At 41.2% G+C, this 470,469-nt stretch overlaps 4 protein-coding genes, 1 non-coding gene and 2 pseudogenes across 17 annotated transcripts; 4 read left to right on the top strand and 3 right to left on the bottom strand.

Moving 5' to 3' along the window:
- Window positions 1-2,181: 2,181 nt before the first annotated feature.
- HERC2 (HECT and RLD domain containing E3 ubiquitin protein ligase 2) lies at window positions 2,182-240,745 on the bottom strand. Of its 6 annotated transcripts, none has more exons than XM_055571826.1 (94): window positions 240,614-240,745; window positions 240,321-240,367; window positions 239,406-239,508; window positions 227,572-227,686; window positions 205,845-205,982; window positions 198,875-199,094; window positions 196,224-196,324; window positions 195,302-195,458; window positions 193,702-193,812; window positions 192,990-193,161; window positions 191,223-191,396; window positions 189,434-189,622; window positions 188,732-188,883; window positions 186,612-186,769; window positions 186,408-186,521; window positions 184,573-184,824; window positions 179,899-180,092; window positions 171,425-171,625; window positions 168,196-168,424; window positions 167,966-168,090; window positions 155,662-155,840; window positions 151,467-151,651; window positions 149,819-149,974; window positions 148,936-149,121; window positions 142,418-142,573; window positions 141,956-142,059; window positions 140,938-141,088; window positions 137,604-137,818; window positions 137,229-137,361; window positions 137,004-137,131; window positions 136,717-136,912; window positions 134,035-134,168; window positions 133,311-133,484; window positions 133,096-133,232; window positions 132,831-132,982; window positions 131,984-132,175; window positions 123,017-123,204; window positions 121,731-121,923; window positions 120,289-120,471; window positions 118,132-118,313; window positions 117,254-117,401; window positions 116,976-117,172; window positions 116,508-116,738; window positions 115,503-115,641; window positions 113,508-113,651; window positions 110,894-111,036; window positions 107,546-107,813; window positions 107,263-107,399; window positions 106,703-106,801; window positions 104,425-104,593; window positions 104,199-104,324; window positions 102,621-102,729; window positions 102,365-102,504; window positions 95,441-95,631; window positions 93,724-93,829; window positions 93,537-93,628; window positions 84,056-84,231; window positions 77,320-77,431; window positions 75,582-75,663; window positions 75,332-75,475; window positions 73,829-73,919; window positions 73,359-73,536; window positions 73,090-73,171; window positions 72,840-73,011; window positions 71,963-72,107; window positions 70,797-71,022; window positions 60,935-61,106; window positions 59,314-59,503; window positions 58,614-58,754; window positions 52,376-52,567; window positions 49,556-49,709; window positions 43,380-43,487; window positions 41,816-41,947; window positions 41,261-41,419; window positions 41,059-41,177; window positions 40,336-40,461; window positions 39,731-39,886; window positions 39,230-39,345; window positions 38,931-39,129; window positions 29,150-29,364; window positions 24,553-24,730; window positions 23,879-24,040; window positions 21,815-21,906; window positions 21,472-21,611; window positions 16,812-16,999; window positions 15,968-16,165; window positions 13,308-13,391; window positions 7,104-7,245; window positions 6,788-6,982; window positions 6,031-6,143; window positions 5,234-5,424; window positions 4,269-4,374; window positions 3,790-4,002; window positions 2,182-3,118 (listed from the first exon to the last, which is right to left on the bottom strand). In XM_055571826.1, exons 3-94 carry the CDS (start codon window positions 239,475-239,477, stop codon window positions 2,846-2,848), a joined length of 14,499 nt encoding a protein of 4,832 aa, XP_055427801.1. In that variant the 5' UTR covers window positions 239,478-239,508; window positions 240,321-240,367; window positions 240,614-240,745; the 3' UTR covers window positions 2,182-2,845. The 6 variants fall into 6 exon arrangements, with proteins under 6 accessions (XP_055427801.1, XP_055427799.1, XP_055427797.1 ...); XM_055571824.1 differs by having other exon boundaries at window positions 120,289-120,468; window positions 142,418-142,588; XM_055571822.1 differs by having other exon boundaries at window positions 142,418-142,588.
- LOC129646108 (NADH dehydrogenase [ubiquinone] 1 alpha subcomplex subunit 5-like) lies at window positions 59,393-64,698 on the top strand (annotated as a pseudogene).
- Window positions 185,871-185,943, top strand: TRNAE-CUC (transfer RNA glutamic acid (anticodon CUC)). Its single transcript has one exon. It is a non-coding gene; the product is annotated as a tRNA-Glu (tRNA).
- A 37,413-nt stretch (window positions 240,746-278,158) lies between the features above and the next one.
- Window positions 278,159-328,224, top strand: NIPA1 (NIPA magnesium transporter 1). The gene is made up of 5 exons (XM_055571829.1): window positions 278,159-278,333; window positions 300,024-300,071; window positions 300,996-301,086; window positions 320,103-320,263; window positions 322,412-328,224. The coding sequence occupies exons 1-5, from the start codon at window positions 278,171-278,173 to the stop codon at window positions 322,921-322,923; spliced, it is 975 nt and encodes a 324-aa protein (XP_055427804.1). The 5' UTR covers window positions 278,159-278,170; the 3' UTR covers window positions 322,924-328,224.
- Window positions 328,225-333,009: 4,785 nt separating this feature from the next.
- NIPA2 (NIPA magnesium transporter 2) lies at window positions 333,010-354,856 on the top strand. Of its 8 annotated transcripts, XM_055571832.1 has the most exons (9): window positions 333,011-333,308; window positions 334,076-334,209; window positions 335,929-336,047; window positions 337,367-337,484; window positions 341,994-342,224; window positions 343,996-344,052; window positions 349,761-349,851; window positions 351,004-351,164; window positions 352,784-354,856. In XM_055571832.1, exons 5-9 carry the CDS (start codon window positions 342,086-342,088, stop codon window positions 353,416-353,418), a joined length of 1,083 nt encoding a protein of 360 aa, XP_055427807.1. In that variant the 5' UTR covers window positions 333,011-333,308; window positions 334,076-334,209; window positions 335,929-336,047; window positions 337,367-337,484; window positions 341,994-342,085; the 3' UTR covers window positions 353,419-354,856. The 8 variants fall into 8 exon arrangements, with proteins under 8 accessions (XP_055427812.1, XP_055427813.1, XP_055427807.1 ...); XM_055571835.1 differs by lacking the exon at window positions 334,076-334,209; XM_055571831.1 differs by lacking the exons at window positions 334,076-334,209; window positions 335,929-336,047.
- LOC129646112 (DNA-directed RNA polymerases I, II, and III subunit RPABC4-like) lies at window positions 337,246-337,419 on the bottom strand (annotated as a pseudogene).
- A 470-nt stretch (window positions 354,857-355,326) lies between the features above and the next one.
- CYFIP1 (cytoplasmic FMR1 interacting protein 1) lies at window positions 355,327-463,126 on the bottom strand. The gene is given in 32 exon segments (XM_055571830.1): window positions 355,327-356,125; window positions 359,452-359,599; window positions 360,028-360,266; window positions 360,991-361,085; window positions 361,622-361,694; window positions 366,204-366,334; window positions 368,861-368,951; window positions 369,210-369,353; window positions 374,875-374,962; window positions 383,901-384,100; window positions 387,227-387,346; window positions 388,774-388,882; window positions 388,992-389,068; window positions 393,123-393,219; window positions 394,597-394,753; window positions 395,682-396,004; window positions 396,006-396,205; window positions 396,923-397,070; window positions 398,355-398,521; window positions 404,478-404,603; window positions 405,468-405,590; window positions 410,770-410,887; window positions 416,742-416,833; window positions 418,687-418,791; window positions 425,488-425,616; window positions 425,702-425,798; window positions 429,454-429,635; window positions 430,477-430,578; window positions 430,766-430,843; window positions 431,413-431,502; window positions 431,578-431,700; window positions 462,926-463,126. Coding segments are annotated over 31 exon segments (4,131 nt in total). The 5' UTR covers window positions 431,695-431,700; window positions 462,926-463,126; the 3' UTR covers window positions 355,327-355,960.
- Between the last annotated feature and the right edge of the window lie 7,343 nt (window positions 463,127-470,469).

Consider the following 470,469-nt stretch of genomic DNA (forward strand, 5'->3'; position numbering starts at 1 on the left):
TTTTATTTTCATTACTTTAGGAGGTGGGTCAAAAAAGATCTTTCTGTGATCAATAAATCTGGTTAAGTTACAGGATACAAAACTAACGCAGAGAAATATCTTGTACTCCTATACACTTAACAGTGAAAGAGCAGAAAGAGAAATTAACAATCCCATTTACCATTGCAACAAAAAGAATAAAATATCTAGGAATAAATCTACCTAAGGGACAAAAGACCTGTACTCAGAAAACTATGAAGTACTGATGAAGGATAACAGAGGACACAAGCAGATAGAAAACTATACCATGTTCTTAGACTGGAAGAATCAATATAATGAAAATTAATATACTACCCAAAGCAATCGACAGATTCGATGCAACCCCTGTGAAATTACCTTCAAAGAACTAGAACAAAGAATTTTACAATTTGTAGGGAAATACAAAAGACTCTGAATAGCCAAAGTAATCTTGAGAAAGAAAAATGGAGCTGAAGGAATCAGGGCTCCCTGACTTCAGACTATACTACAAAACTATGGTCATCAAAACAGTATGGCACAGGCACAAAAACAGAAATACAGGTCAACTGAACAGGAGAGAGGGCCCCAAAATAAACCCATGCACCTATGGTCACCTCATCTATGACAAAGGAGGCAACAATATATATTGGAGAAAAGACAGCCTCTTCTACTAAGTGGTGCTAGGAAATCTGGACAGCTACATGGAAAAAAATGAAATTAGAACATTCCCTAATACCATGTTGTTTAGTGGGTGTTTAGTCACTAAATCATGTCCAGCTCTCTTGCAACCCCATGGACTGTAGCCAGCCAGGCTCCTCTGTCCGTGGGATTTCTCAGGCAAGAATACTAGAGTGAGTTGCCATTTCCTTCTCCAGGGGATCTTCTCAACCCTGGGATTGAACCCATGTCTCCTGCAACCCCTAACACTATACATAAAAATAAAACGGATTTTATAGTTTTGAGTTTTACACTATAAAACTCTTGGAGGAAAACAAGAAAAGCACCCATATGTTTTGATTGAAGGATATGAAGAAAATTTGGCCTCATGCAGATATGTAGTTGGAAGAGAGGACTTTCTGGACACCTTGACAAAGACTCAGGCCTGAGTGCAGGCTATACCTGTTCTTACTTGCTCTCCTACCCTGAGTCATCAGAAGGGCATGTGAAGCAGAGCCCTACCAATCCACAGTCCAGAACCATGCAGCCAAAACTAGCCCACCCAGATGCAGAGAGAGAGAAAAAGTATTAAAAAAAAAAAACACCTTTATTTTTGGCTGCACTGGGTTTTGTTGCTGCTCCAGCTTTTCTCTAGTTGTGGTGAGTGACAGCTACGTTCTGGTTATGGTGCACGGGCTTATTTTGGTGGCGTCTCTTTTGTAGAGCACAGGGTCTAGGGCACGTGAGCTTCAGTAGTAGTGGCGTACAGGCTTAGCTGCCCCCCAGCATGTGGAACCCTCCTAGACTAGTGATCGAACCCATGTCCCCTGTACCAGCAGGCAGATTCTTAACCGCAGGACCAGTAGGGAAGTTCAATAAATACTTACTGTGTCCACTGACTGACACACAACAAAAAGAGTGGTGATTAAAAAACGAATCTCACAGCTTATGGAAACTTTAATACAAGCTGAAAAATGTTATAACGATCTTGGTCAAGAATAATTGCCCAGAAGAAAATTTCTCTTTGGATCTTTTAATGTAACACATTGGATCCCTGAGCAGTCTCCCAACATAAAACACTTACCTCTGGCCTCCATCTGGTACCGTTTACCCTAAGTTCCACTGCATCAGGCCTGTTGACCAATCTTCCTACTGTAATCTCAGTCTTTCTCTCTGCAGAGCATACTAGACACATGATCCCGAAACAAGCAGCTCAAATCCTACCCCATGGCCGACTGGGCCAGAAACACTCCCTCGCCCCCAGGCCTACGGGAGCCACGGTTGCCCAGGTGGACAGCATGGAGGGCAGGAGAGGCTTCTGACCCCAGCCACTCCCCTAAACCTCTCCCAGCTCCTGATGTCACTCCCCCGGTCACTGTAATGAGTTTGGTTCTGTAACCAAAAAAGTCTAATTAGACTGGAATCATTTGATTGGAATCATAGTGCTGCATCAAACACTAATCTATACTTTGGTGGTAGTATATCCACCAGTGCTAGTTTTAACCATATAGAAAGATCAGCTTACAATTTTGTGACAAATGTTTTATTTACAGAGAATTAAAATTTAGGCATAAGCATGACACAAACACTATATATAGCGCTGTCCATGACAGAGGTGACGACACTGCTCACGGAGGGCCTGGCTCCAGCCGCACACCGCAAATGCTGGCGTGAGCGCCTGGGGGCGCGGGGGGCCGGCGGCCTTCTTGTTTGGTTTGGTTTAAATAACTTCTGGATGCGTTCAAGTAATACTGATCATTTAATGTTCAAAAAACTTTTAATAACAAATTTCGAGTAAAATTAATTGAAATATTTATAATAGGATTTCATTGTTACACAGTATTTCCAATGTACAATCAAGGCAATGCACAACATTTAAAAGGAAGGGGAAAATATCTATTGCACCCACAAGGGAAAAGGCTTTTTATTCATTTTCGGGGATGCTGCAATTCAATATTCATGTTAAAACCTTTACGCACTTTAGTAAACACGTCCTACATGTAATGCAGCATTGTGGGTTAGAAGACCCTTTTAACAGTTTCCAAGTGCAAGCTAACTCTCCAATCGATATCCCACACACTAGGGCACTAGCCCATCTCCTGGCACATATCACGCCCTGAACTCTAAACTGTAGCACTCTGCCGTGTCAGTCAGTCTCGTGGGGTCTTGTGGTGGATGGCATTTACCCAGCTCAGTGTCCTGTTAGATAATCCTGGGTAGAATCTGAGGCAAATGAGTCCACATCCTCGTTCTCCGAGTCGTCACTGCTGTCATCTGCAGCCGGCTCCCCTGTGAGGGCTATGCGAGCGTAATCATCTGTGTCTATCGACTTGCAAAAGTGGATGGCGTATTTCAGTTTCTCCTCCAGCACCTGCTTACAGGAATACCTGGGCAACTTCAACAAGAAGAAGCACGTGTAGGATTCAGGAAGGAAATGGTCAGGTGGGTTGTATTTATCCAATACCTGTTAATGAAAAATGTTAAATAATCAGAGACCATGTACAGGACAGGTAAAACTGCAATCTGTTTTATTATGTTCATTAGAGTTGACTCTCATTCACATACAGCATGATGTTTTTGGCTAAGAATAACAAAATATCAGAAAAAATATCATCTAGTCAATTTCAGAAATAAAAAGGAACAACTCATTAATTCTTAGGACTTCCAGTAAAAAACAGCAATTGGTTGCTGTGATTTCACCCCCAGGGGCTGGCAGGTAAACAGAGCCTGATTCTGACCAGTCAGAACTCAAGGCAGAACTCTTATCCTCAATCGAATGGGCACTCTGATTTTTCTCAGTAAGCAGCATTATTTATTGATTTGCCTAATTCAACCAGAGACTCAAACAAATGCTTTTTTACATGATGTATGTGCTCAGAATCTAGAATATGCTGACTTAATAGCAGCATATTCTGGGGGTGGCCAGATACATTTTTTAGAAGTAGGTAGTGGTACCCAACACCTGTAGTCATAAAATTCTGAGCTCTCATATCAGAGAAGTTAAGTGTTTTTCATTTTGTTTCCAGAGGGTAGGAGAACCATGTAACAGGAAAGAACTGTTTTCTCATCTGTGGCAGAGCTCTGTGTGAGGGGCATGACTCTCAGTTGATCCCAAAGGACATGCAGGAGCCACACCTGGATGACGAAGTCTCTGCCCCGAAAGTCGGCGATGGTCCTGGGCAGCCTTGTGCGGCCCCACACGAAGCGAAGGAAGAGGCTCCGCTCAGTGTTGGAGAAGGACTCCATCACCTCCCAGAACCACTGGATCAGGGGCGCAGAGGGCTCCACCCCCTTGTACGTTGCCACAGACTTTAAAAGATGCAGAGGGATGTCTGGGCTGCCACACACCTGTGGAGGGACACACTTCACATCAGCATACCACAGCTTTCTACCAGGGCTGGGGTGGGGAGGGTCAGGTGAGAGCAGCTGGAGGGGAGGGGTGGGAGGCAGCGAATACTCGCTTCCTGAGTGCGTCTTACTTCACTCAAAAGGCATGAGCACATCTCAGACCTCCAAGAGCGAGATTTAACTGAGAGGTTTAACTGGTGGTGCTGATTCAGTGGATTACCACAAGAAGGGCGCTGCAGGGAAGCACAGCGAAGGGGTGGGCATACCATCGTCTCCAATTCATATCCGGTGAACAGAGAGAGAAGAGGGACAGGCACGACTCGGGCCATCCCCTCACGAACGGCAGCTACCTGCTCATCAAATTCATGGAGTCTGAAAGAAAACATCCACTTTGCTTTTCATGCAGATCATGAGCTACTCGTGCCAAGTCTCATTATGCGGACGGGCAAGGTGTGCGCTTTGCAGACACAGAGTCGCAAAGCTTCTCACAGACTGAGAAGTGAGACTGGCCCACAGAATTCTACCTCAAAAATGAGCCACAGCTATACCCATTACAAGACACAATTCTCCATCTTTCCCTCCTTCCCAGGAAGGAGCCAGAATTAGACATGCAGAGTCAGAGTCAGGTCCCACAATAGCCAAGCTAAGAACTTTCTGAAAGTCAATGCTGTATCCAAGGTCCTCGTGACTGGCGAGTTAGGGCATGACACAGAAATGAACACAGGTGGAGGACACAGGATACCTGCAAGGACTGCCCTCAGCCAGAGTCCAGCAAGCAAAGCCCACGTGATACACTGGGCCTCATCCCAACACCCAGTTGGATGATTCTGGAGGACAAGGCTTCCAAAGACCACACTGAGGGGACAGTGGGCAGAGGTCATGGATGGTGCCGCCGGTCCGCAATGCAGCAAACACAACTGAGCTGTAGTGCGAGGGCCCCGTGAGGGGTGGAGACCGTCCGAACACAGCCCGGCCCCGGGACCTCTGCTGGTAGAGCCCAACAGGGCACTTCTCACCCCGGTGTTCTAGCCAGAGCCAGGAATCTCAGGTGAGAACAGTAAGTACTCTGACCCTGACCACAAAGGAAGCTCTGATGATTGCAGGCAGCAATTGCTGGAGCCAACTCCATTAAATTTTACTTATGGAAAAAAAGCTGCCACCCAAGCAAACCATCTTCTGCTATTTTTGCTATTTATTGAGTTGAAACTCTGAAAGGCAGACAGTCACACACCTGTAGTTTATTGCGAGCCGGACATACTCTGCACGGTTGTCCAGAGTGATGTGTGTGTACTTGGAGCTCAGCTGGATGTCCTGGCCGCTGGCACTAGGCACTGTGAAGGGCAGGCTCATGGCCTCAAACTCCTCTGAGGTGGCTTCGTTATCACGGATGTACATGAGTCCAGGGATAAAATCTTTGTCGACCTTTCAAGGGAAGAAGGGAGTTCATCTACTGAGCTTGTTCCTCTGCCCCAGGCCCCTGTTCACATCCCATACATGGTCATGCCGGGTCTCGATCTGCCTGGAGCCTGTGGCAAGGCTCCAAGTGCGCTGCATGTGCCAGGAAATGAAGCAGCAGCAGCAGGGAAATGTTTTCACCCATGGAGCTGAAGAAAGAGTTTGCAACAAGGAAGTCCTTAAAATCACTTGCTGAGTGACTGTGTTGGTCAGAGGTGAGTCCCACCTGCACTGAGGGAACCACACCCTGGAGAGGTCCCCGGAGCCTAAACTGCCCCCCAGCTGCCTGCCCACGCGCTCAGCTGTGCCACAGGAAAGACAGCAAGCTTTCTCATCTGACGAGACTGTACAAGTGGCAAAGCCAACAAAGCAGGTATCAAGTTCTAGAAACAGGTTGGCCTGTGTCCACACCGCCACTCTGCTACCAGATGGCCAGCAGACTGATCATCATGAGTCTGTTGGGACCTCAGGGCAGGCTGTGCCTTTTAACCAGACCGCAGGCGACCCCCACCATGCTTTGCACTGGACACACAGTGAGTCCCATTTCTCTGTCCTCTCCCTCCTGGAGGTTACCTCGCTGAGGTCTGCAATGGTGAGGCTCATCCCAGCCAGCTGCTTCCAGACAGGCTCAGCAAGGTTCAGACTCAGGGGACTTCCAGTCCGAATGGCAATACCCAGTAACACACCTGCTCATTCAAAGCACAGAAGACAGGATATACTTGGTGCTGATGACAAAGTGCCCCGTCCACTCAAGCACACAGAGGAGATGAGCTCGGCACCGGGGCCTCAGTGCCCTCCAAACCAATGCTGCCCCGATTCACAGAGACTTAGGTTTGTCCTTGCAGCCTTATACCGTACACTAAAATGCATTACTTGCTTCTGTTCCTATGGACTGAGTCTATAACTCTTCTGCTCTTTCCACCAACAGTTGTAGCCACAGTGGCTAATCCTTGTTTCTTATATGGCAAAGCAGACGGCTGGAGCTTCTCAAGGAAGTTGGAGGCAGTGCCATGAGTGATGGAAGCTGACCCTCACCAGGAGGGAGGGCCTGGCCAAATGTAAAGACTCTCTAAGATGTGATCCCAAGTTTCGGATATGTTTAAGATGCAGAAACACAGTATCTCAGATCCTCTGAGCGAGAAAGGCACCGTCTGGTCCTTAGCACACAGCTGCTAATGGTCCAGCTCTGCGTGTCCCTGCAGCTACACACTGAGGAAGCCAAGGGAGGTATTTACAACAGCCACCACCAGTCCCGAGACAGCAGCCACCACACTAAGCAGAGCACATGGAGCTGCACGCCTGCAGCACTGCATCCACACGAGAGGCCTACCCAAGAACCGGAACATGTTGGTGTGCACAGGCGCCCTGGCAGCTGGGCTGAACAGGTAGCAGTCCCGGTTGGCCCCCGACTCGTCCCTCCCATTGGGTGTTACGATCAGAAGCGGGGTGAGTCCATTCTGCAGCTCCTCACAGATCTCAGCTATGGACTCACTGTAGCCACCGCCACAGTCATCCACAGATTCACCTAGGGAAAAGCAGGGCCAGCAGCTCACAGCCACTGACTCCATCAGAGCCCCCTGGGGAGCACCCGGGGTCTCCCGGTTCTCCTCTCACACCAACACCCCTCCACACATGCGAGCTCTCACCCACAAACTTGACCTTCCAGACGCGGTGTGGGAGGAGGAGGCTGTCGGGACTGAACGAGGTCATCTTAGCACACATCTGCCCAAAGACAGACTTGGTCCCATCAGGGCCTGCGAGGCCCCCTTTACTTCTTGAACGCTTGACCTAGAGACAGAAAGAAGGAAAATACATAACAAAGTCCACAGCAGAAAGCACATGGGTGCCATCTTCACAAGCTGACCAGCCCTGGAACCCCTGCATCCAAAGCAGTGCTCTGCAGCTGATCATCCCTCCTGCTACCCTCGCCTGCCCTGTCCTGGTCACAGTGGGGGTGACGGTGAGGTCCCTCTACAGACAACAAACACCACTCAGATCCCTGGTGTCACCCCTACAACCTCAGGCCACTGTGAGCACCCAGCAAACTCAAGTACAACCACCTGAGCGTGCCTGTGCAAACATGAAGGGCAGCTGGACCTCCCAAGAGTAACTCCTGTCCTCGTCTCCTCACCCACACCTGCTGAGGACCCCAAGGACCGGCTTTGAGCTCCTCTCTCTCCCGCCCTTTGACACAGGCTGCCTGCTAGACAGCTGTGTCAGCCAGGCCAGGGCCCGCTCACCAGCACACACAGCACATCAGGACGGGTGGCGACTATCAAGAGAACACAGACCACAGGGAAAGCTGTAAGCAGCTCAAGTAGGCAGTAACTGCAACCTGGTTTATCCTCACGCTGTATTTAGCCTTACCCATCGTCTCCATGCAGAGAAGGCAGTGGCACCCAACTCCAGTACTCTTGCCTGGAAAATCCCATGGATGGAGGAGCCTGGTGGGCTGAAGTCCGTGGGGTCGCTAAGAGCTGGACACGACTGAGCAACTTCACTTTCACTTTTCACTTTCATGCATTGGAGGAGGAAATAGCAACCTACTCCAGTGTTCTCGCCTGGAGAATCTCAGGGATGGGGGAGCCTGGTGGGCTGCCGTCTATGGGGTCGCACAGAGTCGGACACAACTGAAGCGACTTAGCAGCAGCAACAGCAGCATCGTCTCCATGACAAAGAGACAGGATACCTGAAAGCAGCCTCTAAGCAGACCATCAGCCCTGGGAGGGTCACATCAAGTGGCTCTGAGACCAGACCTGGATGCACCAGCTTGGCCAGAACAGAACCTTCCTTCTGTCCTTTCCTCACCTGCACAGATTCTACTCAACCCTTGGGGTCACTTTGTCTCCAAGTATGAGCACTTATCCCACCTGTGTTTCTCATCATAAGCTATCCAGATTGATGTAAAAGTAGCTGTGGTTTTGCACTGTTGAAATTTGCCATTTGACACTGGAATACATTCTTAAATAAATGTGGTTATGTTATACTTCATTTTAATGTGCATTTCTTGCTTTATGTTTTTCGCTAATGACTTATTACTTGCTGCTTATTTTATATTTATTTTAAACAAGAGTACGTTATCACTTCCCTGGTGGCTTAGATGGTAAAGCGTCTGCCTGCAATGTGGGAGACCCAGGTTTGATCCCTGGGTTGCGAAGATCTCCTGGAAAAGGAAATGGCAACCCACTCCAGTATTCTTGCCTGGAGAATCCCCACGGATGGAGGAGCATGGTAGGCTACAGTCCATGGGGTCACAAAGAATCGGACACGACTGACTGAGAGTACATCATGAGAAACGCTGGGCTGGAGGAAGCACAAGCTGGAATCAAGATTGCCAGGAGATATGCAGATGACACCACCCTTATGGCAGAAAGTGAAAAAGAACTAAAGAGCCTCTTGATGAAAGTGAAAGAGAGTGAAAAGTTGGCTTAAAGCTCAACATTCGGAAAACTAAGATCATGGCATCCGGTCCCATCGTTTCATGGCAGATAGACGGGTAAACAATGGAAACAGTGGCTGACTTTATTTTTTTGGGCTCCAAAATCACTGCAGATGGTGATTGCAGCCATGAAATTAAAAGACGCTTACTCCTGGAAGGAAAGTTATGACCAACCTAGACAGCACATTAAAAAGCAGAGACATTACTTTGCCAACAAAGGTCTCTGGTTTTTCCTGTGATCCTGTATGGATGTAAGAGTTGGACTCTAAAGAAAGCTGAGTGCCAAAGAATTGATGCTTTTGAACTGTGGTGTTGGAGAAGACTCTTGAGAGTCCCTTGGACTGCAAGGAGATCCAACCAGTCCATCCTAAAGGAGATCAGTCCTGGGTGTTCATTTGAAGGACTGATGTGGAAGCTGAAACTCCAATACTTTGGCCACCTGATGCGAAGAGCTGACTCAATGGAAAAGACCCTGATGCTGGGAAAGATTGAGGGCAGGAGGAGAAGGGGATGACAGAGGATGAGAAGGCTGGATGGCATCATTGACTCGATGGACACGGGTTTGAGTGAACTCCGGGACTTGGTGACGGACAGGGAGGCCTGGCGTGCTGCATGCGGTTCATGGGGTCACAAAGAGTCGATACAACTGAGCGACTGAACTGAACTGATGGAAATGATGTTAGACCAAAAGCAAATTCAAGTGATTGTCTTATTCAAGTTCAAAATGGGTTGTAAAGCAGCAGAAACAACGCACAACATCAACAATGCATTTGGCCCAGGAACTGCTAACGAATGTACATTGCAGTGGTTGTTCAAAAAGTTATGCAAAGGAGACGAGCCTTGAAGATGAGGAGCATAGGGGCTGGCCATTGGAAGTTGACAATGACCAACTGAGAGCAATCATCAAAGCTGATCCTCTCATAACTACACAAAAAGTTGCCCAAGAACTCAGTATCAACCATTCTACAGTCATTTGGCATTTGAAGCAAATTGGAAAGGTGAAAATACTCAGTAAGTGGGTGCCTCATGAGCTGACTGAAAATCAAAAAAATGGTCATTCTGAAGTGTCATCTTCTCTTACTCTATGCACCAACAAACTATTTCTCGACTGGATTGTGATGTGAGATGAAAAGTGGATTACATGACAACCAGTGATGACCAGTTCAGCGGTTGGACCGAGAAGCAGCTCCAAAGCACTTCCCAAAGCCAAACCTGCACCAAAAAACAGGGTAATGGTCACTGGTGGTCTGCTGTTGGTCTGATCCACTACCACTTTCTGATTCCTGGAAAAATCCTTACATCTGAGAACTATGCTCAGCAAATCGATGAGATGCACTGAAAACTGCAACGCCTACAGCCAGCATTGGTCAACTGAATGGGCCCAATTCTCCGTGACAACGCGCAACCGTATGTTGCACAACCAATGCTTCAAAAGTTGAACAAATTGGGCTATGAAGTTCTGCCTCACTGCCATATTCACCTGACCTCTCGCCAACTGATACCACTTCTTCAAGCATCTCAACAACTTTGAGGGAAGGGAAAACACTTCCACAACCAGCAGAAGGCAGAAAATGCTTCCCAAAAGTCTGTCAAATCCTGAGGAATGGATTTTTATGCTACAGGAATAAACAAACTTATTTCTCATTGGCAAAAATGTGCTGATAGTAATGGTTTCTATTCTGATTAATAAAGATGTGTTTGAGTCTAGTTATACTGATTTAAAATTCAGGATCTGAAACTGCAATTATTTTTGCACCAACCTAATAAGATGCCTCAACAGATCAGAACAATGGCCTCAAGCCCTTACTCAGCTACTCAGTGGACTAAGTAACCCTGCAGCCTGCATCTCAGGCTGTGCTTCAGAATCACCCAGAAAGCTCAGTCTGAAGTGATGGCAAAATGAGAAGTTAAGGAAAAATGATTCTGAAAATGTACTTTTACACTGACTCCTCTGGCTAAACTCTCATCATCCTTAACTTCTTTGTGAGTTCTCAGCTGAGTTTAACAGCTAATTTTCCTTATTGCAGAAATTATCAATCTTAAGACTAAAAGAACAATGACAATAATAATAACAAGAGTTTCCTGTGGAGTGAGTTTTCCTACACGCCACACGTTCAGCTGCACGTTCTCGTATGTCATTTCATTTAGCCTCAGCAGCTCTCTAAGGCACACAATACCTGGGGGGGAAGTGAGCTACAGAAAGGAAGAGGATGCGTTCCTCTGTGAGGGTAAGTAAAACACAGACTTGCTTCCCACTTGAAAGATCACATCACCTCCATTTACAGTGCCAGTTAACACAGCCTGATGCTCTCAGCCGCTACGAAGGAGCATGGCTCTATGAATACAGCCAGGACACTGCAAGGACAGGGTTGTGTACCTGCTATCTCTGAACAGCAGGAATATAGGTAGTTTTAATTGTCTTTAAATTTTCTAAATTTTTGGAAATGTGCTCATTATCTATAATAAAAATTTTTAATATACACTGATTTTTAGACCCTGTTACAAAACTAAATCAAATTCAAACAGAAATACCCTCCAAGAACACAGCCTACTTTTAGTGTCTCTAGGGCACTTTCAACATAAAGTAAGAAAATCTCTCCCCAGGGATCCCCACAAAAGTTGCAGCCCTGGGAGAGTACAGGGAAGAGGCCACCTACACCACCTTTCTGGGTGACTACTGGTGTTTGCGTTCAACTTGGACTCACAGACTGTCCCCTCCACCGCTCTGCTCTATTTTATCTCCATCTTTGTGGAAGTTCTTCCTAATTTTAAGAGTGGGTATGAAACCCTGAATTGAGGAGAATCTGGCTCTGGCGCCTGAGGGGCTCTGTAGCTGGAGTGGCTGCTCCGACATGAACGAGCACTGTACACTGCACCGAAGGGCGTTTATATGTCTTTTAAAAAATGTGCAATAAAGTCTGTTTGCCCTCTTATCTATTCTTATCTAGTCACATCTGTTCAGACATGCACCCAAAAGACTCATAACTCAAGGCACTAGGGATATAAAGACGAGAAAGAAAGAGGTATCAAGCACACAATGACTGAAAAATGTGCCTAGTGCAGACTCCAGGTTATCCAGGTTCCCAGCAACCAGAGCCCCTGGGCCTGGACACCCACATTGGGCCACTGGCCCCAGCATGGTGCCCGCGCATGGCCGAGGCAAGCCTGAGACCCAAGAACACCCAACTGTCTAAATTAGACGATCTGCAGCCATCAGCCTTCTGCACTTATGAACTGAAGTATTTAAAACCTAATAATGTAGAGAAAACCAAAATGATTCTCCAAGGGGGGAAATAAAAGCTTTCTCATTAATCTAATTAAATAGCCCATTTGTTTGTGGAATGGGCTGACTGACCTCCAGCTTCACATTAAACATTATGACGTCAGTGAATTAATCACTTCCATCAGCATGGTCACATGTGTTCTCCAGCAAAGGACAAGAGTTGTTGTCTTAATTAAAAATGCCCCCCAAGAACAACTCAGGAAGAATTTCTAGTCATATAACCAACATCAGGGTAAAAATCATGTGCTAACAAGGAAGTTCAGGAACAAAGCACTTGTTCTTCATGGCTCGCTTTTGCTCCAGAGGTGGGACCAATTTCATCTGCATGGTAAATGTCAAGCACACACAATGTCATCGTTAGTGCCTTTTGTTTTAATTCTTTTAATGTGAAGCTTATATACATTCGGCCTCAGTATAAGTCCAGAGATAGTCTCCTTTTCATTTCTTTGATTACTACTGTGATGCAAAGTCTTAGCATTAGTGATTCTGGCCTATTAAACTGGCAAAGTAAGCCATCAGAATTGGAGAGGGTGTGAGGCTGGTGTGAATACGAAACCTGCTCTGCATCTCAGAACCTAACCCAAGTGGGTGACTGAAGACACACACGTAGCTAGAGCCACACCAGCTGGCCCTGCTGTATCCCAGAGAAGCAGGCCCAACTTTCCAGCCCACAGCAGAGAAATCAGCATGTGCTGCTGGTTAGCAGAAACAATCGCACAGCCCCACGGCACAGGACAGAGATCTGGGTGCTTACAATGCATTAAGGGGAACACAGAGCAAGTTACCACAGTCTAGTTCAGGTTATAACATACCCCACAAACATCAGCAGCAGTTGTCAACATGTGGTGGAAATATGGGTCATTTTTACTTTTCCCTTTTTGCTTATCTGGATTTGTGCTCCCAGGTTATCTGAAATAAGCTTTCCTTCTTCGTGTTATAAAGAAAACCATTTACATGGCCACCTGGCAGTCTCAGCACCACAAGCCATCCCACACACATGGCACCTTGCTCTCAAACCAAGGGCACAAGAGGAGTCTTGCTGTGAGCACTTGCCCCAGGCTGCAGGGATACAACTCACAACCACAAAATCATCGCATCTGTGAACAGAGAACATCTCCATTTTGTTACCTGGATGCGGTTCAACTCCACCACAGGGCCGTGCTGGCGATCTCGCACCATAGTGGCTTGTACTACTTTTCGGAAGGCCGCTTCCTAAAACACACCACAACAGAATTTAGAATGTTATACGTTAAGTATTACCCATAGATATTCCACGTCATAAAACTCCCTTTTTCAGGTCTGAGGTGGCCCAGGGGATTAGCCTGGCATCAATACACAAGTCCCTGCAGAGGCTCAGGCAGCCAGCAGGGCCAGTGCTTGGCACTGCTCCCTGCCTGCCATCTGGGGGCAGGAGGCACCCAACATGCCCTGGACACAGAGGGGAGAGGGCCAGAACCTGAGGAGCAGCTGCTCTAACTCAGGTCTCAGGCCAGGCTCAGGGCTAAGGAGAAAACTGCAAGTCCAGTACTGGCAGGACTGAGGCACCAACTGCACCTCAGCACTGCTGTCCTGACAGAGACACCAGACACAAGGCAGCGGCAGCCACGGAGCCTAGGGGAGTGGGCCAGGGCCGGGGCAGGGATGGGGACACGCTGGCACCCTGCACTGAAAGAAACCTGGAAAAACCCAGGGTGAAGACGACAAGGAAGGGGAGCGGGTGCCAACTCCACCCGGGGAAGCATGCCCGTGTGGACCCCAGCACATGGGGAGACTGTGCGGTGCTGTGCGCGTGCCTGAGGACGGGACCAGACCTCAGAGGCCCTCAAAGGAAACAGAGTCACTGGCAGACACGGGTCCCCACAAGTGGACCCCATGTTCTTTTCTGGAGAAAGGGTGGCTAAGAGAGACGTAGAGGGCAGGGCACACTGCTCTTAAGTCAAAGCCCCAGAACTCCCACCTGTGGAGGAGGCGAGGGCAGAGGTGCTCCCATCTGCACAGAGGGGGCCACAGACACACACCCCACACCACACAGGAGACTGCAGAGTAGGTCCCTCCCCACACAATCCTGCACACCAACCAGCTACCTTTGCCCTCACCCTTCCTGACCTCTGCTCTCCCCCTGCTCTGGGCAAGCGTTCCCTTCCCCACAGAGCAGCCCCCCTAGTCCCACCCTCCTGAGATGCGCTCTCTTCTGGGCTCTGCTGACTCCACAGTCACCAACAAAAACTACTCGCCAAAACTCCCAGCAGAAGCAGTCCTTTCTAACTAGGACCAAACAGGCTGATCCTCTGTTGCTGAAGGAACCTTTCAGCCTCCCTGAGGCCCCCACCCCCCCACTCAGTTGCAGGAGACTCGCACACTGTGTGAGATGCTGCCTCTCTGCTCTCCCCACAAGGAGAGGCTTTCTCCCTTTTATTGAGCATTATCACCTCCACTCTGAAGGACTAAAGTAATGATGAAAGGAATCAATTTGCCATTTTTATTACTTAAAAAGGGTTCAAGTAAAGATTCAAATTTGATTTTACCTGTCCACAATTTTTTCCTGCTCCCCATTATTAGAGAAATTTTTCCATTACCACAATCCCCATCATTGCCTACATGTCTCTGCTGCTGCTGCTAAGTCACATCAGTCATGTCTGACTCTGTGCGACCCCATAGATGGCAGCCCACCAGGCTACCCCATCCCCAGGATTCTCCAGGCAAGAACACTGGAGTGGGTTGCCATTTTCTTCTCCAATGCATGAAAGTGAAAAGTGAAAGTGAAGTCGCTCAGTCACATCGGACTCTTCAAGATTCCATGGACTGCAGCCTACCAGGTTCCTCCGTCCATGGGATTTTTCAGACAGGAGTACTGGAGTGGGGTGCCATCACCTTCTCCGACGTGTCTCTAAGCCACACATAAAAATAAAATGTGTGCACCAGTCTTTTGTGGCTAGGAATTTTAGGAAATAAAGCTAATCCTGAAAAATAATCTGTTTGGACAGTACTCCAAAACATCTAAATTTTATTATCATTAAAAACAGGCCATGACCTTGGATTAAAAACCCTATATGTCACAGAATCAGAACCCTCAGGGCAAGGACTCCTTAACCTAACCTCTATACTTTTTTCCCTGTATAAACACCCCCCAGCATACAGCAACTGAGCCTCTTCTAAGCCATCCTGCCAAGATGCTTCCCAGAAACTTGATGACTTCAGATATCTCAATTCTAGACAGCTCAAATTATTACAAATGTCAGCGGGTCAAAATCTGTCTGACACCTTTCAGAAGCCCTCATTCCTGATTCTTTCCAGAGTCTGATAAATTACCTTCAACCAGGAATTTCTACATATCCTAGTATAATACTTTTATCTAAGCAATCTATAACTTCTGGGTCCTCTGCTAGACATACCTGGAGAAGAAATTATCTCATTTTTTTTTTCCTTCCTGCTGCCAGTAGGAATTTGCCATAAAGCTTCAAGTCCAGGATAGCAGAGAGCACTGTAAGAATGGAAGCTTAGTTTTGCCAACCCCCTCCTGAGGGGTGGGGTAGTGGGAAAGAGATTACCAGGGGAGATCACAGCACCTAGCCATTTTAATATAAGCTCTAAGAAGAAGGGATTTGTGTCTGTCTGTCACCAATGCACTCTAAGAACCCAGGACAGAGCCTGGTATATAGTAGGTGCTCTGTGAACATTTGCTAAATGAGCTGTTTTCAGTATATTTCTGGTTTAGAAATTTTTGTTGGATTAAAACTTACTAAGGATAACAACATCACCTACAGTAAAAATTGTTACCAGAGCAGTACCTTTCCCTGGGATATCAGAATTCCTCGCAGAGTGTCAAACCCCACAGATGGCCCAAGTCCAGTTTCATCGAGAGAGCCCTCAAGGTCAAACATGGGGATGCAGGGGCAAAAGAGCTCTGAGATGTGATGCAGGAGCAGCAGCCGGTTCCTCAGTGCTATGATAGGGATTTCCTGTAAATGATTGTACTCCATGGGAACCTGAAACATGCAAACTTGTTATGTCAATTTACATGTCAAATGCACAGTTAAGCCACAGTATAGCAGATGGGTTGAAAATACTGTTCTTGAAAACAAAGAAGCACTATGACTTCTGAGTTTGGTTTGAAAAATCTTGCCATTTTAAAAATAATATTCTGGCCATTTTGCCTGAGCCAAGAAATGTTAACCAAGGAGAATGCTAAAAAAAAAAATTAGCTTATAGAAATATATTTACTACAGAAAACATACAATCTGTACTACCAGAATAGTTTATAAAATTTTTAATAAAGGTGATACACTGATATACACAGAATGTTGACAAGTGTGAATAATTAAGGTTCTTATATGTGTGAGTGCTCAGTTGTGTATGACTCTTTGCGACCGCAGGGACTGTGCCCGCCAGGCTCCTCTGTTCATGGAGTGTTCCAGGCAAGAATACTGGAGTGGGTAGCCATTTCCTACTCCAGGGGATTTTCCTGACCCAGGGATTGAACCTGGTAATTAAGGTTCTTAAAATACTGTTTTTATCATTATGAATCAGGGGAAAGGGAGTGTGTGCATGCTTGTACACCCATAACTTAGTACATAGAGCATAACTTTGTCACAACATGCATGCCTGCTAGCCCACTTGGCTCAACCAACTGACCTGTACAGGGAGCTTCCCAGCGCTGGCAGGCTTGCTGGTTGACCAGGCGAGAGTGTGTGCTGAGCCACAGGCCACACGGTTGACCTTCTTACCCTGAAGAGCAGCTACCAGCCGAGGCCTCTGGATGGCATTTGTTGTTCCGTCTCCCAGCTGTCCCTCATCATTGTCACCCCACGTATAAACTTCACCTAAAGCAGCAGATTGAGAACAAGGACTTGCAGACAAGAACCAATAAATGCACAACCACCACATCTTCCCACGTATACAGTCCTCACTACCCTCCAACGGACTGTTGGCGGTCATCTGTGCAAATGTTACACTTATGGTGACCTAGATGTCTTGAATCACAATACTTAAAAGGCAGCAGGAGTCCCAGGATTCTTGACAGCCTCTGCTGGCTAAAACTCCTTTTCCAAGTGTGTCTGTTCACCAGACTAAGCATGTACCTGGAAGCAGCTCTTAATCCGAACAAGTAACATCAAAACAGATGGTAAAAACAATCCAAATTGATTTTGTATGTTAAAGGAAGAGAAAGTCAGTTTTTAACTAAACAAAATCCACGTCTTAAAGGAACATGTGCTCTTCTAATGGTTATTCCTATCCTAAACTCAAGATTCAAACACTGATGAGAATCACGCTTTTCAGCACACCATGCTAGACTCCAATCACAAAACACCACTGTATGGTTACGATGGTGATTAGAACAGAAGTGAATTTAGTTCTGTAGAGATGTCACAAGCCTTGCCAGATTCACAAAGACTCCTCAGGATGCCATGCAGCCATAAGCACCACTCTACAAGGCCTGCACAATGAAGGGCAGGGTGCTTGTGTCCTTCCCCTTCCTGTTCTGGATAGCTCAGTCCGAAAGCCACTGGGTAGGTGTCATAGTGCAAACAAGAGGAAGAGAGCCTCTCTGCAGAGGCACAGCTGGGTGAAAAGACTCAGAATGCACAGGGGCAAGGGCTTCCACAAAGAGGGTAAGCCCAGTAGGAGAGGAAGGCCAAAGCAGGGAGCTGTATACCCATGAGAGGGCACAATCCTGATTGCTGGGGCAGTCACAACCGAGTGAGGTAGGATCCACACGGGGGAGAAGTCAAAGGCAATGATGGGACAGCAGCCACTAGAGGAAGAGTAAGTTGCTACATTAGAGGACCAGGTTTCTTACAAAAGAGAAAGGAGTTACAAGGATGGGGAGAGAGAAAACTAGAATGAATCGGTGGTTTAGAACTAGATGGTATGGGGAGGGAGGAGGGAGGAGGGTTCAGGATGGGGAACACGTGTATACCTGTGGCAGATTCATTTTGATATATGGCGAAACCAATACAATATTGTAAAGTTAAATAAAATTAAAAAAAAAAAAAAGAACTAGAGCTTGGGGTACTTGTGTGAACAAGTTGTGTTCACTGTACATATATACATACAGAAACAAACACAGATGTAATTTTGTATATTATTTACACATATATTCCCTAGCTCTGTCCTCTAAGAAGGTCTGACAGCAGTGATAGCACTTTAGTAATGAGTGCCTGTAGACCAGATCTTGTCTTTTAAATGCCATTTTCTCCAAAGGTACCAAGACTCCTTGGGGAAACATCAAATTCTAGGTCTGAGACATAAAGACTGAGGATAAGGACAGAATGTCTTATTGTGCCAGAAAGCAAAGAAGTACTCAAGGAATAACGTGGGGATATTCCAGGAGATGAAATAGGGCATGATTTAAGTATCAAGGTAAGTAATAGCAACAGCTTATATTTTTGTTGTTGTTCAGTCACTAAGTTGTGTCCAACTGTTTGTATCCCCATTGAGTGCAGCATGCCAGGCTCCTCTGTCCTCCACTATTTCCTGGAGTTGCTCAAACTCATGTGTCCATTGAGTCGGTGATGTTATCTAACCCTCTCTTCCTCTGCCACACCCTTTTCCTTTTGCAGCATCAGTCTTTTTCAATGAGTTAGCTCTTCACATCAGGTGACCAAAGTATTGGAGCTTCAACTTTATCATCAGTACTTCAAATGAATATTCATAGGGTTGATTTCCTTTAGGATTGACTGGTGTGATCTCCTTGAAGTCCAAAGGACTCTCACGAGTATTCTCCAGCACCATAGTCTGAAAGGATCAATTCTTCGGTGCTCAGCTTTCTTTATGGTCCAACTCTCACATCCATACATGACTGCTAGAAACCATAGCTTTGAGTGTCCAGACCTTTGTTGGCAAAGTGATGGCTCTGCTGCTTATATACACTGTCTAGGTTTATCATAGCTTCCTTCCAAGGGGCAAGCGCCTTTTAATTTCATGGCTGAAGTCATCATCCACAGTGACTGTGGAGCCCAAAAAAATAAAGTCTGACACTGTTTCCACTGTTTCCCCATCTATTTGCGATGAAGTGATGGGACCAGATGCCATGATCTTCTTTTTTTGAATGTCGAGTTTTAAGCCAGCTTTTTCACTCTCCTCTTTCACTTTCATTAAGAGGCTCTTTAGTTCCTCTTCACTTTCTGCCATTAGAGTGGTATTATATGCAAATCTGAGGTGGTTGATATTTCTCCCAGTAATCTTGACTCCAGCTTGTGATTTATCCAGGCTGGCATTTTGCATAATGTACTCTGCATAGAAGTTAACCAGCAACGTGACAATATAGTCTTGTCATACTCCTTTCCCAATTTGGAACCAGTCAGTTGTTCCATGTCTGGTCCTAACTGCTGCTTCCTGACCCACATACAAGTTACTCAGGAGGCAGATGAGGTGTGGTACTCCCATCTCTTTAAGAATTTTCCACAATTTGTTGTGATCCACACAGTCAAAGGCTTTAGCATAGTCAATGAAGCAGAAATAGATGTTTTTCTGGAATTCCCTTGCTTTCTCTATGATCCAACGGATGTCGGCAGTTTGATATCTGATTCCCCTGCCTTTTCTAAACCCAGCTTGTATATTTGGAAGTTCTTAGTTCACATACTGCTAAAGCCTAGCTTGTAGGGTCTGAGCATAACTCTGCTAGCATGTGAAATGAGCGCCACAGATGGTAGTCTGAACAATTTTTGGCATTGCCTTTCTTTGCAACTGGAATGAAAACTGACCTTTTCTAGTCCTGTGGTCACTGCTGAGTTTTCTAGATGCGCTGACATATTGAGTGCATCACTTTAACAGCATCATCCTTTAGGATTTGAAATAGCTCAGCTGGAATTCCATCGCCTCCACTAGCTTTGTTTGTAGTAATGCTTCCTAAGGCCCACTTGACGTCACACTCCAGGATGTCTGCTCTAGGTGAGTGGCCACAAACAATCGTGGTTATCTGGGTCATTTAAGACCTTTCCTGTATAGTTTTTCTGTGTATTCTTAATCTTCTTAATCTCTTCTGCTTCTGTTAAGTCCTTACCCTGTCTGTCCTTTATTGTGCCCATCCTTGCATGAAACAAGCTTACATATATATAACTCATTAAATAAATTAGGAAACCATGAGTCCAACAAGATGAAAACAAAAACATTTTAAATATCTGATGAGAATAAGTAAATAAAATGTTCAAGAACTCAGCATATCTTACTCAGAGCCACAGTTCATTACAGTGACACAAAGCAAAATCAGCAAACGGCACATGGATGAAGTGCAGAGAAAACCAGGAGTGAGCTCCCAACAGTCCCCCTGCAGGGCTGTCACACGGACATATTTAGTTCCCTGAGTAACAAGCTGTGGCCACGTGTGATGTGCTGTCCACCAGGGAAGCTCATTAGAAACTCAGTGCCCAGGACTTTGACTGGGGCAGATCATGCAGGCACCTCTGTTCAGCATGTACCCAAGTTCCAGATTCCCCCCCAGAAGGAAACAGGATTCAGCAGAGACCACACTCTTGTCAAACATTCTAACAAGGCCTCTTTCAATTAGGGGTAGTGGGTTAGCTTGAAATCCAGGTTCCCAGAAGCCAGCTGAAGGCCAACCTCACAAGCAGGCCTTTCTAAAAATAGCCATCAAAGTGTGGGGCAAGTGTGGGCATATACTACTATGTGTAAACAGATAGCTAGTGGGAAACGGCCGCATGGCACAGGAAGCTTAGCTCGGTGCTTTGTGATGACCAGATGAATAGGATGGGGGTTGGGAGGGAAGGAGGCTCAAGAGGGAGGGGATATTTAGCCACCTGATGCCAAAGAACTGACTAATTTGAAAAGACCCTGATGCTGGGAAAGATTGAAGGTGGGAAAAGAAGGGGACAACAGAGGATGAGATGGTTGGATGGCATCACAGACTCAACGGACATGAGTCTGAGTAAACTCCAGGAGTTGGTGATGGACAGAGAGGCCTGGCGTGCTGCAGTCCATGGGGTCGCAAAGAGTCAGAACGACTGAGCAACTGAACTGACCTGATACACACATACATATATATATAGCTGATTTACTTCATCATATAGCAGAAACTAATACACTGTAAAGCAATTATACTGCAATTAAGAAAAAATAAATAAAAACAGCCATATCAGCCCTGCTCTGCTAACTCTTTTCTGCCATGAAACACAATATATTCACAGGTATTAACACCAGGGGCCAACACCACAGATGTCTTTTCAGAATACAGTAATGAATCCCTCCATACCCACCCCCACCACCTTACAGCTGTGTATTCATCCCTGACCTCTCAGATCACACACCTCCAAGTTACAAAATCGCTTCCACCTACCGTCCTCAGAGCAGCACACACAGTGCAGGGAGCCAGTGGCAATGGCAATGACTTTCTTCCCCTGCAGCCCTTGGACTTGCCGAGGTCTTCTAACATGGTCATCAGATCCATGACCCAGCCTATGATAATCACCTTTGCCCCTGCACACAAGAACATGGAACTTATTGAGTACAATGCAATCTCGTTCACCATGCTGCCCCACCCTTCTGCAAACACCTACAGGAAGACAGAAATTGCAGCCTGCCACAAAAGTTACATTTCAGTCTACAGAAAGACAGTTAATATAACTTCAAATTAACAATCATTGGTTTTGGTGGAATTAAATAAACAGAATCTTGCATACCAAGTGTAAACAGCACCAGATTTGGTAAGGGCGACAGAAAACTGGGATCCACATTCCACTTTAACCACTCCAAGGCCTGTAAGAGAGTCAATCTAGAAGGGAAACGGTTCAATTAGACTGATTGAATCAAGGATTTTGCTGATGGCAGAACCCATATACTGAACTAAATCTAATAAAGAACTCTGAAAACCCTTACTTCTATGCCAAATATTTATTACAATTTAAAATCCTGCTCCATGTAACCAAGTATTCTCAAAAGGCTCTGAGGGTACAGAGGCCACAGGCAGCCAGAGGCCCATGAGACCTGCCGCGTAAATGAACACACTGCTTGTCCCCAGAATTCTCTCTCCCGACTCAGTTTCTCTTTATGGCAGCCCCACTCTCTAGCAAGCCCTGCACTTCACATCTGCCCTCCAGCCTTCCGAGACGTAGAAGCCCACAGGGGAGGAGGAGCAGGTAACAGGGAGGAGTAGCCAAGACAAACAGGGTTCTGTTACCAGCAATCCATCTGCCCAGGTTATTCCAATTAAATATAATGGTGATCACACCAGTATTAGAATCCACTCCCAGCCCTGCCTGCTCAAGGGTCCAGAACCTTCATAGCCAGCACCCAGACGTCTTGTTGGGATTCATTTACTTAGCTATCATCTTTCTTCACCTATCAAACTATGCTCCTTATTACTTGTGACTGATCCCAGACTCAAGTTCTCATACTTAATTATAAATTTAAATTAGTAATAACTTAATTCTTTTAGGTTTTTCTTCACCCTACCCCCATCACAATGATATCAGTTAATATCCTCCAGCGCCCCCTGTCCCCAAGTACTTGACATTTCAATCCTGGTTAAGTCTTAAGCTTTCTCAGCATAAAAAAGTCAACAATTTTTTCATAAATGTGGAAACCATAAGCAACCTGTCACGTGGTTAAAATTCCATATAACTATACGGGAAAAGAGAAAGTGGTGATTAGGACAAGGAGGCAGCCTTGAGTCCCAGATTTTCCAGCAGCACCTGCCAAGGAGGCCCTGAGCACCCACAGCCTCACGGCACAGAGGTGCAGATGCCGTCTCCTTCATCATGCCCTGCCTCTAGCCAGCACCTGCCAACGCCACACCACACGATAATGAAGCCTGTGGTGTCCACGCTGCCCAGCATGGAAGCACATCAGCTCCTGAAATGTGGATACTGTTAAGCAAGGAAGTCAACTGTAACTTTACTTACTAGCTCTGATTTAAGCTAACATTTTCATGTATGGCCAGTGGCTACTGTACTGAGCAGCACAGCTCTGAGAAGAACAGCTTGGCAGTCCCAGCTCAGGTTCATATTCTGACTGGCCTTGAATGGCTTCCCACCCCCTCCCAGGCTGCCCATGCACCATGCTGGCCTCTATTCCACACGGGTAGTCTCAGTACACCAGCAAGAGAGGATGCCAAGCAGAGACAGCTTCTAGCTTTCTTTCACAGCACCTACACTCCCAAGTCCACAGCAAATCACAGCTGCAGGCTGTTAGGCTGTCAGCAAGTGACCCAAGCACGCCAATGACCAAAAACCTCTGCCAACTACATATTCACAAAAGCAAAATACAGTTGTGACCACAAATGTTAATAAACTACCCAGAGCCACTCAGCTCAAGTGAAGCCTCTTCTCTTGGCTTCTCACAAGATGTCCATCTAACAGCTTCTGACTAAGCCAGATGCAGCCTTTCAGCAAGTACTAGTACACTGCACAGCTACAGACCTCAGTAACCTGAACAGTGTGAATGAGTTGGTGGTTTTTCCTCAAATAGGGCTACATACTAATTAAAACCACAGACTATGTGATTCCTCACTTTCCAAGAGAGCACAAAACAGCGCTTATATCTTTATACCTCTGGGTCTTTCACTCACTTTTCACCCAATAACCCATTATATTTTCTCCAAAGAAGTTAAAGATGAAGTTAATGTGGTATAGGACAGGACATGAGCCCAGTAGGGCCCTGGGCTCGTGCACGTGGATGGTGCCATGAGCAACCTGAGCTCCAGAGACCTCACACCCGAGGGCCCCAGGAACGTCAAGAGAAAATACCTTCATGGGCACCTTGCAGCCATCACTGCCTCCTCTGCCCAGCTTGCCGTAGTCCCCATCCCCCCAGGACCAGACAGTGTCGTCATCCGTGAGGCAGAGGGTCTGGGCGTCTCCACTGCCACAAGCAACGTCGACCACACGGTGGCCCTGCAACGCCTCCACCTGCAGAGAAAAGGGACTTAGGGGTTATCTGACCCCAACAGGAAGGAGAATCTCCCTGAGAAAGGCTGAGGATTTTTTTTTTTGTTTTGGGGATGCCTGTTTTGATTCTTCCCCCAAAACAGGTAATCTTAATAATCCTATAAGACAAGATAGAAGATACCCCTCACATATTCAAACTACAGGCATCTCAGCTATAAGAGGCAGGTCTCAGTGTCCAATGCTCAGTTCTGCCACCCTATGGCCTCACCCAAAAAAACTGGGCCTTCTAGGAGACAAAAGTCTCTAGGTAGATGCCAAAGCAATATTTACTAGTGTAGATAAAATTTCAACACTATCCTGTTTAAATGACCTATGGAAAATATACCAAGATGGTTTTTATTCCCACCAAAAATAAAACTGTTAACTCTGAAACTAAAATGAATCTGCAACAGGAAATACTTTTTATTTTTAAAAAAGGATAATGACAACGGCAAGCTGTCCCTCCAGACCTCCCAAGCAAAGCTTCTCCTCACCAGCTTCGGCTTTAACTGGTCCTCACTGTCACTGTGCCCCAGACGGCCATAGCGGCCTTTGCCCCAGGTGTAGAGGTCCCCAGCTGCAGTGACACAAGCGCTGTGGGCTCCACCGGCAGCAACATCAACCACCTCAGTTCCTCTCAGAGACTCAATGACACGAGGACGGTCACACGGACTGCAAAAAACATCACCAAATATAGCAGAAAGAGTTTAATTCCTGAATATTTTTAAATTATTTAATATTAGGCTTCTGGTTTGCTGTTCACTTATTCAATGCACACCTCTCAATCTACATCAAGTCAATCATTAAAAAAAAAAAAAAAAATCATTCTGGAGGAATCCTTCAGGCCTGAACTCTAAATTACATAATACCCTACCTACCTTCTTTTATACAAACTGCCAAATGCCAGAGAAGAGATGTACAGTCTAAATCAAGGGGTAGCACTTACAGGTTGACTAAGTCTTGACTATAACCTGTTTTTGAAAGGCCAGTGAACTGAGAATGGGTTTTACATTTTTTTAAGGGCTGTAAAACAAACAAACAAAACAATAAAGAAGCATAGACAACAAAGATGGTATGTGACTGACAAAATATTTATTAGTATCTAGCCTTTTAGAGAAACAGGTTATCCACCCTTGCTATAAATCAACTTTTTATTTACAGACTCAAATAGTCTACAACATGACCAAGCACTTTCTTTTTCTTGAGTTTTGAAAGCTCTTTTTAATGATTTCAGATACAAGACCTTAGTCAAAATATATGATGGCAAATGTTTTCCCAGTCTGTAGCATGTCCATCTTAACACTGTCTTTATAAAAATTGTGAATTTCTTCAAAGAGAAGTTCACAATTTTTAAGAAGTCCAATTTATCCTATTTTTCTTTATTGAATTGTGCTTTTGGAGTTCTAGCTAAAAAATCTTTGTCTGACTTAAGGTCACAAAAGTTTTCCCCATGTTTTCTTCTAGAAGTTTTTAATTTTAGGTATATGAGTTAATCTTGGATATGATGCAAGATAATTCAGGTTCAAAGATCAAGGTATTCCCTTAGGCAAGGCTGAAGATTTCAGGCTATGGTATGTGGAATTTAGGCTATAGTCCTTTTTTCTGGACGGATTACTGGACATGTTGCACAGTCCATGCTTTAAACCAGATCTGAACAGAAGAACAGCTAGTTGGCCTAGGTAGAAAGTGAAGGATTTGGTTTAACTTTGTATATTAATGGTACAAGATAAGAATTTAAGTTCACTGTTTACCATATGGTTATTGAATTGTTCACAACCATTCACTGAAAAGACTATCTTTTCTCCAAAAACTTGTCTTTGAACATCTGTAAATTATTTAATGCAAACTGTGATGGACAAATCAAATTTCATTCTTCCATACTTATTGTGTCAGTATCTGCAAGTGCATTTTTGGACTGCCCATCCTGTTCTGCTCCACTGACATATTTCTCTCTTTACAGTACCTCACAGTCTTGATTACTGTATCTTTATAATGAGGCCTGAAGTAAGGTGGTATCAGCTCTCCAACTTTGCTCATTTTTAAAGTTTGTTTTTACTATTATAAGTACTTTGCATTTCCACATGAATTTTATAATCAGCTTGTCAATTTCTACACAAATTTTGAATGGGAAGGGGTTGAGTCGATAGGTTAATTTGGGAAAAACAACAAATTAACAATATTGAGTCTTCCAATCCATGAACACAGTATACTCCTCCATAATTTTAGGTCTTTTACAATTTCTCAGTAACATTTTTATAGATTTTTTTTTGTTGTCTTGTAAGTTATCTTATCTTTGGGTCAAATTTATTCCTTACTATTTCAATTTTAGGGGAAGGGTGCCATAAGTAGTATTTTAAAATTTCAATTTCTGATTGCATATGTAATATGTATAAAGACACACAATTGACTTTTTTTGATACAGGAATGTTTCCTTTGTCTACAACTGACTTTTATTTACTGATCTTCTATCCTGCAACTTTGCTAATCTCACCTCTTAATTCCAATAGCTTTTCTGTAGATACCATCAGATTTTCTACATAAATAATTATATTATGTGTAAATGGACAGTTTTAATTCTGAATATTTACTGGAAGGACTGATGCTGAAGCTGAATCTCCAATACTTTGGCCACCTGATGAAAACAGCTGACTCATTAGAAAAGACCCTGATGCTGAGAAAGATGGAAAGCAGGAGGAAAAGGAGATGACAGAGGACAAGATGGTTGGACGGCATGACCAACTCAATGGACATGAGTTCAAGCAAGCTCCAGGAGATAGTGAAGGACAGGGGAGTCAGGTGTGCTGCAGTCCATGGGGTCACAAGGAGTTGGACTGAGCGACGGAACAACAACAAATTCTCTTTCCAATTTGAATGCCTTTATCTCTCTGCATTGTTGTATTGCACTTGCTAAACCTGCTAAACAATGCTGAATACAACTGTGGACATCAGGGGACGTCCCTGTCTTGTTCCTGGAGACAGGAAAAGTGCTAGGTCTGCCACTATCAGGCACTATGTTAGTCCTAGGTTTAACAGAGATGTCCTGTATCAAGTTTAGGAAGTTTTCTTTCCTTCCTATATTGCTGAAAGTTTTTTTTATCAGAAACAAAGGTTAATCTGCCAAATGCTTTTCTGCCTTTCATCCATTGAGATAATCAAAATAATTTTTCTTTTTTATACTGATCAATTTTTTAATGTTAAAACAATTATTCAATTTCTGGCATAAACCTCACTTGGCCATACTACTTTATCCTTTTACATACTGCTAAGACTCAATTTTCTAAACTATTAAGAATTTTTACATCTATGTCAATGAAGGATATTGGTCTGTATTTTCCTAATAATATCTGAGTCTGATTTTGATATAAGAATATAACTGTCCCCACAAAATACTAAATTGGGGCAAATTCCCTTCTTCACTATTCTCAAATAGTTTGTGCAGAACTTGTATTATCTGTTACTTACATGTGTGGTAGAAATCACTAGTCATCTATATGGTCTTGAAGACTTATTTGTGGAAAATTTAATTTTTTAAATAGACACAGGGCTATTCAAGTCATCCTTCCTGAGTGAGCATTAAAGAATACGTGTCCTTTGAGGAACATGTCCATTTCATCTCAATAGTTAAATCCGTTTGCATAAAGTTATTCAACATACTTCATCTTTCAGTAACTACACATCTTCAGTGATGAAAACTCCCTCATTCCTGATATTCCTACACAGTCGTGTGTGTGTGTGTGTGTGTGTGTGTGTGTGTGTAGAGATAGATCAGTTTAAATGGAGGTTTTCATTGATTACACTTTCTCAAAGAACTGATTTATGTTTTCTTTCATTTTCTTCCATTTTTCTGTTTTCTATTTCTTGGATTCTTGCTCTGATCTTTCTTTCTTATTTCCTTCCTTCTGCTCACTTTATCTTTCTTATTCTAGTTTCTTAAAGTAGAAGCTGAGGTCATTGTTAGGGACCATTTTTCTTTTATAAAAAGGCATTTTATGCTGTAAGTTTCCTTCTAAGTACTGCTTTTTCTGGATCCTACATATTTTTACATGCTGTTTTCACTTTCACTCAGTTCAAAATTGTTTCTAATTTAGCTCTGATTCTTTCTTTGACCCATCAGTTATTTTAACATGTTTTACTTACTTTCCAAATAAATGGAGGATTATACGTTATTGATTTATTCAATTTCTAATCAATTCCATTGTGGTCAGAGAAAATCTTTTATATAACTTGAATCTTTTTGACTTGAGATTAGTTTTCTGGCCCAAATTATGATCTATATTAGCAGCTGTTCCATGTGTACTTAAAAAGAATGTCTTGTTAAGTAAGTAGTATTCTATTGTAATCAAGTTGGTCGATAAACTTGTTCAAGTCTCCTGACAGATTTCTATCCACCAACTCTAGCAGTTATTGAGTTGTTGTTCAGTTGCTAAGTCATGGCCAACTCTTTGCAACCCCGTGGACTGTAGCACTCCAGGCTTTCTTGCCTCTCAGTCTCCCCACAAGTGAGTGTCAGTGCTCACCTCTGGAGATCACTGAACACACTTTATCTCCTGTTACTCAATGCCTTGAGGGCTGCTGTTTCATGTGTCTTGCCTGGTGCTTTAGTTATTTCAGATGCAAAGGTCCTGTGACTCCAATGTGGCCTTTAGTTCCCATTACTTTTTAAAAGTTACTGAGTGTGGTTGTTTTGTGTAAAAAACTGTGTCATCTGTGTGTTCCTTTCCCCTCACTGCCATTTGCTCTGTATTTATAGGTATTTATAGGTTTAGCATCTGCATGTTCACAAAATGCCAGCTATTTGTGGAGAACTAGAACCAAGGTAAGCAGCCTCAGGGGAAAGAACAAGATGAAGCTCACCATACTTGGTAATCAGAAATCAAAATTCAGATTTGATGTCCCCCAACAGAGAGGTCATGTAGACGAGCCTAAATAATGTTACATGAATTATTTCTGCTAAATAAGTCACCAGGTTTGAGTAGATTATTGCAGATGTTGTCCTTAAAAACAAACTGCCAATATACTATACAAGCATTAGCACAAACAAAATCAAGAAAAGGAAAACATAACACTGAAAATGATGTTTTCACAAAATACCTTCTGTTGCCATGCCCCAACTTCCCATCTTCTGCTTCACCCCAAGAGTAAACTTCTCCTTCTGAAGAGAGGGCAAGACAGTGTTTTCCTCCTGAGTTCACAGCTACTTTCTTAATGAACACATGCTGAATGGATTCAAGTAATGTGGGGGTGGACACCGATTCTGTCCCTCCAACTCCTAGTCTGCCGCCCGCACCATACCCAGTGGCATATAGCTACAAGATAAAATAATACAGGCATCATATTTTTATCTAAGGATCCTATATTTCAATAATCAATAAATCAAATCAATGCCCTAGGTATTTTTACCACAGAAAAATGAAATTTAAAATTAAGACTTTATTTTTGCTTTATCAGAACTCTAAAAATTACAATTAATAGAAACCCCAAATTCAGAAAATGTATTTTGAAAATACGTCTTTTCCCTGGAAGTACTTCTATTTTTGTCTAGAATAGCAATTACAATTAATACCAAGAAAAGCAAAAAAAATTTAATTATCCACTATATTCAACCCCGGAGAAGGAAATGGCAACCCACTCCAGAATTCTTGCCTGGAGAATCCCATGGACAGAGGAGCCTGGCAGGCCACGGTCCATAGGGCTGCAGAGAGTCGGACACAACTGAAGCGACTAAGCACACATGCACACACTACATGCAAATGCCAAATAACACCTACACAAATATCCATAGGAAAAGTATACATATATCAATATTTCAGCAAAGCAATATATAAATCATATAGTAGAATATACTATTTTTTCATTCATTCTAGGTGGGTAATTCATTTAGGATATAAAATATCTTTATCATAAAAAAAAAAAGTCAAGACTGCCATTTCCAAATACATGTCAAACACCCCTCCTGTAACAATTTAAAGGCTGCTTCACATTGTTTCAACTGGCCTGCTGCACTGACACAACAGGAAGGAAACTTGAAGGCCCAAAACAAGAAGAAAAACCAAGAATTCAGACCGATAAAGGAGCCCAAAGTCAGTTTCCCCTGGGAATGTTTTGAGGATCTCAAGTGCACAGGGTGTGGGGGGTTAGGAGTCAAGCCCAAAGGGAAACTTTGCAAAAAGAAGAGGCTGAGAAGGGCTTCCTCTCACTCAGAATGAATGAGAACTAAGAAGAAAACAAAGAAAGTTGTCTTTCTCAACCTTAGGATTGAATGAAAGGGTGGAAAAAATCTCTCCTGAGAATTCATAACCACAAAACCTAGTCACTGAGTTGGTTTTCAGTCTGAATTAATGCTACCTATGGTCTAAATTCTGTAGGTAGAGAATTAATTTACAATGGCTTAGACCTGGAGTACCCTAAATTCTCTTTTGATTAGTGACTTTAGACCAGACCTCTAACACCACAAACTTCTTAACCAGCAGAGGCAGGAGAGAACACTACATGAAAAAGCAAACAAATGTGCTGGCTTCTCTTTTTCTCTTCATTTAGATACTGCCTGATCCCTCAGGCTCTGCCTGGAAACTTTCATGGGGCTATTTCCAGGCAGTTTTCTATGCTTCAAAAAGCTGTCCCATCCTTTCAGAGTCCTACTTCTTGCAGATATTTAACTAAGATGTTAATAGATTCTAATAGTTTTGGATATCATTTTTTAAAATGTGTCCATTAATTGCGTAACAAATCTAAATAAAAACAACAACAACAACAACAACAAAAACTAGGCCTCATCTCAAAGAATTTCTACATAAAATTTTCCAAGGAAAATAGTCAGGTCATAGTTTTAAAAATTCCCATTATCTAAGAGTGAAAAGAAACAAAGTCCAATATTATGTTTAAAGAAATAAAAGCTTGAAAGTATCCCCAAGGAATGAGAGACTGAGATAACACAAAGCAGAACCTCCAGAAATTAAAAAAATAGACTTTAAATTAAAAGCCCTGATGCATAAAAGAGTTATAAGCAGGTGAAGAAATATTAGAAAACTAGTATATGGCTCTGAGGAAATTATCCAGCATATGGCAAAGAAACACGGAAAGAGGAGGAAACAGAAAAGAAGAGAGAACTGGGAATAGACCTCTTCATTGAACATCAATTAGAACTCAGAGTTTTAAATACAGATCATAGAGAAAATATGGCTGAGAGGCAATATTTGAAAAAATAATGTCTGAGAATTTATCAGAATGTTAAAAGACCAGTTCCCTAGAACCAGAAAGCCCATCCCTCATCCCTCACCACCTGGTAAAAAAAAAACAATAAAAAAGGACAGGAAAAATAAAAAGAAATTGATATCTAAATATATCACAGTGAAAGTATAAGTCACTAAAGAAAGATTTTAGAAGCAGATGTTATACAAAGAAAGGATTTATACAAAGAAAGGATTTAACTTTCATTTGGGTAAAAATTAATCTGACTGCTGACATCCTAGGTCATGATCAAAGAGAGCCAAAAACCAGAAGAACAAAACTTTTAATAGACTGACTAAAAATAATGGTCAACTTAAAATTTTATACTCTGGGACATGGCTTGGATTACTACCCACAGGCCAAATCAGTCCCACCACCTGTTTTTTATTAAAAAAAGAAAAGTTTTATTAGAGCACAGGCACACTCACTCATTTTCATATTCACCACAAGCTGCTTTCATAATTGTAACAGAGATCAGACTGTATGATTCCCATAGCCAAAAAACACTATGGCAACCTTCACAGAAAAAGTTTGCAACACTGACCTAGAAAAAGGACAAAATTAAGATATTAAAAAAAAAAAAAATCCAATCAGGAGATTAACCAACAACAGACCCTCACTAAAAGAAACTGAAAATACATGTTTAAAGTATCAGTAGAAGGACTGACCACCTGCCCTGCCTCTTGAGAAATCTGTATGCAGGTCAAGAGGCAACAGTGAGAACTGGACATGGAACAACAGACTGGTTCCAAATAGGAAAAGGCTGTATATTGTCACCCATTTAACTTATATGCAGAGTGCATCATGAGAAACGCTAGGCTGGAATAAAGATTGCCGGGAGAAATATCAATAACCTCAGATATACAGATGACACCACCCTTATTATACAGTGAAGAAGATACGCAGATGACACCACCCTTATTATAAAGCAAAGAAGAACTAAAGAGCCTCTTGAAAGTGAAAGAGGAGAGTGGAAAAGTTGGCTTAAAGCTCAACATTCAGAAAACTAAGATCATGGCATCTGGTCCCATCACTTCATGGCAAACAGATGGGTAAACAGTGGAAACGGTGACAGACTTTATTTTGGGGGGCTCCAAAATCACTGTAGATGGTGATGCAGCCATGAAATTAAAAGATGCTTGCTCCTTGGAAGAAAAGTTATGACCAACCTAGACAGCATATTAAAAAGCAGAGACACTATTTTGTCAGCAAAGGTCTGTCTAGTCAAAGCTATGGTTTTTCCAGTAGTCATATGGATGTGAGAGTTGGACTATAAAGAAAGCTGAGCACCAAAGAATTGATGCTTTTTCACTGTGGTATTGGAGAAGACTCTTGAGAGTCCCTTGGACTGTAAGGAGATCCAACCAGTCCATCCTAAAGGAAGTCAGTCCTGAATATTCATTGGAAGGACGGACGCTGAAGCTGAAGCTGCAATCCTTTGGCCACCTGATGTGAAGAACTGTCTCATTTGAAAAGACCCTGATACTGGGAAAGATTGAAGGCAGGAGGAGAAGGGGATGACCGAGGATGAGATGGTTGGATGGCATCACTGACTCAATGGACATGAATTTGAATAAACACCGGGAGTTGGTGATGGACAGGGAGGCCTGGCGTGCTGCAGTCCATGGGGTCACTGAGCGATTGAACTGAACTGAGAAGGAAAATTATCCCAGATAATCCAGGACATAAGAAATAACTGGTGAGAAAAGATGTGTATAACATTTGGGTAAATCCAGAAAACTATATGGTCTATATAAAAAAACAATAATAATAATGTTTATCATTAGGGACACAGGTTAGGGCTAAAACGCAGAATAAAAAAGGATCAGCCTTTCTTATTTGGGAGGAGTACAGAAATACTGACTAACTTTAGATTTTAAATATGTCAAAACAACCAGAAAACTCCAGGAAACAGAAAAAGAGAGCTACTTCAACCCTTGATACTTCTGGGTAGCATGACCTTGATACTTCTGGCGGGTAGCCTCTGATTTGCTTCCCAGAGTCCCTGCTTGAAGGATTCCCACCCCTATGTAATCCCTCCTTAGATGTGGGCTGAGCCCAGTGACACTCTCCTAATGGATAGAATACAGCAACAGCGATGACATGTCACTTCTGCATTAGCTTGCACAAGACTGTGACTTCTGTCTAGCTCGCAGGCTCTCCTGCTTTGACAAAGCCAGCTGACATGTTGTAAGATGGCAAAGAGCTGAAGGCAACCTCAGCCAATAGGTCATGGCAAGCTGAATCTTCCTCAGGCCAGTCCTGCAGCAACTGCAGCCTGATGAGAGAGTCTAGGTTAGAGAACCAACCTAAGCCACCCAGACAGACTGTGACACTATAAATTTGTATTGTTTTATGTAAACTGTTGTAAGTTAAATAGATAATACAGTATCATAACCTGACGTGCAATGGGCAAGACAAATAAATATATTATGATGATCACACTCATGACCCTGGGTGTCCCTAAAATTCCAAACACAAACCAATATGTGTGTGTGTGTGTGTGTGTGTGTGTGTGTATACACAGATGTGTGTGTGTATATATATATAAATATTTATAAATATATAAATAAAACAGAACCTAACCAAGTAAGGTTTCTTCAATGAATGCAAGACTGTTTGATACAGGAAAAGCAGTCAATCTAATTCACTATATTAATCTTTGGCCCCCTGATACAAAGAGCTGACTCACTGGAAAAGACCCTGAGGGCAGGAGAAGGGGGTGACAGAGGATGAGACGGCTGGACAGCATCACTGACTCAGTGGACATGACTGAGTTTTGAAGAAACTCCAGGAAATAGTGAAGGACAGGAATGCTGCAGTCCATACAGTTGCAAAGAGTTGGCCATGACTTAGCGACTAAACAACAACATGAGGAGAAAAACATCTGTATGTTAGTGTTTTAAATGTAGAAAGATGTTTGACAAAAGTCAATATCCATTCATAACTAGAAAAAGATGCAAACTTCCTTAATTTGATAAAGGGCATCTGTCAGGAAGCATTTAACAGGAGGCTTCCTGTGTGCTGTTTTGGATCTGTCATGAATCCTCTGTCCCTTATTAATTCCTGAATATTCAGGAATTAAGTGGAGTAGCAAACTACTCCCAGGGGCTTAGGAATGCATGCATTTCCTTTGTTAGTTTTTCCATACAGTGATAAGTAACTATTTACGACCTTCTTCCTTTTTATGAACCATACAGTAAAAGTGATTATTTACAACCCTCTCTCTTTCATATGGATGACCTCATGTTTCCTTGATAACTTGTAAGTTTTGATTTTATCTCTGCTGGAAATAGCTACCTTGTAAGAGAGTATAAATACCCACACAATGTTGAATAAAACACCTTTGCTCCATCAGAGCTTTGGGCCCCGTGTCTTCTTTCTCTCTCTCTCTCCCTCTCTTTCTCTCTCTCTCTTTCAGGCTAATTCTCTGGAGTACAGAGGCCCTCTGGGTTCACTTTCCTGCCTGGGCTTTTAAGATCCTCTCCAGAAGGTGCTCTGCCCCTTCACCCCTTCGAGAGGGCGCCTGAGGCCTTTGTGAACAGAGCAAGCCCCATGTCAGGGACTTCACTGGTTTTCTGCGTAAACCAAGGAATATCAGCCTCTTTCTCTCTCCTTTACTTTCTTATCGCCGACTCCAGACCACCAGGTTCCAGTCCATTTAAGGACTTCAACAGGCATCTATCAAAACCTCACAGTGTGTGAAGGATCCCATCACAGTGTTTCTTTTGCAGCCTAAATTAAGACAAAAAGAAGGTCCATTACCACCACCCCTGTTCAGTATTATACTGCAATTCGACCCAGCCCAATTAGCTCCATTTCTCTGTAAAAGACAGGTGAACTGAAAAGGAATGAACAAAATTTATCTCAGAACATGAATTTACAAAGATGATACAAAACAGTTTGAGATACTAAGAAAGAAGAATATAATAAAGTCACTAGACATATGGGCTACCCTTTGGATGAGGGCTTCCCTTGTGGCTCATTTGGTAAAGAATCCATCTGCAATGCAGGAGACCTGGGTTTGATTCCTGGGTTGGGAAGCTGTTCCAGAGGAGGGAACAGCTACTCACTCCAGTATTCTGGCCACGGAGAATGCCATGGACTGTATGGGATTGCAAAGAGTTGGACATGACTGAGCGACTTTCACTTTCACTAGACATACAGTCAATATATATATATCAACTATTTCCACGTTATCAGTAGAAATTTTTTAAAAGACAGCATTATGGGAAAACTTCCAAGACGGTGATAGAATAAGATGGGAAAGTCACCTTCCTCTCCACAAATATATCAAAAATACATCTACATATGGAACAACTCCTAAAGAACACCTTCTGAATGCTGGCAGAAGACCCAGACTTTCAAACAGGCAAGCCAATCTCCTTAGAATGAGGTAGGTCAAAAGATAAAGGTTAAAAAAAAAGAGACAAAGGATTTCAGGATAGGGACCTGAGCTCTGGGGAGACAGCTGTAAAGGAGGAAAAGTTTCCACACACTCGGAAACCCCTCATGGAAGGCGGGGCAGGGGGAAGCTTCAGAACCTCAGAAGGGAACACAATGGCGGGGGCTCGGAAGGCAAAATGGAGAGAACTCACCACAGAGATAGCTGCCAAACATTACTTCCCAGGTGAGAAGCTGCTCACGCTGCTGGCCTAGAACAAATCGGGGCTGAGTGTTGAGGCTCAAGCTTTGAATCTCAGGGAGAGGTCCTGATTTGGCTAACTGTGAGAATACTCTGAGGATGTTAGTAGGACACAGCTGAGGGAGTCCAGGGAAAAAACTGAGCATCCCAGAGAGACAAAATATCGTTGCCACTGGAACACTCCTCCAACTCCTACTCCATGCATTTGCAGACAGCTGTGTGTGCCCAGGTGGTGGCTGCCAAAACCAGCAAAACTGGAAGGAGAGCCAGAGGCAGAATGTGACATGACTGCAGTTTACATAAACATAAGTGACTAGACGCTGCCAAAACCAGGGTAAGGGCCTGAGGCAGCAGACAAAAAGCCGTCACTGCAGTCCTGACCCCAGAGGCGGCAGCTGCCAACGGCTGTGAGCAGGCACAGGTTACTGCCCAACCCACACTGGGAGTCTAAGCAGCTTGGTTCTTCCAAGGGACCCACGAATTGAGGTATATTCCTCTGGGAGAGCACATGACCCGCCTCAGACTATGACAACGTCTGGCAAGTCTAACGCCACAGGCACTACTTAGTACATCCTAATTGTGGCTGCCACATTCCACCCTCTCCACAGCCCAAGGGAACAAGTGGGCCCTAATAAGCCTTAGCCTTCTCCACCTCTTGCCTGGCTAAGGAACAAACACTGGACGATAGCCTATAAGCAGAGCTAATCGATCAAAATCACTAGAGTTGATCAACGAATATAACAGTCATAGGATATATTAATAAAATTAATATACAGAAATACCTTGCATTCCTATACACTAACAGTGAAAAATCAGAAAGAGACATTAAGGAAACAATCCCATTCACCACTGCAACAAAAAGAACAAAACTCCTAGGAATAAACCAACTTAAAAAGACAAAAGACTTGTATGCAGAGAACTATAAGACACTGATGAAAGAAATCAAAGACGACACAGAAAGATGGAGAGCTATTCCATGTTCTTGGAAGAATCAACATCATGAAACTGACTATACTACTCAAAGCAGATTCAATGCAATCCCTATCAAACTACCAATGGTATCTGTCACAGAACTGGAACACAGAATTTCACAATTTGTATGTAAACACAAAAGACCCCAAATAGACAAAGCAACCTTGAGAAAGAAAAAAAAGCTATAAGAATCAACATTCCTGACTTCCGACTATACTACAAAGCTACAGTCATCAAGATAGTATGGTTGGCACAAAAAACAAAAATATAGACCAATGGAATAAGATAGAAAGCACAGAGACAACCCATGCATCTATGGGCATCTATCTTTGACAAATGACACAAGAACATACAATGGAGAAAAGACAGCCTCTTCAATAAGTGGTGCTGGGAAAACTGGACAGCTACACGTGAAAGAACAAAACTAGAACACCTCCTAAGACATACACAAAAATAAACTCAAAATGGATTAAAGATCAGAAACTATAAAGCTCCTAGAGGAAAACATAGGCAGCACACTCCTTGACATAAATCACAGTTAAGATCCTCTATGACCCACCTCCTAGAAAAATGGAAATTAAAACAAAATAAACAAGTAGGACCAATTAAACTTGTAAGTTTTTGTACATCAAAGGAAACTATAAACAAGGATAAAATAATTGCAATTATTTTCTCCGAACTCTCAGAATGGAAGAAAACAGCTGCAATCCAAAATATACAAGTAGCTCATGCAGCTCAATATCAGAAAAACAAACAACCCAATCAAAAAATGGGTGAAATATCTAAACAGACACTTCTCCAAAGACATACAGATGGCCAACAAACACATGAAAAGATGCTCAACATTGTTCATTATTAGAGAAATGCAAATCAAAACTACAATGAGTTATCACCTCATACCAGTCAGAATGGCGATCAGCAAAACATTTACAAACAACAAATGCTGGAGAGGGTGTGGAGAAAAGGGAACCCTCTTGCACTGTTGGTGGGAATGTAAATTGATACAGCCACTATGGAAGACAGTATGGAGATTCCTTAAAAAGCTAGTCTTATTCCAACTACCAGATAAGCCAGCAATCCCACTACTAGACATATATCCTAAGAAAACCATAATTGAAGAAGACACATGTGTTCACTGCAGTACTATTTACAGTAGCTAGGACATGGAACCAACCTAGATGTCCACTGACAGGTGACTGGATAAAGAAGCTGTGGTACATATATATAATGGATTATTACTCAGCTACAAAAAAAGAACGTATTTGAGTCAGTTTTAATGAAGGGGATGAACCTAGAGCCTATTATACAGAGAGAAGTAAGTCAGAGAAAAACAAATATTGTATATTAACACATATATATGAAATCTTTTATAGACGGTACTGATGAACCTATCTGCAGGGGAGCAATGGAGCGGCAAACATAGAGATAAGACATGTGGGCACAGTGGGGGAAGGAGAGGGAGGGATGAACTGAAACAGTAACACTGAAGCATATACAGCACCATATGTAAAACAGATGGCCAGTGCAAATGTATGACGCAGGGAGCTCAAACCCAGTGCGCTGTGACGATCTAGAGCAGTGGGATGCGGTGGGAGGTGGGAGGGAGGTCCAAGAAGGAGGGGACATGTGTATACCTATAGATGATCATGTTGATGGACAGCAGAAACTAACACAATAATATAAAGCAATTACCATCCAATTAAAAAATTTTTAAAAGACAGCATTATGATAGCAGACAAAAAAGTAATACATACATCATATGAACTGATATGCAAATAACTATAATACACTTTGGTATGTATGCTGCATTTCAAAGTAAAAAATTCTAAAAATCATAGAATACATTAAAGATTATACAGAAATACTATAGAATTTATGGCATACTGCTTTCAGTATACCATGAATACTATTAATCGAGATAATATTTTAGTACACAATCCTTATACACACTATGAACTAAACTGCTCTCTAGCCACAGCTGTCTCGCAGTTTTGATGTCAGTGTGACACAGAAAATACACCTTCTTACCTTCCCATCAGCTGTCACTGCAAAGAGCGTCTGCTCTCCTCCAATTAGTTGCACAGGTCTGAGGGCTGCAAGGGCTTCACACGGCGTAGGGACTTTAACTTTTGCACCTTCAATGCCCCCAAGCTGACCCCTATGATTATGACCCCATCCATAAATTGTTCCACTGCCACCAGCAGAAAGAGTCCAGTCATCTGGTCGCCTGTAACAAACATTAAAAAACAATTGACATGGGAAAGAACTCCATGTTAAGCACCATTTTCCCACAGACAATATTAATTCTTGTTTTGGCTACAGTCAACCTGTTCATCCACTGCACAAGCTGTTCATCTTGCTCTCTTCTAAAAATGCTGTGACTCTCATGGAGAACATCCATGTTTTCGCCATCTGCCATTAGTTCACGAATTTTCTTAGCCACCTGGACAATATTATTATGAGATTATAAATCAAGCACTCATCTCTCAGGAATAAAATAAATAATACTAAGGCAAGAAGACAGGAGAGGAGGTCTTCCCAACCAAGAAAATGAGGGAATGCCAACACTGTGATTTTAGGGTTAATAATCAAAACCAAGATTATATTACATTGAAGATATTTTAAAATGTCTAGGCAGTATCATTATATCTTTACTAAAAACAAACTTTAACTGAAATTCAGTGTTATTCATTTTCAACTATGCGCTTCTTTTTTTATGATATTCCTTGCCAAGACAGATGTTACTATCTTGTAACACTGGCATCTTTTTACACTATAAAAGAAGACACTGTGCATCCCCAAAGAGGTTCCAAAATAAGGTACAATACCTCATCGAGAAACAGACGGGGCAGCGACGTTCTCTTGTCCAGGGCCACAGCAACACGGGAGGCCATGCAGTACCTCCGGAACCAAGCCCACTTGTGTGTTTCAGCACAGCACGGGAGCGTGTCTAATTCCAGGTCACAAGCAAGAGCTACTAGCACCTGCAGCCAGCAAAAATTAACAACACAGGGACACTCAGACACAGCGAACATTCTACTTCACCAGCACTGCATGCCAAAGACAGCCCCCATGCAGGCTCTCTGTGGGTCTTCCTTCACAATTCCTCACTCCAGATAACTGCCACATGCCCAGCAAGGGGCGTGGCATCACCAATGATGTGGATTATTCCTACCCAGTTCCTAGTGATGCACCTGACAACAGGAACCCAGATCAGACCACGGCTACAATACTTGCCACCTAAGTAAAAGCATCTAAAAGCGCACTGTTATTAAAGCACAAGAGCTTAGACCACACAGTCTTGAAACTGTTTCACATTCACCATCAGTACCTATACCTGTTCTCAGGGATGCCTGATATTTGATGTACTGTACTTGAGAGCTGTCAAGCTCTCTGTGGTTCTCTCACCACCTCAAAACAAGCCAAGAATTACCTTAAAGAATGGGCTGTGCAGTAGCTGCTTGCCACCTCTCACAATAGGATCTTCATATTCAAACTGCCTTTGCAAAGCTTCTGGAAGGCCTTTCACCAAAGCAGCAAGAGCACTGCCTGAAAAACTCTTTTAAGAAAACAACAAAATTATAGCCCATACTAGGAAACCAAATTCAGAAGAGTTGAGTTGATGTTTTGTTTCTATGAGTCAAATGTTTAATTATACTGATACTATTCTCCCCTAAAACAAGTGATTGATATTTATAAATGGGAAAAAAATCTAAAAAGACATAATGAATACTGAAATTAAAAAGAAGAGCATGAAAATTCACTTCAGAATATTTGGTCTTAATTTCAGTATAACAAAAACAGTTCTCCCAGGGAACCAGAAAGGAATTTCTGCTTCACAAACCTCCATCTCCAACATGGTTAAGATAAGCATTCTTTTAACAATAACTACTTCATCCAGCAAAACAAAGGGGATGTGGTGAGTTAGACTCATAAAGCTATTCTCATAGCCATCTATATGGGGCTGTTTCTATAATCAAAGTCCAGCCTGCACTCAGTATAATAGCAACATAAAGGAGTCTGAATGCAAGAAAGGCTATCTTAGTCCTATGTGAAATTTCCCAACTCTTCTGTGATTAAGAAGTTAAAATAATTAAAGCAACATTTTAGTCCCAAAGGGTCACACACCTAGAAACTATAATGTAATGTTTCATACCAGAGCTCTTGTTTCCCCATCATTATCTCCAAGTAGCCTGTTTATGTTAATTGATTGTCCAAATTCAGTTGTAAGAAGCTTCCTCAGTCTCTGAAGGGCCCACATTCTGTGACTGGCAGCTGAAATGAGAAGACAGAAAAGTCAGAGGATGACCATTCTTCTCAAGAAGTAAGACAGACCTGACAACAGAGGTGCCACTTACCCAAGGCACTCAGCTGTGCACAAGCTGCCAGGGATGCTGCAAGGCGGGGGATGATGCTTCTGTTTGAGGCAAGGTTGAGCCGGAAGTCCAACAAACAAGTTACCAAGTCCATGGACGGGCACGAGAGGACACAGCGATCAGAAAGTAGGTCTTTAGGGCCTGAAGAAAGGTAATTATAAATGTCCCCTTGTTGGGCAGGGCAACAGCTACCCCACAAGGAGATTCACCCAAAGTTGAGTGCGTCATCCACATGGATGCCATGGCTAGAGGGCTGCACCACTGTCGTGTCACATGACTACGCTCCGCGCACTGACATTTCACCTGAGATCTCACATGGCTGAAGAACCACAACCAGCAACAGCTGGAAGACTTTGGGTGAAAACAGAGAGCCACACCCCAACAGCCAGAAAGTGACGCGGCTCATGCAGTTCTGAGCCTTGATGTGGTGGGGCCTTGGGCAGTGCTGGGTCCCAACACAACAGAAGGTAGACTACAAGCACCAAGTGAAAATATGTGTGTATTTCCCTTGCTTGGATCACCAACCCCCCTCCTCACCTGCAGCTGGCATGATGGGGTAGACTGTGAAGCGCCAGCCCCACCCATTCACAGACCCATCACTGATGAACTTCCACTTCAACTCATCCCCTGGGATGCGCAGTTCGCTGGACCAGTCAGACCATTCCCGGCCTGGGGGACAAAAGCACACTGGTGGCGGGTTTACCCATCATCAGATCAACATCAACTTCCTTAGATACAAAGTCACTCACACCCCGTCTGAACGACAGCTGGCTCCTCCAGCCCACTGCCCAGGTGCGTCCACACCAAGGCCTTCAGCTCACACTGCAGCGAGCAACTGCGAAGCAGAGGACAGGTAGGCAGTGCCCCAACAGAAGACACTCAAACACAACCACAATGCTATGTGAGAGGCCCACAGAGCCAGTTCGTGCTCACACCAGGGTCAGGGCCTACAGAAGTTTCTTTGAGAGGGTCTGATGTAATGGTTATTACCCAGGCAGCCAAAGAGAAAGCCTCCGTCTTCCTCAAAGGGGAAGCAAGTGTTCAGAGACACAGGGCCCCCAATGAAGCACAGGGGCGGTTCAGCACACATGAGCCACTCTCCAGAGAGAGGAGAGTAGCCTGCCAGAGCTTGGGGTGCCCTGGAGAGGAGCTGGGCAGACAAGCTTACGGTGTGCCACCCCAAATGAGCTTCCACTTAGAGGAGCCATCAGGCAGCAGTGTGGGAGTAACCTGGAAGGGATCCTGTTGGAAGCAGAGAAACTGGAAACATGTCAGAACACTACTGCATACTACAGTGACATCTGTCAAAAAAAAAAAAAAAAAATCCGTGCTCATCTGTGATACCCCTTCATCCAAAGTAACCTCTTGTGAGTAAAATTCCACTGGCACACAGCCAGGCCCATCATTTATATTTGGTCTGTGACTGCCTTTGCTACAAAGGCAAAGGGGAGTAATTATGTTAGGAAACGTTCATTGACCCTGGCTCCAGATGAAGAATAAAGATACCTGAAGAGATCTGCACACACAGACACACATACACCTGCACTGATGATTCTAAAAAACACAGTGAAGGGCATTTATCAAGCCCCTAGACAGAGTGATTCACTCTTGCTCAATCTCAGGGAGCACATCAGAGCAGGGAGAGGCCCAAAGGAGACCCCTCCCATCTACTCCAGTACTGTCCACCACGCGCACACAACACTTACTCAGAGGGGAGCCTAACTCCTCACAGCAATCAATTAAAAAATAAAACCTTTAAGAAGCCTTGTAGTATGTCAACCTTTACCGTGCATGAGTCTGACAATCCCAAACACCTTACAGCACCATCTCCACTGTCTAGGTGAGGCTGGGCCCTCCCGACAACCAGTGCCCCCAACAAGGACCGGCAGTCGTACTGGACACCAGTAGTCCCACCCATCGGTGGGGAGGTACATGCATCACTTGAATAAATCATCTTACTGAAAGCACAGGGGGCAAATAGATAAAACCTACTGTATTTTGCAGTTAGGTCACTTATTGTTCTCTCGTGAAGTCGCACGTGAGAATGAAGCAGTAATGTGCTAATGGTTTCTACAAAAGCAAGCTCAACTCCTCTTCCTACCTGACCGCACGGAGACAATCCTGTTGACACCATCCATAACTGTGAGAGGGTCATGGCGCCTTTCGGTGGAGCACTGCCGGTCAAACTCCACCCTGAGTCCCTCTGCACCTGGAAGACAAGTAGGCACAAAAACAAGGTAACACTCCCAGTCAACATACCACAGACAGGGCCAAAGCCATACCACACAGAAGCAGTGAGTCTAAAATGATGTGCAACAGCCAACGAAAAGCAGAAAGGAAGAACTAACCTCAAAAAATAAGGACTCCTCTCACTCCAACTCTGCCTCCCACAAAATAATTCACCCATGATGAAACAACAGAAGACACTCTCTCTTGGCCAACTAGTTTTGTGGTCTCACTTCTGGAAAGATTTTCATGCTATAGCCCTAACCAGATGACCAAGCTTTATTATCCTGCTCCCCCACATTTTAAAAGCCATATAAAATCATGTCCACCAAGAATTTAGCATTAGATCTCGAGTCTTCTCTGGAACAAATTAGCTTAGAAAAGAATCAGTGAAGGCTATGACCTGGGTTACGGTGGAGGGAAAAGGTTGGCAAAACAACTATAAAATCACTCAAAATAGTAAGAAACAATGATTCCAGGGCTCTTCAAATCAATTCAAGGCGAACAACAAGCTGAGAAGAGTTCATTCACGGAAAAACTGCGCAACTCAGGTAGGGACAGTGAGAGCCTATGTGTTCTCGCCTAGGACTGCCCTGTGCGGCTGCAGCTTAACTTTACCAGGATGGGACTCTGTCTCCAGTGACCTCATGCTAACTGGTGCAAAGCAGGCACAGTGCCTGGGCAGAGATCCTAAAAGTCAGAGAGTGGGGAGGGTAACTGAGGACATACAAAAAAGCTTGCATCTTTGCTGGCTTGAGAATGTGGTGTGGCTGGGCGGGTGCCAGACATGAGAACTAGCCAGAAATCTAACAAGAAGATTCTGGAAGTCAGAGAACAGAGAAGGACTCAATGAGGACGTCATGGAGGCCTGGGTGACTCGAGGCACATGTCCTCAAGAAAACGGAGAGTTGGGTGTGCGTGTGCATGTGCACGTGTGTGTGCACTCGCGCACACACACACAGGAAAACTGCCAAAACACTGACTTCCACGCCCTCCCTTGCTTCCACCCACAGAGATCCATCCACAGATGGGGAAATGAGCAGGCTAAATCAAGCAGATATGGAACAAAGCCTAAAAGTCAGGCTAGAAAACAAAAATCAAAATTATAAAGTAAGCTAGGATATCAGTGAATATGTGATGCAGGGAAGAGATTTTAGAGAGTAATTCCAGGCATCTTACAAAATTAATACACAAAACCACCATAGAAACCCAGCAACAATTACAAATCTTTTTTAAAAACTCAGAAACCAAATGTCACAACAGAATCTAAAATGTCTACGTTTTCAACAAAATATAATGAGATATGCAAAAACACTGAAAAATGTGAGTCATACGCGGGAAGAAAATCAGACAACAGAAGCTGACCCTAATGGGCCAGATGCTGAACTGAGTAGGCAATGAGTTCAAAACTATAATAAATATGTTCAAAGAATTCACAAAAACAGTGAAAACATGATAACAAAGGAAAATAAAATAACAATGACTCTGGGTCCTTAGACCTTTTTGTATAGTTCTGTGTATTCTTGCTGTCTCCTGTTAACCTCGTCTGCTTCTTTTAGGTCTGTACAAAGCCCCAAAACACATGACAAAAAAACATATATAAATGAAAAAAGTAAGCAAATCCACGATTACAACTGGGGATTTCAAACTTTAGCCTTCAACACCTGACAGGACAAATAGAGAGAAAAATCTGTAAAGATACAGAAGATTTCAACAAGACTACCTACCATCTTGAACTCTTATGTACCTCTTTATCTGGCTGTTCATCTGTATTCTTTGTCATGTCCTTTATAATAAACTCCATGGAGTGGCAAAGAGTCGGACATGACTGAGCGACTGAACTGAACTGAACTTACAATAAACTAATAAACATAAGTAAATGCTTCTGTGAGTTCTGTGAGCTGCTATAGCAAATCAACTGACCTTCACTTCTGACTGGCATTTGAAGTGGGTGCCATCTTGGTGGGACCTAAGCCATTAACCTAGTGTCAGGACTGAGTTAAACTGCAGGACACCAGCTGATTTTGCACAGCTGCATGATGCGTGGAAACCCTCACATGTCTGATGCCAGAAGCAGAGTGCTGCAGCAGTGAGAATAGAGGAGGTACAAGTGAGGGAGTTTTCATTTTTACTTTTGCTATATTTTATACAGAAAACATATTCTGTAAATATGTTTTCATGTTTATGGAAGAATACCTACCCTACAAAAACTCTTTCAGAGAGTAGAGAAGGGAACATGCTGCAATTCAATCTGTAAAGCCAGTATTACTCTAATATCAAAATGAGATCAAGATACTACAAGAAAGGAAAGCTACATAAATAAATTTTGAAGTTTTTAATAAAAAAATAAAAAGAAAGGAAAGCCACAAACTGACACTATTCATGAAAATAGGTTAAAAAATCCTTAACAAAATATTAGCAAGCCAAATCCAGCAACATATACTATAGATTATACATTGTGGACAATTATGATTTGTCTAGAAATGCAATACAAGTTTAATATCCAGAAACTGATTCACATAACATGCCATACTAATAAAGGATTAATATAGAAAACAGTATGTCAATACACAGAAAAATCATTTGACAAAATCCAACACTCTCTCATGATAAAATTTCCCCCACAAACTAGGAAGAGAAAGTTTCCTCAACCTGATAAAGGCATGTATGAAAAACCTATTGTTAACATACCTAATGCTAAGAGAATGATATGTATTCACTCTACCGGAACAAGGTAAGGATTTCCACTCTCATCCCTTGTATATAACATTAACTCCAGCTAGTCCCTATTCCAGCATAAGACAGAAACAGATGATGTCTGTTAAATGTCATGAAGTATAACTGATTTGAAGAAGGACGTCTACGAAACAAAATTTGGAAAAGGCTGTTATAGTGTAGCAAGGAAAGGATTCCCTCCACAAGGGAGATATGATCAGAAACCCGTAACTAACTGCCTATGAGAATACTACTTCAGGCAGATGGCAAGTACAAAGTGAGACAAATGGCCTCTATCCCTGGAACATATTTAAGGGCCACCATAAAAGATGATGTGGCGGGGCCAGGAGAGACAGGTGAAGAGGAAGGGAATGTTGTTGGAGAGGCAAACAAGGTTCATGGGAAGCTGCACAGGCCATCATCAAGGATCTGAGTCTTATTTTAAGGTTACAGGGGTGCACTGGCAGATTTTAAGCAGAGCACCAGTATATTCTGACTCACTTTAAAAGAATCTCTCTGGTTGTCATGTAAGGAGCTGATTCTGGGAGACACAGAAGGTGAGAAGTAGAAGCAGAACATTTGTATTATACTAGTATATGAGTTAGTATAATAAACCAGGTGAAACTAGATGGTTAGGCCCAGAATGATTCAGAATGGTGATAAATGGCTGAATCTGAAATATATTTTTAAAGTAGAAATGTTAGGACTTGCAGGCAGACTGGATATCAAGTAAGAGAAACAGAAACAGGAAGAGGTACACTAGACTTTGTCTTAGGTAACTGCTGAGTGGAATTACCTTTTGTTTAATTTCTACTATGAGACAGTAAGAGTTCAAAGTTAAAGAAGCTTTTATAAATCCCATCTCATTCTAAAAGTTTAAGAAAACTAATTTCACATAAAAATGATCAGGATAAAATTATCAAGGTCAAATACAATATAAAGTTATTGTTACAAAACAGAGAAAAAGAATAGAATAACATTCTCCTATAGACAATGAAGGCAAGCCAGAAAGATGTGCCCACAAAACACATGAAAAATGTAATCTATTATTTCAAACCAAACTAAAAGAAATTAGGAAAATGATACATGATATGAAATAAAAATATAAATAAGAATTAGGAGAAAACACTAAATGATAAAGTTTAGTAAAGAAATTTTTTTAATTCAGAAATGAAAATTAAATTAGAACATAGGAGCAAATAAACACAACAGATATGCTTTGAGACAAACAGGAGGAAAGGAAGCAGCCAATATTGACTCTAAAAGGCATCCAACACAAGATAACAATCCCATATCCATGAAAAAGAAAATTGAAACAAGGTTGCAAACAAATACCACAAACTGTAATGCAAAAAAAAAACTGTCCTGAAAGATAAGACTCAAAACTATTCAACATTTTAAAGGGGCACAAACCCTTATCTGAGAATGTCACTTATAACACTTTCAACAACAAACATTTACAGGAGGAAAATATGCTATTCAATAAAACTAACTTTCCAATGTGGGCAACCAACTTTTAGAACAAGTTGACTCATGTCGGGACTGTCATCCTCTGAGGCTTGCTGAGGAACTGACAAGAGAGTGAGCTTCAGACAATCATAGTAAGGAAGGAGACAACTAGAACTAAATGAAGATTAACAGGAAGAAAGCAGACTATGCAATAGCCGTTATGCTCTGGGATTTATAGTATGACCAATCTAATCAAATTGCAACAATGAAGAGAGCAAGAAACCAGGAAAAACTTTTGTTAACTATTTTCAGTAACCATATACATATCTGGTAGTGTTAGACTAGTACCCTGAGTCTTTTGTGCCTGTGATGTGGGATAAAGCAAATACGTAATTATGAGATATTCTAATTCTGTCATTCCTCTGTCTTAGAACCAGGATTTGGGGGGAGAAAAGAAACACAGACAGAACAGAAGAGGTTAAGTATAAACAGAAACGTGTAGTTCTGAATTTGGATCTATCATATCATTATGAACTCAAAAGAAAGTCAGTCAGTCAGTCAGTCAGTTTGACTGTCCATTCATTTACCCTGTCTCTATCTGCTGAAAAAGTCTAGAAACAATAACAGCCCAGTGATCTAAAATGCCATCTCCACTAAAAGACACCAGGGTAGACTCCAGGTGGAGAGGAGAAACTACATGACAAGCCTGAAGCATCTTATCAGACTACAAGGAAGTTACCACTGGACCATAAGAAGCACTGCCGAGGGCCAAACGCAACAAGGAGCTCAACGTCTGGAGATGCGATAATCTGAGCTTCACAATAGTCATAATGGATTAAAGCCCATCATACATGTTTAAATCCATGGGTTCATGATATAAAAGAAAAAATAGGTAATTTTCTGACTATCTAGTGTTAAGGACTTGGTGCTTTCCCCATCTGTCAGTCTGGGTTCAGTCTCTGGTCAGGAAACTAAGATCCCACAAGCTATGAGGCACAGCCAAAAAAAAAAAAAAACCCCAAAATAACTGGTCACCTTCAAAGAATGATGTGTTCATTCTCATGAAAATGTAAAAAGAAGAAAAGAATCAAGGTTTTATCCTGCCTTTCTCATACAAACAGTACTCCTGGGTAACCAACCAAAGGGTCAGGGGAAATGTCCCTATATAAAGTAATCTAACTAATAAATAAGAAATGAAATAATTAGAATAGCACCATTTTGCAACCACCAATGGACTTAATGGCCCCAGGTAATGAGCATCAGCAGCCGCTGCCATCACAAAAGGAAAGACAAACAGACACTAGATGCTTCCAGATGCAGGATCGCAAACACTAATGGTCCTGCCAGGGGGCCTGGCTGAACAAAGCAGGCCGATGAATCAGGGGTAATCTGTAGAAAGACAGGACGGAGGAACAGGTGAAAGTGCAGCAGGGATGAATTATTGAAAAAAAAAGGAAGAAACTACAGGTTAAAAGATACTTAAAAGATGGAAACTGTTTAATTAAGAGAGTTAAGATGAGAATGCACACTTGGGTTATAGAAACTGTCCAGAAATACAAGCCAGGACAGTGTCACATTAGAGGGGGCGACACATGGAGGGCTTCTGGGCACAGGCACAAGACTGCTTCTAGATCTGAGTTTTGGCAACTAAGGTATCCACCTAATAAGCATTAAGCTAAACATCTACTCTGCATAGTTTCCTGTATCATGTTTTGGGTAAGTGAGGTTTCTAGAAAAGGTGGGGAAAGTGACTCTAAAGCAATTCTGTCCCTTTTTTTTTCTGTAAAACAAGGACGGCTGCTTCGACTGCTGCAAAGGCAGAAATGAAGCTGTTCTACAGGCAGCTTTTCTATGACCCGTGTCCTCCCTGGGGCCAGCCCTCAGTACCTGGTATCTTCACTGTGCCGCTGGATGAGGTGTCGTCAGTGTAGGGATGGCTACTCTCCACCACCACAGGCTGAGAGGACAGGCGGCCACTCTGTGAGTCTGTAGCCACATCCTCCAACTCGGTGACACAGAGCTCCAACAACATATCTGCCACCTGTCGGGGGAAGCAGGGGACAAAGCAGGAAGACATCAGGATGCCTGCCCGGTTCAGTTCTTTCCATAGGGACGGGGGCACGGAGAGCTTGGGAGTTTGAGAAATCTAGTGTAAATCAGGGCTCGGTTTCCTCACCGATAAAATCATGATAGCAGAGCTCACAGGGGTGCTGTGAAGCTTGGAAAGATCTATGTACAAGTAATAAGGAAGCACCTACACACAAAACACCCAATACATGCCAACTGATGAAACGAAATGCCCGTGATCTCAACACTTTCTCTTCATGTCAAGACAAGGTTACGTCCTAGCGAGGAAAATCTGCCCAGAAACAAAACTTTCAAGCAACGAGCAGAAGGTGATAAAAATGACCAAGATCCTAGAAGGCATGGGGGTCAAGCAAGAAGGGCAGGAATGGAGAGGAACGACCCAGCTGTCCAAGCTGAACGGTGGGAGACAGCACCGGAAATGAAACAACTGGGGGTGTCTCCTGACCCAAGACATTTAGGGTCAGCCCCCATACCATACAGCCCAACAATCCATAATGTTCAGATTTCATTTCAAAATTTTAGTGACTCACACCATTTAAATGGTCAATACTGGTGATTATATTTTGATTACTATTTTAAAAACAAACAATACATTGTTACAGTAATTAACTTCCAAAGTTTTTAAACTTAGAAAAACTTAATGAGACCATTCTCTATTCTTTCAGAAATGATTATTTTAATCTATTTTTCCTTGTATTTAGATAATAAAGGTTATCTTAGTAAGAAGTTTCATTAATGACAAACTATAATCATTGCCATAATTTAGGTTTTATAATTATGAATACAAAAGTTTCTCTTGTTTAAAGAGTCTCAAATACTAGATCAGGATGGGGCATAAGAGTAGCATCCTGCCACTGGCCAGGAAAGTTGGAAGAAAATCCTCATCTCTGTTTCTGTCTCCCCTTGAATTTGAGATGTCGATGTCATCTAACTCCTAACGCACAGCCTAGCAGGGGTCTTCTGGGCTTTAACACCTTCTTCTGCAAAGACAGCCAGTACCCCAGGAGAGCGAAATAAACTCTGAGAAGAGGGTTACCGAGGGGTCATAGATGTGGTTCTACCCTCAAGAGTTTACAATCATTTCTCCCATCCACCAGACACCTGAGTGTCTTTGAGGGAGTAACGATCACTGAGAGCTTCAGTTTTCTTATCTGTAAACAAAGGGAAAGCCTGTGCTCTATACTAAGAGAATGTACCAAGAACGGGGCCTAGAAGATATGCTTACAACAAATTCTAGGTATTATTACTTTAAATCCACGTTCTCATTCCATCCTTTCCTCTCACAAATGCAATACACTTGTAAAAACATTAATATTTTCCTTACGGAAATTCACCTTGATTTAATCTCTCAGAATTATGCCAAGTAACTTGCCTCAAAAAACTACAAAGTAGGAAACCTATAACCTTTCAGTTCTTCCTGAATATGATTAAGAAACAACAATCCCCTAAAGTATCTACCAAATCATTTACTAGGATTTAAGAACGCTCACCCATTCCTAAGTACACTATGGTTTTGGTGGTGTATGGAAATCAAACCCAGGTGACACAACTGCACAGGGCACATGGCATCACTCCTGACACAGCCGCTCTGAAGAGGCGGAGAGGGGCTGCTGGTAAGCAACAGGTGTCCCCAAGGACGCCCAAGGGCTTCAGAACTGAGGAGTTCTACTTCTAAGCTACACTGATATGATACTGCCTTGATACCCTACAGTAGCCACATGCGGCTGTTTGAACTTAAAGTGAAATACAATGAAAACGTCAGGGCCTCAGGTACACTGGCTACATTTCAAGAGCTCAAGAGCCATACGTGGCCAGGAGTTACCACAATGGATGGCTCAGGTACCGATCATCATCATGGCAGAAAATACTACAGAACCCATGCTACCAAATAGTAAAATCTACTTTAAATAGTTAATAGTTAAAATACTCTGATATTAAAGCATAAAAACTAGCATAATGGAACCCAAAAAAGTCTATAAAGGACCCAAATAAGTACAGTTTACAGTACAATAAGAGTGGTCTTCAAGTCACTGGGAAGAAGATGGATTTAGTCAATCAATTGTGTTGCTGCAACATGTTTGCCGTCTAGGAAAAAGTAAAGCTGAATCCCTACTTTATCCCCTATATCAAGATAAATTCCAGATGGTTCAAAAAGGTAAATATAATAACAAATGAAGCTCAGCTTGGTGCTCTGTGGTGACCTAGAAAGGTGGGATGAGGTGGTGGGAGGGAAGCTCAAGAGGGAGAGGACATATCCCTGATTCATTATGTTTGTATAACAAAAATACAACATTGTAAAGCAATTATATTCCAATAAAAAAAATTACAAATGAAAACAAAAATGATTAAAAGAAACCTGAGAGGATTTCTTAAACAATGTCATGCTCGTACCGTTATTTACAGCATAATACAAAATCCAGAAGCCATAAATGAAAATATTTGGCAGATATGATTTTGCAAAAACTAGAAATTTCTAAATTCTAAAATATTAAAACAATGTTAAAAGGCAAACTGAGGAGCAACTCAGCACAGATGGCAGAGAAGGGACTCATTTTCACTAGAATTCCTTCCAGCACAAGACAGCCGCGGCGCCTCCAGCCCACGCCCCCTGCAGCTCACCTGTGGGTAGGCAGTGCCCATGCCAGACAGCACAGCTGAAAGCACGTCCCGGCCCTTGTCCCCCGCCCGGCCACACACAGACAGCTTGAGCAGGTCCACCAAGACACGCGTGTCGTCCACAACCAACAAACTAGTGAATTCATCCAAGGACTGAAGTTCTGGGCCTGACGCTTTATTCTGGCTTTCAACATCCTAAAAAAGTTAAACGATTAAAATGAGGAATCATATATTAAGAGACATTAAGAGACAAACAGTCAAGAACTCAAAGGATACACAATTACCAATGACGGACGAATAAGGAACCTTCTGAGGTATTTACGACCATGAAGTACTAGAATAAGAAATAATAAGCCCCTAAATCTACACCACCTTCTACTATGCTTTCAAAATCAATCAACTATTTTACAAATTACCAACAGCAGCTGTCAAAAGGAATGCCTAAACTATAAAGAAATGACAATATATACTGTGACCAACTTCATATCTGAGGTGTGTTTCAAGGGGAGACTTCAAATGAAATCTCACCATGTAAAATCTACCACCACAGGGTATGTTTGGGAGTCTTCCATCAACTGCATTTGTACACTATACTTTTACATCTTTTGCCTAGATCTTCTTCATAATTCTTTCTCAGAATATTACGTAACAGACTTTTTGACATATAAACATTGCTCATAATCTCTTGTTCCTTAGGTACTGTTAAGAAAAGTCTTCTCAGTACCCCCCTTTTACTTCTCCTTCACAGTATGTCAGTTAAAACAAACCACACCTTTCCACATTAGCAGAAAAAGGAACTGCTTGTTTGCCTGTGACAGCATCACTGACCCGTCAATCCCACGTCATGAGGGTTTCCTGCCCAGGACAATCACCCCACAGCCTGCTGCCACCACAGAGGAGCCTCCTGAAGGTTGGCAGTGGGGTCTGGCATACAGAAAGTAACAGGGAGATCCAACAGCTTCTGAGCTTAGAGGGAGTGGGTATTAGAGACCTGAGCCCTTCCTGTTTCCTGGGCAGAGGCCAGCTCTCCAGGGAAAGAACAAGATGCCACAAGTGTCTCTTCCCTTCTCTCTTGCTTTCTGGATCTCAGCGAAATCACTGTCAGTGGTTTTCAGAAACAGAAATAAGCCAGGGAAAGCACAAGCTCCACTTAGGAATCTTCAAGGGAATGTGATCCGAACAATGTGCAGATTCCATCAATGCTCAAGTTGGCCCTGGAAACCATAGCTCTGAGGCAGGAGCATGGTTTCTCCCTTAAAAGAAACAGACCCTGCTCCCACCTTCAAGTGAAGACACAGGGAATCAGCAAGTGAAGTGCATCCGAAACGAAGACACTCCAGAATCTCATTCACTGAAGGCCAGCAAAAACATTCAGTGGAATATATTAATCATATATAACATCTTTGGTCTTATTTGAAACAATACCAAACGTTTTTTTGGTGGGGTTGTTTAAAAAAAAAAAATAGAGAACAAATCCAAAGGAATTGCTGAAAAATAAAATCACTAGCTACATAACCTTGCTGTTGTTTAGTCACTAAGTCATGTCTGACTCTTTTGCGATCCCATGGACTGTATAGCCTGACAGGCTCCTCTGTCCATGGTATTTCCCAGGCAAGAATAATGGAGTGGGTTGTCATGTCGTCTACCAGGGAATCTTCCCAACCCAGGGATGAAATACCCATCTCTTGTGTCTTCTGCATTAGCAGGCGGATTCTGTGCCCAAAACTAACATGAAAATTACTTTCCTGTTGTTAATGAATCAAACAAAATTGAAATGATAGTAATTTCAGGCTATAATCTGGATAATGCCTATGCCTTATAAATAAATTGGTAAGAAAGAAATTATACCATCTTTCTTCTACCTAAAAGAAAAAATATTGAATAATTCAGATTAATTTATGCATTAAAACCTCACCTTAGGAGATTGCCAAATATCACAAGTTGAGTCCAGACATGTAATTTACAAATATCAATTTTCTTATTACTACAGGTTATGAATATTTTCCATAGCATTTATTTTTGACACTAGTGACAGCATAATAAATCAAGAGTTCCAAATGTAATTGAAAATAATATGCTTGTTCACAAGGTGAATATGCTGGCAAGGGAGATCATGTGAGCAGGATGAGATAGCCTGGGATGAGGAGCACCTGAGTAGGCTTGGGAGGTCGTCCACAAGGTGGGTGGGGTGGGGGAGGCTGCAATGTGACAGAGCCAAGCCAAGTGGAAAGTGTTCCTGCTTTGGGCCAGCTGGCACTGGGGACAGGAGTGGGTCAAGCAGGATGAGAGGTCATCCCTGCACAGGCAGACTGGTTTTGAGTGCCAGAAGCTATGTAGGGGAAGGGGGATATCCATATGCATGAGGAGAGACAGCCGAATGAGAAGGCAGCTACCTGAGGGGAAGTTATTAAACTGTCAATAGCAGGAGCCAGATTCCTCACTTTCAGAGAATAGCATGATCAATACAGAAAAGGATGAAACTAGAATGAACCCTATGCAGTTATTAGTACTGACTGTACTGCTGTGAACCAGTGGTTTTCAATATATGTAGGTATATACCAAAATAAATATTAAATGCATAACTTATTGAAAGCATATACACACACATATTTTCTAGCTCTGCCCAGTAAGAAAGGAGATGAACTGCACTTCCCGCCATACAAAACCAAAGATATTTCAGATCTTGGCTTTGAAATATCATTCTCCAAGAAAAAGAACCATGATTTTTTGGAGAAATAGGATTTCTGTGGTGCAGCATAAAACATCTTGATGAACCTAGAATTCTGTGTTGTGCAGGAAACAACAAAATAAAAGAATAACGAGAGTATGTTTGAAGAGAGAAAATTGTACACCAATCTTTCACAAACTCTCCCAACAAACAGAAGAGGAACATTGCCTAACTCATCTAGGAGGCCAGTATTATGCTTTAATGCAAATCAGGAGAAGATATAGGTACAAAAATCCTTAACAAAATATCAAAGCAATCCAACAGGCAAGTTAGGCCCTGGAATACAAAAAAGGGTAACAGAGTTCTGCCAAGAGAATGTACTGGTCATAGCAAACAACCTCTTCCAACAACACCAGAGCTGACTCTACACATGGACATCACCCAGATAATCAATACCAAAATCAGACGGACATCACCATTTGGCTACATTCCTTGCAGCCAAAGACAGAGAAGCTCTATACAGGCAGGAAAAACAAGACAGGGAGCTGACTGTGGCTCAGATCATGAACTCCTTATTGCAAAATTCAGACTTAAACTGAAGAAAGTAGAGAAAACCACTAGACCATTCAGGTAAGAAACAAATCAAATCCCTTATGATTAAACAGTGGAAGTGAGAAATAGATTCAAGGGATTAGGTCTGACAGACAGACTGCCTGATGAACTATGGAAGGAGGTTTATAACACTGTACAGGAAGCCATGATCAAAACCATCCCCAAGAAAAAGAAATGTAAAAAGGCAAAACAGTGTCTGAGGAAGCTTTACCAATAGCTGATAAAAGAAGAGAAGTGAAAGGCAAAGGAGGAAAAAAAAAAGATATACCCATCTGAATGTAGAGTTCCAAAGAATAGCAAAGAGAGATAAGAAAGCCTTCCTCAGTGATCAGTGCAAAGAAATGGAAGAAAACAATAGAATGGGAAGGACTAGAGATCTCTTCAAGAAAATCAGAGATACCAAGGGAACATTTCAGGCAAAGATGGGCTCAATAAAGAAAAGTAACAGTATGGATCTGACAGAAGCTATTAAGATGAGGTGGCAAGAATACACAGAAGAACTATACAAAAAGATCTTAATGACCCAGATAACCACGATGGTGTGATCACTCACCTAAAGCCAGACATCCTGGAGTGAGAACCCAAGTGGGCCTTAGGAAACATCATTACAAACAAAGCTAGTGGAGGTGATGGACTTCCAGTTGAGCTAGTTAAAATCCTAAAAGATGGTGCTGTTAAAATGCTGCACTCAATATGCCAACAAATTTGGAAAACTCAGTAGTGGCCAAGGCTAGAAAAAGGTCAGTTTTCATGCCAATCCCAAAGAAAGGCAATGACAAATAATGTTCAAACTACTACACAACTGCACTCATCTCACATGCTAGCAAAGTAATGCACAATATTCTCTAAGCTAGGCTTCAACAGTACATGAACTGAGAACTTCAAGATGTACAGGCTGGACTTAGAAAAGGCAGAGGAAGCAGAGATCAAATTGCCACATCCACTAGATCTTAGAACTGAAGAAAATCATCTACTTCTGCTTCACTGACTATGCTAAAACCTTTGATGTGTGGATCACAAGAAACTGGAAAATTCTTAAGGAGATGGGAATACCAGACCACCTTACCTGCCTCCTGAGAAATCTGTATGCAGGTCATGAAGCAAAAGTTTGAACCAAACATGGAACAACGGACTGGTTCCAAATTGGGAAGGGAGTATGTCAAGGCTGTATATTGTCACCCTGCTTATTTAACTTACATGCAGAGTACATGATGCAAAATGTTGGACTGGATGAAGCACAAGCTGGAATCAAGATTGCCAGAAGAAATATCAAAAACCTCAAATATGCAGATGACACCACCTTTATGGCAGAAAGCAAAGAGGAACTAAGAGCCTCTTGATGAAAGTGAAAGAGGAGAGTGAAAAGGCTGACTTAAAATTCAACATTCAAAAAATGAAGATCATGGCATAGGTCCCATCACTTCATGGCAAATAGATGGGAAACAATGGAAACTGTGAGAGACTTTGGGGGAGGGGGGGGGGCTCCAAATCACCACAGATAGTGAATGCAATCATGAAATTAAAAGACGCTTGCTCCTTGGAAAAAAGTTATGACCAACCTAGATAGCATATTAAAAAACAGAGACGTTATTTTGCCGACAAAGGTCCATCTAGTCAAAGCTATGGTTTTTCCATTAGTCATGTACGGATGTGAGAGTTGCACCATAAAGAAAGCTGAGCCCTGAAGAACTGATGCTTTTGAACTGTGGTGTTGGAGAAGACTCTCTGAGAGTCCTTTGGACTGCAAAGAGATTCAATCCTAAAAGAAACCAGTCCTGAATATTCATTGGAAGGACTGATAGTGAAGCTGAAGCTCCAATTCTCTGACCACCTGATGTGAAGAACTGACTCACTGGAAAAGATCCTGATGCTGGAAAGACTGAAGGCAGGATAAGGGGACAACAGAGGATGAGATACTTGGATGGTATCACCAACTCAATGGACATGAGTTTGAGCAAGCCCCAGGTGTTGGTGATGGCCAGGGAAGCCTGGAGTCATGCAGTTCACGGGGTTGTAAAAAGTCAGACAGGCCTGAGCGACTGAGCTAAACTGACTGCGCTATAAAGAAAAGTGCTCAAAGAAATATGGGGGCACATCAGAAAGACAAACCAGATGGAAAGGCCTACCAAAGGCCAAGTCTGGGACAATTTGGGTGTCAAATGATGATATTATTTGAGTAAAATAGAATTCCATGAATATATACCAACAGAAAGATGAGATGAAGAGGGAAAGTTCTTCCCTACTGAAGAATAGCAACAATGGTATTCCAAAGGGAATGATGAAATCTGAAAAATCACTACTTGACAATTATCACAGTAGTAATGGACCCAGATGGAATTATCAAGAGATACTAAAAACTGGCAGATGAAAACATAATGAGGGATAAGCTAGTAACATAGTCCCAAAGTAAATTATCTCCCAGGAATACCTATAAACATGCTTTTTTTAAAAATTTATTAACTTCCAATAGAGAAATCTTGTAGACAAATTTAACAAAGTAATAAGAATATAACCTGTGATGCAGCAAATCAACAATGCACACACCTCAACAGAATGCACTGAAAAGAACTCTGCATCATTCCTGTGGCATTTCTAATAAAATTTCTTATAAAAAGAGGAACTTAAGGATGGTTCCATATTGAAAACAAAAAGAGGTAACCCTCACCCCTGGGAAGGTTCTAGACCTGTAATGAGCAAAATCTGAGTCGGTCTCTGGGGCAGAAAATAGTCCCTGATCAGTGGCAATGTCCTGATAATTAGGAAGCACACTTTGAAGCTTTAAGGAAGGCTGGGATTATGCCATGCAGCTCTCCCACCAACAGTTTAGAAACACAATTGGAGAATCTAGGTAGACAGCAGAAAGGAGTATGCCATGCTCTATGTCTAGGAAATACTTCTGCAACTTGAGTGTACATTTAAGATTATTTCAAAATAAACCATTAAAGAAGAAAACCCCCTGACCTCTTTGGTTTTGGTCATGGTTTCTGCAATGATGCTGGCAGCTCCTGGGTCATCTGTTACTGGGATAAACGGCCGAGAAGAAGCTGAGCAAGCAGATGGGGTCACTGCAGAAGGGGTCACAGCATCCTCAGAAGAGATAATCTAGTTTGAAAATGAAAAAGAAAAAGGAGAAACTTGGCCACATGGCACACTTCCCTTCTAACTCTAAAAGGCCTACTTACCCCTAAGGTCATCTGGAATATGCCAGATTTTACAGAGATAACAAGACATTTATATTACCAGCTACCACCTCCCATGCAATCTGGGACAGCCCTGCAAAGTTAAGCATATTCATGTTCCCAGGAAAACCTATTAATATTCACAAGTAATCACATGAAAACAACTAAAATGAGCTCATATCTCTCCAAGCTGGGCTTTTCCCCAAAATAAATACAAAAACCTTTAGTTTTCAGAGTGTTCAAGTTTCAGAATTACAGATGAACAACTGCACATTGTACTTAGCAACTTTTTAAAAGAATATTCCCATCTACACACTATAAGACTCCTTTTAAACAGAATACTAATTCAAGCCAAAAATCACAGTAGTAGACACAAAAACATTCTGAATTAAGTTAAAGAATGACTTGTACTTTATAAGACACAAATGAGCTACCTTTCACTTCCTAATCAAACACTGCTTTACTGCTTTATCATTTTTTACCTCTCCTCTCTTTTCTTGCCATGGATTGGGACTCAATCTGTCTTCAATATCAACAGCCAGCACACACTCCTCTCCATTCATGGGACTGGCCATGGCAGATACGTCAGAAGTGGGTGCCGAGGAGGAGAAGGAAGGACACTCCACCGGGGCAACCATGCCAGCCGGCATCAGGGCCCCGACCACAGTGTCTCTGTCAGGAGAGAAAGCCAGGCCTGTGGTGAACTGCATCTACCTCTGCAGGATGGCAGAGTCAGGGGGCAGGGCAACTGTTTACTGAAGGATTCCCTCATTATTATAGGATAACTATAAAAAGAGAGTTTTAGAAAAATATTGAATGTTATTACTATGTATCTGTTGCCTAAAATATTTACTCCTGATCTTATTTACTGAACGACCATAGTGATAACAGGTGAAAAACTGCCAACATAAAAATCAGACCAGAATAAGCCTCTGGATTTCTCTGAGAAATCTTCTTGGTTGTTAAGAGTCTAAGGATAACTTGGGATTTTTTGTTGTTAGGTCACTAAGTCATATCCAACTCTTTGCAACCCCATGGCCAGCAGGCATACCAGGCTTCGCTATCTCTCACCATCTCCTGGAGTTTGCCCAAGGTCACTTCCATTTTATCAGTGATGCCATCCAACCATCTCATCCTCTGTTGCACTCATCTCCTTCTGTCTTCAAGCTTTCCCAGCATCAGAGTCTTTTCCAGTGAGTTGGAATTCACATTAGATGGCCAAAGTATTAAAGCTTCAGCATTAGTCCTTCCAGTGATTATTCAGAATGTATTTCCTTTAAGATTAACTGGTTTGATCTCCTTGCTCTCCAAGGGGTTCTCAAGTCTTCTCCAGCACCACAGTTAAAAGCATCAATTCTTCAGTGCTCTGCCTTCTTTATGGTCCAGCTGTCACATCTGTACATGACTACTGCTTTACTTTGACTATAGCCTTGACTATATGGACGTTTGTTGGCAAAGTGATGTCTTTGTTTTTTAATATACTATCTAGGTTTGCCATAGCTTTCCTGCCAAGAAGCAATCATCTTCTAACTTCATGGCTGCAGTCACCATCCACAGTGATTTTGTGTTTATTGCAAGCCAGATACCAAAGGTGCCTCACACAAGGCAGCGAAGACTAAATGTCCTCTCAACGACTAAGTTAGCCTTTAGTCTAAATTAATGTCCCTAAGTATTTATTTCTATTCATCATGTACATAACCACAATACAGTGATTGATGGGCCATTTATTTAGTCTGCATGAAAATAGCAGCAAAATGGAGGAAAAGACAACACTATCAAATCTCTGCCTTATCAAGAGTGAAGGAGATGACAACTGTCTTAAATATTACTGTATATAAGTATTAACTAATTCTTCCCCCAAAAACAGGTATAAAGCTTATTGGCCATAAAGAATAATGAAAATGTTCTTCAACTTGATTTTCTAATTCATATTTCAACCTCCATTAAAAGAAAAGCATAAAGATACCATCATTCACTATCAAAGGGTGTATGACCTAGAACTCACAGTATTTAAAAACAGTAACAAACATTCTCCATCAAAAAAGGACAAAAACCTAAAGTTTACATAATTGTGGGTTTTCAAAAGCTAGCAAACAAGCTTACCTGGCATACATGATTTGCAATGCTGTAAGTATATGAGATAAGGCCTGTTGTTTGGCCAGATTTCCATCTAATGATAGGAGAATCTTGGCAAGAGAAGGGCGATTTGGTTTAGAATTATTTGCACCATTGATTTTATTACTGGCAGGAGAAGAATCAGCATCAGAAAGCACACCTGGAAAAGTAAAATAAAACTGGCCTCAATTTTTAAGATCAGAGTTTGCTCTATTTCTATAATTTGACCTTTCCATTTCATTTCAAAGCACACTGCAATCTGCATTTTGCTATTTCACAGATTAAATATTAGTTTCACTAATAATCTCGCATAGTTTAAAAACAAACATCTATAGTGAAGGTTTGCTATAACTACAAAAAAATGTAAATGCTTTTGCAAAATGTACTTACAACAATTTACGCTATACATATATAAGCCATGAAAATGCTATGGTAACTATCTATATTTACTTATCGATGAAATGTAAAGCAAAACAAAAAATCCACAACAATGGTGAGAAGATAGTATGTTCACCATATACAGTGTTAGTAAGTTCCAGCCCACTGCCCTGAGAGTTCCCAGGCCTGGGCACAGGGAGAGAACCAGATGGAGCCCAGTGGTCTCTGTGAGAAGAGGAGGTTGAGCTCAGCACCAGGGAATCCAATGTGGGCAAAGTTCACAGGACAGGATAAGAGGGAAAAGTTGCACAGAGAGTGCCCTGGAGATATGCAGGCATTCTCACTCATCCAGATAAGAGGCCTTCATAAATGGGCATGACTCAGAGACAAAGAAAGAACTTGTATGAGAGGACTAGGAGAACACAGAGGTCCCAGCTACTGCCTGTTCCCATCAGCTAGAGGGAAGACCTCATAATTCACAAGGCACTGGGTAAAATACTCAGTGGTAGGGAATTATTAGTCCCACAGTAATATCAGCTCTGAATCCACTTAACAAATCCAAAACAAAGATCCAAAGGGATCAAACTGTTTTGAGAGTAATTTAACTGTATGTAAGCTCAAGAAGATTCATTACACGCATAAAAATCTCCAGCAACATTCACAATGTATGGCATCAAACTAAAAGTTACCATGTTGGAAGAAAGGCAGGAAAATACCACTCAACTCAGGAAGAAAAATCGATCTAAACAATCCAGAATTGACACAGATATTACCATCAGCAGACAACTTAAGTTGAAATACTTATTATATCTGTATTCCATATGTTCAAAAGAGAATCAGAGACATAAAAGATAAAAAAAGTACTCAAATCAAATTTCTAGAAAAGTAGCTATCTGATTACCTTCTTATATCTGTATTCCATATGTTCAAAAGAGAATCAGAGACATAAAAAATAAAAAAAAATACTCAAATCAAATTTCTAGAAAAGTAGCTAAGATGTCTGAGATTTAAACAGTTGGTAACATTAACAGCATATGAAAATGAAGCAAAGACGAGTGCATGTGAAGATACAGCAACAGAAACTATTCACGTGAAACAGAAAGAACAGTTTAAAAATGAACAATGTCATTTATCTGTGGAACAACTTGAGGAGTCCTAATACACAAGGAGCTAGACTTCCCAAAGGTACAGCGAAAAAAATTTTTTTGAAGAACAGTGACCGACAATTTTACAAAATGGATGAAAACTTAAAACCCAGAGATCTAAGAGGCACCATGAACCACAAGTGCTTGAATCATGAAAATAAAAACCAGAGAAATAAAAAGAAAATCCTAAAAGCAGTCTTAGATAAAAGACATGCTATGTACAGAAGAACAAAGATAAGAATGACAGCAAATTCTCAATGAAAACAATGTCAACCTAAAACTATACAGTCAGCTAAAACATGGTGCAAACATGAAGCAAAATAATGCCTAGTTTAGCCGTAAGAAGCTGAAAGGAAGAATCGCACATCTGAGCTGACAAGACATAAAAAAGGAATTCCTTCAAGCAGAAGAAAAGTGATTCCAGATGTAAAAAGGATCTCCACAAAGAAATGAAGAACACTGGAAAGAGTAACTATGTGAGTAAACATAGAGATACTCTTTTAACTCATCTAAATAGATAACCTGATGTTTAAAAAAACTAATTTAAACAACTGTACATTTACAACATACAGAGAAATGCATAACAAAAGTAGCACTGAGGCCGGGAGGGCAGAAGCAGAGATGTATCACCGCGTGAGGCACACACTGCGCATGAAACAGCGTGAGCCCACCTGCAGGTGGCGCTGGTGCAGTCGCTGAGTGGAGTCCAGCTCTTGCGACCCCACGGACTGTAGCCCGCCAGGCTCCTCTGTCCATGGAATTCTCCAGCCAAGAATACTGGAGTGGGTTACCATTTCCTTCTCCAGGGGATCTTTCCCACCCAGGAATCGAACCTGAGTCTCCTGCATTGCAGTCAATTCTTTAACAACTGAGCTACAAGGGAATCAGCTAAAGGCAGACTATGATACATTAAAGGTGCATAATTCCTAAAACAACCACTAAAATAACACAAAAAGTTAAAGCTCAAAGAAAACAAAAAAGAAAATACAACATCAAAAAGAACAATTCAAAGAAAGGCAGAAAAAGAGCAGAAAAAACCAATAAACAGCTAGGACTAATATAATACAAAACAGCAGGATACTGATTGAAAACAAATATATTCATAATCACATTAAATGTGAGTGAAGTAAACACCCCAATTAGAGAGTCCCAGAGAAAAAATTAAAAAGCAAAATCCAACTATATGTTGCCTACCAGGAAGTTTTTTTTTACTAGGTTAACAGTAAAAAGAATGGAAAAAATATATCGTAGTTTCTCTTGTACCTATATTCTTATCAGTCAAACTTTATTTCAAAGCAATAATTTCAAAGCAAAGGATGAGAGGATAATCTGTCATTAATGACGTCAGTGTCAATTACTCAAGGAGAGTAAATGACTACACTAGAAAACTGGGAAGACCCTAAGCCAAAGACCTAAGCTTCTTAGAAGAAAAGAATAAAGATTAAAGATCAGTGAAACAGAAAACAGAAAAACAATGAAGGAAAATCAAGGAAACCATTAGCTTATTCTTTGAATACACTTAATAAAACTGATAAAGCTATAGACAAACTGGAAAGAGAAGACACAATTACCAATGTAAGGAATGAGTAATAACACCACTATAGAGTCTACAAATATTAAAACAAAAATAAGCAAACACTGAGACAACTTTATGCCAGTAAGTTAAACTTCCATCGAAGACACAAACCTTACTAGAAAATAAACAGCTAGCCCTAAATCTTAAAGGAATTAAATTTATGGTTTAAAAATACTACACAGAGAGGTGAAAGTTCTTAACTAGCTTTTTTTTAATAAAGCAACTAGAACACAAAAAGGAACAAAAAGAATAATTCATATGTCAAAAATAAAGCTGAAAAACATATAAAACTGGGCTGTCATGGTGGGCTGGCCACAGAAGACCACTGCCCTTGTAGGACTGGCTTATGTTTAAGAGTCCACATAAGAAGCTAAGAATATTGTATACAAAGATTCTTGGATGTTCTTGGACGAATCCCTAAAAATACACCATACAGAAGGTATACAGTACAGATTACAAATAAGAAGCTGGGTATAGTTAAAATGGAACCAGAGGTTGTAAAATTAGAAGAGCAACTTCAGAGTGGTTAAATAGAAGAGATGATTTTTTTAGGCTGAAAATGAATTAAGTCTGCAAGAAAAATGGTGGAGTGGAAAACATGGGAGTCCTCAGTGGAAGAGCCTCCTGCCAACCAATGGAAATCGATAATATAAACATTAAGTGACTAGTGTCTTCATGGGAAACTATATAGTCAAAAATAGTTATATTAAAAATATTTTCATATGCATCTTATGATCAAGAAAACTGATACAGAACATATTTAGGACACTTGATAAAATGGATTGTAGTACCAGGGGCTTGTGAATCAATTTTTGATTTATAGAGTAGCTATTCAAATTACTGAAGAAGCTGAAGTTGAATGGTTCTATGAAGACCTACAAGACCTTTGAGAACTAACATCCAAAAAAGATGTCCTTTTCATTATAGGGAACTGGAATGCAAAGGTAGGAAGTCAAGAAACACCTGGAGTAACGGGTAAATTTGGCCTTGGAACACAGAACAAAGCAGGGCAAAGGCTAATAACAGTTTTGCCAAGAGAATGCACTGGGCATAGCAAACGTTCTCTTCTAACAACACAAGAGAAGACTCTATACATGGACATCACCAGATGGCCAACACCAAAATCAGATTGATTATATTCTTTGCAGCCAAAGATGGAGCTCTATATAGTCAGCCAAAACAAGACCGGGAGCAGACTGTGGCTCAGATCACAAATTCCTTATTGTCAAATTCAGGCTTGAACTGAAGAAAGAAGGGAAAACCACTAACCCATTCAGGTATGACATAAATCAAATCCCTTACAATTATATACTGGAAGTAAGAAATAGATGTAAGGGACTAGATCCGATAGAGTGCCTGATGAACTATGGACAGCGGTTCGTGACACTGTACAGGAGACAGGGATCAAGACCATCCCCAAGAAAAAGAAACGCAAAAAAGAAAAATGGCTATCTGAGAAGGCCTTACAAATAGCCGTGAAAAGAAGAGAAGAGAAAAGCAAAGGACAAAAGGAAAGAAATACCTATTTGAATGCAGACTTCCAAAGAATAGCAAAGAGAGAAAAGAAAGCCTTCCTCAGCGATCAATACAAAGAAATAGAGGAAAACAACAGAATGGGAAAGACTAGAGATCTCCTCAAGAAAACTAGCGATACCAAGGGAACATTTCATGCAAAGATGCGCTCGATATAGGACAGAAATAGTATGGACCTGACAGAAGCAGAAGATATTGAAAAGAGGTTGCAAGAATATACAGAAGAACTGTACAAAAAAGATCTTCAAGACCCAGATAATCACAATGATGTGATCCCTCACCTAGAGCCAGTCATTCTGGAATGTGAGGTCAAGTGGGCCTTAGGAAGCATCACTATGAACAAAGCTAGTGGAGGTGATGGAATTCCAGTGGAGCTCTTTCAAATCCTGAAAGATGATGCTGTAAAGTGCTGCACTCAATATGCCAGCAAATTTGGACAACTCAGCAGTGGCCACAGGACTGGAAAAGGGCAGTTTTCATTCCAATCCCAAAGAAAGGCAATGCCAAAGAATGCTCAAACTACCGCACAATTGCACTCATCTCACATGCTAGTAAAGTAATGCTCAAAATTCTCCAAACCAGGCTTCAGCAATACGTGAACCGTGAACTTCGAGATGTTTAAGCTGGTTTTAGAAAAGGCAGAGGAACCAGAGATCACACTGCCAACATCCGCTGGATCACTGAAAAAACAAGAGAGCTCCAGAAAAACATCTATTTCTGCTTTATTGACTATGCCAAAACTTTTGACTGTGTGGATCACAATAAACTGTGGAAAATTCTGAAAGAGATGGAATAGCAGACCACTTGACCTGCCTCTTGAGAATATGCAGGTCAGGAAGCAACAGTTAGAACTGGACATGGAACAACAGACTGACTCCAAATAGGAAAAGGAGTACATCAAGGCTGTATACTGTCACCCTGCTTATTTAACTTATATGCAGAGTACATCATGAGAAATGCTGGGCTGGATGAAGCCCAAGCTGGAATCAAGATTGCCAGGAGAAATATCAATAACCTCAGATATGGAGATGACACTACCCTTATGCCAGAAAGTGAAGAACTAAAGAGACTCTTGATGAAAGTGAAAGAGGCAAGTGAAAAAGTTGGCTTAAAGCTCAACATTCAGAACACTAAGATCATGGCATCCGGTCCCATCACTTCGTGGCAAATAGATGGGGCAACAGTAGAAACAGAGGGCTCCAAAATCACTGCACATGGTGACTGCAGCCATGAAATTAAAAGACGCTTACTCCTGGAAGGAAAGTTATGACCAACCTAGATAGCATATTAAAAAGCAGAGACATTACTTTGCCAACAAAGGTCCGTCTAGTCAAGGCTATGGTTTTTCCTGTGGTCATGTATGGATGTGAGAGTTGGACTCTAAAGAAAGCTGAGCACAGAAGAATTGGTAGTTTTGAACTGCAGTGTTGGAGAAGACTCTTGAGAGTCCCTTGGACTGCAAGGAGATCCAACCAGTCCATCCTAAGGGAGATCAGTCCTGGGTGTTCATTGGAAGGGCTGATGTTGAGACTGAAGCTCCAATACTTTGGCGATCTGATGTGAAGGGCTGACTCATTTGAAAAGACCCTGATGCTGGGGAAGATTGAGGGCAGGAGGAGAAGGGGACGACAGAGGATAAGATGGTTGGATGGCATCACTGACTCAATGGACATGGGTTTGGGTAGGCTCCGGGAGTTGGTGATGGACAGGGAGGCCTGGCGTGCTGCAGTTCATGGGGTCACAAAGTCAGACACAACTGAGCGACTGAATGGAACTGATTCAAATTATTTCAAAAATGATATATTTTTTTAAAACAGAGAGATTGTGCCAAGATTTGAAAGTTAACTGGAAAAATTCCGTAATTTTCAACATAGAGACCATATTTGAGAGGTGAAGTATTTTTAGTAGTGTATTCAACACATCATTTAATTTTTCATTGTGAAAAAAAAATAGAAAAGGTACTTATTATTTAAACAAATTTATAGGTCACTGAAGAGAAGTAGTAAGAAAAAAACCCATCAAATTAGAATTTGGTATACACTGGGAAAACTAATTTGGTATTTGAAATATTATTTATAGGAGAAGTTGGAAAAACATTTCTGTCTCAACTGAAGGAAGTTGGCTTTCTGGCCATTTGCCTTTAGTCTTCTTGATCAAACAAAGTACAGCAGGAGAGAGAGAGAGTTTCTGCAAAAGAAGAGACACTAAGAGTTCTTAAGTTTACCCAACATACAGATTGGCTTGTATTCAAAACATCTGGTGTATGGTTATAACTTCAAGCTGGAATCACTAAGTAGTTGTCACTAAATTTCAGTATGAGTGCAGCTGGGTATCAAACAGAAGATAAATTGTATTAAAAGAATGAAGCAGTTTGGCAAGTTTAAGGTTATACAAAAATAAAATTACTTATGTCCTCAATTATACATACATTTATATATAGAACTAAATGAAAAAGAAAATAAAACATATGAAATTTTGAGAGATGTAGCTAAATCAGTGCCAAGACAGAAGTTTACAGTACTAAAAGTTTACACAAGATAAGACAAACAGTCTCAAATCAATAATCTAAGCTCTCATCTCAAGAAAGTAGAAAAGAATAGAAAATAAACATAAAGCAAGCATAAAGGTGAGAACAGAAACCAATAAAACTGAAAACAGACGAGAGAAAATCAAAGAAATGAAAAGTAGCAAAATCAAGTGGGGTGTATTCAAGGTATGGAAGACTTAACTCAAAAACCTGAATGTGAAAACTAATAGCAGATTTTACTTGTAACAGCCCAAAACTGGAAGTAATCCAAATGTCCTAAAAAAATTAATGTATTTCTACACACTAATAAGGAGCAACTTGAATATTTCTAGAAAAGAACAAGGAACAAAAGAAATTTTTTAAAATACCATTTATAACAGAATGAACAATATGAAATATTTAGGGACAAATATGACAAAAGATATGCAAGACTTGTATACTGAGACTATAAAATATTGCTGAGAAATATTAAAGACATAAACAAATGGAGAGAAATAGTATACTCGTGAGTGGGAAGATTCAATACTGTGAAGCAAACCCCAAATTGATTTATAGTCAAAGTAATCAAAATCCCAAGTAGGTTATTTTATAAAAACGCACAAGCTGATTCTAAAAGTTACATGGAAATGCAAAGGGTCTAGAATACCCAAAACCTATTTGAAAAAGAACAAAGCTAAAGAATTACCAAAGCCTGAATTCAGTCTTTTATAAAGCTACAGTAATCAAGACAATGTGGTATTTGAATCAAAATACAAAAACAAATCAACAAAACACATCTGAGAATCCAGAAATAGACCCACACATACATAAACAACTTATTTTTTAACACAAGTACAAATTCTTCCAATACAGAAATGATACTGTTTTTTTTTTATTTTATTTTATTTTTAAACTTTACAAAATTGTATTAGTTATGCCAAATATCGTAATGAATCCACCACAGGTATACATGTGTTCCCCATCCTGAACCCTCCTCCCTCCTTCCTCCCCATACCATCCCTCTGGGTCATTCCAGTGCACTAGCCCCAAGCATCCAGTATCGGATACTGTGTTTTTGAACAATGCAACTGAAACAACTGGATATCCAAATACCAAAACTAAATTTCAATTCATACCTCACACCATGTATGAACTTTAACTGAAGATCAAGCATACACCTAAAACTATAGAACTTTTACAAAAAAACATGGGAAAAGAATCTTTATGATGTTGAGTTAGGTAAAGGTTATTTAAATACAACACCCAAACTATGATTCATAGAAGATAAAAATGGATAAATCAGACTTCATCAAAATTAAAATCTTTTGCTCTTCAAAATTTACCTGAGAGAATAAACAGACAAGTCACACTGTGCAAATTAAATATCTGATGAAAGACTTGTATACAGAATACATACAGACTGTTCAGAACTCAACAATAAGGAAACAAACAACCTAGGTTTACATACAGGCCAAAGATATGAATAGACACTTAAAGCCTAGTAAGACACTCAACATCATTAGTCATTAGCAAAATGTAAAGTAAAATTACAGTGATTTAGCACTACACAGAATGATCTCTGTTCGTTTCCAAGGCAAACCATTCACTATCACAGTAATCCAAGTTTATGCCCAACCAGTAACGCTGAAGAAGCTAAGGTTGAACAGTTCTATGAAGACCTCTAAGACCTTTTAGAACTAACATCCAAAAAAGATGTCCTTGTCATTATAGGGGACTAGAATGCAAAAGTAGGAAGTCAAGAAACACCTGGAGTAACAGGCAAATTTGGCCTTGGAATACGGAATGAAGCAGGGCAAAGACTAATAGAATTTGGCCAAGAAAATGCACTGGTCATAACAAACACCCTCTTCCAACAACACAAGAGAAGACTCTACACATGGACATCACCACATGGTCAACACCGAAATCAGACTGATTATATTCTTTGCAGCCAAAGATGGAGAAGCTCTATACAGTCAGCAAAAACAAGACCAGGAGCTGACTGTGGCTCAAACCATGAACTTCTTATTGCCAAATTCAGACTTAAACTGAAGAAAGTAGGGAAAACCACTAGACCATTCAGGTATGACCTAAATCAAATCCCTTATGATTATACAGTGGAAGTGAGAAATAGATTTAAGGGACCAGCTCTGGTAGATAGAGTGCCTGATGAATTATGGAATGAGGTTCATGACATTGTACAGGAGACAGGGATCAAGACCATTCCCATGGAAAAGAAATGCAAAAAAAAAAAAAAAAAAAAAAGGCTGTCTGGGGAGGCCTTACAAATAGCTGTGAAAAGAAGAGAAGTGAAAAGCAAAGGAGAAAAGGAAAGATATAAGCATCTGAATGCAGAGTTCCAAAGAATAGCAAGAAGAGACAAGAAAGCCTTCCTCAGTGATCAATACATATATGAATTCAGCTCTAAATAGAGCTGTTGAAAACACCAAATGCCTAAACTTTAAAGTCCCCCTGTCTGCACACGTGCACAGCATTGCCAGAGCTGTCCTGATCACAAGAACCAGTACTGTACTTCTAGTTTTCATTCCAGCATAAATCACAGCACAGAGCACCATGACGACTCTGGGGCTATGGTTCAGAACATAGGTAACTCGGTGCTACAAACTTTAATCTAGTAGCAGTATTAAACATTCCATCTATGACATTCTATCTATGCAGAAGGATCTCGTATAAAACACAGATCTCGGTTACCTAAATAGGAAGCACCTAAAGGGTCTCTTGCAGTCTGGAAGAGGACAGGCTCGTGAACAGAGGGTGTTGCCACATCAACGGTTGTCCACGCCACACTGTGAGAAGACCCGCAAGCTACTCGTGTGATCTTCTGGCCTTCTAAGCCTTGCACAAGTGTGGGCTTCCTATTAACTGTGGTTGTGCCATTGCCCTGTTGGCCGTGGTCATTGTCACCCCAAGCGTACACCTGTTAAGGAGATAAAAATAATTTTTCAACATTTCAGAACATTCTTTAAGTTTACTTCAAAATTCTTGGTGAGTGCTTCCTGGATAGCTCCGCTGGTAAAGAATCTGCCTACAATGCAGGAGACCCTAGTTCGATTACTGGGTCAAGAAGGGACCTGCTGGAGAAGAGATAGGCTACCCACTCCAGTATTCTTGGGCTTCCCTTGTGACTCAGCTGGTAAAGAATCTGCCTGCAATGCAGGAGACCTGGGTTCGATCGCCTGGGTTGGGAAGATCCCCTGGAGAAGGGAAAGGCTACCTGCTCCAGTATTCTGGCCTGGAGAATTCCATGGACTGTAAAGAGTCAGACATGACTGAGCAACTTTCACTTTCATTTACGTAATATCAACCCAATGAATTCATCTATATACTGTTCTTAGAAGCAGGAAGTTCTCCTCTTTAACTAAATATTGTAACATTTTTTCCTTAATTTTGAAAAGAGAAAATGATCCAAAAAATATGTTTACTTTTCAAGGAATTTTGTGCTTTACAGAATTAGGAAGTATAATTCATTTTTATTTCATTCTGATTGAAGTACAATATGCTGATTTATTGTCATACATTTCAAATTGTCATAATTTCAAATTATATTATCTCTGAGCCTGTCACAGGATAGCCTCTTATGGTGGAGGAACAAGCAACTCTTATCGAGGATAACTTTAGTTCAGAAATGAAATACATACATTTCCCTTCAGACATTACAGTGGGAAAGCTCACTACTTTATAACGTGCATTACTCAGCAGTCTTTCCTGGACGCCCTCACTCATGCTGACAGTTAGGCAAATGTACACAGGAACACAGTGGACACAGCCCACCATTCTGGTTTTCCAAGTACCAAGACTCACTTCATTTTGTCACAAGTTACACTATCAACATAAGCTCTTGTCCCGAGCTCCCTTACCTGTCCTGCATCAGTGACCGCCAAGCAGTGCAGGGCCCCGACAGCCACATGCACAATCTTCTTCCCTCTCAGCCCTTCCACCACCTGTGGTTTCCGCACATGCACATCCGAGCCATGGCCCAGTCTGAAATAGTCCCCCTTCCCCCTGCAAGGAATCAACAGTGAGCATTTTAATACATGAGTATGATCTGGCAATACCCCACAGCAAAATATTCACTGCCACAGCACTAGAGTCAGCTCAATGACAACAGACACAATGCCCAAGGTCTTAGAAATTATAAAATAGTATACCATTAATTCAAAATAATACATTAATTCTGCTAGCAAGATCCTTAATGTGTTTAATGGTATTTAAGTTACTGATGTAGATTTCATACAGAGACTGAAAACATGACATGCAACCTCAAATGGCTCTTAAAAGATCTCTGTAGTGATTCTTCCCCAAGCTGCCTCTGAGTCATGACACTAAGACCAAGGCCATCACACTGTCTGCCCATGGTCAGCTGGATATTCCACCTCTCTCTGATTTAATAATCTTTCACTGGAAACACACATGAACTTTTTCAGGGATCAAAGAAATCAGAAATCTGTTTTCCACACATGTGATCACTAGGCTCCTTGCATGGCAAAAAAAGCAGAAAAAAGCCTCTACACATACTTTATCTAAATAAGAAAGACAAGCTAGGCTAAAATTTCTCCAGTGTTCTTTTCTAAACAACCCAGTTATAATTCGATATTTCTTCTTATAATATTGTCACTAATCCCAACTCAAAATAAATAAAAGGACAAAGATGCCTGGATGAGCAAGAAAATAAGGCGTCCCCCTTCCTGCAAGCCCCTGAACAGACACACTGGTGGGTGACAGGCATTTACATACCATGTCCAAACTACACCCGACTTGGTGAGGGCCAGGGAGAACTGTGCTCCACATTCGATCTGGCACACCCCTTGTCCATTAAGTCTCTCGATGTTCTGGGGGATGTTACAGCCTTCACTTCCTCCCCGGCCCAATTTTCCAAAGTCACCATCACCCCAAGAAAATACCAAACCTAGGTTTAAAAATATAGACATCAGGCCAGCATCTCACAACATTCCTCCCCTAAAACGTGGAGTCAGACAGGACTTACCTTCATCAGTCAGAGCCAGGGTCTGTGCATCTCTACTTCCACATGCCACTTGGATTACTCTGTGACCAAGAAGGACTTTCACCTACTCAATTACAAATTTAAAAACAGAATCAAGCACAGGCACCAAGAAAGCAAGGGAAATTTTTCCCCACAAAATGAAAGCCAATACTGCACACATCTTTATGAACTGTCCTAGACTTGGAGCTTATCTTCTCTGGAAATCAGCAGATGGGGAGCTTTCTGTATGCAACAAAAATAGGTATAATCACCATTTTGGGCTTCAGTTGTGTTGTGTTATCCCCATGTCCCAAGCGGCCGTACTCTCCAAGACCCCATGTGTACAGTTCACCACTGGACGTGAGAGCTGCACTGTGTGAGCTCCCACAGGCAATATCCCGGATTCGCTTGGTTTTCAGGGCCTCTATCAGCCGTGGCTTGTCACAGTTCCTAAAGCAAGATTAAATAATATTCCCTATCATCAATCTAGCCTCTTTAAAGAAGGGGAAAAAAGGACATCTACACTGATCCACATTTAATCAAAACAGTATCTTTAGATTCACTTAACTATCAAACCTTAGAGCATATGAGGCAAATCACATTCAGAGATATTTTTTAAATGTATTTTTAAGTTTCTTTTGCATAAATAACCCATCCTATTCAATTTTTTACAAAAATTATCCAAAAGCATTCATTATTATTAACAGTTTCTTATTAGCAAAAATGAAGAAAATATTCTTACATTCTACTAAAGTGTCCAAGTTTGCCGTCATCACCCTCACCCCAGGAAAACACTTTGCCATCGACAGTTAGAGCGGTAGCGTGCCGTCCACCTGCAACATTCACATAGATAGAGGCTGCCAAAGTTGGTTTAAAAGAAGTTAACAGCATAACTACCTCTTTTGCTTGGCACACAGTATGTGTGAGTATCTGTCAAATGAGTAAATGGGATCAACATTTAAGGATGACAATTATATAAAATAAATGAACATTTCTATAAAGTTCAAGTCCTAGAAAGGATTTTACTTGCAAAGAAGCAGCAAAATATTGCTATTTTTAGCATTATTACGTTTAATGGGGTTGCTATATTAAATATATAAAAGATCAAAATTCAGATGGAAAAAGTAAAACTAAGTTCATTTGCAATTAGACAAATTAGCAAGTGTAATGGTATTCAGGCTTTTGTGAAATACATCTCAACAATGAAATTACTAAAGCAAAAGTACCATCAATTGCAATAAAGGCATTATGCTCACTCTTCCCAAAACAATCAGCTCACACTCTTTCCTCACCACGGCCCACTCTTTAACTCCATCTATCCCAGCTCAGAACTGAAGAGTGTTTCCTCTCTGTCACCAGCTCCTAGGATCCAAGACCCACTTACCAACAGAGCCCACATGATCCAAGGCAATGTGCTCAGCTAAAAACAATGTTTCCCACACTCCCTCGCCCAGAGAGGACGGTGACAAAGATGCGATCGACAAGTGAGGCTTCCAGAAAAGCTCTCTGAAGGGGCAGAGTGGGCTTGAGGAAATGCTTATGTGCTCACCTGTAGCTGCAACGGGGATGGACAGTAACCCAGTGTCCCTCACGGGTACTGTATCTGCAACACTGTCCCTCCCCTTCACCTCCAGACTTTTACAGAGGAGAATGGTAAAACACGATCTTGCTCAAGGCACTACTGTTCAGATCTTCTGTTATACAGGGTTAAATCTAACCCTATTCAGTATAAATACAAACTCAGTTTGTATCTAAGTCAGTTTCATTCCTCAGAAGCCAAGCACAGTGCTTTAAAATAATGCTCTATATGTTTCCTGAATTGAAGCAGTGCGACTTTTCAAAAAATGATCCTTTCTTATGGCTAGAATTTACAGACTCTTGAAATCTGATGAAACTCACAGGCTCTGTTCCCAAAAAATAACACATATTTAGGCACAGAACATGATTACTGCAATCGTTTATGAACCTGAGACCACAGCTCAAAATTAAAAATCCCCTCCTTTGGAGGGGTACGCCACACATGGCAGAATACCAATAACCCGTGATCTCCAAAAAGTCTTGTGCAACAAAAATAATTAAACTCTAGACCATCTAAAGTTTTACATTACCCAATTTTTACTTCTAATAATGAGTAGAACTAGACAGAATGCAAGGACACTCTAGGGGAAACTGTTTAAAGCCCCGGTTAATTACAGAGCCTGAGCAGCAGGCTTGTCTGAGCACAAGTGTCAATTCTGGCCTGTACCTGAGTGAACAGCCACCTTCTTGACCACGTAACTGCTGAGAGCTGTGATCTGTCGCGGGATGGGCACAGTCCCACTGGAGATGCCCAGCCCCAGCCGGCCATTCGTGGCTTCTCCACAGGCATATACTTTTCCTTCCACTGTCACTGTAAGAAACAGGAGTGAGGAAGAGACTCACTTTTTGTGACACAAGAACTATATACTTAGGCTTCAACATCATTTAAAACTTTTATATTATTTGAATAATCATACCTGCAAACAAACTTTTAGAACCACCAGCCACCTGTACTACATTCAAAGCAGAAAGTGTCTCAGAGAATGACGGAACTTTTATCTAAAACAAAATTTTTTAAAAAAGCAAAAGAAAAAAAAATTTTATTTACACTTTTAAAATTACAAGTAATTGTATTAAATAGTACAAAGAATTTACATGGTTACACTCTCCAAAGAATCTCTTGTCTATTACAGATGCATAAGCATTTTAAGAATGAAATGATATACTGGAATTTACTTTAAAATACGTAGGGGTGAGGCTATGTAGAAAATAAAGACAAAAATGTGACCATCCACAACTGCTAAAGCTCGTACAGTGACAAAAGGAGCAAGTCTCTATTCTGTCTACCAGGGAGGTACATCTGAACATCTCCATAATAAAAGGTGAAAAAAAAAATACACATACTATAAAGTTATAAACATTTGGTAAACTATATTTTATTTCAAGTCATGTCCTCCTCATTCTTGTTAATTCTGACTTCTTTAAGAAACTATTAATATATGCGTAAATTTTCCATTAGAGATGAATGTGATTTCATTTAAAATTACTAAAGCCCTTGTCTAAAAAGCCTTTTATGATGCCCATACGTCATGAAGTATCAAACAGGCAATGCTACCATGGAAGAAGGACGCTCTTTATCCCAACTCTGAAGCACCCATCTGCCTTTCGTGTGCAAACGCCCATGTGCACACAGGGCCCTCTAGAGAGCCCACAGTAATAAGAGAAGCACCCAGATCTCCTGGGCCCCACACATCTCCAAAGGCAGTGCAGCGGCCTCAAAAACAAAGGGAACCCAAGGCTGCTGAATTATACAGGATCATTTTCATCATACTAGAACCATGGTCTCAAAATGAATGAGTTCTAACTTTCCGTTTCAGTGTCTCAACAATGCAAATAACAGGGATCTTACAATGAGTGAGGTCTCGTGAAATACTAAGTTGTGTTTGTGCTAAGTCACTTCAGTCATGTTCAATTCTCTGTGACCTTATGGACTGAAGCTGCCAAGCTTCTCTATCTGTGGGATTCTTCAGGCAAGAATACTGGAGTGTGCTGCTATGGCTTCCTCCAGGGAATCTTCCCGACCCAGGGATTGAACCCTCATCTCTTGGGTCTCCAGCATTGGCAGGTAGGTTCCTTACCAATAGCACAACCTGAGAAACCCAAGTAATAGAGATGCTCAGTCAAAAAGAAACTGTTTTCAGACACTAAACCTTGGAGGAATCTATTCTGTGGCACCTTAGTTGAGAGCCACAGGTGAATTCAACTCGAGTTCAAATGCATACCTTGTCATTCCTACTCTTTAAAATATAATTACAGTCTACAATTTTCACCTCTACGCTTGTCAAATGTTTTCGGAACTGTATCTTCTAGTTTATAAAACAGCAACAATGCAACTATACCTAACATGCACTGTTTTCTAAGGACAGAGGCATCTTAGAATCTAAAATGATAATATCTATGAGTTCATGTCAAGAATTACTTAAGAAAAGTCCATTTTAAAAACAACATATAAAAGGTATGATGTATAGTAGAAATCAAACCAATATTGTAAAGCAATATTAAACCCTTCAATTAAAAATAAATAAATTAAACACACACACACACACACACAAAGGGGAAAATCATTATAAAAATTTTAAGAGGCCTGGCTAACTCTGGGCCTGTGTGGGCCCAAGCAGTGTGGGGTGGCGAGCGCATGGGGTGTCAGGCACACACCTTGGAACCCTTCAGACCTCCCAGCTGGTCCTTGTCATTCAGGCCCCACACAAATACTTTGGTTCTTATTGTAGCTGCTGATTCCAGACCTGCTGCCTTCTTTCTAATAAGGCTAATCAAAGTAAAAAAATAAAACAGAAACAGAGGTTAATCACATAGCAATTTTTTAAATAAAGAGGAAACAACCTAAAGCACACACTTTGCTGGTTACTACCAAACACTTAAAATTTTGCTATAACTAAACAAAATCCAAAGTATACACAAAAGTTAGTGGTACAGAGGGTCAAAATGTCTACAAACCAACATACTACCTTTCAATACTAGAATTTAACTTTAGCTATTTATCCTGGTGGAAATCTTTCTAGGAGTTGTTATTGTTGTTTAGTCGGTAAGTCCTATCTGACTCTCTGCAATCCCACAGATTGCAAAGGCTTCCCTGTCCTTTACTATCTCCCAGAGCTTACTCAAACTCATATCCATTGAGTCAGGGATGCCATCCAACCATCTCATCTTCTAGCATCCCCTTTTCATCCTACCCTCAATCTCTCCCAGCATCAGGGTCTTTTCATATGAGTCAGCTCTTCAGATCAGGTGGTCAAACTACTGCAGCTTGAGTTTCAGCATCAATCCTTCCGATGAATATTCAAGGTTGATTTCCTTTAGGATTGACTGGTTTAATCTCCAAGGGACACGCAAGAGTCTTCTCTAGCACCACAGCTGGAAAGCATCAATTCTTATGCACTCAGCCTTCATTATGGTCCAACCTGCACATCTGTACATGACTACTGGAAAAACTATAGCTTTGAATAGATGGACCTTTGTCAGCAAAGCGATGTATCTGCTTTTTAATATGCTGTCTATGTTTGTTGCTTCTATCTTTTAAATTCATGACTTCACTCACCATCAGCAGTGATTTTGGAGCCCAAGAAAATAAAATCTGTCACTGTTTCCACTTTTCCCTATCTATTTGCTATGAAGTGATGGAACTTAATGTCATGATCTTTGTTTTTTGAATGCTGAGCTTAAAGCTAGGTTTTTCACTCTCCTCTTTCACCCTCATTAAGAGGCTTTTTAGTTCCTCTTAGCTTTCTGGCATTAGAGTGGTATCCTCTGCATAGCTGAAGTTGCTAACATTTGTCCCGGTTATCTTGATTCTAACTGTGATTCATCCAGCCCAGCATTTTGCTTGATGTACTCTGTATATAAGTTAAATAAGAAGGGTGACAATATACAGCCTTGTCACACTCCTTTTCCAATTCTGAACCAGTCTGCTGTTCCCTGTCTGGTTCTACCTGCTGCTTCTTGACCTGCATAAGTGTTTCTCAGAAGACAGGTAAGGTGGTCTGATATCCCCAGCTCTTTAAGAATTTTCCAGTTTGTTGTGGATCCACACAGTCAAAGGCTTTAGCGTAGTCAATGAAACAGAAGTAAACATTTGTCTGAAATTTCCTTGCTTTCTCTATGAGCCAGTGAATGTTGGCAATTTGATCTCTGGGTCCTCTGCCTTTTCTAAACCCAGCCTGTACATCTGAAAGTTCTTGGTTCACATACTGTTGATGCTTAGCTTGAAGGATTTTGACCATTACCTTGCCAGCATGTGAAATGCAACTTTATGGCAATTAGAACATTCTTTGGTGCTGCCCTTCTTTGGGATTCAAATGAAAACTGACCTTTTCCAGTCCTGGTGCCACTTCTGAGTTCTCCAAATTTGTGGGCATATTGAGTGGGCATTTTCATAGCATCATTTTTTAGGATTTGAAATAGCTCAGCTGGAATTTCATCACTTCCACTAGTTTTGTTTATAGTGATGCTTAGGGGTCCACTTGACATCACACTCCAGGATGTTCAGCTCCAAGTAAGTAACCACACCACCAGGGTTATCTGGATCATTAAGATAGTTTTTGGATAGTTGTGCATTCTTGCCACCTCTTCTTAATCTCTCCTGCTTCTGTTAAGTCCTTACCCTTTCTGTCCTTTATCATGCCCATCCCTATATGAAATGTTCCCTTGGTTCTTCAATTTTCTTGAAGAGATTTCTAGTCTTTCCCATTCTGTTGTTTTCCTCTATTTCTTTACATGAGTACAAGAGTTAGTCACTCAGTCATGCCCGACTCTTTGCGACCCCATGGACTGCAGCCCACCAAGCTCCTCTGTCCATGAGATTTTCCAGGCAAGGATACTGGAGTGGGTTGCCATTTCCTCCTCCAGGGTATATTCCCAACCCAGGGATCGAACCCAGGTCTCCTGCACTGCAGGCAGATTCTTTACCGAGTGAGCTACAAGGGAAGCCCCTATTTCTTTACAGGGTTCACTTAAGAAGGCTTTCTTATCTCTCCTTGCTCTTCTCTGGCACTCTGCATTCAGTTGGGTATACTTCCGTTTCTTGCTTGCCTTTCACTTCTGTTCTATTCTCAGCAGTTTGTAAAACCTTGTCAGACAACCACTTTGTCTTCTAGTATATTTTTCTTTGGGATGGGTTTTGGTCACTGCCTCCTATACAATGTAACAAACCTCTGCCCATAGATCTTCAGGCACTTTTGTCTACCAGATCTAATCCCTTGAACCTATTCATCACCTCCACTGTCTAATCATAAGGGATTTGATTTAGGTCATACCTGAATGGTCTAGTGGTTTTCCCTACTTTCTTCAATTTAAGCCTCAATTTTGAAATAAGGAACTCATGATCTGAGGCACAATCAGTTCCAGTTCTTGTATCTTGCTAATGGGATATAGCTTCTCCATCTTTGGCTGTAAAGAATATAATCCATTTGATTTCAGTATCGATCACTGGGTGATGTCCATATGCAGAGTTGTCTCTTGTTATTGGAAGAGGGTGTTTGCTATGACCAGTGTGTTCTCTTGACAACACGTTAGCTTTTGCTCTGCTTCACTTTGTAGGACTTCCCCGGTGGCTCAGATGGTAAGGAATCCATCGGGGAATCAGGAGACCAAGGATCCATCCCTGGATTGGAAAGATCCCCTGGAGAAGGGAATGGCTACCCACTCCAGTATTCTTGCCTGAAGAATTTGATTGACAGAAGAGCCTGGTGAGCTAAAGTCCATGGGATTACAAAGAGTCAGACACAACTGAGTGACTCTAACACTTTCAGAACTCTCCCCTGTGTTGTTGAAGAGGACATTTGCTGTGACCAGTGTTTCTCTTGACAAAACTGTTAGCTTTTGCCGTGCTTCATTTTGTAGTCCAAGGGCAAACTTGCCCTGTTACTACAGGTATTTCTTGACTTCCTAATTTTGCATTCAAATCCTTTATAATAAAAAGAGTAAATTTTTTGGTGTTAGTTCTATAAAGTGTTGTAGGTCTTCACAGAACCAGTCAATTTTGGCATCAGTGGTTGGAGCACAGACTTGGATTACTGTGATATTGAATGGTTTTGCCTTGGAAACGAACCAAGAGCATTTTGTTGATTTGGAGATTGCACCCAAGTACTGCATTTCCAACTCTTATTTGCTATAAGGGCCACTCCATTTCTAAGGGATTCTTGCCCATATTAGTAGGTATAAGGGTTTACCTGAATTGAATTTACCCAAAGACTCTTGAGAATCCCTTGGACTGCAAGGAGATCCAACCAGTCCATTCTGAAGGAGATCAGCCCTGGGATTTCTTTGGAAGGAATGATGCTAAAGCTGAACCTCCAGTACTTTGGCCACCTCATGCGAAGAGTTGACTCATTGGAAAAGACTCTGATGCTGGGAGGGATTGGGGGCAAGAGGAGAAGGGGACGACAGAGGATGAGATGGCTGGATGGCATCACTGACTCGATGGATGTGAGTCTGAGTGAACTTTGGGAGTTGGTGATGGACAGGGAGGCCTGGCGTGCTGTGATTCATGGGGTCCCAAAGAGTCGGACACGACTGAGAGACTGATTTGATCTGATCTGATTCCCACTCATTTTATTTTACAGATTCCTAAGATGTCGATACTCACTATTGCCATCTCCTGCCCGACCACATCTAACTGACGGTGATTCATGGACCTAATATTCCAGGTTCCCATGCAATATTGTTCTTTATAACATCAGACTTTACTTTCACCACCAGACAAATCCACAAATGAAAGTCGTTTCTGCTTTGGCCCAGTCTCTTCATTCTTCCTGGAGCTATTTTCCACTCTTCCCCAGCAGGAGTGGACACGTTCTGACCTGGGGGGCTCATCTTCTGCTGTCATTATCTTTTTGCCTTTCATACTGTTCATGCAGTTCGCGAAGCAAGAATACTGGAAGGGTTTGCCATTCTCACCTCCAGTGGACCATGTTTCGTCAGAACTCTCTGATATGACCTGTTTGTCTTGAGAGGTCCTGCACGACATGGCTCTTAGCTTTACTGAGCGAGCCCCTTAGCTAGGACAAGGTTATGATCCATGAAGGGGCTTCCTATGAGACACTAGGAACTAGGAGACACTATAATTTTCTTGTACACCAAGATGACCATGACAGCTTTTACAGCAATTACCACCCATCACCTTAATATAGCTACTATAGATGTAACTGGAGAGAATGCTGGTTAAACAGCTCTAAGAATCACCACCAGGACTGGCACTGTGGCCATGTCCCTAAATCCAGACCTCTGTTTGGTCATACTTTTTCCCAAAACAAATAATAAAATGGATTCAGTCATATGACCTCCAACATGCTCTAATACAAGCACATGTCCCAAGGCAAAATGCAATTTTCTTACTTTACACCCTCTGTCCACTGTGTGGTCAGCTATGCTAGAAGTCCCAACCTCCATTCTACCAGGGGAGGCCTGCCCTAAATTCCAGGGCTCCTGAAGCACAGGCAGTTGGCTCCTGCCACCTCACTCATTCTATCTTCTGACCTGCCCTCAACAGGTTAAAAGTTTGAACAACAAAGCCCACAAATTCTTCAAAATATAATGAAAATAAAATTGAAAAAAATAATACAAAATAAGTATAATGGCAAAACCAGCAAGTGATGTCCATGAGTTAGGTGTTAACTATACTGTTAAAAAAACTTAAAAGTGGATATTGTCACTTCCAATTTGTTGTATATCATAAATCAGTTCAGTTCAGTTCAGTCGCTGTTGTGTCTGACTCTGCAACCCCATGAACCGCAGCACGCCAAGCCTCCCTGTCCATCACCAACTCCCAGAGTCCACCCAAACCCATGTCCATTGAGTCAGTGATGCCATTCAACCATCTCCTCCTCTGACATCCCCTTCTCCTCCTGCCCTCAATCTTTCCTAGCATAAGAGTCTTTTCAAATGAATCAGCTCTTTGCATCAGGTGACGAAAGTATTGGAGTTTCAGCTTCAACATCAGTCCTTCCAATGAACACCCAGGACTGATCTCCTTTAGGATGGACTGGTTGGACCTCTTTGCAGTCCAGGGGACTCTCAAGAGTCTACTTCAACACCACAGTTCAAAAGCATCAATTCTTCGGCACTCAGCTTTCTTCACAGTCCAACTCTCACATCCATACATGAACACTGGGAAAACCATTGCCTTGACTAGACGGACCTTTGTTGGCAAAGTAATGTCTCTGCTTTTGAATATGCTGTCTAGGTTGGTCATAACTTTCCTTCCAAGGAGCAAGCGTCTTTTAATTTCAAGGCTGCAAGTCACCATCTGCGGTGATTGTGGAGCCCAAAAAAATAAAGTCAGCCACAGTTTCCCCATCTATTTGCCATGAAGTGATGGGACCAGATGCCATGATCATAGTTTTCTGAATGTTGAGCTTTAAGCCAACTTTTTCACTCTCCTCTTTCACTTTCATCAAGAGGCTTTTTAGTTCTTCTTCACTTTCTGCCATAAAGGTGGTGTCATCTGCATATCTGAGGTTATTGATATTTCTCCCTGCAATCTTGATTCCAGCTTGTGCTTCTTCCAACCAGTGTTTCTCATGATATACTCTGCATATAAGTTAAATAAGCAGGGTGACAATATATACAGCCTTGACGTACTCCATTTCTTATTTGGAACCAGTCTGTTTTTCCACGTCCAGTTCTAACTGCTGCTTCCTGACCTGCATACAGGTTTCTCAAGAGGTGGGTCAGGTAGTCTGGTATTCCTATCTCTTTCAGAATTTTCCACAGTTTATTGTGATCCACACAGTCAAAGGCTTTGGCATAGTCAATAAATATAAATATAAATCATAAAGAGTCAATTAAAAAATTATACAACAGAAGACAAAGGATACATATATTCTAAAAATGGATGTCACTTCTAGCTTCCAAATAATATAAACTATTTAATGCCACTGAACAATACACTTAACAACTGGTTAAAATGGTAAGTCTTACGTATATTCTACTACAATAAAAACTTTCAATTTACATGTTAACAATAAAATACTTAACACAAAAGGCTTTAAAATATATACCACCACATACTATCTCCACAGGAAAACATAATTAGGGACAAATAAATAAGAAAACTATAAGAATATACACCAAAATATTAACAGCAATATTTCAGGCAGAAAAGTTAAACATTTTTATTTTTTCTTTTAAACAAATTTTTCTAAATACAATGTTTCCATATTAAATTTTTCCTAAAATTAAATTAAATTACAATTTTGGAAAACTTAACTAATATTTACCAAATAGTCCTATGAGCAATAATATAATACATATGGTCTATATAATACATATAGACTATATAATACAATAATCCTAATGTATTCTCACTATGAGATACACTCTAATTAAATATTAGCTTTTGAAAGTGACAGTGTGGGCATAAGCAAATAGCTCTCACCTCCCACTGTTGCCTTTTTCATCTTCTTCTTCTTCATTATCTGAAGCTAAGAAAGGAACTGCAGCCAAATCTTCCTCCTCTGCACGTATCCGTCCCAGCAGGATGAGACCATGGATTTTACAATCAATTCCTGAGCTTCTGCACTGCTTTATGGCAATTTCAATATACCTGTGATACTAGACACAAACACAGTAAGCTGCAGAGCTTTCAGAGCCAAACACTAACTAGAGAGAAGGACATATGAAAAAGGCAGTATGTGGCAAGTCACAAGCCTTCATAACACTTAAAGTATAGAGAATTTGACATCAACATGCACACACTGCTATATTTAAAATAGATAACCAAAAGGACCTACTGTATAGCACAGAGAACACTGCTCAATGTTATGTGGTAGCCTGGATAGGAGGGGAATATGAGGGAGAATGGGTACATTATATGTATGGCTAACTCACTCTGCTATGTATGAAACTATACCATTGTTAAGCAGCTACACTTCAATATAAAATAAAAATTTAACAAAAAAAATTTGACTACATACAAATTAGAAAAAACTATACAAAGAACTCATAACCCCACCAACTAGCCCAACAATTATCAATGTATGATTGATTTTGTTCATGTAGGGATTATCATAAGAAAATTCCTGACATGTTGTTTCAAAACTTCAGTAGGTATCAGCGAAATATCAGCATTTAACAAATACATCCACAGTATTCTTATGATAGCTAAAACAATAATCTTATGTCATCTAAATGCTGCTGCTGCTGCTAAGTCACCCCAGTCGTGTCCAACTCTGTGCGACCCCAATGACGGCAGCCCACCAGGCTCCCCCATCCCTGGGATTCTCCAGGCAAGAACACTGGAGTGGATTGCCATTTCCTTCTCCAATGCATGAAAGTGAAAAGTGAAAGTGAAGTCGCTCAGTCGTGTCAGACTTTTAGCGACCCCATGGACTGCAGCCTACCAGGCTCCTCTGTCTACGGGACTTTCCAGGCAAGAGTACTGGAGTAGGGTGCCATTGCCTTCTCCGCATCTAAATGCTACCAGTGATCAAATTTTCTATCTGTCTTGTAAACATCTTTCTATTCTGGACTTGTTCAAATCTAGGTCAACACTGTAACGTCTTCGCCATTCATTATTTTAAAGTTGGCCCTCTGTCCTGTGGTACGCCCACATCCCATACATGGCGTTTCTAAATGTAGTTTATCCCTCTAGACCTGTATTTCATGTGAACAAAGACTGACTGCTTCGAGGGGACCTATCAAACCTTAAGATCTATACTATCTATGATGTCACAGGAAGAACAATTTGAATAAAACAAACAACTAGAGAAATTAAAGATTCTATAGGAAAAAAAAAGATAGTTTCTTTCTTTAGCAAGGAAAAAACAAAAGGGTTAAGATTTTACTGCAGTGCAAAGGGCAGACACTGTCTGACTCACAAATCATAGAAAGCAAATGCAAAGATATTTATGGGATAACTGGGAAATTTTAAACACTGACTGGATATTGTATCATATTAAAGACAAAATTTTAGGTGTGATTTTATTGTGGTTACATTTTTAAAGTCCTTGTCAGAAATTACTAATTGAAGTACTCACTACTGAAATAATGTCATGGCTGGAACCTGCTTTAAAACACTCAAAAAAAATGGGGTGTAACACAGGAAGAGAGTTAGTAAAACACGACTGGCAAAAATGTTGATAATCATTGAAACTGGGTGGTAGGTTCATGGAGGATTCAGTATACTTTCTATTTTCAGTTATGTTAGAAAAATTCTGTTAACAAGCCATTTCTAGAGGAAAGGCAATGCTAGAGAGTTCCATAGCTTTAGGAATGATAATGCTCTACTATATAAGTTTGTTTGATGGGTGGAGACTGGGCCATGAATTTTCTGAGTATTCACAATGCTTAATATTTCTCATATATGTGGTATAAGCTATTTTGTGCTCATCAAATAATACATAATTTTTTTCAACTGAAAATTTGTTAAAGTCAATATATCTTTTATGAGTAACAATCTCAGTTTTTTATTAAATAAATTAATCCTTGGTTATTTATCTACTTAAAATACAAAGCAAAATTAAAACAAAAAATATTCAGTAGTATAATTCAGACATAAGACAAACTGCATTTTCCATTACCCAGGAATAAGTTATTACAATAAAATGCACTAAATGCATTATCTTTTCTCAAAAAAACTCAATAATATATTACATTTTCATCATTGGCCACTTTATTATTACCACCATTGATAGTAACTGTTAATTACATGGTATTCCACAAAATAGTTTAATGACATTCAAGAATGAATGGTGTTCTACAATTTTATTCATTGAAGACTGGAAGAAAATTTAAAAAAATCTTCCGGTGTACACAAAGGCCAAATAATCAACTCTTGGACCTGGGCAGGGTGGGGAGTGCTAGTATGGTCCCATAATCTCTAGACACAAGTTACCAACTTTCCACCCTTAAAAAAAATTAATCTGTGACTGGCTGTGTATCAGGTTCTTTGATAGAACATACTAGGACCCCATGAAACTTGTCTGTCCTTATGTGGGCATGTGTGTTAGTTGCTCAGTCTGTCTGACTCTGCGACACCAGGCTCCTCTGTCTATGGAATTCTCCAGGGAAGAACAATGGAGTGTGTTGCCATTCCCTTCTCCAGGAGATCTTCCTGACATAAGGACTGAACCTTGGTCTCCCACATAGCAGGGAGACTCTCTACCATGTGAGCTTCTTGGGAAGCCCTTTGTGGGAATACCAAAATGATAAAGCAAAGACTGACAAACAGCACTTAATAATTTAAAAATAAACTCACTTACGATGAATTTTAGATGAATAGAAAGTCAAATATTTGACATCTTTATCCACTATCATACCAATTAAACAAGTTCTCATTAGACAATGTATATTTAAGCAGTAAGAAAAATTGCCTTAATTTGCATTATTTTAAATATATATAATTTACTAAAATAGTGTAGATTTACTGAAAGATTTATGTGGCAGTCTCAGTAATCTATAGTATGTTCTATTTAAAAGAAACTTCACTGATTCTATCAGAATTTTTAAGAGATAAAATTAACTTGGATTCATTTTGAAAATGTCCTTATTACCAAATTAAAGGTATGAAAACAAAAAAAACAATTTCAGTGTCATATATATGGTTAAAAAGAACCACTGCTTACTAATACATATTTAATGGAAATACCATGATGCTAGATGCCCAAAGAAGCCCAAGGGGTATGGCAATGACTTCTGCCTAGAGCTTTTTACCTGCTTTTAACCAAAGACAATGAGAAAGGAATTTGTTTTGTTTTGAAACTGATCTGGTAAGCAACAAATTCAAGTTCTACACATGTCAAATTTTAAAATAAATACAATTATTTAATTAAGGGGAGACAATGGGCTCAATATTATTATAGAGATGATGAGAAAAGGAATCTCTCTTGCCATTTGCAAACCATCAAAGGAATACTAGCAGAGTGGTCAAGATGGCAGAGTAGAAGAACCCTCAGCTCATCTCTTCTCACAAGCACAACAAAATCACAACAATCTGCAAAAGAACCATCACTGAAAGACTGAAACCACCAGGAAAGATCCTCTAAAGATGGACCACAACAAGAATGGCAGAAGGTGTGAACTCCTGATATAATCAAATCCCATACCCTCCAGGGTTCAGTTCAGTTCAGTTGCTCAGTCGTGTCCGACTCTTTGCGACCCCATGAATCGCAGCACGCCAGGCCTCCCTGTCCATCACCAACTCCCGCCAAAGATGCTTTTGAACTGTGGTGTTGGAGAAGACTCTTGAAAGTCCCTCCAGGGTTGGCGACCCACAAATTGGAGAATAATTATATTCAAGAGTTTTTTTCATGTCACTCTCCCCAGCCTGGGGGTCTGGCACAGGAAAGAGAACCTTAAGAACATTTGTCCTTGAAGACCATAGGCGCCTGACTAGATGAGCTCTAGAGGGAGGACGGGTTGGGGTGGGAGGATACTTCACTCATACAGAGCACCTGCAAAACCTCATACGTGCCGGGACCAGGAGCAAAAGCAGTAATCGGATAGGTGCTGGGGCCACATCTACCTGCTGGTCTTAGAGGGTCTCCTCAAAGGGGAGGCAGGGGGTGGCTGTGGCCTCGCCTGTGGGTGTAGACAATGGTAGCAGATACACTGGGGAAATATTCAGCTGCATGAGCTATCATGGAAGATAACATTCTGACACCAAGACCTGGCTCCTAACATCAGACTCTAGACTCCAGTGCTACAAGGCCTCAGCCCAAACAACAAACAGGGTGGGGACATAGCCCTACCCATCAACTTCAATTGACTCTAGACAAGGCCCTGCCCACCAGAGGATCAAGACCCAACTTCACCTACCAGAGGACAGGCACCAGCCCCTCCCACCAGGAATCTCAACTATCTAAAAAATATCAACAACTTCAGATATGCAGATGATACCACTCTAATGGCAGAAACTGAAGAGGAATTAAAGAGCCTCTTGATGAGGGTGAAAGAGGAGAGTGGAAAACCTGGCTTAAACTCAATATTCAAAAAAAAAGAACCATGGCACCCAGTCACATCACATCATCACAAACAGATGGGGACAAAATGGAAACAGTGACAGATTTTACTTCACTGCAGACGGTGCTCCAAAATCACTGCAGATGGTGATTGCAGCCACAAAATTAAAAGACACTTGCTTCTTGGAAGAAAAGCTATGACAAACCTAGATAGCATATTAAAAAGCAGAGATATCATTTTGGTCTGTAGAGTCAAAGGTATGGTTTTTCCAGTAGTAATGTATGGATGTGAGAACTGGATCACAAAGAAGGCTGAGCATCCAAGAACTGATGCTTGCGAATTGTGGTGCCAGAGAACACTCTTTAGAGCCCCTTGGAGTACAAGGAGATCAAACCAGTCAATCCTAAAGGAAATCAACCCTGATATACACTGGAAGGACTACTGCTGAAGCTCAAATACTTTGGCCGCCTGATGTGAAGAGCCGACTCATTGGAAAAGACCTTGGTGCTGGGAAAGATTGAAGGCAGGAGGAGAAGGGGTTAACAGAGGATCAGACAAATGGTTGGATGGCATCACTGATTCAATGGACATGAGTTTGAGCAAATTCTGGGAGATACTGAAGGACAAAAAAGTCTGGTGTGCTGCAGTCCATGGGGTCACAAAGAATCGGAAACAACTTAACAAATGAACAATAACAATGCCTGCCAGAAGCAAGAAAACTATTAATCCTGCAGCCAACACATCAAGTCTGTAAATGCAGACCAGATCCTATCTTGAAACCAACAGGTCCCTGGCCCTTTCTTTGGTGATGAAAGGAAGTTCACTGCTGGATTGCATAGGACGTCTCTTATAGAGGGCCATTTCTCCAAGGCTGAGAAATAGAACCAACCTACCACGTACACAAAAATACAAGAAGCAATTTTGACAAACTCAAACAATAGAATATGCTTCAGATAAAGGAGCAGGATAAAACATCAGAAGGAAAACAAACTCATGTGGTCGATTCTCAGGCAATCTACCAGGGAAAGAGTTCAGAGTAATTATGGTAAAGATGATCAAAGAACTCAGGAGGAGCATGAATACCCAGAGAGAGAAATTAGAAGCGTTTTAAGAAAAAAATAGAAAATATACAGAGCCACACAATTAATAAATACAATAAGCGAAATGAACAATACATTAGAAGGAATGAATAGTAAACTAAATCTGACAGAAGAATGTATTCATGAGCTGGAAGACAGAATAGTGGAAATCACCAATACCAAACAGAAAAAAAGAACAAAAAGAAATAAGGGCAGTTTAAGAGATCTTTAGGGCAATATCAAGCACACAGACAGTCATATTATAAAGGTCCAAGAAAAAGAAAAAGGTGTTTGATAAAATATTTGAGGACATAATAACTGAAAACTTCCCTAACTTGAGAAAGGAAAAAGTCAGCCAAGTCCAGGAGGTGCATAGAGTCCCATAAAGGATTAACCTGCAGAGGAATATGTGCGGACATATTGTAAACTAAATGAAAAAAAAAATGAACAAAAAGAGAGAATATTAAAAGTAACAGAGGAAAAGTAAAAAATAACATACAAGGGATTTGTAATAACGCTGTTAGCGGATTTTTTTTTTGAGGAAAGAACTCTGCAGACCAGAAGAGACTGGCATAAAATACTCGAAGTGATGAAAAAGAAAAATCTACACCCAAGAATACCCAGCAAAAGCTCTCACTGAAATTTGATGGAGAAAACAAAAGCTTTACAGACAAGTAAACATTTTTTAAGAACAACTCAGGAACACCAAACAAGCTTTATGATAAACTCTAAAGGAACTTCTCTAGGTGCAAAAGAAAAGGCCACAACTAGAAACAAGCTAGAAAATCATCCAAACATAAAGCTAGTAAGGAGGTTAAAAGACAAAAGTAGTAAAAATCCCACATTAAGGGTTTAAGGGTTATACAAAATATTTAGATGTGAGGCATGAATTGAAAAACAATGACCATGAGGGGAGTAGAGTACAAATGCACAGTATCTAAAATGTTTAAAATTAAGAGATAAGCAACTTAAAACAAGCACATATATAACTAGACTGTTGTACAAAAAACTCACATTAACCAGAAAACAAAAATCTATAATAGAAATACACACAAAAAAGGAAATGAAATGCAAACTTACACTAAAGTTTGTCAAGTTACAAGAGAAGAGAACAAAGGAAAAAGGGGAAAAAAGACCTATGAAAACAAACTCAAAACAGCAAAATGGCAATATAAACATACTTATGGATAAACACACTAAATGTAAATGGACTAAATGTATCCAAAGATGCTACCAGAAAACTACCTAGAGCTTATCAATGAATTCAGTAAATTTGCAGAATACAAAATTAATACACAAAAATCTGTTGCATTTCTATACACTAACAATGAAAGAAAGAGATTAAATCAGAAAGAGAAACAATGATCGGAAAAAGAAATTAAGGAAACAATCCCCTTAATCATCACATCAAAAAGTATAAAATAACTAGACTAAACCTACCCAAGGAGGCAAAAAACCTGCATTTCAAAAGCTTTAGACACTAATGAAGGAAAAAGAAGACAATACAAACACATGGAAAGATAGACCTTGTTCTTGGATTGGAAGAACTGATATTCTGTGAACTATACTATCCCAGGCAATTTATAGATTCAATGCAATCACTATCAATGGCATTTTTCAGAGAACAAGAAGAAAAAAAAATTTTAATTTGTATGGAGACACAAAGTACCCCAAAAAGCCAAAGTACTCTTTGAGAAAGAAATACAGAGCTGGAGGAAATCAGGCTCCTGACTTCAGGCTATACTTACTACAAAGCTACAGTCATCAAAACAGTATGGAAATGGCACAAAACCAGAAATATAGATACAACAGAATGAAAGCCCAGAAATAAACACATACATCGATGGTCAATCAATCTACAACAAATGAGGCAAGATCATACAACGGAGGAAAGATGGTTTCTTCAGTAAATGGTGCTGGGAAAGCTAGACAGTTACATGAAAATTAAAGAAATTAGAACACTCCCTAATACTATACACAAAAATAAACTCAAAATGGATTAAAGGCCTAAATGGAAGACCAGATACTATAAAACTATTAAAACAAAATATAGGCAGAATACTCTTTGACGTAAGTAGCAGCAAGATCCTCTTTGACCCACCTTCCAGAGTTATGGAAATATGAACAACAATAAATAAATGGGACTTAATTAAACTTAAAGCTTTTGCACAGCAAAGGAAACTATAAACAAGATGAAACGAATGAAGAAAACAATCGCAAACAAAGCAACTGACAAAGGATTAATCTCAAAATATACAAGCAGCTCATGAACAAACAAATCAAAAAACTGGCAGAAGACCTAAATAGATACTTCTCCAAATAAGACATACAGATGGCCAACAGGCACATGAAAAGATGATCAATTATTAGACGAATGCAATTGAAAACTATGATGATGTATCACTTCATACCAGTCACAATGGACATCATCAAAAAGGCTACAAATCATAAATGCTGGAGAGGGTGTGGAGAAAAGGGATCCCTCCTGCACTGGTGGTAGGAATGTAAACTGGTGCAGTCACCAGGGAGAACAGTACCGAGGTTCCTTAGAAAATCAAAATAAAGTTGTCATATGATCCAGCAATCCCACTGCTAAGCATATATCTGAACAAAACTCTAATTCTAAAGATACATACAAGTCTTATGGACTCTGTGGGACAGGGCAAGGGTGGGATGATTTGGGAGAATGGCATTGAAACATGTATAATATTGTATGTGAAATGAATCGCCAGTCCAGGTTCGATGCATGATACATGATGCTCGGGGCTGGTGCACTGGGATGACCCAGAGGGATGGTATGGGGAGGGAGGTGGGAGAGGGGTTCAGGATGGAGAACACGTGTACACCTGTGGCAGATTCATGCTGATGTATGGCAAAACCAATACAATATTGTAATTAGCCTCCAATTAAAATAAATAAATTAAAAAAAAATAAAGATACATACACCTCAATGTTCATAGCAGCACTAGTTACAATGGCTAAAACAAGGAGGCAACCTAAATATCCATCAACAGAAAGATAAAAAAATGTGGTACCTATATACAATGAACTATTACTCTGCCATTAAAAAATAAAAAACAATGAAATAATACCATTTGCAGTACCATGGATGAACGCAGAGATTTCATATTAAGTAAGTCAGACAGGAAAAAAAAAAATCATATGAAATCATTTATCTGTGAAATCTAACAAAATGACACAAATGAACTTACTTACAAAACAGAAATATACTCAGAAAACAAATTCATGATTACAAAAGGGGACAAGGGTGGGAGACAGGGGTTAGGAGTTTGGGATTAATCTCTACATATTACTATATAGGCAGAAAGAGAAGAGGCCAAGAGAGGAAGGATGAGATGGTTGGTGGCATCACCAATTCAATGAACATGAACTTGGGAAAACTCCAAGAGATGGTGAGGGACAGGGAGGCCTGCCATGCTGCAGTCCATGGGGTCGTAAAGAGTTGAGCACAGGGAACTATATTCAAGATCTTTTAATAACCTTTAATGGAAAAGAATTTGAAAAAGAATACATACATACACACACACACATTATATATAATGTATACACACAGTATTCTTGGGGTTCCCTTGCAGCTCAGCTGGTAAAGAATCTGCCTGCAATGCGGAAGACCTGGGTTTGATTCCTGGGTTGAGACGATCTCCTGGAGAAGGGGAAGGCTACCCACTCCATTATTCTGGCCATGGAGAAGTCCATGGGATCACAAAGAGTCGAACACAACTGAGCAAATTTTCCACACACACACGTATGCATAACTGAATCACTTAGCAACTGAAAACACTGTAAATTAACTATATATCAATAAAAAATTTATATAATTATACCTTAAAAAAGAGGAACACTATCTAATCTACTCACCTCTGTGCAGTCATTCAGAAGAGATACTGTGGTGTCAGTGGGGTTGATGTTGATTGTCTTTAATTCAATTAGGTTATTTAGTGAATTTCCACCTAGGAAATAAAGGGACAGGAGCATAAAGGAATCAGACAAAGGAGTTTTCATTATATAACAGAAGATACTTTTTTGAGTAAAGTAACTCAATTACCTGACACAACAACCAGGGAAGGCATGTAGCTACTGTCAGCAGGATCTACAATCATTTTTAATCTGTGAACAAGAACATCTGGGAAAATCTCCAAACGAATCCAATGCTTTAAAAGAAAAAGAAATGACCCAATCAAAAAATGGGCCAAAGAACTAAATAGACATTTCTCCAAAGAAGACATACAGATGGCTAACAAACACATGAAAAGATGCTCAACATCACTCATTATCAGAGAAATGCAAATCAAAACCACTATGAGGTACCATTTCACACCAGTCAGAATGGCTGCGATCCAAAAGTCTACAAGTAATAAATGCTGGAGAGGGTGTGGAGAAAAGGGAACCCTCTTCCACTGTTGGTGGGAATGCAAACTAGTACAGCCACTATGGAGAACAGTGTGGCGATTCCTTAAAAAACTGGAAATAGAACTGCCTTATGATCCAGCAATCCCACTGCTGGGCATACACACTGAGGAAACCAGAAGGGAAAGAGACACGTGTACCCCAATGTTCATCGCAGCACTGTTTATAATAGCCAGGACATGGAAGCAACCTAGATGTCCATCAGCAGATGAATGGATAAGAAAGCTGTGGTACATATACACAATGGAGTATTACTCAGCCATTAAAAAGAACACATTTGAATCAGTTCTAATGAGGTGGATGAAACTGGAGCCTATTATACAGAGTGAAGTAAGCCAGAAAGAAAAACACCAATACAGTATACTAACGCATATATATGGAATTTAGAAAGATGGTAACAATAACCCTGTGTACGAGACAGCAAAAGAGACACTGACGTATAGAACAGTTTTATGGACTCTGCGGGAGAGGGAGAGGGTGGGAAGATTTGGGAGAATGACATTGAAACATGTAAAATATCATGTATGAAACGAGTTGCCAGTCCAGGTTTGATGCATGATACTGGATGCTTGGGGCTGGTGTACTGGGACGACCCAGAGGGATGGAATGGGGAGGGAGGAGGGAGGAGGGTTCAGGATGGGGAGCACATGTATACCTGTGGCAGATTCATTTTGATATTTGGCAAAACTAATACAATTATGTAAAGTTTAAAAACAAAATAAAATAAAAAAAAAAAAAAGGAAATGGCAAAAAAATAAATAAATAAATAAAAGAAAAAGAAATAAGTATTCTACTCCATTACTTGTTTATTAGAAGAAAGCCTCCCTCTATGCCCCAGAAATGATGTGTTTATAGCCTTTTGACCTAGGGTGGTCCATTAATATCCATCAATGGGTGGGTTACAGAAAACATTAGAATCAAAGTAGAGCAAAAGCACCGTTCTCCAAGTCTAACCTTCATGGCTAGATGAGGCACACCCACATATAAGTGCAATTAAAATAACATTCTAAAAAATAAACATATATTTATTAGGGTATATTAGAAAAACTTCTAACAAGAAGCAGAATCTGAACTCATACATTTTATGTGGGGGAGTAAAACAAAACAAAGCCCTATTAAACTCTCTATCAGTTAGATAAAATCTATCATTTATATTTTTTAAAATCTCTGACAATGAAAAGTAAATGGCATATTACTCTGTACTGTTAAAATAATTATGAACTAAAATATAAAATGAGTACTGACAGGTGACATCCCAGTATACCTTCATAGGATTTTCAAAGTTTGTGTTCAAGCTCTAAAACGTAACACTTCTAAACAAAAGTGTTTTTGGACATGCCCCCATGGCACACTACCTTTCCTTGTGAACCAGAGGACTGCCAGCAGGGCTCACTGCCATCAATAAGACGAGAGGCTTGGTTCACAGAGGACGACACGTTTAGACTCTTCACCATCCGTGCCCAGCTATCCAGCAGCATTCCTGGCTGACTGTTGTGACAGCGTTTCAGCTGTTTTCCAGAACGGCCACAAAATATTGCAGACTGTCCTATTTAATGATGGCCAGACAGTGTTAATGCTTGTAGAACAGAAACTTCACAACCAAGAAATAAAGAATTTTTTATTGAGGTCCTTACTTCAAGGAAAGAGTAAGTTTCCAAATTAGAAGGAGCTATTACATAATACTTAAACGGCTTCAAAAAACCTAGCCAAGGTATTTTATCCCAATTTATGAGATGAAGTTCATATAATACTATGATTTATTCCACTTGACTCCCTCAAGTAACAACAGAGTGATATATCTCCAGATAGAAGGATATATATATATAAGCGGGGTATGAAGTTCAGTAATTACTGTGCTTACAGAAGACATTTTTTTTAAAGTTTTCATAAATGCAATAAAAACAAACTTGAAAAGTTTCTACTTTCATAAATGGCAAATCTGGAAATTGATCTATCTCTTCCATTGAGGACAAGTAGAAGAGGCAGACAAAACATTTAAAGATGAATAAATCTTGCAAGTATCAGAGTAAACAAGCTGATAAAGAATTGTGGGACCAGAATTGGAGGAAGGCTAAGATGAAAAGTGTCAGAATGAGCTACTCTGTGAATCAAAAAATGCTTTTCCCCAGTGGTATTTGTCAGTTTCTAAGGGGAGCCTTAAACAGGACACACAGCACAGCCCATCACGAAAGAAGAAACACAAAGAAAAACTCACACTCTGAGCTAGGGTCTCAATGGGAAGAACCACAGAGGAAGAGAAGAGTTAACTCTACAAAGTTATCTGTCTGTTTCCAGATTGCAGTTCTGCATGAAATCATCTCCATCAACGAAACTGGGCTGAGGTGAGCCCAGATGTTAATTCTTACGCCAATTACCTAAAATTCCCAAGTGGTAAAGAACCTGCCTGCAGACGAAGGAGATATGAGAGAGAGGGGTTCAATCCCTGGGCATCAGGAAGATCCCCTGATCCCCGAGGAGGGTATGGCAACCTCCACCAGTATTCTCACCAGGAGAATCCCATGGATAGAAGACCCTGGCAGACTACATCAACAGGGTTGCAAAAAAAGTCTGACTCAACTGAAGTAACTTACAAAACACACATGCACCAATTACTGAGAAGATCAACCCTCTCTCCCTCCATCTCTGGAGAAAGGTAGCATCCTAGGCCTCAAATTGATTCAAGAAGTAACTTTTGTTACCATATGTCCAGTACATGATGGAAAATGAGGAGACAAGGGAACATGACTACAACCTATGACAAATGACAGACAATAGAGAGAGACTCACAGAGGCTCCAGATAGAATTATAAAGTACAAATTTTATAATAACTATACTTAGTATGTTTGAAAAGATAAGACACTGAATATTTCAGCAGAGAATTGAAAATTATTTTTTAAAAGATGAGAACTGCTTAATACAGCAATTAAAATAAAAAACTCAATGAATAGGTTTACCAGCAGACTAGACTCAGATGAAAAAGAGAACTAGCAAAAATTATCTATAATGAAGAACTGAAGAGCATAAGTTTAGAAAACATAAATGATGTGAAAAATTTAATAAACAGAAATAAGATCTATCTTATCAGAAAGAAGAATCCCAAAAAAGAAGGAAAAGAAAATAGGGCAGAGATTAATAATAGAAAAAATACTGGATGACGGGAAATTGTCCAAAACAAACAAAAGATATCAAAGCACAGATTTTAAAAGCCCTACTTTGAAAGCTGGAAAAATAAACCTTAAATTTTTTTACCACACACACCAAAAAACGGGTAGTTATAATGAGAAGTGATGGATGTGTTAACTACCAACCTTGCTGCAGTAATCATTTTGCAATATATGTGTACCAAAGCATTCCACTGAACACTTTATACTTATACAATGTCATATGTCAATTATAGCTCAAAAAAGCTGGACAATTAATTAATTAAAAGCATTACTAACTGCAAGAAAGATAAATACAAAGAAATATGTATATATGCATATGTAAGATTTGTGTAAGATAAAAACAAGAGTATCTCAAAAGCAGATTAAGGGGAAATATAAAGAATAAATAGCTTTAACGGAATAATAACTAAAATGATTTCAGCTGAAATGATATAAACCTAATTACAATGGAATAGTATTTTTAAAGTGCTGTGCTGCTGCTGCTGCTAAGTCGCCCCAGTCGTGTCCGACTCTGTGCGACCCCATAGACGGCAGCCCACCAGGCTCCCCCAACCCTGGGATTCTCCAGGCAAGAACACTGGAGTGGGTTGCCATTTCCTTCTCCAATGCATGAAAGTGAAAAGTGAAAGTGAAGTCACTCAGTCGTGTCCGACCCTCAGCGACCCCATGGACTGCAGCCTACCAGGCCCCTCCGTCCATGGGATTTTCCAGGCAAGAGTACTGGAGTGGGGTGCCACTGCCTTCTCCGTTAAAGTGCTATAAGTCCCAACAAAAAAAAATTTGTAAATAAAGAAGAAATAAAGACACCCAAAAACATAATTCATAATCATCAATATTGAATAAAATATTAAGGGCTATTCTTCAGGCAGGACAAAAATAATGACAGATGAAAAATGAAACATACAGAAAGGAATAGAGAAAAACTGCAGTCCATGGGGTTGCAAAGAGTTGGACACAACTTAGTGACTACACAACAACAAATATAAAGTATGTGGGAAAAAAAAAATCAATACCGACAACAAAAAATAACAATCCTATGTCTTATATTAAGATGAGTATGTGTGAAATTTTTAAACACAGTAATAAAAACATGGTAATTTAAGTCAGAATGATGGTTAATTAAGTTAAAGGGATCTCAGATCCTTGCACTGCTTAGGAGGAGGATAAAAATACTAAATAATGATTAGGTTTATAAGACAAAAAGGGTATCATAATATCTTAAGTAACTACTAATACCAAAAATGTATATAATATACAGTACTCTTATAGTACATGAATATACACTAAAAATGTTTAACTTCTAGGCCAGTGAGAGCATGTGTTGTGAAGGGTGGTGAGAGATGGGGTGGTTGGCTAAATAACGAAGAACTTAGAAGGCCAAAGGAAGATGGAATGGGAAAAAAAAGGGAACAGAAAACAGACGGAAGAGCAATAACAAAAAAGCACTGAAAAGCTGATCAATTTACAAATATATATTTCAATAACTGCCTTCAATGTAAACAAATACCTAAATGATCAAAATAAGAGACAAAGACCATCACACTGGAATTTTTTAAAAATTGCAAACTTCAAGCGATATAACTAAAATACAAGATTACAGAAAGACTGAGGGCAAAAGGCCACAAAAAGATACACTAAGCAAACACTAACTTCACCACAGAACTGCAGAAGACATTTTTTCAGACATGCATAACACATGTGTAAAATCCCATGATATGCGAAGTCCTATGATTAAACAAAGAAAGAAAGAAAGCAAGTGAAGTCCCTCAGTCATGTTCGACTCTTTGCGACCCCATGGACTGTAGCCTACCAGGCTTCTCTGTCCATGGGATTCTTCAGGCAAGAATACTGGAGTGGGTTACCATTTCCTTCTCCAGGGGATCTTCCCGATCCAGGGATCAAGCCCGGGTCTCCCGCATTGGAGGCAGATGCTATATAACCTCTGAGCCACCAGGGAAGTTCAAAAGCTTCCCCCATGTCAAAGATTAATCAGGATACACATCTGAATGCAATGCAGAAACTAGTAAAAAGATACAGGTAGGAAATGCTGACCTCTTTGAAACTTTTAAAACAATGAATACAAGAAAATAATTACAATGGAATTTTAAGGATATTTTTAAATGATGAAATATTACTACCTATCAGTATTATAAGATACAGCTTATGGTTAAACATAAATTAAAAATTGTAAGTTCAAATATCATAAAAGATAAAAGTGAGAAATTAATGAACTAAGCATTCAGAGGGAGGGGCGAAACACCCTAAACCTAAATTCTACAGGAAAAAGAAATGATAAAGATATGAGAGACATGAATTCAAAGTCAAAACTTGCTTCTGTGAAAAGCCTAGTAAAATTTATAAACCCATGGCACACTGATAAAAACACACACACACACACAAGAAAAGTTAGCCTTGAAAAGGAGATAGCTCTGCAGATACTACAGATCTCCTTCATAAAGATAAAAAGGCATTATAAATTAGGACTATAAAAGAACATTCTCAACATGATAAAAGCTATTTATGAAAAACCTTCAGCTAACATTGTACATAATACTTAAAAACTGAAAGCTCCCCCTATGATAAGTCAAAAAACAAGACAAAGATGCCCATTTTTGCCACTTCTATTCAACTTTGTACTGAAACACTTAGCTGAAGCAGTAAGGCAGGAAAAAGAAATATAAGGTATCCAAATTGGAAAGGAAGAAAAAGTAAGACTATCCCAGATCACAGACAACACATATATCTTACACACAGAAAACTAATAAAGACTCTACAAAAAAAGCCAAAACAAAACAAGCTCAGTTAGAGAAAATAAATTCTTCTAAGTTGTTAGATATAAATTCAACAAGCAAAATGTGTCGAAACTATATACTGAACATGTGTAGTGTGTGTTTCTATGCATTGGCAATAGATATTTCAAGGAGGAATTTTAAAATAATAATTTAATATAGCATGAAAAATAAACACTTAGAAATAAATTCAACCAAGAACACACAAGACTTATACACTAATCACAAAACACTGATGAAAGAAACTAAAGAAGATCTAAGCAAAGACAACTGACAATTCTGTCCAAAGTGATATACAGAGTACATGCAATTCCTATCAAAATACTATTTTTCATAGAAGTAGAATCCATCCCCAAATTCATATTGACTTCCAAGGGACACCAAATAGTTAAAACCCTTCTTGAAAAAGAAGAAGGCTGAAAGATTTACATTTCCCAATTTCAAGACTTACTACAAAAGCTACAATAATCACAGTGTCATGGTGTGGTACTGATGTAAGGATAGGCAAAAAGACCAACAGAGTAGACTAGAGAACCCAGGAAAACACTCTCACACCTATGGTCAACTGATTTTCAGAAAGGGTGCCAAGACCATTCAATAGTGAAAGGACAGTTTTCTCAACAAATAGTTTTGGAAAAACTGGATACACATACTTAAAAGGATGAAATTACATATTATACTATGTATAGAAATTAACTCCAAGTGGTTCAAACTATAAACCTCTTATAAACATAGGGACGGATTTTCACAACTTTGGATTTAGCAGTGATTTCTGAAGTGGACCCAGAAATAAGTAGGACATCAAATGGTACAGACAAACAAAAGAAACAATAAATTAAAATTCATTAAAATGTAAAACTTTTATCACAGAATCCTATCAAGAGGGTGAAAAGAAAACCAACAGAATAGGGTAGAATATTTGCAAATCACATATCTGATTTGATGCCCACAACACATAAAGAATTCCTGCAAACTGACATCAAAAGTTTTGAAACTGAGCTGACACACCCTTTTGCCAAAGATATACAAATAGCAAAAAGCACATGAAAAGAGGCTCAATGCCATTTATCACTAGGGAAACTCAAAAATCAAAATCACTTCTCACCATTAGCATGGCTTCAAAAAAGAGGAAAGAAAATAAAATGGTGAGCATATGGAAAAACCAGCATCCTCATATACTGCTGGTGAAAAAAAGTGAAAGTGAAGTCGCTCAGTCGAGTCTGACTCTTTGCGACCCCATGGACTGTAGCCTACCAGGCTCCTCAGTCCATGGAATTTTCCAGGCAAGAGTACTGGAGTGGGTTGCCATTTCCTTCTCCAGGGTATCTTCCCAAACCAGGGATCGAACCCGGGTCTCCCGCACTGCAGGCAGACGCTTTACCGTCTGAGCCACCAGGGAAGCCCACTGCTGGTAGGAACGTAAAATGTTGCAGTCACTGTGGAAAACATTTTGATGGTTCCTTAAAAAGTTAAAGAACTACAGAATGGCCCTGCAATTCTACTCCTAGTTTTGAAATAGGGACACATTTGCCTATCAGTGTTCATAGCAACATTATTCACAATAGCTGAAAGGTATAAACGACCCAAATATCCATTAATAGAGGACTGGATAAGCAAAATGTGATACATACATACAATGGACTATTAGTCATAAGATGAAATTAAATTCTGATACACGCTATGTAACATGGATGAACCCTAGAAACATAATCTAAGGTGAAATAAGTCAGATACACAAAAACACAAATTTTGTGTGGTTACACTTATAAATGAGGTACCTGTCTCTGTCTAATTCAGAGACAGAAAGTGGATAAGAGGTCGCCAGGGATTGGGGAAGGGAAGAATGGGCATTATTGCTTAATTGGTACACTCCTATATTGGAATGGTGAAAAAGTCTTAAAAATACTGACTGTTGACAGTGTGCAATATTCTCTTAATTATACACTTAGAAGTGATTAAAATGGCAAATTTTATGTTGCATATATTTTACCATAATAAAAAAATATATATATATACTAAAAGACATACAAATAAGTCTACCCAATTCTACATCCCATCCAACAAAACATTTATTAGTTTCTTGAGTCCATTTACTCTTTATAAAAATACAAGCAAACAACACTGTTATTCTAGTTCCATGGACTACTCATTACTTGGAAAAAAAAAACTGCAATTCATCAAGTGGGCAGGACCATCTTTCCTGTCTCACTGTGTACACAGTATAGTGCTCACCAATATGAACTTTAAAGAGGAAAATTAAGTATCCACAATAATTACCTCATTAATAATAGTCTGTTGAAAGAGAAGATAACCAGTCTACTATACCTGGTTCATTTATTCTGCCAAATGTATGTCTGGTGTTGTGTTTTCTGGTTTTGAAGCAAGCTTCACAAAAATCAAAGTCATCACAGTTTCTGCATTTGAATCTAGATCCATTGATGGGAAACATCTGACAGCCATCACACCTATTTTTAAAATAGCCATTGAGTTGATAAGAAAAACATGAGGTCAGCTATCAAATTTAATTCCAAAGAAAACCATTCCTCCCAAAGAAATCTAGCAATATAAAAATAAAACTCACGTAACCCCAGGGTGAACACTAGGTACCAATTCCATTTCTGATAGCAGCCCAGTCCAGTGAGACTGCTGAGGAAAGTCGACAATAACATCTTTTCCATTGGCACTGAAAGCTAGGACAGACAGAAATTGTTTGAAACATCTCTGTCACCAACAAAAACCTAAAATTAAATCTATACCTAGCTATGTGACACTGTATTATAGTTATTTTTGTTTTACAAAGAGTACTTCTCTTTTACAGAGGCATACTAAGACACTTTTGGATGAACTAACGCATGATGTCAATTGGGAATTAGCTTCAAAATAATGGAGGGAGAGGATCATGGACGAACAACTTTGGCCAGTAGTTGTCAACTGTTGATGCCAGGTGATGAGTACACAGAAGTTCTTTATACTATAGTCTCTATTTTTGTATACGTTAAAAATTTTCTACAATAAGAAGGTTCATTTAATTACACCAAGCAAAAACTCCATTCAGTATCTTAGGGAATAAAAATTACATTAATAATATATCTACTGCCCTTTGGTGAAAGCTACTCTAAATATTAACTTCTACATCAAGTTATTCTTTAAATTTATCTTTGCTTTGATTTGTGAAGCTTTGAAGAATCGCTTCAGAAAACTGTTAAACAAAACCGAAAACTGTTAAAGTAAAATATTAAATAATTGTTCTTATGTAATCTAAGAAACACTAATACCCCTGGCCCACTGGGAAAGTACCACCATTGTGGCCATTTTTAATCTAAGCTGTACAGTAAGGGGTTTTCCTACAAGAATGAAGGAAGAAAAAACAAAGAAAAATGGCACTGAGAGCAAATTTAAGATAAAATAAAACCACACAAATACTTAATCATTTCTCATGCAACTGTTAAAATGGATATGTATATCATTTAAAGGGTGCCATGTTTGATTTGAAATCTCAAGAATATCACATTAAACATAAAGTGAGGAAAATTTTGTGTTTCCAGTTGCTAACTTCTATCATTTGCACAAATCTGTTTCTTAAAATTTATTGAAAGAGAGAAAAACGCAGAGGGAGCTAGCCATTTGGCAGGATTGACAGAACTTCAAAGAACCCCAACACAAGGCCACCCTGAGACTGTAACAGACTGAGGTAAAAACAAAACCACTCTTTTAACATATCTGGTCACATTCAATCTAATCCAAACCACAAGCCCATCCTGATTAGTATAAACAACTGCTTCCTTGCCAAGCATAACCTCATCATGAGTCCATTATCTCTTCCTTCTAAACAGTATTTATTAAGATATCCATTCTTAGAATTAACCCAATTTCCTGAACCCTCCCCAAAAATACCAAATGCAAATTCCATTAGTCTTTGTTACACCACTTATGAAGACACCCCATTTCCAGGGTATGCATTCTCCCATCTGCAATGAGTTAATACACCCGACTCTGTCCAATAACAGGTGTGCTGCAGCTCTACAGAGTACTGAAAAGCAAAAGAATACTATGTATATATCATAAGGCTTGTTTTTCCTGCCCTTGAATGAAAAAAAGAGTTTATATTAGTTGATGAAAAGCTAAGCCCTTGGGAGTTTTCTTGCCTAGGTAATACTACCTTTCACAACCCCCACACTTTGATGAGTCACAGATCCCCACTTGTACTTCGGTGTTGTGACTGAGGCTTTGACACGAACTTTATCACCAATTTTGATGTGAGAAGGAGAACTTGGTGGAGGATAGCCTAGAGATTCCAATAAAAAAAATATATAATTAGCATTCATTTTGGGGAACTCTGAATCTAATTAAGAAAGTCAAAAGAACTTAATAAAGAATGCTCTCACCTATAAGTTCCACATGAATATACCTAACCCAGTAAGTGCCTCCTTTCTGCTGCCAATCACACTGCACATTGAGGTCATGTAATCCATCCCTATCCAATTTGATGACTTTGCCCACATCTCCTTCACACACCTCTTCATATGTTCGACAGCATCTAACCATCATTCCCACCTAAAATTAAGTTAAAAATACAGTCCAATGTATAGGTGAAACGATCAATTGTAAAGCAGCATTACTCTATCCTAAGAAAGAATTTCCTCTAGCACCCAGCATGCTCTCAATAATTTTACACAAAATGGCACCAGAACTCTTAAGAAAACTGCCTGGCTTGATGTTTGGGGCAGGAAATATATAAGATGAATTTGGATCAATCTGTGCCAGAAAGCAAGGGAGCTATCAAAAAGATCAATGGGTTCCCTCAAAAGAACAACCTGACCAAGAGGAAAAATGACTGAAACACATCAAATCCATAACAGCCAAGAAACTCATCATATAAGCAAATTAAAGGTTTCTTGGTCATCTTTTTATAGTATAGGATTACCAATACACAACTGAAAATTCATAATACAAGCAAACAAAAAGCAACCACCTATTCTGCCTTTCCTATACAAACTATTTTACAGTGACAAGAGTTGATAAAGCTTTTTTCAATGTACAGAACTCTAGATAATAAATTTGGAAGGAATGACAAATTTAGAAAATCACTATTATGCATAATAGATAATAACATTATTATTTAGATAATAGCATTATCTCGATAATAACATTAATCACTACTAAAGCTCCAAGATGGACAATTAATAGACTGGATGGTACAGATGACAACACTGCATGGCGGGCCATAATACAATCCAGTCTTTCCCAAGATGCAGCCGAAGTCCAATCAGCCTCCAGCCCTCATTCTGACTTTACAGGAGATGCAGAGGACAGGGAGGAAGATGTGGGACAACATAATTTTAGTCACAAATGAATGGCATGAAAAGAAAAAAAAAAAAGAGTAAAAAATGGTTCTGGGTTAAAAATACACATCACCCAAATGTGGGTGTAATCTTATTTGTATCTAAATCTTAAAAAATTATTGTAACAAGCTATTTTTGGAAAAAACTGGGAAAATCTGAGCCAGAATTAGATAATGAGATAATAGTAAGGAATTACTGTTTACTTTGTTAGGCAATGTTAAGTAACAGTACTGTCAGTATGTTAAAAATAAAATCCTTTATTTAGAGATACATGTTGTTGACTTATTTAGAGGAGAAATGAGACCATTTCCGGGATTTTCATTGAAGTATACTAATGGGTCGGGAAGATCTGCTGGAGAAGGGATAGGCTACCCTCTCCAGTACTCTTGGGCTTCCCTGGCGGCTCAGGCAATGGCACCCCACTCCAGTGCTCTTGCCTGAAAAATCCCATGGACGGAGGAGCCTGGTGGGCTGCAGTCCACGGGGTCGCAAAGAGTCAGACACGACTGAGCGGCTTTACTTTCACTTTTCACTTTCATGCATTGGACAAGGAAATGGCAACCCACTCCAGTGTTCTTGCCTGGAGAATCCCAGGGACGGGGGAGCCTGGTGGGCTGCCGTCTATGGGGTCACGCAGAGTTGGACACGACTCAAGTGACTTAGCAGCAGCAGTAATGCAGGAGACCTGGGTTCGATCCCTGGGTTGGGAAGATCTCCTGGAGAAGGGAAAGGCTACCCTCTCCAATATTCTGGCTTGGAGAATTCCATGGACTATATAATCCATGGGATCACCAGTGCAACTGAGCAACTTTCACTTTCACACTAACTAGAGAGGAGGGCATGGCAATTCACTCCAGTATTCTTGCCTGGAAAATCCCATGGACAGAGGAGCCTGGTGGGCTACAGTCCATGGGGTTGCAAAGAGTCAGACACAACTAAAGCGACTTAGCACACACACACATTCTAACTATAACAAAAGAACTAAAATATGAAAAGAAAGAATTTAAGATGGAAAAGGACTACACAAAAAGCATAGCTAAAATTTACAATTAGATGGCAAGAAGAGTAATATAAAAAAAAAAAAAAGCAAAAATAGATTATAAAAGTGTCCAGAATAGGGGTAATCAGGAAGCACAGGTGTGTGTGCCACATCATTGTGGACAAGCCACTTTATGCACATCTGCTCCTCTGCCCTCTGCTCCAGTCACAGTTCCTCCCCTGGTATGTGCTGGGCCCTCCCTCTCTGACTTTCTGAGATGCTCAAACATTTGCTGAATGAAAACCTAAGCAATCAAGGTTCTAGCCCAATACCATTACTCACCTGAATATTCTCTCTCACATACACAGCATAATCATCGTTGCTTAAGAAATCAGCTCGCTTTTTATAAGTCTGGCTCTCTGTTACAACAGCACCAGTGGACTACAAAAGATAAATACTTTTTTTTAAATGGTGAACCAGATAAACCTACTTAAAAAGAAAGTAGTAAGTGAAATCCATAATATTAAAAAAGTAATAATATTCTATGTTTTCACTATAAAATTCTTCACTTAAATAAAGACTAATAGCAACAGCACTGTAAGCAGAATAAATCTCAAAAGCTGAAAGTACAGAAAATTTCTGAGGCAATTCCAAATCAGTCCCATAAAACAACTTACTCAAATCAGAAGTAAATATGTCATGTAAATAATGATTTTTTTAAGATCTTCTCTAATAGCAGCCCAACATCAACAGATGTTAAAGCTAAAAGTAATTAAGGCACAGAAATTTCAGGCAGCACTTAGTAGCTTTGCCACATGCCCAGCAGAACCACAGACAGGCCCCATGGAGTAGTGCAGAGGAATCCAGAACTCAGAACAGATGGGCACAAGGGAAGCACAGACCATAGCATAGGCCGTGTCATCCACATCCTCCACCACCTCCTCGTCTGAACATTCCTCAGACCCTGTGTCTGCATCCGAGAGATCCGTGACCTGCACATCAGCATGGTCCAACAGCCACCCAACCAAGGCTTCCACTCCTAGGAGCAAGCACACACAGCACAACCACCATGAGGACCACAGCGATTGCGTGCCCGAGGGGCCTCTGACATTAGTATTTCAAGGGAAGCCTACGAACAGAAGGGTAGGCACATTAAGTCAAACAACCATAAGGAAAATATAGTACCTGGCAAGCCAGCAGCATTCCCAGAGGCACCAGTGAGTGACTTGAGTGCAAACTCTATGTTCCTTCTAGGAAATCCCATTTCCATGAGCTGAACTACAATAGGCAGAACAGGACCAGGAGACTGCTTGTGCTTCTTTGCTCTGACTGGGCGAATATGCTGCACAGGGACAGGGGTCGTGGCCTCACTGGAGCTGCAGTCTTCAAACACAGGGCTCAATGGGTGGGTAGACTCCACAGCCAGACACTGACACACAGCCAAGGCAGCCGCCTGGGCAAATGAAAGCAGAGTTTGTAAATCAAGGGACTAAGAAGTCTAGAGAAATGGAAAGTACAGACTACTACAACAAACTGCAGTGCAGAAATATAGAAACCTAGGCTTACATGTGTATTTTTATTTTATTTTTTTTATGTGTATTTTTAAATGAATGGATAAAACATGTTTAAAAAAAGACAACTTTCACAGTTTAATGCAGTGGAAAGATTCAATGGCCCAATAACTTCTGCTTCAGTACACACAGTCTACCTCATAAATTACCAAATTAGCAATGTCCACTAAGGAAACTTCACAGAAGCACTGAGCTATGAGTGAGCAACAAGCCAAGGTGAACAAAGGTGAGAGGTTTGATGGGGTGGGAGAAACAGACCCTCGCCCTTCCCAAAGACAAGTCAGTATTTGCCATAAAGTAATGGGGCTAGATGCCATGATCTTAGTTTAATACTGAGTTTTAAGTTTTTTCTCCTCCTTTACACTTATCAAGAGGTTCTTTAGTTCCTCTTCACTTTCCACCATTAGAGGAAACCGCCTATCTGAAGTTGTTGATGTTTCTCCCGTCTATCTTGATTCCAGCTTGTAACTCATCCAGTCTGACATTTCTCTTGGGATGTGCTCAGCATAATGGTTAAATAAACAGAGTTACAACAGACAGCCCTGTCGGACTCCTTTCTCAATCCTAAACCAATCAGTTGTTCCATACAGGGTTCTAACTGTTGCTTCTTGACCCACATACAGGTTTCTCAGGAGAGAAACAAGATGGTCTGGTATTCCCATCTTCTTAAGAGCTTTCCCAGTTTGTTATGATCCACACAGTCAAAGGTTTAGCGTAGTCAATGAAACAGAGGTGCATATTTTTCTGGAATTCCCTTGCTTTCTCTATGACCCAACGAAGTCGGGCAATTTGATCTCTGATTCCTCTGCCTTTACTAAACCCAGCTTGGATATCTGGAAGTTCTTGGTTGGCATAATGCTAAAGCCTAGTAGGCAAGACTTTAAATATGATCTTACTAGCTTGGGAGATGAGTGCAATTTTCTGATGGTTAGAACATTTTTTTGGTACTACCCTTCTTGGGAATCAGGATGAGGACTGACCTTTTCCAGTCCTGTGGCCACTGCTGGGTCTTCCAGATTTGGTAATAATTATGAATTTTGGTCAAAATATTCTTAAAAACTGTTTGAATACCCTGGAGAAAACAGGAATAGGGGCAACCTTGAGCACAAGGGAAGCCCACAGGGAAGCCACTAACAGGGGCAGTGTCACTGGGTGGCGACCTGCTCGAGCAAGGACGGGTGAGGGAGAACCACAAAACGTGCGACCTCAAATCCTGGGCTGACTGCAAAGCTGAGCATGTGTGAGACTGAGGGGCCCAGCCAGAAGAAACTGCTGGGAGACCCAGTGCTAAGAAGATGGCATGCCATCCCAGTCCAACGAAGTTTCAGCATTTTGGTCAAGACACAAAGGTTTCCACTGGAAGAGGTCCTAAATCTCACAGAATTAGAGACTAGGAGCCAGCCCTAAGGAGAAAACGATAAATCATCACCAAAAATTCTAGAACCAACCTCCTTAAGACTGAAGAAAACTACCACGTACTGAACCATCTACAAAAGAAAATAAAAGACATTTCATATAGAACAATAAAATGTCACCTGAATTTCCATCAGGATCAAGGGAGAGGGGATTCCCTGGTGGTGCAGTGGTTAAGAATCCACCTTGCAATGTGGGACACCAACTGGATCCCTGGTCCAGGAAGATCCCACATGCCATGGGGCAACTAAGTCCATAGGCCACAACTGCTGAGCCAGGGCACGAGCACCTGCAAGGCACAACTACGGAAGCCCTCACACCTACAGCCTGTGCTCCCCAACAGGAAGAGTCATCGCAATGAGAAGCCCACGAACCAAAACCAGAGAAAGCCCACGTGCAGAAATGACCCACAGCCAAATAATGAATAAATAAATCTTAAAAAAAAAAAAAGGAATCAAGGGAGACAAAACAATCGTAGCTCTCTCTCTGGTACAAAAGCTCTTCCTGATTCATATAGGACAACTCTAGGTCTACTTGTTTCTCCAAGTCTTATTTTTCCCTCAACTCTGGGCATCTCCCAACATGGCTCTGGGCTGCATCTGCTCAACACCCTTTTCACTGATTAGCTCCTCATTCCTCCGCATCCTGTTTTTATCTGACAAATGACTGGCAACATAGCCTTGCAACAACTTTAACCCAATCTCTCATCTCAGGTTTTCAGACCTAAGGAGTAGCTGTCATTCGGACTTGGTCTGAGAAAGCCTGGCACCCTCCTCCCCCTGCTGCCCCCATGCCCAGTATTTCCTGAAGAATCCCTTTACACCCAACTGGCTTCCCAACTCACTCTGGATCCTGGCTCCCCACAGGGTCTTAGTCTCTGAGGATTTCTACTAGGGTATTTTCCACCTGCCAAACTGTCTGCTCAAGATTTTACTCCTGTCTTTGATTTTTTTTTTCAGAATGTTTAATATAGTACACAGCAAGAAAGATTTTTTAAAATATCTAGTCTTCCATGTAGTGGGCCATGGAGTTTCCATCATACTCAGTCCTGATCAGGTCTCTTCTATGGGAACACGCCCACAGGCCCCCTCCCCGCAGTCCATAGCGCGTGCAGTGCAGGGCACATGCTCCAAAACAGGGCGTTGGCTGAGAGCCTGGGCATGTTCAAGAAAGGCTTTGGAGTGAGTGAAACAAATGAGCAAGCATCATACAGTGCTCCTAGGTCTAACAGCGCTCTTTCAATAATCCTGGAAAAAGATCCCTCCATGAATACTTGAGCATTAACTCATGATGAATCTAGTTAACTTTTACAAACAATTTACAGAAACTCAAAATAAGATTAAACTTTTAACTCATTCATTGTCTGACTAGTATTGCAGTGCTCTATGACAGATATGGTTAAAACCTACCTAGTCATAAGAATTATTTTGGCATATCACTTAAAATTCAAACCATATCCTTAAAAGAATACACTTCTGGCACACACACAAAATAAAGCTATTTATAGTTTAATGCAGCAGATTAAAACTACCAGGTCTACTGACTATACCTCAAGCTCTTGTTTGTCAAATATGGCCTTCACAGGAGACGGCTGGGTGGCCGAGGCCAGTAACTGCTGCAAGAGGATCATGGGGGGCTGCGGCCCTTCAGGAGACATGTCCACAAGGTCAGGGGATACAGCTGCTCCATCATCTGAATTTAAAAACAAAATATGGGTATTTTCAACCACATACACCTCTTTACTATGAAAGACAGTGCACTAATCATGTTAAACCATATATGATTTCTACCTAATCAAGCATTAGACAAGTAAAATCTTCAAGGCTTTTTCACTCCCTACTTTCTGGCCTCAGTCCTTCTTTAGTTCATCTGTCTGTGTCTTTAAAGCCAAGCAAAGCTACTTCCCAGATTACTGCCCTTAGTCCAATTCTTTGCCTTTGCCATTTTGGTGTACACTCATTTCTGCAGAAACCTCTTCTATGAAACCCCCAAGTTTGTATCTCCAGCCCTAGCTTTTGTTAACCCTTGTTCAGACTATAAACTGACACCAAACCCAAATATGACTAGGGGTTGTAAATCTTCTCAAAGTGCCAGAGAGTAAACAGTTTAGGCTTACTGACCATAGGATCTGTCACAGCTACTCAACTCTGCCACTGAAATGTAAAAGAAGCCAGAGATGACATGTAAACCAGCTGGTGCAGCTAGCAGCTATGTTACCATAAAACTTTGTAAGACAGGTGGCTGTGGTGTTTTCCTTAAAGCCCTGTTCTAGACAGCTCCATCTGGAGCCCCTGTTCTGCCCCAAGTGCAGGATGGTAATCCTGATTCAGTGCTGCCATAGTTCCTCAGGGGGATAACCACAGAGCAGTCAATCCAATTTCCTGGGCTCTGGTTTCCTGATCCTCTACGGTTGTGGATTATCTTCAAGGTCCCTAATGTCTAATACAGAATGAATCTGCACTTTCATTAGATTTACTTCATACTCAGCATGCTGTAATTAAATTCATTAAGTCGAGGAAACGTAACTCTTAAGTCAAGGAAAAACACCACAAACTCCATTGGACTTTCTAATTTTGTCAACAGCACTTCTCCCTGTCTTCCCTGTAACTTGAGCTTGAAACATTAGCCACCTTTGACTTTCCACTGATTTTCCAAAAGGTCATCATCTAAAAAGACTATAGCATCACAGTCTCTACTGGTACTTTCTTTCCATTTTTTCATGCCTTCCCTTGGAAGACACTTTATCGCTTAACACGATTTCCCCAACTCCATGATCTCCCAGTTTCAAATGTTCCTATAACTCACTAGCATATTTGTCATCCTGAATATCCTCCTTATCATGTGAAGCCCTGCCACATATTCCCAGTCAGCCTTACATTTCACCCTGGTAGCCATTGCACTCTATCACATGATTCAGCTGACCTCTCCCCAGCTTTAGCCCCATATTCATCAATAAATCCTGAGCTCCTTGCAAAGGTCAGTACCCAAATATTCACTGCTTATGCCTCTGCTCCTACTGTCTCCTCCCCCAGGATGGAAAGTCCTTACCCCTGCAGCCAGGGCTGCCACACACCTCAAAGGCTGCTTGTTCTCCCCAGCCCTCAGCTCCAGCACCCCAGGGCGCCTGTGAAACTGTGCTCACACGTCTTATAGCACACAGGCCCATACCTTGGACAGTGCCATCTACTTTCATTTTCTCTCCCCACCCTGACTCCAGACAGTAAATCATAAACAAAGACAATCTTGTTTTCCATAATATTTACCACAATGTCTTTCAATAGGAGATAATAAAAACATATTTCATAGCTTTTTTTTTTCTTATTCAAAATGAAATGAGCTCACTCGAGAAAACTGAGATAATACAGAAAACTACAAAGAAAATAGTCAGATGAAATTCTACTATCACTATTCTGGTAAGCAGATGAATGCAAATCTACAAACAGATGTATACAGCAATATCTTTTTATCATTTTGCTATTTCCATGGTATTAAACCTATATATGTATCATCATTTGTGAATGGTGCATGGTATTCCACTATATAGGTACACCACCTAATAATGGGCATTCAGGTGTCAGCACAAAAATAATATCAACAAAAAAAGCTATAATGAGCATCTGGAAACATGTGTCACGTGTTTACAGATGAGATGTAAAAAGATGTCAGCACCACGACATCTTTTCATGTGATAAATTCCCACAAGACAACTTATTAATCAGTGAATATACAAATGTATGTATTTTAAAGTCTGACATTTACTCAAATGCCTGTTAGATGGTTCTACCAACTTAAATTCCCACTAGCATAGCAAAGTGTTAGGGCGGTGCCACTCTATGCACATGTGAACCACTTTACTGCCTTATTAAAAGATACAGATCCTGATTTTTTAGCTCTGCGGTGCAGCCTGAGAGTCCACATTTCTACATGCTCCTCGTATGTGTCATCAATGCTACTGGTACTCAGACCACACCTTATATACGGAGGCAAGAGAACACTGTTTCCCTCCCTCCCCACCAAACCCCCTCAGGTTTGTCTATCACTTTTCATCAGATACTGGCCCAACTGCACATGTAGAAGCCATCTGTATCTTCCCTCTCATGTTCCTTGCCTGTTTCCTATTTCTGCCTTTCTTGCAGATCCAAAAGAGCTCCTTAAAAAGATACCTGTATGAGCAGCTGCAGCCTCCTGAACAGCTGGCTGAGACAAGATCTGCCTGAGCTGGTCCTGGTGGGAAAGCAGAGCACGGCCCGCCTTCAGAATATACAGTTTTAATTGCTGGCACCTCAGCAGATCCAAGTCTACTTGTCCTGTGGGGAAAAAAGGACTGAGCAGGAAAGGCACATGCTGCTTGGGCGTACCACCTCAGCTGCTGCTCAGCCCTGAGGAGGTCCTGCCTTGAGGGACTCAGCTGATCATGTCAAAGTCTGTCTGCAATCAAAGACTTGCCTTTCCCAGTGTTGTGGGAAAGCACGCTCTTCCTCCCCCGGGTCGTCTCCCTTTCTTGCTCCCCATGCATTACTTTGGGTAGGGGTGACGATTAGATGGCTTAACATAGTTAGAATCAAGTTAGCTATTGCTGCATGCATGCTCAGCCACTCTGTTGTGTCCAACTCTTTGCAACCCCATGGACTGTAGCCCACCAGGTTCCTTTCGCCACGGGATTATTCAAGCAAGAACATTGGAATGGGCTGCCATTTCCTTTTCCATAACTATCGCTAGTATAATCAAATATTTCCTAAACTGCTAAAATTTCAACCCCATACCTACATCACAAATAAAATACTTTCTTGTCTTGCCAAGACATCTATGAGACAATTTTGTCAGAGACTTACAACATACAGTTCTATAACTCATCAAAATCATGGCACTCTCTAGAATCTTGGGGCTTCCCTGATAGCTCTCAAATTTTATCTAATCCAACAACTGCAGTAATGTCCCTGAGTTGACTGAGGAACAGCCTAGGGAAGACACTACAAAGATATAGGCAGCCCACAAGAAGAGTGCGGAGAAGGCAATGGCACCCCAGTCCAGTACTCCTGCCTGGAAAATCCCATGGACGGAGGAGCCTGGTAGGCTGCAGTCCATGGGGTCGCTACGAGTCGGATACGACTGAGCGACTTCACTTTCACTTTTCACTTTCATGCACTGGAGAAGGAAATGGCAACCCACTCCAGTGTTCTTGCCTGGAGAATCCCAGGGACGGGGGAGCCTGGTGAGCTGCCGTCTATGGGGTCCCACAGAGTCAGACACGACTGGAGTGACTTAGCAGCAGCAGCAAGAAGAGTGAGACTACAATCATAGCTGCAGCATTCCAAAGCAAGACATGCTGGAGGTCATGGACGGCAGCTTGGAGCTGTGGGAATGTGGGTAGGAGGGCACAGGGAGAGTGAGGGGTGCCGCTAGGGCAGCAAGCACCAGTACCTGGCAGGCAGGAAACACTGGCTAAGGGACACAGTTAGTTGAATTGTGGACATGCCATGGTTTACTTGCACCTGACCCTCTAGCCAGATATGTGAACTGGAGATCCAGAGTTAAAAGTGTTCATCATCATTAATCCTACAGCAGCAATTACAGGGATGGGAGAAATGGGTGAGAAAACTCAAGAAGAGTGGCCCTAAAGAGCTAGAAATTATGGATGAAACCTCAAGGATTTCCAATGTGCAAATAATAGTCAGGGAGAAGAACTCTCAAAGAACATATGAGCAGCAATGTAAAGAAAATCAAGACAGCAGTGGAAGAGGAATATTTTAAGCATGAGTAGCCTTGGTCTAGCATGGGCGGCCAGCATCCAAATACCACGTGAAGCAGGACAAAGCACACAGGCCCTGCTGGGTATGGCTGTTACGAGGCCAGGAGCAGAGGTCCCAAAGTGTGATTAAGACAGGGGGTTAATGGGCAGTGAGAGAGAAAACAGACTCCTCTTCAAAAGGTGTGCTCAGAATATACGCTGGCCGGTGTTCTTCAGGTGCCACCCCACCCCAGCATCATTCTTTGTATCGCACACTCTCATCACCACTCCCATCATCGCTCAACCAATGGCCAATCCATCTGAATGCAAAGGCTTCAGCAATGCAAGAACTTACTCTGACAAAAGCACAAACATTGCTCAAACACTAGTTAAGACTGTAGCTGTTTCATCATGAAGCACATGTACTGACCTGCAAAACCCTGTTTAGGTGATTTCTTTATTTTGTGCTTTTCCAATTTGCTTCCAGCGAGGTTCACCAACTGAGCCCACACAGAGAGCATGGGCTCTGTGAAGGGCAGGTTAGTGACACTGAACGCCACGGCGGGGAGCTAAAGAAAGAGCATAGAAACCTTCAAAGTGTGTCCAGTGAGAAGAACAAACAAATGTTCTGAAAAGTTAGCATAATCAGGAATCTTAACTCTAAAATAACACATGTATTCAAAACTGTTTTTACATCTGAAAATAATTTTGACAGATGACCCTGAAGGTAAGATAAAGACTTACATATATAGTAAATATAACCTAAATTAATTTTTTCTTGTCAACTTTTTAACAATAATTACATGATGGTGGTAGTTATTCTCAAGTATTTTCTATACATTTCAAATTTTCTATGACATGCATATATTCCTATAATCATCAAAAACAGTATTGTATTGAAACATACAGTAAAAGTGCACTTTTTCACTTTCACTTGCACTTAGGTTACACAAAGTACATAATTCACTCACTTTCCGAATGGACCCCCAGTTCACAGATTTAAGATGACAGTACCTGCTAAATATAGTCATGTCACTCAACACAGTAATTAAGCATTTTCTACATGAAAAAAGATCATCATTTTAAAGGAATCATTTTTAGGTTTTTTGAAAGTTGAATTAGTTGATAAAAAATAAATTTCATAAATTCACATTCTAAAATAAATACAACTAATACACTTACACAAGATCTTCTAAATACACCCTTTCATGTCTTTAAAGGCTAAAATAAGACACATGAACTGCTAATCTATACAACCCTGTGAGACCTGATTAACCACAGGAATGGAATGCAAACAGAGAAAGAAAGGCAGTTTTCCTCAAGGTGGATAGCTACCTAGAAGTCAGACCCAAACCACAAGAATCAAGCTCCTTCCGGTTCTAATATAAAAGCCCTTCACCTTACTACCTAGCAACCTGAACAAAAGTTCACTTACTGGCTTCAGCTGATTCAGTGGGCAAACACGACAGGTTCGCAAGTCACAGAACTGCACAGTGATTTTGCCCTTCGGAGTGATGCGAGTCACGGTGCCTTCTCCAAAGTCATCATGCACGACCTGTCCCCCAAGTCGCAACCGGCCGTCAATGCCTCCAATGACAGCCAGGACTGCCATGAGGCTCCCCACCTCAGGGTTCTCACAGTCAGGAAAGTAGTCATCTAATAGAGCCTAGTGCAGACAGACAGCAAACTTGAGGAGAGCCCAGAGGGCTACCTATTTCTTATACATTACAATTAAGCCAAATTTACTTTTTATATTAGTTTCCTCAATAATTTTTTCCAGTAAAAAATATTTTTAAATATATCCATGAACAAAATACATAGCATTTAAAAAGACAATCTGAAAGTTAAATCAACATTCTACAGAGAAACACTACCAGATGTGCAAAGCGCGTGCAGCACCCACCCCTTCAGCTGGCTTTCCTGCACAGCTGCGAGTAACCGAGTGGAGCTGTGAGTTGATGTACTTGTTGATGAGCCCGTTCCACTGGCCCAGGGAGTGCAGGGTGCGGAGCAGCGCCACCACCTCCTCCGCCAGCGTGCTGCTGTGCGTAGCAGTCAGGGAAGCCTGCGGGCGGGCCCTCCGCCTCCTCAGAGTGGATTCTGTAGAACACACACAAAGGAAGGGCTACATGACGCCCTGCGTGCTCACCCAGGACACCAGGAAGGGGGAGAGCTGCCCACCTCTGAGGAATGGGACATCTGAAGAGCAGGTGGTGAGCAAGCTGCCCAGGAAACCAAAGAGCTTTTCCACAAGGCACTCCATGTCCCTGGCCCGCTCTGTCTTGTCCCATGACGGCAGTACTGCTTGCAGCAAATGTACAGCTAAGATCTGATAAAGGTAATTTAAAACAGCAAGTATTAAAGAAAGCCATTATCTGAAAAATTATGAGGTAAAAGATTTTAATTTTTGTTCCTGTAATGCAATTAATTGTGTGAAAATTCTAATATTATTTTACAGCCACATAATTACCTCAAAGTTGATTAATAATATGAATTATCAGGTTAAAAAAATAAGCTACATTACACATGCAGATACTCAATTAAAAAATAATTTCTTTAGTTTAATTCTTCTCAAGACAAGTATACCACAACTATGGTGAAGATGAGAGCAGCTGATCATAGAAAAGCAAGTCATCTAAGGCTTAACAACTTCATCAATTTAAAATAATCAGTATCTTTAGCCTCTTGTCTCAGGGCTTCCGAGGTGGCCCTAGTGGTAAAGAACCCGCCTGCTAATGCAGGAGGCGTAAGAGATGCAGGTTCAATCCCTGGGTCGGGAAGATCCCCCAGAGTAGGAAGTGGCAACCAGTCCAGTACTCTTGCCTGGAGAATCTCTATGGACAGAGTAGCCTGGCGGGCTACAGTTCCAAGGGTCACAAAGCATTGAAACAACTGAAGAGACTTAGTATGCACTGGTATCTAGAAAATCCACCCTGTGTTAGTTCTTTTCTGCACTCAGGAACCTAATTACAATGGCCAGCCTGATGCCAATGCTGATGGGGCTCCCAATCCCAAAACTCACAGTGAGCATGGATCAGTGTGGCAGCACAGTTAGTTACCTGCCGCTGTAGGGAGGCAGCGGTGAAAGGCGAGTGTCCCTCCACGACCTTCACGAGCAGCGAGATCCAGGGCGGGGAGCTGAGGGCCGCGCACATGTGCGGCGTGAGGGCGATGCTGCGCACAAAGCCCAGGGTGCACCAGCTCCGGTGCTGCTCCCGGCACACCAGCCTGCTGGGGGAGGCTGGCAGAGCAAGACAGACCAGCTTGGCACCCACGCTCTATAAACAAGCACTCAGAACCACCTTTACTTTCAACTTACCTAAGTCACACATTTTCAATAACAAGCTCCTTTACAAATATACTACAATGTCACTGATTCTAAGTGAGAAGAACGGGAGAATACTTGCAAGTTAGCTCAAGGAACACTTCACATTTTAAAATCTCTAAGGTACGTGGAGGTGGAGTAATTCAAACTCGTTAAGGAATTTCATCTATGTACTGTCTCTAAGCAGTAGGAAAACAATCTACAATTCAAATAGCGGTTATCTGTGGGACAGCAAATACCATAGTTTGTAAATTTCACATGTTTTAAGTATCTCCCATGAGCTTGTTTATATTTAATCTGCATCATAAATTCCCAGCCCAAGTTTTAAGAAGGCTGTATTCCTAGAAAAAGAGTAAGAGGTTTTCATGAGACAGTGACCCTGACTGCTCCTCCAGGGTCTGCACTCATGGACACCTGGGGCATCCACACCCACCTGGCTGGAAGAGACTCTGAGGTGGGGGCATGCCACGTGACCTGCTCAGACGCCAGACTAGCTCCCCTTCCCTAGCTTCCACAGTCCAGTTCCCTGCTCACCAGGGACACCGCTCTTCAGACACACGCTCATGCCACTCACTCAGTCACACTTAACAATACACGTGCACAGGCCCTGGCACCCCACCTCAGATGCCACTCTCACAGTCACTCACACAGTCAAACTCTCCACATACCCAACTACACACATGCATACTCAATCTCACTCAAACTCACACACGCATACACACACACCTGCACACACACACATACACATTTGCTCCAATCACTTCAACTTCTCCCACACTTACACATACTCATATTCACATACTCAAACACTTTGGTAGACTGAATTGTACCCTCAAAATTCATGTTCACCCAGAGTCAGATGTGGAAACAAATTCTTCACAGATATAATTAAGATAAAGACTGAGATGACATTATACTGGATTAGGGTGAACCCAAAATCAAACGAAGGTACTTATAATAAGAGGGAGAAAAGAAGAGGGGAGGCATTCAACTAAAGATGAGGCAGAAACTGGAATGATGTGACCATACACCACACTTTTGATGCCTGGAGGTACAAAAGCTAAAATTCAGGGTCTTCCCCAAGAGTGTCAGAAGGAACATGCCTTGATTTTGGACTTCTGCTATCTAGAATTCTGAGAGAGTGAAGTTCTTGTTTTAAGCCTCTGTTAAGAGTTGAATTATGTTCCGCCACAATTCACATGTTGGAGTCCTAATCCTTAGTACCTCAGAATGCGACCTTGTTTGGAAACAGATGCACTAAGTTTAGATGAAGTTAAACTAGATTAGGGTGCGTCCTTAATCCACTGTAACTGACATCCTTATAAAAAGAAATCTGGAGACAGACACATACAGGGAGAATGCCATGTGAAGATGAGGGATGCCAAAGGGAAGATGAGGGAAGCCAAGGAATGCCAAAAGATTGCCAGCAAACCATCAGATGTTACAGAGGGCCATGGAACAGATTCTGCCCTCAGATTCATAAAAAAGAACTCAATATGCTCATTCTTTGATCTTGAACTTCTAGCCTTCAGAACTGTGAAGAAGTAAATTTCTGAAATTGAGACGGCCCAGGCTGTGGTACTTTGATGTGGCAGGTTGTATCTGTGGTGCCATGTACACCCACAGAGTGTGCAACACCCAGAGTGAGCTCTACTGTAAACTACCAGCTGCGGGCACTAATGATAAATCAGTGCAGGCTCATCAACTGTGACAAACGTACCACTGTGAAGGGTGGTGCTGATAACGGAGATTGCAGCTACCATGTCTGTGGTAATTCATCACAGCAGCCTTACCACACTGACACACACACCCCCACAATCACCCACATACACACACACCCAAACTGACAGCCCAGTCCTGACTCTTTGGCCCACAACTCCCCACTGCATACATGTCTTGTCTGTTGTTCCACTCTCCACCAACATTCGCAGCAGCCCACAGAGAGTCTTTGTGGCTTCGCTCTGCATAACTTCAGCATGGACTCCAGCAGAAAGACAAAGAGTTTGCAGTAAATTAACAGTGCTGGTAAGCATCATTGCAGTGGGGTGAATATTCCTTTCAATTTGTTCAGCTTCTGAAAAAAAGAATCAAAATAAGGAACTACACTTCCAAAAAAAAAAAAAAAGGAAAATGTCTCTACATGTAACTTAAGGGATTTAATATCACATACTTCTTCTCTTACTGTAGACAGGGAAGAAGTTCTTTACATTAAAGATGGAATTCAGGATGCACTGAACACTCACCCTAATTGAAGGGAATAAGACTTTTCCATTACAGTTTAATTTTTTAAAGCAATCTCATCCTACAGCTCAGAAACACTAGAACAATTCCAAGGATTCATTCCTTAGAAAAACAACTTCAACGTCAGAAGCTGGCTGCTGCTAAGGTGGCTGTGCCCTGGACAAGTATTAGGTGGGTGCTTCCATGGAAGGGAGCCACATGCTCACATGTACGGATCACTGGATCTTTGATAAGGAATACATGTGGAACCGGACCATCTTTCTGTCACTTGGCCAGCCCTGCTCAGGCCCCAACTTCACAAGGGAAACCCCCTGGCAGAGAGGCAGGAGTAGGGACAATTGGCCTAGACACTGTCAGATCCAGCAATAACAAATCAGCATTGACTACCTAGGTGGGGCCACACAGCTTCCCGTGTGCTACTCCTAAAGTGCCCCAGACAGGCATCATCAGTTTATATCGGATATGCATGGAGTGGCCTACACACACCATGGGCACAGAACACCTAGCCCACCTTCCACACCACCCTTTCTCTAGTGAACTCAGTCTCTCGGGTTTTCTCTCATAACCATAAAAGTGATCTTGGGAGCCTGTCATGCCATGCATACAGCAGACACCTGAGCCCCAAATCAGTGCCAGCCTCCTGGACAGTCTCACCCAAGACTGGTATCCCAAGGTCTTTCAGACATGTCTGAAAAATGTCATGAAGCCCTCCTCCTACAATTCTGCCTCTTAATACATAGGGTTTAACTTTCTGAGGTCATCAAATTCTCATCTTCATTTTACCGAAGGCAGTAAAATACTGACTAACTCCACACTGTGTGACACATTCTGAGAGAAGGTGAAAGAAGGAAAAACACATGCTTCAGGGCATGGTGAGGCTATGTCCACTACACAAGGCACTGGCTCAGGGATCCCCAGAAGATCACCTGCCTCCACAACACTATCTCCAAGAGGGACAGGAACTATCCTGCCCCTGGGCCTGTTTCAACCAGACTTTCATGGAAAGCTTCACCTACAGAGTGCCACTCTCACTCCCAAAAGAAGGGACAAACAGCACATGCACACAGCTTGCCAGGGCCCCCAAACACCCACCAGAGTCATCCTCCGTGTCTGAGTCCTCTGCCGAAGGCTGTGTAGAGACTGGGAGCTCCGCCAACTTCAAGTCATACTTCCCCTCCTTCCCCATCCTGTAAGAGTTGGTGCTGCCTGTGTCCCACTGGACCCTGATCCACCCATCCTCTCCAAGTTCACCAATCACACGGCCAAGGCCAGGAGGAGGTCCATCCTGAGGAAGCCAAAACAAAGACTGGTTAAGAGAGTGCAGGCCTCTCACTGGAACACTGCCTATAAGGGTGGCTGCACAGACTTCCAAGTCAGCAGAGAGCTCCAAACCCACCTATACTCAGAGCTCACTTCATCACTGTAGTGAACACCAGGACTAATCTGCCCACACTCCTAACAAAAGAGCTAAGTGGGGAAAGAACCACCTCACTTAGCATCCTCTATAAGCCAATGCAGACACCAGACTTTCCAGCCTGGTTCTGCCACCCTGCTCACTGGCCCCCCCTTATCCCTCATGGGGCTTTACAAGGTTGGGAACCTCAAACAAGCACCAGAATCTCCTCACTCCCTTTCACTCTTCAATTGTCCCTCAAATCTTAAGACTGAAACTCTACTTCTAATTTCTACAAGTAGAAGATGTTTTCAGGATGCTGCTATTTGTCCTGGACACACTGATTTCTGAGATGATTCTCAGGAGGTACATGCGTAAGAGCGAAGCTGAGAAAACCTGGACAAGACAAGAACACTCCACATCACAGTAGGGTAAGCACTGGCCTAGCTAGTCGCTCCAGTAATGGTGTAGAGCCCAGTCCCAACATCTACTCAGGGAGACCCGACAGACACACGGGAGCAAGGTGCTGGGGGGAGAAGGGGAAAGACGGACACTGCCCAAGCAGGTGCCTGTAGCTGCTGGGTCAGGATACCTAACTGGCACCTGGCCATCAGCTCACACAGGCAGGGTCAGAGCTTTCACAACATGACTATTCAGATGCAGTTTACTCTCTCCTGCTCACCCTTACTCTTGGTCCAGGCCAAGCCTCAAGTCAAGCCTAGGCCAGGAGTGTCCCAAAACAAGCAGCTACTCCTCTAAGATGTGGTCCTGTTCAAAGGCCCTGGAGCAGGCTGCTGCCCTTCTCTACTGGTGCTGAGATTCTATCTGCCCACCCAGGAATCGGTAACTACATCGCCTGTCAACCACACCTGTCTTTTGAGTGTAGGTATTTATTCCAGTCTCCACCCACTCATCGCATGCAGGTCAGGATGCGCAGAGGGTGACTAATGTGTGGTTAATGCGTTTAACTCAAATCTCTAAGGACCTGATCACCCCATTTCCAGTCCACGCCTCTCATGACCCTGGTTCCAATCTTCATCATGGCAGCCAACTCTGGCCCTGAAACCGGCAGCTGTACCGGGGCTGTTTCCTTCCGTGTCTCTTCCAAAACTGTAGCAGAAGCTCCTCTGGCAGAAGCATTCATGTCTTCTTCAACATTATCACAACTAGGGCCTATCAGAGCATCAGAAAAAGCAGATGAACCAATAAGCAGTTAAGTATTAATAAAGATGATAATTTTAAATAATCTATAGTGTAGTTTTTACCAATACAACAAATACCATCAAAGATTTACTGATGAGAGCTAAGACATTTAAAAGGTAAGGAGATGACAAAATATATAAATGTGTATTAGAAATAATGTAGAAGATTTTAGAAACTCTCAGAAAAGATATTTACTCTATTTCCAGGAATTATGATCCACTCCAAAGAGCAAAAATGATTAGAGAGACACTCATTACTCATATTTTTATTAGAACAGGAAAACAAATGATAACCATCCAAATGTTTAACACTGTGAGAAATTAACAACCTTTAATTATGGTAATGTGAAGAAAAGAGCTGATAAGGAAGGCCTGATACTGCTGTCCCCAGAAAAGCCTGTTTACAGGGTTGGCCCTCAGCTGGCCTTCGGGAACCTGGATTTCGTGAAGGCTCCCACCAGTCCTTAACTGCCAAGAAGCCATTCCTGTGCCTACACTGCACAAACAACATGGTCTCTGCTAAAACCTGCTTCTTTCTGGGGGGTCTGAAGCTTACTCAAGTGCCAGGCAGAGATGCCTACATGACCTGCCCCAGTGAAAGCCCAGGGCACGAAGTCTCCATACTTTGCATGTAAAGACAACACTTCACATGTGTGGTCACAACTCTTTGCTAGGGGAACTAAGTGCACTCTGTGTGTCTCCCCCAGGAGAGGACTTGTGTCCGGTCTCTCACACTTTACCTCTGTGCCACGGCTGATTCTGCTTCTTACTCTTTCGCTGTAACACACTTTAGCCCTAAGTATGACTATATCTGGAGTCTTGTGAGGCCTGCGAGCAAATTATTAAAACTGGAGGTGGTCTTGGGAACCCTGACACAGGGGTGGCAGCAACAGGATTTGCTAGAACGATGCGGACTCACTCAAATACTACAAAACCATTGTCTGGTACAAGGGAAAATGAAGGAGCAGGACATGATGAAACTTTGGTCCCTGGCAGCCATGGAACCCCTCACAGTATAAAACAGAAACTGAGCTGTAACCCGTGAGGAGTAAAATTTACCAATGTATTCAAAACAGAAAATGTAACCCCAGGAACCAGCACACTGGCCTGAGGGAGGGGTATGCACACTGGTAACCCTGTGGTTTTTGTTCTCTCTCCACGACAGAAAAGGGCCCCAAACATTCCCAAAGATGGGCTTTGGTCGGGTGAAAAATTTAAAGTTTGTGTTCTGCTCTCCTCAAAGAAGGAGGGAAAAAAAATTGCTCAATTTCCAGGTCAGGAGTAAAGCTTTAAATAAACTGGAGGGAAAATAGTCTTTTTCTCAACCTGGGAGTGCCTCTGTGAGGCCCCAGAAGGGGCGGGGGTTCCATCTAGCTGGTACCTCCCGAGGCAGCTATAATGTTAACACTGTAAACGCTGAATTTGCTGCTAAGGGTTTGAATACATTTTGCGTTAAGGAAAAAAGGAGAATCTTTTTTTAAGTGATTTGTATTCTGTGGCTATTGTATGTAGATATATACAGAAAAATTAATATAAAATATTGTATGCTAATGATTTCTAATATGAAGGAGAATCACCTTGATTAGAGAAAGCAACAAAGAGAGATATGTATTCATTGGACACAACTCCTTGGCTTTTCACAGTCAGTACTGTTAACAGAGGAAGCCCCCATAATTAACAATTTGTGCTCTGACTTTTACCTATTGGAGACTCTGGAAAAAAAGGGAGACAACAGGAAAACAGAGGCAACTTTAGATGGAGATATATTTTTAAGATTTTTAAAAGCAATTTTTAGTTGCTAATGAGGTCCACAGAAATCAGATGCTGACTCAGTCTGGTGCATATTTCTGAATAGGTCCTGTGGGCACAAAGACTAGCAAAATCAAATTGCTTAGGAAAGCTTTGCTCTTTCATTTGGATTTAGAACACTGGCCTTGCAGTATCTAAACATTTCAGCAAAGAACAACATTATAAATGAATCAGATTTATTAGACATGAAGGGACATTCGATACAAAACCAGAAGAAAACATACTCTTCTCAAGTGTTCACAGGGAACACCCTCCAGGAGAGGTAGTATTTTAGGTCACAAAATGATAAACTGAAATAAACTAAAATCCTTTAAATTATATTCTCTGAACACAGTGGAATGAAACTAGAAATTATAACAAAAGCTAGGAATGTCATAAACATGTTAAAACTAAACAACACACAAGTATGTGAAAACTTAACAGGACAAAGAAAGAAAAACCATAACAAAAAGTAATACTTTGAAACAAATGAAAACAAAAACACAATATAGCAAAGCTTAAGAGATGCAGCAAGAACAGTACTAAGGAGGAAATTTAAATCTATAAATGCATACTTAAGATCTCAAAACAACTCAACAACTTAACTATACCTGGAGGAACTAGAAAAATAAGAACTAAGTAAACCTAAAAGTAGCAGAAGGGAAATAACAAACATTAGAACAGAGATAAATAGAACAATAGAATCAACAAAACCAGACTTTTTTGGGGAAATGTCAATACAACTGACAAACTTTAAGCAGATTAACCAAGAAAAATGAAGATACAAATAAATAAAACCAGAAATGAAAAGTGGGAAGATTGCCACTAACCCTACAGAAATAAAGAGAATTATGAGAGCACTACGAACTGAACACTAATAAATTATCTAACCTAGAGGAAATGGATAAATTCCTAGAAACACAGAAATTACCTGACCTGACTCGAGTAGAATATGTGAACAGACCTAAAACAAGTGAAGACACTGAATCACTAATCAAAAACTTCTCAACAGATTGAGAGGCTTCCCTGGTTGCTCAGTGGAACAGAATCCACCTGCCAATTCAGGAAACATGGGTTCAACTCCTGACCAGGAAAGATTCCACAGGCCTCAGAACAATCAAGCCTGTATGCCACAACTATTGTGCCTAGGAGCTGCAACTACTGAGCCCGCATGCCGCCACTACTAAAGGCCACGTGCCTAGGGCCTGTGCTCTGCAACAAGAGAAGCCCCACATGGCAACTGGAGAGGAGCCCTTGCCATCCACAACTAGAGAAAAGACCAAGTAGCAGTGAAGACCCAGCACAGCCAAAAGTAAATAAATAAAACCTCTCAACAACAACAAAAAAAACCAGGATCATTCAGCTTACTAAGGAGGAAATTTAAATCTATAAATGCATACTTAAGATCTCAAAACAACTAAACAACGTAACTATACCTGGAGGAACTAGAAAAATAAGAACTAAGTAAACCTAAAGGTAGCAGAAGGGAAATAACAAACATTAGAACAGAGATAAATAGAACAAGAGAATCCACAGTGAACAATATGTGATGGCTGGACGGCATCACACCCATCTCTTACATCACATACATCTCTTTTTAGACTGGTAAAGTCTACCAAACACTAAAGAAGAATCAACACCAATTCTAACTCTTTCAAAGACAGAACAAGAGGGAACTACTCGCTAACTTACTCAATGAGGCCAGCATTACCCTGATAACAACAACAAAAAAAAATCAATAAAATATTGCTCAAAGAAATGAAAGAAGACCTAAACAAATATAATCTCATATTCATGGAATAAAAGACTTAATATTGTTAAGAGGGCGGTACTCTCCAAAAGGACCTACAGATTCAATACAATCCTTGAAAATTTCAATCGCCTTTTAGCAAACATGGAAAAGTCAGACCTGGAAGTCATATGGAAATGCAAGGGACCAGAAATAACTAAAATGATCGCGAGAAAGAAAAAGTTGAAAGACATACCTGTCAATTTTAAAACTTACCACAAAGCTTTTATAACAGTGTTCAAAACAGTGTGGGATTAGCGCAATGACAGACACACAGAACAACACAAACAAAACTGAGATTCTAGAAGGAAACTTAAATAGCTACAGTCAAGATGATTTCTGACAGGGGTGCTAAGAATTTGAGAACAGTCTTTCCAAAAAATGATACTGAAACAACTGGATAACCAAAAAATGAATAAAATGAACCCTCATCTCACATCATATTAAAAAAATCATCTTAAAGTGGATCATAAAACTAAATACAAGACTTGATGAAGAAAATATAATGGGTAATCCTCATGACCTTAGATTTGGCAATGATTTCTTAGACATAATATCAAAAGCACAAGCAACAGAAGAATAATAAGAATACTAATAGATAAATTAGACATTTTATAATTTCTGTAAACCAAAGTAAAACAAAACCCAGAATGGAAAAAAAAAAAAAAAATGTCCTCCAATCATATCACTGTTAACAGTCTAGTATCCAGAAAGTCAAAGGACCTCTACAACTCAACAATACACACAACTGAATTTTTAAATGAGCAAAGGACCAGAATAGACATTATTTCCTACATATACAAATAGCCAAGAAGCATGGGTACAGAGACTAATGTCAAATTAATGTCCACTGAGTCAGTGATGCTGTCTAACCATCTCATCCTCTGCCGCCCTATCTCCTTTTGCCTTCAATCTTTCCTTGCATCAGGGTCTTTTCCAAAGAGTTGGCTGGTCTCATCAGGTGGCCAAAGTATGGGAGTTTCAGCATCAGTCCTTCAAATGAATATTCAGGGTTCATTTCCTTTAGGATTTACTGGTTTGATCTCCTTGCAGTCCAAGAGACTCTCCAGAGTCTTCTTCAGCACCACAATTTGAAAGCATCAATTCTTTGGCATTCGGCCTTCTTTATGATCCAACTCTCACATCTGTACATGATTACAGTAAGTTTGTTGGCAAAGTGACATTTCTGCTTTAAAATATGCTCTCTAGTTTTGTCATAGCTTTCCTTCCAAGGAGCAAGAGTCTTTTAATTTGATGGCTACAGTCACCATTCACAGTGATTTTTGAGCCCAATAAAATTGATCACTGCTTCTACTTTTTCCCCTTCTATTTGCCATGAAGTGATAGGACCAGATGCCATGACCTTATTTTTTTTTTAATGTTGAGTTTCAAGCCAGCTTTTTCCCTCTCCTCTTTCACCCTCATCAAGAGGCTCTTTAGTTCCTCTTCACTTCCTGCCATTAGAGCGGCATCATCTGCATATCTGAGATTATTGATATTTCTCCCAGCAATCTTTGATTCCTCTAACTCAGTATTTCACATGATGTACTCTACAAGAAAGTTAAATAAGCAGGGTGACAATATACAGCCTTGTCATACTCTTCTATCAATTTTGAACCAATCCATTGTTCCATGTCCAATTCTAACTTTTTCTACAGGTTTCTCAGGAGAAAAGTAAGGTGGTTTGGTATTCCCGTCTCTTTAAGAATTTTCCACAGCCAAAGACTTTAGCAATGAAGCAGAATTAAGATGTTTTCTGGAACTCCCTTGCTCTCACCATGATGCAACAAATGTTGGCAATCTGACCTCTGCTTCCTCTGCCTCTTGAAACCCAGCTTGTATATCTGGAAGTTCTTGGTTGAAGTCCTGGTAATGGACTTCCCTGGTGGCTCAGATAGTAAAGCGTCTGCCTACAATGCGGGAGACCCAAGTTCAATCCCTGAGTCAGGAAGATCTCCTGGAGAAGGAAATGGCAACCCACTCCAGTACTCTTGCCTGGAAAATCCCATGGACAGAGAAGTCTGGTAGGCTACACTCACTCCATGAGGTTGCAAAGAGACACACACGACTGAGCGACTTCACTTTGTTTTTCTTTCTTTCTTTCTTACCAATATGCAAAATGAGTGCAACAGTACAGTAGTTTAAATATTTGTTGGCATTGCTTCTTCTTTGGGATTGGAGTGAAAACTGACCTTTTCCAGTCCTGTGGCCATTGAGTTTTCTAAATTGGCTGACATATTGACTGCAGCACTTTGACAGCATCATCTTTTAGGAATTTAAATAGCTCAGCTGGATTTCCATCACCTCCTCTTGTTTTGTTCATAGTAATGCTTCCTAAAGCCCACTTGACTTCACACTCCAGGATGTCTTGCTCCAGGTGAGTGAAAACACCATCCTGGTCATGCCAGTCACTAATACCTTCATTGTATACCTCTGTGTATTCATGCCACCTCTTCTTTCCAATCTCCTCTTCTGCTTCTGTTAAGTGGGTGTCCTTTCTGTCCTTTACCATACCCATCCTTGTATGAAATGTTCCCTTGATATATATCTCCAACTTTCTGGAAGAGATCTGTCTTTTCCCATTTTGTTGCTTTCCTCCATTTCTTTGCACTGTTCATTTAATAAGGCGTTGCTAGTCTGTGGAACTCTGCATTCAGTTGGATATATCTTTCCCTTTCTCCCTTGCCTTTCACTTCTTTTCACAGCTATTTGTAAAGCCTCCTCAGACAACCACTTTGCCTTCTGCATTTCTTTTTCTTTGGGATGGTTTTGGTTACTGCCTCCTGTACAATGTTATGTACCTCTGTTCATAGTTCTTCAGGCACTCTGTCTACCAGATCTAATCCCTTGAATCTATTTGTCACCACCACCATACAATCATTAAGGGATTTGATTTAGGTCATAACTGAATGGTCTAGTGGTTTTCCCTACTTTCTTCAATTTAAGCCTGAATTTTGCTACACAGAGCTCATGATCTGAGCCATAGTCAGCTCCGGGTCTTGTTTTTACTGATTGTATACAGCTTCTCCATCTTTGGCTACAAAGAACATAATCAATCTGATTTCAGTACTGACCATCTGATGATGTCCATGTGTGGAGCTGTCTCTTGGGTTGTTGGGAAAAGGGTGTTTGCTATGACCAGTGTGTTCTCTTGACAAAACTCCAAGGCCATATTTGCCTGTTATTCTGAGTATATCTTCACTTCCCATTTTTGCATTCCAATCCCCTATGGACATCACTTTTTGGTGTTAGTTCAAGAATACGTCATCAGTTCAGTTCAGTCGCTCAGTCATGTCTGACTCTTTGCGACCCCATGAATCACAGGACGCCAGGCCTCCCTGTCCATCACCAACTCCAGGAGTTCACTCAAACTCATGTCCATCGAGTCAGTGATGCCATTCAGCCATCTCATCCTCTGTCGTCCCCTTCTCCTCCTGCCCCCAATCCCTTCCAGCATCAGGGTCTTTTCCAATGAGTCAACTCTTCGCATCAGGTGGCCAAAATATTGGAGTTTCAGCTTCCACATCAGTCCTTCCAAAGAACACCCAGGACTGACCTCCTTTAGGATGGACTGGTTGGATCTCCTTGCAGTCCAAGGGACTCTCAAGAGTCTTCTCCAACACCACAGGTCTTCACAAAACTGGTCAACTTCAGCTTCTTCAGCATCAGTGGTTGGGGCATAGACTTGGATTATTACTATGATGCTGAAAGGTTTGCCTTGGAAATTAATCAAGATCATTCTGTCTTTTTTAGATTGCACCCAAACACTGCATTTCAGGCTCTTTCATAGCCTTCTATGAAGGCTACTTCATTTCTTTTAAGGGATTCTTGGCCACAGTAGTAGACATAATGGTCATCTGAATTAAATTCACCCATTCCCATCCATTTTAGCTCACTGATTGCTAAGATGTCAATGTTCATTCTTGCCATCTCCTGCTTCACCACATCTGACTTACCGTGATTCAAGGACCTAACATTTCAGGTTCCTATGCAATATTGCTCTTTACAGCATCGACTTTACTTTCACCACCAGACACTCCACCCCTGAGCATTGTTTTCACTTCTCCCTAGCCGCTTCATTCTTTCTGGAGCTATTAGTAACTGCTCTCCTCTCTTCCCCAGTAGCATACTGGATACCTTCCAACCTGGGGAGCTCATCTTCTGCTGTCTTATTTTTTTGCCTTTTCATACCGTCCATGGGGTTCTCCGGGCAAGAACACTGCAGTGGTTTGCTATTCCCTCCTCCAGTGGACCACAGTCTGTCAGTACTCTTCACTGTGACATTCTGGATGGCCCTGCACAGCACGGCTCACCATTTCACTGAGTTATGCAAGACCCTTCACCACAAGGCTGAGATCCATGAAAGGACACTCAATATTAGAGAAGCATAAAACAAATCATAATGAAATATCATTTCACACTAACTTAGGTAGCCTAAATTAAAAAAAAAAAAAAAAAATCAGAAAATAACTTGCATTGGCAAGGACAAGGAGAAGCTGCAACTCTTGGCCCACTGCGGGTGAAAATGTAAAATGATATAGTGCTGTGGAATGGTCTGGCAATTTCTAAGCAAGCTGAACATAGGAATACCATATGATCCTGCAATTCTACTCCTATGTATATAACAAAGGGACTGGTAACAAGTTTGCAAATAAAAACCTGTATACAGATTTCCTAGCAATACTATTTAGCATGGCCAAAAAGTAGATATAAGCCAATATCCATCAAAGGATGAATAAAACATAGTATATTCATATAATATTTATTAGCCATAAAAAGAAATGAAATATTGTTATTAATGCATGCTAAATAAGCCAGATACAAAAGGCTGAAATTTGTTTGTATGATTTCATTTATATGAAATATCCAAACAAGCAAGTCCACAAAGATAGAAAGCAGATTTGCTACTGCCAATAATTAGGGGAGTGGAAAGTCAGGAGTCACTGGTAAATGGACATGTGTTTGCATTTCAGGTGATAAACAGTTATAGACAACAGCATTAATGCTTGCACAACACTGTGGATGTGATTACTGATGATGAATTATAAAATTACTTAGAATGGTAAATTTTATGTTATTTGTACTTATCCACCAAAAAACAAAATTTTATAGAAAGAGAGATCAAGACAAACCAATGAATTTTCACAAGTGACTTAGGGCAATGCCAACCCACCAATGAGACGAAGTGCTGTCTGTGTAAGAGCGAGCGTGCCAGAATTCAGCAGAAGGCTCAGATTGTGGGCACCGTGCTGCAGGGTGAGCATACTGAGCATTACCAGGAGAAAGCGAGCTTGTGGGGTCGTCCCCAGGCTTGGTCCTGATGGGTTCTCATTTGTAATGGTTTGCAAGGGGACAGGCTGGATACCTAAAAGGCATTGGCACTCAAATAAATTTCTTGTGCGTTGATCCAAGAACATACACAAAGCGAAAAGCATTAGCAATTTTTTTTAGTAAGTCTGTCTTTTTCATCAGATATCCAGAGTGTGGACATTGGGCAGTTCCGTATTACTCTGCAATAATCATACCACTGTCACTTCACATGTAGCTGTCTCCATCTATCTACAAAACTTGTAACTCTGCTCTTCTAAATATCCCTAGAGACTCACTCCTTTCATGTCAATTACAAGAGAGAGATTTCACTTGTCTTCCACAAAACCAATCCTCCCTCTTCTCTGTAGATGCTTAAATTGTTAAGGAAATTATGTACTAATAAAAAATACATTTTAAGGTACACTGTGTGATACACTTGAATATGTTAAAATACAAAAGCTTTGTATTAGGATAGTACAATATTATATCTTCTGTCAAATTCTGTAAGTTTAGTTTAGAATATGAGAAAGTTTAAAGCAGCTTAGATTATCATTCTAATGTACAAAGTTATGAAAGTCTTCAAAGCAAAAATTAGCATTTCAAAGTTTCCAGAATATATAATTAAGAGACAAACTAAGAAATAATGCTGATATCATTGACATCAATAGCAATTTTAATATAGCCTTTTAACCACCAGATTTTTAACTCACCAAGTTCTTTAAATTTAGCATTTGCATCTATCAAAACATTTCGAATATTCTGAACAGCCCAAGTATACAGCTTGCCAAAAGTAACTTCAAGCAGCATCCGATTAAAAGGTGGGATCAAATCAACATCCTTTAAACAGTCGGTAAGGGGTTCCCTTCAAACAAAGATGAAGAAGTTTACTCAGAATATTGCCAGACTTTTAACTTCAATAAAACAATGCTCTGTTGTCACAGCTTCCCTTAATTAAGAAAAAATATAAAATTTTACCCTATATCAATCCCTTCTGGAATAAGTCTTTGCCATCCACAGAACATAGCATACTGCACAGATGGAAGTAAGAAATTTTTGGCTGCCAGTTTTAAAATTGTATCTATCCCTTCCAGGCGAACTTCTGCTCTCTCCAACTGTGAAAAAAATCAATGCATATTGTTAAGTGTTTATGTATTATCCAAGACAGAGAAGAATGGTCTTAGCAAGTTTACCTGTTTTAGTAAGCACTTTCTCATTTTTTCCACGTCCACTGGCTCTTCTTTAAGGGCAAATTCAGCAATTGTGCTGAGAAGTGCAGACTGAGGATACAAACCCTGAACATTCTGCTTCAACCACTTGTATCTGTGAACACCTGTAACCGTACTCAACAGTGGCTGCCACTTATCCTGACAAACGAAAACCATTTTCACCATCAGTTAACCCTATTCATAGTAAGACGTGCTCTAAAACAATTACTCAAAGAAAATATAAATAAATGCCACTAGGTTTAAATTGGTAACATATTTTAACTTTAGGAACCAATGATAAAAACAACCATGTCATAAACAGTTTTACAAATCAATGTATAATCTGTATACTTATGTACTTTGGAATTGGCTAACTTGACAAAGTTAAATTATCATCCATATTAACAGTTTTTGGAGCAAAGGATACATTCAATGAATGAGTGAATAAATGAATGAATGAGTAAAATGGTGAACAAATAATGACACAGTATACAGCTAAGAGTAAAAGAAAACACTTCTCCAGCTATTGATTTGACCAGGGCACCATAAGTCAAGTGCATTTAAGCATCGCTGGGGCAGTTATTCATGCCGTTGGGAACTACCATAGTCTCTACTCATATTCAAAAACAAAGCAACAATACTTGTGGATTCCCTTCCAATGTGCTGTGCTTCTATATAGCCAGTCTTAGAATCACAAAAAATACTTCACCTTGGGTGATTTAATTGTAATGGGTCTTTTGTCCACATTTATAGGACTGTGAGGCAAAATGCAAGCTTCTTCTAAATCACTCTCTCCATTTCCAATTTTTTCTTCTTCATCAGTAGATTCTGGTTTCTTAGGAACTATGTTTAAAAACACCATTCATTACAAAAATCCTTAAACATGATTTTACAATAAGAAATGTTTAAATTTGCATGAAGGTAGAGGATATGAATATTCTTTTCAAAGAAACATGTAAATACCATTGTCAAGTGCTCAAATTACAAAAAGTAAAGACTATCATAATTATTCTCACATGACATTCAGTAATAACTCCCTGCCACTGCATGTCAGGGACAGAAAGATAGTGACAATGTTACAATGGAGAGAAGCCCTCAAGAAGGAGAAGCCCAGAGGCTGACCAACTTTTTCATAAAGGACAGAGAGTGAATAGAGTGAATATTTTAGTCTTTGCAGGCTATTCAATCTACTGCAAATACTCTACTGCTGCAGCATGAAAAGTAGCTAACTTTATTTGTGAACGCCGTTAAACTTCATACAATTTTCATGTGTCACGTTCTTCTTTGTTTTTTATAAAATAACTTAAATGGAAAACCCAGCATTAGCTCACGGGCAGTACACAGTAAATGGCAGGCTACATTTGTCAACAGATCCTAATCTGCCCACTCAGGACTAATATATTGGTTCTGTCACCGGGGTACAACTGAATCAATTAGATGTCTTTGGCTATGTTAGTCATCTTTTGTTTTTTAGCTATGTTTAGGCTTTATTTTTTTTTGGCTGTGCTAGGTCTTCACTGCAGCTCTTGGACTCTTTCTTGCCACGTGCAGGCTTCCACGAGTTGTAGTGCGTGCACTTCTTTTTGTGGAGCATGGGCCCTAGAATAGAGGGGCTCAGTTGCTGTGGCTCACAGGCTTAGCTGCCCCACAGCATGTGGAATCTCAGTTCCCTGACCAGGTATCAAACCTGCATCCCCTGAATTGGGAGGCAGATTCTTAACCTCCTGGCCACCAGTAAAGTCCCTTAAGTTAGTCTTTTAAATGAGAGAAATTTCCATTAAATTTGCAATTTAATATGTGGTGTTGCTTCTCTACTTTTGGTACTCTTCAAGGCTTTTAGTCTAATTCTTCTACTTTATAATATAATTAACAGATAACACAATAAAACACTAACATATCAAGTCTGGGTTGCTCAAACCCTGCAAATTCCCAAGAAAGGCCTGTATCATCTGCACTGGCCCTTGCCCAACTCCTATGAATTGAGCTCTGAAACCTGGACATGCTGTCACTGAGAAGAATGTGCCTCAGGCATAGGACCACCTCAACCAGAGTGAACAGAGAGTTTGTGACTTATGTCAACTGTTCTACTCTGGATGGACTCTGGGCAGCTGAGAGCAATCATGAAAGCCCCACGTGGCCATGTGACTGACAGTCAACAACAACCCTGGACACCAAGGTTCAGGCAAGCGTCCCTGACGGATAGCTTTGTCACATGTCACTGCTGAGAGAACCAAGCAGGACTCTGTGATTCACTAGAGCGAACACTGGAAGGAAGCCTGGGCCCGGTTTCCTCTGGAATTTCCTCCATGTGTCAATTTTTGCTAATCTTCCTCTGTCCTTTTTCACAGTAATAACCAAGAGTACAATAGCTCTTCTGAGTCCTATAGTACCCTACCAGTGAATCATCAAAATTAGCACAAGACCAGTAATATTAATTATTTAAAAACTGCAATGAAATATATAACCCACATCAAGACATTTTAAGAGGTTACCATGTGAGCTCAGAGTCCAGGGAGGCAACAGCCACATGGGGATGGGACTGTTCTCCTTCCAGCTGAGATGCTATCTCCTGAGTCTCCTGGCCTCCTGGGTTAAAGGGGTCTCAGAAGTGCTCTTGCCCTATTTCCTAATCCAAAGCATTTCCAGGATCCAGATAAGCTATGGTTCAAGCCCAGGAACAATCAATTCAGGATGGCTTCTAAAATAGTTTTCCATGACATTATTGTTTGTAATATTCATCAAAAACTCACTAATTAATATTGCTTAAAAGGCTGATCTGGGCATAAATCAATATAATTCGTAAGAGTATAATCAGATACCTTGGTAGGTTTGTTTGTAATCACAAATGACCAAATTATAAAGCTTTTTACGTATTTTCACTCAAACTTTGGTTAATACAAAAACTCTTTTTCCTATCCCTACACAGCTGCTTCCTGAAAATAGCAGTAACTCTTTTGGTTCCTATTATAACAATCCTCCATGCTTCAGAATATTCAATCTGTCCAAATAAAAACGTTTATTCACAAGAATGGCAAGAATAATTGCCACTGGAAAGATTAAATCCATTACCGGATTAATTAAATCTCATTACTGGGACAACTGATTTAAAAAACACTTCACCTTTCCCATCAATTTAATAAAGTTCACAGTATTTTTCAGCATCAGTTTACTAGTTACCAAATCATAACACATTCAGTCCCAAAGCTGCAACATTATCTCATGTCTTCATAAAATAAGCAGCATTTGTATACTTAATCATAAATACACATAAAAACATTAAAGCAGTTGTGAAAATGCCCATGTGGTGAGCAACAGCCAACAGCCTCACTCAAACCACAGACAGGAGGGGTACACAGGTGAAAGCATCCCCCTACACCCTTTACCTTCTTACCTCTCTTCTTCCTTCGTTCTCGAATTATCTTCTGAGCTATCCTCTTCCAACGGGGCAAAGAACTTAAGAGTTTAAATTTGGACATTATAGAGAGGTCATTACAAACTGCAGGTCTCAGTTCATTAAAGAGGAACCTCAATCGTTCAATGACTGGGGCACAGACCTCCTTGTAAGAACGGCCCTGTTCTTGATGTGTCTATAAAGTTAAATATGAAAGGACAACTTAACAACAATACCCCACCAACTGTCCACAAAGCACAGAAGAAAGAGAATCAAAATCTACTTACCTTAATGAGTGAGCATTTTGCTTGATAAACAACTCTACAAACATCCACCACTGATTTAGGCAATGTTCTATGCTTTACTTGCTCAATACCAAGTGTACCTGCATGAACTAAAGATAATGCCACGTGACCTGTGAAAGATATTTAAGATACAGTGAAGATTAGTTATGACTGTGAAATATGTCAGTTGAAAGATCTATAGTACAGATAAAATACTGAGATTCATACCTAAATCTTCATGTTTTAAGAGGCAACATAACAGTAAGCGGCCAACCTCCTCCACAGGATGCTCAGGGGGAAAGGTGATGGGTGTGGTCAAGTGGCACTGCCTACAGTATCTTTCAATCTGACACAGAAAGTCCTGCAACAGAAACAGCTGGAGGTAACTTCGGAGCCAACCTTGCAACATCGTCATAAATTCTAAGTGCTGCAACTTCTGATGCACTTGTGATCAGTGATGCTTCTAAAACTTCACTGGACACCAAAGTGAACCAGCCTCTTAACATCCCTTCAAATAAGATGCAAACAAAGTCTGTGCTAAGCTGTTCACAAGTCAAAGTCCTAAGGTAAACAGAAGGCACAGTGTAGGAAGGGCTCACTCACCTTCACATTGTGATCCTGAATGTTATTGTCAGCGATGGCTTGCAGGAATGCCTGGGCATGGTCCCCCAGGGCCTGTCTGTGGGAGCAGAGCCGGGACTTGCTGGCTGGAGTGCCCCCAGGAGAGCTACAGTGGTCCTCATCTTTCTCCTCATTGTAGCTGTAGTGGATCTGGCTAGTCTGCAGGCCACCGGAGAAGATGGATGACTGAAGCCACTCTAGAGAGTGCATATACAAAGGTTAAACAAAATCTGAGTGCACCATTCAGAAATAAACACTAGGAGAAAAAGAAAACTAAGTACTTCATTTAGGAAGTGAAATTCAGGATCACTCATATGAAAGTCTCATCTAACATATTTATATAGATTGGCTTATAATTCCTATGTCTACCTGAAAAAAGGTAACACCTTCCAGTTACTCAACACATCTTAAGTATGGAATCAGAACCCAAAATAATATTTCCAATCCAACATTTACTGGATACACGCTCAAGTATAGAGCTGTCCAGTTTCACAGATACCATGTGAAACTGAGTCTAACAGGGAAAAGAAAATGAGATACCACTTACACAAGTAATCCCCAACTTCAGTTGGGATAACTATACACTACAAAGTCTATAGTAGGAATGTGCGGAAGCAAACACCCCATTATCTGGAGGGCTCATACAGAATTTTTTTGTGATCTGGATGAAGACCAAGACACTGAGCATATAGGTAGGAGAAGAGCACATGTGAAGGGTTCCAAGGAGAAAAACATGTTCAGGGTAATACATCTCCCTAAAGCATTCATCAAAAGACTAGTTCCAAATTGGGAAAGGAGTACGTCAGGCTGTATACTGTCACCCTGCTTATTTAACTTAGATGCAGAGTACATCATGCAAAATGCTGGGCTAGATGAAGCACAAGCTGGAATCAAGATTGCCAGGAGAAATATCAATAACCTCAGATAGGCACATGACACCACCCTTACGGCAGAAACTGAAGAGGAAATAAAGAGCCTCTTGATTAAAGTGAAAGAGAAGAATGAAAAAGCTGGCTTAAAACTCAACATTCAAATAACGAAGATCATGGAATCTGGTCCCATCACTTCATGGCAAATAGATGGGGAAACAATGGAAACAGTGACAGACTATTTTTGGGGGCTCCAAAATCACTACAGATGGTGACTTGCAGCCATGAAATTATAAGACGCTTGCTCCTTGTAAGAAAAGCTATGACCAACCTAGACAGCATATTAAAAAGCAGTTTAATACGTGACAGTGATTAATTTGCTGACAAAGGTCCAACTAGTCAAAGCTACAGCTTTTCCAGTAGTCATGTGTGGATATAAGAGTTGGACCATAAACAAAGCTGAGCGTCAAAGAATTGATGCTTTTGAACTGTGGTGTTGGAGAAGACTCTTGAGAGCCCCTTAGACTGCAAGAAGATCAAACCAATCAATCCTAAAGGAAATCAGTTTTGAATATTCATTGGAAGGACAGATGTTGAAGCTGAAGCTCTAATACTCTGGCCACCGGATGCAAAGAACTGGTTCACTGGAAAAGACCATGATGCTGGGAGAGACTGAAGGCAGGAGGAGAAGGGGCAACAGAGGATGAGATGGTTGGATGGCATTACCGACTTAATGGACATGAGTTTGAGCAAGCTCTGGGAGTTGGTGATGGACAAGGAAGCCTGGCATGCTGCAGTCCATGGGGTCGCAAAGAGTCAGACACAATTGAGCGACTGAACTGAAAGCATTAATCAAATAATAATAATGAGAGACTACTGAACATATAAGACAAGAACTTAAGAGATGGATGCTTGGAAACCTGAGATCCAGTATGTTGTAAAGGAGACCTGTGTGATGCACAGGCCAAGCACCATAAAAGCAAGTCCTCTATCAGTGCCAATGGGAATACCCATATAACTGCTATGATGACTAAACTGAGATTCACCTAAAAGAATCAGCTTTTATAACTACAGATTTTTTTTCAATAACTTGTGCTATCAGAGTATTTCTCCAAAACCCAAGCAATCAAAACTGGGTTGACTCAATGTTCTTTTACTGGAAATTTAGATATTAAAGTATTCAGAGCATTCTGCCAAGTGCCACATTAATTCTTCCAAAACACAATCGTGACCATACCTTCCCTGAACCTCTCCATTTAGAACTCCCTCGTCTCTCTGCTCCAGTGGTGGCTTCTGATGTCCTAGAATGGAGAGAGCCCCACACCACAAGCCCATAGTACCTACTGCTCCCCTCTACGCTGACACCTTGCAGCTCATAGCTGATGTGGAAGAAGACAAAATCACCATCTTAGACGCTCTGAGGCAGCAAAGTGTACAGCACCTGCACCAAAGGTTTGTCCAGAAGGCAGGATGAGTAGGCACCATGGCAATCCTTGCCCACTAGCTTTCTCCCCTAACCCTCCACACGCACCAGCCCAAAGCTGATTTTCTCAATGTTGCCCTCACACACCCAGTCTGCTAGGACTCCAATTTCAAGATAGTTTCACCTCCATGAAATCTTTCCCTCCACCCACTCCTCACCTCCCAAACCACTTATAAATTACTCAATTTTATCTTCTACGACCATCCAACCTGACCTGTTTATGACGTCTAGGTACAGAAAGTAACTAAGGGCAGCTGCTGCTGCTAAGTTGCTTCAGTCATGTCTGACTCTGTGCGACCCCATAGACAGCAGCCCACCAGGCGCCTCTGTCCCCAGGATTCTCCAGGCAAGAATACTGGAGTGGGTTGCCATTTCCTTCTCCAAACTAAGGGCAGGGTGCATCTAATTCTATACCTGCTTACATCCTCAGTGCCTAACATGGTAACTTCCATGAGAAATTACTCAAGAGATGTGCATGGGACAGTCAGTGGAGAAACAGATGGAGAAATACATAAATATGTTAAGAGTCATTCAAATGTATTATATGGGATATGGAGAAAATGTAATATTCTAGGTGGTTACAAACGTTGCCATCCCAAAATACACTGGATTGGAGTCTGGTAAAAACACAATCCTCAAACAGAACACCGTCCTGAGGAACCGTCAGTCCACAACATGTAGACTTCTAGGCAGCAAGAGCTAAGCCAATCTGTCAGAGGATGTGGAAGTGAGACCACACACAGGCTCAACCTTCCTGCACACCTGTCAGCTTGCTTCCTGTGATGCCACAGATCGCACAAATGAAAGCCACTCACAGCTATTTCTATGAACTGGTTTAGTCTCACTGTCCTTATATTTCCTCATCAACAACTGTGCTCATTCTTCTTCACTATCCTTAACGGCACTTACAACTCCAGCTAAACTAACCTGCTAATCTGTTAACAGAAAACAAAATTTTTCTTACTGGCACATTCGACCTCAACTGGAGACAGTGGTGTGCTCATAGCTAAATAGGAAGCATGTAATCCAAGGAGCAGGCCCAGATTCCTTTCAGTGTCTATAAGAGGTGAAGACAGACTTCCCAAATCTGGTATGGTAACAACTTCTTGGTCAGGCTGGGAAAGATAAATTTCATTATCAGTATGAAATGAAAATAGAGTTAATTAACAACATTCAATCAAGAATTCCAACAGCTTTTATCCTTAAACAAGATATACTGCCATAATAAAGACTATGTCCTATAATAGTGAGCTCAGGCTGCCCCACAATAACAGAAGATTTTAATAACTGAGAGCAGACAGTACGCATAGGTCTACTGGTAGCAAATCCAAAGCAATGATAAATGACTTAACTAGAAAATTCCTGAGGAAGTCAAACAGAAGGTAGAACAGAAAGGGTTCAAATGAAAATAATCTTAAACACTGCTAGTCATATGACAACTTATAAACAAAATTAATTTTTCCCTTCATAAAATCCTTTAAACATTACCCTTGAGGCATAAATTTATACATTTTGTTACTTCTATATCCACATTTGGAAAGTCAATCTCAACATATAAATCCCGATGCTTATGAATATACAGAATGGCATATTTCTATTCTAAAACACTATGCTATAAAATAGCTACTCCCCAAAAATACCTATCAAGATGTTAAGTCCTTCCAAATTTCTACACAGAATTACAATAAAATTGTGAAGATAAAAAGTTAACTTTTGTGTGTGTGTGTGGTTCAGGGTTTGTATTTCTTACAAATTAACAATTTTAAAATAGTTTTTCAAGATCAGTACATCATAAATCTTAACAGGAATAAAATGCAAATTGGCTTATTTAAAAAATCTTAAAAGATCTTTGCTTTTCATTTAATGACCCCTTCCTCCAAAAGATCTAGCTATCAATACTTCAGGGTAAAAATCACTTATCAGAAAAATCCAGAGAGGGTCCCCACTGATGTCCACCTTGCTCACCACACACACAGCCTCACCTCCAGATACTGACCAACACAGAAAGCATGCATTGATTCCCGTGTGTCTTCAAACTGCAAAGCAGCTTCCAAAGCCACCACTGGGTCTTCCCCTACAAACTGAGCTGAAATAAAACAGACAAAAGTAGCATGACTTCAGTACAGTTTGCCTAGCCATTTATTATATAAACAGGAAATAGATTGTGCAGGTTAACTCCAAAGTAATATGATCTCTCACCCTCTGCCAGGGCTGTCTGGGTCAACTCAGTACCTGGAACAAGTTCCAACAAGTGTTGAAACAAAAACTGCATAATTATAAGAAATTCTTTAAATATGTCTGAATTTGCTGTGATAGAAAGTCACTGATAGACTAAAATGTATGAGACCTGGAGCAGTTACTAAACTGATCATTTTAAACCAAATGGTCTACTTAAAATGATACATTCACAACCTTTATCCATAAAGTAAAAAGCAACGCCTTACCAAGAATACTATTTCCTGTTAATGACTGCGTCTGGAAGTCCTTTATATCATACACTTTTCCATCAATCACAGTCCAGAAGCCTCCATCTTTATTGTGGTTCTCCAAATCAGCTTTGCGTATAAGTGTTACTTCCTCATTATTTCTACAGTTCTGACCTGTAAAAAATGACTCTGTGTATACAGAAACCAAAATCAATGAATCAATAGATCAATAGATAAAATGACTTGAACAAATTGTGTGAAAGAACTACAAGGTGAAATAAACAAATCCACAAACACAATAAGAAATTAACATACATCTTACTATAACTAACACCACAAACAAAAATTCAACAAGGATACAGAACGATTTAAAAACAAAAACACAACGTGATAGGATGAATAGTGAGTCTGGCCATATACCAAGCATCAAGCAAACCTCAAAAATTTCAAATAAGTCAAGTTACAGAGCATGTAAAATGACTACAATGCAGTTAAGTTAAAAACAGCTAAGGGAATTCCCTGGTAATCCAGTGGTTAAGACTCTGTGCATTCACTGTCAAGGGCCTGGGTTCAATCCCTGGTCAGGGAACTAAGAGCCTGTAAGCTGTATGGTGTGGCCATAAATAAATAAATAAAACAAGTAAAAAAAAAAATTTTAAATCCCTACATTTGAAATTATGCTGTCATTATATTTATGTCATCCAAAATTCCCAGGGAAAAAAATGACTGTGGAAATCAGAAAACTGAAACAAACAATAATGAAAATACTGCAAATCAACACTTGGGACATATAGCTAAGTATATTTTTGAAGCCACTTCTATCTTTAAATGTACATATTAGGAAAAAATAAAAGCTAAAAAGTTAATAAACATAAAATCAATAAAATTCAATGAGTTAATAATAATACTTCAAAAAAAGAGAAAACTACATTAGTCAGCTTTGGAAGCATTAGGACTCCAACTTACTATTACAAAAAGCAGTTCAGGTGGGCTGGGGGTGATGGTGAATTAAGATAGGATTGTGTCTTTCCTGTGCAAACTGTGCCTCGTGCCACCAGTTGAGGGCAGGGATGCTAGAGGACTGTAGAGCAGACACACTATCTGAACCCCCTGGCCCACGTGACAGGACTGAAGGCGGGCCACCCAGCGCCATGGGCAGAACAGAAAGCACACAGCATGACCTCAGCAACACTCCAACCCAACAAAACAGAAACCAAATCTCAGCAAACCATCGGCAGTTTATAGAAAATATCACTGACAAAAGATGTTACAACTCGAAGAAAAGAATGCAATAAACCAAGTTCAGAAAATGTGAAATTCTCCAGAACAAACAGCCTACTTCTTTAAAAAACAAACAAAAAAAATAAACAGTACAACCAAAGCAAGGGAGGAGAACCTGGAATATGCTGCTGGGTAAAAAAAAACAAGAAGCATGTATGACCTTGACTACAGAGGACCTGTCTACATCCTGACTCAACATAACCACTAATAAAAAGAGTAATGAATCTGTTCATCTTAGAACAATGAGACTGTGGTTTCATTCTCCCAAAAAAGTTTTTATTGTTAACAGGTAAAGCATGTAAAAATCTTTAAAGACAGAAATTTGTTTTAAAATAATACAATCAATCAGATAAAAAGCATAGGAAAGCTTGGGGAATGTGAGGTTGTTTTTTTGGGGTTTTTTTTTGCCACGCCATGCAGCATGTAGGATCTTAGTTTCTGACTAGGGATTGAATCTGTGTCCCCTGCAGTGGAAGCTGGGAGTCCTAACCACTGGACTGCCTGGGAAGTCCTTGGGAATGTAAATACTTGATTGTACATTCATTATATTCTTTTCTCTACTTTTATCTGTTGGAACATTTTCATAATAAACATTATAAAAATATCACTATGCTAACTAGCACAATTTCTCAAAAAGTTAGAAAAATTTCAGATTAAACCCTAAGAAAAAAATAAAAAAGTAAAGAACAGTGTAGTACCAGCACAATGACATTTAGAGCAATAGAACAGAAGAACCCAGAAATAAATCTTCACAATATATAGGCAAAAAAAAAAAATTTTTTTTTTTTTTTACAAGAACGGCAAGACCATTCAATGGGGAAAGGACAGTCTTTTCAAGAAATGGTGCTGCAAAAACTGAATATTCAAATGCAGATAAATCAAGTTGGATCTGTACCTTTCACCATACACAAAAACTGACTCAAAACAGATTAAAAACCTAAACATAAGAGCAAAAACTATAAATAAAACTCTTAGAAAAAAACAGGAGGAAAGCTTCCTAATTCTGGGTCTGTCAATCATTTTTTTAGACAAGACACCAAAAGCACAGACAACCTTCATTAAAAAAAAAAATCAAGGAACACTATCAACAGAATGAAAAGGCAACCCACAGATTAAGAAAATATTTGCAAGTCATACATATATTCTCAGAACATGTAACAAACTTCTTCAACTCAACAATGACAACAAGAAATTTGATTTAAAATTAGGAAAAATACTTGAAGAGACATTTCTCCAAAGATACGTACATGGTCAACAGGCTCATAAATAGATGCACACCACCACTAATCATTAGGGAAACCAAATCAAAACTACAATGTAATACCACTTGATCATAATAGGATGGCTACTATTTTTTAACTTTTTATTTTGTATTGGGGTATAGTCAATTAACAATGCTGATAGTTTCAGATGAACAGTGAAGGGACTCAGCCAAACATATCCACTCTCCCCAAAACTTCCCTCTCATCCAGGCTGCCAAATAACATTGAAGAGAGTTCCACATACTATACAATAGGTCCTTGTTGTTTATCCATTTTAAATATAGCAGTGTGTACATGTTCATCCCAAACTCCTTAACTATCTCATTCCCCATCCTTCCCCCTGCAATCTTAAGTTTGTTCTCTAAGACCATGAGTCTCTGTTTCATAAGTTATTTCATTTGTATCATTTCTTTTTAGATTTCACATATATGGGCTGTCATATGGTATTTCTCCTGTCTGTCTGACTTACTTCACTCAGTATGACAATCTCCAGGTAGGATGGCTATTATTTAAAAAACAAATAAGTGTTGGCCAAGTAGGTGGAAAAATCAGAACTGTTCCTTTGTGCATTGCCTGTGGGAACTTCAAATGGCATAACTACTGTGGAAAACAGAATGGCAATTCCTTAAGAAATTAAAAATGGAATTATCAAATGCACTGATGCTCAGTCACTCAGTTGTGTCCGACTCTTTGGCCCCATGGACTGCAGCCTGCCAAGCTCTTCTGTCTAAGGAACTGTCCAAGCAAGAATTCTGAACCAACTTTTGGCTATATACCCCAAAGTAGTGAAAGCAGGGACTCGGACATCTACACACCCATATTCACAGCAGCATTAATCACAACATCCAAAAGGTGGAAACAATCCAGTATCCATTAACAGATGAATGTTACATCTGTTACAGACAAAGAAGACGTGAGATATATATACACACAATATACACACACAAATATGCGATAAAATACCACTCAGTCATAAACAAGAATGAAATTTGCCATCTGCAACATGAATAGAAAAAACTGTATAATCAAGAGATGCAGAAAAAAGTATTTGAGGAAATTTAATGTCCATTCAGAAATGAAAGGAAACATCCTTAATATTTTAAGGTATCTACAAAGAAAAAACAACAAATATCATAGTTCATATGTGAACTTTGGGAAGTTTTTCCTCTGCTCCTAGGAGCAAGACAAGAGTGCCCATTATCACCATTTCTATTCCACAGTGACTAGAGGTGCCAGCAAGTATAGTACGTTGTGGCAGGAGGTCACACTCAGAAGCAGACACAGGCAGAGAGTCACTGATTTAGTCAAAGGTGGTACTCCAGAGGAGAGACCACAACAGTCCTTCCAGCGAGTGCTGGCACAACGATCCTACAGACAAAACGCCTCTGGAAAGAAATGGCGTATGCTAGGCATGGAGGTGGAACAGTCAGTACTTCCCACTTCGTTGAGATGAAGACCAGTACAATCACTGTGGAAATCTGGCATTCTGTACTAAAGCACGCCTTACAAACCACCAAGAAACAGACGAACATTTAAGCAATTAATTTGTTATGGGTCACATGCCTATCTGATAAAATGATCAACAGAAGCAGGGGAACGGCAAGCACAAAAGCCCAGAGAAACCTTTCAGTAAGACAGAGACAGTGTTTGGGAAGGTTCCGCTTAATAAATGGTTTCCCCTGTGATGAGTCCCAAAGTTGATTTTGGTAATTTTGTGTATATGTTACACTTCACAATAAAAAAATTTCTTATAATAACTATGTCTGAACTGCTGATCAAATTATAAGCTCTCAACCATATAGAGTAAACAGACAAAAATCACAAATGACCATTTAAGTTCACCAAAGTAGATGAATTGTGTTGAAAATATTAGCTATAATAAAGAAATAAAAAATAATGTTGAATATCCTAAGGCTGGTTATTTTCCTCAGGACACTTGTTACTTTTTGTGTTAAGTAATACATATAAAAATGACACTCTACAATGGTAGAAAGGCCTACCTTGCTTCAGCTTTCCTATAAAATGAAAGGTAAAGCACAATTAATTCTGTAAGTCCAGGAAGTCATAATGCTTAGACTTAGATTCAAGTGTCAAAGTTCAAAACTTTGCAAAGATAAGTTTCATTCCAATTTGGTAAGCACTAGAGACAGAAAGGATGGGAAGTGCCCAGCAGACTATGGAAATTCCATAACTCATTAACATCACATAAGGTCACTGAGTTTAAGAAAGCCTTCCCATATCAATGTCTGCCTCCAAAGCAGAATCATAACTAACCATTTCAACTATATCTTCTGGAGACAATTCCCAAGAAAGGATTTTCCAGAATGCTCTAAAATAATCCAATTCAGGATGTAACAACCATTACTAACAGAAAAACTTTTCTTAAATATAACCCAAAACTATTCTGATGTGGATTATCTTTGTTTTCCACTTACACTACTGCCGGGAGCCGGCGAGAGACATTCCACTCGTGACAAAGGTCATGAGGAAGGAGGCTCGGCATACGCAAAGGCGGGATCGAGCTTCGGGAGTGCCCCCGGATATTCTCGAGCATCTACCCCCAAAAAACCAGAGTCTGCCTACTTTATTGCTTTGTGCTCTCACCTCTGACTTTACTGGGGGCTGTCCCCCACCACCATCTCGCTTTCTCTGTCAAAGAGCTAACTTACAGCTCCAATTAATAAAGTTCCTGGGCAATTAAGAGTGTTTAAATCCAACCCCCTCAGATGGCTAACTAACTTGCCTGACAAGTTTACCGGGACACCTACAGCTATGCATTCGATTGTTTACAGTCTCCCAGCCTCGAGAGGCATGGGAAGCTTAAGATATTCAAATAGCTTAGAGCCTCTCAGAGAGTTAGAAACTGTCAGAAATAAAACTAGTAAAAGATTTCATTGATGAGCCAATGTTTGTTGCCAAGTTTCCACATCCCCTAAATTGTATCCTTGAATGTGTATTAATTAATTAGTTGGTATACAGAAAAAATAAGTAGTGGCCTTGGTGTTAGTAACTTTAGACCCTTAAGGTAATAAATTCTTTCCTTTGTTGTAAACCCATTACACATCCGCCCTATAGGAATGTAATTTTATCTTCGGAAGATGGCACCAAACCTTAAAATAATTACTCTTAGAGAAAATAAGTCTTTGTTGATAAGTCCTTGTCAAGAGTCATAAAATGTTAATAGGCCTTCTGGCCAGAAGATGATGTAAATCACCTAAACCATTTGTATACGATAAATTTGCAGGAAAGAAACCCTGGTTTTTGATAAGGATCAAAGACTGCTGACTTTGCATCCCCTATTATCCTCTATGTGTAACTTAGGGTATAAAAACCCCTGTTGAAAATAAAGCTACGGGCCTTGCTCACCAACGCTTGGTCTCCCCATGTCATTCTTCCCCTCAACCTTCAGCTGAGTATCCATCTGGAGCGTGGATATCCTCTGCGACCATTTATTTGCCTGGGCTTCTAAGACCCACTCGAGAAGGTGTCTAAGGTGGGGCACCTTCCGCTATTCGAGAGGGTGCCTGTGGCCTCCGTGGTCAGAGCTAACCTGGTGTCACGGGTTATACTGATTTTCCGCGTAAACCAAGCTACTCAGCTTCTTTTCTCCACTGAATTTTCCTACTGAGCTATCCTCATTCTATTACTCTTTATATCTTTTATAAATAAATAAATAAATAGGTCGCCTACTCTGTCTCCCCTTCGAATACCCTGGATCAGCCGGGGCTGGACCTCAGCACACTACCATCAAAGTGCTCAGTCACTTCAGTCGTGTCTGACTCTGCGGACCCATGGACCACAGCCTGCCAGGCTCCTCTGTCCAAGAGACTCTCCAGGCAAGAATACTGGAGTGGGTTGCCACCTCCTTCTCCACACTACAATCAGTGAAAATGGCAATAACTGGTGTTCCTTTGTCAAATTAGTCTTTCAAATGAAAGAGCAGACTAGGACAAAACTTTCCCCAGTGCAAGTCCTTAAGTGAAGATGCCATACCCATGATGCCAGGCCAGGCTAACTCTTCAAGGTCATCCCTCTCCTTTCCTGGTGCCAGGTGGTTGAACCGATCCAGATGTTCTAACAAGCCACCTAGTAGTGGGACAGCTCCAGCCTCCTGCATGAGACCAGCATTTTTACTGAGCAGAAGCACTATAGACACTACTAGTTCTGGAAGGAGAATACCTATATTTAAAAAGAAAAAGAAAAAAAGGTATAAGACTTAAAACAAAAGTCTTTATTTTATAAAATCACTTTACAAGCTTGGGCTATGTTTAAATCCTGATAAATCACAAGATAAGAACACTTGTCCTTCAGTATACTCTACAGGATTATTTTATCTTTCATTTTGAAAGAAACAAACATAGGTATCAAACAGAACCCTTTGAGTTATAAAAATACTTTTTGAAAACACCATTTCAACACAAAAGGAGTAGCCAGAGTTTTTTATTCAGAAAAACTAAGTGTTTTCAACTAAGTTAATCGTCAGAAAAAAAGCACTCCATCATAATAATCTACTGTCATAGAATTAACTTGAAAAAATATTAAGGTCCTTAAAGGGGCAACTAATTCTTATGTTGCTGAAATAAAATTAGACAATTACCATTTATTTCATTATTGAAGTGCTAATAACGGTGGTATGACTCTAAAGCAGCAATTCTATTTACACCAGGTTGCTTAACTCTAGAATTGCAACTAAAAAAGCAAAAGGTTAAAGACTAGGACTAGATATAGCCGTCTACAGTACTAGACATGTAGTCTACTCTATAGAACTAGATTTATGAGGTAAAGGCACGCAAGTTTATCACAAAATGATACATTTTAAATCGTATCAATCTCCAAAAATAAATACATGCCGACATTTAGGAAACAAGGTAAGTACCAGTGAAGTCCCCTTCCACAATGCAGGCCACCTCTGCAAAGTGCCGCCAGCTGGTGGAAGCAATGCTGGCTGCCACAGGCAGTATGTCTCCAATGTGTGTGCACAGAAGGGCTGTGTACTTCTTCAGCAAGGACCCGACCCCCATCAGTTCAGGACCTGGAGGGGAGATGTAGAGAATTTCATTTGCACTATCAAAATTTACCTTGTAAATAAACTTCATTGCTTCACTATTCTATCTTTATCTATTACATCTTTTATCTATAATAATTTTTTCAAACAGGAGTGGTTATTAACCCTTACTTAGTCCTTGGCTCCTTTTACAGCATGTAATTTGAAAAACAGTGAGTTTGGATATATCAATTTTTAAACACTGAACTACACAATGTTTAAAAACACTAAACCAAAGTTCTGGCTTAAGAGTTCTAAAACCTTACACGCAATATACTTGTTTTTCAAGTCCAAATCTTAAGGCCTGAAAATTACTCTCAATGAACAGTTACGCTGTTTTTGATGTCATAAAAAAATCTTCAACTTTTCCTGCTTCAACTTTTCCTGCTACATGACTCTTAATAGTCCTTGTGAGTTTATGACACCTCTTTCAGACTGAAATAGTTCACTGATTTCAACCTGAAATTTTCCATCTTCTACAGGTGCCTAACTATTTTTAGGAAGTAATCAAGTTGTGTTAGAATACACCAGCTATAAAAACACTAAAAAAAGTAGCAGACCCTTCCATCCCTGGCACAGAACTATCCCATAAAGACCCAACCACTCCTCTTGAGTTTGTGCAAAGTGCTCTACTCTACACTGTACACAGAACTGAGCTCTTTCTTACATATCATCCTAATTCTCACTGGCACCCTCAAGTCTCATCCTAAGTCTGGTACGTGAGGAATCAACAACTCCCAGGAGACTTTGTCCTATATCCAGCAGCTAATAAGCTAAAGCTGTAACTGAGATTCTCTTCCTCCAACGATGATGCATTTCTCCTACTACACTCATCTAGCTTACCAGGGTGACATACAAATATTAGGTCACAATTCTGTTCCCATATTATGTCAGTCTCTAACAGTCTGTAACTAACATGTGGAATAAGTCTAATAGACCTTCTATAAGACTGCTCCTGCTGCTAAGTCGCTTCATTCGTGTCTGACTCTGTGCGACCCCACAGACGGCAGCCCACCAGGCTCCCCCAACCCTGGGATTCTCCAGGCAAGAACACTGGAGTGGCTTGCCATTTCCTTCTCCAATGCATGAAAGTGAAAAGTGAAAGGGAAGTTGCTCAGTCGTGTCCGACTCTTAGCGACCCCATGGAATGCAGCCTACCAGGCTCCTCTGCCCATGGGATTTTCCAGGCAAGAGTACTGGAGTGGGGTGCCATTGCCTTCTCCTAACCTGAACATAAAGGATGCTATTTCTCATCTCTAAGGAATTTAAATGTTAACACAATGAAATAAAAATACTGATGAGTTTAAAACAGAAATATCTGTCCAAAAAAAAAAGGAGATGCAAAATAAAGTCCTCCAAAATTGGTACATCCAATAGTATAAAACCTACACATGTAGGCCATGCAGAATAGGTATGTCAAAAAGCCTAAATAAAAAAGTCAAAATATATACAAGACACTTTAACACTTAAAGTAACTTACTAGAAATTTCTGAAGTCTGACCAACACTTTCTCCTGGATAAAGTTTACTGATAAGTAAGCGCTGAAAACGCAGCAACAAATCCAATGAAGCAGATCTTTCACGACTATGTTGCTCAAAGTCTAGACATGATGATATCCGACGGGCAACATCTTTCAATCGGGCTACTGTCTGAGAAGCAATGTTTCTATGCAAGAGAAAGAGAATTGCAAAATTAAGCAAGTTATGTTTGTCTTTAAAGGGGGGAGGGATGTAAAAAAAAATCACAACATAAATTAAAATCAGAAATAAAGACCATACACCCACGTGACCTGTGGCTGGCTTCCTTCCCAATGTGCGTCAGGTGTATGTGCAATAAGCATACCTCATTCAAAACTAAGCAGAGGCACGCAGAAGACACTCTAAGGTAGAATGATACCCCTTGCCTTACAAATGTGCTCCTAAGGAGTTGCATGGAATAGTCCAAAATAATAGAAAACTCCTCTATAAACCTTTGGAAGGAAAAGTAACTGTTATATAATTTTTTATCCAAAGCTGCATTTCAAATACAAATGTGACACTATTCTTAAAGATAAGATCCACTCGCATTTCTGCATCTGCCTCACAAGTCTACCTTCAGATCTACTCAATTAAGCACCAGAGTGGGCCATGTGAGGGATACCCAGGGCTCAGAAAGTACAAGAAGGAAGACTAAAGTGGGTACAAATAAAAAACGTCACAGTTAAAAGGTGCTCAAAGAACACAGAAACAAGGAAAGGAGAAGAGGGTCTGATACCAACTGCAGGATCCAACCTGAGTAATGAACCATCAGTAGGTAATTGGGGAGAAAAGAGAAAGTATAATTAGAACAGTAGTAAATGTTCCATGAGCAGAATGCAAAGGAACAAGGGCACAGAGGTCAAGACAAAGAAGGGGAGTGGACACAGTGGACACTGTAGGTGACAGAGTGCCAGGCTGCTGGGAATAAATTCTGCAGTGCTCAGCCACCAAGTTTTGAAAGAAATGTGCTATCCTTTTTGTGTCCAAGAAGGTAACTCAAGTGAGTGTGAAGGCAGATTAGAAGGCACGGAGAACACCAGATCAGACCCGACCACTCAGAGACAGTCCCAGCACCAAGCGGACAAGGCCTGCCCTGCGGTCCTGAGAAGAGGAAGAGAAAGTAAGTCAGAGAAAGAGAAGTGCCAAAGCAGAGCCTGGCTGGGAACTTCGGTCAGTGTAGCCCCACCACACCAGCACTATTCCAGCCCAGAGCACCTGGCATGGTCACTGAGCAGAAAAGTCCAGAACCTCTGCACAACACCAGGCCATGGAGAAGCATTCTGCTCCACTTCTTTGATTTCTTACACAATAACCTCCAACAACCATACCTGCCCCCAGGCCTCAGTCCAGGAACTCATTCTGTCCTCACTCTACTCTACCTATAGCCGTGGAGTGAGGACAGAAGCAGAAGACACACAACATACACAGGGTTGCAAACAAAAGGCAACAGGAAACCCTGGCTTGTGTTCAGCACTCCCAGCCACACAAAATGCAAGTGGGTGCTCAGGGCTTTGTTTTCGGTTCACCTCATCTTCCTGCTCCATGACCTGATAACCTGACCTGATAACCTGCCCTGATAACCATATCACTAAAAGAAACAGTCTAGAATCTCGCTTTTATGCCATACATGATGGAGCAAAATATATTAACAGAACACAATACAAATGTTATTTCCCTAATAAAAAATTCAGAACCACAGTCAAAGTGTATAATTCTGACAGAGTTTCATTGACTTAAAAATCTTCATAGCTCTCTATTTCCAAATATAAATGGTTTTCTGTGGCTCTTTGTCAGCGTAGGAGTTACTCTGAAATCTGTTTCATGGCTTACGTTGGGCAAACTACAATTTCTCCAACCTGTTTTCCAAATAATAAAATGCATCAGATGTCTCCAAAATCTCCAAACTGTAAACCTTCAGATTATTTTTCAACAACTGCATCAGCCAAGTCAACACATGAGTCTCATTTAGTCACAAAACCTTAAGGTTGGAAATAAATGTTAATGTCTATCTCTCTAAGAGGAAAGGCAAATTATCTATGCTTATGAAAACAGCAGAGATCACAGGCATTCTGTTAGTGAGAAAGTCATTCATGCATTTTTCTTTTTCTCTTTTCGAAAAAACTTTAAGGTACTATTTACTTCCATGACTCAGTTTTTGTTTTGTGTTTTCCAAATAGGTATATCTTCATTATAAACTTGTTGTGGGGCCAACTCCTGCCTGTATGCCAAAGGAACCGAAAGTAAAGAGGAAGGGTCAGAAGACAATGTGAGAATGGTATAGAGAACATGGTGCAACAGGAAACGTCTGTCAGGGACTTACACATGTAATTTAGAATGTCTACCAGTCACACAAATAAAGGTAAAAAAAACATGTAAAATCAGTGTTAATAATGTATTTATTACCATATACTTAAAATATTATCATTTCAATGTAAAACCAATAAAAAACAGAGAGTTTTATATTAGTTCTTTTTTACATAAAGTCTTCAAAAGCCATTGTGTATTCTGTATATTTTGTACATTTGTATATTTTGTGTATTTTGTACATTTCAATTCAGATAACTAAATTTTCATTGCAAATACCTGATCTGCACTTAAGGCTCATAAAAATGAAGAGATGAAAAGGTAAATTCATAAGGCTTATTCCAAACATCTAAGTTTTCTAATAGTTGAATCAGGTCTAAGTTTTTAATTTGAATTTTAATTAATAAAAAATAAAATCTCAGTACCTTGGCTACATTGTGGACACATATCAAACGTTCATCACATCAATGTGGCAAATGACTGCCAGACTAAATAGCATAGGTGCAGGCAGGTAAGAGGGACAGGTCTCTACATACCAAGGGAAGAGACGGTCTGAACAGGCAGGAGAGCAAGAGAGCTGGCCTCTCATGAGGACGGTAACCTACCACAGGATGGAGAACAGGGAGCCCTCTGGTTGGCAGTGAGACCAGTGGGCCCAGACACAGCCTCCTCAGCAAAGGAAGGCGCAGTTAAGAACACAGAAAAGCACGTCTTGAGTTGCATGCTTTTGCTTTAAAACTTCTGCATAGCAATGACCATTTTCTCACTTGATCCTTAACTAACTCTGCAATGTAAACACTACTGTTATTACTCCCACAGTTACCACACCGGGCAGAGTTTCAGCTGCCAACTTTACACAAGCAGTCACAACTGAAATTTTCCAGGAAAAATTCTCAAGCTCTTTTCATTACCACCAACTACACTGAGTTAATTCACTTTATTTCATATTGTGATTCTGAAGATTAGAATGTACAAACATTGATTTTTAAAAAACCATCATCAGATTATTTTTTAAAATAAGAAAAAGCTTTTTAATTAGCATTTACTAAAATCTATAAAAGGAATTAGCTATAAAACATCCTCTTTTAAAAGCCACAGTGTGCCTAGTAAACTCTGGTGTTTCCTCATGTGGAGGGCAGGCCAAGCCACACAAGCACACCCACCACTGCTCTGGATCTAGGGCTCACTTTCCTTTCTATATAAAAAATAAACCAGGAGCCAGGTTTACCCAGAGTGGAGTTGTGTTACATAAAGGAGAAGAATTTTTCACTGTCTAACAAATGCCTTTCAGAAACCACCCTGCTCTTTCACTTTTTTTGAAGGGCACAGTGACACAGGCTGACATTTTTCAGCAAACAGTGAGTAACTACTTCAGCCCTTATCTATGTTAGTCTCTGTTCATATTCTGATTCTCACTGAATCTTACCTCCTTCTGATTAAGTCCTTCAAATATAATGCTCACTATTATTTTACTTAGTTCAGCTTTTAAAAGTTGTCTTAGAAATAAATATATTAAATCTATGATAGACAGAATGGCCAATGACACAACCAACTATAAAAAAAAATCTTACCATGATGATTTTCATTTGTATCTACCTACTTACTAATAAAGATAAGAATCTCACCCTACACTTATCACACACTCCAATTTTCTCTTGTGTGAAAACCTTTGGAATCTCTACTTCATACACCTCTCATTTCACCTATATTTAAGAGTCTGCTCTAAAGTCTCTTCTCCGAGGTACTTTTTGGAGTATTTCCTCAACAACTGAAGACATTTTTGAGTCCCCAGCACTCAATCTATCTTATTATGAAAATCAATAATTCTATTAAAATACATCTAATACTATTTACCTAAGAAGCTGTTGAATAAGCTGAACCAGAGGCAAGCACTGTTTTCCAGAAGATTCATAGATTCCCGTATTAATAAGATCTTTATCCAACGGAGTCCTACTTCTATGAAATGTCGAGGCATTTGCTTCCTGTTCATCAATTTCTTTTTCCTTCTGTGCTTCTTTTTTGGCTTCAATATCCTGTAATTCATGAAGTACAAACTGGTTACCAGTAATCTTAGAGGCAGGCATGGAGGCACCGTGGGCTGAGCCTGGACCCCACAGCCTAGCTGAGTGCTGACCCACGCACCCGGGGACACTGGCTCACAGCCAACCACTGAAAATCACACTGCTCAGCTGCTCTGTCGGAGACGGCAGTGGCACCCCAGTCCAGTACTCGTGCCTGGAAAACCCCATGGATGGAGGAGCTTGGTAAGCTGCAGTCCATGGGATCGCCAAGAGTTGGACACGACCGAGCTACTTCACTTTCACTTTTCACATTCATGCATCGGAGAAGGCAATGGCACCCCACTCCAGTGTTCTTGCCTGGAGAATTCCAGGGACGGGGGAGCCTGGTGGGCTGCCGTCTATGGGGTCGCACAGAGTCGGACACGACTGAAGCGACTTAACAGCAGCAGCAGCAGCAGCTGCTCTGTTTGTAAACAGACAATTTGTCCTACAAACCCAACGTCCAGGCTGCCAGTGCAAATGCTCTCCAGCGTCTGTGAAGCTCTTAGAATCTTTATTCCTGCTACTGGCCCTCACAACACCCAATGTGATCACCTAGGCAGAATCTATCTGCTTTGTAAACATGAAGCAATAAACCACTGAATGAGAGGATATATCCACAAGTTCTGTATCTGACATGGGACCTAAAAAATAGAGAAAGAATTCTTACAACTCAAAAATTAAAAGATAAATTACCCAGTTGTAAAGTAAGCAAAAAATGAATGGAAATATCTTCAAAGAAGATATATAAATAGCTAATGAGCACATGAAAAGATATTCTACATCATTAGTCATCAGGGAATTTCACATCTGTCAGGACAGTAGAACAAAAAAGATGAATAGTATTAACAGCAAGCACTAGCAAGGATATGGAGAAACTGGAACTGACATACAATGTTACTGGGCATGTAAAATGGTACCGTCACTTAAGAAAACACTCTGGCTATACCTCGAAACATTACACACAGAGTTACCATAAAACTCAGCAACTCTACTCCAAGGCATATGCCCATAAGGAATAAACACATATGTCCACAAAAAAACCTACACACAAATATTCATAACAGCATTATTCATAATAACTTAAGAGAGGGAACAATCTAAATGTCCATCAGCTGATAAACAGGTAAACAAAATGTGCTATATCCATACAAGAGAATACTGTCTAGCAATTTAAAAAAATTAAGTACAATATGAAGGTCACAACCTCACTGAACTCTGACAACACTGTTAACTGGAAAGAGCCAAATACAAAAAGCCACACACTGTGCAAATTCACTTATATGAAGTGTCCAAAACAGAGAAATCTTTACAAACATAAAGTGGATTAGTGGTAGTCAGTGGCTGCAAGGAGTGGGGAATGGGCAGAAATGATTAAGGAGCACAAACTTTCTTTCTGGAGTGAGATAAGTCAGGAAATTAGACATTAGTGACAATGGCTGAAAAATTCTTCAAATATACAAAAAAAAAAATCACTTTAAAAAACTGAATTTTATACTAGGTGAAGTAGAACTCAATAAGTTATTATTTTAAACAAGCTCTGAAGGAGGTATCTTTTGTCAGTCAAATGCAACCAATGTTCCTGAGGATGTACTATATACCAAGCATTCCTCTAGCAGTCAAATTTACTGCAAAAAAAGCATACAACTTCTTTCCTTGTGGTCTTTATTTTCTAACAGTGAACACCAGAATAAGTCTAAACACAACAGTCCACTCCATCCTGAGAAGTGGCTGGACTAGAACTGTGCCACCCACAATTAAGGTAAGAAGGCGACATGGGCTGGAAAGCTTAAAACTGTGTGTGCTTTTGACCAAATTTTATTACTAAAACTTTTTCCTAATCAGTTCAGTTCAGTTGCTCAGTGATGACCAACTCTTTGCGACACCATGGACTGCAGCACACCAGGCCTGCCCGTGTATCACCAACTCCGGAGCTTGTTCAAAATAGTATCCATTGAGTCCGTGATGTCATCCAACCATCTCATCCTCTATCAGCCCATTCTCCTCCTGCCTTCAAACTTTCTAAGTATCAGGGTCTTTTCTAATGATTCAGTTCTTTGCATCAAGTGGCCAAATTGTTGGGAGCTTCGGCTTCAGCGTCAGTACTTCCAATGAATATTCAGGACTGATTTCCTTTAGGATTGACTGGTTTGATCTCCTTGCAGTGCAAGGGACTCTCAAAGAGTTATCTGCAACACCACAGTTAAAAAGCATCAATTCATCGGCACTCAGCCTTCATTATGGTCCAAATCTCACATCCATACGTGACTACTGGAAAAACCATAGCTTTGACTAGACAGACCTTTGTCAGCAAAGGGCTGTCTCTGCTTTTTAATATGCTGTCTAGGTTTGTCATAGCTTTTCTTCCAAAGAGAAAGTGTCTTTCAATTTCAAGGCTGCAGTCACCATTTGCAGTGATTTTGGAGTCCAAGAAAGTAAAGGCTGTCACTGTTTCCATTGTTTCCCATCTATTTGCCATAAACTGATGGGACTGGATGCCATGATCTTGAATTTCTGAATGTTGAGTTTTAAGCCAGCTTTTCCACTCTCCTCTTTCACTTTCATCAAGAGGCTCTTTAGTTCCTCTTCGCTTTCTTCCATAAGGGTGATGTCATCTGCATCTTTGAGGTTATTGATATTTCTCCCAGCAATCTTGATTTCAGCTTGTGCTTCATCCAGCCCAGCATTTTGCATGATGTACTCTGCATATAAGTTAAATAAGCAAGGTAACAATATGCAGCCTTGACGTACTCCTTTCCCAACTTGGAACCAGTCTATTGTTCCATGTCAGATCTCACTGTTGCTTCTTTTCTTTTTATTTTTTAATTGAAGGATAATTGCTTTAGAGAATTTTGCTGTTTTCTGTTAACCGTTGCTTCTTGACCTGCATACAGATTCCTCAGGATGCAGGTAAGGTGGTCTGATATTCCCATCTCTTTAAGAATTTTCCACAGTTTGTTGTGATGCACATAGACAAAGACTTGAGGCAGTGAATGAAGCACAAGTAGATGTTTTTCTGGAACGTCTTGCTTTTTCTATGATCCAACGAATGTTGGCAACTTCCTCTCTGGTTCCTCTGCCTTTTCTAAATCCAGATTGAACATCTGAAAGTTCTCGGTTCATGTACTGTTGAAGACTACCTTGGAGAATTTTGAGCATTACTTTACTAGCATGTGAGATGAGTGCAATTGTGTGGGAGTCTGAACATTCTTTAGCATTGCCTTTCTTTGGGAATGAAATGAAAAGTGACCTTTTCCAGTCCTGTGGCCACTGCCGAGTTTTCCAAATTTGCTGGCATATTGAGTGCAATACTTCAACAGATCATCATTTAGGATTTGAAATAGCTCAGCTGGAATTCCATCACCTCCACTAGCTTTGTCCTAGTGATGCTTCCTAAGGCCCACTTCACTTCACATTCCAGGATGTATGGCTCTAGGTGAGTGAACACACCATCATGATTATCTGGGTCATTAAGATCTTTTTTGGATAGTTTGTCTATGTATTCTTGCCACCTCTTCTTAATGTCTTCTGCTTCTGTTAGGTCCATACCGTTTCTGTCCTTTATTGTGCCCATCTTTGCATGAACTGTTCCCTTGGTATCTCTAATTTTCTTGAAGAGATATCTAGTCTTTCCCATTCTATTGCTTTCTTCTATTTTTTTGCACTGATCACTTAGGCTTTCTTATCTCTCCTTGCTATTCTTTGGAACTCTGCATTCAGATAGGTATATCTTTCCTTTTCTCCTTTGCCTTTTGCTTCTCTTCTTTTCTCAGCTATTTGTAAGGCCTCCACAGACAACCACTTTGCCTTTTTTCATTTCTTTTTCTTGGAGATGGCTTTGTTCACCACCTCCTGTACAATGTTATAAACGTCCGTCCATAGTTCTTCAAGGACTCTATCAGAACTAATCCTTTGAGTCTATTTGTCACTTCCCCTGTTTAATTGTAAGGGATTTGATTTAGGTCATATCTGAATGGTATAGTGGTTTTCCCTACTTTTTCCAATCTAAGTCTGAATTTTGCAATAAGGAGTTCATGATCTGAGCCACTCAGCTCCCAGTTTTGTTGTTGCTGACTGCATAGAGCTTCTCCATCTTCGGCTGCAAAGAATAGAATCAATCTGATTTCGGTGTTGACCATCTGGTGATGTCCATTTGTAGAGTCATCAGTTGTGCTGTTGGAAGAGGGAGTTTGCTATGACCCCTATGTTCTCCTGGCAAAACTCTGTTAGCCGTTGCCCTGCTTCATTCTGTACTCCGAGGCCAAACATACCTGTTACTCCAGGTATCTCTTGAGGTTCTACCTTTGCATTCCAATCCTCTATGATGAAAAGGACATCTTTTTTTGGTGTTAGTTCTAGAAGGTCTGTTGTTTTCCTCTATTTCTTTGCATTGATTGCTGAGGAAGGCTTTCTTATCTCTTCTTGCTATTCTTTGGAACTACTCATTCAGATGCTTATATCTTTCCTTTTCTCCTTTGCTTCTCACTTCTCTTCTTTTCACAGCTATTTTTAAGGCCTCCCCAGACAGCCATTTTGCTTTTTTGCATTTCTTTTCCATGGAGATGGTCTTGATCCCTGTTTCCTGTACAATGTCACGAACCTCTGTCCACAGTTCATCAGGCACTCTATCAGATCTAGTCCCTTAAATCTATTTCTCACTTCCACTGTATAATCATAAGGGATTTGATTTAGGTCATACCTGAATGGTCTAGTGGTTTTCCCTACTTTCTTCAATTTAAGTCTGAATTTGGCAATAAGGAGTTCATGATCTGAGCCACAGTCAGCTCCCAGTCTTCTTTTTGCTGACTGTATAGAGCTTCTCCATCTTTGGCTGCAAAGAATATAATCAAATCTGATTTCAGTGTTGACCATCTGGTGATGTCCATGTGTAGAGTCTTCTCTTGTGTTGTTGGAACAGGGTGTTTGCTATGACCAGTGCGTTCTCTTGGCAAAATTCTATTAGTCTTAAACCTGCTTCATTCCATATTCCAAGGCCAAATTTGCCTGTTACTCCAGGTGTTTCTTGACTTCCTACTTTTGCATTCCAGTCCCCTATAATGAAAAGGGCATCTTTTTGGGGTGTTAGTTCTAAAAGGTCTTGTAGATCTTCATAGAACCGTTCAACTTCAGCTTCTTCAGCGTTACTGGTTGGGGCATAGACTTGGACTACTGTGATATTGAATGGTTTGCCTTGGAAACAAACAGAGATCATTCTGTACTCCTTGGAAGAAAAGTTATGACCAACCTAGATAGCATATTGAAAAGCAGAGACATTACTTTGCCAACAAAGGTCCATCTAGTCAAGGCTATGGTTTTTCCAGTGGTCATGTATGGATGTGAGAGTTGGACTGTGAAAAAAGCTGAGAGCCGAAAAATTGATGCTTTTGAACTGTGGTGTTGGAGAAGACTCTTGAGAGTCCCTTGGACTGCAAAGAGATCCAACCAGTCCATTCTGAAGGAGATCAGCCCTGGGTGTTCTTTGCAAGGACTGATGCTAAAGCTGAAACTCCAGTACTTTGGCCACCTCATGCGAAGAGTTGATTCATTGGAAAAGACTCTGATGCTGGGAGGGATTGGGGGCAGGAGGAGAAGGGGATGACAGAGGATGAGATGGCTGGATGGTATCATGGACTCAATGGACTTGAGTCTGAGTGAACTCCGGGAGATGGTGATGGACAGCGAGGCCTGGCGTGCTGCGATTCATGTGGTCGCAAAGTGTCAGACAGGACTGAGCAACTGAACTGAACTGAACTAGAAGGTCTTGTAGGTCATCATAGAATCGTTCAACTTCATCTTCTTCAGCATTACTAGTCAGCTCATAGGCTTGGATTACTGTGATGTTGAATGGTTTGCCTTGGAAATGAACAGAGATCAGTCCGTCGTTTTCAAGACTGCACCCAAGTACTGCATTTTGGACTCTTGTTGACTACAAGGGCTACTCCATTTCTTCTAAGAGATTCTTGCCCACAAGAGTAAATATAATGGTCATCTGAGTTAAATTCACCCATGCCAGTCCATTTTACTTCGCTGATTCCTAAAATGTCAATGTTCACTCTTGCCATCTCCTGTTTGACCTCTTTCAGTCTAACTTGATTCGTGGACCTAACATTCCAGGTTCCTATGCAATATTGTTCTTTACAGCATCGAACTTTACTTCCATCACCAGTCACAGCCACCCCTGGGCGTTGTCTTCTCTTTGGCTCCATCTCTTCATTCTTTGTGGAGTTATTTCTCTACTCTTCTCCAGTAGCAGACTGAACACGTACTGACCTGGGAAGTTCATCTTTCACTGTCATATTTTGTTACCTTTTCATACTGTTCATGGGTTCTCAAGGCAAGAATACTGAAGTAGTTTCCTATTCCCTTCTCCAGTGGACCATGGTTTGTGGACCCATCCAGTGGACCCAATCCATCTTGGGTGGCCCTAGACAGCATGGCTCGGCATGGCTCTTAGTTTCATTAGGTTAGACAAGTTTGTGACCCATGTGATCAGTTTGGTTGAAAGTTAAAGTGAAGTCGCTCAATCGTGTCCAACTCTTTGCAACCCCGTGGACTGCAGCCTACCACGCTTCTCCATCCATGGGATTTTCCAGGCAAGAGTACTGGAGTGGGGTGCCATTGCCTTCTCCAGAGGATCTTCCTGACCCAGGGACTGAACCCAGGTCTCTGGCATTGTAGGCAGATGCTCTACTGTCTAAGCCACCAGAGATCAGTTTGGTTAGATTTCTGCAATTGTGGTTTTCATTCTGTCTGCCCTCTGATGGATAAGGATAAGAGGCTTTTGGAAGCTTCCTGATGGGAGGGGCTGGCTGTCTGATGGGTGGGGCCATGCTCAGTAAATCTTTAATCCATTTTTCTGTTGATGGGTGGGGCTGTCTTCCTTCCCTGTAGTTTGGTCTGAGGCCAAAATATGGTATGGGTAATGGCAGCCTTCTTCAAAAGATATTATGTTAGTATGCTGCAGCGCCCAGGACTGTCACATTCAGTGTGCCTTACCCCATGCCAGGACTGTTACAGGCAAAGTCTGGCTCAGTCTCTGGTGGGGGCACTGCTTCTTTCTCCTGGGTCCTGGTGCACAAGGTTTTGCTTGTGCCCTCTCCAAGAGCCTGTTTCCCCAGTCCTATGAAGTTCTGTAATCAAATCCCCTGGCCTCCAAAGTCAAATTCCTTCGGGTTCTCAGTCCCTTTGCCGGAATCCCAGGTTGGGAAATCTGTTGTGGGCCCTTGAACTTTTGTAACAGTGCAAGAACGTCTTTGGTGTAATTGTTCTCCAGTTTGTGGGTCGACTGCTCGGTGGCTCTATGGTGAGGCTAATGGTGACCTCCTCAAGAGGACTTATGCTACACACCGTGCCTCCTAGGTCTGCTGCAGCCAGAGCCCCTGTCCCCACGGCAGGCTACTGTTGACCCATGCCTCCACAGGAGACACTCCAACAATCAAAGGCAGGTCTGGCTGTCTCTGTGGGGTCCCTGGGTCCTGGTGTGCACAAAGTTTTGTTTGAGCCCTCTGAGTATGTCTGGCCGGTATGGGGTTTGATTCTAAACGCAACTCTGCCTTTCCTACCGTCTTATTGGGCCTTCTCCTTTGCTGTTGGATGTGGGGTATCTTTTTTTGGTGGGATCCAACAGTCTCCTGTTAATGTTTGTTCAGCAGTGAGTTGCAACTTTGGAGTTCTTGCAGAAGATGAACACACATCCTTCTACTCTGCCATCTTTACCATCTTTTTCCTAATTATCATTCTTAAAGCCAATAACTTATAATCTTTAAGAATATAATTAAAAATTACTTATAGTAATGTTGTTGTTCAGTTGCTAAGTCATGTCCGACTCTTTCCAACCCATGGACTGCAGCATACCAGGCTTCTTTGTCCATCACTATTTCCCAGAGTTTGTTCAAGTTCATGTCCGTTGAGTTGGTGATGCCATCAACCATCTATTCCTCTGCCGCTCCCTTCTCCTTTTGCCTTCAATCTTTTCCAGCAAGGGAATGTTTTCCAATGAGTTGCCTCTTCACATCTGGTGGCCGAATTACTGGAGCTTCAATTTCAGCATCAGGGCTTCCAATTAATATTTCAAGGTTGATTTACTTTAGGACTGACTAGCTTAATCTCCCTGCAGTCCAAGGGACTCTCCAGATTCTTCTCCAACACCACAATTCAAAAGCATCACTTTGGTGTGAAGCCTTCTTTATGATACAACTCTCATATCTGTACATAACTACCAGAAAAAAACATAGCTTTGACTAGACAAACCTTTGCCAGCAAAGGGATGTTTCTGCTTTTTAATATGCCATCTAGGTTTGTCACAGCTTTCCTTCCAAAGAGCAAGTATCTTTTCTTTCATGGTTGTAGTCATTGTTTGCAGTGACTTTGGAATCCAAGAAAAAAGCAGTCTGTCACTGCTTCCACTCCTTCCCCATCTATTTGCCATGATGTGATGGGACTGGCTTCTTTTTTTGAAAGCTGAGTTTCAAGCCAGCTTTTTCACTCTGATCTTTTACCCTCATCAAGAGGCTCTTTAGTTCCTCTTCACTTTCTGCCATTAAAGTGGTATTATCTGCATATCTGAAGTTGTTGATATTTCTCCTGGCAATCTTGATTCCAGCTTGCACTTCATCCAGCCCGGCATTTCGCATGACGTACTCTGCATATAGGTTAAATAAGCAGGGTGACAATATACAGCCTTGATGTTACTCCTTTCCGAATTTGGAACCAGTCCGTTGTTCCTAACTGTTGCTTCTTGATAAAGGTTCTTGATAACCTTCTGCATAAAGGTTTCTGAGGAGACAGGTAAGGTGGTCCGGTATTCCCATCTCTAAGAATTTTCCAGTTTGTTGTGATCCATACAAAGGCTTTCTCATAGTCAATGAAACAGAAGCAGATTTGGGGTGGGGGGGACTTCCTTGCTTTTTCTGTGATCCGATCAACGTTAGCAATTTGCTGTCTGCTTCCTCTGCCTTTTCTAAACCCAGCTAGTACATCTGGAAGTTCTCAGTTCACATACTGTTGAAGCCTCACTTGAAGAATTTTGAGCATAACTGTACTAACATGTGAAATGAGCACAACCATACGGTAGTCTGAACATTCTTTGGCACTACCCTTCTTTGGAAGTAGAATTAATATTTATAGTAGTAAAAATATCTAAAACCTAAATGGTCAACAATAAGAAACTGTTTTTAAAAAAAGAAACGTTAGTCCTTTTCCTTACGACAGACTTCCCCAAAGCCAACAGAACAAATGGACATAGCAGAAGGGTGTTCAATATAGATGACATGGCAACCTGATGAGTGAAAAAGATACTAGCCACTAAGACCAATTCTAATATTATAATTACTACTGTTAGTAAATATTTGCATTTTTGAAAGCCTGGACGACTACACACAAAAAAAATTAACAATGATTAATCCCACATGATGAGGTTTTTAATTTATGCCTTTCTGTAGCTTCAAAGTATTTTTGTCTTAAAACAAATGGCCTTTTGGCTATTTTTTTATGAACCTTAATTATTATCTAGGGATCAGCAGCTGTATACTCTATAGCCTCTCTTTCCCTTCCAAGGTTCCACTCTCCAGCAGGAAGCACAAAATAAACATATGCTTACTAAATTAACGGGCTCTGAAAACACTGCTTGAGTCTAGTCCACATATCACAGCTCCCATCAGGTGAGCTGTTACACTGAGCCACAGGAGACTCAGCAAGAGAAGGAAGCAGCCTAGAATCAACAAACTGCCACTCACTAGTCATGACACCTTAGCACCACTATTAACTTCTGTAATACTTCTGTGTCCATGCCTTTAAGATGAAATTTTAAGACAACTTTTTCCACTAGTGAAAAAAAATCACATTTTCTGGTAATACAAGAAAAATTTAAACAGAAAAATTTTCTCTGTCCTATGGCCTTTCTCTCCTCGCTGTGCATGTTGTATTCACATTAGTAAAAGTGAAGTCACTCAGCCGTGTGCAAATCTTTGCAACCCCATGGACTGTAGCTTTCCAGACTACTATGTCCATGGGATTTTCCAGGTAAGTGTACTGGAGTGGGTTGCCATTTTCTTCTCCAGGGGATTTTCCCAGCCCAGGGATCGAACCTGGGTCTCCCGCATTGCAGGCAGACACTTTACTGTCTGAGCCACCAGGGAAGCCCCTGTGTATTTACATTATGCATGAACTAAACCTCCTCATCAGCAGATATACCTGCTCAACCAAAGAGAAACATTCTACCAGGATCAACACGTAATAGCTTAAAAGAAAACCCTCATTCTTGATTTTCTAAGAGGCCATGAGGAGGCTTAGATCTGGACTGTGTAAACTGTCAATAATAACATCATTTAATGTACAGCCCTCTACCTCAAAAAACTTATATAACTGTGCCTTGACTTGTAATGGGCGCAATAGTTCTCAGAAATTTCTGAGATGCTGTTCCTGGGGTATAATCCTATATTTGGCCTGAATAAAATTTTCTATCCCTTTTTTAGATCCACTGATTTTTTTTTTTGTCGACATCAACATGGCTGACAAAGTTAAAAGAGAAAATGAAAGTAAAGTACACAGCACAGCATCTGAGGGAGAAAAGGCACACAGTGCATCATACTTGCTACTAACATCATTACATGTTGACTGCTTCTAATTTTTTTCAATTTAAGCAAAGTAGGTATATTTTCAAAACACTTTTAATACACTCACATCATCTGATTTTATCAGTGTAAGTTTTTAAATTGAAAACTATTATGACAAGAGCAACAAAAGTAGCTATGAATGACAAATATGCACATGCAAATACAAATTAACACCCCACCCTACTGTTTGACTGCTTCTAATTTTTTTCAATTTAAGCAAAGTAGGTATATTTTCAAAACAGTTTTAATACACTCACATCATCCGATTTTATCAGTGTAAGTTTTTAAATTGAAAACTATTATGACAACAAGAGCAACAAAAGTAGCTATGAATGACAAGTATGCACATGCAAATACAAATTAACACCCCACCCTACTCCCAGAATAGCTACAGTCTTTAAAAAAAGACTGACATGCCTCATGTTAATGAGGTCAAGAGAGGGCTAGAACTCGCATACTGGCTGTTTAAATGTGCAATAAATGGCACAATCACGTTGGGAAATTGCATACACTCACCCTAGGATCCAGCAAATTCTAATTCAGAGTGTTTACCCAAAAGAAAAAAAAAGTGTTCACTACAGGACTTGTACACAGCATGATCACAGCAGCTCTAAGAATCAAAAATCATCATATGTCTACCAACAGGAGAATGGATACATCAATAGTGCCATAATCACACAAGGAAGCACTTCTCAATAGCAAAATTTAATAATGCATCCAACATATCTGAATCTAAAAATCATTATCAAGGCAAAATAAAGCTAACACAAATCAGTACATATTGTATGATATCATTTATGTGAAAATCAAAACTGGCAAAAAAATTTTTTTTTAATTTTTACTTATTTACTGATTTAGTGTTGGCTGCACTGGTCTTTGTTGCTGTACACGTGCTTTCTCTAGTTGTGACAAGCAGGACTACTCTCCCGTTGCAGTGTGTGGGCTTCTGAGTGCAGTGGCTTCTCTTGTTACGGAGCGCACCAGCTTTGGTAGTTAGGCCACTCAGTAGTTGGGGTGCCCAGGTTTAGTTATCCCTCTGCATGTGGAATCTTCCTGCACCAGGGATTGAACTCAGGTCCCCTGCATTGGCAGGCAGATTCTTAACCACTGGAAGTCCCTTAACTAATGAAGTCCCCCAAACTGGCCAACATCTTCTGAGAGAGGCAGGAAAGTATGCTAACTTAACATGCACAAAGGCACTTTCTGGGGTGATGGCAATGATTTATATTATGATTGGGGTACCTGTCAAATTCCCTTATTAATAAATAGACACAAAGTGGGTATATTTTATCATACTTAATAACTCAGTTCCTTTAAACTACTAGAAAAGTTTTAATTGCAGAAATATTTAGATGTTACTAAAAGTCTTATGTTTCAAAGTTTTTTTAATTCTGGCAAAGTTTCAATCTCAGCTCACTGGTAAGTAAAATCACTTCCATCAGCTTATACACACACGTGCACACACACATATTCCTAGGACCATACCTGGATTTCTGCAGTAATAGCTGCATTTAAGGCTGATTCTAAGCCTCCATCAGCCATTAAGCTGCCCACGAGAAGATCAATCATGAATTGACGACCTGGACTTATGTTAACTTCATTACCTGAAACTGGAAAAGGGCAAGTGTTTTCGCCAGCGTGTGGTAAGCACCATCCCCTGCCAGCACTCCTCCTGTGCCAGCCCCACACCACCCCTGTTCCTGGCCCAAGCCCACCTGCACAGGGTAGGAGAGCAGAGAGTGCCCGTGCCCGTTCCTCAGCAGTAGGCAGCAGCACTGACCATCCGCTCTGCAACACAGCCTGGGCAGCCGCCTGCACAGTACTCAACACGCCCGCACTGCTGGCCAGAGCCACCACGGTCTGCTTCAGGCTGTTGAGGAGGACGCTGCCCAGACCTAGACCAAGGAATTCTGGGTCCACCTGGTGACTAATGGCAGCATGCAACTGAAAAGGAGAAAAACAATTTCACTCAGAAGCCCTTAAAATGAACACTTTTCAAATTTTTATTAAAGATGAAATAATACCTCAAATTGAGTTTTATTCAAATAGTAAAGGACAAACTTCCAGTATAGGTATTTTTTAACTAGACTAAAAAATGTTTATCCATAGTAATTGAGAATCTGAGGTAAAGTATTTTTATAAGAGGAATTTTTTAAACCTAACTATAAGTACATATACAGAAAAGCTCAATATCAACAAACTCGTTAAACCCTGTGGAAACAGCACCTCCACCCCACTCTCAACCACCTGTACCATAGAAATAAGGACTATAATACAATCAAAAAAGTATTAGAAGAGTAGAGAGTCAAGCTGAGGGTACATACGGAAATGCCTCAAGAGCCAAACCAGGACTCACACAGACACATACACAACAGGAGCTAAGGGGTTCTGGGCTCTGAGAGCACACCAAAGCCTTTTGAGACACAGGAAGGCCCACTGAACAGGAGCTGCCTGTCAGTCAGCCAGGACCTGGGGGGCAACACACTATGCACACAAAGCTTTGGGCACAGAGAACCCACAGGAAATCAGAGACTCAGCCTGCCTTACAAGCAGATGTGAAATCAAAGTTATACCAATCTAAGTATGGATATCACAAATCAAGAATTGAACACCAAAACTCATCTAGAGCCGGAGGAACTCTATGGAATCTCACAGACAAAAGTATAAAACTGCCCTCTGAGGACATGTCCAAAGCTAAGAATAAATCCTAGACATAATGTATTAAAATCACAAAACAAGGGCAAAAATCCAAAAAGTCACCAAAGGGAAAGACAAATTAACTACAAAGAAACAACAACTGCACCAGTAATGATTTCTCACTGGCAACAAGGTCAGAAGACAGTAGAAAATCTTCATGGCAACCCACTCCAGTGTTCTTGCCTGGAGAATCCCAGGGACGGGGAATATGATGGGCTGCCGTCTATGGGGTCGCACAGAGTCGGACATGACTGAAGCGACTTAGCAGCAGCAGCAGCTGATAAAACAACATACAACCTAAAAAATTAAGCCTCATTAAATTATCTCAAGAGATGTTGAAGCTAATAAAGTTTTTCAGACGTTATAACTCACAGATCTTAATGAAGAAACTTATTGAAGGAGATATCCATGAGAGAGGTGATATAAGTAACAATAGCAAAATGATTTAAAAAAAAAAAAAAAAAAGGACTACATATCAGAGTTAAGTATGACCTCTCAAAATTATAATAATTAATTGAAGGAAAGTTTAAAAATAATTATATTTCACAAATTCTAGGAGGTATTTTCTTTCATGTTTTAACAACCCTAAAATCAGAATGTATCTTATATATTGCAATTGGCTGCACACACACACAAAAAGTCCCTGGAGTCAATGTAACAGACTACCAAATAATTCAAATACTAATGGTGGAAAGAGACATTTAGGTTTAAGGCATTCTATAACCCCTATATTTTTCAGGAAGAGAAATACTGATTAACTTAACATGTTGGAAAATTCACAAATAGTTAAAATTTTCTATAATATAAGTAATGTCCAGAAATCAAAATTTCAAAACTTAGGAACAATTAAAGGGATCTGAAAGGAAAAAATTTGAGAAACTTGATCAAAAGATAATAAAATGATGAACAAACTTACACAAAACATCAGTAATCACAAATATAAAAGATTAAATCCACATATTGAATAAATACTCTCAAACTGAATTCTTTTTACGAATTAAGCTATGTGAGTTAATTTTTTAAAAGACAGGACTAAAAGACCTTGAAAGACAAAACAAAGCAATGGGAAAACACAGCATTAGGCACATATGCCCTAAGTGGAACCAAGCCTAGGACCTGTACAAGGCCTTTCTCCACAGCTCTGGCAAAAGCAATGGAGTCACTGAAGACCATGGGAAGCAACAGGAAAAGAAGGACACCACACCACAGGTGCGCTTGTGAAGGAGCTTCTGTAAAAGACTCCTGGGGAAGGGAGGCAATTTCTAACCTGCTAATTCCATGTTGCAATTAAAAGTTACATTCACTTTCCTGCTTTTTGAAAGCCAAGACAAAAAGGGGAGAGAACAAAAAGGGGACATGATGGGTCACATAGAAACCCTCACATTATAAAGGAGGAAAATTATTTTGCTCAGAAATATTGTTCTCTTGACATTAAGTCATAGGCGTTTTATTACAAAGAAAAACATGATCAAAGATTTTAGTTACAGTTTTACTTTTTAAAAAAGTTAAGGAAAAAAATTTTGTAGCTTTATTTTTTTATTGAAGGATAATTGCTTTACAGAATTTTGCTGTTTTCTGTCAAACCTCAACATGAATCAGCCACAGGTATACACATATCCCCTCCCTGTTGAACCTCCCTCCCACCTCTGCCCCATCCCAACTCTAGATTGACACAGAGCCCCTGTTTGAGTCTCCTGAGACACACAGCAAATTCCCAGCAAATTCCCCTTGGCTATCTATTTTACATATGGTATTGTAAGTGTAGCTTTTCTTACACTGACATTTATCCTTAACGTCTCCTGTGAGGAAGTGGAGGTACTACCGGAGGAAGCAGAACTTCCCGAATGAAGTTCTCCTCTCAGTCCAGAGGAGAGACTGGCAACCACATCCAGCTGATCATCTACTGTCACAATCAGTTACTTCTTTACACACAGTAACCATAAATTCAAGACTGACTGCCTGATGAATGCCAACAAGCTGAATTCAGCCGTAATAACACAATCAATATATATATTCTTACCTGCATGCAGAGACTGACTTACAGGATAAACACAAAATAATCAGATTGATTTTTTTAAGCCTCATAAACATTATACTCCATCACAATCTTACTTTAAGACACTCCAAAATTTTCAGTAGTAGTTCATTTAACAGGCTAAACCCCATGCCCTGTAATCTGCATAAACATCATTATAAATACCTAAGACACTTATATAATGGGGAAAAGGAAAGAAAAAGCATTAATACCTGAAGTCGTAGAAGATTGAGTGTTGCCACAGTCATACACTCTTTCTCTTGAGGTGGGGGCCAGTCAGCAGTGCCATCCATCCCCTCACTCACTTGCCGAAGTAGGAGATCTAACTGCTCAAAAGTCATTGAGCAGATGTCCACCACAAAAGGGACACGAAGGCCAATGGACCACTCAGAACAGGAAGACCAAGCAAAACTCTATGGAAGAAACACAAGAATCTAAAATGAATCTACACATTCAGTTATCAGCCTGTTCCACAAGAGATTCACCATTAGGAATGACAAAGATGCCCTAAATTACTACTTTTTCATCCCTCTAGCTGTTCCAAAGGCGCAAGCGTTTTCAGTTATCTAATTCACATACTAACAGCTTCCAATTTCCTCTCAATTCAGTACTCCATCTTGTTTTCAAAACTCTGTTTGCTACCAAAATTAAGCAACTGAGTAAAACTGAAAACTAAAATCTATTCAAATAACCCCAAAGAAGTCATGAAACAATAAAGGAACAAAAAGAAGAAAGCAAACAAAAAAATTAATAAAGGATAGACAAGGGTCTGAACATAAAAACAGAAAGAGATCATTAGGATACAGCAAAACCAAAACCTAACTATACAGTATCTACAAGAAATTTACCTTAAATATAAAGCTAAAAGGTGGCTTAGTAAAGGGATGGGGAGTGACTTTAGGAACCTGGAATCTTAGGTTCATGCATCAAGGTAAATTAGAAGTGATCAAGCAGGAAATGGCAAGAATGAACACAGGCATTTTAGGAATCAGAAAACTAAAATGGATGGGAATGAGTGAATTCAATTCAGATGACCATGTAGAAAGAATCCCTTAGAAGAAATGGAGTAGGCCTCACAGTCAACCAAAGAGTCTGAAATGCAGTATCTGGGTGGAATCTCAAAAGCAACAAAATGATCTCCGTTCATTTCTAAGGCAAACCTATTCAACATCCCAGTCATTTGAATCTATGCCCCAACCACTAATGCCGAAGAAGCCGAAGTTGAACAGTCCCATAAAGTTCCACAAGACCTTCTAGAACACCGAAGGAAAAAAAAAAAAAGATGTCCTTTTCATCATAGAAAATTGGAATGCAAAAGCTGGAAGTCAACAGATACCTGGAACAATAGGCACATTTGGCCTTGGAGTATTAACATGAAGCAGGGCAAAGGCTAACAGACTTCTGTGTCAAGAAAACACACTAGTCAAAGCAAACACCCTCTTCCAATAACACAAGAGATGACTCCAAACATGGACATCACCATGTCAGGTCAATACTGAAACAAAATTGATCATATCCTTTGCACCTCACGATGGAAAATCTCTGTAGTCAGAAAAAACCAGACCTGGACCTGACTGTGATTCAGACCATGAGCTCCTGATTGCAAAATTCAGGCTTAAATTGAAGAATGTAGGGAAAATGCCATTCAGGCATGACCTAAATCAAATCTGTTACGACTGTACGGTAGATGTGACAAATAGCCTCAAGAGATTAGATCTGGTAGGAAGAGTGCCTGAAGAACTATGGACAGAGGTTTATAACGTTGTATAGGAGGCACTGATCAAAATCATCCCAAAAGAAATGCAAGGAGGTAAAGTGCATGTGTGAGGAGTCTTTACAAATAGCTGAGGAAAGAGAAGCAAAAGTCAAAGGAGAAAGAGAAAGATATATCCAACTGAATGCAGAGTTCTAGACAATAATAAGGACAGATACGAAAGCATTCTTATGTGAACAATGTAAAGAAATATAGGAAAACAATAGAATAGGATAGGAAAGACCAGAGATCTCTTCAAGACATTTGGAGATAATCAAGGGAATATTTAATGCAAAGATGGACACAGTAAAGGATAGAAAGCATAAGGATTAAATAGAAGCAGAAGAGTTTAAGAAAAGGTGAGAAGAATACGCAGAAGTATATAAGAAAGGCCTTAATGACATGGATAACCACGATTATGGTCATTCACGTAGAGGAGAACATCCTGAAGCTGAAGTCAAGTGGGCCTGAGGAAGCATTACTACCAACAAAGCTAGTGGAGGTGATGGTATTCTAGCTGTTTAAAATCCTAAATGATGATGCTGTTGAAGTGCTGCACTCAATATGCCAGCAAGTTTGGAAAACTCAGCAATGGCCACAGAACTGCAAAAGGTCAATTATCATTTCAATCCCAAAGAAAGGCAATACCAAAGAATGTTCAAACTACCATACAATTGTGCTTATTTCACATTCAAGCAAGATAATGATCAAAATTCTTCAAGCAAGGCTTCAAAAGTACATGAACTGAAAACTTCCAGATGTAGTGACTGGGTTTAGAAAAGGAAGAGGGACCAGAGATCGAACTGCCAACATTTGTTGGATCATAGAAAAAGCAAGGGAATTCCAGAAAACATCTACTTTTGCTTCACTGACTACACTAAACCCTTTGACTGTGTGGGTCACAACATTCACAACTAACTAGAAAATTCTTAAAGAGATGGGAATATACCTGTTTTCTGAGAAACCCTTATGCAGGTCAAGAAGCAACAGTTAGAACTGGACATGGAACAATGGACTGGTTCCAAATTTGGAAAGGAGTATGTCAAGCCTGTATACTGTCACCCTGCCTACTTAACTTATATGCAGAGTACATCATGCAAAATGTGGGGTGAATGAATTACAAGCTAGATTCAAGATTGCCGGGAGAAATATCAAGAACTTCAAATATGCAGATGATACCACTCTAACAGTAGAAACAGAACAGGAATTAAAGAACCTCTTGAAAAAGGTCAAAGAGGGGAGGAAAAAAAAATGGCTTAAAACTCAATATTCAAAAAACTAAGATTATCGCATCCGGTCCCATTACTTCATGACAAAGAGATGGGAAATTTAAAAAAAGGAACAGTGACAGATTTTATTTTCTTGGGCTCCAAAATCACTGGGGGCAGTAACTGCAGCCATGAAATTCAAAGATGCTTGTTCCTTGGAAGAAAAGCTATAAGAAACCTAGGCAGCATATTAAAAAGCAAAGACATCACTTTGCTTCAAAGGACCATATAGTCAAAGCTATGGTTTTTCCAGTAGTCATGTATGGATGCAAGAGTTGGACTACAAAGCAAGCTGAGCACTGAAGAATTTGATGCTTTTGAACTGTGGTGCTGTAGAAGACTCTTGAGAATCCTTGAACTGCAAGGCGATCAAACCAGTCAACCTTAAAGGACGTCAGTCCTTAACATTCACTGGAAGAACTGATGCTGAAGATGAAGCTCTAATAGTGGCCACCTGATGTGATGAGCCAAGTCACTGGAAAAGACCCCGATGCTGGGAAAGACTGAGGGCAGAAGAAATGGTGACAGAGGATGAGATGGTTGGATGGCATCACCAACTCAATGGACATGAGTTTGAGCAAACTGTTGGGGACACTGAAGGACAGGGAAGCCTGGTGTGCTGCAGTCCATGAAGTCACAAAGAGTTGGACAGGACTTGGCCACTAAACAATAAAACAACAATCCTCTTTGATCTACCTCCTACAGTAATTTAAGTTAAAAAATGGGATTTAATTAAACTTAAAAGCTTTTATCAGCAATTACTCAGTCACTACAGCATGTCCAACCCTTTGGCAATTCCACAGACTGTAGCCCACCATGCTCCCCTGGCCATAGGATTTCCCAGGCAAGAATACTGCAATGGGGTGCCATTTCTTTCTGCAGGGGATCTTCCTGAGCCAGGGATGAATCCACATCTCTTGCTTTGGCAAGTGGATTCTTTACCACTGAGCCACCAGGGAAGCCCCATGCATAGCAAGGAAACTCTGAACAAGATGAAGACAACCCCCAGAATGGCAGAAAAAAGTTATTGCAAATGTAACAACTGACAAAGGATTAATTTCCAAAATATACAAGCAGTTCATGTAGCTCAACAGCAGAAAAATAACCCAATCAAAAAACAGGCAGAAGACCTAAACATTTCTCCAAAGAAGACGTACAGATGGCTAAAAAACACACGAAAAGATGCTCAACATCACTCATTATTAGAGAAATGCAAATCAAAATTACAATGAGGTATCACCTCACACCAGCCAGAATGGCCATCAGCAAAAAAATCTACAAACAATAAATGAGTGTGGATCTTGCACTGCTGGTGGGCATATGAACTGATACAGCCACTATAAAGAACAGAACGGTGATTCCTTTAAAAACTAGGAATAAAACTACCATATAGTCCAGTAATTCCCACAACTGGGCATATACCCTAAGAAACCATAACTGAAAAGGCACATGTACCCCAATGTTCATCACAGCACTAATTATAATAGCCAGGACCTGGAAGCAACCTAGATGTCCATCAACAGAGGAATGGATAAAGAAGTTGCGGTACATGTATACAATGGAGTATTACTCAGCCATAAAAAGGAACACATCTGAGTCAGTTCTAGTGAGGTGGATGAACCTAGAGCCTGTTGTACAGAGTGAAGCAAGTCAGAAAGAGAAAAGCAAATATTGTGTGTTAATGCATATATATGTGAAATCTAGAAAACTGATACTGATAAACCTATTTTCACACAGGAATAGGGATGCATAGAGAAGACTTGTGGACACAGCAGGGGAAGGAGAGGTGGAACGAACTGAGAGAGCAGCAGTGAAACATATACACTACCATATGCAAAACAGATAGCTAATGGGAAGTCACTCTATGACACAGGGAGCTCAACAGAGTGCTCTGTGATAACCTAGAGCGGTGGGGGGGAGGGGGTAGGGGTGTTGCGGGGGAGGGCAAGAGGAACAGACATGTATATACTTATGGTTGATTCATGTTGTACAACAGAAGCCAATACAATACTGTAAAGCAATTATCCCTGTAGCTCAGACGGTAAAGAATCTGCCTGCAATGCAGGAGACCCGGATTCAATTCCTGGTTTGGGAAGATCCTCTGGAGAAGGGAATGGCAAGCCATTCCAATGTTCTTGCCTGGAAAATTCCATGGACAGAGGAGCCTGGAAAGCTACAGTCTGCAAAGCAAAGAGTCGGACACAACTGAGCAACTAACATTCCACTCCAGATTATCCTCAAAAAGATATAAATTTAACAAAACAGGATTTATATGCTGAAAACCCTGATAAATGAAATCAACAAAAATGCAAATAAACATTTAAACATAATATTTTAATAGACTAGAAACCTCAATGTAGCAAAAATGTCAATTCTTCACAAACTGATTAATAGGCTGAACACAATCTCTACCAAAACCTAAGCAAGGTATTTTTGCAAACACAGACAAGATTATTCTAAATTTTAATGGATAGGCAAAGGAACTAAAATATAGACTTCTTAAATTTTTTTCAAATACAAGGGTGGAAGAGTTATAATACACAATTACTAATGTAATGAAAACTAAAATGAAGTACCTACATTAAAAAAGAAACTTCAGAGCAAGGAAAAACAAGGATCAAGTGGGGCACTGAAAAACAACTGAAGGGTCAATTCACCAAGACAACCAAACATTCAAAATGTGTATGTATCAAACAAAAATTTCAAAATACATAAAACAAAAATTGATAGATTTATCCTAAAATGCCAATGAAATCTCAAGGTACCCCAAATAACCAAAGGAATCTTGAAAAGGAATAACCAAGTTGGGAAAAGATTAATTCCTAATTCAAAACTTACCAAAAAACTACATTAATCAAAACAGTGTGGTCTGGTACAAAGTCAGATTCAAAGACCAATGAAGCAGACTACAGTAAACATTGCCTATATGGTCAAATGATATTCGACAAGTGCCAAGACCATTCAGTGGAGAAAGAACAAAGGTTTTTCTATAAACAGTGCTGGGAAAACTGCAGAACAATCAATTTGATCCTTATCTTACATCATATATGAAACAATGGATCAAAGACCATAAAACATAAGACTTAAAACTATCAAACTATTAGAAGACTGGAAAATCTACATGATCATATATTTCTTGGATATGTATATGATACTGAAAGCAGTGAAAACAGAAGAAAAATTTAAACTTTTGTGCATCAAAGAACACTATCAACAGAATAAAAAGAAAACCATAGAATGATGGAAAAACAGTTGTAAATCATCTTCCTGATAAGGGATTAATAACCACAATATATCAAGAACTGCTACAACTTAAAAAAGAAATCTAATTCAAATATGGGCAAAGAACTTGAATACATTTCTCCAAAAAAGATATACAAATGGTCAATAAGCACTGACCATTTCATTAGGGAAGTGCAAATCAAAACCACAATGTGATACCACTTCATACTCACTGTGATGGCCTTTAAACAAAAAAAGAAACAAAGAAAATAACCAGTTGACAAGAATGTGGAAAACATGAAACCCTTGTGCATAACTAGGGGAGTGTAAAAATCATGCAGCTGTTGTAGAAAAACAGTAAGGTAGTGTCTCAAAAATTTAAACATAGTTACCATAATGATCCAGCAATTCCAGTCCTAGATATATACTGAAAAAAACTGAAAAGCAGGGACTCACACAGAAATTTCTACACTAATATCTGCTTTTTTTTTTTGGTCACCACAGGCAGGATCTTAGTTCCCTGTCCAGGGATCAAACCCACACCCACTTCAGTAGAAGGCCCTATAACTACATTATTCACAATAGCCAGAGACAAACAACCCATGTGTTCACTGAAGGAGGAATGGATAAACAAAATGTGGGAGATACACACACACGAATGTTATCAAACCTTTAGAAAATAAAATTCTGATACATGCTACAACATACATCAATGCTGAACACATCATAATCAAATATGAAATAACCCAGACATAAAAGATCAAATTTTATGTGATTCTATATATATGAGATACCTCAAACAGGCAAATTCAGAGAGTAAATTTCAGGTCACCAGGGGAGGAGAAATGGAGTTACTGTTTAATGGGTACCGAGTCCCTGTATGAGATGATGAAAAAGTTCTGAAGATGAACAGTAGTGATGGTAACACAACACTGTAGATATACTTAATGCCACTGTATGGTTTACCATAAATTTTTAATGATCAAAAGCACTAATATAAAAAAAACCTGATAGAACCAAAAAGAGAAATTAACAAATCCACAATTATTCTTAGAGATACCCAGAAAAATTTGTCCTTGTTGACAGAACAAGCAAACAGAAAATCAGCAAGGATCTAGAAAAACTGAGTAACACTATCAATGAACTAGATCTAACTGACATTTATAGAACACTTCACCAACAATGGTGAAACACGTCAACAGCAAAATAGACACTGTTTTTAAGCACATATGCAGACCATTCACAAACAGAACACATTCTAAGATAAAAAAAATCAAAAAATGAAATCATACAGAGTTTCTTCACTAACCACAATGGTTAACTAAATAATCAGTAACAAAGATAAAGAATGATCTCCAAAAATTTTGAAACTAAACAACACACTTAATCCATAGGGCAAAGAGCAATTCTCAAAAGAAATCAGAGCCAAACAAAAATGAAAATATATCAAGATTTGTAGATCCAACTGAAGCACTACTTAAGAGCAAAAATTATAGTATCAAGTGCTTACATACTACAAAAGAAAATGTCTAAAAATCAACAACCTAAGCTTTCTCCTAAACAAACTAAGAAAACAGTAAAGTGACACCAAAGCAAACCAAAAGGGGAAAAGGGACAAGAGGAGAAACCGATGAAACTGAAAGCAAAAGAACAAGGGGAAATTTAATGAAACTAAAAGCTAGTTCTTTGAAAAGATGAAAAAAATGGGTAAACCTATAATAAAACCGGCAAAGAGAAAAGGCACAAATTACTCATGTCAGGACTAAACGAAGATATCACTGCAGACCCAAAAACTTCAAAAGGTCAGTAAGAAAACGCTAGTAAAGAAAATGCTACACATAGAAACTGGGTAACTTAGACAGAATGGAGCAATACCTGGAGTATCATAAACCAGCAACACTCACCGAGGAGGAAATAATCTGAGCAATTCCAGATTAAAAAATTGAATTTGTGGTTAAGAATCTTTGGAGAAAGAAATCTCTAGGGTCATATAAATTCATAGGAAAACATTAAAAAAGAAATGACACTAATTCTACTTAACCCATTCCAGAAAACAGAACAGGACAGAACACTTGCCGATGCTATGAGGCCAGTTTCACCCTGATGAAAAGGCAAGAAAGTGTTGTTTAAGAAAGCCACAAACTAGTATCTCTGAAGATCACTGACAGGAAAACTCTCAACGGTGTATTAGCAAATCAAATCCAACAATGTAAAAAAAGAAGACCAAGTGGAGATTATCTCAAAAACACAAGGTTCACCCAGTATTAGAAAATCAATGCATTCCACTATATGAACAGACTAAAGGAAAACATGATCACATCATCTGAGAAGAAAAAGCATTTGACAAAGGACTACACATACATATCAACTATGTTTCTACATACTAGCAACAAATGACAGGAAATTAAAAATTCTATAAAATACCAAGCTATCTACTTTGTACCTGGGCAGGTCCACAGGCAATCCCCACTATATGTTTGGTATCCAGTCCAGGCAGCGCAGAGGGTTCCGGCTTGGTCACACGCAAGGTGTCAAAGTGCTGACATTGATCATTGCTCCCCCAGCTGTGGACCTCACTGTCCTCAGTCAGGGCCAGGCAGTGGGTAGACCCTGCAGCCACATCAATCACCTTCTTCCCTGGGGGCAAAGGAGGATGCAGATATAGCTTTATGTCTATGACTTGTGTTGCAATAAAGATCTTTAGTCTAAGACACTCAGGTCAGAAGGCATTTAATGTAATTGCTCACAATTCATATGCTTTACATACATTATTAAAACCTCTGCTGTGTTTTACTAGCTACAATCTATTAAGACCTACAGCCTACAAATAAAATAATACTGTGAAATGAAAAGGATCTATTCATTTTCCTCATCCTTGTTCAAAAAAGTCACCTGTACTTTGAATTAACTAGAGATCATATTTTCTTATCCCAATGTATAACCATGCAAAGTGTACTCCTCTTTAAAAGACTATGTTTTGGGGACAGTTATAGGTTCAAAGTGAAACTGAGGAGAAGGCACATATCTGCAATATACTCCTGATCCCAATGGACACTAACCCTCTCCCCATTATTAATGAGTCATTTTTTCACACACAGACATCCAGTTCTTCTGACATCATTTGCTGAAATGACAATCTTTGCTCCACTGTATTGCCTTTACTCCTCTGCCAAGGATCAGTTAACTATATTTATGTAGATCTATTTCCAAGCTCTCTTCTTTTCTCCTTTTCTCGTCATCATACTTTGTGTTTAGTCACTTAGTCATGTCCGACTCTTTGCAACCCTTTGGACTTTAACCTGCCAGACTCCTCTGTCATGGGATTTTTCACCAAGAATGCTGGAGTGGGTTGCCATTTCCTCCTCCAGTGGATCCTTCCAACAGGGATCAAACATGCATCTCATGGCTCTTCTGCACTGCAGGTAGACTCTTTACCCGCTGAGCCCATAAAGATCATATTTTAGCCAATACCAAACTGTTCTGATCACTGCAGCTTTACAGTTAAGTCTTGAAGTTGGACAGTATCAGTCTTACAACTTGCTCTTCTTTAATACTGTGTTGGCTATTTTGCCTTTCGATATAAACTTTAGACTCGGTTTGTTGATATTCAGAAAATAACTTTCTGGGATTTTGATTGGAATTGCATTAAATCTATAAAACAAGTTGGAAAGAACTGACATCTTAACAATATTCAGTGCTTCTATCAATGAACTTAGAATGTCTTTCCATTTAGTTATTTGATTTCATTCATCAGTTTTCCTCATACAGATCTCATATATATATATATATATTTATACATATATATATATATAGATTTATACTTATGTATTTCATTCTTAGGTTGCTACTGCAAACGGCATTGTATATTTAATTTCAAATTCTACTTGTTAGTTGCCAGTATGTAAAAAAGAAATTAACTTTGGCATATTAACCTTGTATGTCACAACCTGGTTAGTCAGGAGGGTTTTTGGTCAATTCTTTCAAATTTTCAACATAAACAATCAAGCCATCTGTGAACAAAGTTTTATTTATTCCTTCTCAATCTGTATAGCTTTTATTTCATTTTCTTGTTTTATTGCATTAGCTAAACTTCCAGTAATAATTTGGACAGAAAATGATGAAATGGAACATCCTTTCTCCATGACAACACCCAACCAGATGTCACACAACCAATGCATCACAAGTTGAACAAACTGGGCTATGAAGTTTTGCCTCACCTGCCATATTCACCTGACCTCTCGCCAACCAACTACCGCTTCTTCAAGCATGCCAACAACTTTTGCAGGGAAAACACTTCCTCAACCAGCAAGAGGCAGAAAATGCTTTCCAAGAGTTTGATGAACCCCAAAGCATAGATTTTTAAGCTACAGGAATACACAAACTTATTTCTCATTAGCGAAAATGTGTTGATTACTATGGTTCCTATTTTGATTAATAAAAATGTGTTTGAACCTAGTTATAATGATTTAAAATTCATGGTCGGAAACCACAAGTACGATTGCATGAACCTAATAGTCTTTATCACGTTGAGGAAGTTTCCTCTATTCCTAATTTACTAAGTTTTTTTTTAAATCATGAATGGGTATTGAAATTTTGTCAAAAGCTTTTTTTGCACTTATTGATAGGATCATGTGATTGTTATTCTTTCATCTGTCAACTTGATGGATTAACTGATTTTTTAACACTGAACCAGCCTTTCATATGTCTTGAGTTCATGTATTTATTTATTATATTTTTTTCTTTATATGTCACCCATCAATGGACACTACAGTTAGATACATGTCTTAGCTATTGCAAATAATGCTGCAATAAACATGGGGATGCAGATTTTTTTTTGAGTTAGTGTCTTTGATATCCAGAAATAGAACTGCTGAAAGTTCTATTATTTTTTGAGGAAGCTCCATACTGTTTTCCAGAGTGGCTCCACCAGTTTACAGTCCCACCAACAGTGTACAAAGTTTCCCTTATCTCTACATCCTTGCCAGCTCTTGTTATTTCTTGTCTTTTGATAACAGACATTCTAAGAGGTAAGAGGTGATATCTCAATGTTTTGAAATGTATTTCATTGACAATTAGTGATGTTGAACATCTTTTCACATACCTGCTAGCCATAATACGTTTTCTTTGGAAAAATGACTATTCAGATCATTTTTTTTTTTGCTCTTGAGTTATATGAGATTTATATATTTTGAATATTAACTCCTTATCAAATATATGACTTACAAATATTTCCGGCCATTTCATAGTTTGCCGTTTCATTTCTTTGATGGTTTCCTTTGCTAGACAGAAAGATTGATTTTAGATCTCTCTTCTTATACATTTGAAGCTATAAATTTCCATCTAAGCTTTCACTGTATGCCACAAATTTTTAAAAGTTGTATTTTCATTTAGTTTAAAATATTTTAAAATTTCTCTTGAGATGTCTTCATTGACCTATGTTTTATCTGGAAGTAAACTATTTTATCCCCTGTATTTGGGGATTTTCCAGCTAACTTTCTGTTACTGATTTCTGGTTAATTCCATTTTAGTCTGAGAGGAGACACTGATTTCTCTTCTTTTAAATTGTTAAGGCGTGTTTTATGGCCTGGTCTATCTTGGTGAAAATCAAAGTACACTGTTTATGTAGAAAGTTTTCTAAAACAAAATCTATTTTTTATTTTTCTCCAAAGTTAAATGATAAAAATATAAAATATATTTTTCTATTTAATAGTGTTAGCAAAGTATTATAATTTTGCCTATAAGTATATTTAACATAACAAAAACATGTTATGTCATGTTAAGAGGTCATGCTTAATATGAGGCCATGCTTTCAGACATATCAACATAATAAAAAATTCAGCTGAAAAAACTCTACTACAGTAAAGAAAACAATTCTATCCTAAGAGCCTCTCCTAAGAACAAATGACTATATCCACAATCACCTATACTTACTATACTCTCATAGTAAGCTATCCCTCTATCTAACTAATGGGGCTGAGGAACTTGATTTCATCTAGTAAATGAAGGGAATATAAACACAAAGGCAAATAAAATTCAAATACAGCTCCTTAGTAAACAACCAACCTTATTAACTCTAGAACTTACCTGAGACACTTAGAAAATAATAAACACCATGTGAACACACAAAACTTCTAGTCACCAAAGTATTAACATGCTTTAAAATAAAAATGATGGGGAAATGAACTGGCAAGTCCCACTTAAAATTCTCACTTCTAAACTCAAAGCAAAAACATAAAGATGAATCCAGGTAAGTAACCCAACAAACTGTATCCCTTGTGCCAAATGCAGCACAAGGCCTGTTTCTGTGAATCAAAGTGTACTGGAACACAGGTCCATTTGTTTTCCTATTGTCTACGACTGCTTTAAGGCTACAATGGCAAGGCTGAGTAGTTAGGAGAGATGGCATAAGGTCTTCAAACCTAAAATCATACAGAGAGCCTGGTCCAAAAAAAACCAGCCTTCCCACCGCATGTAGTGTAGCAACAGAGCACTACAGGTCCCACTTGATACACTTATCACCACCCTCTCCCATACTTCAGAATGTAGCAAAGCACAGCTACATGCCTTGGCTCTCATTCCTCCCGTCTACTGAGAATGCATACTGGACACCTTGAAACCAAAAAAAGAGGATTCATCCATCAAGGATCAGTTCAAACAAGACCACTCCAGGCTGACCGAATCCTATCTCCCTTTGTGCTACATACATATCCATAGTCTTAGCAAGATCTACAGTATAACTACAGATGACCTCACCAAACAGAAGCTAATCTCACCAAGGCCAATTTAATGAGTAATGAAATGAGTACTTGCCCCCCCACCCCATACACATACACAAAAAAACCTCTCCAATAAAATAGAAAAAACCAACAGAAAACAACTCTCCAATATTGGAAAAATTTAAAGTTTCAAATTAAATTTGCTGAGAATAATTCTAGGTCACTTTTTAATACAGACAAACCACGTTCCGTTTATTATCTATACCTATTAAAATGTGGGTAAAAGCTTCTAATTTCATGGGTCATTCACAATGTCATGTAAAGGAAAATACCTGCAAACTTTAAAAGATTACTGAAGAAAACTCCTCAAATGGTTTTAAAAGTTTACATCTTGCACTCACCTTGCAATCCTTCCAAGAGTTTGGGATAACGAACATGTTCCTCTGTTCCATGCCCAAGTCTCTGGTTGTCACCCTTTCCCCATGAATAAACTTGGCCATCTTTTGTCAAGGCAACAGAAAACTGGCTTCCACATCGGACTTTGACAACATCCAAGTCTTGCAGCTTTTCAATCAGCTTTGGCGTTTTGCAGCCATCACTGCCTCCTCTGCCCAGCTTCCCATAGTCGCCATCTCCCCAGGACCACACCTGACCTAAAAAGCACAAACTATCTGAGTAAAAATAAGCCTAAATAAGCCTTTTAAATGTCTGAAAATAATCCATATAGCCAAAAGCACACAAAAATCTAGATCACTAATGTATACAGTTGACACAAATGAAATCTAGTTTCTATTTCAGGTTGTTATAGAAGCAATTAAGAAATGGAGAGACTTCCCTGGTAGTTAAGTATCTACCTTCCATTGCAGGGGACAGAGTTCAATCCTGGGAGGGGACTAAGATCCCACATACTCGGGGGAACTAAGTCCAGCACTGCAACTACTGAGCCCACACACCTCCACTACAAAAGCTCTCACGCCACAACAAAGGATCCCCATGCTGCAACCAAGACCTGACTCACCCAAAAACATTAATTTAAAAAATTTAAAAGAAAGGTAAGAAGTAGAAAGCTGACTTTTCATTTTGTTTTAACTGAATGAATAGTAAAGTCCTGTGCGTGCTAAGTCGCTTCAGTCGTGTCCAGCTCTTTGCGATCCTATGGACTGTAGCCCTGCAGGCTCCTCTGTCCTTGGGATTATTCAGCAAGAATACTGAAGGTACTGAAGGGGGTTGCCATGCTCTCCTCCAGGGTATCTTCTGGACCCAGGGATTGAACCAGCGTCTCCTGCATTGGCAGGTGGGTTCTTTACCACTACTGCCACCAGGGGAAGCAATAAGCCCTAACCCTTACTAGTCTGGCCTCATGAACAGCTTCCACTAAGTATTAAACATGGAACAAAAGCTCTACTACCTCCACAGAACACAGTGACTGGACCCATGGCATACTGCACACCATCTCAGGTCTGCCTGCCAACATTCTTGTTATGCTGACCACATGTCAAACACACAACAGTATTTATTTCCAATAAAAATTTTAGTGAAATTTAATTAAATATTACATAAAGGGATAAAATAAAGTTGCTATCTGTGGGAGAGCAAGGCTGGCAGGCTCCCAACTAATGCTGACAGACAGACCCCACAATTCAAAGGACAGACTCCCACAATACTGAAAGACAAACACTATTTTAAAAATATTGGGAATTCCCTGGCAGTCCAGTGGTTAGGACTCTGCACTCTCACTGCTGAGGGCCCAGGTTCAATCCCTGGTTAGGGAACTAAAAACCCCGCAAGCCACACAGCACAGTCAAAAAAAAGAAAAAAAATCAACATCAAACCTGGTAAGTATATCCACAAAAAGTGTCACACGAGTACAATCTCACTAATGAACACAAATATAAAACTGAAATTAAAAGCAAGTATCATACTGTGAATACACAAAGACTAATAAGCAGGATTTACGACAGAGAATCAAGGGTGGCTCAACATTAGGAAAAGTAGTCATAATAACAGAAATAATACATCAATTATTCCATTTATTTTCATTTCTTTGTTAAAAAATAAAATGCCCAACTAGGAAGGCTGGCCCTGGGCAATGGAAACTACGAGTCTCATAACACCTCTACCTCTTCCAAAGACACTGAGGTACATATGCACTTAGAGCCTCCAAAGCTCACTCCCTCTAGGGAAGTGGCCCTCCTCATCCTGAAAGCTCTCCCGAGGCAGCAGGTGCTGCACATACCATTCTCTGTCACAGCCAGGGTCTGAGCATCACCACTTCCACATGCCACATCGATGACCTTCAGTCCTTTGAGCCCAGCAACCAGCATGGGAATGGCCTCATCTTCACTGGAGCCTTCAAACAGACAGGACTATTGTTACTGCAAGTATCTGAGAAAGCAGCGGCCTTACGCAGCGTGCCCAAGCTGGCTCAGAGCAGACGTACCGTGGCCCAGTCGGCCATAGTTCCCCCTGCCCCAGGTGTACAGCTCCCCTTCGGCCGTGATGGCTGCACTGTATGTGCTTCCACACGCAATGTGCACCACATGCTTCCCGGCCTGCTTTCCAGAGAAAGCAGAGATCACCTTAGGTTCCTCAAGAGGCCTGTGGAGACAAAAGGAGCAAACATGAATGCACTTCTGAGCCTTTCCTACTACTGACACTCCCAGGAATAAACTATCAGAGCATCGAGATAACTTTGCCTTTCTGGCATCTTATGAAATAATTAAGAAATACAGAATTCAAACACTTCCATGATTTTTTGTTAAGTGGGCACCTAATGCCAAGCGTCACACCCAGCATACTGTTAAAGACACAGGTGGTCAAGCCCATGGCAGCTTTGGTCACAGTGGTCTGAGCAGTGTGGCCTATTCACAGACAGCACAAGTGCAGCAATAGGGAAGGAAGAAGCTCAGGAGCTGCACCGAGTAACACAGCCAGAAACAAAATACTCCAAAGTGGCAAAAACCAGCAGCCAGAGGTGGGGAGCAGGGGTTGGCTGCAGAAGGGTCCAAAGAAGCCAGGGTGAGGGGTGCTAACAGAAGCACTCTGTATCTGTTACAATGGCTCCCAACCTCAAGCATTTGAGAAGCTCACCAAACTGTACCTAGAAAGCTGGTGAATTTGTAAATCTCATGCACATGGCTGAAATTTATATATATTTGTTAAACAAACAGGGAAGAAATGATGGGCAAGGTTTACTAATCACATTGCAATCTATTTTTCACAAATGAAAAGTAGGAAGCAGCAAGGATTAATTGGGTAGAAGAGACCACTAGCTGATTCACTTTCAAAATTAGCAAATGCCCAATGCTTGTAATCTAAAACACGTCTGCTATGATCACTAACACTCATTCTAGCCTCTCCAAAGACACAGCTCACTTACTTTGTGACACACTGTTCTGCAAAATAAGCACACAAGGGGAGGTGCACACAGGAAGAGGAACAAACCAATTACTCCAGTTCCACCTCCCCATTCAGCTCAAGTTTCAACCCCCCACCCCAAAGCTTCTCTGCAACTTCTGCATTTGCACCATTCTACTTTCTTTCCCTCAACTCAGGCAACAGACAAGTTACTCAACTAGCACTTAATCTCAACTGAGTGTTATTTAATTACAAATTATTCCATGCATGGTAATTATACCCAATATTTAAAAAGTAAAAAGAGTAATGCCTCCAACCCAAACCTCAACCCTTTCAAGTCCTGTGAGCCCCAAGCCAATCCCTGCCTCCCTGTTTTTTCTAAGTTCTGTACTTGTAATTCCTTTTCTTCACTATCATTTTACTAGATTTGTCTGAAACTCCTACAACACTATCAAGTTTAGGACACCAAGTCTGCTGAATGCTAACACCCAGAGTGCATGACTCTTTTTTCACAATTTGGGATCCTTCCTGGAGATATCCACTTCCACCCAGTGAGAACGGGCCAGTCTCCTCTCAACTCTGCTGCTGCCCACTCCCTGCTCATGGCTCTGACAACCTCAAAATGGGCTGCATCTTCAAACTCAACCTAAAACCAATGTTTTCTCCACCAACCTCCACTCACAACAGTAACATGAAAGGCTTCCTGTGACTCCAGTCAGCCATCAGAACTCTTTATTTTCATGACTCCACATTTAGAACAACCATTCTGTTGTGTTTCTGGTCTCTTACAATAGTCAAAATAACACATTAGAAAACTCTTCATTTTTGTAGCTGTGAAAATCATAGTATGGCTCAAGGAAATGAGGACGTTATCTGATAGAGATGTGCTGAGGTAATAAATGAAGGAAGCAGAGTGTGGAATTCAGTTTAGAAAACTCTGCAGTGAGAGTGCAGTATGTGTATCAACAGGAGTAGCAAAAGCCAGGGGAGAAGAACACGACGGCCCACTGTCATCACTGTCTATGCAGCATGCAGAAACCCCCATTTCACAAGGGCAGATCCATCTGGGGGCAGCTCTCTTCATCGCAGCCCTGCACGTCTGAGCAGCTGCACAACCCTCACCACACTTTTCTTTGCCACCTTATTTTGGTTACAGCAACACAAAAGCAGAGTGTATCAGGTACAGGAACAGGCTGCACATACACGGTGTCTCCATGGCCCAGACGTCCGCCATCCCCGCAGCCCCAGGAATACACCTCTCCAGTGGCTGCCAAGGCCAGGTAGTGGTGACCGTCTGAATGGGCAGCAATTTTTACAATGTTTCTGGAGGCAAGCCCCTGGACCAACTGTGGGGCCTAAAAAAGGTAAAAACAGGAGGAAAATTAGTAAGCAATCCAAGGACAAGAAAACTGCATGACTTGCCTCACTCGTGTGTCTTACTCTAGTAAGCCCACTCAGACTAAACCTCTCTGGTGGCTGTACAGCTGGCCTGCCCAACCTACAGAGCAGCACCAGGCAGGTGCCTCCACGTGCCGCATGGCATGTCTAGACCACTCCTGCACAGGGAACTGTGCAACTACAGGTGAAGAGCGCCCATCTGCCATCATCCCCACGAGTTTCTCATCTGTTACTTCCTGGTCCCAAAGTGAAATGACTTTACAGTTTGTAAATGGGAATAATAGTTGACAATAATTGACACTGTAAGGAGTTCCTGAGCTTAAGAACTAAGAAATTCTGCCCCAAAATCTTGACAATAATGATTTCAATCAAGACTTTTAAATACGATTAATAATATACAATGAGCTGCTGCTTATAAATCTTCAGAAATCAACCGACATAAAGAAAGACAAGATATGTAGCATACATAGCAGAGAGCCCCCTCCACCAACCCACCCCAGGACCTACAAGTGTGTCACTGTTGTAGGCTTGCGTGTATACGCGACCGTTCCTCGACAAGATCAGGAAGCGCTTCTCTGCACAGGCGATCTGCGTGACCCCCAGGTTGGCAAGGCCTTCACACTGAATGGGACCGATCACATTGGCATAGTATTTCCATCCTATTAATCCCCATCCTATGACTTCTTGTAATGATCCCTGTCAAATAATGAAGTAAATATTTTCTTCGTATCACCAAGAAAATTTCCTTCTTAGAAAAAAATTAAGAATAATTCATGAAAGGAGTAACAAACAGATATAATAAGATAAAAATAAAGCAAGTAAAGAAGGAAGCTGATTCAAAACATTAAAATAACTCAGAACACCCCATACAGCCTCCATTAGCAGGTAAGATAAGTAAATGGACAGGTTACTTTTCCAGAGCATTTCATTTAACAGAGCACATTAAAAAGTAGAACAAGTAGATCTTAAATATATTTTCAAATGCTCAGAACATAGGTTACCACTCTGCCATAACAGGTAGGGACCCAGAGGTCTGCACGCCTGCAGACAAGCATCCCTGCTGTTAGTGGGGTTAAAGGAGTCAAGCCGCATGACAGCAACTGGGGGATAACCAGCTCCCATGTCCTCCACACCGGGTACATCACAGCTGCACACGTGTGCAACTCCATGTACACACAGAGAAGAACAAAGGTACGGGGGTAGCCATCGCACCTACACAGCAACCTTCTGGCAACATGAGTGTTGACCAATAGGAAACTGATTTTAAAAAATCATGACACATCCACACGTGGACCACTAAGCTGTTTTTTAAAATAAAGCTAGAAGCTCTTCACTTATATAGACTATCCTGATTAGTGAAAAGACAAGCTACAGAAGGGCTATAACATACTACCACTGAGAGAACACTGAGAGGGCACATGAAGACCCGCAAAGTGAGAAGCAGCAGGTGGAAAACTGGGTGAGACCAGGCAGAGAGACAGGACGTGTCAATGCACCCTCGCGTTTAGCTTTTACTTTTGAACCATGTAAATGTATTATTTGGAAAACATAAATTACTGTAAAATAAAATAAATACTCTTCAAATTGAAAGTTAGACCGAATTCCCTGGTAGTCCAGTGAACAAGACTCTACACTCTCACTGCCAGTGATCCAGATTCAATACCTGGTCTGGGAACTAAGATCCTACAAACCTCATGATGCAGTCCCCACCTTTCCCCCAAAATTAAAAGTCAGAAAAATCTGCATTTTGCTGTATAGGAGAAACTAACATATATTTCAAATCAACTACACTCCAATAAAAATTAATTTTAAGTACTTATACTATCAAGAACAAAGTTTAAAAACTCTGGATTAAAATCAGGATTCTTTGTGTGACCTTCGCGAAGTTCACTCCAAATGCAGCCTTCTCATCCATATAATGGGACAACACTGCAATGACTGGGTGTGACTGTATGAGGTTCTCGGTGAGCCTGTATCAGCAGATCCTCACACATGTAGATTAGTGTCAGACACACCACTATGTTCCTGCTAAGGAAGACAGGACAGCATGTGGCTATGTGAACCCAGGAAACCTCTCTGGGGACACACCTGCTGAATCTGGAACCTGGGATGGGTCCTGAACCGCTGTGCATCAGTCTGCTCACGGTGACAGCTAGTGACTAACACCTTCAAGTGTACACGTTCAAAAGCTGGAAGCAAACTTCAGCCCAACCCCAGAGAAAGTGAGTCTCCACACAGGCAAGAATGAGACTCTAGGAACAAATACAGAAAGTATAAACCCTGCTATCCCACTTACCTTATGAGATGTTGGAGAGCTACAGAGAGGCGGCATACACGGCGTGGCCAGGCGATCTAAGTGCGCCATGACAACAACTGCAGTCTGCCGCAAGTCTATAGCAAGCTCATTGTCTTGTGGAAGAGTAAGGTACCTCAAGAAACTCTCATTGGGGCTCAGAGGGCCAGAGAGAAGCTAAAGAAGAAAAGTAAAAAAACCAGCTTCAGAAATGGCAGGGAAAATTAAAGTAACACAAGTAGTCTTTCACCGCTCTTTATATTTTGATACCCACAGTCAGACATGACCTGTAAACCTCCCTCTCTTTGGCTGTCACATAAGAAACACTGCTGATGCACTGAGATCTACACGCTCACTGCACACGGAGGTGCCCATACATCCACACACCCATCACCTGTGTGCCAACTCCACACAGGTCAGGGACACCGCCCCATCTTCCTCAGGTTCACCATCCCAAGGACCTTCAGAAGAATGCAGAGCTATCTACCTGGGAACAAAAGCACTGTACCTCAACTTGGCTTTGAAAACTGAGAACAGTAACCATTATTTTAATCTAAAGCTTGCCCACTCATCAGAAAAGTAACAATTTTATTTGTACATTAATAATTCTAATTCTGCTAATACCAGAACAGCCTTGTTATCATCAAAGACTGTAAAGTAATAGAATAACTAGGCTGGAACTTCATACCAGAACTGCTAAGTTTTTTCAGAAAAGACCTGCAAACTCAAACTTGTGCCTTTCAAAAGCAGCAGTCCCAGGGGTTCGGACTTAGGCAGGCCTGCTCTGCCACCAGCCTGTTTCCTAGGACTGAACACAGTGATGGCTGAGCTAATGTTTTCTGCATGGAGCTCCACACTTAGGAACGGCCAACAAATTGAGTCACTATTTTCAATGCTGTTTTTCTAATATTCTTCTAAAAATGTGTACTTCAGACCTGGCTCCATGCTGCCAACAGAGCAGTTGCAGGCTAAAGGAGGTGTGGTCCATAAATGGCACGTGAAGGAAGACAGAGGTGCAAGAGAAGATTTGCCTAGTGCCCCTGGGAGGGTCAAAACCAATCCACAGTAACTTCTCTCAACAGACAGAGTGAGGTGTTGTTGCTCCTTCCCACTCTAGCTGAGCCTAGACTCCCTGCCCCACTGCCCATGGCTTGCTGCAAGTACCATCAGAACACACTTGACTCTCACACGTTTTCTTTCCTGAAATAGCATCAGGATTTTTAGCACATCTTTATACCGCTACTATTACCTTGCTCCCAGATGGAGGTAAGCATGCCTTCTTTACACCTTCTACAGCCCCATCACAGCCAAAGCACAACACAAGTGGTTGCTGGGAACACACAAGCACTAAACATACAAACACAAAGGGCTCAATGACTCATGCAGCAGAAAGAAAACTCCGTGGCCAACAAGGCAGCCACAGACATATCTCTCTAAAAGCACAAACTGATTGTGTCAAGAAGCATGCTCCTAATACACAATCCAGAACAACATCTACGAAACACAGCTGGCTCTGATCCCTCCTTAGTTGCTGCAAAGAATCCAAATGTGACCATGTCAACTGCTGCTGCATCAACTGTGACCCAACCATGACCTCCCATACCTATCCCACACCTGACTCACTGTTGTAACTGCCAAAAACATACCCCCGCCAAGAAGCAACTACTATCACAGATATGTGCTCTGGGCTTGTTCATAAAAGGTTAAATCCTTTAGGATAAGCAAAATGAAGACAGCTATTTAGGTGCCACGTCTCGTGATGATACCTACGTGAGTGTCCGCCTCGGCACACGGGCCGTCTTTGCTGCAGACGATGCTCCGGAATCTCCGCAGCAGCGGAAGGAGCGGGGCGCTGGTGCCCTGGGCAGACCGCTCGTTGTCAGTCTCCCGTGTCCCGCTATCCCACAGGTGCAGCAGCAACAGGACAGCAGATAACATCTGACTGGAAGAGAAAATACCCTCATGCTCTAGTAAAGACAGATTAATCTTTTTGGCCACAGTCTACAAAAAATAAAAGTAGATAGCTAAATAAAATTGAAGAAATACTTTAAATATGAAAGGTAACTAAAACAAGGCCATGAAAAATGAAAACAAATCTAGGCAGTAAAATCGCTAAACAAATAATTTAGCACAAGACATCCATCTTCTGTGGATAAGAAATACAAAACCAGTTAGGAAGTTCAAACAGCACTTTCTACAGGGAATTTCTAGGACCTTAAATTAATGGAATAAAAATAACAATTTGAAGAAAATTAAGAGAGAGAGAGACAAAGGAAAAAAAAGTTTCTAGACTACTAGAAAGTTGATCATAAAAAGGAAAACTTAAAGTGCAGCCAGATCTGAAAGAAGGGTCCTGGGACATGGTTCTTTGATCACAGATCCTCACACATTTGCTGCAATCACAAATAGTTCAAGGAAATGCAACAGCTGCTCAATACAGAGGCGTTTCCCAACCACACGTCCAGGCTGTGGCACGCCTCACCTCAGCGCGCCTCTCTGCACAGCCAGTTCTAGCAGGATGGCCAGGGCCAGGTGCTGGTCCTGCAGGGGGATGCTTCCTGGCCCTTTGGTTCCAGGCGTTCCATGAACATCCCTGAAATGACAGCGGAGGATGCAGGGACAAAGTGACAACAGAGCTTAAAGAGAACATGCTTAAAATAGGCATGCTATTAATGTTAAACTAATTACACTCCCTCTCCCATGAAGAAGTGTTTTTAGTATTTAGAATCAAGTTTCTGAGACTTGCTTACTCAAATTTAATCAGATACTCTACGGATACAATTAACTTATAAGACAAGATTTTATTATAAGTATTGATTCAGATACTATAAGATGATTACATTATAAGACATTCCAAGTTGCTACAGCATAAAACTACTTATATCATTATTCAAATCATGAGGAGAAAAATGTTTGTTTAGACATGTTTCCAGTTTCAGTGACATGTAAGGCTATTACAGTATCAACATTCATCTACAAAACTGGAGAAGAATCCATGTATAAAACCATCTGAAAACCTATAGGCAAAATGTCAGTTTATTTTTATTTCTGACCAAAGAAATAATTTTAACTTTTCCTTGTTCTCCAAAAATAAATATGTCTTCTTAACCCAAGATGAGGGAGGGAGGATCTTTCAACATCACTCATGAAGTCACTCAGTCGTATGTGACTCTTTGTGACCCCATGGACTGTAGGCCACCAGGCTCCTCCATCCACGGAATTTTCTAGGCAAGAGTACTGCAGTGGGTTGCCATTTCCTTCTCCAAGAGATCTTCCCAACTCAGGGATCAAACCCGGGTCTCCCGCATTGCAGGCAGACGCTTCACCGTCTGAGCCACCAGGGAATCGCCCAAGCCTATTTTCAGGGCCTCCCAACCCTAAACTCCATGGCGATGACATCAGAAACTCTGAATAGCTAAACCCACAGCCCACTGGCATGGAGACCACAGGTGTCTTCCCTGCTGCAAGGGACACAGCAGGTGAAGAGAATGAGAATAAACTCTCTTCCCCTGTCTCTGCTGTTTAATTTTGTATTGAGTATACACATTTTCCTTAAACTTAAAAACTATTAACAAACATGCAGAGCACCTAAGACCAGAGTTCATGGCTTTCCTTAAAGAAAAATGATTTACATTCATATCTTTTCACACTGAGAAGACCCGCTGTAGGTTTAAACATTTCGTTCTGAATCAGTTGTTTAGTCCCACATCGTCTATTAGGACAATACCCACCACTCAGAATGGTGGCACCTGCATTCACTGAGAGATGCATAACAGGTGCTCAAACACTTTAGGAAATACTGATATCCAAATCATAAAATTTCTGAAAAAAATAAGTAACAAAAGCATGATTCATTTTCCACTCCATTGAGTACAACAGCCTACTAGGTGCAATCACAATATCGAAAGTCAAACATTTGAAAAGCTGAGAACCAAAGATCTGGAATCACAGAGCTGAGGGTATGCAGGAAACATGCCAGGAATCAATCTACTAAGTTTCTTATCTCTAAACAGAAGGAGAGACAAGACTCTGAAGCGGGCTGGAACCTTTCACACAGTAAGACATGAAAAGGAACAACTCACCCAGTCACGACGGACCTGAGGAACCGGGTTGCTCTTTCTACCACCTCCAGCCACACAGAGGATACCGTGCTCTCATCAAAGAGGGAAGCCTCGGGCAGCGCTCTCAGAGCATCCAGAGATTCCTGCAACAGCTCACTGCAGAGGTCCGCATCCTCTCCTGGGCACACACACACACACACACACATGGCAGATGAGGCCGTCCGTCCCCCGGCAGCACGCACACCGAGCACTCCCCAGTCTCCCAGGTGGGGTTTCTAGTCCCAGAGTGAGAGAATGACACTGGCACATTTTGTATTTCCCACTTTCCTCTCAATTAGAAAACCCAAGAACTCAGAGATTAAAAGTTAACAGTTGCTCCAAAGTCAATTCTTTATTTTATGACTCTTATATGGGCAACTCTACTTTCTGGTTGTCCTAGAAAATGTATCAGTACTGAGGCACTGAAGTGGTTTACCTGGAATGTGTGTGTGCATACACACCTTTTTAGGCCTAAAAATCAAACTGACTATGAAGTCTCTCATTTTACCAACAAGGAAAATGAGGCATGCTAAGTCACTTCAGTCGTGTCCGACTCTGTGCGACCCCACAGACAGCAGCCCACCAGGCTCCCCCGTTCCTGGGATTCTCCAGGCAAGAACACTGGAGTGGCTTGCCATTTCCTTCTCCAATGCATGAAAGTGAAAAGTGAAAGTGAAGTCGCTCAGTCGTGTCTGACTCTTAGCGACCCCATGGATTGCAGCCTAACAGGCTCCTCCATCCATGGGATTTTCCAAGCAAGAGTACTGGAGAAGGGTGCCATTGCCTTCTCCAAAAATGAGGCATAGAGAGCACATAGACCATCCTAGGGGTATGTGTTGGCAGAAGTGAGCCAAGAATCCACATCTCCTGATGTGGCAGGAAAGAGAACATGCTGGGCACATACCTGAGCGCCAGGCCCTGCGCAGAAATGCAAAGGCGAAGGAGAGAGCTGCCCTGGACCCCACTCTTGCCAGACCTTCCACGCCTTTGCCTGCAGGCCGGGAACTGCAAACAACACACATGGGGTGGGGGAGAGTGGGAACTGTCAGTCAAGAGGCATGTGCAAATGCTAAAATAATGCATGCAGTACAAAAGGATTTGTTCCAAAACGTGATCAGTGGGTTTCTTTAGATAGAAGATCACAAACAACTTTTAGTTTGACACTTTAAAAACTTTTACCAAATGTCCTTTGTAAAGGAAAAGCTTTCTCTTTGAGCAAAAGAAAGATATTTACAAAGAATTTTAAATGACTTGCAAAAACACAAAAATAATCTCAAGGAACTAGTATTATTAGCTTGATAAACAGTAAGTACATAAAAGGGGGGAATAACCTCATGCAATAAAGAAAAGGCAGGCGACGGGTGAGGAGCACACAGAAGACAAGGCATCCAGGCCAGGAGTCTGCTTTGGCTCTCTCCCTGCCTGGGTAAATGTGATCGCCGGGTCTGCAGGCCCCATACTCATGCTCTTCTCCTTCATCCCGCCTCCTGAGAGGTTACCCTCTCCTGAATTTAGTGCTTATCATTCTCGGGTGTCTTGTTAAGCTTCTTATTACTTACATATGTTAATGTAACAAGACATGGTTTCGTTGTGCATCTATTAAGGAGTCATACAAACCATAAAAATCATCCTTGAAAAAAAAACTAGAATACAAAAAAGTGTGTACAGTATAAATCATAAAAAGCAATTTTATTTTCAACTTTATACTATCACGGTTTTTGTACCATATATTTTATTCTCTTTCATAATCAGTTAGAAATGCTATTAAAAATGGGCAAGATATGGAATGATCTCCTCAAGACACAATCAAGTCAAATTAACAGTGAAGAATGTAAGGACCCAACAGAGGCAGCTGGTAGGCACAAGTGAACACATGTGCCTGGGGAGCTCTGAGGAAACACAAACAACTGCAGTTAGTGGCTGCCTCCTACGAGGCAACTGGGCGCCTGGAAGACAGGAATAAGGAGATTTATACCGAATAAGAATTATAACCTTAAAAGATAAAGATGTATAATAAGACATGTGGTCTTTAAAACAATAAATACACAAAGTCAATTCAGATGAAGTGAGAGGAGCACCCCACACAGGGAACCCTTTAAGAAATACATTCCAGGAGAAACATGAGTCTAGGGCTCTCCTGAGCCAATCGTGACCTTATCCACGGAAAAGGAGCCCAGCAGTTCTAAACTGGCATGGTGCAAGAACTGCTAAATCTTCAACAAGTGGCTCTCTATTTTATAGATATTTAAGCAAACAGAAAGAGAAACAGTTTGGACACACCCCCATCTACACCAATCAACTATCCAACCCAGAGCTAGTTCTGTGAAAAAGGTAAAAACTCACTACTATCCAAATAGGTTGAGAAATTAGGAAATCTATAAATATTTAGGAGATAACACTATACATCTAACAAAATGGCTACAGTAAATAAGTGACAATACCAAAAGCTGACAAGGATAGAAAAAAACAACCACTCATACTTGGCTGATGAGAATGTAAAACTGTACAGTTATTCTGGACATAGTATGAAAATGCCTTACAAACCCAAACTTAAGACCCAGCAATTGCACTCTAAGTTACTCATTCCAGAGAAACTGAAACTTATGTTCACAGAAAAACCTGTAGAAAATATTCACAGCAACTTTATTCAAAATACTCAAAAATTATAAACAACTGAGATACCTTCAAACGGTGAGTGGTTAAAAAAATATGGTACACCTATACATGGAATCCTGTTCAACAGTAATGACACATGCATATACCTGGAAGAACCTCAAAGGAATAATACTGAGTGAAAAAGCCAACCTCATAAAGTTACATAATAGACATGGAAAACAGGTTAATGGTTACAGCTATAAAAAAGGGTCCTTGTCCTATACCCTGACTGGGGCAGTTCTGACAGAAACCTACACCTGTGATAAAATCACCTGGAAAAACACACACACAAGACTGAGAGCACCTGAAACGGGAAATATGAGTGACACAGGTAAAACGTACCAAAGTCAACATGCTAACTGTGATTTTGCGTTACAGTTTCCAAGTGGCTAACCCTGGAGAACCTGGCCGAAGGGTATAAGGAATCTCTGTATCATTTCTTACAACCACAAGTGAGTTCATAAAAGCACCTCTTATAATTAAAGAGTGAGTAAATCACATTAAGAAGAAAAAAAATGAAGCATCTAAACTAGTTAAGCACTACTGCAATATGATAATTTCCTATCCAATATCAAAATTAAACAAAAAGAATATAATGTTCAAATCAGATTATCAAATCTTGACATGCTGATCTAAACTTCTGACCGGTTTTTACTGCTACTACAGAAAAGTGTCTTCCATGAGACAGGTTACAGCATGGCCTGATACTTCATAAGCAAACTGGGAAAGCCATTCTCCAAATTATATAAAACATACAAAAAGGGAAACCAAGAATAAAATTTCAGAAAAAGGAAAAAGCAGACTACATTGTAAGTCTTAATTAAACTTTCCTTATTAAACAAACCAGCCTGAGTTTTACATTTAGCTGTTATCAGGATACTTTCTTAATTATATTATTACCTTTTTTTGTCCACAGGAGGCAAAGAAATGTTGCTGCTTTTCCACTTAACTTTGACATTCTCCTGGAAAACGGTTCTATTCAAGGCAATGAAATATCGTTCCAAAACAATGAGCCTCTGCTTGAGTCTCAGAGCTGAAAGGGTGGTGGTCGCTGACTGGATGGCCAGAGCTTGCTGCTCTTTAACCAACACAGAAAGACACTCCTTCAATTCATTCACATCTAGAAAACAACATAAAATATCCAACCTCTGAATATCATGGGCACAGTTTGTTTTAAGGTTGATAGGTAATAATAATAGGTAACACTTGAGTGCTTAATATGTGCCACAAATGATTTTGAGCACTTAACACACATTAGGTAATCCTCACAGGCCCCATAGAGAGGCAGTACTGGGAGGGCATTCTATGGAGGAGGCAACTCAGCTCAGAGTACCTGCCCAATGTCACCCAAATGAGTGTGGCATTCTGCCCTTCTGTAAACATGGTATAAGGTAAAAAAAGTTTTTAACACAACACTATGAAGTCAATACTTATTAGCAATACATTTCCTAGACAAAAAGAAAAACCATATTCAGTATTTTTATGTTATGAAAACAAATTCATAATGAAAATAATTCTTCAATAAATTGCCCAGCATACAATACTCATGAAAGTTGATACATTTACTGGAATGTTTCAGAGGAAGATGAAATTAACTAGTCAGAATGTGCTACGGATAACGGGTATTTCATTATACTACTCCTTCTACCGTGTATGTTTGAAATTTTCCACACTTTAGGACTTTTTTTAGGTACCTAGAAGAAAGTTACATGAATGAAAATAATTAAAAGGAGTCTCATCTAGCAGTTAATCATAAAGCTGTCTAAAGTTGAACTATAAATTACCTTCCACCAATCCCTTTTAACAGTACAGTACCCAGTGGTGACCAGAGCAGGGGTGTCCTGTTCTTTTTGTTCTATCTCTAATGCTGATTAGATATGAGGCTAAACCAATCAACACCCTGATAGCTTTATATCCCAAGAGACAACAGCCACATACCTAGTGAATGTCCCTATATGGAAACACCTACTTCTCAGCTACCCATGACCTCAACATGCTTTTCCCATGAGAAAGGAGATCACAGAAGGCATCAGATGGACACACCTCACCTCTCTTTAGGGAGGCCACCAGGACAAAGCTTCTCTCACCACGCACAGGCACTATGGCACAGAGACACAAATTCAGACACCAGAGGTTGGATTCCAAGTATGGAAAGTTACAGTAGCTAAAACAGCCCATCATTACAAAATCTAGACAAAAAATACTTTTAAAATATATATATCTTTTAAACTCCACATTAGGCTCAAGATGAAGCAGAAAGATTTATACGTGAGGTACCATCCCGAGCCTTCACAGGCATCCTTGCAGAATCACTGTTGGCCCACCACTGAGAGATGCCTGATTCCCTGTGGACACACAGGAGACGTCACTGAAATGGCATCGCCAAGGACAGCTCATCAGAATTTCTTCCAGAGATCAGGTCTAACCAAAGGCACCTTCCAGAACAGTCATTGCATTTTCTACCATGAAATGATAACGTCTCTCATCTGCTTAGCTACAAAATCCAGAGATAACTGTGAAACTTAGAGAAAGCACATATGCTCTTGAACATCTGCCTGCTCTCCTTCCTGACTCTCCTACCTCTGCTTGCCCTGTCCAACTCCTAATGCCAAGAAATCAGTCAGTTTTTGCAGGATACTTTGAAACAAGTTGGTGAGTGTTTACATACACACACAGAAATAAATCATGAGACCGTGCGGGGAGCCAGCAGAACTCCAATCCCCTCCTGACATTAACGAAGTATAGCACCTTCTTGCTCTGTCAGAATGGTGTCACAGAAGCCAGTGCAATGGTCTCAGGATATGACATGAAGATGCCTGTGTTTCAACAGAAAGTTACTCACCACACCACGAACCAGGAAGATCTCAAAACTAATTTTCAAAAGACAATCAATAGATGGAAAAACCAAGATGACAGAGACATTAGAATACTCTGAGAAAGATTTTAAAGAAGCCACAGATTTAAAATGCCTCAAAACCAAGAACACACTTGAAACATATGAGAAAATAGAAAACCTAAGTCAAAAAGAGATCTTAAAAAAAAAAAAAAAAAAAGGAAATTTTGGAACCAAAATAAAAAGTTCAGTAAAAAGGCTCAACAGTAGAATGGAAAAAAAAAAAATTAAAAGCTGGAAGGTGCCCAATCTGAATAAAGACCAAAAATACACTGCAAAAAATAAAACCACGCTGAACTAAAACTATGCTAGAAGGATTCACCAGCACATTACATGAAGCAGCAGAAAGGCTCAGTGAACTCAAAGACAGGGTAATTCACCTAATCAGAGCAACAAAAAGAAAAAAGAATGAAAAAACTGCGAAAACAGCTTAAGGGATACATGGCACAACATCAAGCAGACTAACATTTGCAGCGCCCCAGAAGGAGAAGAGGCGGAGAAAGGCGCAGAGAAGTGATGCGATGTAACACAGGTACAAACCTGCCAAACAGGGAGGAAGCAGACACTGAAATCTAGCAAGTCCAGGGAGTCTGAGATGGACATGTGCACACTGCTATACTTACAATGGATAACCAACAAGGACCTACTGTAGGTATGTCACATGGGACCTACTCGATGTTATATAGCAGCCCGGACAGGAGGTGAGTCTGAGGGAGAATGCATACCTGTGCATGCATGACTGAGCCCCTTTGCTGGTCACCTGAAACTGTCACAACACTGTTAATCAGCTATACCCCAATATAAAATAAAGTTTTTTAAAAATAAATAAGTAAGTAAGATTCATCTATATTTTACCTACAAAAGACTATCTTCAGACATAAGGACAACACACAGACTGCAAATGAAGGGATGGAAAAAGATACTCCATGCAAATGAAAACCTAAAGAAACCTGGGGTACCTACACTTAGATTAGATAAATAGATTTTAAAACAGAACTGTAACAGGAGACAAAGAAGAGCATTACGTAATGATAAAGAGGTGAGTCTAACAAAAGGACTAACATTTGTAAAATAGTTATACATCTAACATAGGCATAACCATATACAAAGCAAATCTTAACAGACCTAAAAAGAGAAATCAATTGCTATACAATAATAGCACAGGACTCACTTACATCAACAGATAAATCATTCAGACAGAAAAATCACTAAAATAACATCAGACTTAAATGACAACGTAAGACCTGATGGCCTTAACAGATAATATACAGTTCATTCCATCCAAAAGTAACAGAATACACATTCTTCTCAAGTGCACATGGAACATTCTCCATAACAGAAAACATATTAGGCCACAATAAACTTCATTAGACTGAAATCACATCAAGAATCTTTCCAAACTATAAAGTTATGAAACTGGAAATCGATTACAAAAAGAAAACTGGAAAATTCATAACACATGGAGATGCAACAACATGCCACTGAAGAATAATGGGTCAGTGAAGAAATCAAAAGAGAAATTTTTAAAAATACCTTCAGACAAAGAAAAACAGAACTGCAACCTACCAAACTTACCAGATACAGCAAGAGCAGTTCTAACAGGCAAGTTCAGAAAGATAAATGTCTACCTCAAAAAAAGAAAAAGAAAAAAAGAAAAATCTCAAACAAGAAACTAAATAACCTAAGTAAACACCTCAATAAACTCAAAAAAAAAAAAAAAGAAACGAAAAGAAAGAACAAATGAAGCCCGAACTTATCAGATGGAAGGAAACAATAAAGATATGAGTGGGAACAATTCAAAGAGAATAAAAAGATGATATAAAAGATCAATAAAACCAACAGCTGTTCTTTGAAAAGATAAAACTGACAAACTGTTAGCTAGAATCACCAAGATATAGAGAGGGCCCAAATAAATAAAATCATAAATATAAAAGGAACTGTTACAACTGGCACCAGAGAAATACAATTATACACCAACTGAAGATTATATGAAATAAATTCCTAGAAACATATAAAATTTCAAGACTGAATCATTAAGAAATAGAAAATATGACCAGACCAATAACCTGTAAGGAGACTGAATTATTCATCAAAAACCTCCCAACAAACAAAACTCCAGGACCAAAGGACTTCACTGGGGAATTATGCAAAACCTTCAAAGAAGAATTAATTCTAATTCTTCTCAAATTCTTCCAAGGATAAAGGAAAAAACGAAAAAAGAAAAGGAGGGAATACTTCCAAACTCATAAGACCAGGATTAACCTAATACCAAAACAGACAAGACAACCACCAGAAAAGAAAATTTCAGCACAATTACCCTGATGTTCACAGATGCAAAAATATTTAACAAAATATTCATCAAAAAAATCAACAATACATTAAAAGAATCATGAGTGAGTGAAGTCACTCAGCTCAGTCGTGTCCAACTCTTTGCAACCCCATGGACTGTAGCCTACCAGGCTCCTCCCTCCATGGGATTCTCCAGACAAGAGTACTGGAGTGGGTTGCCATTTCCTTCTCCAGGGGATCTTCCTGACCCAGGGATCGAACCCGGGTCTCCTGCATTCCAGGCAGACGCTTTCCACGGATACAAAAATAGATCAACATCCACAAATCAAGCAATGTGCTATACAATAGTAACAAACTGAAGGATAAATATCATATAATCATCTCAAAAGATGCAGAAAAAGCATTTGCCATAACTCAATACACACTTATCATAAGTACTCTCAACATAGTGGGTAAAGAGGGAACATACCTCAATGTAATAAAGGCTATATATGATAAGCCCAGAGCTAACACCATACTCCGGAGAAGGCAATGGCACCCCACTCCAGTACTCTTGCCTGGAAAATCCCATGGACAGAGGAGCCTGGTGGGCTGCAGTCCATGGAGTTGCGAAGAGTCGGATACGACTGAGTGACTTCCCTTTCACTTTTCACTTTCATGCATTGGAGAAGGAAATGGCAACCCACTCCAGTGTTCTTGCCTGGAGAATCCGAGGGACGGGGGAACCTGGTGGGCTGCCATCCATTGGGTCGCACAGAGTCGGACATGACTAAAGCGACTTAGCAGCAGCAACACCATACTCAATGCTGAAAAGCTGAAACATTTCCTCTAATATAAGGTACAAGGATGCCCACTCTCACAACATTTTTTTCAACACTGTAGTTCAAGTTCTAGCCACAGCAAAGAAGAAAAAGTAATCTAAACTGTAAAGGAATAAGTAAAACTGTCACTGTCTGTAATGTCATGACATAAAATCCTGAAGACAGAAGAATTATCAGAACTCGTCAATGAATTTGGTAAAGTTTTAGGATACAAAATTAATAAACACAAACCTGTTGCACTTCTATTCACAATTAACTATCAGAATGAGAAATTAAGAAAAAGGGTCCTAATGACAACTGCATCAAAAAGAATAAAATAGCTAGGAATAAATCTAAGGAGATAAAAGAACTGAGGTTAAAAAACTGTAAGACACCGATAAAGGAAACTGACAATGTAAGACATACTGTGCTCATATAATGAAAGAATTAATATTACTTAAATGACCATACCACCCATCTACAGATTCAATGCAATTCCTATCAAAATTTCAATGACATTTTTTAAAGAACTAGAACAAATAATCCTAAAATTTGTACAGAAACATAAACAAAAAATCTCAAATAGTTAAAATATTTTTGAGATAGAACAAAGCTAGAGGTATTATGCTCCCTGATTTTAAACTATAAGACTTATCTGAAAGACCATGAAACTTCTAGAAAAACTAGGCAATATACTCTTTGACACTGGTCCTAGCAATATCTTTCTGGATGTTTCCTCAGGCAAGGGAAACAAAAGCAAAAATAAACTAATGGGACTACATCAAACTAAAAAGCTTCTGCACAGTGAAGAAAACTATCAACAAAATGATAAAGCTGCCCACTGAAGAGATGATATTTATAAACAATATATCCAATAAGGATTAATGTACAAAATCTCACTCAACATTAAAACAAAAAAACCAATTCAATTAAAAACTGGGCAGAGAAAACCACAATTCTAAAAGACACATGCGCCCCAATGTTTGTCGCAACACTACTTACAATGGCCAGGACACGGAAGCAACCTAGATGTCCACTGACAGATGAATGGATAAAGAAGTACATATGTGCAACGGTACATATATACAAAAGAATATCACTCAGCCATAAAAAGGAACAAATGTGACTCGGGTGAAATGAGGTGGATGAACCTAGAGTCTATTATACAGAGTGAAGTTAAGTCAGAAAGAGAAAAACAAATATCATGTATTAACCTTGGACAGTTAGGAGATCAAACCAGTCAATCCAAAAGGAAATCAACCCTGAATACTCACTGGAAGGACAGATGCTGAAGCTGAAGCTCCAATACTTTGGCCCCCTGATGCAAACAGCTGATTCACTGGAAAAGACCCTGATGCCGGGAAGGACTGAAAGCAGCAGAAGGGGCCAACAGAGGATGAGATGGCTGGATGGCAACCATCTTAAATGAGGTAACCAGACTAGTCAAAATCCTAAGAACAGAAAGTGATTTCCAAGGCAAGGAAGGGAAGTTTCAGTTTGGGAAGATAAAGAGGCTCTGGAAATGGATGGTATACAACAGTGTGAATGTATTTAATGTCACTGAACGGTACGCTTAAAACTGACTGAAATGGTAAAATATGTTATGCACAGTCTACTAAAATATAAACTTGGGAGAAGAAAATGCAAACCCACTCCAGTACTCTTGCCAGGAAAATCCCATGGACAGAGGAGCCTGGTGGGCTACTACAGTCCATACAGTGGCAAAGAGTCAGACACAACCAAGTGACTGAGCACACTACTAAAATATAAAAATTTAAGTTTAATTTTTTAAAATCCCATGACAAAAATAAAGTCCATCTACTCTATCTAGAAAATGAATGCCAAGCCATTCATTTCAAAGAACTAGAAGTTTAGTAGATCTTCATACCTGGTTGCTTACCCCATACCCAGCTCTCTAGGATTGACTTGGCCCTATATGTAGGTGCAGGAGTTTCTTCCTCTTCTTTTTTCTCTTTGTCATTCAGATCTTCTTTCTTTGTTCCAATCTGAGTATCAACACCATCATCTGGAAAATTTTTTATAAATTTAAGAATATAAATTTCTTTTTAAAATGTAACATAACACTTGCCAGTCTCTTTGAAAATTTTCACCCAAAAAATGGAAAAGTTAAGTTGCAACACACTTCATTAGCTGACCATTTGACGATTGGGAAGAAAAAATTACATGACTCATCAACATAACATACAGTGTGATTTAAGAAGTAATGAATGGCCCAGTGACTCTTTTCACTTGAAAAATCAAAATATCATTCAAACTGTTCTTTGACGTATGTCTTCCAAGACATTCTATCGATTTCCTACTATATTTCTCAACTAAAAATCTTGAGTCTTTGATATTAACATTAATTGTTTTTATCCAGTGATTCCCAATTGCAGTGTGTCCACAGTAAGGGAGGACATGGAATGGGAATATGATTCAAAAATCATCTTCAACTCTATACACTGCCCTACCCCACACCAACTGAAAACCAATGTCACACAGGGCCACTACCACTGAAATAGCAATTCAGCAATGCTGCAATACAGAAGTAAACTGAGTACCACAACTTTAGGCCACTGACAAGTTGGCCTAAGAAAAATTGTTATGAAACTCCTTACTTAGCAAGTTAAGAGAGAACTAATATTCACCTTGAAGTGTAAATGTGTCCTATCCTAGAAGACCGCTACCAAATGAACTATTTTCTAAATAATAGAAACTATTTCCTAAATAATAATTAGAAATAGACAGTTGACTCTTGAACATGTGCAGTCAAAAATCCACAGTTCTTCCATATCCAGCAATTCAAACCACTGATCATGCAGTACCATAGTACTTACTACTGAAAAAAAATCTGCTCATATGTGGACCTGCATAGTTCAAACCTGTGTTGTTAGTTAGCATCCACTATTACATCTACATCTGTGAAAAAAGAGTGTATCATATCACAAATAGTAAAGAGTATCTAAAACCAACAAGGTATAAAAGAAACTCTGACATTCTATAAGAAAAATATCAAATGTCCAACAGAAGCAACCCCAAAAAGCTAATGCTGTGAAAAGATACTAAATCCATACTTAGAAAAAGTATAAATTAAAACAATGAAATATTACTTTACACTCACCAAACTCACAACTGTTAGAAAGCTAAAATAAAAGCTCCAAGGCAGGACCTTTTATTCCTTTCCCATCTGGTTTTGCTCTCTGTATTCCAAGGGCCTAGAACAACAGATGCCAGGGATTAAGCCCTCGATGATGAGGGCTATTATTATTTAGTTCAATAACTAAATAATGCCAAGTGTCAGGAGAAATGTGGAGCTGGAGGCACAAATCTTCAGACACAGCTGTGGAAGAGTCGCGCCCACAGCCCGCCTGGAGAGCAATCTAGGGCACAGGAGGTCCAGCAGTCGCCTCCAGGCACATGCCCACAGAGCTCTCAGACAGGCCTGTGACGGGAGACATGGAGACAAAGGCTCACAGCAATCTAATGCAACTCAGACATAGCATAATGTGTGAACACTGTACACTAGTATGTTTTAAATACCAGTGTATTTAAAATAAAAACACAAAAACAAATTCATTAGACAGAAAAACACTTAAAAATATGGATTTGGAAATAGTGTGTCAGGAACTGACAAGTATAATTAACTCAACGTTCTGCCCCTGAGGCCAAAGAATAAAGCCCTTGTCACAGTATACTACTTATGTCCCATTCCCTCAACATCATGCCATAGCTATAGTTAATGGTACCTCTTTTATTTACAGAAATATCAAGGGAATTCCCTGGCAGTCCAGTGGTTGGGACTCTGCACTCTCACCATCAAGGGTTTGGGTTCAGTCCCTGGCTGGGAAATGAGATCCTGCAAGCCATACAATGTGGCCCATAAAGAAAAAAGGGAATAAAAAATAAATCCAACAAAACATAGATTATTTTTGTAATGTAACTAAAGAGCCTCTTAATGAGGTGAAAGAGCAGAGTGAAAAAGCTGACTTAAAATTCAACATTCAAAAAACTAAGATCATGGCATCCAGTCTCATCATTTCATGGCAAATAGATGGGGAAAAAATGGAAACAGTGATAGACTATTTTCTGTAGTGATTTTCTATTTCCAAAATCACTGCTGACAGTAACTGCAGCCATGAAATTAAAGCTGCTTCTTTCTTGGAAGGAAAGACATGACAAACCTAGACAGCAAATTAAAAAGCACAGACATTACTTTGCCAAAAAGGTCCATACAGTCAAAGCTATTATGTTTCCAGTAGTCATGTATGGACGTGAGAGCTGGACCATAAAGAAGGCTGAGAGCCTAAGAATTGATGCTTTTGAATTGTCGTGTTGGAAAAGACTCCCCTCGACTGCAAGGAGATCAAACCTGTCAATCCTAAAGGAAATCAACCCTGAATAGGCACTGAAAGGACTGATACTAATGCTGAAGCTCCAATACTTTGGCCACCTGATACAAAGAGCTGACTCATTAGAAAAGACCCTAATGCTGGGAAAGATTGAAGGGAGAAGGGGTCAAGAGAGGAAGAGATGGTTGGATGGTATCACTGACTCAATGGACATGAGTTTGAGCAAGCTCCAGGAGGTGGTGAAGGACAGGGAAGCCTGGTGTGCTGCAGTCTATGGGGTCGCAAAGAGTCAGACAGAACTGAGCAGCAGCAACAACTTAAAAACAATGTTCCAATATCCAAAAAAGGCAGGTGAGAGAAACAGAAAACAGAGCAGAAACAGAAAACAAATAGTAAGATGAGAAGTCTTAAAATCTAAACATATCATGAATTATACTATAAATGATCTGAAAACAAAAGACGGACTGTCACAATGGATTTTCTAAAAATGACCTAACTACATGCAATCTCTACAAAACTCACTTGGAATATAAAAATATAAGGAGATTAGAAGTAAATAAATGGAAAATATATATATACCAAACAATACTAATCAAAAGAAAGTTGAAATGACTATTTTAATATCATATAAAACGGATGCCAGAGAAAAGAAAATTACTGGAGATAAAGCAGAATATAACATAATAATAAAGCAGTAAATTCACCAAAGAAAACATAACAACCTTACATGTGTATGAAGTCAAAATAAAGCCCCAAAACATACAAAACAAGAACTAAAAGGAAAAATGGACAAATCCACAATTATGTTAGAGACACCAATACCACCCTGTCAGTAACAAAACAAGCAGAGAGAAAACCAGCACTGATAAGGAACTGAAAATCATAAGCATAAACCGGAATTGAAAATAATAAGCATAAACCAAACAGATGTGATCAACACTTTATACAACAAGCCATCCAACAAAAGTAGAACATGCCTTCTTTTTAAAGTATACATTGAATATTCACCAAGACAGACCACATTTCAAAAAGGCAGGACTGAAGAAGGGGGACAAAAATGAAACAGCACAAGGAAAGTGAAAATAAGCTGAAGTGTACAATACAAAGTACCTGGCCATACAGCAGAGCATTATTCTTTTTAATCCTTACAAAACAATTCTTCCAGCAGGCAGGCTTCTGTCTCCTGTTCACAGATGCAAAAGACACTGCACCTCACAGTACAGTTCAGGCAAAGAGCCTGGGCTAGAACGCAGTGTAGGCTGTAACTGCTGGGCTCTACACACCCATAGGGTCTGCCTACAAGGCGGGGGCAAACTCCAGCCTGAAGCTGGCTCATGTACGGTCTGAAAGCTAAGAAAAGATTTCACATCTTAAATGGTTGAAAAGTAATCAAAAGAATATTTTCTAATGAAAACATTATAAAAACTTCACATTTTAATGTGAAGTTTTGTGTATGGCTGCTTTGGCACAACTGCAGGGTCCCAAAAGGGGGTCCCCTGGCCCTTTAGAGTAAGTCTGTCAACCTCTGATGCAAACCTCATTGTAAATATTACAAATAAAAACACAAAATGCTCATATAACATCAGCAATATAATCTTTCATCACCAGGAACCAGACAAGAAGCATCACTAAACACAACTCGTTTTACTCTCAGGAGCATAAACAAGAACGTTTACAATAGCAAATGCAGGAGGAAGTCACTTGAGGATACAAAAACAACCAAGAAGAGCTCCACAACAAGCTCTGAGACAAAAGGTTAAGTATGTCATCTCTTCTTTCCATTAACACAGGGCTCAAAAGTTTACAGAGAGCAAACAAACAGAACATAAACTATTATGGAACACACACACCACAGAAAATGGAAAGATGGGGATACGGGAGTGGGGGAGTTGATCTTCCTAATGTTCCAGGGTAACACCCTGAAGGGGAAGAGCAGATTTCAGGAGATGAAATGAGGACTAGAAGACTTTAACACTCTCCTGTTCTAGTACAGTAAGAAGATTTTTCACAACCACCCAATGAGATTTCCTCTCAAAGCACTGTCAGAAGGTGCTAGGTGTAGGACCTACAGAAAGAGGAGTTGTTATTGCTTAGTCACTATGCTTGAGTCCAGGGTAAGCAGCAGAGGCAACCCCTCTGTGCAGTTCTCCCCACACGGGAGGGACCGCAGCTGGAGCAGCACTCCTAAAACGGCCCAGGCCACCACAGACTCCTGCATTCTACTGCGCAACATAAGTTCAACTGTGTTTTATTTTCACTTTAATCACTACCTTGAAGAAAGCTTGTTCACTAATACAGGCTTCTCAATTAAAAAAAAAAAAATAGATTGTAAGTAAAAAAAAAAAGAACTATAGGTATCTAAGAACATTCCCCTTCATGGATCACCACCTTGTTGTTGCAAAGGAGCTTGCATAACACAACGAAATCTATGACCAAAACCATGCCAGGTCACCCAAGACAGATGGGTCACAGTGAAGGGTTCTGACAAAACATGGTCCACTGGAGGAAGAAATGGCAACCAACTCCAGTATTCTTGCCTGGAGAACTCCACGGAGAATACGAAAAGGCAAAAAGATATGACGCCAAAAGATGAGCGCCCCAGGTGTGAAGATGTCTAATATACTACGAAAGATGACCCCCCAGGATGGAAGATGTCCAATATGCTACTGGGAAAGAGCAGACGGCACTTACCAATAGCTCCAGAAAGAATGAAACGGCGGGGCCTCAGTGGAACAATGCTCATCTGTGGAGGTGACTGGAGGTGAAAGTAAACTCTGATGCTGTTAAGAACAATATTGCATAGGAACTTGGACTGTTAGGCCCATGAATCAAGGCAAATTGGAAGTGGTCAAGCAGGAGATGGAAAGATTGAACATTAACACCATAGGAATTAGTGAACTAAACTGGACAGAAATGGGAGAATTTAACTGAGATGGCCATTATATCTAATACTGTGGGCAAGAATCCCTTAGAAGAAATGGAGTAGCCCTCATAGTCAACAAAGAGAGTCCAAAATGCAGTATTTGGGTGCAATCTCAAAAATGACAGAATGATCTTGGTTCATTTCCAAGGCAAACCATCCAACATGACAGTAATGCACGTCTACTCCCCAAACACTGATGCCGAAGACTGCAAAGTTGAGCAGTCTTACGAAAACCCACACCACCTTCTAAAACTAACGCCAAAAAAAATGTCCATTTCATCATAGGGGATTGGAATGCAAAAGCAGGAAGTCAAGAGATACCCAGAATAACAGGCAAGGTTGGCCTCAGAGGATAAAATGAAGCAGGGCAAAGGCTAACAGTTTTGTCAAGAGAACACGCTGATCACAGCAAACACCCTATTCCAACAACCTAAGAGACTACTCTACATATGGACATCACCAGATGGTCAACATCGAAATCCAACTGATTATGTTCTTTGCAGCCAAAAATGAAAACGCCAGGAGAAATATTAACAACCTTGATATGCAGATGATACCACTCTAATGGCTGAAAGTGAAGAGAAACTAAAGACCCTCTTGAGGGTGAAAGAGCAGAGTGGAAAAAGCTGGCTTAAAACTCAACATTCAAACAACTAAGATAATGACATCTGGGCACATCACTTCACAGCAAATAGATGGGAGAAAAATGGAAACAGTGAGACTTTATTTTCTTGGGCTCCAAAATCACTGCAGATGTTGACTGCAGCCATGAAATTCAAAGATGCTTGCTCCCTGTAAGTTATGACAAATCTAGACAGTGTATTGCCGACAATGGTCCATACAGTCAAAGCTATGGTTTTTCCATTAGTCGTGTAATGATGTGAAAGTTGGACCATAAAGAAGGCTGAACACGGAAGAATTGATATTTTTGAACTGTAGAGCTGGAGAAGACTCTTGAGAGTCCCTTGGTCAGCAAGGAGATCAAACCAGTCAATCCTAAAGGAAATTAACCTGAATATTCACTGGAAGAACTTTTGCTGAAGCTCCAATACTTTGGCCATGTGATGAGAAGAGCCGATGCACTGGAAAAGAATCTGATGCTGGGAAAGATCTAGGGCAGGAGGAGAAGCAGGCAACAGAGAATGAGATGGTTAAACGGCATCACCAACTCAGTGGACATGAATTAAGCAAAGTCCAGGAGAAAGCATAGGACAGAGAAGCCTGTTGTCCATGGGTCGCAAAGTCATATATGACTTAGTGACTGAACAACAACAATCTAAATGTATCACTGAAAATTCTCCACAAAAACAAAACAGGAATGGGTGGGGGGGCGGGGATTACATGTGTGTTGGTGGCAGGGGAAGACTGATTTATTTTAAGGAATTGGCTTCCACAATGGTGGAAATTCAACTTCAAAAACTGCAGAGAAAGCAAGCAAGGTGGGGACAAAGGAACAGTTGATGTTACAGTTTTGAGTCCAAAGGCAATCTGGAGGGAAAATTTCTTCTTGCTGGAAGACAGTTAGTCTTTTCTCTACTCAGGCTCTTTACGTGACTGGATGAGGCCCACCCACATTATGAAGTGTAATTTGCTTTACTCAAAGTCCATGGATTTATGTGTGAATTTCATTCAAAATTCACTTTCATAGAAACATCCAGAATAATATTTAATCAAACAAATATCTAGACAACATGGCTTGGCAAAGTTGATACATAAAATAAACCATTACACTAAAGATCTCAATTAATAAAATTAATTAAAACTAAAAGGAGATACTTCAAGATGGTGGAGGAACAGGATAGGGAGACCACTTTCTGCCCCACAAATTCATCAAAAGATCATCTGAATGCTGAGCAACTTCCACCAAACAACATCTGAACACTGGGAGAGGACACCAGGCACCCAGAAAGGCAGCCCAATCTCTTCGAAAGGAGGTAGGACAAAATACAAAAGACAAAAAAAGATACAAAAGAGTTAGCGACGGAGACCTGTCCTGGGGAGGGAGTCCTGAAGTTTCCACACAGTAGGAAACCCTCTCACAGACAGGTGTGTGGGGACTTTTGGAATCTCAGAAGGCAACATAACCAGGAGGAAAAAAAAAAAAAAAAAAAACCAGAGAATACACACCTAACTACAAATGCAGAAATGGGAACATTCCCAAGAAAGGCTCTAACCTAACAACCAAACGGGTAGCCTGGCCGGCTCACAGAACAAAGGATTGAGGGAATACCAAAGGAGAATGCCTGGAGGCAGAGGCAGGCTTGAGACAGCCAGAGCTGGAAGGCAAGGGACTGCTACAATCTCACCCCCAGAGATGACATCTTCCACCAAACTGTGAGGAGGCTCCCAGCTGCTAATGCCGACTTCCTGAGACCCTGGACGGCTGACATCAGCCAGGAGGGTCTAGGGTGAGACCAGCTCTCCAGAAGAGACTCACAGCACACCTGATATGGTACTCTCACAGTGCCCCTGGGAAACTGAGCAGCTGGGACCAGGAGGTGGTTGAGACACACAGCCCCCTCGGGACAGCATGCTCACCAAGCACCTGGGGACCTGAGCTGCTCAGACAGCAGAAGGGCACAAAATGTACACCCAACCCACAGAGACTGAGCCAGAACTGTGTCTCAGTTTCTCCTGTGCAGGGACAGGTCAGCAGTGGCCTGCCACAGGGGCTCTGGGTGCAGCAGACCTGGTTATGGCATAAACCTTGGTGGAGGTCACCATTAACCCCATAGAGCCACCAGAACTTACACAGGACTGGGGAAACAGACTCTTCGAGGGCACAAACAAACCTTCTACACACCAGGAATCAGGAGAAAGGAGCAGTGACCTCACAAGTTACTGACCCAGACATGCCCGTCACTGTCCAGCAGTCTCCGGCGGAGGCTAGATTCGGCAGCGGCCTGCTGCAGGGTCAGGGGCAATGAGTGCAGCAGTGTGTGCATGGGGCCTTTTGAAGGAGGTCACCATTATCTTCATTACCTCCACCACAGATTGGCCTCAGGTCAAGCAACCAGGAGGAACACAGCTATGCCCACTAACAGAAAACTGGACTAAAGATTTACCAAACACAGCCCCACCCATCAGAACAAGACCCAGTTTCCCCTCAGTCAGTCTCTCCCATCAGGAAACTTCCATAAGCCTCTTATCCCTATCTATCAGAGGGCAGACAGAATGAAAACCACAATCACAGAAAACTAACCAAATGGATCACATGGACGACAGCTTTGTCTAGCTCCATGAAACTATGAGCCATGCTGTGTAGGGTCACCCAAGATGGACGGGTCATTGCGCAGTGTTCTGACAAAACGTGGTCCACTGGAGAAGGGAATGGCAAACCACTTCACTATTCTTGCTTTGAGAACCCCATCAACAAAATGAAAAGGCAAAAAGGTATGACACTGAAAAGATGAACTCCCAGGTCGGTAGGTGTCCTATATGCTACTGGAGAAGAGTGGAGAAATAACTCCACAAAAAATGGAGAGACAGAGCCAAAGCAAAAACAACACCCAGTTGGGGATGTGACAGGGATAAAAGTAAAGTCTGATGCTGTAAAGAGCAATATTGCACAGGAACCTGGAATGTTAGGTCCATGAATCAAGGCAAATTGGAAGTGGTCAAACAGGAGATGGCAAGAGTGAACATCAACATTTTAGGAATCAGTGAACTAAAATGGACAGAAATGGGAGAATTTAACTGAGATGGCCATTATATCTACTCCTGTGGGCAAGAATCCCTTAGAAGAAATGGAGTAGCCATCACAGCCAACGTAAGAGTCTGAAATGCAATACTCGGATGCAATCTCAAAAACAACAGAATGATCTCTGTTCGTTTCCAAGGCAAACCATTCAATATCACAGTAATCCAAGTCTATGACCTGACCAGTAATGCTGAAGAAGCTGAACTTGAACAGTTCTATGAAGACTTACAAGACCTTCTAGAACTAACACTCAAAAAAGATGTCCTCTTCATTATAGAGGACTGGAATGCAAAAGCAGGAAGTCAAGAGACATCTGGAGTAACAGACAGATTTCACCTTGGAGTACAAAACGAAGCAGGTAAAAGGCTAACAGAGTTTTGCCGAGAACACACTGGTGGTAGCAAACACCCTCTTGCAACAACACAAGAGAAGACTCTACACATGGACATCACTAAATGGTCAATACCGAAATCAGACTGACTATATTTTTGCAGCCAAAGATGAAGAACCTCTATTCAGTTCAGTTCAGTTGCTCAGTTGTGTCCGAGTCTTTGCAACCCCATGAGCTGCAGCACGCCAGGCCTCCCTGTCCAACACCAAGTCCCAAAACCTACCCTAACTCATGTCCATTGAGTTGGTGATGCAATCCAACCATCTCATCCTCTTCGTCCCCCTCCCCTCCTGCCCTCAATCTTTCCCAGCATCAGGGTCTTTTCAAATAAGTCAGCTCTTCACATCAGGTGGCCATGGTATTGGACTTTCAGCCTCAGCATCAGTCCTTTCAATGAATATTCAGGACTGATATCCTTTAGAACTCACTGGTTTGATCTCTTTGCAGTCCAAGGGACTCTCAAGAGCCTCCTCCAACACCACAGTGAAAAAGTATCAATTCTTTGGCACTCAGCTTTCTTTATGTCCAACTCTCACATCTATACATGACTACTAGAAAAACCATAGCCCTGACTAGATGGACCTTTGTTGGCAAAGTAATGTCTGCTTTTTAATATGCTGTCTAGGTTGGTCATAACTTTCCTTCCAAGGAGTAAGCGTCTTTTAATTTCATGGCTGCAGTCACCATCTGCCGTGATTTTGGAGCCCAAAAAAATAGTCTGACACTGTTTCCACTGTTTCCCCATCTTTTTCCCATGAAGTGATGGGACCGGATGCCATGATCTTCATTTTCTGAATGCTGAGCTTTAAGCCAACTTTTTCACTCTCCTCTTTCACTTTCATCAAGAGGCTTTTTAGTTCCTCTTCACTTTCTGCCATAAGGGTGGTGACCTAAATCAAATCCCTTACGATTAAACAGAGGAAGTGACAAATAGATTCAAGGGATTAGATCTGATAGGCAGTGTCTGAAGAACTATGGATGGAGGTTCATGACACTGTACAGGAGGCAGTGATCAAGACCATCCCCAAGAAAAAGAAATGCAAAAAGGCAAAATGGTTGTCTGAGGAGGCCTTAAAAATAGCTGAGAAAAGAAGAGAAGAGAAAGGCAAAGGAGAAAAGGAAAAATATACCCATTTAAATGCAGAGTTCCAAAGAACAGCAAAAAGATACAAGAAAGCCTTCCTCAGCGACCAGTGCAAAGAAATAGAGGAAAACAACAGAATGGGAAAGACTAGTGATGTCTTCAAGAAAATTAGAGATAACAAGGGAACATTTCAAGCAAAGATGAGCACAATAAAGGACAGATATGGTCCTTAACAGAAGCAGAAGATATTAAGAACAGGTGGCAATAATACACAGAAGAACTATACAAAAAGACCTTAATGACCCAGATAACCACAATGGTGTGATCACTCACCTAGAGCCAGACATCCTAAAATGCGAAATCAAGTAGGGTTTAGAATCATCACTAAGAACAAAGCTAGTGGAGATGATGGAATTCCAGCTGAGCTATTTCATATCCTGAAAGATGATGGTTTTAAAGTGCTGCACTCAATATGCCAGCAAATTTGGAAAACTCAGCAATGGCCACAGGACTGGAATAGGTCAGTTTTCATTCCATTCCAAAGAAAGGCAATGCCAAAGAATGTTCAAACTACTGCACAACTGCACTCATCTCACACGCCAGCAAAGTAATGCTCAAAATTCTTGAAGTTAGGCTTCAACAGTACATGAACCATGAATTTCCCGATGTTAAAGTTGGATTCAGAAAAGGCAGAGGAACCAGAGATCAAACTGCCATCATCTGCTGGATGATAGAAAAAGCAAGAAAATTCCAGAAAAACATCTACTTCGGCTTCATTGATTACAGCAAAGCCTCTGACTGTGTGGATCGCAACAAACTGTGGAAAATTCTTCAAGAGATGGGAATACCAGACCACCTTACCTGCCTCCTGCAAAACATGTTTGCAGGTCAAGAAGCAACAGTTAAAATTGGACATGGAACAAAAGACTGGTTCCAAATCAGGAAAGGAGTATGTCAAGGCTGTAAATTTTCACCCTGCTTGTTTAACTTCTATGCAGAGTACATCAAGCAAAATGCTGGCCTGGATGAAGCACAAGCTGGAATTAAGACTGCCAGGAGAAATATCAATAACCTCAGATACGCAGATGACAACACCCTTATGACAGAAAGCAAAGAGGAACTAAACAGCCTCTTGATTAAAGTGAAAGAGGAGAGTGAAAAAGCTGGCTTAAAACTCAACATTCAAAAAACAAAAATCATGGTATCAAGTTCCATCACTTCGTGGCAAATAGGGGGAAAATGGAAACAGTGACTATTTTCTTGGGCTCCAAAATTTCTGCATATGTTGACTGCACCCATGAAATTAAAAGACACTTGCTCTTTGGAAGAAAAGCTATGATCAACCTAGACAGCATATTAAAAAGCAGTTTGTGATTACATTGCTGACAAATGTCTGTATAGTCAAAGCTATCTTTTCTCTGGTAATCACATATGGATGTGAGAGTTGGGACTATAAAGAAAGCTGAGCACCAAAGAATTGATGCTTTTGAACTGTGGTGTTGGAGAAGATTCTTGAGAGTCCCTTGGACTGCAAGGAAATCCAACCAGTCCATCCTAAAGGAAATCAGTCCTGAATATTCATAGGAAGGACTGATGCTGAAGCCGAAACTCCAGTACTTTGGCCACCTGATGTGAAGACTTATTGGAAAGACTCTGATGCTGGGAAAGATTGAAGATGGGAGGAGAAGAGGACAACAGAGATGGTTGGGTGGCGACACCAACTCGATGGACATGAGTTTGAGCAAGCTCCAGGAGTTGGGGATGGACGGGGAAGCCTGGCATGCTGCAGTCCATAGGGTTGCAAAGAGTTGGACACGACTGAACTGACTTACTGAATTTGTGAAATCCTGTACAAATGCTAAGAGAGACTACTAGATCATCAGTCACCACGAACAAGTTAACAAATAAATGTACACATGCCTTTGCCTCTTCATGCTATTGTATGCCAAGATGCAAAATCAACTTTACACTTCTTAATTAATTAGCACATTCCTTTTACTTATTAAACATGGTAAATGGGACTTATAATGTGGACTCCAGAGTTCTGCTAAAATGTTTAACACCAATATACTTTTTTATCTGTGGTATAATAAAAGTATTTATTTGGTCTTTGGTCTAGGTTCCTGGTACAGAGCTTCTAAAACCCTTGCAATTTACTCAGGAGTGTCTTTTGATATTCACAACAAGCTCCTTTCCACTATACCTGAGCTTATGCTAAGGAACTGACTCAGGATGGGGCCTCTAGATAGCTCCATGATATGAGCTGGTCACCAGAAAGACCCAATAGTGATTAGAGGGAAAAACTATCAGGACCATCCTCCTGACCTCTAGAGAGAGACAGGTTGAAGATTAAATAAAATCTCTTGAACACAAAAACTGGGGGATATTTCAGGTTGGTGAATACACAGATGTGCTGGGAGGTTGGAGGGCCAAGAAAAGGCATGGAGGCTCTGAGCCCCTTCCCCACACCTTGCCTCTGCATCTCTTCCACTTGGCTATTTTGAGCTGTCTTCTTTATAATAAACCAACAAAGTGTTTTCCTGAATTTTGTGTTTTTCTAGGCAATTATTGAACCTGAGAGAGTTATGGAAACCTCTAAATTTGTAGTCAGTCAGGCAAATGTGAGAGTAACCTGGGAATCCCAGCTGAGTCTGGCATCTGAAGTGGAGGCAGCCTTGGAGAACTGAGCCCTTCACTTGTAAGGACCGAACTCCAGTAGTTAAGTGTCAGAACTGGACTGAATTATCAGACATTCAGTTGGTGCTGGAGAATCACAGAATTGGTGTAGAACCACACTCTGAATCTGTTGTTGTTTAGTCGCTAAGTCATGTCCAACTGTTTTGTGATCCCATGTACTACAGCCCACCAGGCTTCTCTGTCCATGGGATTCTCCAGGCAAGAATACTGAAGTGGGTTGCCATTTCCTTCTCCAGAGGATCCTCCTGACCCAGGGATCAAATCTGTGTCTCCTGCACTGACAGGTAGATGCCTTACCAATGAGCCACCAGGGAAGCCCACTATCTAAATTAGAGGCTACTTAATTCAGATAAAAGTCATAATCTCAACCACATGAATGGCTGAGATTAAACAAGAAAGAATGCTGGCAGAGAAACATAAATATATAAGCAAGATGCTAAAGATTACTATCAAGGAAGAAAGATAGTAATTTCTGTCTTAAAGAAAAATGTCCAGTTATGCAAAAACATGAAACAAGATGGTAAGAGATAAGTTGGCAGATACAGTAAGTAACAGAAGATCTGAGGTAAACTTTATCTGCCTTAGTTAACAAAACCTGCAAAAAATGTGTCAGAATTGACAAAGTTGATCAATAAAGAAAGGTGTGAACCCTTTCCTACCACCCTGGGCTTTCTCTCTGTGACTACAGCACAGCCATCCTCTCTCGAGCCCAGATCAACTTCCTCTGAAAGCTGTTTGATGCCATCTTCCCAGGATCAGCTCTCCTCCTGTCTCTGAAACTCTCAAGGTAATAGACTTTGGCTGTACAGACACAACACACTTTGAAAAGAAAATATCATCAGCAGAACTTGGAACCATGTCAGAAATGCAAATTCCCAAGTCCTACCCCAAATCCAAGAAATCATAAATTCTAAGGGTGGGGCCAGACACTGGTCAGGCCAGTATCTGACCAAGACTCCAGGTGATTCTAATGAACTACAGAGTTTGAGAACCCTTGGGCTACAGAATCAGGATTCAACTGAGTTCTCACTGCTAGGAGGACTGAGTCCTGACTACTCTTCCTAACACTCACAGCCCTTTGTGCAATAGCTTCTAGCCTTGAGTTTATAAATGTGTCCCCCCAGAATGTGTCCACTGCATCAGCAGCTGCATTCTCTGAGATTTAGATGCGGCTGAGCACTCAAGCAGTCCATGTCCTTCCAGGCTGGCCCACCCCTATCTGCTGCTCCCTGCCCACCATACATACCACTGCTCTTCACAGTTCTCCACCTGGAGGACCCCACCTTCACCACCACCCTTGGGCCCAGGCCAGGTCTCCTTGACAAACCGCAGGAATCAAGCCACTCCTGAACTCCGCCAGCCCTGGTTGTGGGTAACATCATGGGGTTTTTATGATCCTGTTAAACACTTCTGTATGCAAATGCATTTTCTGCTCAAATAATCATGAATTATTTGGGAAGAAAAGCCACATCCAATATTTTATATCCTCCACAGAGAAACTATAAAACCAGGAGAAAAGTTGTCATGTTCTTTAAAAAAAAAAAAAAAAAAATTAAAAACTCATCTCTGGACGCTTAAAATTGAAACACATATAACTAAAAAGCACTGACTAGACCAAGAGAAAAGAAAACCCTAAAAACAATGCACAATACAAAGTCAGAAAAAGCCAAAATAAACTCCATAAAACTATATAAAAACTATAAAAAGTTAGTACTGATGTCCATAAATGACATTAGTAATGTAACAGAAATAGCAATACAATTTTTTAAGAGGCCTGACTACGCAAACAACTGGCTAGTATATTTCTACTATCTGCACAGACTGAGAAGGTTTACAATATATGAAACAGTTCTTCACACAAAGGTCAGCCCCTGACAAAAATTTTAAAATTAAGTTTAGTGTATCTGTTATTAGCCTCTCAACTCTCCCTTCTTTACATCCTATTCCCTCCTCTATTTTCCCTCAAAATAATAAATACGGTAACTCTAAACAGGGTTTTAAGAAACAGTCACTTGAAAAAAAAGTGTAAGATTATAATCTAGCCTGTCTTTTGTAGGGCAGGCCCCAAAAAGGAAACACAAAGCTTACTACCTAGATGGAAGCACTCTTTCCTCATCAGTAGGATCAAAAAGTTCTAAAAGGAAGAAAAGAAGGTTTATTCCAAGGTAAGCTCCAATTATTAAAAGCCACTATGTTCCAGAAATGAATGAAGAAAACAAGCTAAGCCAGAGTAAGAACCCATCCTGAATCGCCGTGTGTGCAGGAGAAAAAGGTCATCCCCAGGAAGCAGAGGAAAGGCAACAGCGCCTCTAAGGCTTCTGCTCTGATCTGTGTTTTCCTCACAATCAGCCACACTACAGTTACATACAATGCACACAGTTTTCTGAGGAAAGGTGAGGTGATCTGCTATTTCTATCTCTTTGAGAATTTTCCAGTTTCTTGTGATCCAGACAGTCAAAGAGTCTGCACAGTCAATGAAGCAAATGTTTTTCTGGAATTCCCTTGATTTCTCTATAATTCAATGAATTTTGGCAATTTGATCTCTGGTTCCTCTGCCTTTTCTAAATTCAGCTTGTACATCTATCTGGAAGTTCTAGATTCACATACTGCTGAAGCAGAGCTTGAAGGATTTTGAGCACACCCTTACTACATGTGAAATGAGCACAGCTGTACGACAGTCTGAACATTCTTTGGCATTATCCTTCTTTAGGATTAGAATGAAAATAGACCTTTTCCAGTCCTGGGGCCACTGCTGAGTTTTCCAAATTTGCTAACATACTGAGTGTAGCAATTTGACAGCATCACCTTTTAGAATTTTAAACAGCTCAAGTGAAATTCCATCACCTCCACTAGGTTTGTTTGTAGTTATGCTTCCTAAGGCCCACTTGACTTCAGTCCAGGATGTATGGTTCTAGACACGTGATCACACCATCATGGTTATCCAGGTCACTAAGACCTTTCCTGTATAGTTCTTCTGTGTATTCCTGTCACCTCTTCTTAATCTCTTCTGCTTAAGTTCTTGCTGTTTCTGTCCTTTTTTGTTGCCCATTTCTGCATGAAATGTTCCCGTGGTATCTCCAATTTTTTTGAAGAGATCTCTAGTCTTTCCCATTCTATTGTTTTCCTTTACTTTTTTGCATTGTTCGTTAAAGAAGGCTTTCTTATCTCTCACTGCTATTCTCTGGAACTAAGCATTCAGTTCGGTATATCTCTTCCTTCCTCAGCCTCCTCAAACAACCATTTTGCCTTTGTGTATTCTTCTTTGGGATGGTTTTGATTACTTCCTCCTGTACAATATTACGAACCTCTGGCCATCGTTCTTCAGGCACTCTGTCTACCAGATCTAATTCCTTGAATCAATTTGTCACCTCCACTGTATAATCATAAGGGATTTGATTTAGGTCATTAACTGACTGGCCTAGTGGTTTTCCCTATGTTCTTCAATTTAAGCCTGAATTTGTAATAGGGAGCTCATGATCTGAGCCACAGTCAGCTCCAGGTCTTTTTTCTGTGGACTGCACAGAAATTCTCCATCTTTGCCTACAAAGGACATAATCAATCTGATTTCAGTATTGACCTCTAGTGACGTCCATGTGTAGAGTCATCTCTTGGGTCATTGAAAAAGGGTATTTACTATGACCAGTGTGTTAGTGTTTGCTCTGATTCATTTTATATTCCAAGGCCAAACCTGCCTGTTATTCTGGGTATCCTTTGACTTCCTGCTTTTGAATTCCAATCCTCTATGTGAAAAGGACAAAAGAAGGAATCTTTTTTTGATGTTAGTTATAGAAGGTCTTGCAGGTCTTCAAAGGACCGGTCGACTTCAGCTTCTCTGGCATCAAGGAGGCTGGGACATAGACTTCTGTTTACTGTGATGTTGAATGGTTTGCCTTGGAAAACAAACCGAGATCATTCTGTCATTTTTGAGACTGAATTGAAATACTGCATTTTGGACTCTCTTGTTGACTATGAGGGCTACTCCCTTTCTCCTAAAGGATTCTTGCCCACAGTAGTAGATATAAGAATCATCTGAATTAAATTCACCCATTCCCGTTCGTTTTAGCTCACTGATTGCTAAGATATCAATGTTCATTCTTGCCATCTCCTGCTTAAGCACCTCCAAGTTACCCTGATTCACAGATCTAACATTCCAGGTTACAATGAAATATTGTTCTTTACAGCACCAGACTTTACTTTCACCACCAGATACATCCACAGTTGAAATGAAAGTCATTTCAGCTTTGGCCCAAATGCTTCATTCTTTCTAGAGCTATTACTAATTGCCTTCTGCTCTTGCCCAGTAGCATACTGGACACCTTCCAACCTGGGGGCTCATCTTCCAGTGTCATATCTTTTTGCTTTTTCATACTGTTCATGGGGTTCTTGCGGCAAAAATACTGGAGTGGTTAGCCATTCCCCTGCTTGAGTGGACCATGTTTTGTCAGAATTCTTCATTATGACCTGCCTGTCTCATGTGGCCCTGAACCACGTGGCTTACAGCTTCACTGAGTTATGCAAGTCCCTTCACCACGAAAAGGTTATGATCCACAAAGGGGGAATATCAGACCACCTTACCTGGATCCTGAGAAACCTGTACACAGGTGAAAAAGAAACAGAATTGGACAAGGAACTGGTTCAAAATTGGGAAAGGAGTAAAACAAGGCTATATACTGTCACCCTGTTTATTTAACTTCTATGCAGAGTACATCATGCAAAATGGTGGGCTGGGTGAATCACAGAATGGAATTAAGATTGCTGGGAGAAATATCTACAATCTCAGCTGTCCGAATGATATCACTCTAACAGCAGAAAGTGAAGAGGAACTGAAGAGCCTCTTGATGAAGGTGAAAGAACAGAGTGAAAAAGCTAGCTTGAAACTCAACATTCAAAAAACTAAGATCATAGCATCCAGTCCTGTAACTTCATAGCCAACAGAAGGGGAAAGGGTAGAAGCAATGACAGATTTTATTTTCCTGGGCTCCAAAATTACTATGGATGGTGACTGCAGCCATGAAATTCAAAGATGTCTGTTCCCTAGAAGGAACAAATGTCAAATGCTTTCCTAGAAGGAAAGCAATGTCAAACCTGGACAGCATATTAAAAAGCAGAGATATCACTCAAGCTCTGTAAAGTCAAAGCTATGGTTTTTCCAGTAGTCATGTATGGATGTGAGAGTTGGCCCATCAAGAAGGCTGAGTGCCAAAGAATGGATACTTTTGAATTGTGGTTCTAGAGAAGGCTCTGGAGAGTCCCTTGGACTGCAAGGAGATCCAACCAGTCAATCCTGCTGCTGCTGCTGCTGCTGCTGCTGCTGCTAAGTCGCTTCAGTCGTGTCCAACTCTGTGCGACCCCAGAGACGGAAGCCCACCAGGCTCCCCCGTCCTTGGGATTCTCCAGGCAAGAACACTGGAGTGAGTTGCCATTTCCTTCTCCAATGCATGAAAGTGAAAAGTGAAAGGGAAGTCGCTCAGTAGTGTCCGACTCTTAGCGACCCCATGGACTACAGCCTACCAGGCTGCTCCATCCATGGGATCTTCCAGGCAAGAGTACTGGAGTGGGGTGCCATTGCCTAGGATATCAATCCTGAATATTCATTGGAAGGATTGATGCTTAAGCTTCAAAACTTTGGCCACCTCATGCAAAGAGCCAACTCATTGGAAAAGACCCTGATGCTGGGAAAGACCCTGATGCTGGGAAAGACTGAATTCAAAAGGAAGAGGGCAGCAGATGATGAGATGGTTAAGATAGCTTCACTAACTCAATAGACGTGAATCGGAGCAAACTCTGGGATATAGATGAAGGGCAGGGAAACCTGACATGCTGCAACCCATGGGGTTGCAAAGAGTCAGACAGGTCTTACTGACTGAACAACAAAATAATGTACACACTCTTGGGAATTCCCTGAAAGTCCAGTGGTTAAGACTCTGCAGTTTCCCTGCCAGGGACCTTGGTTTGAAACCTGGTTGGAGAACTAAGGTCCCGCAAGCTGCTATATAATGCAGCCGCCCCCTCCCCCCAAAAAAAAGACCATGGTCTTAAAAATGAAATTAGGTGTATAAATCTATCTATTAAAAAAAGTATTTTCTCATAACAAAAAGCATATATCATGTCTTATTAAAAACAATAACTTTTACTGAATGGCAAGAAAAAATATTAATTTGGGACCTACATAAAGAACAATTACACTTTGCTTTCTTTTATTTTTTTAAATTTATTTACTTTTGGCCCTTCTGGGTCCTTGTTGCTGTCCACAGGCTTTCTCTGGATGCGGCGAGTGGGCACTAGTCTCTAGTTTCAGTGTGCAGGCTTCTCATCTCAGCGGCTTCTCTTGTTGTGGAGCCTAGGCTCTAGGGCATGAAGGCTTCAGTAGCTGCAGCTCCCAGGCTCTAGTTCTGGTGCACAGGCTTAGTTGCTCTGTGGCATATGGGATCTTCTCGGACATGGGATCAAACCCGTGTCTCCTGCATTGGCAGAAGGATTCTTTACCACTGATCCATCAGGGAGGCCCTACACTTTGCTTTCTAACCACATATTTTTTAATCTAACCACTATTAGTCATCAAATGCAATGAATAAGAAATAGACTTTGAATTTTTCCATGTAAATAGTTTTTCTCAGAGTATCTTTTAGAAGTAATGTTTCACAAAAAAAGTTTTAAAAAGTATGTTTTAATGCATTAATACTGGAAGGACAGGACGAAAAGGCACAAAAACTTTAAAAGTATACAGAATGAACTACTAAAACTAATAAATCATTACAAACTGAAACAAACATGTAACGTGATTACATGATACTATTTACATGAAAGTCTAGAACAGGCAAAACCAATCCACAACAGAAAAAGATCAGATCAGTGGTTGCCTATGAGTAGAGAGGGCAGGACGGAGCCAGTAAGGGGCACGTGAGAACCTTCAAAGTAGGAGTACCAATAAGTGGTTGGTTACACCAATTATGTCTGTTGAAACTTATGGAACAGGAAACTCAAAACATATATTTTATTATGGGTAAGTTCTGCCCTAAAGACAAAAAGCTACACTGAAGTCAATCTTGTTAATAATATGCATGAAGTGTCTAAGGGAGTCAGGTAAGATGCACTAGTGGACAGAGGATAGATTAGTATGATCCGGGGGATAAGTGTGCACCTGCTCACTGTACAGACCTGTCCGTTGTTGTGGGTGCATGGAAGTTTTCACAATAAAATATCAGGAAAAAAAATGAGCTCACTCTGCTAGACACTGTAACTGAAAAGATATATTGTTTTTCCAATGTATTTTCAAGTGGACACTATTCTAATTCATTCTATGAAAAGTTACTTTTTTTTCTTTTTTTAATGTGGACCATTTTTAAAGCCTTTCTTTAATTTGTTACAATATTGCTTCCCTTTTATGCTTTGGTTTTTGGCTGCAGGCATGTAGCTCTCCAACCAGGGACTGAACCCACACCCTCTGCATCAGAAGGTGAAGTCCTATCCACTGGACAGCCAGGGAAGTCCCACTACTTTCTAAAATAACTTTATCCATCCTGATGATTTTCAAATAGCAGGACTAATAAACTTCAGCAGTGGGTCTCAAGTAGGGTTGTTCAGATTCTACAGGTTTGGGGTGGGTACAGGCATCCATTTCTTTTTAAAGTCTAAACAGTGATTCTGATTCACAGTCAAAGTCAAGAACAACTGACTTCACTGCGCTTTCATAATCCTATCCCCAACAAGAGTGTTCACTGATACTTCCCTGCACAGACAAATACAATAAAAGTCCACAGGCCAAAGGCTTCCAAAAAGTGTTTTATAGACTCCCACAGGATAGTCACAGGGGTTTCCCAGGTAGTGCAGTGGAGAAGACTGCCTGGCAATGCATGAAACGCAAGAGACAGGGTTCAATCCCTGGGTCAGGAAGACCCCCTGGAGAAAACAATGGTAACCCATTCCAGTCTTCTCGCCTAGAAAATCCCATGGACAGAGGAGACTCCCAGGCTACAGCCCGTGGAGTTGCAAAGAGTCAGACACGACTGAGCACGCGTGCGCACACACACGCGCGCACACACACAAACACACACGCATGCACACACACGCACGCACACACACGCACAGGGTAGTCATGTTGGAAAAATTTCAGAATACTATTTCCACTCAACCTCATAAAAACCACAATTTATAGTTAGCCAAAGCAAGGTATATTTCAAAACTTAGAGGAAAAAACAATAAGTGGAGTTCCCAGAAGCTGCAAATGAGACATCAGAGGAAGGACACCACAGCAGGTGGCTCTGCAATTAAAAGGCCTTCAATTTGAGTAGAACAACAAAATTCAGGAAGCGCCTAATAGTAATTATCATTTAGGCATTTCCAAAGTGAAAGCAAAACTTCAGAGTTATACTCAGCCACACTTCTGTCCATACAGCACATTCCAAAATTTCTATAGAATTCAATTTATAAAGGTCTTCAAAAAATGAAAAATATTAGTTAAAGGCCCTTACCTTTTCTAGGAGGAAGCTCTCCATTCTGTGATAGTTCTGTCCCAGTATATACAATTTCTCCATCTTTAACCATTTCATTCCACAGACCACAGAGTCCATCTCTTGTGAATGCAAGCTGGTAATGATAAATAAAATAAATTCAGAGTGAGCATACTCACAATGCAATTTTTAAAGAATAATGTGAAAAAAAAAAATCTCACTTATTATGCAGTCATTCAGCATTTAATGAAAACTGTCCCAAGGTACACAGTTAAGTGAACAAGGTACCATACATAATATTTTACTTACTAAGTTTTACTTAAGATACAAGATAAAAGACACATGTGGGCACATGCTCTGGAAAGATAAGCCAGTCAGAAATAATGTGATCACTTATAGGAAGGGGAACATGGGTAGAAGGCAGGAGAGGTGAATGAAAGCAAAATTTTGGAGTTTACCTTACATGCAAGTTAACCTGTTTATTAAGAAAACTACACTTCACCCTTGAATAAGCTGGAGATTAATCCAAATATAACTTTGATAGTAAGCCAGGAATATTTAGGTTTGCACCAAAAAAGCTACTCAAAGCCTGATAGGAACTCCTCCACTGGCCAAACTGAGAATAATTTTGAACAGCAAAATATATAACAACTATATTAGACTGAAATAGTAAATAAAAACATGAGTCCATACTGATATTCAAAGACAAAATAACATTCTCACAAAAAGTGCTCTTGGCTGTCCACATTTGGGAGTCAGAAAAGGTTTCTCAGAGCAAGCAGTCATTGACCAAGGGTCGGGGCACAGTGAACACCCAGAGAAAGCATCCATTCTGAAAACTGCAGGTACAGCAGAAACCCTCTTCTCAAACAGACAAGACACTTTACACTAAAACAAACACATCTGTTTGCCCATCCTTCAATGGAAGGCCAGGGCCTTTTCTTGGCTTGCACAAGTCCACTAGCTTGTTCCTTGTCATCAATCCCGCATACACCACTCTCATGAAGCACTCACTATTTCCAGACTCAGCAAGAACTGAAGGGCACTTTGTGAACAATCTTAGTACACAATTCTTCTAGATTTTCAAGACATCTCCCCCAATCCTTATCAATTCTCTCTTTCCTAACCTGCATAAGTAATTTTTTTAAGCATCTCAGTTTTACCCAAGCAATGTGTAGTAGGCAAATCTAAGATGCCCTAAAGATTCTTACCCCCTGGCACACACACACACCCTGTGTAATCCTCTCTCTGAGCTTAGGCAGGACCTCCGAACACAGGAGAGGACATCACACCTGGACTAGGTTTTGTTTCTTTCTGTGGCAAAGGTGAAGGAATTTCTCATATACAATTAAGGTCTCACATCAGCTGATGTCTAGTCAATCAAAAGGAAAATCATCCTAGGGTCATGTGAGGTAAAAGCCCTTAAGAGGATGGGACCCTCCAGAAGAGACGCTGTCCACAGCCACTGCCATGAGCTGCCTATGGAGAGGGGTGTCTCCTAGGAGCCCACAACTCAGTCCCACAGTCCCACAAACTGAATTCCGCCAACAAGGACACCAATAAAACCCTAGATGAGAATGCAAACTGGTCAGCACCTTGACTGCAGCCTGTGAGTCCTAAAGCAGAAGACCCAGCTAAGCCATGGCCAGACTCCTGACCCACAGAGAAAAGGAGCAGAGAGTACACTGAGTTGTTTTAACTGATACATTTTCTGGTCAGTGACTTGTTACACAGCAATAGAAAACCAAATTGGCAACCGACTTAGTTCTCATAGAAGCAACAACTTTCTCTCAGCACTCATATTTGTTCACATCACTGAATGAGACAACTGCCATAAACATGCTTAAGACCAAAATACACAACTGTTGGCAAAAGTATCAACTGGCAGAGGGAGAAGTAAATACTTCCTAAAAAGTGAGCCACAAACATTCAGGGCCCCTGCTGTTTTAACACAGGATGGAAAGGTCTGGCTCACCTGCTGACCTGGCCAAGAGGAGGGACCTAAGACCTCTCCCTGGGCTCAGTCCAGGCCCACGTGGCCACACAGGCTGGGAATCAAACAATGACCAGACTCAACAGCCCCACGTGTGCTGCACTCGAGCAGTTACCTGCCACCTTTGGGGGCTCCAGGAAATAAATGACCACACATCCAGTCGTAACTCAGTGTCAGAGCAGTGGACGAGGACAGAGGAAGAAACCAAACACAGAGAAAACAGGATGAGAGCTTAAGTCAAGACAAAAAAAGAGTATTTAAGACATTTCAGATCAAATGGGACAGATCAGATGTGAAAAACAAGGTAGAGAACAGACAAAATGAGAGAATTCGCTCAGTTTTAACCACTGATACTTGCACCAACTACTGAACATAAACATGGAGATCCTCTCCCTGTGCGCACGCGCGCGCGCGCGCGCGCGCACACACACACACACACACACACACACACACAATACACATACACTGCAAACACAAATTCCGATCTTAGCAGAGGGTTCAGGGCTAGAGATTCAAACCTGGAAGTCATCAGCAAATGGGCTGCAGACCTGGAGAAGATGCCCACACCCAAGGAGGGAGGGTCCTCAGCCCTGACGGCCCACTAGGATTACCCCAGGGTGGCTGGGGATGATACAATTATTAAAGAACAGGCCGAGGAAGCCCCATTTACATGAAGACAAGAATCATCACTATTGTCTGTTCTTTCTCTCATCACTTTAGTAGTGTTGGGAAGGATGGGGGTAGGGCAGAAGCTGTGTGGAAGGTAGAAATTGGGTGTCTGGAGGGATACCCACTGTAAAAGCCTCCTAGGAGCCGGGGACATGAACTCAAGTAACCACCACGCAAACTACAATGATTCAAGCATCTGAAAGGATTCAAGGAAGGAGGGAACATTGCTAAGGTAACAAAGCAAGCTTCCCTGGAAGAAGGCTTGAAAGAGTTGGACTGTGAAAGGCAGAGATGAAGTCCCTGGGAGAGCATTCCAAGGCACTGGAGGAAAGCACAGGATCCCAAGGAGAAAGAAACTGGGAAACAATCACGGCACTGGAAAAAGAGCATGCACAAGCAATACAATTCACTTAAATTTATCAGTTTAAGAGTATTTGTACAACAGTCTACAAATAGCTTGTTTTGGGGCTTCCCTGTTGGCTCCGTGGTAAAGAATCCCTACATGGGAGACATGGGTTTAATTCCTGATCCAGGAAGACCCTACATCATGCAGAGCAACTAAGCCCATGCACCACAACTACTGAGCCCGTGCTCTAGAGCCCAGAAGCAGCAACTACTGAGTGCATCGACAGCCTGTGCTCCGAAACAGAAGCCACCACCACAAGATGCCCACACACCCCAACTAGAGAGTAAACCCCACCTGCCACTACTAGAGAAAAGCCCGAGAGCAATGAAGATCCAGCACAACCAAAAATAAATTTTAAAAAAATCCTGACCTTATTAGTAGCTAATTTACAAAAACATTCCCAATGGGTAACAATACAGTTCTTAAATTTTAACTTTTTTCATCGAGAATCCAGATATCTCTAATTAGTATTATTCATTCTGAGGACCCTTTACCAATTTGCTCTTATATTCTTACCTCATACGTCTAAAATGACATAACAGGTAAAGGCATTTTCATCCTGAAAAGAAGCCAACAAGGCAGGGGGTAGTAACGGGGCCAGTTTTGAGGGATAGTAACTAAAACTTAGCAGTTCAATTACCTGGCCAAGGTCACCAAGATCACCAAGGTCATCAGTTTGGGGGAAGAGGCCAAACTCTCCAGCTTGTTTTATTCTCATCAACATGAACCAACAGGTGCAGTAAGGAGGCCTGGGGGAGCCATTGAAGGGGCCACAATATTTGAAAACCAAACAGAATTGGGCAAGAGGTCTTTTAAGGTATCTATTAACATGATCACTTCAGAACTGTGTAATTACGCAATATAATTCAAAATAGAATGTGCCCAATGAAATAAATGGCATTAACTTATAGTTTAGATATTTATTTTTTCTATCTTTAAAATATTTCTGAAATGTGATCTGTTCAAATATTTGCAGATGACTATGAAGATATCTAGCTTTTTTCTTAGCCTTGCAGAAAAATACCTTCTAAACACCTGTTGAACACAGGATAACCTATCAATTCCAAACAAATTTAAGAACAACAAATTCTAGAAAGAAAGAAATTCTGGGAAAGTCACAAGAAAACATAAAGTACATCAGTTTGAAGATATCCAGGCAGCAAGGAAGAGCAAACCTAGGACCCAAGAGAGAAGAACAGCCCAAGGGGCTGAAGACTGCCTCCCGAGGCACCTGCCAACTCTGCAAGCAGAGCTGAGACCAAGCAGACCTCAGTGGAGCTGCTGAGAAAGGATGGAGCTCTGGTCCTCACAGGGGAGAAGCCTGGTAAACATGCCATACCTTGAACAGAACCTCCAAGGGCCACATACACAGAAGCACAGGTAAAGTGCAAGCAGACTGGCAGGAGCCCGGCTCTGAATCATCACAGCTCCATATTGCTCTGCAGTAACCTGGAGTCACTAGTGTTACTAGCTTGACAGATTCTCTCTGGAGAAGAGATCATTATCCAGGGCCTCAAATGACCACAACAATTTTTCACATACAATACTGAGAACTCAAAAATAACAATGGGTAAGATAAGACTGCTGCTGCTGCTGCTAAGTCGCTTCAGTCGTGTTTGACCCTGTGCAACCCCATAGACGGCAGCCCACCAGGCTCCCCCTTCCCTGGGATTCTCCAGGCAAGAAAACTGGAGTGGGTTGCCATTTCCTTCTCCGATGCATGAAAGTGAAAAGTGAAAGTGAAGTCGCTCAGTCATGTCTGACTCCTAGTGACCCCTTGGACTGCAGCCTACCAGGCTCCTCCATCCACGGGATTTTCCAGGCAAGAGTACTGGAATGGGGTGCCACGGCCTTCTCTGAAGATAAGACTACATAACTAAAAAAATGGAAAAAAATAAATAAATAAAAATGGAAGTCAGCATAAACAAATCAAGAGTAGATCAAGAAAACAGAAACACAGACATAGCCTTTCCCTAAAAAGGAAAGCCTAAGTAATAGACTAAAGTAGTGACACTTTCCCTGGAAGGTACCAGCCCAAGGCAGTGAGGGGACACAGCAAGTTACTACAGAAGTCAGCAAATTAAGGCCCAGCTCAGAGGCCAAATCTAGCCCACAATCCAATTTTATGATTCTTAGCCCTCAAGCTAAGAGGGGTTTTACATGTCTCAGTGGTTGAAACAATCAAGAGAAGAAAAATATATTTCATGACACATGAAAATTATGACATTCAAATTTCAGTATCCATAAAGTTTCTGGGCCTACCACCACACACTTGTTTTATGTACTATGTGTACCTACTTTCACATGACAACTGCAGAGGTGAGCAGTTGTTACAGACAACATATGGCCCATAGAAATATTTACGATCTGGGCCTTTAGAGAAAAGTTTCCTGACTCCTGTTTTACCGCACTAGTCCCCACTCCAAGATGTGCTGCCGGCACTTTCACTAGGCAGTGGGGCTCTTAACCAAAGTTTGCAAGAAGAAACCACAGAACCATCCAAAGAGGGGAAAAAAGCGGGGAGAGGGAGATTAAAATAGCCAGTTTCCTTACCTCTCTTTACCAAGTGGTACATGTTCACCTCATGGAAAATGAGCTTCTGCTCTCCCCCACTTTCCAGACTTTGTCACCTACAGCTCCATGGCAGGTGGCTGGGAAGCCGAAACCTACGCCCTGTTGTGTGACATTACATCTAAGAGCAGGAATAGAAGGGTGGCCCACAGGCATGCTGAGGTATCAATCCAGAGGGAAAGGAAGATGCAGTGGAGGAATCAAAAAAGGCTGCACAAGGTTTGATGTGTCCAAGCAATTAAAAGATCATGTTAACAATTTCAACAGAGAACTAGAAACTACAGAAAAGTCCCTAATGTGGCAGTTAAGCAAACTGCCAAAACACTTCAAACTCAATATTACAACAGATGCATTTTAGGGTTTTCCTGGTGGTCCAGTGGTTAAGAATCCACCTGCCAATGCATCGGACATGGGTTCAATCAGTTCACTCTCTGCTCAGGGAAGATCCCGTGTGCCACGAAGCAACTAAGTCCACGTGCCACAACCACTGAGCCCGCATGACTACAGCCTGTGTCCTGCAACAAGTGAAGTCACCAAAATGAGAAGCCCATGCACTGCAACCAAGAGCAGCCCCTGCTCGCTGCAACTAGAGAAGGCATGTGCACAGCAACCAGGAACCAGACTTGTCAAAAAAATAAGTAAGTAAATCTTTTAAATAGATGCATTTTACTAAATATAATTACACCTCAATAAAATGCAGTCATACGAAAATGTGGAAATTCTAAAACAAAAAATACAAGTCTAAAATTAAAATGTCAATAAAATGAGATCAGATTGGGAAGGCCTGTTCTCCCACCTGTCAAGAATTAACTTCTTTAGTAATTACATCTCTGGTAGAAAGCCAGACTGAATATATCAAAAAATTGTTTTCCAACACTGGGCAAAAGATCCAGTGTGATCTGTGATTCCCGTGAAGGGCAACAATGAAGTAAGAGTCCAAGCTTAATGCCTAGAAGCAGCTTCCAGACTGCAGCACAGGAAAGAGGAACCCAAATAGAACCCAGAAGTCTTGCTGAAAGGAGGAGCAGATTGCCTGTAAGCAGGTCAAAATGACAAGAATATAGGAGAGGAAGTTGGCTGCAGAGAGAATCATCTCTGGAGCTGGACAGAGGAGCCCCCTTGAGACTCCAGCTGGGTACTGATCTGGGTACAGGTTGAGAACACTATCAAGAATGGGCAAAGCAGCACTAAAAAAGAGCAGACAGAACCCCAATCAATATTCACAGTCTAGAAAAAGCCTGTTTCCACCAACCAGAACAGAAAGACCTCCCAACACACCAAGCATCAGAGTCCTAAGAAGGACACTGCCTTAATGAGGCAGATAAATAGCCCAAGGTTAAAGACTGTGCTAGATCAGCCCAAACAAACTTTAGGCTCAATCTTTGAAAAGACCAAATTGATTCCAAGTAACTTACAAGCATGTCAGACAAAACTACAGCTCTTCAAGAGAATAAAACAAAATCTAGCACAGAATAACATATTTATTTACAAACTGCTGCTTCAGTCGTGTCCAACTCTGTGCGACCCCATAGACAGCAGCCCAACAGGCTCCTCTGTCCCTGGGATTCTCCAGCCAAGAATACTGGAGTGGGCTGCCATTTCCTTCTCCAATGTATGAAAGTGAAAAGTGAAAGTGAAGTCACTCAGTCATGTCTGACTCTTAGTGACATTCAATAAAAAAATTAACAAGCATGCAAACATATCCTAGAACCAGAGCAATATATCAACAGAAATGATGAAATCAATCAAAATAAACACAGAAACAACAGAGGTGATGGAAGTAGCAGACAAGAATGTTAAAAGCTCCACTATAGAGATGTTTCATATATTGACAGAGAAAAATATGAACATGATAACAAGTAAAATGGAAGATAGCAATCAGGACTGGAATGGAACCTCTAGAGATGAAAAATAGAGGATCTAAAGTAAAAACTTCAATGCACAGGATTAACTAGATTAGACACTGTAGAACAGTTCTAGTCTAATCCACTATGTCTAAGCATACAACTGTTACATGCTATGTTCCATCCTTTATAAAACTCATTTACTCTGGGTCCTATCCGTAACTATAGGTCTGACACCAACCACCAGTCTTTATGTTAATCTACAGTCATTCAGTCATCTAAACATCTTTAGTTTCTATTCACTTCCTCGGGAAGGACTCATGGTAACAATATTTTCTGAGCTCCTACTCACTGATTTTCTTTTCTTGGGTGCCTTAAATATGTTACTCAGCTTTCTTCTACATAAGGCCTGTTGTCACGTCTGATAATAAACTCATTTTCCTTCCTTTATAATTATTATCTTTTCCAAGATCCAAAGCTACAAGAAAAAGACTAATTAAATATATAAATCTGACAAAATAATCCAAAATACAGCAAAGATACAAATAACCAAAGTGAAGTCACTCAGTCATGTCCGACTCTTTGCATGAACTGCAGCCTCCCAAACTCATGAATAAAAAAATGAGGAATGCTACCAATTCTACAGAAACGAAAATAAATATAAAAAGTCATTATGAAAATCAAGTAAGTTACCTTTCAATCAAGCAAATACCTTGTATTTACAACATTCTTTTCTTAATTTGGCCAAGCCATATGGCATGTGGGATCTTAGTTCCCCAACCAGGGATCAAACCTGTGACCTCTGCATTGGAAGCACAGTCTTAACCACTAGAGCACCAGGGAAGTTCCTACAACATTCTTTTATTTCTACATATCAACTGTCAACTGAAAAACCTGAGATTAGAAATTACCAAGATGTTCATGTTTACATTTTTTAATCTACTAGTATTTCCAAGCATAAAGTGACGAGTTTAATTTTAAAAGCTAATTTTTATGCTGAATCATTTTAAATTGATGATTAGAAGAAAAGAAAATTTTAATCTGAGTTGAATTACTGATATACTTAACAAATTTGATGGGCCTCAAAAGCATTATACCGAATGAACAAAGCTAATTTCACAAGGTCACATACCACATGACATTCTCAAAATGACAAAATTATGGAGATGGAGAACAAATTAGTGCTTGCCAGGGGTCAGAGATGGTAGAGGAAGTGTGAATACAGAGGGACAGCAGGAGGGAGATGTTTGTAGTGATGGAATACTTCTGGATCTCAATTTTAATGGTTACATAGACACATACGATAAAATGGCATAGAACTAGGCACACATTACACCAATGTCAGTTTCCTGGTTTTAACACTGTACCTAAGACTGCAACACTGAGGGAGTCTGGGAGAAGAGTATACAGTGACCTCTGTACTTCATTTGCAACTTTCTGTGAGTCTATTAATATTTCAAAATAAGAAGTTTTAAAAATTACCTCACACATATCTAATTTCATGTTTCACCTCAAAGAACCCAAAAATAGAAACTGGAGGAGATTCATTTGAGTACAGTTTATGCAAAAAAGAGCAGGATAATGCCATTCATTCCTGACCCCATGCTCCAAGACACACCTTTAACCTTACATCAAGACTAGCAAATAAGTATGCATATATCTTTCAAAAATAAAATGTTTTTAAGGGATTATGTACTATTTTTACAGTTCTTTCCCTTAATTGGCTTTTTGGTTCACCAAAAAAACTACCAATCACAAAAGACAGGATTTTACTGTAAATATAAAAATGGTAATGGCAGTGATTTATGTAACAAATGTAACAAACACTTCTGAGCTCTCTATTTTGTTGCTTCCTCAAGAGAATTGTGAAGGAAAATATGACAAATAACGGAACTCCACACAACAACCAGGAAAGAGAACTGAAGAAACAAGAAGCATTATATGTGTAAAAACCAGATATGTGCCTGCCATATAACGGGCACCTCATTAGAGGCAATGGTTTGCAAGGCCCCAGGCTTGAGGCATCTAAACATCTCTGATGCAGAAAGTCTAGGATTAGTGTCTATATCCTCCATAATACATACATATTAAAATTTTTCAGCCTCCAAAAACTTTTCCTTTCAAAAATCACTAAAAACCTCAAGGGCATTTCAAATAAAAATAGCCACAGAAAATGTATTTGCTAAACCTTATGACTAAGAAACACGTTTCTACCCCACATACTATTCATTAACCTGGTATCAATTCTGTTCCCAATACAAAAGCCTACCTAAGGAACAGGACACTTCTCACTCCAGGTGGAAGAGACATCCCCAACTAGATAAGGGTAAAACCTGTCAGCATAAGGCCTGCATCTTATAGGCCTGTCAGCAATAGACAGCATTTGTCTCAGGAAGGATTCCAAAGAGTAAACTACGTCTAAGTTACTCCTTCAGTTCAGTCGCTCAGTCGTGTCCGACTCTTTGCAACCCCATGAACCGCAGCACACCAGGCCTCCCTGTCCATCACCAACTCCCAGAGTCTACCCAAACCTATGTCCATCGAGTCAGTGATGCCACCCAACCATCTCAACCTCTGTCGTCCCTTTTCCTCCTGCCCTCAATCTTTCCCAGCATCAGAGTCTTTTCAAATTCGTTAGGGTAAAACAAGATTCATTCCTCACACTTAGTAAGCAACACTGGAAATATTGTATAAAACCAAGGTCAGCAATCACTTTTTTCACACTATTTTCACATTTTTCTCACAGCTTCAGTAACCATACCACATTTTGCCTCTGATGCACAATCCAAAACCTAAGTCTTGTCCCTTATTCCTAGGAGTTTGGAAGACTTGTGTATAGTACTCAAATGTCTAAGAAGCACCAAACACTTTATATTACATTAAATAAATCAAAAATTAAATGGTAAGCACTTGAAGGTATGTGGTATTTTTTTTAACTCATCATAGGCACTCAACTCAACATTAAACTCATTTTAGATCAACATGCTAAAATTCATATTAAGCAGTTATTCAATTATGATTGCTAACAAAAAAAAACTTCATCAGGTAAAGTTCTTTACTTCAATTAAATTTTATATAAAGACAATTCTTAAAGTCAGTTTGTCTGGATGTCATCAATAAAAAATTATCCATCTCTCACCTCCCCCAATCCTGCTGGGAAAAAAAAGTTACTGCTATGCCAATTCTTAACCCAATTCTTCTTCATTTTCTTATCTAACATTATGCCATTAATAACAATTCCATCATCCACAACACAGTTCTCAACATTTATTTAGCTCTGCCACCAACTAATACTCAACACTTAAAAAAAATTTAGGGACTTCCTTGGGGGTCCAGTGTCTAAGACTCTGCACTGCCAATGCAGGGGGCCCCAGTCTGATCCCTGGACAGAGAACTAGATCCCACATGCTGGAACAAAAGAGTTAACATGCCGCAACTCAAAGTCCCACATACCACAACTAAGACCTAGGGCAGTCAAATAAATAATCAATATAATAAATAAATAAATATTTTTTAAAAAGAGGGGCAATAATGCTTCACTTCAAGTGTCTAAGATCAACTGCTTACAGAATACATGACTTGCATCATACAGTTCAGAAGACTGTATTTAAACAAAGTTAAGATTACTTGAGAAATACTTAAAATAATTAACCTCAGGGAAGAGGGAAAGAACACAAACACACTGCAAAATTATTTCAGCAATTTCTGAGGGCAATAGCAACTTACAAAAGCAGTTTTTCCATTTGCAAACAAAACTAATGGGATAAAAAATAGACTACAGAAACATTAGTTACTGTTTATTGATCATTTCTCAGCAAGTTTGCAATTACCTTAAAAAATAATATTAGAAAATCTATGGTTAACATTTTGTTTTCACATGCTCTTGATACAAAAATCTACGCACTCCTCTTAAGAATAGTGACAAATAAAAACAAACAGCTCAACTGAATTCATCTCTCCAGAAACACAAACACAGAATCCCATAAAAATGAGTTGAGTTTCTGCAGGACACAATAAATTACTGTATGTCACTTTTCTACACATAATTAACTGAACATCTCAAAAAGTATCATTAATCTGTCACCAAGGTATGGCTAAGAATGATACAGACCTCGTAAAAAAAAAAAAAAAAAAGAAAAAATTTTTGCATAACTTTTATCTCATTTCTTGCATTTATAAATAACTGTATCTACAGATACACACACTCTATGAAAACAATAAAAAGTACATTTTGAGTTATAGAAAATAAACCTGCTTCTCTAATATGACAAGATCAGATCTGCATGCCCTTATATAACCTTACGAAAGGGTTAACCAGAAATATAACTCTGTAGGTAGGAACACAAGAGAAAAAAGGCTGTCAAAACCCCACCTGTATATCTGTTTTCAACCATTTGGAGTCAAGTCGAGCCTGAGCAGCCAAACAAAAAGAATCAGAAGGCATCTTTCCCCTGATTTCCTCCCAGTCGTGAAACCTGCAAGCAAGGAATATTACTCAGCCATAAAAAAGAACAAAACAATGCCATTTGCAGCAACATAGATGGACCTAGAGATTCTGATACTGAGTGAAGTCAGAGGAAGACAAATATCATATATTGCTTATATGTGTAATCTTAAAGCTACAAATGAACTTATCTACAGAAGCAAAATAGAGTTATAGGTATTGAAAATAAACTTATGGGGGGCAGGGGTGATAAACTGGGAGATTGGGATTGAGTAGTACATATAAAATAGACAATTAATAAGGACCTAATGTAAAGCACAGGGAACCCTACTCAACACTGTAATGGCCTGTATATGAAAAGAATCTAAAAATAGACTGCACATGTGTATATGCCTAACTGATTCACTTTGTGTACACCTGAAACGAACACAAACACCACCGTAAATCAATTATACCCCACTAAAAATTTTTTTAAAACCTGCAAGTAAAGCAGAAATACTGAAGACCTAAACCTCTTCAGAATTTTACAAAGTCCCTCCCGCAAGGTTTAATGCAGCAAAAAGAACAGAAATGGAAAGGGGGAGCACTAGGGAGAGGGCAGTCAGAGAAGGAGGGAGAAAGACAGAGGGAGGGAGGAAAAAGCCTACTTCGAGTCCAGGTAAGAGACTCACAGACAGGGTTCGCCCGCGTCTATACTACATGGGCGAGACCTTGAGAATGGACGGTCACAGAGACCAAATCACAATGTCATTTCCTTCCCTTAAATCCAAAAGGTTAACACACAAACTGCAGGAACCCCACGTCTCCACGACAAATGACACCAGCATGCATTATCCGCTTTACCTCAGAGCAGCAACTGGTGCGTGAAATAAATTAATCAAAATTCACGTCTGCAGAAAAATCCAAAACAATAATCACTTGGAAATGAAAAGACAGCCTGAGACGCGCGCCGAAGGCGGTCAGCGCAGGCCCGGGCCCAGCGGCTGTGCCAACGCCCGCCGTGGCCCGGCTTAGCCCGGCCCCGGCCCGCACCGCCCCAGCGGCCGGCCGCCCTCGCCGCACCCCCGCCACCCGGAGTACGAAGACCGTACGGCACAGGCCCCCAGCCGCCTAGCTCAGCTCGTGATAACACAGACCAGCCGCCACTGGCTCCGCCGGTGCTCGCAATCCCGGCGTCTCTTGCGGCCGGAGGGGCGGGTCGACGCGGGGCTAAGGCCCACGATGCTCAGCCAATTGCATTGGGGCGTCGCCACGGGCCCAGCCAATGGGAAAGAGGAACATCCTAGCCCCTCCTCCCGATTCTCCAGTTTTCTTCTATCCTGCTCGTCTTCTTCCTTAAGCTCACCCCTCTGCGGTCAGGGCCAACCGAAGACGCCGAGAGGCGGGATTTCCGCCGAATGCACGCACAGACGCACGCGCTCCTGACCCGGATTTCGCACTGCGCTCTCAGAAAGCCGTCCCATGTGGTGGGCGTGTAAGACACCAGGGTAGTACAGGAACGTGCGGCCTGGACAGGCGTTGGGGCTAAAAATGAGATTGGGGTCTGCAAGAGCCTCTTTCTGCCTGTCGCACTGAGTGCTTCTGAAACCCTGGGCAGAATACGTGGAGCAGCTGGTGGCAGGGGAATCGGAAAAAGAAGTGAGAGCTTTTAGTTCCACAACCAGTAGCCGAAAAACTAATTCTTAAGAAGTGCAAAACAAATTTATGTAAAGTATGTTATCAGATCATAATGTACTTAACTACAAATCATTAAAAGATACGGGTCATGTGATAAACCATAGTGGAAAAGAATGTGAAAAAGAATGAGTAAATATGTATAACTCAGTCCCTTTACTGTACAGCAGGAAACGCAATTTCAATTTCTGGATCGGGAAGATACCCTGGAGAAGGAAATGGCAACCCACTCCAGTATTCTTGCGGGGAAAATCCCATGGACGAGAGAAGCCTGATGGGCTAGAACTACTGAGACTACACCACAAAGCTCAGATACAGACGCAATCCAAAGTGACAGTGCCTTGATGCTGAGATGCTGAATTTAGTTCCCAGGGAAGGAACTCTATAGTGCTATTTGCTGCTTGCGGTGCAATCTACCTCTGTAGCAGCTCACAAGCAAAACAAATGCTGAACGCTATTTTCACTCTGCCTGTTTTTCATAAAAGCAAAAATTCTCTGGGATTTCTTTTGGTTAGCGAAAACGGGTAGTAATATAGGTCTTTTCATAAAAGTAACGTGGAGTAAAATGAACTTATGAAAAGGGGTTCCCTCTACCTGAAACAATTGTATACATACAAATTTGACCATTTATATGAAATGGGTTAATTCCATGAAAGTTGTACACTCAAAAAGAAATTGATAACCTGAATAGGACTATACCTATTAAATTCACAGTTAAAAAACCTTCCAGAAAAGAAACCTCCAGGACCAAATTATTTCATTGGTGGATTCTGGTTCTACTAAATATTTAATAAAGAAGTAACACAAGCTCTTCCAAAAAATTGAAGAGCAGTAAACATTTTCATTATATAAGCCTAATATTATCCTAATAACAAAACCAGAAAAAGGCATTACAAGAAAACTTAAAAGACCAATATGCAAACATATTACTAGATGCAAAAAAAATTTTAGACAACTTTTTGCAAATGGACTCCACCAACATACAGAAAGAATAACACAGCTTAACTAAGTGGAGTAATTCACCATGAGATGATCTCAACAACCAAAAAAACGCTTTTGACAAAATCCAACATTTCATTATAAAAACTCAGCAACCTAGAAAGAGAACTCCACCTGATAATGAAAACCTGCATGCAAGCCAAAACAGTCTTGTAAAAGAACAAAGGTGGAGGACTCACACCTTCTGATATGAAAAGCTACTACAAAACTATATAAACAAAACTTTAATGCTTCCAAAAGGATAAAAATATACATCAATGGATTAGAATACAGAATAAGCATTCATAATCTGGTCAGTTGATTTCTGACAAGACTATTCAATAATGAAAGGACAGCCTTTTCTAGAAACTATTCTGGGAAAACTGGATATCCACATGCAAAAGAATGAAGTTGGACCCTTGCCTTATATATTCCATATATAAAAATTAACTCAAAATTAATCAAATCTAAAAGTAAGAACTAGAAGTATAAAACTCTTAGAAAAACACATGGGCGAAAACGTCACCTTCATGACATTGAATTTAGCGATGATTTCTTAGACAATGACACCAAAAGCACAAGCAACAACAGCAACAAACAGACAAGTTGAATAAACTTAAAGCTTTGCTTATCCCTAATGTTATTTAGGTTCCTACTTCTCATCTGTTTCCCCCACCTAAACCCTTTGGAACTTGTAGACTATCATCCACAACATCTTCAATTGATTTTTTAATATTCTCCTCATGTTACTATTCTAATGAAAAATTTGTTGTCCCCTGTGGAAAAAATCAGTCACTTTTTATTCTTGCACATATGTACATCTTAGGGCATGAAGTTGTTCCTGTGACTTTTAAACTGTTTTTCCTTCTGCTTCACTTAAGAAAACAAAACCCAAACTTCTTTGAAAGTGAAAGGCACTCAGGCATGTCCGACTCTGCAACTCCATGGACTTTACAGCCTGTGGAATTCTTCAGGCCAGAATACTGGAGTGGGTAGCCTTTCCCTTCTCCAGGGGATCTTCCCAACCCAGGTCTCCTGCATTGCAGGCAGATTCTTTACCAGCTGAGCCACAAGGAAAGCCCAAGAATACTGGAGTGGGTAGCCTATCCCTTTTTCTGGGGATCTTCCCCACTCAGGAATCAAACCAGGGTCTCCAGCGTTGCAGGTGGATTCTTTACAAACTGAGCCATAAGGGAAGCCCTTACTATAAGACTATACTATCATCTGCTTCTGATTGCAATAATCCACACTCCTTTTCATGACCTCTCATGTTCGCTGAAGAACAGGAATCACTCATCCAGTTCCCTAACCTCTCAGGACCACCCTTTCTTCCTGCTCCACCTGAGCCATTAACCACCCTGATCAGTTCCATTCACCAAATCTCCTTGAACATCACAACCGTGGGCCTCTGACTCTTTGATCACCACATCTTGTCTTTCTTGTTCACTTCCTCTAGTAACTATGCCAACAATCTTCAACCCCTTTAGGAGTCCTGAGTCACATTCTCACTTTTTTTTTTGCCAAGTTAAATTTTGCAGCCCAGAATATCACTTGCCCATAATCTCTAACCACTTGCACCCCTCTCCCTCCATTGTACTTCCCTGGGAAACCTCGGCACTGGATGACTCTGCTCCACTCACTTGGAATGTGGCTGAATTCCTGAGGTACACTACCGAGTGTCCACTCAATAGTTCTTTCCATTCTCCTGGTGCTCCTGGTACCCAGAATACAACAGGTCTGAGGATGAAAAGCCAGATAGGACTTCCCTAGTGGCATGGGGAATAAGAACCTGCCTGCCAACGCACGGCACATGGGTTCAATCCCTGATCTGGGAAGATTCCACATGCCTTGGAGCAACTAAGCCCATGTGCCACAGCTCCTGAGCCCACATGCCACAACTAATGAAGCCCATGCACCTGGAGCCTGTGCTCCACAACAAGAGAAACCACTGGATGAGAAGCTCATGCACCACAATGAAGAATAGCCCTTGCTTGCCACGACTAGAGAAAGCCTGCACACAGCAAGGAAGACACAGTGCAGCCAAAAATAAAAGAATGAAAAACCAGCCAGCAGGGGTAGCAGAGTGGAGGGATGGTAAGCGACCATAGAAGACGTACATGTACCACTCACCAATCTTGAGCCCATTCACCCCAAGACTTACTAAGGGTAGAAAAAATTAACAACCAGATATTACTGCAGTCAGAAGCACTCTAACTGGTGAACTTCTCACCATGAAAATTACCATCATAATTTCTGTCTGTAGTTTCTTTCTTTTTTCTGTTACTGTGGATAAAGCTTTCCATGTCTTATAGGTAGACAATCCCCCTGCTAGGGCTCTGGATCCACATCCTCAGCTATCAGTGACTCCATTTAGGAATTAGTCCTTGCCTCCCCTCCCCTCCATCCTTCCCTCTCTGCTGTATCTGTTCTATCAACTTATAAATATGCCTGGATCCTAGCTTTAAAGACCCTCATTTGAATTCTGTATGTCCCTTCAGAAACTTCCTCATTTCTCTCTTACTTTCTGTTTAGCAATTTTTTTTCAAGTGGTCTCTACTTTCTACCTTTATTTCTCCATCCCATTCTCACTTGACCACACCAGTCAGGCTTTGTTCCCACCACTTACAAGGACACTCTTGGAGAGGTTACAAATGACCTTCACTTGGCCAAATCTCATATCAGTCATCAATCCTCACCATTTGTGATCTCCCAGTAAGTTCATCAGAAAAGGCAATGGCAACCCACTCCAGTACCCTTGCCTGGAAAATCCCATGGATGGAGGAGCCTGGTGGGCTGCAGTCCATGGGGTTGCTAAGAGTAGGACACAACTGAGTGACTTCACTTTCACTTTTCACTTTCATGCATTGGAGAAGGAAATGGCAACCCACTCCAGTGTTCTTGCCTGAAGAATCCCAGGGACAGAGGAGCCTGGTGGGCTGCCATCTATGGGGTCGCAAAGAGCTGGACATGACTGAAGCGACTCAGCAGCAGCAGCAGTAAGTTCATAGTTGCTTGCATCTTCATTATTGAAATTTGTTCTTCACATTTACCCATGATTCTTCCTACATGACTGGAAGTTCTTCATCAGGCTCCTTATTTTCCTGACCTTTCTATATTGGAATGACCCAAGCTTATTCCTCATCTCTTTTCTTTATGAATGTTTATTCCCTGGGTAATGTCATCTAATCCTGTGACTTTCAATATGCTAATAACTCCCAAGTTTGACATCTTTCATCAAATCTAATATGCCTTGATGTCATTATTTTCTTGATTTTACTAAAAGATGTCAAAGAAGATATCATAACTGAATCACAATTTCCACTTGTCTGACATCCATTGATAACAGGATGCATCCTTATTTCAGAGATATTAAAACATGGAAAATGTGTACCTCAGAATTGAGGAAATAAGATTTATAGATTTCCATTTCTAAATTCCAGTCCTACATCCAATCACCCATTTGGAAGAATAATATGTATCTCAAATTTAGCATGTCCAAAAGTGAATATAGGCTCTCCCCTCCCCACCTCCTGTTCTTCTCAGTAAGTAGGCTACATTTCGCCCAGTTTCTCAGGCCAAAAACTTTGGAATCATCCATAACTCCTCTCTTTCTCTCATGTGCAACATCCAACCCAAGAATAAATCCCATTGGCTCGATCTTGAGTTAGATCATTTCACATCATCTCCACAACAACATGGTCCAAAACGCCTTAATCTCTCACCTGGACCTATGCAAGATGCTCTTAACTCCTCCCCCTACTTCCACTTTTGTGCACCACCATCTGTTTTCCACCCAAGCAACCTCATGATACTTTTCAAATATGCTTCAGATTATCTCTCCCTAACCAAACCCTCTAATGGCTTCTCATCATACTTTGAATAAAATCCAAGATCACTATCATGTCTGCAAGCTATACCTGGTTCACTCCCGACTCCTCTGTGCTTTCTTCCTTCCACTTTCTTCTTTACCCACTTCACTCCAGGCACCCTGGTCTTCCTGCTGCTTTAACATGCCAAATGTGTTTTTGTCCCAGGGCCTTTGCCCTTATTGTTCTCCCTACTTGGAAAGATCTTTCCTTAGAAACTTATCTGGTTTTCCTCTATTTATACATAGCTCAAAGACTCATCAACATCTGACTCCACACCCCAACTCACAGTGTCCAAGAGAGGAAACCTCCTTGACTATTTCCAGGCAATGGAGAGGGTCACTCTCTCTTGAGGAAGTTATCCATCCTTGGGTCAATCATCAGAGCCAAGAGGAGAGTCATATGATATAAAACACCTACTTAGATCCAGTCCTTTGGCAGAAGCTATAGGTCCGATGTATTTTCAAATAAGATGCATGAGTTGGGTAGGCACTCATATAACAAGTCTATTTACAATTTCTTTACCTTTTTGATTGGTCAAGTTTCCAATAATTAAGAGGAAGAGCTTTGCAGACAGACTGTCTCTGCTAAATTTTGTTTCTGCTTCTCACTAGCTATGTGACTTTTGGCGAGTCATTCAGTCTCATTTTATTTAATTGTCCATTTTAATATTTTCTTCATCATGCCACACAGCATATGGGATCTTAGTTCCCTGACCAGGGAGTGAACTGCACCCATTGCATTGGAAGCACAGAGTTTTAACCACTGGACTGCCAGGGAAGTCCCTAGTCTTATTTTTAAATAAGGATAATAAAAGTATCCACCTCATAGAGTTACTTTGAGGATTGACATAACTGATACAATGTGCCTAGAACAGTGTCTAGTAAGATCTTGATTTATGTTAGCAATTATCATCATCATCATCATTCCCCTTGGCCTCACTCTAGCTCCAGTTAGTTATTCGGAGCTGAAGGAGACCCCAAAGACAAAGGAGAAAAAAAGGTAATTTATCCCACCAGAAGATTCCTGTATGTGCTATAGAGTCATAGAGGTTTGAATTCTGAGTTAGCTGCTTCTATGTGAACTCGTGGAAGTTGTTTAACCTCAGTTCCTTTACTTGTCACGCAAGAGCCTCACTGCCTAGCTCTTGAAATGTTCCGCCGGTCAGAGACAATGTGTGTGAGGTGTCATGCAGTCTGTAACTAACAACCAGCTGTAGCACCAGAGACAGTTCCTCTTTGTTTCCAAGCATGCGTGAAGACTGTATTTCCTTTTGAAGTGAGGTAGAGTCATACCAGTAGGTAATGGGTAGAAATGGCATACATCAGTTCTGAGCTAGAGCATTAGTTGCTGATGTGAGATCCTCTAGCATTCTCTTCCTCTACATAACAATTATAGGATTGTATAACAAATGTAGAAGTAATGGCAAAATTAGGGAAGCACTGTTTTGCAAATCCTAATAACACTGACTCAGGCAACTCGTAGTAAAACCATTAGGTGAATGATTGACGTCCTACAGTAATGCTACCCAAAAGGCTTTCTAGTTACAAGGGGAAAACCTTAATTGTCCTGAATGATATCATCCTAATCCTGTAACCACTGTTAATAACTCTGATGAAAGGTCAACTAGATATTTTGAGTCTTCTGACATAATACAAAATATCCAATATTACCCATGATACACTCTAGTTTTTAAAAAAATAAGAATTTTTCATTAAATCTATGCTTTCATTAAATTTTTTCTTTTTAAATGTTTTAATTAAATCTCTTAAGTCTTTAGAGTCTTATAACTTTTGAGTTACAGGACACATAGGTATTAGAGATACAAGCTGAAATCATCACAAGTAATCTGACCTAGTCTCATCAAGTCAATGGTGTGAAGAAAGGGTCTGAATTAGATAAAAAGAGAATTTAGATACTTATGTGATTTAAGAGACCAAATATAAATGCAGAGTCCTGAGTTGAATACTTTTGACAATTTCCATTTAAAAGTCATTTGGAGGATAATAAGATAAATTTGAATAAGACCTGGGTTTTAAATTATGTGTATATATACTGATATTAAAGAAGTGAATATCATTGATGGGGAAACAACAAATTGAAAAACAATGTACAGGATGAAAATATTTTGCAAAACAGTGTGTGTATGTGGATGCACACATTGAAAAAGATCTAGGAATGTACATTCTAAGGGATTAATACTGATAAAATTTGGACAATGAAAAAAGATGTGATTATCTTCTTAGTTATGCTTATCTGTATTTTCTAGTTTTCTAAACATATAAAGGTTAAATTGTACTCTAAAAATAAGTAAATATAATAAGTGCATGCATGCTCAGTCATGTCCGACTCTTTGCAACCCCATGGACTGTAGCCTACCAGGCTCCTCTGTCCCTGGAATTACCCAGGCAAGAATACTGGAGTGGGTTGCATTTCCTACTCCAAAATATAACAAGACTTCACTGCAAAAAAGTGAAATGTAAACTTTTTTTTTAGTTAACTGGAAAAATTTTATTTCTAGAAATATAGTTTCTGAGAAAAAAAAAAACCTTACCACTTAAAAACACCTAGACATATTAGAAATTATATTACCGTCTAAATATAACCAAGTTTTAAAACCTCAAGAATATTTCTAGATATAATGCAAATAGAAACTGAGAGCTAAAGCAATGATAGAGTAAGAAAGCCTTTGTAACATGAAAGTAGTTGCCCATACTTGGAACTAGACACCTGGAATCCCAAATCTGAGAGACAGTCTTGGAGCACTGGGAATAAGTGTTAGTACAGGGAGCCTGAGTTAGAGACCAATAAGCAGGAGAGATGAGGATATTCACCCTAGGGAAGTTAACCATATTCAGAACTTAGATGCTTTTCAACTACCAAGGAGAAGAAATGGGATTGTTGCCCAGAGAGTAAAGGTTCATTCTTAGAGCTTTCAGACTTGGGGTGCAACAAGTAGAGGAGACAGGGCCTTGACACCCTAGAAGTAGGTAACTCTATGTGGAACCTAGACAGGTGGGACCCTTATAATCTGAACTTGGGGAATTGGATTCAAGCAAGGAGCAAAGACAGCTTTGGTGGCCTGGTAATACTAACCCATACTGGGAATAGGAACCTGAGATCCAAAAGGATAGGACACATGGCTTTTGTGCCTGGATAGAGATTATACTCAGAACTTGGAGAACTGGGGTACAACAAGTGACGAAACAAAGCCTTAGTTCCCTAGGCATAAACACACTGGATCCCACAAGCAGAAGAGACAAGGTCTTAACACCCTTACACCATGTGCACATACTTAGTATTTCTGCTCATGAGATCAAACAAGCAGTAGAGACAGGCTTTAGAACCCTAAAAGTAGTAGTCAATACCCAGATTTTATACTAGGAATCCAAAAGGCAGAAGGGCCTCTGCCTCAGTGCTAGGATACTTTCCTGTCATCAAAACCTGATATCCATAGCAAGAAACTAAAACGATATTTTAAAGCAACTATCAACTCAGTTCAATTGCTCAGTCCTGTGACTCTTTATGACTCCATGGACTGCAGCACGCCAGGCTTCGCTGTCCATCACCAACTCCCGGAGCTTACTCAAGCTCATATTCATTGAATCAGTGATGCCATCCAACCATCTCATCCTCTGTCATCCCCTTCTCCTCATGCCTTCAATCTTTCCCAAAATCACAGTCTTTTCCACTGAGTCAGTTCTTCGCATCAGGTGGCCAAAGTATTGGAGTTTCAGCTTCAGCATCAGTCCTTCCAATGAATATTCAGGACTGATTTCCTTTAGGATTGACTGGTTTGATCTCCTTGCAGTCCAAAGGACTCTCAAGAGTCTTCTCCAACACCACCATTCAAAAACATCAATTCTTCAGCACTCAGCTTTCTTTTAGTCCAACTCTCACAATAATTTTTTTTAAATAACCCAAGATCCAACAAGCAAGGAAGAAACATTGCCCTAGGTGTACTTGCCAGCTCCCAGATTCTAGAGACTTGGAATCCACAAAGCAGAATATCTGAGACCTTCTTGCATGGGGAAAGTTTGCCACTATTGGAAACATACAGACCTGGAATCCAACAAGCATAGGACATAAGGCCTTACCCTGGGAGTAGCTGCTGATCTGCTGAACTTGGAGGTCTAGATTCTTTCAAGTTGGGGAACCAAGATCTTTTCACCTTGGGAATAGTTGCTTATACCCAGATCATAGAGATCTGAACTTTGCTAAGGAGAAGAGGAAAAAATCATGAATGCTCTTGGTGTTACTGCCCATTCTAGGATCCTAGAGAATTGGATTCCAACAAGCAGAGGAGCCCGTGCCTCTGTGCCTGGAGATTATTTGCTTTAGTGATTATTATTGTTTATTGAATAAGTTGTATTTGACTCTTCTGCAACCCCATGGACTATAGCCTACCAGACTACTCTGTCCATGTGATTTCCCAAGCAACAATACTGGAGTGGGTTGCCATTTCTTTCTCCAGGGGATCTTCCCAACCCAGATAACAAACCTGTGGCTCCTGTATTGCAGGTGAATTCTTTACCACTGAGCCACCACTCAGACCTTAAAGATAAGAGATCCAACAAGCAGAGAAAAATGGACATGGTGCCATAGGAGCTTGTAAAAATTTTGGACTCAAAAGATCAGGGACCCATAAAGTAGAATATATGAGAGCTTTTTTTTTTGCCCAAGTAGAAGTTGCCCCAACTCAACATAGAAATCTGAACTCCAACAAGCAGACTCCAACTACTCTGAAAGTAGTTGCCTATATTCAGATTAGAGATCTGAGCAAAGAATACAATGCTTTGGTGACATGAGAGTAGTTTCTAGAAAATTGGGAATTATCAATCAGGGAGACAAGGTCCTGTGCCTTAGAAGGTATACATACTCTAGACTTAGATATGTGGAAAACAAAGAGCAAAGAAGGTTAATTTTTGGTGTTCTGGGAGTAGTTCGTTATAACCTGAACTCAGTATTCCAATAAGCAGGAGAGATGTAGGCTTGGTAACTGTAAGATTATGTGCCCATACTTAAAACAGAAAGATCTGGAATCTAACCAGTAAAAGATGTGAGGTGATGATACCCTGAACATAGTTATTGTACTCAGAACATAGTTGCTGCTAAGTCACATCAGTCGTGTCCGACTCTGTGCGACTCCACAGACGGCAGCCCACCAGGCTCCCCCATCCCTGGGATTCTCCAGGCAAGAATACTGGAGTGGGTTGCTATTTCCTTCTCCACAGAACATAGTTATCTGGGATTTAATAAGGTCAGGAGACAAGACATGATGTCCTCACAGCAGCTACCATACCCAGAACTACAGACCTGAGACTCAATAAGGAGAAGAAACAGAGCTTACTGCCTTGGAAGTCTATTCTTTCACTCAAACCCTAAAATGTGGGATTCAATAAGAAGGTAAAAAAAGTTTTGATGTTTTGTGCATAGTGGATTATACTCAGAAACTAGAGGCTCATTTTTTTTTAATATTTATTTATTTACCTACACTCAGTCTTATTTGCAACACAAGGGATCTTCAATCTTCACTGTAGCACGTGTGATCTAGTTCCCTGACCAGAGATAGAACCCAGGCCCCCAGCATTGGGAGTGCAGAGTCTTAATCACTGGATCACCAGGAAAGTCCCAAGGCTCATTTTTAATAAAGGTATTTGACCAGGTCTTGGTGCCCAGAGAGTATTCTCCCAAACTTGAATAGAGACCTGAGATTCAATACAAAGGAGACAAGGTCCTGTTTCTACTTCTGCTTTAATGACTATGCCAAAGCCTTTGACTGTGTGGATCACAATAAACTGGAAAATTCTGAAAGAGATGGGAATAGCAGACCACCTGCCCTGCCTCTTGAGAAACCGGTATGCAGGTCAGGAAGCAACAGTTAGAACTGGACATGGAACAACAGACTGGTTCCAAATCAGGCAAGGAGTACGTCAAGGCTGTATATTATCACCCTGCTTATTGAACTTATATGCAGAGTACATCATGAGAATGCTGGGCTGGAAGAAGCACAAGCTGGAATCAAGATTGCCGGGAGAAATATCAATAACCTCAGATATGCAGATGACACCACCCTTATGACAGAAAGCTAAAAAGGACTAAAGAGCCTTTTGATGAAAGTGAAAGAGAGTGAAAAAGTTGGCTTAAAACTCAACATTCAAAAAACTAAGATCATGGCATCCGGTCCCATCTCTTCATGGCAAATAGATGGGGAAGCAATGGAAACAGTGACAGACTTTATTTTGGGGAGCTCCAAAATCACTGCAGATGGTGACTGCAGCCATGAAATTAAAAGACACTTGCTCTTTGGAGGAAAAGCTATGACCAACCTAAACAGCATATTGAAAAGCAGAGACATTACTTTGCCAACAAAGGTCCATCTAGTCAAGGCTACGGTTTTTCCAGTAGTCGTGTATGGATGTGAGAGTTGGACTATAAAGAAAGCTGAGTGCCAAAGAATTGCTGCTTTTGAACTGTGGTGTTGGAGAAGACTCTTGAGATCCTTGGACTGCAAGGAGATCCAACCAGTCCATCCTAAAGGAAATCAGTCCTGAATATACATTGGAGGGACTGATGCTGAACCTGAAGATCCTATACTTTGGCCACCTGATGTGAAGAACTGACTCATTTGAAAAGTGATTTTGGGAAAGATTGAAGGCAGGAAGAGAAGGGGATGACAGAGGATGAGATGGTTGGATGACATCACCGACTCAATGGACATGAATCTGAGCAAGCACCGGGGGTTGGTGATGGACAGGGAAGCCTGGCTTGCTGCAGTCCATGGAGTCACAAAGAATCGGACATGACTGAGCAACTGAACTGAACTGAAGGCCCTGTTTCCCATGATTGCTTCTTAAACACCAGAGATCCAACAAGCAGAATAGAATAGGATTTGCTGAGTTGAAAGAAGTAGAGAATAATTCATTATTATTATGAATCTAAATTCTTTCTACTGAAGAACAGACAAGGCCTTAGTCTTAGAATAGTTGCCAGTACCTGAAACCAACAAGCAAGGAGGACCAATAAACAACAAGCGAGAATGACCAGTTTTTGCATATTATGGTTTGCTCTCTACTGTGAACCTAGACTTTGGTGCCAATAAGACAGGAAGTCAGCCCTAGGCACCGAGTGACTAGTTGTCTATGCTTTGAACCTAGAGAATTTGGATCCAACAAGTATAGATACCCATACTTGAAATCTTGACATCTTGTTTTGTGGCAGTCTCAACCAATCTATAGTGGTGCTGTTAGCTGGGAATGTCTGGGGCACTCATCTAGACCCATACTGCTTGTGGCAGCTCTGCAGACATTTCCCCAGTGGTATGGCTGGACTAGCCCTTGTGGTTTTTATATGATTGCAAGATGCACATCAGCAACAAACATCATGGAACTTTGAAAAAGCAAGTTTTATTACTCATAGGTCCTAGAGGGTACACTGCATGCCTGGGGCAAGATAGCAAGGTTATGGAGAGAGAGAGAGTGCATACAGATGGAGGGTTCTGCCTAGGGATTTAAGGGTTCACTATTGGTGAATTTACCACTTGAGTTAATGGTAAATCAGTGCTCATGTATGGTTGTGAGAGTGGAACCATAAAGAATGCAAAACACCAAAGAATTTATGCCTTTGAACTATGGTGCTGGAGAAGACTCCTGAAAGTCCCTTGGACAGCACAGAGATCAAACCAGTCAATCTTAAGAGAGATAAACCCTGACTGTCTGGAAGGACTGATGCTAAAACTGAAGCTCTTAAAGATGACTCATTGGGAAAGTCCCTGATGCTGGGAAAGTTTGAGGGCAGAAGGGGATGTCAGAGGAGAGAGATGGCTGGATGGCTTCACCGATGCAATGAACATGAACTTGGGCAAACTCTGGGAAATGGTGAGAGACAGGGAGGCCTGTCAGGCTGCCATGGGGTTGCAAAGAACTGGACATGGCTGGGTAACTGAACAATAGCCACAATTGGTGAATTTAAAACATAAGAGCAAGGATTAAAGTGCACGAAGGGGAAAGTGGAAAGCAGGGTTGGTCAGTTATCTGGTCTTCATGGATTTTCTGTAAAGGGGAAATTTATGGGTGGGTTATCTCTTCATCTAGTTTGGTAGCTAGGAATATGTTTATTCAAGATGGACTTCTCTGAAATGTGTATGTGTGCTTAGTTGCTCACTCATGTCCGACTCTTTGCAACCCCATGGACTATAGCCTGACGGACTCCTATGCCTGTGGGGTTCTCCAAGCAAAAATACTGGAGTGGGTTGCAAACCCTCCTCCAGGGGATCTTCCCAACCCAGGGATGGAACTCAGGTCTCCCGCATTGCAGGAGGATTCTCTACTGTTTGAGCCACCAGGGAAGCCCTCCTTGAAATGAGGGCTTCTGCAATCAAAAGCTTAGTGTCAGGCACTCACCTTCACATATGGGATGCAACAAGCCATGGAAACAAGTTTTGGTTGTTGTTACTGTTCATTTGCTAAGTGGTGTGATGACATGTACTGTAGCACACCAGGCTCCTCTAGGAGTTTGCTCAAATTCATGTCCTTTGAGTCAGTGATGCTATCTAGGCATCTCATTCTCTATAGCCCCCTTCTCCTTTTGCCTTCAATCCTTCCCAGCATCAGGGTCTTTTCCAGTAAGTCGGCTCTTCTCATCAGATGGCCAAAGTACTGAAGCTTCGGCTTCAGTGACAGTTCTTCCAAAGAATAATCAGGATTGATTTCCTTTAGGATTGACTTGTTTAATCTTTTTGTAGTCCAAGACTTTCAGTAGTCTTCTCCATCACCACAATTCAAAAGCATCAATTCTTCAGCACTGAGTCTTCTTTATGGACCAAATCTCACATCTGTACATGACTAATGGAAAACCATAGCTTTGACTATATGGACCTTTGTTTGTAAAGTGATGTCTTTGCTTTTTAATATGCTGTCTAGGTTTGTCATAGCTTTCCTTCAAAGGGGCAAGTGTCTTTTAATTTCATGGCTGCAGTTACCATCCACAGTAATTTTTGGAACCTAAGAAAATAAAATTTGTTACTGCTTTTACTTTTTTCTCATTATATTTGCCATGAAGTGATGGGGTCGCAAAGAGTCGGACACTACTGAGCAACTGAACTGAACTGAATGGATGGAACCAGATGCCATGATCTTTGTTTTTTGAATGTTGAGTTTAAAGCCAGCTCTCACTCTTTACTTTCACCCTCATCAAGAGGCTCTTTAGTTCCTCTTCATTTTCTGCCATTAGAGTGGTATCATCTGCATATCTGCGATTATAGATATTTCTCCCAGCAATCTTGATTTCAGCTTGTGATTCATCCAGCCTGGCATTTCATATGATGCATTCTGCATATAAGTTAAATAAACAGGGTGACAATTTACAGCCTTGTCTTATTCTTTGCCCAATTTTGAAGCACTTTGTTGTTCCATGTCTGGTTCTAACTGTTGTTTCTTGACCCGAATACAGGTTTCTCAGGAGACAGTTAAGGTGATCTGGTACTCTCATCTTTGCAAGAATTTTCCACTGATTGTTGTGATCCACACAGTAAAGGCTTTAGCATAGGCAATGAAGCAGAAGTAGATGTTTTTCTGGAATTCTCTTGCTTTTCTAAGATCCAACAGATGTTGGCAGTTTGATCTCTGGTTCTTCTGCCTCTTCAAAACCCAGGTTTTATATCTGGAAGTTCTTGGTTCACATACTGCTGAAGCCTAGATTGAAGGATTTTGAGCATTACCTTGCTAGCATATGAAATGAGTGTAACTATATGGTAGTTTGAATATTCTTTGGCATTGCCTTTCTTTTGGATTGAAATTCAGTTCAGTTCAGTCACTCAGTCGTGTCCGACTCTTCGCAACCCCATTAATCACAGCACGCCAGGCCTCCCTGTCCATCACCAACTCCCGGAGTTCACTCAGACTCACGTCCATCGAGTCAGTGATGCCATCCAGCCATCTCATCCTCTGTCGTCACCTTCTCCTCCTGCCCCCAATCCCTCCCAGCATCAGGGTCTTTTCCAATGAGTCAACTCTTCGCATGAAGTGGCCAAAGTACTGGAGTTTCAGCTTCACCATCAGTCCTTCCAATGAACACCCAGGACTGGTCTTCTTTAGGATGGACTGGTTGGATCTCCTTGCAGCCCAAGGGACTCTCAAGAGTCTTCTCTAACACCACAGTTCAAAAGCATCAATTCTTCGGCACTCAGCTTTCTTCACAGTCCAACTCTCACATCCATATATGACCACTGGAAAAACCATAGCCTTGACTAGACGAACCTTTGTTGGCAAAGTAACATCTCTGCTTTTCAATATGCTATCTAGGTTGGTCATAACTTTCCTTCCAAGGAGTAAGCGTCTTTTAATTTCATGGCTGCAGTCACCATCTGCTGTGATTTTGGAGCCCAGAAATAAAGTCTGACACTGTTTCCACTGTTTCCCCATCTATTTCCCATGAGGTGATGGGCAGATGCCATGATCTTTGTTTTCTGAATGTTGAGCTTTAAGCCAACTTTTTCACTCTCCTCTTTCACTTTCATCAAGAGGCTTTTTAGTTCCTCTTCACTTTCTGCCATAAAGGTGGTGTCATCTGCATATCTGAGGTTATTGATATTTCTCCCGACAATCTTGATTCCAGCTTGTTCTTCTTCCAGCCCAGAGTTTCTCATGATGTACTCTACATATAAGTTAAATAAGCAGGCCTGATGTGCTGTAATTCATGTGGTCGCAAAGAGTCAGATACACCTGAGAGACTGAACTGAACTGAACTAAGAATAGATTGAAAGAATGTCTCAAGGTTTTAAAGGTATTACCAGACCCATTCCCACAACATACATCTTAAAAAAACAGGCTTAGTCAGAAGTTTCTTGCTAAGATGGAGAAACATTTCCTCAAGCAAGATACAATGTTGTTGTATAATCATTAGTACAGAGCTTAAGAAAAAACATACCCTTGAGCAAGGTGAGTTGTTTTGTTGCATAATCATCAGTTCTGGGCTTAAGGAAAGTCTTAGAATAAATAGATTGTTGCCATAACAACTCACAGATTAAGAAAAAAAAATGTCTTATGTGACAATAGGAAGGAATATATGTTAAAAAAAAAAAAAAAAAAACACTTGTTCTTTTTCCTCCTGGAGGGTCCTGGACCCCTTATCAACCTAAGAATCAACTCTCTCACTTACAATTAATATTCAGAGCTGGTTTCCTTTAGGATTGACTGGTTTGATCTCCTTGGAGTCCAAGAATTCTCAAGAGTCCTCTCCAGCACCACAATTCAAAAGCATCAATTATTTGGTGCTCAGCCTTCCTTGTTATCCCACTCTCACATCTGTACATGACTACTGGAAAAGCCATAGCTTTGACTATTTAGACCTTTGTTGGCAAAGTGATGTCTCTGCTTTTTAATAGACCGTCTATGTTTGTCACAGCTTTCCTTCCAAGGAGCAAGCATCTTTTAATTTCACAGCTGCAGTCACTGTCCACAGTGATTTTGGAGCCTGAGAAAATAAAGTCTGTCACTGTTTCCATTTTTCCCCATCTATTTGCCACAAAATTATGGGGTTAATTAAGAGATGTAAATTACAAAAGTGAGCCAAGTAGAAATTCTGGTGTCGAATAGTATAATAACTGAAATGAAAAAAATCTCCTGGAGGGGCAAAATAGTAAATTGAAGCAGGAAAAATAAAAATAAAAATCAATGACTTGAAATTATGTCGATTGAGATTATCTTGCCTTAGAAATAGAATGAAAAAAAAAAAAAAGAACAAGGAAAACAGTCTCAGAGGTGTCTAGAACACCTATCTAGTGTACAACTATACAAATAATGGGAGTTGCAGAAGAGACATAAAATGGGCCACACCCACTTAGGAAGAATATGTGTTCTGCTGCTGTTGGGTGGAATATTCTAGAGAAAATCAGGAGAGTAGTTCTCTCTAGGCCAGGAGGCAGTGCTGTGAGACAGAAGGAGAAGGTAAGTTCTTCTGTTACTGAGTCCAGGCTTACTCTGTTCGCCATACAATAGGCCAATAAATCCAGGAGATGAGGTGTTGAGGCAAGGAATAAGACTTTATTTGGAGAGCTAACTGATGGAAAAGATGGCAGACTATCATTTCAGAACAAGCAAAGCTTAGAGAATTCAGCACGACAAAACCAGCTCTCCAACAAATGCTAAAGGATCTTCTCTAGACAGGAAACACAGAAAAGTGTATAAACTTGAACCCAAAACAACAAAGTAAATGGCAACGGGATCATACTTATCAATAATTACCTTAAATGTAAATGGGTTGAATGCCCCAACCAAAAGACAAAGACTGGCTGAATGGATACAAAAACAAGACCCCTATATATGTTGTCTACGATAGACCCACCTCGAAACAAGGGACACATACAGACTGAAAGTGAATGGCTGGAAAAAGATATTTCACGAAAATAGAGACCATGAGAAAGCAGGAGTAGCAATACTCATATCAGATAAAATAGACTTTAAAACAAAGGCTGTGAAAAGAGATAAAGAAGGACACTACATAATGATCAAAGGATCAGTCCAAGAAGAAGATATAACAATTATACATATATATGCACCCAACATACGAGCACTGCAATATGTAAGGCAAATGCTAACAAGTATGAAGTGAAGTGAAGTGAAGTTGCTCAGTTGTGTCCAACTCTTTGCAACCTCGTGGACTGTAGCCCACCAGGCTCCTCTGTCCATGGGATTCTCCAGGCAAGAATACTGGACTGGGTTGCCATTTCCTTCTCCAAGTATGAAAGGGGAAATTAATAATAACACAATAATAGTGGGAGACTTTAATACCCCACTCACACCTATGGATAGATCAACGAAACAGAAAATTAACAAGGAAACACAAACTCTAAATGATACAATGGACCAATTAGACTTAATTGATACCTATAGGACATTTCACCCCAAAACAATGAATTTCACCTTTTTCTCAAGTGAACATGGAATCTTTTCCAGGATAGATAACATCCTGGGCTATAAATCTAGTCTTGGTAAATTTAAAAAAAATTGAAATCATTCTAAGCATCTTTTCTGGCCACAATGCAGTAAGATTAGATGTCAATTACAGGAGAAAAACTATTAAAAATTCCAACATTTGGAGGCTGAACAACACATTTCTGAAAAACCAACAAATTACAGAAGAAATAAAAAAAGAAATCAAAATATGCATAGAAATGAATGAAAATGAAAACACAACAACCCAAAACCTATGCTGCTGCTGCTAAGTCACTTTAGTCATGTCCAACTCTGTGCGACCCCATAGACGGAAGCCCACCAGGCTCCTCTGTCCACGGGATTCTCTAGGCAAGAATACTGGAGTGGGTTGCCATTTCCTTCTCCAACCCAAAACCTATGGGACGCTGTAAAAACAGTGCTAAGGGAAAGGTTCATAGCGATACAGGCTTACCTCAAGAAACAAGAAAAAAGTCAAAGAAATAACTTAACTCTAGGCCTAAAGCAACTAGAAAAGGAAGAAATGAAGAACCCCAGGGTTAGTAGAAGGAAAGAAATCTTAAAAATTAGGGCAGAAATAAATGCAAAAGAAACAAAAGAGACCATAAAAAAAATCAACAAAGCTAAAAGCTGGTTCTTTGAGAAGATAAATAAAATTGACAAACCACTAGCCAGACTCATCAAGAAACAAAGGGAGAAGAATCAAATCAACAAAATTAGAAATGAAAATGGAGAAATCACAACAGACAGCACAGAAATACAAAGGATCATAAGAGACTACTATCAGCAACCATATGCCAATAAAATGGACAACTTGGAAGAAATGGACAAATTCTTAGAAAAGTATAATTTTCCAAAATTGAACCAGCAAGAAATAGAAAATCTTAACAGACTCATCACAAGCATAGAAATCGAAACTGTAATCAGAAATCTTCCAGCAAACAAAAACCCAGGACCAGACGGCTTCACAGCTGAATTCTACCAAAAATTTAGAGAAGTGCTAACACCTATCCTACTCAAACTCTTCCAGAAAATTGCAGAGGAAGGCAAACTTCCAAATTCATTCTATCATTTCAAAATAACCATCTTGTCAGAGCCTGGATGCCAGGTTCTTTTATAGATCAGAGATGCAGTGAGGTGAGGAAACAAAGTAAAAATACCATTTAATTCTTGCAAATATCTCCTAGATTGGCAAGCCTCAGGCAGGGGATGTGTTAATTTTTTCTTCCTGCAGTCTACAGGTGGACAGCTTATGAACAAAGGCACTTTAGTTTAGCAGTCAGTCAAAGCAGGGCAGAGTTCCCTGGGGCAGGCCATTATGTATGCTTATTAAAAAAAAAAAAGTGGCAAAACAAGCAATAAACTTTGAGGAACAGATTCAGCATGGAGTCAAATTAACCCTTCCTGGTTACACTTCTTGGCTGCTGCCAACAATCTAGATTTTGGCCTGGGAGGTGGTTAGCTAAAAATTAGCTGGGAATTGACTGTATACTACTTTATTTCACTGTGTCTTTGATTACTTTCCTATGTGTTTTATAGTTCACAATTTGCTGTGAGTCGATTCAGTAGTTTCCTCCTCTTTGCGACCTTGTGGACTGTATCCCACAGACCTTATGGACTATGGGATTCTCCAGGCAAGAATACTGGAGTGGGTTTCCTCCTCCAGAGGATCTTGCTGACCCAAGGGGTCTCTTATGTCTCCTGCATTGGCAGGCAGGTTCTTTACCATTAGTGCCACCTGGGAAGCCCATAGTTAACAATAAACGAAGTATAAAAACAGAAAGAATTGATAGCTATGCACAATTAAACGCATTTAAATTTCACTTCCCACAAATAATTTTTTCTTGTCCTTATCTCAATAGTTTCCTCTGTAGAAAAGCTGGAAGAGTTTTGCAGGTGGGAAGTTGTTTCTTTTTTTCTTAAAGTTTTTAGTAGTGGATCTAGCTCAAAACTTCATTTTGAATTACCCATATCACCTTAAGGTATAATCATTCTTCTTTATCCTATGTGAAAGATAAGACATTGCCTGCCATATTGGTAAACAAACAATGTTGCAGGAATCAAGCCACTACAGCTAACTCTGATAGTGAACCTTAAGGGAATTCAGGGTGGAGATGAATGGACTACCCACTGCCCAGCCCTCAGCCACTACAACCAACCCCAGTGGTGCACCCTGAGAGAACTCAGGATGGAAAAGAAGAGATTACTGGCCCTAGATAGCTAAAGTGTGTATCAAAGAAATGCTTTCAGTGAGTCCAGATTCTTACATCTTCTCATACAGAGAAAAATACTAAATTCCTTAACTTATCTGGTTCTTTTTAATCACCTGTAGTCTTTTGGTGGTCTGACTACTTGGTTATTGTTGCAAAAACCCCTATATATTCTGGCTTCTTCCTGACCTTTTCAGAGCAGTCTCTCAGAGTATCTGAGAGGCTGCCTCCTAGGTTTAAAGTCTTCAGAATGTCTGCCAAATAAAACATAATTCTCAAATTTTAAGTTGTGCATAGTTTTCCGTCAACACCTATGTTGACTGAAAAAGATGCACAACTTGAGAGTTGCAAATTAAGTTTTGTTTGGGGCAAAATGAGGACTGCAGCCTGGGAGACATCACCTCAGTTAGTCCTGATAGACTCCTCCAAAAAGGCAGTGGGGGAAGGTCAATACATAAGATTTTGGTGAAGGGGGAGTTCAGTACAATTAAGCACTCATTTTTAAAAAGATTTTCTGCTAGTCATGAGGAGCTGATGTCATCATAAAGGGATTTAGTGCTTTTCTAGATATGAAGAGATCCAAGGATTGAAATCATGAAATCAGTTCCTGAAAATATTTAACTATCTAAAGGCCTGTTGCACTAGACTTCCTGAAGCACAGAGTGCCTCACTCCATCCTGAACTCTCCCCGAGAGTGTTGAAGGTCAACAGCTACTGCAGCACAGGGTTCAGTCTCCACAGAAGCAGATGGAAAATGCCCTTGTTGCTCAGTCACTGACAGTGCTCTTGGCTGCCAATTTGTAGTTGACACCTAGAACTTTAAAGCTTACTCCAAAAAATACCACTACACTTAATGAAATCTAATCCACTCACTAGGGCCTTGAAACAGGTTGCTGCTGGCTGCTATGGTGCCTCCAGCTTGGTCCGAAAGCCCTTCTCAGCTTTAAAAATCTATTATTTACTAGTTGGTGTTTGGGTCAGCATTTCTGGATGTGGTTAGAAATTATACAGTAGGCACTCAAGACTCAACATAGGCCTGTGCTGGGAGGGCTTTGCCTCCTTCAGGGTCAGAGCTGCCAGGCTTCCCTGTGTTTGTCCTGAGCTGGCTGACTCAGCCCAGAATCACATACCCCCAAAACTTGCATGAGTGAAAGCAGTTCTTTACAGAAAACGGCCCTCACAGGAAGCCACTTTTCTTGTTAAAGGTATATCATAACTAACTTTTAAACTAGGCACCACCATTGGTAAGGATAATTATGACAACTAAATAGCTCAGAAATTCCACTGGGGATTTTAGATAAAGAGGGAATTTCAGGGGAGACCACAGTTAGTTAATGATCACTCAAGAAAGCAGGTTTGCTTAACCACAGAACCAACAGGCTTGCTTAGCAACAAAACCATAAGATTTGCCTCAAAACAATAAAACAATGGTGGCACATTCTACCCAGTGACTCAGTAAGTTAATGATTCCTAGGACATGCTTTCTGCACACCTAAAAAACAATAATTTACTGAAAGATGAAACTTCAAAGTGAAAGACCCTCATTGTACTGAAACCTGAAATAATTTTTTCACAGTGCCATGACAGTTCTGGCTTGATCATGTAGGAACAAAAAAACTCTTCTGCCCAACCTGGAGGGCTTCCAAGATGGTGCTAGAGGTAAAGAACCCACCTGCCAATGCAGGAGATGGAAGAGACGCAGGTTTGATCCCTGGGTTGGGAAGATCCCCTGGAGAAGGGCATGGCAACCCACTCCAGTATCTTGCCTGGAGAATCCCATGGACAGAAGAGCCTGGCAGCCTACAGTCCATAGGGTCACAAAGAATCAGACATGACTGAAGCGACTAAGCATGCAAAGCACACCCAACCTGGAGGAGGAGCTGGCAAAGGAAGTGTGATTTCTTCTCAAAATGAGGAAGAAGGTGGTCTTTTCCCCCTTCTCAGTTTTCCTTTGATTAGAAAACTGTAGCCTGCTAAGTTTTCAGCATACTGCACCCTCTCACTTGCCTGCCTGTAAGCCTCACAAGTGTCCTATTCTAATAAAGCACTTCTTATGTATCATTTTGCCTCTAGCTAAAATCTTCCTGCACTGAGACCTAAAGAACTGGAGCTCTTTCAGATCAGATCAGATCAGTCGCTCAGTCGTGTCCCACTCTTTGCGACCCCATGAATCGCAGCACGCCAGGCCTCCCTGTCCATCACCAACTCCCGGAGTTCACTCAGACTCACGTCCATCGAGTCAGTGATGCCATCCAGCCATCTCATCCTCTGTCGTCCCCTTCTCCTCCTGCCCCCAATCCCTCCCAGGATCGGAGTCTTTTCCAATGAGTCAACACTTTGCATGAGGTGGCCAAAATACTGGAGTTTCAGCTTTAGCACCATTCCTTCCAAAGAAATTCCAGGGCTGATCTCCTTCAGAATGGACTGGTTGGATCTCCTTGCAGTCCAAGGGACTCTCAAGAGTCTTCTCCAACACCACAGTTCAAAAGCATCAATTCTCCAGCGCTCAGCCTTCTTCACAGTCCAACTCTCACATCCATACATGACCACAGGAAAAACCATAGCCTTGACTAGACGAACCTTTGTTGGCAAAATAATGTCTCTGCTTTTGAATATGTTACCTAGGTTGGTCATAACTTTCCTTCCAAGGAGTAAGCGTCTTTTAATTTCATGGCTGCAGTCACCATCTGCTGTGATTTTGGAGCCCAGAAAAATAAAGTCTGACACTGTTTCCACTGTTTCCCCATCTATTTCCCATGAAGTGATGGGACCAGATGCCATGATCTTCGTTTTCTGAATGTTGAGCTTTAAGCCAACTTTTTCACTCTCCACTTTTACTTTCATCAAGAAGCTTTTGAGTTCCTCTTCACTTTCTGCCATAAGGGTGGTGTCATCTGCATATCTGAGGTTATTGATATTTCTCCCGGCAATCTTGATTCCAGTTTGTGTTTCTTCCAGTCCAGCATTTCTCATGATGTACTCTGCATATAAGTTAAATAAACAGGGTAACAATACACAGCCTTGACAAATTCCTTTTCCTATTTGGAACCAGTCTGTTGTTCCATGTCCAGTTCTAACTGTTGCTTCCTGACCTGCACACAAATTTCTCAAGAGGCAGATCAGGTGGTCTGGTATTCCCATCTCTTTCAGAATTTTCCACAGTTCATTGTGATCCACACAGTCAAAGGCTTTGGCATAGTCAATAAAGAAGAAATAGATGTTTTTCTGGAACTCTCTTGCTTTTTCTATGATCCAGCGGATGTTGGCAATTTGATCTCTGTTTCCTCTGCCTTTTCTAAAACCAGCTTGAACATCAGGAAGTTCACAGTTCACATATTGCTGAAGCCTGGCTTGGAGAATTTTGAGCATTACTTTACTAGCGTGTGAGATGAGTGCAATTGTGCAGTAGTTTGAGCATTCTTTGGCATTGCCTTTCTTTGGGATTGGAATGAAAACTGCCCTTTTCCAGTCCTGTGGCCACTGCTGAGTTTTCCAAATGTGCTGGCATATTGAGTGCAGCACTTTCACAGCATCATCTTTCAGGATTTGGAATAGCTCAACTGGAATTCCATCACCTCCACTAGCTTTGTTCGTAGTGATGCTTTGTAAGGCCCACTTGACTTCACATTCCAGGATGTCTGGCTCTAGGTCAGTGATCACACCATTGTGATTATCTGGGTCATGAAGATCTTTTTTGTACAGTTCTTCTGTGTATTCTTGCCATCTCTTCTTAATATCTTCTGCTTCTGTTAGGTCCATACCATTTCTGTCCTTTATCGAGCTCATCTTTGCATGAAATGTTCCTTTGGTATCTCTGATATTCTTGAAGAGATCCCTAATACTCCACCTAGTAGTTCCACCATCGTCTACTCTTCTCCCACCCAAGCACACCACTCAAATCTTTTAATCACACAATACTTTGCCTAAATTATCAGTTCTGTAGGTCAAAGAAATAAAAATGAAGAATAAATAATTAACAGACAACCCGATTTTTTCCCTAGCCTTCTCTTTAGCAAGCTCCTGAACAAACTATTGAGGCAGAAGTTGTTAGGCAGTTAGTGTAGGAACTCTGAGACCTCAGCCTGTTTCAGGAAAAATCCCGCTTCATTAACCTAAAACTATACCCTTTGTCCTGAATTGCTGGCTCTCAGAGTCCTTGGTCTGATTAAATTATCAGCACTCAGATCCAGGAAAGGGTAGTAATTAACTTCTGTTCCATATGCCTGAGGGAAAAACAATTGATGATCATTAATCTTTAGACTATACATCTGATCCATTGTAAAATGGACATGGGTCATGAAAAAAGTCATGGGATGGCGACTTAATGTCTATGAACACTAACAATCTGAGGATCAAAAGAAGACATAAAGATGTCAAGTTAAACATTGTGACCTTTAAACTGATTGGTTAGAAATGACACATGTTAAAAGTAAGAACCAATCAAAAGTGTACAAATCAAGGCTAGTAAGGATATAAACTGCTGTAAGTCCCACCTTTTCAGGGCACTTCACCCCCTCTCAGTGTCTATGCTGACAGCTTTGTACTTTCTTTCTCTCTGAAATAAATCCTGTTTGCTTGCTACTGTGAGTGGTTGTGTGTTTGTGCAGTTCATTCTTTGTCTCTGTGAACAAAAGTTCAGATTCGCTTTTCACTGTGTGACCAAAACTGTTTGAACAAGATACTTCTAGATGAAGATCACAAGAGGTCAACAAGCCTGTACACAAGGTTGTACACAATAGATGATGGTGATGACTCCCTATCTCTATGATTAACTGAGCTTACTTTCATGTTTCCCTTTAAAAGTTTCAGGGCCAAGCAGAATCTTCAGAGGTGGTTTTTTGGGGCACTGAGCCTACCAACTCCTTGAATTTCTGGCATCCTGATTAAGGTCATTTTTCTTTTCTAGTATTTGTATGTAATTGCTTTTGTAAGTTGCAAGCAGCAGGACTCAGTGCATTCAGTACCATGAGCACTGTTTCAGATGGGGCTAAACACTGACTTCTCAAGGCCTTTTGGCTCCACCACAGACCCTGGGGCCTGCTGGCATCACTACTGTGGACTCCCTGTCCCAGACAAGAAGGCTTTCCCTAGCCAGCCTCGCCTCAGTCACAAGAACTAGAGGCCCAAAGACTCTGACCAGAGGGCTTCTTCCTTCAAGAACCCCTTGTCAGCCTCAGCTCTTTTCATGGGACTCATCCAACAGAGCTAGGAAGACATTGCTTTAAACCATGTTCAGTGAATAAATACACCAAGGACCTATGGATTTCATAATTCCTGAAAGAGAAGCCAAGGGGCTGGCCTCTTCATGGAGGATGGGGCAGAAGACACCGCTTTCTGCTCACCTTACTCTTTCTCTGGCCAAGCAAGGTCAGGAGAGATCAGCATGCTCAGAAGAAGCCTCCTCCATCCCTTCTCTTTCTTCTGTGACTGGAGTGTATGAGACATGTGCCTCATTGGGACGATTCTGCAAACTTCCTTCTCCAAGTTGGCTGTATCATGGTTTTTAGTACCAGAATTAGATGAACAAAACTGGTACTTTACTGAATATTACTTGGGAATGTGCATACTACTTTGGATATTTCCATTGTTTTATCTCTGTTACAAGTTAGATGTTGTGTTATACTGAGTATTGGTAAATGTGTGGTGGTATCAGGACTGTCAAACAATGTTTGCGGGAGTAGAGAGTAGTAAAATCACATTACAAAGTTGTGTTGTGAACATATTCCTACCCTCAGAAATTCCACCCCTAGGTTTTTACACAAGAGAAATGAGTGCATATGCCCTCAAGGAGATTTGTATAACAATGTTCATAACCATTTAAAAAATTATTTGTTTTGTTTTTGGCTGCACTGGGTCACTGTTGCTGCACACGGGCTTTCTCTAGCAAGGGCTAGTCACTATGGTGGCCTCTCTTGCTGAGGAGCACAGGTTCTAGAGCATGCAGGCTTCAGTAGTTGTGGCACTCAGGCTTGGCTGCCCCAAGCCATGTGGAATCTTCCTGGACCAGGGATTGAATCAGTCCCCTGCACTGGCAGGCAGAGTCTTAACAACTGGACCACCAGGAAATCCCATAGCCATTTTTCTTCATAATAGTCTCCAAGTTCATATAATCTAAATGCCTATCAACCAGAGAATGGATAAATCCTGTGATACTCACTTAATGGAGTACTACACACACACACAGAATGAGGCGGTAGAACATTTGATAATATGGACTAATCTCACAGATATTAGGTTGAATTAAGAAATGAGGTACAAGGGAATATTCACTATATGGTTTCACTTATATGAAGTTCAAGGGCTTCCCTGGTAGCTCAGTTGGTCAGGAATATGCTTGAATTTCAGGAGACCAGGGTTTGGTTCCTAGCTCAGGAAGATCTCCTGGAGAAGGAAATGGCACCCCACTTCACTATTCTTGCCTGGAAAATCTCAGGGACAGTCCTGGTGCGCTACAGTCCATGAGGTCGCAAGGGTCAGAGATGACATAATGACTACACCACCACCATATGGAGTTCAAGAAAGCAAACTAAATGATAAAATGAAAAGGAATCTTCTGGGGTCTTAGGAATTTTGTATATCTTGATCTTGGCAGCAGTTAGATAGATAGATAGACCAAGCTGCACACTTAAGATTCCAATTAGTAAATGTAGAAAAGCTGACTGATTTATAAAAATCACCATTTCACCATATTAATTTATTCAGGCAATGAATGAAACTATTAGTTGAAAGGATGAAGGGAGAGTTTAGAGTGGAGGGATCAGGTTCTTATCACCTGAACCCACTGACCTTATCAGGCATTGGGTGCCTCCAGATTTGATACAATAGAAATAAAATCATTAGCACTATCTATGTCATATTTTTAACATTAAAAAGTAGAACTGGAATCTAATTAAACATGTAAAAGTAACATCCAATGTATAGAAAATATGAATAGAAGAACAAATAAAATATTGTCACACACAAAAAAACTAGCAGACTTCATTAGTTATCTATTGCTGTATGACAAAATTAGAGGCTTAAAAAATATTTATTATCTTACAGTTTCTGTGTGTAAGGACTCAGCATGGCTTAGCTGGTTCTCTCCTTAGGGTCTCACAAGGCTGAAATCAAGATATTGACTGAGACTCTTTTTAACATTAAAAGACTCATCCACTTGGAATTTATTTGGCTGTAAGTTGTAATAAACGGATCCAATGTAATGTTCTTTCTTTGATCACCAAGTTGTGCTCAGCTTATCCATTAACATTTCCACCACACAATAGTTAGGCAGTTCCAATAAAGTTTACAACTTTTCTAGTTCTGTGTGTAGTTGTGTGTGTGCAAGTTCAGTCATGTCTGATGCTGTGACCCCGTGGATTGTAGCCCGCCAGGCTCCTCTCCCCAGAGAATTCTCCAGGCAAGAATACTGGAGTGGATTGCCATTCCCTCCTCTAGGGGATCTTCCCAACCCAGGGATTGAACCTGCATCTCTTAATACTCTTGTGTTGACAGACTGATTCTTTACCAATTGAGCCACCTGGGAAGCTATGTGTGTAAAAATGAGTAAACAGTTTTTTCTGAGTAAGACTTGAGTTCCTCCTGCTTTTAAAATTAATAGAATCAATCTGTTGGCTTTGTGATATTTGGTTAATCTATTCAGATACCTTTTATGAGCTTACTTCCCTTACTATAACTGATGTATGGAGGAAACTCTTACTGCAAATACACAAGAGAAAAAAGAAAGAAACAAAGGGAAGAAAAAGACAGACACACAGACAGATAGATAGATAGGTAGATAAACTATCCTGAGAGAGGCCTGCTTGCAGTTTTCCACTGGGTGACCTCTGGGAACTTGTATTTAGTTAGGCCTCTGACAGCTTCCCTGGTGGCTCAGACAGTAAAGCGTCTACCTGCAATGGAGGAGACCCAGGTTCGATTCCTGGGTCGGGAAGATCCCCTGGAGAAGGAAATGGCAATCCTCTCCAGTACTCTTGCCTGGAAAATCCCATGGATGGAGGAGCTTGATAGGCTACAGTCCATGGGGTCACAAAGAGTCAGACATGACTGAGCGACTTCACTTTCTTTCTCTCTGACAGCTTCATTATTATCTTTTCCCCTAACTGATAAGAATGGTTCACTGTGCCTGTTTATTGTGCAAACAATAGGGGTTATGTTGAACCCTTGCTTTCCTGTAGGAGGTCTTGAATTTTGGTGTATGCCTGACCACAGAGAAAATCTTTAGACTCTTGGGGTCAGGCAAGTTTTCATGGCAGACTGCACTTCATATATGTTGTCACAACTCATTGTTGAAGGAATTAAGCACATTCTGTGTGACCTTTGAAAGAGAACTCTTGGAAGCTGACTTTTGGTTTCATCCAGACTTCAACCCATGGACCTTTCACTTTGCTGATTTTGCTTTACAGCCTTGCATTGTAAAAGCCAACGTCATGAGTATGATTATATGCTGAGTCCTTATGAGTCTTGCTAGTGAATCGTCACAGAGAAGACAATGGCACCCCACTCCAGTATTTTTGCCTGGAAAATCCCATGGATGGAGGAGCCTGGTAGGCTGCAGTCCATGGGGTCGCTAAGAGTCGGACATGACTGAGCGACCTCACTTTCACTTTTCACTTTTATGCATTGGAGAAGGAAATGGCAACCCACTCCAGTGTTCTTGCCTAGAGAATCCCAGGGACAGGGGAGCCTGGTGGGCTGCCATCTATGGGGTCGCACAGAGTTGGACACGACTGAAGCAACTTAGTAGTGAATCATCAAACCACTGAGTGGTCTTGGGAACCCCTGACACAGATGCTTAATAAGAACATAGAACAATGAAAGCAGAACTCAAACACTGGATAACAAGACAATGGATAAAATGAAAAAGAAAATTCCAGAGCTAAGGAAATAGAACACCACCATTATCCTATTAGCGGTTTTATCCTATTAGTTGTTGTTCAGCCACCAAGTTGTGTCCGACTCTTCGAGACCCCAAAGCCAGCAGCATGCCAGGCTTCCCTGTCCCTCACCATCTCCTGGAGTTTGCCCAAGTTCACGTCCATTGAATCGGAGATACCATCCAATTTCTGTCGCCCTCTTCTGCCTTCAATCTTTCCCAGCATCAGGGTCTCTTCCAATGATATATATGGAGATAATTAAGAAAATACAGATAAAATACTATTCAACACAAAGAGAACTGGAGTCTTTAAAAGAGAATTTACCTGATAGAACCTAAGAAGAAGAAGGATAGTTTGAGGATATTTAAAAAACACAGTGGTAGGGACTTTACTGGTGATCCAGTAGTTAGGAATCCACCTGTCAATGCAGGGAACATGGGTTTGATCCCTGGTCAGGGAAATGGATCCTGCAGGCTGCAACTAAAAGATCCTGTATGCCCAAATAAATTTTAAAAATATATTTAAAAAACCCCACAGTGGTAAAGAATTGCCTGAAAGAAGGAAAAACAATCTACAAAAGAAAGGATATTCTAGGAAGGATATGCGCTAGGAAGAATGATATAGATTGAGCAATACTGTATTATACCCTGATTGAGCTATTGTGCTTCAAGAATAAATAATTCTGGAGGCACTAAGCAGAAGGGAGGTGAAATAAAGAGTCTCTCCTACTACCTATTTCCTTAAAACATTTAATGCAAACAGCAAAATAACAGGATTATACAGATTTGGAAAAATTAATTCATAGATTTTAACAAGTGTTATTCTCAGTACTTTTATATACACTTGAAATACTTTATGATGAAGGAAAACAACAGCTTTTTCAATCTTTCCTGACTTCTTATTTGCATTTTTTATTTGCATCCCTGACCACGAGGGACCAATGCCCAGTATTGAAGCTGACCTTGCTCTGACTCTTTTGCATGTGAGGGAAGGGTTCCATCCAGTTTCCATCCATGAGCCGTGTCTCTCCTGGCAACCCTGACATCTACAAACTATGGAGAGAGTAGATATCCTGGGACTGCTAGTCTTGCTGGCAGCATTCCTATGCTATTTGCTATCCTCCATGCAGTAGGACTTTTCCCTGGGGGTGGTTACAGGTGTCGTTTGCTTGACAAATCCATTTCCATACATGCTCACACACTCTTTTTTATTTTCCTTGTGAAATTAAAAAAAAAAAAATCAAATCTGCAGTGTAATTATTTCATCTGTAAATACTTTAATAGTTGTCTGTAATAGTCAAGATATTAATATAGTCACAATTTTATTATTGTACCCAAGAAAATTAACAACCATTCCTCAACATTATTTATACCATATTTGGGTTCAATTTCCCCTGACTTTGGACTCAGACTTAAAATAACATTAAATGTCAGAAGGCAATGGGACAATACCTGCAAAGTTTTAGGAAAATAAAGTATAGCCTGGAAATATAAGACATGTCCATTTTGTAGTTCAAGCAAACTCTCTGTAAATAAAAAAGCTCAAAGACTGTAGAACCCATAGCTGTTTATTTTTAATATAAAGTCATTGAAAAATTTCCAGTGGATCAAAGATGAATGGGAAACCTTGGTAAAAGGATGATATGAACAATGACTCACTTTCATATATATTTAAGAGACCTCTGGGACCATATCAAATGCCCCAACATTCAAATTATAGGAGCCCAGAAGAAGAAGAGAAAAAGAAAGGGTATGAGAAAATTTTTGAAGAGATTATAGTTGAAAATTTCCCCAACACAGAAAAGGAAATAGTCAATAAAGTCCAAGAGGCACAAAGAATCCCATACAGGATAAATCCAAGGAGAAACACATCAAGACACATACTAATCAAACTAACAAAGACCAAACACAAAGAAAGAATATTAAAAGTAGCCAGGGAGAAGCAACAAGTACCATACAAGGGAAACCCCATATGCTTAACAGCTGATCTTTCAGCAGAAACTCTGCAGGCCAGAAGGGAATGGCAGGGATATATTTAAAATACTGAAAGGGAAAAATCTACAACCAAGATTACTGTACCCAGCAAGGATTCCATTCAAAATTGATGGAGCAATAAAGAGCTTTTCAGACAAGCAAAAGTTAAGACAATTCAGTACCACCCAACCAGCTTTACAACAAATGTTAAATGGACTTATACAGTCAGGAAATACAATAGAAGGAAAAAGATCTACGAAATCAACCCCAAACAATTAGAAGATGGCAATAGGAACATATATATCAATAATTACTTTAAATGTAAATGGATTAAATGCTCCAACCAAAAGACACAGACTGGCTGAATGGATACAAAAACAAGACCCATATATACGCTGTCTACAACAAACCCACATCACACCTAAAGACACATATAGACCGAAAGTGAGAGAATGGAAAAATATATTCCATGCAAACGGGAAGCAAAGGAAAGCTGGAATAGCAATCCTCCTAACAGACAAGTGAAGTTGCTCAGTCGTGTCCAACTCTTTGCGACCCTGTGGACTGTAGCCTACCAGGCTCCTCCGTCCATGGGATTCTCCAGGCAAGGATACTGGAGTGGGTTGCCATTTCCTTCTCCAACCGACAAAATAGACCTTAACATAAAGAAGATTACAAGAGATAAGGAAGGACACTACATAATGATCAAGGGATCAATCCAAGAGAAAGACATAACAATTGTAAATATCTATGCACCCAATGTAGGAGCACCTCAATTCACATATATTTAATTCACAATTCACAATTCACCTATCTTAAATAGGTATGAATAAAGAATAGTCTCCAACTGTTATATGTCTCAACATATAAAACATTTCAAGGAGTCAGAAAGTAAGCCAATTTCCTCACTTCTCATTGATACTAAGTTTGAAATGTGGAGTTAAGAAAAACATAATAACTACCATCTCTTACTGCTTTTCATTTAAATTTTAGTGGTATCTTTAAGGAACTAATATCTCTTATGGCATATTAGTGTTTATCTCATCTTGGGTAGTTACTTTAGTTTCTTTTCAGTTTTCTAAATGTCAAATCCAAGTTATGTACATGTGCCTTCCCATTGGATAAAATGTCTACCCATATATCCATATCCTGGAAAATTGTCTGGAGTGGAGTTCTCAATGGTAATAAGTTACTTTAGCGAGATGAAATTGAGATGATGTTATATTCTCTAAATTTATTGAGTTTTTTTTTAAACTTAGCATGCCTCTTTTTCCAAAAGCGCTTTAGTCTTTTTCTTTTAAGTAGCATTATTAGAAAAGTAAAACATTATGATTATGGTAATGCTGTTGCTGCTGTGTCTACTTGCTTCTGCTGAGATTTAAGATACAAGATGTTGTTTATGTTTTCAAAAAACATCATTGATGTTCAGTTCAGTTGCTCAGTCGTGTCCGACCCTTTGCGACCCCATGAATCGCAGCACGCCAGGCCTCCCTGTCCATCACCAACTCCTGGAGTTCACTCAAACTCACGTCCATCGAGTCAGTGATGCCATCCAGCCATCTCATCCTCTGTCGTCCCCTTCTCCTCCTGCCCCCAATCCCTCCCAGCGTCAGAGTCTTTTCCAATGAGTCAACTCTTCGCATGAGGTGGCCAAAGTACTGGAGTTTCAGCTTTAGCATCATTCCTTCCAAAGAACTCCCAGGGCTGATCTCCTTCAGAATGGACTGGTTGGATCTCCTTGCAGTCCAAGGGACTCTCAAGAGTCTTCTCCAACACCACAGTTCAAAAGCATCAATTCTTCAGCGCTCAGCTTTCTTCACAGTCCAACTCTCACATCCATACATGACCACAGGTAAAACCATAGCCTTGACTAGATGGACCTTTGTTGGCAAAGTAATGTCTCTACTTTTCAATATGCTATCTAGGTTGGTCATAACTTTCCTTCCAAGGAGTAAGCATCTTTTAATTTCATGGCTGCAGTCACCATCTGCCGTGATTTTGGAGCCCAGAAAAATAAAGTGTGACACTGTTTCCACTGTTTCCCCATCTATTTCCTATGAAGTGATGGGACCGGATGCCATGATCTTTGTTTTCTGAATGTTGAGCTTTAAGCCAACTTTTTCACTCTCCACTTTCATCAAGAGGCTTTTTAGTTCCTCTTCACTTTCTGCCATAAGGGTGGTGTCATCTGCATATCTAAGGTTATTGATATTTCTCCCGGCAATCTTGATTCCAGCTTGTGCTTCTTCCAGCCCAGCGTTTCTCATGATGTACTCTGCATATAAGTTAAATAAGCAGGGTGACAATATACAGCCTTGACGTACTCCTTTTCCTATTTGGAACCAGTCTGTTGTTCCATGTCCAGTTCTAACTGGTGCTTCCTGACCTGCATATAGGTTTCTCAAGAAGCAGGTCAGGTGGTCTGGTATTCCCATCTCTTTCAGAATGATTTCATTACTGAATGATGTTCAGTAGTATATTTAAAAAGAATAAGCAATCACTTCATACCTACTAGAATGGCTATGGGAAAAAGACTATGGGAAAACAAGAAGTATTGGTGATAATGTGGAGAAATTGGAACCCTCATGTGTTACTGGTGGGGACATAAAATGGTATAGTGGCTGTGGAAAAGTTTGGTGGTTCTTCAAAAAGCTAAATATAGAATTTACCACATGACTCAGGAATTCCATTCTTAGGTATATACCCCAAAGAATTTAAGTCAGAGACTCCAATAGATACTTTCATGAAAATGATCACTGTAACAACATTCACAACAGCCAAAAGGTGGAAACAACCAAATTGTCCGTCAAAAGATGACTAGGTAAACAAAATGTTACAACACATGCATGGACAAATGCCAAAACATGCATGAATCTCAAAAATGTTATACTGAGAGACACAAGCCAGTCACAGAAGGACAAATATAGTTCAATTCCACTTATATGAAATATCTCAAATAGGCCAATTCACAGAGGCAGAAAGTTAGCTGGTTAGCAGGGACTAGGGGGAGGGAAATGGGATAAGCTTTATGGTTACAGCTTCTGTTTCTAATAATGGAAAACTTTTGGAAATAGTAATAAGGGTTGCTCAACATTGTCAATGTAATTAATGCCACTGAATTGTATATTTAAAAATGGTTAAAATGGTAAGTTTTATGTTATGTATACATTACCACAACAAGAAAGAAAAAGCAGAAGACTAGATTCATTCAGCATAAAAGTTTTCATACAGAAATAGTATTTGATTTTTATATTCCTTCACAAACAGTGATGTATATAGGTATAGATTGATACTCTTCAGTATTTTTAAAACTTAGGAAAATGGTCACTTATAATAGAAAAACAAACAAACTGGTAGCAACCTTACTGTTGAAGCAGTCTGAGCTCAGGTTGGAAAAGAATTTCCAGACACAGAGTATTTCAGAAGGGAATGAGTTTATTAGGAGCCAGAAGCAGAGATAATGAAGGTGCTGTAAGAGCAGCAGGCCAAACTCCTGACAAACCAGGGAGAGTCAGTATTTTTGTGGCTTAGTAGCCAATCTTTATAGCTTCAAGACAAAACAAAATTCCTGCTGGAAGGTTGGCATTAGGTGATTGGTTGAGGCACCATAGGGTGTTTACTGGAGTGGGCATCTTTGCCTAACTTGGAGTTAGGAGTTTGGAGTTAGTGATGATCAGGGGCTTTTGGCAAATGTTATAAAGGGGTTCAATTAGTTTCTTGGGTGAGGTTGATTCTGGGCTCTGCTTCTGTGGCCTTGGTACAAGTCCTTGTACCTATGTCCTGGGGCAGGACTCAACACTAACAACCAAGAGCCAAACAGTTACACAGATTATGGTAACTAACTTTACGGGAGATTATACTATCATTTCTGTATTTCTGTACGAGAACTTTAATGCTAAGGAGGAAATGGCAACCCACTCCAGCATTCTTGCCTGGAGACTCCCATGGACAGAGGAGCCTGGTAGGTTCCCAGTCCATAGGATTGCAAGAGTCGGACGTGACTTAGCGACTAAACCACCAACACTATACTATCATTAAAACAATCATTGTGCAGAAACATTAAAACTGATTATGGTATATTAAATAAAAAGGCTATTTTGTATATGGTAATTAAATTGTACTTAAGGTAGGAAAACATTTTAAATAATAACTATTAGGCTAGGGTAGTGGTCACAGGACTGGAAAAGGTCAGTTTTCATTCCAATCCCAAAGAAAGGCAATGCCAAAGAATGCTCAAACTACCGCACAATTGTACTCATCTCACACGCTAGTAAAGTAATGCTCAAAATTCTCCAAGCCAGGCTTCAGCAATATGTGAACCGTAAACTTTCTGATGTTCAAGCTGGTTTTAGAAAAGGCAGAGGAACCAGAGATCAGATTGCGAACATCCGCTGGATCATCGAAAAAGCAAGAGAGTTCCAGAAAAACATCTATTTCTGCTTTATTGACTATGCCAAAACCTTTGACTGTGTGGATCACAATAAACTGTGGAAAATTCTGAGAGAGATGGGAACACCAGACCACCTGACCTGCCTCTTGAGAAATCTGTATGCAGATCAGGAAGCAACAGTTAGAACTGGACATGGAACAACAGACTGGTTCCAAATAGGAAAAGGAGTACCTCAGGGCTGTATATTGTCACCCTGCTTACTTAACTTATATGCAGAGTACATCATGAGAAATGCTAGGCTAGATGAAGCACAAGCTGGAATCAAGATTGCGGGAGAAATATCAATCACCTCAGATATGCAGCTGACACCACCCTTAAGGCAGAAATTGAAGAGGAACTAAAAAGCCTCTTGATGAAAGTGAAAGTGGAGAGTGAAAAAGTTGGCTTAAAGCTCAACGTTCAGAAAACAAAGATCATGGCATCTGGTCCCATCACTTCATAGGAAATAGATGGGGAAACAGTGGAAACAGTGTCACACTTTATTTTTCTGGGCTCCAAAATCACTGCAGATGGTGACTTCAGCCATGAAATTAAAAGACGCTTACTCCTTGGAAGGAAAGTTATGGCCAACCTAGATAGCATATTGAAAAGCAGAGACATTACTTTGCCAACAAAGGTCCATCTAGTCAAGGCTATGGTTTTTCCTGTGGTCATGTATGGATGTGAGAGTTGGACTGTGAAGAAGGCTGAATGCTCTAGAATTGATGCTTTTGAACTGTGGTGTTGGAGAAGACTCTTGAGAGTCCCTTGGACTGCAAGGAGATCCAACCAGTCCATTCTGAAGGAGATCAGCCCTGGGATTTCTTTGGAAGGAATGATGCTAAAGCTGAAACTCCAGTACTTTGGCCACCTCATGCGAAGAGTTGACTCATTGGAAAAGACTCTGACGCTGGGAGGGATTGGGGGCAGGAGGAGAAGGGGACGACAGAGGATGAGATGGCTGGATGGCATCACTGACTCGATGGAGGTGAGTCTGAGTGAACTCCGGGAGTTGGTGATGGACAGGGAGGCCTGGCGTGCTGCGATTCATGGGGTCGCAAAGAGTCGGACACGACTGAGCGACTGAACTGAACTGAGTGCGCTTGAGTAATTTTAAAATACTGTTCCGTGTTTTCTGAAATTTGGTATGTTTTATCAAAAATAAATTGGGATAGACAGTATGATCACAAGCTCACTGCTCCAGTGCGGAGGCAGATGACTTCTTTTAGTGGTCCCATTTGAGTTTCCATAGCTGGCTTGGCTTCAGGCCACAGGGGCGGCTCCCTGCTGATCCCGGACCAGCTTTGTGGGAGTCCATGATCCCAGTTAGGACTGCGTCTTGTTGGCGCTTTTTCAGTCCCGAATATTGCATGGGACAACCACTAAAAATTATGTGTTTATCTGAGATGCAAACTTAACTGGGGGTCCTGTATTTGCAGTTGCCAAATCTGGAAACTCTGCCTCTACACCCACCCACCTACCGTCTCGCTCCATCCCTCACCATCGCCGCCTCTTAATGCGCTCCGAACCCTCATTCGCTTCCTCTCGGCGCTCACCCTCCTCCCAGAACTCGGGATCCACCCTCCGCCTGACCTCCACGAGGAGCCCAGACTCCACCCTGCCTCCGTGCCGCCCAAGGTCCCCCCCCGCCCCACAGCCCAGTTGCTCTGCCGTGGAGCCGGCCTCCGCCTTCTGGCCGGGCGGGCGAGCGCGCAGGCGCAGAGGGCGGGCACGGGCGGAATGGGGACTGCGGCTGCTGCAGCGGCGGCGGCCGGGGAGGGGGCGCGCAGCCCGAGCCCCGCCGCCGTGTCGCTCGGCCTGGGCGTGGCCGTAGTGTCGAGCCTGGTGAACGGGTCCACGTTCGTGCTTCAGAAGAAGGGCATCGTGCGCGCCAAGCGGCGAGGTAGGGCGGGCAGCGGCCCTGCTCCGGGTGGGGGCGGGGGGTGTGGGGGGAGCAGCCGCCGGGTGTTGGGAGAGGAGCTGCCTCAAGTAGGGGAGTGTTCGGGTCGTCAGACCGGGCGGGGCACCTCCGAAGGGCGAGCTGCGCGGGCGGGAGACCCCTGAGCCCACCCGAAGCGCTGGCACAGACGCTGCCCCGCGCGCCAGGAGCGTCTCTGCAAGCAAAGCTGCCGGGGAAATCAGCCGCCCGCCCTGAGCGATGGTAGTGGTGTCGCCGCCACTGTTTCTCTCTCTTCCCAGCGGCTGCCAAGGCCGTCTTCAGTTTTATAAGATTTTTCCAGCAGACTTCTTTCCTACCTCGCAGACCCAATCCCTTTGCAGCCCTGCAGCCCGCCGACCTGCCCTCTGGTTGTCTCCCAGTGTCCCTGTCACCTGCATTCGCCGGCTGCTTAGGGAAAGCTTCTTGTCTACAGTATTCGTGGAATGGTCAGAGTCCACTGCCGGACCGGGAGGTGCGACAGGCCTCCCACCTTTGCTTTGACTCGGGCCTGGGGTGCACTTGGAGGGCAGGGTCCGCTGACCTCTCTCCCCGCAGTGGCCATATCAGTGCAGAAGAAAAAAATGTGCACTAGGCAGGCCAGGGTGGGACTTGTGGGCCAAGGAGGCGCTTGTCCTCGGGGTCTGTGCTTTCCTGCGTCTTCTGTTCTTGAGGTCCTCGGCTTGAACCATCTTTGGTTTAGATTTGACCTATTGACTACAATGTATGGATGTGAGAGTTGGACTGTGAAGAAAGCTGAGCACTGAAGAATTGATGCTTTTGAACTGTGGTGTTGGAGAAGACTCTTGAGAGTCCCTTGGACTGCAAGGAGATCCAACCAGTCCATCCTAAAGAAGATCAGTCCTGGGTGTTCATTGGAAGGACTGATGCTGAAGCTGAAACTCCAGTACTTTGGCCACCTCATGCAAAGAGTTGACTCATTGGAAAAGACTCTGACGCTGGGAGGGATTGGGGGCAGGAGGAGAAGGGGACGACGGAGGTTGAGATGGCTGGATGGCATCACTGACTCGATGGACATGAGTTTGAGTGAACTCCGGGAGTTGGTGATGGACAGGGAGGCCTGGCTTGCTGTGTGATTCATGGGGTCGCAGAGTTGGACATGACTGAGCAACTGAACTGAACTGATTTGACTACAAATGAATTTCAGTGTGAAGAACACGCAAGACAAATTAAAATAATCAAGAATGGGCCGACTGAATATTGCTTGAGGTGGACACTGCTTATCAGTATGGAAAGTGAGAGATGTGGCTGACTTTTTTGCCAGTGTTCCTGTGTACTGTTTACTGAAGGCAAGATGTAGCATGCTTTAAAACTGCTAATGAACCTGTTCAGAAGGACTGAGAAGGTCTTGTGGTTGTTCATTGTGTTCTACAAGAATAGTGTTAGGAGCTCTCTGGGAAGGAGGAAGCCACCAGGTCATGGATTTAAGAATAAGTTAACTCATTTAATAGTTCTAATTCTAGAATGCAAGTGAAACTCTCTTGAGTGCCCTGGATGTTCAGCCATGAGTGAATTGAGGAAAGAGATAAAGGGACCTACAACCTCAAGAGAAAATATGAAATCATAGATATTTGTTAAAGAATTCGGCCTCAAAGGGAAAACATTGCAGTCTATGCTGCTAAGTCGCTTCAGTTGTATCCGACTCTGTGTGACCCCATAGACGGCAGCCCACCAGGCTCCTCCATCCATGGGATCTTCCAGGCAAGAGTGGAGTGGGGTGCCATTGCCCTCTCCAATTGCAGTCTATACATAACATCTAAATGAAATCTAATGTAGTTTCCCTTGGATGCAGCTGTAAACCCAAAGGTAGGAAATAGCCATTTGGCAGCTGCACACTTTTCAGGGAGCACCTGTCAGTTTGAGGGGCTTTAGGGTGAAGTATTTGCTGTAATTCAAAAATAAACAACATATGTGCCCTTGATAGGATGGGTACATGATCTCCTGAACCCAGTCTAACCATGAGAAAAACACCACACAAAGCTGAATTCAGAAATACCCTGCAAAATATCTGCAGCCCTCCTGTCAAGGTTGTAAAGTCTGAGAGACTGTCAGAGCCAGGAGGAGCCTGAGGACACGTGACCATATGACATTAGGTAAAATCTAAGGAAACCTGAATATAGACTTAACAGAAAACAATGATTATTGAGTAAAACTAAATGTGTTGTTTCAGCTCAGCTTATGTGTTCAAGGGAGTTAGTGAATAAGAAAAAACCCCACAGAAACCTGAAAAAAAATTATTGATGCTTTTATTTATGCTTGCACACTATGTCCTTAAATTAATGAGTGAAAATGTGATATTTGCTAATTTCATTCTTCCCCAGTTACTATCCACCATTACTAATTCAAGCTAGCTGGGTTCATCATAATGGTAGAGTATGGACATATAGTCTTGTTTTGATAAATTAGTTTTTATTTGTTCAGCCGATGTTCATGAAAGTCTTATTATATGTCAGATACTGGTGTAGGTATCGAGGACACATAGTTTCAAATTTGACTCCTCCTGAATCCTTTTTCTGCCTTTTCTGACAAGTAGCATAGTTGGCCATTATGAAATGACTGAATTGGAGGAGATGGGAGGACAGAGTAGGTGGCTGAAAACTGGGGAGTCAAGTTCTTGTGTTAAGGAATGGTTTCTAACTGCAAAAAGCTGTCTCCCTGAAAGTTTCAACTTTATTGCATTGCCACACACCAGCATTTCTTTTGATTCTCAGCTTCAGGAGAGCCACCGTTCTGGTTACCGCCCTTCTATTGGCTGGGAGGGGTTGGGGTACAGCTTCCTCTGTTACTAGCTTTCACTCAGTCTTGAAAGGACCTTGAATAGAATACCATGCGTGGACTGAAAATGGGTAGGCTAGGAGCACCATCCACAACACAGGCTTAAGGTGAACTGCCTCGCTTCTGGGGTGGCTTTGAAGGACTCTGAAGATGGGAAGAGGTCCGGGAGCACCTGGGGCTACAGGACATTGATAATATGTTTAGTGTTAGAACTCACTTGAAGCAGAGCTTTTAAAAGAGAAACAAGATAATCATCGAGTGTAAAGATGTTTGTTGAAAGCCACTTGCAATATTAGAATTCCTGTGCTGGTAGATAGGCTAGGATGGAGCCTCTTAGCTAGGGGAATGATGTCCTACCCTCAGACAGACACTGTAGAGACAGCCTCAGGAAAGTCATATGCATGGATTTGCTGGAGGCTTTGGAGATCTACATAGATGAATAACTCTATTAGAATGTCCTAGGCCTGGAAGAACCATGAACTTTTAAAAAATTCCCTTTCATCAAAACCAGATCAGTTCAGTTCAGTCACTCAGTCGTGTCCGACTCTTTGAGACCCCATGAATTGCAGCACACCAGGCCTCCCTGTCCATCACCAACTCCCGTCGAGTCGGTGATGCCATCCAACCATCTCATCCTCTGTCGTCCCCTTCTCCTCCTGCCCCCAATCCCTCCCAGCATCAGGCTCTTTTCCAATGAGTCAACTCTTCGCATGAGGTGACCAAAGTATTGGAGTTTCAGCTTCAGCATCAGTCCTTCCAGTGAACACCCAGGACTGGTCTCCTTTAGGATGGACTGGTTGGATCTCCTTGCAGTCCAAGGGACTCTCAAGAGTCTTCTCCAACACCACAGTTCAAAAACATCAATTCTTCAGTGCTCAGCTTTCTTCACAGTCCAACTCTCACATCCATACATGACCACTGGAAAAACCATAGCCTTGACTAGACAGACCTTTGTTGGCAAAGTAATGTCTCTGCTTTTGAATATGTTATCTAGGTTGGTCATAACTTTCCTTCCAAGGAGTAGGTGTCTTTGAATTTCATGGCTGCAGTCACCATCTGCAGTGATTTTGGAGCCCAAAACCAGGAGATACCTCCTAATGCCTGTTAGGATGGTGGTGGTTTTAAAAAGAAGTAGGAGGTAATAAGCATTGGTGAGGATGTTGAGAAATTGGAACCCTTGTGCACTGTTCTTGAGAATATAAAATGGTACACCTGCTATGCAAATCAATATGGAGGTTCTTCAAAAAATTAAATGTAGAATTACCATATAAGCCAGCAGTTCCATTTCTGAGTATATATATCCAGAAGAAATAAAAAGCAGGGACTTGGATAGATATCTGCACACCCTTGTTCATAGAAGCATTATTCACAATAGAGAAAGTGTGGGAACAACCCAAATATCCATTGATGGATAAATAGATAAACGAATTGTGGTATATACATTTAAAAGGAATATTATTTAGTCTTAAAAAGGAAGGAAATCCTTACACATGCTGCATAATAGATGAGCCTTGAGACATTATGCTAGTGAAATAAATCAGTCACAGAAGGACAAACCTTACATGATTCTACCCATATGAGGTACCTAGATAGTCAAATTATAGAGACAGAAAGTAGAATGGTATCACAGGGGCTGTAAGAAGGAGGGGTGGAAAATTAATGTTTAATGGGCACAGAGTTTCTTTTTTTATTGTTGTTAAATATTCTCTTTTACCCAGAGTTTCTGCTTTGTAAGATGGGATAGTTCTGGAGATGGATGATGGTGGTTGTACAACAGAGTGAATGTACTTAATGCCATGGAACTGTACACCTAAAAATGGTTAAAATGGTGACTTTTATATGTATTTTTCCACAATAAAAAAATCCTTTTCAGATTTCATAGTCTCTTTTCCTGAGAAGAGTACAGCCTAAGTGTGTAGTTATACTGTTAGATGCTCAGAAGGTGAGTGAGTTGTCCCATGAGAGTGAAAACTGGGATCCAAGTATCCCGCCTGCTAGTCTCAAGCCTCCTGTACTGACTTGAAGGGCACGTGCTCTCTAGCTTTTGAAAGTCCACTTTTTTCCTTGCCTCTCTTGTCATTCCCAGGCACACACCTAGGTGCATGTACCCCCACAGCCAGGGATGAGATGGACACATGTTGTCTTCACCCCCGCCGCCCTCTGGGCCTGCGATTAGTTTCTCAGCTTCTGTGAGTCCTCCATACCCTAACAGGTGGAGTTGGCTCCTTCTCCTGCTGTATGTCTTCTTTGTGTCTGTCCTCAACCCTTTTCTGCTCCTGAAACCTGTGGTCTAATGGCTTGTTCACTTGTCTCTGTGCCCCCTGGATCGTGGCTGTTCAAGGCAGGGGACATGTCCTCTCAACGGGGAGCCATATGGTGGGCACTCAATATGCCATCTAACTGGCCATGAGTATCCGTGTAGTAAAGAGGGTAAAACTGAACCTTGTATTTTATTTGTAAGCTTTCTTCAAATTATTCAGAGCTGACCTCATTTATCTGTGGCCTTTGCTAAGCAACAGAAACCAGAGTTACTGCCGGATCTGAAAACCTCTAACCCTGATCCCTGTCCAGCTCCAAGGGGAGACCATTGATGAAGAACACGGGGAGAACAGTGTAGTTGTTAAGAGCATCGAGTGTCTCCATAGCCTGTACATATCTGGTTTACTTGGTAGTATTTCCAGAAGAAGAGAAGGTAAAGAAGGCTGCTACTTATACAAGACTCATGATGTCCCAGCCTCATGCCTCTGTCTGGACTCAGATAGGCCCTGCTTCCTTGGGGTCTTCCAGTGGATTGCAGTCAGACGGTGGCTGGGGTTAGAGCCATCTGAGATGATTTCTTCACTCGCTTGTTCAGGACAGCTGAAACAGCTACAGGGAGTCCTGAGCCCCCTCTCTATTTCTCTCTCCCCCTTCCTCCCTCCCTCTGTCACTATTGTAGTCTCTTCACACGTGGCTACATTGGGCTTTCTCACACCATTATGGTCTCAGGGAAGTCATACCCTTTATGTGCTGCATAGCTTCATCGAGACCGAATCTTCCAAAGACTAAAGTGATTGCTGAACGATCTTTGTGACCTGTTTTGGAAGTCTTAAAATACTACCACTGCCACATTCTAGTGGTATACTCAGAGCCAGCCCAAGTTCGGAGTGTGCGGGGACAGTATAGGGACATGGATCCCAGGAGGTGTGATGTAGGAGAGAAGTTGAGGCTCGCACTCGACACAGCACTGGTGGTACCATGGTCTAAACCCAGCTCAGGCTGACTTTGAAGGTGGTCTTTCTCTCCTGCTGCCTGTAGGAAAAGTGAAGGGGAAGATATTAACACAGAAAGTCACCTACAAGTAGGACTTTTCCAATGAGTTTCATAATTTATTTGAAAAAAGTTCATAATATGATACTGGTGTATTATAAATAAGTACATAAAATTAATACCCTAAAACATTAAGGTAAATAATTTCTAATCTTTTTCGTTATGACAAACATGGGACTAGATCACTAATACACATTCCTGCATGAAATACTGCTTGATCTTACTGAACTTCCGTTGGACAGAGTGTATTTTTTATTCAAAAATGTTTATTGATACAGTATAAAATATAATGTAATTTATATTTCCAGTACTTTAAGTCCTCAGTGAGTAAATAGCCCTTTTTAGAAAAATTTTAAAGATGAGCAACTAGAAAAAAACAGTTTTCAAGAAGAATATGCTCAATCCCACACTCTCTAACCCCACATTCCCTATGTATTGGTTCCATTCCCTAATGTTTCCAAATCTGTTACTGTAAACTGATTCTTTTGGATATTGCCTGCATCAGCCAGGGAGGGTGGGCAGGCAGAGGGTTTACTTTGCTGGTCCATGCCCAATCAGAGCTCTGCTAAACAATCATATCGTTCCAGAGAACTCTGGGCATTGTCATATTTTTAAAAGAGCATCTTCTTCCTGATTATAGAAATGTGGCCATTTTTTAAAATCTGGGAAGTACATATGAATAGGAAAATAAAAAGTATTCATCTCTTCACTTTGAGGTAACTACTGTTACAATTAGGTGTATTTCTCTTAGTCACATTCAATACTTATATTTCAACATTGAATTTTAATGAATAAATCCTGTGTACCAAATATATATAATACATAGGGTATAGAGAAAAATGAAATAAATACCACCAGTCAGATGTGGTATATCTCTTCATCATGTACCTTGAAAACTGTGTGCCAGGTTACTTCCTATTGTTGTGCTCATCCCCATGCTGTTAAATATCCTTTCAAAAAATATTCAGTGGTTGCATGAATGTTGTTGTCGTTCAGTCTCTCAGTAGTGTCTAACTCTTTGCGAGCCCGTGGACTTCAGCATGCCAAACTTACCTGTCCTTTACCATCTCCCGGAGTTTGCTCAAACTCAGGTCCCTTGAGTTGGTGATGCCATCCAACCATCTCGTCCTCTGCCATCCCCTTCTCCTCCTGCCTTAAATCTGTCCCAGCATCAGGGTCTTTTACAGTGAGTTGGCTCTTCACATCAGGTGGCCAAAGTATTGGAGCTTCGGTTTCAGCATCAGTCCTTCCAATGTATATTCAGGAGTGATTTCCTTTAGGATTAACTGGTTTGATCTCCTTGTGGTCCAAGGGACTTTCAAGAGTCTCCTCCTACACCACAGTTCAAAAGCACCAGTTCTTTGGAGCTCAGCCCTCTTGATGGTCCAACGCTCATATCCATACATAACTACTGGAAAAACCATAGCTTTGACTAGACAGAGCTTTGTTGGCAAAGTCCCTGCTTTTTAATATGCTCTCTAGGTTTGTTGTAGATTTTTTTTCCAAGGAGCAAGATTTTGGAGCCCAAGAAAATAAAGTCTGTCACTGTTTCCATTGTTTCCCCATCTATTTGCCATGAAGTTATAGGACCGGTTGCCATGAACTTAGTTTTTTGAATGTTGAGTTTTAAACCCGCTTTTTCACCCTTTCACCTTCCTCAAGAGGCTCTTTAGTTTCTCTTCACTTTCTCCTATAAGGGTGGTGTCATCTGTGTATCTGAGGTTATTGATATTTCTCCTGGCAGTCTTGATTGGAGCTTGTGCTTCACCCAGCCTGACATTTCACATGATTTACTCTGCATATGAGTTAAATAAGCAGGGTGACGATATACAGCTTTGACATACTCCTTTCCCAATTTTGAACCAGTCTGTTGTTCCATCATCTTTTAGGATTTAAAATAGCTCAGCTGGAATTCTGTCACCTCTTCTAGCTTTGTTTGCAGTGATGCTTCCTAAGATCCACTTGACTTCACACTCCAGGATGTCTGGCTCTAGGTGAGTGAGCACACCATTGTGGTTATCTGGGTCATTAAGATCTTTTTGCAAGCCATCTTGAATTAATTTTTGTATATGACTAAGGTATGAGTCAAGGTATGCCACATTTATGGCAGAAAGTGAAGAAGTGAAGAAGAACTAAAGAGCCTCTTGATGAAAGTGAAAGAGGAGAGTGAAAAAGTTGGCTTAAAGCTCAACATTCAGAAAACTAAGATCATGGCATCTGGTCCCATCACTTCATGACAAATAGATGCGGAAACAATGGAAACAGTGAGAGACTTTATTTTTGGGGGGCTCCAAAATCACTGCAGATGTGACTGCAGCCATGAAATTAAAAGACATTTGCTCCTTGGAAGAAAAGTTATGACCAACCTAGACTGCATATTAAAAAGCAGAGACATTACTTTGCCAACAGAGGTCCGTCTAGTCAAATCTATGGTTTTTCCAGTAGTCACGTGTGGATGTGAGAGAGAGGACCATAAAGAAAGCTGAGCACCTAAGAATTGATGCTTTTGTACTGTGGTGTTGGAGAAGACTCTTCAGAGTCCCTTGAACTACAAGGAGATCCAACCAGTCCATCCTAAAGGAAATCAGTCCTGAATATTCATTGGAAGGAATGATACTGAAGCTGAAACTGCAATACTTTGGCCACCTGATGTGAAGAACTGACTCACTGGAAAAGACCCTGATGCTGGGAAAGATTGAAGGCGGAGGAGAAGGGGATGACAGAGGATGAGATGGTTGGATGGAATCATCAACTCAATGGACATGAGTTTGAGTAAGCTCCAGGAGTTGGTGGAGGACAGGGAAGCCTGGCATGCTGCGGTTCATGGGATCACAGAGCTGGACACTACTGAGTGACTGAACTGAACTGAAGTGAAGGTATGAATCAAGGTTCAGTGTTGTCTCTCCTGGTAGACATTTGGTTCTGCATCATTTGTTGACTGAATTATACTGCTGCTTTAGTCCATGATCTGAGTGTATATGTGTGAGTGTATTTCTGAATTGTATTCTGTTTTTATTATATGCTCAGTCCCTCAATTGTGTCCGACTCTTTGCGATCCCATGGACTGCAGCACGCCAGGCTTCCCTGTCCTTCATCATTCCCGGAGTTTTCTCAAATTCATGTCCATTGAGTCTATGATGCCATCCAACCATCGTGTCCTCTGTTGTCGCCTTCTCCCCCTGCCTTTGATCTTTCCCAGCATCATTGTCTCTTCCAATGAGTTGGCTGTTTGCATCAGGTGGCCAAAGTATTAGAGCTTCAGCTTTTTATTGTTTATGCCTATACTTATGTCAGTCTGTCTTGATTATGTTGTTTTATAATCTTAAAATCAGATAGTATAAGTCATATAGTTTTTTTCTTCTTTTTCAAGACTGCCTAGCTATTTCTTTAGGAAAGTAGATTCTACATATCTAATAAGAATCATACAAAAGAACTTCAGGTACTAACTCCATTCATACATTGGTGAATACCAAGTGACCAAATTGAGTCTAGTTAATACTCTCATTTAGCTGGTGGTGTCAGGAAAGAAATTTTCTTGATAGTTCTTTTTTTTAAAGAACTCTGTAAAAACTATGTAGCATCTTTTAAGTTAAGGCATTAATTAGCTAGTAAAGGACTTAATGATCCACTCCTGCTTTGCTGTTTGCAGCAACTTCTGTTCTTCCTCTCGGGAATACACGTGAATGGAAGTAATTTTCTTGTGGTATGATCAGGAGGTACATAAACTAGATGCCTGTCTGTATTTTTGTGCTAGAAAGTAATATTTTAAGGACATTTCTGACACACGTTTATAACTAAATGGAAGGTTTTAAAAGCCAATAGTCCATCATCACTGCCAATTGATATTATCATATCAATATCAATAGACAATAGACTATCAATAGACAACATCACTGCCAGTTGGTATTATCATCCTGAGAAGGTTCTTTTGTGTTTGCACAACAGTTCTTTGTCTTATGGTTCAGCTGTTATAAACAACCATTGAACTCTCAGCATCCAGGGTTTCCAGTATGAGGGGAGAAAAAAATTCTAGACTTTAGATATTGCTACCTTTGGAACCCATACCTAGGAGTGGAGGGGAGGAGGCATGAGTGCAGTCAGATAAACAAACAGAAAATCATCAGTGTTCTACAGTTCTGAGCTCCTTGTTCTTGCTGAGGCCAGAGAACTTGAAGAGTCCCAAACATCAGCCTGGAAGAGGACGAGCATGAACATAAGCTTGAACAAGGGCCCCCTGAGGGTGTTAGCTAAGTAACTAGGATGTTTAGGGACAGTGATGAAGGTGAAACTATGAAGAAACTGTCATTTTAGAACATAAGAAAATAATGTCTATAGCAGGGCCAAGGCCTAACGCGGAAGGCAGGCTCCTAAGAGTTTCTGGCTGCAAGAGGATGGAACCTGGGGCAGCTACTGCACAGGTGCATGAGCAGAAAGAGCAGTGGGTTTTCTTCCATGAGCACTGGAGGTACTGCTGAACTGGGGTCCTTGGGGCCCACGTGGAGAAGTACCACTTTGATACCTAGTTAGAAGTGTAACTTAATGCCTATTAAAGCAGAAAAATTTTACCTAATATTGACTTAAAAGGTGCAGGTGATTGCAATACTTTTGCATTTCAGCAAATTCAAGCTCCTCTTGGAGAGTATGAGTGGGGGGACCCTAAACACTTGCAGCTGACTTGTACCCTTTGACTAAAGGGAGACCAAAATCTTGTTATTTCTCCATTCCTAGTATCCCAGGTCCTTCCCCATTTTAGTGAGAATCCATTCGAAACCAGCAAAAGCATACGCTCTATAGTAGTGTTGTACGGTAGTGAAAGCCGTGAAAGAGGAGAGTCTCAGTGGGTCCCCTTGTACTGGCATCCTTGGACTGCAGGAGGATTGCCCACGTTCTAGCTGCTGCTGTAGCAGCGGTCCCATGCCCTCAGCATAGACCCCCAACAGAAAAGACTGCGGCTGATTCCTTGATTTCTAAGTTCCTGAAATCTGCTGAATATCATATATAGAATTTTGAAAAGCTGTTGAGTAAATTAGTGTGTTCACTTGCTGTAAAACAGTCTTCAAGATCTAGAATGAAGTATGTTCAGAGCTATTTTAAATAATAAGCAAGAATATTTATTTACACACAAAAGAGAGCAGGAGTGGCCATGCTTATATTAAACAGAATAAACTTTAAGACAAAAATTGTTCCTAGAGACAAAGAGGGACATTTTATAATGATGAAATGGTTCAATCTTCAGGAAGATATAACATTTCTAAATATATGTGGACCTAGCAACAACACCCAGTTTTGCTTCAGCAAAACTGACAGAATAAAGAGAGAGAGAGACAATTAAAAGCAGTGGCTGGATCGGACTTCCCAGGTGGTCCAGTGGTGAAGAATCTGCCTTCCAATGGAGGGGACGCTGGTTTGATCCCTGGTTGGGGAACTAGGATCCCACATGCCGTGGGGCAACCATAACTAAGACCTGATGCAACCAAATAAATAAAAATTAAAAAAAAATAGTAGTTGGAGATGTTAGTATCCTACATTCAAATGGATAGAAAAACAAGGCCGAAGATCAGCAAAGAAGTAGAAGACTTGAACAATACTATAAGTCAATTGGTATTTACTGTTTTAATTTTTACAGTTGGATTTATGCCATTTACTCTTTTTCTATACATCTCGTAGATTTTCTGTTTCTCTACTCATTTATGGCTTTATTTGCATTATGTGAATTTCTCTAGTGTAGCCTTTTAATTCCTTTAATGATTTTTCACCATATTTTTTTAGTTATTTGCTCTAGGATTTACCATTTTATTTTAGCTAATGGAGTCTACTTCAGACTTATACTAATTTAAATCCAGGTAGATATAGAAATATTACTCCTATACAGCTGCATTGCTTTTTTTTTTTTTTTTGTAATTTTTTTTTTTAACACCAGAAACCTTTTGTAGTGAGGTATAGCCAATTAACAATATTGTGATAGTTTCAGGTGAGCAGCAAAGGGTGTCAGCCATACATATAAATGTAACTTCCTTCTTTCTTATTGTTATATATGTTACATTTTTTATGTTACAAACCCAACAATGTATTGTTGTAGCTTATAATAAAGATAATGTATACTTTATATTATTTTACATCCCAAAGAGGCTTAGAAAACAAAGGAAGTCAAATACAGACTTATAGTGTTTGTTATGTTTCTTTTTAAAGAAATTATTTGGCTGTGCTTGGTCTTAGTTGCAGCACTTAGGATCTTCAGTCTTCTTTGTGGCATGCTGGGTTTTAGCTGTGGCATGCAAACTCTTAATTGTAGCACTGAAAAAAAGTGAAGTCACTCAGTTGTGTCTGACTCTTTTTTGACCTCATGGACTGTAGCCTGCCAGGCTCCTCCATTCATGGGATTTTCCAGGCAAGAATACCATAATGGGTTGCCATTTCCTTCTCCAGGGGATCTTCCCAACCCAGGGGTCAAACCCAGGTCTCCTTCACTGCAGGCAGACTCCTTACTGTGTGAGCCACCAGGGAGGCCCCCAGACCAGGGGTCAACCCCAGGCCTCCTGCATTGGGAATGTGGAGTCTTAGCCACTGGTCCACAGAGAAGTCCTTGTTATGTTACTTTCTTATTTACCATTTCTTATTTTCTTCATTTGTTCCTGTGGATCAAGTTACCATCAAGTTATCATGTTCTTACTTGGTAAAACTTTGCTCACACATGTATCCTTTGTGCTGCCCTTATCAAATTTATTACTATATGTTATATATTTGTGTATTTATAATGTATACTATATAATGTATAATGCTGTATGTTATTGATCCAACAAGACAATAATATACATTCAGTACCTTTTCAAATCATCTAAGATGAGAAAGCAATGGCACCCCACTCCAGTACTCTCGCCTGGAAAATCCCATGGGCAGAGGAGCCTGGTAGGCTGCAGTCCATGGGGTCGCTAAGAGTCGGACACGACTGAGCGACTTCACTTTCACTTTTCACTTTCATGCATTGGAGAAGAAAATGGCAACTCACTCCAATATTCTTGCCTGGAGAACACCAGGGACGGGGGAGCCTAGTGGGCTGCCGTCTATGGGGTCGCACAGAGTTGGACACAACTGAAGCGACTTAGCAGCAGCAGCATCAGCGAGATGAGAAAGGACAATATATTTTCATTTCTACTGACTTTTATAATGACACAGTTACCTCTGTCATTACTGGAGTGTGTGTGTGTGTGTATGTGTATGTATTCAAAGTACCATCTGAATTTACTTGCTTTCACCTGAAGAACTTCATTTAATGTTTATTGTAAGCTCCGTTTGTTCTCAATTCTCTTCAGTTTTACTTATCTGGGAATGTTTTTGTTTTGCCTTCATATTTAAAAGATAGTTTTGCTGGATGTAAGATAGTTGCTTGACAGTTTCTCCTTTAAGAACTTTGACTGTATTATTCCACTGCTTTCTGGCCTCCACTTTTTGCTGAGAAGTCGGTTGTTAATCTTATTGGAATTCCCTTGTTGTCAGTTGTTTTTCTCTTGCTTCTTTCACAATTTTGTCTTTGAGCGTTTTACCATCATGTGACTGGGTGTGGCTATCTTTGTGTTTGTCTCATTGGAGTTTTTTGAGCTTCCTTGATGTGTAGATTTTTTTTTAATCACATTTGGTAAGTTTCAGCTATTTTTCCTTGAATATTTTTTCTGATACTTTCTTTTCCTCTGATAATCACATTATATCTATTGATATTCTTAATGATGTCCCACATTTCTCTGAGGTGCTGTTAATTTTTCTTTGTACCTCTCTCTCTTTAGTTTTTGTTTTCTGTTAATGTTTTCCATAATGTATAATCTTTATCAATATGTCTTCAAGTTCACTGATTCTTTCTTCTGCCAGGAGGTTAAAATCTGCTATTGATTTTTTCATTCTAGTCATTTTACCTTTCAACCCCAGATTTTACAGTTGGCTTTTCATTTTTTTTAAATAATTTATGTCTGAAAGTGAAGTCTCTCAGTCGTGTCCGACTCTTTGTGACCCCGTGGACTGTAGCCCACCAGGCTCCTCCGTCCATGGGATTCTCCAGGCAAGAATACTGGAGTGGGTTGCCATTTCCTTCTCCAGGGGAGTCTTCCCGACCCAGGGATCGAACCCAGGTCTCCCGCATTGCAGGCAGACGCTTTAACCTCTGAGCCACCAGGGAAGCCCAATTTATGTCTATTGATACTCTATTTGATGATGAGTTGTCATCATAGCTTTACTTCTTTAAGCATGATTTCCTTTAGTTATTTGAACATATTTTAAATAACTGGTTTGAAGTTTTTGTTATATCTAAAATCTGGACGCTCTCACGGGCAGTTTTGTTGCTTGCATTCCCCCCTTTAAATGATATTTGTAATATAGTGCATGTCTTCTTGTTTGTTTGGTGCATCTTATAATTTTTTTCAGTTAAAAGTTATTTTTTTATTATTACCAATCAGGTAATAATCATTGTTTCAATAGTTCTTTTCCAGAACATTTATAGTTAGTGCAACAAAGACAAATACTACTAAAGCACTGATACAGTGGATTTTTACTGCTTGCTGTTTCATGCGTAACAAAAGGGAATATATACATTATATTTTGTTTATCAATTTATCTATTCATCCATTGATAGACATGTGTATTCTAATGGCTTTTTGGCTATTGTGAATAATGCTACTAAGAACATAAGTGTGCATGTACTTGTTCAAATTCGTGCTTTCAGTTTTTATGGATATATACCCAGAAGGGGGATTGCTGGATCATATGCTAAGTCTATATTTAACTTTCTGAGGAACTGCCATTCTGTTATCCACAGCAAGTGCACCATTTTCCATTCTCACCAGCAATCAGCAAGGGTTTCTTTCAGTTTCTCTGTATCTTTACCAACACTTGCTGTTTTCTGGATTTTTGTTTGTTTGTTTTGATAGTAGCCTTTCTAATGGGTGCAGGTGGTATCTCATCATTGTTACAATTTGCATTTCCCTAATGATTAGTGATTTTGAGCATCTCTATATGTGCTTATTGGCTATTTGTATATCTTCTCTGGAGAAACATCTATTCCAATCTTTTCCCCAGTTTTGAAATGGATTTTGTTGTTGTTACCTCATGATATTTTTGTTGATACTGATACAATATTTTTGTTGATTTTAAGTAATATGTGGTAGCAAACTCTAGATGCATATTCTCCTACCTCCACCTCCAAACTGTTGTTTGTTTATTTGTTTAGTGACTTAGAGTACCTTGATAAAGTATATTTATCCATTTATCATTCCCCTGCAATGTGAAGTCTCTGATGTCACTCCTCAGAGGGGATAGCCTTGGATATGTGCACCTTTACCCTGGGATGACAGTGGTCATCCAACTGGCAACTGGCAATCTTCGATCTTCTCTTACCCTGATTTCTTTGTTGTCTGCCTCATTGGGTACTACACCCAGATCTACTAATTGCTGGCTAGTTGCTCTACTGTTTTTGACAATGCTGCAGTGCATAAATTGCTTTACAACCTTATCCTGTTAAATTCAGGCAGATTTACTTGTTGAGAACAGTTAGTGGGTGGGGGTAGTAGCCTCTGATCTTCTCTTCTTGCCTCTCCAGATGTAGGATCTTCACCCTATATTTATCTTCATGCTTGGGACAGGATGATCAGGACCTGCCATGCCTAGGGTAGAGTCTCTACCCTAAAAGTAGGGATTGAGTGAAGGAAGTGAGCCTCCAACCCTTGGATGGATTAACCAGATATTTAATCTCTTCAACTTGAAGTTGGAAGGGATTGGAAGTGCTGAAGGCCTGCTCTTCTGGTGACTGAGAGCTGAGAGGGGAAGGAGCCCTGTCTTTTGGTCACACCAGCCTGGAGTGGAGCATCTGTCCAGCTGAGCTGCAGTAGGGAGAGAAGTGGGTCTTGGCTCATGTGCTAAAGACTCACTGTTCTTACTGAAATTTTGTTGATTTTCTTGAAAAAATGTTTCTTCATTTGCTGTGTCCTCTTGGGACAATTTCCAGAGACTTTATTTTTACTGCTTTATTTACCAGTTATGGTTGTTTTGCTAGGGAACTATCCATGAGGCGCCTCATACACTGTATTTGACAGTGGGCTTTATGACTTTTCATTTTTAAATAAGCAGCATGTATGTTTTTAGGTACAGGGACATTTCCTTTCTTATAAAAATATTTATTTATTTAGGCTGTGCTGAGTCTTAGTTGTAGCCCGCGGGGTCTTCAGTCTCTTTTGGGGCATGCAGGGTCTTTAGCTGTGGCATGTGAACTCTTGGTTGTGTCATGTGGTGTTTTTTTGTTTCTGTTTTTGACTGTGCCTCATGGCACGTGGGATCTTAGTTCTCCGACCAGATTGAACCTGGGCCTCCTGCATTGGGAAGGTGGAGTCTTTAGCCACTGGACCACCAGGAGAGACCCTAAATTTGTTGTTGTTGTTGTTGTTATTTTTAATTTTATATATGTATGTGTGTGAGCTTCCCTGATGGCTCAGCAGGTAAAGAATCTGCCTGCAGTGCAGGAATTACAGGAAATGCAGGTTCAATACCTGAGTTGGGGAGGTCCCCTGGAGGAGGGCATGGTAACTCACTCCAGCATTTTTGCCTGGAGGATCCCATGGACAGAGGAGCCTGGCGGGCTGCAGTCCATGGGGTCACAAAGCAGCAGACTCGACTGAAGCACCTGAGCATGCATGCATGTACGTATGTATGTCACCTGACGAACTGGTAGTCTTCCTTTAATGAGGTAAATGCAGATGAATGACTGCTTTTTAAATTGTACTTTTATTGAAGTATAGTTGATGTACAATGTTAGTTACACATGTACAACAGTGATTCACAAAAAAAAATTTTTTAAGTGGGTGCATAGTATTCTTTTAAAAAAACATCAAAATAAAATTGATGTATAACATTTTATCAGTTTTAGTTGTACTGTGTAATTATTTGATATATGTATATATTGTGAAATGATCACCACAATAACTAACTAGACTTAGTTAACATTTATCACCACACATGGTAACAGTTTTCCTCTGTGATAAGACTCTTTAAGATCTACTCTTAGCAACATTCAGATCAGATCAGATCAGATCAGTCGCTCAGTCGTGTCTGACTCTTTGCGACCCCATGAATCGCAGCACGCCAGGCCTCCCTGTCCATCACCAACTCCCGGAGTTCACTCAGACTCACCTCCATCGAGTCAGTGATGCCATCCAGCCATCTCATCCTCTGTCGTCCCCTTCTCCTCCTGCCCCCAATCCCTCCCAGCATCAGAGTCTTTTCCAATGAGTCAACTCTTCGCATGAGGTGGCCAAAGTACTGGAGGTTCAGCTTTAGCATCATTACTTCCAAAGAAATCCCAGGGCTGATCTCCTTCAGAATGGACTGGTTGGATCTCCTTGCAGTCCAAGGGACTCTCAAGAGTCTTCTCCAACACCACAGTTCAAAAGCATCAATTCTTCAGCATTCAGCCTTCTTCACAGTCTAACTCTCACATCCATACATGACCACAGGAAAAACCATAGCCTTGATTAGACAAACCTTTGTTGGGAAAGTAATGTCTCTGCTTTTCAATATGCTATCTAGGTTGGTCATAACTTTCCTTCCAAGGAGTAAGAAAAATATAGTATTATCAACTATAGTCACCATGCTATACAATGTGTCCCTAGGACTTATTTATTTTATGGCTGGAATTTTGTACCATTTGACCCCCTTCACCCATTTCTCCCACCCCTTGCCTATGGCCACCACCAATCTTTTTGTATATATGAGTTTGGTTTTGTTAAAATTTTTTAAAATCCTAATGTAGTTGATTTATAATATTATATTTCAAGTATTCAGCAAAGTGGTTCAGTTTTATATATATATTATATTTTTCAGATTATTTTACATTATATTACATAATAAGATTATTATATATACTTATAAGTACATAAGGTTATTACAAGATACTGAATATTATTCTCTGTTACACAGTAAATTCTTATTTATCTGTTTTATATATAGTACTGTCTGTCTGTTAATCCCATACTCCTTGTTTATCTGCCCCTCCCTTTCCTCTTTGGTAACCATCAGTTTGTTTTCTATGTCTATGCATCTGTTTCTGTTTTGTTTATAGATTCATTTGTATTATTTTTAGATTCCACATATAAGTGATATATAAGATAATTGTTTATGTTTCTCTATCTGACTTACTTCACTTAGTATGATAATCTCTAGGCCCTTGTGTTGCTGCAAATGGCAATATTTCATTCTTTTCAATGGCTGAGTAATATTCCAGACACAAACACATGTATTCCCATACACTGCACATCTTTATCCGTTCATCTGTTGGTGGGTTCTTAGGTTGCTTTCATGTCTTGGCTATTGTAAATAGTGCCGCTGTGAACATTGGGGTGAATGTATCTTTTCAGATTAGAGTTTACATCTTTCCCAGTATATAACAAAGAATAGGATTGCTGGATCATATGATAGCTCTATTTTTAGTTGTTTAAGGAATTGCCATACTGTTTTCCATAGTGGCTGTACCAATTTACATTCCCACCAACAGTGTAGGAGAGTTCTCTTTTTTCCACATCCTTTTTAGCGTTTATTGTTTATAGACTTTTTGATGACAACCATTCTGACTGGTTTGAGGCCATACTTCATTGTGGTTTTGACTTGAATTTTTCTAATAATTAGTGATGTTGAGCATCTTTTCATGTGCATGTTAGCCATCTGTATGTCTTCTTTGGAGAATTGTCTGTTTAGATTTTCTGCCCATTTTTTCATTAGGTTGTTTTTGATATTGAGTTGTATAAGCTGTATATTTTGGATATCAGTCTTTTTTTGGTTGTATCATTTGCAAATATTTTCTCCCATTCCATAGGTTGTCTTTTTGTTTTGTTGATGGTTTCCTTTGCTGTGAAAAAGTTTTTAAGTTGGATTCAGTACAGTTTGTTTATTTCTTTTACCTTGGGAGCCTGAGCCAAGAAACTATTTTTACGATTTATATCAGAGAATGTTTTGTCTGTGTTCTCTTTCAGGAGTTTTATGGTGTCATGCCTTATATTTAGGTCTTTAAGGCTTTTTTTTTTTTTTTTTTGTCATGCCACACAGCATGTGGGATCCTATTTCTCTGACCAGGGATTGAACCCACACTGCCTGTGTTGAAAGCACAGTCTTAACCACTGGACCACCAGGGAAATCTCTTTAAGCCATTCTGAGTTTATTTTTTGTATATGATGTGAGGGAGTGTTTTACTTTGATTGATTTATGTGAGGCTGTCCAGCTTTCCAAGCACAATTTGCTGAAGAGAATGTCTTTTTTCATGGTATATTCTTGCCTCTTTAGTTGAAGGTTGATTGACCCTGAGTCTGTAGGTTTATGTCTGGACTCTGTGTCCTCTTTCATCGATCTGTCTGTGTTTGTGCCAGTACCACACTGTCCTAGTTACTGCAGCTTTGCAGTATTGTCTGGGGTCTAGGAGGATTGTGCCTACAGCTTAGTTTTTTTTCTTCAGGATTGCTTTGACAATTCTGTCTTTTTCTCTTTCTTTCTTTAAGATTTCACATGTAAGTAAGGACAGGCTCTAAAATAGCCACAGCACTTTCGAGAAATTCAACCAGGATTCTGTATTGATAGTTGATAGTTGTTCTGCAGTGTTCACTGCAGGGCATTCTTAGGCTCAGCTATATTTTCAGACATGTAGGACACCATGGGTCACATTCACATCGGGCACATTCAGAAGGACATGGGACAGGAGCCAGTGTCAGGCCCTCTGTTTTGGAGCCTGATAGCAGAGGCAGAGCTATAGGGTGCTCTTTAAGGGTGCAGTTTAAGGGCTTAGAGGTAGAACTGCAGCAGGCGGTGCTCAACTACCCATCCTTACGAGCCTCATGCCCCCCAGTATAAAGTTGTAGATGCAGAACTCCCAGACCCTCAAAGAGCTGTGCCTGTTCCCAGAGGTATTGCGCTAAGGGGGAGCTTAAGTGATAATCTCCTGAAGGTGTGCATGCACCTCCAGTTAGGTGCCACTTGCCCGTCAGGGGTCATTTTCATCCTATTAGCCCTCAAAAAGTGGACCATAAGTCACATTCTCATGTAGTAAGTGAAGAGGTTTTGTTACTCTGCTATCTACAGCAGTCCAGCTGGTTTTGCCAGTTACCCCACACTGTCCTCTATTGCAGCCTTTTTTCCATCTAACATCATGTGTTGTGTTTAGTCACATCTCTTTTAATTTCCTGTCATCTGCAACAGTTGTCTTTCATGACATTGCCGATTTCAAAGAGTCCAGGCCAGCTGATATATGGACCATTTCACAATTTCCTTGTGATCAGATCAGGTGATGCACTCTGGTAGGAGCTCTGAAGACATAATGTTGTACCCTTCTTGGTACACCCACAGGAGGACACAGTGTGGCTAGTCCTGCTGCTGATTGTGTTAAACTTGACTTTGACCATTAGGTTAAGGTGATGTTCATCAGAGTCTTGCATGCTGTGTGCGCAGGTTGCTTCAGTCATGTCTGACTCTTAGGAGCCTACGGACTGTAGCCTGTCAGGCTCCTCTGTCCATGGGATTCTCCAGGCAAGAATGCTGGAGTGGGTTGCCATTCCCTTCTCCAGGGGATCTTCCCGACCCAGGGATCAAACCCACATCTCTTATGTCTCCTGCATTGGCAAGCAAGTTCTTTACCACTGGTGCCACCTGGGAAGCCCAAAGATAACTTTATCTCTTGTGATTATAAAACTGGTGGAGGTGATCCATGGAGACTATGTGACAATCCTATCCTTCAACAAGCTTTCATTCACCAATTTATTATCCATCGATGGTTCTTGCCTGAATAAGTTTTTACTGTGATGTTGCCAAATGGTGCTATTTGAACTAGACCATTCCTTCTACTTTATCATTACTTATTGATCTCATTTTTTAAAGGTACTTTTTAAATACCTGGAGCTCTGCTTCTCAGTGAAACAGGTTGGCTTCCTATGTTCATTATACCAAATTACTGAAAATTAAAACATCTGAATAGAATTAGGTATTTTAATTGGAACTGAAAAAAGCCTCTTGGACTAGGAGCATTTTGACATACCTGAAGAAGGACAGAAGGAGGGCTGGATGTGACAAGGGCCTGGACAGCTGCTCCCATCTCTGCCTGCCCTGGCATGCGTGGGAACATAGGAGGGTAATCTCAGGAAGTAAAAGAGAAACACTGTATACAGTGTCAGTCACTGAGTGAGTGTAAGGGTCTGTTTCAGCCATTTTCACATGGTTTCAAAAAGAGCCATGTCACAAAGCTTCTACATTATGAACATTTGTAACCTGTTTAAGTAGCAAGTCATTAAACCCTATGCTAGTAAAATTATCATATACATGGGTTTCTGTCAATGCATGAGAGAATTGTACTTTGAAGATCAAATCTCATTTGAAATCAACATATAAAATGTTACTCCAAAGAATATTTGTCTCTAGGTGACATGTTGAGCCAAAAAACCCTACAGTTTATAAAGATTTTGTTCGGATTGACTTCCTCTTTTCAGTATGTAGCTTGTAAGCCTCTCGCTTCATACCTTCCTGACACATTTATCTCACTCTTTACAGGTACCTCCTACTTAACAGACATTGTATGGTGGGCAGGAACAATTGCAAGTAAGTACTCTTTTTGGTGAAAAGCTTGGTCTTTTGTAAGATCAGTCATTTGTCCGGCAGGGCTGGGTGGAGGTTGTGGGTTGAGCTTAGCTTGTTCTTTGGAATGAGGACCAAGAGGGTGGGGAGCAATGGAGGGAAAGGGTAGGGGTTCCTGCTGCCTGAAATTAGCCCTGAATTTTATCCAGGTCAGATTGCCCTGGGTCTGAAGAAATTAAAGCACCTCTTGCTTCCTCATCTGTGGTTTGTCTGTGGGCATCTGGTGAATTGCTCAGTGTCATTGGTTTACAAAGGAGAGTTTCTTCACTCAGCCTTAACAGAGGTCATGTGTTATAAAGTTAGACTTCAGAACATTAAATATGTAAGGAAAAATTTTGTTAGATATTTCAGATGTATCTTGAGGTCTATTTGTCACACGTTGTATTTAGGCAATAAATTTTCTGGCAGATGTTGCTTTATTGAAGAGCTCACGTTTGAGCTTTATCTTGATGCAGCCTCAGACACAGTCCTGTGCAGGCAATAGTGTTTCCACCGGACGTGCCAGCAGTATGTCACTGGAATGTATCCCAGGCCACTTGAAGGGCCATGGAAGCTCTATATGATCTGTCTTAAAACAGGGATATGTTAAGAAGAAAGTGGAAATACACTTTTATTGCATCCACTGTCAATCACTGTTGGTTAAGTTGGGAATTTTCATAGCAAGTTGAAGCTACTCCCTTGACTAATTGGGCCAGTGATAGATACTTCTGGGCCTGCTGTCCTCTGCCCTCAGGACTCTTAAACATGCAAACAGTGTCCCATATAGCCTTCCTCATGTGGAATGGAAAAGAAGCCCTTTCAGGGCACAGTCTTGCAAAATTCAACTCTGTGATGTTGCTCAAAGAGAGTTTTGTAATTGCAGTGATATCCTTGTGATTCTCTTGACAGTGGCTGTTGGCCAGATTGGAAACTTCCTGGCTTACACAGCGGTCCCCACGGTCCTGGTGACTCCTCTTGGTGCCCTTGGAGTGCCATTTGGGTGAGAACTGGGATTCTGTGTTTTGGTTTTTAATGTGTAGTTTAGGTATAAGAAAAGTTTTCATTTTAAATGTTTTTGTTAAAATAATAAAAGTAAAGGTAACTGAAGTTAGGTCTTTAGTATTGCACTTCTGGGCTTAATTTTATCCCTTCAGATTTAGTTATGTGAATTATTAACCTTCTCTTAGACATTGGTTTAGTATATTTCAAATTCTCACTTATTCATGACTACAAACATGATGCTATTACTCTCCTGGTCTTCTCTGGAGGACTTCCTAGAGATTGGAATCATCCAGCTCCTTGGCAAGTGATTCTGAGAAATCAGTAAGCAAAACTGTCAGTTGGTGTTTTCTTTGTTTTATTGGTGTTTTATTTGCCATCTCCTACTGGATGCTAGGCAGTCCCCTGCCTCAGGAAGTTACGGAGGTTGGGACAAATGACACCTGGGCTCCAGTGGGTATGAAAAGGATTTGTTACTCACAATAGTCAATAGAAAATGTATCATTCAAGGCAAATGGCTCTGGTTTGATCTGGAGTAGAACAGGAACAATTCAGGGCTTTGAGTTTTTATTACAGTTAGGAGGTAAGCCAGGTAGAGAGTCCCATGCTCAGGCTAGGGTTTGCATGCTTTGAAAGTTTAGTGCCAAGGGACTGAGTATGCTGGGGCCTAACATTGTAAGCTCTTCTTTTTATGAGGTTGTCCAGATATGGGACAAAAGGGAAAAGAGAGGATTGGGAACATGAAAGCTACCAGCCACCACAAATGGGGTCTTTCTCTTTTGAAAATGATTTTGTGAGACAGTTATTAAATACATTACAGTATCCCCAACCCCCATGCCACAGACTGGTAGCAGTCCTTGGCCTGTTAGGAACCTGGCTGCATAGCACGAGGTATGCAGTGAGCAAGCAAGCGAAGCTTCATGTGCTGCACCCCATTGCTCCCCATAACTTGCATCACCACCTGCACCATCCTGCCTGTCACTCCCATTACTGCCTGAACCATCATTCCCCACCCCACCACCCACCCCCGTTCATTGAAAAATTGTCTTCCGTGAAACCGGTCCTTGGTGCTAAAAAGGTTGAGGACTGCTATATTAACACATATCCTTTAGTGAACCTATTTATATTATTTTACCTTTGAAGAAATTGTTAATAAACAGAGATAAAATAGAAGTGAAATAGAATCCAAGTTTCTAACTCATTGATGTATTGGTATGCTGCTATGTTCCAGACAGAGCTACAAATACTTGTAGAGAAATGTATCTGTGATAGATGTAGTTAATTTAAAGTCACTTAGGCTTTAAGGTTCTATAGCTTAAAAAATAAAAAAGCATTTTCCAACATGTCAACCTTTGAAAATGCATTTGTAGTGTATTTTTCTAATGCAAACATATTCTTAGTATTATGTGTGGTTTAATGTCGCTTTTCATTTTGGATGACCCTGAAAAGCTTGGATTACATGAGTGGTGCCATCATTGGGGAATCGCTGCTTCAGCCTTTCAGAGCCCAGCCTCTCTCTCTGTTTCCTGAAAAATGATCAGGCAAATAAACAACCCAGCTATGTGATCTTTTCATATTTAAGGTGCATATATTAAAATGCCTTGCTTCATTAATTTCCAAAGAACTATTCTTATGGACTTTGATAATTAGGTCTCCTAACCAGAAATGTTCATTACTCTGAGTCTTCAGGAGATGTTTCCCAAAGAAGTGTGTGAAATGGCATTCTGAATTGAAAGAGTGCTTTCAAATCAGGATCCCAATAAAAGATTTTTTTAAAAATAAGAAAACTAAAGCTAATTTGGAAAAACCAAATATAACAATATATAGGTATGTATGTATATATATTTTAAAAACAGTTCTATTTTTGTTAATGGAACGAGGTTGCTAGAATTATATAGAAATAGAGATGAGAAGAATGTGTCACTGGGAAAAAAGATGTCTGTCATCCGTGAAATAGAATAGAGAGCCCCCAAAGAGGTCCACTTTTCCCTGCAGTGGTTTAATGTATGATAAAGTAATCATCTCAGCATCAGTTCGGTTCAGTTCAGTCGCTCAGTCGTGTCCGACTCTTTGCGACCCCATGAATCACAGCAAGCCAGGCCTCCCTGTCCATCACCAACTCCTGGAGATCATTCAAACTCACGTCCATCAAGTCGGTGATGCCATCCAGCCATCATATCCTCTGTTGTCCCCTTCTCCTCCTGCCCCCAATCCCTCCCAGCATCAGAGTCTTTTCCAATGAGTCAGCTCTTCACATGAGGTCGCCAAAGTACTGGAGTTTCAGCTTTAGCATCATTCCTTCCAAAGAAATCCCAGGGATGATCTCCTTCAGAATGGACTGGTTGGATCTCCTTGCAGTCATGGGACTCTCAAGAGTCTTCTCCAACACCACAGTTCAAAAGCATCAATTCTTTGGCGCTCAGCTTTCTTCACAGTCCAACTCTCACATCCATACATGACCACAGGAAAAACCATAGCCTTGACTAGACAGACCTTTGTTGGCAAAGTAATGTCTCTGCTTTTGAATATGCTATCTAGGTTGGTCATAACTTTCCTTCCAAGAAGTAAGCGTCTTTTAATTTCATGGCTGCAGTCACCATCTGCAGTGATTTTGGAGCCCAAAAAAATAAAGTGTGACACTGTTTCCACTGTTTCCCCATCTATTTCCCATGAAGTGATGGGACCGGATGCCATGATCTTCGTTTTCTGAATCAATGTTGAGCTTTAAGACAACTTTTCCCCTCTCCTCTTTCACTTTCATCAAGAGGCTTTTTAGTTCCTCTTCACTTTCTGCCATAAAGGTGGTGTCATCTGCATATCTGAGGTTATTGATATTTCTCCCGGCAATCTTGATTCCAGCTTGTGCTTCTTCCAGCCCAGCATTTCTCATGATGTACTCTGCATAGAAGTTAAATAAGCAGGGTGACAATATACAGCTTTGACGTACTCCTTTTCCTATTTGGAACCAGTCTGTTGTTCCATGTCCAGTTCTAACTGTTGCTTCCTGACCTGCATATAGGTTTCTCAAGAAGCAGGTCAGGTGGTCTGGTATTCCCATCGCTTTCAGAATTTTCCACAGTTTATTGTGATTCACACAGTCAAAGGCTTTGGCATAGTCAATAAAGCAGAAATAAATGTTTTTCTGGAACTCTCTTGCTTTTTCGATGATCCACCGGATGCTGGCAATTTGATCTCTGGTTCCTCTGCCTTTTCTAAAACAGCATAGTACTTTTTAAAAGGCTTTTAAAAATGCTTTATTTGGAATTAATTTCTGAATTATAGGAAAATACAAGGTTAAGAACAATAATCAAAACAATATTCATATTCTGTTACCCAGACACACTGATTACTAAATTCTATCCCACTTTCTCCATCATTTGCTTTCTCTATATTAGCATTTTTCAGCCTTGCTATTATAGACCTAGGGGCCAGGTAATTCTTTGCTTTAAGGGTCCAGTCTGTGCTTTGTAGGGTGTTTAGCAGCATTCCTGGCTTCCACCCACCAGATACTGGTAGCTCCTCTTCCCCAAAATGTCTTTGGACATAAGCAAATGTCAACTTGTGGGGCAAATCACCCCTGTTTGAGAAACACTGTTCTATTATGAATGTGACGTTTGTTTTGATTTTTTGATTTTGTTTTTGATCCTTATGAGATCAGTTATGTTTGTCATGATCTTTTACCCTTAAACACTTTGACTTGTGTTTTCTGAGACTAAAAACATCTTCTTCATCAGTTCAGTCAGTCAGTTCAGTCGCTCAGTCGTGTCCGACTCTTTGTGACCCCATGAATCGCAGTACGCCAGGCCTCTCTGTCCATCACCAACTCCCGAAGTTCACTCAGACTCATGTCCATGGAGTCAGTGATGCCATCCAGCCATCTCATCCTCTGTCGTCCCCTTTTCCTCCTGCCCCCAATCCCTCCCAGCATCAGAGTCTTTTCCAATGAGTCAGCTCTTCGCATGAGGTGGCCAAAGTACTGGAGTTTCAGCTTTAGCATCATTCCTTCCAAAGAACACCCAGGGCTGATCTCCTTTAGAATGGACTGGTTGGATCTCCTTGCAGTCCAAGGGACTCTCAAGAGTCTTCTCCAACACCACAGTTCAAAAGCATCAATTCTTCGGTGCTCAGCTTTCTTCACAGTCCAACTCTCACATCCATACATGACCACAGGAAAAACCATAGCCTTGACTAGACGGACCTTTGTTGGCAAAGTAATGTCTCTGCTTTTGAATATGCTATCTAGGTTGGTCATAACTTTCCTTCCAAGGAGTAAGCATCTTTTAATTTCATGGCTGCAGTCACCATCTGCCGTGATTTTGGAGCCCAGAAAAATAAAGTCTGACACTTTTTCCCCGTCTATTTCCCATGAAGTGGTGGGACCAGATGCCAAGATCTTTGTTTTCTTAATGTTGAGCTTTAAGCCAACCTTTTCAGTCTCCTCTTTCACTTTCATCAAGAGGCTTTTTAGTTCCTCTTCACTTTCTGCCATAAGGGTGGTGTCATCTGCATATCTGAGGTTATTGATATTTCTCCCGGCAGTCTTGATTCCAGCTTGTGCTTCTTCCAGCCCAGCATTTCTCATGATGTACTCTGCATATAAGTTAATGGTATAATCATCAATTTTGGTAGGTTTCACTTTATTTAATGTTAAATGTATCTTTCTGATCTGCCCTCCCCATTCCAATTTTGTTCATTAAGCCATTGTACCGTTATTCTATGCCATTAAGCTTTATACCATTATTTTCCTGTCTAGTGAATGATCTAGTATAGCAAGAGCTGCATGTAGTTGTCATATCTCAAGTTTAAAAAAGAGAATTTCTTATTCTTTAAAAAAAAATAGTGTTGGGAAAACTGGTAAACAATTTGTAGGGACATCAACTTAAATCCTAATCATAGCAGCATCAAAATATGATCTAACTGAACTAAGCATGGCCATCAAGTGTGAAATACAACATTGAATGGTTTGTTGATACTACATTCAGGGACTGATTTGTGTGATCACATGTTGTGTGATCAGTATGTTGAGGTGTGTTATCTCACTCTGCAGTGCAGGGTGTGCTGAGTAAAGCTGCAGTGAACTAGTTTTGTTAACTAGCATCTCCATTAATACCTGCCTGTCTGTGACATGTAGCTACAGGTAATTTCTGTCTGATTTTCACTGAATAAACCTGCATCTCTAGCACAACCCAGAGTAAGTTATGTAGAGATTTAATGTGTGAAGGAGGAGAAAAAAAGTTTAGCTATGTACCTAGAGTTTATAGCCTATGTATAAGAAAACTCTTAATGTGTTTCGTATCTTAGAAGGTTAAGAAGTTTCAAACATTTGAAGTAATAAAAATGAAAAGTTTAATTTTCTACACTGAGAGGTAAAATAAGGAGGATAGGAAAAAGATTTCAACAAATATGACAATAGTTAAAATGTGATATAAAGAATTTCTTAAATTGACCAAAATAATATGAGAATCCCAATAGATAAAATGACAAAGGTTGAAAAGTGCCACTTTTATACATATGAAAATAAATTTATTCCACTAATGTTAAACCACATTTTCAACAAAATGCACATAGCAAACATATAAACATCAAAAACATATGTAGTGAAAGGAAGAAGAGTAACATAATATCTCACTGTAGTAAAGTTAGTATCAATTTGACATGTATTCTGATAAGCCTTAGAGAAAGCCTTAGGAAAATAACTTTTAAAAAACTATAGTGAAAAAATCATTAAAGGAATTAAAATGTCACACTGTAAATATTCACTTAATGCAGAAGAGAGTAATGAAGAATAGGAAACAAAAAAAGACATGAAACATAGAAAACAAAAACTAAGATAATCTATCAGTAAAAACATTGAATGTCAGTGGACTAAACAATCCAATTAAAAGGCAAAGGTGGTCGGGCAGGTTTAAAAAAACAAGATCCGATTATATGCTTTCTACTTCGGATATAGTTTAGATTCAGAGATACAAATCGATTGAATATAAGAGAAAGGAAAAAGATATATTATGCCAGTAGTAACCATAAGAAAGTTGGAGAGGCTGTGGATCAGATGAAATAGATTATAAAACAAAACAAATGTAAATGTAAAAGCTAAAATTGTAGAACTCTTAATAGAAAACATGTAAATTTTTGTGATCTTGGATTAGGCAATGGTTTCTTAGATAAGAGACAACCTACCCATGGGCATCACCAGAAGGTCAATACCGAAATCAGATTGATTATATTCATTGCAGCTGAAGATGGAGAAGCTCTATACAGTCAGCACAAACAAGACCAGGAGCTGACTGTGGCTCAGATCATGAATACCTTATTGCCAAATTCAGACTTAAATTGAAGAAAGTAGGGAAAATCACAAGACCATTTAGGTATGACCTAAATCAAATCCCTTACGATTATACAGTAGAAGTGACAAATAGATTCAAGGGATTAGATCTGATAGACAGAGTGCCTGAAGAACTATGGATAGAGGTTCGTGACATTGTACAGGATGGTGATCAAGACCATCCCCAAGAAAAAGAAATACAAAAAGGCAAAATGGTTGTCTGATGAGGCCTTACAAATAGGTGAGATAAGAGAAGTAAAAGGCAAAGGTGAAAAGGAAAGATATACCCATTTGAATGCAGAGTTCCAAAGAATAGCAAGGAGAGATAAGAAAGCCTTCCTAAATGATCAGTGCAAAGAAATAGAAGAAAACAATAGAATGGGAAAGAGTAGAGATCACTTCAAGAGAATTAGAGTTACCAAGGGAATATTTCATGAATGGATGGATACATTAAAGGACAGAAACGATATGGACCTAACAGAAGAAGATATTAAGGAGAGGTGGCACGAATACACCAAAGGACTCTCCAAAAAAGATCTTCACAACCTAGATAACCACGATGGTGTAATCACTTACCTATAGCCAGACATCCTGGAATGTGAAGTCAAGTGGGCCTTAGAAATCATCACTGTGAACAAAGTTAATGGAGGTGATGGAATTCCAGTTGAGCTCTTTCAAATCCAAAAAGATGATGTTGTTAAAGTGCTGCACTCAGTATGCCAGCAAATTTGGAAAACTCAGCAGTGGCCACAGGACTGGAAAAGGTCAGTTTTCATTCCAATCCCAAAGAAGGGCAGTGCCAAAGAATGCTCAAACTACCGCACAATTACACTAATATCACACACTAGCAAAGTAACGCTCAAACTTCTTCAAGCTAGGCTTCAATAGTACATGTCCAGATGTTCAAGCTGGATTTAGAAAAGGCGGAGAAACCAGAGATCAAATTGCCAACATCCACTGGATCATAGAAAAAGCAAGAGAGTTCCAGAAAAACATCTACTTCTGCTTCATTGAGTACGCCAAAGCCTTTGACTGTGTGGATCACAACAAACGGTGGAAAATTCTTCAAGAGATGGGAATACCAGACCACCTTACCTGCCTCCTGCAAAACATGTATGCAGGTCAAGAAGCAACAGTTAAAACTGGACGTGGAACAACGGACTGGTTCAAAATTGGGAAAGGAGTACATCAAGGCTGTATATTGTCACCCTGCTTGTTTAACTTCTATGCAGAATACATCATGTGAAATGCTGGACTGGATGAATCACCAGCTGAAATCAAGATTGCCAGGAGAAATATCAATAACCTCAGATATGGAGGTGACACCACCCTTATGGCAGAAAGTGAAGAGGAACTAAAGAGCCTCTTGATGAAGGTGAAAATGGAGAGTGAAAAAGCAGGCTTAAAACTCAACGTTCAAAAAACAATGATCATGGCTCTGGTCCCATTACTTCAAGGCGAATAGATGGGGAAACAATGGAAACAGTGACAGACTTTATTTTTGTGGGCTCCATAATCCCTGAGAAAGGTGACTGCAGCGTGAAATTAATTAATTAAATTTATTTAATAATAATTAAAGGTGACACTTGCTTCTTGGAAGAAAAGCTATGCCAAACATAGTGTATTAAAAAGCACAGACATTACTTTGCCAACAAAGGTCTGTGTGGTCAAAGCTATCATTTTTCTAGTAGTCATGTATGGATGTGAGACTTGGACCATCAAAAAGGCTGGGCGCCAAAGAATTGATGCTTTTGAACTGTGGTGTTGGAGAAGATTCTTTTTTTGAGTCCCTTGGACTGCAAGGAGATCACACCATTCAATCCTAAAGGAAATCAGTCCTGAATATTCATTGGAAGGACTGATGCTGAAGCTCCAATACTTGGGTCACCTGATGTGAAGAACTGACTCATTGGAAAAGACCCTGATGCTGGGAAAGACTGAAGGCAGGATGAGAAGGGGATGACAGAGGATGAGATGGTTGGATGGCATCACCGACTTGATGGACATGAGTTTGAGCAGTCTCTTTTAGTTGGTGATGGACAGGGAAGCCTAGCAGAGAAGCTGCAGCCCACTGGGTTGCAGAGTCAGACAGAACTGAGCAACTGAACTGAACTGAACTGAAAGCACAAGCAACAAAAGAAAAATAGATCAACTGGACATCATAATAATTAGAAGCTTTTGTGATTTAAAGGATAACATCAAGAAAATGAAAATTCAGGAAAAAAAGTTGACACCAAAGGGTGATGTCAGAAAACATCTCCCTACAACAATCAAGAATGTTGTTCCCCTAGCTAGAAAATGAAGAATGGATTAAGTAACCAGTTTCCCCAAGACTTTCAGAGCACCATGAGAAAGTCTCACCTAGACTGGCAAAACAGAAGTGTATTAAGATGGCTAGGAACAAGGAAGAAAGGCAAGAGAAATCATTGGCAGCCATACAGTGGGAGTGACTGTGGTTTGGCTCTGTGAGTGCAGACACTAGCCTGTATCCCCACAGCTGACCCTCACCAGCATGTGCTTCCTTGAAGCTAGCCCCTTCTGCTGTGCCTTGCCACGTTGCAAGCCTCCTCTGCAATATGCATGTTGGGAGTGGGTGGACTGGCAGCCCCAGGAGAGCACTCTGAGAACCAGCCCTCCACAGCTACACTTTAGTCTGGATTGGGTCCTGTATGCATTTATGTATATAAATTTCTCTCTGTGTACCTATTTAACTGAATCCCAAATGCTTTGGCATGTTGTTGCTTCATTTTTGTTCATTTCAAAGTGATTTCTAATTTCCCTTGCGATTTCTTTACTGATCCACTGATCATTTAGTAGTAAGTTTTCTCTTACCCATAAAGTCTGGAAAAGGTGACTGCTTCTTCAAATGTGCAGACACTTATGCAAAGCTATAGGAATCACAAAGAATCAGAAGACATGACTCCACCAAAAGAACCTCCAGTAACGCCCAAAGAAATGAAGATCATGAATTTTCTAACAAATAATTCACAGTAATAGTGCTGAAGATTCTTAGCTTCAAAATAACATATAAACATTTAATAATTATTTTCTTGTCAGGAAAATAGTACAAGAACAAAATGAAAAGTTTAATGAAGAGACAGAAAATATAAAGAAGAACCGAACAGAAATTTTAGAACTGATGAATGAAATGACAGAACTGAAGAATTCAATAGAGAGCTTTAACAGCAGATAGCCAAACAGAAAAATCAGTAAGCTTGAAGACAGATCAATTGAAATTATCCTGTGTGAGGATCAAAAAGAAAAAAGAATGAAAAAGAATGAAGAAAGCTTGTAGTATTTAAATGACGTCGTTAAGAGAAACAATGTAGGCTTCATTGGAATCCCAGGAAAAGAAGTAAAGAGACAGGAGTAGAAAGCTTATGTAAAGAAATAGTGGCTGAGACCCTCCCAAACATGGGGAAAGATTTGGACATCCAGGTTTTTGAAGGCCATCAGTTCAGTTCAGTTCAGTTCAGTCGCTCAGTCATGTCCGACTCTGCGACCCCATGAATTGCAGCACGCCAGGCCTCCCTGTCCATCACCAACTCCTGAAGTTCACTCAGACTCACATCCATTGAGTCAGTGATGCCATCCAGCCATCTCATCCTCTGTCGTCCCCTTCTCCTCCTGCCCCCAATCCCTCCCAGCATCAGGGTCTTTTCCAGTGAGTCAACTCTTCGCATGAGGTGGCCAAAGTACTGGAGTTTCAGCTTTAGCATCATTCCTTCCAAAGAACACCCAGGACTGATCTCCTTCAGAATGGACTGGTTGGATCGCCTTGCAGTCCAAGGGACTCTCAAGAGTCTTCTCCAACACCACAGTTCAAAAGCATCAATTCTTTGGCGCTCAGCTTTCTTCACAGTCCAACTCTCACATCCATACATGACCACGAGAAAAACCATAGCCTTGACTAGACAGACCTTTGTTGTCAAAGTAATGTCTCTGCTTTTGAATATGCTATCTAGGTTGGTCATAACTTTCCTTCCAAGAAGTAAACGTATTTTAATAGGTTTCGTTAAAATTTCAGTCTGAAATGATCTTGTTCAATACACATAATAAAACTATCTAAGATTAAAGTCAAAGAGAGAATTTTGAAAGAAGCAACGGAAAAAATTCATAGAAGGAAACCCTTATAAGATTATCAGTGGATTTCTGAGCAGAGATCTTTCAGGCCAGGAGAAAAGAGGATGATACTTCTGGAACCAAGAACTTCCAGATGTTCAAGCTGGATTTAGAAAAGGCAGGGGAACCGGAGATCAAATTGCCAGCATCCGCTGGATCATCAAAAAAGCAAGAGAATTCCAGAAAAACATTTATTTCTGCTTTATTGATTATGCCAAAGCCTTTGACTGTGTGGATCACAACAAACAGTGGAAAATTCTGAAAGAGATGGGAATACCAGACCACCTTACCTGCCTCCTGCAAAACATGTATGCAGGTCAAGAAGCAACAGTTAGAACTGGACATGGAACAACAGACTGGTTCAAAATTGGGGAAGGAGTACGTCAAGGCTGTATATTGTCACCCTGCTTGTTTAACTTCTATGCAGAGTACATCATGTGAAATGCTGGACTGGATGAATCACCAGCTGAAATCAGGATTCCTAGGAGAAATATCAATAACCTCAGATATGTAGGTGACACCACCCTTATGGCAGAAAGTGAAGAGGAACTAAAGAGCCTCTTGATGAAGGTAAAAATGACGAGTGAAAAAAAGCGGTCTTAAAACTCAACATTCAAAAAACAACGATCATGGCATCTGGTCCCATTACTTCAAGGCGAATAGATGGGGAAACAATGGAAACAGTGACAGACTTTATTTCTGTAGGCTCCAAAATCATTGCAGATGGTGACTGCAGCGTGAAATTAAAACATGCTTTCTCCTCAGAAGAAAATCTATGCCAAAGCTAGACAGCGTATTAAAAAGCAAAGCCATTGCTAACAAAGGTCTGTGTAGTCAAAGCTTATCGTTTTTCCAGTAGTCATGTATGGATATGAGAGTTGGACCATCAAAAAGGCTGGATGCTGAAGAATTGATGCTGTTGAACTGTGGTGTTGAGGAAGATTCTTGAGAGTCCCTTGGACCGCAAGGAGATCACATCAGTCAATCCTAAAGGAAGTCAATCCTGAATATTCATTGGAAATATTGTTGCTGAAGTTCCAATATTTTGGCCAACTGATGCAAAGAGCCGAGTCATTAGAAAAGACCCTGATTATGGGAAAGATTGAAGGCAGGAGAAGAAGGCACTATAGAAGTTGGGAGGCATCACTCACTCAATGGATGTGAGTTTGAGCAAGCTCTGGGGGACAGTGAAGGACAGGGAAGCCTGGCATGCTGCAGTCCATAGGGTCTCAAAGCGTTAGACATGATCGAGTGACTGAACAACAACAGATACAGACTATCTGGTCCAACAACAGCATAGTACACATTCTTCTCAAGTGTGCAGGAGACATTTTCCAGGATACAACCTATTAGAGCTTACAGACAAGTCTTATCAAATTTAAGAAGATTGAAATCATGCTTTGTATCTTTTCTGACCAGAATGGAATGAAACTACAAATCAACAACAGGAGAAAAGCTGGAAAATTCACACATATGTGAATATTTGATACACACTCTTGAACAGTGTGTCAAAGAAGAAATCAAATGGGATATCCAAAAATATCTTGAAACAAATGAAAATGGAAACCTAATATATCAAAACCTATGGGATGCTACAAAAGCAGATCCAAGAGGGAAGTTTACATCAATAAACACGTTCATTAAGACAAAAGGAATATATCAAATAAACAAGCTAATTTTTCCTCTCAAGAAACTAGGAAAAGAGCAAACTATCCCCAATGTAGGCAGAAGGAAGGAAATAAAAAGCAAAACAGAAATAAATGATACAGTGTTCATAAAAACAGTAGAGATGCTTTACAAAACTAAGAGCTCCCTTTTTTTGATAAAATTGAGAAACTTTTAGCTAGATTACCTAATGAAAAGGAGAGAAGATTCAAATAAATAAAGTCAGAAATGAAAGATGAGGCTTTACAACTGAACTGCAGACATAGAAAGATCATAAGATACTACTATGAACAATTACATACCAATAAATTGGATAATCCTGGAAATAACAGATAAATTTCTAAAGCATGTATCTTAACATGACTAGATCATGAACAAACAGAAAATCTGAACAGGCTAAGAAAATTGAATCAGTAATTTAAAACATCCCAACAAAGAAAAGTTTGTGGAAGATATGGCTACACAAGTGAATTCTCTCCAATCTTTAGCTACACAAGTGAGTTCTAGCCAATCTTTAAAGGAGAATTAATATCTTCTCAAATCTTCCCCAAAACTGAAGAGGCGGGAACACTTCCAAACTCATTTTACAAAACTAGCATTACTATCGGAGAAGGCAATGGCACCCCACTCCAGTACTCTCGCCTGGAAAATCCCATGGACGGAGGAGCCTGGTAGGCTGCAGTCCACGGGGTCGCTAAGAGTTGGACACGACTGAGCAACTTCACTTTCACTTTTCACTTTCATGCTTTGGAGAAGGAAAGGGCAACCCACTCCAGTGTTCTTGCCTGGAGAATCCCAGGGATGGGGGAGCCTGATGGGCTGCCGTCTATGGGGTCGCACAGAGTCGGACACGACTGAAGCGACTTAGCGGCAGCAGCAGCATTACTATAATTCCAACCAGGTAAGTACACTCCAAAAAGGAAATAACTTACCAATATCATTGAAGAATATTGATGCAAAAATTCGTAATAAAATATTAGTAAACCTAATTCAACAATACACTAGAAAATCATAAACCATGACCAAATGGGATTTGTATCAGGGATGCAGGGATGGTTCAACATCCATAAATCAATCAACCTGCTATGCCACATTAACAGAATGAAGGATGAGAATCATACGATCATCTCGGTAGATGCAGAAAAAGCATTTGACAAAATTCCATATCTAGTCATGATAAAAACTCTGAACAAACTGGGTACAAAGGGAACATACTGCAATGTAATAAAGGTCATATATGACAATTTCACAGCTGGCTTCATACTTAACGGTGAAAAGCCAAATGCTTTCTCTCTAAGATCATTAACAAGACAAGGATGCCTATTCTTGCCACTTTTGTTCAACATAATACTGAAAATTAAACCAGAGGAAGGCAAGAAAATGCAACAAAATGCATCTACATGGGAAAGAAAGAAGTAAAATTATTCCTATTTGGAGATAATATAGAAAATCCTAAAGGCTCTAACAAAAAACTATTGAACTAGTAAATAAATCTATGAAGTTCAAGATACAAACATCAGTGTATAAAAATCAGTTATGTTTTTACAGTCTAAGAATGAGCTATCAGAGAAAAATTAAGAAAACAATTTACAGTTGCATCAAAAATAATAAAATACCTAGGAATAAATTTAACTAAGAAAGCAAAACTTATACACTAAAAACCATTGACATTGATGAAAAAAATTGAAGAAGACACAAATAAAGGCAAAGGTCTTCCATGCTTATACATTGAAAGAATTAATGTTGTTAAAATGTCCATGCTGTCCAATGCAACTTCAGATTCAGTGCAATCCCTATGAAGATTCCAGTGGCATTTTTTTCATAGAAAGAGGACTATCAATCTTAAAATTTGTGTAGACCTGCAAAAGACAAAGATAGACAAAGCAATCTTGAGAAAGAACGAAGCTGGAGGCATCACGTTTCCTGACTTCAAATTATATTGTCAGCTATAGTAATACAAACAATATGGTATTGGCATAAAAATGGACATATAGATCAGTGAAACACAATGGAGAACCCAGATAAAACCCACACATGTATGGGCGATTAAGACAAAAGTATCGAGAATATGTAATGGAGAAAGGATAGTCTCTTCCTGATAATTGGTAAAGTCCACATATAAAAGAATGAAACTAGATCACTATTTTACTTTGTACACAAAAATCAACTCAAAACCTAAGACCTGAAACCATACCAAAAAAAAACCCAAAAAACTGGAAGAAAAGCATAAGGAGTAAGCTCCTTGATATTGGTGTTACACATTTTTTGGGTCTGATATCAAAAGCAAAGGCAGCAAATGCAAAAAAGTAAGTAAGAAGGACTACACCAAATTAAAATGCTTCACCACAGCAATGAAAACCATAAACAAAATAAAAAGGCAATTTATAGAATGGGAAAAAATTTACAAATCATAGATAGGATAAGGGGTTAATATCCAAATTATATAAAGAACTCAATAGCAAAATGCCCATAAAAAATCTGATTTAAAAATTAAGCAGAAGAAGTGAACAAATATTTTTCCCAAGAAGACATACATATGGCCAATAGGTACATGAAAATGATAGCTTTCGGTTAATGGTGTCAGATTCGTGATCTCTGAAGAAGATGATTTAACTTCAGGACCAGGGACCGGGCGCTTTTGTATAGCAGAGTTTTATTAAAGTGGAAAGGGACAGGGAAAGCTTCTGACACAAACATCAGAAGCGGGCCGGAGAGTGCCCACCTTGCTAGTTTCAGCAAGCTGTTTTATGTCTGTTAGAAAGCTATGAATCAGATAAGAGAGACACCTCAAGGCTGAGGAGTTTCACCAGGCCCCTCTCCCACAGTATGCATTTTTGAGATTGAATGGCACGAGGTATGTCATCTCCCAGCCGTAAAATAATTGATATGAATACTGGTTTGTTGAGCTATTATCAGCTAAAAGTTAGTCTTAGGTGAAACTATTTTGAAGAAAGGCAAATTCCAAAGCAAATACATAGTTTCATTAACATAGCTTAAGAAAAACATTTCCCTAAGAAAAATGCATTGGTTAGCTCAAGGTTTGAGACAAGTTAGGTTCAGGTGGAACCAGGTGTCTTGGCAACACAGAATTTTACAAGAAAAAATGTGACACTTGTAGTTTGTTTCCTCTTGCAGCTTAAGGGAAAGAAAAATTGTCTGACACTTGAGGCCTATTTCCTCCGTTTGGAGACCCCTGGCCTTCCTGCTTGTTATCCTCTCAGAAAGATGCACAATATCATTAGTCGTCAGGGAAATCCATATCAAAACCACAGTGAGATACACCTCACACCTGTTAGAATGACCCATAAAAAATAAGCAAAAAGTATATTCAAAAGCAGAGACATTACTTTGCCAACAAAGGTCCGTCTAGTCAAGGCTGCGGTTTTCCCAGTGGTCATGTATGGATGTGAGAGTTGGACTGTGAAGAAGGCTGAGCGCTGAAGAATTGATGCTTTTGAACTGCAGTGTTGGAGAAGACTCTTGAGAGTCCCTTGGACTGCAAGGAGATCCAACCAGTCCATTCTGAAGATCAGTCCTGGGTGTTCTTTGGAAGGAATGATGCTAAAGCTGAAACTCCAGTACTTTGGCCACCTCATGCGAAGAGTTGACTCATTGGAAAAGATTCTGACGCTGGGAGGGATTGGGGGCAGGAGGAGAAGGGGATGACAGAGGATGAGATGGCTGGATGGCATCACTGACTCGATGGAGGTGAGTCTGAGTGAACTCCGGGAGTTGGTGATGGACAGGGAGGCCTGGCGTGCTGCGATTCATGGGGTCGCAAAGAGGCGGACACGACTGAGCGACTGAACTGAACTGAACTGAAGTACGGACAAGGATGTGGAGAGAAGGGCACCCTTGTGCCCTCTGTGCTCTGTCTACTTGTTCATGCATCCACCAGTAGACACTTGATTTGCCTCTACATTTTCACTATTGTTAATAATGCTGCTATGAGCAAGAGTGTGCAGATTTATTTTCAAGGCCTTGCTGTCAGTTCTACAGCATGTTTTTGTTTGCTTTCTATTACTGTAAGTTTATTAAGATAGTTTATTGACTCCTTCTTGGCATTAAGTTTCTTTCCCCTTCTTTCCTTTTATCACACTACTCCTTACTCCACCCTCCCATCCTTGCTCCACTCCCCGGAGCCCTCCGGTAGGATTCAGCTCCTCTGTGTTGTGACCCTGATGCCAACACTCCATCTCAGGCCAACTGTCCAAGTAGATGTGTGCTTAGTTCTGTAGATCATTTAACTTTGGGAGTGGCCACCTTTTTCTGTACAGGGCCAGATGGTGAACATTTTAGGCTTTGTGGGCCTTGTGGCCTCTTGCAGCTGCTTGCCTCTGCCATCATGGTAGAAAGTAGCCACAGAGCTGACTAACTGTGTGGACATGGTTGTGATCCAGTAAGATGTTATTTACAAAAATAGGTGAAGGGCTGCCTTGGGCCTTCAGCCATAGTCTGTTGACTCCTGACTTAAGTCAAAGAGCTTCTGTATGCTTTTTGTTTAATCTTGGCTCAAAAGGTAGCAAGCTGAAGTTACTGCAGCCCAGGAAGAGAGGAGAAAGGGTATCCCTCCAATTTTCTGTTAGACACTCTATTTTATAAAAGTACTGTTTAATTGTACTCATGTAATACTAAGAGTGAAATAAAAGATGAGTTGGCCTCATGGTCCAGGATTGTCCCTGCCCCTTTCTTTCATGCATGGCAGCCCCTTCCCCTCTTGCCATCATAGGCCCACCCATTGTCTCAGGCTGACTCCAGGCTATTTCTTTCTTCTTGGAGCTTCCCACTCCTGTGGTTTCCACCTCCCTGTGCAGCTATTTGGAGCCCCCCAATTTAATATCCAGTTCCATATTATAGTGGGGCTTCCCAGGTGGCTCAGAGGTTAAAGCGTCTACCTGCAATGTGGGAGATCTGGGTTCGACCCCTGGGTCTGGAAGATCCCCTGGAGAAGGAAATGGCAACCCACTCCAGTCTTCTTGCCTGGAGAATGCCATGGACGGAGGAGCCTGGTGGGCTACAGTCCAGGGGGTCGCAAAGAGTCGGACATGACTGAGCGACATCACTTTCACTTTGCGTATTATAACATCCCGTATGGTTTCTTCAAATATGTTGCTTATTTTTCTCAACTACACTGCTGGGTCTCCCTGGGCACCAGGGACACAAAGTGCTGTAAGGGAAAGATGGAAGTTTTGACCTCTCCATGGCTTCACCTCTTGTTAGCTTTGTGGCTTTGGGTTAAATGCTAATCTTTTCTGAGGCTTGGTTTCCTTATCTGTGAAATGATTATTGGAAATAGTCCTGTATATATCTGGGTCTCGTGTGTCCTCCCTATAAGATGTTCCTATTCTCTGAGTGCCTTTGGCATGGACAGTAGCAAATTGACAATGACCAATCCCATGATTTAGAAAAAGCCCAGGTTTCCCAATTCAAAGTATATACAGGGAACTAAGAAACACTATTACCAGCTTTAGAAAGTGAAGCAGAACTAAAGAGCCTCTTGATGAAGGTGAAAGAGGAGAGTGAAACAGCTGGCTTAAAACTGAACATTCAAAAAATAAGATCAGGGAGGGGCCATGGGTAAACCTATGGCTGTTTCATGTTGATGTTTGGTAGAAACCAATGCAATACCATGAAGCAATTATCCTTCAAATTAATTAAAACAAACAAAAAACAAAAAATAAGATCATGGCATCCAGTCCCATCACTTCTTGGCAAACAGAAGGGGAAATAGTGGAAGCAGTGACAGATTTTATTTTCTTGGGCTCCAAAATCACTGAGGAAGGTGACTACAGCCATGAAATTAAAAGATGTTTGCTCCGTGAAAGGAAAGCTGTGACAAACCTAGACAGCATATTAAAAAACAGAGACATTACTTGGCCAACAAAGGTCTGTATAGTCAAAGTTTTTCCAGTGATCATATGCAGATGTGAGAGTTGGACCATAAAGCAGGCTGAGTGCCGAAGAATGGATGCTTCAAATTGTGGTGCTGGAGAAGGCTCTTGAGAGTCCCTTGGACTGCAAGGAGATCCAACCAGTCCATCCTAAGGGAAATCAACCCTGAATATTTATTGGAAGGACTGATGCTGAAGCTGAAGCTCCAGTAGTTTGGGCACCTGATGCGAAGAGCCAGCTCACTGGAAAAGACCCTGATGCTGGGAAGGGTTGAGGGCAAAATGAAAGGTGGCGGCAGAGCATGAGATGATTGGGTAACATCACTGCCTCAGTGGACATGAATCTGAGCCAACTCCAGGAAATAGTGAAGAACAGGGAAGCCTGGCATGTTGCAGTCCATTGGGTTGCAAAGAGTTAGACACAACTTAGCAACTGAACAACTACAAATCACCGGCCTTAAAATTATAGATGTTTTATGAGGAATGTTTTTTCTTGCATTAAAGAAGTAATGTGATCACATTTTAAAAGTAATCACCCAGATTCTATCATAATTCAATTTCTGTTAGCATTTTGATTTTTTCCTTTTTGTGCACTTTCTTAATTCATTTTAACATAAGTGTTTTGATCATAAATTACTTGTAATTATTTTAACAACTTTAATATCCTACTTAACATAGTTTTTTTGGACTGTTTACTTTTAAAAATATGGAAGCAATATTGTAATTTTTGGCCAGTCATAAAACTTATTTTTCTATCCTGGTATATTTCATATCTACTGAAATAATATCGTAGTATGACTTAAGAGTATCATTATATATTGGCTGTGCATGGAATTGGTATGAAAATCCTGTTTGCATTGAAATAGCAACTTCAATAAATTCCTAATCCTTCTACACTTAAAAACTAATTTAAAAATAAAATGTGACTATAAAGAAAAGGTAGCTTTAATAACATCTGCAATGAGAAGAAACAGGTCAGATAGTTTGATTTAATCATTTCTTATTTTAAAATTGAAGGTCCATTTTAGCTTCTTATCTTCTGAAAGAAAAGCTCAACATCTTGGGCAAGTTGGGGTGTCTGCTAAGCTGTGCGGGTTCTGTCGTGCTGATTATCCATTCCCCGAAATCTGAGAGTGTGACTACTCAGGCTGAGTTGGAGGAGAAGCTGACCAATCCAGGTAACTCAGGCCTCACTGCCAGAGAGCTTGCTGCCTCTATCGTGGCTCTCCCCAAGGGAGCTGTACCCTCTGCCCTGCCCTGCTGTGTGGTCTGTCCTCCAGGCCCTTGGTTCCTCTTTGCTCACCACTGTCCACAGCTGTCCCCTAGGGCTGCCCTGCTGACCTGGCCCTCTGCTGCCTCTTGGGACTGGACCTTGTATGTTGACATTGCCTCCCTGTCCATAGCACAACGCGTGCCAGTTCTGCGGCTCTCCCACATGTTGTTTCCCTTAGGACCACCATGTGTCCAGGCCTTGGTTCCTCCTTCTGTTGTGAAGCTCTCTGAGAGCCAAGGCCTGATTTAATTCATCTTTAGAGACCCTATAGAGCTCGGTATGTGTTTTTTGTTTGTTCTTTGGTATATATTTTTTACCTAGTTTCTCTTTCATTCCTTTTTTGGTATCACCACCCTCTCACCCCCAACCCCCATCCCCATGAGACTCAAAAGACGAAACTCTTGCACATTCAATGTTAGTTGCTCAGTCATGTTCTACTCTTTGTGACCCCACGGACTGTAGCCCATGAAGCTTCTCTGTTCATGGGATTCTCCAGGCAAGATTACTGGAGGAGGTAGCCATTCCTTCTCCAGTGGATCTTCCCAACCCAGGGATCGAACCAGGTCTACTGCATTGCAGGCAGATTCTTTACCATCTGAACCATCAGGGAAATCTGCTACACATTCAGACTCAGCTGTTTTTTCTGATTTTTCCACAAACTCAGCCCATACTTTTGCAATATTTTATAACACCCTTGTGCACACTGCTCTCTCTGCCCCTCACTACCTCTTCCCCTGTTTATAGGTCAGGCTCCCAGACAGCTTTCAGCTGTAGTGTCTTCCCAAATCTTCTCTTGCAGCAGACCTCCAAGGTCCTTTTCCTTACCCTTGGGGAAGAGGTACCCAGCCCTCTCAGGCCCAGTGCCTAGCACCCACTTTACAATCTGGGAATGAAATTCATGGAAAATACAACTTCCTTGTACATATAAATAGCAGTCAACATAATGCCCTAAGAATAATACTTTGGAATAAAATAGAATGCTCAAGTATAGCCACAGGAATAGATACATTAAAGCCAGCAGACCCCACAGCATATGTGGAGTTGCTGACAATCTGGCAGGTGCAAAACAGATGATGTGGAGGTGTTGTCTTATTGACTCACTTGGGATTTTGCCATCATTGGTGGGATCTTCTTCTTCTTCTTTTATTATTTTTCTTTGGCTGGACCACACAGCTTGCAGGATCTCAGTTCCCTGACCTGGGGTTAAACCCTGACTCTGTCGGGGAAAGCCTGGAATCCTAACTACCTGGCCACAAGGAAACTCCCAGTAGTGGGATCTTCTGAAATGGAAAATAACTCTTGAAGTACTGAAAAATTCAATATATATTAAATGCTTGCCAAATTACTTTGTTTTATACATAAAACAGGTTCTAGGCTCTGATTATTATAAACATTTTTCAGTTACCTGTCCAAGGTGACATTCAGAAGTTGTGAGGAGAATCTGATGATTTTTTGTTGTGTGAAACTCTGTACACACCTGAGGACCTGTGGCCTCTGCATGCAGCCCTCAGTCCTTCCCACAGCCAGAGACACCCCACAGTTTTCCCTCATGTTCTTTAAGACCCCACATGACTCTCCTTCCCTGCCCTCCCGCAACAGGAGTACTCTGCCTAGGGTTTGTTGAATTGACCATCTTGTGGACTGGCTTAAAAAAAATTCTTGAGACTTCCCAGGCAGTCCAGTGGTTGGGACTCTGTGTTTCCGCTGCAGGCGGCATGGGTCTTGATCCCTGCTGGGGATAGTTCTGCGTGCCATGCCGTGTGCGCAAAAAAGAAAAAGAAAAAATCTCATAGTGTATATGTTGACTTTTAATGTTATAAAATATTACTAATAGAAGACTTATTTATTGACTTGTAATATGTAGGAGCTATGAATTTTTTAATGGTGAAAATAGTGATGGGAAAACATTTTTGTGGAATGAGCTCAGTGGGTCTGGTTAAGCACACCTGGAGCAGTGGAGTGTCCTGGTGACGAGGGCAGGGGCAGGTGGTGGGGCGTATGATGGGGGCTGCTCTGCTAGCCCCCCGGTCACTATGTGCCCCCTCTTTTCCAGTGTTTGTGGGCTATCTGTGCATCGTGCTGCTCATGCTGCTGCTGCTCATCTTCTGGATCGCACCGGCCCACGGGCCCACCAACATCATGGTCTACATCAGCATCTGCTCCTTGCTGGGGAGTTTCACCGTGCCTTCCACCAAGGGCATTGGGCTGGCTGCCCAAGACATCTTCCACAACAACCCATCTAGTCAGCGGGCCCTCTGCCTGTGCCTGGTGCTCCTGGCCGTGCTTGGCTGCAGTATCATCGTCCAGTTCAGGTACATCAACAAGGCCCTCGAGTGCTTCGACTCCTCTGTGTTTGGGGCCATCTACTACGTGGTGTTCACCACGCTGGTCTTGCTGGCCTCAGCCATCCTCTTCCGGGAGTGGAGCAACGTGGGTCTGGTGGACTTCTTGGGCATGGCCTGTGGGTTCACCACTGTCTCCGTTGGAATTGTCCTTATACAGGTGTTCAAAGAGTTCAACTTCAACCTGGGGGAGATGAACAAATCTAATGTGAAAACGGACTAGGATGTAACAAGGAAATTGTATGGCTTGAGGAACAGAAAGAAGATATGGTTTCTGGTCCTAATTTGATGTGAAGTAGAAGAGTACATTTACACAAGTAAATGGCTTGTGTTGGAGTTGCTTGTATATGATGAATAGGCTGATGGAGAATGAGGATGCGTTGCTTAGCACTGGAGTGTGGACTCAGCCTTCCGTTCTCTGAAGTTGCTCTATGGTTGCCTGAGTGTCATCTCTCTCTGATGAGACGAATCTTATGTTCATTGCCATTAACCTGGAAGCTTTGATGAATACTCTTTGCTTTTAAAACACTATCATTATTTAAATAGAATGGGCTTATTCTGGTTAGTGTTTGCAGGGGAACAGATATTCTTATTTAGAAGCTTACTTTGGAAATGGGAGAAGGTGTTGTCTTGAAATCTGACTCTACAGTAAATGTGTCTTTAGTCTTGTTATTTTGCATTAAGCATGTATGACATTTAGGTGTTCCATCCAAATCAGAGGTATATACATTTAATTGTTTTTAATCCTCTGATGTGTTGACTCTCCTACCCCTGACTCCTAGACATTTTAATTGGAAACAGAGAGAGAAGAGTGAATGGATATCATATACTGTTCCATTTGCAGGATGATTTTCAGTAGCTCAAATCAATTTCAGTGCCTTTATCACTTGAACTATTCACTTAATTTGACTATTACTGTGTGTGTGTTCTCTTAGATTAGAATAATGCAACTTCCATGATTATACTTTAGTATTTCACTATTCAAAGTATAAATGTTCAAAGCAGTTATAAATTATAGTATATTATTTATTGGAAGAGAATCAAGATGAAAGACACATTAGAGTAAGTTGACCCTTTCAGCATGTGTTATAATCCAATGAAAGACAATTGACTAAGTAGCATGAGGTATTTTATTTGTATTCAGTCTAATATAACTGGGATCCAGTATTAAATTTACCCATGTTCTCATTCAGCAAGCATTGTGTCCACTAAGAAGAAATTATTTAAGTTGATAATAAGGCTGTTAAATGAGATAGTAACTGTTCAGTGGCACATATGAGTTCAGGAACAAGTTAAAGGACACAATTAAGCTTAAGTTTTTTTTTTTTTTTTGCTACAAATTGGAACACACATAGTTTTAGAAAGTATTTCTAGCAAAAATGAAAACAGTTTAACCATCTCCCTGTTGTTTGAGATGACAAAGCACTCAGCAGTCCCTCACCCAATCTCTCATTAAACTTCTGAAATGCAAAATAGCCATGAATTATCCCAGCATTTGGATCAAAAGAGGTCATTTGCCTGTCTATAGTAATCTTCCATGTGTATGAAATAGTAACAAGGCACAGAGTGACGCAAATATTCATCAAGATATCTATATACTTCATCTGCAGTATTGTTCACCCCATCCCACCCTGCGAGATTGTGGGATTTCCCTACCAGGGATTGAAACGGTGCCCTATGCAGTGGAAGTGCAGTCTTGACCACTGGACCACCAGGACGGTCCTCAGGGCAGTGTTTTGTCTAAATAGGGAACTAAGCCAAGTTGAAAAATGAGATTGAGTAAAGTGATGGGATTGACTTGGTGAAGTAGAACATGGAATTTAATAATACCCAGTTAAAATTACTAAGGAATGTCAATAGAAAAATGTATTTTTTTTTTAGATAAAAAGAACATTTCTAAAGACCTAAGGGATAGTTCCCTAAAGTGTTGAATAAAGAGGCTAAATAAAACAAGGATTGAGCAAAAAACACCCTTATGAATTTAAAGTGCGTTGGATGATCATGAGCTGTCAGTGAGCTGTGAACTAACAGCAGCAAGATTATTTAAAAAATTTTCTAAATCTTATAGTAACTGATAGTTAATAAATGCTCAGAAGTCCATTACTCTTTTTATCAACTCTTGAAGGTTTGTTTTTTATCATCAGTATTTTTAGGAATACAGGGCTTAATTTATTGAACTGAATTTTCTAAAAATGTAGGTGTATAAATAGTTTCCTAGGTAAGGAGTTGAGATATTCAAAAAATACATGTGGCTATACAAGTATCATAAGAAAGTTCATGGAAATTACCATTTTTTTTGGTTGCAGTTCACATGTGAAGCTTAGTTTATTTAAATCAATCTATTGATGTTCCTGATTGCAGTTAATCCGTGGTTATTCCATAGATACTTAGAGGTGATATTTTCTGGATTATCTCCCTATGATTTTTTTTTTTTAGTAAAATAAAAACTTGAAGTATAAACAACTTGTTGTCTCTTGAAGGTGATAAGTTATAGTGAATAGTTAGACTCTTCCAAATTTATATCTGTTTAGCAGATTACTTTGGTAGGATGCACAGCTTTTCTTCCAGTGGAATGCAATTCATATCATCCATTGTATTCCAAGTGTGACTGTAGCCTGGAAGTAATTGACATGACCAGCAGTCTAACAGCCTACTTTTCAAGTTTGACATACAGCATATAACTTCTGACTTACAGTATTTATTTTGCAAATCTGTGTTTTTATAATTTATTTGGAATTAAAAAAAATAAAAGCTTTAAAGAGAAAGGGAATAGGTCTTACAGTGATCTTTCCAAAAGTAAACATTTTCATTTTTATGCTATTCTCTGGGTTTTATCTTTGATAAAACTAAGGAAAAAATTGTCCATTTGTTTTCAAGCTTCCTGTAAAATCGTATGTTTGTGATCAAAACTTGCACATTTACCTGGATAGGTATCTAAATAGGCCATGTCTCTTCTCTCTTACTTGGACAATGCCTTGTTTTCTCCTCTGAATCTTTGCATTTAAAAAGATTGCTTCCTGTTCTGCTCAGTGGTCAAGTGTAGGGCCTATTAAGGATTCTAACCCAAACCCAGCACCGAGATCACCCTGAGTACTTTGCTGTTCTATAGGACTGCTCCATCTCTGCAAAGAAGAATCCAGAGAGGAAGGGCAGTCTCCCCACTGCCACGTGGGGAGCAAGAACTCCCCACAGGTGGGTCTTCAGGGGGTATCATCACTCAGATGTTATTATGGTCTTTTCACATTAGAAAGTTAGTGAAATACACTTTGCTGCTCTTGATTCAGCAATAAGAAATATTCTTTCAATTCCTACTTTTCAAGCCAATTTGTTATCTGCAGTTTTATTTCCAGAAGTTGATTCTAGGTGTAGTCAATAGATTGGTCTTTGGGTTTTTCTTTGGGTTTCTCATCTGACAGAAGAAAGTACTATTGAAGTAGGCAGTCACCTCTCATCTTCCTTCTTCATTGACCTCTCAGCTCTTTGTAAACACTGTGCTCACTTCTAGAGGCCAGTTCCTAGACATCTGTAAAGTGCTTGAGATGCACCGTCTGTAGGCGTGGATGAGTCCACGGAGACTGAGGTGTTTGTTGGTCACAGGCTACTGTCGGGCTGCCTAATTCTTATTGGGAGATGATACCTCTCTTTTCTGAGCTTCTCAACTAACGCAGAAGAGCAATCTGCAGAGCTCTGCCCATCACTCTTCTTTGATGCCTGCTTGATCCTGACTTAGAATTCCTGGGACTGAGTAGGAACCTGCAGAGAGAAGAAGCTTTAGTTTAGATCTGTTCATGACTGACCAGTTGGCTCCAGTGGTCTGATGAAGTTGTCCTTACTGTGTCTGACACCATGGAAATAGTTCACCCATCAAGCAGGATTTGATGGAATCTTGGTGTTCTACCTTCTCAGGGACCAAAAATGTAACATTAACTCCTTAGCATTGACCTTCCTCTCAAAGACATGTCTGTGTTATTAATAGTTTTTCATATGTTTTACTCATAATCATAGCTAAAGGTCTGTTAGTTTGAGTTGGGAAGAGAAAGACCAGTTTGTACACCAGTCACACCATAAAACAGTTTATCATATAAAATACCTCAACTTTCTGTATTCCTCACCTCCGCCTCAAAGTTGTACTGGTGATGAATTTTGAGGGTCTATCCTTTAGCTTATAGGTGAGTTTTCACATCTGGCCAGATTCTTATACCTCCATCATATACTTGAATAGATTAAGAAATACAGGAATGGGAACAAGAATTTGGCCCAGTTTCACAACTCATTTATTTTCATACATATTTCTCACATGCTGTTAAATGCAACAAAAGAATTATATTTTAAAAAAAGTGTAACTTTCTGTTACATCAAAAAATACTGTCTAGTGAAAAGCTGATACTCAGTAGAACAATGATCATGTAAATAAACATCTATTTCAAATGTACCCAATATGATAAAAAGCATAGTCTAGGCCCCAGAGCATGAGCCGGGAGGATTTATTTGTTATTTTCTCTATTTTCCTCTGAATTGTGCAACTGTAGGTGAGTCACTTAACCTTTCTGTGCCTCAGTTTCTCTACCTCTAAAGGGTGGGATGGGTCTCCATATCTGTGTAAGAGCGCTTGCATGTTTAGCATATGCTGGTCACCTCAGACCAGAGGGCATGTACAGGACTCCTTGGGAGTGATGGACTGGGCAGCCTGTCTGCTCGGGACCATGCAACTTCGAGCACTGAGTAAGCAAAGGAAGCACTGGGTGTAAAGCTTGCATGATTCTATGAAGCTTTAATTTTCCTTTATTTTTTTGTTTTAAAAAGAAGGGTCTTATATATTCTGTTGTAAAATATGGAAATTAAACAAGGACTTTAAAGAGCTGCACTGAGAGATCACATTCTGATGGTGTGATGAGCTTCTTTGACATTCCACAAAGGTGTATGTTCTGCAGAAGAATCAATGACCTGTAAACCAGATGAATTCTGTTGTGCTGACTTTGTAATGGGTGATGCTGAACTTCCTGCTTCCGAGCGGCTCAACCCTGACCATGAACTACCTGACACCAGGTGGATGTCAGGAACCCCCAGACCATTAGTGCCAAGGGCCACACTGAAAAGCGCAGAATCTCTTTGTTTGTCAGACCATAATAATTTGCCCCCAACCCCAACCTCATGTCAGTGTTTTTACACTTTGGAAAAATTTAAGAGTACTGTTTTTCAGTAGAATTCCTGAGTGTTTTTGCCTCTTTAAATAACTTTCTTGTAAAAGGGAATATAATTGTGAAAGAGGAATAAAACTAGATAAAAAATGTAAAATGTTGGTTGGTTGCATAAAATTTTTTTCATGTAAATGTATCAGGAGAGCTTCCAATTGGCACACACACATATTTGTCAATGACTAATACTTGCTTATATTCTGCTTTATAGAAGTAGTCCTAGCATGTTGTAATTGCCTTATGTAAATAAAAGGCTATTTATTAAGTTTTCCAATAATATTTATTAATATGTATGTGTTTTAAAATAAAATAACTTATTTCTAGCTGAACACTCGTTGCTTTTTTGCCCTTTACATGAGAAGTTTGTGTGGTCTCAGGTTCCATATCATCTTAATTTCTCAATCAGGTGCTTCCCATTTTCTTCATAGAAACAAATAGCCCAGGTCTCCATCAGGATGTAAAATGCCCACTCATGCATATCTTAGGACGCAAATCTATGATGTGTGAAGGAATTCACCACCCAGTGACTACCTTCTGATACAATGAAATGATGTATTAAAGAAAACCATTTGTATTTTAACATGTTAATGTCTTTTACATGTTTTTGAGGTATATAACACATTTTAAATACATTGAAAATTTGAGAATCATAACACATTTTAATACTGTCATCAAAAATCTTGTCACTAATCTTTATTAGTATCCTAAAGTAATTTTATTGAATGAAAAAAAATATTCGAGCAAAATACTTTTCCTTAGGCTCTATCCAAAAAGATGTAATTACTCACATTTTGATCACAGTATATCTGTATAGAAATCAGGAAAAAACATTTTAAGAAACCACCAAATGGATAACTCTTTCTACATAGGGTTTTGGGATGAAATGTGTAAGTGCCAAACTCTTCAAAAACTTGCCTGGGTTGGTTACTATTACAAAACTGTTAGTTGTAGCTGGTAGCCAAGTATACCACTATTGAACCTGAGCTCTATATCTGAATCTGAGGAGTATAGAAAATCCGATGTGCTCCCCAGTTTCCACTCCCTCTGTTGAGTTATATTCCTGTCAGTTGGCCTTTAGACATCACATGCCAGCATCTTTGATGTAATATTAATCACACCATATTTTTAACCTCATATCACAGGTAGTTTCAAAAAGACTTTTTGTTTTGGAAAGCTGAGGCACAGTCAAGAAATAGAGAAATAAACAGATACCTGTATCTATATTAGCAGTTCAAAGAAAAAAGGTATTAATTCCAGCTGAAGAAATTTGTAAGTGTGGGGTTTGGAATTGTGCCATGGCAAGCAGGATAGGAGAGATGCCAATCAAATAACAAACACAACAGATCCATGTAAAATAATTGAGATAACGGGCTGGAAGGTGGAGGAAGCTCAAATTAGGTTGTCTGTTTATAAAATGGAATCGTTTTATTTTGGGTGAAGATGTCTGGAGGATCTCAGTGTTCTTCCCCTATTTTGGCATGTTTATTCACTGTTGGTTTTCTATTGCTGCTCTAACAAATTACCACAAACTGTGATCTACAGCTACACAAACTTACTGTCTTATAGTTGTAAGGGTCAGAAGTCCAACACAAGTTTAAGTGGGCTCAAGTCAAGATGTTGGCAGGATAACATTCCTTCAAGAGGCAGTTGAGGAGACCTATTCTCTGCCTTTTGCAGTTTCCAGAGACTATGTACATTCTTTGGCGTGTTTCCCTTTCTCCATCTTCAAAGCCGTTATGTTTCTCTTCTTCCACTGTCATATCTCATTCTTTGATACCCCCGCCTCCCTCTTACAAGGACCCTTGTGATTATTTTGGGCCCACCTGGACAATCCAGGATTATCTTAAGATGCTTAACTTAATCATACTCACAAGGTTCTGAGGATGAGGACTGTAGATATCTTTGGGGGGCCATAATACTCCCCACCTGATCCACTCAACATTTCATCAAGTGAAGCAACTGTTAAAAGCCAGCATCTGATGGCAACCCACTCCAGTATTCTTGCCTGGGAAATCCCACAGACAGAGGAGCATGGTGGGCTACAGTCCATGGGGTTGCAAAAGTCGAACATGACTTAGCAACTGAGCACACACACAGATGTGTACAAGTTTTGAAGGATTCTGTGGTTATTTCTTAACAGTGTCACATGCTCATTAAAATAAATATAAAAAAGCCAACATCTGGCTTTTAATAAATATCCTAGTGTTCTACCCCAAAATTCAAGTTATTACTTTTTCAGAGAGCTCTCCCCTCTTCCTCCAACAAATGTATTAGAAAATGCCTACTGCATGTGTCAGTTATCTATGGCCTTCGGTAAACTAATATTAATTGAAAAATGTATATAATAATAAACTATTAAAATGCTAGAGAATGTCATTATTTACTTTTCAGTGTAAAGGGTAAAATTACTAATAGGGGGTTGAGCTAAATTTAAAAGATTATCTGAAATGCTACTCTCATGTTTCTGGCTGACATCTATGGTAACAAAACCGAAACACAGGAGAGTAATTGAAGGATAATTTATATATGAGAAGTAATTTTGATTTACTAATTCATGATTTTTAAAAAATAGTACTTAATAAATCTTGCCTATACTTCTATAACAATGACAAAAGTAGATTTTAATGGTTTTATTGAGGTATGATTGACATGCAATAAACTTCACATATATAAAATACACAACTTGGTATGTTTTAATATATATGATGTCATATGATGAAAGCATCACCACAAGCAAAACAGTGAACATACCTATCACTCTCAAAGTTTCCTTTTACCCCATTGTAATCTGTCTGCTTTCCTTGGCCCCTCTACTCCCAACCATTCATCTGCTTTCTATTGCTATATATTACCATCCAGTTCCTGGAATTTTATATGAATGTAACAATCTATATATACTCTCTTTGGTCTGGCTTCTTTCACTTATCAGAATTACTTTGACATGCTACCATATTATAGCATGTATCAACAGTTCATTCCCTTTTATTGCTCAGTAGTATTCCACTATATGGACATACCATAGTTGTTTATCCATTCATCTGTTGACAGATGTTTAGATTGTTTCTATTTTTTTATTATAAATAAAACTTATTGAATGTTCATTTATATTCACATTACACTCATTTAATCTTTTAATGGTATATGCTTTCATTTCTCTTGGGTAAAATTACCTAGAAGTTGAACAGCTGGATCATTGGATCATATGGTTGGTGTATGTTTCATTTTTTAAGAAACTGCCAAAGTGTTGTTTTTTTTTTTTTGCCCAAGTGTTTTATACGGAGGTTGTACCATTTTACAATCCTACTAGCAGTATATGAAAACGCATTCAACTTTTAAAAGTTTAAAAATATCTCATGATCAATGTTTGAACACTTCTGATATATAAGATGTGCATCATCAGGTGCTGAAGAAGTTATCTGGGCATTTAAGGAGCTTGTATCACATTAGCAGGGAATATTACATATACTTATAAAAATAATACACCGTGCAGACATAAGTGTCAGGTGTGTGGTGAGTTCAGATAATGAATTTGAGATAAGTCTGTGAGCTACAGTGATGAGAGAGGATTTAGTTGGTATGATTACAATACTGGCAGAAAAGAGGCGCGAGCAAATTTGTTAGGTCGACATAGTTTCAAAGCGTTTTTGCTCATATGAACTAGCCACTGCTTCCATTTCAGCCACCTACCTCCTAGAGGTACCTGTTGGAATTTATGTTATTGCTACATACTTATTCATGTCAAAAAGAGTGGCTTGATAGAAGATTCCTTTATTCTTTCTCATGTATCTACGGGTCAACAGGACAGTTTTGTGTACCTCAACCAACTTGGCCCTATGTCTATTCTCTGGGTCAGTTAGGTGGCTTTGCAAGGTGCTCTGCTCCACCTGGTCTCCTCCAGCCAACTAATCCACGCTTCTTATCATGATTTAGGCTGGCAACCACCACATTTTTGGCTAAGGCAGAGTTGGGATGGAGTAGAACTGCAAAGGCACCCTGCAAAATGTGTGGGCACATGGATGGGTACAGAATTATAGCCATTTTTAACATTCTACTGCATCATTAGAGACCAGCTTGTCAACTATCTTTCAATAGTCAAAGTAATTGCTTATTTGACCATGTCCTCTAGATACAACAGGTGAGACCAAAAAAGTAAACAAAAAAGTTCCTCTGAGCCAATTTTTAAAAGGACAGTTGTCTGGTTGCCAAGTTTAGGGAAGATTAAAAGCTTTTAAATTAGAAGCTGCATAGTTACCAAAACCAGAGTAGTCAGGGACTGTGCAGTCTAGATAATAGTCCAATGAGACTACAGTCCTAAACAAGCAAATTACATTTGGCATTTTCTGGCTAAATAAGCACAGACTTCATTTTAGAAAGATTCCCACCCAAAATTATTTAAATTTGGTATAATAGTGTTCCCGTATCTAGTCAAAAACTGGAAAAATATCCCCAGAGGAATTGCACCTGTATTGTTTTATTAGCAGGTCTCACTCCAGATCCAGCTAGTTGCTCTTCTGGTTTGTAATAAATAAATGAGCCCTCTTCGTCCTTTTTTGACGAAACCATGATCATGGGTCCCAGGAACTTCCTACGTTCCAGAAGAAGCCAAGGCAGGGCAGCTTAACAGTGGGTTTCCCGTGCATCTCATGAAAAATAAATCTCCCAAGTGTAGGGAGGTCGGCTTTTTAGCAAACAATGAACCCTCCCAAAGAACGTAACGAATAGTTTCGGATTCGGTCAGTTACCATCTGGGAAGAGGAGGCCTTACCAGGAGAAGGCCAAACTCCGCCCCGCCCCCAGCACTTGGTTTCACTCCTTGGCCTCCTCCTACTCGCCCGGGCCTCCGGGTCTCACTCTAGTCCCGCCCTTGCCCTCTCGGAGCACCTTTCCCTAGGATAGCTTAGACACAGAGCTTCATGTGCTAACCGCGCGTGGGAATTCACCGTACATGGTACTTTCTTGATGTTGATTTGATTTGATTTTGATCACTTGGTCAGCCAACAATCCAGACCACTTTCCTCTGTCCCGCCCCTTCTCCGGAAGGCGCGCCGGGGGCGGGGCGTTTGCCGCGCCTCACTGCGCGTGCGCGCGCTGCCTCTTGCGTCACTCGGCCGCGCCCAGGCTCTCTTTAGCTGTCTCTTTAGGTCCTGGTGGTGGCGGTGGCGGCGGCGGTGGCGGCGGCGGTGGTGGGGGCTGGAGGTCGTCTGGGACAAGTTCCCCCGGGCGCTCCCCCATGGAGGAAGCGGTGCGCACGGCTGCAGCCCTGGATGCTCACACCTCCCACTGGACGGAAACGAAGGCGGTGGCCGCGCGAGCTCAGGAGTGGGTAGCCGGAGCGGCCTGTGTGGGGGTGTGAGCAGAGGTGACCCGGGCCGGATAGCGGAGGGGAAGCCGCGCGGCGGGCCTGCCAACTTCGGTGAGGTCTCCACTTTTCTTCATTTCAGGCAAGCGCGAAGGGGCTAACTGTGGGCAGGCCTGCCCCTCTTGGGTTGGGAAGGACTCCTCAGGGGCGCCTCTTTTCTCTGGAGACACTGAGCCACGCGTGTTCTGAGATGGAAGTAATTTCCCTCGTAATCGAGTAATTCAAACATGATTTGGATTGCCAATAAATCCCACGGAAACCTGGCCTGGCATTTTCGGGCCGCCTGTTCATTAAGTTCATTAAAATAGTTTCACTTTGTTATGAGTTCTAAAAGATTGTTTCAGCTACCACGGAGATACTAATTGACAGTGGAACAAGCCTTAGATGTCGCTGTAACGTTTTGAGCATGGCCTGTTTAATTTCCTAACTTTTATAAAGTCAGTGAATCCTCTCTCCCTCGCCATACAACTGAACAAAATTCATTATACCTTTGATTTTGTGTTTGTCTCTTGAATCTCTTTTCTAGATTTTTCAATTCATTTACTACACGCTATGTTTTAGTTTTGTTTCTAGAAATTCCCTATGTACCATGAACCCAGTTAGTACATTTTTTTGTTAAAAGTACTAACAATAAATATGAGAGAATAGAGATCTTTGTTTCATACCCGTAAGCTGTCTGTTGAAGCAGTATGTTATGCTCAGTTGAGTAGGTTTTATGTTAGTTGGTAAGTAAAATGAGTATGGAGGCTAGTAGCTAAATTTAAAAAAGTATTCAGTAACTATTCATTCCTTTTGCTACTTCTGTATTTTCTTCTTTCCAGGCTGGAGCTACTCTGCCAGGGCTTAAAACTTTAAATGAGAATAAAGGGTTTTATTTACGAGGAAATGAGAATGAATAAGTCATCTCTAACCTCTTCCAGCCTTTTATTCATAAGAGACCATATTAAACTTACATGTAAGTTAAAATTTTAATTTATAATTACTGTTACTAAATAGGATTGGAAAGTTAGGTTCCATAGTATTTATAGTTACTATGTTTAAAAATAATTAGCCCAAGGAGAGGCTGGAAAAAATTAAAGCAATGGAAACCAAGCAGAAGTAAATAATGAGAACTCTTAGATGTGGGTAGTCTGTATAGAAGTTGAGTCCAGTGGACAGTTAGGTTTCATTTCAGGCTGTGCAACTTTTATGTGATCCTCTATTTGAGATTTAACCTCTGGGAGGTTTGGTTTCTTTAACTAAAAGGTGGGGGGTAATGATAGCTTTTTCTCATTATTGTGTGGATTAGAATTAATGTGTATCCAAAAAAAAAAAAAAAGAATTAATGTGTATCAGTCACACCAGAGTGGTAGTTATTACTATTAGGGAGACATAATAATAAGAAACAGTTATATTCTTGAGGATATTTCTAGTGTATGAAAACACCTTGCTGAGGTATCCCACCTACCCTCCTTCAGTTTTTGTTGTTTAGTCACTAAACAGCGTTGGACTCTTTTACTACTGCATGAACTGTAGCTCGCCAGGCTCCCTTGTCGATGGTATTTCCCAGGCAAGGATACTAGAGTGGGTTGCCATCTCCTTCTCTAGGGAATCTTTCTGAGCCAGGGGTCGAACCCACATCTCTTGCTAGACAGACAGGCCAGTTCTTTACCACTGAGCCACCTGGGAAGCCCTCTGATTCAGTTAGTGTCAGTTATAGCAGCCTTTGTTTTCCTAAGAAACTACGTGCTTGCTCATGCCTTAGTGCCTTTGCACTTGCTTCTTTCTGTGCTTTGTTCTTTTACTATTTCTTTCAAGCCTCTACTCAATGTTACATTCTCCAGTAGGCCTCCTAACCAACTTAGTTAAAATAGAAGCCCCTGAACCCAATTACTTTATATTACCCAATATCTTTAAGATTACTCAATATTTTTAACATGCTTTACTTTTCACTGTATCATTCACCACCTTCCAAATTAATGTTCTTATTTGCCAACAGAAGGTAAACTCTTAAGGGCAGGGTTTTGGTCTGCTGTATTCACTGTGTATCCGTGTTTTTGAACATAGTATGTATTCATTTACTGTAAATCAGTTATTTGTTGACTGAGTAAATGAAATAAGCATACCATTGTCCATAGGGAGCCACAGTGAGGTGGGTATAAGTCATGTACATTAGTAATCATAATAGAGGCTGGAAAAGTGTCCACAGAAAGATTCAGAATAAAGGTTAGCACATTCAGAAAAAAATCGGTTTATGGAATTCAAGCAGGGCTTCATTGTGGAGGTGCTTTTTTGAAGTAGGTCTTTAAAGATGAAAGGAATAATGTAAAAAAGATACAGAGGAGTGAAAGGAATAATTAAGAATGGCAGCAGTGTGTTGACTTAAGGTGGAGCCATAGTATATGAAATACAGTATTGGGAAGCAGAGATTTAAAATACAGGTTTGGAGCAAATGGTGAAAGGTCTTAGATATTGGGTTACAAAATTTGGAATTCTTTTTGTAAATAGTGGGTAGCCAGCCACTGGCTGGCTTCTCTCAGAGAGAGAATCCATCTGGCACCCTTGGCCGTTGTAGGCAATTTGGGTGATGAAGGATGGTAAAGCCACAGTTCGAACACGAGAAGCAGGTTGGGCATGAAGACTGACCTACATACACTGAGAACCTGGTTTGAGTTGCCCCTTGATTGTGTTCCAGCTTGGGGACTAAAAGGAAACTAATGGAAAACGCAAAAGGCTGAGGATGAGGAGACTCATTTTCTAATCCCAGGTCTGCTACTCACCAGCTGCATGAGAAGTTACTTAACATTATCACATGTAAGCTCTTGTAAAAATGAAATGTCAAAAGTGCTGTGACAAGTTTAAAACTGTTAAATAAATAGGTGTAATTTTTAAAGTTAGCTAACTTTGAAATTGATGATGTCATTTTGCAAAGTAAATCTTTTTCTTTTTTTCATAGTTTTTTTGGCGGGGGGTGGGTTGGGTTGTGCTGCAGCTTGTAAGATCTTTCCCTGTGCAGGGATTGAACCTGGGACCAGGGCGTGAAAGCACTGTGTCCTAATCTCTAGACTGCCAGGGAATTCCCAAAACAAATCTTACTTCAGGCTTTTCATATAGGTGTTAGAATACCGGTCCATGTTTTCCTCTTCCTTTAATTGTATGTTCTCTGTGCTTTAGAAGGAAGTGGACCAGTTTCATAATTTTTTTTCTTTGAGCTGTATTAATTTCACTTTTGACATAATTTCATTTGATTAAAGTTAACAGTGTAAGTGTTCATAGATATTAATGAAATCAATTATGAAAATCAAGTGCCTGTTAGAAGAAGCTGAAAATTCTAAAAGTTTTTAAAATTTGGAAGTGTGTTTAAAATTTGAATAGTTTATTTTCAGAATTCTTACTTAGCTGTGGAATCCTTGACGACAGGAACTTTTGGTCATCTTTATAACACCAGTGCCTGGGACATGTGCTGCTTAGTGTATGTTTATTGAACAGATTACCACAAAAATTAAACTGTAACAGTCAGGGGTAGTGGACTGGGACCTTTCACCTGAGTCCCTCTGAGAGGTAAGATGGGCAGGTTACCACCTGGGACTTGTCATTTCTGGCTTGGGAACCTAGTTGAAGTGAAACTTAGCAAGTTTCCTTGTTTAACTTTTTAAATCTGGCTCTGCCTGAAGCAGATCCTTGAGAAATAAAAAATAATCTCTGTTTCAGGCTCTCCTGGCTGTGATTGACCTTTAGTTACACAGAGTGGGAACAGAACATTACCAGGTCTGAGAATAGTGAAGCAAATATTCCTTTCAGGACATTCATGCTGATGGCCATTTTCTTTCCTTCCTTTTCTTTTTAATTGAACAAAAAATAATATTTTTATATAAACTATTGGATACCTAAATACAACATGGTTTTTAAAATGAAATCAGTTATATATAGTTGTATTCATAAATTCAATAGTCAAAAACTATACAACATTAACAACAAATCCAAATGAAGATAGGCTTCTGAGTTTCATGCTTCATTGAGCATCAAAACCCACCCATCTTTTAGTCCTATTCTACATTATTCTGTATCCACGTTCTTTGCATCGGATTAGACTCCTTAATTTTGTTTCATTTTCTGTGTAACATTCTCCACAGATCTATATCATTGGCTGCTGCTTTGGGAGTTGAACATCCTTCTGGGTGTTCATTGTTGTCCCCACGTAGCACGGAGCAACTTCTCTGCGCTTGGAAACAGATTCTGACTCATTGCTGTGTAAGTCAAATGAGGTGATTCATTTACTTAGTTTAGTGGCTGAAGGCTGCTTTATAGCTTCATGGTATGCAACTTTTATGTTACTTGGCATCCTTCCCCACCCATGTACACACTGGTGTATTCAGTAAGTGAACAAACACATACAACAAATAACCTTAATTTTAGAAAAGCTTATGAATCAGATTTGCCAGTATAAGTGAGTGCCTTTTTCTGGGGAGACCACCACGAATAACTAGTCATTGTCTTTAAGAAACTTAGAATTTATCTTCAAAGATAGAATAGTAATTGGGAAATAAATTTTATGAACGTGTCTGTAAATAAAATAATTGCACAGGAGAGAAAATGCCTGTGGGCTGTAGCTACGGGACAAGTCTTTATAGCACAACTTGAAGTGTGACCTGGCCTGAAGTGAAGAGCATCCTCTTACATAGTGGAAAGAAGGATGTGAGGGGCTGTGGTATGTCCAGGTAGTGATGACTTGTCTGAAGGGAGCCATGATTCTGTGTTTGGAAATGAATTTGGGATAAGGGGTACAGCTCTCCAAAGCCATGTGCATAATAAGATTGACCCAACTGATCAAAAACATCCTTCTTTGCTTTTGTATGCTTGAAGCTTTCCACAATAAGTCAGTAACAATAAAAAGAAAAGAGGGGAAAAGATTTTAAATAGCAACGTGCAACTTTATGTAAAATATAGAGAAAATTTATATATAGACATAGTAGAGTTAAGAACAGTGGACTTTCAGTGATCATAGGATAAAATAAGATTCCGACTTAATGTGTTGGTTTAGTCATCTCTTCTTCACCTCGTTGCTGGAGAAGATTTCCTCCCCCATGACATTAGACACTGGGCACGTGAGAGCAATTTCTTAGACAACAGTTCATTAGTCACTTTTACATGTCTAGGAGGAGTACACCACATACTACACAGGGCCACACACATGCTGCAGAGTAAAGAACCAGGACCTCTGTGAGGCAAGCAGGAGGTTGAGGGGCCCCTCAGTTCCTGCAGGAGGATGTGATTGGCTTGCTTTAATAATTCTGCAGTCTGTCAAGGCAGTGAAGCTCACTACTCAGGGATAAGCAGGAGGTGTGCCTGGTCTCCGTGATAAGGAGGGCTGTTTGACTTTGGGACCTATCCATGAAAGCAGAGTAGGGGAGGACCGAAACTTGTGGTTAAGTCACCCCAGTTTTACCAGGTGTCAAGGCAGCATAATATATTGGATCTTAATTTTAGACCTTACATTATTTGTAATTTGCCATTTAGTGGAGAGTTAACTTTGCTGCTGCTGCTAAGTCACTTCAGTCGTGTCTGACTCTGTGCGACCCCATAGACGGCAGCCCACCAGGCTCCCCCGTCCCTGGGATTCTCCAGGCAAGAACACTGGAGTGGGTTGCCATTTCCTTCTCCAATGCATGAAAGTGAAAAGTGAAAGTGAAGTCACTCAACTTTAAGCACTAGTAAATATTAGTAAGTTGATAGCTACACATTTGGTATTTGAAGGTCAGTTTTATAAAGTCTGAATTTGGATTTGTGAGGCTATCCTTATGATGGGATTGGAATTATAGATATGCTTGGCTTGTTTCTGAGTATGGTCCTTGCAGATAACAAGGTTTTGTTTTATTGATTCTAGGATATTCAGACTCTAAGTTGGCTTGTTTTAGTCAAACCTTCAAAAGGGAGATTTTCAAAGATTTAATTAGTTACTTCCTCAGTAGAACTTGAATGGTAATTAAGAACGTTGTTCCATGAACATAGTGGTTAAAGGAGGAGGGTTCATTTCAGTTAGATGACTCTTGCTTATTAGAAGAATATATCTGCCAAGTAGGCTGAAGTGTTTAGTGGTGGCTGGGTGTCTTTACTCTCATTTTCCAGCCATTGTTACTGTCATCTTTGCATGTTCATTTGTATGTGGTACTATCACTTCCCAGCTTACTTTGACAACTTTTTATAGTTTTTCAGTTTATAGGCTATGTTTTACAGTGGTTACGTTTTAGAATGCTAAGCTGAATGACGCAGTGGTTTTCTTACTCATAAATAGCCAGCTTTATTTTTTAGGGCCAATCATATGATTCCATTTGTCAGTATTCACCCAGAATACATCTGACATAGTTTGAGATTGCTGGATACTTGGCACACAGGATAAATAAAGGTGACTCTTGTGCAGGAGCCCGGAAGCTGGCCTTCTGCTGAGGGTAACTGAGTCATAAACATGGATAAACAAGTTGTAGGGTATGGTGGGAACCTGTAAACACACTTTTTAATTTGTTATAATCTTTTTTTCTTTTGTTAATAGAGTAGTTTAATTATAGGTTTAGAACTTCTCTTTCATTTTCGTGTATTTATTAATAAGAAGGAGAAATAAGGGAATTGATTCAAACTAAGCCACTAGATGTGAAAAACTATAGCCGAGGGTTTCATTCTTTTGTGTTTAAGAAAATTGTCAAACTTTATTATGCAATTACAGTAAGTACTGTTTTTAAGGTATTTTTTCATAACTGGAAGTTTAGTATTGAAAGTTTTTTTTTTTTTTTTTTTTTTTTTGGTATAATTGACCCACAATGCTATGTTCCAAGTGCAAAATATTAAAGAAAAAAAAAAAATTGAATGACTTTTATGTTGGCTCATTTGCTTAAGGATGCAATTAGTTCACAATTTCAGCAGCCTGGGACCTTAGAAATTCATTTCAGGATTAATTATGATATTTTTATGTTACAAAATGATCACCATGATGAACCTAGTTACCATCTATCACCATAAAAAGATATTACATTGGTATTGACTATGTTCCCCATGTTGTATGTTTCATCTCAGTGAGTCATTTATTTGTACCTGAAAGTTTATACCTCTTAATCTCCCTCACCTATTTCACTTACCTCCCAGCCCCCTGTTCTAATCTGTCCCTTGTCTGTCTCCCCACTGAAGTCTAAAAGCTATTACCATTTTATCCAAACAGCTGATCATACTGCTTAGTGCACAGAATGTATGTTCAGTAAAACCTCTTTGCGTGGATGGATAAGGTAATTGAGGGGCTAGGTAGATAGGAAATTAAGTTGCTTTTGTTAAAGGCCAGTGTCCTGTAACCTGAAGAATGGAAAAATCTGGCTGGTCAGTGAGGGTTAATGACTAAGGATCCTGACTGAATTGTAGATTAATTCTGGGATTCAGTTGTTAAATTGTGGGACTGAAAACATCTCAAGACATATCAGAAAGTTGGGCTGGCAGTTTGTTATAACCAGTAGTAAACCTTGCAGCCGAGTAAGTGCTTTTTCCTCTGCTTTTCTACCCAATTTAGTTCATTTGCCAGTAGAGTTCTGAGTTTGGGCTGTTTGAAAAAAACTGTAGTCTTTGGTAAGCCATTGCATCCTTTCTGGTCTTATAGCTTGAGTCTTCTAGGTTCCATGACCCTCCTGTTTTCTAAAAGGGCCAAGAGTACCACACACATACCCTGACAAACATCTATCTGCTAGACTTCATTCTCTACTATAACAAAATAATGTGACATCTGCCTTCTCCTTACACATTCCTGAATGGGCTACATAAGAAGTAAATTACCATATACTTATATCTACGTAGATTTCCAAGAAGAAAATGTATGCTTGAGAAAATTTTTTGTTTCTTTGTATAGCGTATTCAGAAAGACACATTTGTAAAATTGGTAAATGTTTTTGTAAACTAGATTTGTGTATTTTTATGCCTCATTTTCATTCTGAGGAGTTTTTTTTTCTTAGGAAAGTTTGTTAACTATGGACTGTGCAGCTAAGACAGGAAACATTTTTAAAATAGGAAACCAGAGTTTATAAAATCAATTTAAATATGGTTTTACTTTTTATTTTTTCCCCAGTTTTATTGAATTGTAGTTGATATGTAAGATTGTATTAATTTAAGGTTACCGCATAAGGTACATATTACAAAATAATCACCACAGTAAGTTTAGTTAACGTTCATCGATGACCACACATAGCTAAATGGTTTTTTTGTTTTTTTTTTTTTTGTAGTGAGAATTAAGATCTACTGTCTAGCCACATTCACTAGCCTACGCAATACAGTGTTGTTAACTATGTTACTTATTAATCTTATAACTGGAAGGTTGTACCTTTTGACCACCTTCACTCCCTTTCCCTACCCCTTAACCGCCACCTTTCAGAGTTTTCTGTTTCTATCAGTTCAGTGTTTTTTCTTTTTTGTCTGCACCACACAGCATGTAGCATCTTAGTTTCCTGATCAGGGATTGAACCATTGCCCCCTGCAGTGGAAGCATGGAGTTTTAACCCCTGGACTGCCAGGGAAGTCCCAGTTTTTAAGTTTGGTTTTATATCACAATCCCATCTTTTTCCATAATTGGAGGATATATAATTAGATAAGTGCTAAATACAAATGGTGGATATATTTATGTTATTAATAGTAGTAATAAAAAGTATTATTTCATGAGAAAAGAAACAGTAAAATTTTGCAGTGATCATGCATCCTGTCATTCTGTGAAAATTTCATTTTGTTTTCCCTCTTTAGATTTGAAGACTGCATCATCCTGCCTCCAGCACCAACAGTTTCTGTGCTCTTGATCAATGTGATTCACAGTAGCTTTTTAAATAACAAGCGAAATGAGCCAGGGGCATGGAAAGTATGACTTTTATATTGGTCTGGGATTGGCTATGAGTTCCAGTATTTTCATTGGAGGGAGTTTCATTTTGAAAAAAAAAGGCCTTCTACGACTTGCCAGAAAAGGCTCCATGAGAGCAGGTAAGTTATTTATGCCCTGTGTAACTTTGAAATGGCATCATTGTGTTCCTTTGTGGAACACATGATATTTGTGTCCAAATATCCATTGATATTTGGGTTCTTTGACTGTAGAAGACTATATCTTCATTCCTTGTGACTATATTCAAAACTTTGGACTTTGTAAGAATTGTAAATGTTTATAGAGACTTTGTAAGAATTGTAAATGTTTATAGAGAATCACTTTTGTAATAAGAAAAATAAAAAGTCAAAATAAGTTAACTACTCACTCTTGCAGTTATTATCAAAGTGGGAATAGGGACCAATACCCAGTTAGCATCCAGCCCTTTCTTTAAATTTTGATATGTCTGCAGAGAAGGAAATGAGGTTATATGGATAGAATCAGAATCTTATCAAAGGCTAGGCTCTTTTATCTATGATAGTAAGTTTGTTTTTTCCTTAGACATTTTCCTTCCTGATCTCAAATTGGCAGGAAGGAGAGCTGGCTTCTTTGGGTTGAGGTGTACTTAGTTGAGTGAAATTCTGATTGGTGGTATAGGTTGATCCCCAGAAACTACTGACAAGCCATGAGCCCCTGGGAAATGCCTGATGTGATTGAACGCCCTCTAACTTTGGTGTATCATAACAGCTTCCAGCTTTATGTTGCATTCTGGCCATGTTCTGTCATTCAGCCTCTGCTTCAGTTTTAGACCCAGTTCTGTTCTCATAGGAAAATCTGCTTTGGCAGTAAAAAAAAATTACCTCCTCCTTCTTTTCTGTGCCATTTCTACAGCCATACCTAATCAAGCTCTTAAAATAATGACCTCAATTGGATTTCGTGCAGAAAGGAGAAAGTATTGGCATATACTATTTGAACAAGTATATCCTCATTCCTGAGTCAGGTACTCACATTTTCCATGTGGATATGCTTATCAAAGAGTTCATTCACATTGACTTTTTCTTTTGAATAATGGGTTAAGTACTGATTGCTTCCAAATTTTGTTAGTTTTCGTCTAGAGGAAAGTGAAGGATGGTCTAGAGGAAAAGGCAGGATGAATATCCTGGAAGCTCCAGACTGTGAGCAGTGCTCAAACTTTTTATGTTCTGGTCAATAAAGGACCCTTTTCTCCAGGGTTACTACCTCATAAGTGGGGCCAACCCACACCTAAATGGCTTCTCCACTATCTAATTCACTAGAAGTTGGGCTGTTTCTGATTGGTTCACTTTGTGTATTGAAGGTAAGTTCACAAAACAAAAGCATGAACTATGAACTGAAATAGAAGGATTGATTTAACTCCTTCATTCACATTCTTGTGATCCTCACATCCCCTGTTTTAAGATAATCGTAAAAATATTATCTAAGAAATCCCCTTTGTAATCATGCTTCTGCTGCTGCTGCTGCTGCTAAGTCACTTCAGTCGTGTCTGACTCTGTGCGACCCCATAGACGCAGTCCACCAGGCTCCTCCATCCCTGGGATTCTCCAGGCAAGAACACTGGAGTGGGTTGCCATTTCCTTCTCCAATGCATGAAAGTGAAAAGTGAAAGTGAAGTCGTGTCCCACTCTTAGCGACCCCATGGACTGCAGCCTACCAGGCTTCTCTGTCCATGGGATTTGCCAGGCAAGAGTACTGGAGTGGGGTGCCATTGCCTTCTCTGGTGTAATCATGATGAAGCCTTTATTCAATATAGTAATAATAAGCAAATGATATTTTAAAATCTGTCATTACTAATTGTCATAAATATATTGAAGTCTAATAATCTTCCAAAGAAGTGAAATATGTTTTCATTGACAGGTCAAGGTGGCCATGCATATCTCAAAGAATGGTTATGGTGGGCCGGACTGCTATCAAGTATGTATAGAGGATGTTTCAAGAAAATACTATAGGTGTATATTGAAATATTTATGTATACTATTTTACATATTACCATATTTATATTACCAGCAAATTTTAAAACTTTAAATTCTGGGTTTTTTTGATGAACAAAACTCAAAATATGTAAAATTTAAGCCTGTATAAGTCACTTAACAGTTTAAAAGTTTATTTAATTTGGATGCGAAAACTTTTGTCTATCTGATTAAAACATGCCTGACATATATATGTATTTTTAAAAGTTACACTCAGTTTAAGGTGATCTTAAGTGAAAGATCATAGAAAGCATTCCTGTCCTTCCTTTGATTTTCATTCCAAATTAGAAAGGAGGTATGCATTTGCTAAGACTTCCATGCATACTTTGATGATTACATTTTGTGTATTTATGTATTATTTTTTTGATAGGCAAGAAGTAGGTTTATTAGTGTAGGATGCTTGTGAGGGGTGCAAGGGGGCAGGCGAGGGGGCTCTGATGATTGTCTTTTAAAAGGTACATAGAAAGAGTGATCCTTAAGACACTGAGCTTTCAAAATATTCAGGATTGAATTATGTAAAATTTTTTTCTAAGGGCAGTTGAAATAACAAAGAGACAATTTAACTCTTCATTCAGGAAGTACTTTTTGATCATTTTTTGTGTGTCAGGTGTTCTAGGTGCTTCTTATCCACAGGAGACTTTACTTTCTAGGTGGACAACAGTAAAGAAGATAAACTAAACTGTGTGTTAGTGATAAATGCTGACATTTGCTAGTAGTACGTAGAGAAGGGATGTAGTAAAATGAAGGATAGATAGGTTTCTATTTTAGTTGAGGGGCCAGGGCAGGCCTCATTGGAAAGATAATATTTGAGTAAAAGATAAAGGAAGTGAGGGGTATTTGGGTGAAGAACCATATGGGTATTTGGGTGAAGAACATTTTAAGCAGGAGGAAATAATAAACATGAAGGCAGCGAGCAGGACCATGCCTGGCGGGTTAAAATGTGGTAGGCAGAACCCAAGATAGCCCGCAAAGCTTCTTGCTCCCTGGTAGTCACAACTTTGTATTATCTCTTCTCACACTGAATTAATGCGTTATGATCAAAGTATACAACAGAGTTGATGACTTGTGACTTAAGTCATCAGAGGCATTAAGGTTTTGCCTTAATTGATTGGATTGGTCATTCTGAAGCCAACTTCTGTGCTGGAGGACGGTCAGCCTGAGGAGAGGTCCCCAGGCTACACTCAAGTTACTGACTTAACAGTCACATGAGTTACCTTGGATGTGAGTCCTCCAGTTTGTGGCAAGGCACAGGCTCCAGATAGTATCTCGACTGCAACCTTTTGAAAGACGCTGATTGAGAAGTACCTGCTGATCAGCAGAAACTATGAGAAATCATTGTCTTGGCCAACAGAAAACATGGCTGACATTTGTTGCTTTAAGCTGCCAGTTTTGGGGGTGCTTTGTTGTACAGCACTGGATTACTAAAACCTCAGGAACCATTAAAGAGATAAGGATAGTAACGGAGTGGGAGTTCAGGGCAGTGGTTGAGGTTAAATTTAGAGAAGTAATGAGGACCTAGATTACATGGGGCTTTGTACGTCACAGAAAAGACTTTGACTTTTATGTTTGATGGGGAATTATTGGAGGCTTGAACAAAGGGGTAATATGTACAGACTCAGGTTTTAATAGGAACTCTTGGGCTGCTGTGTTGAGGCATAGACTGTATAGGGGCAAAAGCAGAGAAACCAGTAAGAAGCTGTTGAAATAATTTGGTAAGAGGTGATAATGGCATGGACCTGGAGTAATGGCAGTTAGTGTGGTGAGAAGTGGTAGAATCTGGGTGTTTTGAAGATGAAACTAATAAGATTCGCTGAAAACAAGTTGAAAGACTGGACAGGATATAAAAAAGCATCCTCTTAAAAGCATTAAAGAGCCAACATGATAGTTAAGAATTACCTAGCCAGCATCAGGGAAACGCATAAAGCTCAGGATGAGCTGGAGATACTTCTGCCCTAGAGGTAACTACAGACTCCATAGCAGGCCCCTTTTGAAAGAGAGAACTTGTGAAGGGTGATACCACTCAGGTGGTGGATATATAGCTGTCATTTATATTTTATTCTGTTTTTCTGAATATTTGAAGTATTACATTATTAATCTTTAAACTCTTGAAAGTCTTTTAAAATGTGGTATATTTATTTTTAACTTATTTTTAAAATTTATTTTTAATTGAAAGATAATTGCTTTGCAGTATTGTGTTGGTGTCTACGAAACATCAACATGAATCAGCCTCAGGTATATTTAAATCCGGGTTTATCAGCTACTGTGCATGAAATGGCCTAGTTAAAGACAGATTATTCCATCGGAATTATAAAAACAAATAATAAACTACATGCCTGTTGTCAGGTACACTGTAAAACATGAGGATATAAAATGGCTGAAAGAGAAGGATGGAAAAACATGCCTAAAGAAACCTGACATTTCTGTTATTGTTTTAGAAAAAATATACTTCATACCAAAACAACACTGGAGATAGAGGATTATTTCTTAAAAACAAAGGGTTCAACTCAGGAGGTTTTATCAGTCCTGACTGATAAAATATATATAAATAATATGGCCTTGAGGATTTCCCTGGTGGCACAGTGGATGAGAATCTGCCTGCCATTGCAGGGGACATGGGTTTGATCCCTGGTTTGGGAAGATCCCACATGCCTTGGAGCAGTTTAGCCCATATATCAGCGCCTCCTAAGCCTTACCCCGTGCTCTGCAACGAGAGGCCACTGCAAGGAGGAACCTGTGCATCGCCACGAAGAGTAGCCTCCGCACACCGAACACTGAAGAATGTTTGCACAGGCACACAGCGAAGACCCAGTACAGCCATAAATAAATACATAAAAAGAATAATGTGGCCTTGAAACTCAGAACAGCACGGAGAAATACACAAATCCAGGTTCATATAGTGAGATTTTAATATGACACTGAGCAGTTGATGGGACAGGCAGAGGAAAATTCTTAAGGTGATAGAAAATATGAACAGCAGATTTAACTTAACTCACTGAACTCAGCAACTTCAGGTCTCCGTTATTTTCAAGTGCATATGGAATATTGATGCAGATGAACTATTTGCTGGACCATAAAGCCAGTCTTGAAATTTTTCAAAGGATTTAATTAAGTTTTTCACAGATCATTATCATTATATTAGAAATCAGTAACAAAAATATAACATGAAAAATACATGTAGAAATTTAGAAATATGCTTTTATGTAACCCGTGGTTCAAAGAAGTCAGATGGAAATTAAAATATTTTAAAAGTATGTTTAATTTAAACAGTACTTCAGTATATTGATACAGAATACAAAATATCATAACTTAGGGAATAAAACTGAAGTAGAGTAAAATTTATGGTTTCAAATAAATATAATTGAAAAGAAAGATGAGGCATCTAGTTGAAGAAAATAGAAAAAGAATTGTAGAATAAACCATAGAAGGAGTAAAGAGAAGAGCTAAAAGTATTTAAATAGAAAAACAAGGTATTAAAGCGAGATTTGGGTCAATGCTCAGAATAATGAACTTGACAAACCTTTTGTTGAAACTGATCAAGAAAAAGAAAAGAATAGCTAGGTGATGTAATTAAGGTTTCATAGATATTAACAGGATATTATGAAAAACATCCAGTTGATAAAAAATATAGATAAAATTTATGGAAAAGTAAAGTGTATCAATACTCATGAGGAAATAGAAAACTGGAATACTCCTCTAACTTAACCCAGTTGAAGCTGTAGTTTTAAAACCTTTGCATGTACTAAGTCCTGAGCCCAGATGGTTTCATAGGTAAATTACACAGTCATTTAAAGAAGAAATAATTGTAGTCTTAAGAAGTTTCTTAATAATAGAAAAAGGGGTTCCCTCATTCTTCTTAAAAAGCTAGTATAATCCTAATATGAAAACCTGATCAGGACAGAATAAGAAGGGAAAAATAAAGTCTAGTCTCATTCACAAACCTAAATGTAAAAATCACAAACAAAATAATATGAGCAAGTTAGATTTATTCTGCAGATGCAAAATTGGCATAATCTTGGAAAACAAGTCACTGTAATTTACTGTTAAATTGAAGGAGAAAATTATATGATTATTTTAGTAAAATTCAGCTATTCATGACTAAAACCATTTCAAATTAGTAATTTAGGTGAATTAAAGATGATAAGATGATAAAGGATTTCTAAGCCAAAAAAATGCCAGAACTAACAATTGCTTGATGCTAAGTCTTTAGTCATGTTTGACTCTGCCACCCTGTGGACTGAAGCCCGCCAGGCTCTTCTGTCCTTGGGATTCTCCAGGCAAGAATACTGGAGTGAGTTGCCATGCGCTCCTCCAGGGAGTCTTCCCAACCCAGGGATCTCTTCCATCTCCTGCATTAGCAGGTGGGTTCTTTACCACTGGAGCCAACCTGGGAAGCCCATAGTAAACACCAAAATGGGGAAATAGCAAAGACTTTTTTTGAAGCTGAGAAAATATTCGTGTTCAAAATATATGAAGGATTACTTAAAATCAATAAGAGAAAACAAATACCCTAATAGACAAACTGGTAAAAAACCCAAACTACTTCACTAAAAGATTTAACTTGGCTAATAAACATATGAAAAAGGGGAATGCAAATTCAAAGCATAATAAAATAATCCTGTTTCCCATTAACAGATTAGCACACGTTGGGGAGAGTGAGAAATAGGAAACTCTCATACACTACTAGGTGTATAACCATTTTGGAAAACCGTAGCCAAGAGTGATTTTACGTGATCACATGTCCCTCCCCTGCTAAAATTCCTCAGTGGCTTTTCAGCTTAGATGAAATCCATTGAGAGACTCACAAAGGTCCTGTTCTCCCTGGCCACTCCCCGCATGCTTGCTCTGTATGAGCCATTCTGGCTTCCTTGCTGCTCCAACATGCCAGACATGGTCTTGAGTCAAAATTTTGTACTTACTCTTCCTGCTTGGGATGTCTCCCCATTTCCCCCCCACACATAGCTGCTGGTAAACCCCTTACTCCATATCTGACTGATCAAAACTTTCTGTCCAAGCACCCTTGCCTGGCAACATTATCTGCCTGGCACCAGCTCTTCATTCCTTTCCCTTGCTTTGTTTTCTAAGTAGCACACTTTACTTCATTTGTCTGTTTCCCTTCACTAAAATGTCTTATTTTTCCTCATCCTAGAACATCTGATGCATAGTAGCAACCCAAGAATATCTTTTGAATGTAAGAGTTGGGTTTTAAAAAGGAAAAGAGCTAGTAAAAAAAGGCTTTTATATCTGTTTAAGCTGATTTTTGTTTGTCATAGGCTATAAATACTAAATTTTTGATTTAAAAAACCCATACACAGGGGAATTGCCTGGCAGCCCAGTGATTCGGACTCGGGCTCAGTGCTCTCACTGCTGAGGACCCTGGTTCGATCCCTGGTTGGGGAACTAGGATCCCACAAGCCACGCAGCCCAACCAAAAAAAAAAAACCCACATAGAAATTAGGTATTTTCCATTAAAATTCTAGGTTTGTATTGTTTCTAATTGGTTTGAATTCTATTCTAATGTTGATAATTTACAGGAGAACCCTTATGAATAACAATTTAAATAGTGTGTTAAAAAATGTATGTAAAATGCAGCCTTTTCTGTTTTGACTAAATATGTTCCTATCTGAGCCTTTTCTTTTGTTGTCTTTCTCCAAGTGGGAGCTGGCGAGGTGGCCAACTTTGCTGCATATGCATTTGCACCAGCCACCCTAGTGACTCCCTTAGGAGCACTCAGTGTCCTAGTAAGGTGAGGACCCTTCTCTTCACGTGTAGAAACAGCAGTTAATGTTTCATCTCTAAGGCATTCAGTACCTGCTAATTACACATGCTCAGTTTAATTTATATTTAAACAACCTTGAGACTTTTTTTATGCTGTGTAGTAGTTTGCTTTTGAAATGTTATTCTCTGTGCATAGGCCAGCTAACAAGTTGTGGGAGAAAATGCTTTTATGCTTTGTCTTGTTTGTGTTTAGAGTCAACACTAGTTCTACGTTAATTGCAGTATTTTAAAATTCCAAGTTGCATTCGTTACAGTATTTATCATTTGACACATGTATACTTTGGTAGGTGGTGACTGGTGATGAATAGATCTCTATACCTTCTCTAGAAAGTAATTGATTGGAGCAGGGTTGAAGACTGGCCTGGGACACTTTTTTGGAAGGAACAGTCCAAGACTTGTCCTGTTTCTGTTGTTTTAATCATTAGCCGAAACAGCTAAGCCCATATTGAAGTCTGGATTTTGGCTAGTATTCCCAAAGATGGTTGACTGATAGGTATTTTTATCCTTTTTTTAACATTAATAGTTACATAAATCTATATTGTATGCAAAATTATATAATTTTCAAGAAACTATATTATAATGTATAAAGATACAAGATGCTATTTATGTATTATGTGTAATAAATATATATTATGGTAATGTATTTTATTCTTAATTTTCTGTTATGCCATTATTTATAGGTTTATACTTTTTTTAAGATTTCAATAAAACTAGCTATAAAATATTAAAACTTGATCATTAATAGGCAAGTTATGTGGAATTAAATGAAAATATATGATGGATTCATCACTCAGTAAGGATAAAGTTGAGCAAATAGGTCCAAATGGACCTAGATTCTTAAATTTGTATCATAGCTCTGTTTATTGTAAAATTTCATATTGATGTCCCACAGTACAAAGATGGTAACTATTCTGGTTTAGAGTATGATGAAGCAGGTGGTTCCCAGAAACTTTCATTTTATGATTGAATGTGCATTTTTTTTACCTTGGCTGAAAGCTAGAATCTTTATAAGCTCAGTGTTTTAGTTTGAGTTCAGTAATTTAAATTCTTAAGTTGTGTTGACATTTAAAAATGAGAAAAGTAGCTGATTAATAGTCCTCCATCTTTCCCTCCACTTTAGTGCCATTCTTTCTTCATACTTTCTAAATGAAAGACTTAATCTTCATGGAAAAATTGGATGTTTGCTAAGTATTCTGGGATCTACAGTTATGGTTATTCATGCTCCAAAAGAAGAGGAGATTGAGACCTTAAATGAAATGTCTCACAAGCTAGGAGATCCAGGTATGAAAAAAAAAATTTTTTTTAGTCTTACTGTATTTTATTCTTTTTCAAAGTAATTTTTATTTCTCTCTGGCTACGCTGGGTCTTCATTGCTTTGTGTGGTCTTTCTCTAGCTACCTCAGGGTACTTCCTTTTACTTCAGATTTTGACTGCTTTGATTCCTCTCATTTCACTATTGTCTTTGAAGTTTCCCTCTGTCTACATTGAACTAACAAAGACTTTTTCTGTTTGTTTTGGCCCCTCTCTAGTGACCCTTGACTGCCTTGCGAGTTGAGCTGGTCAGATTCCCAGCCAAGTTTCCTATCTGGCTTGCCAGCATCTAGGATTTGAGTGGGAAAGAGGAGATGGCTACCATCATAGACGTATGCCTTACTCCAGGGCCCCATTTTAGTGAGGCCCCCACGCACTCAGCTAGTCTGGCAAGGGGACCGGTCACTGAGATATTCAGAACTGGGCCGGGATCTGACGTGGTCTCAGTGCTCTTTGAAGAGACTTTAGCTAGGTCTCCTGTTTTTAGTCTCTTCTTCAACCCACTTCTAGAGGTAGTTTGTATCTTCAGAGCATTCATTGTAGCACACCGAGTCACTTTCTAATTTTTGATCACTGCTGATGATGGGATTCAGCTTTCTTGAATCTGCTGTTATCAGTTATCTTCTGATTTTTGGCTTTCATGTTTCTATCATCTCCTTACAAATTCTTATTTTTGTGTTTCCTTCTCTAAAAATCATATTACTAGAATTCAAGGAGTTAAAAGATTAAACAACTGCTCTGTTTCCTCATCTTAAAATTGCAAATGACAGTGTCTATATTACAGGGTAGTTGTGAGAATTTAATGACTTAATTTATGCAAATTGCTAAGAAAAGTGTCTGACCTGTAGTGCTACACAGTCATTAGCTATTATCATGTTGGGTTCAAGTCTCCTCTCTAACTTGGATCCCGACAGTTATTGTCAAGTTCTCTTATTGATTTTTTACCCCCGTGGTTGGTCCCTAAATATTTAAAAAATTTGCTCCTTTTAGACAAATGTTCTTTAGCATCTACAAATCATTGAGCATTCAAGGTCATCTCATAATTTCTCTCCACTGGTTTCTGATTGTATTATACCTATTCTTGGAATTAGAGCACCCCAGTGGGTGGAAGTAGGGCAGTGTTCTTGGACGGATGGCTGTGAGTCAGCCTGATACTGTTTTCTTTGACATATATACATTTGACCCTTCAACAACACAGAGCTTAGGGATATCTGAGAAAACCCACTTATAGTCCATCTTGTATGTCTGAGGTTCCACATCCACAGGTTCAGCCTTCAGATTGTATTGTACTGTATTTATTGGAAAAAAAAATCCATGTATAATTGGATCCATGCAACTCAATCCCATGTTAATCAAGGGATATCTGTATAATTATGAGGCCCAAGATACTACTTTAAAAATGTTAGTATTAGTATAATTTGTGAATATGAAGCGTAATCTTCCAGTGTGTACATCTAACTAAATTATTATGACTGTTTTTGTTGGGGCAGCATAAGAAAGCTAATTTTTATTTTAGGACCACACCTTTTCTCCTTCTTATCAAGTACTTAAACATTTAACTAAATATAATTTTTCTTTGCCTCCTCCAGGTTTTGTGGTCTTTGCAACACTTGTGGTCATTGTGTCCTTGATATTAATCTTTGTGGTGGGACCTCGCCATGGACAGACAAACATTCTTGTGTATATCACAATCTGCTCTGTAATTGGGGCAGTTTCAGTCTCCTGTGCTAAAGGCCTGGGCATTGCTATCAAAGAGCTGTTTGCTGGAAAACCTGTGCTACAACATCCCCTGACCTGGATCCTGCTGCTGAGCCTTATAGTCTGTGTGAGCACACAGATTAACTACCTAAACAGGGCCCTGGACATATTCAACACTTCTGTCGTGACTCCAATATATTATGTGTTCTTCACAACATCAGTTATAACTTGTTCAGCTATTCTTTTTAAGGAATGGCAAGATATGCCTGTTGATGATGTCATTGGTACTCTGAGTGGCTTCTTTACAATCATTGTGGGAATATTCTTGTTGCATGCCTTTAAAGACGTCAGCTTTAGTCTCTCAAGTCTGCCTGTGTCTTTTCGGAAAGACGAAAAAGCAGTGAATGGCAGTCTTTCTAGTATGTATGAAGTTCTTAATAATAATGAAGAGAGCTTAACCTGTGGAATCGAACAACACACTGCTGAAAATATCTCCCGAAGAAATGGAAATCTGACAGCTTTTTAGGAAGAAAGATGTAATTAATCTATAACTGTTATAAAAAAGTGAATCTGAGTATCAGAATGTGTCTGAAAAAGCATTGTTCTCAAATGATGTTCTCTAGAGACAATCCTTTTTTTTTTTAAGGTTTCACTAATTTGGACCAAGAAATTACTTATGTTTAAATGACGACTCAATACATGGCCAATTTCTATTAACACTGTATTATTGTAGAGTTATTTTAAATTTTCCTTCATCAAAATCTAAATGCACTGACAGTTTTAGGTCTATAAAAAGGCTTTTTCCTCCCACTGGTGATGAAAGTCTGAAATGTACATTTTTCATGCCCATTCTTATCAATTCCTGATCATTTTAAGGCTTTTTGATTAAAACAAAAAATTAATACATTATCCTGTAATTTATCTTACCTATAAAAATGACTCCTATGTAATGAATTATTTAAATTTTGAACTATTAATTTAAGAGACCCCTAAATTATTAAATGAAGGCAACTTACAAACAAAAAAAGGTAGGAAGTCACTGCATGGACGTACTTCTCAGGCTGGGAGTTGCCACCATGAACATTTGATGGTCTTCCAAGATGACACTTTTTTAAATCAGCACATCCTTTGTCATACTACAGCCCGGCTGGTTTTCTTCTTCAGTTACTCTAATCCCTTGATGGCTGGACCCTTGATTACCATTTTACATCAGCTCTTGTACTTTTCCATATATTTTTGTAATGAGTTATATTATCATTTAGCTCTTCTAACAACGCTGGAAAATAGAAGACTAGGGTAAATTCTTAAATTTAGCTCATGTTGAAATAAAACTGAAAGATCTTTTCTAAATCTGAATGTTTAGAACAGGGTGTTTGTAAAATATAATTTCTTTGTAGCACTTATTTTTGCTTAAGAGTTTGGACCACTCTTTTGGTTTTGTTAAAATGTCCATGAAAAAAATGTTTACAGAAAACATCAAACCTGTGCAAAAAATAACAATGTAATGAACCTCTGTCCAGCTTCAAAACCTGTCATCAATTGGCCTCAAAAATACAACTCATTCCCACCTAGGTAGGAAGAACTCGGGCCTGTTTCCATTTTGTTGCTCCTGCCCACAGTCACTAAGCTTGGTCTGCTGTCTAAGTAGCCATCCATGGGAGGTTCACTGTTCACTGGCCTTATCAGGGCAGAGTTGACACTTTAGGTCTCTGAAACACGTTCCATTTTCCCAATATTTTATTATTGATCTTCTAAGGAACCTCTGTAGACATTTTTTTCCTAACTGCCTCTCTCCATGTAATTTTAATACCACACATATACTCTATATTTGTTTATGTACGAAACTGTAACTATATCTGTGCTTGTACACAACAGATGAAAACCAATTTTCACCCCTTTGGGTGTGATATTGCCCTCATTGAGAATGCATAGCTTTATAGTAATAAATTTGTAATTATTTAACATCTTATAGCACTTAAAATTCTTATTTAGTTTATAATTGTTATAAAAACTCATGAATTATTTAAATTTACTCATTAAACTTAATTTTTCATCATATTCTATACTTCCATTATAGGGTGAGCACGGATACTACCTCTTAATCTGCAGGAGAATACTGGCCCCAGGGTTATTTTTTCACATTACCACAAGCAACATTTGTAGGTTACTTTTTCTAAAACAGTTCTGTTTTATGTTAAGGTTAAACAGTAAAACCAAGTAGTTCACAGACTTTATTTTTGGTGCCATAGATAATGCACCTGCACTTTGCTATTAATGGTTTTAAAACCATATAGAAGTTACCACCATGATCTTGTCCCTTCCTTCATGGCTGCAGGTGACCTGGACTTCTAGCCTGGTTTGTGCACTCGAGCAAGTAGGGAAAGGACCTTACAAAGCCAGGGCACACAGGGTCACAGTAAATGAATGAACACAAACAGGTTCCATTATTTTTATTTCTGTAACCTTTAAATCCTGTCACAAACTAGATTTTGTTACAGCTGGATTTAGTAGAAACAGAGTACTCAAGTTCACTACTTTTTGAAAGACACAAAAAGGGAAAGGGAAATGACTTAGAAAAGGTTTTCATTAAAAAACCAGAAAAATCCCTCAACAAAAGCTAATCATTAAGTTTATTCTAATTGGTAATGGGTTTTATTACAATTAGCTGGTATTAAGTTTCTTGCTTAAATTCACAGATCTTTCCTTAAGTGTTACAGGATAAATGGATGAACTCGGCAGCACTTCATGACATAGCTAGCTGTTGGAACATTCCACAAAAAAAATGGAAAATGATTTTGTAAGAACATGAAGGCAACAATCTGCAGTCAACATTCTCAGATTTTCCAATTACTAAAAGTATATACAATTTTAGTGTAGAAAAATAAGTCAATTTTATAAAATCAAGCTTTTAGATTGAAAAGCACCCCCTTATTTTAACAGGCACAGAGATACTGAAAAATAGTTCTCAAAAATCCCACTAAATAGTTTATGGAAAGAAAAACATGCCCTTCTCGATCTTAAATGCAGTCAGTACTGGAACTCTTGAAAAACAGGTGACACACACTCCCTCAGCTGCTGGCCAGGGACTGGTGGATGGGTGGCTGAAAGCAGCGGACGTGCTCCACTGGTGTGCTCTCTCCATCACCTGACTTCAAGTACTTGTCCAAGATGGTGATTATCTCATCATTTAGAATCTGGAACTTGCGAATTCTTTCCACCATCTTCTTCAAAGGCTACAACAATTACAATTAGGATAGCTGTCATTTATTCTTCATGCTTCAAAATACCTCAGCATTTTCATATTAGAAAAATTATAGCCAACTATTGACACATACCATCTCTACTGCAACATTTCTCTGTTGGCTTCATGCTACTGTAGATTCATGTGTAAAACTTAAAGACCTGTTTATTCAACAGACTGGTATCAAGAACTATGGTGTCCTAAGAGCTAGAAATGTGAAGATGAAGCCCAGTAACCAACACAAGTAATTTCCAGTTATTGTGGACAGGGTGCTTTGATAGACCCTTCTGCTATAACTGGAGAAGGAAACAGCAACCCACTCCAGTATTCTTGCCTGGAGAATCCCATGGACAGAGGAGCTTGGTGGGCTACAGTCCACGGGTCGCAGTCGGATACGACTTCACTTTCACTTTCTGCTATAATGGGCTTCCCTCATATCTCATTAAAGAATCTGCCTGCAATGCAGGAGACCTAGGTTCAATCCCTGGGTTGGGAAGATCCCCTGGAGAAGGGAAAGGCTACCCACTCCTGTATTCTGGCCTGGAGAATTCCATGGGCTATTGGGGTTGCAAATAGTCGGACATGACTGGACGACACTTCCTGCTATAATAGAACTATGTTAAAAAACACAAAAACGAAAACAGAACAAACTTGAAAGTCTATTCCAGTTTAAAGCACTGCTGGTTTTGCCTATGCAAGAAGTGAGGGAAAAGCCAGGCTCCTCAGAGACAGATGCTACCAGCAGGGGCGGGATGAAGAGACAGGCTGGGCTTTAAGCAAAGTGGACTGCACTCCAAGGCTCTCCACCAAGCCTGGACCTCTTAGGAAGTTAAAAGTGGTTCCACATTGGTAGTAACTCTGGGAGATGAACAGTAAATGGAAATCCTGGGAGAAAGGCATCCCAAATTAGGTTCAACCAAACAAAAGCTGCCAAATAAAAATCCAATAAACAATGAAACATTTCAGAGTTTTAGATACCCCTTGAGGTCTCGGAACTGAAAAGTAAAGACTATGTGATGACTTATTTATGCATTTAGATGTATACAGAAACAAAAATGGAAAAAATTCTGTGAAGATAAAATTATCAATTACTACCAAGATGTGGAGAAGGAAATCAACATGTTAAATATAAACTAGTGACTTTCAAAAGTTAAAAACACAGCAGATCATACACGTGAAATCAGTTAAGTCAGTACTTGGGTACAGCCAGACAGCCAAGGAAATGGAGGTATGGGAGGTAGAGTGGCCCCTAAGATGTCCAAGTTCCAGTCCCTGGAGTCTGTAAATGCATTATTTTCCAATAGCAAAGGGGACCTTGCAAATACAGTTAGGTGGTTACAGACTTTAAAATAGGAAAAGTAGGATGGATTACCCAGGTGGATCCAATCTAATCATACTGAGCAGAGAACTTTCTCCAGCTGAAGACAGCAGAGACGCGGCACAAAATTAGATTAGTAGTGTGAGAGGGACTTGATCATATTGGCTGGAAGGGGCCATGTGGAAAGCATGAGAAGGGATGTGAGCTAAATAACCAGCAAGGAAATGGAGACCTTAGCTCTCCAATGGAATGGAGCTGAATGGAGGCAACCACCTGAATGAGTCTGGAAGTAGATCCATAACTAGAGGCTCCAGAAGGGAACACAGCCCTACAGACACACTGATAGTGGACTTGTGAAACAGTAAATGGAAGACCCAGCTGAGCCATGCTGTTCCCGACCTCTGACACAGAAAACTGAGAGATGTTAAGTACCACACAATTGCACTCATCTCACACGCTAGCAAAGTAATGCTCAAAATTCTCCAAGCCAGGCTTCAGCAATATGTGAACCGTGAACTACCAAATGTTCAAGCTGGTTTTAGAAAAGGCAGAGGAACCAGAGATCAAATTGCCAACATGTGCTAGATCATCGAAAAAGCAAGACAGTTCCAGAAAAACCTTTATTTCTGCTTTATTGACTATGCCAAAGCCTTTGACTGTGTGGATCACAATAAATTGTGGAAAATTCTGAGAGAGATGGGAAAACCAGACCACCTGACCTGCCTCTTGAGAAACCTGTATGCAGGTCAGGAAGCAACAATTAGAACTGGACATGGAACAGACTGATTCCAAATAGGAAAAGGAGTACACCAAGGCTGTATATTGTTACCCTGCTTATTTAACTTATATGCAGAGTACATCATGAGAAAGGCTGGGCTGGATGAAGCACAAGCTGGAATCAAGATTGCCAGGAGAAATATCAATAACCTGAGATATGCAGATGATAGCACCCTTATGGCAGAAAGTGAAGAGGAACTCTTGATGAAAGTGAGAGGAGAGTGAAAAAGTTGGCTTAAAGCTCAACATTCAGAAAATTAAGATCATGGCATCTGGTTCCATCACTTCATGGCAAATAGATGGGGAAACAGTGGCTGACTTTATTTTTTGGGGTTCCAAAATCACGGCAGATGGTGATTGCAGCCATGAAATTAAAAGACACTTAAACTCTTTGAAAGGAAAGTTTTGACCAACGTAGATAGCATATTAAAAAGCAGAGACATTACTTCGCCAACAAAGGTCCGTCTAGTCAAGGCTATGGTTCTTCCAGTAGTTACATGGATGTGAGAGTTGGACTGTAAAGAAACCTGAGCACCAAAGAATTGATGCTGTTGAACTGTGGTGTTGGAGAAGACTCTTGAGAGTCCCTTGGACTACAAGGAGATCCAACCAGTCCATCCTAAAGGAGATCAGTCCTGGGTGTTCATAGGACTGATGTTGAAGCAAAAACTCCAATATTTTGGCCACCAGATGCGAAGAGCTGACTCATTTGAAAAGTCCCTGATGTTGGGAAAGACTGAAGGCAGGAGAAGTGGATGACAGAGGATGAGATGGTTGGATAGCATCACCGACTCAATGGACATGGGTTTGGGTGGACTCCGGGGGTTGGCGATGGACAGGGAGGCCTGGCGTGCTGCAGTCCATGGGGATGCAAAGAGTCGGACACGACTGAGTGCCTAAACTGAAGTATAGACATGTCTAATGAAGTCCCCAAATGGAAGAAAAACTAAAATATTTGAAAAGATAATAAGTATTTTCTGGAATTCAATTACAAAGAATCCATAAAATGACAAACACAAAAAGATCTACATACCTTGAAAATAGAAGGAAAATGGAATCAGACTCCTTTGCTTACTAATTCTATTTAGATTCATTTGGGGAGTGAAAAGAAAGTTTCATTTGGTGGCACCTTTTGTCCTCAGATGAGGAACATTCATAGGGGAAAAAAAAAAAACAACTTTACATTAATAGAAAACGTCTATCTTCGTGAAGCTTCCACATACCACATTTTTGATGATTTCGTCTTTGCCATCGTGTTTCTGGACTTTGAGCAGATGGTAGCAGAAATCCAGCACAGCAAAGCGGCGCTGCTGCCCAAGCAGCGCAATGATCATGCAGCCAGCCCAGTGGAGCCCATCGCCAAAGCACTGCCTGGAGACAAGAAGCAGGAGGTGGAACGGGCGACCAGACGCCAGCGGCCAAACCACCTGTGTGTCCCGCAGGGCATGATGAGCAGAGCTGTGTCCCTGGTTTGGTAAACACCTCTTTGGGGTTCCTCTGGCAAACTGTTTCTGAACCTCTTTTTAGATCAAGGCCCTGCCATGAAGAATGAGTTCATGAAGTGTTGGTGGTCCTCCTGTCTAGCAAAATACACACCTGACTTGCAGAAGTCTCCATGAGTTCAGAAAACTCCAGAAGCCCAGCCCTGAGGCATTTCCTAGGTATCAGGTAACAGCCCCTACTTAAGCTGCTTTATTGCAGCTCAGCAATATGGGGATCCATTTCCAGAGGAAAGTGGTTCTCTGCATGAGCCTAACGCCGGCTTCTCTCCCATCTCCCCTCCCTGAGCACTCACTTACTCGACTGTAAACTCGTGTGTTCCCACAGGAATGCAGTAGACAAACTGCATGGCACTCCACAGTCTGTGAAACTCAACACAGTCATCTACGTGCATGACCCCGTTGCTGGGCAGAGGCCCGCGCCAGATGGAGTCATCCAGAAAGGTCCGGATCCGGGTCAGGATGACTTCAAACATGGACAGGCCACAGCAGAGACGCTCCTTTGTCAGCAGGTCCCCCTCTCTCGCTATTGCAATTTGCTGTAAAAGGACAAAATGTCACAGGCACGGCAGGCAGCTAGAATGAGGAAGTCAAAGTGCTCCAGTATTGTTTTGGACTCACTGGAAACTATCACACCTTGCAGAAGAGGGTTTTTAAAAATAAACATCGACAAAATGCATCAGCTATTACTTATATGTCTTATCAGACAAAATAGAACTGTCAAGCACAGTTGTTCTTAAGGGAGAGATTTACCTCGTGAGGACATTTGGCAACATGTGGAGATACTTTTGGTTTTCATAGCTTGTGAGTCTAATGGCATCTAGTGGGTAGAGGCCAGGGATGCTGCTAAATGTCCTACAATTCATAGGACAGCCCCCCAACGAATTATCTCATCCAAAATGGCAACAGGTTGAGAGACTCTGATGTAGCTAGCTTAAGTTCCTCCCTGCCTCCTGTTCTTAAAAACCGATGAGAAAGCTTTCTTCATGAAGGGATGGACAACAAAAACAGCGATGTTTACTGTGCACGCCTCACCTGCCACGTGGTGTTCTGCATCCTTTCACGTGTTAGCTCATTCAAACTGCCCAGCCACCCTGTGACAAGGTCCTACTATAAAACTCAATTGGGAAACTCAGGCCTGAGTAGCTGAGCAGGCCCATGCAATCTCTTGATGCCTGAGGACGAGGTCTCACCCAGAGTCCATCCACCCTGCCAAGGACCAGCCCAACTGGGCGCCCAGCTCACAGCAGCATTTTGCATTACCTGTGGAGTTCCCAGTCTTTCGATCAGAGGGACAAGGTGCAGTGGGGCGTACTTTGATTCTAGTCTTTTCATTTTGGCATCAAGTCTCTCTCCCTCTACAGTGGAAAAAAATATTTTATACTCTATTCCTTGTATGAATAACAATTGCATAAGTTTAATTTTGTAAAAAAAAAAAAAAGAAAAACCCAAATGAAAAATATTTAACATTATGCATAGAGGTTCTCTTTGAAAATTCTTTTATGGAACTGGCTCATCAGCTATTTTAACTCAAACAGAGAACTGAGTCTTTGCTCAACATTCAAACTTTTAAAAACTTACTGAAAAATCCAAATGTAGTCAAAAACAGCACAGTACAATGAATCCTCTGTGACTATCTGTTGCTACAATCATGAGCTCATGGCATTCTTCTTTCATATATACCTAATACCCCTGCTCCCATGCTATTCTGAAACAATCAAGATACAGCATTTCCATCCTAAATACTTCCTTTATTCAGTATTCATTTAACTATATTATATTACTTCCAGGATGTGACTGAACAGGAAGCAAACTCAAAGCTGGCTTTTTAACTAAAGAGAACTCTCTGGCAACACAGACGTGTGTCCCTACCCTGGTCAGAGGACTGGCTCACCTTTCACATGGACCCTTGGCAAGATGTTCTGGAAAGGGGCTGCGTGCAGCAGGTCACATACTTCTTCTAGAGACTAGAACAATGAAAAAGAAGGCTGCATGAAGAATCTCATCTCACAGTAGAGATGGACAAAGAAATCGGATGCTGAAAACAAGGCACATCTTTGTCATTTTGTGTAAAATAAACACTGCGAGCAGACTGCCCAACAGGAGTCTCTGCGCTCGTGGAGCTGTCCCTTGCTGTTCTGGCCACGTAGCTACCAGCAACATGTGGGGATTAAGTACCTGGAATGTGGCTAAGGAACTGAATTTTCATTTTTAGTTACTCAATTTTCATTTTGATTAATTTAAACACAGACCAGAGATCAAATTGAAAAAGCAGGAAAATTCCAGAGAAACAACTACTTCTGCTTTATTGACTATGCCAGAAGCCTTTGACTGTGTGGATCACAAGAAACTGTGGAAAATTCTTAAAGAGATGGGAATACCAGATGACCTTAACTGCCTCCTGAGAAATCTGTATGCAGGTCAAGAAGCAACAGTTAGAACTGGACAAGGAACAATGGACTGGTTCAAAATTGGGAAAGGAGTATGTCAAGTCTGAATATTGTCACCCTGCTTATTTAACTTATATGCAGAGTACAACATGCAAAATGCCAGGCTGGATGAAGCACAAGCTGGAATCAAGATTGCCTGGAGAAGTATCAATAACCTCAGATATGCAGATGACACCACCCTTATGGAAAAAAGCAAAGAGGAACTAAACAGCCTCTTGATGAGAATGAAAGAGGAGAGTGAAAAAGCTGGCTTAAAACTCAACATTCAAAAAACTAAGATTATGGCATCTGGACCCATCACTTCATGGCAAATAGATGAGGAAACAGTGTCAGACTTTATTTTCTTGAGCTCCAAAATCACTGCAGATGGTGACTGCAGTCATGAAATTAAAAGACTCTTGCTCCTTGCAGGAAAACCTAGACAGCATATTAAAAAGCAGATTGTGATTTCTTTACTGACAAAGGTCCATCTAGTCAAGGCTGTAGTTTTTCCAGTAGTCATGGTTGGATGTGAGAGTTGGACTGTGAAAAAGCTGAGCACTGAAGAATTGATACTTTTGAACTGTGGTTTTGGAGAAGACTCTGGAGAGTCCCTTGAACTGCAAGGAGATCCAACCAGTCCATCCTAAGGGAAATCAGTCCTGAATATTCACTGGAAGGACTGATGTTGAAGCTGAAACTCCAATACTTTGGCCATCTGATACAAAGAGCTGATTCACTGGAAAAGCCCCTGATGCTGGGAAACATTGAAGGAAGGAGAAGGGGACAACAGAGGATGAGATGGTTGGATGGCATCACTGACTGGATGGACATAAGTTTGAGCCAGCTCCGGGAGTTGGGGATGGACAGGGAAGCCTGGAGTGCTGCAGTCCATGCGGCTGCAGTCAGACACGACTGAACGACTGAACTGAAACACAGACAGGACTGAGCACTGTGCCTTTGTCTTTAGGGTCTCTCAGCCGTCCCTGCAGAGCCAGGAAGCAGGTGCCTCCTTTGTAAACAAAGAGCAGGAGGCAGAAGGAAGGGGCACCGTTGGCCATTCCCCGCTGAGCCTAAAAGAAGAGTCTAAGCAGTCGCTCTGAACCTGTTGTTGGATCACAAATTCCTTTAAACAGGCAATAAAACCCCACACTACATAAAACCTGTTCTCCAGAACAATGCAATGTAGGAAGAAAGCTTACTTCCAATATCACAGGGGTTTCACAACATCTAAAACTCCACCATGAACCCAAAAATGGTCAAGAAGGGTGCCCGTCCCTAGTTGGAGGGCCCATAAACAAGGGAAACTCCTTAGACAGCAGTGTGCTCACCACAGGGCAAAAAGACAGGAAATGAGAATGGGCTCTCCTGCCTCCTACTCTACATCCATCCTAAAATCTTGATAAAACAAACTGCTAAACAAAGAAATGGTTATCAGAGAATCAAAACATACTGACTGATAAGAGTTTCCTTTCTGAGGATCTCCACAAAGATGACAGCAAAACTAAGACCAAGAGGAGGAAGAGAAGGCTTTCTGTACCATCATGTAAAAGTCCTGTTATCGCCTAACATAAGCCTGGAAGAGCAGTCAGTCAGAGACCTGCTCCTCCAGAACCCTCCAAAAGGAGGCTGACCCCCTCCTCCACACCTCCTGTGCCCAAGTCCAGAAAGAACACACGCTCTTCACACAGAAGGAAGGCATCAGACGGTGAAGGACTACCACGCAGACACAGACCAGCGAGTAATGTCTGTGGGGTATCACGCAGCTGAAAAAGGCTGACGACTGTCACCACTTACTAATGTGCAATGATCTCCAGATTTACTGTCAAGTGAAAAAGGGAACGCAGAGATGGGTGTGGATACACACGGATGAGATACTGCACTTTATGTATGTGTTCAGGAAAAGTCATACGTGAAGGGACTTTTCCTGTATTAAATATTGAAAATTCATGACGAGTGATTACTATTTACAGGAATTTCCCTCACTTATCTTGTGTATTTAGGTGAAAGATCCAGTTCTCCCTCAGCTGTTCCTGGAGCAAGGCTGCCCTGGACACCAGCTCCTTGGGGAGCTGCCTGTTGGCCCAGCACCACCAGTCCTGCTGCAGGGAGCAGCTGGGCTGAGTCGCAGGCAGGGGGACAGCAAGGGCCTGGGGGCTGCCCGCCTTTGGCACCACATGGAAAAGGTCTTCTGCGAGCAGAGTGGCAGAGTAGAGTCTGGAAGATGCAGGTCCTGACCAGAGACTGTACCCTGCACCCGAACTTGGGCTCCCTGACATGAGAGCCAACATATCTTTTTCGAGTAAGCAGGTATTAGGTGCCTAGCCCACTGGCCCAGCCCCTCAAGCCTGCAGTCTGACTGCCACACCCTGCACAGTGTATGCAACACCCTGGCCCAGGTCATTGCAAAACACACCTTGCCTCTGCCAAGGTGCCAAGGCTCCAGAGAGAGAAGAGACTGCTTTAAGAAGTAACAGAGCAAAGATCTCCCCAGACAGAGCTAGAAATTTAACACAACTCCCACTGAAATATCAGTGTATTTGGCCCAAGGTGATTCTCGTACTTTCAGAGCAGAGCAAAGATCCACAAAGAGGCAGCATGTGCTTAAAGAAGAATACGGTAAGGAGCATGTCCTACCGGGGGTTAACACTTTAGTTAGAGCTACCATGAGTAAGACAACATGTTAAAAGCCGTGGACAGACACAGACCAGTAGAATGAGGAAGAAAATCAGGAGACAGACTAGCACATCCACAGAAAGCGGAAGGGTGACAGAGGGATCCTGCTGACCAACAAGGAAAGGAGTCTTCCTTCAGTCACTGGAGAAGGAACAACTGGTGACCCATGAGGAAAAAAGAATCTTCATCCACATCTCACGTTACACACAAAAACCAACTCCAGAAGGATTATAATCTTTAATGTAGAAACAAAACCTAAAATCTTTAGAAGAAAATATGAAAGAATGTCTTTATGATTCCTAGAGAGGAAAGGCCTTCTTTGAAGAGATACAAGAAGTGCTTGTACACAAGAACCATAGAAAAGAGACTCTAGTCAAATTAGAGTGAAAAGACAAGCTAAAATCAGGGCTTCCTTGGTGGCTCAGCGGTAAAGAATCCACCTGCCGATGCACAAGTTCGATACCTGGGTTGAAAAGATCCCCTGGAGAAGTAAATGGCAACCCACTGCAGTATTCTTGCCTGGAGAATCCTATGGACAGGGGAGCCTGTTGGGCTGTAGTCCAAGGGGTCACAAAAAAGAATCGGACACGACCGAGCAATACACAACAATATAGCATTTACGTGTAACACACAGAAGATACACAAGTTGTAGTAAAACGGACAAGATACAAACGGAACATTTAACAGAAGGAGAGCCCAGCAGCAGCGAAGACGCCCAGCTCCGCAGTCCTCACTGAAAGGCAGAGTGAGGCCACCTCAAGAGGGCTCTGGGTGCAGAGCGGTAGTCAGCTGACGACCTACAGGGACAGAGGGAGAGGCCGAAGGACACCCCCAGCAGGCAGGCAGTGGGACTGTGCGTGCCCATGCTGGGCTCCCAGCGCTTGCTTTCTTATGCTGTCCACCTCAGCAGGCATGGGCCATGTGTACCTATTTCGATGTAAAAAATTAAAATTCAATGACATTTAAAACCCTGTTCTTTAGTCACATGGAGCCCCACTCTGAGGTCTCAACAGCCTCAGCTATGGAATTTTCCATCACAAACAGTTCTCCCGGGCAGCAGCTTTATACATTATGTGTATGTCGTATATGTTAATTTAGATGCAGTAAATACTATATAATAAAACATTCTTACAATATTCATACAGTAAAACATTCTTAAATGAACTACTGCATTTTTGTTTTTCAATTGTAGGGAACAAATTCAAAAGTCTAAATAACCATGAAAAAAAGAAAAGTGCTTTACAACACTTGCTCTCCTTCCCCCATTAAATAACGCCAGTAAATCAAGCACCTAAAGAATGGCCTCTTCTGTCATCCATGAGGAGGAAGGGGCTTGGTAGGATGCGGGCCACAGTGGCGCTGGGCACTCACCAGGCTCTGCTCTATGAGCAGGCAGAAGAGCACAGCGTTGCCCACCTCCCGCAGGTTCTGGAAGCACACCGTTTTCAGCTCCGCATACTCAACTATGTCCTTCAGCTGGTGGTGGAAGAACTCCAGGATGCCTGAAGTGGGAGAGAATGAGTGTGGGGCTGGGAGAGGCTCGAGGGAGGGAGCGTGACAGTGCGCAGCCTGGGTCCACGGCCGGAAGCACCCGTGCTGACAGAAGACTCTGACACCGCCATCCTGCCCACCAAGGAGATGGCTGTGTCCCCTGTTCCACCGCCTGCATCCTGGTCCTCAGCTCCAAAGCCTGCCAACCCAGTCCAGGCACAGCTTGTTCTTCTGTGCCGTGCAGATATTGTGTTATTTTCACAAACTGAAGGTCTGTGGCACTCCTGTGTCAAACCAATCTATAGGTGCCATTTTCCCCGTAGCATCTGTTCACTTCATGTTTCTATATCAGATTTTGATAATTCCCGCAATATTTTAAATTTTTTCATCATTATATTTGTCATGGTGATCTGGGATCTTTGATGTTATTATTGCAAAAAGGTCACAACTTGCTAAAGGTTCAGATGATGGCTAGCATTTTTTAGCAATGATGCGTTTTAAATTAAGACACTTAGTTTTATTTATTTATTATGGCTGTGCTGGGTCTTCATTGCTGCACTCAGGCTTTCTCTAGTTGTGGCGAGCAGGGAATACTCCTCATTGCAGCGTGCAGGCTTCTCATTCTGGTGGCTTTTCTTTTTCTGGAGCATGGGCCCCAGAGTGAGGGCTCAGCAGCGTGCCACACTGTCTTAGTTGCTTCAGGGCATGTGGGATCCTCCTGGGCCAGGGATCAAATCTGTGTCCCCTGCACTGGCAGGTGGATTCTTTACCACTGGACCACCAGGGAAGTCCAAGATATGGATGTTTTAAAAGGAGTATCTTGTGTTACTGCACACTTAATATAGACTATAGCACGTACAAACATAACTTTATATGCATCAGGAAATAAAAAAATTCATATGGCTTGCTTTATTGTGATAATTTGCAGCTGGTTGGAACCAGATCTGCAACATCTCTGAGGTCTGTGTATACCTTCAGAGGAGGCATCATGTTGCAATAAATGAGCAAGACCACAGTCATCTCCAGCAGAGGTAGAAAAGGAATTTGATAAAATTCAAAATCCCTTCACAGGCATAGAAAGGAACGTATTTAATCTAATAAAGGACATCTACCAAAACCCTGTAGCTAACATCATACTCAGTGGTGAATCTGCATGCCTTCTCCCAGAGCTCCAGAGAAAGACAGCATCTTCACCACTGTCCTGGAGGTTCTGGATGTTGTCATAAGGCAGGAAAAGACACGAAGCATAAAGTCTAGGAAGCACTCTATCCATTCACTGCTGACACAGTCAAAATCCCTGAGCTGACTCCAGAATTTATAGTCATACAGAAGACCCAGAACAGGCAAAACAACACTGAGAAAAATGCTGGATACTTAAAGAGATTTCAGACCTCTCATCCCATCAGGTCAGGCCCTGAGTGCTGTTCCACAATGACCCCACAGCCCTGCCTGCCTGAGAGACCATCCTTTCCTCTTGGTGGTCCACCCCACAATGAGCATGAGTGCAGGGGTACTTCCAGCAACATGGCACTATTTCCACAGTGGTGCCATGCCAGCTGGGTGAGGACATGTGGAAACCAGCCCAGAAGTCCACAGCTCTCCTGCAGACCAGGTCTGGATTTGGCTTAAATGGCTTTGTCTTTGACATTTAAAATATCCACCCCTAATAAGGATCTGAGCACCAGTTTTATTATCCCAACATTACCCATCTACTTTCTGAGATTTTCCCTAAGCCAGGACAGACCAATGGTTATTCCCTTCCCAGTGGCTAAATGGGTCACCCCACTGTCTCCTCCAACACCAACAGCAGCCTTGGGTGGTGCCAGGAACACCCAGGGGCTCAACCACACCAGCCAACTGCCTATCAGGACAGTATCTCACCGGTGATCAACAAGATAGTTTTCCAGCTTTCAATAAAGTATTAACAGATATGAGATAAAAGCCAGCTTTGTTAAGAGCAAAGGTTCTTGTAGTTCAATTTTATCACAAACAAAGCTCTCTGAGGTCATGAAGGTTATCCAGGAAGAAAGCCCCAAATCCACTCTGGTCAGGTCACATAGGTTCGTCTGGCACCCCAAAGACCACATCTGCCTGAGGGCCCTGCAGCTGGCCAGTCAGTGAGATAGGAGGCTGCCGGGCAGAGACAGACAAGCTGCACTGTCGGGGCAGTGAGCCCCTCCACGGGCTCCCCTGCAGCCTGGGCTGCTGAGCTAGCAGGCAGTTGGACCAGGCAGTGGCGCTCCCTGCCTCCCCCACCGGTGATTTGCAAGATCCTGGTATTGCAGGAGAACCAAGGTGCACGGGGCTCACAGCGCTGTCACCCCCTACCCAGCTCTCCCACCCTTGCACACCTGCTCTTGGTTGAAAGGCAGGTTTGTTCTGTTGGAAACAATCAGGTTCTGGTTGGGCTTCCCACCTTCTCCCACTTGGGGAAGGCAGATCTGATCCTTACCAGTAATTTCCAACTTGATTTCCCTTAAGTGACCTAGGGCTGACACTGCCCCTCCCTGTACGCCCCAGAGGGACGCCGTGCTCACCCGGGGAGCCGTACTCATGTCGCGGCAGCCGGCAGACCTTGGGCATCACCTCCATCAGCGTCTTCACATACTGTAGGATTGTGCCTTGCAGCTGTGAGAGATGGTCTGTGTCAACCACCAGCCACATTACCCTGCAGGCTGTCGGTGCGATGGAGACTTTTGAAAACGAATTTGTTAGTAAAATGCACGGTAATGACCCAGGACTGAGAATCACTTTGGCTGGAAAGGAAATCTCACACATGGAAGGAAAGCAACCTCAATGGGAGTGGGCAGCCCCTCGCCACACAGGAACTGGGTGCAGAATCCTCCCTCCAACCCTGGGAAGGAAGCCCACCAGAGGGAAACATACCAGGCTTTTGACCACCTTCAGCAGCTCTTCCATGACCACTGCAATGCCCTGGTAGCCAAGCAGCCGGCAAATGACCTGGAAGTGCGGGGGCCCCACAAAGTTCCGGTAGCTCCCATAGATGCTCGAATAGGCCAGGTTTAAAGCCTAGGGGCAGAGAACATTAGTGCTTGATGAAGCTGCCCAGTCTTCAGTGTAGCCCCATGCACACATGAAAATGAAGAATCCACATCTACATGCATTAGCACACAGTGGATCCAGAGAACCTGTCAGACTGCCCTTCATTGGTATCTATGTTTTCAACCTGAAGACATGGAAACAAGCTCACTAAAACAGAAGGAAGAAAACAAAACCATTTGGTCTTCCAACATCTATTAAACTGCCAGTCCTACAGAAGATATTTTGAGGTCCTGGAATGAGAAATGAATGTATCTGAGAAGCTCACTGCTGCCCCCGTATTACTGCTCCCCGTCTCCTAAAGGAGACGCTTGGCAATAGGTTCTGATGGGACAGTGGGTACCAGGGAGCTGGAGACCGCAGCCCCCGCATGGTGGGCAGGCAAGAAAGGTAGGCAGGGTAGTTTCTGGTAAGATCAGGCCTCAAGTTTGTCTAAGGACGCAGGCGCACACCCATCGCGGCAACTCCTCATGTTAAGCATTCAGTGCTATGTTAAGCATTCACTCTCAGCACTTCTTTAGCTGCACCCTGCAAATTCTGATTTACTTCCTTTGAGACTTCCTCTTGCCCTAAGGAACACTTAGAAATATGTTAATTTCAGCGTCTGGAGATTTTCTTGTCATCTCTTTGTTACTGATTTCAAGTTTGAGTTCACTGTGGTCAGATAACACTCTGTAATATTTTGATTCTTTGAATTCTGTTGAGGTTGTTTTAATGCCCAGTATATGCCGAGGTTGCTTTAATGCCCAGGATATGGTCTATCTTGAGAATGCTCCATGGGTACTTGAAAAGAATGTGTGTTCTGCTATTGTTGGGTGAAGTGTTCTACACGTGTCCATGAGATCCTGTTGGTTGATGGTGTTCATTCTTCTTTGTTGCTGATTTTCTGTATACTTATTCTTTTGATTACTAAGTGAGAGGAAAGTTGACCTCCCCAACTACAACTATGGAGTTGTTCATTTCTCCTTTCACTTATATCAGTTTTTGCTTCAAGTATTTTGAAACTGTTGTTTGCATTTCAGATTGCTATATCTTCTTGGTTGCTTGACCTTCTTCTCATTATGTTATGTCCCTCCCTCTTTGCCCCTGATGTGTGGTACATCTTTTTCCATCCTTTTACTTTTAATTTACTTATATCATTGACTTGAAGTGAATTTCTTATGCAGTCATACTTTCTAATCCACAGTCAATCTCTGCCTTTGAACTGTCTTTAGACTACTTACATATAATACATTTACAAATAATGCAATTATCGATTTTTAAGTAGGCTCTTTCTTCTTCTCTTCCTGTGGGTCACTTAGACATTTTCTGGAATTCTGTTGTGACGTAACTGTGGTATTTTTGAGAGCATCTCTTTGCACAGGTCTTTCAGTGATGTTCCAAGTTTTACATTATATGTGAGTTAATCTATGAGCTTCCCTGGTGGTTCAGATAGTAAAGAATCTACCTGCAATGCAGGAGAGCCAGGTTCGATCCCTGGGTTGGGAAATCCCCTGGAGAAGGGGATGGCTACCTAATCCAGTATTCTTGCCTGGAGAATTTCATGAACAGAGGATGTAATGTATATGTTATATTATACATTATGTAAGTTATAGGTTATAGAAGTTACCACTTTTGAATGAAGTGTTTTAGGATTTATCCTTTTAGGTCTCTGTATTCTTTCCCCTTCCCCTCTTATAATTGTCTTAAATATTTCCTCTACAGACACAGAGAACTACATCAGGACAAGAAGATTCTGAAGACCTGGACTAGCAAGTCTGGTTGTTCAGCTCTGAATGAATATCCTCAGGAGCTGTTGTTGTTCAGTTGCTAAGTAGTGTCCAACTCTTTGTGACCCCATCGAGTGTAGCACGCCAGGCTTCCGTGTCCTTCACTATCTCTGAGAGTTTGCTCAAATTCATGTCTACTGGTGCCATCTAACTGTCTCGTCCTCTGCCTCTGTCTCATACCCTCCTTTTGCCTTCAATCTTTCCAAGCATCAAGGTCTTTTCCAATGAGTCAGCCTCTTCACATCAGGTGACCAAAGTGTTGGACCTTAATCTTCAGCATCAGTCCTTCCAATGAATATTTAGGGTTGGTTTCCTTTAGGATCTCCTTGCAGTCCAAGGGAATCTCAAGAGTCTTCTCCAGCACCGCAGTTCAAAAGAATCAATACTTCAGCGCTCAGCCTTCTTTATGGTCCAACTCATATTTGTACATAACTACTGGAAAAACCATAGCTTTAACTATATGGACTTTTTTCGGCAAAGTGATGTCTCTGCTTTTTAATGTGCTGTCTAGATTTGTCATAGCTTTCCTTCCAAGGAGAAAGCGTGAAACCTCTCATCAGTCATCAACTCTCAGGGGATCATTCTATCCTCAAGGCTTATGGAGGCTGTTCTAGGTGTTTCCTTTTTCGCCTGAGCAATGAACTCTACATTCTGAGCCATGGACATCTAGAATCTCACTGCCTCTCAAAAGAACCTGTTCTAGAGTGACTACACTTGAACCAAAAGGAAAACTAGGATATCACACCTTGTTTCTTATATGAGTAGAAAGCTGGAAACCTACTGACATGTAAAATCAGGCTTTTCCTGGCTCTGTTCCTGGAGGCTGGCTTTTCCTGGAGCGCCAGAGATTGGTGGCACAACCTGCATTTTTCTTTTCTTTTTTTGGCTGCAACACCTGGCATGTGGGATCCTAGTTCCCTGATCAGGGATTGAACCAGTGCTCTCTGCAGTGGAAGCGCAGTCTTAACCACTGGACCACCAGGGAAGTCCCAGAACTTTCTCTCTGCTCTTTTCTGATGTGGATTCCAGAAGTAGTCATCCTCATGGAATAAATGACAATAATAAATATCCCATCAAAAAAAAACCAGGGTTTTGTGACAATGACATGTGTTCTATCTGCTTTGCATCACATAAAATGTGTCTCTGATAGTCGTGAACTGTCCCAGAAGAGGGATACTCAAATACTTCCGGCTATAGTAAAAGCACATTAAAAAATAAATACATTCCCTATTCTTCACAATGTTTAAAGTATAAGCCCTGTTAATTTTACCAGTGATGATGTACAGTAAACTTACTCTCCTGAAGTATTGTTTTCATTATACTGGCAAGTGGAAAATTATAGTTAGAAAGTTACATTCCACTTGAAATGTTTGAGACAGCTGCTAAATAATTTCCTGTGTGTTACTTCCTAATGTTATGGTGCAGGTCTGTTTTGTTTCTCATCCTGCATATTGCATATTCTCCCCACCCCATCTCCTTCAATACACCCAAACTGTACAGTTAGTGTTTATGTACAGGAACACTCCTTGGGAGGCAAGTGTTGAAGATGGCAGAGGATCAATTTGGCAAAGAAGCTGGATCTGTTACTCGCCACTTTGAAAAAAACCTACTCAAGCAAAAACACCTATGTGATTCCTCTTCTAGGAAGCCTGATTCTTCTTGTCTTCTGCTCACCTTTGTTGTTGTTGTTCAGTCATGAAATCATGTCTGACTCTCTACAACCCCATGGACTGACTGTAGTTCACCAGTCTCCTCTGCCCTCTACTTATCTCCTGAAATTTGCACAAATTCATGTCCATTGAATCGGTGATGCTAGAATTATGTCAGAATCACACTGTTGTTGCTATGTTGCTTCCAACTCTTTGTGACTTCATGGACTGCAGCACACCAGGCTCCTCTGTCCTCCACTATGTCCTGGAGTTTGCTCAAATTAATATCCATTGAAATGGTGATGCTCTCTGACCATCTCATCCTCTGTTGCCCCTTTCTCCTCCTGCCTTCAATCTTTCCCAGCATCAGGGTCTTTTCCAATGAGTTGGCTCTTCACATCAGGTGGCCAAAGTATTGGATCTTCAGCTTCAGTATCAGTCCTTCCAATGAATATTAAGGGTTGATTTCCTTTAGGACTGACTGGTTTGATCTTCTTGCAGTCCAGGCGAATCACATAGCATGTTAAAGTCTGAGAGCACCGCTGTAGAATTGTTTCACACAGATATATCTTCTTTTTCCTGAATTTGCCCCAAACAAAGCATGGCAGTGTCATTTCATTACCCAAAGACAATGACACCATCCTGAATCTATTTGAAACTTGTGAGTTCAGCTCACTGGCACTAAAGATAATCAAGCTATTATTCCTGATTTCATCTTTGGCATCTGAACATACTCTCGTCAGCAAGGGGTGGCCGTGGACTGGTTTCCAAGGTTGGGAGGGAGTGCAAACATGAGCACAGTTTTGTTGTTTAGTCACTAAGTTGTGTCTGACTCTTTTGTGACTCCCATGGACTACAGCCCACCAGGTTCCTCGTTCCATGGAATTTCACCGGCAAGAAAACTGGAGCGGGCTGCCACTTCCTTTTCTAGAAATTTCTATCTTAATCACCAAAGTTTCTAGTTCTGTCTTCAAAAATTACATAAAACTTCTTTTAGTTCCAAGGGGGTTAAACGCTGTATTTTAATTCCAAAAGGAGGTGCATTAGAGGACTTATTCTTGTCCTTTTAAAGTTATCCACTTCATGCCCTTACCAAGTGGTGGAGGAGCAAGGCTGAACCCACACATGAGCCCAAACTGTATTATCTACCCCTTTCCAAGGTGGAAACACTGCTGCACATCTGAGTTCCACTACATCTGCAGTGAGAGGATGGAAATGAAAGGCTCACACTCTAAAGAGGCTTCCAACCTCCCAATTTAAAGGGTGGGCTGGGTACCCAGCTTCACCCCACCAGCAGCTCAGACACCGTGACAATGCTTTCCTGGGCAGTCCCAGAGCATGGACGTCACCTGGGCGTGGGGAAGAGGCAGAGTCTTGGGCCTCATGTCCCACCCCACCCATCACCTGTCCTACCTGCACAGCTGCTCAGCAGCAGTACTGAGCAGGGGGCTTTCATCTCTAACCCCCCAGGCCTGAACCTGTGAGGCAGGTGCTGTGGTCAGTTAAGTCTGCTGCCATGCTTTTTATGATGATGATGTATTATTGCCCCTGTAACATACTTCACTTTGTACTTGTCTGACTTATTTCCTTAGGAGTCTGACTTCCTACAAGTGAGAATATTTAAATACTGATGAATACAGACGGCCTCCTAGGATTCTGTGTACTCCTACAGCCACACTTAAGGCAGCACTACATTACAATTTAGAAAGGTGCTAACTGAAGGATACAATCATGTTTCGTATGTGGCATGATGTGTGTGTGTACTTAGTCACTCAGTCATGTCTTTGCTACTCTATGGACTGTAGCCTGCCAGGCTTCTCTGTCCATGGGATTCTCCAACATAAGAATACTGGAGTGGGTTGCCATTTTTTCCTCCAGAGGATTTTCCCAACCAAGAGCTCAAACCTGCATCTCCTGCATTGGCAGGCAGATTCTTTACCACTGAGCCACCTGGAAAGCCCTATGTGGCATACATTTAAATTATTGCAACTAAACTGATTCAAACTAAACTTCAAAATACACTTTACTGTGAACTTAAAAATCATAATATAATATAAATAGAAAAGAACTTACCTTTGATCCATGCAAATACTGAGGTTGTGCGTTTGGCTGTTTATCTCGTTGAAATTCTTGAGAAAATGGTAATACTGTCCGAACAAATCTAAACAAGATTTTAAAAGAGAAAGAAAATCAAAAATTTAATGGTACTTCTTTAAAATTGAGAACTTTTCTATTACTCATCAATTAACTCTTTCTCCCAATTAATCATCACATAGGAAATCAAAACCCATATTAGGAATGAGCTATAAATACTCTGAAGTTTGATAAATGTACTCAAAGTTCAAAGAAACAGAGTGAGAACACCAGGGCCCTTCTAGAACATAAAGAGAGTCTCCAGAGTGGGCGCCAGAGCCATTTCAGGCCTCATTCATCTTCTAAAAAGGGGCCTGTGGACACAGCAATGATGCCAGGGGACAGCAGTCGGAAGGCAGATTTGGGCAGTGATGTGGTCACTTAGGTCACTAGGTACGAACTAACAGAAGATGAGTCCAAAAACACACTTGCAGAGCCAAGAGACTGTGGCTTCATAATGGATTAGGAGCCACTGAAAATGAAACAGTTGGATCTTAAAGCAGAAATATCAAAATTGACTAAGTTTCATCAGAAGGGTTCATTTAAACATATTAAACTCTCACAAAGAAGCATGATAAAAAACAAGTCATAGATACTAAAAAACTATAGTCATCAAGACAGTATGGAACTGGCACAAAAACAGAAATATAGACCAATGGAACAAGATGGAAAGCCCAGAAATAAACCCATGCACCTATGGGTACCTTATTTTTGACAAAGGAAGCAAGAATATACAATGGGGCAAAGACAGCCTCTTCAATAAATGTGGCTGGGAAAACTGGACAGTTACATGGAAAAGAATGAAATTAGGACACTTCCTAACACCATATACATAGATAAACTCAAAATGGATTAAAGACCTAAATGTAAGACCAGAAACTATAAAACTCCTAGAGGAAAACATAGGCAGAACACTCAATGACATAAATCAAAGCAAGATCCTCTATGACCCATCTCCTAGAGTAATGGAAATAAAAACAAAAGTAAGCAAGTGGGACCTGATTAAACTTAAAAGCTTTTGCACAGCAAAGGAAAGTATAAGCAAGGTTAAAAGACAACCCTCAGAATGGGAGAAAACAATAGCAGATGAAACAACTGACAAAGGATTAATTTCCAAAATATATGAGCAGCTCATACAACTCAATACCAGAAAAACAAACAACCCAATCAAAAAGTGGGGAAAAGACCTAAACAGACATTTCTCCAAAGAAGACATACAGATGGCTAACAAACACATGAAAAGATGCTCACCATCACTCATTATTAGAGAAATGCAAATCAAAACTACAATGAGATATCACCTCATGCCAATCAGATGGCCATCATCAAAAAGTCTACAAACAATAAATGCTGGAGAGGGTGTGGAGAAAAGGGAACGCTCTTGCACTGTTGGTTGGGATGTAAATTTATACAGCCACTATGGAAGATGGTATGGAGATTCCTTAAAAAACTAGGAATAAAACCACCATATGACCCAGAAATCCCACTCCTAGACATAAACCCTGAGGAAACCAAAACTGAAAAAGACACATGTATCCCACTGTTCATTACAGCACTATTTACAACAGCTAGAACATGGAAGCAGATGTCCTAGATGACCATCGACAGATGAACGGATAAAGAAGTTGTGGTACATATACACAAAGGAATATTAGCCATAAAAAGCAATGTATTTGAGTCAGTTCTGATGAGGTGGATGAACCTAGAGCCTATTATACAGAGTGAAGTACGTCAGAGAGAGAAAAATAAATATCATATACTAACATATATATATGTAATCTAGAAAAATGATACTGAAGAATTTATTTGCAGGGGAGCAATGGAGAAACAGACATAGGGAATAGACTTATGGACATGAGGAGAGGGGAGGAGAAGGTGAGATATATGGAGACAGTAACATGGAAATTTTGTTACTTTGTTTCACAGAAACATGTAAAATTTGCTGTATGTCTCAGGAAACTCAAAACAGGGGCTCTGTATCAACTTAGACAGGTAGGATGGGGAGGGGGATGGGAGAGGGCTTCAAGAGGGAGGGGATATATGTATATCTATGGCTGATTCACATTGAGGTTTGACAGAAAACAACAAATTCTGTAAAGTAATTATCCTTCAACTAAAATATAAATTTTTTTGAAAGTCATGGATTTGTTAATTATTAAATTCTAAGAACCTGATTAACATATAAAAAGAGTGTAACTGTCAAAACACTAACAGCTCATGAAACAAACACTTGCAACCAACGGGAGGAGCAGCCTGTGGCTCTGAGCACATTGACGTGGAAACACCACGGTGTGGAGTGGCTGGATTTTGTCCTTAACTTTTAAAGAATGCTGAATTTTGCGGGGTAGATGGTCTGTTAGGGTGTAAAGTAGCCACTGGGCTTGCCAGGTAGCTCAGCTGGTAAAGAATCCACTTGCAACTCAGGGGACCCCAGTTCGATTCCTGGGTCAGGAAGTTCCCCTGGAGAAGAGATAGGCTACCCATTCCAGTATTCTTGGGCTTCCCTGGTGGCTGAGACGGTAAAAAATCCATCTGAGGGACTTCCCTGGTAGTTCAGTGGCTAAGACTCCAGGCTCCCAATTCAGGGGCCCCAAGTTCAATCCCTGGTCAGGGAACTAGATCCCACATGCTGCAACCAAGACCTGGTGCAGTCAAATAAAGAAATAAATAAATATTAAAAAAAAAATCCACCTGAAATGTGGGAGACCTGGGTTGGGAAGATCCTCTGGAGGGCATGGCAACCTACTCCAGTATTCTTGCCTGGAGAATCCCCATGGACAGAGGAGCCTGGTGGGCTAGAGTCCATAGGGTCACAAAGAGTCGGACACGACTGAGTGACTAAGCACGGCACACAGAGTAGTCACTAGCCTAGTGCTGGCACTAAGACAGGCCCTGCTGGCAACTCTGTCGAATGCCTGAGTATCCAGGGAGCTTCCCCACTCTTACAGGCAGCTCAAATGACTCCTAGTCCCGGTGAGCTCTGGAAACAATTCCATCTTCAGTTCCCTGGCAGCTGTTCTTCTACCAGCCTTGTGGCGTTCCACTCAGCTCACACAGTTTAATACTCAAGAATGGGGACTTCCCTGGTGGTCCAGTGGTTACCACCCTGTGCTACCGTTGCAGCAGATACAGGTTACATAGGTGGTCAGGGAACTAAGATCCTGAATGCTGTGGGTACAGCCAAAAAAAAAACCCACCAAACCAACATGCGCGCGCACACACACACACACACACAAAACACAAAATACATATTCAAGCAAAGACTGGGCTTCCTGGTGGCTCAGGTGATAAAGAATCTGCCTGTAATGCAGGACACCTGGGTTTTATCCCTGGGTTGGAAGATCCCCTGGAGAAGGAAATGGCAACCCACACCAGTATTCTTGCCTGGAGAATCCCATGGACAGAGGATTCTGGGAGGCTATAGTCCATGGGGTCGCACAGAGTCTGGACATGACTGAGTGACCAACAGACACAAAGCGCTCCTAAGCTGGTGTCAGGAGCTCTTCCTCTGATATCGCTCTCCTCTCCCATACTCTGCCGTGCACATCCAGCCATCTCAGCTTCTTTGTCTCCTCCACCAAGCAAGACCTCCAAAGTGCTTTCAGGTAGGAAGCCAAGGAGCCACACAGCTCCATCCTTCATTTCCTTTCCCTCCAGGAAACATCTGATGAAAACAGTTGTTTCATAAATGCTGTCCAGTTTTCCACTTGTTTAAGGTGAAAGAGTAAATTCAAACCCTGTTACTCCATTATCTCAAATAACTTTTAAACACCACATTTTGATTATACACATTTCTCAATCTAAAGACAAAAAAATGGAAACAAGCGCTGAATTCTAGTTAATAGGTTTGTGCTTCACAGTCAGAAAGTTAAGTAATTCTGAAACTACTTTCTTCATGTCCCGGAATTAAGCAAATGAATAAATACATTAAGAATGACAAAATAAGAATTCTCAATATAGAAGGAAGTTAAAAAATGGAAATGAAGCCTGTGTCATTGACCTGGAATTGAAAACAAAGCTGTGAAAATTCATGGTTTCAATATAGAGAGAGCTAGGTACAAGTAACATGTGAGTGAACTGAAAGTCACTCAGTCACGTCCGACTCTTTGCGACCCCGTGGACTATACAGTCCATGGAATTCTCCAGGCCAGAATACAGGAGTGGGTAGTCTTTCCCTTCTCCAGGGGATCTTCCCAACCCAGGGATTGGACCCAGGTCTCCCGCATCGCAGGCAGATTCTTTACCAGCTGAGCCACAAGGAAAGCCGAATAAGTAGTATGCGTGCATGCTAAGTCTCTTCAGTCATGTCTGACTCTTTGTGACCCTATGGACTGTAGCCTGCCAGGCTCCTCTCTCCATGGGAGTCTCCAGGCATAGAATACTGGAGTGGGTTGCCATGCTCTCCTCCAGGGGATCTTCCCAACCAAAGGACTGAACCTGTGTCTCTTATATCTCTTGCATTAGCAGGCAGGTTCCTTAACCACTAGCACCACCTGGGAAGCCTGGATACAAGTAGACACACACATACACATTATGGGTTTGTGTCCCCCTGGAAGATAACTTGAAGTCTGAATTACTAGAACCTCAGAATGTGCTCTTATTCAGAAACACGGTTGTTGCAGATGTAATTAATTAAAATGAAGTCATGCTAGAGCAGAGTGAGCCCTTAATTCAATGTAACATGACTCATTTCCTCACAGAAGAGGGGAGAGACATGTGAGGAAAATGCCACAGGCCAACAAAGATGGAGACTGGAGCCGTGCAGCTGCAGGCCAAGGCGGCTTGCTACACCAGAGGCAGGAGAAACCAAGAGAGGGCCCCAACCAGCCTCAGAGGGAGCACAGCCCTGCCGGCACCTTGGTTTTGGACGTTTTGCATCCAGAACTGTGAGAGAATACCTTTCTGTTGTTTTAAGCCCCCCAGTTTGTGATAACTTGCTCTGCAGCCCCAGGAATCTGGTACAGCACAGGTGTGAGTCCTTCCCAGCTCCGACCACTGAAAGGAGGTGAGAACAAGGACACCCCAGCAGCAGTGAGTACACCTAACACTCAGACTTTGCTTAATTTTAAAATATTCTCCATGAAAAGGAGTCACTGACTCACAGATTACAAGAATAAAGAAGGATAATTCTAAGATGAACCTGGGACTTCTTGTGTTACACACAATGGAAGGCTTAAGAATCATGGGACAGCCAAGAAGACAGAGAAATGGGGCAGAAGGGGCTCCCACGAGCCAAGACAAGACAGATGTGAGCCACAAAAACTAAAAGCAAGTCATGACAGTAACAGATTATAACCCTGTATTAAAATCCCCACATCCTTACTAATAATAAATAAAAAATGCTAACACGTACAGCAGAATGCCAACGAATAACTACAGATGGAATGACAAGGTTGGAAAATCACCACTGTTCAAACACCACAGAGATAATTATTTGGGTAATTTGGGTAATTTGGCAGGCTACAGTCCGTGGGGTCACAGCGTCGGACAAAACTGAAGTAAGTTAGCATAAGCAGCACCCTAATGAGGGGATGGATGTTACAACAGCCAGTGATGGGACACCCTGTGGTTCACTGCACTCTGGATGCTTCCTCCTCAGCAGTCTTGCTGCCAAACAGGCAGACTCTTCCCAACGGCTGGCTTACTTTGAGGGCTATCATACTGTCAAAATCAGTAGCTGTATAAGTTAAATTTAAGTCACATGTCACCCCATGTGACCTCCCAGAGTCACCAGGCATAAATTATTCAGCAGAAATAAGCAGCAAAATAAGTAGGTATGACAAGAAACAAATGGAGTGTGGATTTCCTGCAAGCAGCTCTCAGAAAACCCTCAGTATAGAATTAAGATACTGGATGGCATAGTTTTGTCTGTCTTCTCAGGTTTCCACATGCAAGGTGGAGATATAAAATCCTATTTTTTACTGTCTTTTCCAGATAATGAAGCTCTAGGGGATCTACTAGAAGACTGTTAAAAATACAGAAGTAATTGGCTTTGCCTATGATAAGAAAGGTGAAGGCCACCAGAGCTGCTCTGGTGAAGATGGTATCTCTGAACTGCACACGGGTTTCTGGGCCCAAGAAGGCTGATGTCACTTTATGCTGGCCCCTGCCAGACTGCAGCTCCTATGCATGTGAAACTGTATTTCCTTGTGATCACCAAGCCTGTTGAAGGCAGCATAGTCTTCAAGAGCCTGGGGCAGAGCCGCGTATCAGCACCTCCTGGGAGGCAGGAACACACACCGCCAAGTGAAGGCAGCCTCCACTTGAGGCTGTTCACATGAGCTCTCACATGGGACGGGCCAAGGGGACTGAGGGCAGAGGGGCCTCAAGTCAGTTCATACACCCTGTGCTGCAGCGTCCTCCACACCGACAGCTCTACAGCCTGGAGCTGGCCCCACTTCCTGACCTGAGTCCTGGCAACCTTGTCTCTGATAACAAGACTCCTGCTGCTACCAGGACATACGGCCTGGCTGACGGCTTGTTCCCCAGAATCAGCCTCCATCAGGCGAGGGTACCCACGTGAGCCCAGCTGGGCAAGCAAGGCCTCAGCGTAGATCTCTTTTCCTAACTTCACACTCACCGCTCATCATGCCTGGAGGGTTTTCAGAAAACGCAGTGACTCAACAGCAGGGTTTACATGAATTTCCACCATCAGGTAAGTTTCACTTGACCCCCCCACCGCCCCCCCAGCCCTTTCACACAGCTCCTGTTGTTTCTGAGCCCTCAACCCGCTGGGCTGGCCACAACAGGCCAGTGCTGTACACACGCAGTGCAGGGGCACAAAGGGGGTCCAGGGAACATCTTCAACTGTTCCTTTTGCAAGATCTTTGGGAATTCTTTAAAGGGCTACAAAATGCTAGATGATCAAAAATGCAATCTAAAATAAAGAAAAAAATTAAAACTCCTTATGTTGCCTGATTCTAACCCTCCCGCCCCCGCCCCCACTGTAACATATTTTCTCAGTTTGTCTATAACAGGGTTCTGATGCATTTCACTTTGGGAGATGCCAGTTCTAAGCACTAGGCAAAATAATTTTAGGGACATAATGAAAGTGAAAGTTGCTCAGTTGTGTCCAACTCTTTGTGACTCTATGGACTATACAGTCCATGGAATTTTCTAGGCCAGAATACTGGAGTAGGGAGCCGTTCCCTTCTCCAGGGGATCTTCCCAACCTAAGGATCAAACCCAGGTCTCCCACATTGCAGGCAGATTCTTTACCAGCTGAGCCCCAAGGGATGCCCAAGAATGCTGGAGTGGGGAGCCCATCCCTTCTCCAGGGGCAGACAGATTCTTTACCAGCTGATCCCCAAGGGAAGCCCAAGAATGCTGGAGTGGGGAGTCCGTCCCTTCTCCAGAGGCAGGCAGATTCTTTACCAGCTGAGCCCAAAGGGAAGCCCAAGAATGCTGGAGTGGGGAGCCATCCTTTCCCCAGGGGCGGGCAGATTCTTTACCAGCTGAGCCCCAAGGGAAGCCTGTTAACAGACACAACAGAAACTAACTCCCAAAGTTCCAAACGGACCAACCAAAGCAAAGAAGAGCTTGTAAATGGCCATTAATTAGATTTTCAAATGCACAATAAGCATGTATGCACCCTCATGAGCATAGAATACCCCTCATTGTGACATATGATGTGAAAAAAAGAATGTGAATTTAACAGTATGCCTCCATTTCTGCCAAATAAAAACTACACATGTATATTTGCCTGTATGGCAAAAACTCTAAAAGACAGACATTTTACAAGGGAAATCTCTAGGGATTTAATTATTTTCCCCATTATATCCCATACACACATACACACACACAAACACACACATGACTTCCAGCTTTCCCACAATTATGATGCATTACTTGTGTAATAAAAATATTTTTCTAGTTAATTCCAACCCTAAAAGAAACTTAAGTTTGGTTTCAGTGGATTGCACCCAGTTGGGCACAGGGCCCCTGACCCGAGGCGGCCAACCACGGCTCCTTCACCAGTGGCTCTCGTGGCCATGGCCACATGCCCCCTGCTGCTACATGGGGTTGAGACGATGGCCCTAAGGGCACACCTCCATGGACCAGCAACAGGCCTGTATTCCCACAAGGAAACCAAGCCTGGTGTCCGAAACAGACAATGGCAACAGCAGGTATGGTCACGCCGAAGGAGGGCCTCCCTTCTGCCCTTGGGGTTGAACCTCAGCACCCCGGATTAAGACACAAAAATCTAGGATGAAAAGTCAGTAGTGATTAAGCTGACACTTAATGGGATGGGATGTTCAGATGCAGTAGGGAAGCAAAGTAAAAGCAAAAGACATTTGCTTTAAAAAAGTGGTCATCACGCTCAAACACACATAGTCTCTCACACACACCCTCATTCGCCCTCACTCTTATTTCTCACACCACCCACGTTTTCTCTTTCACACACACACACGTTCCCATGTGTCCCTGGCATGTGCTGACATAGCAGAAATGAAGCTCTGCACAGAGCTGGAAGTAACACAGGACCATCCCCGGATGCAGATGTACCCTGAGGCTGGACCACGTGACACTGCAGCCAGCAGCCACGCCGCTACCCAGCAGGCCACTCTGTGCATTCAACACAGTAGTGAAATGGTAGATGGGTGGAGGGAGGCTAACTGGACCCTCACGTGCTCCAGCACCCCAGAATGGAAGCATGGAAAGTGTCGAGTCAGCCAGCACATCCCAAAATCAGCAGACGTAAAAGCATGGAGGTGGTGTAGATCCAGCAACTGCACCACAGATTTGACCCTGGGCCCCACGGGAGTGCCCTCGATAGGAACCCTGACCTGCATGTGTTCTGCACATGGAAGCCATGACCACAGAACCAAGGGCTGGCCCTGGGCTGCACTGTTTAGAGGAGATCACAAGGGCCTGCATATCCTGGACACGGGGAAAGACGGGCCCAGAGACCATCCTTTCTTGACGCCCAATGACGGGGCACCAGGGCTGTGAGGCGACACGCTTACCGGTTGGTGGAGCCATTGTAGCAGTAGTTGGGCAGGAAGTCATAGTTGAGCTCCCAGAAGACATGGAGGGTGATTCTCCCGTAGGGTGCAGACACGTTGTGGTTGGCCTCCCGGAACATGGCATCAAAGCTGTCCAGAGTGAGGTACTTGCTCAGCAGCTTGTGTGTCATGCGGTTGATTTCTAAGAGGCCATCCAGCTCCTACGGGACCACAAAGTCAGGCACGTGAGAAGAGTCAGGTATGGCATGGTGGCCTCCACCCTCCACACGGGCAGGGCCGTGGTGGGGGCTGGAGGCGGATGGAGCAGGACAGGACACAGACAGGAAGGCGCTGCACCGAGGTGGGGTCAGCATATGAGGCCAAGGACCCACGTGGTGGGGGTCTGCAGGGAGCCAGCGTGAGGACCTCCACCCGTGGCAAAGGTCATGAGGAAGGAGGCTCGACATACGCAAAGGTGGGATCGAGCCTCAGGAGTCCCCCTGGAAATTCTCAAGCATCCACCCCCAAAACCCAGAGTCTGCCTACTTTACTGCTTTGTGCTCTCACCTCTGACTTTAGTGGGGGCTGTCCCCCACCACCATCTCGCTCTCTCTGATAAAGAGTTAACTTACAGCTCCAGTTAATAAGTTCCTGGGCATTAGGAGTGTTTAAATCCAAACCCCTTAGATGGCTCTCTAACTCGCCTGACAAGTTTACTCGGACACCTACAGCTATGCATACAATTGTTTACAGTCTCCCAGCCTCTAGAGGCATGGGAAGCTTAAGATATTCAAATAGCTTAGAGCCTCTCAGAGAGTTAGAAACTGTCAGAATAAAACTAGTAAAGCATTTCATTGATGAGCCAATGCTTGCTGCCAAGTTTCCACATCCCCTGTATTGTATCCTTGAATGTGTATTAATTAATATACTTGGTATGCAGACAAAATAAGTAGTGGCCTTGGTGTTAGCAACTTTAGACCCTTAAGGTAATAAATTCTTTCTTTTGTTGTAAACCCACTGCACCTCTGCCCTATAGGAATGCAACTTTATCTAACACCTTTGGAGGATGGCGCCAAACCTTAAAATAATTACTCTTAGAGAAAATAAGTCTTACGGTTGACAAACCTTTGTCAAGAGTCATAAAATGTTAATAGGCCTTCTGGCCAGAAGATGACGTAAATCACCTAAACCATGTATAAGATAAGTTTGCAGAAAGAAACCCTGGTTCAATAAGGATCAAAGACTGCTGACTTTATATGATTTCACATCCCCTATTATCCTCTATGTGCAACTTAGGGTATAAAAGCCCTTGTTGAAAATAAAGCTGCGGGCCTTGCTCACCAAAGCTTGGTCTCCCCATGTCATTCTTCTTTTCACATTCCGGCTGAAGTTTCCATCTGGAGTGTGGAGGTCCTCTGCGACCATTTATTTGCCTGGGCTTCTAAGACCCACTCGAGAAGGTGTCTAAGGTGGGGCACCTTCCGCTATTCGAGAGGGCGCCTGCGGCCTCCGTGGTCAGAGCTAACCTGATGTCACAAATTATACTGATTTTCCGTGTAAACCAAGTTACTCAGCCTCTTTTCTCCGCTGAACTTTCCTACTGAGCTATCCTCATTCTGTTACTCTTTATATCTCTAATTAATATTTAAATAAAGCTATAAGCTATTGTATCCAGTGAACTCGCTGAAGCCGTCTCCCCTTCCAATACCCTAGATCAGCCGGGGCTGGACCTCGGCAGGGGTCTGACAGGTGATGCAAGCTTACTTCTCACACCTAAATTCATCACGCCCTCTCCAGTGTTCTTAAAATGCCCCTCCTTTCCACAGTCGTCCCCCCACAGCCACTGTCCCTTCTCCACGGTAGTGACCCCTACTGGCCGACGCTATCCTCCAAACCCTTCACGGGGCAGAGAACACGGAGACGTGTCCACCGCACTGATGACAGACTGTGTGCGCTCGGGTGTCAGCCTCAGCCAGCTTCCCTGAAACACCTTAGGAAATCCAAAGCTGTGCGGCAACACTGGCAGCACGCGCAGAGGCGGCCTCCCGGGCTCTCACACGGCGCCCTCATAGACCTGCCCGGGTCCGTTCCATCCACTGTGGCAGCCACTGACCACATACGGCAACGAACACGGCTGGCCTGAACCGAGCTGTGCCGTATGTGTGAGATACGTACAGGTTTCAGAAACCAAATGTGAAAACAAAGAATACAAAACATCCACACCAATAAAATTCTTTAACGATTATATGTTAAAATGTTGACTTTTGGATATATTGGGTTAAATAAAATAAAAATAGATTATTAAAATTAATTCCCCCTCTTTCTTTCTCCTTTTCTAATGTGACTACAAGTAAATCTGAAATGGTCTCTGTGACTTGCATTCTGTTTATACTAGTCAAAGACTCCACTGAGGCATGAAAGACCAAGGGCATGAAAACACTATGGCCAAGTCCAAGCCAGGCTGAAGGGAAGGCCACTTTAGGCTTTGCGTCGCAAGACAGCCTGGATCCTAAGGAAGGATGGGGAAGCATGCTCACTCCTGTGGAAGTGCTCTGCTCAGAGGTGGGCCCAGGAGACAACCCCCACCCACTACTGACTTCTAAGGACAAAGAGTTTTCCTGGAGTTATCACAAGTTTATTAGCATGTGCCTGCAGCCATTATTCCTGGAAGACAGATTTGGCAAAAAGATCCTTACGTTGCACCTCCTTTTCTGCCAGCTCAGGTCTGAGGACAACTGGATTTTTCTTTCCCTGATCACTCTGCTCAGATAGCCACAGGACTTTTCCTTTTCTTCAAAAGTCCAATACAACAATGTTCACTACAACAGTCCTTGGTGTTGGCCACTTTAGGTCTGTTTTCCCTGGTATGTGATATTTGCTTCTAATAAGTATTTATACTGTGTTTTTTATTTCATCAAAGTTTTCTTGAAATAGCATTTTTAATGTTTGTTCCATCTCATTGTTTGGTTTTTGTCTTCAGGGGACTCTACGACACGTTATGTTGAATCTTCACTATCTCATCTTCCACATGATTTTCTCTCAAATCCTTTTTGTCTGTCTTTATTTCTTTTTAATTTAAAACTTTTCACCTTTTACTCTTTTACCATATCTTATGCAATAGTGAGATGTAACTATATGTTCTCTGAAGTTGACTTGGAATTGTGAACACTAAGAGCAAATGCCTAGGCAGGCCCAGCTCAGTGAGTGCACACTTTTGGGAGTTCTGTGCAAAAACTTCAGCTATGATCAGGTCAATTCATCAATAATGACGAAAGCAGTAGCAGCTCCAATCCTTGCAACCAGTCCTCCCCCGCGTATGCTGCACCTGAAAGGAGAGTTGCACTTACAACTATTGACGTCAGGTCTTCACTCTCAAATCGCCCAATTGCCAGTTCCAGGGACTTGTACATGGCAGCGGAGACGCGCTGGGTAATCAGACGATTGAGGTCGATGGACCTGCCTAGAAGCTGGGCACAGAGGGTGGAAAGTGTGAGCAACAAAAAACAAACAAGCAAGAGAATATGTATCTACTCCCAGAAAGCTATTCCAAAGGATAAGACAAATAACATACAAAATTTAGATGGTAGTACAATCAAATATCCTATTTTCCTAGAGCTGAAATTCTGCAAGTCAAAGCTGTAAAGCACTTTTTGTAGCATTCATTGCAGCGAATTTGCACTTGTATCACAGCAGAGATGCCAAGCCTCCTGGAGAACCTGGGCCTGTCACTTAGTGCACCCCTTGTGATGGGTTCAGGGCCACCTCCCAGCACACAGTGGCTTGTGTGTGCCTTACCTCCACTGTGTCACAGGGATGAATAGGAGAAAACCCCTCCATCTCTACTGCAGAGTAGTAACAACAAGGGTATACCTCAGTATTGTTTCAATAACATAAAGATACAGACAAAACCCTGGTGAAAATGCCCCAAAATATGAATGGCGGTTATCTGTGGATTGGAGAAGGGAATGGCAACTCACTCCAGTATTCTTGCCTGGAGAATTCCATGGACAGAGGAGTCTGGAGGGCTATACAGTTCATGGGGCCGCTAAGAGTCAGACATGACTGAGTGACTAACACTATCTGTAGATAGAATGACATGAAACTTTCCCTACAACTTTCTGTATTTTCCTTTTGATTATATATACATATATTATTTTTAAAGAAACAAAACAAGCACTGTATTCTTACTGTTCATGCTGGCCAAGAAAAAGCTCCTCCCCACCACTCTGAAAGTCTTCATCAGTTGTGTCCGACTCTTTGAGACTCCATGTACTAGGTTCCACTGTCCATGGAATTTTCCAGGCAAGAATACTGGAGTGGTTAGGCCATTCCCTTCTCCAGAGTATCTTCCCAATCCAGGGACTGAACCCAGGCCTCCTGAATTACAAGCAGATTCTTTACCACAGAATCTGAGCCACAGCGGTAAAGAATCTGCCTGCAACGCAGGAGATGCAGGTTTGATCCCAGGGTCAGGAAGATCCCCTGGAGGAGGCATGGCAACCCACTCCAGTATTTTTGCCTGGAAAAACCCTATGGACAGAAGAGCCTGGCAAGCTACCGTCCATGGGGTAGCAAAGAGTCGGACACGACTGAAGCTACTGAGCACACCACTGTAACAAGTGCCGAATCTTCTTTCACTCAAGGTCTGGCTTTTGGGCTCCTGGAGAGGACCTGCGCTTGGGCCAAGCCCCCCAGGAGCTGTGCTGGGCAGCCGTCCCTGGTGTGTCAGGTTACCCAGGAGAAACTGTTGCTCTTTAAATTCCCAGCTATTGACAGGGATGTTCCCACAGCCAACACATACTGACATCCATTAAAATCTGAGAAGCTCTAAGGAAAACCCCACGCCCCACGGCCGGCTCCATATCTCACTGCACCCCGTAGTGGCCTGGCTCACCTGCACGTGCCTCTGCTTCAGCAGTGTCTCATAGCGGTTGGATGGCGGGAGATGGATGGTTGCGCCCTGATTCTTGCATTCTGATCGTAACCGTTTATCAAGAAGCAAACTAGCATGGAGGGAAGAGAGGACAATTTCTCATGCACTATGAATTTTAATGGAAACGTCAGATCAAATTGCCCAAGATTTTGTACCCAAATTGCAAACCACATACTTACCTTCCTGCCATAACCTTATAATATGCAAATATCTGATCTGCCAGCTTATAAACAAATTGGTCAAAACAGAGATTCACCTGAAGAAAAAAAAAAAGCATGCATTGAATTCTGCTTCCCTAGGGACTCCCCTGGCAGTCCAGTGGTTAGGACTCTACGCTTTCACTGCTGAAGGCACAGGTTCCATCCCCGGCAGGGGAATTAAGATCCCACAAGTTGCACTCTCGCCCCAAATTTTGCTTTTCTGAATTAAGATGAAATTTTTTAAAAAACTTAAAAAATTTTTTTGATTGAGCAATTCAACTTCTAAGTATTAATCTAAAGGAAATGGAAACACTAATTCAAGATCTATGCCCCGAAGTTCACTGCAGCACTAGTCACAACAGCCAAGACGCAGAAACAACCTAAGTGTTCCCTGACGGATGAATGGGTAAGGAAGCTGTGGTGTGTACACACACACACAGTGGAATACTGCTCTGCCATAAAAGATAAGAAAACCCTGCCAATGTTCAACAACATACATGGACCTTGAGCGTGCTAGGCTAAGTGAAGTTAAGTCAGACAAAGACAAATACTGCATGATCTCACTTATATGTGGAATCTTAAAAGAATAAAAACAAACTCATAAATTCAATGAACAGATTGGTAGTTGAAGAGGTGAAGCATAGGATAAATGGGTGAAGGTTGTCAAAAGGTACAAACTTCCCGTTATAAAATAAGTTAAGCCCTAGGGATAAAAAAAACCCTAAAACCACAGAACCTCAACCCTTCCACAAAATCTCAACTCTTTGTTAAGGCAACTAAAAGAGGTTCTCATGAGAAAGGATACAACTTTACCATCCAATGATAGAAGATTAAATCCATTTCAGTGTGACCAGGAGTAACCACCACACTACCACTGAAAATTATGTCAGAACCTTTCTTAATGATGGAGAAAAATACTTCAATTCTCCTAAATATAAAGAAATATTAAAAAGTCTCTCTTTATCATGGACTCCCAGGGGGCTAATGTACACTGCATTTGGGCTCCTCCAGGGGGTATAGTCAAGGCTATGGTTTTTCCAGTAGTTATGTATGGATGTGAGAACTGGACTATAAAGAAAGCTGAGCGCCGAAGAATTGATGCTTTTGAACTGTGGTGTTGGAGAAGACTCTTGAGAGTCCCTTGGACTGCAAGGAGATCCAACCAGTCCATCCTAAAGGAGATCGGTCCTGGGTGTTCATTGGAAAGACTGATGTTGAAGCTGAAACTCCAATATTTTGGCCACCTGATGTGAGGAGCTGACTCATTTGAAAAGACCCTGATGCTGGGAAAGATTGAGGGCAGGAGAAGAGGACGACAGAGGATGAGATGGTTGGATGCATCATTGACTCAATGGACATGGGTTTGGGTGGACTCCGGGAGTTGGCGATGGACAGGGAGGCCTGGCGTGTTGCGGCTCATGGGGTCGCAAAGAGTAGGACACGACTGAGCGACTGAACTGAACTGAACTGAGGGGGTATACCCCTGCCTCCAGGCTGTATGTCCCAAGGGCATCTGCCCATGGCCTCTCCTGGGCTGCCAAGATTAGTCAGGAGATGCAGGGTGGACAGTCCTGGGACTTCACCCTCAAGACTGTATTCTCACTTGCAAATGGGATTAGCTCATATCCCCAAACCGTGATGAAGACACGCTGTGCTCAGAGTGGAGCTGCCCCAGGACCCATGGGTCTCTCTCCCCAGCCTACCCTGCCTCACCAAGGAATCCAGAGCATCTCCCTGAGGAAGTGTTTCCTGTGGTTTTCGTGAGGATATAGGGAATGAGGCCATTCTGGCATGACCTAAAACAAATCCCTTATGATTATACAGTAGCAGTGACAAATAGATTAAAGAGATTAGAGCTGAGAGAGAGAGTGCCTTAAGAGCTATGGACGGAGGTTCGTAACACTGTCCAGGAGGTGGTGACCAAAACCATTCCCAAGAAATAGAAATGCATTAAGACAAAATGGTTGTCTGAGGAGGACTTACAAATAGGTGTGATCACACATCTAGAGCCAGACATCCTGGGGTGTGGCGTCAAGTGGGCCTTAGGAAGCATTACTACAAACAAAACTAGTGGAGGTGATGGAATTCCAGTTGAGCTATTTCAACTTCTAAAAGATGATGCTGTTAAAGTGCTGTACTCAATATGCAGCAAATTTGGAAAACTCAGCAGTGCCCACAGGACTGGAAAATATTAGTTTTCATTTCAATCCCAAAGAAGGGTGATGCCAGAGAATGTTCAAACTACTGCACAACAGCACTCATCCCACACGCTAGTAAAGTAATGCTCAAAATTCCCCAAGTTTGGCTTCAACAGTATGGGAACCGAGAACTTCCAGATATTCAAGCTGGATTTAGAAAAGGCAGAGGAACCAGAGATTAAATTGCCAACATCCTCTGGATCACAGAAAAAGCAAGAGAATTTCAGAAAAACATCTACTTCTGCTTCATTGACTATGGTAAAGCCTCTGACTGTGTAGATCACCACCAACTGTGGAAAGTTCTTAAAGAGATGGGAATACCAGACCAACTTACCTGCCTCCTGAGAAATCTGTATGCAGGTCAAGAAGGAATAGTTAGAACTGGACATGGAACAATGGACTGGTTCAAAACTGGGAAAGGAGTATGTCAAGGCTGTATATTGTCACCCTGGTTATTTAACTTATATGCAGAATACATCATGCAAAATGCCTGCTGGATGAAGAATAAGCTGGAATCAAGATGGCCGGGAAAATCAATAACCTCAGATATGCAGATGACACCACCCTGATGGCAGAAAGCAAGGAGGAACTAAAGAGCCTCTTGATAAAGGTGAAAATGGAGAGTGAAAAAACTGGCTTAAAACTCAACATTCAAAAAACTAAGATCATGGCACCAAGTCCAATCACTTCACAGCAAATAGATGAGGAAAAAATGGAAACAGGGACAGACTTTATTTTCTTGGGCTTCAAAATCACTGTGGACAGTGAGGGTAGCCATGAAATTAAAAGATGTTTGCTCCGTGGAAGAAAAACTATGACAATCATAGCATATTAAAAGGCAGAGTCATCACTTTGCCGACAAAGGTCCGTAGAGTCAAAGGGATGGCTTTTCTGTAGTCATGTATGGATGTGCCAGCTGGGCCATAAAAAAGGCTGAGTGCCAAAGGATTGACGCTTTTGAACTACGGTGCCAGAAAAGACTCTTGAGAGTTCACTGGACTGCAAAGAGATCAGCCCAATCAATCCTAAAGGAAATCAACCCTGAATACTCACTGGGAGGACTGATGCTGAAGCTGAAGTTCTAATACGTTGGCTACCTGATGTGTAGAGCCAACTCACTGGAAAAAACCCTGATGCTGGGAAAGATTGAGGGCAGGAGAAGGGGGCGACACAGGATGACATGGTTGGATGGCATCACTGACTCAATGGACATGGGTTTGAGCAAACTGCAGGAGATAGTGAAGGACAGGGTAGCCTGGCATGCTGCAGTTCATGGGGTCACAAAGAGTCAGACACAACTAAACAACTGAACAACAACAATGGCGAATGAGACCCATATGTATAATGTAATGTTATGGTTAAATTCTCTTATATCCTGAGCTAGAAAATCAGATTTATCTCCTTAGCTGCATGTACACAGACTTACTAATTCCACTTGGAGAAATTTTTCCTCAAGAATAACCCAAAACAACTAAAAAGTTATGTGCAAGGAAGTTCATTAAAGCATTATTTATCATGAGTAAAAAATAAAAAGCTAAAACTAGAGAAATAAAATAGAGATTGGTTCAGTCCATCTATTTCATACAATGCCCCTGTTCTAGACTGTGTTTATGCAAGAGAACAGGCAAGATACGTGGTGCTTACTACATGGGGTCATGTGAGACATGGGATCACGTGAAAAAAATGTCACCCAACAGCTGATGGGTGCTTTGAAGCTGGTTTGAAGACACCCATCGTCCTGTGTGGATGCATAGAAAAAAGTACTGATAGAAGGGTTCATCCTAAAATGTTTATTTCAAAATTCATTCCATTGTTTAAACTTCTTTGTATTAAAAAGAAAAGTTTGCTTCCTCTAATATTCAGAGGAAAAGGGAAATTAAAGAAAGTCTGCTAAAAGTGCCTGGGCCCTTACCTCCGCCTCAATTTCATCATAGAGAAACTGCTTGTTGAACCTGGTGAGGGCGTAGTGGGCGCTGTCATTGTATAGGTCCAGTGAATAGAGGACGTACCTGCAGAAGAGGAGACAGGTCAGCCCGGCTGCCCACACGGGCTTTCTTGGCTTTCACACCCTCCCCTCCACCAGCAATGTAACACTCACTGTTCTCCTTTCTCATGAGGAAAAATAATTTCTTACTTCAAATGCCAAATTTGGTTCCTGTGAGTGCCCTGACAAAACAGCCCCAGCAGGCAGGCTGGGCTTTTGGCAGGACACGCATGGTTCAGTCACTCCCAGGGCACCTGGCAGGTCCATGACAGCCTCCTGCAACTTCATCTTCTCACTTACCATGTTTCAAAGATTTTCATGCCAATTTGCAATTTTTTAATAACCACAAGAACGAGTCACTTTCTTATTTTTAAGAATAAACTGCCTGACCTAAAAAGAAAAACATACAAAGGTCCCGGGCCCCATAACTGACCAATAGCAATCTGGTGTGGCCAAAGCCCCTCTGACCCTGGATAAAAGGTGGTAGCTAGCAGTCTGGAGAAGGCAATGGCACCCCACTCCAGTACTCTTGCCTGGAAAATCCCATGGACGGAGGAGCCTGGCAGGCTGCAGTCCATGGGTTCGCAAAGAGTCAGACATGACTGAGCGACTTCACTTTCACTTTTCACTTTCATGCATTGGAGTAGGAAATGGCAACCCACTCCAGTGTTCTTGCCTGGAGAATCCCAGGGACGGGGGAGCCTGGTGGGCTGCTGTCTATGGGGTCACACAGGGTTGGACACGACTGAAGTGACTTAGCAGCAGTAGCAGCAGCAGCAGTCTGCAGAGGTAAGGTCTCATTGAGGGCTTGAGGCACATGAGCAGCAGGCCCAATGCAGCACTCAGAGAGCACACAGGTTCATCAAGAGCTCACGCTGTGGATGCCACTGCTGCTGCAGAGGGAGGGAAGGCTGCTCTCCTGGTGTGCACAGGCCAGGAGGACGGGGAGGACGGCCGGGTGGGGACCCCATCTGCTCACCACAAGAGACCCTGTTTGCAGTTACTTTCCCTCCATGGATTTCGTATTTTCTGACCCCTTCATAGTGTCTGACCCCCAGCCCTGACCCTGAGCCTCACACTAAACACTTCCTCTCCCAAATCCATCTGGGTCTGAGGCCATGCCACACTAGAGGTCAGGCTACCTCTCCCCTTGCCAAGTTCCCAGGACCTTGCAGGCACCTGGACACAGAGAACTTATTCATCAGTTTTACTGCTTGGGCACCAGATTTCAATCCAAAGCCAAGACACCTATTCCTTGTATTGATCTCTGAAGTCTCACCCCAAGAATTATGACGTCAAATGAAGCACTGAGAACAATCGGCCCCGCCTCCACCTCCCAAACACCACCAAGGACTTCAAACATCATGGACAGGAGGCTAGGACAGGCCTCCAGAACACTTACTCCATCATTGATGCTTCTTTGGTTTCCAGGATGTGGTCTGTCAGGATCCAGGGCATGGACATCTCAATAGGGAATTGAATCCTTCTGCCCATCGTCAACTCCAGAAAGAACTCTCGGAACCACAACTGCGAAAGGTCACAGCACTGCTGGAGCGTCTCTTAAGGGATTCAAAAGACACCACATTAACCTTCTGTCAGCAGAAAAGACTCCACAGGGCGAGGCAAGGGGGCACGTGCCAGTCTCTCAGCCCTGGGCCTTGGCCAGTGGACATGAGTATGTGCCTTGCACACAGTGTGGCCACAGACAAAGCCACTTGGATGTGCTGATTCTCATTCACCAACAGGAGAGTCAGCGTCCAGCACCACAAGCCCAGCAACACCCATCAACAGGACATGGTTAACACTGTGCACCTTCTGACAGGATTTGTTTTACTTGGGATACAGACATAGTATTGTATTCATACTTAGTGCATGTCTAATGCAAAACAGATTGGAAAAAAATGTTTCCATCCTTTTATGAAGAGAAAAAGAAAAGCCTAACTATTACTATAAACCTATAGCACTTGCAGCCAAGACAGAGGCTTCGCACCCTGAATCACGGCTACAACACAGAAATAAACATGTACAGCTCCATGAAGACCAAGGGCACCCACATGCACATGGTCACCCCAGGATGGGATGTGCAGTGTGCACCTCAGCTCACCTGCTACTTTCTACACTTAGCCTGGGAGTGGTTTCTGGTATTTATCACCACCTGGATCTGAAGCCAGGTGACAGTTTGACAGTTACACCGGCCTGAGTTGCTGACCCAGTGTAGGTTACAAAGACTTTGTATCCAGGTCACTGGGCCAGCCCCAGCCCGATGGGCCTCACCCTTCTAAGGGCCATGCCACATGGAGGAAGTCCCTGGCCAGCCATGCATTTAAAGCAACAGGCAAGGAAATGCCACGAGGGTTACAACATGTGTCACTGCCTGGGAGGACGAAGGGACCACAGCAGGGGCAGCCAGCCAGGTAGGAGCTTTCTAGACATTGTTAGTGGTGTTAGAATATGCTGGAGCAGACACTGGTCAGCAGTAGGTCTTACCACTGAAATTTATCAAGTGGGTGTAGAAGAATGACTCTCGATGAAACTTTTCTATGTCCAATATGGTGGGCCCCTCAAGGCTACTTCTCAAGGTTTTCTTGGAACCACTTTTGTCTGCAATGAGGGACTCTAGCATGGTTCTCACCATGTAAAGCTGCATTATCCAAGGAAACATTTGTAGGGGAGAAAATATACATGGCACATTAGTTACAACAAACACAGATAAACCACGAGAAGGGCTGCCCACTGTCACTGCGCTGGCTCCTTGCAGGGGCAGCACCAATCCACAGGGCCAAGTCGTTGCTGCTTGGGACAAAGAACTCAGAGCAGACCCTCATGTCATAAATGTCAACAAGAAAAACAAATGATGTCTTACCACCAAAGGTTAAAAGGGGCGGATAGACGTAGGACTGCCTCAGAAACGCGTTAACCACATGCAAGAGTCTTTCCGCGCCCACAGACTTGAGCTGCCTGAGCAGCTCGGCAGAGCTCAAGGACTCCACCATGGTGCGCACCAGGTACAGCTAAACACGGACAGACAGGAGAGCGTTAGTCACGGGGGCACGCGGATGAGCAGGGATGTGCACGCTGGCAGACGGGAGGGACAGGCCCCGACGGCACCCTCACCCTCCGCCCAAGTACCCCAAGATTTCATACAGAGCCAGCAACACGCTCTGCTGGCAATTCTCTGAAAGGCTGACAGAAGAGATTCAAAAAGCCCACAGCACAGAGATGATGAGCCCACACAGACAGGAGGGGAAAAAGCAGAGGGCAATTAAATCAGATGCGAGGATCAGAGGAAAGCTGCTTGAAGGGGCAGGAGGGAGCTGAGTGTGCCAGGAGAAAGACCAGCAGTGAAAGCTGAAGACCAGGGATATAGCAAAGCTATGTTTTCAAATTTCCAAAAATTTTATCTTTAGGAATAATCATTTTTTAGACCCTACATAAAAATTATAACCACACATTTAAACACCCACCAGGAAACACAGTGTAAATATGGACACAGAGGCTTTCACCCACATTTTGGGAACAGAAGTTGATGCAGCCAAATTAAGTTCTGCATGCAAATGACCAAACCTGGGAATCATGGGGTGTCTATACCCTAGATTCGCTTGGACAAGCAATAAAGGAGCAAAAAAGACCCAGACTGTACTTGGCCATGGTGAGGTCATTTCACGCCCAGCCTCCCACCACCTCCCCAGCTCACAGTCACCCCACTCAGTAGAGCAAGGAACGAGAACCTGGGTGCTGGAGGGTCCTACAGCGCGCCGCGGCACTTTAATGTCGAAGCCACTCTTTGGGTCCTTCTCGCCCCGCAGGGCTGGGTCGTTGAAGGGCTCATGCCCTGTCTCCCAGTCACACACAGTCTTCCTGATGGCCTGCAGGACACTAAACCAACAGTCAAGTTGTTAGGGCGGGACAAAGTCTTGACATCCTCAGCACTTGTACAATCACAGTATCTCCTGACAACCCACAGCCAACTCTGACTCGTGAATTCCCTTGGGGGCAGTGGGAGGATGTGCTAATGAGACAGTTCAACGTTAAACTTTCAAAATAGACCATTTTCTTGGGGACGTTACCACCCTCAGAAAACCTAATGTGCTTGCATTTTGCATCAATTAGCCCAGAAGTGGCGTTTGATTTCTTAAATATTGAGTCACGCTAAGGGCAGCAAGAAGACAAGCCCCAAACATCCACTAGAGCTCAAACAACCTTCTCGAGACTTATCCCATTTTCTCATTTGAATATGGTCACCAACACAATCCTGGGGACGCTGTCCGCACCTCATTTGGACATCTGGATTCCGCCACTCCCAACAGGGCTCCACCATGTAGAGTCCCCCGCAGGCGCCACGTTCAGGGCAGACACACCCACAAGCCCACTCTGGGCACTTTGAGCTAGACTACACTGCACATTTCCCACGCAGTAGTAGTGGGGCTCCCTGCAGCAATACTGAGGCTCGGTGAAAACATGAAAATTTTCACTAAGCCCTCCAGGTGAGAGAACAAGTTTTTTGTTCCAGGTGAGAGAACAAGTTTTTTAGGAAGCCTGACAGTGTAATAAGATCTTATTAGTGCTAAAGTCATACAATACCAGCTGACAATTATATCACCTATAAAGCAACAAAATGAAAGCACTATCCGTGTGAGCCCCTCTGAGCTTCATTTTATACAAATGTCTCTGAAAGATGACCTTATCTAAAATGCTAAACATTAACAGAAACCTAGCTTAAGTTTGCTGTAGGATCTCTGCAATACATATGAGGTTTATAACTAATTTGTAGGACAGGCCATATGAATAGAAGCAAAAACACTGAAGATAATAAACTTTACACGGGAGATGAGATGCTGAGCTGTGTCCCTACAGTCCTGGTAAGCAGAACTGTTGCACAGATTTTGAGACACGCCCAGGTCTGAGATAACCAAACCCTTGTTCCTGGGTCTCCAGACTGCTTAGACCTTTGTATCTGACTTATTGTGGGTTGTTCAGGTTAATAATTGGACCCATTACATTACATTTAGAGGAAATTCACCACAGGCTGGCAGATGTCTGGAGGTTGAATATAAGTGTATTGAGCATATGTATAAAAATGTAACTCTACAGCTGTTCAAACCTAAGCTGATCCTTCCACTGTGGATGATTGTGCAGGGAGGTGTGTGCAGCAGGGCTGACCTCTGGATGACATTCTTCTTCTTCTTGATGGCCTGCCTGAGTGGCTCCCTGAGGGTGACCTGGGAGAAGTCCTGTAGCGCAGCATAGACAGTGTGGCGGATGGCATGGTTGAACACACTCTCCATCCTGCCCATCAGCACCTGCAGGCCTTTGATCATGGCGATCACCTGCAGGAGGACATAGGACCTTGAGTGTGTGGAGGCTGGCAGGTGAACCTGGCACATGCCAGGTGTCCGCCTCCCCCTAGCGCAGGCCCTCGCCCCGGCCTCCTGTTTTTCTACTGTACGCCTGCACCTGTCCCTGTTTCTGGGTCTGACCCCACCGGACTACCCCCCTGAGGGCAGGGACATATCTGCTTGGCCTGGAGCTAACAGGAGCATTTGGTAACTGACTCAAAACACTTCTCAATCTACTAGGGTACATCTCTCTGTGAAAGACTTCCAACAAAAAAGAAGAAAAAGATTCAGGAAAGCAAATTTATTATTATCTGGAAAAGAAAAAAGAAATTACAAGTTTGTAACCCAAATCCCATCTGTTAACAATTGCACAGTGAATTGATAGGCATAGAAAGTCAGAAGAAAATGCAGTGAGCTGCTTAAAGTTCATTTTTGTGATGGTACCAGAGACAGGATTCTGCCCTCATTTCACATGCCTGTTTTCTCTGTTTGCTTGCAGGATTTATATAATGAACCCAGGCTGCTTTTCTAATGAGGAAACAAAGGGAAATTTTCTATTTAAAAAAGCAAATTCTCCAAATGAAGTTGAACTGAATTCAAGCTCACAGCAATCTAAAGGAAATCTAATCCTAAAGGAAATCAACCCTGTATATTCACTGGAAGGACTGATACTGAAGCTCCAATATTTTGCCACCTGATGCAAAGAGCTGATTCATTGGAAAAGACCCTCATGCTGGAAAAAGTTGAGGGCAAGAGAAGAAGGGGATGACAGAGGATGAGATGGTTGGATGGCATCACTGACTCAATGATATGAGTTTGAGGAAACTCAGGGAGACAGTGATGGACAGAGAAGCCTGGCCTGCTACAATTCATGGGGTTGCAAAGGGTCAGACACGACTTAGTGACTGAACAACAGTAACAACATATTCAAACTATGGAATGTAGGAAAAGTGTGCTGAAAGGTAAATCTAGAGCTTTGGCCTAAATATAATAACAACAATACTCATCACTAATTTATAAAAAGATAAAAATAACACCCCCAAAGTAGAAGGAAATGAATATCTAAAAGCAAAAATTAATGGAACAGAAAATAAGCATATACTAGAAAGTGATCAACTAAGAAAAAGCTGTTTTATAAACAAACAAATGTTCAGGAAGACTGATCAAGGAAAAAAAACAGTCAAGCATTATGGATAAAGAGGGGACATTACCACACAATCCACAGATACTAAGAGATTATGAGACTGTATTAGAACAGGATAAACATACAGATTGATAGAACAGAATTAAGAGTCCAGAAATAAGTCCTCACATTTATAACCAATTTGCTCTCAACAAGGGTGTGAAACAATTCAATAGGGAAATACTGTCTTTTCAACAAACATGCGTGCGCTATCACGTCCGACTCTTTGCAACCCTGCCAGATAACACTGAGGCACAACTAGACATCCTCACGCAAAAGAATCAAGCCGGACTCTCGTGTAGGAAAGGGTCATATCAGTAGGCTGGGATGAACAAACCCTGCACATTCCCAGGAAGTCGCCTGTGGCTGGCTCCTCGGAAACGACTCTAAGCCACTGGAATACTCAGCCTGAAGAATATGTGTCTGAGGCTTTGGGCCACTTCAATAGCAGTTTCACCAGATATTTTATGCTAACAATGTGGTTTATAAGAAACAGCTGTTTTTCTTCTAGGTTTACAGTCTGAGTAGCTGAGTGCTACACACAATTGTGCTACACACCAACATTACTGACCCTCAATAAAAACCCTGGACACCAAGGCTCAGGTGAGCTTCCCTGGTTGGCAACACTCTGCATCTGTGGTCACCCACCACTGCCAGGAGAAATAAACACATTCCTTGCAGCTCCAATAAGGAGGGGGACATCTGGAATTTGCACCTGGCTTCTCCTGGACTTAACCCAGTGTCTTTTCCCTTGGCTGATTTTAATCTATGTCATTTCTCTATGATAAATCATAACCTTGAACAGAACAGCTACTTAGTTCTATGTAGCTCTTAGTCTAGCAAATCTAGGCTAAAGGTGGTTTTGGGGACCTCTGATATAACACCCTATCTCACAGCATTAAATTAACTCAAAATGGACCATATACATTTAAAAATCTGTAAGACAAAACAAACAAACAAAAATAAACAAGACAAATCTTTGTGACTTGGGTTAGGTGGTGTTTTCTTAAGATAAGACACCAAAAGCACAAGCAACCAAAGAAAAAAATCGAAAAACTGAACTTTATTAAAATGAAAGACTTTTATGCTTCAAAAGATCCCATTAAGAAAGTAAAAAGTAAATGGGAGAAAATGCTGCAAATCATATGTCTGGTAAGAACTGGTACCTAGAATATATAAAGAACTCAATAATAAAAAGACAAATAATTCAATTAAAAAATGGGCAAAGGATCTGACAATTCTCCAAAAATATACAAACTATCAACTGTGTCACCCAATTGTGTCAGACTCTTGTGACCCCATGGACTGAAGCCCACCAGGCTCCTCTGTCCATGGAATTCTCCAGGCAAGAATACTGGAGTGGGTTGTCATTTCCCCCTCTAGGGGACTTTCCTGACCCAGGGATCGATCCCAGGTCCCCTGCCCTGGCAGGCGGATTCTCTACCACTGCACCACCTGGGGAGCCCACAAACTGTCAATAAGCACATGAAAATATGCTCAACAGCATTAGTTGTTATAAAAATTCATATCAAAACCACAATGAGACACTACTTCACATCTAGTAGGATGGCCAGAATCAAGACAAACATTAGCAACTGGCAAGGAGTTGAGAAAGTGGACTCTCATGCACTGTTGGCAGGAATGTAAAGAAGTGTTGCCATTTTGCAAACTATCTGGTAGTTTCTCAAAATGTTAAAGGCAGAGATACCATATGACCCAGCAACTCTACTCCTAGATGTATTATCAGAAGGAAGGAAAACAAGTGCACGCAAAAACCTACACACACAAGTTCATAGCAGCATTATTCATAAGTGAAAAGGTAGAACAACCCAAGTGTCTGTCAGCTAATATGGATAAATAAAATATGATATATACATACAATGGAATATTATTTGGCACGGAAAAGAATGAAATATTGATATATGTGGGAACCTTGAAAATATTATTAAGTGAAAGAAACCAACCACAATCACATATTGTATGAAACGCCCAGAATAAGCAAATCTACAGAGTCAGACCGCAGATTGTTAGCTGCCATGGGATGAAGGAAGGGGAAAATGCGGGGTGACTCCTAATGGGTACGAGTTTCTTTTGGAGACAACAAAAATGTTCCAAATTTGTTTGTGATTATACAATTCTGTGAGTATATCCCCTCAAAGCACTGAATTTTACACTTTAAACGGGTGAACTGTAGGTATGTGGGAAAAAGCTGTTACCAAAAAAGATGAAAACTTATCATAAAAAAACTATGTCAAAAATAAGAAAATTTAGAAAGATGCTTAGAAAAATCTTTGAAAATACAACTTAGCAAACCTGATATAAGTAACAAAAAATCTGAATACTTCTATATCTCGCAAAGAAACTGAAAGTTTCAGAAGCTATCCCATACAGGAAAAGCTTCACAAGTAAATGCTGGAAACCATTTAAAAAAAAAATATCTTACACAAACCACTACAGACAACAGAAAAGACGGGAGTGTCATCAACCATTTCATGAAGCCAGAATCCAAAAATTAGAATGGAAGGTTGTCAAGGTGTGGGCTAAGCACAACCTCCTCCCTGAAAGCACCTGTGAAAGGGGGTGTTGGTAGTTGGTGCAGGTAACCTCACAACAGAGACACCTGGACACGCTCAGCCAAACGACCAAGGTCAACACCAGCACTGAGGAATCAATAACACTGACAGCATGGGCCTTTGATGTGATGTTATGAAAATGGCATTTCAGCTCTGTGCTCCTCCTTTGCAAAAGCTACAACCCCAGTCTAATCATGAAAAACACATCAGATAAATTCCAGTTGAGGGCTATTCTAAAGACCAGCACTCCTCAAAACTGTCATGGTCATCACAAACAAGGCAAGTCTGAGACAGTGTCATGACCCAGAAGAATCAAAGGGTACATGATGACTACATGTGATGTGAGATTCTAGGATCAGAGGAAGAATGTTATACAAAAAGTGAAGATATGTGAAGAAAGCATGGTCTTTAGCTAATAATAATGTATTTACACTGGCTTATTAAAAACATAACAATACTAAAATAAGATGTTAGTAATAAATGAAAAAGGGCATGGGGTATATGGGAATCCACTGTACTATCTTTGCAATTTTTCTGCAAATCTAAAAGTGTTCTAAAACCAAACATTAAAAGAAAAAAGTATTATTAAAAGCCACTCTTACTCATGAACTTCAATGCAAAAATCCATATAAAAATCTTAGCAACCTGTATCTTGCAATATACAAAATGGATAAAATATCATGATCAAGTTGAGTTTATATCAGGAATGCAAGGCTAGCTTAATATTAAACCTGATCCAAAAAACCCTATCAATATAAATCTAGCACATTGATAAAAGAATCATAAAACTATCTTAATGGATGAAAATTTTTTTATAAAACTGGCATCTATCCATGATAAAATCTCTTAGCAAATATGGAATAGAAGGCAATTTCCCTGATTTGAGGAAGGGTAGTTACAAGGAACCTATAACAAATACGTTGTATGGCGAAATGTTGAGAGCTTTCCCTTTGGGATGGGAAACAAGACATAAATGCCTGGAGTCTCCTTCTATTTAATGAGTAGGAATCCTACCCAGTCTGATTAAAAAAAAAAAAAAAAAATAGAAGGGGGAGAAATAAGACTGTCATTATTTCCAGATGATATGATTATATAAGTAGAAAATACAGAATAATCTATGGACAATTCATTACAATTAATAAGTTGAGTTTAGACAAGTTGGTAGGTACAATGAAAACTGAAAAAAAAAATTTGATTTTAAACACCAGTGATAAACATTTAGAAAAAAATAAAATAAAGCCAACAAAAGATGTGCAACAGTTTTATAGATGAAAAGAGGTATTAGAGAATCTTAAGGAATGGACAGACATATCAGATTCATGAAAGATTTAATATTATAAATTTGTTAATTCTTCCAAAAATGGTCTATAGGTTTATTCAAACCCTTATAATAAATTTTAACAGGATTCACTGGGACATAAATAGATGGTTCTAAAATGTATATGAAAATGCAAAGGGTGAGAATAGCTAAGAATTCTTGAAGAGAGAAAGATGTACTTTACAAGACACACTTAACTACTGTAATTAAGACAGAGGGATTAGGAAAGGACAGACAGATTGACCAATGGATTGGAACATGAGCAGAAACACACCTGCCTGAGTATGGTTACCTGACGCACAACAGAGGTGGCAAGCAGAGCAGCTGGGAGGGTTGGAGGGGGTATTTCTGATCTAAATGTGAAAGGCAGAATAAGACATTCAGAAGACAATGTAGAAGACTATCTTCATGACCTTGGGGGTATGCAAAGATTTCTCAAACAAGGTAGGAAACGTACAGCTAAAAAACATACATCCAGAAACTAGATGGCACAGAAATTAAGACCTGTTCATCACAAGAGTCCTGAACATCATGCAGAGCTGGGGACCACACAGCTGTGAGTGGGGTTCCTCTCCCTCCAACACCCAGGTCTCAACTCGCTCCTCTTGTGTGTGCCAACAAAAAGCTGCTGAGGCTCCCAAGCTCTTCCCAGAACACGCCCTGATCTGGCTCAGAGGAGTGTCTACGCAGAGACCAGGAACCCACAACCTATTTTAATCTCTATTCTGACATTTGTGACAGATTCAAAGAGCCGCCCTACACAGACGCAACTGCATAAAACAAGTAGTTCATTCATGTTTTTGCCTTTCTTTGTAAAGCAAAGACAGTTTGAGGTCAGAATCAAAGAAGGAGAAGAAAGCAGACAAGCCGTACCTCCACCAGGGCAAACTTCTCCTCACTGGTGTAGTTGTAGCGGGTGGCACGCTCATACTCCTCAGCATTGTCAGGGCAGTCCTTGTTAGAGTACTTGTCCGTTGGGTGCACAAGCTTCCATGAATACTGGTGTGATCAAAAAAGAGGGGCGACAGCCACACTGAATGCAAAATGTTTACCTGCTGGTCTGACTTACAGGACTACTGCCAAAAGCTACCAAAGGTCAAAGGTCAGCCTTCTATTGTTCACTGAGTCTGAGAGTCACACACAGGCATGAGTGCTTGCACGCACACACACACACAATGCATGCACACATGTGCACACGCACACTACATACGCATGCACACACAGTCCATCTCCATAAAGCTGCAAAACATTCTGGAAATGTGACTTCAGTCTCAAGTAATACATCAAAAACTTAAGAAATACATCAGGTAAAATGGTCTGGATATTTTATGTGGAATATCTAAGACTATAAGCACTTTATCACCATTTCTAAAAGAATTAGCCTTTCAAACAATCAAGTACCCATCCAAATATAAAAATCCTTGTCTGAGCAAAATAAACAATGAAACAGAAAAATCTTCTGACTTACGAGTATCCAAACCTTTTTATGCATAATAAACCACTTTACTAATCCTAAACAAAAGAAACTGATGGCTAGAAATACAGAGTGTTGTTTTTCAAAAAATGAGAAGTAAAATTCATCATAACAATACAAATGTAATTCTACCAATGTGTTTTAAAAGATAAGGACCTTTAATTCTAATATATGTAAATGAAATGTACATTGAGCCATCTTAGAAACATTTAAATTAATATATACTCTTATTTCTAGTGCCAAAGATAAAAAGCCAATTTGTTTTTGATCCAATGGCCAAAGTTAAAGCAGAAAAAATATAGTTTAGTCGGTTTATTGACAAGTTTAGGAAGAAAAGCACTTCTAATTAACTAGGGGGTGCATTTCCAAATAAAAGTGAGAGGGCCCACCACTTCCATCACATGAGCACTCCACTGGGACAGCAGCTGAAGACCTTGAAGAGCCAAGTCAAAGAGCTTCCGGTATTCAGCATCCGTCTTCTGAGCCTCCTGGCGGCCTGAGCCTGTGACCACCTAGAGATAATAGAGCATTAAGAGGTCACCAGTGTCCAGGAAACCACTTATCAAACCTATTCTAGGAGCCTACTCCAAATGTACAAAAGTAGTTCTAAAAAACTAGCTATTACTTTAGTTGTGTTAGGGAATTAATTATTTTAACAACTGATACACAGAGCAAAGGAATCCAGATCTGGAAGTAGCAAGGAGCTGAGGACCACCAGGCTGAGCCCTAGTCATGCCTCAAGACAGTGGATGCAGCTGTCCATATCCCAGACAATCAGCTGGACCCCTCAGCAGACCTCAGCATGGCTGCCCAGGGACCAAGTGGGCCTGGAGAACGGGAGCTGTGTTTGACAGGGCCTCTAATCTGGCAGTGTACAGGACACACAGGGGAAAGAGGTCATGGCAAATGACAGCACAGAAAGTGAGGGCGGACATAGGCATGAGAAGGGGGATGGTCATGTCAACCAACTGCAGCTTATACAACTTATCTGGAGACCGGGGCACAAAAACCTAGAAAAATAAATCACTGCTGATAAGGAGCAAATAGGGTAAATGTGAACAATGACCCGCTGTTTACTATTGAGGAATACATACTTGGCTGTTTAGGTGTGATGGAATTATGGTTATGTTTTAAGAGGGTTCTTTGTTTATTAGAGACACGTGGGGAATATATTCAGAGGGAGTGCTATGTTGTTTTGCAATTGCTTCACGCTAACCTGGAGGAGTAACTGAAAAGGGGTAGGTGATGAAGCCTCGTGTGGCATCTGAGGAGCCAGGACTGGTCTCTTCATTTGTGTGCTTCAAAATTTATGTAATGGAGAACTAAAACACAAATAATAAAAATGGAACCCTCCTACACTGTTGGTGGGAATGTAAGTTGGTGCAGTGACTATGGAAAACAGTATGGAGATTCCTTAAAAAAACTAAAAATAGATTTCCAAACGATCCAGCAATCCCACTCCTGGGCATATACTTGGACAAAGCTATAATTCAAAAAGATACATGCAGGGTACTTCCCTGGAAGTCCAGTGGTTGAGAGTCCGCACTTTCAATGCAGGCGGCACAGGTATAATCCCTGATCAGGGAAGATCCCACATGCCTCGCTGCATGGCAAAAAAAAGGTACATGTACTCCTATGTTCACAGCAGCAGTACTCACAACAGCTAAACCATACAACCATACTACTCAGCCATAAAAAAGAACACAATGCCATTTGCATCAACATGATGCAACTAGAGGTTACCATACTAGTGAATTAAGTCAAACAGAGAAAGACAAACACCATAGGATACACTTATATGTGGAATCTAAAATACGGCACAAATGAACCTATCTACAAAACAGAAACAGGCTCTCAGACACAGAGAACAGATCTGTGATGGCCCAAGCGGGAGGTGGGTGGGCCTGGGAGTTTGGGATTAGCATGTGTAGACTATTATTTATAGGATGGATAAACAACAAGGTCCTACTGTATAGCACAGGGAACTATATTCAACATCAAGTAATAAACCATAATGGAAAAGAACATTAAAAAAGGAAATTCTATATGTGTATAACTGAGTCACTCTGCAGTACAGCAGAGATTGGCACAACATTGTAAACCAATTATACTTCAATTAAAAGAAGCAAGTGTGGTACTGGCGTAAGGACAGACATAAAGGTCAATGGTACAGAACTGAGAGTCCAAAAATGAAGCCTCAGGATTATAATCAATTGATTCTCCTCCACCTAGTTTTATTGAGATATTAGCATCCACTTGCAATGCGGAGGACCTGGGTTCGATGGCATGGAAACCCATTCCAGTATTCTTGCCTGGAGAATTCCATGGACAGAGGAACCCAGAGGACTACAGTCCATGGGGTCACAAAAAGTCAGACATGATTAAGCGACTGAGACAAGTGCATATCCTGTGAAATGACTACACAATAAGTTAACATCTACCAACTCATAGTTACAATTTTTTTTCCCTGTGATGAGAACTTTCAGGATTTACTCTCCAAGGAACTTTCAAATATATAATACTGTACTATTTAACTGCAGTCACCATGCTGCGTATTACAGCCCCAGAAATTATTTATCTTGTAACTGAAAGTTTGTATCTTTTGGCCGTCTTTTCTCACTTGTTTTACCTCTTGCCTCAGGCAACCACCAATCCGTTCTCTGTATTCATGAGTTTAGTTTTTCAGATGCCACATAAAAGTGATATCATACAGTATTTGTCTTTTTCTGTCTGACTTGTCCACTTAGTGTAATCCCCTTAAGGGCGATCTATGTTGTCACAAATGGCAGGATTTCCTTCTTTTGTATGACTGAATAATGTTCCATTGTGTAATATATATCACATTTTCTTTATTCATTCATCCATCTGTAGACACTTAGGCTGTTTCTTTGGTTTGAATATCATAAATAATGTTGCAATGAACACAGAAGTGGTACAGTCAATTGATTTTTGATGAGGGTCCCTTCAGTAGAGAAAGAATAGTCTTTAAAAAACAATACTGGCAAAACTGGATATCCACATACAAAAGAATGAACTTGAACCCTTAAATTATATCATATTTAAAAAGTAACTTAAAATGGATCATAGATCTAAATATAAGAGCTAAAACTTTTACAAAACTCTTAGAAGAAAACAAGAGGTAAATCTTTGTGACTTAGGTTAGGCAACGGTTTGTTCATTATGACCAAAAGCACAAACAACCAAAGAAAAAATAGATAAAAGTGGACTACACCAGGGCTTTCCTGGTGGCTCAGCACTAAGGAGTCTGCCTGCCAATGCAGGGGACAGGAGTTTGATCCCTCGGCCAGGAGGATCCCACATGCCATAGAGCAACTAAGCCCGTGCACTGTAATTTCTGAGCTTGTGCTGTAGCGCCTGGGAGCCACGACTACAGAGCCACGTGCCAAAACTACTGCAGCCTGTGTGCCCTGGATTCTGTGCTCCACAACAAGAGAGCTCACCACAATGAGGGTGGCAGACTTGAGAGAAGCCCCTGCCTGCCGCAGCTAGAGAAGAAGCCTGGACAGCAATGAAGACCCAGCACAGCCAAAGGCAAATAAATAAAACAAACTGGACCACATCAAAAATAAAAAACTGTGCTTCAAAGAACATCACTGAGACAGCAAAAAGACAGAAGAACGGCAAAGACAGGCGATAGAACTCCAAAAAAACAGGAGAAAATATATGAAAATCATATAACAGATAACAAAATATAAGAACTCAATAGTAAAAAAAAAAAAAAAAGATAATGCAATTTAAAAATGGGCAAATACTTCAAGAGACATTTTTTAAAATTGGCCAACGAGTACATGGAAAGATACTCAGTTTCATTAGCCATTAAGGATATAAATCCAAACCACAACCAGGCACCACTTCACATTCACTAGGATGGTTAGAATAAAAAAAAAACAGAAACAAGGGCTGGCAAGCATGCCGAGAAATCAGAGTCCTCACAGACTGCTGGCGAGAATGTAAAATAGTGCAGCTGCTTTGAAAACAGCTTGGCAGTTCCTCAAAATGTTCAACACGGAGTGCCATATGACTCAGCAGTTCCATTCCTAGATATCTACCTAAGGGAACTGAAAACTCACGTCCACACAAACACTTGTACACGGATGTTCATAGCAGCATTATTCATAATGAACCAACAAAATGTGGTGTGTCCAAGCAACGCAGTATTATTCTGACATAAAATTATTTTAAATATTATAAGCCATAAAATTATTGATACAGGCTATAACATGGATGAACCTTCCAGTAGGTAAATCCATAGATAGAAAGTAGACTGCCAGGTGCCAGAAGGAAGGGGAAGGGGAGTGCCTACTAATGGGTGCAGAGTTGCTCTGGGGATGTTGACAGCGTTCAACAAGTCTGTGGTGACAGTCACACAACTCCCTAAATACACTAAGAATCTTTGAACTGCATAATTTAAATGGGTGAACTGTCTGATGTGTATATTATGTCCTCATAAATCTGTTTAAAAATAAACTGAACAAAGCTTTCAAAGGTAGATCTCTTTTCTCTTATTAAAACCATTATCTGATTATAAGGGCACTATGGCAGAACTCAGAAGACAGACAGGAACCATGCATGCTGTGAAATGCTCCTATTTGGAAAGGCAGACATTAGCTCTCCGTACTGTTTGAGAGCGCCTCATGAACTCAGTTTACAACTACATGAAGAAGTCCAGGGGGCTGGCCCCCGTCTCTACTCGGTCGGCCATCCACCTGGGGTCTGCAAGTAGGTAACAGGCCCTGAGGGTTTGGGCTCTCTTTCAGTCATTTTGGTTACATACTGACTAGTGCTTGTGGCTGAGAGATGGAGTGCTCATTGTCTGCAATGGCCAGAACAGCATACAGAGTTCTTCCTCCAAATGTAATGGTCCTCCTGAGAACCCCAAGGTACTACAACCTCAAAAACCAGACCTATATATGTTGCCCCAAGTCCCTAGGTCCCTCTAGACCATTTGCAGCACCCATCCATGCCACTGACCACTGCTCTGACCCGGACCTTGGTGTCTCGTCTGCTAGGATGTGAGAAATGACCCTCCTGTTGCTGCTGACCCACCGACCCCATGTGAGTAATGCTGGCTTGGAGCCAGGCATGCAGCAGTTATGGGCAATGTGACTGGCCCAAACAAGGACACAGAAAACCCAGCTGCAAAGCCGGAAGGAATCAACAAGGCCTGTGGCCCAAGAGAGAGTACTACCTCCTACACCGTTCTTCAGGCCTTTTTCTGGGCACTTGATGTATCTTCCCATCAACTTGGAAGCTCTTGTACTTCCTCCCTCCAGACAGGAAAGGGCACAAGTCAAAACCATCCCTTCTGCTCCTGATGTCCTCTACTCTCCTCTCCTTTCTCCTAGCAGTTTGGAATGATGGAACTAGACTAGAAAATGCACTTAATTCATGGTCTCAACTCAGTCATTTTTGGGGGATCACTGCTAATATTTTTCCAAAAAAAAAAAGATGCTTTTTGTACAGCTGAACAGATCCAAACAAACTCCATTATATCATATGTGCACTGCCTCATCCATTATAATGAGAGCTTGTTAAGTACATAGTACTTAAACTACGCTTCTCCAAGTAAATGAAGGGTGTAAAATTCAAAGTAAATTTGGGTGCAGAGAATACAAGGACCACATCAGACATGGTGTTGCAAGGTGTGCACTGCAGGCAGAGGCCACTCACCTCGCTATTGCTGTAGCGTGCCAGCTCCGAGATGAAGCGCATATGGTCCTCCCGAATCTGGACCATCTGCTCGCAGATGTTGTACTGTGGGCTGCTGCTGGAGGACGTGCAGGTCCATCTGGGAGTAAAGGGGAAACGTGCATGACCTGAGGGACACCTGGCCGAGGACACGTGCAAGGCAGGTCCACCCCCAGCCCAGCAGGCCCACTGTAGCCGAGGTCGAGGTGCAGAGCAAACGTGGCATTCTCTGCATGGTAACAGCTGGGTCTGCCTCAGCTCCCTGTGTCGGGTCTGTGTCTACCTTCTCATGTCTGTATTCTGGAAAAGGAACCGTAATTTCTCTTTAATCAGTAAACTACTTTCCACAAAGCTGAGAGTTGCTGGATTCAAGATACTGCATTACCCTTTCAGAGCCCCTTGACACATTACTGCACAGTTGGCAGGAACTAGTATTTCCTTATTATTCACATGTGAAATATAAACTATAGTACAAAACAAGTCAGCCAGACTCAGGAACAAAAGTTATCTTTGATGGGAGAGTTGAAACTGACATGACTTGGAAATTAGACAGTGTTGCCATAACTAACTACGTGTACAACACACCATTTCAGCAGCAAACAGATATAGTCAACAGAGGGGGGAAAAAAGGGTATCAAAACTTAAACTGGAAAAAAAAAAAAAAAAGATTAAATCTGTTGGCGTTCTTGGACAGAAAGCATGGGTCTTTGGGCTCAGAGCAGTTCCCTCGGTTTCCTCACACTCAGCACCAACTTGCACGATGTTTCTATCAAGTTCGCCCCTTTGCCAGAAGAAAAGGATGCACATTACCAATTTTCAACATGATCAGTACACTATCTCAAGCAGCATCACTTTTAACTTTGATTCCATTATAAGATGGCATGACGATCACAGAGGCACTGGCCAAGGCGGCTCCTTGAGTCTGCAGCAGGCACACAAGGCCAGGCCCTGCACCAGGGTCCACTCTCAACACACTGGCCTTCCCTGCAGGCCCCAGACAGCATGTCCCCCTCAGGAGAGGCACATGTGTTACCAGATTTAATGGCAGATGTGTTAGGAAATAAGCTGGCACAAGAGCCAGATTCCAACATCTGCCACTTGCACCAACCCCCAGGGGCCAGACACAGGTGCTAGACTGCTGGGCTGAGCTCTTAGAGCTGACTGCTACAGGTTTAGGCATCTGCCTCAGGGGCTGTGAAACACAGAAATTAACTGGTAATAATGGCCAATGACTTACACCAATCCCTGTGACTTTTAGTGACTTTACACTTACACTAAAAACAAAGTATGCAAAACTCCTTGCTTCCTGACTCTTTTATTGATTTCACCATCACTTATGCTATACAGATGATTGTGTTTGTTACAGCAGGAGGTGTACGCTGCTAACTTACATTTAGGCATTTCTATTTATACCATGGAAATCAGTACACCCTCCAATCAGAGCTCAAGTCGATGCTGAAATGAAGAGAGGGTTCAGTTTAGTGAATGTGATTTTGAGGAAGGTCATCACATATCAGATTTAATGGCAGATGTATTAGGAAATAAGCTGGCACAGAGGCTGGCAAGCTGCATACAGCACAGACCCAATGTGACCAGTTTTTATGTGCCCCCAAGCCACATAAATGGTTTTTACAGATTTAAAGAGTAATTAAAAACAAAAGTAAAAAATAAGAATATGTGACATATGTGGCTAGAAAGACATAATATGTTTATAAATTGGCCTTCACAGAAAAAGACTGCTAACCTCTGAGTAGCCAGATTGAGGTGCAACTGTATTTTTCAAAACCATGGCTGAATGGAGACCATGGATCTGGCGAAAGTCAACAGAAGCATCCTATGAGACTCAAGTGACTACGTGGAAGGTGCAATAAAAAGAATTATGTATTTACTATCATTTGTAACCATAAGCTGCAGATTCTTTATAACAGGGATTGGTCAACTGTCTTAGCACAGGCCCAGAAAGTAAGACTTTAAAATTCGGAGGCTACACTGCCTCTGTCACATCAGCCGTAGAGCCATTATCTGAAAAAAAAAACCAAAAAACAAAAAACCCACCTCTTTAAAAATGTAAAGACCATTCTCAACAACTGAGACCTTGCAAAAATAAGCCTGGTCTGGTTCTGGCTCTCGGGTGATAGCTCTATAACCTCTGTAAGTTGCATACAAACATCCAGCCCCTTCCCAGCAGACTGGTTGTTCAGCTTTTATCAGCACCCAGAGAATTTGTTTATACTTCCATATATGTGACCAACACTGTCTAACAGAACTCTTTGGGATGATGAAAAAGTTCTATATCTGTGCTGACCAAAACAGTAGACCCTATCTATTCAGATCAGATCAGTCGCTCAGTCATGTCCAACTCTCTGCGACCCCATGAATCGCAGCACGCCAGGCCTCCCTGTCCATCACCAACTCCCAGAGTTCACTGAGACTCATGTCCAATGAGTCAGTGATGCCATCCAGCCATCTCATCCTCTGTCGTCCCCTTCTCCTCTTGCTCCCAATCCCTCCCAACATCAGAGTCTTTTCCAATGAGTCAACGCTTTACATCAGGTGGCCAAAGTACTAGAGTTTCAGCTTTAGCATCAGTCCTTCCAAAGAAATCCCAGGGCTGATCTCCTTCAGAATGGACTGGTTGGATCTCCTTGCAGTCCAAGGGACTCTCAAGAGTTTTCTCCAACACCACAGTTCAAAAGCATCAATTATTCAGCGCTCAGCCTTCTTCACAGTCCAACTCTCACATCCATACATGACCACAGGAAAAACCATAGCCTTGACTAGATGGACCTTTGTTGGCACAGTAATGTCTCTGCTTTTGAATATGCTATCTAGGTTGGTCATAACTTTCCTTCCAAGAAGTAAGCATCTTTTAATTTCATGGCTGCAGTCACCATCTACAGTGGTTTTGGAGCCCAGAAAAATAAAGTCTGACACTGTTTCCACTGTTTCCCCATCTATTTCCCATGAAGTGATGGGACCGGATGCCATGATCTTAGTTTTCTGAATGTTGAGCTTTAAGCCAACTTTTTCACTCTCCACTTTCACTTTCATGAAGAGGCTTTTGAGTTCCTCTTCATTTTCTGCCATAAGGGTGGTATCATCTGCATATCTGAGGTTATTGGTATTTCTCCCGGCAATCTTGATTTCAGCTTGTGCTTCTTCCAGTCCAGAGTTTCTCATGATGTACTCTGCATATAAGTTAAATAAACCGGGTGACAATATACAGCCTTGACGAACTCCTTTCTCTATTTGGAACCAGTCTGTTGTTCCATGTGCAGTTCTAACTGTTGCTTCCTGACCTGCATACAAATTTCTCAAGAGGCAGATCAGGTGGTCTGGTATTCCCATCTCTTTCAGAATTTTCCACAGTTCATTGTGATCCACACAGTCAAAAGCTTTGGCATAGTCAATAAAGCAGAAATAGATGCTTTTCTGGAACTCTCTTGCTTTTTCCATGATCCAGCGGATGTTGGCAATTTGATCTCTGGTTCCTCTGCCTTTTCTAAAACCAGCTTGAACATCAGGAAGTTCACAGTTCACATATTGCTGAAGCCTGGCTTGGAGAATTTTGAGCATTACTTTACTAGCGTGTGAGATGAGTACAATTGTGCGGTAGTTTGAGCATTCTTTGGCACTGCATTTCTTTGGGATTGGAATGAAAACTGACCTTTTCCAGTCCTGTGGCCACTGCTGAGTTTTCCAAATTTGCTGGCATATTGAGTGCAGCACTTTCACAGCATCATCTTTCAGGATTTGGAAGAGCTCAACTGGAATTCCATCACCTCCACAAGCTTTGTTCGTAGTGATGCTTTCTAAGGTCCACTTGACTTCACATTCCAGGATGTCTGGCTCTAGGTCAGTGATCACACCATCGTGATTATCTGGGTCGTGAAGATCTTTTTTGTACAGTTCTTCTGTGTATTCTTGCCATCTCTTCTTAATATCTTCTGCTTCTGTTAAGTCCATACCATTTCTGTCCTTTATCGAGCCCATCTTTGCATGAAATGTTCCTTTGGTATCTCTGATTTTCTAAGAGATCCCTAGTCTTTCCCATTCTGTTGTTTTCCTCTATTTCTTTGCATTGATCGCTGAGGAAGGCTTTCTTATCTCTTCTTGCTATTCTTTGGAACTCTGCATTCAGATGTTTATATCTTTCCTTTTCTCCTTTGCTTTTCGCTTCTCTTCTTTTCACAGCTATTTGTAAGCCCTCCCCAGACAGCCATTTTGCTTTTTTGCATTTCTTTTCCATGGGGATGGTCTTGATCCCTGTCTCCTGTACAATGTCACGAACCTCATTCCATAGTTCATCAGGCACTCTATCTATCAGATCTAGGCCCTTAAATCTATTTCTCACTTCCACTGTGTAATCGTAAGGGATTTGATTTAGGTCATACCTGAATGGTCTAGTGGTTTTCCCTACTTTCTTCAATATAAGTCTGAATTTAGCAATAAGGAGTTCATGGTCTGAGCCACAGTCAGTTCCCGGTCTTGTTTTTGCTGACTGTATAGAGCTTCTCCATCTTTGGCTGCAAAGAATATAATCAATCTGATTTCCATGTTGACCATCTGGTGATGTCCATGTATACAGTGTTCTCTTGTGTTGTTCGAAGAGGGTATTTGTTATGACCAGTGCATTTTCTTGGCCAAACTCTATTAGTCTTTGCCCTGCTTCATTCCGTATTCCAAGGCCAAATTTGCCTGTTACTCCAGGTGTTTCTTGACTTCCTACTTTTGCATTCCACTCCCCTATAATGAAAAGGACATCTTTTTTGGGTGTTAGTTCTAAAAAGTCTTGTAGGTCTTCATAGAACTGTTCAACTTCAGCTTCTTCAGCGTTACTGGTTGGGGCATATACTTGGATTACTGTGGTATTGAATGGTTTGCCTTGGAAATGAACAGGGATCATTCTGTCGTTTTTGAGATTGCATCCAAGGACTGCATTTTGGACTCTCTTGTTGACCATGATGGCCACTCCATTTCTTCTGAGGGATTCCTGCCCGCAGTAGTAGATATAATGGTCATCTGAGTTAAATTAACCCATTCCTGTCCATTTTAGTTCGCTGATTCCTAGAATGTCGACATTCACTCTTGCCATCTCTTGTTTGACCACTTCCAATTTGCCTTGATTCATGGACCTGACATTCCAGGTTCCAATGCAATATTTCTCTTTACAGCATCGGATCTTGCTTCTATCACACTCACATCCACAGCTGGGTATTGTTTTTGCTTTGGCTCCATCCCTTCATTCTTTCTGGAGTTATTTCTCCACTGATCTCCAGTAGCAAATTGGGCACCTTCTGTCCTGGGGAGTTTCTCTTTCAGTATCGTATCATTTTGCCTTTTCATATTGTTCATGGGGTTCTCAAGGCAAGAATATTGAAGTGGTTTGCCATTCCCTTCTCCAGTGGACCACATTCTGTCAGATCTCTCCACCATGACCCGCCCATCTTGGGTTGCCCCACGGGCATGGCTTAGTTTCATTGAGTTAGACAAGGCTGTGGTTCTAGTGTGATTAGATTGACTAGTTTTCTGTGAGTATGGTTTCAGTGTGTTTGCCCTCTGATGCCCTCTTGCAACACCTACCGTCTTACTTGGGTTTCTCTTACCTTGGGCGTGGGGTATCTCTTCATGGCTGCTCCAGCAAAGCGCAGCCATTGCTCCTTACCTTGGACGAGAGGTATCTCCTCACTGCCGCCTTTCCTGACCTTCAACGTGGGATAGCTCCTCTAGGACCCTATCTATTAGATATCTGAAATGTGGCCATTCTACTAAGAAAATAAATTGCACTTACAAATGAATTTAAATGTAAACATCTACACTTGGAATAGACTACCATATCAGGCATGTGATTGAAAATGTCAAAGGTGGCGTCTCTGGATAGGTAAGCAGCATGTCAGGAACCACAGTGAGAACACTGAAGAATGCTCTGACCGGGCAACTCACTCTCTGCCTACCGAGATTTATTTTCCTCATAGTGGGCGCTGGTCTTGATGTATCTTGCCAGTTCTATTTGCATGTCTCCAAATAGCGGAACCACCTGGAGCTGCTGTATTCAAAGAATAAAAATAAAAAACCCAGGGTCATTATGTATTGTATTTAGTCACCAAATACAATCTAAGAAGAATACGGAATGCTAATAATTACTGAAGGTTGAATGCTATTTCTGCAAATTACTTACTGCAAAAAAGTTGTAAACAACTTCTACATTCACTTAAAGAACCAATTCAAACATTAAAATTAACCTACCTTGTTGCTAGAACCATGGTCATTTAAAAAAAGAATCTGCATTTCTATATACAAGAAACAATTAGGATAAATAACTAAAGAGAAAAAAATTGCAATAGCATCAAAAAATAAAAGTATGTAGTATTAAATCTAACAAAATATGTTAAAACTTCAAAACAAAATATTACCAAAAATTCTAGAAAAATTTTTAAAGTTCTAAGTGAATAGAGAATTATGTTAGGTTCATGTATTGGAAAACATGGTATTTTTAAAATATCCATTTTCCCTAAATCGATCTACAGATTCAACAGAATCCCAAACAATATTCCAAGAGGAAAAATGGTTTATGGGTAGTATGTGCATGTGTGTGTATGTCTGTGTGTAAATCAGCAAGTCAATTCTAAAATATATTTCAAAAGATAGAGGGACAATGCTCAAGACAACCATGGAGAACATAACTTGATGACCTGCTGGAGACTTACAGCAGCTAAGCCAGCACAGGTGAAGACCAGTGGGGCAGAGCAACTTAAGGCAGGGTCATTCACATAGAGACACCTGCTTTATGACCCAGGTGACTCCTCAGAGCAATGAAGGGAAAACAGAGTCAACTAGATATCCACAGGGGGAAAAAAACAATCTAAGACTGTCAACCCTCTCTCTCACAGCATACATTACATCAATTCCAGGGGGATTATAGAGCTAGATAGAAAAGGAAACAATGATGCTACTAGAAGGTAATGCAAAAGAAAATTCTCAAGAGTCTGTTTTATCAAAGAGTTCTTAAAGTGGACATCAAAGATGAATATATCGGACCACATTAAAATTAAGAACCTCAGTTCACCGATGACTCTTCAAGAAAGTGAAAAATAAGAGCTACAGAGGGGAAATGCATGTATTTTAGGACATATGTGTCCGACAAAGGATACATACCCAGAATACGTAAAGAACTACAAACCAACAGGGGAAAAAAAAGAATGAGAGACTTGAAAGGACACTTCACAAAGAGAACACACAAAGGACTAATAATACCGTGAAAAGCAATCAGGGAAACATCAACTAAACCACAAGGAAACTAGCCAATAAAATCTCAAAGACACACAGGCACACCCTTCAGGATGCCCCCTTGGTGAAGATATGAAGCCCCAAGAATGCTCACTGACTGCTGGTGGTGATGCAAGTCAGCACAGCCATGTGGGGGGACTGAGGCTGTATCTACTGCACTGAAAATGTCCATTCTATAGATGAATACGCAATCCACCACTGGGTGCCTATCCAGTAAAAATGTGCACAGATGTGCACACATCAGAGCAGCACTGTTCACACAAGCCAAAACGCAGAAACAATCTCATGTTCATCACAGAATGGATAAGTAAATTGCAGGTTAGTCATAAAATGTAGGGCCACACCATAGTGAAAAAGTAAAAACTATAGATGCAGGTTCCCATAGGGACGATCTGATAAAGCCAGACACAAAAGAATACATATGGCATGATTCCTTTAGACAAGGTTCAAATTCAGGCAAACCTGCTGTAAGAGCAGTAGACAGTCTACTCACACCCACCCACCTGCCAATACCGCATTTCTTACTTTGGACCAAAGTCACAGAGGTTGACCTCCCAAAGCCCAAACTGCATACACTTCAATAAAAAGGTTTATCTAGAAACTGCAACTCACCTTGAAGTATTTGTCGATTTTGGATAAGTTTATTCTTTTCTTGGCATCTAGTTTATAAATGTTGCTGACACTTCCATCCATCAAATATAGACCAAACCCCATGACCTGAAAAATCACAAAACGGCACATAAAGCTTAGACCTGCAGGTTTAATTATCCATAAACACACTGCTAGAGTTCATAACTTTGAAATGACAATTCATTCTTATTTCAAAAAGCACTTTTTAAAAAAACTGTAGCTGACCTACAACCCTATGTTAGTTCCAGGCGCACAACACAGTGAGTTGATATTTCTATACATTCAAAAATGATCACAATAATAAGTCCACCACGCAAAGACAGACAATATTGACGACAGTATTTCCAAAGCAGTATATTTCATCCTCCGGCCTCACTTACTTTATAGCCAGAAGTCTACACTTCTTAATCTGACCTATTTCATTCACTCCCCTATACCACAATTGGGAACCTCCTGTCCTCTGTATCTATGAGTCTGTTTCTGTTTTACGTTTGTTCATTTATTTTTTTAGATTCTACATATAAGTGAAATCATATGGTTATTTGTCTTTCTCTGCCTGACTTATTTCACATAGCATAAAACTAAGTACATTCACAAATGGCAAGATTTCATTTTTTATGCCTGAACAACATTCCATTATATCTAAATATATAGCTATATAGATATATATAAGGCAACCCCACTTCAGTACTCTTGCCTGGAAAATCCCATGGACGGAGGAGCCTGGTAGGCTGCAGTCCATGCGGTCACGGAGAGTCGGACACAAATGAGCGACTTCACTTTCACTTTTTCCTTTCATGCATTGGAGAAGGAAATGGCAACCCACTCCAGTGTTCTTGCCTGGAGAATCCCAGGGACGGTGGAGCCTGGTGGGCTGCCGTCTATGGGGTCGCACAGAGTCGGACACGACTGAAGTGACTTAGCAGCAGCAGTAGCAACCTTCTTATGCATCTATCAATGTACACTTCGGCTTTCATGTCTTGACTATTGTTAACAATGATGCATATATCTTTTTTAATTAGTATTTCTCTTCATATAACTATCCAGAAGTGGAATTGCTGGATCTTACGGTAATTTTTTTCATTCTTTGAAGAACCACCATATTGTTTTCGGTCATGGCTGCGGCAATTTACATTCCCACCAGATTTCAAACTGTACCAGCAATTCCATTTTCTCCACTTGCTTGCTAGCAATTGTCATCTCTAGTCTTTTTGACAACATCCATTCTGACAAGTGTGAGATGATACTTCACTGTGGTTTTGATTTGCATCTCCCTGATGATGAGTAATATTGAGCATCTTTTCATGTAGCTCTTGGTCATCTCTATGTCTTCTTTGTTATTAATGCCTATTCATATCCTCTGTCCATTTAAAAATTTTTTTTCACATTGAGTTGTTCAAGTTCTTTCTACAGCTCAGATATTAACCCTTCGTTGAAAATACCTTCTTCATTCAGTACATGGTCTTTCCATTTTGCTGATAGTTTCCTTTGAAGTTTCTGAGTTTGATGTGGTCCCATTTGTTTATTTTTTCCTTTGCTTCCCTTTTCTGAGGTGACAGATCAAAAAATATACATATGTTGCTAAAACTAATAATGTCAGAGAGTTTTCTTCCAGGAATTTTATGGTTTCAGGTCTTAACAATTAAATCTTTAATCCATTTTGAGCTTGTTTTTTGTATATGGTGTGAGAGAGTAGTCCAGTTTTCCCAGCACCACTTATTAAGAGGCTGTCTTTTCCATCACATATTCTTGTTTCTTTTGTCATAGATTAATTGCCCATTAAGTGTGAGTTTATTTCTGAGCTCTCCGTTTCACTGATTTTTGTGTCTGTTTTTGTGCCTTACCATCCTGTTCTGAGGACTTCCCTGGTGGCTCAGATGGTAAAGCATCTGCCTACAATGCAGGAGACTCGGGTTCAATCCCTGGGTTGGGAAGATCTCCTGGAGAAGGAAATGGCAACCCACTCCAGTATTCTTGCCTGGAAAATCCCATGGACGGAGGAGCCTGGTAGGTTACAGCCTATGAGATCGCCAAGAGTCGGACACGACTGAGCGACTTATGATGACTATGGCCCTGTTCTGAATTTGTGGTATAGTTTGAAATCAATTACATCAAACTGGAGTGTGCTACCTCCAGTTTTGTCCTTAAAGCTTTCTCTCATAAGATTGTTTTAATTGGGGTCTTTCATGTTTCCTTACAAATGTTATAATGATTTGTTCTAGTTCTGTGAAAAATGCCAAAAGTACTTTGATAGGGGTTGCACCAAAACTGTGGATTGCCTTGGGTAGTATGGGAATTTTAATGATGTTAATTTTTCCAATCCCCAAAATAAAACAGATCTTTCCATTTGTTCATGTTGTCTTCAATTTCTTTCAACAATGTCTTATAATTTTTCAGAGTCCAGGTCTTTTACCTCCTTGGTTAGATTCATTCCAAGGTATTTTATTCTTTTTGATACAAATGGGATTTTAAAAAAAAATTATCTTTCGGAGAGTTTGTTGTTGGTATATAGAACCACAATGGATTCCTGTATATTATTTTACATCCAGCAACTTTACTGAATTCATGTATTAGTTACAAAAGCTTTTTGTGGGTATCTTTGGGATTGTCCACGTATAGTATCATGGCATCTGCAAACAGTAACAATTTTACTTCTTCCTTTCCAATTTGGATTCCTGTAATTTCTTTTCTCTCTCTGACTGATGTGGCCAGGACCGCCAATATTATGCTGAATAAAGGTGGTGAGAGTGACCGGGCATTCTTGTTCTGTGCCTAATCTTAAAGAGAATACACTCTCACTGCTGAATGTGATGCTAGCTGTGGGCTTGTCATACACAGCCTTTATCATGCTGAGGCATGTTCCTGTATATCCACTTTGTTAAGATTCTTTCTCATAAATGGATCCTGAATTTTGTCAAGTTTTCCCCACATCTATTGAGGTAGTCATATGATTTTTATTTTTCAATTTGCTAATGTGTTATCACATTAATTGATTTATAGTTATTGAATTATTCTTGCATCCCTGGAATAAATCCCAGTTGATCATGGTGTATTATCTCTTTAATGTACTGAATTTGGCTTGCAAACATTTTGTTGAGGATTTTTGCATCTATGTTCATCCATGATATTGGACTGTAATTTTTGTGTGTGTGGTATCTTTGTCTGGTTTGATATCAGAGTGATGAGGCCTCACAGAATGAGGTCAGAGCTTTCCTTCTTCTTCATTTTTTATGGTGGGGGTGGAGATATTTTGAAGATAGTTGTTAACTCTTCCTTAAATGTCTGGTAGAATTCACCAGTAAAGCCATCTGGTTCTAGGCTTTCATTTGTTGGAAGTTTTTTGATTACTGATTCAATTTCATTAGTGGTAATCAGTCTGTTCATATTTATTTTCTGTTTCTTCCTGATACATCTTGGTAGAATGTACGTTTCCAGCAATTTATCCATTTCTAGGTTGTCCATTTTATTGGCATATAATTGTTCACAGTAATCTCTTATAACCTTTTGTATTTCTGTGGTGTTGGCTGTAACTTCTTTTTCATTTCTGATTTTATTGATTTGGGCCCTCTTGCTACTTTTCTTGAGGAGTCTAACTAAAGCTTTATTGATGTGTCTACTTTTTGAAAAGCGAGCTCTTAGTTTTACTCTTTTCTATTATTTTTAGTCACTATTTCATCTATTTTTCACTCCAATCTTTTATTATTTCCTTCTACTAACTTGGGGTTCTGCTTATTCTTTGCCAGTTCCTCTAGGGGTAAGTTTAGATTGGTTATATGAAGCTTTTCTTGCTTCCTGACCTGCTTTTGCTACGTCCCACAGACTGTGGAACACTGTGTTTCCATTTTCATCTGTCTCCAGGTATTATTAAATTTCTTCTGTGATTTCATTAGGGACTCCTTAGTTCTTTAGTAGCATATTGCTTAGCCTCCATGTGGTTGTGTTTTTTTGGATTTTTTTTTTCTTATAGTTGATTCCTAGTCTCATAGAAGATGAAGCTCCAACACTTTCGCCACCTGACGTGAGGAACTGACTCATTGGAAAACACCCAAGCAGGAAGAGAAGGGGACAACAGGGGATGAGATGCTTGAATGGCATCACTGACTCGATGGACACGAGTTTGAGCAAGCTCCAGGAGCCGGTGATGAACAGGGAAGCCTGGCGTGCTGCAATCCATGGTGTCGCAGAGTTGAACACAACTGAGCGGCTGAACTGAACTTGCTTCTTTATAGCCTGGCATCAACTTTTCCTCCTTACTGATGTAACTTTGGTCTGGCATCCACTTCCAGTACAGTCCTGTCTCATCTACATTACAAACCTGCTCTGGTAAATATAAGCCTTCATCAGTAATTTCTCAAAGCATTTCAGGAAATTCCCAGGCAGCTACCCTATCTGCACTAGCTATCTCGCCATTTGCTTTTATGTGGTAAAGGCTGACTAGCCTTGAACTGATGAAACTAGCCACAGCTGGCATTAAAAGATGTACCCTCTGATTCTTTACTGTGGTTCTTTCTCCAGTCTTCACAAAGGCTTTTAGCTTTCTTTTGAATCAGCATTGAGTGGCTGACCCTGCGTCTACACACTGAGAAATTCCTCCATCTCCTCTATCATTTTTCTACACTTCTTCAACATTATTGTTGACATCACAGGCACAGCAAACTTCCACGTTTCATGATTTTGTCCTTCTTCTTTAGAATTGTGCTGTTAAGTCTTGTAGTCTATTTTGTCTGATATAAGTATCGCCACCCTAGCTTTCTTTCCACTTCCGTGAAATATCATTTTCTATCCCCTCACTTTCAGTCTATGTGTCTTTAGATCTAAAGTGAGTCTCCTGAAGGCAGCATACCTATGGGTCTTATTTTTTAACCCATTCAGCTACTGTATGTTTTCTATTGGAGCATTTAATCCACTCACATTTAAATTAATTATTGATAGGTACTTCCCTAAGTGGCTCAGCAGTAAAGAATCTGCCTGCCAATACAGGAGACACGGGTTCAATTTCTGTGTCAGAAAGATCCCCTGGTGAAGGAAACGGCAACCCATTCCAGTATTTTTGTCTGGGAATTCCCATGGACTGAAGAAGCCCACAGTCCATGGAGTGACAATGAATCAGAGACAATTAGCAACTAAACAACAACATGCTTATTGCCATTTTATTCATTGTTAAGTTCTTCAGTTTTTCATAGTTCCTTTTCATTCCTTTCTCCTCCTTTTGCTCTCTTCCCTTGTGATTTGATGAATATCTTTAGTGTTATGTTTAGATTTGTCTTTTTTGTGAATCTATTATAAATTTTTGGTTGTGGTTATCATGAGGTTGATATATAACAACCCATATATATGTATATATATGATTAAGTTACAATCTCTTAAGTTTGGACTCATTCTACTAACTGCATTTTTACTCCCCTACCAACGCTTAATGTTTTTTTACATCATAATTTATATCTTTTTTGTATCCCTTAACTATTTATTACGAATATAGGTGATTTTACTACTTCTGTCTTTTAACCTTGCTACAAGTGGATCTACTACTTTTACTATTTATCTTTTCCAATGAGATTTTTCTTTTTGTAATTTTAATATTTCTAGGCTTGGTAAAAAGTATTTTTAAAAGCCCCTCAGAAATTAATAGCTAGCCCTTCACATGAAGCCATTTTATGTGACTTCTTGTTTCCTCTTATGTGTATACACATCAGCTCCACCTCTTCTGAAGCACAATGCAATAATAAATGTGAATTTCCAAAAGCACCTATTGCCAGGGGGCTCTTGTACCAATAGGTGCAAACAGAATGTTTCCAATATCATAAAGCACTCCACTGGACAGTGCCCTTTTTCTCTGACCCCTCCATGCAGTTCTCCTACATGGAAGAAATCTTGGAGCTGGGCCCACTTGCTTTGGGCCAGCAGGACATCCAGCACAGGGTCCCACAGAGCTGCCCTCTATGAAGGTAGAGAGCAGAGTGAAGAGAATGGCAGAACCATCTCCTCAGAGCTACTCAGTTTTCCTGGGTTCTCTCCAATGTATATATTATTAAACTTTCATTTGATTTAAAAAAAAAAACTTCTCATTTTCCCAATGAAAAACCTCATTGAAAACCTCCCCAATGTGAAACAGAGTAATGATGAGGAATATGTTAAATGGCATGATTCTTGAACAATGAAAGTCCACTATAATCATGGTGACGTGCATGTGTGCTAAGTCATTTCAGTCATGACCTACTCTTTGCAATGCTATGGATTACTGTAGCATGCCAGGTTCCTCTATTCATGAGATTCTCCAGACAAGAATACTAGAGTGGGTTGCCATGCCTTCCTCCAGGGGCTCTTCCCAACCCAGAGATCAAACCCGCGTCTCTTATGTCTCCTGCACTGGCAGGCAGGTTTTTTACCACTAGAATAACCTGGGAAGCCCAATCATGGTGACATAGTATACTAAATTTCTAGAAACTACATCCCTGCCAAGTAAAATCTGGCATAATCTCTGCTACAAGAAGCTTTATGCTGAGAAAAGTCCTTGACCAAAACCTCCTTATTTACAAGCACCTTCTCCAGGGATGGGCATGAGATCTATCTGGCACTGGGCTCAAGCTTGGGACACACTCATGGGAATATGTCAAGGATTTGTAGTGCAATCTGCATGTAAGGTGGAAGATGCTGTATGTTCACACACACACACAAGCATGAGAGAAAAGGTTGGCAGAACAATCATCAAGTTCAGCCTATTCATGAAAAGAAGGCTGCCCCTTTCTCATGGTGCTGTTGGCAGTCTTCCCTCAACACACGTACTTTGAGCAGCATGTGTTTCTCACTGGGCGTCAGGTACATTCTATTCTCATAGTAATCCACACAGAGATTCACAATGTCTGCTAGGAGCTCTTCATAACCAGAAATCACTTCAAGCTGCTGCTGCAGAGACTGAAACACAGAGATCTATGTCACTGACCACTCTCTGCCCCTCAGCCCCCTGGCAATGTGCCCCATCAGCCAGAGTGTGAGTTACTTGTGTGATCTTGTTGTGGTTGGCCAGGAACATGGACAGATTCTGTGATTCCTGGATGGACTGTGGATCTGCCATTTTACGTAAAAACTGAGCAGCCCTATAAAACAGGGGGAAAAAAGGGTTAATCAACCAACATGCTTAATGACATTAAACAAAAAAAACAGCCTGGCAAAATCAAAATTACTTTACTACTGCCACAGTTATCTGTACAAATGTGCATCACAGATGCTGGTTTCAATTTCAGCCTCCTCCAGCTTCTCCCCTGAACTCCAGGTAAGTCTCTCTGCAACGTGGACAGCTCATGACCCCACTGTCCATAGCTGATGGACTTCCTCAGAGAAGTGGCAGCACCACTCACAGGTCTTCCTGAAGGGCACTGACACAATGGCCTCTCACATTGGCTCCCCATCGCCAAGTCTGAAAAAGGCTGACACTCCCTCCGTGAGTCCAGTGCTGAGTGACACGGATGGCCAGCACCGTTTAGGTTCTCTGTTGGGAAACCTTTGGGCAGCCAAACCTCCCACCAGTCAGGGACCACACCACACACAGTTCTGTGCCAAATCCTGCCTCCACCATCAATGTGCGGCTCCATCTTGGACAAACCTAAAGATCTGGTACCAAGTCTAACATGAGGAGTGGGTTTTCCCACACCATCAAGCAATATTCTAACACCAGCTGGGTGGCCTGCAATGAACTAAATTCTGACACTGCTGGAAGACAGCATCAGACCCCATGAGTAGGGCAATGTATGGGAAAAGAATGGGGCTTCCACGGCCTCTCCAATCACCACTCCACCAAACTTCCACATATTCACCAACCTAGAAGCTCTCCGAACCCTGTCCTTTGGGGTTTTTAATGGAAGATTCCTCATAGAAAAGTGTTTGAGTAGATTACTGATGCTGGCAATGGGTTCGACCTCTAACCCCTCTCTCCCCACTGAGGTCAGAAGGGTAGGACTAAAAGTTCCAACCCTCCAGTCCCGGGGCTGATTCCTCTGGTGACCAGCCCCATCCTGAGGGTACCTAGGGGCTTTCCAAAATCACACTAACATTACAAAAGAAACTTTATTGCTTTCATCACAGGAAATTCCAAGGGTTTTAGGAGTTGTGCCAGAAATGAGGATGAACATACACTTCTTGTTATATATCAATACATACCCCCTGAACTCTCCTGACTCTCACCATATCTGAAAAACAAGACCTATATGACCTATTCATGGGCTGACAAGGGAACGGTGGACACAGAAGGACCTGTATGCTGAGGTCCAACAATCCTGCACAACATGGGCTGAGTCTCTAGTTTTTACAGAGCAGTATGAAAGCACATAAGAGGACTCTGCACTTCTAAGGCTTCCCCAAAAAAGTTTAGGACCTGTCTGTACAACCTAGAACCTTGAGGGTTGTACTAAAGAAAAGCTTTCATGGCAAAGACTGGTAACCTATCCCAACTGTCATTTCCTTTCCTTCCTGCTTCAAAATAAACCCTGAATTTCTGTAGTGCAGCAACGAACCTCATCTCCACATTGGGATCAACTACTCAGCCATGAAAAATAAGGCAAAACTTTGTAAGGCACTTGAAAGTTTACTTATAAGAGATATTGTAGGGCCTTCAACTCTCCTTCCTTTCTGCTGACCTGAATGCAGAGATGACACCTGGAGCTCAACTAGCCATTCTGGGTTACAAGGCAACACATAAAGACAGCAGGAGCCCTGGTTCCTGAATGGTCGGGAATCCACTTAGCTGCAGGCCACCTACATCAGGACATTCCAGGTGAGAAATAAACTATAATCTTGCTTATTTCTGTAAGTTTTTTTTTTTTAATATATGCAGTAAAATAATATTAACTGGTACATTTACATTCTTTTTTAAAGAATGTATAGTGTCCACTTTATTGACTTGAGTGATTGTTGAAGCTGCCAGAATGGAAATTAAGAAGAAGAAAAAAAAAAAGAATGGAAATTAAGAAAAGGACCAAAAATAGCTATTTTTATTTTCCTTAAGCCTCACCATGACAATACGGGTTATCTGGAACTTACACTTAGAAGAAGTTGTAACTACCAGCTACATTCAAATAAAGTGTTTTTTGGTTATTTTTTTTTAATAAAAAGTGTTTTGAATGTTGACTGTGGTTGTAAGGGCTGGGGATGAGTAAGGGTTATTGTCTGGGAAAGTGAACCAACAGATTGTCCACAACAGAGATCACAGCAAGAGGATGCTGGAAGGATGAAGATTGCCTCAGCCATCTTCTGTGCTCAGGGGAGCCTGGGGGGCGGCAAAGATGGTGGGCAACTTCTGAAGGGGGTGCCCAGGGGCCCTCCAATGCCCTTCCACAGAGCAGTCCCATCTTTAAACTGTTTTCCAGACTGGGCTTTGAAATAAAGGTGCTACTGCTAAGAGAGAGAGAAAAGAAACCTTTTTAAAATGAAAAACCACTGGTGCTGTCTACCTCCCCATTCCTCTGATAGAGTCAGAAAGGCTGACAAAGCTGATCAAAAATCATGCAACAAGTGATTTGTGCCATCAGGAGCAGAAGCTATTCTCCTGGACTGGGCAGCTCAGAAGCCCCATGCTCCACCAAGAGTCCCACACACTTGAAATCCCCGAACACTGGCATCAAATGGAGACAACTCCAGACTCTCCTACTGGAGAGGAGTTAACAGAACCATTCAAAAGATGTTGTCATTCTGAAGATCTACGCGTGCATGCAGAGCCGACTCTTGGTGATGAATGGAACACCTGAACTTATTTCACATAAACAATAAGTTCATGTGAGATCTAGCTGGGAGATCTAGCTCCACCCCCATTGCTGACCCAAGCTCAGATCTGTTTCGTGCTGCATCTCAAGTTGACTTCATTTTAAAGACACAGCGATGGTTGCATGATTTTAGATGTGTATTAGGGTTCAGGGTAGGCTGCCCCCAAATATGCCACTGTGGCATACTGATTTATTCTGAATTAGTTACTTAAACAGCTGCAGCAAGTACATTCTGACCTCCTCTGTGCCCCTGAAAGCAGGAAAGAAACCTCCCACATGAAAGGTAACCTCCCTGTACCAGGAGGTCAGGAGGCGTCCTCATCACCAGAGGCTGTGTGAACAACGTTCCTACCTCCTCACTCACTGACCATGCCAACTCAAACTTCTCTGTCTTATCAATTCTTCACAGGTTACTTTTTCTTTGTTTAAAGGGTTACTTCTTTGGGTCTCATATCTTGGGACCCCCCCGCCATACTTATTAAATTAAATTTGTTTTGCTCTTATTAATTTCTGCTTTCTTAAAGGCAGTTCTCAGGCAAGAACCCACAAGGGCACAGGAGAAATTACTTTGCTTTCTCTACAAATGAAACCACAGCCTATTCAGATGCAAAGTAAATCTCTTGTAATTCACTTGCATAGCTAAGTTTCATTGTCTAACAAAGGAAACAGAAGTCAGCATCTCATTCCAGCCAACTTGTTTTAACAGTCTAGGGCACAGACTTTCCCTAGAGAGTTGGTTACAGGACAGCTGCTCTGATCTACCTGCCACCAACATACTCAGTCTTACAGACACACTGCTGTGACGTGCCCACCTAGACCAGACGCACAGGCTCACGGCAGCACATCATCCTCTAGGGTGATGGGAGCCCAGAGCCGCCTCCACATACAGGACCACAAGAATGCTTCGTGGGGCTCGTGATCTGTCTCAGGTCCAGAATGGCCCTTGTTGGTGCCGCACCCCCCACGCAGAGGCGCCCGGGGGCCCAGGCACGCTCACCTCTTGTAGGCTGAGTGGTCATTCTTCACACTGCACTTCATGTTCTTCAGCTCGTCCAGCACAGCAAACATGTTGATGAACTTGCCCAGGGTGATGAGGTAGGCCTCGGACACAAAGTCCTTCCTTCTCTCTGCATGGCACAGGCGCCTCACCTCCCCACAAAAACGCTCAATGGCATTTCTCTGTGCAGAGGAAGCAGGGACAAATACACTGCTTTCAGGGACGGGCCAAGCCCAGACTCAGCTCCAAGCACAGGGTCCAGACTCACATTACTCGCTGAGGAAATGCCCAACCAACAGGTGCGTATTTACAGCTCAGGTAAAGAGACATTTTCTAGAAAGTGATTTTCCACATGTCTTTGCTCTGTAACAATCATCGTCGATTTTGCACTTTACCAACTATGTCCCCAAAGTAAAAGAATTTTGTTGACTATTCCGGCAAAGTTACTGAGCAAAATGCTGCAAAAGAACATCTGTAAAGCAGATTGCTTTAGCTTTCAGAGTTGAAAAAGGGAGTGGGAGGATTTCCACGTGACAATTTTTTAAGATAAAACAAAAACTCATCATCTAAGGAATTGTATCTTCTCTGTTTGCTAAAGGAATCTATAATAAAAAACTCACACACATTTAAGTATGTCTTTAAAAATCCAGGAAGTCCCCTCCCGTAGCCACCCTGCCTAACCCAAGGGCCAGAAGGAGTCAAGACCAGGGTGAGGCCCACCAGAGCAGACAATGGGATGAAAACACATGAAAACCAGATGAATCGAAAGTACGAGCATACTGATAGAAAGCAGTCTTCGTGCAGGAAATACAAAGTCACTCTCAAGGGAAGGAGAGAAGTGAAACATAAAAGCAGCATTTATTCTGAAGCAGCCAGTCAAGCTTCAGCCTGTCAAAGGTTTAGTTCCCTTTGGCCTCAAAGCTGTTGTGACCATCTGAATTTACACGCAGTTTGTTTAGTCAGGACATGGTGCCAGCGCCCCACTCTCTGCACTAAACCCCTGGGATTATTTCACCGTTTTACCTGGAAGTACATAAAATTCATCAGTTTCGTGACCTCAGGCTCAAGGACCTCCACAGTTTTCTCATAAATTTCAACTCTGTTAGGCTGTTCGTTACATTTCACCTGGAAGTAAACAAGCATGACCGAGAGAGGCTTCAACCCAGAGAATGTGAGGAGTTGCTGGAGGAGGGCAGATCAGAGGTGGGGTGTGGTGTGATTGGGCAGGAAAGCCTGGAAGGGATGAGGCCTGGTTTGTCTGGAGTGGGGTGTGCCCAGTGGGGGTGGGGTGGGGTCTGGCTGGGACCGGCACCTGTGGGATGGCCCGAGAGCAGCTTCTCCAGGTGTACAGCATGACAGCATATTCTTGGCCTTCCTCCAGCATCTCATTCTGCAAGGGTACACCGGGCAAATCAAAGGCAAGCAGAACAGTCACAAATTGCTAACATATACAGCCATAAATCAGAGGGAGCAGCCGGGAAGCTGACTACAGCCTGAAAATATTTTTAAGATGCGTTAAAATGCTCACAAGGTTTGATCTAATAACTTCACTTGTACAAATCTAGCTGGGGAGAATAATTATATATTTAGGAAGATATTCATCATAGAACTTATTATAAGAAAGCAAGGCAAACTAAGTAAACATGCTTCATCTGGTGTAATGTAATGACATACCAAAATGTTCATTCAATTATTAGCATACATAGTTATAACAACAATGCAATTCACGTCTGTAATCTAAATCCCATATGGGTGTGTGGCTGGTATGCTTGACCACAAGTATAAACAAAGGAGAGTGGGCTTGCTGATGCTGACAAAGGTTTTCTCTGGGCCACAGAAGCCAGATTTTCAGAAAGAGCATGCACTGTTCTTAGTAATAGAATAATACCAAAAAAAAAAAAGACATTTGCCATTCAGATGTGTCAACCCCCTGCCCTCCCACTGAGGAAAACATGTTACCATGCTAGAATGGACGGTTGCTTGTTCAATGTATCTTGCAATGCCAGTAACAAATGCATTTCTGTCTTCAAAATTAGTGTTGAAATTTGGCTGGAAGGAAAAAGAAAACCATCACATGGAGGTCAGCATCACGGGTCACATGTCCTGCAGCTGTCCAGCACCCACCTGGTAGAGCAGTGAGGACGGTGGGGGCTCGATGCAGGGCTGCTGGTCAGGCAGAGGCAGCTCTTCCAAGAGGTCCACATTGGACAGTGCATCCTCCAGCGTCACTTGGGCCGCCATCCTGGCCTACGACCAAACACAAAGCCCCCTGTGCTGTCAGGAAGGGCATGACAGTCCCTCCAGGGTGGGGTACTTACAGTCCTGCTCCCCTGTGCCTTCTTCTTAGGGAGCTGGGGCTGGCAGAGGCATCTTAGACTGTCCCTGGGGCCTGGCATCTCTCTCGGGCCTCCTCAGCAGGGGAGTCACAACACAGCTGCTGCTGGTCATGGTATAGGGCACAAGGGCCAACACACGTGCCACGGCTTCCTGCCACCCTCCCACCTCAGGGCCATCATCCTGGAGGCCTCTCCGAGAGGGTCTGACAACCCCTTCACTGAGCTGGGGGCAGGAATAGTTCCTCCAGTACTACGTCTGTCCTCAGGAGGCCAGCACAGCCTCGGATGGGCAACAGTGCTTCCAACCAATGACGCTTCCCAGGGGCTTCCTCCAAGCAAGGCCACACGCTCCAGATGGAGATGCACAAAGCCAGTGCCCTGACTCCAAGAATACAGGACAGCCTGCACAGCCCAATAAGGTGAGGGCCTATGGCTAAGGAAAGGAAATAGGGAGAGGGCTCCTGGCAGAGGACTGAGAGCCTGAACTTTGTAACTGCCATAGAGAAGCACAGAAAAGGAGACGGACTTCATCTGATATATCTATGCTGGCTCCAGAAGGGAGGAGTCAACATACTCCAGCTTGCCTCCCGCTGAATGTTGCTGTGATCCTGCATGGGACTCAGGGAGCAACTCTAACTCCAGATGGACATGTGAAGCAGCCCTGACCCCAGCAGGATACGTGGGGCAGCTACATGGACAGCTATGTTCATTCTGAGATTGGAAATAACAGCAGGCAGGCTGGGCAAGAACACTGAAAGAAAAGGAAGAGGTACCCAGCTGCTCTACTTAGCACTGGGCACCAGACAGGCATGGGTGCGGAAGTATTTGGCGAGGCAGGTTTCCAAAGCCTCAGCATGCTGGCCAGAGGACCAAAAAGGGAACCCCAGGGCACTGGAAAGCCCCACGGACAATGTGGAGAGGAAGAAGCTTGGAAGACCAAGCCCACAAAGTTGGTCAGAAATGTCATCAGGCTCACCCTCAAGCTGCACATGCGTGGATCTGATCCTCACATCCCAAGCCCTGAGACCAGAGCCAGGTCCCAGACGGCCGTAGGAGGCACACACAGGACAGATCCAAAAGGCACTGCTGAGCTCCAAAGACAGGAGTGACACCGCACCGCAGTCCAGAGAGGACAGGTCAGAACTGTCGCTTAAATCAAAGCAGGTTGTTTGCCAGCTAAAACAAAAACAACATTTCCTAGGATTTCGACAAGACCCAGAGTCTCATACTATAATATCCAAAACATCCAGCTGCAATCCAAACTACTCAGTAAAGAACCAGTAACGTCTTAGCTCCTACAGGAAAAGATGAGCAACAGATATGCCAAAATAATACAGATGTTACAATTATCTACCAGACTTAAAGTACCTACTATAAAAATGCTCTAAACAAACATGGCACTCCTGAAGTGAACAAAAAAACTGAAAGTCACAAATAAATACATAAATAACCGAATGGAAAATTAGAACTAAAAAATACATCATCAAAAAATCTACAAACAATAAATGCTGGAGAGGATGTGGAGAAAAGGGAACTCTCTTGCACTGTTGGTGGGAATGTAAATTGATACAGCTACTATGAAAAAGAGTATGGAGAATCCTTAAAAAACTAGGAATAAAACTACTATATGGCCAAGCAATCCCACTACTGGGCATATACCCTGAGAAAATCATAATTTAAAAAGACACTTGTACCCCAATGTTCACAGCAACACTATTTACAATAGCTAGGACATGCAAGTGGCCTAGATGTCCATTGACAGATGAACAGATAAAGAAGCCGTGGTACATATACACAATGGAGTAATATTCAGCCATAAAAAGGAACAAATATGAATCAGTTGAACTGAGGTAGATGAGCCTAGAACCTATTATACAGAGTGAAGTAAGTCAGAAAAACAAATTATCATATATTAACACATATATATGGAATCTAGAAAGATGTTACTGATGAACCTATCTGGAGGGCAAGAATAGAGACACAGACATAGAGAACAGACTTGTGGAGATAGAGGGGAAGGACAGGGTGGAACAAATTGAGAGAAGAGCACTGCCACAGATACACTACCGTGTGAAGAGGAAGCTAGCGGGAAGCAGCTGCTCAGCACAGGCAGCTCCGCTGGGTGCTCCGTGATGACTTAGAGTGCTGCGTGGGGGTGGGGGGTGGCGGGGCAGTAGGAAGGCATGCATGTATACACATGGCTGATTCATGATGTTGTATTCCAGAAACCAATACAACACTGCAGGGCAATTACCCTCCAATTAAACATACATTTAAAAAATACAATAATGAAATTTAATGAACTCCCCACAGGAGCTTAAAAGCAGAGGAAAGATTCAGTGAATTTGAAAACAGAGCAACAGAAATAAGCTGAATTGAATGACAGAGGGAAAAAAAGATTGAAAAAAATGAAGAACCTTGAGGACCGAAAAAAATGAAGAACCTTGAGGACCTCTAGAACAAGAGAAAACTATCAAACACTGTCTCATAAAAATATAAGAACAAGAACAAAGTGTCTCAGCTGGATAAACAGTTGAAAACAAGACTGAAAACTTTGCAAATGTGTGTACAGATTCAAGAAGCTCAGCAGACCCCAAACAAGACAAACCTAAAGAAATCCCTACCCAGACAGATCACAGTCACACGGCTGAAAAATAAAGACAATGAAAAAATATCCTAAAAATAGCCTGACCAAAGTGGTTCATGACCTAGAGAACAATAATTTGTGAGAAATAAATTTCCACTGTTTATAAGCCAAAAAGAGAGAGACGGAGAATGGAGGGATCTAAGAGGAGTTAAATAATAAAATGCAGACCTAAACCCAAACATAATTAGGTTTATCACAATAAGCTGAAACATACCAATTAAAGACAGAGATTGTCAGAATGGATTTAAAAACTCCTGACCGAAGCCTATGCCAGCTGTAAGAAACTCCTTTCAGACATAATGACACAGGTAGCTGATAGTAAATGGGGAAAAGAGAAACCAAGCACGACCAGTCAAAGGAAGCGGGACTACTCAAGTGTCAGAGAGAGCTGGCTTCCAAGCAGGAAATGCCCAGGGATAAAGAGGGGGCGCACAACGGAAGATCATTCAGAAAGGAAACAACCACGCTCAGTGTGAATGACTAACGAGAGAGGGTCAAACCAGGCAAACCCCGGCAGCCCCGAAAGGAGAAGTAACTCCGCCCTGGAGACAGCGACAGCTCTCAGCCAGCAACGAGATCAGCAGGACTGCTGGGGAGGACAGACACCGAGGGAGCAGAGGCCTGAACTCCTCCCCCAGCCCGGCAACAGCACAAGATCCATTCTGCATGGTTCTCACCATCCACGTTAATGCTAAATATAGCAGATATTCTTCACAGCAATGAAAAAATCTCCCTTTCATTACCAACTTCCTTCTGTCATCACAACTTCCTATTCCACACACTCAGGAAAGGAGGACATCCAGGACAGGGGTGCACAGAGCCAAGTCTTCCTCCCGGTCACTGCCCTGCAGAGCCAGCGCAGGGGCCCCAGCGGTGCCCATCCAGGGCACCTCAAAGCTGACGGCCTCCAAGGAGCCAGGCTGCCCAACAAGGTCCCTGTGGTCCCACAGGGCTGCCTGGCCTTACCTCTGTGCCTCTCACCTCCACAGGTCAAGCCAACCACCCAGGAACAACCATGCAGCCCACATGACCAGTTGCCCTAGCTTTCCACTCAGTGCCCATGGGGCCTGCTTCCTCCCCACCCTCTGCCCAGGACAGGCCCGGATCACCCACTCACAGGAGAGGTGGTGCAAGAGAGCTGCAGAAAGGCTCTGTGACACGCTTGGGTCACACCCTAGGACAAATGTCAAATGTTCAACTTATTTCAAATCAGTGTTTAAGGACGTTTTTGTTTGCTGTAGTTTATATAACCAATGGAATATTATTTGGTCTTAATAAGGAAGGAAATTCTGACACATGCAACAACACAAATGAGCCCACAAGTCATGCTAACTGAAATAAGCCAGTCACAAATGGAAGAGCACTGCACGATTCCATTCAGAGGAGAGGAGCCAAACTCAGAGAAAAAGTAAAATGGTGGTTACCCAGGGGCTGGAGAAGAGGAGACTGGGGAATTACTGTCTAATGGGCACAGAGTTCCAGTTTGGGAAGATGGGAAAATTTCTGGAGATGGATGGTGGTGACGGTTACATGATAGTGTGAATGTTTAAAATGGTAAATTTTATGTTCTGCATAATTTACTACAATTAAAAATTAGAATAAAAAAATTATCAATATTTATGGCAGATAAATCAGAAAATAAAGAAAAAGTAAAGGAAATTATCCATAATCCTCTGATCCCTCACAGAAACAAGATGATATAAGTTATTCTGTAAGCTGCTTTTCCCTTCCAACTTCCATAAAAACACTGAAGTTGTTGAACATTCTCTCACAGCATCCTTTAATCTTTGTGTGAACTACCAGTCAAGGCTCTCTTATCACACACAGAGGCTCTTTCCTAACTGTTGCATTTTCTTCTCCGTGCTTTTCGAGCACAAGCACACTCTACAAACATCCAATTCCAGGGCCACGGGTGCCTCCATGACTCTCCAGCCTTGTGCTTCTTCCACAAAGAAGAAGCAGGTGTCTGCCTCATCTGTTCAGGAAACCTGAAACCGTCAGTTCTGAATTCAAGTCCCCAGTCTCCATCTCATGGGTTTCTTTGACACCTCGCAATTTCACCTCAAGATTCCGTTTAAATCCACTTACTTTTCTCCATTTCTAGCAGCCACTCCCTTGTCAGGGGTGGCCCACTGCCCCAGGAATAAAATCCACGCTCCCTGTCCCTGCTCCAGCCACCCCAAATCCAGAATCTTGCCAGCCTCGCCCCCTTCAGCCCACTGGGGTTTCCTCTCAGCAAAACACAGGGGCCTTGTGTGCCTGGCCACCCGCCGCCCTGGGACAGAGCCTCAACTGCACCTCAAGAGCTGACACGCCTTTGCAGCGCCAAAAGCCACAGTGCCAAAGCCCAAGAGTGTGACAAAAATAACACATCTGGAACACACTCAAAACCTCCCCTGCTGCCACGCAGGACTTCACAGTTTAACAACTCGATTACATTTCTGTCTCCCTTGGCTCAGCTCAAATGAGCTCAAATCCCCTCCATGGCTTGGGGCCTGGTCACAGCAGGATGGCATGTGACCACAGGCACAGAGGGAAGGCCATGTGAGGACACGGTGAGAAGGCGGCCGTCTGCAAGTCAAGGAGAGGCACCTCGGAGGGAACCAGCCCTGCTCACACCTTCATCTCAGACTTCTAGCCTCCAGAGCTAGGATAGAATACTTTTCTATTGCCTAAGCTGCTTGCCAACAAAGGTCCGTCTAGTCAAGGCTATGGTTTTTCCAGGAGTCATGTATGGATGTGAGAGCTGGACTATAAAGAAAGCTGAGCACCAAAGAATTGATGCTTTTGAACTGTGTTGTTGGAGAGTCCCTTGGACTGCAAAGATATCAAACCAATCCATCCTAAAGGAAAACAGTACTGAATATTCATTGGAAGGACTGATGTTGAAGCTGAAACTCCGATACTTTGGCCACCTGATGCGGAGAGTTGACTCATTTGAAAAGACCCTGAAGCTGGGAAAGATTGAGGGCAGGAGGAGAAGGGGACGACAGAGGATGAGATGGTTGGATGGCATCACCAACTCAATGGACATGGGTTTGGGTAGGCTCCAGGAGTTGGTGATGGACAAGGAGGCCTGGCGTGCTACAGTTCATGGGGTCGCAAAGAGTCAGACACGACTGAGTGACTGAACTGAACTGAAAGCTGCCTGGGGTATGGTTTTGTTCCAGTTGGGCTTCTCAGGTGGCACTAGTGGTAAAAAAAACAAAAAACAAAACTCGCCTGACAACACAGGAGACATAAGAGGTGGCAGTGGGGGGGAGGGGAGGTGACCCCTAGCTTGGGAAGATCCCACTCCAGTACTCTTGCCTGGAGAATCCCACAGACAGGAGAGCCTGGCGGGCTATAGTCCATAGGGTCACAAAGAGTTGGACACGACTGAAGCAACTTAGCACACATACAGCCTGAGCAGACTAACACAGCTAAGACTGAGTAGAGCAGAATTGCCCAGACAGGGTACCTACCCCCTTGTGCTGACTGGCCACTAAAACCACCCTCATGCTGGCATTTTTCTGATACATATATACTTGATGCACAAAAAGCAGACTGCTGGGAGCAAAACAAAGACTACCTGACCCACCAGAGCCTCAGTCTCACAGCCCAGCATCAGCACCCCCAGTCTGTGACCCGCCCCTCCCACCCCCAGCTCGCCCCCCACCCATCGCATCCTTCCTTCCCACGGGGGTGAAACAATGGTGCAAACAGACGCTGTCCAGGGTTTCTGTCCTCCAACAACATAAAAGCCAGGTATTTTCCTTCCTTGATTGATTTCTTTCAACAGCAGTCTTCAACCCTGTTTCTGATTCCTATAGTTTGCCAAGTTATAAAAATGAATTTAATATGTCAGGGGAACTGTCTTTTAACAAGCTATCAACTAATTTATTTTGTAAGTTTAAGTTTTTAAAACAGAGATTTCAGCTGGGACTCCCCTAACAGTCCAGGGGTTAAGACTCTGTGCCTCCCACTGCAGGGGCCCAGGTTCACCCTGGTCAGAAAGACAAGATCCTGCATTTGGTCAGAAAAGACAAGACATGCTGATTTCACTGTGCTGCTGTTTGAGTGTCCCTGACTCAGGGAGCTCTAGGGCTCAGGGGACTCCTCAAGATCCTCCCCACGGGTAGGGTGGGTGAGCGCAGAGCCCGAACTGCGAGCTGGTAAACCTCATGCACACTGCACCACCACCCGCCCTGCTTGTTCACTTATCGGCACGCCCTGGGCTCCCACAGCTGGGCCCTCGCACTCGGACCATGGGCCTACACCCATGAGCTCGAGAAGAGGAGAGTGGGCAAGAGTACCGGCAAGGCCGAGGTCCAGGATGCTCTTCTGTGAGACCTTACAACACTTGGAGCCAGTGTGACCCAACTGCTTCCTCCTGCTACACTCCCTGCCCCCTGCCCTTGGGTGTGGGGCCCCTGGGGCCCAGGGGCCTCTTCTGACTTGGCAGACACACGTTCTTGCACCTAGACTCAGGCTCAGCTCTGTGCAGGGCAGGGTTTAAAATCCTGCCGCCATAAGACGACATTCCCTCTCCTGCCATGACATGGACCGCTGCGTGGAGCTGCACCAACCCCACTCTCCCAGGACCAGCACTGCGACAGTACTTCTGGCGAGGCTCACAAGCAGAGCCAGCTAGTGACCCTTCCTCTAGTCCCTCACCTGGACTTGGAATCTACAAATGACCAGAACTAGGGCCCAATGAAGGTGCCCTAGGAACCTCAGATGGCCACCACACGTAGGCATCAGATGACCCCAAGTGGGACCAGGAGACCCCAAATAGGGGCAAGCAACCTCAAGTAGGTAGGAGGCCAAGGTTCCTGGTGCCAGGCTAGAAACCCCCTGGCTGCTGACCCTCACATGATACTGTCCGCCCCTCAGCCTAGCTTACCCTACATCTTCTCAACAAGTCATCCTCACAGTCACACTTAAGGTGGGGTCATCACGCTCTGACAGCAGATCAGAGCAAAGCATGGAGCCCACAGCCACACGTCAGGGACGAGTCAGTGTGACCTCAGCAGCAGTGATTTTCACAGGCATGATATCAGTGGCAGAGGAGCCAGCCAGGTCTAAGGGCAGGAGAGGGGCAGCAAGAGCCCAAACCCCCAACCAGCAGTTGGGGCCGAGGGGGCAGTGTTGGGGACGGGGACAGGGAGACGCTAAAAGGACTTCTGTGACTCACAGCAGCCACCACACACTTCAAAACTAGGAACAGTGGATAACAGAACTTGTGTGGTTTAGTAAGTATGGTTTGACTATTTCCCCTGTCTCTGGACAGCATGAGAGTAGGTGGGCTGGCAGTAACAGACAACGAATCCTTCCCTATATAACTCAACACTTTTTAAAAAGAACTCTTAGGCTAGGCTGCAAAGCACTAATTGAAATTAAAGGGGAGAGACTAATTTTCAACCTGGTAGCAAGGGTGGCACCAAAATATTAAAAGGAAAAGAGAAACAAAGTGTGAATGTGTTTTCAATAAGCCACCGTGTCTGAGAGAACACAGGCTTCCCCGTCAGAACACGGGCTGCAGAGACAAGACGAAACAAAGGAGCAAGACTGAGACAGACGCCTCAGGAGACAGATACTAGAGGGGAGGCACAGGAAGCGCGGAGGCAGGGGAATGCTTGCCCGCGGCCAGGAGCTGCGGAGCGCAGTCCGTGCTGGTCCAGCCAGACAGGGCAGGGCAGGAGGAGGCTGCGTCGGCCCCAGACACAGGGAGGGATGGCATCCAGCACAGACAGGGCACAGGGTCAGACGCAAAGAGAAGTGAGGCTGCATCCCAGCCAAAAGCCAGGGAGCAGGTGCTTTGCATAGGCTTTAAAATAGAACTGCCAAGGCAGCTTGATGCCAAGGTTGCAAAACATGGTGAAACAACAGGAGGGAAAATGCAGAACCGATGGTTCATGCCCATCTAAACATCCCGCCTTGGGGCACCCCTGCCTGTTTGCCCATGTGACCCTTCAAGCCCATGTAACCTGAGGCAAGAGGATGGTTGGCTGGAAAGAGGGTCTCCCCAGTAGCTCCAAACCTGTACTTCTGAAATTTTACAACTGGACAGTGTTTCACTTGTCAAACGGCACAGCATAACCAAACCACAGCAAACTACAAGATGTTTCTAACCGATTTTCTTCCTCTTCTATATACATATAATGGTACTTCCCAGAAAATTACATCCAAATTTTCGTGCAGTCTGTTCACATGTAAAATAAATCATCTGAGGAAGAGAAGTATACTTTATTCAACTGAGCCTTTCTATCTTGCATTTTAAAACAACGTGTTTTTCCAATTCCAGCTTTTTTTCCCAGATTAAGTGGGATGGGGAAAAAGAACAGGGCTGCTATAATCCCTAGGCAAAAAACTTCATAATTAAAACACAAACATCATCTTCTGCCCAAGAAGAAGAATATAGTAAATTTCTTTACTACTGAAGAAATTCAATTGCACAAAATATTAACTTCCATTCTCAAAAGCCGCACTGGTCTCTTCTGCAATTACCTCAAAAGAATCACTGCATCAACAGAGAAACAAAAACCAAGTTTGCTTGAAAATCACAGTAAGGTGAAGTCTAAGACAGAGCCCCCAAAGGAGTCTTGAGTGTGTCAGTGCTTAGGTCCTGACACTGCTCTCCTGCCCTTCATACTTCGTCTGCAGACCTGGGATAGGGTTTTCTCAAGACAGAGTAGTCTCTCTGCCTCCTGAATGCTTTCTCCCCAGGTCTCCTGTCGCTGCTCTACTCAGCCTGACTGGCCCCTTCCCAACCTAGAGCACTCATATGCCACACTCAAGCCTGCCACACTCCTTTTTAATTCCTTTTAACTATGCAAGCAGTACTCTGACCCTGTGACTCTCCTGCTTACATGCTTACAGCTGTGGGTTTCAAACCGCGTGCCCTGGAATTCTGGGGTGCCCCACGATGGCAAGGGAGAGCAGTGCTGCATTTATCCATTTATGAACTGGGATGCCACCTGAGATTTTATGAAAAACTAATCTGAGGCAAATATAAATCAATCAACAAAACGCAGGGCTGGGTGTACAATTTCACAGAATCAAGTCTCAATTGCTGAGATAAAGAGGGTCCTTGCAGCGTGCAGTGCCCACACTGGGCCCAGATGGATGCCCTGTGCTGAGCTCTACCACCCCTGCCACCTCCAGTGGGTGCTTGGGGAAAAATGGAAATGTTCTGCAGCTGCTGCGCCAGTACACCAAGCACAGAGGTGAGCCCTGTGAGACCAGCTCATTGCAGAGGGATGAGGCTGGGACAGTGGGAGGCTGATCTCCTCCATGGTCTGGACCCTCGTCCACCAATGCCTGACCATTTCTTTGTGATTGTGGTGGCCTTCATCTTTATATAGGCTCCAGTGCATGTTTAAGACACTAGAGAAGATGCCAGTAGCAACTCAGCATATTCTTTCTAGGATGGAGTCAGCTCGGCAGTCTCTGGCACTGGGAGTGGTCACACCATAGAGGTGCCACCAAACTTCCAACCAGGCTGGAGGCTCCCCGAAAGGAGAGCGAGCCCGCCACAAGCCTGGCAACCATCCTGAGGGCCCGCCTGCCAGGTGCAGGGACATCCCCACTCACCACAGGGCAGGCCTGGCCCCACAAATGTGGACCTAGATGCTTCCTATCCAGGCTCCAGCCATCCCTCCACACTGGAAGGTGGCTCATCCTTGCTTACACAACCTCATAAATGCTCCCCAAGAACTCTGACCCAGTAGTCCTTCTGAACTTTCCCTTCATGTGAGCCATTTTATTAATAACAGATTTTTACCTTCTAGATAAAAGTCTAAGATGACCACATCTGGGCAGAAAAGTCCAGTATAATCAGTCCTCCAAATCCACAGATGCAAAACCTGGCGATACAGAGGACTGACTGTATTCATGGTACAATTTTTATTTTATATAAATGACTTAAGCATCTGCGGGTTTCAGTATCCACAGAAGTTTCTGGAATCAACCTTTGGTGGATACTAAGGGGTGTCTGTGTTTTCAGATGACTTTCTTGGCAGCACAGCCCAAGAGGGGATTCTTGTTTTTTTAAAATTGAACGATAATTGCTTTATAATATTGTGTTGGTTTCTGCATACATCAACATGAATTAGCCATAGGTATACATGTATCCTGGAGAAGGCAATGGCAACCCACTCCAGTACTCTTGCCTGGAAAATCCCATGGACAGAGGAGCCTGGTGGGCTGCAGTCCATGGGGTCATGAAGAGTCGGACACGACTGAGCGACTTCACTTTCACTTTTCACTTTCATGCATTGGAGAAGGAAATGGCAACCCACTCCAGTGTTCTTGCCTGGAGAATCCCAGGGAAGGCGGAGCCTGGTGGGTTGCCGTCTATGGGGTCGCACAGAGTCGGACACGACTGAAGCGACTTAGCAGAAGCAGCAGCAGCATACATATATCCCCTTCTTCCAAGAGGGGATTCTTAAATCCCATGAATGTCTGTCTTCAAAGCTGCAGGAGATGATCCATCAATCCTACTTTTGGCCATTTATCCAAAGGAAACAAAATCACTACTATCGGGACTTCCCTGGTGGTCCAGTGACTAAGACTCTGCGCTCCCAATGCGGCGTGCCGGACTTCGATCCCTGGTCAGAAAACTAGATCCCATATGCTGCAACTGAGGCCCAGCACAGACAACAAAAAAAGATATCTGTACCCCATGTTCACTGTAGTATTGTTGACAGTAGCCAAGATATATGTGATGCTAAGTGAAACAAGTTAGAGAAAGACAAACACCCTATGATCTTACTTGCATGTGGAATCTTAAAAAGAAAACAAAGCTCACAGATAGATAATAGATTGGTGGTGGCCAGAGGTATGGAGTGGGAGAACTGGGTAAGGAGGTCAGAAGCTACAAACCTCTAGCTATAAAAATAAACAAACAAGTCATGCAGATGTAATGTATAGCGTGGTGACTGTAGCTAATAATACTGTATTGCGTTATTTGAAGGTTGCTAAGAAAATAGATTCTTAAAAGTTCTCATCACAAGAAAAAAAATTTTTTGTGACTGTAAAGGTAATAGGTGTTAACTAGACCTACTGTGGTGATCATTTCACAATAGATACAAATTTCAAATCATTATACCTGAAACTAATATAATCTTGCATGTCAATTATTTCTCAATTTTTAAAAGCTGCAGGTGGCTTCAGGTGAGGACCCCCACAGGGTCCCGAAGATACCAGCGTGGACAGCATCAGGGATCACTTTCATGTTTACAGTCTACTGAGCGGAGCCAAATAAAGGACAGAAATGGTAGGGACCTGACAGAAGCAGAAGATATCAAGAAGAGGTGGCAAGAATACACAGAAGAACTGTACAAAAAAGATCTTCACGACCCAGATAATCACGATGGTGTGATCACTGACCTAGAGCCAGACATCCTGGAATGTGAAGTCAAGTGGACCTTAGAAAGCATCACTACGAACAAAGCTAGTGGAGGTGATGGAATTCCAGTGGAGCTATTTCAAATCCTGAAAGATGATGCTGTGAAAGTGCTGCACTCAATATGCCAGCAATTTTGGAAAATTCAGCAGTGGCCACAGGACTGGAAAAGGTCAGTTTTCATTCCCATCCCAAAGAAAGGCAATGCCAAAGAATGCTCACACTACCGCACAAAATTGCACTCATCTCACACACTAGTAAAGTAATGCTCAAAATTCTCCAAGCCAGGCTTCAGCAATATGTGAACCGTGAACTTCCTGATGTTAAAGTTGGTTTTAGAAAAGGCAGAGGAACCAGAGATCAAATTGCCAACATCCACTGGATCATCGAAAAAGCAAGACATTTCCAGGAAAACATCGATCTCTGCTTTATTGACTGCCAAAGCCTTTGACTGTGTGGATTACAATGAACTGTGGAAATGGGAATACCAGACCACCTGACCTGCCCCTTGAGAAGTCTGTATGCAGGTCAGGAAGCAACAGTTAGAACTGGACATGGAACAACAGACCGGTTCCAAATAGGAAAAGGAGTTCGTCGAGGCTGTATATTGTCACCCTGCTTATTTAACTTATACGCAGAGTACATCATGATAAACGCTGGGCTGGAAGAAACACAAGCTGGAATCAAGATTGCCGGGAGAAATATCAATAACCTCAGATATGCAGATGACACCACCCTTATGGCAGAAAGTGAAGAGGAACTCAAAAGCCTCTTGATGAAAGTGAAAGTGGAGAGTGAAAAAGTTGGCTTAAAGCTCAACATTCAGAAAACTAAGATCATGGCATCTGGTCCCATCACTTCATGGGAAATAAATGGGCAAACAGTGGAAACAGTGTCAGACTTTACTTTTTGGGGCTCCAAAACCACTGCAGATGGTGACTGCAGCCATGAAATTAAAAGACACTTACTCCTTGGAAGGAAAGCTATGTCCAACCTAGATAGCATATTCAAAAGCAGAGACATTACTTTGCCAATAAAGGTTCGTCTAGTCAAGGCTATGGTTTTTCCAGTCGTCATGTATGGATGTGAAAGTTGGACTGTGAAGAAGGCTGAGCACTGAAGAATTGATGCTTTTGAACTGTGGTGTTGGAGAAGACTCTTGAGAGTCCCTTGGACTGCAAGGAGATCCAACCAGTCCATTCTGAAGGAGATCAGCCCTGGGATTTCTTTGGAAGGAATGATGCTAAAGCTGAAACTCCAGTACTTTGGCCACCTCATGTGAAGAGTTGACTCATTGGAAAAGACTCTGATGCTGGGAGGGATTGGAGGCAGGAAGAGAAGGGGACGACAGAGAATGAGATGGCTGGATGGCATCACTGACTTGATGGACGTGAGTCTGAGTGAACTCTGGGAGTTGGTGATGGACAGGGAGGTCTAGCATGCTGCGATTTATGGGGTCGCAAAGAGTCGGACACGACTGAGCGACTGAACTGAACTGAACTGAAGCGGAGCCACATCTAAATGTGCTTATATACAGAACAGATGATAAATAAGCCCCCGCTGCTGCACAGCACACTCTAACAGCCTACAGGGGAAAAGAATGCAGAAAAAAAAGAGGAGATACATGTACCTGTGTAACTGACTCACTTTGCTGTATACCTGAAACTGACACAACATTGTAAATCAACTACACTCCAATAAAAATTTAAAAATAGAAATAAATACTAAAAACTGGAATATTAAAAAAATAAAATAAACGTTCTTTGAATTTGTATTACTTTTATTCCTATGAAGGAATTTGAACAAATTTTTACAGAGTAACCCATTTTTTTTTTCTTCTGTGACTTGCCAGTTTGGTTTATTTTCTTGTTATTTTTGTCCTTTGAAACCTCACTATTTTCCTCATCAATGGCAAGTACTCACTATACCTCTACCTCTGATACTAGAGACATTAAAACTGTGTGAAAGTTGCTACAAAAATGTTTCCCAGTCAGACTACTTGCCTTCTTAAGTCACTTACTTTTTTCTTTGAAAACTCAGTTTAAAATATTTTTACCATTATCCACTTTTCAGCCTTTTCCCTTTGGAATCTTTCACTTACAAATTTATCAAGTAGGAAGAACTCTACCAGCCCCCTGATGCCATTAGGGAATGAAGCAGTTTCCAACTCACAGTCCCTACTTGAGCAAACTGCTGACCTCTGTCAGAAGTCAAACAATTGCCCATCTGAGAAACATTCCTGAGACAGCCGGTAATCTCAAAGATTTAACTTGAAAGTAACACTGAGATTCAGAGAAACAGTTCCTAGACTCTGGCCCACTCTCACTTCGTTATGTTAAAATGATGGCATAAAGACAGGTGAACCACCATCCACAACAAAAGCTAGGGTCCTGACTGTTATATACAGCAAATCCCACCTGGGCATAAAGCCCTTGCCTTTTTGTGTATATAAGCTGCACTTCACCTATATATATTTTCAGAAAAGTACTTTTAAAATTCAGTCTTTAGAAAAGAGTATCATGCTGTTCTAACTGTCTGATTTATTTTCTTCACACCATCACATACTGCTCTGAACCACCGTTTCGACAGATATATTTCACTGAATGAACGAATCGATCTGGGTGCCATCTTCTGAGGTTCGCTAAACAGGGTCTTCGTTACGGTAAACTGTGAGGAAAATTCCTGCGCACTAATACGTGCAATGGGTTCTCTAGGACAGGATCAGTAAACTTTTTCTATAAAGGGCCAGAGTTGGTAATTGTTCTGTGGGTTTGCAAAAGAACATCCTTACCCTGAGGAAACACACCCAGGTATTGAGGTATTTTTATTTTTGTAATTTTTGCAAGTGTGAATTTATTTTAGAACAGTAAAAAATGGAATATCCCTCCGAAAACTTCTTGTGAATGTAAAGGAAAGAGAATGAAAAATGTTGAAAACACCTGCAGAGTGACTCCTCACTGCTGTGACCCAAAGCGGGTTATACATTTGAACACAGTTCAGTTCAGTTGCTCAGTCATGTCCAACTCTTTGGAATTCATTAGACTGCAGCACCTCAGGCTTCCCTGTCCATCACCAACTCCCAGGAGCTTCCTCAAACTCATGTCCATCGAGCTGGTGACGCCGTCCAACCATCTCATCCTCTGTCGTCTCCTTCTCATTCTGCCTTCAATCTTTTGCAGGATCAGGTGGCCAAAGTATTGGAGCTCCAGCATCAGTCCTTCTAATGAAAATTCAGGACTGATTTCCTCTGGGGTTGACTGGTTTGATCTCATTGCAGTCCAAGAGGCTCTCAAGAGTCTTTTCCAACACCACAGTTTAAAAGCAACAATTCTTCGGCGCTCAGCTTTCTTTATAGTCCAACTCACACATCCATACATGACCACTGGAAAAACCATAGCCTTGACTAGACGGATCTTTGTTGGCAAAGTAATGTCTCTGCTTCTTAATATGCTGCCTAGGTTGGTCATAGCTTTTCTTCCAAGGAGCAAGTGTCTTTTAATTTCACGGCTGCAGTCACCATCTGCAGTGATTTTAAAGCCCAAGAAAATAAAGTCTGTCACTGTTTCCATTGTTTCCCTATCTATTTGGAGGAAGTGATGGGACCAGATGCCATGATCTTAGTTTCCTGAATGTTGTTTTAAGCCAGCTTTTTCACTTTCCTCTTTCACTTTTATCAAGAGGCTCTTTAGTTCCTCTTCACTTTCTGCCATAAGGGTGGTGTCGTCTGCATATCTGAGGTTATTGATATTTCTCCCAGCAATCTTGATTTCAGCTTGTGCTTCATCTAGCCTGGCATTTCCCATAATATACTCTACATATAAGTTAAATAAGCAGGGTGACAATATACAGCATTGTTGTACTCCTTTCCCACTTTGGAACCAGTCTGTTGTTCCATGTCTGGATTCAATCTGTTGCTTCTTGACCTGCATACAGACTTCTCAAGAGGCAGGTAAGGTGGTCTGGTATTCCCATCTCTTGAAGAATTTTCCACAGTTTGTTGTGATCCACACAGTCAAAGGCTTTGGTGTAGTCAATAAAGCAGAAGTTGATGCTTTTCTGGAATTCTCTTTGTTTTTTCTATGATCCAAAGGATGTTGGCAATTTGATCTCTGGCTCCTCTGCCCTTTCTAAACCCAGCTTGAACATCTGGAAGTTCACGTACTGTTGAAGCCTGGCTTGGAGAATTTTGAGCATTACTTTGCTAGCGTGTGAGATGAGTGCAATTGTGTGGTAGTTTGAACATCCTTTGGCATTGCCCTTCTTTGGGACTGGAATGAAAACTGACCTTTTCCAGTCCTGTGGCCACTGCTGAATTTTCCAAAATTGCTGGCATATTGAGTGCGGCACTTAAACAGCATCATCTTTTAGGATCTGAAATAACTCAACTGGAATTTCATCACCTTCACTAGCTTTGTTTGTAGTGATGCTTCCTAAGGCCCACTTGACTTCACATTCCAGGATGTCTGGCTCTAGGTGAGTGATCACACCATCGTGGTTATCTGGGTCATTAAGATATTTTTTGCATAGTGCTTCTGTGTATTCTTGCCACCTCTTCTTGATATCTTCTGCTTCTGTTAGGTCCATACCATTTTTGTCCTTTATCGTGCCCATCTTTGCAGGTAATGTTCCCTTGGTATTTCTAATTTTTTTAAGAGATCTTTAGTCTTTCACATTCTATTGTTTTCCTCTATTTCTTAGCATTGATCACTTAGGAAAGCTTTCTTTTCTCATTTGATATTCTTTGGAACTCTGCATTCAGATGGATATATCTTTCCTTTTCTCCTTTGCCTTTGGCTTCTCTTCTTTTCTCAGTCATTTGTAATGCCTCCTCAGAAACCATTTTGCCTTTTTGCATTTCTTTTTCTTGGGGATGGTTTTAATCACTGTCTCCTGTACAATGTCACAAACCTCCGTCCATAGTTCTTCAGGCACTCTGTCTATCAGATCTAATCCCTTGAAACCATTTGTCACTTCCACTGTATAATCATAAGGGATTTAATTTAGGTCATACCTGAATGGTCTAGTGGTTTTCCTTACTTTCTTCAATTTAAATCTGAATTTTGCAATAAGGAGTTCAAGATCTGAGCCAGAATCAGCTCCAAGTCTTGTTTTTGCTGACTGTATAGATCTTCTCCATCTTGGGCTGCAAAGAATATAATCTGATTTTGGTATTGACCATCTGGTGATATCCACATGTAAAGTCATCTCTTCAGAGTAAAACACATTTTTCCAGTCCAAGTATCTGCCTTGGAAATCTCTGTTGTCTGCCCAGAGTCCCACACTCTTGAAGAAAGCTTCTGATCCAACAGAAATCTGAGCTGAGGACCACACATCTTCAGGCAATTCAGCCCTCAGCAGTGATCATTTTCATTCTATAATCAAGTGTTTCAGAGTAGTGCAACTGCAGAGTAGTGGGCTTTGTTTAAAATATATATACACTCCAAATGTTTAGCTTCAATTACTTAAAATTTGACACTTCCCAGATTTTTATGATGTGAAGAAACCAGCTTATACAAAATAGCAAGAGATCCTAAAAATAGAAAACCATTTCCACTTCTGGCCCAGAAAAACAGCAGCAAAACTCTGAGACATGTACCAAAATGCTTATGACCGAGATAAGATGCTGCTTCTGGGACTTCCTTCACAACAGCACAGTGTGAGGCAGAGGTTACAGCAGAGCTCAGACCACTATTGAGGGTTCACAATACTATTCCATGCCTCTGCACATTAAGGAATTGCCTCAACGAACAGTTTAATATACATACATGTGAGATTTCAGGTTTCAGACTGAGCTAGAAGGTGCAATCACTGCTTCATCCCTGCAGGTCATGTAGCAGCTAGGGCTCTGCCTGTAGCCACTGGGCCCTGAGGCCACCTTAATTTGAAGTTCCTTCCTGTATAGTTCTAATTGTCTACATCTTCTTTTCCCGTATATCTCGGGAGATATTACAAGTTCAGTTCCAGACCATCACAATAAAGCAGATACTGCAATAAACAGAGTCACACAACGTTTTTGGTTTCCCAGAGCATCTAAAGTTATGTTTACACTATACTGTAGCCTATTAAGTGTGTGATAGCATTATTTCTTTAAAAATAATGTATGTGTGTGCTCAGTTGTGTCCGACTCTTTTTAAGACATGGACTATAGCCCACCAGGCACCTCTGTCCATGGGATTATCCCGGCAAGAATACTGGAGTGGGTTGTCATTTGTCTTCCAGAGGATCTTCCCCATCCAGGGATCAAACCCATGTCTCCTGCAGTTCCTGCATTGGTAGGCAGATTCTTTTACCACTGAGCCACCTGGGAAGCCCAAAAATAATGTACAGACTTGGTCTAAATAATAGAGGCTGATACACAAACATGCTGAATGCGACTGACTCATGCTGCCCTGCCCCAAATGTCCCATACCTCTTTTGCCACCATTCAAACTTGACCATACTTTTAAGTAAAACAGTAGAATATCTTTTTTAACCTTGTGCACAAGAAATTCAAGACTGTATTTTGACAACAGTACTTACCAAGACCAGAAATTCACTGTACTTTAGTATTACTTGTGAGTTGGAAATAATGTATAGGGTTCCCCTGTGATAGCAGAGGGGACAGGCCACTAGTCCCATAGGAATGTCAACCAAGTGTATTAGAAGACAATACTGGAGGGAAAATAATGAGGGTGCTAGAAATGTATTTTTAAAAGCATGGCATTGTGGTAATGTAAAAGCAGCTCAGAATCTTAGTATTGAGAGACTACATAATGGTTGTCTCTCTTCAAAAAGTAAAAACAAAGTATATACCTTAATTTAAAAATATGTTACTGATAAAAAAAGATAACCACTATCTGAGCCTGCAGCAATAATAACATAACATAGCATAATCATAACATCAAAGATCATTGATCATAGCAACTTTCCTGGTGGTCCAGTGCACTTCCAAAGCAGGGGGCGCGGGTTGGATCCCGGGTTAGGGAACTAAGATCTCACATGCTTCGTGGCCAAAATAAATAAATAAAAATTTTTTTAAAGATCACTGATCACAGATCAACCTAACAAATATAAAAATAATTTAAAAGTTTAAAATATTGCAAGAACTGCCAAAATGTGACACCAACACATGAAGTGAGCAGATGCTGAAGGAAAAATGGCACCAACAGATTTGCTTTATATAGGATCACCACAAACTTTCCATTTGTAAAAAATACACTATCTGAGAAGTGCAATAAAGCAAAGAGCAATTATATGATGTCTGTCTGTACCTTATTCAGAGCACCATAAAACCCTGGAAGTGGGCTCCTCCTGCCCAGTACCCCAGGTTGCTTAGGGAGCTAGGGCATGAGCTGGCTGGAACTAAAAGAGACGATAATTGCCAGGGAGACCTGGTGCAAATGCTGACTCTCACGCCTTGCCCTGACTAGGTGAGCTGGGTGACCAGGCATGCACCCACATACACCTCTTGATTCTGAGGTTGGAGTCTCTCGCTCACACTTAACAGAAAGTGTGGCCAGGGCGACAGCACGATGGGTGGCTGCTCCCTACCCACCCCTTCCTGGGAGCTGCCAGCTGCAGGGGCTAAAGGCTGGGAAACAGCGAGGGGCTGCAATCAGCAGGGAACCAGCCAGTTCTGAGGCCATCTTAGGGTAGCAGTCTCCAACGTAACAGTATACCATGTAATCCTTCGAAGTGACAGAATAAAATGCTGGAGTGTCTGTAATTTTGCCTCACAAAGAGGAACAAAGTCTCCCTGATAGCAACACATCTGCCCCCGCCTCCTTGCCAGATCCTCAAGGAGCAGCAGGAGCCAATGGCTCCCGAGGCTCATAGACACTCCATCACTGTAATTAAATGAGCTGCTTGGGGTTGAACTGCTTTGAGCCCTGAACTTGAAAGGGCTTTTCCCCTTTCAAGTCCTAACTCTTCATACCTCAAACTGACTGTATTTGGAGATGGGTCTTTACAGACACAATTAAAGCAAAATGAGGTTATAGGGTGGGTCCTAACGCAATGTGACTGGTGTCTTTTGTAAGAAGGGGAGATCAGGACACAGACAGGCACAGAGGGAAGGCCATGTGAAAACATGGTGAGAATGTGGCCACCCACATGCCAAGGACAGAGGCCTCGGAAAGGGGCGGGGCCCTCTGGCAGAGCCAGCGGGACTGCTGCAGGACACAGTCCCCAGTCACTCTGAACTGCAACACGGGCTCCTGAGGTACAGAGCTCCTTAAAAGCACATTCAAAAACGGTTCAGGGACACTCAGAAGTGCAGGGCAGGAAGTCACGCCTTCCAAGGGAGCTGCCCCAGACCTTGGCCATTCTGGCAGAGGCTTCCCAGAGAGGACTAACCCTGCTCTGTCCCTGCTGGTGTCTGTCCGAGACTCTCAGAGCTTGTGTGCAACGTTGGTCAGTGACACATTCCCAGTGGAGGGAGGGTGGGCAGTGGTGGTTTTTCCCTCCCTCAGCGGGCAGTTCCAGAGGGCAAGGACCGTCCCCCTCCCCTCCCACCCTTTGCATGGTGCTTACCTTGAAGCCAATCTTTGCAGGAGGAGGCAACTGTCTGAAACGAAAATTACAGGGACTTCCCTGGTAGCCCAGTGGCTAAGACTCTGCAAAGATCCCATGTGCCGCAACTAAAACCCACTGGCAACTAAGACGCAGCGCAGCCAAATAAAGTGCAAACTTAAAATACAAAGTAAAAACTATTCCCTATGACGAGTTCTAGGTACAATACGGTTTTTGGTCAAACATCAGTCTAGATGTTGCTGTGCAGCTACTTCTTAGGTGTGATTTACATTTAAATACGCAGACTTGGAGTAAAGCAGGTGACCCTCCATAACATGGGTGGGCCTCATCCAAACAGCTGATGACCTTAAAAGAAGAAAATGAGATTCTCCAAAGAGGAAGGAATTCTGCTTTCAGAGGAACTTTGGACTTGAGCTGTAACATCAACTCTCCCGGAGTCTCAGCCTGCCTACTCACCGAATTCAGAATTGCCAACCTCCACAATCATATGAGTCAAAACCTTAAAATAAATCTTTCCATATACCCTATGGCTCTGTTTCTATGGAGAATCCTGACTAATACAAACACCCCCACCCCAATTAAAGCAAAGGAAGAAACACAGCTGGCATGTACAAAACTCTTAGGAATGTGGTCTTCAGGGCAGAAGCAAAACTGACTTCAGAATCTGAAAATATCATGCACATGCACAAGTCTGCTTGATTTAACACACTTAGTTATTCCATGACCCCAGGGACAGACAACCCCAATGAGTCAAGAGTCCAGGTGGTTGTAATGCTAGTTGGTTTTGTGGAGACTGGTTCTTCCAGGCAGGATTTGTGGGAAAAGAAGAAAATTCTTTAACATGGAACAGCTTGAGTAACTCAAGCTTTAGGTAGGGATTTAAATATAATGTAAATCCTCATCACCACTTCTGACCTGGGCCTGTGTGGTTCTTCACAGCAAAGTGTATCTTCTTCTGTGAATATCTTCAAAGATGAAGCATCGCACACCCCCACTCTCCTAGTCAGGACAAATGGGCACAAGGAATAACCATGCTAGCTCAGGACATAAAATTATGGTTATCAAATCAAGTTCCAAGATGGAACTCACTGCTCTCTAAGCACTGGTTTTTCTCTCCCATGGAGCAAAACTCCCCCAAAAGAGAGTAAAGAACATGACCTGACAACCTTGGCTAGTCCAGTTCTGAGATATAAATACAAAGCACAAATATGCTTGTTTCAAGTCACAGTAGCTATCACTGTCCATTTGTCTTATTCACAATTAAAAAATCTGAATGCCACAGTTCAAGGCCTGGCTTGTGGGCTCTGTCTCCACAGTCTTGCATGAAAGTAAGGCATGACGAAGTTTGGTGGGGTGGAGTGCGTAAATGAAAGCTCAACAGCACAAGTGTACATCAGGCTCAAACCAACACAAAGGTAAAAAAACACATCCCTGTATTCTTAAGACCAAGTTCTGAGAGGCCTTTAACACAAAAAATTCATATAAATGCAAATCTTACCCCCAGAGTGCTCTGGAATCTTTTTTTTTTTTTTCAAGTCGCTCAGTCGTGTCTGACTCTTTGTGACCCCATGGACTATACAGTCCATGGAGAGTCTTATTAGGTAGCCTGAACTCAGGCCATTCACGGTGCTAGGTTCTCTACTGGCTCCTACACAGCTGCTGTGTCTAAGCTCCTCACTATGGCCAAAGGGTCTCCAGATATAAGATATACAGAGAACAAATAACAAAACGGCATATGTAAATCCTAAGATATAAGTATCTGCATTAAGTGAAAATGGAGTAGACAATCAAAAGGCAGACAATGATAGAATGGGGGTAAAAAAAAAACCATGAAACAAGTATACGCCACCTACTGCTGCTCAGTCACATCTGACTCTTTGTGACCCCATGGGTTACAGCCCGCCAGGCTCCTCTGTCCATGGAATTCTCCAGGCAAGAATACTGGAGTGGATTGCCATTTTCTTCTCCAGGGGATCTTCCCAACCCAGGGATCAAACCCATGTTTCTTGCATCTCTTGCATTGGCAGGCGGATTCTTTACCACTGCACCACTTGGGAATACTACCCATGAGAGACAAATTTTAAATTCAAAGACACAAGGGGATGAAATCAAAAGGATGGAAAAAGATATACCATGCAAAGAGAAACCAAAAGTGGCCAGAGCAGCTATATTAATATTAGATGTATAGACTTGAAACAGAAAATTGTTACTAGAAACATTATAATAGAATAGTCACTCCATCAGAGAGATGTAACAACTATAAACCTATTCAACTAACAACACAACTTTGGAATACATGAAACCACAGAGAACATGATCTTCTATGTAGAGATTTCACAGAAGATTTCACAAAAAACCTGTAAGAGCTAATAGATGAATTCAGCAAAGCTACAGGATACAAAAGCAACACATAAAAATCAGCTGCATGTCTATACATTAGCAATAAATGTTCCAAAAAGAATATTAAGAAAACAATTCCATTTACAATAGCATCAAAAAGAAAATAAATTTAGGAATAAATTTAACTAAGAAGGTGAGTGATTCATACACTAAAAATTACAAAACACTGATTAAAGAAATTAAAGACACAAATAAATGGAAAGATATTCCATGTTCATGAACTGGAAGACTTAATACTGTTGAGATAACAATATACAAAATTCCCTGGTGGTCCAGTGGTTGGGAGTCCTTGTTCTCCCTGACAGGGGCTTGGGTTTGATCCCTGGTTGGGGAACTAAGATCCTCCAAGCAGCATGGAGCAACCGGAAAAAAAAAAAAAAAGATGTCACTATAACCCAAGCTATCCTCAAATTCAATGTTAGTTAAGTTAGTTAAGTCGCTCAGTCGTGTCCGACTCTTTGCTACCCCGTGGACTGTGTAGTGTACTCCGTCCATTGGATTCTCCAGGCAAGAATACTGGAGTGGGTTCCCATTTCCTTCTCCAGGAAATTCAATGTAATCCCCATCAAAATTCTAACAGCATTTTTTTTTTTTTTGCAATAGAAAAACTCATCTTAAAATAATATGGAATCTCAAAGAAACCCCAGAATAGCCAAAACAAATCTTGATAAAGAACAGCAAACCTGAAAGTCTTTTACTGATTTCAAAACTTACTATAAAGTTATAATAATCAAAACTGGCATAAAGACTGACACATTGACCAATGAAACTGAATACACAGCCCAGAAATAAACCCTTGCTTGTGTATATGATCAAATGATTTTCAACAAGGGTGTCAAGACCATTCACTGAAAAAAGGACCTTCTCTTTTCTTTTTTTTAATTTTTGGCTGTGCTGGGTCTTCACTGCTGCACAGAATTCTTCTCTAGTTACAGAAAATGAGTCAATTCTCTAGTTGTGGTGTGAGGGATTCTCATTGCTGTGACTTCTCTTGTTGTGGAACATGGGCTCTAGAGCGTGCAGGCTTCAACAGCTGCAGCACGTGGGGTCAGTAGTTGCAGCTCCCATGGGCTCTAGGGCACAGGCTAAATAGTTGTGCCACATGGGCTTAGCTGCTCTGCAGCATGTGGGACCTTCCTGGACCTGGGATCGAATCCATGTCTCCTCCATTGGCAGGAGAATTCTTTACCATTGAGCCACCAAGGAAGCCCAAGACTGTCTTGAACAAATTGTGCTGGAAAAACTGGATATCCACATGCAAAAGAATTAAACTGGACCATCACCTCACACTGTATACAAAAATCAACTCAAATGAACAAAACACCTACACAGAAGAACTAAAATTATAAAACTTTAAGAAGAAAACATATAAGAAAAGCTTCATGACACTCAATTTGGCAATGATTTCTTGGATATGACACCAAAAGCACTAGCAACAAAAGAAAAAGTGGATAAAACTAGACTAGACATGAAAATGTTAAATTTTTGTGCAGCAAGGACACTAGGACACTATCAAGAAAGTTAAAAGACCTACAGAATGGGAGAAAATATTTGCAAATCATGCATCTGACAAGGGACTGCTATCCAAAATATATAAGGAACTCCTACAACTCAACATGAAAAAAAAGTAACAACATGATTAAAAAATTGACAAAGGATTTGAACAGATATTTCTCTAAAGAAGATATGCAAATGGCAAATAAATACATGAAGAGATGCTCAACACCATTAATTGTTAGGGAAATGCAAATCAAAACTGGAATGAGACACTATTTCATGCCCATTAAGGTGGATATTCGGAGAAGGCGATGGCACCCCACTCCAGTACTCTTGCCTGGAAAATCCCATGGATGGAGGAGCCTGGTGGGCTGCAGTCCCTGGGGTTGCTAAGAGTCAGGCACAACTGAGCGACTTCACTTTCACTTTTCACTTTCATGCATTGGAGAAGGAAATGGCAACCCACTCCAGTGTTCTTGCCTGAAGAATCCCAGGGACAGAGGAGCCTAGTGGGCTGCCGTCTATGGGGTCGCACAGAGTTGGGCATGACTGAAGCAACTTAGCAGTAGCAGCAAGGTGGATATTATTTTTTTTAAAAAGGAAAATAACAAGTGTTGGAGAGGATGTGAAGAAATTGGAATCCATGTGCATTGCTGGTACACAGAAATGCTGGCAAAGCTGCTAAGGAAAATAATATGACAACTGTTCAAAGAAATTAAACGTTTAATTACCACATAACCCAGCAATACCAGTTCTGGGTATAGAACCAAAAGAACTGAAAACAGCATCTCAATAACATACACCAATGTTCATAGTTATATTAAGCCATAGCAGTGCTTAATTGGTGCCTGGAATAGTCAAGTTCATAGACAAGAAGTAGAATGGTTGCTACTAGGAGCTAGAGGAATGAGAAAATGGAGTTAGTATTTAAATGGGTCAAGACATAGAAAACAAACTTATGGTTACTAAAGGATAAGGGGGGAAGAGATAAATTAGGAATTTGAGATGAACAGATATACACTACTATATATAAAATAAACAAGGACCTACTGTATAGCACAGGGAAATATAGTAAATATCTTATAATAATCTTTATAGATTGAAAAATCTAAAAAAAAAAATAGACCTGTGTATGTATGTACACACGTGTATGTGCATATATATATGTATATACATATACATGATTCCACAAAAAAAAGTGATTCCATCTTTTAAAAGATGGAATCACTTTGTATATCAGAAACATTGTAAATAACTATACTTCAATAAAATAAATAAGTGCAGAGGTTCAATTTAGGATGAAGACAGAGTTTAGGGGATGGATGGTGGTGATGGCTGTACAACAATGTAAATGTACCTAATGTTACTAAACTGTACATTTAAAATGATTAAAATAGTAAATTTTAGGCTATTTATATTTTATTATAGTAAAAAAAATTAGACAATATATCCCCAATTTATTTTTTTTAACATTTTTTCAGCTACTGCAGTTTATTTCCCCCTTCATAGAAATATTAGAGTCAGTCTGTCTTTTATCTATAAAAACAATCTGCTGTGACTTCTGTGACTTCTAATAATTAAACAAAAATATCTTATGACCCAGCAAGAACACTTCTAGATTTCTATCAAAAAGATATTATAACATAGGCCTGCATAAAGACTTGAACATGAGTCTTCATAGCAGCAGTTACTCACAACAGGCAAAAAAAAAAAATGAATTTAATGAATGGTTAAACAAAATGTAATATATCCATTCAATGGAATACAAAGCAACAAAAAAGGAATGAAATGCTGGTACATACTAGACCAGAAATAAACTCCAAAAACACTATGCTAAGTGAAGAAAGTTACACATAAAGAACACAAATTGTACACTTTCATTTATATTAAATGTCCAGAAATGGCAGATCTATAAAAGAAAGCACGTTAGTGATGAGCAGGAATAGGGGCTAGGAATGGAGATTAACTGTAAAAGGTCATGAGCAACCTTTTTGGAGTGATATGTATGTTATGATGGTGCTGTTCAACTCCATAAATCTACTAAAAATCACTGCACACTTAAAGGAGGTAATTTTATGGTATGTACATTGTACCTCAAAATAAAGTTAAGATATTTTTTTCCTGCAATATTTTACTGGAATTGTGTTAAACCTCTAGATCAACTTGGAGGGAAGTGACATCTTTACTATGTTGAGTATTTCAACTCATGCCCATACATGCCTCTTCATTTATTTACATGATCTTTGACTCATTCATTAGCATTTTGCAGTTTTCAGCTTATTGATCCTGTATGTGTTTTATTAAAATTTATATCTAAGTATTTGATTTTTTGAAGCTGCTGAAAATGGTTATTTTTAAACATTTTAATTTCTAAATGCACACTGTTGGTATATAGAAATAAGACTAACTTACATGCATTAACTGTATTTTGTGACCTTATTAACTTCACATACTAATTCTGATAGTTTTTTCATAGATTCCTTGGATTTTCTATGTCAATAATACCATCTGCAAAAAGGGACAATTTTCTCATTCCAATCTGCCTTTTATTTATTTTTCTGATCTTATTGCCCTGGCTAAAATAAAGTTTTTTAATTATTATATATATGCTATTAATCCATGCTCTATTCCTTTGGTTGCAAAAATTATGAAGAGCTAGGACAAGATATATAAAAGCTTTAGAAGCCAAAGTATGAATATTTACAATACATTCCTATATATACTATCTCCTTTGATTTCGTAACAATCTAATAGGTACTTTTTCCATGTTACCAAAGAAGAAAAATGGTCAAAGGTAGTCCAACCAACATACCTATCAGGGCTCAGGTGATCATATTATAGCAGACATATATAGTAGCTTTGCCAGGACCCAACTTGATCTCATTTGCCAAAGTCCCAGGCACTGACTGAGCTGACCCCTCTATAAACTAGTAGTATTAAAACACAGATCAAAAGCCAAGACACAAGACTGTCACACACTGAGAGGGGTTGAAGGAACACTGGCCCAACAAAGGAGTAGAGGCAGTGATCCTGGAGTGGTACCTGAGCAAGCACAGTGCCTTCAAAAAATCATAGGCGAGTGATTCAGTAAGTGTATGAGGGTCAGGTCCCAAGGTCTAATATTTTGGAGAAAGCATCTTTGGCAGCTTCTTTCTAGTTTTTAACTTACTAGTCAGAAGGCTCGATTCAAAGTCTGGCTCTTATCAGGCATGCTAACTTTAAAAAAAAATTATTTATTTATTTATTTGGCTGTGTTGGGTCTTATTAATAGTTGTGGCATGTGAACTCTTAGTTGAAGTATATAGGATCTAGTTTCCTGACCAGGGATCGAACCCTGGGCCCCTGCATTGGGAGCGAGGAGTCAGCCACTGGACCACCAGAGAAGTCCCCAGACATTTAACAGGCACACACTTAACCTCTTTGTCATTTTCCTCATCCATAAAGTGAGAATAATAATTGCACCCATCTTTGAGGTTGTGAGAATAGTTGGTATGGCGATGGCACCCCACTCCAGTACTCTTGCCTGGCAAATCCCATGGACGGAGGAGCCTGGCAGGCTACAGTCCATGGGTTGCAAAGAGTCAGACATGACTGAACTGCCTTAACACGCACGCACACAAAACAACACTGAAGCAAAGGAAGTACTCAAGAAATGCTGCTGTTCAGTCACTAAATCATGTTCGACTCTTTGCGATCCCATGGACTAAAGCATGCCAGGCTGCCCTGTCCTTCACTATCTCCCAGAGTTTGCTCAAACTCATGTCCATTGAGTCGATGATGCCATCCAACCATCTCATCCTCTGCTGCCCCTTTCTCCTTCTGCCCTCAATCTTTCCCAGCATCAGTCTTTTCCAATCAGTAGGCTCTTCACATCAGGTGGCCAAAGTACTGGAGCTTCAATTTCAGCATCAGTCCTTCCAATGAGTATTCAGGATTGATTTCCTTTAGGACTGACTGGTCTGGTCTCCTTGCTGTTCAAGGGACACTCAAGAGTGTTCTCCAGCACATTTCAAAAGCATGAGTTCTTCAGTGCTCAGCCTTCTTTATGGTCCAGTTCTCACAACTGTACATGACTACTGGAAAAACCACAGCTTTGTCTCTGTCAGCAAAGTGATATCTCTGCCTTTTTTTTTTAATACTCTGTCCAGGTTTGTCAGAGCTTTTCTTCCAAGGAGCAAGCGTCTTTTAATTTCATGGCTGCAGTCACCATCTTAAGTGATTTTGGAGCCCAAGAAAAGAAAACCTGCCACTGTTTCCAATTTTACCTCCATCTATTAGCCATGAAGTGATGGGTCCAGATGCCATGATCTTAGTTTTCTGAATGCTGAGTTTTAAGCCAACTTAAAAGATACATTAGCTTTTATTTAAACCCTCATTCACTTCCAGAATGATAAATCTGAGTATATACATAAAAATATAGACACAAGCACTGAATATGGTAGTTCAGTTCAGTTGTTCAGTCATCTCTGACTCTTTGCGACCCCATGGACTGCAGCACGCCAGGCTTCCCTGTCCATCAACTCCCGGAGCTTGCTCAAACTCATCATGTCCATCAAGTCAGTGATGCCATCCAACCATCTCACCCTCTGTCATCCCCTTCTCCTCCTGCCCTCAATCTTTCCCAGAATATGACGGTGACAAATGCAAACTAATGTCAGTTAACTAGGGGCTGATTAAATAAATGATCGTACATCTAACCATAAGGCACTATACTATACAGTCATTAAAAGGAATGAAGAATATCTGTGCGTATATATAGTATATATGCCAATATAATATATATGCCAACATGTTAATATTTCCAAGATCTTTAAATAATCCAAGAACATTAAGTGAAAAGGTACAATACATGCAATATAATCTTGCTGTCAGAAAAAGAACATACACAAAAATAAAACCTATGCACAGAAAAGGCTACATACTAAGAGAGACTTAGGGAACTGCACTTTTAGTATATGTAGTGGAGCACTGTTTGACTTTTTAATACGCTTAAGTGTTGTAATTCTTCTCATGAATTAAAAGTGTTATTTGAATAGCTCAGGTTGTATCCTAGAGGCACACGTTTTATTTTTTTTTTTTTATTTTATTTTATTTTTAAAGTTTACATAATTGTATTAGTTTTGCCAAACATCAAAATGAATCCGCCACAGGTATACATGTGTTCCCCATGTCTTTACCTCTCAGGGACAAACTAGAGTACGGATGAATCGCAAATGCATTAATTATGCTGAGTGAAATAACCAAACTCAAAAACCACATATGACACTCTGTAAAAAGCAAAACTGTAGGAATGGAGAGCAGATCAAGGGTCAGGAGTGGAAAATGGAGTTGCCTACAAAAGGACAGAAAGGAGTTTAGGGGGTGATAAAACTGCTCCGTATCTTGACTGTGGTTGTAAGTCACCAGACACTAAGCATTTGTTAAAATTCAGACTGTTTATCATAAAGTCAATATTACTATATGTCAACTTAAAATAAATTTAAATAAACACACAAAAACACTTGGCGAGTAACTTTTCTTTGAGGGACGGATGAGCATACAAATGTATGTTTTAATACCGGAAATGTTTTCCACATTTCCCTGTTCACCTCTGGCATAGAGATGCCGCTGCGTGAAGACAGTGTTTGGCACCATCTTCCTAAGTGAATTTCCATAAACGCAAACTTAACGTGGCCCACATTCATTTAAAACTTGATTATTTTCTTCAGGCTCAGCACGGGTAGATCTGCGCTTTACTCGAAAAACCACTGAAGGCCTTCAGGAAGAAGGGACGCTAGGCACCGGCGCGCGGCTTCACAGGCCGAGCGGCCGAGCAGGATTTTCCTGCACGAGCCCGGAGCCGCTAGAGCTGCTGGTGAATTGTCCAGCAAGTAACCTGAGCTACAACACCGAGAACGCTGCTGCTTCAATCACGGGTCATTGACGGAATCACGTTGACAATGGCCAAGAAATACCACCCAACTCACCAAGCTCTGACAAAACAACTGAGCGGCGCGGCGCACAGCACCCTCTCTCTACTCCTGGAAAAGGAAACTCCCAAGTCTTAGACTCCCACAGCAGCGTAGACCGTCCAACACCCGGCTTCATAAGCAATCGCTATCCGGCCGTTCAGACACAACGCTAGGGTGGACGTGCTCCGGACGCCTCTCTCGGCTTAGAAAGCGCTTCTTAAACCCCATTTCCAAATTATTCTCCCACCCACTAAGGGCTGCGAATTAGGAGCACGCATTTGAGGCTTAAAATATACAACTCAATCTGGCTGTGTTGAATCGCACTGCCCACGTAACAATCCGGGCTCCTTAACAAAGCCCCAAACTCCTCTCTCCAAGAATCTGCAAAATGGTCTCGCTTGGTCAGTCTCTCCTCCCCTCAGAGAGGGGCACAAAGCGCGACCTCAGTACAAACCGCCTGCTCCGTACTTTCAAACAATAACTGCAAAATCTCAATGGACCCTCCGCATTGGAACTCCGTCGCGGCCAGGGGCGCTGGGGAATGGCTTCGCGACTCCGAGGCCGGAGTGATCCAGGAGGCCGCGCCGCCCGGGAGGCCGCGCCGGGGAGGTCCAAGTCCCGGCTGCCTGAGGGGCCCCGGTCCGACACCGCCACCTCCCAGCTCCCGGCCGGCCAGGCTCCGAGGGCGGGCCGCGATCCCAACGGGGGCGCGGGGCTGGAAGGGGGCCGCAGCGCTCCTCACCTGGGTCCGCGGCGGCTGCTCGGGGGTCCCGGGCGGGCCCTGGGAGTTTCCTGACCGAGTGAGTCACTCGGGCGGGCCGGGAATGCGCCAGGAAACACCCGGCCTCCTCCCCTTCCTCCCGGGGCGGGGGCTCTCCCGGCTCGGCCCCTTCCTCCTGGCGCTCCTCCCTCCACCCCCGGCCCTCGGCCAGTCGGCTAGCTCTTGGGCGCTGTGCTCCCTCCCTCGACCCCGGGGGCCACAGGCCCCTCTGGCTGTCGAAAATGCTCCTCAGGGAAGGGAACCTCGAGGGCCACCTGCCGGCCTAGGGGACCTCAGCTAGTCCTTGGCACCGCGGGAGGGAGGGAGGTGGGGGCTTCCCAGAGGGAATCGCCCAGCTTGGGCAGTAAACAGAACGCGGAGGGCGCACCCTGTCCTGGGCCTCCGTGAGGTAAGGGCGGCAAGTGAGATGAGCCGCAGAACGAACTTAGGGGGACACCCAGGCGCGATGGCCTGGCGCCCCGCAACCAAGGAGGAGGTACTCACTCACACCTGAGCTCCGCGGGCGGGAGCCTGCAAGCGGCCAGGTGCGGGGTGCGACTGGGACTCGCTGCCAGAACCCGGCCAACCGGGAGAAAATGATCCTGTTTGGCCTCTGAAGTGATCGCGTGTCCCCTCTGAGCCAGGAGCAAAGGCGTGCGCAGATTTGTGGGAATGGCTGAGAGCAGAAATCTGACGAACTAGCCCCCAAACACAATCTTGAGAGAGGCCAAGTGGAGTAAGCTTGTCACAAGCATGTTTGGGAGAAATTTTTCCCTAAACTACCCCCGCTCCCCATCACCACCACCACCTCCCCAACCTGTCCTAAGGGAGAGCAATAAAGATGAGCAGCAGGTATCAGGCCATTAGCCTTTGAAAACCACAAGAAGTTTCATTATCTCCTGGCTGTCTTCTAGATGATGCAAAGTTACAGCAAATGAATCCTGACTAAACCAAAATCTACCAGTTGTCTAAATATTCAGAGACCACTTTTTCCAGAAGCACCTGGAGGTCCCTCACTCCAACATGGGTTTTGAGTGACTTTCTGGTTCCCAGCTAGTCCACACATTTTCAGCCCAGGGCTGAGTCTCAAAGTTAAATTCCCAAGGGCTGTTTCGTTTTTGTTGGTTTTATGCTGTAAGTGAAGTGGTGAAATACATGGTCAAGGTATAGTGTGATAATTTAAAAATACTGTAACCCCCTAGAGCGATTAATGAAAAATAAGCAATTAAAAAATCCAAGAGAGGAAATTAAATGGAATGCTAAAATATAAATCCGAAGAAAGCAAAGAAAGAGCAAAAAGCACATAAGTAACAAAGAGCAAGCTGTTAGACTTAAATCCAACTGTATTAGTAATTACATTAAACGTAAATGAACTAAACACTCCAAAGAAATTGTCACATTAGAGAAAAACAGAGCCTAAATACATGGCTGTTTAAAAGAAACATACCTTAAATATGAGGACACAAAGAGGTTGAAATTTTAAAAGATGAAAAACCATCTACCATGCCTATGCTAATCATAAAAAAGTCAGTGACTATATTAATATCAAAGTAGACCTAAAGACAAGGAACATGACCAAAAATTAAAAGGGACATTGGGTAAAGATAAATGGGTCAATTAATTCAGAAAAAAAAAATGACAATTTTTAGAGTGTATGCACCAAATAAGCTATGAAAAATTGATAGTCAGAAGAAGAAATAGGCATACAGATACTCACAATTAGAGATTTAACACCCCTCTCTTAGGAAGTGATGTGACAGGCAGACACCAAAATAAGTACAGATACAGAAAAATTTTAAAGCAGTTGACTGATTTACCCTTAAGCCTCACAAAACAAAACACAAAATATGTTGTATTTGATGACAGATGTTCAAAATATTTATGCTGAACCCTTAAGGTATTACTGAGAAGAATTAAAATTTTCAAATATTATGCACAAAGTATATGTTAGGAAGTAAAACAAATCTCAGTAGATGTCAAAGTGTTGATATCATACAGAACTTTCTCTGACCATCACGAAATTGAACAAAAACGCAATAAAAATAAAACTTTTAAAATATATTTTATTTATTTATTTATTTTATTTTTTAGCTGTGCTGGGCCTTCCTTGCAATTCATGGGCTTCTCATTGCAGTGGCTTCTCTTGTTGCGGATCATGGGCTCTAGGCACTTGGGCTTCAGTGGTTGCGGCACACAAGCTCAGTATTTGCAGCTTGGCTCTAGAGTAGGCTCAGTAGTTGTGGTGCATGGGCTTTATTACTCTGGGGCATGTGGAATCTTCATGGACCAGGGATCAAACCCATGTCCCCTGCATTGCCAGGTGGATTCTTATCCACTGTACCACCAGAGAAGTCCAAGATAACTTTTTAATGCCCAAATATTAGATAACTAAATAATACACTTCTGAATATTCTTTTGATCAAAAAAGAAATCACAATGGAAATTGGAAAATATATTGAACTAAATAATGATGAAAAAAATAAAAATTTGTGAGATGCAGCTAAATGAATGCTCAGAAGGAAAGTTAATATATCAAATACACATAGTAAAAAACAAGAAAAGTTTAAAATCAATTACCTTAACTTCTACCTCAAAAAAGTTAGAAAAACAGAAGCAAATTAAATTCAAAGAAAGTATAAGTAAAAAAATAATAAAGATAAGAACAGAAGTCAATAAACTAGAAAACAGATGAACAAATAAGAACATCCACCTCCGCCCCCACAGGGATAAATTAGGAGTTTGGGATTAACAGGGGCTTCCCTAATGGCTTCCTTTCTGTGGCTCAGAAGGTAAAGCATCTGCCTACAATGCAGGAGACCCCGGTTCGATCCCTGGGTCGGGAAGATCCCCTGGAGAAGGAAATGGCAATCCACTCCAGTAATTTTGCCTGGAAAATCCCATGAATGGAGGAGCATGGTAGGCTACAGTCCATGCGGTCACAAAGAGTCGGACACGACTGAGCGACTTCACTTGGTCCCTAATAGCTCCGTTGGTAAAGAATTGGCCAGCAATGCAGGAGACCCTGGTTCCATTCCTGGGTTGGGAAGATCTCCTGGAGAAGGGATAGGCTACCCACTCCAGTATTCTTGGGCTTCCCTTGTGGCTCAGCTGGTAAAGAATCCATCTGTAATGTGGGAGGATTCAATCCCTTCTGCACTGGTAGAAGAAAACAATTGAATCTGTAATTTAAAACCATCCCATAAAGAAAATCTCCAAGGGTGTATAGCTCCACTGGTGAATTCTATAAAACATTTAAGAAAGAAGCAACACCAGTTTTACAAAGCCACAGGAATAGTATAATATTGATTTGATGCACAAATAAAGCAATGGAACAGAATAGTAAGAAAAAATCCCTGCTATAGACTGAATGTTTGTGAAACTTCTAGGTGTCATTTCAGGGGACTCCCAGGGGTTCCAGTTCTTTATGTATCAGCACAGAAAGAATTCAGTGAGAGGCAAAGTAGTAGATAAGAAGTGATATTTTAGAATTGGAGACTTGTGAGGCTTATAAGCAGATGAGCGAGAGGGTGCTGCACCCAAAGAACTTAGTGGGCTACAGTTTTATAATCAGAGGAAAGGGGAGGGAGACCACATTCATCCTTATTCTTGAGTAGATGTCAAACTTCCATTGTTAGCTCCTTCTCCATGCTGGGCAAAAAAGTTTTCTTGTCCCTGCATGGTCAAGCCAGGACTGTCATGGCACTGCTGCTAAGTCACTTTAGTCGTATCCGACTCTGTGCGACCCCATAGACGGCAGCCCACCAGGCTCCGCCGTCCCTGGGATTCTCCAGGCAAGAACACTGGAGTGGGTTGCCGTTTCCTTCTCCAATGCATGAAAAGTGAAAAGTGAAAGTGAAGTCGCTCAGTCGTGCCCGACCCTTAGCAACCCCATGGACTGCAGCCTTCCAGGCTCCTCCATCCATGGGATTTTCCAGGCAAGAGTACTGGAGTGGGGTGCCATTGCCTTCTCCGGTCATGGCACTAGGGAATATCATTTCAGGTCTGAGTACAATAATGGTGTTTCACTTTGAAATCTCACTTTTCCATAACTTTTTTTTTTTAATTTGTGCAAAGAGCGTGTTTTAAGGATCATTAACTTACTGAGCTCACAGGACAAAATGTGGGTCTCATGCCATCATTGTTTTATTGTTTTTGTCTCATGCTTCTATTGCGTGGTTTTGCTGCTTAAGAAGCCTGCTTGGTTTTGTGGTTAAGGAAACCTGTAGGTGATCATTAACTTATAGAGGGGCTTCCCTGGTGGCTCAGATGGTAAAGAATCTGCCCGCAGTGTGGGAGACGTGGCTTAGGTCCCTGGGTTGGGAGGATCCCCTAGAGAAGGGAATGGCTACCCACTCCAGTATTCTGTCTGGAGAATTCCAAGGACAGAGGAGCCTGACAGGCTACAGTCCATGGGGTTGCAAGGAGTCAGACACAACCGAGCAACTTTCACTTTTCACTTAACTTGCAGGGGTCTCCCATGCTTTTTTCTTTACTTACAGTCCTCTAGTGGGATTAACTATTTCATTACTTACTTTGTCCCTATCATTTGTGCCTCCTCAAAATTCATATGTTGAAACTTAATACCCCAATGTGTTGGTATTTGGAAAGTGAATATGTAAAGAGAATAGGGCCCTCACAAATAGCATTAGTTCCTGTAGAAAAGAAACCCCAGAAAGATTCTTCATCTCATCCACTATGTGAGGTTACAGGTCTGTGAAGCAGAAAATAGGCTCTCACCAGTCACCAAATCTTCCAGCACCTTGCTTTTGGACTTCCCAGCCTCCAGACTCTGTGAGAAATAAATTTCTGTAGTTTGTAAGCTACCTAGTCTATGATATTCTGCCCAAACAGATTGACAAGCCCACACCTCTATAGTCAGTTGATTTTTAATAAACATACCAAAGGAATTCAATGGACAAAGGGAAGTATTTTTAATGGTGCTAAGTAATTGTATAACTATGTGGAAAAAGTTGATCTCCTTGCCCACATCATACACAAAAATTAATTTGATACAGATCATAGACCTAAACATGAAAGCTAAAGATACAAAGTTTCTAGAAGGAAACTAAAGAGTAATTTTACAACCTTAGAATGTAGGTGGGAAAAGATGTCTTAGAAGAGAAAATGTACTAACCTCTTTGGTCAGTACCTTTAAAAAAAAGTGATAACTGATTTGGTCAGAAATTAAAACTTCTTACCAAAAGACAATGTTAAGACAGTGAAATGCCAGACTTGAAGACAGTCTTGGCACACAGACAACTGATCCCAGAATCTGCAAAGAACCCCTACAAATCAACAATAAAATGCCAACCCAACAAAAATAGGACACTTCAAAGAAGAAACTACTTTGGAAGTCTCTTATCAAGTTTTATGTATATATATATATATGTATATATATATATACTACATAGCATATACATATGGTATGTAGCATAATCCTACTTATATATATTTACCCAAGAAAAGAAAATTTATGTCTACACAATGGCTTGTACATGAGTAATCAATCACAAAAGCAAAAAACTAGAAACAACTCAAAGAATATAATTAGAAAAGTGGATAAACAAATTGTTGTATATTTGTACAATGGAATATTAATATTAAAAGGGGAAGAATTACTGTCCAAGTATCATCACAAAGAAATTTTACCAGGTACAAAAGATAATATTGGTTGATGTGATCAAGAAAGAAGAGTAGGAAGCTCCAGGTCCTCATTTCCTCACAGAAACATCAAGTAAACATCATACTGACCTCAGTAGCTTTATGAGAACTCTAGAAACCAGTTAAAGGATCTGCAGCAGCCAAATGAATGCCCAAGCAAGAAACAGCAGCACTCAAAACATTCCAGACAAAAAATTTCATGGCATTTGCAATCACCCTTGCCCACCCCCAACAAAGGCATGCTACAGATAGAGGAAGTCACTTAATTCCTGATCCCTCCCTCAGAGTGAAAGGAAGTTGTCTACAATGTTTCAACTTCTCTGGGGGTTATTGGAGGGACTGGTTTTTGTGTCAGAGTGCTGACTCAGAGTGCTGACAGGAGTAGTGGATTAACTTGGGTATGGGACTGGAGGCTCATGACCGCAGTGTGGTGCCAGGGCATGGTGGAATGCTGCAGGGGCATTTCTGACCTGTATGCACCTGAGGGTAGAGAAGTACGACTGAACATCCAAGGCCCTAAGAAGAAGGCCGAGACTCTTAGGCACATGCGATACTTTGAAAAGCAGCTGTATATGTAGAGGAATTAAGGGTAGGGGAAAGCACACACGCAGGCCCAAGGAAGGTGCAGCATCCAGCAGCTCCGAGAAGACCCTAGCTCTCATACTGCATTGATTAGGGGACTGGCTCCTGCACAGTCAGGCTGCAAAGGCTGGGAGAGGTTTCTGATTGTCCAATGCTTGATTTTCCACAGACATATGACCCATTCAAAGAAGCAATATAAATCTTCAGAAAATGAACCCAAAGAAAGCCTTCCAGTTTACTTGACAAACACTTTGAAACAATTTTCTTAATGATTCAGCTTGATGACTTAAGGTGTAACACATACAGAAAACTAAGGAAATCAGGAGGTCAATATATGAACAAAATGAAAATATCTGTGAGAGAGAAATTATGGAGATCCAGTTTCTGGTCCAGCATATCTGGAGCATGAAAATTGTCAGTGTTCTAACAAGCTAAATGGCCCAAAAATCAGCAAATCTTCTTAGATCCATTAAAGAAGTAAGGTCACAGGGCGTATTGCTGACCCATAAATCAGAGAGACAAACCAGTAGACTCAGGGAATCAAAACACACCAAAGCAGAAACCCAGGAACAGAAACTTCTGTGGGAGCTAGTATCAGAGTAGGAAATCTAAACTGAAACTGATGAATTGCTGGAGGCTCAGTGTGGAAAAGTTTGAGAGTTAAAAACTCCAGAAGGGACCATTCTTAGATGGTGTGCTTGTAATTTTTTGAGTTTTATCTCCAGGAGCCTTCACAGTTACTTACAGTAAGAATTAGAGAAAAAAAGTCCTCTTGTGATTTCAGCAGAGGGAGGGGGAAAGGAACCATTTTGAAATAAACCAGAGCATTCTGTTCCTGACAAAGCCTGCCCTAAAGAGAGCTATCTCAACAACACCTCAACAACTGTCTCAACAACCCTAACTTACTGGAGTTTTTTCAGAGCATAAGCCACCTGGATGAAGGGAAATAATGCCCGCCCTTCCAGACACTCTCTCCCATCTAAAGGAGGAGAAAAGCTGAGAAACACTTGTGAAGTTCACAGCTCAGGGGAACAGTCTCCCTAAAAGACTGAGGACTAGTATTTCATGGTCTGTGGAATCCTACCCCTCCTTACCACCACATCAGTAAATGCCTGTTTACCACAGATTGTTTTATCTAGTACATTGTTTTTGTCTTTCAACAAAAATCACAAGGTATACTATGAGAAGTAAAATATTGCTTGCCATATCAGTAAACAAAGGATGCCACAGTCATCAACAATTGCAGTCCTCCCACAGTGAGCTGCTGGGCCCGGGGAAACTCA

This window comes from Bubalus kerabau, chromosome 3 (genome assembly GCF_029407905.1).
Source record: "Bubalus kerabau isolate K-KA32 ecotype Philippines breed swamp buffalo chromosome 3, PCC_UOA_SB_1v2, whole genome shotgun sequence".
NCBI classification, from domain to species: domain Eukaryota; kingdom Metazoa; phylum Chordata; class Mammalia; order Artiodactyla; family Bovidae; genus Bubalus; species Bubalus kerabau.

What these genes read in the sequence shown, in the direction of transcription:
- HERC2 (XM_055571822.1), bottom strand. Translation starts at nt 239,477, where the DNA reads ATGCCTTCTGATTCTTTTTGTTTGGCTGCTCAGGCTCGACTTGACTCC. An exon ending in GGCTGCAGCTGCTCATACAG is followed by an intron (nt 111,037 to 113,507) that starts GTATCTTTTTAA and finishes TTTTAAATTCAG; the next exon opens with ATGATGGAGCAGCTGTATCC. An exon ending in ATGGGGAAACAAGAGCTCTG is followed by an intron (nt 40,462 to 41,058) that starts GTATGAAACATT and finishes TTTTCTTAAAAG; the next exon opens with AGTTTTTCAGGCAGTGCTCT.
- NIPA1 (XM_055571829.1), top strand. Translation starts at nt 278,171, where the DNA reads ATGGGGACTGCGGCTGCTGCAGCGGCGGCGGCCGGGGAGGGGGCGCGC. An exon ending in CGTGCGCGCCAAGCGGCGAG is followed by an intron (nt 278,334 to 300,023) that starts GTAGGGCGGGCA and finishes CACTCTTTACAG; the next exon opens with GTACCTCCTACTTAACAGAC. An exon ending in GCCCTTGGAGTGCCATTTGG is followed by an intron (nt 301,087 to 320,102) that starts GTGAGAACTGGG and finishes TTAAAATTGAAG; the next exon opens with GTCCATTTTAGCTTCTTATC.
- NIPA2 (XM_055571837.1), top strand. Translation starts at nt 342,086, where the DNA reads ATGAGCCAGGGGCATGGAAAGTATGACTTTTATATTGGTCTGGGATTG. An exon ending in GTGGGCCGGACTGCTATCAA is followed by an intron (nt 344,053 to 349,760) that starts GTATGTATAGAG and finishes TCTTTCTCCAAG; the next exon opens with TGGGAGCTGGCGAGGTGGCC. An exon ending in GCACTCAGTGTCCTAGTAAG is followed by an intron (nt 349,852 to 351,003) that starts GTGAGGACCCTT and finishes CCTCCACTTTAG; the next exon opens with TGCCATTCTTTCTTCATACT.